At 32.9% G+C, this 540,715-nt stretch overlaps 18 protein-coding genes and 1 long non-coding RNA gene across 21 annotated transcripts; 11 read left to right on the forward strand and 8 right to left on the reverse strand.

Annotated features, from left to right (window-relative positions):
• The first annotated feature begins 33,974 nt into the window (after nt 1–33,974).
• On the forward strand, nt 33,975–44,655 carry LOC123661680 (adipokinetic hormone/corazonin-related peptide receptor variant I). Its single transcript, XM_045596633.1, has 7 exons — nt 33,975–34,238; nt 35,425–35,573; nt 36,995–37,138; nt 39,289–39,452; nt 42,952–43,075; nt 43,755–43,899; nt 44,458–44,655. The coding sequence occupies exons 1-7, from the start codon at nt 33,975–33,977 to the stop codon at nt 44,653–44,655; spliced, it is 1,188 nt and encodes a 395-aa protein (XP_045452589.1).
• A 4,850-nt stretch (nt 44,656–49,505) lies between these two features.
• Nucleotides 49,506–59,195, reverse strand: LOC123661905 (excitatory amino acid transporter 3). The gene is made up of 8 exons (XM_045596838.1): nt 58,895–59,195; nt 58,358–58,540; nt 54,014–54,105; nt 52,500–52,683; nt 51,610–51,843; nt 50,755–50,946; nt 50,387–50,521; nt 49,506–49,817 (listed from the first exon to the last, which is right to left on the reverse strand). Exons 1-8 carry the CDS (start codon nt 59,158–59,160, stop codon nt 49,655–49,657), a joined length of 1,449 nt encoding a protein of 482 aa, XP_045452794.1. The 5' UTR covers nt 59,161–59,195; the 3' UTR covers nt 49,506–49,654.
• A 40,027-nt stretch (nt 59,196–99,222) lies between these two features.
• LOC123661947 (SNAPIN protein homolog) lies at nt 99,223–100,074 on the forward strand. The gene is made up of 3 exons (XM_045596882.1): nt 99,223–99,499; nt 99,584–99,749; nt 99,877–100,074. The coding sequence occupies exons 1-3, from the start codon at nt 99,351–99,353 to the stop codon at nt 100,006–100,008; spliced, it is 447 nt and encodes a 148-aa protein (XP_045452838.1). The 5' UTR covers nt 99,223–99,350; the 3' UTR covers nt 100,009–100,074.
• LOC123661946 (methyltransferase N6AMT1) lies at nt 99,920–100,757 on the forward strand. The gene has a single exon (XM_045596881.1). It carries the CDS (start codon nt 100,013–100,015, stop codon nt 100,631–100,633), a length of 621 nt encoding a protein of 206 aa, XP_045452837.1. The 5' UTR covers nt 99,920–100,012; the 3' UTR covers nt 100,634–100,757.
• LOC123661945 (glutathione S-transferase 1-like) lies at nt 100,648–101,783 on the reverse strand. Its single transcript, XM_045596880.1, has 3 exons — nt 101,298–101,783; nt 100,932–101,099; nt 100,648–100,849 (listed from the first exon to the last, which is right to left on the reverse strand). Exons 1-3 carry the CDS (start codon nt 101,637–101,639, stop codon nt 100,715–100,717), a joined length of 645 nt encoding a protein of 214 aa, XP_045452836.1. The 5' UTR covers nt 101,640–101,783; the 3' UTR covers nt 100,648–100,714.
• A 661-nt stretch (nt 101,784–102,444) lies between these two features.
• LOC123661417 (gastrula zinc finger protein XlCGF7.1-like) lies at nt 102,445–104,619 on the forward strand. Its single transcript, XM_045596379.1, has 5 exons — nt 102,445–102,465; nt 102,752–103,056; nt 103,129–103,246; nt 104,024–104,181; nt 104,292–104,619. The coding sequence occupies exons 1-5, from the start codon at nt 102,445–102,447 to the stop codon at nt 104,575–104,577; spliced, it is 888 nt and encodes a 295-aa protein (XP_045452335.1). The 3' UTR covers nt 104,578–104,619.
• Nucleotides 104,620–112,140: 7,521 nt separating this feature from the next.
• On the forward strand, nt 112,141–113,453 carry LOC123661418 (cyclin-dependent kinases regulatory subunit). Its single transcript, XM_045596380.1, has 3 exons — nt 112,141–112,333; nt 112,595–112,722; nt 113,401–113,453. Exons 1-3 carry the CDS (start codon nt 112,278–112,280, stop codon nt 113,451–113,453), a joined length of 237 nt encoding a protein of 78 aa, XP_045452336.1. The 5' UTR covers nt 112,141–112,277.
• Nucleotides 113,454–116,383: 2,930 nt separating this feature from the next.
• Nucleotides 116,384–117,446, reverse strand: LOC123661525. The gene has a single exon (XM_045596484.1). The coding sequence runs from the start codon at nt 117,376–117,378 to the stop codon at nt 116,398–116,400; it is 981 nt and encodes a 326-aa protein (XP_045452440.1). The 5' UTR covers nt 117,379–117,446; the 3' UTR covers nt 116,384–116,397.
• Nucleotides 117,447–121,374: 3,928 nt separating this feature from the next.
• On the reverse strand, nt 121,375–125,599 carry LOC123661419 (leucine-rich repeat-containing protein 49). Its single transcript, XM_045596381.1, has 11 exons — nt 125,573–125,599; nt 125,329–125,501; nt 124,731–124,862; nt 124,399–124,608; nt 124,049–124,327; nt 123,817–123,970; nt 123,553–123,692; nt 122,310–123,443; nt 122,035–122,233; nt 121,727–121,951; nt 121,375–121,578 (listed from the first exon to the last, which is right to left on the reverse strand). Exons 1-11 carry the CDS (start codon nt 125,597–125,599, stop codon nt 121,375–121,377), a joined length of 2,877 nt encoding a protein of 958 aa, XP_045452337.1.
• A 1,159-nt stretch (nt 125,600–126,758) lies between these two features.
• LOC123661888 (ionotropic receptor 75a-like) lies at nt 126,759–134,440 on the forward strand. Its single transcript, XM_045596823.1, has 7 exons — nt 126,759–127,816; nt 130,073–130,739; nt 130,813–130,980; nt 131,113–131,336; nt 132,121–132,332; nt 132,942–133,213; nt 134,104–134,440. Exons 1-7 carry the CDS (start codon nt 127,048–127,050, stop codon nt 134,333–134,335), a joined length of 2,544 nt encoding a protein of 847 aa, XP_045452779.1. The 5' UTR covers nt 126,759–127,047; the 3' UTR covers nt 134,336–134,440.
• Nucleotides 134,441–134,913: 473 nt separating this feature from the next.
• On the reverse strand, nt 134,914–159,771 carry LOC123661889 (FAS-associated factor 1). Its single transcript, XM_045596824.1, has 16 exons — nt 159,642–159,771; nt 159,141–159,209; nt 157,384–157,507; nt 155,913–156,038; nt 149,770–149,941; nt 148,406–148,550; nt 147,587–147,712; nt 147,154–147,274; nt 146,244–146,389; nt 145,369–145,523; nt 144,492–144,628; nt 143,883–144,045; nt 142,963–143,059; nt 142,056–142,196; nt 140,261–140,338; nt 134,914–136,532 (listed from the first exon to the last, which is right to left on the reverse strand). The coding sequence occupies exons 1-16, from the start codon at nt 159,762–159,764 to the stop codon at nt 136,452–136,454; spliced, it is 2,004 nt and encodes a 667-aa protein (XP_045452780.1). The 5' UTR covers nt 159,765–159,771; the 3' UTR covers nt 134,914–136,451.
• Nucleotides 159,772–162,747: 2,976 nt separating this feature from the next.
• Nucleotides 162,748–188,477, forward strand: LOC123661532 (cartilage oligomeric matrix protein). Its single transcript, XM_045596491.1, has 21 exons — nt 162,748–162,895; nt 165,272–165,358; nt 175,745–175,912; nt 175,987–176,183; nt 176,280–176,574; nt 176,674–176,847; nt 177,726–177,842; nt 178,405–178,521; nt 179,555–179,674; nt 180,130–180,318; nt 180,403–180,635; nt 181,865–182,017; nt 183,872–184,078; nt 184,687–184,855; nt 185,038–185,215; nt 185,755–185,930; nt 186,085–186,190; nt 186,521–186,730; nt 186,972–187,155; nt 187,484–187,721; nt 188,358–188,477. The coding sequence occupies exons 2-21, from the start codon at nt 165,277–165,279 to the stop codon at nt 188,441–188,443; spliced, it is 3,399 nt and encodes a 1,132-aa protein (XP_045452447.1). The 5' UTR covers nt 162,748–162,895; nt 165,272–165,276; the 3' UTR covers nt 188,444–188,477.
• A 7,361-nt stretch (nt 188,478–195,838) lies between these two features.
• LOC123661421 (transient receptor potential cation channel trpm) lies at nt 195,839–299,900 on the reverse strand. Its single transcript, XM_045596382.1, has 33 exons — nt 299,892–299,900; nt 299,547–299,629; nt 277,353–277,509; nt 276,905–277,118; nt 274,272–274,431; nt 264,327–264,463; nt 250,341–250,497; nt 248,400–248,547; nt 241,253–241,442; nt 232,419–232,677; nt 230,131–230,314; nt 229,528–229,717; nt 228,240–228,451; nt 226,881–227,033; nt 224,891–224,965; nt 222,827–223,021; nt 219,526–219,683; nt 218,089–218,279; nt 217,200–217,345; nt 214,430–214,651; nt 213,415–213,648; nt 212,796–212,918; nt 211,230–211,421; nt 209,821–209,907; nt 208,300–208,489; nt 207,443–207,560; nt 206,018–206,160; nt 203,556–203,724; nt 202,704–202,877; nt 201,957–202,163; nt 200,711–200,829; nt 196,979–197,143; nt 195,839–196,178 (listed from the first exon to the last, which is right to left on the reverse strand). The coding sequence occupies exons 1-32, from the start codon at nt 299,898–299,900 to the stop codon at nt 196,980–196,982; spliced, it is 5,160 nt and encodes a 1,719-aa protein (XP_045452338.1). The 3' UTR covers nt 195,839–196,178; nt 196,979.
• Nucleotides 299,901–304,224: 4,324 nt separating this feature from the next.
• On the reverse strand, nt 304,225–319,678 carry LOC123661659. Its single transcript, XR_006744373.1, has 3 exons — nt 319,307–319,678; nt 307,088–307,095; nt 304,225–304,235 (listed from the first exon to the last, which is right to left on the reverse strand). It is a non-coding gene; the product is annotated as an uncharacterized LOC123661659 (long non-coding RNA).
• A 36,260-nt stretch (nt 319,679–355,938) lies between these two features.
• LOC123661610 (allergen Tha p 1-like) lies at nt 355,939–357,121 on the forward strand. Its single transcript, XM_045596569.1, has 2 exons — nt 355,939–356,119; nt 356,826–357,121. The coding sequence occupies exons 1-2, from the start codon at nt 355,939–355,941 to the stop codon at nt 357,008–357,010; spliced, it is 366 nt and encodes a 121-aa protein (XP_045452525.1). The 3' UTR covers nt 357,011–357,121.
• Nucleotides 357,122–385,801: 28,680 nt separating this feature from the next.
• Nucleotides 385,802–403,867, forward strand: LOC123661422. The gene is made up of 5 exons (XM_045596383.1): nt 385,802–386,261; nt 386,699–386,977; nt 387,083–387,217; nt 389,280–389,386; nt 403,670–403,867. Exons 1-5 carry the CDS (start codon nt 386,033–386,035, stop codon nt 403,865–403,867), a joined length of 948 nt encoding a protein of 315 aa, XP_045452339.1. The 5' UTR covers nt 385,802–386,032.
• Nucleotides 403,868–412,428: 8,561 nt separating this feature from the next.
• On the forward strand, nt 412,429–421,200 carry LOC123661527 (esterase FE4-like). 2 transcript variants are annotated; one of them, XM_045596486.1, is made up of 3 exons: nt 412,429–412,649; nt 416,252–417,501; nt 419,916–421,200. In XM_045596486.1, exons 1-3 carry the CDS (start codon nt 412,482–412,484, stop codon nt 420,187–420,189), a joined length of 1,692 nt encoding a protein of 563 aa, XP_045452442.1. In that variant the 5' UTR covers nt 412,429–412,481; the 3' UTR covers nt 420,190–421,200. The 2 variants fall into 2 exon arrangements, with proteins under 2 accessions (XP_045452442.1, XP_045452443.1); XM_045596487.1 differs by lacking the exon at nt 419,916–421,200 and adding an exon at nt 418,400–419,135.
• A 20,934-nt stretch (nt 421,201–442,134) lies between these two features.
• On the reverse strand, nt 442,135–443,260 carry LOC123661696. Its single transcript, XM_045596643.1, has 2 exons — nt 443,017–443,260; nt 442,135–442,940 (listed from the first exon to the last, which is right to left on the reverse strand). The coding sequence occupies exons 1-2, from the start codon at nt 443,177–443,179 to the stop codon at nt 442,153–442,155; spliced, it is 951 nt and encodes a 316-aa protein (XP_045452599.1). The 5' UTR covers nt 443,180–443,260; the 3' UTR covers nt 442,135–442,152.
• Nucleotides 443,261–525,993: 82,733 nt separating this feature from the next.
• LOC123661584 (5-formyltetrahydrofolate cyclo-ligase) lies at nt 525,994–533,231 on the forward strand. Of its 2 annotated transcripts, none has more exons than XM_045596535.1 (5): nt 525,994–526,086; nt 529,114–529,249; nt 529,589–529,841; nt 531,645–531,769; nt 533,040–533,231. In XM_045596535.1, exons 1-5 carry the CDS (start codon nt 526,055–526,057, stop codon nt 533,133–533,135), a joined length of 642 nt encoding a protein of 213 aa, XP_045452491.1. In that variant the 5' UTR covers nt 525,994–526,054; the 3' UTR covers nt 533,136–533,231. The 2 variants fall into 2 exon arrangements, with proteins under 2 accessions (XP_045452491.1, XP_045452492.1); XM_045596536.1 differs by lacking the exon at nt 533,040–533,231 and adding an exon at nt 531,860–531,974.
• The last annotated feature ends 7,484 nt before the right edge of the window (nt 533,232–540,715 follow it).

Raw genomic sequence — 540,715 nt, forward strand, 5'->3', positions numbered from 1 at the left:
TAATCAACAATAATTACCAAACATTCATCGCTTAATTGCAGATCTCATTGGGCGCGATTCCGTCGAGTATTGATACGATTCTCAAATTCAATTATTAGTACACGTACAAATTATATAATATAGGTAGATATATATTCACAACCAAACTTTGATTACGCAGTATTATAGGTTCAAACTTGTGTAATTTGACAGTTATTCAAATTGCGCCGAACTTGTGTATATAATTAAGTTGGGAATCAAAAAGTGGTTAATTTAAATCGCCTTCTAGATATAGACCATGACCAGACAGACATTGTGCTATTGCATATACATAAAAATAAATAAGTCGCCGAAGTGTGTTGGTGTACGTAGCATAAATTCTGAACGACTGTTGTAAGGTTTGTATAAAGGAGAAAAATCGACATATTTTTGAAAAATAGCTAGTAATATTATATACTATTGTATATAATAATATCGTGTATAATAGTTTTGTTCGATCCTTTGGTATATATGTATATAGCAAAGGATCGTTACTCATAGTAGGGAATATATCTGCCAACCCGCATTGGAGCAGCGTGGTGGATCAAGCTCTGATCCTTCTCCTACATGAGGAAAGAGGCCTATGCCCAGTAGTGGGATATTACAGGCTGAAGCGTGTGATATATATATACTAGCTGACCCCGCAAACGTTTTTTTGCCATATATTTTATTAACCTTCTCAATCAGGGGATTGATCAATCGGCCAACATCTATTTGTCATTCCCCTATAACTTAGGGGAATGACAAATAGATGTTGGCCGATTCTCAGACTTACCTGATATGCACACAAAATTTCATTATATTTTAAAAACCCTCTTAACACCCCCCTCCCCCTCCTTATAACTTGGGGGTATGAAAAATAGATGTTGTTCGATTCTCAGACCAACCCGATATCCACACGAAATTTCATGAAAATCGGTCAAGCCGTTTCGGAGGAGTATATATATATATTGCTAAAACTTGATGGTCGTAGATTATCTCTTTGTGAACTGACGAGAAAATAGACGAGATGTGATGAGTGAAATAGACGAGATGGTGTCTCAGACACAATATAAATAAGAAATTGAAATATCATTACCACTCTTGCTATTATATTGTCAAATATGGTCTTAGTTTCAGGTAGAATTATGGGTTCTGATTATATTTTTCTCTGTATATGTAAAATAGGATATTTACTGTGTTTGTTACTCGTTAGTTTAAGGTTCCGATATTTCGACACTATTCCAAGTGCCATAGTCGTGGGTGCAGTTGAATGCACATGTAAATCGTAGTGTTTGTCGAAAATTACTGTTATTACTGTTATATTGCAGTACTCCTTAATTATATATACACTAGCTGATCCCGCAAACGTTGTTTTGCCACATATGTTATTAAGCCGCTTAATCCCCCCCCCCCCCTTATAACTTAGGGGTATGAAAAATAGATATTGGCCGATTCTCAGACCTACACGCTATACCCACAAAATTTTATTAAAATCGGTCGAGCCGAGAATTTTACGACACGAGAATTTTATATATTAGATTAATGAAATATTACGTCTAAGTAATGTTTTACAATTCAAATGTGTACTAGTGTAATTTGAATTAGCTGTAAATTTATTCTAACATTATATTTTTAAACCATGTAGGACTAGACAAACGGGTCTTTTGGGAAACTATTATTACAATTTTAGCTGTCTAAGTAGATAGTTAATTAACCATTAATATTTGTGAAAATTTATAATTATCTGTTTTATGTCTGTAGCTGTACGTACTCGTAAATATAACATTTAAACCAGTCTTTTAAACGATAACCCATGTTTATATACTAGAAATAACGCTAATTTTGAAAATGTTTTGTGAAAGCAAGGTACTTGCGTTAGGTTTGATTACTAAAATATAATGTACAAAAGATAGTCCCCAATGCGTTAATTAGTCGTTTAATTAATTTCTCAAAACAAGCTACAGATAACTCGGGCCAAAGGGCACTCATACGGACTCTGGAATATGACTAAGTGTAAATCGATAGCTATTTTAATTGTCGTGATTGTTGAGTGTATGAAACATGGGGATGAAGATTTAAAAATTTTCTTGTATCTAAGTTGCATTATTTGTCGATGTGTGTATTTTGTTTTTGTAAGCAAACACAATTATTATTTTTTATTGTACTACCGCTGTAGAAGTATAGTAGACCCTTGACACATATCGGACAAAACTTTCTTGTTATACGATAGTGAAAATCCGATATAATATACGTAAAACTAATAATAGTTACACAATTATGATTTTGATATTATCAAAATACAAAAATTCGTCTCTATTATTGCATAAATTTCTTATAATTCAAAACATAGTCAAACCTATACTATATTGACTAAACTATAAAAATTTGTTAATACAATATGTTTACTTACTCCCTTTTTCGGAGAAGGTAAAGGTGTCGTAATTTAAAGCAAGAATAAGAAGAGAAGGTAGCTTCTCGTTTTCTCTGTTTTTTTCGTTCTCTGTCGACAAATTGTTATGTTTTTTGCATTTAAAATCTTTAATACGGATTATTGAAATGATAATAACATGATGTGTTGTTCTGAAATCAGTTTTAAGAACAAAGATAAATTAATGGTAGTCGATCTTATTGATGACCATTACTCATAGAGTAATGTAAATAACAAACAAAACTCTGGAAAGGCCAATGTAATTTAGAAAATCAGTAGAATATATTAATTGTCTACATAAATAAAAAGATAATTTAGCGTTTTTCACACGAGAAAAAAAATTGTTTCAAATATAAAAATAAACAAGAAATAAGACGTTATACTGCGACACAATTGACAATTTTATAGACGTCTTCGATTCCATTCAAATTACCGTTTTCAGATATAATGAAGCTTTTAGAATACTTAAAGAGAAAATTTATGACGTCTCTTGACACTTTCAAAGGTTTGTATGTTATACAGGATATTCGCCATGTTTGCTGTTGGAGCTTTCGAGTATTAACTCGATTTTTAGTCACCAATAACACAGAACTATTGATGTCTTGGTGTCTTCTGCTAATTTTGTATGAGTGATAAACACACACACATGTGACATGTATTTCAGTGGTCATGCTGTAGTATATAAATGGGCGTGTGTGTGTGTGTATTGGACCGGTTAAGAACGGCTTAATTTTCCACGTAGTACCGACACCGTATTGTAAAGTCTGTGTGTTGGATTAAACTATAACAAGCTTCTATTAGTTTCCGAGTGTGGTTACTGAACAAACACACTCGCGACCTATGAGAGGGTAAACAAGGGACAGTATCTGTTTGCCTAACGTACCTATAAGTTTCGTAAATAATCATTAACAAGAAGGTTTGATGATTCTAAATTTAATATTTTTTATAAAGCAATATTATTTAATTGCCTTGTTTGATGTTTTTGTTGTTTGTATACATCTAGATCGCCAAATAAGCGTATGGCACATCTGATGGTAAGCGATTACAGTCTATAGACGCTTCCAGCACCAAAGCATTGCAAGCGCTTTGCCGAACTTACGCCCAACCCTCCCCAGAAGCTGTGGTCACCTCACTAACCACAGCAAGACAACACTGCTCGTAAGCAGCAATATTTAGCTGTAATCTTTTGTAAGATCGAGGTACTTCCTCAGTCGACCTGCTCCACTTTTAGCAGGATATTTCCTGATGTGTCATACCTCAGTTATTGCCAAACAAACATCAAATACCTATTGTTAACCACTAGATGAAATGCTGAACCATGGGCCTATTCCAGGCAACCTTTAGACTAACTTAAAAAGTAACACTAAGTTTAAAAACAATTACACGACATATTTTAATATTGCAACTAGTTAAATCAATTAATTAAATGAAAATATAAAGTTTATCATATATGTTTTGTTTTCAAGGAAATTAGATAAATAAGATTGAATCACATTACATCATGACATTGTTTTTGTTGCATCTACAGCAGTATTGGGTGAAGCGAGTGTTGAAAATAACACCTTTTTGATAACCTTTTTTGTAGTAGGTCTGTATAATATAACGACCGCTCTTGTAAGGTAGTAATGCTAGTAGTCACCTAAAACACCGACGGTTAGCGGGTTTGATTCTCGCTCGGGATTGATATTTGATTTGAACAAATATTTCTTTTCACTACCTCGTCTCCCTACCGTGCCTCAGAGAGCACGTTAAGCCGTTGGTTGTTATCATAAATACCTGATAGCGATCGTTACTCATAGTATAGAACATATCCGTCAACTCGCAGTGTAATATTACCCCAGCAGTGGGATATTACAGGCTAAAGCGAAGCGAATTCTACTCACGTTTATTTACTATTTTATATATATATTTTTTGTAATTGACGCTAAATACATTCACGACTTTTCTACTTCACCTATAAATTTATGTTATTTAATGTTAATTTTATAAATAATTTTCTAATGTAAATATAATCGATGTTACATAAGAATATATGATGTTATAAGCACTGAAACATAAAGAGTTTCTGCTTACAGTTTTCCTCTGCAAACAAATTCTTTTCACGAAGTATTTAATCAAATTCTTACAGTCCGTTTTTCGTTATATTGATAAAAGTTACCAAAAGATCGAATGATTGGAATAAATTTCATACGTAGCGATGACTAAAGAAAATAAAATTAGATAACTTTCGAGAACTCCAGAAAATTAGGAAATTGTTTAAGACTTATTTTCGATAGTCAATATTATTTGTATCGCAGTAACTTATACATTATTCTGGCAGTCTGAAACGTTAAAAAATTTTTGCTAAGTAAAGACTGTTTTCTTTTTTGATATTTAAGAAGAACAATTTGTTTTTAACAATTTGCAATGCTATTTCTAGTGTACTGTTGTGTGTGATTTTATGTTTCAATCACTGGATCATCTCGTCCTTTTAACTGGAACATCTAGGTTTTTACGGAGTCATCTCGGTTCTTTATCTCTAAAAAACCAAAAGATAATGATAATAAAGAACCTTTTTTAAAAAAAATTCAATTTTATTACAGACTTTGATAATAAAAAAAGAGTTATAATATGTATGCGTGTGTGTTAAATACATGGGAGTGTGTGTAATTTTTTTTTACTGATTTAATATATTTTTTATGCGTAATTTTTTAAAAAATATTAGCATTCTGCACTCCTTCTCTATATAAACTATACCTAAGTCCACGAAATTTCGTACTCCTCCGTCCGCGCAATTTTCGTAAAAAGGGGTACAAAGTTTTTGTTTCACGTATTAATATACATATAGAAGATACCCTAAGTAAGACTGTAGGCTTAAGAAGACTTTTGTAATGTAGATACAAGAAGATATAAACTCGTTATTGACGAAATTTAAACACACATCTCTTAGTCAATTTTCAGATACACGGAATTATTCAATTTACGCATTTGTACTGACGCGTATTTGCACTATCCTCGATCATCGATGACACAAATTACACACTTATTTCCTTTTGAGAGCTCCAAAATGTTTAATAATTACTTCGTTTTATGTATTTTACTTATGTTACATGTTTATTACTATCGATTTATTAGTATTTATTACACATTCTTAACAAAAAAAAAAACGAGTACAAATTTTAAGAAAACAATCAAGGAAAATAATAAAATAATTATCGATAGCATATAGTGTATTTGTTTATAAGCCCAACACTTGTTCCATTAAAGATAATAATTATTAATTACTGACTAACTACTGATTTAAATCATATTTGTAATAACACAATTTAATATTGAATTGATTTATCGGAATTTTTTCATGAACATAAAACACATATAACATGTTTACATAACATTAATTCAAGTAACAAAAAGTGTATATAGCAGTTAATTTTAAACTACACACATGTATATATATATATATATATATATATATATAATTCTCCTGTCACAATGTTAGTTACCATTGTAACGTAGTAAAATTGTGGTGCATAGCGACATCTAGTTATAGCCGCGGTATTACTATTGATCCTGGTATTGAGGTTTGTCTAGCGAAGCTTGCGGGCTCACTAGATGGCGTGCTTGGAGAGTTGCTATGTATTTGCACGGTTTTGTTTTTACATTGTTTCATATTTAAATATTTATTTAATTGCTTAGGATTTTTGTCTAAATTGTTTTTATAAATAATAATAAAAAAAAAAAAATATTTATATAGATGTCTTTCGGTTTACTGTATTGGATAAATTTTTAATTTTGAGTGGCAACACTGCCAGATTGGAGGACTTTCGCTTCGACCATGATTGGGAGCGGCGAGGGAAAGATTTCACGTTTTCGTGTTTTGTTGGCCGGGTTCGCCTGCATATTAAAAATTATGTCTCTGAAGTAGAGAATAATAATTTTATTTATCTCAACAATAATGGTGAGTTAATTTCGATATTTTGGTGGGACCTTTTTTTCCCTTTGTGTTTGTGATAACCTTTAGGTGTCATATTAACTCGTAATTTACTTTTGTTACAGCTTCCTTATTTTGTTCATTTTGAAATAGATATTTTTATCTGATTTCGGGGATGGAGGGAACGAGAGATTACACATATGCAATCTACTCTGGTAAGATTTCAAACCATTCTTTTAAATTTTGCATCGGTTCGATTCCGCCATTTTGACAACGTGTTTTTCTTTGTTTCAGGGTTTCTTTCATTTTTATATTTCCTTAGTATTTTATTGTTTTATTTTATTATATTACATAACTAATTAATAGAAATATGACTTTAGAAGAAAATACACTTGCGTTACCATGATGTAGGAAAAATTTAAATATGAAAAATTTATAATTTGAAATTAAGATGGAACTTAAATGAGTTACAAACAGAACTCAAACTTAAAATTATATTTCGATTTCATTCTGTCATTTTCGTTAAACTTCAATCATCGAGGACTGGATATTTGAATTTGGAATTTAAATAAAACACTAAAAGGTATCTTTTCAATATTTGGAAAGCTGAGTCTACCGTGGATCACCAGAGCAATGAAACATCTGTCCGTATTAAAGTAGAACCTTTGGGCGGGAGATCCTGCTCATCGAAACTTCCTGTTGAAACCTTAACACCCGGTGGATGTCCAGAGCAAATTGACAATTCAAGTAATTGGTATGAATTAAAGCAGAAGAGGTACAGACTTTCTCATTATTTAGTTGATCTATGCTTATTTACAAGGTTATTTGATTTCTGGTGGTATACTCGTTAAGCTCATTATACTCGTTAAGCAATTATACTCATCACGTATTTTTTTTTAATGTAGTAAATATATTAAGAACCTTCTCTCTACGACTGAGCAACCTTAGTATTTGTGTAAATTGTAATTTCTGAAGTGATGGTTTTGGGGTTAGCTAGGTAGGCTTATTTATTATATTTTGTTACATGAGGGTAAGTGTAAAAAAAATGGAAATAAAACTACCTTAATGTTGAATATCTAGTTGGTTTATTATTTAAATCTTTTTTTTTCCTACCTGCTTAAAATTTGTATTTGGTCCTAGCCCTAAAGTTATATCACTATTTTCTTTGTCAACGGCACATTGTATTCCGAAATAGCCGGGCAACTTTTTCCGTCAATGTGTCGGGTGGCAAATGGCGCCCACGGATTAATTTGAGTCGTGATGTTTATATACAAACATAGATGTTAGAGTGAAACAATAAAACCCATGGTTTATTTTGAATTTTTTTTTGTTGTAATCACAGTTTAATATCATTTTTTTGTTGCGAGTATAATTTTTTTTTTAATGTTATCTTGTTTGATGAGTATATCACCCGTAGATTTTGAAAATACTGTAATATTAGTAGTATTTTGAGTTTTGACAATTGTCAGTGTGTAAAGAAAAAATTTTAAAAGTAAATAATTTTTTTTTTTTTTTGCATTTTGTTGGTATCAAATCATATTTGCAATTATTCATTCTTGTTTGCACTGCATATTGTGCCTTGGCATTTTGTTTATTTTTTCTTTTGGGGGGTTTTGACTTTTAAAGTTTTCCGTGAAGACGTTCTTTTGACAATTGTTAAGATTCAGTAGTTTCTTAGACATAGTTACATTTATATTTATTTATTTGATTAGATTAGTTACTTTTATTTGATTTAGAGGTTGGGGTTATACCATACCACACTTCAAGTTGTTTGGATAATTCTGATAATTTAGATTATGTATTTTCTTTATTTTATTCTGGGTTCATATAGAGTTATATGAACATTTCAACTGACCAATGTTAAATTGTATTTGGTATTTCATAGTAAGTTGATTGTTTTTGTTTAGAGTTATTATAATTTATACCTAGTTTAGGTTATATACATATTTTTTTTTGTTGAGTTGTGTATATGTAGGCTGTGCCACATTGATTATTTTGACACATAAGGCTGTATCACACCTTACAATTTTGTATGTTATTTAGTATTATTTCTTCTTTCTTCTGTATACTTTAGAAATATTATTTTGTAATGGAAGCATAGTTGTTGAGATATTATTTAGAGTAGGCTAAGTTTAAACATTTCTTTTTTTTGTTTTTTTTTTTAATAGTATGCTTAAATTCCGTATAAGTAATTTTGATTTTGTTGAAGCTTTTGTAACCTTTTTTTTTTAGTAACGATAATACCACCGGGATCCATTTCTAATATCTTGGCTGTACCGATTTTTATAAATCAAAATGGAACAAACTTTTGTGCAATTTCACTCTCTTTTGAAAGACGAATTAACTTATGAGGTGTCCATTCGTTCTGAAACGCCAGCACCTACTGTGTTTGGTTTAAAGAAACAATTAAAACATTTAATAACAGAGATTCCTTCTGAATCAATTTTGGAAACGGACATTGATGCTGAAACCGAGTTGGAGGTTGTTTCTCAAAAACTTCAGGATTTAAAAGATTTAATTAAGAAATTTGAGGTAAATATTTAGCATTTCATTTTTGTGGTCTTTACTGTTTGGATATTTAAGTTTCGACTATATTCAATTAGTTTTTTTTTGAGTGTGTAGTGATGTACTGAGTTAGCAGTTACATTACCATGGTTTGAATAGGGATTGATGAAGTTGATGTAAGTAAGGTTAGGATGCTTGAGATTTGAGTGTTCGTGGAAGACTAGCAAAAGGGAGTAAATAACTTGTGATGCTGATATTTACTGTCTTAAGATTTTGGCTGATTGATACATTGTATTTTTTTTATTTTTTTGGATTTTTCCGTGTATTTTCCGTTTTGTTTAGTTCCTGGGTTATTGAATTTTATTTCAAGATTCTGATTTCAGGTCTTTGTTATGTTCAGTTCCAGGAAAACTACTATTTCTTATTTAGAACCAATTCTAATAAATAGTAGAAACTTTTGCATTTTCTTGTGATTAGTCGCTAGGAAGGGCGCACTACTACACATGATTCGATTTCAAGCATTGTCTTTTGACAATTGTATTCCGGCGGTTGGCAGCAAGGAGTGAGTCACCGTGGAGATAGCTTCATTGCATTTAACAATGAGCTGGGAGGTGATGTCAAGGTGCTCTCACTTAAGCACATTTTAATACACCGCAATATTATTGTTTTTTTTCATACATTTTTTTTTTTAAGTGTTCCGGATAGTTTAGTTGGAATTTCTTTAGTTCAGGTCTGAAACGCTGAGGGCAGCGTGGTTCACCCGGTGAACCTTTTCGTAAGGGGGGGGGTATTGTAACGTAGTAAAATTGTGGTGCATAGCGACATCTAGTTATAGCCGCGGTATTACTATTGATCCTGGTATTGAGGTTTGTCTAGCGAAGCTTGCGGGCTCACTAGATGGCGTGCTTGGAGAGTTGCTATGTATTTGCACGGTTTTGTTTTTACATTGTTTCATATTTAAATATTTATTTAATTGCTTAGGATTTTTGTCTAAATTGTTTTTATAAATAATAATAAAAAAAAAAAAATATTTATATAGATGTCTTTCGGTTTACTGTATTGGATAAATTTTTAATTTTGAGTGGCAACACTGCCAGATTGGAGGACTTTCGCTTCGACCATGATTGGGAGCGGCGAGGGAAAGATTTCACGTTTTCGTGTTTTGTTGGCCGGGTTCGCCTGCATATTAAAAATTATGTCTCTGAAGTAGAGAATAATAATTTTATTTATCTCAACAATAATGGTGAGTTAATTTCGATATTTTGGTGGGACCTTTTTTTCCCTTTGTGTTTGTGATAACCTTTAGGTGTCATATTAACTCGTAATTTACTTTTGTTACAGCTTCCTTATTTTGTTCATTTTGAAATAGATATTTTTATCTGATTTCGGGGATGGAGGGAACGAGAGATTACACATATGCAATCTACTCTGGTAAGATTTCAAACCATTCTTTTAAATTTTGCATCGGTTCGATTCCGCCATTTTGACAACGTGTTTTTCTTTGTTTCAGGGTTTCTTTCATTTTTATATTTCCTTAGTATTTTATTGTTTTATTTTATTATATTACATAACTAATTAATAGAAATATGACTTTAGAAGAAAATACACTTGCGTTACCATGATGTAGGAAAAATTTAAATATGAAAAATTTATAATTTGAAATTAAGATGGAACTTAAATGAGTTACAAACAGAACTCAAACTTAAAATTATATTTCGATTTCATTCTGTCATTTTCGTTAAACTTCAATCATCGAGGACTGGATATTTGAATTTGGAATTTAAATAAAACACTAAAAGGTATCTTTTCAATATTTGGAAAGCTGAGTCTACCGTGGATCACCAGAGCAATGAAACATCTGTCCGTATTAAAGTAGAACCTTTGGGCGGGAGATCCTGCTCATCGAAACTTCCTGTTGAAACCTTAACACCCGGTGGATGTCCAGAGCAAATTGACAATTCAAGTAATTGGTATGAATTAAAGCAGAAGAGGTACAGACTTTCTCATTATTTAGTTGATCTATGCTTATTTACAAGGTTATTTGATTTCTGGTGGTATACTCGTTAAGCTCATTATACTCGTTAAGCAATTATACTCATCACGTATTTTTTTTTAATGTAGTAAATATATTAAGAACCTTCTCTCTACGACTGAGCAACCTTAGTATTTGTGTAAATTGTAATTTCTGAAGTGATGGTTTTGGGGTTAGCTAGGTAGGCTTATTTATTATATTTTGTTACATGAGGGTAAGTGTAAAAAAAATGGAAATAAAACTACCTTAATGTTGAATATCTAGTTGGTTTATTATTTAAATCTTTTTTTTTCCTACCTGCTTAAAATTTGTATTTGGTCCTAGCCCTAAAGTTATATCACTATTTTCTTTGTCAACGGCACATTGTATTCCGAAATAGCCGGGCAACTTTTTCCGTCAATGTGTCGGGTGGCACCATACTCCTCCGAAACGGCTGGACCGACTGGAAATTTTGTGTGCATATCGGGTAGGTCTGAGAATTGGCAAATCGGCAAAAAAGTTTTGTTTTTACTCCTAAGTTATTAGGGCGGGGAGAGAGAAGGGGGTTTAATAACATATATGGCAAAACCACGTTTGCGGGGTCAGCTAGTATTGCATATTCCTTTTATAATGTAATAACTATATACAAAATCTATTTGTAAATAAAAACACGCAAAACAAGACAACGATTGGAACAATTCGGCTAATTATTTTTGTGACTTATTGGCAGGATAAGACTTTATAAAAGAAAACTAAAAAAAAAAGTCAATATATTAACGAAAGGTAGAACGACGTTTGCCGTATTAGGTAGTGTATAAATAAATATGTGTGCAGTTCCTTCTATCAATATTGAAGTCTTGCTACGCAGAGGCACCGCCTACGATTTTATCGTCATTGTGACGCAGTAGAACCTTCGATGATAAGAGTTAAATGCGTACCACGATATCTAGATTATTGTCAATTCCTTCGTATTATGATCAATGGTCAGACAATTAGGTCGCAGTTAACTAGTTGTAATTTACTATTATATCACTTAAAATGAAACTCTTATTAATTAACTAAAATTAAGCATATGTTGCGGTATTATTGTTGTGGTATTATTGTAGAATTACTTGTGATACAAGTAGGTATGTTTATGTAAATTATATATTAGACTAGCTGTGCCCGCGGCTTCGCCCGCGTTGAAATTAGTGTCTCACAAAGTTTTGCCGGCAAACTTCCAGTGAAACTCTCATCAAAATCGGCTTAGCCGTCCCGTAAACCTTCCTCTTGCCGATGGTGGAGCCCTCTCTACAATGGTGAAACCGCATGAAAATCCGTTCAGTAAATTTTGAGCGAATCGATTACACACTTTTGGGGACTTTGTTTATAATACACTAACTGTTGCCCGCGATTACGTCCTCGTGGTTATGAAGATATGTATTACTATTAAGATGTTTAACGCAAATTATTTTTTTATTTCAGTCACTTGAAATGCTTATCAAACTGATTAACTCTTTAAAAGGCACAATTTAGTATAATTTAATAGTTATTTTTATAAAACCTCTCTATACACCACATTTTTGGTTTTATTTTCAGGCTGTATATGTTTCATACAAACTATCAACCCCAATTAAACCCCCTTAGCGATGGAATATCGTAAAATCCGTTCTTAGCGGACGTCTGCTAACTATAATCTACATCCCTGCCAAACTTTATCTTTATCCAACCTGGATAGATAGACCATCCAGCGGTTTTTGAGTTCTCGTGATGAGTGAGTCAGTGACCTTTCTCTTTTATATATATAGATTACGATGCATTATTTGGACACCTCCTCACCATCTATAGAGCATATATTATAAATTTCAAGTCTCTTACTTCAAAAACATAAGACTTTCATACAAAGTTCCGATCCCCGTTTTATCCCCTTGGGGGTCGATTTTCGTAAAATTAGTTCTTAACGGATGTTTACACCCTATAAGGAACCTAACTGCCAAATTTCAAGTTTGTAGCTGTTATAGTTTCGGAGGTTTCGTGATAAGTGTGTCAACCTACCATCCCCCGTTTTAACTCCAAAAGAGAGTTGATTTCTAAAGATACATTATTTGGTTACCTTTCTACCATCTATAGAGCATACATTTTAAATTTCAAGTCTCTTACTTCAAAAACATACGACTTTCATACAAACTTCCAACCCCCGTTTTAGCCCTTTAAGGGTCGAGTTTCATAAAATCAGCTCTTAGCGAATGTTTACGCTGTATAAGGAACCTACTTGCCAAATTTCAAGTTTGTAGCTGTTATAGTTTCGGAGATTTCGTAATGAGGGAGTCAACCTACCATTCCCCGTTTTAACCCCAAAAAGGAGTTGATTTCTAAAGATACATTATTTGGACACCTTTTCACCATCTATAGAGCTTACGTTTTAAATTTCAAGTCTCTTACTTCAAAAACATAGGACTTTCATACAAACTTCCAACCCCCGTTTTACCCCCTTAGGGGTCGAGTTTCGTAAAATCCGTTCTTAGCGGATGCCTACGTCTTATAAGGAACCTATGTGCCAAATTTCGAGTTTGTAGGTGTTATAGTTTCGGAGATTTCGTGATGAGTGAGTGACCTTTCGCTTTTATATATATTATAGATAGATTATCAGTTTTCTTTTTTTATGCATCATTAGACTAGGGACCTTTTTATATAGAACAAACCAAATCTAAAACAATGGGTTTTATTTACTGTATTTATTTTCTATGTTTTTGCAAGCGATAAATAAGCGTTTTTATTTTATAATTAAAATAATAGAACAACTATTTTAAGACGTTAAATCAAAGTAGCTCTTATCCCTAAAGATCTAATCTTTGATACAAAGGTTTGGAAAATCATTTAAAATATAACAATATGAAAATTGACTTAATAGCGAGATGATCGATTCAATACTTTCTTAACATTAAACGTTTTAATTATAACTTCCAATACATAAATTAACAAGTTATATTAGTCTCGAGACCAATCTCCGAGTATTAGTTGAATAAAAGACTTTTTATATAACAATCTCTGAGAATTACAAATTAAGTTTTGGTATATCAGAATTGCTTGACTAAATTACCAAAACTGTTTACTCAATTTGTTATTGTTAAGTACAGCGGTTACATAAATCTAATATAGCTTGAAATGTTTATTAGCTTCAATAAGATTATAAAATCTAAATAATCTGTATCTCTTGGTTAGTGTTTAGAAAAAGAAAGGTTGTGTTAGTTAGACTACTTATCAAGGTACGTTATTCACTCGGACACTTCGAAGTGAAAACAAAAAACTTCTACAAACTTGATTTGTACAATTCACTGCCAGTAGCGATGAGGCACATGTAGTCAATGTGATATTTTGAATACATAAATATTTTATCTTCTTGAAACATCAGAGGTTTGGCAAGATTAAGGGTTTTGAGAAAGATACTCCACATTGCATTTTATGATTTAGTACGCTAGTGCTACGGTCTACCTGTGTAATATACATATAATACTTACATATGGGGTAGGAGTAGGGGGTAGGAGTACATAAATATGGGATTTTTGGGTATTGCGGATTCGTCTCATTTTTTACATTTAGCGTAGGTATTTCTTAAATACTTATTACATTTAGATTTTTTTAAATAAAAATAATAATATTACTACAATAAATGAAAAATTATAGACCTTTAATTTGTGTAATACTTATTTATTTTTTGTGTATTAATTTAATGGGTTTGTATAGTACATTAACATGGCAATATTATTTTATCGTTTGGAATTTCCGAATTTTATTGGCAATTACAAAAGACTGGTTAAGGTTTACAAGTAGGTATAGGGATTCCGCTTTGTCAGGAGATTGATTCGTTTTTGTACCTATCAATTTCCTTTCTCTGAAAATCATTCCGAAAATTCTAAAAAGTAACGAATTTGGTTGCTACTTTAGCCCGCTAGCTATGTGGACACAAATAGCATTTTTCATTTGAATTCCTGTACAATTTATTAGCTTCGTATTAATAGGTGTACAAGGGATTTGATTGACTGTGGGTGGTGAAATCATTTACGCTTCAGCCTGTAATATTATTTATTTTTATGAAGATGATTCGTATTAATTTACTGGTTATGATGAGATAAAGAAATATCAAATACTATTAAACTTTTCAATCGCTTCGCTTCAGCCTATAATATCCCATTACTGGGCAGAGGCCTCTTTCCCCATGTAGAAGAAGGAACAGAGCTTAATCCATCACGCTGCTCCAATGCGGGTTGGCGGATATATTCCCTACTATGAGTAACGATAGCTATCAGGTGTACATGATAACAACCAGGGCCGATGGCTTAACGTGCTCTCCGAGGCACGGTGGGGAGACCCACAAGGACTGCACAAACACCCAGACCACGGGACCACATTCATAACAAAACACTATGTCTAGTGAATAACGAAACACCGTCGTTCTTGCAAAAGTGTGGAGGAAATATCGAAATTCAAAAAATGTTAGCTGGAAGTTTCTTTTGTGGATCAAAAAAAAAAAAAATTAAACCATCACTGTACAGATCTTATATTAATTACACGTAATATGCTACGTTACTGGTATGTATATCATGTTCTTCTTCTTCTTAGTCGTTCACTCTTGACAGAGTGGTCGTGGTTGATAACAATTTATTGGCTAAAGCAGCCCCTGCTATGCGCCTCCACTTGATGCGGTTTTCAGCGTCTCGAGAACTCTGGACTATGGAGGTATATCAGGAGGTATATCATTATCTCGTATCAAAGAATAAGTGTTATAAGAACTTATGATACAATTTTGCTATAATCTAAATATGCATGCAAATGCATTCAGCCTGTAACATCCCATTGCTGGGCATAGACCTCTTTCTCCATCCAGGAGAAGGATTGTAATAACGATCGCTATTAGGTATTTTATGATTACAACCGGGACCGACGGCTTAACGTGCGCTCCACCCACAACGACAGAAATCCAAGCCAGGAAGAAATATTTGTTCATATATAAATATGCATCCCGTCCAAGGATCGAACCCGCTAAACGTCGGTGTTTTAGGTGACTATCGCACCACTACACTAGGGAGCGGTTGTAATTTATATACCTACTTCCTTTTTTATTGTATTGAACGATAACATGAACTATAACTATAGGTATTCTATAAATAATATTGATTGGTTACAAAAAAATCATTAAATACGCTTTTCAACACACTAACATCATCGCAATTTAAAGAAGGGTTGACAAACTAAAGTGAAATAATAAATGGTTTTATTTTTCACTTAATTCCACTAATAAAAAGCTCGGTCAGTGTCCCAATTATCGTCAACTGAGACACAAATTATTATCAATAATCTGTTGAAAAAACAAGAGAAGTCATTTTAATGTCTTTATAAAAACATGTTATCATATTTCGGAAGGTCGAGGTTTGACCTGGACTTGATATGATTTAGCTTCATTAAAGATTTTGTGCATTTGTAACATGATCGTATTAACAGTTTCTCTAAAAGTTATATTTCTCTTTTTTAGGATGCCACGAATAAACTCATAAATTATAATTATGTTAAGAATGAATTTGAAATTTATGTATGGTAAGTGTGGTTTCAAGTATTTTCAGAAACATAAACACAAATATGAAGCGAGAAGTGATAAATTAAAATAATAACAAACGTTAGAAGTATATTAAATAGAAAAACAAATAAGGTTATGTAATAAATTATTTAAAATTCCATCAAAAAACAATATTTAAATAAGATAAATTAGATTCTCTAGTTGTATTTGTAACTAGCTGTGCCCGCGATTTCATTCGCGTGGAGTTTTTGTTCAGTTCGTAGTTATTAAATTAAATAAATGTAGCCTCAGTTACTCCTTATTGCATCAGCTATCTGCCAATGAACGTCCCGTCAAAATTTATTCAGCCGTTTCAGAGATTAGCCGGAACAAACAGACAGACAGACAGATACAAAAATTGTAAAAAAATGTTATTTTGGTATATATACCGGGTATATATCCGTATGCATTTAGTAAAAATCAGTTATTTTCATAGTGTTCCAATGGTTAATCAGTGATAACACATCACTGCAAATATGCAACTGGAAAATCAATTAAAAAATTAGCCTACTTATGATTAACCACTCGCAATTTTCATAGGCACATATATAGATAACAGAAGGGGCGCAGGGTTGGCCCAGTCTCATCCCAGGACACTCACGACACATAAGAAGCCTGTCATAGTTCGATTTTTTTGTAGTATAGGGCCAGACAGTCGCATGTAAACTAACCCTAGATATGCCTATGACCAAAATTTGTAAAAAAATAAATATTATTATAAGTAAGTCACCCCGAACTTTCGATAGCAATCTTTTGATAGCAGAATCGGGTCTCAAATCTATTTAGACTTATTATAGATATTTACTTGTCTAGCTGATATGTCCTTCCGTTAACCTTATTATCGTGAATGTTCCACATTTTATTTACATTTTGCTAGTCAATCGTTGAACTGTTTTTAATATATAACACTAATTATTATGCAATATCAAAATAATAAATTTGCCATTAATTATTATAATTTTTAAGCTATTTCAACAATACTTAGTTCTGAACCGACTTCCAAAAATAAGGAGGTCCTCAATTCGACGGTATATTTTTATTTGTGTTACCTCATAACTTTTTACTGGCTGTACCAATTTTGATGATCCGTTTTTAATTTAAAGAATGCGCTTGTCGTGGGCCTAACTTATTACTTTCGAGTTATGCATAATAAATAATCCTTATATTAATTGACTATTTTATGACTATCTGTGTTGTATTACTTGTCGATGCAAATTGAAGTCGGTTTTTGATCGTTTGCGTTATAAGATATTTATTTATTTATTTGATATAAAAACCGTAATTTGAAATGCAAAGTTTTAAAACGATATAGAATTTGTTTATATTTTAATACGTTTTTGTTATTTTTTTTATATCATGACCTAAAATGAATTTTTAAAGATTAATGGTTGTATTTCGTTTCAAAACATTATATGTCATAAAAAAATTCTTGTTTATATTATACATAATGAAAATTTAAATAATTAAATTAATAATAACTTGGAAATACGTTCAGGACAAAGTTTTAATTTATATGAGTTTAAATTTAAAAAAAGTTTAATTAATTATATATCAATTAGGGCTCTACTCTAATCAATCCATCATAAGAGGTTTTCTGAACTTGAAAAACCTTAGTACATAAAATAAAAACAATCTCTGTTAATTAGTAAGTATAATGACAGCCAAGGCCGACTCACATATCAAATTATATTTGTTTTCTTCACAGTAATTAAACAATTGAGTTTCAAGCATTTGATATGTGGAGATAAATTTTACGACGAGTTCGACGAGTTGTCCAAGCGGTTACAGAACCGGCTGTTGTTTTGGAGTCTCGGGCTCGATCCCCGCTCATTTAAAACATTTGTGTAGACCATCCAGATATTGTCTGGTATTTTATGGTCTGGGTGTTTGTATTTGTATTACGTGTGTTGAATACGAAAAAAAAAGTTACAAAAAAATCCAATATATATTGTCAATATAATTATATTGTTTAGAGAACCTATTTAGACGTAAAAAATTTAATAAATACTTTCCCATAATATAAACGCCTTAATAAAAATTAACTGGTTTTGTGTAAATATATTTATTTACTAGCTGTGCCTGCGACTTCGTCCGCGTTTTGGGGTATTATATGCTCAACGTGATTCTTTAAATTGGCATTACTTTTTTATTTATCAACCGATTGACATGCAACAAACACTAAATGTTAAATGAAGCTTACCACAGTATATTAGTGAAACCACCTAAATCAGATAAGCCGTTTCTGAGATTAGCATGCACAAACGCAAAGAAAAACAAACAGACAAAAATTCTAACAATCATTGTTTTGGGTGCTATTTGCGATAATAAATGTCCCAATAATTTTTTTTCTCATATGTCTTCCATGTACAGACAGTGATCCGTTACATTTTTATTATATGTATTGATTGGATCCTTTCAACAGTTATATACGAAGTATGTCTGTGTTTCTGGTTAAAATGTGAATTATTTATAGAAAAGAGAATAAAAATGTAATAAACACTTGAGCACGTTTACGACTACATACACAAAATTAAGTAGGGGAACACCGGGCAAGATGGGGTAGTTAAGGTTTAAAGCTCCAGAAATCGTAGGGGTTCATGGTTTCATAATCATATTTATTCTTAATCAGGCTTGTAGTTATCAATCTTACATATTAAATTGAAATCAGGAACACAGCACCACAGAATTGTTAATAATATAACAAAATGTAAAATATGACATATCACCCCATCATGCCCGATAGGTCGGGTAAGATGGGGTGGGCCTAATGGGCAAGATGGGGTATAGCCATTCTCTCGACTATTCAGGAGTGCAGAACTCGCAAATGAATGTTGCTTCGGCTTCATTATCATCCACTCCTGCGCAGCCATAATGTAACCATTTACCACAAGAAGAAAAAGCAATCCAACCTTTCTTGGAGCCGAATTATAACCCTGTAGAATGTAGGCATGGAGTGTTTTCGGTTTCAACATCACTCTTTTCAGAAGACGACTGTCTAATACGTTTCTTTGGATTATATTTATTTGTGGCTTTCGTCTTGAAATAGATTTTGTGACTCTTCCTTTTTCTGTTTTCGCTCATTTTTTCTCCGTCTAATTTCCTTGTTTTGCTTTTTTAACTTTTCTGTCACATTTTTTTTTTAATAAATTCTTCTAACTTAACTCTTAACAACTACTGTTTATAGGGTGAAGAGGTTATGATAGTAGTTTTACCGCGTTTTTTCGCCACTTTTAATGTCTTCTTGGTCACTGGAAGAGGAAATAGTTGCTTTGGGCTGGCTAATGCACTAAATTAGGCCAATAAGAAAATCTAGGGGAAGGACTCAAATTTAAATATGTGTTAATTTCAGTTGTACTAGTTGTCACAACTGTTGAAGTAGCAGGATCTGTAACAACAATTGCAGTGCTCGTTGCTGTTGTTGTAAGAGGTGCTGCCACAGTATCTACAGTTAAAAAAAAACCGATTTCTATGTCTAATAAATAATCCATCAAGCCCATCATCTTCTTCTTCTTTTTGCAAGAATACTTGTACCTAAAGGTACCTTTACATTCTTTTTTTGCCTTTTTTACCTTTCATTCCAATGTAGTTTGTGGGACTAAGAAAAATTTTGCAGACAACATAATATCCCATTTCTCGCTTCAAAACAACTTCTATCGCCTTATTCAGTGCTTCCCTTGATCGTTTTCCTCTTCCTGAGTTTATTTTATAAACATATATGACTGTTTTAAAATATAAACCATCCGAAAACAATATATAAAAAAATATAAATAATCAAAATCGTGTCAGGCAAGATGGGGCATCAGATACCCCATCTTGCCCGTTGATTCGTTTCAACATTAATATTCAAACAAAAAAAAATTGAATAATGTTTCATAACAAAACAAGTTATTACCTGTTACTGCAATGTACTGTAGATAGGATTAACCGAGGTGCCACTTAAAATTTACTAAATACAAGTTTCATGCACTACGAAACGTATATATAAGAAATTTTAATACGAACAAACGAAATCTACTTTTCGACGATAACTAAAACAAATGAATAGCCACTGTGTTAGTACTCGTGTGACTAAGAGCTGTCGTGGCGGCCAGTAGCGAGAGGGCAGAGCGAATAAGATTGATCAATTTAAATCACCTGAAAAGCCTGATGCCCCGTCTTGCCCACCACCCCGTCTTGCCCGGTGTTCCCCTAATTCTTTTTTTGTATTTTTTATGGTCAGGACAAATATATCTTTACAAATAAATAAAATTGGAGTGTCTGTTTGTAAGATAAAAATAACCGCTTTTTACTAAATTCATATGGATGTTTATACGGTACATATACCAAAATGACATTTTTTACAATTTTTGTCTCTTCGGCTAGTCTCTGAAACGGCTAGGCCAATTTTGACGGGACTTTCACTGACAGATAGCTGATGTAATAAGGAGTAACTTAGACTAATTTTATTTTAAAAATATTTTTATTTTATAACTCTGCGATCTGAACAATAACTTTTTTGGTTAATTCCAAGCGGACGAAGTCGCGGGCATAGCTAGTTTATGATATAATAGAAAATGAAATATATCTAATATTCAGACAATGTCATTTGAGTTTCTTTTTTATAATGGCTGTAAATACTAAAATGTAATTTTCCTAAAAAAATCCTAAAAAAAGAAAAAAAAGATATATCTTAATTTTGCGTCATTTTTTGGCATAAACTTGTTGAGGCCTATGTCCAGCAGTGGACTGTGTGACTGGTGACTGGTGAGTGACTGGCTGAAATGATGATGATGATGGTGATCTTAAATTTGCAATATGTACGAACAATTACGATTGAGATCGCAAATTTTGAATTATTTAACTCGAATATTCCGATAAATTTGAGAGGACTTGAAAATATCCTGCAGTGAAATAAAATATTTACGTTAATTAAAACAAAGATTCTCGTAATTATTTGAATTACTGTTTCAATTCTCAAGAGAGTTTGTAATAATAACAAGTAAGCGAACTGTTTGTAAACAATGTATACAATTTTCTGAACAACAATATGTTAGACAATTAAAACGATATAATTATTGTTTTTAATTTATAAATTGTTAGATTATTACTACCCAGTAAATTATGGTATTATTTTGTTTTGTAGTAGTAAATTTGTTTGTATGGATAATCAAGTACATAGTCTTGTTTACCTGGTGTCCTGATAGTCGTTAGAATTGATCGCTCTACATTTATATGCAAAAAAATGTACTTAAAGCTTTTTCTAAGTTATATATATATTATAAGCTAAGCGTCTAAAACCTCTTTATCAAGCATTTTATTTTTCAATCAATGTTGATTAAATTAATTTAAAAATAAACATGTAAATAATACGATTTTTTGTTATAAAAATAGGTTTCTTCTATTAAACAAATTTCTCGTATAATTCTAACGACGGTATAGACCAGCAAAAATTGCAAAGCAGTTCTGGTTTATTACAACGAAAATCATGACAAATGACATGACATATATAGGAATTAAAGTTACAGGAAAAAACAAGAAGAAATATGTAATATAGCTTCCCAGGTACTTCTTAAGTTTTGCATAAACGTAGTCATTGTAAGTTATGATAAAAGTGTAGTTATTGAAAGTTATGATAAAAATATTATTACAAAAGTTTCCTATTGTTTTTATAAATATACGCTCTAGTCATTAAAAGTTGAAATTAAGTTTAATATAAATAATCAGCGGGACGTAAACAACGGATTCTCATTAATCGTATGCAATAAAAAAAAAAAACAAAGCAAAAATCATGATGTCAATAGCATGTTTTGATAGCGGCGATTTCCCGATAGCATTAAACACTAACGATGCTGATACGCCACACAACGTCGACATCTGACCTTCAGGTCACAATGACCCTTTGAAATTGTAGACAGTGCGAAGATTTAACTTAACAAATACCAATGGAACTGATATTATCTTTCAATTGACAATAAGTTGATTTAAAAAGGTAATATTATATCGATTTTTATTTACTCAGGAAATTTTTGCCTTTTTTTACTCTGAAAGGTACTCTTAACCAAAGAACAGTAACAATATTATATTCAATCCCACGCAATAAAAAATAATTAGAATAAAAGTACCCAATATAACAGATACGTTATCACATTCAAATAACAATTTATTTAAGTGAACTTTTATTTTAAATGTCTAAAAATCTATCATCTTATAAAAAAATTATTGATGTACTCAATAGTTACTAGTTTAACTTTAATAAGCTTGTCAATACACTATAGTGGAATATAAACAGGATTATTTATTATTTCGCTTTCCAAGCTTATTTTTCGGCGAAATATATAAAAAAAAAAATAACTTTTTTAATATAAAAATATTGTTCTTCTTTGTATCAATGTTAAAAAGACGGAAGTAATGTCTCTAGACATCCATGGTCGGGAGACACTGACCATTAAGCTTAGTGAGGATGTGCTGAAACAGGTCGATAAATTTCGTTATCTGGGGAACACTATAACAGCTAATTGTGACCTTGATGCCGAGATCAACAGCAGGATAAGTGCTGCAGCTGCAACATTTGGAAAGCTGTGTTCCAAGGTCTTCTGCTCGCATGACCTTAAGCTGGCTACTAAGATCTCGGTTTATATGTCGATCGTGCTGCCAAACCTTCTCTACTCTTCCGAAACCTGGTGTGTGTATCGTCGTCATATACGCACTCTCGATCGATTCCACCTTAAATGCCTGCGCACCATCATGAAGATCAGATGGTCCGATCGGGTACGTAATACCGAAGTTCTAAGACGGGCCAATGTTGGTGGCATTGAGGCATATTTGATGCGTCGCCAACTTCGGTGGTGCGGTCATGTATCACGGATGTCGGAGGAGAGAGTGGCGAAGCGCATCTTTTACTCTGAGCTGGAGGAAGGCCAGCGAAAGCATGGTGGACAACTCCTCAGATACAAAGATGTTCTGAAACGTCACATGAAAAGATGCAATATAGAGCCCTCTCGATGGGAGAGTTTGGCAGCACAGCGACCGGAATGGCGCGAGATCGTGAGGGAGCGTACTGGTGAATTTGAGGAGCAGCGACTAGCTGACCTCGACGCCAAGCGCGATGAGCTCAGGGACCGTCCACTCGCCGCCATTCACTTTAACTATGAGAGCGGTAAGCTCACTTGCCCACTTTGTGCAAGGGAGTTTACTGCAAAAATCGGCTATATAAGCCATCTCCGTGCGCACCAGCGCCTAGCCCTGTAAGGGGTCGAAGTGGTCGCCATGGCCGAAATTCGGTCGGATACATACATACATTCGTATTTTCCTATAAATTGCAAATTATTTCATTCATTAATACGCATCAAAAACTTTCGGGTGGTTGAGCAATTTTTGGTAATAAAAGGAATAAGTGCTCTTGGAAGAGTAATTCCTTTTATTTTACAGAGTTTTATTTCATAAACAATGTAAATTAATTTAATCTTTAAAAGTTAATGTATCAATATAATATAGCACCACGTGAATGGCATTTAATTTTTTTCAACTTCGTCGGCAAACAAGCGTACGGCTCACTTGATGGTATCACTTGAGCGATTACCGTAAGCCTACTGACGTCTGCAATACCAAGTAAGCGCGTTGCTGACCTTACCCCTAATCCCCCAAGAGCTCTGGTCACCTTATTCACCACAAGAATACAACACTGCTGATAGCAGTATTATTTAGCTGTGATTTTTAGTAACGTCGAGGTACTTACCCAGTTGGTTTGATCCAGATTTTGAACAGGATATTTCCTGATGTGCCTTACTTTAGTTAAAAAAATATTAAAATTAAAAAAAATTAAAGTAATTATTATTACAAATAATAAGCAAAACTATTATTTTAATCGTTATTTGTACATGTCAAATACTTGTATTATTTTATATAATGTTAAATATTTATAGTATCGTCCCTATAGTCGTCAAACTAAATTCTAATAAATTAATAATATATATTTTAATGTGATTTTTATTCGTTACCTTGCGACAAGTTTAATTATAAGATTGATAAGACATACTCGATATATCATAACTACAAATAATTCATATCCACATTTCAAGAACGTTTTGCGAACGTAGGAAATACGCATGAGTTGTACATATATTATGTACATATGTAGTGTATGGAGCCCAATGACCGCCCAAGCCAACAATTTGTTTCGTCTACGTAGATGACGTTCGATAAGTTTGCTGATTGATAAGCTTCGGATAAATAATGGCAAGCTGCTACAAGTATGATACTATTAAACCTGTAGATATATTTAGGGATCAATGGTACTCAATCGGGTTGATTATTTTTAATAACAATGTCATAAAAAAAAAAATAAAAAAAAAACTCATTGTCTATGAAAAACAAACTACGCATTTTATTGTATATCATTTTATGTAAATATTATCATGAATATTCTCGAATCATACTAAACAAATAAGAAATAAACCAACGCATTTATTCATTTAAAACAGTTGTTCTAGTTTGACAATTTAGGCTTTACTTGCTAAATTTCTTTATTTGTTAATGTTTTATTGTACATTTGAAAATTATATAAAGGAAAATTACAATATACTAATAAAAACCATATATTAATAGCGATATCTTACAGAAAACCCTGTCTATAAAAGAATAATTACTCATATGAAAACTCTGGTTAATTTAAATTAGTTATCGACAGACATCGGATCACATTGTCGGTTTGAAAATTTAGTAATACAATTGTATTAGCTAAATTACTCGTTCTACAATCCTTGATTATCCTGACAACTGGTAAGCAAAATAATTAGGTTTGCTTCCAAACGAAAAAAATAACCGAAGAAACGTAGGTAGACGAAAAAAATGTTAAGTTAATACGCATTATTAAAGTTATTTAACTTAACTTAAAAGTACTCGCCAGATTTCAATGAAAATTACTTTAGCGTTAGCTTTCAAATAATATAAAATTACTAAAATCGGTCTACCTAGTAAAAGTTATAAGGCATAATATAATCATGGTTTAACGAAAAAGTAGTCAAGCAAATACGCACTATTAGAGGTAACTCAAAATTACTCATCAGATATCGACTAAATTTAAATGGTACTACATTACAAGCATCACCTTTCTATTAAAAAAAGAATCATCGATATCGGTCCATCACGGTCTCACACGTGTTCTGACGAGGCCTTCGAAATTATAACTGGACACCTATCGCTCGTATGTTTTACACAAACGGATTTTAATAATACTAAAAAAGAATTTGCCTAAAAATTTTTGATAAAATTGCTAATAGTAATAGCTACTAGATCAAATGGAATATTTAAACATAGAAACAAAACTATTGTGTAAAATTTTTGTGATTGTAATTTACATTTATTTTTATTTTTACATATTATATGGTTTCAAAACCAAGTTTAGGTGTAGAAAAAGTAAAAACGACTATGTATGACTCAACTGTAATAATCTATTAAATTCGTTGAAGTCTAAAATTTCGTATATAATGGACTTTTTTTTTCAGATACTTTCGTAATTAGCTCTGTGTTCATATTATCTGTGCTGTTAGAAAGACAAGAATCTCGGAAAATACTAAATAGATTTTAACGAATCGTACAAAATTAAAACCTTTATAGCACTTATAAAAAATTAAATCGATTTTCACCTCTTTTTTTCTGTACAAAAAGTAATAATTAATGAAAGCCAATAAAACAAATAACTGTATCAATGAGGGTCAAGTTTCTTATTACACGCCAAAATTATTGAGATCAAAATAAATCTCAACTCTATATTCCTTTGAACTCGGCTCTCCTTTTCCAATTTATGTATTTGGTTATATTTAAGGAGAGCGGAACTTATACCAAAATAATCAACATTGAAGAACCACCGTTTATTGGAGATCGTTACCAACACCCCGATGTTTACCCGATTGATATCAGAGACTATTCAGCTGTGTATTTATGATTCAGTTATCACGAATGTTATTTACGTTTCAAGTAAAAAATAATTCGCACATGAAAAATCGAGTGCGTGTCTACCCGTAAAACATATTACGGTCCAATGAATACGCTGCGATTTTTAAATCCAGTACGAATAACGTATCAAACGATTGCAAGCTTGTCCTTTTTGTGAGAAAATATTTAACCGAACAAAATAGGTTATATTGATATAACCCTTAGGCACGACGTAACATAGTTTGGAGAAAGCTTCTAATATAGGTACTGAAGTTTTTTGTTTGTCAAAGACTTCGTATATCTATACATATTTTTTATTATGAATTTCATCAACGAATGTTACATTTTATCAGTAAACTATCTGTAACCTGCGCGCCTACGCATTCTATTTTTTTTTTGGTCGTACTAACTCAGAAATCTTTGTGGGCTCATGTACACTTTGCTGAAGATCATGACACGATTAAGTGCTAGTTTACGATTCTATAAAGGACATACAGACAACCATTTGTTTTTATATACATAGATAATTAAATTATATCATATTTTACCATTGATAACTACCGATATTATCTTACTGAAATCAGAACACGGTAGGAAATATCTTTCATAAAATTTGAAGCAGTCCGAATGGGAAAGTACCTCGACCTTACACCGGTCACAGCTAAATAATATTTCTGCAGTTTGTCTACCCGTAATAAGTAATTTTATCAAAGCTCCTATGTGAGGTCAAGTGTAGGGTCGGTAATGCCCTCTATGTAATAATATGAAATGGGAGTATTAAAGAAAAATAAGCATTATATATTCGGAAAAAAACTAGTATTATTTATGCTACAGTATATTTTTTTTTTAAATATATTTTATGTTCCCCATTTTAACGAAAAAAAAACGTGGGTAAGTTTTAAAAGGTCAACGGTAGAGGTTATCACCAAATAAATCTTTGTGACGAAAAAGAAAATATTCTAATATTTCGGCGTATATTTTATGATATAGGATATGAAATTATAACAAAACTAGAAAATAAATTGGTTTTCAACACTGTACCGCTACATTTTATGTATCATTTTTTATCACGTTTTTTTTACTATTAATGAAGCTTTTTACGGTTTGTAGACATTTTAATGTGTCTAGATTGTTGTCCTTTTTTTCATAAAGTAAGAAAAAAATCACGAACATTTTAAATATGTCGTGATAGTTCTTTTTATATGAAACTAGCTGCGCCCGCGACTTTGTCCGCTGTGTAATTAAACAAAAAAGTTATTTTTCAGTTCGCAGAGTTATAAAATAAATAAATTTCTAAAATACAAGTATCCCAAGTTACTCCTTATTACACCAGCAATCTGCCAGTGTAAGTCCCGTCGAAATCAGTCCAGCCGTTTCAGAAATTACCCGGAACAAACAGACAGATAGACAGACAGACAAAAATTGTAAAAAGTGTTATTTTGGTATATATATATATATATATATATATATACCGTCTATACATCCATATGCGCTTAGTAAAAAGTGGTTTGCTCCAATTTTATTTATTTGTATAGATTTGTCGTACAGATCTAAACAAAACAACAACAAATATTTTTATAAAATAGCGAGAGTCTGTCCACTAAGACAAGTTCCGCATAGAAATCTTATTTACAACGAAATTACTATGTAAATGAGCAGCGATAATGTAACTCCTAGTTGTATCTTGAACCTTGTAATAGAACAGTAAACATTATGAACTAGCAACTTAACATATAAAACTGTTTTCAACGAACAATAGAGTTCTTTTAAGATATAGTGTTATAAATGCAAAACTTTGACGTTAGAAAATGCTTTTACGTAACTTGCCTATTACCTGTGCATCCGTGACCATGTCGCCTGCAATAGTGCAGAGACATTGGGAACTCAAACTGACCAACAAACATGGTAAATATACTTTTGTACTTATAAACCGTAGTCTATACGAAAATCCACAGAAAATCACCAAAGTTACACAGGTTATAGCTGTTAGAGTCTATATTTATATACTAAAAAATATATTATAGTGTTTTTTTTATACAATAAATACTTCTTTGATAATATGTTTATTTTATATAACTAGTAGCGGACTCCGCAAACGCTGTTATGCTATATATGTTATTAACCCCCTTAATTCCCCCTCCCTTATAACTTAGGGGTATAAAAAATATATGTTGGGCGATTCTCAGACCTACCCGATATGCACACAAAATTTCATAAAAATCGGTTGAGCCGTTTCGTCGGAGTATGGTAACTAACATTGTGACACGAGAATTTTATATATAAGATTTTATATATTAGATTTATAAGATTTATATAAAATTATTTCTTCATTCGTATGATACAGCATTTCCGTGGTAAGTTATTTTATTACATTTTACTTTATTTCCATACAATTTACATTTCATAAAAGTGAGTTTAAGTAATCTCAGGAACACTTGAGAGCTATTTCTTCGCAGATATTATGTATATGTAAAGTCTATATTGTGACTGAACTCATACTAATTTAAAACTTTAACAATTACAATATAAATAGTATCGATAATGATCGAGCATTTCAATTAGTAAGTTAGATAAAACGGATAATATAAGACTTATTCGTGATTAAATTTAAAAATATTTTAATTTAAAAATATCACTTAATCGAACATAAGCTGACCTGTGGTCGTGGTTTAACAATTTAGTGTTTTAAAAAGCCTTTTTAAATTGAAATATTGGCTGCACATATCATCAGACTCAAGATTTCATAATACCGATAGAAAAAAATAAAAATAAAAAAAATAAATGTTTGAAGATTTCCTCTACTTGATTTCTATCCATTTTTGTACATTAAAAGAAATATCGTTAGAGACGTCAATACGAAAACGAAGACGAAGGAATGACGCGAAATGTATTATGAGATACAGGTGTGACATGGGCAATGGCTCATACACAAAAGTATTAAATATAATATTGAACTTACCTAAACTTGCAAATAAAAAAGTATCATAGACTTACTTTTGTTATATGAAATGAAACTTTGAATCCAAGCTACATTCAGTAAGTTTTAACATAAAACTGGAAGCTTAAATACGATTAATTAGTGATTTTTTATTGATAAATCTTTTTTGTATGAATTTAAAAAAAAGGCTCAGCGAAAAATTTAGATTTCAATTGTGTTATTCCTCCTATTAAGACTAAAGTACCGATAGTACCTGGGTGACAGAGCTTAGCTCGGTATTTTTAGTAAATCGTGTTTTTTGGAAATCATATTTAAATACGAATTGCATATTTATAAAATATGAATAATATTTTTTGATTTTACCGACAATAATAAAAAATATGAACTGGTTATTTAAATAAAAATCACGAGTGCAATTAGAAAAGAAAATAATCGACCTGGAAGCCACGGGGATTTGAACCGTGGTCTTCTCAGTCGTTTTCAACCGGCCGATTTCCCACATGAGCTATTACAACTTTATTGACAGTTGCGAAATTTACCTTCGTATTCTAACTGATTGATATTGTAGCCATTTTTTTCATTGCCTAAAAACAGGTATAAGACGACATTTTCTAAAAATGAATTCTAGCTAGATGGAGTTATCGCCCTCGAAACCCCTATATACTAAATTTCATGAAAATCGTTGGAGCCGTTTCCGATATTCAGATTTTATATATATACAAGAATTGCTCGTTTAATAGTATTAGATTAGCTAAACGGTAATTCGTTTTATTTTTAACTCCATTACATATCTGCCTCTGTGTGCCATAGATATATGTGTTGGATCTACATATGAATTACAAATATAAATTCTAACATACAATAAACAGTAGGGAGTCCTGTGCCTTTGCTTTTATACATATTATAGTATGAAATGATAAAACTACCAGCTTCCCGCAGTTTTTCTCGGGTTGAAGTCAATTGATTCCCAATTAAAAAACTAACTAGTAAATACATAATTCCTAATTGGTAAAAAGAACTAAAATACGTATTGTAATGAAACATCGAAATACGAAAAATATTTTAAAGTCATATTTATTTAATAAATAAATTGATTTCTAAAGTAACAGAACTCCCATACAAATTTTAACTCCCTTAGAAATGGAATTTACTATAATGTTTCCTAATTGGGTTGTTAACAATGTATTGAGGAAAACCGGGCAAAAAATTTCATTTAGTAGTTCAAGTTCAGCGGTTATTATAAGTACGAGCTCAGTAGTTGTTATATAGGTACGATACGATTCAGCCCATTTCATTTCTACTGCTGGGCATAGCCTCTTTTTCCATGGAGGAGAAGAGTAGCAGTTTACTTCATCACGCTGCTCAGCTGCGTAAGTATTCCTTACTACGAATGACGAAGAATTTTTGTTTTGTTTAATAGGACTATTAAACAAATAAAAATTCTATATTAAAGGTGGTGCCAATTTTAGCAAGTCAGTACGAGTATGTGATCATGGATTGTATAGCGTTATATGACATACACATTATAACCAGAGCATTAACAAGAATGCATTTTCAAAATGAGAGAAATAAATTTAAGTGATCCTTAAGTACACTAAAAGCGAAATAATTGCCGCCCTCTGTATATCAAATAAGAGAAAAAAAAACGTGAATCTCTATATTATATTTTATCGCGCGGTATTTTTAACCTTCACTATTTTTTTTCAAATTTATAGTTTTTATCAAGAATACTATTCCTTATTGGATTATAATATATTTACCTAGAACATTAAATCACTTTCGTCTAGAGGCAATCTAGTAGTAATTAGCGTGATTCTTCTACGTGTATAACTGACGTGAGTGCACAATACTTCCTTTATTTAGTTTGTGAGTACAATAGGACATAGAAAAATTATTGATTGATTGATTAAGTCAGCCTGTAACGTCCTTCGTCTAGGAATAGGTATTTTTCTCTATGATATATGGTGAAAAATGTCTTGTTCTATGGTTGAAAATCACTCGCTAAACTGCGAGGACATAAACATTTATGTGATGAAGTTTTAGAAAATTTTAGTACAACCTTTTTGTAAACAATAATATTTTTTAATATCAAATCTGTTTTTGACAAGCCTTCAAAACTTAATAATCCTCGAATCGAACAAATATGGTTAAATAGGAAACCTCGGAAACTAACTTTTTAATAATTAGAATATTTTCTGATGTGCCGTTCTTGTATTTCATATTAAAAATCTTATGTTTGGTATGTAATAAATTAATAAGTACTAGTTAATATCAAATATAAATATTTATAAGTAGAAGATGAGAATGTCTTAAAATTAAATGGAATATAAAATGAAAGTGTAATTAAAATGATGTATACGAGTATCTTACGTTACGTTTTATTTTTACTCAATAAACAGTAGGTATATGAGACAATTTTAATTATTTTTACAACGCATCCGCTTACAATACAAGCAGTCGTTTGTAATTTTTTCGCATTTTAAATTCATCATTAAACTATTTATTTTCATTATCCCGATCAAAGGGTCTTCTCAAAATTAACGGAAATTACTTAATTTCTATTCTATGATGGGAGCATTTTGCAATGTAAAACTAAAATTCATTACGAGTACTGATAATTGTGTTTGCTCGCAAACGAAAAAAAACCAACTTCAATTACCTCGACAAGTAATACAACGTAAGTAGACGAAAAAAAAAATTAAAGAAAAGTACTGGTCGTTACTATGATTTTCGAGGATTTCTCTCAATTTCTTTGGGATTCCACCATCAGATCCTAGTTTCCTTATCATGGTATCACACTTGGGATGTCAATTCATAAACGACCGAACATACATAAATAATTGTGTTTGCTCGCAAACGAAAAAAAAACCGACTTCAATTACATCGACGAGTAATACAACGTAGATCGACGAAAAAATAGTCAAGTAACTACGCGTTATCAAAGATTAATCAAAAAGTAGTTATCAGATCTCGATAAAATTTATATGTGACCATATGATAAACATCAGCTTTCGATTAAATCAAAAATTATCAAAATCGGTATACCCAGTAAAAAGTTATTGCGGATTTTCGAGAGTTTCCCTCGATTTCTCTGGGATCCCATCATCAGATCCTGGTTTCCTTATTATGGTACCAAACTAGGGATATCCTCTTTCCAACAAAAAAAGAATTATCAAAATCGGTACATCTAGTAGAAAGTTATGCGGTATAATACAACGTAGTTCGACGAAAAAAGCGTCAAGTAAAAACGCATTATTAGATATAACTCGAAAAGTAGTTGTTAGATCTCACATAAATTAAAATGGGACCAATTGGCACACACCACCTTTCGATTAAAACGAAATTTGTTGAAATCGGTCCACCCGGTCAAAAGTTCTGATGTAACATACATAAAAAAAAAAAAAAAAAAAAAAAAAAAAAAAAAAAAAAAAAAAAAAAATACAGTCGAATTGAGAACCTCCTCCTTTTTTGGAAGTCGGTTAAAAAAGATATGTATACGGTCGAATTGAGTAACCTCCTCCTTTTATAAAGTCGGTTATAAAGTAACATTAAGGTACACAACATTGACAACTTTATTTAATTGTGGCTGTATAGTAAATGTTATACTGTGTAGCTACATTGTTCTTCGAGTTCTTAATGTTTAAAACTAGATTTTTTTACCTATGTTTTACACCATAATTATTAAAACTCTCTCCTTGCTGCTGGTGAGTGCGCTAAACGGTATTTAAAATATTTTTTTTTGATTTTCTTTATTATTTACAATGATAATCTATTTATCATTACTATACTTGTATATGTATATTACATTTATAGCATATCTATTTTATAGTGTCTTTTGTCGATGATAATGACAAGCTTCATATTCTGACTTCGAAAATGTGGTCCTATTTCCGTATATTAGAAAAAACTGAAGTGGCTTTCAATAAATTATTTTTCATACTCATATTTCTATAAAACTTTAATTGATTTAATCCTGTTACTCTATTCCAAGGAATGATTTTATTCCTGGTTATTTCTATGAGCGTTTTTCTTCGTTCTAAAAGTAATTTGATTCTCTTGCTTTTATAGTTAATTCTTCCTAGTTCAAGTTCTTTTATAAAAAGTTTCCGTATTCATTCGTATAAGCGTTTTTTTATTAAAAATAAATATTTTTATTAAAAATCGTATGACTATACCAGCAGAAAGCCATTATATTTGGCCCGGAGTTATTTGAAATAGATCAATTTCCAGCGATACCCGCCGCCTATTGTAGAGTAAGACGCTTTATTGGGTTTTTTTCTAAGTAATATTTCTCTTTTCTAAGTCATATATATCTTGCTCAACAATAAAAGGTAATTAGGTACGACACTGAAAAAAATATTTTCAAACTTGTTGTAGTCTTTGATTTGATGATTTGATCGAGTAAGGAAATATTTGATGCTAACGTAAAGGTTAACCAGCGTTATGGAGAAAATTTCATCGTTTGTAGAGCCCCTAACGACCTCCAATCGTTCTTAACCTTGAACATCTCAAAGAGAATACTGAAACGTCACGCAAATATAAATAAAAACATTAAATAATATTCCTTCCCTTTGTTTCAGGCACACAGAATATATGATTGGAAAAAATGTTAGCTGTATTTAGTCGTCACGCACTCAAGCAAAATTTTGTAGGTATATAGAAGTGTGGTGGTTTATCATAATGGATATCGACGAGAAAGTCTCGGGGCCCGGAGGGGCCTCACAAAAGAACTGGACACATTTAAATACTACTTATGATGAACTTCCTTTGGATATGCGTTTTAATCACGGACATTTGGTTTCTATAACAGTGTATAGTGTTCTTATGATGATATCTGCTGTTGGGAATTTAACAGTGCTATCACAGTTAATCAAAAGAAGAAGAATGGGCCGAGCAAGCAGACTGGATGTTCTACTTATGCATTTGGCGATTGCTGACCTTATGGTAAGTTTTCATCTCTGAGCTGAAATTACATAAATAAAGTTATCCATTATTTATACTAGCAGACGGTGCGATGTATATTAACGTAAATGCAGACGCGGCGCTATAAAGGTCTATAAAAAGTATGCCTACAATGGTTATCTAAACGTAGACTAGGTACACGAGCTTGTATATTTAAATTTAAGAAAAAAGTCTTCTTTTATATATGCCTACTAGTGTTTTAGACGCAGGTAAGCCCGAAGCTTCACGTGGATATAATTATGTAATAACTTTCAACTGTGTCGTAAGTAAAATAACAAATGCTCTTTACTCATACATGTGAATACTTAACTACATTCGATTAAATTATTTTTCTAACATTTGTAACATATTTCGGGGAATTTTGGGGGGTTCGAGGAATATCACGACGAGACCGTTAGAAATGCGTAATTAATTGAATGATAGCGGTAATCAATGCGCATTTTAAGAACTTTTGTTTACCAAATACCTACGAATAGCCCGACGGGTCTCGCATCGTATCGCAATGAACTACCCGCTAAGAGCACAAATATACAGAATAAGACGATATCATGAGTGACAGCAGTGGCTCCCTGAAGACAGCTACTTCACAAAACGAGGGCCACGTTACAACACGGCGCGCACAAAGAGTGCGCGTTTCCAAAGAACGTGAAAGTAAATACGTGCGCAAATTAAAATTTAGCGTACCGCCATTTACACCTGAATATGAGCTTTGGCATTTATCCGAGCGATTGAAGATATATACAAGAACCCGTGAACAACCGTCGGTGGAGGGGGGGTGGGGGGCAGTAGCTCACCCGACACAACTCCGGTCTGGTCGGAGGATCCTGCCTTTTCAATGGTGGATGAGGACCTCACACCTCCAAAGAATATTAGAGTGTTAATACACGAGATTTAAATTCAAGTTTGAATTTTAACAACTAATATTTGCTTGATATATTTATAAATTGCTACACTTATGTTAAACTTGAAACAAGACTTGTTCGAAATGTAGTGTTTTGTACGCAAAACGAATCTTTTATAAATATATCAACCGGGTTTAAATATTTCAATTATAATGCAACGATTACGCCAGGGTATATAAATTTAATTCAGTTAAATTTGTAATGTATGTTAAAAATGAGCAACTGTTAACGTTAGTTGTTTAAACTACAACAGTGTGCTTGTTCAGGTGACATTTCTGATGATGCCGCTGGAGATAGCGTGGGCGCGGACGGTCCAGTGGCGGGCTGGCGATCTCATGTGCCGCCTTATGATGTTCACGAGGACCTTCGGTCTCTACCTGTCCAGCTTTGTTCTTATTTGCATCGCAATTGACAGGTACTTATACATTATTTTGTAATAATTTGTAGTATTGTAGAATAGGTCACGTTTTTTAGGTTTGCGTACCTCAAAAGTAAAAAAACGGAACTCTTATGGGATCACTTTGTTGTCCATCTATCTGTCAAGATCCTTTTTCTCAGGAACGCGTGGAGGTATCTCGCTGAAATTCATATAAAACACTCAAGTCTTCTGTCCCTTAGAGCTGTCAAAAAATAAATTTCGAAGCCAATGCAAAAAGATACAGCCGTTAATGCTGCAAGTTTTCGACACTTGTAAGGGAATCGAAACCTACAGGGTACTTCCCTTGTACTCAGAATCTTGAAATTTGGTACGCAGCAACGTCTTATATCACAGATAAAGAAATTTCGAAAAGCATAATTTTTTAGTTACATCTTATAATAAAAATATTTTTAATAATTTAGTTTTTACGGAAACCTTAGTGCGCAAGTTTTTTTTTCATGGTTTTTGTAGATTAGCTAGTCAAAAAATATAAATACCTTTATTGCTGTAACTATTTAAACTTAGATTTTCTAGGGAGTCTTAGGATTGCCGATCTGAAGCACTATTTTAAAACGCATGCGGATAAGCAAAATTGCGTTATATACAAAAAAGTAAAACTCAAAAAGCTTGAATGTTGGGGAATATGGTTGAAGTTACACTTCATTGGCTAGCTAACTTCACGTTGCTAACTTCTTCTTCGTTGACTAGCTAACTTCACGTTGCTAACTTCTTCTTCGTTGACTAGCTAACTTCAGGCTGTCGGTTTTTTTCGTGACGGTATGCGCGCGCATCGAAAAAATTTACTCTCATAACTTTTCCCTAACGCGCCAAAAGAAGTATAACTTCAAAAATGTTTGTTCCATTTTCAAAACATGCCCACATATTTGTAATGCAATATTAACTTTCCAATTAGTTATCATAATCTCAATAAATATTAAAAGTAGGCTTATTAAGGTACTTATAACATACATAGCGTTGTTATACGTATGTGATACCCTAAAACCTAGCTTAACCTTAAAATCTTATCATCTTGAAAACCATGATAAAGACATTAGAAATAAATTTCCGCTTCACTAGTCACGAATCCAATACATTTCCTCACGACTGGGTTTTGCCGATGCCTTTAATTTATTTTCTGATTTTCAACGTTTTATTCTGAGATATAATTTCGTGTTCGGTAATCGCTCCTTTCGCATAAAAATAATTTCATTTTAAACGATTGCACAGAATCCTTTACTTAAAATCTAACGTATATGTATGAAAAGGTTTATTTTGAACACAAGTGTTTGAATTTGTATCTTAAACTCGATCAAATCAACATGTATTGTGATATAACAATTATTTTTCGTTTTATTGATTACTCTTAGCAAAGTTTACAGACGAATTTATTAATTTCACATATTTTTAATTAATTCCAGATATTATGCGATACTAAAACCATTAAATGTGACATGGGAAGCCCGAATTCGAAGAGCGCTGACTGTCGCCTGGGTGTGCGCTGCGCTTGCCAGTTTGCCACAGAGTTTCATCTTTCATTTGGATGAGCATCCAGATGTGAAGGAGTAAGTAATCTTGCTTTTGTTATCTTAGGAATTACGGACATTGAGACATGAGTGATCTTAACAAAATATAAGTGAATGTGATTTGTTAACAATTGACAAACTAAATTTGTACAGCGACAAATCTATGTTAAAATGTCAAAACAGTGTCACGGACTTAACAAATATATGTGTTAAATTTATTGTAGTCATAACTTTAATGTTTACAAACGAATTTACGCGTTTTTAACATAAAATAACTTGTTTTTTGTATGAAATTGGGTTTATTAAATTTATTTGAAATAATGGATGTGTATACACACATATAATACATGTGTGTGAGTGTATGTTTCTTTATTTAAAAACAATTTTAAACGTACTGTTATAAGCTTGATCACAATTTACCGTAATCATTTTTTCGAAAGTGCACAGTGACAAATTGATCTCTGATTACAACATCATGTAATAAAACACACATGATTAAAAACTTATTTTCTATAAACACATTATTCATATCAGTAATTGTGATTAAGGAAGTAGAAAACGTTAAGAGGTTTCCTAAGAACTAGACATCTGGAACTAACTTCCCAACGCACGGGCGTGTTGCCAAACTCATAAATTGCCACCAATTAGATTTTATCTAAAGTGATCAATAAATAGACTTAATATAGTTATTTTAATAAAATAGTAACATGACTCACGTTTTCTAACCATTGCAAAGATATTCAAATACAAATAAAATAAGATCTCCAGATACACAGATCTACAAGTATTCATTAAATGATTTCTGTAATAGATTCTCAATATTTTAGTGCTCTTCAGCTGTTATATTATTATTTTGCCTGCCTTGATATACATAAATATCTGACGATATAATACTATTTCTTTATACCGTTTTATTTATTTCAAGAGAACAAATGTGATGAAAGACCGATCAGTAAAAATAAAGGTTAATTAAATTATTATACATTCTGATTAAACCTTTCGAATAAATCAGTACAAACAATTAGAATTCGTAAAAGTTTGATGTAATCATTTCTTTTTCACTTTTAGTTAATTATAAAATTGTTTATAACTAAAATACTGACAGAGAAAGCATTTTACGGCATTTTTGCCCTTAAAACAGTTAAAAGCGTTTTAATTGGGAAAAAGCGTTCCGAAAAGTAAGTAATAATTCCAAAGTAAGCTTAGGCTTATGTTCTTCGCTTTCTACCCTTAAATATCCAATTATCATTATAAATTGATGAACAGTGTTTATGAAACTGGTTTACGACGTCTATATAAAGACAGACCTTGGCACAAGAACATAATTACTAATGTCATAAAATTTCCTACGGGCCATATATGTCGTATCGATCAAAATATTAAAGGGACTTCTATGTCAACAAATATTGCGTTGATTTAAGTAGACTTAAATTAAATAGACTAACGTTGCCTTGATTTAAGATACTATATTCAATATATAAAATGCTTTTATCCATATTTGAACTTTAACTCTTTTGGAACGGAACAGGTATAAAATAATATGGCGAAGAAAATGGTATGAAACAGTGACGCTAACTGTACCTACACGAGTAGCAAGCGTCTATAGCAAGTGTTACATTTTAATTTTTAAATATTATAGTAATTGTTCTTGATAATGCTCTTTGTTTGTTATACTTTTTATTTAATAAATATGATAAATTCGTTCGCACAGACTTTATCGACTAAAATTTACTACTTATCTGGAATTTCATCAATTTTAGGAGCTATTAATTTTATCACTACAATTATTAAAATACGTGTTAATAACATATCATTTGATCAAATACCTTTATTTGTTTGAGCTGTGGGTATAAACACTTCACGTACAGCAATTTCACTACTTTTATCTTCTACTTAAACCTATTGACAAACAACGTTAATTTTATTTCTCTCCGCCTATCGTATATTTTAGAATATCAGTACAAAATTTAAAGAATACTCAAAACACATAAATCGCATTTGGATGTTTGATCTGATTTCTGTACTTTCATGCATTCTTTCTATTGTCTAAAAATCGATTTCTACATTAAAATATCGACTTTACCAAATTTTGCGTTGAAAGTTTAACTTTCTTCTTTACAAAAATGTGTCTAATAATATAAAAATAATATAGGAACTGTGTCTAATTTAACGTTTTGTCATGTTTGCAGATACTTCCAGTGTGTGTCCTACGGCTCGCTTCCGACTGAACAACACGAGATTGCGTATTTCCTAGTCAACATGATCCTGATGTACGTCGCGCCGCTTGTGTCTACGCTTTACTGCTCGTCTGCAGCTCTATTAGAGATTATACGGAGAGCCAACACCGCTAATGGTTAGTCTACTTTATTATACATAATTAAGGTTACACAAATTATAATTACTATCTCATGTACAACTGCTCTCCTACATGGAGAAAGAGGCCTTTGCCCAGCAGTGGGAAGTTACAGCCTATCAACAAAGTCAATAAGCACTTATGCGGAACTTTTGGTAATTTAAAAAACTTTACTGTCCCGATTAAATATTTCAAATGGATTTGTATAATCTGTGTTTGATCCAATACAATACAGAGAGGGGCTAGCGTAGAAAATAAAGGTATATAATCTATCAAGTGCACCTGCGTGTGACTGATTTATCAAAATTATTAGTTTTATGTTTCTGTCTGGATATAATAGGCAGTATTAATAGCACTTATACTATGTACTATGAATGCTTTTTATCTAGCCTATGCTGTATATAGTGATAATATGATAAGATTCTTAAGAGGCGGAACACAATTTTGTTTTAGTTTAAGATACGAACTATACGTGATCTTCACCCATCTGCTTAATAGATAAAAATTAAATAATTATCTTTTTTAGTATGTTAAAGATAAAACGCGAAAAAGTTCGCTAAACAATTCCTGGCCAGACTATATTATGATCGGCAACCGCCATTTGAATTAAATATAGTCTGTCCAGAATTTTTTTGGTAACCTTTTCGCAGTTATTTTTCTAATATGCTAAAATAAATACAAAATAATTTTCATATATTGAGCAGATGGGTGATGTTCGTCTCTAGTTCGTATCTCTTACTATTTGTTACAACTAACGATTAAATGTTATATGGTGGCATTACCTCAATCAAGGTAAAACCTTGAAGTCTTATTTTACATATATAACAACAAAGTATTATGATAACTATTACTTTTTATATAATTTATGTTATAATGGATGATAAGTGAAGGAAGAGGACGAGCATTTAATTTAGATAGATATTAATAGATAAATTGAAAACTTTTATTTAGATTATTGAATAAATTATTGTTTTAAAATAATTTTATTATTAGTAACTTATGTTATTAAATAAATAAATAAACAAATATCTTATAACATACACACACGGTCGTCTGTTCCTATGGTTAGCAACATAATGCTTGTGTTACAGGTAACAGCCGACAGTATACTATTTTTCTTTGGATAAATATACATAGAAATAATACATATATAAATATATAAATACAAATATTGTACCCAGACTCAGGCACGAATCGAACCCGCAACCCGCGGAACAGAAAGCAGGGCCAATGCAAACTGCGCCAACGGGCTAGTCTGAATATCAGAATAATGTTAATCAATAAATTAATTTCTAAAAATTCTTAAACTAGTTTTTCAATAATCGGTATTTTACCTCAGTTGGTTCCGGTAGGCAATAGAAATGTACAATAATATTTAAGTTAAACCTGTTTACTAAGATCACAACCGAAACAGTTTATAAATAGCCTGAGATTCAACGTAATAAATGATGATCGCTGAAAACCGCGCTAAAGCTAAATACGTGACTAAAATCAGATCAGAAAGGAAGGCGATCATCATCAGCCATTCAATATAATTGAATCCTGTGGATGAAACAAGATCAGACATGTTGAAGTTTGGTCAATTTCGTATATAATTTTATTACATAATTTGCATAAACATCATTTGTTTACTTAGGTATGTTGCTTCACTTGCTACTGGCAAATAGGCCCGAATCAATTTCCAAGTAACAATTAACAATAGAGGAACTCTTCCTTAAACTATACATATATATTATATATGTAAACTATACATCAATACAATCATTTCAATACCTTTCAAGTGTAGAACTGGCAAGATTAGTAATGGAAAAATTTACCGGCAGATGTACTGTGTGGCTACGGTACTAAAAAATATAGCCATCCCCCTCTCTTCCCGTGGGTGTCGTAAGAGGCGACTAAGGAATAACACGGTTCCACTATCACCTTGGAACTTAAAAAGCCGACCGATGGCGGGATAACCATCCAACTACTGGCTTCGAAATACACAGGCCGAAGACGGGCAGCAGCGTCTTCGGTGCGACAAAGCCAGCACTGCGTTCACCAACCCGCCTGCCTAGCGTGGTGACTATGGGCAAAACACATGAGTTCACGCTATTTTTGGCGTAAACTTGTGGAGGCCTATGTCCAGCAGTGGACTGTATAGGTTGTAATGATGATGAAACTATACATATATATTATATATGTATAGTTCTAAAAATTCACAAATTTTTAAACTTAAATATTGTCAATGCAGATTTATTTTATTACTAGCTGTGCCCGCGACTTCGTACGCGTGAAATTTAAATTAACAAAAAAGTTATTCTTAAGTTCGCAGAGTTATAAAATAAATAAATATCTAAAAAAAAGTAGCCAGTAGCAGTACAGTAGGAGTAGCAGAGATTATACGCATTTAGTAAAAAGCGGCTATTTTTATATTACAAACAGATCCTCCAATTTTATTTATTTGCATAGATTTAAGATATATTACAATAAGCTCTTGACGTCAAATATATATGTGTGTGTGTGTGTGTGTGTGTGTGTGTGTGTGTGTGTGTTTACGTCTTAAAAACATTTATCGTGATATTTAAACATTAAATTATTCTATGAACGAAGTCTGATAGCAATATATTAAAATAAGAAAACTCTAAAATCAAAACATAATTTAATGCTAGCTATTCGTTTTGACTAGATAAGAATCTATACATCGTATTATTATACGTAATAAATTGCGACAATATAAATAATTTTGAAATTTTAAAGTGTTTTTCTTAGGGAGACCTATGTCCAGCAGTGGACTGCAATAGGCTGAACTGACTGACTGGGTATTAATTATTTTAATTTGAAAAGACTTTCTAAATTTGACTTAAATATAATTATCACTCAGGAAGTATAAAAATCTTATGAAATATTAATTTAACTTATTGCATTCATGTTTTCCATATTCAATGTAAACACAAATGGAATCTTTGAAATATATGAATAAATCAATAAAGTATTCAATAAGAAAGAAGTAATAATGTAATATAGAATTTTTTTTAACCTTCTGAAATCAATATAATTATGTTTGCTCGTCACAAAAAATAAGAGTACACATCAATAATTTGAAAACAATTTTGATCGTTTGCTTTCCATCATTTTTCTTCCGACTTTCTAAAAAGGAGGATGTTCTCAATTCGATTGTATTTTTTATTATTATTATTTTTAATGTACATTACCTCAGAACTAACTTTTTAACTGAGTGGACCGATTTCGATGATATTTTTTAATCGAAAGGTGTTGCGTGTTATATAGTTCCATTTAAATTTAATTGAGATCTGATAAGTACTTTTCGAGTTATATCTAATAATGCGTATTTACTTGACTATTCGTCTACTTACGTTGTTGTATTTGTTGATATAATTGAAATCGGTTTTATTTTCGTTTGCTAGCAAACACAATTATTGGAGGTCTTCGCATTCACACAAACAAATTACACTTAGTTGTACAAACTTACGAATCAATATTTTTTGATTTGTATTAGACAAAATGCGTCGAAGCGGAGTCGGCATCCTTGGTCGCGCGAGAGCGAGGACCCTCAAGATGTCAGTCACGATCGTTCTAGTGTTCTTTACTTGCTGGTCACCGTACTACTTCTATTGTTTGTGGTGAGTTGTCTGTTTTAGCGATAATTAAGACGTAATTTTTCACCGTGTAATGCTTGGTGTTCGTTGATAATTAAGAACAGCAGTATATTTAAAAATATAAAGGTCGAAAAATTTTCTCTTTCAATTCTGCATTCACTCATAAACAGAAATTTTAAATCGAATTTTAAAAAGGAGTTGTACCTACTCAGTATAAATTCAGTACTTCCACTTAAAGTTGTGACAAAGACTTAGTTTCAACTAGATCTAAGTATCACAAAACAGCCCAGTTCTCCTATGTAATTTGAAATTATTGGTAGATTTAAATTGACCCACAATGTCACCTTTTTGTTGTGTATCATCAAATGCTAATCAGTAATTTAAAGTTAAAGACGAAATAAAAGACGAATTATCAAACAACTAGCTATTCCCTGCGGTTTCACACGCGTGAACTTGACTGAAAATAATTTTTCTATTCGCAACAGTAGTTCCTTCGATTAGCGCGCTTAAATAAACAAACAGTTCTTTTCAGTTTTTCAGTTTTTAGTTATTTCTAAAGATAAATAACTCAATTTTTATCACATAGTTTGATGTGTATCACTGTAAAGAATTATTCCTTTAATTTTTTAGTATTTATTATGTTAAGCTATATTTTTTAATCTGTGCTTACTTTTATCTTTCTTGTTTTACTTAATTTTCAAAGGTATTGGATAGACAAAGACTCAGTGAAAAAACTTGACCCAGCCATTCAGAAGGCTATGTGGCTGTTCTCGTGCACGAACTCCTGCGCCAACCCCATAGTGTACGGGGTATTCAATAGAAACCGCTGGACATGGCGGTCAGGACACGTAAGTAAGATTCGTAAATGGTTTTGGAACAAATGTGCCTTGTGCTTTGTCCTTTTTGATAATTGACTTGATTTACTAATTTGTTGTCAATAAGTGCAGTGTTTTGTAATCTATGTGGAAATTTATGGAAACTTATTCAGAGTCGTTATGATTTGAAATTCGATGTAACGAAAATACATCACGATAAAGGACCAAACACATAAATACATACGAGGGATTTATTATAGAGATACTAGTCTGACACTTAACTATTCATTAGTGGCCAACATGCATCTTAAATTTGCAATAAAGTTTTAAAGTTGTTTAAATTTTATTAAATTTCATCTCGTTCAGTTATTCATTATCAAGGCTGTTAAAAATCAGCAAAATGCAAGTCAATTTAAAATCCCTTTTAATTTATTTTAATTTCATCATTTCTGGTTATTAGTGTTCCATCTCCAAAGTACTGTGTTATCTGGTTGCCTAAATAGAGATACACAACTTTATTATACGTTACCGTACAGAAAACTATTTTTATTATTTGAATTAAGGCAATTGAAAAAAAAAATCGATTTTCAGAATACACGATGTCGAAACGGATTGAGAAGAGGTTCGAGATTCCATCACGGAGATTCTATGGAAATATCCGCCGCGACTCTTGCCAGAGCGAGGTGTTCGATCCAAAGTGAGAGAAACATCAGACGAGACTCGGCGTTCGGGATTCAAAACGGATCACAGAAACACATTAACAATAATAACATTAATGGAGTTGTGTAACTTTAAAAGTGTACAGACTATCAAGAGACGCTAAGTTACACGCTTGAATTGTTACGATTTTAGTTATTTTTTTAGGTTCAAAGCAAAGATTTTTATAATTAAATGTATAAAGTTAATGTAATCTATTCGTAATGAAAATTCAATAATTCTCTCTAAATGTTATTTATACATGTTCGAAGGAGAGCTTTAAAATATTTTTATATATCTATAATCTTCCTTTCCAAACCAAAATTATGCTTGCGCAAACCCTTCTACTGCCTATCCTTGATTATGCTGATGTATGCTATCTGGATGTGACTGAGGAGCTACTTACAAAGTTAGAGCGTCTCCAAAATCTTGCCATAAGATTCATTTTTGGCCTGCGAAAATTTGATCGCATCTCTCAATTTCGTGCTCAGTTAAAATGGCTCCCCATTCGTCTTCGGCGTGATATGCACATCCTTTCCACTCTCTTTAATATCCTTCACGATCCAAATGCTCCATCGTATCTTCGATCCCGATTTCACCTACTGCCCTCTCCTACTCGTTCCAGGCGCCCTGGCATTACAGCTAAGCTAGACATACCGAAATGTAATACAAAATTTAAGTTAAATTCTTATTCGGTACGCGCCTCCATACTATGGAACAAACTCCCAAGAGTCATTCAAACTAGTCCTTCCCTTGTTTCCTTTAAATATAAATTAAAGAAACACTTGCTTTCACTAGCTAATGTGTAATCATCTGTATATTATAGAATATGTATGTATTTACTTATATATTATAGTGAGTATGTATATGTATAAGTATATTTGTATTTTGGTATGTATCTTTATATGTATTTGTTAATATGTAGTATATGTACGATTTTTATTTTTGTGTTACCCACAATTAGGAATTCTAAACATTTTTGAATATCATATCAAAAATTGACCGCTCCAGCGGGATTCGAACCCGCGTCTTCGACATACCGTGTCGACGCTCTAGCCAATTAAGCTATGGAACGATATACTCGCTAGAGCGAAACTTTTGATATGATGATTTTTACTTTCGGTTTAAGCGAACCGTGGCGCCGTCTATAGTGAGTTCTTTACAGAGACTCGTAACTATTCAAAGTTTCATATTACAATGAAAATCTTTGACAGGAGACGACACCATGCTATTTTTAATATGTACGATTTTTATTTTTGTGTTACCCACAATTAGGAATTCTAAACATTTTTGAATATCATATCAAAAGTTTCGCTCTAGCGAGTATATCGTTCCATAGCTTAATTGGCTAGAGCGTCGACACGGTATGTCGAAGACGCGGGTTCGAATCCCGCTGGAGCGGTCAATTTTTGATATGATATTCAAAAATATGTAGTATGTTACATTTTTGTATATATATATAAATTTTATTCTTTTATTTTATTTATTTTTTCTTTGATGTTTTTTTTTAATATTTATTATTTATTTTTTATTTTCTTCTGAATGAATACTTCTTGCACTGTTTGCCTCGCTATATGAAACACTTACTCATGACCATGGGTTGACTGGAAGAAATCTCTTTCAGAGATAAGTCCACCTTTGCCATAAACCTTTCTATTATTGTATGTTTTATATCAATTTTTTGAGTGCAATAAAGTATATTATATTATATATATATAATATATCGGATGTAAAGAAATCATTTTCTCTATTAAGTTATTGCGTTATAATATTTTACGTAGTTGTTAATCTTCAATTTGTGATAATTTAATCTAGATTAGTGTATATATCGATAATATAAAGTGATGTAAAGTTATAAATGACCTTGAGTGTACGTTTATTAATAAATTTTTATTTGTGTTCATTGCCTATAAAATTCTTCCACTAAATAAACAGCAAAAAGGTACTATTAATTTCACTTATAACAAATTATTATAAACCTCGAAGAAACTTTTCAGTAAATATTCCCAATTTAAGCATTTAACGAAGTAATCATCAAAAAGTGTAACATAAATTCTCAATAATGTAAGAACCATGGCTTACTTCAAACATGAAGCTTTGATTATTTATGTATGTGTTTTAAAATTTGACTACAAACAAGTTAAAAACTATGACAGCATAAGCTTATACTTGAGGCCAGATAAACATTAATATCTCAAGAGAAGAGATCTTTTTATATAATTGAATCTATTTTTAGTAGTAAATTAGCTAATTTAAGTGTATTCTTTAAGTGACATTCCTTTGAGAAACAATTTTGTAAACATTACAAAATCGACATTCCAAATATTTTTATGCATATTTGTAAGTCTAATTAATGATTTTACTCGATCTTTCAAAGAAAAGAAACGAACGAATGAATTATTGTAAATATTTATCGTAATAGATTTAATATGTTTAAATACATGCGTAGTTCTAAATAGAAAGAAAATATAATTTTCTTATGTTTGTATATATTGTTAAACATGCTCTGTTGTTAAATTCGTTATAATTTGTAGTTTAATATTTACACTGGCTGTGAAGCGACGGAGACTCGGTTCAGTGGGCGTTTTATACCAATAAGTCTTAGGTGAAATGCAAAAAATAGGTGAAATGCAAAAAATATTTCATAAATAAAATATAAAACTATCACGACTTTTATTCAACGCCATTATTTGGAAATAAATGAAAATCCAACGCTATGGTAAGTATTTATTAAAATAACATTTAAAAAGTTTAGACAGTTTTATGAAGTAAAATAAGATTACAAACTCCGATATAAAAATCTATATAATGATTTTTGTACTTGAAGTTAGATAGGCGAAAACTCTTTTTGGTCGTAACCTTTGGCAGTACCAATAGATTACTTGTCGAAATATTTCAAAATAAAGTATATACACGAAAAGAACGAGACAGCCGCGAATATATTAATATTAAAAAAAAAAACTTTACAATAAATAACAAGCAAATTCTCATCTAAGTTGTCTAATTTATTTCTTTATACGCACGATTACAATAATACTTTTAAATAATAAAATCTGACTATTACAGAGCTCCGTTTCTATTTACTTAGATTAAACATTTATACTTAACTAATTTTTGGCCATTTTCGATAATGTAATAAATTAACAATAATAATTCATATTTATATTTCAAAAATATATAACAAATAATGTAATGTAAATGTACTTGTCGTTTTTAAATCGTTCGTAACGATCATAAAATAAAAAAAAATAATAAAATTCAACAAAAACACTAAGTGTTATTGGATTCCGAAATAAGTTAATACTGGAATGCGACGATATCATGACTGAACACTAGTATCTAATTTACACACACACATATGGCACATTTATTAATACATCCATAAATAGAACATTACGACGAACATACATGTAAAGATTAATACGTTTATACAAAAATAGATGGATAGATATCAGCTACTGTTGTTAAAAGTTTATGAAATATAGAAAAGTGTAAAGATTCAGCTAATAATGGTTTTTCTAAACTTGAACTATCGTTACAATGTAAACAAAACTAACAACGATTCGTCAAAACTCATTAATAAATCAAAATCATATAAAATACAATTTTACATTATTATATATTGCTGTATCACAACTTAAAAATTGTAATAAAATTGCCGTTATTGTTACTTATAGTTAAAAAAAAAAAAAAACAGTGTTGATAATCTCTATAGAGTTTTAACGTATCGTTGTTAGATGCGTTGACTGTATACATTAGAATTGCTGATCCTTAAATCTTTAACTGGAAAATGTTATATAGAATTTTAGACATAAAGAAAATTTGTATAGAATTTCATTATAAAAGTTTTACGTATGCGTTCACTAGTATGAAGTTAGTCTCAAAATCCGTTTCACAACGTCTCAAAATTAATTCAAATATAGTTTCAAGTTAAATGATTTTGAGAAATCATGAAATAGTTTTTAAGTACTATTAAAATCGCTGTATAAAAGTTTAGATTACAATTGGCACATTTCGAACACACTGATACATTTAAGATCCATCTAAATCTTACATTTAAGGTAATAATCAATAGCATGAAAATATAAATATCTAAACAAGAAAACAATTTTTGTAACACCAACACTACACAACAATTACTTTAATTTTTTTTTATAAATTATGATATGAAATATCGATTGACAGTATTAAATGAATTAAATAGTTCATAATTTAATTCTCATAACTTAAAATATTTGCATAACCCAGGTTTGGTACCAATAACTAATTAACGACGCAACGCAATAAATTAATCACAACAAAATAATTCGCACTACTTTAACCCGGTTCCTATATTCAAAGAACAATTCGTATAGTAATAAGCCGTAAACGGATAGTAACAGCCAAGCACAATGAATTGTTTTTGGGCATAGGAAGCAGGCTTTATACGTTATTGTCCTAACACGGAATAACGTGATTGTTATTAAACACAGAACTCTTATCGGTTTTAACGCTTAACGCTTACCATCTACCGTTAAATAAGCTCTACGCTAGCAATGTCAAACAGTCGGCTCGCTGAGTATTTCTTTGCGGCCCGAATCAATTTCGTAACTTCCAAATAAAAAATCTGGCGAAAATAATTAATGTTTTTCTTTTTTTAACATGATAGACATTAGAATTTTAAAAAATATACTTACAAAGAATTATGATTATCAAGTTTTATCTTCTTAATGATTTTGTTTTGCAGCCCACCAAGTCTACGGTCTTCAAGCCCACCAAAGACTAATAATGACATGGCTTCTCTAAACGAATATGTAAAGTACTCTGTCTGGCTATAGTGAGCATTATTGTCAATACACATTATACCCAAAGGTATTCTTTATCTTACAATTTATTATATGTTTTATTATGATCAAAAGATATGATCACATCAAAAACATCGGAATGAAATAATTTCTAGTTCATTGTAGAGATATGTAAGAATTTAATGTTAAACAATCGTGGAAATATATTATTATTAATAATTTTTTTACCATTAATAAATAGCCGCATAAGACTTTCCTAACAAGTAGTACCTAATCTAGTAGCTGGCGAGCTCTCTATATAAGTCCGATCAATGCTCACCCTTTTCTAGCTCGGTTAATTCGTGCGCAGGCGCAACTTCTCTGTCGTTTTGCATCGCTCGGGTCTTGTCAATGTCACCTTGTGACAGGGAAGTCACGATGATGGCTCCAAGCGCATCACAGACAACGTTAATCGTTGTACGGAATCGATCACTAGAAATGGATAAAAATATTTTGTGTGATTTTAGAACCAAATAACATTCCAAATTAATTATTCGTCAATTTCTCAGTTACAAAAATTCAAACAGAACTAATTTTTGTGTACTTTATTGATAAATAACTAAATCTTGTAATCTAATTTGCACATTTTAATTCCAATCCTATAAAATTTATAGCATAAATGGTCGGTATAAAATGCTTAGTGTCTAGTATATATCGACCAAGGTATTAAAGTAAAGCCACAATACATGTTCATGATGAAATTTTTCAAAAACATTCAAATTGTTTCAATGTGAAAAAGTAATAGGCATTTGTCTTTTTAAACTTTTCGCTGTCATTGTAATACTTCTACCAAATAAAAGTTTTATCTTGCTTTCTTTCTTTATTTCATTAACTCAGCCTAAAACATTTTAATTATTTTTAAGTGGTAGTTTTTGTTGCTCCAAATTTTGAGCAGAATTTAACTGCTACACCCTACCTGATTTTTGATATACAGCGAAAAAATTAATATTAAAATGGCATTTGAAAACATTTGTACTGTTGAGAGGTATAAGGTAACTTACAGTAACCAGTCGACCGCAAGGATGATGGAAACGTCCTCGGCAGGCAAGTTGACGGTGTCCAACACCATTACCATTGTAACCAGTCCCGCCTGGGGGATACCCGCCGCGCCTATACTAGCTGCTGTTGCTGTTACACTGGAATTATAGAATGCATTTGATAATTATTTGTAATCATTACAAATATTAAAACTAAAATAAACTATTTGTTTAGTTTATGGTGCATCAGTGTTCGTAAGTTCAACATTCTTGCTTTCTTTATGGCGATGTTAATCTGTTATTAGATTTTAATGTTATCGAAATTAAATAGACGCCACTAGTCTTTTAATAATTTAATAATATAAGTACGGTTTTTTTTAATTTATACTCACCTGACAGCCACGATTTTTCCGAAAGACATGTCAACTTTCCTGAGCTGAGCGATAAATATGGCCGCAACGGCTTCATACAGCGCTGTACCGTCCATGTTGATGGTGGCTCCAATGGGAATTACGAAGCGAGTGATACGAGGGTCCAGACCCATGTCGTCACAACAACCGATTGTGATGGGCATTGTTGCTGAACTGGAAGATAAATGGCATATAGTATAACTTGTTACATTACATAATTCAAGTAGAATCCAAAAGCAGTTTTAATCGTAATTTTATAAATTAAAAATATATTTTTCATAATTAAGTACAGTTAAAAATAAAGCTATCACCGATTCGAAATGTAGTTCTGCAGGATTCAATCGGTGAGAAAGTCCGCAGTTACTATTTAAAAAAACTATGTTTCGATATAAAATTTAATATCCTGCATGAAATATAAAAAAAGTGTGTGTGTCAGCTTTGACGCACGACTGGAGTTTACTCCTTCAGATCGACTGTCTAAATAGGCACATAAAAGGCTTACTAGTCTAAAAAAAAGATCAATACCATAGTAGACTAAAAAAAGATTAATACCTATATCTAATAGTAAATAAACGAATCAAATAACGTGTCACAATAATCAATAAAATGGTGTTATTGGAAAACGTCGTAAGGCAATCTATCCAAGCCAATAGGGTTCCGACAGATGGCGTTACAAGAACGTATCGAGGTCATTCGTTCAGTAAATTTTACTCCTCATATTTTTTCATACCGGAGGTCTTATATAAAAATCGATTCATATGGAGCTTCAAAAAATAATTAATTCTCACGTACATACTTTTATGAATGAATGATTGTTCTTTATTTAATATTTCTTACCTGGAAGCAGTACCAAAAGCAGTTGCCATAACTTGACCCATCTTAGCAATGTAACGACATGGCAGTTTCTTGGTAGCCAGAATAAATAGCACGCTTAGAGTTCCAAAACCATGTAGGAAGAGACCCAGGAGAACTGTCATAAAGTAAAGCCCTAACCGACCAACTAACTCCGAAAATGATTCTATTTCCATAATTTTAGCTGTGACTAGGAAGAACACGCCGAGTGGTGACAACCTGAAAAAAAATACATTGAATAATCGTAACTTAATTTGTATTTAAAACCATAGACCACATAATACTATATAAACAAACATATAATATATTACTAAAACGTAAAATAATATTTATTGACGATCAAAATCAGTTTTTTGAAATGTGCCAGAAGTTTTATTACGCGCCAAAATAAGTTGCAACAGCTACAATTCTAATTAACACACACACACACACACATCAGCCTATCGTAGTCCACTGCTGAACATAGGCCTCTACAAGTTCGCGCTAAAAATGGCGTGAACTTATGTGTTTTGCCTATATTCACCACGCTGGGTAGGCGGGCTTGTGACCGCAGGACTGGCTTTGTCGCACCGAAGGCGCTGCTGCCCGCCGTCGGCCCGTGTATTTCAAAGCCAGTAGTTTGGCTTTTGAAGTTCCAAGGTGGCAGTAGAACTTTGTTATCTCTTAGTCGACTCTTACGACACCCACGGGAAGAGAGGTGGTGGCTATATTTTTTTTGCCGTAACCACACAGCTATTTAACACAATGCAAATAAATTATCAATTACAAAATAAATGAATAAAATCGTAGTTTTTTTAATGTTTGGCTTTACTTCGTTAAAAGTTGAACCTTACACAACTACCGTCAACATCATTTTTTTAAAAAGTAACGCTCACCAAATAACCCATCCAGTGATAATCATCATAGCTTCGGATAATGCGTGGAAGAAATCTTGCAAAGGTCGACTCTGCTCTCCCATCTTCCCGAGAGTTATACCTAAGACGATGCTGAAGCACACCAATCCCAGCACGTTGCTACCACTTTGATAATCGCCCTCAATCTTGTATGTTTCCAAGTGACCTAAAACATTAAAACAATTTTACATAAAAATTATAAATTCATAGAACAAAAAGGGTCTCCCCTCGGTGCCTCGGAGAGCACGTTAAGCTGTCGGTCCCGGTTTTTATCATGTACACCTGATAGCGATCATTACTCTTAGTAGGGAATATATCCGCCAACCCGCCTCGAAGTAACGTGACAGATTAAGCTCTGATCCTTATCCTACATGGGATAAGAGGCCTATGCACAGTTGTGGGATTTTACAGGCTGAAGCGAGAACATAATAAGAGAGTCATTTATTCGTGATCTAATTGTCCGATTTTTAAAATTTTCTCATTTTGTAGAACATGTTATTGGTAATCGGCACGGTTGCATACCGTAACATTATCGTTACATAGTACGAGTACGTACATATAAAACAAAGTCGCTTCCCGCTGTCTGTATGCTTAGATCTTTAAAACTACACAACGAATTTTGATGCGGTTTTCTTTAGTAAATAGAGTGTATAATAATATAGTAGAGGAGCGATGAGTTTTTGCAACCATGCGAAGTCGGGACAGGTCGCTAGTAAATGATAGACGAGTATGTATGACAAATTTAAGTAGTAGCGATTATTTTTCCAATGTTTCAGTTATGTAAAGCGTGAAATGTAATTGTAGCTTATAGTGTTGAATTTTTCGATCAACCACTCGACCAATCGACAAATAGTTTGTTTCCTAAATGGCTTTGTATAATAAAATTGATCAATTATCTGCGATAAATTTTTTGGAAGGTTACTATTGCTGCTTGTATTCTATTGCAGCTTGATCTATAAAATAAATAAATAAATCTATCAAAGTATTCAGGTTCACGTGTATAAATTCTTATATTATTAGAATCATCAATGATATGTACATAATTATGATATATCCTTTTTTTCTTAATATATAGATTACAGATTGATCTGTAAATGTGACTAATTGACTATAATATGGTTTTACATCCTTAAATGCTTTTTGAACTACACAGAATATGTTAGAACTACGCTTAACATTAAAATAATACATTTTTTTAGAGCGGATATCTGTTTGGTATAGTTGTATAATTTCTTTAAAACACAATACGACATTTTAGCACAGCTACAGTACGAGCGTTAGTTCACTTTTACGATCGTAACGGAGGCATTCTCTTGGAGTATGTCATGATAATGTAGTGTTGGTCTATTTTCTTTTTATGTAAAGTGATAACCATCTACAAATACATTTTAAAAACTAGTTATACTGGTTCGTCTACATATTGCTGTTATCTCCTATATTACAATTACATCTACACACGATATTAATTAAATACATCGATAACGATCAAAAGTCACCTTTAATTGCCTTCGTGTCGTTCTGGTCAAAGGTGAGTCTGGTTCGATACGATGCAATGGTCGCCTGAGCGATGTTCTCTGGAAATACATTTCTGAAAAAAAAAAGTTAAAAAATTAATTAACCAAAGTTAGAAACTCAAAATTAAGCAGCTGCCACACGAAAAACTGTCCCACTCAGAGGATTAGCTATACAGACATCCAAATGTATAGGGTATTTTATTTGTGTTCACTTTTTTGCTTAACTGCAATTTTATAAAAAGAACTCCAAAACAATTTTGTTCAAATACCAGCATTACATTAAAATTATATTGTTTTTAGTAAAATTATTATAGACATAAAGAACCATAAGGACATTAAAACAGTCTACAAAAACCACAGGCTTAAATATAATGTTTTTGACTAAAATATTCATCTAATTTATAACAGCATCTTAATCGCAATAGTACAATGGACAGAAGGATAAATCTATTAAATGGATTAGAGGTGCGATCGCTGCATCTAAAGCTAAAGGTCGTAAACTTCCGTCGGTGACGTGTTTATTTAATCTCCGACTTCAATTTTAATTCGTACCGCTAGGTGACCATTACGTTTGCTGTAGCTAACGTGATCAAAAAAATTTAGACAAATATTTATACTAATAGTGAATGTTGTGTTCTAAGTAATTCCAAGACATTATAAATAAACATTTCTTGTTATTATCATCTTTGAATCTATCTATCTCTTCGTCTATTTGTTTGAAATCGTATTAACTACGGACAAAATTCGTTTCAATTTAAATTAAATATAAAAAGAGCGATTTTTTAAAGTAATTTATAAAATCACTTGAATATTTTTACTGCATACAAATATAATAAAAAAAATATTCTCCGATGTTGACTCTAATAATAGGTATAAAAGTGTCTCATAATCTTTAATGCAAGGATAATTTGATATCCAAAAAAGGTCCTATAATTTTTTTTCATTTGTCTGTCGCGTATGGACTCCTTTTATAAACTATGTACATTTTATAACTTATAGTATAGTTAACGTTATTTTTTCGAATATTTTTTCCTATTTTTTATAAAAGAGTCTCACATGAAAGTGCCTGGCAACAAATTGAACGGAATTAAATTTCTAAAATGAATCCACATAAAAGTTGATCGTATGACCTATGTCTCCTGGCAGACCAGCAATATATCGAGTTGTTTTGCTTTATTGATAGCGCTAGGGTTATGCTTTTATTTTATTTGACTATCGATAACTTATGTTTAGTATTAACTAGTGTATTCATATTTCCTAGTCCTCTATACCCTGAAGCGTTTGGTAAGTTGTTTTTAGGATCGACAGCTTAATATTGTGAAAATGTAAAAGTCATAATATTTTTAATCAAAATTTTCACTTATCTTTAAATAACTATTTATTTACTTATCTTTAAATAACTCTTTTATGTCTGATTCACAGATCTGAGTTGATAAATTAAATTTCATAGATATGTAAATAGTAAGTTTTATAATAATTTATCACGAAGCATTAATTCTTTGTAGATAGACTTTGCGAATAAGTGAAATGAAGGTCTCTAGTACTAATTAGGGCGGCCGAATTTAACAAACAGTTCAAAGTTATATGCCAGCCCTATTAATGGTATCTAGGGCGTAATATAAATAGCGTGGCTTGATGAAGACTGACTAGGAGGGAACCGACGATCGCGCCGCTTCTCTTGACAATTGACAATTACGAGCGAATTTCGCGCGAACATTGGCGCCTTGATTCAGAAGATTACATTTGTATTTGTATGAATGTATGAACTTGATTGATATTCTACTGTGTGGTTACGGCATTAAGAATATAGCTACCCCGTCTCTTTCCGTGGGTGTCGTAAGAGGCGACGAAGGGATAACACAGTTCCACTATCACCTTGAAACTTAAAAAAGCCGACCGATGGCGGGATAACTATCTGATTGCTGGGTTTGAAATAAACAGGCCGAAGACGGGCAGCAGCGTCTTCGGTGCGACAAAGCCAGCCCTGCGGTCATCAACCCGTCTGCCCAGCGTGGTGACTATGGGCAAAACACATGAGTTCACGTCATTTTGGGCGCGAACTTGTGGAGGCCTATGTCCAGAAGTGGACTGTATTAGGCCGAAGTTATTATGAAAATGATTAGTTGTGTGAAATCAAAATGGAAAATTTTCACCTCGTTTAGAAAATATCTAGTCTTCACGAAGCCTAATTTTTCGATAGTATATTATCTATACTATAATAGATATAACTTGTAGTTAATAATATGGTTGGTCATTCTGTCAAAAGTACTGTCAAAGTACTAATATAATTTTTAAAAATTGTGTGGTTACAATAGTCTATAATAAATTTTTCCACAGCGCACATTTCAAGTATATTCTTTCAAATAGTTGCTATCATCCGTCGTCTTCTGTCTTTTTATTAGAAAATTGTTTTGCAACGACTTAAAGAGATAAATATGTAAATAGATTACATCCGAATGTAAACTACTAAAGATAGATTAAAAGCCAGTTATTCTGTTAGGTATAAATTAAAAGAACAATCAAGGTGTCCATTCAACTGACAATATTGAACTTAGGTCCAGTCCACTTTACGTCGGACGTTTTAAAGTCTTGTTCCTTATTATATTATCAGTCGCATTTAATTTATAAGAATATAAAATGTTGTTATCGTAAAGGCTATTTTGATTTCAAGCAATGCGTGATTTGCGTGGATTAAGCTCTTATACTTCTCTAAACAACTATAGGTGTAGATAGGTTGACGGGAGGCAAGGGTGTCTAGAGCTAACATTATAAAATATAATGCTTTTCATAAACTTTTTGTCTTGATGATTGCAATCCTTAGAGAAAACTCTTCTAGCTACGCCGAGGAATAATAAGAGAACAAATAGTAGCACAGTATAGGTATTTCAATTAGAGAATCATCTAAAGGTCAAGGTTTAGTTAATTGAATAAGCCCAACTAATCATTATTACCGTTGCTGAATAGTTTATTTAACATTTTAGCGAAATTCGTCCGGATGCGAAAATTAACACTTTCATTAAGCCAATCATAGAGCGGAGCGCGCTATGACGACTGATATTTCATCTGATAATTTAAGTTCTCGTTAGCTATATATTGAGTGCACATCTAATTGATATTCCTTTGGATTAATAAAAGGGTCCTCATGATTAAGAATGTTAGATGACTCATTGTTTCGAGGATTGTCTTACATGCTATATACTCAATAAATACAAGGCTGTTCGTTTCTGACTTTTTAACGGCGTACTATTTTCTTTTTATTTCTCTACATTGTACGTAAAAGAAACATTCAGTTTAAGTACCAAATAAAACAACAAATTAAAACAAACTGTATTATTGTTAGACAGCGAACTCTTCCAGGCATCTAACGTGGAGGAAATAATGTGAAGAAGTGTGTGAAATGTATACTCTATACAGGATTTCAAAAAAAGATTTCATGATTCTTCATAATCACAGAAATAAAAAAAAATTAAGTCATTTACTTAGCGATCTAGCTGTTATGGATTTCGATCAATTTAGTAAATTAAGATTCATTTTCAATTAATATGTTCCAGTTTTAATTCACGTCTATTTCTCAACCCTCACTGAGGGAGCGGGGCGTAGTAAGCTGCAATCCTTATTCAAAATTATTTATATAGACTGATGTACAAAACAATGTTATTTTTATTATAACCATAAGATAAAAATAAAAAAGTGATTAATTTTGATATTTGAAAAAGAAGCAAAATTCAAAACAATGAGTATTTTCAAAATTTGTATACCTACACTCATCTGTCTTTTTCGAGCTCGACAAGACTTATTTTTGATCAAAAACAGTCCGTTTCTAGATATGCAACTTAAAATGCAATGTTTTTTTTTATCTCAATATGCCATTTAGAAATATACTTATGAATGTAAAACCATAAATACCTGTAACTAAAAGACCCCAAACCAGTGAAAACAACTTTTTAAAGGATATTTTTATTTTAAACGTCTAAAGACTCTAAAGGTCGACTTAATCAAGATTGCCTTAATACGACCTTAAGTCATAAGTCCTTTTTTAAGTCCATATTTTGCGCAACGTATTATATATATGTATGTAATAAAGTTACCGCCAACCCGCCTGCCCAGCGTGGTGACTATGGGCAACACACACGAGTTCACGCCATTTTTGCGCGAACTTGTGGTGGCCTATGTCCAGCAGTCGACTGCGATAGGCCGAAGTGATGACGTGATGTAATAAAGTTAAATAAGTAAGTAAAGACATGATAACAAAAATAGACAGTAATATTACTAAAAATATATTTTAATAATATGTATATTTATAAAATATAGCTAAAAATATATTACCTTATCAGATCTAATAAAGTATCGGAGGTGAGGGTGTCCTTGGTGACGACTTTCTTGGTGACGTTCATCTGATTAAAAGCCTCAGAGCCTCTCCCTGGCTTGATAGTTGTGACTAGAGCTATGCCGAGCATCACGGCGCATACCGTCGTTGTCATGTAGTAGATAATGGCTCGGAGACCGACCCTGGGAGGAGTATATTATGTAATAAGAGATTAAGTTAAAGTTTATGAACTTAATCAAGAAATCCTTGTGTGCATTTTAATATTCGAAATATAAAAACGGACAAATGTTTCAACATTCAGTAACATTTTACTTTTGTCTCGGAAAATATATTGTAATGCAATATAATATTATTCCGCGTTATATTGTATTATATTTGTATTATAAGCGACAATTACGCAGCATTTTACAACATTTTAAATACGTTGGACCAATGTATAATTTCATGCAGTATTACTAACATAGATATTAGACACCTTATAGATACTCAACAAACGTTCAACAACTAAATAAATTAAAAAAAAAATAATAACTTACTTGCCAGATAGACTGAGATCTAGTGAACCGATCGCGGAAACGATCGACGAAACTAACAATGGCACTATCAAACACTTCAGCATCCTGAGGAACAGTTCACCTGGATACTGGAAGTACATCACATCTCGTCTCGACCATTCTATCCCGGAAGCCCTCAGCCCCCAGCCAAGCAGTGTCCCGGAGAGAACGCCTATTACTGTTAGCATGGTCAAGAGGTTTTCCCGGAGGAATTGCGGGCACCAGTTGCGCCTTATTTGCAGCGGCATCGTGATAGGACACCGTCGTTTCTGAAATATGATAAATAGCGTCAACTTTCTTTAATCGTATCGAAGAAAAATTGCTTTATAATTAATAAAAACTATTCAATTCAGATCAATTTTATTGGGTGATTTTCAGTATTACCATTTATTGTTTTTATTTGATACGTCTTAACAATCTAAGATATAAAAATGATATATAAGATTATTTAACAATATAATAATATTTTATGTAAATATAATTAAAATTATGTTATAATATACATAATAAATGTAACCTCATAACTATCATGTACATGTTTAAGAATTATTATAATACTTCCAATATTATTGTTAACTGAATCTAACTTACAAAAAGCTACCTCCTAACCCGTTATTACTTCACGAATTATGAATGCTACTTAGCGAAGGATTAATAAAAATCGACGATCGATCGACGTAGTATATATAAAACGAAGTTTTATATATACTTCGTCGATCGTAGTATATATAAAACGAAGTTTTATATATTCGACCGTAGTATATATAAAACTTCGTTTTATATATACTACGGCCTAGTGGTCGAAATTTGACCATAATTGATTAATCCATAATCTATTATCAATAAACAAAAGAGTATATATGTGCGTGTGTGTCAAATACATGGTAGTGTGTGTTTGTGTTTTTTTATTGATTTAATGTATTGTTAATGCATAAGTTAAAAAAATGTTAGCATTTTGCACTGCTTCTCTATGTAAACTATACGTGTGCGAAATTTCATACGCCTCTGCCCGCGCAAATTCCGTAAAAAGGGGTATAAAGTTTTTGCTTCACGTATTCTTATAGATTCTATTATATTTTCTACGTATGTTCGGTTTTATAAAGTAAACTTTAATAACCAAAATATGACTTATCTTTTTTTCTTATTAATATTAAAATACAAAATTGTAGAGTTGAATATCGTAAAAATAATGTTGACAATATTAAAAATATTGGACTAATTCATTAAAAAAATACAGGCAAGCACTTATTAAAGTAAAAATAGTTATTAAAAATAAAACTAAAACTACTTTCGTTTAAATTCTAAATAAAATCGCTATTTGCACTCTTACTAACATTTATAGCCAAATAGATGCATACTTGGCACATGTCTCTTGGCAAACCGTTCAATGATTAAACGAAACAAAATGTCACACTATATTCTTGTTTTAACGGGAAATAAATTTAAAATAACTTCTATTTCAAGATTCACGGTGACCAATAACTATTCTATTAAAATCTTTACCATGATTATTATTTAGAGAGCCACGTTACAGACGCTAAGGCCACCATAACGCGACCATATAATTAAAAGGAAAATTAAAAGTAAAAAAAAAGGAAAATTAAAAGGAAAATTAAAGTGTTCAATCATCTAAATTTTAAAATAAATTCAATTAAATTTTAAGATAACATCAACGACTGTTCTAATTTAAAAAAAAAGTAACAATTACACTTATTGAATGGATACAGCGAAAAAAAAAGTAGGAAGCTATGCGTAGGACCTCGTTGGATTTATATCCAACTATATAATTCATATAGTAAGTACTATAATACGTCAATATTGAACCAGAGATTTATTAGTGGATAGAAAATATATTAATCTTATCCAAGAATCACGGGCTCGCCTTTACACTTGAACTTTTAGATAGGTTTTTAAATATTTTTGTGTTTAAATTAATTGATTCGGCATATTTATTCTGCTTGATATAGACCTCTTTGCGTAGAAGAAGATTTGGAACCTCCACGAGTAATCCACCGTGCTACTCCTGCACTACTAATATTACACTCTTCAATAAACTTGTAACAATAATTAAAGTATCAACGTATAGCAAGACTTACACTAACAATGTTGCAAAAATATCAAATGCACTATTGAGCCATGTGTCTGCACTACTGAAAAATATCTTGTACTGTAAAAAAAGGACTTGAAACGAATATCAGTGTCAAATAGGTTGATAGATAATGGTGCATTACCTTGTATTTCGAGTGCTATGGGGGTTGAGGAAGACCCCCCTCCCCCACACCCCTTCTCGCCCTTAAATTCGTGCAAATGATTCGAAATTTTAACCCCGTATTTTCAAAGGGTGCATGTTTTTCAATTTTGTTCATTAACAAACTCTATAAATCAAAAATGTCATCGCTATATTCAATACGCATATAACTTCGACGTGTTGTGTTATTGCATCATTTAAAGTGTATGTGCGCCATAAAAATCACGAAGTCGTGTATAAATTGTGCAAATCGAAGACTGATTTTAGCGATGATCAAGCGTCACATTATAAAAAATTATATGGTGTCATGGGACACCAGGTAGGAACGAAGTTCCTTCGGAAATTTGAATTTTATATATATTTTCTAGTTCTTTCTTTTTTTTTAATTTTGTTGATTGGTTTTTAATTAAGTACATAAAAGTATTTAGGAAATTTAGTATTTTAGGAAATAACAAATACCGTAAAATAAAAGAAATCAAACAAAATAATAATAATAATAATAATTCAAACTATTAAGTGAAATAAAAAAACATGTCTTTATTTATTTTTGTCGACAGTATAAAATTACGTAAATAATTTAAAAAAAAGTTTACTAGTAATATTTTAGTTTTACAAACGTCATATTATACAGTCGTGTGACTGATATTACGTCACTTCCGTTATATATTTTTCTTACGGTTTTAGTATCACATTTTTTTCAGTTCGGTCGCCCAGCCAAATGTCAAGCCTGCCTGCCGTAAGGAACTCCGTTCCAAAAATTAAAAGGTATGCTCAGTATGAGGGTTCGTTTAACAGATAATCCTTTTGTGATTTCTGTAGAGCTTAAAAAACACCAATTTCTAATACTTCAAGGGCAGTAAAGAAGCATAAGGCCTTTCTGAAGATTAACTGTTTCCCTATTCTAGGGATGCCTGCAACACCAGTATCATCGCATGTGCATTGCCTACCCTACCCTCACCAAAAGCTCTGGTCATCTTACAAACCACAGGAACACAACACTACTTCAAAGTAGTATTATTGGAAGTGATCTTATGTAAAGCTGAGGTACCCTACCTATACCCCTATTTGGACTGTTCCCAAGACGTTTTTGTCGTAAAGTCTTCAAAACATTTAATATGATGCCAGCACGACGTATATAAACGTCAAGACTATTTGTATGAAATTTTTTTGTGTCATTCTTAAATAGAGATTCCCATGATACTGTCTGCGAACGTGTTAAATTAAACGTGAAATGGTCACTTTTATGGATAAGAAAGTGCATTTTTTGATACAATTTTGAAATTGTGTCCTGAAATTTAAACCGGGACCACACGTGGGAGACAACGCGTATGCGCCCCGCACGGATGTCATCGCGGAAATCTTTATTTAGTATCGTGATCAGCTCTCCCCTCGCTCACACGCACCGCAATCTGCCTAACGACATACCTGGCTGGAAATGTACACTCGGCACACAAAACTTTATTGTATTGATGGTGGGATGACGAAATCGAACCTATAGGATGAATTCAATCAAACAATGTTGCATTCGAAATCATTAAAATATTTCCTAATTTTTTAATTTTTTTTTTACTGTAGACTATTATTAGGTAATTTACACATATGACAGTTTGCCTATATAATTTATGATAAAAACATCAAATAATTAAAAAAAAAGAAAATGTTTAAGGGTTTTTAAAACTCAATAGTTTGTTTTTCCGCGTCTTAGGTCGTGAGGTTGATGATCTTGCCCCTGACATTGTGGTCTACAAACAGAAGGAAATAACTATTTATTAAGTGGTCTATGTCTAGAGCGTTGCTCCTTCCACTTCTACGTATATGTGATTAAATAATTATTTTTATACTAAGCGTTAAACGTGTATATGTTATATTTATGACTAGCACTTCGTCGATTTTCGGGTGGTTGTGACCACAAACTTTTTGAGGGACTTTTTTTCACGCCAGTTAAACACGCAGAAAATCTTAATGTCGTAGTCACCGTACGAAGAAAATTAAAAATATCAATCAAATAACTCTTGTTTATCCCCATTTCTATTGAATAAAATTATGTAAAGCAATAACTGTAGACATTCTTTTATACCTATATTTCTTTGTTTTAGAGTGAAAAAAGAGAATTTAAGACTAGATACCGACCAGACTGGAAGCAACCCTAGCTACGCATCCATCCTTCTTACTATCTATGCGGTTTTTAATCGACTTCAAAAAAGGAGATTTTCTTATGTATGTTACGTCATAACTTTTTACCGGGTGGACCGATTTCGATGATTCTTTTTTTAAATCGAAACGTGGTGCGTATCATGCGGTTCCATTTAAATTAAATTGAGATCTAAGTACTTTTCAAATTATATCTAACTAGCTGACCCCGCAAACGTTGTTTTGTCATACATGTTATTGATCCCCTTATAACTTAGCTGTATGAAAAATAAATGTTGGCCGATTTTCAGTACTACCCGATATGCACATAAAATTTCATAACAATCGGTCCAGTCGTTTCGGAGGAGTATTGTAACTAACATTGTTACACGAGAATTTTATATATAAGATTTTCCAGAATATTTTGGTCAATCACAATAAAATATAGCCTGTGTCACTCCTGAATAGTGTAGCTTTCTGTTAGTGAAAGGATTTTCGTGATCTGGTCAGCATTTGCGAAGATTGCCCCCTACATACAAACAAAGATAGGAACTTTACCTCTTTATAATATTAGTATAGATGTACGGAAGTTTAATTACGTACTTAATTAATTAGTATTTTATTTATTCATATTATTATCTTCATCTTCTTCTCCTTTGAATAACTTAAAAAAATAAAAAAACCCTGTATGTAAATAAAAAGTATCCTGTGTCCGTCCCATTTTTTGTATTTTATATTTATATTTAATTTGTAGTTGTAGTTTAATTTGTATTTGTAGTTGTAACTCAAATCATCAATCAAAATCAAACTTAATTGAATACAATTTAATTGTTGCATCGTAATTCACAGCAAGGACATAGTGCAGCTAGACAACAAAATAATAATTGTGTGTTGGTACACCCAGTAAAAAGTTATGCGGATTTTCGAGAGTTTTCCTCGATTTCTCTGTGATCCCATCATCAGATCTTGGTTTCCATATCATGGTACCAAACTAGGGATATCTCCTTTCCAACAAAAAAAGAATTATCAAAATCGATTCATAAACGACGGAGTTATCCCCGAACATACATAAAATATATATATACGGTTGAATTGAGTAACCTCCTCCTTTTTTCGAAGTCGTTTAAAAAATATAACACAATTTTAACATAACATAATAAGTTCTTTCAAAATATATAAGCTAGGTTATAACGTAACTACGTGGTTATGCTTATTTGTTATGCTGCAGTTATTAGTTCGCGTATCGAAAGGCTATGAATGGAGGCCTGATAAGAAAAATAAAATAAACCGCAATTGCGAATGTGTTAAATTATATTGTGCAAAAATAGTATACTTATACGTATTATGCATACTCATTCGGCGAGATGTGCTTTTTGTTATAAATAAACGCTTCAAACTTAACAGCCCTCAGTAGGGTTTTCATCTGTGTTGGAGGTCCGGAAACACTCCAGAAGAACAAACGCCTAGACAACGACAAAATATATCTATGTCACGAGTACAAGTTGAACCCTCAAGTGCAACAGCCAGTGCTGTGACCGTTACACCAACGCATCGTCAAATCGTCAATCGTGGTTTTATAAAACTACTAGCTGACCCCACAAACATTGTTTTGCCATATATATATATATATATATATATATATATATATATATATATATATATATATATATATATATATATATATATATATTATGTCACTAGTTCGGCAAACAAGCGTACGGCTCACCTGATGGTAAGCGATTATCGTAGCTTATAGACACCTGCAACACCAGAAGCATCGAAAGCGCGTTGCCGACCCAATCCCCAATCCCCCAGGAGCTCTGGTCACCTTACTCACCAAAAGGAACACAATACTGCTTGAAAACAGTATTATTTTGCTGTGATATATATTATTAGCCCCCTTTATCCCTTCCCCCTTATAACTTAGGAGTATGAAAAATAGATGTTGGCCGATTCTCAGACCTACCCGATATGCACACAAATTTACATTAAAAAAATGGTCTAGCCGTTTCGGAGGAGTATGGTAACTAACGTTGTGACAACAGAATTTTATATACAAGAAGATTATAAAGTTTAAATCAGTATAGTTGTGTTTACTAGCAAACGAAAAAAACCGACTTCAATTACATCGACAAGTAATACAACGTAAGTAGAAGAAAACAATTAACAAACGTACTAGTCGTCAATACGATTTTCGAGGGTTCCTCTCGATTTCTCTGGGATCCCATCATCAGATTTTAGTTTCCTTATTGTGGCTCCACCCTTGGAATATCTCCTTTCCAACGAAAAAATAATTATCAAAATCGGTTCATAAACGACGAAGTTATCCCCGAACATACATAAAAAATATACATATACGGTCGAATTGAGTAACTCCCTCCTTTTTTGAGGTCGGTTAAAAATGCCAATGGACGGCAAAGAAAAATGTTCAAAAAAGTCAAAAAATGTCTTTATTCAAGCGAAAGCCTCAAGAAGAGAAATCTCTCTTTATTACAAAAAATTAATTATAATTATTTAAGTTTTATAATAAATAACTGTGTTTGCTCGCAAACGAAAAAAAAACCGACTTCAATTACATCGCAGAGTAATACAACGTAGATCGACGAACAAATAGTAATGCTTTGTTCGTATTCCATATAACACGACATTATAAAATTGTAGAATTATATAATGTTCTACTGTTATTTCTAACATTTTGTTAGCGATTGAAGGCAAAAATTTCATAAAAGGCCCGTCGTCGATTCGCGCGAAGCGCTGACATCGCTTATTACGGCGGGTTTTTTAGTTGAAGCGGATTTATATTGAATTACGGTTTATGTCTTTTTTATTAAAAATATGTAATGTTCATGTTTTCACACAGCTCCGATGCACGACTGGAGTTTACCCCTTCAGATCAACTGTCTAAATACTAAATAGGCACAAAAAGGCTTACTAGTCTAAGAAATATATTATTACTATATCAAATTGTAAATAAATGAATCAATAACGCCATCTATCGGAACCTAATTGCGTTATTAGAAAACGTCTGAACGCCATCTCTAACAAGGTCATTCGTTCAGTAGATTTTACTGTTCAATTTTTTCATTCCGGGGCCTTAAATGAAAATCGATTCTTAAGAAGAAAACTCCAAAAACTCAAGTAAATACGCCATATCAGATATAGCTCAAAAAGTTCGAGTCAAATCTCAATTATATTTAAATGGGACCACATGAGAAGCACCACCTATCGATTAAAAAAAGAATCATCGATATCGGTCCACCCAGTAAAATAGTAATGAGATTAATATAACGTTGGTCGACGTAAAATAGCCAAGGAAATACCCAGTATTAGCGAAAACTCAAAAATTAAAAGCTCAAATATATTTATAACGAATAAACTGCTACTCTCTACTCTAGTGGAATATTGTAATTTGATCGATAGTGAACGAAGTAATTTCATTAAATTTTGATAGATGGCGTTGTGGCAAAGTATTGAACATGACCACAGTCGTCTTAACATCGTCATGTAAATACGTGTCATCAAAGATTATTCAAAAATTGCTCATTATATCTCAATCATATTTAAAACGGACGACATGACAAGTATTAGCTTTTGATTTATACAAAAAAGATCAAAATCAGTGTACCCAGTAAAAAGATATAACGTATAATACAACGTAGGGTGACGAAAAAACCGTCAAGTAAATACGCAATATTAGATATAACTCACAAATTACTAATCAAATCTCAATTAAATTTAAATGGGACCACGTGACGAATAGTAGCTTTTAATTTATATAAGAAACGTCAAAATCGGTGCACCCAGTAAAAAGTTATGAGGTATAATACAACGCAAGGTGACGAAAATAATGTCAAGTAAATACGCGTTATCAAAGATTAATTAAAAAAGTAGTTATCAGATCTCGATAAAATTTATATGTGACCACATGATAAACATCAGCTTTCGATTAAAGTAAAAATTATCAAAATCGATGCACCCAGTAAAAAGTTATTGCGGATTTTCAAGAGTTTCCCTCGATTTCTCTGGGATCCCATCATCAGATCCTGGTTTCCTTATCATGGTACCAAACTAGGGATATCCCCTTACCCAACAATAAAAAAATTATCAAAATCGGTACACCCAGTAGAAAGTTATGCGGTATAATACAACGTAGGTCGACGAAAAAAGCGTCAAGTAAAAACGCATTATTAGATATAATTCGAAAAGTAGTTGTTAGATCTCAAATAAATTTAAATGGGACCAATCGGCACACACCACCTTTCGATTAAAACAAAATTTGTCGAAATCGGTCTACCTGGTCAAAAGTTCTGATGTAACATACATAAAAAAAAAAAAAAAAAAAAAAAAAAATACAGTCGAATTGAGAACCTCCTCCTTTTTTGGAAGTCGGTTAAAAAGTAGTTAATGTCAAGGCTGTTACCGATTCAGAACATAAATACTGTAGAGAAGAATTCGTTTAAATTTCAATTACTCTTTAAAAAACTCTCAATCATTATTAATTTAATAACAGCTTGCATTCAATACAACACCGTAAAATGTTTTGCAATATAGGTATAAGAAATTATATTAAGAGTTTACTAATCAATACAAATTAATTGAAATTTATAAAATTACATAAAAAACTTAAAATCCGGTCACTTTGACTACCCTTTGGCATAGTGTGTAGTGACCCTGTCTTGAGCAACCCGACTGGAAAAGTACCTTAACCTTACAGAATATGACAAGAATAGGCTAATAATAATACCTATTGCTCTAAAGCAGTGTTGTGTCCCTGTGGTGACTAAGGTAGAAAGGGCTCCTAGGGAGAGTATGGTCGACAACGCCTTCGTAATGCTTCTGGTGTTGCAGACGTATATAATCTACAATAATCGCTTACCATCAGATGAGCCGTATGCTTATTACTTTACGTAATCGTGCAATAAAAACATCCATATTTAACTTATGTTCGATAGTGAAACTAGAAAAACATATCAGGTACTTTTATCATTTGGATACCGTTGAACGTCAGATAGCTTTATCAGTAACTGGTGAAACGGGCCCTTAGAGCACAAACTTTAAACAAGATTTGACAAGGAGCTAGACTACAATTTTGACATTACATTGTTACACTAATGAGCAAGCTGACACGTGCGTCGGCATTAATAGTCGAAAACTTTTGCACGTACTCGTATTGTGCGTGAGTTTATTTTGAGTGTGTGTGAGTGTGTGTGTGTGTCCGAGCGAGTAGGTATCAGAAAGTGCGTGTGGATGCGCTCGTGTTTCTCTCTTCTACGTGTACATATTACAGATTACCTAGCAGCATATAAGTTTTTAAACTTCCATGGTCACTAAGACTATGATTATGAAGGTTTGTCGTTAGTCATTTTGAGTTTTCAATGGTATCCCCAAGAGTGCTACCTTTTGTAAGCGTCATGGTAACTGGAGCGCATGAGTCATGACCACGATCCGATAACAAAAATACTAAATATTCTTATCAGTTATATATAGTAAGCCAGCCTTGCGGTCACCAACCCGCCTGCCCGGCGTGGTGATTATGGGCAACACACATGAGTTCACGCATTTTTGGCGCGAACTTGTGGATGCCTATGTCCAGCAGTGGACTGCAATAGGCTGAAATGATGAAATGATGATATATAGTAGCATTAAAATCATACTTATATTACTGTATGTAATATGTTATATAACCGAATATATTTTTAATGAATAAATACAACCGCTGTGGTATAATGGTGCTAGTAGTCACCTAAAACTGACGAAAAACGTACACATAAGCCAAAAACAATCGAGTGCTTTTATCAAAATGTACGCGGCTTGCGTTCTAAGACTTTAATTTTATAAAATAACATTTTACAATCGAAATATGACCTCATAGCTCATAGATCTGACAGAACATTTTTAACGAGTTCGGTGTCTGATGGTGAGCCTGGCGTAAGTGATGGTTCCCTACTGGTTACGTTGTGATTCGTAATGATCATGATGTTGATACTGGTTGGAGAGGCACTCTGCTTACGGTACGAGATTGCTATTTCGTGCATGTACTCAGAAATATCAATGGTTTAACATTTGATAAAGGAGTCTTATGCGCTGTTGTTTCGAGTAAACTTCTGACATGTTTTGTGTTGTGTGTATCTTCCACGTCGTTACACCAGTTAATTCGTGTCCTAATATGAATGTTCTTATAATGCGTGATTTTAATTTAAATTCTTCTAGTGCGCATATCAAAAGTAATAATATATAATATCTGTATTTCCGAGTTCATACAACACGAACATGTTTAAAGCGCGAGTGAACAGGCTTCTTCTGGGCGAGCTCGCTCCGTCTCCGACCTCGTCTCTGCTCTAGAGTTAGACTGGGGTCAAGAGTAAGCCCATAATATAATAAAAAAAGAGAATTCAACATGTTTTCTAAATTTTGTAATCCTAATTATTACAACACTGTTATTAATAGCCATGGCGGTAAGCTGGACTTCATTTTGAGTGATGTAGATTCTGATCGAATTGGTATTTTAGTGACAATTCTCTAGTACCCATAGACAGTTATCATCCCGCTTTGGAAATATCCGTAAGTTTTTCTTGTTGCCCGGTGCAGGGTCCTTAATTTTCCGATATTTTTGCACCTTCGGAGTAAAATTGGAGGAAGGCTGATTACCAGAGAGTAGTAATTACTATATGCTGCTTTAATCAATCTTGATCGGGCTGATACTTGCGAAGTAGATGATGTCAATGTGGCTATTACTATGTTTTATTCTAAAATATATAGTTTAATAGATTTTAACAAAAATCCTTTAAACAAAAATCATCGCTTGTGAGGGAATATTATCCTAACTGGTTTACAAAAGAAATCATTCAAAACATAAAAAATAAATTTTTCCACTTGGAAAAATTTAAATCAATTGGTCAATTATTTTACAAAGAATTGTTCCGATATTTTAGATGGCGTGTAAAGCTACTATTAACGAAAGCGTATCAGAAACATTTAAATTGGATTCAACATAAAACTATTCACGACCCTACAAAATTTTGGGAATATATAAAGACAAGAAAAGGAGCAGGAATCGTACTAAATCGTATGTATATGAAAATACAAAAGTCACTGGACAATTGGCTGCTGATGCTTTCGCTAGGTACTTTACGTCTGTATTTCATGATTGGAAACCATATCTAAGCCTGCTAAAGCCGCCCAGGCTGTGGATGCATTGTCTGACGCAGGATCTGTCTCAATACATATAGTGGATGCAAGGTACTTAAAAATGCACAAGCCTTACAGGTTGATATTGACGCAGCTGCAGAGTGGATTAGTAGAAATTCTCTTCCTTTTAATATTGACAAATGCAAATCTTTTGCTCGCAAACGCAATTACATCAAGGTTATATATAAATTATGTGACGCTCCTTTGGAAAGAGTTAATTCTATTCGTGATCTTGGATTGAAAAAGGATAGTAATTTTGACTTTTGCGAATATTTAACTAATATTTGTAAAGCTGCCAACAAGTCTCTTGGTTATTATCATAAGAACTTCTTCTAAGTTTGGCAACTTAAATGTAGCAAGAACATTGTTTAATTGCTACGTTCGTAGTAAACTTGAATATACGGCTATTATCTGGGACAAACAGAATATTATTGTGGAACGAGTTCAGCGGAAATTTGTTCGATATTTGTACAAGTGTCAGTATGGGTATTATCCTCAACTTTACCCCCTCTTTATTCGTGTATGGTATGGTTGGGCTAGAAACGCTATATCTTAGGCGTAAACTACTTCTCTTAATACACTATCTCCGCATTTTACATAACAAACTTACTGCACGAGCCAGATACCCGCACTCGGTACGCGGCACACGCACCAACAATACGCGTTCTACATCTGATCAGCGATTTGCTCAATCATTGTGAGTACTTAGACTTATTTGCCGATAAAATCTCTGTTGTCGTGTGTTATAAATTAATTTTCTAAAATAAAAGTAGCCAAGTTACTCCTTACTACTTCAAACAGACAGACAAGATATACAGAGAGACAAAAATTGTAAAAAATGTTTTTTTGGTATATGTACCGTGTATACATCCAAATGCATTGAGTAAAAAGCAGTTATTTTAATATTACGAACAGACAATCCAATTTTATTTATTTGTATAGATTTAATTCTGACATTAGTTATATTTTTTTTTTTCTAATTTTGACATATACAGACGCTACAGATTTGACTATTTTGACTAAATATGTATTTTGACATTGTTGTAGGTATTTTGTAATTTCCACATATTACTTTTTTAACCAATTTGATTAAATTAATTAATATTTAATTCTTTTAATATAAAAGAAGCATTAATAATAATAGTATTAATCCACTGAAAATAATATATTTTTATTGTATAATTTAATCCTGACATTAATCTACTAAGAGCAATGTATTTTTATTGACCTTCTAAATTTTATTATTGTATTTTGATAAAATTGTATATTACTATTTCTACATTTAACGTTATTTTCTTACTCCGAGATACCTGTGTTATTACTTTTTTCTGATTGACTTACTTGTGTGTGGAGCAAGCTCTGAAAACTTTTATGTATGGAGAAATAAATAAATAAAAAAAAAAAACGCCGACGTTTTAGGAGTTCGATTCCGCTCGGGATTGATATTTGATTTGTACAAATATTTCTTTCCGTTTTGGATGTCTGTCCTAGTGGGTCTCCCCACCGTGCCTCGGAGGGCACGTTAAGCCGTCGGTGTCCCGGTGGTTATCATAAATACTTGATCGTGTATCCACCAACCCGCAGTGCAGCAGCGGGGTGGATTAAGCTCCAATCCTTCTCCTTCCTTCGATAAGATACTATGAATCGGAAAAGTCGACTTATCGCAAATTTAAGGAATGTCCTAGATTTCTAATATAGGCAATATTAAGTTACTAACGGCAAGCAATAACCACAACAAACAAAAGTCACACTGTGCCGTAAAAATGCAAACTAGGAACAAATTTAACTCATGACTTAAGGTAAAAAAAAAACCATTAGGGTATAACCGTTATCAATCTTTTTTAATTTTTACATCTCAACGAAAGGCTATTTTAAAGGTTTTTATAAAATCACAACTAAGTTCTTCCTGAACTTTTACATTAAGCAGATTTTTTTTTTTAATAAAGAGAAATATTTATTAAATAATAAATAAAAATCTGTACCTATATTAGTAATCGATGGTACTTAAACTTAAGTCTCAATGCTGCTAGGTTATATAAAACGGTATAATCCTCGATGTAGGTCGATACGTATTGTCAATACAAAACAAAAAGGGGACAAGAGGGTATAAAAGATCTTTTATCTCGTATTCATATAGATTTGAATGCCCTGACATTGAAAATCTATAGATATTAAGTGTCATGAACTATTATGGAGATCGACTTATGACGATTGTTACAATTTTAAGTTCTTACGTCAATATTTTACAGTAAATAGTCAAGAGTCAAGACTGGCTGTCAGCGTGTCATCGTATGACAGTAATTTTTTTTAAACTGCATTCTACTAATATTAATCATGATTAAAAAAATAAAATAAAAAATAAAAATAATTTATTTCTATAAACTCTTTTAGAATTCATCGCCGAGTCTTCCCAGTAAGTAGTAAGAGATACTTGTATTGGGAATGACTCGCTACCTACTAAGAATATATACTATATACACTTAACATTTGATTGATTTTATGAAAAACATATTGGAAGTTTCGCTCAGATAACCTTACATTGTACCTAATGATACATTTTCGTTCGTAAATAACCAACGAAAAAGAAGAAGTTTCACAACTCGACCTTGCCTAAAGCACGAATATTAATAAGTTTACGTTTCCACAGACTTTCACGTCTACCTTTTTAAGCAAATTACATAGATGTGGAAAATCTCTAAAATCTTACAAAAAATAATCAAATTTTGCGACTTCTTCTGAAAGTTCAAAGGACAGGATCCTTAATGGAACTTTCAAAGACATAAAATAATAAAAATTGAATCGCCCATAACAAAGATTTATGCTTTTAGATAAAAAGGCTTCAAAGATGTACGTCCACTCATCATCATCATCATCATTACAGCCTATACAGTCCACTGCTGGACATAGGCCTCCACAAGTTTACGCCAAAAATAACGTGAACTCATGTGTTTTGCCCATAGTCACCACGCTGGGTAGGCGGGTTGGTGACCGCAGTACTGGCTTTGTCGCACCGAAGACGCTGCTGCCCGTCTTCGGCCTGTGTATTTCAAAGCCAGCAGTTGGATGGTTATCCCGCCATCGGTCGGCTTCTTAAGTTCCAAGGTGGTTGTGGAACCTTGTTATCCCTTAGTCGCCTCTTACGACACCCACGGGAAGAGAGGGGGTGGCTAAATTCTTTAGTGCCGTAGCCACACAGCACACGTCCACTCAATTGAATTAAAAATTTTAGTAAAATTACTTATTTTTTTTTATACCATATCATTATTATTATTAATCACTCTTGCACTTCTGTGCCCCGCGATAACAGAAATTCTCATCACCATTGGTAGACTGGTAGAAATCTCTTCTAGAGATAAGTTCGCCCTTGCCAACTTTCTTTGTAAATATGATATTTACTTGTTTTCTTTTTAAGAGTAATAAAGAAAATATATCCACACAAAAAATATATCTAAAGTGCCACCTTCCGTTAGCGTTCCAAATTTTAGTCAGTTATAAAAATAAAATCTATTAAAAAATATACAATATATAAATAATAATAATTAATAATCGAAGCACAGAAAACCTTAAATTGCGAATACAGACAAACTTTCACAAAGACTCCTTTGCTGTACTAGCTGCCTTGTTATGGGACGCTTTACTTATTACCATAGGACGTACCTACTCAAATTTTTTTTTATTTAAAAAATATTTGTAAGCACCTTAGTGTGTAAATTTTTTAAACTCCACTTTAATAAATTAATAAACGATCAGTCAATTTGCCTTGTATACACAATTATTGTATTTATTTATTTATTTGTATGTCGGTTAGGTTTATATATGTATGTATGTGTGTGTATTTTTGAACTAATATAATATATTGATATACCTTTAGACATCAGGTTGCCTTGAAGAGATTGAATAAAAAATCACCTGATTGTATAATTTGTGATTATAATTTGTTTGTATCATAAATTTTGTTCTTTGTTTTAATGTGCAATAAAGTATATTGCCATAATGCCATTACACGAAGTCAAGTTGAAAATTACTACTGCTTACCAATACCTTGTTCTGTTCAAACTAATAAAGATCGTACGATTAATTTCCTAAATGTTGCATGCTTTCTAAAATACATTTATTCAAATTCGAAGTACAAATTTTCAAAATGGCTTCATAGTTTGTGAACAACGAGCAAATGATATACTTGAATATAAACAGATTAAAGGGCTCCTTACAAGCACTTGAACCAATAGAGTGCTTTGTATTTGCCTTCATCGAACAAACAATACAAGTTGAAGGAGGCTATAGTAGCCCTTATTACGTGAAGCGAACAAATACTTTTCTATGTTAGAATGATTATTATTATTTTTTTAATTACGATATTTAATAGAATACCAAAGGTCAGGTCAAGAGTACCCTAAACCGAAGAGCATGTATGAAGGGAATAATGAAAGTGGACGAAGCGAAAGAAGTATGTAAGGATCGTAGCAAGTGGAAAGAAGTGGTCTCTGCCTACCCCTACGGGAAAGAGGCGTGATTATATGTATGTATGTATATAATTATAAGGATAGCGGAAGACTGGGATGTCCAGCAGTGGACTGCAATAGGCTGAAGTGATAGTGATAGTGATGATGTATATAATAAAATATCTTTCCTTTAATACATAATTATGTTTGCTCGGATATAAAAAAAAAAAACGACCTATAATTATATCGACAAGTGTGGTAGAAAAAATAGTCAAGTAAATACGCGCTATCAAAGATTACTCAAAAATTAGTCACAATTTCTCGATCAAATTTAAATGAAAACACATGACAAGTATCAGCTTTCGATTAAAGAAAAAATCATCAAAATCTATACCACCCAGTGAAAATTTATGTGGTATACAACGTAGGTTGACGAAAAAATAGTCAAGTAGAAACGCATTATTAGATATAACTCGAAAATTAGTTGTCATATCTCAATTAAATTTAAATGTGACCACATGACACGCACCACTTTTCGGTTTAAAAAAAAACATCGAAATCAGTTCACTCAGTCAAAAATTCCGAGGTAACATACAGTAAAAAAAAAAACAATCGAACCTCTTCCTTTTCTAGAAGTCGGTAAAAGTAGAGAAAGTTCTATAGATCTGATACGTACGATACGACGTGAGATATACATATATTTTATGAAATAAGAACAACTTGCTGTCGTAAATATCACAGTACTAATAACATATATGTTGAAAATAAAATTACATATTTCGTAAATACAAGTACATATTAGTAAACAGTAGCTATGACAATCGTTCTGGGTAGTACGGCGAGTCACCTTAGCGCAGGTTCGGCTCCCGCTTATACTTCTGGTCTCTATGTATATCATTGTAGGTACAGCGTGCCTGGCAAGCATGTGATCTATCTCGATTATTATCTCAGACATCTACTAGCAATCGTAACTCACTCGCTTCTGCCTATCGCAGTCCACTGCTGGACACCTGGTTCTTTGCAATCCCCATCCAGCCTTCACTGGCGTTTTTAGGAAGTACTTCGGTCCGGCGGGAAAGAGGGCGATTCACACTCCGTTTTCCAACCCATAGTAGGGAAATTATGTGTTTAACCACATTGAAGCAGCTTGAAAGGCTAAGTTTCTAACCTTCTTTTATATGGAGAATAGTGTTGCCCAAATGCAAGAACAAGACGAGACTTAGCCAGTCTTGGTCTTGGTCTTGCGCCAATACACCTGGTCTTGGTCTTGGTCTTGGTCTTGCGCTCCCAGTCTTGGTCTTGGTCTTGGTCTTGCAGCAAGAGTCTTGCAAGTCTTGCAATTACCTATTAGTCTATTACTATTTATTAAAGTTTACTTTAAATCTTAGAAAAACGTATTAGAATTGGAACATTGTGAGCTTGAATTAACATAGCCATAGTAAAGATCAAGCAGATTAATAAATAACTGAAGATTTGATAAGAAATTTGAAAAATCAACTGACCTATATGTCGTTTTCCATGGAAGTAACTGTTTCTTAATAAACATACTAGGTTTGAGCGTATAAGAGGAGGAGGTTTGTTGTTGTTAAATCGAGAAAATCGTTAAATTGATATTTGTTATATTAAGGTTGCACTGTACTGTAATTTACCAAAATAAAGTACTTAGTTGTTACTGGCCGATTAAATGAAAATATGGGTGTTTATAAAAAATATTTAAGACGATAATTACATACTTAATATATCGCACCCCTAGATGAAAACACCACTAACTCAAAAATACTTACGTAAGTTAATGGCGTTTTTGAAAGTATCGCATGAATAGCTACGCAGAGTTAAAATTCTTTTAACTGTTAAAAAAATATTCTTACCTGTCCACTTCTTCCAGCGGTTACTAAAAAGCTTGTGATATCTCCACTTAATTTTGGTTTAACAGGAAGAAATATTTCTGATTCCTTTTTGTGGAAAGATATTAGATGTTTCCTTAAGCCTGAAGTGTTTCTGTTTTTCATTTTTATTTCAATCTTTTTATGTTGGCACAATTTACAGAAGGCAGTTTGGGATGCATGAATTATTTCGAAAAACTCCTCAAATTTGCTTTTGGGTCTTTTAGATCTGTGACTCAAACTCTCGTTACTCGGACTAGAATAATTTGAATCTTCGTCACTCATATTAAATTGTACACGTGATACGTTTTTAGAAAACAACGAGAATTAGTAAAAACAATTATTAAGTTAGACTCGAAGCACAGCTCAATTGGAAATGACTGGAATTAAAATAATTCCTTTATTTATAGTACGTTTCCTTGCTTTCTACCGCGCCGCCTCGCCACGTGCCGGCTCTATGAAAAGGATGCCGCCGCAAATCAAACAATGCCGCGTGCGGCGTACAAACACACACTAAATATTACCTACTTGTACAGACGCGACGCGTGAATAAAATATATGTAAAGAATTAGTGCCAATCACTATTCTTTACATATAAGTGAATGTTTTGGCGTACATCTATACTAATATTATAAAGCTGAAGAGTTCGTTTGTATGTTTGATGACAGAAGTTTTAAAATAAATAAATAAGTCCTGAACGTCACTATACCTCCAAAGTTACTATTCCTCGTGGACGAAGTCGCGGGCACAGCTAGTAAATACTTACTCTCATCATCTCTCTCAGAGATATTCGGGCTGGTAAGTAATACAAAACTCTTATCGCAGGCTTTTTATTTTATTAGTAGGTAAGTACCTACGCTTTTTATATTATTTTATTAGTTTTGTAGAATTTTTTTACACGTTTCAAGTATATTTAAAAGTGGCTACAATATTTATTAAACGGGTGATATTTGAACACTTTTTGCTATTTTTTCTTGTAAAAACTTAAGAAATATAATGACTAAATGTACAATAATAGTACCTAAGTAATTAGTTTAAAACCATATAAGTAATCAATATTATAATATATACTTACTAGAATGAATTAATATGACATCTACTACCTATCCTTACCATTTTATCCTAATCATAATACTACTTGCGTGATCAGTATAATGTATTCATTTTCATTCTAAGCACTCTGAAACTTATTTATTCTTTGGAACACCTGTAGGTACTCTTAAAATTCGAAATTATTTTGCATGAGTATACCTACGCCCTATGGCGGCAATCAAATAGTGTCAAATGTTATGATTTCGGCGTGGCGGCAACGATTGTTTTAGATTTCAAAAGAAGCCGCCGGCGCGTGTATCATAACCATGTACTTCCGAAAAGCGGCAAATTTCTTTGAGAAGTAAGTACAAAACCTTTGATGCCGCATTATCAAAGTGCCGATGGTTAAAACATAACTATGCATGCACTCAGTTTGATTTTAATAGATATTTTTTTATTCGCTATGTTTATGGTATTAGTCGTAATGCGCATAGGTCCAGTTTTTCATATTCTTTGATACAGTTTTTTGCGTCTCATAGAATTCCTAAGCGTACCTACCTATACACCGAACTGTTACACCTAACTACTCAGTGAAATAGCGCTAAGTCCTAGCTGCAAGACGCAAGAGTCTTGCAGGCTATGTCTTGTTCTTGCTCAAGTCTTGCACGGTCAGTCTTGGTCTTGGTCTTGCTAAAAATACGCGGTCTTGTTCTTGGTCTTGGTCTTGCAAAAACGCAAGAACAAGACCAAGACTGCAAGACCAAGACTGAATTTGGGCAACACTAATGGAGAAGAGGCCCGGTAATAGGATGTTTAATAATGAGCCGATTCAGTTTAGTTCAATTCCGTTCATGCAATAGCATATTATTTCTTCTATGTCTTCACAACCTAAATACTTTACAAAGAAATCTCAATTTTAGGGTTTATTTGTTTTATGAAACGAGTAGTTGTAATAGTAACTTTGTCGGTTTACACTTAATACATGATATTAATTATAGTCAATCTGGGACGTCTCATATTTTTTGATCGAGTTGATTTGAAATATTATTTTATTTAATGTTCTGAAAAAGAAATAAAGAATAATCTCAAGCTATAAGTACATTATTTATCATACTTAAATTCCGCGCCTCAAACGCGTGTCGAACCGCGTGTGACGTTTAGTTTAATATAAAAGTTAGTAATAAAATGAAGCAATTTGTAATAAAAGTATTTCTTTTATTTATTGTAAAGTCTTAAACATATATAAGAATTCATAGAGTTGGTAAAAATGTACATAAAACGATCATATTATAGTTTTCAAACGTTTTTTTATTTTACTTCGTGTTTGTTAAGCGTCACGTCGCATGATAACGCGTTGCGAGCTGTTGGAGGACGCGACGCAGCTCCGGGCGAATTTCCTTACGTGCTTAAAATGGATCTAAAAACTAAAACAGTAGACGAAACCATTATGTATGCGCCCATTTGTACGTGTTCTCTACTTAAATCTACGTGGAGCCTGACCGCTGGCCACTGCATTGTTGGATTACACGATCACCTTTTGAAGATACCAACGGCAACAGGTGTAATTAGATATAATTTATCTTCTGTTCGTGAACCTCCATCCAGCAATATTTTGTCAACGTTTCTGCATCCAAGTTACGTTGCAACTTCAACGTATCTAAGAAATGATATCGGACTTTTACGATCTGAAAAAGTCACTATGTTTTCTTTTGCAAAATTAAGCTCTGTGGATTATTTGTCACTGTTCGGAAGCAAAGTGTTAGCGTTAGGATTTGGTCTGACGAAAGATTTTAGTGGATATTACGGTGATGCTTACAGTGTTAACAAATCCTTACAAGTACTAGATACGATTATCATAAAATGTTTTGAAAGTGAAGTTTATCCGTCGTTTTGTCTTGGAGGTATTTGTGGTCGGTTGTCAAGTTTATGCCCAGGTGATTCTGGTGGGCCTGTTATACACACGTCTGGCATAGTAGGCGTTAATAGTGCAGGAATTCAATTATCAGCCTGTAATATAAGAATAAAAGCTTTTAAACAATATAATAAATTTCAAGCCTTTCCTGGAATGATAACACCTACGAGTATCTACATCGACTGGATAACGAACATTTTACAGTCACACTCACCTACCTAGTCCAGCCATAAGTTCTGTTACAAATGAAAATGCATTTTTTTTTAAATGAAGTAATGTAATATTATTTAAAAAAATCTATTCGAAACGGCCACCTTTAGCTTTTATACCGTCCTTTAATCTGTTTGGCCACGAATCTATGGATTTACGCACTGTTTCCAAGGGAAATTTCGCCACTGCTTGCTCCAAAGATTTTTTTAGAGACTCAATGTCGCCGTGTTGTTTAGAGCAGGCCATGTCCTCTAAAACTGACCATAATTTGAAGTCTAAAAAGGGTTGAGGTGTGGACTAGATGAGGGCATGTCTTCCAACTCTTATAAAGTCCGGAACGTTGGTTTCCAGCCAGGCTTGTGTAGTTCGTGCTTTGTGACCAGGTGCAGAGTCCTGCTGGAAAGTCCACGGTATGTTTTTAAAAAGTGTATTGCTAAGAGGTTTCACAACATGATCTAAGACTATCTTGATACACTTTGGCTGAAGTTTTCACTCCTTTTTAACAAAAATGTAGTTTTGTGACTCCTTGATAAGACACGCCCCACCAAACCATCACTGACGCAAGATGATGACCACGTTGTACCTTTCCGACAACTTGAGCTGCTTCTTTAGAACCGTGAGCATACACTTTATCATTTTGCTTATTGTAGTGTTCTTCAATCGTGAAATTTTTTCATCGGTAAAGAGGATATTTCTGTGCCTTTCACCTGCGTATAGCGACAGAAGGCGTTTTGATCGATCCACTCTCTTTAATTGTAAAGATTGATTTAGGGCATGTTCTGTAAATCAGCGATAAGCATCGAGCTTCAATACGCGACAGAGTCCTAGCGGGAATCTTCATTTTTCGCAATAAGATTTTTTGGTTCCTAATGGGGTTTCGACGAATTCTGGCTTTAACAGCATTAACAGTCTTTGTAGTTCTAACAACATGCGGCCGCCCCGATCTTTTCTGGTCTTCGGCGATGAAGTGTTGCTGTATCTGTTGATAGTACAATATACGAACATACGGCTGATACCAAGCTTTTAAAGTGTATGGAATATGATCGACGGCTCTATACCCACTTTGTGCAAGGCGATCCTATTTTCGTGCAGTCCTATTTTCTTTAACACCCCATTCCATACCTATTATAATTTGATAATAAACACGAAAAAATATGTGAAAGGGCGCAAAATCGAAATAAGTTTTTAAAATAATATACGTGTTCCAATTTCAAAATAATTAAAAAGTTGTAAAAAAGTAAAGTTTTTATGTAACAGTATTTATTGCCAGACTAGTTATATGTACAATAAATGTTACTACTTTATAAACTTTTTTTTAAATTTTTGTTTCTTTTATTGCAGACCATTTCTTTTAGTATTCTGGTTATTCGGTTACCAGAAAAATATCGTATGTCAGTTATCTCGCCTTAATTGCATGATTCGTATTTGTTCTTTAAGTACCATTTTTTAATGTACAATAAAGTGATATTTTATAATAATAATTAATGAAAGTATTATTTATAAATAACTATTTTAAAAAGCCAATATTTAAACAAAGTCTACTCTTAATTATATCCTGAGTAGTTTTTTAAAACTGTTAATTTATTTTGTAAGATTTTGCACGTGACGTAGGTACTAAGAACATACAACAGCTCTCTCCGAGTACATAGATATTATTTTACAAATGTTTTAAAATAACAATACTTATCTAAAAAATATATATTTTTGTAATTTCATATTTAACAGAAGTTTAACTAAACTCACGATTTTAATCTCAACGTATCATTCTGAAACTATGATATAATTGAGCATATCACGATTCAGTGCTTTTTGACAATAATAATAGGTGCTAAGCTAGGACCACAAAATTGTTTCTTGTTTATAGTTAAAAAAAAGGCGGCTCGTCCTAAAGAACGCTGGTGCAGTGCCCGCCCTCCCACGAAAATTACATACGTAATCTTAAATCCATATTTCTTCTAATAATACATACTATCCTTACATTCATCATTGACCTTAGTCCGTCTCATCACATCATCACATCAGCCTTTCGCAGTCCACTACTGGACATAGGCCTCCATAAGTTCAGACCAAAAATGGCGTGAACTCATGTGTTTTGCCCGTAGTCACCACGCTGGACAGGTGGGTTGGTGACCGCAGGGCTGGCTTTGTCGCACCGAAGACGCTGCTGCCCATCTTCGGCCTGTGTATTTCAAAGGCAACAGTGTGATGGTTATCCCGCCATCGGTCGGATTTTTAAGTTCCAAGGTAGTAGTAGTGGAACTGTGTTATCCCTTAGTCGCCTCTTACGACACCGACGGGAAGAGAGGAGGTGGCTATATTATTTAATGCCGTAACCACAAAGCATTCAATTATATTTTATAAATTATAATGCAGATGGTATTGCAGATTATAATCGACCCTAACTCTGCTGTTTACACAGCATTTACAGGAGCTTAACATTACAAACGACAGGAACGTACCATTACCTGAGAATTTCATTGTCTTTGATTTTCAAGGTTAACATACTTGCCCAGTTAAGCCGTAAACACATTTCAAGCAAGATATGTCCCCACTCTAACTCAATAATTGATTGGGGACAAGTGAAAGAAATTTTAATTGATTTGAATGACTAGGAAAAGAACGTTCCAGTCGATCTTTTATAGTCAGTCATTAGCAAATTGTAAATATTACAATTGAAATCAACAAAATTAATAGACAATTATTTTTCTCGGTGTGTCTAAATGCGGTTGATCCTTTTGATTTTTACAGAGTCACCAGATGAGGCTCCAATACTGCAACAAGTTGTAAAAATAAAAACGTCTGCTTCAGTCTGTAATATCCCACAGCTGGGCATAAGCCTCTTTTGCCATGTAGGAGACGGATCAGAGCGTAATCCACCATGCTGCTCCCTGTGGTTTGGCAGATATGTTCCCTACCATGAGTAACAATCGCTAATAGGTATATTTGATAACAACAAAGACTCATGGCTGGTGGGGAGACCCACAAGGTCAGACATCAATACAAATATCCATACCGAGCGGGAGTCGAACAAGTGAACCATCGGTTTTTAAGGCCTCTATTCGCACCACTACACCAGAGCGATCGTCGGTTAACAGCTGGAGGTTAAACAGGCTAACAGAGGCTATTTCATAACAATTAATAAAGAACTATTTTTAGATTCAAAGACAGCAAATAAGAATATCCCAGAAATAAATTGGAATTCAATACAATACCCACAATAAACTTTTGTCTCTGGATACTATCATAAGGTTAGGTAGTTTTGATGTAAACCTTTGAAACAGACCTATAGAATAATTATTATGCTCTGGCATTGAAAATAAAAAATTACATAATTGCTTCACAAATAACACAAATTGGTAACCGTCCAAATAACTTCAAAACCCTAAAATTCATTTAATACTGTTAAGTTAAATGAAATTCTTATCACAAATGTGTTTATTATACATTAAAGATAACATGGAGTGGCTTACAAAACAATTTCGTGTAATACCTAATTAGGTAATGTTATCAATTGTTAACTTTTTAAATATAAATGTTATTGAGTTATAGGTATATTGTTTTTGTAAAATGAATGTTTTTGTTACTCATTGTGTTAATATTTTACTAATTATTGTTAAGTTCGGTACATTAGACACCGGGTAAAATTTTAATGGTGTCCCGAATTTCCAAAGGGATTGGAAATTATTTAGTCCGTCTATTGCAGACGATTTAGACAGTGTCAGACAGACACTGTGTCGCCTAGGACACTCTTCAGAAAAAAACGCAGAGTTGCCTAAGCTCTGCGCCACCCTCTCGACCTCACTGGTCAATACATGTGGAGCCAGTTCGGCTGCAGGAGTCTTTCGCATTTTAGAGCTATGCCACGAATGCTTGACGGAGACCCCATTCCGGGTTTCCAATTTCCTTTTCCAGGACCCTGATGATTTTGATCCAGGTTTATCCCTCGGTCGCCTTTTATGACCCCCACGGAAAGAAAGGGGGTGGTGCTATTCTACTCGGCCGGCACCACACGGCCAATACTTACATTACATTATTACATTAATACTTTGTATTCTGTTATGCCTATACAATAGTCTACGAGTATTATATTATTAGCTATACTTACGCGTACATTTGACGTCAAGTTGTAACAAGTGGAACGCCAGCGATTGCGTTACTATGAAACGACGTTTAGTACGATTCCTAGCCACTGTATTCAATGAATGCGAAAGACAAAAATCGACTCAGGCCGGCGCGTGAAACATAAGATTTCTTATGAAAAATTAGCCTAATTTGGAGCGCCGCTCACACATTGCCACCAAACTGCGATTTCGGTCGCGCCACGCCGCCTGAATAAGAAAACCTATACGCTGCTCTAGTGTATACAAAAAAACCTGTCAGTTCCGTCAGCTATTGCGCAGTTTTTATTTTAAATAAGTTTTAAAAAATAGTTGTGTGCGACAATTTGTGTTAAAAATGAAACAATACAGTGTATTGTTATTTTATTAAACAGTGTGAAAAGACTTGGAGTCTTTTCACATTATGGGCCTCGAACGGAAAACTAAGGGGCCGCCACGTCCTGAAATTGCACTAAATCATAAATGTAGTACGGAAACTAAATCTTTTACGCTTGTTTTTAAATCTTTTACGCGTTTTTGGAATATTTTTTTAAAATGTGAAGAAATCAATAAACTATATTGTTTTCCGCGTCTGTTGTTTGGAGCTATAAACGAAATGGATTTTCTGTACAAATAAAATAAATGGTAAGCTCTAAGTTTTTCGTTAAGTTTTTGGTGAACTCCCATTAAAAAATGTCACAAGCCGCCTCTGGTTAAAAAGACGGTGAAGAAGTCCGAGTAACGATCTTAAGGTAGCCTAATAGCAAAAAACCTTCCTGAATACATATCTCACGCCTTATATTAAAATATACCCCCACTTTATAAAAAACTCTTAGTACGCTTCAGCCTGTAATATTCCACTTCTGGGCATAGGCCTCTTTCCCCATGTAGGAGAAGGATCAGAGCTTAATCCACCACGCTGCACCAATACGGATTGGCGGATCGAAATCAAAATAAAAATCAAAATCAAAAACAGCTTTATTCAAATGGTTCCAAAAACACTTTCGAATAATCATTTTAAAAATTAAAATTTTAAAGTGATTATTATTTTTGTAAAAGTAAAGCTACCGCCGATTCGGGATGTTATAGTGGATTCTGCAAAGAAGAATTTGCAAGAGACTCCGCAGTTACTCGTTTAAAAATAATATACTTTGTTTTAGTACAAAGTCTTGTATGAAATACAGTCACTAAGTCCACATCAACTATGTAATCCTACACCGAATAATACGCTTTATTTATTATTATTTTTTAAATAAAAACTTTAAATTTATGTTGAGATAATCCCAAAATTGTTCGTGGAATTTTATTATACATGCGAATACCATAACGTTTACTTTGCATAGTCGGAAACTTGTAGTTACAATTTTGTTATTTCTTGTCGTGTTTACACTGCGATTATTACTATTTATTTTAAAACAATTAATATTCTGGTGAATATACATAATATAGTTATAAATATATTGCGAAGCAATTGTTAATATGTCTACCTTTAGAAAAAATCTCGTAAGGAGCTTTTTGGCAAAATAAATACATTCTCCATATCTGTAGCATTACCCCACCGTAACAGACCGTGAGATATAACACTATGGAAATAGCTAAAATATATTAAACTGCTACTGCAGTAGCAACGTCGGTTAGTTGTCGTACTTTTCTAACTACAAATGCTACGGAGCTAAGTTTTTCATTCAAGGATGACAAATGGGAATTCCAGTGAAGTTTTGAGTCCAAATTTCTCAGACATTAATATACTAAAATAATATAGCTATTGAAATCTTAGAAATATATTAGTAAATCGATATGTATTATAAAATATAAGTAACTTAGGAAACTATAATATACGAATACAATATACGGATACGAAGATACAATTGCGACGGTATATTACTCATAAAATAAAATGTTATTAAAGGAAAACTTTAACAACAAAAGACTAACATGTGGGCGTTTTGAGTATGTTTAATACATTATGTATGGATTTATGTATTAACTCAAGGAAAACTGTGACAGAATAATTAAAATTGCGATCATAGACATTAATAGATCTTCAGTTGGCACTTCAACACACGATCTGCGCTAATGTAATTGTATGATCATGATAATGGTAATCACGTGGACATTGTTATTGGAAAATCTTAACAAACAGTTTGTAGTGAAATCTATATAAATAAAAATGACATCCAGAAATCATCAATCATCATCTGCTGGTGCTGGTATACGCTGCTGTTTGGAGTTATCTTCAGAATAGTGTTGTGGTAAACAAATCTTTAACTAACTCTTATATTTTCCATAAAATTATCTCTACGCCTAATTTGATCTCAGAGCTAGAAGAAATAAGACAACAGTTGTAAGTTTTTAGTCAAATCCATTTATTCCTACTGATAGAAAACTAGTTTCCTCATAAACTTAACTTTAGGTTTAGACCCATAGAAGAAGTTTGAAACGATTAGCTTAATAACTTTATTAACTCATGCGACTGCGATTTAAAAGCTAGAGCTTAGAGCTTATTAAATCGCAGTCGCATGACTTCATTATTTGCATTATTATTTTTTTGATTCTTTAAACTCATTTTACATAAAAAATTACAGTAATGCACTCCAAAAATCGCAGGGATCGGTCCGAAGTGTTAAGTTTGAATAATGTTCATTTATGCAATTAACAATAAGGTGGGTAGTTCTACATACTAAATTAAGTATAAAATATTTTAATTCTGTGTAAATGCGTACACAGGGAAGGTGATCGAGACACAAAACCAATTTGTTACAAACAGTTACAGTGTGTTCAGATAATACGACTTCAATTCATTTCTTATATTTTTATAGTTATTCTGTTTTTAAATGCCATATCTAATCCATTCAACAAGCGAGGAGTCAAATATTCCATTGTCCTTTTACCATATACTTTATTTGTTGCAGTAGTTGTTATAAGTTTTTGTTTTTTATTGGTCGTATATTAATTTTCCGGTAAATTTTGTGCTGTATGTCCATACTAAAAAAAAAAAAAAACTTTTGATAGATTATATTGAAATCTATTTTCTACCGGTAACAGGTTGCAATGTTTAAAAAGTTAATGTCATCATTTTTATATTGTTCTTAGATTTTAGGAGTTAGAAGTTTTTTTAGGATTCTAAGTTGCAAACTTTGTATAGTGTTAAGATAGGTTTTAAAGGTTCTACCATACGTTGTGATACCGTAGCTTATGATTGAATCAGCCAAAGCATTGTAAATCATAAATAGAACTTTAAATGGTATTAAATGGTATTCTTCTTAATTATAACTATATTAGCTAAGAAGACTAATACTTAGTTATACAGTACTTATATGAGGTTTTCAATTAATAACAGCCCACTACCAATCCAAAATAAGTGTTTTTCAACAGTTTCTATAACTTGGCACTTGCATTGGTTAATATTTAGATAATAATAATTATGGACTGCCCTAGAGCGTCGAGATAAAATGTTTTCCTTGATGATAACTAATAATGATTCAATAAATATCTTGGGAACTACAATTGTCTGTCGAAAAAACGATTGAAAGCTAAAGAAGCGTATTTTTAAATTTTGCTTTATTTCACACCTGTAATAAAATAAAAATGATGGACAAACCCTACAGCAATATAGATGGTTCCGTATGTTAAAAGTTAAGGAAACACCTTTGAAGAGCTGCATGTAGACTTGTTGGCAATTTAACTTTTTTTTTCTTAATCAATCGAATCCAGTGTCTACTAAAGGCTTTACTTTAATATACTATATTTTACATTTGAAACTTAAATTTAGGTTATATATTTGCATGTTACTTGCGTTAACTATTTTAACTATATACGAATCCACTAAGTAAAGTAAGATTTCAACGCGTTGCTGAGTCAACACGCTTTCGGTCTAAGTATTACTAAAGCTTTTATTGTGTTGATATTAATATATAATATATTAAATAATAATCATTAATACGTTTAATATAATTAGTTCGTCGTTTTAACTAGTGTTTTATGAGGACCGGGCAAAAAAAACACTACAAGATAATGAAAAATTAATTTCTTTTTTGGAATATTGTTTTTTTAGTAATCAAATATGTTTCAATACTAATCTCTGTTTGTAATATTTAAAATAACCGCTTTTAACTAAATGCATGTGGATGTATACACGATACACATACCAAAATAACATTTCTTACAATTTTTGTCTGTCTGTCTGTCTGTTTGTTCCGGCTAATCTCTGAAACGGCTTCACCGATTTTGACAGGACTTTGATTGGCAGATAGCTGACGTAATAAGAAGTAACTTAGGCTACTTTTATTTCAGGAATTTATTTATTTTATAGCTCTGCGAACTAAACAATAACTTTTTTGTTCAATACCACGCGGACAAAGTCGTGGGCACAGATAGTATGTAATAAATTTAAAGGAGTATTTATTAAAATTACAAGTGCTAATTGTATATTTTTATACGTATTGTCTAAGCTTTATCGAAATTACTTTTAGGAATACTTAGTTTGTCACTGAAGTAAAGAAAATGTTTGAAAATGATGATGACTAAATTATTGCTTTTATTAGATCAATGCAAAAGATTATTAATATTCTATTACATTACTTTAATCAATTGCTTATCTGTAGCTGAATTTAATATAATAAGTACTTCCCTTAAGCAGTAGTTCTCTATCCCGTTTTTATTATTATTATACCGTTGTGTACAGCCAGTAGTTATGTATATAAACAAATTATATACATTATACAACCATCGTTTTTCTTTTGTGACTTTGGTTTATCTTCGAATATGATGTTTGTTTTTTTTTTCAATATAAGGTTGGTTTGTATTACAGGTGATATATCGAAATAATTTAATTACTGGATCATTATCAGTAAGTATAAATACATTACATTTGTTATCACACAGATTTGTCAAATAAAGAAAAAATAACAATTCAATTAAATTGTTCAGTGAAAAAATTATATAATATATTTTATATAACTTTATTATAATAACAACTTTTTTTTTGCCCTGACGCTTCAGCCTGTAATATCCCACTACTGGGCATAGGCCTCTTTCCCCATGTAGGAGAAGGATCAGAGCTTAATCCACCACGCTGCTCCAGTGCGGGTTGGCGGATATATTCCTACTATGAGTAACGATCGCTATCATATGTACATGATAACAACCGGGACCGACAGCTTAACGTGCTCTCCGAGGCACGGTGGGGAGATCCACACAAGGACTGCACAAACACCCAGACCACGGCAAACACCTGTATGGCCAATACAAATGTTTGTCATGTGCGAGGATCGAACCCGCAACCGCCAGCGCAACAGGTACAATCCATGGCTGTGACCGTTGCGCCAACGCGGCGTCTTTTGCCCTTTACGTTTATATAATAAAAAGTATCGAAACGAAGTAATCGATCGCTTTAAGTTTCATTTTATCTTTATTTCGTTCTTAATGAATAAACAAGTCTTCAAATTAAGATGAGGAAACGAAATCTCAATTCAGGGGAGTGGATAAACACCAATCATAACAAGGCATGGCGAACACAATTCGCGCAACTGGTGCTTCCGGCGAAACAGAGAGAAGTTAACAATAGCGGGGATATGCCACCATTAAGTTTGACTGATTGACTAGTGTTCAACTTAATTTTTTTAACTTTATTTTAATTACAAAAAAATCTATTAAGAATATATTTTTATGTTACATATTATACGTGAAGACCTATTATTATCCAAATGTTATCTAGTACTATCGCTATGTATGGTTATTTGTGCTGTTGGTTTTCCAAATATTAAATAAATAAATAAATATACATACTTAAAAATACTTCGTTTATAAGTCATATTCATATATAAGAGTTAAGTAGCTCCGTATTTAACAATTAAATGGTAAGTATATTCTCTATCCTTGATTATTATTTTATAATAGTCAACAAAACCATTTAATGTGAGTAGTTTCGCACGATTTGTTATTAGTTGTTGCATGTGATATGATTGCTAAGTTATACGTAAGATGGATAAAAAATATAATATATTTGATTTAATTGCGATATTCCATACAATAGTATACTATAATTATTGATAGATTTAATTTTTAAACGCAACGTAAACGTTGTACCCCATATTTAGTAATATCTTTTTTTATTTTCACAGGTAAAAATCAGGCCTTAGTAAACAGAACTGAATTGAATATAATCAATTATAATCTAAATCTAATATATATCATTATTTACTGGCTTAATGATTACAAAACGACGGAGTGCAATTAATAATATATTACGCATCATTATAAAAAATAATATATCTATTTGGACTCACCGTTGCCAATAAAGAGCGGGAATCTATGTATCACAGTATCGCGTTCAACTATCACTGCATAACTGGGAGCGCGTTATTTCGAGCGACACGTGCTCGCTTGGGGACCGCCGGGAACCGACTGAGATGAGCCACTCCGTCTGGATATCCTCAGATCCTGCGATGGAGGCTGGGTGGGGGACAGAGGGGTGGGGACGATTGATCTGCGACTCGGTTTCCGGCGACATTTCATGTCCTGAATGAAAGCCCTCGTGCGGTACGTCCTACGCGTATACTAATCGTAGTTCGTTCAAGTGACGAAATTTATTATGTTACTTGTATAATGGAATTTGATTTATTTTTTAATGATATGTAACATTTAAAATGACAATATTCATATTATTTTACTAAGACTCTCCTGGAATACGATAATGTTATTATTAATAATAATAATAACTATATAAGATATAATAATATATAATATATATATAATATAAGATATAAAATAACTAAATAAGACGGTTCGGTCGCAGCCAGGATGCAGAAGGCGGTGTTACTTGACTCGGCTAGGATTGTCCGCCGGTTTCTCAGCCTACAGCCCTAACCCCCGGCCGTTTGATCTCCCTGCCGGGGCATAATCCTCCACCCGCTTATATTTATATATGTAAGTATAAGTAAATATACTATATTATTTATATAAGTATTATAATACGTGTATCTATTGTAAATGGAGCGGGTGGAGTGGCGTCCAGTCACATAATAATAATAATAAATATTATTATTATTATTATTATTTATTTATTTATTTTAGACGTATGCCCATATTTTTGTTAGTTACATTTTTTTTCCTTAACTGTGTTAGTTACAATAATTGTCACAAAACAAATTATACTAAATCAAAATTCAATCAAACAACACTAAAATTAAAATCAACATCAATATATACTCAAATACAAATAGTACCCAAAATTAAAATCATCACCGAATTCAATACTAAAATTCAATCAATATTATACAATAATTAAAATTAAAAATTAAAATAAATACTAAAATTCAATTAAAATTACAGTAATTAATATTAAAAACAAAAACAATATTAAAATTCAATCAAAATTAAGACCAATCAAAATTCACTCAATACTAAATTTAATTAACAATTACAATTCAATCAAAATTAAAACTCAATTAATTAAAACCTTAAAAATAATGACTTACTCAATTTAATTTAAATAAAAAATAAACAAAGAAAAATTAATAAAATGAAAAAAAAAAAAATGTCAATATATTAAATTGTCACAAATTAACACCGTATTCCGTATTAAAATCGAAAATCAAAACTAAATTCACGACTACAATCAAAATTAAATAATAATAATAATAACAATTTATTTCAAATTTTCATGCATAAAAATTGTTAGTAACATTTTAAAACCTAAAAACTAATGTTAGTACAGTCACACAATTAGGTCTATTGTGCAGCTGCACCCACCGATACATCAGTGGCGGGTCCCACCGGTCAACAAACACATTCAGCATTCCGCCGGAGGAGCCGCGGAGGCGGGCTAATATGGAGGCGCACCGTTTTCTCTTAATGGCGTAAAAACCATCCGTATGCGCCCCCGCAAACATGCCTGAGGCACTGCACTGGCGTTTTTCTAGCTGTGTAGTATTGTACAGTCTGCTTGAGTATGAGAGTATGGCACTTTCTGTAGACAGTCCGGGCCTGAACCCAAACTGAGCGTCATGGGGTTCAAAGTGCTTAGCCATCTGTTTTTCAAGCAAACTGTCCAGTACCTTAGCAACAACAGTAGCCAAGGATATGGGCCTATAATTGGATAAATTACTATTGCAGACAAATATTATTACAATTAATAAATTGTTAGAGTTTGATTTCAGGTACTAATGGTCCCATTTTTAAAACTATTTTTATATCAAAAGCATGATTATCACGGTAGCTAATCCATACAAAACCTCGCATATTTTGCTGCAAAAAGGAACGCATTAAACATAAACGTGCTTATAAACGTGTGGGTGAACGAAGACAACTGTACTTTTGTATATATGAAGTTTATTTTAATTTAAAAATTTACATCCACGGGCTCAAAATGCCCATGCCTTTTGTTAATCATGCATGCATTATTATAATACCACAAGAGATTTTTCATTATAACTACAAATCGACAGTCCTGTGACTGCCTAGAAAAACTACGTTTTTTTTTCCTTATAAAATACTGTTTGATGGAAAAGTATACACATCATTCATTCGTAATTTCTGAACATGTTATAGTATATATGAAGTTGGATATAGCACATAGTTTATTCTTATAGTAGTACCTATATTATAAATACATGCAGATGAATCATATTTGTAAACTGTGTCATAAATATAATAAATTTAAAAAAATGTAGAGACTAATGATACAGAATCTATCCAACGTCGATCAAACCAATAATCGAAACTATCTTTAACATTTTTCATTTATTTATAATCTTAAATGATAACTAATACTTATAAAGAACAGAGAAATAACAGGCGTCATAAAAAATAAGAAGAAGCATGCTTAACTCAAATTTCTGCTACGTCGTAGACGGCGTAGCACGAACTTCGTAAGATAATTTACTGAAGATCTTATGAGTTAACTTTCTTGAAATTTTGATAAACATTTATATAAAATTCCTAAATTTATATATGGATGGATTTATTTATTTATTTAATTTAATCAGTTACAACTATAATAAAGAAACAATATATTCGTTGACATATTCAGACAGTAAATAGAGGACAAAAAATAGATTTTTAAATATTATATAAAAAAATACATATGATTTAAAAATTATTTAAATTAGAATAATAAATTATATCGATAATGTAAGTATATACTGTGAAATATACATCAAATAATTAAAAAAAAGTTTTCAAACGGGTCCATATCTTTACAATGCACCATGAACGGGATTTTTTTTCATTTAAAACTCCGCTATTATTTCAGCTATTCGTTATAGACGAACACAATTTCCCAAGTATTATATAACGGCCTTGTTCCAAATGGCCGCAACGGGATCGCTTCGTCCACGGATTAAAATAATAATTAACGCGTAATGATAGCGACCTTTGACAATTGCGACATCCGACTACGTTAATTATATGTAGTGGATCTAATTTACATAATGAATGTTCGACGGTTTAACGAATTGTGGAATGTGGAATTTTTAGGAATAATTACTTAGTTTTTTTATATATTTCCTTTGCCTTAAGGTTGCCTGGAAGAGGTCGCTTCTTAGTGATAAGGCCGCCCTTTGTACCTAATGAATATATTATTAATATTTTTCTTTCTTCACTACATAATATAAAACAAAGTCGCATTCTTTGTCCCTATGTCACTATTAAAGATAGAAGAAGCGTGATAAGCATTTCAAGTGACTGAAATAAAAAAAAATAATTTGCTTAAACATCTTGATAGTAATGCATATCTTCATAACCACGCGAACGTAATCGCGGGCAACAGTTAGTGTATTTATAACAATAAGTCCCCAAAAGTGTATGTGATCGATTCCCTCAAAATTTACTAAACGGCTTTTCATGCGGTTTATAAATATATTGTTATATTGCGGAAAACCGAGATGTCTTGCGCGAACTCAGTGAGGCCTTTATCCAGCAGTGGACTGATTGACTGACTTGATATAACGCTTAAACAGATAGTCGATTCCGTGTTCATCATCATCATCATCTTCACACATCTGCCAATACGCCAACACGCCAACACCCCAACACCCCAACATGCCAAAACCCAACAGGCCAACGAGTCAACACGCCAATACGCCAATGCGCCAACACGCCAACACGCCAATGTGCCAATACGCCAACACGCCAACAGTCCAACACGCCAACATGCCAACACGTCAATACGCCAACACGCCAACACGCCAACACGCCAATGTGCCAATACGCCAACACGCCAACAGTCCAACACGCCAACATACCAACACACCAATACGCCAACAGGACAATACGCCAATGTGCTAACACGCCAACACGCCAATACGCCAACATGTCAACACTCCAACACGCCAACACTCCAATACGCCAACGCCAACACGCCAACACTCCAACACGCCAATGCGCCAACACGCCAACACGCCAATACGCCAATACGCCAATACGCCAATACGCCAATACGCCAATACGCCAATACGCTAATACGCCAATGCGCCAACACGCCAAGGTGCCAATAGGCCAACACGCCAACAGTCCAACACGCCAACACGCCAACACGCCAACACGCCAACAGTCCAACACGCCAACATGCCAACACGAAAACACACCAACACGCCAGCACGCCAATGCGCCAACACGCCAACACACCAATATGCCAAAACCCAACACGCCAACACGCCAACACGCCAATACGCCAACACGCCAACACTTAAAAACGCCAACACACCAACACGCCAATGCGCCAACACGCCAACACGTCAACACTCCAATGCGCCAACACGCCAATGTGCCAATACGCCAACACTCCAACAGTCCAACACGCCAACATGCCAGCACGCCAACATGCCAACACGCCAATACGCCAACACGCCAACACGCCAACACGCCAACACGCCAATGCGCCAACACGCCAACACGCTAATGCGTCAACACACCAACACGCCAATGTGCCAATACGCCAACACGCCAACACGCAAATTCGCCAACTCGCCAATACGCCAACACGCCAACAAGCCAACATGCCAACACGCCAACACGACAGGACGCCAACAAAAATAACAAACCTGTTTAATGATTATGAAGCTTCGCGCAACGCTCCCTGAGCAACTTAAAAGTAATTAAATCACGAGGGTTGCCATTTTTACTATATTTAAATTTTTCATTGATGACTTTTATCAGTGCTGCAGAAAACCATAGCGGATATTTACTAGACCGTGTTTTGGATTTGGGCATATGTTTAGCAATAATAATTCTCAGAACAGCAATCATAACTCGACAATTTCTTTTCCCAAGAATATTATTCAGGGCACTTGTAATTTTGTCATAGTCATTGTAGAAGCGCAACCTAGCCCCAATACAAGATTCGAGCTTTTTCTGAAAGTTAATTTTAACGGAAAACTCAATAGGAGGGTGTAATGGTTCTATCCCGGAAAGAGGGTCCTTGCTTTCGCTCAATTGGGAGATAACCAGAAAGCTAATTACTAGGTCTAAAACGCGATTTTTATTATTTTTACAACAATTATACTGTGTAAGAGTATTTAATGACATTAAATCAGTAATCATGTTATTCAACAAATTATTCGTTGTTATCGGAGTCAGTGCAGGGCCAGTTGTCTAGTTCCAACACAGATCACCCAAGTTAAAATCCCCAAGAATGATTGAATTGATGATGAAAAATTGAATGTTAAAGGAGCTAAGTTTATCAATTATATGATTTGTATTTAAAATGAAGTGTTCCAAGATATGTTTCTGTACCGGAGGGAGAATATAAACGGTGCAAATGTACAGATAATCAGTTTGACCATTGGTATTTAGCAGTTCAAGTTTAACCCATAAATCCTCACAGTGCGATATACAATTTATGTGGAGTAATTGTGAGATTTTTCCCAAATAAGAAGGCAAACATAACCAACCTAACCCATACCCATAAAAACCTAAGTGTATTAATATAATATATGATATGATACTTGAGAGCCAATTCATTGACGAAAGCAATCTATAAAATATTACGCTACAACGATTAATAAAATAAAAATATTCCAAAATCGAAAAAATGTATCTCTTTTCGTAGCATAACAGATGAGATAATATTAAAAAAAAATATTCCAACTGTTATGATAAAAATAAGACATGATAAATATTTATAATATTTTTTATACAACTAGGTCGCCAACCAAGAGTTACGGCTCACCTGATGGTAAGCGATTACCAGAAGCATTGCAAGCGTGTTACCGACCTTACCCCGAATCTCCCCCAGGAGCTCTGGTCACCTTACTCACCACAGACACACAACAATCATTTATTTATACTAACCTATATAACCATTTATCCATTCCGTACTCTCAGTTATTTTATGATATTGAAAAATTAAAACGAAAAAGGTCCAATGAAAATAAAAAAATTACATTTAAGTTGTTACATAGCGAGCAATGAACACTTTGTGATTGTCACAAACAAAAAAACTGTATAATTATTATTTTATTTATTTATTGACAATTGACTTATATATAAAATTCTCGTGTCGCGGTGTTTGTAGTTAAACTCCTCCGACACGGCTTGACCGATTCTCATGAAATTTTGTGTGCATATTGGGTAGGTCTGATAATCGAACAACATCTATTTTTCATACTTAGTGGTATAAAAGGGGGGGGATTAAGGGGGTTAATAAAATATATGGCAAAACAACGTTTGTGGGGTCAGCTAATATAGCTATCTGGGGGCACGGTAGTGCCCCCGCCAAGACGAGCCAAAAAAAAAAAAAAAACGAAAAGCACTACATATCTTTTCTCGAAGTGCTTCGTCGTTTTTTTGAACCCCCATAACTTGGGTTTGGATTATACTAGATAAACAAAATTCTCGGAATATAATGTCAATAGTAAACTTATTAAACATATAAAGTTTCAATTACATAGCTCTTATACTTTAGATTTTATTGATACCTAAAAAACCCCGATTTCGTCACTCACTGATGATCATCAAAATTCTTAGAGTACTTCCTGAAGTCCCAGAAAGCTGAAATTTGGTATGTAAGCTAGTATTAGTACACAAACAAGAAAAAAATTCTAAAACTTGGAACTTTTACCCCCCAACCCCTTAAACTAGGGGATGGTAGTTTGTATGAGACTTCCGCAAATTTTGATGCTAGAGGTCTGAAAATTGATATGGGGACTCCTAGTTACTCCTTGTTATAAATAATAATAAAAAAATACATAAAAAATAAAAATCGGTTATTAGTTTAGGTCGAAAATTTACATTGTGTAATTTTGGTATTTAAGTTTTGGCGGAGGTCCGTTTGCATATCAGTTCAACATAAAATCGAAAACAGCGTGCTTAAACCGAATATGGTGAAGATTGGATGATATTTATGGTATAAAATGTGTCGGAGGTAAAATGCAGCTATAATATTGTCATAAGCAACTTACAAAAAGAAGTGAAATCCCACCAAAAACATTTTCATGTAAAATGTTGCCAAGACGAGATCATATGGCTCGCACTGTCAAAAAGTTATCAGATCTCATGTAGAGCCAAGCTTCTAACTCTACACGTCCTAACTCTACAAGCCCTAACTTCACAAACTCTACACCTTAGTAAAAAAAAAGTAGTTTAAAGAAAATATATAAAAGAAATATATATATAAAAGAAATGTACGCGGCTACGCTCTTAACATCCAAATGACTGCACCGAATTGGATATTTTTATTTAGTTGCATTCATTAGATTATCATGGCAAGGTTTGTGTAAATGAAAATTAAAAAAAAAAAAAGTTATATTTCAGGTACTTTTGTAAAAATCTTATTTAGACTTAGGAAGTTTTTAACAATCTGCAATTTTTAAATTTGAAAAACCGATTTATAAATAAAATTAAACTAAAGACGAGAGTACTGAAAAAGCAGCACTAAATATTTGACACTATTCAATTATTTTTATGATCGAACAATCATCAATAGTGGTCGAACAAGCGATAATTAATAAAAATTTATTAATCTGAGTGACAGGAATAAAGATATCTAGTAAGGCGAGCTAATTTAAGGGTGAACATTAGTTTAATTAAATAAAAGACGAATAACAATTTTTACATTCTAACAATAACGAACAAATATTTAAAAATAAAAAAAATTCAAAATTCATAAAACGTGGGGCCAAATTCAGTGAGTCTGAGAGATTAGTACGATAGTGTCAGAACTTTTCGTTCGCGTCAACGCCGCGCGCATATACAAAATTCTCAAACACAAACTCATCAAACCAACCAGTACCGAGGTCGGTTATACTCAAAGCATTTGACCATTTACAAGAATTAGATATAATAATGCCAGTAAAAAAACACCGACTCCATATACAATACAGATACAACAACCGGTCGGGTCCAGAAAGAATATAAGTTATTTACTTTAGCGGTCCCGGTTGAAGATATAAAGGAAGCAGTGAAAGGGTTTAAGGCTCTTCCGACTGAAATCAATTATTGGTTCAATCAAAAATCAAAAATAGCTTTATTCAAAATGTATAGAAATGTAGATTCTGCTTAAAGAATCGACGAAAAACTCCGCAGTTACTCTTTTGAAAAATAATATATAAACTGTTTTAGTACAAAATTAGTAACATGTTTCATTAAATACAGCGTCACTACGCTACACATCTTTATCAACTTTGTAATCATTGCACCGAATAATAAGCTTTATCTATTACCTATCATTTTTTTAATAAAAACTTTCATAAAAATAATTAAGTTTTGTAAATATTTTTTCTTTAGTATTTGTGGTTTTTTTTTGAGAGTATATTGTCATAAAAGACGAGTGTGTATAAAGAAAGAGATAAGTAAGTGATAGTAAATAGAAAGAGAAAATATGAAGAGTAGATAATGAATGAACTGAGAAAGTAAATACAAAGAATACTATTTCGCGAGTTTTTGATTAATTAACCCTTTAACCGGCAACACCGTAATATTACGAGTACATTCAGCTAATTGTAAATAATTTTGATTTTTATCAAAACAAAAAAAATCGAATGTCGATATTCAAGGATGAAATATCGATTCACTGAATCGATTCAGTATAACATATCGATTTAAAAATCTATTTATTTAATCCGAGAAATCGATTCTTCGATTAATCGATTTCAGATCGCATACCTACGCCCAATGCCCCAATCATGCCCCAATATTAGCAGACGTCAGAACCAGAAGTTATTAATTGTCATTTGTCAATGTAAGCTGTCAAAGTTATGAACTTTTGTAAAACGTAATGAAATCTTGAACTTTACAAAAACAGTACAAATATCACAAACTTTAAACTAATAATGTGATTGAGATTAAACTGTCACGATATGGATGACACAGAAAGCACTACAACATCGGCAGATGAAAATACTGGCAACTTGTGTGATAATCCGACTAGGGATACTCTAGCCGAAGGTTTACTAGGCCTACTTAAACCTACAGTGGACCAACTAGATGACCGGGTTAGGATTACTAGGTAAATTCTTAACAATATGTTAAGACTTAGAACAAAAATTTATACGACGAAGCATTTTTTTTATTGTTATTTATATTTGTTCAGGATTTCTCAGTTGGAATTGAAGCAACAAATCGAGTCACTAAACGAAGAGTTACTAAAAGTAAGAGAGGCACTCAATAATCATCCTGATTTAGACCCTTATGTTAAGAAGTTGATTGCTTGCAAACACAAAGTCACTGTTGTGCTAAACGTTTTACAAGCTTCTCAAGTAAGTATTGTATAAATATTTTACCATATTCTTTAAATACTATTTACACGAAACTTACTATAAGGGACACGGTGATTAAATATTATTTAATAATTTTTTATTTAAAATCCTTTAATATTGTTTTTAGGATAGGCTAAATGAAATAAGGCGCATGATTAACAAGGAAAAGAGTGTTCGCACATCTGTTCCTGAACCCACAATACAAGAACCAGAGCAAAGCACTAGTAATTTAGCTTCAGACCGTGGTTGCATTAACTGATAATATGGAGACACCTTATCAAAATCATATAAATAAAACTGACTTTGATCATGTTTATGAACCAGCTGAAGACAGTTTTCTACTCATAGATGCACTAGAAAAAGATTTACCCTATCTTAAGGCAAAGAAACCTACATTTTGCCTAGAAGTTGGTTCAGGCAGTGGAGTTGTCATAACAGCATTTGGAATGGCCTTCCCTAACTCATTTTGTTTTTGTACAGATATAAACTTTAAAGCCTGTGAAATGTCTCTAAGCACTGCTCTTCAAAACAAAGTATTACTTGACACTATCAATATGGATTTGGTTTCCTGTTTTATCAATAATAAATTTGATATTGTTATATTTAATCCTCCATATGTGGTGACAGAGCCTGCAGAATGTGGGGGATGTGGGATAGAAGCAAGTTGGGCAGGAGGAGAGAAAGGCAGAGAAGTAACGGATAGGCTACTAGATATCATACCAAAGATTCTGTCTCCCGATGGCACATTCTACCTCTTGCTTATTAAAGAAAACATTCCACTTGAAGTCATTCAAATCATGTCCAAATATGGTTTCAAATCAGAGACTATTATTACAAGGCAAGTGAGAAATGAGCAGCAAATAGTCCTTAAATTTCATAGATAAAAAAAAAAAAAAAATTTGACAATGGATATGATCAACTGTAATAGTTTTAAGTACATATAATAATTAATATATTTGTAAACTTTATTTCAAGTTCTTCTTGACAATAGATGCAAAACTCTTAGCACCTTCTACATTTTCTTCATAACCTGGTATTGATGCACATTCTTTCAGCCATCTTTGAATATTGGGGAATTGAGAGATATCCCAGCCAACTTCCTGAAAATTTCAAAAAAGTTTATTATTATACAAAATATCACTTTTCTTGTTTTTTAAATACTACTACTATAAAGATACTTACAAGGATTGAACTCAAAGAAGCAAGAATAGAAGTGTCAGCTACGGTCAAATGCTCACCAGCGACCCACTTATTCCCCTCTAGAAATTGGTTGAGGAAACCGAGTGTAGTGTTTAAATCATCTGTCAATTTTTCTTTAATTTCTGTTACACCATCATAAATTATAGGATACTGTGAAAGTAAAACATTTTTAAATATAAAAAAGTTACATTCATATTAAAAATTACATTTATAAACAATAAAAAGTACATGTATATATTTTTTATTTATTCCTTAATATCATTAGCTCAGAGCAATGAATAAACTAGCTTACAATAACTTTTATTCCTTTTTTTTGCTCGAAACTTAAATACTAAGCGTAAGACTTACACATATCGCTCTAATCCTTGGATACAGGAATGAGCTATCAAAATATAGCCTTTGGTTAACGACGGCGCGCCGCTGTAGATCTTTAGGATATACATCATCATTAGTTCCGTACTTATCTGCTAAATAGCAGGCAATAGCACGACTTTCCCAAATAACAAAGCCATCATCATCTAGAGTCGGTACACAGTGCTGAGGATTAATTTTAATAAAACTTTCGTTGTACTGTTCCTTTTTCATTAAATCTATTATTTTAATTTCCACTGGTACGCCAATAACTTTTGCAGCCAATACTGCACCACGAGACGGTGCACTAATTGGAAAATGATACAACTTAGGCGACATTTCAAAAGTTAAAAAATTAAAGCTTTGAGTACGTTTAGTCCTTTACAGATAAAGTGATAACTCTAATACTAATTACTAACTCAATAGTGTCAATCAATACTAAGGTTGTTGACCCTACTATCTCACAGCGTAAAAACAAAGTGGTACAAGTACCAGTATATAAGTGTATAATCTATGGGTACAAGGTAGGTAACACAGTACATTGAATATACGGTAAGTAGGTAGGTATTTGAAGTTACGAAAACTACCGCTTTATGTCATTATAGCAAGGTTTTCACGTCTAATTAAATTTATCTTCCTCTCTGTATTTGACATAGTGATTATTATGTTATATTACTATGTGCTCTAATAAAAACGAATCTCGTTAATTTGCCTAGATTTTATTAAATGTTTAGTTTCAATGAAAAATAAAATATTTAGGTTAAAATATTACATACTATGGAATATTAAAATATATTATCTAGTTTATGATTGAAAGCAGTTGAATCACTTTTATAAATAATTATTTGTTCCATAAAGCAAAAACAGTAGTGTAAACTGTGGAGTGAAGTGTAGCATTGCCATTACCAGTAGTTTTTTTTTTTTGAGTTGGTAGCTTTGGACAATTTGTCATTAAATTTTTGACGTTTACGTTGTTTACTTTTTGTACAAAGTCAAAATAAATTATTTGATGAAAATTATTAATTCTAAATAGTAATAATAAAATATGAATGAAAATAATACTTGTAGAATATGCTTATCAGACTCAAATACAATGATAAATATTTTCTCTAAAAGAGATTTTAGTACTATATCTAATACAATAATGTCTATATCAAAAGTCCAAGTAAGTTTACACAAAAAGAAAATAGATGTTAGTTTAAAAAAATATACTATTTAACTCCAATATTGATACAAAAATTTAATACCTTATTGCTAAAATTATTCAAAAACGGGATATTTACCATGTTTTTAATTTTTATTTTGCGGAGCTCGATATTTCGTCATTACCACGAATGTCTTGTTCACGAGATTAAATAAAAAAAAACATGGTAATTATCCCGCTTTTGAATAATTTTAACAATAAAAATAACCATGTTAATTTAAAATATTTAAAACGTTATGTTTTGTAGATACACCCCAACGATGGACTTCCAAATACAATATGTGAAAAATGCATTACAAAACTTTATATATGTATAGATTTTATAAAACTTTGTGAAAAATCTGATCTACAGCTGAGAAATATTCAGATGAACAGTGATATTAAAGAAGCAGAAAAAATTAAATTTGAGTTTGATGATAAAATTTCTAAATGTAATAAAAATATTTCCTTTGCTAATGGAAACTTTAAATCAAATATATTTGTTTTAGAGCAAAAAGACAAAATTATTCAAAAAAGGCAGTGTTTTAAATGTGGAAAAATTATGTCATCTAGGTATTTTAAATTGAATAGGTAGGTAAAATAAAATAAAAAACTATTTTTTTAATAAAAATAATTGTTTTTCAGCTTTCGACTTAAAACTCATTTGGCCACGCATATCAAGGATAAGCCATACTCATGTCCATATTGCAAAAGAACATTCTCATTATCACAAAATCTGAATGTTCACTTGAGAGTTCACACGGTAATTTTGTTTAAATAGTTCTTAAGAATTGTTTAACATTATTTCTACCTCTTTCAATTATGAAATGTTATAAATTTGCTTACTGTTTTATGTCAATTGAATGTTTACAATATGCTCATATGACTTCTTAACTTGATATAATATTTGTATATCATTATAGGCAATATAGCAGCAATAGGCTCTTGAGAAAAAATAAAAATTATAATTATTATATCGATGGCTCCTAAGTATACTGAGTCAACTAACAACTTTTGATAATTTAATTTCTTAAGATATTAATAACATTTACTTCATTTCCTATCTACCTATGTAACAAAAAAATAAAGTTATTAAAAGTAGAGTTGACTCAGTATACTTAGGAGCCATCGATATACAACCTTTGTAATACTATTAGCTAGAATCGAAGCAGGGTCTAAAGTTAAGTTATAATTGGTGCTCCTAAAACAAATAAATTTTTCATTTAACTTTTTTTTCTATATCTCGATATAAATTAAAATGTATTTTGTTTTTATTTTTTGTATTAGCCAGAAAAAAAAAAAAAAAAAAAATTGCGCTTTAGACCACACGACTGAAGTAAAACTTAGTTACACCTACAGTAATATACAAAATGTAACTCTCTCTTTTTATCTTCACTACCTTAGATCTCCCTCTCCACTTCCGTTCGTCTTACCCGATCACACTTTTCGCAACGCTCTCGTCACGCATACACCTGCTTACTCCCCAAGTAAAGCATTCGTAACTGCATAAAGAAGTTTACTTCAAAAAATTTGTTAACAGGGTGAAAAACCATTCTCGTGCGTGATATGTGGAGAATCATTTGCTCAGTCGTCGGGGTTAACAGCGCACAAACGTAAGCACACCGGACAAACGCCATACAAATGTACTTTATGTCCGCGCAGTTTTCGCACAGTGGGACATCTACAATATCATGTTAGGTATTGGAAAAATTAAACTGATATTTATAAATTGCAATGCGCAAAGAATTGTTGACTTTGTAGCGCACTTTTTTATTAATGCAATGTTTTTAACATGCTATTTTTTTCAGGCGACACACTGGAGAAAAAACATTTGAATGTGACACGTGTAGTCGTGCATTTATTACACGTAGTGATTTAAAACAGCATTTATTGACGCATACTGGAGAAAAGTTACATGTTTGTTGTTTTTGTGGATTGAGATTCTCACGCGCTTCAAATTTAACACGCCATATGAGGTACCACCACAGCGAAGACAAACCTTACGAATGTTCCCAATGCCCTTTGAAGTTCAGGAGAAAGAATGATCTTGTTAAACATGAAAAGATACATTCAAGCGACATAAAAATTATTTGACTAATGATTGTAATTTACCTTATAAATAAAAAGAGTAAAATATTTACGATATTAAATGAAATCGTTTGTGTTCACAATAAAATTTAAACATATTTATTTAAAAATTTCAAGTGTTTGTGTGCAGTTCACAAACGGCAGTAGTAAAAATTCGAAATGTTCGTAGGCTACGAACAAAGAGCAACACGGAGGGAGTAGCCATGTACAGGCGTTCCCCTCTGTCAAGGTATAAGGCCAAATGGCCATATGCAAACAATAAAACTAGTTGCAGCCGCACTGATCACTAGACTAAATCTAGTTGCGCGATTGAATCAACGTCCTTTAAAAAATGCCAAATTGTTCTGTTTTTTGCTTCAAAAAAAGATCTGCCACGTCAAATTTACTAAAACATGCCGTTACCTTTCATACGTAAGTATTTTTTAATCACATTATTACTTGTATACTACTTTTAAACCTTTTTTAAACTTAAAAATTACAAATATTATCGGTCGTGTTGACTCGATTTGTTTACCAACACCGGCCGCTCGCCCTCATACAATATGTGGATCGGTCGAGCGACTGATCGGAGTCTATTTCCGAGAAGTCACTGTCGCCGAGCGATAGTGTTGTTACCGGTTTGTTTGTAGATAGTTATCGATAAAAACGGCAAAGGCAAAAGAGGTGACAGACATTTTTGAGATTTTGATTTATTTAAAATATAATATTGCTAGCTTTTTTTAATAAACATAGTTATATAATAAAATTGCATTAAATTAAATATAATACGCGTATTACGAGTTATTAATACATTTTACTAGAATTACTTAATGTAAACTTCGACCATAATGTTTTATATAAAAATTTGGCAGGTTTTCTGAAAATCCAAATTTAAGGGATACATGAAAAAAAATGTAATAACAGATTAACCTGGACGCCCACAAAAAATAGTGTAATTTGTTCAGATCATATCAATACCACTAATTTTCAAGTGTTGGCGAACAATAGAAGGATTAGTCGAGGGCACCAAACCAACACTAACGCCACACTGTTTTTGGCCCGTAAGTTTTTTTTTTTGTCTCATGTACAAGGTAATCAAGATATGGTTCACCTTAGTCATAGTAGTGAAACAAAACTTAGACTTGCCAACTTTGAAAATTAACAATGTTAAATCCATCCTTTCAGAGTCATCAACATTCGTTGACATCACAGTGTACATCATCAACTCCTCAAAATGTGGGTTAATTTTAAATCGTTTATTGTAGACTGGCATTGTTTGGCACAACAACGTTGCACCAAACGTATTGTAACATAATTATTAGTTAATAGTTAGACATATGCTGTCGCGACACTTTTTAACCGACTTCCAAAAAGGGAGGAGGGTCTCAATTCGAGTGTATTTTTTATGTATGTTACTTCAGAACTTTTGACTGGGTGGATCAATTTTGATGATTTTTAATTTAATATAAAGCTGATGTTTATCATGTGGTTGCGCTTAAATTTCATCGAGATCTGATAACAACTTTTTGAGTAACCTTTGATAACGCGTATATATTACATATATTTTGTATACTTGTCGATGTAATTGAAGTCAGTTTTTTTTTTTGTTTGCGAGCAAATACAATTATTGTAGATAATGATGTGTTCTACAAAGTCTTACTACATTATATATTTCTATTATCATTAGTTTTTACAGCGCACGCAATGTAAGGAATTTTTTAGGATATTTTTTTATCCCTTGGGTTACATTATTGGAGTTTTAGTAAAGATCCCTAATATTTTTAAAAATATAGTATAGCCTATGTCGCTCAAGGATAGTGTAGCTTCTCAACGATGAAATAATTTTTGAATCGGTCCAATAGTTTCGGAGCCTATTCAATGCTAACAAACAAACAATCAAATCTTTACTCTTTATAATCGTTTATTTTACATGAAGATGTTTGATTTGTAGTATATAATAAATTAAGTCTATTTTTATAATAATATCTTACCTTTGTATCACTTTAAAAACATTATTTCCCTAACCGAGTAGTTGAATTTATCGATAATGCATATCGACAGTTGTTACAACCACGGCTGTTAGCAACTTTTCAGTGTAGTTGCGGTGTGTCATTATACTGTAATGACACAGAATGTATCTATGTGTGTGTGAAAAATGTAAGTGTGATTTTAATTTAGTATGTGTGAGTTTCGTAGTGACAGACGATTATTTTTGTGTGGGAATTAGATAAAGTGTGCATGTGTGTAATTTCCCCCCGCAAAAAATGACAGAAAGTTTTGTATTGGTAACAAACGCAATGGCCACTCCCCTCCGTGTTGCTCTATGGCTACGAAAGATTTTCTTTTTCATTTTTTTCAAAAACATTCACATTCATAAACGATGCGCTATTTATAACGATGCGCTATTTATAACGACGCGCTATTTATAACGACGCGCTATTTATAACGATGCTCTATTTGTAACGATGCGCTATTTGTAACGATAGCGCTTTTTATAACGATAGCGCTTTTTATACCGATAGCGCTTTTTATACCGATAGCGCTTTTTATACCGATAGCGCTTTTTACACCGATAGCGCTTTTTACACCGATAGCGCTTTTTACACCGATAGCGCTTTTTACACCGATAGCGCTTTTTACACCGATAGCGATTTTTACACCGATAGCGATTTTTACACCGATAGCGCTATTTATAACGATGCGCTATTTATAACGATAGCGCCTGGGGCCGTGAAAATAACGATGCGCTATTTATAACGATAGCGCTATTTATAATTTATTTATAACTTGTTCGTAGAGTACCCAGGGCGGATCACCCGCGAGAAGCGTGGCCGCCGTCCACGACACCTTACGGTATACCCGTATCGTTCTCACCGCTATGACCCTCTGGGGTCTCCTTCTTGTTACTGCGAGTGGTGAGAACGTCGGTGAACACGAGGGCACCGTACAGTGCCATGCTGCGTACTATGCTGACGTAGAGATGCCGACACGGCGAGTCCTATCCACCTACGTTGGGCAGGAGTCTGACCAGCGTGGCGGCGGTTTTCTCGAGCCTCGGAGCGAGCTGTGTAAATTTCAGACCTGTAATGAATTGTGGAAAATAATACAAATTACTCGATAACAATTGTAGATAATTTATTCAAGCCTCAAACCAATTCTATAATCACTTGAATCTAGATTCTCACCATAACCCCCACTTCACATGAAATTCCGCAACTTTTCCGACAGACATTTTTAACACGCGTAGATATGATAAATACTCGTCGCCAGTCCATCGTCGTTAACGGCGATTTACACCCTCTGGACGACCACCCGTGCACCTCGGGGAGGGGGGGGGGGGGGCTCTTCGTGGGCCGCGGAAGAGGAGGGCCTTCATTTTCGATAGGGACACCCTCACCCAGACCCAGTGCCAGTGCCAAACACGGCTGCATGTAAATTAATCGCTCTTCATTAATGAGGCAGGCAATTATGCTATTATTATATAATATGTATATAGTTAAAAACCATAGATTAAGTTGTAAATTAGAATAAGCCACTAGATTTTGTAAATCAGTCTTAACCTAACCTGCAAACCCCAGCCTGCAAAATAATGATACTTGTATCAAAAAAAATACTAATCGATAAATTTTCAATAGCTCAATTCAACTACGTTGTCCTTTTAAATTGCTCACCTTAAATTATTTAATTAAAAATTAAAAAAGTCTTTGAAAAATATTCATTTATCAACAATTTCAAACTCTTCCATCTTTTGATGTATACAATATTTTAAATTGCTCAAAGTGTTAAAAAACTGCTCAAGTTACATTTTTAATTACTCAAGTATAGTTTGGAACATGACCTCCTGTCGGACCAGCAATACGGTTTCCGCCGTAACAGGTCCACGGAAGATCTTTTAGTGTACGCCTCGCACATCTGGGGCGAAGCCTTGGACAAGCACGGAGAAGCGCTAGCTGTCTCACTTGATGTATCGAAGGCATTTGACTGGGTCTGGCATGAGAGCCTATTGAGCAAGCTTTCAGCTTACGGAATACCCCCGGGCTTGTGTGACTGGATATCAGATTTCCTGAGTGGACGATCATTCCGGGTGGTCTTAGATGGCTCCTCGTCTGACTTGATGGCGGTTAATGCCGGTGTCCCTCAGGGATCAGTTCTCTCTGCAACCCTCTTCTTGATTCACATAAATGACCTCCTCAGGCCCGGTATCTTTGGATACGCGGATGACAGCACTGTTACGGAGAGATACGTGTCCGGTCCCCGAGCTGGTGGGGCTGAAACTCATGAGCATAGAGAGGCTCTGGTTGAACGCATGAATTTGGCTTTGAAAGAGGTATCCGATTGGGGTGACGCCAACCTAGTCAAATTTAATGCTTCCAAAACGCAAGCGTGTCTTTTCACCGCTAAACGGAGTCCATTCCCATTGGCTCCGACTTTCCGGGGTATATCTGTACCGATCACCGATAGTATTGATCTTCTAGGCATAAATATTTCGTCTAATATGAACTTCGGACAATGCATAGAATCCAAGGCAAAAATTGCTGGTAAGAAACTTGGTATCCTCAATAAAGTCAGGCAGTACTTCACACCGGAACAGCTTCTTACTCTCTACCAAGCACAAGTTCGATCGTGTATGGAGTACTGCAGCCGCTTATGGGATGGCTCTGCCAAGTACCAGCTCGCTGCTTTGGATTCTGTGGATCGACGCGCCAGAAGACTCATCGGTGACAAATCGCTGGTTCGCTCTAGACTTCAAAGTCTCGAACATCGGCGCAAGGTTGCCTGCTTGTCGGTATTTTACAGGCTATATTTCGGAGAGTGTGCTCTAGAACTATACAATTTGGTTCCACCATCACCTTTCTACCACCGAACCGCAAGGCATCGCACGAATCTGCACCGCTATGTGGTTGAAATCCCACGATCTCGCACTAAATGATTTACTTCCTCGTTCCTAATACGCACCGCAAAAATTTGGAATGCCCTTCCGGCTTCCGTTTTTCCAACGAACTATAACTTGGGTATCTTTAAATCAAGAGTGAATAGGCATCTTCTAGGCAAGCGCGCACCACCTTAGGCTGCATCTTCACTTGACTTCAGGTGAGATCGCAGTCAAGCGCTAGTCTATATATTTAATAAAAAAAAAAAAAAAAAAGGAACAGATCCACTTTCCTTAATTTTTAAATAAATATAAATAGATTGAATAAATAAAATAATGGTATTTGTAAAAAAAAAAAAAATGCTAATCGACAGATTTTCAATAGCTCAATTCAACTACGTTGTCCTTTTAATGAAAATATGAAATTATTATTAAAATTATTTGTTTGTATTTGGTATTATGTATTTGTTATTGATTTTATTAATGTAATTGTAAATTGGTGTGACATTTATTAATTTTTATTTGTAATTTTAATTGTATGTTTTTTTAACCATTGTATTTTATTAGAAAGGCTACACCCCAAAGTCGATCGTCGCCTAGGAGGTGAGTTTGGCATGGCATAGGCGTGGGAAAGAGCAAAGTCCACATTTTTTAAACTTTAATATTGTATTTCTTTATTAGTATTACGGTAATAATAATCATGATATACCTTTTTAAAATCCTTGTATTATGTCCTTCAATTTGATACCCATATTGTAGTATTCGAGAAAAATTTTTTTTTTCATTAACTACAATGGCTTCGCGCAACCGCCATGTTTGATTTTTTTTAATGTCACCTATCTAAGAACACTTGGGCAGCTAAGACGAACCTAACGATACCTCAATTATGTAAATCCGTTCAGTGGTTCTGGAAATATGAGGTGGTAAAGAATATTACATACATACATACAAGATACGCGCGAAAAACATAACCCTTCCTTGGCAGTCGGGTAAAAAATTACGGATATTCGTAATAAAAAAAAAATACTAATCGATAGATTTTTAATAACTCAATTCAACTAAGTTGTCCTTTTAAATCGCTCACCTTAAACTATTTAATTAAAAATCAATAAAGTCGTTGAAAAAAAAATCATTTATCAATATTTTCAAACTCCTATATCTTTTGATGTATACAATATTTTAAATTGCTTATAGTGTTAAGAAACTGCTCTAATGATTTTCAACGACTTTATTGATTTTTAATGAAACAGTTTAAGGTGAGCAATTTGAAAGGACAACGTAGTTGAATTGAGTTATTAAAAATCTATCGATGAGTATTTTTTTTTTATTACGCTTCAGCCTGTAATATCCCACTACTGGGCATAGGCCTCTTTCCCCATGTAGGAGAAGGATCAGAGCTTAATCCACCACGCTGCTCCAATGCGGGTTGGCGGATATATTCCTTACTATGAGTAACGATCGCTATCAGGTGTATATGATAACAACCGGGACCGACTGCTTAACGTGCTCTCCGAGGCACGGTGGGGAGACCCACAAGGACTGCACAAACACCCAGACCACGGCAAACACCTGTATGGCCAATACAAATGTTTATCATGTGTGGGGATCGAACCCGCAACCGCCAGCGCAACAGGTACGGTCCATGGCTGTGACCGTTGCGCCAACGCGGCGTCATTTTTTCGTCATTTTTTTTTTGTATTACGAATATCCGTAATTTTTTTGCTTCAAATCATTGTCATGATGTGCATCCGCAGCGCTCACCTGGCTTATGATATAAGCGTTAAATTTGTTCGAACTATATATATTTATTTAAAAATAAGGAGAAGTGGAGTTGTTTCAAACTGTACTTGAGCAATTATAAATGTAACTTGAGCAGTTCTTTAACACTTTGAGCAATTTAAAATTTTGTATACATCAAAAGATATAGGAGTTTGAAAATATTGATAAATATTTTTTTCAACGACTTTATTGATTTTTAATTAAATAGTTTAAGGCGAGCAATTTAAAAGGACAACGTAGTTGAATTGAGCTATTGAAAATCTATCGATTAATATTTTTTTTTTTTACAAATATCATTATTTTATTTATCTAGTCTATTTATATTTATTTAAAAATTAAAGAAAGTGATTCTGTTCCAAACTATACTTGGGCAATTAAAAATGCATCTTGAGCAGTTTTTTAACACTTTGAGCAATTTAAAATATTGTATACATCAAAAGATATTGGAGTTTGAAATTATTGATAAATGAATATTTTTCAACACTTTTTTGATTTTTAATTAAATTATTTAAGGTGAGCAATTTAAAAGGACAACGTAGTTTAATTGAGCTATTGAAAATCAATCGATTAGTATTTTTTTTTATTACAAGTATCATTAATTTGCAGGCTGGGGTGGGGTAGGTACTTGAATATCCATTTTATAAAGAGTAACTGCGAAGTTTCTTGCTGATTATTCTCTGCAAAATTTACATTCCTAATAGATGGTTGCTTAATAATTATGATGATAAAATAAAAATGAATATAGCTATAATTTGTAAAATGACAATTCAAAAGTACTTTTAAACATTCTTGAATTCTTAAAATTAAATAAAGTAATTTTTTATTCTAAAAGTAACTTTTTGGTTCCCACGTGTAATATTTCTTTAATTTTTTTTATCTACTGACAACATTGAATAATAGAATGTTTTTGAATTTTGAAATTCGTTAACGTTAAGAGTCGTTGATGGGTCTCATTGAATTCTTTTTGACGATAAAAGAACGTAAAAAGTTGTTGTTATACTAAAATATTTTAAGAAGTAAGTTAATTTGAATCGCTAAAGTTTTTTGAATACGAATCAAACATTATTTCCATACAAAAATGTCTAGAGATATATATTATTCTGAAAAATATTATGACGAGGAACACGAGTACAGGTAATTCACTTTCCTATGTAATTATTCTATTCTTTTTCTTATAATAATTTGCTTTGATTTAAAATTAAAAGTATATGATGAGTTTTTTAACTATGTATTGTGAAACGTTTGGGAAATAAATGTATTAGCGGCTAATACATTTAAAATTATGAATACATAATTATAATCGGATTCACTTTGTGTAAAGCTAATTCTTTTTCTTAATTAATATTCGTATACTATATAAATAAGTGGTTTTAGTAAGAATTATTTACGTTTTAGACATGTCGTACTACCTAAAGAAATGGTGAAGTTAGTGCCTAAGAACCATCTGATGTCTGAACAGGAGTGGCGTAGTATTGGAGTACAACAAAGTCAAGGATGGGTGCACTATATGACGCATCAACCAGGTTTGTATATTTCAATCAAATGACTTCTTAATTTTTTTTTATTCAGATGCTATGGAAAAAGTTCTTGCTAAACTCGTCAGAGGCTATGCCAATTTTTGTATATAAAACACAACAAGCAATACAGTAAAAACAAACATATTTATAAAAAAGTACATTCAAAACTTACATATAAGTATTAAGTATGAATTTTGTTACTAGTAATAAATTGAAAGATTATTAACGTAAACACTACACACAACTTACATTTTGTATATAAAAAAAGATAAGCTTTTGTATAACGAATTATTGTTTGTATTCCTTAATTAATAAAAACAGAAAAATAAAACATAAAAACATTTAAACAAAATAACTTAAAACATGGACAAGTTTTGATGAAGTTTAAAATATGGTTGTTTGTTCAAATAAATATAGTTGACAGTCATATTACATTGTAGGAAATAAGGACAAATAACACTGCAAAAATAGGTTTTTATAAAGATATGTCTTTATTGTATTTTAAACCGACATATATGTGAGAGAAGCTTCCATAAGAATAATCCAGATATTTTAACAAGTGATGAATATTTCTAGGCAGCTAACCCTTGCCATATTAATTTTACCCAAGTATTTAATTGAAAATTCACAAAAGCCACAGTTAATCCAACATACATTTTTCTAATTGGTATACTTTTTAAACAGAACCTCATATCCTGCTATTCAGGCGAAAGAAGACTCCGCCAGAGAAGAAGTAAGAGGACGATTGTTATATTGTAGTGTACAGTATTTTCATGAGATTAGACGTAATTAATGATAGTTTGCATCACATCATGCTCTATTATTACTAGCTTTTCTAAGTAAAATGACAAAATCAACTGTGCTTCATTGACACAAAAGCCATTAAACCTTATTAGCTTTCCATTTGACTTAAAATTTATAAATATGTAGCTAGTACTGTTACAAACAAACATTCCAGATTTGTGACTTAAAAGTAGATAAGACAACTTTTTGACTTGATTTGTATTTTCAGCTCATATTTTACAAGTTTATTGTGACAATAAATAGAAGTATCTTCTGTATTGAAATTCTAATATTTAAGGTCCTAATTATTTTATGGCACATGCATAATTATGTTAGTTAAATAGTAAGTGTTAATCAGGTTCATAATTTGTATATAAAAATTGTGTTGCAAAAAATTGTTTTAGACTAAGTGCTGTAAATTAAAAACATGTTTCAAGGTTCCTATTTAACTTTGTAATAGTTACAGTATATTCCACCATTATCAGAATATATCCAGATTGTTATGGGTGATGATCTTCATTCTATATCTTTTACTAAAGTAAGTCATTAATTTTAAGTTCTTTAAAACATTTCAGATGAGATTCTTTTCAAAGAAAAATAAAGTTTGCTCGTAATTTTCTGAATGAACAGAAATATGTGCCTAATATAATTTTTTCATATCAAATTTTAGACTTTGACCTATACATTGAACAATTTTTGCAGCTTTAGTCGCAAGCTCAATAGTTTCATTTAACCAAAAATTGTCTAAATTGTTATAGGTTATTTTTAATTGTAAATAATGAAATTGAAATCATAGACAGCACCGTATAATAATCAGGTGTTTAGAAATGAATGAAATAATCTTTGGTACAAATAAATTATTTGGTGCTATATTAAAAAGTTTTTTATTTTATTACTCACTAGCTGACCTGGCGAACTTCGTATCACCTTATTTTTTTCTGAAATATAATAATAACATAATATATCAAAATAAAATATAGCCTATCTTTTAAGTTGGATCAAATGCACACGGTGTGCAAATTTGACTAAAATCGGTTAAGTAGTTTAGGAGTCCATTGAGGACAAACATTGTGACACGAGATTTATATATATTAAGATTATTTTACATTGAATTACCCTAGGGTGGGGCCTTTTTTTCTACTATGGTGGAGGAGAAAAATACAAATTTCTATGTTCTTCTGTAGTGAAATATTTGAATACCACTACAGAAGTAATGAAAAGTTTTATTCGAGTTATATATTGATAGCCTCATTTTTTTCTTGTCTTGTTGTAGAACAAAAAGACCCTAAGAGATACCGTAGTTTTAAGTGTTACACAGATGATTAACAATCATTTGTAATGGACATAATAACTATAGCAATGTTTTACTGCCAGTAAAATCTGAGTTTTACTGCCAGCTTTACTTGTACGCTGTGTTGGCTTTAAAAAAATTTCAATCATTTGATAACTACAAATACTTGAATTTTCCACTGTCTATTTATAATGCTAGCTTTAATATATTATACTTGTAACTGATTACTTAATATCTTACTCAAAGTAAATTAAAACAACTGAAAGTCATTGTGAATATTATTGATCACCTGTTGATTGATACCATTTTCTTTTTAGTCATCAGTACATCAGAATCATCCTTGAGGTCTTAAGTATTAAATAATTAATTGTAATTAATCATACCTTGTTAGGTATTTAAATATAATACTGAACTAGTTTAACCTGCGGTAATTTATGAAAGAAAAAGACAAACTTCTTAGCATTCCATGGATTCACCGTGCGGATGCTGGGTCCATCATGTGGCAGAGCGAGAAACTCAAAGCAGTTCCCAAGGCTTGTGACCTAGGTGTAGGTTTAAGGAGTTTCTAAAATATTATATATAGCGTATAGCTTCCTCAGTAAATGGAGACTATACAAACCAAAAATATTTTTTCAAGTTCAGTTAAGAGAGATTAGTGCGTTCTAACAAACTCTTTGCTTTATAATAGTTGGTTGTATAGTCTGAAAAACTGGCAAATCTTCAGTTCATCACTTCACCCTGTCCCAGTCCACTGCTGGACATGGGTCTCCACAATTTCGTACCTAAAGTGGCGCGAATCGTGGCTGCCATCGGTCAGTTTTTTAAGTTTCAAGGTGGTAGTGGAACTGTGTTATCCTTTAGGCGCCTCTTATGATATCCACGGGAAGAGACGGCGTGACTATATTCTTTACTGCTATAAGAACACAGCAATCTTTAGTTATTTTTAGTAATTAAGATGAAATTACCACATGTGATGTTTATAATTGTGTTTGCTCGCAAACGAAAAAAAACCGACTTCAATTACATCGAAGACTTTAAAGTAGTTATCAGATCTCGATAAAATTTATGTGACCACATGATAAACATCAGCTTTCGATTAAATAAAAAATTATCAAAATCGGTACACCCGGTAAAAAGTTAGTGCGGATTTTTGAGAGTTTCCCACGATTTCTCTGGGATCTCATCATCAGATCCTAGTTTCCTTATCATGGTACCAAACTAGGGATATCCCCTTTCCAACAAAAAAAGAATTATCAAAATCGGCACATCCAGTAGAAAGTTATGCGGTTTAATACAATGTAGGTCGATGAAAAAAGCATCAAGGAAAAACGCATTATTAGATATAACTCGAAAAGTAGTTGTCAGATCTCAAATAAATTTAAATGGGACCAATTGACACACACCACCTTTCGATTAAAAAAAAAATGTCTAAATCGGTCCACACGGTCAAAAGTTCTCATACATAAAAAAAAGTGTCGAATTAAGAACCTCCTCCTTTTTTGAAAGCTGGTTAAAAACAGGTGTATGGCGTGATTAAATTGACGACATCTAAAAAGTTAATACTTAAGATATTAATTTAAGTTGATACACAGCTTAAAAGGAATGTTTTATTTTCTTTTCTTTTTCACATTATTAGGAGACAAAATAGGCAATTTAACAGTTTCTGGTTGAGAAAACTCCATTGCTTCCACTTTGATGTCATCTGTGACCACATCTAATAACTCCAGGCCCTGTAACTGCTCCTGTTCTAGACTATGTAGCATTTGAAATCCAGGTTCAAGTGATGGTGTGAAGGCTCCATCTAGTGCCGCAGGAAAATGCAACTCGGGCACCTCTTCAAGTTTCAGCTGAGGGGCAATATCACCAATGGCCAATACTTCACAGTGATTTTTTAAATCTTCACATTTATTTTTAATTTTTTCATGATACCTTATAACACGATTTTCATAAAAACTATGCAAGTTGCCAACATTTAATTCAGCAAAAACTTTAGATATCGCATCTGGAAAACCAGAGTTGAGACCACTCGCTTCTTGATCGACAACTTTTCTCATTAACTTACACATATTAGTCATATAAATATCTAAAGCATCAGCCACTGCGGTTAAAGCGGTGTTCGTACTTGAAGAAAAACCGACGTGGCCTATGGCTATAGCTGCACATTGATTCAGAGCTCTTTTGTGACTCTCTGGGGTGAATGGCAAAATAACAGGTCCTTTTCCAACTGAAAAATCACAATAGACTTTTGGTAAGAAGTTAATTGGTGGTGTTGCTTCGTGTTCTATTGTCAGAACCGGTTCTGGTGGAGGACTCGGTATGGTCATGGGGTCCAATCTCGCACCTTCATAAACGGCATTCTCTGTTTGTTCTATTATTGCATTTAACTGTCTTGAGTACGAATGCAGCTGTATCGTGTGCGTGATTAAATTTGGCTTCGGTAATTCAATAGGTGAGGATTTCACTGTAATCGGTATCTCTGGTATATTTTGCATAGCAAGTTCGATGATAGGATTAAAGTTTACACTTTGTACTACTACCTCATCATTTTCCACATTTTCAAATTCACCCCAAAGGTGTCTGTTCGACATTATGAACAATATAGTATAAGCAAGAGACGTGTAAAACAATTTAAAAAAAAAAAGTTTAAAGACAAGTAAGATATCTTTATATTAATAATTTCACTTTTTATTAAGATTTAATAGCTTTGACACTTAACGCTACAAATTTTTAATGTTTATTTGTATTAGGCATGGCGATCTGAAATCGATTAATTGAAGAATCGATTCTTCGGACCAAATAATTCGATTTTTTAAATCGAAATCGATAAAAAAAAACGATTTTCGATATTCTGAATCGATTCAGTGAATCGATATTTAACCCTTGAAAATCGACATTCGATTTTTCCGTTTTGGCAATAACCATAAAATAAGTTACAATTAGCTGAATGTACTCGTAATAAGAGATTTATAAACAACAGATGCACCGATCACGCCACCTGGATGGTAGAGGGTAGGTGAGTATCGAACGATGTGCGATACTCTCTTCTCCTACCCTCACTCATTCTATTACTCGAGTCATTCTGACGTGTATAAAACGTCCGGAGCAACCATGGCTAAGGCTGTAAGGCAGTCTTGGCTCTGGTGTGGCACGTTGTACTTCTTGTATCCTGCTAGTAGCTTAACCCTAGACTCTTTCAAAAATCAGTTTGTGCAAACGAATTAATTCTTGAAAATATTATATTACGATCTATAATTTGAATAGGCAGGACAGGCAACTCGAGCAGTGAAGGTTGTAACGTTATATGTACATTTACATTATGACATTATTTATACAAGTAAATTATAATATGCTTAAATTTAATATTTAAAATACGTGAAATGAATTTAAAAAAAAACAACAACATTAATTTATTATAATTAAATCTTACATTAAAATCTACAGTAAATTATAAAACACCATTTTATCATAAAGTATTTTTTTTCTACAAACAAATAATATAAATTCATCAACCGGCATTTATATGTTCGCGCGGACAACATAACATTTTTTTAATTTTGGCTTGAGAAATTAGTTAACGCACATCACATTTTTTTATTACGGTCTCTAATACGGTGTCAAATAATTATATATTTAAGCATCGTAACCGTAATCTCTAAAATTAGTGTGATCCTTGCTTAACGTTGTCTCGATTAAACAAATATAATTATAGTGTCAGTGTTTATCACCCCCAAACTGGGTAAGTGGTATTTTTATATCGCAGGCAATTTATGTAGTTTTAATGCAAGTAATCATGCCTAATGTAAAATCTAATATTTGTATTCAGTAGCATAAATCTTATTATTTTTTTAGATTTCATCATCTTTCAAATTCTACCCTCATATTTAATATTTTTTTAAAAATTGTAAATTTCATTATCAGCTAACCTTCTTTTTAAAAATATTACTCTCTGCTTCTGGCTTTATGATTCCACAGCACTACTACACGGAAGGAGAGGAGGAGGAGGAGGAAGGAGAGGAGGAGGAGGAAGGAGAGGAGGAGAAGGAAGGAGAGGAGGAGGAGGAAGAAGTAGTGGAGGAAGAGGAAGAAGTAGTGGAAGAAGAAGAAGTGGAAGAAGAAGAAGAAGAAGTAGTGGAAGAAGAAGAAGAAGAAGAAGTAGTGGAAGAAGAAGGAGAAGAAGTAGTGGAAGAAGAAGAAGAAGTAGTAGTGGAAGAAGAAGAAGTAGTGGAAGAAGAATTAGAAGAAGAAGTAGTGGAAGAAGAAGAAGAAGAAGAAGTAGTGGAAGAAGAAGAAGTAGTGGAAGAAGAAGAAGAAGAAGTAGTGGAAGAAGAAGAGAAAGAGGTAGTGGAAGAAGAAGAAGAGAAAGAGGTAGTGGAAGAAGAAGAAGAGAAAGAGGTAGTGGTAGAAGAAGAAGAGAAAGAGGTAGTGGAAGAAGAAGAAGAAGTAGTAGAAGAAGAAGAAGAAGAAGTAGTGGAAGAAGAAGAAGAAGAAGTAGTAGAAGAAGAAGAAGAAGTACTGGAAGAAGTAGAAGTTGTTGTTCAAAGTGACCAGTTGCACTGGTCAATTTGAACTTGAAGTTTAACAACGATTTATCAGATCTCGATCTTATTTAAATGTGACCAAATGACACACACCACCTTTCGATTAAAAAAAAAATGGTCGAAATCGATCCACTCAGCCAAATGATCTGAAGTAACATACATAAAAAATACAGTCAGAGATGTTTTCCGTTTAAATACTGACTTATCGCAAACACTTACACTATCAATAATTAAAAATTGGTTACAAAGTAAAACAAATTTTCAATAAATCAATTTTATTAACTAGTACGTAGTCCACATCATATACTAAAACTAAATAAATAAATATTAAGTGTATATATAAAATATTTAATTAGCTATTGGTTCCTGAATTACAGTTCTAGTAAAAATATTGAGCAACTAGTTATATATTTAAATTAAAAATGAAAATACATTTACAAACGTTTAGCCACGATATACACATTTGAAATTTAAAAAAAAATAAAACGCCAAAAGAATTATAATTAAAATGGTGATCTTGTTTTTTGACGTGACAACGTCTAATGAATCCAAGAACGCTGGTTGCATGCACAAAAAAAGGATGACTCGTTGTCCCGTTACGCTCAATATTGTCAGTTACGCCCCTAAACTCAAATTTAGTTTTACTAAAACATTTTAGTAAAATAAAATAAAAAGGTTTTGCAAAAAATATTTAGAATAAATCACAGAATCCACATTTTCAAATTGCAACATTACATCGAGTACTATCTCAAAAATAAAAGTACACTAACTTTTGAGAGATGAAGGAAAATGTTTATAGCATGGCAAAAAAATTAGGTTTAAAGTTTTTCGGTCGAAATTCGTAAGTTTCAGCTTTATATATATATCAGTCCTGATAAATATGATCTATCTAAACTCCAATAAATATGGTCCTGATAAATATGGCAAGTTAACAAATAACTACTATTGGAAGTGTGCAGTAGCTGCTCACGAGTGGTTTTGGGGAGGTGTGAAGAATCACGTCAGTCATCGAAAAGGAAGGATCCTCCGACCAGACAGATGGTGTGTCTGGTGGGCTAACGGCCCCACGGTTGATGTCGGGTCCACGCTTGTTGTCAGGTCTACGGTTGTTGTCGGGTTCTTGCATATATACTCAATCACTTTGATAACTTTGATAGCGCGATGTAGGATACGTCAGTGTTCTCTAGTTTATATGCCGCGTGATAGATGTCGCTACACACTCTATTCAATTTAGATAAATATAAATGGACTGTATTTTTGATTTATTGGGCAACAACGTAAATATCTTATCACTTTCGCTGACAGTATCATGGGAATCTCTGTTTATGAATGACACAAAATAAAAATCATAAAAATAGACTTGACGTTTATATACGTCGTGTCGGTATAATATTAAATGTTTTGAAGACTATACTTCGGATACGTCTTACCACGTCATCGTTAACAAAACAATACATACCTATGTTTTTTCATTAAAACTACTCGTACAACTACTAATATGTTAATGCAGGGACTACTAAACGCGGGGATGCGGGTAGCGAGAGGAGCGTTTTGACACATTGCTCGTGTTGTGTAACGTTGCCGCACAGTACCTACTAACTGTCCATCTTTTTGAAATACGCAAAATACTTGTTCAGTGTGATAGTAAAGTTTAGAGTATTGGATATGTTGTGACACAAGGTGCACATATTAGGATTTTTACTGTAAAGTTTATCGGAAATGAACGATGTGGCGTACAATATCGTATTTTTTCTTAACGTCATGGTACGATATGCCATATGATAATCTTACATTCTGACGTACTATCGCGTACCGCGTACTGTCCGCGAAAGTGTTAAGTTTGATATTTAAAGTGTTTTGTGCTTATACAAATATTTGCAAAAATCTGTTCTTTAATGTAGCAAATTGTACTATAATTGCTTGTGCCCTTCATTTCACTCAATTAGAATTGTCATTCTTGAGAATTTATTTGATTTCTATTAAGTAAATCTTATTTGTAGTTCATATAATATTTGATAACATTGTTAAAACTGTTTACAAAGACTATCACAAAGAATCTATGAGCAAACGCATCTGATCCTTTACATGAGCCTCCATGTCAGTAAAATCTTGTAAAACTTCTTCAATCATTTCTACGAAGATGGTCGGCCATTGTAGTTCAAGTGTTCGAAGACGTATTGCCGCACCACAAGCTAGCTCAATCGCATGTGATAACTGACCACGACCACGCACTCTCCAACTCATATCTTCCTGTTCACGTATTATCAATTTTATGATAACATGTTATTTACAAAAAAAATTTCATGATATCAAAATATATTATTTAATAGATTGTTATAACAAAAACTGTTTGAATACATTTTTTTAAATAATTGAATAAATAGCCTAATGTTTTTACCTGAGAAACATGACTCTTTTTATATTGTAGTGCTTCTTTAGCTATTACATCGCGTAATGCTGGATCAGTTCCTCTTAGCCAAGTCTTAGCACTGACTAGGCAATTGCCACTTCTTCCTAATCGTGTTAGTAACGGTTGCAACGGTGCATCAGGAAGCGCACGGAGCACAATATCGCTTAAACCGTTAAATGTTTGATTAGCTGCCTTCAATTCTTCATCTGTCACCTTATATGTAAATGAACAGACAAAAAGTTTATGTTGTGAAGTAGGTAACATATTTCAAGACTAAAGCAACAAGTATCATTTACCGGTTCATTATTAATTTCTTTAAGACCCCAATGAGCAAGTCGATATACTGCATATTCACGCCAACTTTTTATACATATTGGGTTACCTTCTGGCATTATTGTTAGACCTGTTATTCCTCTCAGTTCAGCTAAGGCATGTAATTGTCCTAAATACTGAAGCCCTGTTGCTCTCACTGACACATGTATTACATTTGGGAATCTGAAAAGATATAATTAATTATTTCATTCATGGCAGGCATAAAATACATATTGATGACGTATTTTTAAAATATTACTTGGCTTTTAGTTCTGGTAAAGACTGTGCAACCGCATTAAAGTGCACATAATGAAACGCTGCTTTTGTAACTGTCTTTGCTCGTTCCCACTCCCAGTCACGTGACAAACGACGCACTGCACCAGCACCCCACGCACTTACAAGACCGTCGCTTACTTCAACTAAGTAATCAACCCCCTGTTCCCTATCTTTAGAAAGCGGGACTTGTTTAGGTACAGGTTCTGATGATTTTAAGCTTGCTAAGTTTTTACTAGGTTTAACTCTGGCAGTTGAGGCTCGATGACTGGAGGAGGCCCTTTCACTTCTTCTTGCAACTGTAGCACTACGAATATTTCTATTGCTTAATCTGCTATTTAAAGATCCTTGTCTCCTTAAAGTTTTGCTGTTATTGTCACTTCCTGAAGTTGATGATGTCGTAACAGAACCTACGTTTGTGTTACACGAGATATTACTGACATTCTCACTGTTGTCAAAATTTCTATAATTTCCTTTGACTCTTCGGCTTTCTGGATCGCAAACAGACTTAGAACGCATAGTACCAAAATTTTCTCGTTTTCTTAAAACTGTGGGTACTCTTTGGAAATGTTTTTTGCTTGTATTATCATCACTATCACTTGTTGATGAAGGTAGGGAACTAAACGAAGAATCGCCTATAGGTTCTACACTTGAAATGCTTTCCCAGCGTTTAAGTACTGGTTCAGAATTATCTGATAACTTTACATTTTCTAGTGAAGATATTATAGGCAGTAAAATGGGCGGTAATCTTAAATCACTACTAGTAGACGTTGAATGTGAAGCATCTGTGTCTTGTGAAGCACTTCGTTCTGAAAAATTTACTCGTTTATCTGAAGGTTTGCGAGCAGTTGAACTTCTATGTAACTTTCGTAAAGGCTTAAAACTTGTGGTATCTGATTTTTTAATAATTGTATCACTGTTATTAAATAATTTATAATCAGAGTCATCTGCATCTACGTGTCTTGTAGATGCTATTAAATCAGGAATTACAGCTGTTTCTACGGTTTGCGTTGCATCAGTTTCGGTAACTGTAGTAGTGGAACTTGATTGTTCAAATTCTTTTTCAATATCATCTTTTTTGACCGCACTACTTGTATTAATAAAACACTTGTTTTCTGACCTGAAAATTGTAAACATTCCTGTATTATACTAACAACAAGATCAGCAAGTTCAAACATATAACGAAACTTTTTAATAAAAGTATGAGATATCAAAAAAGAAAACAGAACCTAAGTAATTCCCAATTAGTTCGAGCATTATGAATTACTTGGTCTCGACGAGCGGCTTGTTGTGCAGAACCACTAAGTGCACAATAAGCTGCATGTGCTGCTTCTTTATTACCTCGCCAAGCCATTGCAGCTCTACGCACCTATATACCACAAAAAATAATAAGACTGCGATTTTTCAGTAGTTTGCTATTATGTTCATTATACTTAATGAGAGTTCAAGAAATAACAAATCTATTGAAATCCAAACATTGACACAGTACTCACCTGCTCACTTACGTGCATATTAGTTAATGTGACCAAATTCGGAAGATAAGATACCAAAAATGGCGTACAATCACCTCCTAAGGCTACAGGATTATTATCCAAAGAAACTTCTGTTAGTGTTGTGGCTTCAGCTAAAGACGCTACGTCTTCTATGCTAAATTTTAAAAGGTACTTAATTAATTTTTTCGTTTTAATAAACATCAAGCGCTTAATAAATTACAAAAAAAATCACCTTTGCAAATCATTATTTCCAAGAAACAATTTTTGTAATTTAATAGTATGCTGAAAGCCTTGTAATTTTCTCAAGCGATTTCGTTTTAAATTTAGTTCTCTCAATGATATAAGGCCCTGTAGATCGGTCTTACCAATGCATTTCATTTGATTACCTGCTAAGTTAAGAACTTTAAGTTCACTCTGATTTGATAACCCTCCAACTTTTGTAATTCTATTTCCATGTAAATCTAATACTTCTAATTTTAGAAGATTCGATAATCCTTCAATCCTTTTGATTCTGCAATTTTTATAAATGTGAGATGTACTTTTGTATTTAACATGTTATTATTTTATCTTAGTAAGATTTACCTGTTTTTGCCCATTAAAAGTATTCTTAAACTGAAAAGTCTCTCAAGTGATGATATTTTATCAATTTGGTTATCATATACATCAAGAAAAACAAGTTTACTTAAATCAAGTGGAGAAAGGCCTGATAAAGTATTTATCAAATTATGTTGAAGGGATAATAAACGCAGTCCTGGCTCTCCAACTATGTGAGGTATTGACGAAAGACCACGTCTGGAAATATTATTGAATTATAACACACAGTAGATTATCTAAATATCTTATCAGTAAATCAAAAAAGTATGGTAATGATCAAATTTAACACTAACTAACTAATAACTAAATATTTTAAATACCTGTCCAGACTAATTCTATCAGGTAAGCGATCTTTTTCCTGTGGTGTTCGAGATAGTTGTACTTTACCTTCTCCAACAGCTTGCAAATTAAGAGTATCATCTTTGACGTCTTCTTTAAACACATAATTACTTCTGTGAATAATAAGTTTGCAATATTATAATTATAGACTCAAAAAACAGAATGTTTTTTTTTCTATTTAGAGTACGTCTCACATTGCAAATCTTTCGTTCAACTGTAGTAATCATTAAGCAATTACGAAATAAATTAATGCTGATCAATTAATACCTATTATTTTGTCGGTAAGGCTTTAGATTAAGAACCGCCGAATTACCTAAGTTCAAAATTTGACCGTTTAACGGCATAATATTCTTAAAAAAAAAACCCTAACCTATCTAAGTTCCAAATTAGACCGTTTATCGACATAATTTCGTTACAAAAAAAATAACCCCAACCTATCTAACTTCCAAATCAGACCATTTATCGACATAATTTCGTTACAAAAAAAAATAACTAACCTATATAACTTTAAAATGAGGGTTCTAAATATAAAGCCTATAGCCTATTTTGACTGCAAAAACTAATAAAAAGTAATTATACCCGGACAATGTTGTGATGGAATGTTGTAAAGTAGTAGTACGAGGATCTGCCAAGGCAGGTCGTATTTGAAGAAACTGGCGTCCGTCTCCAGCTGCTCCAGAATCAACTCGTGATCCACTAGCATCAAAAGACTGCGCAGACCTTCCTCTCGCACGAAACGCTATTCTTCTTACCTAGAGAATATATGAGAATTTACATCGCAGAATTCTTAAAACTTATTTAATAAAATATGTCTAATGTTTACATTTCCACGACTAGATGTGATAGGCATTAGTTTAACATATATTTAAAACAGTATAAAATGTTTTACTCAATTGGCCCCTTTTCATATTACTCTTTAAATTCGTTTAGAAGGCAGTTTTGGTCCATTTCATCAGAATTGGTGTTAGTTGCTTAGTAACCAAACAAATTGAGCTCTATTCAATAATCATATTGTTATGTCATTAAAATGTAACATATTTTTATAAAACTGAATTACTTATTAACTAGTATTTACTAAAGTCTATTTCATACTATATGACACTTTATAGCCTCTATTTATATTAGATCTCAAGTCCTCTGTTTATTGTTTAGCTTTCTATGGATGGCTACGTCTAAAAATATTTTTGTATTCTTTATTTATACTGGCAAATCCATAATATTGAAACCAGCGTGACCAGATTTAGTAGATTTTTACTTTTTTGGTAGATTTCGAGGTAGCGGTAACAGTATCTAGTAGTTAAAAATTATTTGGCATATTTTGGTAGAATTCGCGTTTTTCAACTATTCTGGTACTTTTTTTCTAATATTAAGTATTCGAGAGGGAAAGCTGTTGAGAGAATTCCACATGTATTAAAAAAATGATTAGGTAGATTTGTTTTTAATTTTTAGTCTTTTTGTAACCATTCGTGCCATGAGCCAGTGATGAAAAGTTACCGATTTACCGGTGAAACCCGATTTTGGTGAATAAATACCGATAAAACAATTTTAGGGAGTAAATCTCCCGATTTATTGCATTTTAGCACATGAAAATTAAATTATACGAGTTTTTAGGTTTGTAACACTGTTTGTACCTAAATTTAACTATACATAGATCTAAATTTACATAAATGGTAATTCCCGGATTCATTTTATATTGGCCTCTTATTAAACAAGACAATCTAAGCTGTCTTTCATAGGTACTAAAGATTGAATATTATTGTCTTTGGAATGTAAGGGCTTCTCACAGTTATCAATTGCGACTGAAACACAAAATCAATAAAAAGTAGAATAGGTTAAAGATTCTAAGAAATAGGGCTTTTAAATCAAATTAATGGACTCAAAACAGTTTTGTGCTAACCAACATAAGAAGAAAAATCATAACTCGATCACAATTTAAGAATACCTATATTTCTCTAGATTTTATTTTTAAGTTATAAACATGATTTATCTAATTTATGGTGTTTTCTTTGTTAATTTTATTGTTTTATCGTTATAATCAAGAGAACAATTATGCTTCTTCGTTGTAACACAACAGCGAAGAAATGTAGTAATAGATTTTTAGTATTTTCTCGTTCTCTTTTGGTAGAGTTTAGTAGTCTTTAACCTCCACAAGCAGTAGATTCGTTAAATGAAATCTGGTCACACTGATTGAAACTGACGTTTAGTAAAATTATTTTAAAATAAAAACAATGGAAAGCGTAGAAAAATATAATACAACCGTCTAAGAATATTTGTTTAAATATAGTGGACGTTTAATTGATGATTAATATTTTGTTAAGGGTTCCTAAATTTCGACCCTTACGTCATTGCCTATCTGTGTTATCGCCCTTTGATCTGAAAATGGTACGCTATTTCCCAAATCCGTACGAAGATTACAAGTCGGGAGAAGTATTAGCGTTGAATAAGGATCAAATAATTGGTCATATTAATGAAATTATAGCTAACATAACGAAGAGACTACAGCCAACACAAAAAAATGTAGAGGGAGGATTATATGTCGGGGTTAGCGGGGTTTCGTTTATGTTTTACTATTTATCAAAAAACCCTTTACTATCAGAAAATAAAAGTACTTATATTGATAAAGCAATAGAATATCTCTCCCCTGCACTAGAAACATCAGTTGGTGAGAAAACTTCGTTTCTACTTGGCGATGCTGGAACGTTCGCGCTTGCTGCGGTCTTAATGAAGGAGATAGGAAATAATCAATTTTCCGAGAATATAAAAGCATATAAGTCTCTGTATAATTATTATTTAAACCCTAAGTTCCTAAAATGTGGTGGTGACGAGTTTTTCGTTGGCCGGGCTGGGTATTTAGCTGGAGCTCTATGGATTAGCCGTGAGATACAAGCTCAGATTTTTACCAATGAAGAATTGTATAAAATTTGTGACATGATAATTATGTCTGGTCGTGAATATTCAAAGAGACACAGAAGTCCATGCCCGCTGATGTATCACTATTATAATACTGAATACTTGGGTGCCGCCCATGGGCTTAGTTTTATTTTACAGATGCTTTTGTCTGTGCCTGGTTATTTCGACTACAATAAATCAGCAGCTCAGGATGTTAAAGCTACGGTGCAATATATGTCTTCCTTACAAACTAATGAGGGTAACTGGCCCTGTTGCATGGAAGAAATTGGTATGTCAGAACATAAGCTTATTCACTGGTGTCACGGAGCACCTGGTACTATCTATTTAATGGCAAAAGCATATTTGGTATTTAAAGATCCAAAGTTTCTTAACGCCTGCATCAAAGCCGGAGAGGTGGTATGGCAGAAGGGTTTGCTTCTTAAAGGCCCTGGTATATGTCATGGTGTTGCTGGCAATGGGTATGTATTTCTCCTTCTTTATAGATTAACAGGAGAGGATAAACACCTTTATAGAGCCAAGCGGTTTGCTGATTTCTTGAATACTGATGAGTTTTTGAGAGATGCAAGGCTCCCTGATAACCCTGAAAGTTTATATGAAGGCACTGCAGGAACTGCATGCTTTTTAGCTGATATCCTGGTACCGGAAAAGGCTGAATTTCCTTTCCAAGATGTTTTCTCAACATATGTTTATTAAAACATGTTTGTGCTAAGTTATTTATTTTTAATGCTTAATAATTAATAAATAAAATACAAATTAAAACAATGCCTTTGTTTATCTTAATGTATTCAAATACAATTTTGTCAAAATGTCAAACAATGATAAATATGCACCTAGGATCACCAACCCATACCCTCCATAATATAATACTTAGTATTAAATAAAAATTAAAATATACATAAATCTAACAATTTTGTGAAATAATACAAAAGTGCTATTTTGAACCAACTTCAAAAGAAGAAGGTTCTCAATTTGACTGTACTTTTTTGTTTGTTCATGTAAATCTAGTTATTGGTGTATATTTGTCTAGAATTTTTTTTAATAACAAATGCAGCACCAAATGTCCACACCAATGTCATCAATGCACAGCTACCAAATTTTTTTACAATTATTTTAACAATTATGTGAGGGGAAACCAAACCGGCTGTAGACAGTCCAAAATGATACTCACGGAAGTATCACTGCACCTATCGTGCCGACTGCTCAGACTCAGTCTAAACCGTCTGGACATCAGAATAGTTGTTGGTACGATTACCGGCCACATGGTACTCAATCATCAACTATTTATTATGAATGCAACGGACAGTCCTCTTTATATGTCAGGCTGCTGAAGAAACAACTGCCCACGTGATCCTGGAATGCGAGGGAGTGGCCACACACCGGGCAACCATCTTTAGGGAAATAAGGACGCTCCGAAAAGCTTATGAACGCCCCAGGAGGGTTCTGAGCTTCTGGAAGGAGCTGGGCTGGCTGAACAGCTGAACGGCTTACAGCCCAGCTCGATTCCATTCACGCATATGGGACCGGCTTTGAGGCTAAATGCGGAAAATCGAGCCCACAACTAACTAACTACTAATGGATATTTCTAATTTTATGCCCAGATAATTGGTGGTCCATGGCAAAACAGAGATTTTGTCAAATGGGTTGCACAAAGCGGTTAAGAACCACTGGTCTAGATAAAACTCTGATGTTATGGTGCTATCTGCTATGGTGCACGCTGCTCGCACAGCACATACTTTAATGTCGGTGGTCGCGGATTTGATTCCCCACTAGGCAGCTTAATAAATAATAAAGCAGTAGAATGTTAAACGGCAGATTTTGTTCAGCTCTGTTTATAGCCTTATTAAAATAAGGAGTTAAGGACCATAAAAATATATGAACATTTTACAAATTTGCTTTTTTTATAATAAGTTAAAAGGGAACTATCGACAATTATTAGTCACTAGCCGCGCCACGCGGTTTCACTCGCGTATTTTTAAATTCACTAGGAATGTCGGTATAAAAAGTAGCGTAAGTGTTATTGTAGATCTCCAGCTATCTACGTACCAAGTTTCATCAAAATCGGCCCAACAGTTTTTGCATGAAAGAGTAACAAACATACATACACATAAACACATCTATCCTCACAAACTCGCATTTATAATAGTAATAGAATTTCCTAAAAATCTCTGATGAACAAAAACTTTGTTATGCTTCGAAACCACAATTTTATGTCAATAGTAATAACCATCATTAATCTCTACAATTTTCTGGTGACAGTAAAAACTTATCACTAATTTTCCTGTCAGAGGTAATTTAATAATACAGAAACATTTCTGCCTTCACTTAACTACTTACCATGTCTTACCTTTCAAAGGAAACGCACGTTTAAAAATGAATTTGATAATGCTAGTGATATTTTCTAAAATTTGTTTAGTTTCGACGGTATCCATATTTATAGATATTTTTAAATCGAAAAGTATTGAAAACGGAGTTATTTTGTATTGTCATAATGATTATAAACTACTTATAATTGAAAAAGCTTTCCATGAAAGTAATATTAAAGTCACTAGTTTGAAAACAGATCGGAATTATTCCCATAACGGATATTTTAGTCATTCCAATATTGGTTTCATAGTAGACGCATCATGCGAGTCATGGTACCAAATTTTTGAAAACAGTGACAATAGATTTTTTAGACGATCATACACATGGCTGATTGAAACTCCTAATTTAGTTGATACGAAGAATATTTTGTCAAATTACCCAATTGAGATCAACTCCGATTTTATACTAATTTCAAAAGATAATAAAAGTGGTATTTACTACCTATACGAACTATTTAGTAGAGGATTTTACACACATGGTTCTTTTGTTATTAACTACTTAGGATATTGGGATGTGAAGTTGCACGTAAATCAAAGTCGCAGGATGGATTTAACAGGAGTGGTTTTAAAATGTCCTATAGTCATTCTGGATCAAGTAGTTAACCAAACTTTTAAACATTATTTATCTAATACAAAGCCAGGTTTCATAGTCGATTCATTGCACAAAATAAAATTTTATACTTTGCTTAAATATTTACAAAATATATACAACTACAGGTAAAGTAATTCTTAACATCAATATAATTATTTGATTAACATAATATTATAATTAATATAAAAAAATTGCCAGTTACATCCTGCAACGAACCAATTCTTGGGGGTATTTAAATAACGGCACATTCGATGGTGTTGTTGGTGCTTTACAGAAACGCGAGGCCGATATCGGCGGAACGCCTATATTTTATAGGTCAGATAGAGCAAAAGTTATCGACTATGCATCACCTACATGGCAATCAAGGTAATCATATACGTGGCATTCATGTACCTAATCAGAAAAAGGGGTGTCAGAGTATATAATTAATTATAACTCAAGTTTATTAAGTTGACTGGTTATTAAAGCATTATTATATTATATTTTATTTCTTTGTAGGCCTTGTTTTATTCTACGTCACCCCAAGTATCCTGGTGGTTTTTATTCGATATACACTCGGCCTTTAACCTCTGCAGTTTGGTATTGCATTTTATCGCTTTTGTTTCTCGCTGGTACAATTCTGTGCATTATGCTTAAAATAAAAGTTTTAAAAGTACCCGAAGATGATGACTCTTCAACTTCTGCAGCGTTTCTGTTTATATTTAGTGCGATTAGTCAACAAGGTAAATATTTTTTGTATACGTATCTGGATAACATGTTATATCTATATACGCTTACGCTTCAGCCTGTAATGTTCCACTACTGGGCATAGGCCTCTTTCCACATGTGAAGGATCAGAGCTTAACCCACCACGCTGCTCCAATACGGTTTGGCGGATATATTCTCTACTATGAGTAACGATCGCTATCAGGTGTACATGATAACGACCCGGATCGATGGCTTAACGTGCTCTCTGAGGCACGGTGGGGAGACCCACAAGGACTGCACAAACACCCAGACTACGGCAGACATCTGTTTGGCTAATACAAATGCTTGTCATGTGTGGTGATCGAACCCGCAACCGCCAGTGCAACAGTCACAAACCAGTACTGTCACCGTTGCGCCAACGTGTTTTCCTATAGGAATAAATTACCGTTAAAATCGAAATAAATTACTTTACAAGGATTAGAACCTGTAAATTCCTAAACACTTAATTATTTTTACTGTTTTAACCGACTTCAAAATTGGAAGCTTATGTAGTTTGTACTTACTTTAAGGTGTGTAACCTTTTATTCAAAAACTTGATGCTCCTCGTGTGCTCCCATTTCAATTTGGGCGAGATCTGACGAGTTCTTTTTGAGTTATTCTTAATAATTGTGTATCATAGGTACCTACTTGTCGATCTAATTTGAAGAAGTTTTTTTTTGTTTGAGAACACGAACGATAATTTATTTATAAGTGAGTTTTCTATAAACGATCATGGGATTTATGTTGGTATTCTGTAATTTATAACACATTTCATTGCAGGAACAACTATAACAAGAAATTCGTTATCAATAAAGTTACTAATTTTTATTACCTTTGTCTTCACACTCACTCTGTACCAGTATTACAACGCAACAGTAGTCTCTACATTGCTGCGTGAACCTCCTAAGAGTATTCGAACTCTTCAGGATTTATTAAAAAGCAATCTCAGAGTAGGAGTAGAAGATGTCCTGTATAATAAAGATTTTTTCAAGGTATTCTGAACACATTATAATTTTATCCAACCAACTGGTCAACAGGAGTTATTCCTTGTAAAACTTTTACAGTCTAAATAAATTTGTCACATAAAAACGCGATGCCTCTCCTAAGGTTATCAATGGAGGTACTTTTTTATTTTTAGTTAACATTAGGTTCTGGTGATACAATAAAGTGGCTGATTGATTACTAGTTTGATTTAAAATACTCATTTTGCTTTAGCATATCATTAAAAGAGAAAACCAGCTTCAGCTATGACAAGGATGAAGGAAAGACCAGTAAGCATGTCAACTAATTTGACAAATGTCTTAAAGCGGATAAAACCACTATTAGAAAAAAAAATTAGTGAAATATAAATTTTGGGTGTATCCAAAACGTTACTCATGACCGACATAATTTTACTTATTTTAGTAGGAGGCTTGTTTAACTAAATAAACACGCCCTTTAATTCCTTTTGGATTTTACCTTAGTTAAAAAAGTAAGAGTGCTCCCATTTAATTTAAGGTAGGTATGGTATATAGGTATGGGTATTTTATCACAGAGAAAACAACACCGCACAACTAAAAATAACTTTTAATAGATTGGAATTAATAATGTTTACATTATAGCGTACAAAGGACTCGGTAGCTGTAGAGCTATATCATCAGAAGATAGTGACAGGACGTGAATATAACTTCTTTAAGCCAGAATATGGTATGTATTTAGTGAAGAAAGGTGGTTTCGCCTACCACGTGGACAGTGTAACTGCGTACCATATCATGCGGAGGACTTTCAGTGAACGGGAGATATGCGATGCCCACGAGATATATTTGTTTCCGCCGCAGAATATGGTGGCTGTTTTACAAAAGGGTTCGCCTTATAAAGAACATATAACGATTGGGTAAGAGGACTGGTCATCACATATTTTCATAAAGCTTCTTAAACCTCGATTTTAGAGTTCCGCCCCAAAGTGTAAAAACGGATACCTATTACTAAGACTTCGCTGTCTGTCCGTCCGTCCGTCTGTCTGTCACCAGGCTGTATCTCAAGAACGACGATAGCTAGACATTTGAAATTTTTATATATAAATTATGTGATTCTGTTGCCGTTATAAAAATAAATACTAAAAACAAAATAAAATAAATATTGAAGGGTTTTAAGGTTATTTTTTTCCCATACAACAAATGCGATTTTTTGGCCCTTTTTTGCTCGATATAAACAATGGCAACAGGTAGGCACTTGAAATATTTATAATTAATATTCAGTTGTATTTTTACTTTAATAATAAAGAATAAAATTAGAATAAAATAAATATTTAAGTGGGGCTCTCATACAAAAAAGCCATTTTTTGCTCGCTATTAATAAATGGTACTGTTGTTTACCAAGTCAATGCTACGGAACCCTTCGTGCGCGAGTCCGACTTGCATTTGGCCGATTTTTAATTAGATATTGTGAACAAAGAACAGAAAGTCGATATGAGATGAAGTCTGTATGTATTGTATAAAGTCCATAAAGTAAAAGCGGCTTATCTTTCTTTATTGTGTTGAGTTGGAATGTCATACGTTTTTTCTTTTTTTTTGTCCAAAATTAAGTAAAACTTGTTTAAACTTTTTAAATTATTACATTTTTCTAATACAATAAAGACGAATCAAGTGTTTTTTTTTTGTGGTGTGTAGTTTAATTGATTACCCCTCGCGCGCGAAGTATCATAAGCTCTAAAATATTAATCTACAGACACAGGCAGTTCTATGAGTATGACAACAAATAATATTATGATGTGTTTTGTTTCAGCATTCGTAAAGTATTTGAATCAGGCTTGATGCACAGATTGAGGTCGGTATGGGATGAGCCCAAACCTCCCTGCGTCCACACACCCGACAGTAGTATATTCTCTGTTACTCTGCGTGAATTCTCTATGGCGCTGATTATGTTAGCCTTCGGAATGGTGATGTCAGTACTTATTTTATTCGGCGAGGTATTAATATGTAGATTTCGACCGAGAATTATAGAATTTCTTCATTAGATTTTGTCCGTTAAAAATTATTTTACATTTCATTCATTAAATGTGTAAGAGCTTATGTGAAAAGATGTCGTGTGTACCTATTTCCAAATAAATAAAATTGGAGTATCTATCTGTTATATTAAAATAACCGCTTTTTACTAAATGCATATAAATGTATACACGGTACCTATACCAAAATAACTTTGTTTGTTCCGGCCAATCTCTGAAACGGTTGGACCGATTTTGACGGTACTCTCACTGGCAGATAGCTGATGTGGTAAAGAGTAACTTAGGCTACTATTATTTTAGAAATTTATTTGTTTTATAACTCTGCGAACTGAATAATAACTTTTATGTGAAATTCCACGCGGACGAATTCGCGACCACATCATCATTCATCATCACTAGTATTTTATATAAATTAAAATCACTCAAAATATTCTAAAAATTCTACTTACCATAAAACACGATTTTTAAATTTAGTTTAATTACAGATCCTATTGTTTTTGTGTTTAGTTGGTGGTGTGTGAATATATGTTTCTATTTTAGTAGTAATAAATATATTGTGATTTTGCCACTAATAAATAAAAACAACACTGTTTCGACTGCTTATTTATTTGAGTACATAACTTTCTTCAATACACTTACAATCACGTGATTCGGTGAAAAATTACAAAGTTCAGAATTCTGTAGCTGCTTTCATACATTTCATATTATGCTTCGGTACTGTTACTCGCTACCTCGCACACATTTTTTTAACTAGACCGAATTGAAAAAATATTACTTTTGACAAACAAAATGATTAAAAATTTAGTAATTACTTTTAAGTAAAATTTGTTGTATATCAGCTGTTGTTTGTTAGGTATGCTGAAGTATAGATATTGTAGTTCAGTGGTACAATTTAGTGAATACAATTTTGTTTTTCGGTGGGTATAAAACGGATACGAGGTAAGAGGCTACTACGCAAGCACACTTCTTGAAAGGGACGTTTTTATGTTTTATCTGTTTTTGTCGATAAATATCTATTGATTAATCGAAATAAATAATTTGGACTGAATATATCATTACAATTATTTTATAATTTTTGTTCTCTTTTTTTTTATATTTCTTTTTCACTTCTGTTAATTTTGTAACTTACCCTCTTTTAATAACTTAATACTTTAAAATTAATATTTTACACAATTTTTTTTTTTAATTTTGCTTGCACATATAGCCATCAGTAACAGGTCACATACATATCAATTTTATTATTCATATAGTACCATTTGTATAAATATAAACGAAGAACATAAAAAACTCTTGAGGTACACAATTCAAAAAAGAATTGTTTACAAATAAAAATATCTACGCTGTGGAATTACAACTCTTTTCGCGTCGTACGAGTTTCACGATATTTACATTATTATGTATTATTTGCGCAAGACTTATACTTCTATTTCGAAAATATATAAGTTGTTTGCAAATTTTAAGACTGAATGTATAAGCAAACAAATAGTAAGGGTACCGTCAATATATTAATTTTTTTTATAATAAATATTATTTATAAAAATAGGATTGCCATACGAGAATTTTCACTATTGTATAAAATATCTAGATCCGTAGTCGACAAATTAAAGAATATAGAGAACGCTTGTCCTTCTTTGTATAACAAAATCTAGCATTAGGTTGACGGATTAGATTAGTTTTCTTGAAATATATATATTTTAAATAACAATGCGACTAATGTTTAATTTAATTGATATTTATTAATTTTCGTATATAAATTATGTAGTTGTACATTTAAAAAAAGAAACATTGCTTACATTTTCATGTGAAACAAAACCAATCACACACACAATACGTTGACTATTACTCCTAACATTAAAGTAACAGAAAATAAGTTTCATAAACGTAAAATTTATTTAAACATATCATCGAAACAGACAAAGAAATAAAATTATAGATACAATTATATATGACAGGGTATTTTAATAACAGAAGTTGGTCTATGAATATGTAGGTAAGGTTTGCAATTGAATTTTCTGTGGAATTGCACGTGGAATTTGTGGGGAATACCCTCATTGTGGGTATTTTGGGACTTGTGTGGAATACCCTCGCTTTGTCGTGAAACCTGTACGTGTTGCGCTATGCGGAACATTCACCGCTCCTCTAACATGACCGTCTCTTGTGGGTATAACTTGAGCGCCTTCAGTGTACTGCTGTGAGATTCCATTGTGAGCTGTAAAAAGTTTATGGTGTTAACTTTTGAGCTGTTGAAAATGTTATAACACACATACTAGTGGTAAATTGAGCTTTGCTTTAGAGATATAAAATAGAATTATAAAAAATCATATAACAATAACTCAATGGCTCGGTGCAGTAGCCTTAAATATCATCAAAATCAGAACTACGTTTTTCGATCATAACTTATACAATACCGAACTCTTAAAATTTTCGTATAAGCACCAAAAAAAATCAGGTTAGGTGGGCGGATGCAGTGTCGGATGAGTATACCCTTACGTGTGGTGTGAGGCACCCTTTTTAATCTCTACATTAATCAGCTGATTGAGGGTCTCAGCAGCGTTCGTGTAGGATGTTATATCGATGGACAATGCGTCAATAATTTAAGCTACGCTGACGACATGGTGCTGCTGAGTCCATCAATCGGAGGGTTAAGAAAATTATTAGAGATTTGCGAGTCGTATGCGAGGGCCCACGGCTTAGTGTACAATGCTAAGAAAAGTATGATTCTCGTGTTTAAGGCTGGTAAGCGGTTGCCAGGTCATGTACCGACAATTACCTTAAACGGGGCAGCATTAAGCAAAGTCAACCAATTTAAATATTTAGGCCATATAATCACTGCTGATTTGAACGATGATGACGATATTGGTATATATAATATGCTCGCACGCAGGTTTGCACGTGGTACTACGGGTGTCAAAATTACCCTATTCCGGGATTTTTGTCAATCTTTTTACTCGGGTGGTCTGTGGGTAAGCTACACGCGTCGAGCGATTATAAGTATATAGTACCTGGGTGACCGAGCTCGGTATTTTTTTAGTAAATCGTGTTTTTTGGAAATCATATTTAAATACCAATTACGTATTGATAAAATATGAATTATATTTTTCTATTTTACCAACATAATAAAAAAATATGAACTGGTTATCTAATTAAAAAATCATGAGTGCAATTGGAAAAAAAAAGGAAAAAAATAATCGATCGGAGACATGGGGATTTGAACCGTGATCTTCTCGGTCGATCCCGACCTGTCGATTTCCCACCTGAGCTATTACAACTTTGTCGTCAATTGCGAAATTTACCTTCGTATACTAACGATACTCTAACCATTTTTTCATTGCCTAAAAACAGGGATAAAACGACATTTTCTAAAAATGAATCCTAGCTATATCGAAATCCCCTTTTCATGAAAATCGTTTGAGCCGTTTCCGAGATTCAGATTATATATAAAAATTTATATACATATATGTTTATATATGTATCTATGTTTATTTATTTATATAGAAAGCCAACGTAGTACAGTGGTTTCTATCATTCGTACATAGTTAAACAGAATATCTTACACTATACACCACACTTAAAGGCTAACTCAGCATGCAAAACTCTTTAACCTTTTGACCGCCACGCCTCAAAACCATTCCCGTGCCCTGTACGCCAAGGCATAAAATAAACAAAAATACCACGAAAAAAAATAGTGCTGCCAAGAGTCGTTATCGAGTACCACACAGTGACTTGTTTTTGTTAGTTTTTAAGCAATAAATGACTACTTATATAATCTAGGAAGGTTTATTTTTTAATATTTTTCTTGTGTTATCTTGCACTCGTTATATATACTTACAACAACATAAATAAAAAACAAACATTACAAAAATAATCGTAGTAAAGCACAACACTCTTTTCTATCGCCATGACGTCATTGTCACGACTGGACGACTACGGCGCAGCTGACCTACGGTTTTGAAACTCTCTTTAGAGACGTCCTGTGTCGCACGCAAGGAAGCCGCAGGCTATATATCGATTTCGAATCGAATCGATATATACATGAAAAGTAATTTAGAAAAAAATTAACCGAATTCAAATTTGTAATTTTTTAACCGACTTCAAAAAAGGAGGAGGTTACTCAATTCGACCGATTCGATATATATTTTATATTTTTTTTATTTATGTTCGGGGATAACTTTGTCGTTTATGAAACGATTTTGATAATTCTTTTTTTGTTGGAAAGGAGATAGCCCCGGTATAGTACCATGCTAAGGAAACCAGGATTTTATAATGAGATCTCGAAAATCTGCATAACTTTTACTGGGTGCACCGATTTTGATGATTTTTAATTTAATCGAAAGCCGATAAAATTAAAAATTATCAAAATCGGTACACCCAGTAAAAAGTAATTACGGATTTTCAAGAGTCCCTACGCGCTGTAATTGGTCGAAGCGTTACCACACGAATTAGTTTAGAATTCAAATTTTTATCGACACTGTTCCATAGTGCCCCGTGTTCCATTGTTCCCCAACTCAGTAGTTGATCCGATGAAGCAAATTAATATAATCGGTGCGGTCGATGCCAGCCTTAGTTTAAAAGAAATATTTACATGCGTTAAATATTTTTTTTGCTAAGGTAGCAAATAGTACTAAAACAGTAGTAAACAGAGTAAGTAGCAATATTTCAAATCAAATATTTCACGACACACGACACGACATGGGTCTTAGAAAAAAAGCTTTTATGAGAGTGGGGGTTAGAGATGATATTGATGCTGCCAGATCATTTTGAGAATGAGAAAGAAAATCGTAATTTCGCTCTTAACCTTAGATAAAAAAAAATGAAATATATATATATTTTTTTTTATTGTATATTATTAAAATCATCGACGCCTTCCAAAATGCGACGATGTTCTAAGGTATCGCTCGTCTTGCACTTCACTAGTTTTCTCGCTATTCGCTTATGACGTCATCAGCGTGTCGTCTATACTTGACAACGGCGTGTAGAGAACGGATTAATGACTACGCGCTAGAGATGCGCCAGATTTGAGATATCAGATTTATTATGGCGATTTGTTTGATTTTAGTTGATTTGATTTTTTATTCATTTGCTATTTATGTGTTAGCTGATGATAGTTTTATGTTTTTTAACCTTCTGTTTTATTCAAATATTAAATTATTTATAGAAAATATAACACGTTTGAGTTGAATTTTTAATAGCTAATTGCAAAAATGACTTGTAATTATGATTTTTTTAAAGTGCAATAAAGAATATATAAATCATCTATACCATTTTGACTTGCCCGTTGGCGCAGTTTGTAGTGACTACAGGTCAGCGGTGCTTTCTGCTCCGGAGGTTATGGGTTTGATTCCCACCCCGAGTCTGGGTATAATAGGTATATATTTATTTATATGTATGCTTATCAAAAAAAATATATAGCTATACCAGTCAGCTGTTACCTATAACACAAGCATTAAGTTGCTTACTTTAGGAACAGATGACCGTGTGTGTATGTTGTAAATATTTAATTATTTATTATTTATTTATACCTCTTGCGTCACATCCCTAGCGGTCAACTATAGACGACTTCGGCGTTCTGGACATATCATTTACGTGGAATAAGAATGCATGTTTTTATTTCAATGTTTCTCAGTACGTATAGCTCTAAAAGACTTGTTTTTTATACTCAATTGTTGCGGGGATATTCTATTTTCATAAATGTTGAATTAAAATACTAGAAATATTTTTTTAATAATTTTATTTAATATTTTTGTGGTCCGGGTTTTTTGTCACCTATAGACGTCGCTGGCGCACAGGACTCGCGAGCCCTTGTCAAGTATAGGTGACTACGGCGGTCAAAAGGTTAAACAGTTGTTTCGAAACCTATATGTATATTTATTTATTTATTAAAGAGTAAAGTTATATATATATAATTAAATTCTTATTAATGTTTTTATCGCTACTTACGTCTCTTCTAGGCCAACTAGCGATGACCTTGTAGTTTTCTTGAGGGTAACCTTTTGATGCAAGAAAATCTAATAATGCCTGAAACAAAATTGGATTGCTTGAATTAGTTACTTATGAATGACTTACTCTGACAAAAATTATTGGCACAATTTTTTTTTTTCTATAATTTTCAGCAAGATACAATCATTTTCATTGCAAAGTGCATTTATGTATAGATTAATCTTATGTTGATAATTTACAAATAAAAAAATATTAAAAAAAAAACTTTTTACGATGAATTACATCATTACGATTCGACTTCAGTATCAGAATGTAAGTTTATTTGTGTGAACGTGCGCACGCGTCTGTAGTGACCGAATATCGACCGTATGTCATGCCGTCATGTGTGCGTGTGCGTAGGTGTTTAAGAGTGCGTCTGCGTGGCTGCGTTCATTTGTGCGTTTGCGTAGGTGTTTGGAAATATGTCCGTGCAAATGCAAAGTTGTTTGAAAATGTTTCCGTGTGGCTGCGTTCATGTGAGCGTATGCGTAGGTTTTTAAAGGTGCGTCCGTGTGGCAGCGAGCGCAAACGTGCATGTAGCGTGTACATGCATGTACGTATTTGTGTGTGCGTGTGTGTGTGTGTGTGTGAGCGTGCGTCTATATGTGTGTACGTGTGTGCGTGTGCGGTACTCACGGCGAGCGTGTCGTGCGCGTGGAAGCGTCGCTCGAGGCAGGCGTGGTGCGGCGGCGGCAGACGGACGCGCACGCGCGCTACGTCGCCCTCGCCCTCGGCCGGTACACGTGAGTGTGCGTGCGTCTATATGTGTGTACGTGTGTGCGTGTGCGGTACTCACGGCGAGCGTGTCGTGCGCGTGGAAGCGTCGCTCGAGGCAGGCGTGGTGCGGCGGCGGCAGACGGACGCGCACGCGCGCTACGTCGCCCTCGCCCTCGGCCGGTACACGTGAGTGTGCGTGCGTCTATATGTGTGTACGTGTGTGCGTGTGCGGTACTCACGGCGAGCGTGTCGTGCGCGTGGAAGCGTCGCTCGAGGCAGGCGTGGTGCGGCGGCGGCAGACGGACGCGCACGCGCGCTACGTCGCCCTCGCCCTCGGCCGGTACACGTGAGTGTGCGTGCGTCTATATGTGTGTACGTGTGTGCGTGTGCGGTACTCACGGCGAGCGTGTCGTGCGCGTGGAAGCGTCGCTCGAGGCAGGCGTGGTGCGGCGGCGGCAGACGGACGCGCACGCGCGCTACGTCGCCCTCGCCCTCGGCCGGTACACGTGAGTGTGCGTGCGTCTATATGTGTGTACGTGTGTGCGTGTGCGGTACTCACGGCGAGCGTGTCGTGCGCGTGGAAGCGTCGCTCGAGGCAGGCGTGGTGCGGCGGCGGCAGACGGACGCGCACGCGCGCTACGTCGCCCTCGCCCTCGGCCGGTACACGTGAGTGTGCGTGCGTCTATATGTGTGTACGTGTGTGCGTGTGCGGTACTCACGGCGAGCGTGTCGTGCGCGTGGAAGCGTCGCTCGAGGCAGGCGTGGTGCGGCGGCGGCAGACGGACGCGCACGCGCGCTACGTCGCCCTCGCCCTCGGCCGGTACACGTGAGTGTGCGTGCGTCTATATGTGTGTACGTGTGTGCGTGTGCGGTACTCACGGCGAGCGTGTCGTGCGCGTGGAAGCGTCGCTCGAGGCAGGCGTGGTGCGGCGGCGGCAGACGGACGCGCACGCGCGCTACGTCGCCCTCGCCCTCGGCCGGTACACGTGAGTGTGCGTGCGTCTATATGTGTGTACGTGTGTGCGTGTGCGGTACTCACGGCGAGCGTGTCGTGCGCGTGGAAGCGTCGCTCGAGGCAGGCGTGGTGCGGCGGCGGCAGACGGACGCGCACGCGCGCTACGTCGCCCTCGCCCTCGGCCGGCTCGGCGGGTACACGTGCCTCTGCCCCCGCACGTAGCGCCTGCGTCAACCAAGTATTTATATATATAAAATCTTTATTGAACTAAATAATATAACTAACTAAGAAGTATGAAAGTATGAAACGGCAATCATGTCTTAAAGAGATCTCAAATTCTAGATCTTATATGTATTCTCCATTGACTTGAACTTTTATTTAAATTCACTAAAGAATAAAATAAACATCGCTTTTACTGTTACACAACATTACACAACTTATTATGATATAAAAGGTTCTATGTATTTTTCGAAATACTCTCAGTGAAACCTTTCATTTGATACCCATACTGTAGGAGTGCATTAAAAATAACTGATCCGCCATGTTGGACTTAGAATGACGTCACATAGCTAACGATGCATTGTCATCCAAGCTAAACATGTATACTAATTTTTTGCTTTATAACGTTACGTTAATTTACGTTAGTAAATTTAGAAAAGTAAAATTTACAGATAATAAAGTAATATTTAATAACATATTAACTAACCCAGCCAGCTAATACTTTATAACTTGCTCTCTTTACACTTTTTTGGCGAAAGTTTCGTGAGAAAGATTAAAGTAACATAAGGATATTTTATAAAAATAATAAAATGCCATGATTATTTTATATATGACATAAAAATGTAATGAAATGTCAAATTGTATATTAAAAAAAAAGTTTTAGCATGTGTTAAATTTTCTTTCTCTAAGCAATACTTGTGTGTGTACAGTACTTGTTAAAGCTAAATTTATTGCCAGTATTTTAAATTTTACATATTAATATAATACAAACCTCTTTCCTGGCTTCTTCTAATAACCTTTCTGATTCCGCTCTTTCTAATTCTTGATTTCTTTCTAATTCTTGCTGCTTTTTAATTTCTTCTTTCGCCCTGTAAATATAATTACATTTATCATGTACAATTTTGTACTAAATTTTTGGAAATTATGAGTTTATATATTTTTAAGGTAAGCAGTACTATAACTTATGGACCCCCACAACACCAGGAGTGTTTCCGGACCTACTTCCCCACTGTCCTCAGGAGTTCTGGCTACATTACTTACAGGAACACATACTACTTGAGAGCAGTATTATTTAAGTATAATCTTAAAATAAAACAGCTGAACATAACAAAATTATTCCAAGGGATGACCAATTATTCCAATTTACTAAATTTAGTCGAAGGTGTGACAGAATTTAGTTTTAGGGCCTGTTAAATTTATCCAGCATATAAGCTACAAATAGGTTTAACAGAATGTGGTAAAATAGGCCAATGGGAACCGTTTCATTTGAAATAATAAACTACAACTATAACATTCATGTTTTTGAATAGAAATTTTTCATAAATAAAGAGTAATTCGATTGTAAAAAAGAATAATGTATAAAAAACTAAGGTAGGGCAGGGCACAGCAGGAAATATCGCTTTAAGTCTATAGTAGTCTGACTGGAAAAGTACTTCGACCTTACAGAAGATCGCAGCTAAATAGTACTGCTTTCAGGTAGTATTGTGTTCCTGTGGTGAGTAAGGTGACCAACGTTCTTGTTTGCGAGCCGTCGTATATAAAAAAGAGATAAATAAGTACTTTTTTTTACAAGTGATATACATCCACGGGCTTATGAACCCATGTCTTTTTTTATTCTAAAAACATGCAATTTAATTTATTTTTTTTTTTTTTTTTTTTGATAAATAAGTACTAGACGTGGGTGAGTCTCACCTGTCAGCCTCAAGACTGCGTTGGTAAGCCTCATCCTGCTCTCGTTTGACACGCTGTCGCGCGTCCCTCTCCCTCTCTAACCTCGCGTCCTCTTCACGTTGAGCTGCGAATCTCTCTAACGCCTCGACTAGACCTCCCACTAATTCAGACACTCCTACGTTACCTGTTTGGAAACATATGAGGTGATTTTTTTTTAGATATTTATTTATTACATTAACTCACAATGCACTTATAGCAACTAGATATAATAGATAACTATGGATATCTTGGGAGTATGAAATATAAGGTAGTGACTCTGTAGTATTCTGAGACTCTATTAAAAATGCAAATTACAAACACATTTATAATCGATATAACGATGTAAAATATTTTTAGGATAAACCAAAGAAACACTTGAGTAATAGATTATTTGGTGTGTATGTGTGTGAATGAGTGTAATGCGTATGTGTACGAGAGTACGAGAGAGTGCGAGCGAGCGAGCGAGCGAGCGCGCGTGCGTGCGTGCGTGCGTGCCTGTGTGTGCCAGTGTGTGCCTGTGTGTGCGCGCGTGTGTGTGTGTGTGTGTGTGTGTGTGTGTGTGTACAAGTGTGCGTGTGTGTGTGGTGTTACCATTGATGACAGAGTAGATCTCGGTGTTGGAGCGCACGCGCATGATGATGAGCAGCGCGGGCAGGCGCTCCACGGGGATGCTGCGGATTGTCATGCTGGCCACCGCACCCAGCGCGCTCGCCACTGATGACAGCAACCTGTCATAGATTATAAATATATGTAATACTTGTTTTGCGACGCGACAGCGATACGTTGTACTGGCGCGAAACATTAAATTATGTTGTTTTAAAATTATGTTATGGGAGCGGGACGATAAAGTTCTGCTCAAAGAAGATATTTGTATTTATACTAATGTTTGCTTCAATCTCTGTCATGCTTCATAGAGCAGTTAAGTTCCAGTTGTCGTCACATAATTATATCCAATAATGTTTGGTATTCTTTATACTGAAGTAGATTAGATCTGTTAAACCGCCGTGGAGGATTAAAATCCAACCCTCCTTTAACATGGAGTAGCCTTTGTCCAGTTGTGAGACGTCTGTACACTGCATGTTAAGTTGTCAGGTATATTTATTCTGATCAAGTATTTTTTAAACCATTACACTGTGTTAGTATAGACGTATTATTTTAGATTTTTATTTTATTTGCAAACAAGCATGATTATAGCCCACCACATGATAAGTGGTTGCCATGGCCTATACCAGAAGAATCGCAAGCGCGTTGTCGATCCTACCCTTGACTCTGACCCTGCCCAGGAGCTATGGCCACCTTACTCACCAAAGGAACACAACGGTACTTTAGATCATTATTATTTAGCTGTGACCTTCTGTAAGGTTGAGGTACTCCTCCACATGTGCTGTTCCAGATTTTGAGCGGGATATATCTTGCTGTGCCCGACCTCAAAAGAAGTATAGGTTTGGTGTATGAATTGAATACTCACATATTATTATTTTGCGGATGTGTGAGATCCCAACCGTAAAGAACAAAGTTAGCAGCGAGAGTTTGTAGTACAGTTTCACAACCTAATAGTTGAGCACAGAACACATTTGATAGAACTGACTGTTCATGGTGTAAATATACTCCTAGTAGCTTTCTCTGTAAAAAAAAAACACATGATTTGTGGGTAAATTATTATAACTCTAATACATATAACGTAATATATGTCTTCTATGAGTGAAAGTGGTTTAATTTTATGCCGCTGAGGAAAGATCCTTATGCTGCTTATTTGACAGCTTAACTTTACATTACTATTTTATAGCAGATTTTTGAATACACATTATTCGAGAATTCCTTTCAACCCTTGCAAGTTTAAATAACTTTCCCTTCACAACCAATTTAAACATAAACAAATTGATGCTCTTTTGAAATCCATCTTAAAGACCGTAAGTATATATTATTGGTCTCTTAAAACGTAAAATTATACTTTGCTTCAGCCTGTAACACCCCACTACTGGGCATAGGCCTCTTTCCCCATGTAGGAGAAGGATCAGAGCTTAATCCACCACGCTGCTCCAATGCGGGTTGGCGCATATATTCCATACTATGAGTAACGATCGCTATCAGGTGTATATGATAACAACCGGGACCGACGGCTTAACCTGCTCTCCGAGGCACGATGGGGAGACCCACAAGGACTGCGCAAACACCCAGACCATGGCAAACACCTGTATGGCCAATACAAATGTTTGTCATGTGTGGGGATCGAACCCGCAACCGCCAGCGCAACAGGCATAATCCATGGCTGTGACCGTTGCGCCAAAGCGGCGTCAAAATTATATGAAATCATATAACTATAACTTCATTATACTTATTTACCTCTTTAGCAGGTTTTAGACAGGATTCCTTGATGGCGTCTTGTAGAGTTCCTTCAAAGAAATTGGGTGTGTTTGGTCCATACCGAGCTCGGAATCGTTGTGCAAACTCTATACACCCTAATGCTTCATCTTCTACATTGTCAGACACTAGGAACAAAATATTTATTATCTGTTAGTTTTTTCATTTGCAAAAATTGTGCATAAAAATAATAAATACAGATCAAACTTTAATATATTTTCAATTTATAAAAATGTAAACTTAACGCTGCTTAAGATCACGAAGAAACTAAATAAATAGGCGAACCATTTTCACTATTTTTAATACCGTAATGGTAAAAAAATGATTTGATAGTTTGTTTCTAAAAAAATATTAAAATTACATTTCAAATTTTTAACTTTAAAGCCATAAATAAAATACGGTACACGAAATTTTACAATTTTTAGACACCTCACTCTCTCAGTGTAACTCTACCCTTTTTTAGTGAACATATTTTATTGTGTCCACTCCAGGGCACATCTGCTCTAACGGCCATTGTTCCTGTGACACAGGTGACCAGCCCACTGCCACTTCAACTTGCTAATTCTGTGGGCTCTGTTGGTTACTTTCATTTTCTTACAGATAGTCTCATTTCTAATTCTATCTTTAGAAGAAACCATCTTGGCAAAAGTAGTTTTGAACATCCTCCAGCCCGCCGCTGTACCGAAGATCTATGTAGGATTGCCGGTGTAGGCTGGGTGAGGACTGCAGAAAACCGGGATGTCTGGTCTGAACTTGGGGACTACTATGTCCAGAAGTGGACTGCAATAGGCTGAACTATATTTTATGGACGATTCCTTATCAATTAGGGTGTATAGTTGTGTCTTTATTGCAACTATGAATTTAATTATTTTGTCTATTATTTACTACTCACTGAGTGGCTGTAACCTTTCTGATGGTACGTCAACAAACATATCATCTTCTGTTGGGAAGCTGTCGCCATCTTCAACTTCTTCCACTGAACTGTTTTCACTGTCCGAACTTTCGACTATTATCTGAAAATTTTATCATTTTAATATTTGTCATACTTGTACAATGTTAAATTTTTTTATATTATAATAAGAAAATCTAGTTTTGAAGGAGAAAGAGGAGGAGAAATAGGCAATTTAAAAAATTTGTTTATCAATGGGTCAAAATTAAGGGTAATTTCAACCGATTCAGCTTTTTGCAATTATTTGTAATATGTAATGTATAAAAACAAAAAATTTAACCACTAATGATTGATGGGATTCAGACCCTTCCAGCCGGATGTACTTTAAAAACTTTTAAATATTAAGTAAATTTCTTAGACTATAAATAAAACTTACCCTCTTGTACTCCCTCTGTTTGCTAGGCGCACGTTTGACAGTTAATTCGTGTTGAGGCAAGTCTAGACCGACCATGGCGAGCACTGTGTCATCTAAGCCTGTTACAGTGGGCCAGCCAGTCCAGACCTGTGACAAATATTATTTGAATGCTTTAGTTAATATGTCATTTTGGAATCAAAACAGTCAAACAAATATTCAAAAAATCGCCTGAATGTCTTACTTCAATTGGTCAATTTGAACATGTCATTCTAATTTACTATGATTGAATTTGTCAAGATGTAAAACTAAGGACAGTAATGATTCCCAATTTTCTTAACGCGTATGGGCTGTAGCAATCATATTCTATAATTTCAAAGTGTTTATATTGGCCAGTTATTTTGCATAAAGAATATACATATTATATAGATTCGACTAGCCTGTTGGCGCAGTTTGTAGTGCTGCCCTGCTTTCTGCTCTGGGGTCTGGGGTTCGATTCCCACCAAGTCTAGGTGTAATATATATATATTTATTTATACATGTATTATTTATGTTTGTCGAAAAAAACTGTGTAGCTATACCAGTCGGTGTTATCTATAACACGAGCATTAAGTTGCTTACTTTAGGAACAGACGACCGTGTGTGTATTGTGTAGATATTTATTATTATTTATTTATTTATCTGTACATAAATACGCAAGAAATAGGTTTGTAGGCTAACTAAAACTACTGCTTCTATTTGACTGATTCTTTTTTTTTGTATATAGTGTAGAAATATTACATTGTTTAATTAAATGCCTCTCGCTTCGATCACATTTTGTATGATTATAAGCTGTTTTCTTACCTGATGCCGAACAGGTATGTCTGTAAGAGAGTAGAGATCATTCTTAACTTCTTGAACAGTTTTAGTTCCTGGATACTTGAGCGTATATTCTCTGTCGTCGTGTTTCACCCGGAGGACATACGTTGTTGTTAGTCTTTCTGCTACCCTGGTGAAAAAGAAATATTTTTATTATGTTTATAACAATATAAGTTTTTTTTTTGTGAGCTGCAAGTGTTACAGAAATTTTTTGGAAAAAGAAAGTTCAGTGTTTTATGTTTTTATGCAACAGAGACAAAAATAACATAAATGAATATTTTCGATATAAAAAAAGAATGATACAGCTACAAAGATCTTTAGCCGACTTCAAAAATAGTAGGAGGTTCTCGATTCAAAAGTATTTTTTTTTAATGTGTGTTTGGCGATGTGAGGAACAAGGTGTTGAGTTCCTCGTCTGCCATCATAAAGGGAGGATCCTTCGACCAGACGAGTGTCGTGTCGGGTGGGCTACTGCCCCCGTTGGTTGTTGTCGGGTTCCTAGATATATACTCATTCATTCAGATTAATGGCTTCTAACAGTGCCAAACTAGCATAAATGATTTCGCCAATGTCATGTAGAATGGAGAAGACACGAAAGAGATTATCTCAATCGCTCTGATAACTTTGATATCACGATGTAGGTTACGTCATACGGTATACGTCAGTTTTCTCTAGTTTGTATGACGCGAGATAGATGTCGCTACATGTGTTATCCACATACCTTTTTTTTAGGAATTCCAATTTTAATAATTCTTTTTTTTTTTTTTTTGAAGCCTGGTAGTTATCATGAGATTCAATTCGAGAGAGACTAGTTTTTATACTACCCACATTGATTATGTGTGCTGTGTGGCTACGGCACTAAAGAATTTAGCCACTCCCTCTCTTCCCGTGGGTGTCGTTAGAGGCGACTAAGGGATAACAAGGTTCCACAACCACCTTGGAACTTAAGAAGCCGACCGATGGCGGGATAACCATCCAACTGCTGGCTTTGAAATACACAGGCCGAAGACGTGCAGCAGCGTCTTCGGTGCGACAAAGCCAGTACTGCGGTCACCAACCCGCCTGCCCAGCGTGGTGACTATGGGCAAAACACATGAGTTTACGTTATTTTTGGCGTAAACTTGTGGAGGCCTATGTCCAGCAGTGGACTGTATAGGCTGTAATAATGATGATTGATTATGTTGTTATTTTATTGGTCATCAATGTAAAGTTAAGCCGGTTTTTTTTTTGTTGTTGAAATACAATTATTTGTTTATAATGGTCGTAAGATGTGTGACTCTCTTAAAATAAACTTGGTTAAGTTTTTAGGAATGTATAGTATCTATAAATATATAAATAATGTAACTCACTCGTCATCTTCCATAAGTCTATCAGCCGCCTTGAGCCTTAGCACAGCGTTTCTTGCAAGGCCAAGGCTGGAAAGCGCTGCGGATGAAGTCGCACGAGACCCTCCCAGACCCGAGATCTGCTGTCGACAAACCGGTACCCCGCATACTAGCTCTAGACGCTTCTTGAGATCGCCTGTAAGAAAATTTAGCTAATTTAGTTATATCGCTTCAGCCTGTAACACCCTACTGCTGGGCATAGGCCTCTTTCCCCATTTAGGAGAAGGATCAGAGCTTAATTTACCACGCTGCTCCAATGCGGGTTGGCGCATATATTGCATACTATGAGTAATGATCGCTATCAGGTGTATGTGATAACAATCGGGACGGGACCGATAAGCTTAACGTGCTCTCCGAGGCAAGGTGGGGAGACCCACAAAGACTAAACAACCAGACCGGAAATAATTATATAAACACAAACACACTCCGATCGGGAATCGAATCCGCGACCATTGGTATTGGCGCCCCCGACACGGTACACGCACCATTATACCAGAGCGGTCGTTAAAATTTAGTCTTATGTACAACTGTAGTTCCGAGATATCATATTATTTCTTTTAACCGACGTCAAAAAAGGAGGAAGTTACTCAATTCGAGGTCGAATTGAGTATCCTTTCCGTTTTTATCTATTTTATTAAATTAAATATATATATATATATATATATATATATATATATATATATATATATATTTTATTTTTTATTTTGTTTTATTAGGCAATCCAACAGCGTTATAATACAATAGTATGTTACAATATAATGCATAAAAATGGCCAAAATAGGATCACACTGATATGAAAGAGAATTAATCATTATAAAATGCATAACTAGACACTATATTTAAAAAATATAATAATAAGAAGTAAAAAAAGTAAACGGCTATGTTCCGTCTTATCCACTGCAGTTAGAGGTGAGTGCATGACATGAAGATGTGAATGTGTGTTCGTGTAGGTGTGTGCATGTAAGATGGAGGTGTATTAGTGTAGGTGTGTGTATGTAAGATGAAGGTGTATTTGTGTGGGTTTGTGCATAAATCTGTAGGTGCTGGTTTAGAATATTATTGATGATACTACGAAAAATGCATCTTTTTGATTTCTTTTTTAAGTGCCGTCTTTGTTCTTGGGCAAAAAAGGTCTAATTTTGGATACTGCGTATTGTACGTATTGACAATACGGCAGATGACCGAGTTACGTGCGTAATTAGTTCTTACTTGAGGTGTATGGAACAATGGTTTAATATGTCTAGACCGTCTTGATGGAATTCGGAATTCAATCTGGGATAAAAGCTCGCTGCAATCTATTTTCCCACTTACAATATCATGTAATAAGACAATATCGTACTGCTTACGACGTTGGCATAGGGATTCAATTTGGTAGTGTTTACATGAATCAACATAGGTGGGAGAGGTTCTGTAAGTTTTGAAATTCAAAAGTTTTATAAATTTTTTCTGGAGCGATTCAATTCTGTCGATATGTACATTGTATACAGGGGCCCATATACTACAAGCGTATTCCAGTATAGTTCGAACGAAGCAGAAATATAAAGTTTTGATACAACCTATATTTTTGAAGGTATTGCTAACTCGTGATATGAAACCTAGTTGACTATATGCTTTAGAAATTATTGTATCGATATGATTTACAAAAGTCATTTTGGAATCTAGTATCACCCCTAGGTCTCGAACAGAATCGACTCTTATGATGGGGACATTGTTTATAGCATAAGTATATAATATAGGATTCTTTTTACGAGTGAAAGTAATTTGATGACATTTAGCTGCGTTTACAGTGATACGATTAGTTAAGTAATATATGTATAGATCATTTAGGTCACATTGTATTTTGTGGCAATCAGTGATGTTATTGATTTTTAAATAAATCTTCTTGTCGTCAGCAAAAATTATAAATTTAGAGTAAGTTAAACATGAACCAATATCGTAGAGATACGCATTGTAGAGTAATGGGCCCAGTATAGACCCCTGCGGAACTCCAGAAATAACTGTAACTTAAGAACTTTGCACTCTTCCCAAAGTGACAGCTTGACTCCTATTTGTTATGTACGAGCTTATCCATCTAAAAAGGTCACCTCTTATACCCAGGGCATGCAACTTGTGCAACAGAATTATGTGATCAACCCTGTCGAACGCCTTTTCAAAATCTGTGTAAATAGCGTCAACTTGGACACCACCATCCATAGAGCGAAAGATGTAATCTGTAAATACCATTAAGTTGCTTACAGTGGAACGCCTCTTCATAAATCCATGTTGCTCATCCGGGATCGAAGAGAGAATTAACGGACTTATAGATTGGTATACTAATTTTTCGAATATTTTACAGAATAAGTTTAATTTTGAGATAGGCCGATAATTCTCGATCCGACCACGGGAACCACTTTTATGAATGGGTATAACTAACGCTTCTTTCCAGATACTAGGAAAAGTACTAAAAACGTTTATAGAAAGATTAAAAATTATGGTCAACGGTTTAGCTAGGCAAGAAGCACAGTTTTTTATAAACGTTGGGGGGATTTTATCACTACCTGGGCCCTTGTTAAGATCAATATTTTTTAGTAATTTTAAAACCACGTCCTCAGAGAAACTTAGCCTATAAATTGTGTCAGTTGATTCTGCTAGTAGTGGGAGATTATATTGAGTAGCTGGTTTTTGAAATACACTCTCGAAAAAATGGCTGAAACCTTCGCAGGCGTCAGCTTCACAGCGGTAAGAATTGTCACCTAAAGTGAGTACGTTGGGGTATCCTGTGTTGCCGCTACGCAATGTTTTCAAGTATGACCACAGGTATTTAGGGTTCTTCTTAAGATTTGTTTGTATATATTCTTGATACGAATCGTAACATTTTATTTGGATTTTCTTTTGTCGCCTTCGTAGAATAGAAAACTCATCGTAGTCTCTGGGATTACCGTGCCGAATCCACCGCCTATGCGCTCGGAGTTTGTCATTTATTACGCGTATTAAGGGTCTTGAATACCAAACGGGAAATTTATCTCTCCGGTGGAATATTTTTTTTGGTACAAAATCATGTATGACTTTATTAATAATAAGGTAAAATTTTTGTGTTATTTCGTCTATGTTATTTCCCTGAAGTACTGTGTGCCAGTCAACGTTGCGAAGAAAGTTATTGATTTCATAGTAGTCGGCTTTAAAGAAGCAATACTTTATAAAAGATTCGCGTCTAATACAAGGCAACATAAGATCCGGTGCATTTAAATCCAAACATGGGTGATAGCCATCCTCCGAAACTAACGCAGTAGTAGATCGAGAAACATCAATGTGGGTATCACTAAATATTAAATCCAAAATATTATTACATTTATTAATACATAAATTATATTGACGAAATCCAGATAGGTTACATGAGTCGATTAAATAATCAGTCGCTAATTGTAAATCCGTAGAAACGCTTCTTTGGGTCGTGTGGCCCGATGGTGACCACGTAATATGCGAGATATTGAAATCTCCCCCTATGATAAAATGATCGTTAGGATGTAAAGATACGATTTTAGTTAGCTGACACGTAAAATTGTTAAGACGCTGGACGTGATTGTCATCAGGTGGAATATACACTACACATATATGTAGGTTGCGCTTATCGCGAGCGTCCAGTGCGGTCGCTGCGACAGTCGTCCAAAGGCACTCGACGCCTGCGCATGCCCAGTCAGGACGCTCGCGCGCGTGCAATTTCTGCTTTATACACAGCATGACACCGCCACCGTGCTTTTTGGAAGAAGTAGTTTCGCTTCGATCGCATCGAAACAGGTCGTAGCGGTCATCACACAGTTCACCCTTATAGAAACCCTCTTTAAGCCATGTTTCAGTGATAATGACAACGTCGTGATCACATGTTAATAGATGATTTCTGAATTGCACAGTTTTTGTACGTAAGCCCCGTACGTTTTGATAGAATAAGCTTAACTGAGGCATTGGGGTATTTTTATTATGTAATAAAATATAATTTGTTTAACTTTAATCGCATTCGGGTTAAGATATATATTAAGATTAAATAAGTGCAGTTTACTTACATACATTGAGATAAACACGGGAGCTGGAATATTACATTTTAAGTATAGATATTTGTTCCCTTTTAGTGCGTTTAGTAAATTACTACAGAGTAGTATCTCGAATCGCTGATAACAATAGATGCAATTTTTATTTATACGATAAGCACGAATCATGGTATTTGTATAGATGCAGTGTAAATGAGAATCAATGCGTTGTGTGATGTACAAAAGTAGTGTATGCGTATGTGTTTTATAAGGTGTTGTGTTTTGTAATTTTGTGGTATGTGCCGTGGTGTAAGGTGTTTGCCAACAATGAAGGGATAAGACTAAACAGCAATAAATAATACGTAGTAAGTACGACTTCATTTTACATAGAAAGACAACGGGGACTGGAATTAGCATCAAAGTTATGTTATTTTCTGCAAATCCTTTTCTGTAGCTATAGTTATGACAGGAGATTCCTCGTTTTTTCTCAGAAAAATGTTACAATTCCTTATCCAAGTAAATTTATAAGACCTTATAAATTTACTTGGATAAGGAATATATTATATATATATATATATATATATATATATATATATATATATATATTTAAAAGTATGTTCGGGGATAGCTTCGTCGTTTTATGAACCGATTTTGATAATTCTTTTTTTGTTGAAAAGGAGATATCCCAAGTGTGATACAATGTTAAGGTAAGCATGATCTGATGATGGAATTCTAGAGGAATCGAGGGAAACCCTCAAAAATCGTAGTAACGACTAGTGCGTTTGTTAATTTTTTTCGTCTACTTACGTTGTATTACTTGTCGATGTAATTGAAGTCGGTTTTTTTTTCGTTTGTGAGTAAACACAATCATTAATATTTCAGATAACAGCAGCAGTTTATTATACCTCTTTGTACTATTTTATTTGTAAAAGTGTTATTTAGTCTTTGAAATGTTTTATTACACAACCCATTTGATCTATACCCATTGACTAAATAATTTTTTATATAATACATTTTTTGAACGTTTGTGAAAGATTGTCAAAATTATAGATTAACTAGCTGTGCCTGCGACTTCGTCTGCGTGGAATTTAACAAAATAATTATTGTTCAATTCACAGTCCCATCAAAATTAATCCCAGCGAAAGTCCCGTCAAAACCAGTCCAGCCGTTTCAGAGATTAGCCCGAACGAATTGACAGACAGACAAAAATTATAAAAAATGCTATTTTGGTTTATGTACCATACATACGAATGAATTTAGTTAAAAGCGGTTATTTTAATATTACAAACAGACACTCCAATTTCATTTATTTATATAGATACAGATAAAAATAATCAATAGGTATTCCATTATGTTTGAAAAAGTACTTGAAAATGTTGATTTTCCAATAAAAAGCCACAAAAAAAAAAATATTGCGGTATAATAAACACGCTTTTATGCCATAAAATTAAATTACATTTTAAACCTTTTTTTATTTCCGCGAAAACGCTATCAGCCGTTTTGGTGACGTAATGTGGTTAATAACAAAAGTCGTGAAAGACGTTATGTAAGACCGAACTCGTTCATTACGTCAAAAGTTCAATACCTTATACATATACTCTTTGTCGTTCAACGTAGTAAATATTTGGTGTTTTTGTGTAAAATAATGAATTACAATAGCTATCGTTGGTGTGTAGTGTCTAGCTGTACAATTTTTTTTTTTTTTTTTTTCAGTACCGAAAGTACCCTTATCAAACACATACTCTTTAAGTGTGACAAAGGATTGAAGTAGTATAAACTTGTGTATTTTTGTTTTGTTGCTGGTATTTGACAGTATATTTTGACCGTCTCTTTGTTTAAGACATTTTTTAAGAGACAAAAAAAAAATGTTGTGATACAATTGTTGGGTAAGTGCCAGTATTAGATATCTAAGCTACAATATATTTGGAGATGATTCAAACTAAAACTGTAGAATTTACTTAACTTCAAAGCCTAAACTTGTTTAGTTCCACAAACTCAGAAGGTGATCATTTTATAATTAAATTTACAAACAGTTAATTTCAAATGTATTATATACACAAAATGCTTAAACCGATTTAAAATTAACTAAACAATAGTTGTACTTACTGACTGTTGCTGAACCAGACATTTTGATTTCATGTATTTTATTATTACAGTGAACTTGTAATTCTACTAAGTCGATTGAATTATATTTACGCGACGACGTTGAAGCTTGATTACTATCCTCCCGATCTGCAAAAATAATACATTTTTTTAAGAACCCAACTATAACAATTCAAAAGTGCCTTTGAAGTCAAATTGATTAAAAACATTTTTGATTTTTAAATCAACTCTTTTAGCAATCTCAATCAATTTGAATATCTTATTGTATGATAATATAATATTTACTGATTGTTACTTAAATATTATCAAACCATGATTTCCTATTCTGTAACTATTTGTATGTAATGATCAAAAATATTTCACTATAAAATTAAGTTCCCACTTTATACATAGCTAGAATTGAAATGAAATAAGCATAGACAATAGGCATTAGCGTATCATAGCAGAGTATCTTGCTCAAAAATTTTGAGAAAATTCTCGAACAGCAGAAGTAACCAGAAAACACTACAGCTAAATAATATTTGTCTCAAGTAATACTGCATTCTTTCGGTGAGGGAGGCAACCAGAAAAAAAAAGAATTGGCCACCAATAGCATGGCAAACGATATACCGCTTTTCGTCAGGCCAATCCATTGTACCCTTATTTATTTAACAATTTATGTACACTAGGATAGCAAAAGCAAAATATAATACATTCAATAATATATTCCAATACGCATAAGGACACTTAATTAAATTGATTTTAGACTAGGATTGATTAAGGTAGAATTTTCTCATTCTTTTCTTAAATAGCGATAGTGTTTTGTAATCACGAATTTCATATGGTAGGGAATTTCAAAGTCTAACGGAATGTACAGTAAAGGAGTAGGAATAAAAATCGGTATGGTGGGTGGGCTGAAGAAGAGAACGTTTTAAGAGATCTGCACGGATAATCATCATCGCGAGAGAAAGAAAAGCGGTCCTGTAAATACGAAGGAGAACAAGGATTAAAAAGAGTCTTAAAAAGGAAACAAAGTGTTCTAAAATTTCTACAATGGCAGATAGGTAGCTGATGAGCTAGATTGAAGCTGCTTATGAAAGTGACTTTCATGATCATATATTTTTAAGCCGAAAATAAAACGCAAGCATAAATTTTGTAGTAGCTCAAGCCTGTTAAGTAATTCTTCGGTGACATTTAAACAAGTGACATAGACGTAATCAATGATCGGATGTATGAGAGTTTGCATGAGACAAACTTTAGTCTTGAAGGGTAAAAAATTTTGTAGTGCTTTTAGAGAATGGAGCGAAAAGTATACCTTACGACTGATCTCATTGATATAAGCATTCCAGTTAAGATTGGAGTCAAAAACAACACCTAAGTTCTTAGCCGAGTCGGAAAAAGTAATAGGAACGCCGCCTTATTTGTAGTTGTTTAAGTAAAAAAATAATAATAATAATAATTGTATTTTTGACAAAAATGATTACTTTCGACTTACCAGGTGGGTGTGTTTTTGGAGTTATCACAGATATATCATCATCTATCATCTCAACGTCATGAGTGTCGTTGGACTGAGATGCAGAGTTGTTGCCATCTTGAGGCATTACTCTGTTGATTGCTGACTGCAAACAGTGTATGATTCATTACAATATTTGTTGCCAAGCACATTAAACTATCACACGGTGGAAAGACAAATGAGACAATCATATAAATAAAAATTAAATGCTAAATATGCTGCTACAAACTAAACGTGAGAATGGTTTAAACTTTTCAAATACTTTGAACAAGGTTCTTATGCAATAAAAAGTTTGGAAAAATTTGCAAAAAAAAAAAAAATTAAGAAATTTTGAAAAAAAAAGTGAGTTTCATGAAGTTGAAATAAACTGCTGAGTCACTGAGACCTGGTTACAATTGAAAAATTATTTTAGTGTTTGATAGTGCATTTATTGAAGAAGGCTATAAACTGTATAACATCACACTTTAACCTATATAGCAGTAGATTGTCATTGAAGTGATGCAAAAATGTAGACAATTTATTCAATTTGATAGCATGGAATATTGCGAAAATTTCTAATCTACATAAGTCGCGGACAGGACCTAGCATTCGATAATTGATAATTCATTATGTACCAATATATATATTTCTTAAAATATTTGTCTAATTGCCATTTGATTTATAGTTAAAATTAGACTAAGTGGAAAAACATTACTGGTAATCATTTGAGTAAACTAAAAAACAAAATATACAAAAATAGGGATTTTTATTAAATTGAAGTAAAACATAACTATTTCTTTTTAATATGAATTTAATCTATACTAATGTTATAAAGGTGAATAGATTGTTTGTTTGAATGCACTGATCTCAGGAACTTCTTGTTGGAATAGAAAAATTCTTTTGGTTTTGAATAGTCCATTTCCCGAGGAAGGCTATAAGGCTTATATTATATTTTAGTACCACTTTTTTTTCCTCAGATTCAATAAAGTTAACAATCTAAATAACTTAGTTTAAGGATAATAAAACTTTATTAGACTTAATTATATAATCTATACTAATATTATAAAGAGGTAAAGTTTCTAACTTTGTTTGTTTGTAGCGGATATTCTTTGCAAATACTGATCCAATCATGAAAATTTTGTTACTAACAGAAAGCTACACTATATTTTATTGTTATTGAACAAAAAATTCAGTGATAAATAATAGTAAATAATATGTAAATCAAGCCGGGAAAATGGGAGCAAGATGAAACCTTTACTATATATTTGCATTACAAAAATAGTAATTAACGCCGAACAAAGTGGGCACGGGTCGGCTAGTTAGTAATAATGGTATGTATGATTTATTAATGTGCAATGTAATTTTGCTTTAAGTTGACCTTTGATTTTATGTATTACTCTTTATATATATATATATATATATATATAGCTAAGTTTTATAGAGAGTAGTTATTATCGCAGTGGAATTATCTTTAATAAAATCCTTTGTTCAAATAAGCCTAGTTTTATTTATTTCAACTTATATTTTTAATTATTACGACCTGACACAATTTTTATATTTTCATATCAAAAATTATTCTTCTAAATTTTATATTTAAATTTTATAGCTAGACAGTGTTCTCTATGACACTAAGAGATTATTAATTTTGTTTATATACATAATTATAATGATATTTAATATGATTTGTTATTTTTATGTTAAGGTTGTATGAGTAGTCTGATATTCTTTTTTTTTTATTGAGAATAATTTAAGGTGCTTACAAGTAAGTCCCAATTCGTTTCTTCTAAATGAAATATGGCCTCAGCTACATCTTCTATATTTGTAATTCCCTGAAAACAAAAATAATCAAATTATTTTTCTAGAAAAAATAAAGACAAAGGCTAACAACAACTGTTATATTTATAAGGTTGCATAGACCTTATACACAACTACAGAAATTATTCCAAGATTTACCTTGGAAATTGAATTATTTAAACGTAAATTGTGAAATAAGAGCACAAAGAACTATTTTCAAAATTCAATGAAAATTCTAAGTAATATCAAGAAACTGCATTCATTATACGAAAAATAAAGGAAAAGAATGTTTGTACCTAATACCTGGCGATTATAATAACAATATAATTTCACGTTAGACGTAGTACAAAGAGATAAAGGAGAATTAACAGTCACTGTTTTTGTATAACACATAACCTGAACATTTTTAAACTTAAACACCATATCATGACACTCATATGGTTGTTAATAATATAAATTGTATTTACCTGGAAATTTGCAAGAATTTCCTCTCTGTTTTCAGCCATCTCGATATTATTCAGCTCAAAAATACTAGGTACTCTTCTAATAACTATGACATTTAGTATTGCAGACAAATCACACTCAAACATTGACTATAGAGTATAGACAATTTTTTTAGAGCTGCCGTTTAATTAGCAATATTTTTAATTTTTTTAAATGGCAACATAATTTTTTTTTATTATTCTTTTAAATTTATATATTTTTAATTATTATCCGAATGTGTGGTTAAGTTCTATAAGATGTAAAAGCAAAACAAAATAGTAACTTTTCTCAAAATATTATTATAATCTATATTTTATATTACAAAGAGGAAAGATTAAATTTTTTTCTTGTATTGTTGTAATGGATCAACTCAAAAACTACCAGTTTGATTTTAAAAATTCTTTCACCAGGAGCATGCTACTGCTATTACTGTAACATAGAATTTATGATGATGTGAAAAAACAAAATGGCAAAAATCTTAATTAACGCGAAACCACAAGCGGAAAACTGGTAGGTAATATGTAAAGATATTTCATTTTTATTGAGGTAGTGTACAACACAAAATATCTTGTCTAAAATTTGGAACTACCTAACTGAGAAAGCACCATAATCTTACAGAAGACCTTAGCTAAATAATAATGTTCTCAAGTAGCGTTGGGTTCCCGTAGTGAATAAGGTCTTGACAGAGCTCTTGAGGGTTCGGGTGTAGAATTGGTAGCGTGCTGGCACTGCTCTCAGTGGTCGGTATATATATATAATCTGAATCTCGGAAACGACTCTAATGATTTTCATGAAATTGAGTATGCAGGAAGTTCCGGGGGCGATAAATCGATCTAGCTAGGATTCATTTTAGAAACTATTGTTTTATTCTTGTTTTTAGGCAATGAAAAACTGATACAATATCATTAGAATACGAAGGTAAATTTGAGAAATCGGGCAGTCTTGATTCTAGTAGACCTCGGTTTGAATTAAGATGTCTCAAATCCGAATTTCTTTTTTCACATACTTTTTTTTTGTGAGAAAAACTATTATTGGGAGCCGGTCTCGGAGCCGGAGCTCGGTCATCCAGCTACCTACTATTATATATATATATGAACAATAACATTTGTCATCACTTCCCTGTGGAAAAACGCCGATATAAAATGTTAAGTTCCAAAGTGGCCAGATAAAAATTTTATATTAACGTATCAAATTTGAATAAAGTATTTGGAATTCTTGTTTCAAACACACAATAGCTTACAATAACTCCCCATCAATCATCAAATCATCAATCATCGTTTTTTATTTAGATCTATCTGGAACTTTCAGCAGGGTTACCGATCTCTGACATCAAAAAATAAGTTATTAATAAACTATACTTAATTAGTGGTCACCCGGTGGTCGAAATTCAACCGTGATTAATTTATATTATAAGTTAGAACTCTTTTAAAGTTCTGTCCACTACTGGACATAGGCCTCCACAAGTTCGCGCCAAAAATGGCGCGTACTCATGTGTTTTGCCCTCAGTCACCACGCTGGGCAGGCGGGTTGGTGACCGCAGGGTTAGCTTTGTCGCACCGAAGATACTGCCGCCCGTCTTCGGCCTGTATATTTCAAAGCCAGCAGTTGGATGGTTATCCCGCCATCGGTCGGCTTTTTTAGTTCCAAGGTGGTAGTGGAACTGTGTTACGACACCCACGGGGAGAGAGGGTGTGGCTATATTATTTGTTGCCGTAACCACGCAGCATATATACTTCTATAATAATAAACAAAAGAGTATATGTATATGCGTGTGCGTGTAAAATACATGGTAGTGTGTGTAATGTTTTTTTTATTAATTTTATGTATTTTTATGCATAATTAAAAAAATCAGCATTCTGCACTCCTTCTCTGTATAAACTATAAATCTGCAAAATTTTATATTCCTCCGTGCGCGCAATTTTCGTAAAAATGGGTTCAAAGTTTTTGCTTCACGTATTAATATATAGATAACTAGCGGACCCGCCAGACGTTGTCCTGCCCGGAAAACAGCTAACAAATTTGATTGCTTATATACCGATAGCAGCGCCAACTACCGGGTCCAATTGAGATAAAAACTAACCCCTATCTACAATAAACTACAGATACACTAAATTACAGATGCTTACAAAATTTGGTAAAAATTGGTTCTGTAGTTTCGGAGTTTAACGCCCATAGACATCGTTACACGACATTTTCATTTCATTTCGACAGTTCATTAGTAATCACTAATACACTGAAAATATATTTTTTTAAGTAACATATACATAATATTGCATAATTTATTTATTTATTTAGGCTATGGTACTATAGCATCTTGCGTTTCTGCCTATAATAACCCACAGCCGGGCATAGGCTTCTTTCCCCATGTAGGAGAAGGATCAGAGCTTAATCCACCATGCTGCTCCAATGCGGGTTGGCGGATATATTCCCTACGATAAATAACGGTCGCTATCAGGTGCACATGATCACAATCGGGACCGACAGCTTAACGTGCCCTCCGAGGCACGGTGGGGAGATCCACAACAACTAATAACCAGACCGGAAATAAATATCCGTATAAACACAAATTTCCACTCGGAGCGGGAATCGAATCCGCGACCGCCGGTGTTTAGGCGCCGCCGACACGGCACACGCACCATTACACCAGAGCGGTCGTCTATAGCATCATATCAACTAAAAATACCTGAAGTAATACACATTTTTAAGCAATGAAATAGGTACTTATCGTTTAATATTTCTATATTCAAAATAATAAATAATTAATCAGCCTGCACTATCCTACAGCTGGGCAAAGATCTCTTTTTCTAAATAGGGGAAAGAGTATAAGTCAGCTCTATCAAGCTCTCAGCGGAAAATTGGAAATTTTTGATAAAAAATAATAAGTAATAATAAATAAATATTTACACAATACTAATAAATAATAATTATTTATTATTTATTTATTTATTATTTATTATAAAAAATTGATCGATAAATATTGTATTCATATTTGGAGCTAATTAGTTGATAAACCACGATTTGTTACTCGAACTCCTAGAGCTGTATCAATCGAATTGTATACGCAAGTTTCGCACATCGGACGTAGGATTTAGTCGAGAATGCGCGTAAGCACACCGCGCACGCGCACTCGCTACGAAAAGCTCGCTCTATTTCGAAATACAACGCGAAGTGAAATTAGTTAAATTTAAATCCGTGAACACAGTTATTTTAATATATTTTAGTACTGCTTAGTATTAAGGTAAATATTTGTTATATTTTTTAAATTTGTAATTAAACTTTTATGACATTAAAATGTATTTTTTTAGTTTATAAACGTCTAATCAGAATAAAATATCAGTATTTTTTTTTAACTTAATTGTTTTGTAAAGAAATTTGATTTTGTTTGATTATCAAACTAATTACTAACTTTACTCGTTTTTTTGAAGAAGCTTAATCTACGTTGCAACTGCTATTAGTTAAGCTTTTAAAACTTTAATATTAAAATAGTAATATTATTTTGTTTAATACTAGTATAAGTTTTTTTTTGTAATACATTTTGTACATAATTATCGAATTATTTAATTGAAAATGTTTGTAGAGCTAATGTAGAGCAATAATTAAATATTCTTAACTACGTAAATATGGATTAGTTCACCTTTTTAAAAATCTTTATTTAATTTTAATTATCAAGAAAATAAGTATGAAGAAAAAACTATGGTGTGACAGTATGTAGTTCTAAAAAGTAAAGATTATTAACACATTTCTTAACTATAAATATTAATAAAAAAATAAAGAACAGTTTATTTGTATTTGTCATTAACAAGCTTTGTTAAAAGTCACACAAAAAGACACATTTGTTGACTGTAAAGATATATTTCTACAAATACAAATATCAATCCCGAGTGGCAATTGAACCCGCAAACCGCCGATATTTAGGCGCGTACATACACGCACCACTAAACCAGTGTTTGTTCAGCAAAGGATCCAATTATATTAGTGAAATAAAAGCTGAATAACCAATATTTGCACAAATATATTTAATTAGCTTGAGTAATAATTTAATCCACGCAACCGCCGCAGTACTAATTTTAATATATTATGTTTATAAGTGATAATTATGTGTTATCTTACTTATTATTATTATTATTTTTTATGTCACTAGGTCGGCAAACAAGCGTACGGCTCACCTGATGGTAAGCGATCACCGTAGCTTATAGACACCTGCAACACCAGAAGCATCGCAAGCGCTTTATCAACCCAATCCCCAAAACCCCAGGAGCTCTGGTCACCTTACTCACCAACAGGAACACAAATACTGCTTGAAAACCGTATTATTTTGCTGTGATCTTCTGTAAGGTCGAGGTACTACCCCAGTCGGGCTGCTCCATATTTTGAGCAGGAAATTTCTGCTGTGCTCTACCTCAGTTAAAACTTATTATTATTTTGTAATTTTGAATAAATGAATGACCCAATCACGCCGGCACAGTTGAACGGAATAAAATTTGGCACATAGATAAGTTATAAGTTAGAAATCTTTTCAACTTTTTATCCCGGAAAAAACTTTACGGTTTGCGTTGGTATTTTGTTATCAGGAGACTAGGGCGATATGATTTTCGTGGTTGTAAATTGACTTAGGGCCGGTTCTAATAGTTTTGGATAAAGTTTATCCTGCAAATAAGTTACAAATACTCTTTGACAGTGGGAGGTAGAATAGGCTATTAGGACCTGTTTCTCCTCAATTGATATGCAACTTTAAGATTACTATATGGGAATAGAAATATCTCATAGATATAGTAGAATTCGAAGGTAAAAAATAAATAAACAATGAATCAAAAACTTTTCACTGTCAGATACTGTCAGCCGTCATATAGCGCATAGCATTATACATTTTTTTTAAATAAATACGAGTATATAGACTAGTGCTTGACTGCGATCTCACCTGATGGTAAGCGAAGATGTATCCGCTATGGGTAAAACAGGCTCTTGCGTTTTTGATCAGAGACAGGCATCATTTTATCCTGGTGAATACACTTTTTTATGAGATAGTATAACAGTTTTATTTTGCGCTGTCAGCTGTTACACTTACATATCAAAATTTTGCAATTATAATATTTGTCACTATTTATAAAATCTTGAAATTTTTTTCGCCTGCTTCAACACCAAAATCACGCGATCTGATTCGATTAAAACAGCTATTTTTGCATAAATATGTTTATTCAGAAGGGTTAATGCACATAAAGCGCGTAAATATATATAAAAAAAATAATGAATGTTAGCAATCAGCCTGTAACATCCCACAGCTGGGCATAGGCTTCTTTCTGCATGTAAGAGAAGGCTTAGAAGTCTTACCACGCTGCTCCACTGCGGGTTGGCGGATATATTCCCTACTATGAGTAACGATCGCTATCAGGTATTTATGATAATAACCGGTTTGAATGTTATCTATTTTAAAATATCAAAATAAATGAGCGAGTAACAAATTGCGGAAAGCTTAGTCCTCTAAAAAGTTCATAAAAATAATAAAAAGTCATGTTGATTTTTATCAAACACATAGGTGATATATACATGATTTTTATCAAGCGCTTAGATTGATTTGTTACTATTATGTATTCATATAATCTATATAATTTCACAGGAAATATGGCTTCGCAAGCCATATGGAAGCGAGTGCTAGTGCTTCTTGTGGCTGTATCCGCTTCATATTCGCTAACATTGGACGAAGGTTAGTAACATTGTTTTTAGAAATTTGGATTTTGTTCTATTTATAAAAACATTTTTAAATATTAACTACAAGATATTATTGACGACGCGTTGGCGCAGCGGTCGCAAGCACTGGCTGTTGCGCTGGGGGTCGCGGATTTGATCCCCGCTCACTACACAAACATTTGTTTTATTTATTTATTATTTATTTATTCTGGAATTATTTTTTGGAGTCATGGATAATGAAAATAAAAGTTAACCGCGGGCTGAATATTTTAAAGTAGAGGTGTCGTAATGACTTAAAAAAAACACTAATGTCTACGATGATATTTTGAATTTAGAACGTGTTTATTTAAAAATGGCAGCCAACAGAACCCTTAGATTATGACTATTTGCGTACTCATTAGTGAAGCGGGACACTCCGTGAAACAGAAAAAGAACACGAAAGTAAGGATAGTTCGCGGAATACAATTAATACAACGGAAGTGCAGGAATGTTAAACCATTTCAAGCTGCAAGTGTCTCAGAATTTATTTTGTGCCTAGCAATACTATAATCGCTTCTATTGTATCATAGCAATACTGAATTTTTTTTTCTGAGCATAAGAATCTGTAAATAACAATTAGGATTAAGCAATTGATTAAATTAGAATTTAAAATAAAAAAATTACGTAATTACAAACTTGGGTTTTATTATAATATATTAATAGTACAAATGATATTTTTGACTATTTTTCGGGTGTCGCTACAATGAAGTTAACCTTGCCCTCAACAGCCGTTTCTAATCTATTTGGTACACTTAGTTGGGACATAGGTACTCTGTGAATAGGTCATTTGTATGAACTTTACACACTATCTACATTCAAAGGGAATAACGCGGAATAATAAATACTGGTCGCCCAGAGGTAATTAGACCATAATTAAAAATTCCAATACAAGAAAACCAAAAAATTATGAAAAATTTTAAATTTTTCAATTTGACTACAGACTTTGACAATTAACAAAAAAGTACAATATGCGTCAAATACATGGTAGGCGTGTAATGTTTTTTATTGATTTAATATATTTTTATGCATAATTTAAAAAAATATCAGTATTCTGCACTCCTCTATATAAACTATAATTGTGCGAAATTTCATACTCCTCCGTCCGCGCAATTTTCGTAAAAAGGGGTATAAAATTTTTGGTTCCCGTATTAATATATAGATAGTAGTAAGCTTTATCTACTATCTTTTAAACACTTTATTATCCAATAATTAATGTAAAACATTTGGAATACAAGGCGGACTTAAAGTCAACTAGGTTTCTCTCCCAGTTAATCTTTCGACCAAACAGGTCACAACAAAAAAGGAGATTATAGGCGTTAACTAGCATCCAAGTAAAAAATAATAAAAACAACAGTTAAGTAAATATAGTTAAGATATAAATGTAAAATATAACGTTAAGAATATCTTAAGATTGTTTCAAAAGAAAAAATGAGTGTGCTTTAGACCACACGACTGAAGTAAAACTTCTTTAGCTCCATCTAACTTATATTTCCCTCTCAAGTTCCGTTCGCCTTGCCCGATCACACTTTTCGTAACACTCTCGTCACACGTTCACCAGCTTACTCTTACGAGAAAAAAAGACAATAAAATAATGTACACAAACGTCAAAACGGTTTTACCTCATATTAATTACTTACTAAATACTTACTACAGCATAATTGTAAACTTTAAGTTTTATTTCTTTATGTACCTACTATCGTCGGCTTCATTCGCGTGGCCTACACGATTTGACTGTCCCATTTTCGCCCGTTAAAATATAGTTTTTTGTTTATCTGTTACAAACAAAAAATTTTTTTTCCTCCGTATTATATTAATTTCCATAAAAGTTTTATACACTACAAATTCATGTTACTATCATGATGAGGCCAATGGTAAATTTTCAATGGTCGATTAGCTGGACAGGAGTCATTAGGTCATGGAGCAGATGGTCCGTATGGTAGCCATATCGGGTTGTACTTACGTAAGTGTGTTTATATGAATTTGTAGCAATGAATCAGAGATTTCGAAAAGTGTTCAGATTGCATGCCTTAACAGGATTCATTTATCTGAGGAAAAAGTTGTTACTATTTGGATGCTTTCGGAATTAATGAGAAATCGTTTTATAACGGTTAAATGTTTAAGATATGCTTATTAGCAAAATTATAAATATTGATTGATAATAATATTTAATACCTATATGAACGTATATATATATATTCGTACATGTGGATTACATATTTTAAAAATTTTGGTGTATTTATTTTTTTAAACGATGACCATTTATAAATTTAAACATTTTTCCTCAATGTTTATTATTAGCTATTCAGTTAAAACTCGCATCTGTTTTTTACAAAGCTATATGGAATAGTAATTAAAGTGACTATTTTACATATATCTCTATTGTCTGATACTGATTACGTTAACAGACACTTAATCGAAGAAACAGTAACTGCAGTACAAATTATCAATTGTTTCAACTGCCACCTGAATAATAAATAATCAATAAATTAACAAAAAAAAAAAGATAATGAATATAAGGTGTAGGTCTGCTTAACACTTACGGTTGTCCGTTGCGAAGGTAGGCAATTTAATGATTCTGTTTTAGGTAACAACCGACTGATTGTTATAAATTTAATAGTAACTATGTATACAAAATACGTCTATAAATATAACATAGGGAATCGAAGTAAGTAACATCCACGTTAATAAGCCAGGTATAAAACAATAAAATAACAACACAAAAAATTTGTAAAAATTATGTGGTGTTTTGGGACATCAGGTAGGAACGAAGTTCCTTTGGACAGTATAGAAGCAACAATTTTATATATATTTTCTAGTTCTTGATTTTTTTTTTAATTTTGTTGATTGGTTTTTAATTAATTACATAAAAGTATTTAGGAAATTTAGTATTTTAGAAAATAACAAATACCGTTAAATAAAATAAATCAAACAAAATAGTAATAATAATAATAATTCAAACTATTAAGGAAAATAAAAAAACATATGTCTTTATTTTTGTCGACAGTATAAAATTACATAAATAATTAAAATAAAAGTTTACTAGTAATATTTTAGTTTTACAAACGTCATATTATACAGTCGTGTGACTGATATTACGTCACTTCCGTTAAATATTTTTCTTTCGGTTTTAGTACCTATCACATTTTTTTCAGTTCGGTCGCCCAGCCAAATGTCAAGCCTGCCGTAAGGAACTTCGTTCCAATTATAAATGAAAGAAAACTGGGCTGCTATATAAAATTTCAAATATTTTGTGTATTGAGAGCCGAGAATATTACATAAAAATTAAATATATTAAGTTTTTAGACGTCCTACCAATTCATAACCAAGAAGCAAAGGGTATTCGAACTAACAGAAAATTTCTTTTTTTTTTTAAATATAATTCAATATATCGTTTTTAGCGTGGCCTATATACAGAATACCTAAAAATCTAAGTTCTAGACGTAGCTCGTAGGTATAATGCAACTGGTGGCAGTGACATCAGCTCAATTTATTGCGGTTGACACCCACGGGTTCGGGTCGAAAGTTAACTTAAATATACGTAATAACATTTTATTATTACTAATGTAAAATGGCTTAAGATATTATATACTAAATATTTTCTTTTTAAATTAATCATGCTTGTTATTTACAAATGATTTTTTGTTCATATATATCTTATGTCTAGCTATTCAAAGGGTAACGCTGCCAGTATCTTCGGAACCTTGCCTAAAGGGACTCCTTTTAAGAATGTTTTTTAGTTATTATATTATGTATATATAACTTAAGGTTTTTTTAGTTTAATGTAATTTATCTTATTTATATAGTATAATCAAATTAAGCTTTTATTTAATGTGTATATTTAATAATCCATAGATTAAACTCTGAATATCTATTCATATAAGCGTGAACATTGAAACGTCAACCTTATATATTATTATATTAATATTTACTCACTTTTTGTGTATTATAATTATATAAATTAACTTTTGGCACCGGTCTTTACAAGTAGGCAGATAAACTTGGTGTTAGGTTTTTTATACAATTACGTCGGCAAAGACGCGTACCTACGGCTCAATAGTTTATAGATACCGCTTGCAAAACCTCTCTCTCGTTTGAAGCATAAATAATTTCATGTATGTACTTATATTTTTGAGGTGTACTAAAAAAAATTTTCGGAGATGAAATTCAGCGGCTCTAGTACGGTTTCGAACTGGACATTTTTCGGTTATAAAACACCTTGTGCTCTATTTACTGTACGATTTCTCTGCTGTCTGCGTCTGATTGTCTTGATTGTATCAAATAAAAAAAAAAAAAAAACTTTTTTTTTAACAATGCCTTATTATACGAAGTCAAAGAAGATATTGATGTTAATGTCATAAATTTAGTGTTCATATACAAGTAGAGGAAACCCATAAAATAATAAAAGCTTATTGTTTTTATTAACTGATACATATATGTGACGTAAGTGAGTTGCTTATATAAGGAACTAGCGACCGCCCCGGCTTCGCACGGGTGCAAAAACTATCAGTGTTCCTCTATAACTATTATACATATAAACCTCCCTCTAGAATTACTCTATTTACTAAAGAAAACCGCATCAAAATCCGTTGCGTAGTTTTAAAGATCTAACGCATACAGACAGCGGGAAGCGACTTTGTTTTATACTATGTAGTGATGTCAACTAAACTGTAGGCTGAGGAGATTGTTTAAGCGCGTTTATCTTAGTACCATTTTAGTTTTCTCATTTCGTTTTAATCGAGGTTACACTTAAAGGGGACTTACTAGGGACCAAATATTTTTCTTCAGATAGAACATTTTCTTGTGCGTAAAACGTTGTGTTCTATATTATATATCTTTATTTGAAATTTCTACAGCTAAAAGCTAAAATGGAGAGATAAATATAAACACTCTAATAAAGGTATACGGTATACGAGTATTAATGTAGCATTATAAGATGAAAAAATATACAAGAAATACAATATTTCTAAGCCTTTTTATACCAAGTTATTCTGATCCAGATTATTATTCTTTATTAAATAAAAACAAAATGTAATTCACATCAAAATGTTTGATTCAATATTATTTCTTTTTTGTATCTTTTTATGAACTAAAATATTTTTCATATTATATACGTACTTTTTCTTTATGTATGTGCAAAAGTAGTGGTTACATGCATAATATATTTTTGTCTGTGATTTTACAAACACACCTTTGAAGGTTAAATTCGAAGTGTTAATATTTTTTCTGCGTAAATTGACTATGAACACTTCTTTGTTTCTAATGTTTGATTAATTCATCTAAGTGATATCAACAATAAAATTATGTACATTCGTTGTTTGTTTGTTCCATATAAAGGAATTTAAAAAAAAACCGCATGTTTAGTAGTTAGTATAATGTGTTGTTAAAAATATCGTTATATTTTAAAGACGAAGACATTTCAATGGGCTTATTACTCTATGAACTTAAGTAATAAAACCATAAGAATAACTTGAATTTGTTGGTATATATCGTATTTTATATGATTCATCCATACAAAAAACACATCCCACTTCCAAAAAAGTTCAAACCAGTATTGTTCTTGCTCGCTGTTCCTTTTACCTTATGTATGTACGACTGTTCTCGCTATATTGGGCGACAAGTCCCACGGTATTATAATTCCCGCCCACGTTGTACTTACCGTTGTTTTGGTTGCCTGTGTGATACCGCCCTTATTACATAACACTACCTTGAAATAATAATTACAATAATTACATAGTAATGTATCTATGACATATACGTAACGACAAATGAAAACAAAGTTATGAGTGGAAAATGGTGTATTATTTATTTTTGAAACGTCAACAAGTACTACTGTTTGTATTTACGTTGGTCTTAATTACTTAGAAAGTCAAATAAAGTACTATAATAATAATAATTGTGTTTGCTGGCAAACGAAAAAAAAACCGACTTCAATTACATCGACAAAGTACAATGTAGGTTAGTCGAAAAAATAGTCAAGTAAATACGCATTATCAAAGATTACTCCAAATAATGTAATCAGATCTCGATGAAATTCAAATGTGACCACATGATAAACATCGGCTTTCGATTAATTTAAAAATCATCAAAATAGGTACACCCAGTAAAAAGTTATTAAAGATTTTCAAAGGTTTCCCACGATTTCTCTGGGATCCCATTATCAGATCCTGGTTTCTTTATCATGGTACCACACTTAGGATATCTACTTTCCGACAAAAAAAAATTATCATAATCGGTTCATAAACGACTAAGTTATCCTCGAACATACATAATATATATATATACGGTTGAATTGAGAAACCGCCTCCTTTTTTGAAGTCGGTTAAAAATAGACAACACATTTCGTATAATTGCATGCTTTTTAGAATTGTTTTAAAAAACATATAAAAAATTAAAACTTAATAATAACACAAAAAAAGATAAATCAATTAAACTTATAATTAGTCTGCTTCGAATCTCGAAATCTTCTACAAAGCTCGAAGTTTCGAAGTCCTATAAACTTGTATCTGATTTATAATAAATAATGATTGAATAATAAATTGTCACAAATATTAAGTTTTCCTCGTGCTGTACATATACTGAATAATAATTCTTTTATGTCTTTGGTCTGAGTCACTATTACATTGGATTATAAGTAAGTGATATTAGTAATTGTAATATATATTAATAGGATTTTTTCATCTTTTATTATTGTAAATAATTTTATCATATACATAAGCGCGTGTACATAAATTAAAAGTACACAGAAACATGTTGATATATTTTCGAATTCTAATCAGGATCCTGCTGTGTGGTTACGACTATAAAGAATATAGCCACCCCCTCTCTTCTCGTGGGTATTGTAAGAGGTGACTAAGGGATAACATAGTTCCACTATCACCTTGGAACTTAAAAAGCCTGACTGATGGCGGGATAACCACCCAAACTGCTGGCTTTCAAATATACAGATCAAAGACGGGCAGCAGCGTCTTCGGTGCGACAAAGCCAGTCCTACGGTCACCAACCCGCCTGCCCAGCGTGATGACTATGGGCAAAACACATGAGTTCGCGCTTTTTTTGGCGCGAACTTGGGGAGGCCTATGTAGGTACAGCAGGGGACTGTGATAGGCTTAAGTGCTGAATCAGGATATTAATTTTATTTTGAGTACTTTATTGAAAACTGTTTTTACTGTTTCAATTAAAAAGGACGGTGATGATATGTGATTTTTAACACAGAAAATATTAGTGTTGCAATATCTTTGCAATTTCATTATGTTATTTTATTTAGGTATTTTGAAATAAACTATGATTTGATTGTTTCGAAGAAATGGCTAATTAGCCATAAGTCCGTCCATTATACTACGAGTAGTCTTTTTCTATCGTAAAACATCGTATAACTAGTTGACACCTATAGGCGTTAATCAACCGATTGAAGTAATAATAAGTAATAACATATAATAAACCGGGATGACTAGCGCGAACTTGGGACGGCCCATGTCCAGCAGGGGACTGCAATAGGCTGAACTCACTGACTGTTACATGTTTTGAATTATTACAATACTTTACACAATTTATTTATTTTTTTCCGCAAGAATTGTTACAAACTAATATTTAAAACATAAAGAATGAATCGTTCTATTAGTTTTTGAGGTTTGCGCTTAGCAACATATGTAAACACATTTTTATTGATAAAGATTATGTATTTGTACCATAAAGTGTAAATATATAAATTAAAATATTTACCATCACACCAATAACAATTTTCTCCTGTCGTATTAAAAAAAACCTCTCGAACGAAACTGAGTTTATCCCAGACAGGCATCCGGAGCGTTTAATCCTAGCTGTACTCGTCATTATAGAGCAAGGGCAGGACGTCCATACACGGCAAACTTTTTTGCCCCCACACCGTTATATTCGCATCAATGATGCTGCAATTATATTTCTGCTGTATTTCTCAACGAGTGCGAAGCGAGTTTTAAAAATAACAAGAGATGAGTGTTCACAGTTTAGTGTTAGCAAATAAATTATCAAAAGACGATATTTTATCTGCTATTTAGTGTTACGTTGATATTTCTTTTAATTCCATAGTAGGTAGGCTCGTCGGTTCTACAAAAATCCTGAAAATTTTAATACAGATTCTAAGCAATGAAGCAAACTTAGTTAAAATTGAATTACATAAAAAAACAAATTTATCAAACCAATTTAATTAGTTTAATACTAAACCTAAACGACTAAAGTCAATAAAATAAAATTTTATAATTTTGTGCTGTGTGATGGTTGGTTTCGGGATGCTTAAGATCATGTTGCCCTGCTCTACGTTTTTAATTCGTCTTGATCTGTATTGTACAAGTCTTTTTAGTAAATACTCTTAATATCTTGTAAAATTATGATTAAGCTCCAACCTTTTCTTTCGTGGTAAAAATGTCTCTACACCAGTGGGTTTGTCTGTTACCTTATAATAAATACACAAAAAATTCATGTTAGGTGATAAAAGTATCTGTCATCTGCCTTATAAACAAATTACGCATTGTACTAAAATTAAAAATACTAATTAATACTTATATTAATAATATTTACGTTAAGGTAAACATAACCTATCGAAGTGCTGTAATTAAACAAAAAATTATAACAACGTGTACTAAACTGTATTATAACAAAGTGACTAATATGTGACTAATGTGCTGTGTGGCTACGGCACTAAAGAATTTAGCCACCCCCTCTCTTCCCGTGGGTGTCGTAAGAGGCGACTAAGGGGTAACAAGGTTCCACAACCACCTTGGAACTTAAGAAGCCGACCGATGGCGGTATAACCATCCAACTGCTGGCTTTGAAATACACAGGCCGAAGACGGGCAGCAGCGTCTTCGGTGCGACAAAGCCAGTACTGCGGTCACCAACCCGCCTGCCCAGCATGGTGACTATGGGCAAAACACATGAGTTCACGTTATTTTTGGCGTAAACTTGTGGAGGCCTATGTCCAGCAGTGGACTGTATAGGCTGTAATGATGATGATGATGACTAATATGTTTTTTTTTATTTTATTTTTTTATTTATTTGTAACATTAAGAAAAGCATATATTACATTATATTTACTTGCAAAAGCCTTTAAGCTTGTCCGCAAGTAACAGTCTCACACATTTTACGTAAGACTTATAATATATTGCTATAACATTTATAAATTACAGTGGTTACAAAAACATATTTATACTACGCTTAGATAATTATGTAAAATACAATAAAATAAATAATATTAAGTCACAACTTAATCTTTACTTACTAACTTTTTCTTTTCAAATTCTTACAATTAGGTACATAACATTGATCTTTCGTACAAGATGTTCTACCTGTGTCTTAAAATAAATATAAAGTAATTCCGCCAGTTGTTTCCTTGCGAGTTGAACTAATTCGAACCGAACAAGAGAACTACAAGTTTAGTTGACTCAAACACGGTGTTTGTGTCATTCCAGTTAAGAATAACTTCGGATACCGTGTGTTGGTGTGCGTGTTACGTCATTATGTATGTGTTAGTACGATTGAACATTATACGGGTGTTCTTAAACATAGTTCAGGATTTTGATCATTAGAAACTTATGTCTAGAAGCTTCAACGAGATAATTGAGCTTAAAGCAGGATTTTGATCATTTCAAATTTTCATCTTGAATCGTCTAGTCAAATAATTGGTTCACGTATTTTTTGATATTTTTACTACAATTTTTACTCATTTGGTAACATTACGATCGATTTGTTTAACCATATCACAACTAAAAGTTCAGTGGGTCGGTGTACGCTTATCTGCACCAATTCACGAATTCTACACTCTATCTCGATGAACTGTGACATTAGTTACAATTTCTTTGTTGATTAACTTGCTCCTGATTGCATATTTATCGTTATTTTAAAACATTTTTGTGACAAACATATCCATCCATATAAAAACATGTTCATAAGCTCAATATTTTAAATTATTTATATTATCATCAATTGAAAGAATTATCGTCAGTTATTATAAAAGAATTACTAAATTCTGATTGAGTTTATTTCTCATTACCTAGACGACCGATCTGATCTCTTGATTGGACATGGAGGGAATTATTTAACCCAGAATTGAGACCTAGCTAGAAACTTGATTGTTTAGATATTTGGTAGCGTTTTATTGAACTGATAATGTGAGAATATGGTAACCTTGACCTGACTCCTCTTGAATATTTATCTGAGCATCTTAAATTGTTATTTAATTGCAGAAAGTAATTTTTACTTATCACAACTCGATGCCAAAACATTTGGTTTTGTAGATTATTAAGAATAAAACAAAAACGTGGTGTTTAAATGTAATATTAAATAAAAAGAAAAACTAAGACTGGAATTTAATTGAACACATTTAATTTCAGAAGCCACAAATGATGTTATTGCAGCAGCATCAGCATCGGAAGACGGTCAAATAGCAATTTTAGTCAGAGGTCCATCTAATGTTGACACAGGACGGGAGGAACTATTACACGCAAAAGGAACTGACGACAATTCTATTTCGCTGTTTTATAATAAAAAGAGTAATAAAGGTAAAGAAATTACAACGAAAATATTTTAAAAATTCTGAACAATATGACAGTTGATGACTTTCGTTTTCTTGCAGTTTCTCTCGAGAGTCTAAACGGAGGCCATATTAAATCTGTTTCATGGAGCCTAGATTCGAACCATCGAGGTAACGTTCTTCTTGTTATAACACACTCGAAAGTGAAGATTTTAACAAGCTGTAAATCACTAAATTGGCACACCATGTCCGGCAGACATGACGTTTTAAAATTATTGGCTAGCCAGAAGTTGAAGTTGGTAAGTGTACATATTTATAAGCAAATTACAAATATCTTATTATTTAGATTTTATTAACTACAACACTGAGGCATTGAAAAATAATATTTTTTACAGTATCACGAAGAAAATGCACCAGTCGAAGTATACGGTAATGAAAAATCAGCCTTGGACTCTTTGAGTTGTAATCACGAAGATGCTTTAAAACCACCAAGTTCCATGACAGTAGACTCAGATGTAGAAGAAGTTAAAGATTTCATAGAAAAAGAAGAAAGGTTTAAACAGGAAGAAGAAATGCAAGGAGATGATCCAAGAAACAATTACATTGATCCAAATATTTACGGACCGTTGCCGCAACCTACAACTCCTGGAAGAGGTGACATTCCTGCAACGGATATAGAATCCTGTGATGGTAAGACACGTATTTGACAAATGAAAAGCTTAAAAAAAAGTTAATAATTTGGTAAAGAGATCTTAAGGCATGTGACATAAAAATGTAATTTGATTTCAGATGAGGTGATCCGTCAATTGAAATTTCTTCGCCAAACCATAGAACTGCTACGTCGTGAATTAGATAATCAGAAGGGAAATATAGACAATCTTCGAAATGAACTTCGTATCTGCTGTAATCGTGTTCCACCTACGCCTCCAGTGGAAAGATGCTCTGGCTCTTCATGCTATCCTGGTTACTGACATTTCGTATTGATATAGAAAATTAGTCATCGTTTCTTTTTTCGTTTTAATTTTTTTCTTATTCTTACTAATTTTTCATCTACTACATCTGACAGAAGTATTATTGTAATGTATTAACATAATATCATAATTAATTATTTTCTGATTTAATCTTTTGATTATTTTAGGTCTTTTTTAATGTAGAAAATCATTGAATTTTAGCTTTATAAGTCGTGAAATGGATATGTTTCGTTCTGTTACTTAACATTAAATAGTGTTAGATGCTAAAAGGAAAATCAAGCAACGTTATCAGTGTGGGTTTGATTAAATGCTGTGACAAATATAGGCGTTTTATTTTACAAGCCAAATCCCTTTTTGTATAACGAATCTATAATATTATTCATGACAGAGTTTCAAGTTTCGCCCACGTTCATTTGATTTCAAGTTGCTTGATTAGCCTTGGCAGAGCCTTTTAAGGTAACTCCAGAAAATTAATTTAAATTGCGTTTCAAGTTGTCATACTCATATTATAGTACACTAAGTGGGGTTACTGGAAACTCTGTTTTAATTATTTGATAAGAAGTTTTTTTTAAGTTATGAATAATTTAGAACTTTGACCTTGAGTACCGTAAAAAAGTTTAAGGTACAGAAATTGTTTCCTTACTACCAATATATCGATATAGTAAATGTAATTTAAATATGCAGAGTTTTTTAATTTCATTAAATAAAAAGAAAGTCATTAATAAGTTTTGAAAAAAAATCTTGATATTATATATTTGCAATTTATAAGTACACATCGAATATTAATTTAGGATGTATTTAGTTTGTTCTTATACAAATATTGAGATTATATTTCGATGTTAGACCTATTTTTATTGAGATATTGAACAGGCGTACAATGTCGGAACACGGCGAGTGGGGTGGAGTGCGGGCCGTGTCCTCGAGGCATGGAGGGCGACGGGCGACGCTGCAGACCTGTGTCCTGTGACCGGAGGCCTTGTTCGCAGGGTATGTAGCCATAGGATGGTAATGTAAATAAGGAAAATCAACTTTTTGTGGGAGAATAAATATATTTAAACAGATTTATTTATTTATTTATTCACACTTTCGCATACCAATACAAAGTTTTAACAATATGACAAATGACAATATAAAATATTTTTAGATATATATTTTTCATCTTGATAACCTATTTTTAAGTTTTATTTCTCTTTAAAATAAATAATTCACGCTTAATCAAGCTTGATAAAAGCTTTAGGTACATGCGACAGTAGGATTCCGTTTAAGTTTTCAGAAAAAAATGTCAGTATGAAAATATATCTAAATTTTTATATTTAAAAAATGTATTCGAATCATACTTTTAAGACATATAGAAAGGTTTCTTAACAAAAATACGTGCTGTTAAACAATAAATAACCTTTGGTATGGAATTTGCTTATGTGGATAGTTTATTTTTTATGAATAAACATTTAAAATAAAATGTTTAAAATCATATTTTTTTCTCGCCTATCGTAATACTGTTATCAAAAATGGTAATTAATATTATGTATAATATATATTTTTTTCTTAGTCGAATACTGCATTGATTCTGAACAAGGATTCCGGTGTGAGCGATGTCCGGGCAGACAGACTAGTGATGGTCAGACTTGTCGCTCTGCCTGCAGTGCGAATCCATGCTTTGGAGGACGTAAGTGGTCTAGATAAATGGTTTTATTTAAAACAAAATATTGTCGAATCGGTCATTTATGAACTACGTAAATATTCTTTTATTTTTTAATTCTAATAAGTATACTGTATCTTGTTTGTTCGTTAGTTAATTTCGATATTAACGGACAAGCTTTTAAAAACATTTAAATTCTAATTTCATTAAAATTCTAAAGTCATTTTTTTTAACTTATAGTCTAACCTATAAAACTTTCTGCTTTTAAAAAAGTCACTAAGGGCAACAAACGCGGGTGAACCGCGGAAGTTTTGAATGAAATTTTAAATTCAATTTTATAGATTCATAATATTTATATATACACACATAGATATACACCTTATCATGTACTATTTTATTTAATTTTTTATTTCTATTTTTTATTATTTAATTATGTCTAGTTTGTTTAAAAGTAATAATATATTTACTTAAGTTTTCTTGTGTAAAATTTGCTTTAGACATTTATGCACTGCTGGACATAGGCCTCCACAAGTTTACGCCAAAAATAACGTGAACTCATGTGTTTTACCCATAGCCACCACGCTGGGCAGGCGGGTTGGTGACCGGGGAGGGAACTCATTATTGTATGTAAATATTTTTATGAATTTACTAGCTGACTCGGCAAACGTTGTCTTGCCGCTAAACCCTATTTAAAAATAGGGGTTGGTGGTAGAAGAAACAAAATTTAGGGTTGTATGTATTTTCAACGCCAAATCATAATAAAATAAAAAATAAATAATTTATCTAAAAATTAAAAAAAAATTGAGTTGGACTACTCTTAACATTTAGGGGGGTGAAAAATAGATGTTGTTCGATCCTCAGACCTACCCAATATGCACACAAAATTTCATGAGAATCGGTCAAGCCTTTTCGGAGGAGTTTAACTACAAACACCGTGACACGAGAATTTTATATATTAGATTTAATTAAATTACTATTATTATATATTTTTAATACCTAATTTCATTTCATTTATAAGACTGTCTTGTTACTAAAAAAATAAATTTTCACAATTTTACAGGTGTTCAGTGTCTAGATCTACCAGATGGCAGATACCGCTGTGGTGCTTGCCCTTCTGGTTATACTGGTAACGGGGAAGAATGTATCAGAATTTCATGTCGACCGGACTCATGCTTTCAAGGTAATTTATTTAATTATTAACAACAAAGAAAAAAATTATAAAAGAAAAAATGTAATATAAATATTAAGGCCAATTACGACCACCCATCCGTTTAAAATTAAATTCTTAGAACAAACGTGCAAATAAAAAGGAGGCAAAACATTTGGAAAGTAATATACCTACACATATAAAATAATAAGAATAAAGAATATATAATTATATAATATTTTACTAGTCTGTCGGCGCAGTTTGTAGTAGCCCTGCTTTCTGATCCATGGGTTGTGAGTTCAATTCCCACCTGAGTCTGGGTGTAATATTTGTATTTATATATGTATTACTTTCATGTATATTTAGAAAAAAGCTTGCTATAGGAGTCGGCTGTTACATATAACAAGCATTAAGTTGCTTACCTTAGGAACAGACGACTGTGTGTGAATGTTATAAGTATTTATTTATTATTATTGTTCCGATTCCAGGCGTAGAATGTCAAGAAACGTCCTCTGGTCCACATTGTGGTCCTTGCCCTGCTGGGTACTTAGGTGATGGACGGCGATGTCAGAACTTATGCGATGCTAGGCGACCTTGTGGAGAGAGGCGGTGTACGCCTACTTCAACCAGCCCTTACTACCAATGTGAAGGGTGTCCTAAAGGGTTCGAGTGGAACGGTAAGGTCTCATCATCTCATATATTTCATATTAAGTGTAATTTTTTAAAAATATTTTATACCACGAATAAAATTTTACCATCAGGTTACGCATGTGTGGATATGGATGAGTGTGACCTGATCAGACCATGCGACGAGTTGGTCTCATGCAGGAATATCGAGGGCGGGTTTATCTGTGGTTCGTGTCCACCCGGCTATGTCGGCAGTTCAGGCTGGAGTGGAGCGGGAGATGAGCGCCGTAGGGAGAGCTGTACTGACATTGATGAGTGCTCTCAGAGAGACATCTGTCCACGTGGCCGGCTTTGTGTTAACACTCCTGTGAGTATTGGTTGAGGTTTTTAAGTTTTCACGGTCATTATATTTGCTTTTACAGGACTTAACACGATATTTCTTTTGAATTGAGATGTTAATTTGTGAGTGATTGTCACCCGTGACCATAGCGCTTACGACGTCGCCGAAATATCGATAGTTTTAAAATAACAGCCGCACTTATTCCTGTAGAATAAAAGTATTGACAGTATTAGCTTACTTCCAGGGCCGTGTTTGGGCATGTCGAAGCCCTTGGGTTCACACAGATTTGGGACCCCATTGAAATATAATAAGTTACTACTTACAGTACAGTACGAAACGTACGTACGTAACAGTACGTATGTACGTTATAAATTAGTAGTTATAAACAACTACGTCGTATTAAGCCCGGTTGCTAGATTTTAACCATAATAAAAAAAATCTGTGGTATGTTTGTGACCGAAATGTTGATAAGGGCGATATAACAATAAAGGCTAGTAGGCTAGTTTTAATAGCTTTGCGAGGGACAGAACAAAACAGACCTAAGGCTTATCCACAATCACGTAGAAATACATTATTATTAGAATTATCCTTTTTTCCTTTACGTGCGTACTTTTTTTGTCCAGCCTAAAATTTTGAACTATTTTTGATAATGTTTCAAAGTTGTATGTAATAAAATAAAACTATAAAATATTAAGATAAAATTTTGCTACCAATTTAAAATAAAATGAGATTGTCCATCAAGACTAAGTACTAATAGAGGTCTCGGACTGTTATTGAATAAAATGCTGATCGTTACTTTAAATTTATTTCAAGAATGCTTTTTTCGAGATTTCTTTTCTGCAAAGTATACTTTCAGTAGATATAAAAATTATTTACGTCATACATTCGGGGCCCTCGTAATGTCGAGGGCCCGGGCAAGGCCCTCGTGTGCCGTTTTGGTAAAGACGGAACTGCTTACTTCGGTAACAAGCTGTATTACTTCGTGTTTTTACGAGAGTCGTAGGGAAAGTAATCAGAGGATAACAAAGGTTCCTGGCTATATTTTCAACTTTATTACTGGCTTTTGTATTTTTAATTTAAAAATAAATACACAGACTCTTAATTACCTTTGTCTTTTTCGAAAAAGACAATTTTGTTTGAATGGAATATATTTTAACAGTCATGTGACTACCTAGTTAAGCTAGAATGTGGATCGCTGACCGTGCTGACAGGGACGGTACTTCTAGAGGTATTTTGAACATTGTACTTTTATACAGGGTTCTTACACATGTGTACCTTGCGGTGGACATTATTACGTGAACACGTCGCGTCCCTGTATCGAAGTGGAAGAACTGCGTCAGCGCTGCGACCCTGCACGCTGTCGCCGATACAACGCTGTGTGTGGATTTGGTCTTAACTGTGCTTGTGCGGTAAGTTTTGGTTAATTATATTGATTATATTTTATTGCGATATATTATATCTAAACTCCTCCGAAACGGCTTGACCGATTCTCCTGAAATTTTGTGTGCATATTGGGTAGGTCTGAGAATCGAACAACATCTATTTTTCATCCCCCTAAATGTTAACGGTAGTCCACCACTAAATTTTTTTAATTTTTAGATAAATTATTTATTTTTTATTTTTTATGATACAACATTAAAAAATACATACAGTCCTAAATTTTCAACCCTCTACGATCAACCCCTATTTTTAAATAGCGTTTAGCGGCAAGACAACGTTTGCCGAGTCAGCTAGTATCTATATATTAATACCTGAAACAAAAAGTTTGTCCCCTTTTTAACGAAAATTGCGCGGACGGAATAGCATGAAATTTCGCACACTTATAGTTGGTATAGAGAAGGAGTTCAGAATGCAATTTTTTTAATTATCCGTAAAAATCAATAAAAAACAATACACAAACTACCATGTATTTGACACACACATGCATATGTAATCTTTTGTTTATTATTATACAAGTATAGTCTTTGACAATGAAACCTTAATAATGTTAACTTATAATTTAAATTAATTATGGTCGAATTTCAACCCCTGGGCGACCACTAGTTATTATAATTGTGCAGTCAGGTCGCAATAAGTTTTAGTGAATCCTATCTTTCTGTCCTGTATTACTATTGTCTGGGTTAAAAAAAGGATACTCAAAATCAAGACTTTCGATTTTAATGGAACGTTCCACCTACACATTCCTTACAACCGTGCTTCCGTTTTATCGATTTAGCATTTATTTACAGGCTTGCTATTATGTTTAGTAATGATTCTGCTTTAATGTAACGTTAAATACATGATGAAATGATGATGACCATTCGTTTTGATCGTCTTTCATAAAGTTCTTTATTTCTTCATTTAAAACCAAACAGTCATTTGCATGAGATATAATAACATTTACATAACCGACTTAGTTACTGTCCAGTCTGTAGGTGGCAAACCTGGTCAGTGATTTTGCGAATCATGTAACCAATGCAACAGAGAAACTAAAAGAAGATAAATAAAGATAAAAAGGCTTCGTAGTCAAACTACGTAATTTTGTGTCATGTAATTAGTCTCCGTTTGAAAATAGTGATCGTGTCCGCGACCTGTACATTATCTGGCACGTTACTCAATAGCTGTGCTCCTCCTATGTTAATACTCTTTTCCCCTATTAGTTCTAGTTTTAGATGTAAATAGTTTATAGTGTCGTCTGAGTGAGTACCTTGGCATTTCGTTTGTCTAATAAATTTTATTTGAATGTTTTTTTTTTATTATTAGATACCAGTATTCATTATTTTTGTTTAATTTCTTCGCTTCTATTTGGTTAGATGATATTGTCGAAGAGAAAATATAACGTTCTGATAGAAAAAGTTGTATCAACTTTAGTAATATAAAAAGTAGAAGGTTAATTTTCTAAACTTTTTAGGAATTATACCAACTATTATAAAGTTTTGGTTATGATATTATATTAATAGCTGGTACATTAAAAATTAAACTTGAAATAAAGGGCTGAAAATTAAATGAGCTTACTTAAGCTTATTTCATTTTGAATTATCAAATTTCTAACATACTTGTACTGTTAGTTTATCTTTTTATTGTAATATTTAATAAAGCCGAGGACATAATAGGAAGGTAATGTCTACCGAGACGAGTCGATTGTCGCGTATTTTTCTTTTTTTTAAATTTATTTGTATTATTATTTCTGTAAATGACATTATTTTGACTTTTGTTAAGTGTGTATATCACCTTATGACCAAATAAATGTTTTCATTTCATTTCATTTTATGTTTATTTTACAGACCGGTTGGGCAGGAAATGGTACAGTATGCGGTCCAGATAGTGATTTAGATGGTTATCCAGACCATCAGCTGCCTTGCTCGGAACTCAACTGTAAAGCTGACAATTGTCCACAAATATCTAACTCCGGTCAAGAAGACGCTGATAAGGATGGGATTGGTGACTCTTGTGACCCTGATGCTGACGATGATGGCATTCCAAATATACCGGTTAGTGGTTTGTAGTGCAGTATAACATTATAGTTTCTTTTAATTTGTATGAACACTATAAAATACATGATATTATTATACATTATATATAATCTATGTTAGTTTAGACGCATGTGAACAGTGAAATTTTCATTTTTTTAAATAAATTATTAAATTATATTAAAGTACATCATCATCATCATCATCAGCATCATTTCAGCCTATTGCAGTCCACTGTTGGACATAGACCTCCACAAGTTTGCGCCAAAAATCGCCAACTCATGTGTGTTGCCCATAGTCACCACGCTGGGTGGTGAACGCAGGGCTGGCTTTGTCGCACTGAAGACGCTGCTGCCCGTCTTCTGCCTGTGTATTTCAAAGCCAGCAGTTGGATGGTTATCCCGCCATCGGTATGCTTTATAAGTTCCAAAGTGGTAGTGAAACTGTGTTATCCCTTAGTCGCCTCTTACGACACCCACGGGAAGAGCGGGGGTGGCTATATTCCTTAATGCCGCAGTCACACATCTAAAGTACATAGTCATGTTAATCTCAATATAAAACATTTTTCTATCCATATAAAATATATTTAAGTAACATTCATCTGAATTAAATTAAGTAATTTTGTTTAGGACAATTGCCCACTCATTTCGAACCCGGATCAATTAGATCGGGATGTAGACAGAAGTGATAAACGTGGAGATTTGTGTGATAACTGTCCCAGCCGGTTTAACCCGGGACAGGAAGACGTGGATAGGGATGGAATTGGAGACGTCTGCGACCCTGATATGGACGATGATGGTAAGGTTTTTGCTAAACATAATGTTGATAGATGTTTCAAGAACGGTAAATTTTCTATCATATTTATAAGCTTAAGGGCTTCAGAGCTTAATACGTAATTACAAACCATAGCGTGGGGAATACGAGAAACAAAAAAAAAAAATAGTATGAGTGTAAAACTAAAGACCTGTTAATGTTTTAAGGTATTCCAAACGAGCACGACAACTGCCCCCGAGTATATAACCCTCAACAGGAAGATATGGACGGCGACTCTATTGGCGATCTCTGCGACAACTGCCCGCGAGTCCGGAACCCGTCTCAAGATGACGCAGATAGAGACAACGTTGGCGACGCGTGCGACAGCGATGTGGACCGGGATCAGTGCGTTTATTACCTTTTTTCCTTTTTTTGATAAAAATATTACGGTACATTAGACTGAGCCAAAATTTTTTTAATGATCCTGTGAAAATATCATTAATGATGATAATAAAAGATTGCCTATCGTGAAAGTTTGAGCCCTTAATAATAATATTAAGGGCTCAAACTGTGTGTCGTTACAACTATAGGTTTCTTTTTAAAGTAATCGCATTTTTTATTCAAAACTCGTCAATTTTCAAACTGAAAAATTCGAACTATGCGGATTCTTAAAGGAAATTAAATTTTCTAGATAAAAGCTTTTTTAGTAAATGAATGTAAAACAAGCAGTTTCCTTGTAATCGTGCCTTATTAATTTTTTTTCTATTTTGCGTTTCGATTTTGGATTTTTGCAACCATCAAATTTTTGTAATATCAATATTTTTATGGTTCAAATTACTTTTTTTTCAAAGGAAATTTAATACTCTACAAAAAAAGTTTATTGACATTTTAATTCTTCTTTGAAGTCGATTAAAAATATTAAAAATTTGTGTAATTTTGTATAGGGACGGTATTCAAGACGGTATAGACAATTGTCCGAATTTAGCGAACAGTGACCAACAGGACGTTGATAATGATGGTAAAGGGGACGTTTGTGATGATGACATCGATGGTGATAACATTCCCAACTTGGAAGACAACTGTCCTTTGGTGTACAACCCGGACCAAGCAGATGCTAATGGTAAGGCTCCATAGAACGTGTAATATAAGTCAGTTACAATGTAAAATTGCAATCTTTTTATGTTGTAGCGGGGCCTTAAATTTGTTAACGTTAATGTTACACACATAAATAGCTATGAAATTTGCTCAGGTTACAATAACTTTAACGTTTTCAGGTGATAGTGTGGGCAACGTCTGTGATAACGACTTCGATGGAGACAATGTGACAAATACGCTCGACAACTGCCCGAACAATTCAAAAATATTCCGCACTGATTTTAGGTAAATAACCTTTGTTAATATAAGGGAGATAATGACCCAGTAGTTAGAAGATAGTCCTCAACTGATACCGTAAATCCAGGCTATTATAGACGAGTGTTATATTGTTAATTTGATATACATAGTTAATTTTCATTTCTGCGAGTTAAAAATATATCTAGAAAAAACTTGCTCGTTACGTAAGAAACAAAAATAAACAAAAATATTACCGGAAATATCGAAATATCTTTAGTTAGTTGCGGAAATTTTATAAAACCTTTTTCAGGTAGCCAGTTTTCGACATAAATTCTTAAAGAGCATAATATGTCTTTATTATATATATTTAATTTATAGGAATTATATGACAGTACGACTAGACCCTGAAGGGACATCGCAGCAAGACCCCAACTGGGAGATAGCTAACGAAGGTGCTGAAATTTTGCAAACACTTAATTCAGACCCTGGACTTGCGGTAGGGTTCGAGAATTTTGGAGGAGTTGACTTCGAAGGAACTTTATTCGTAAATACTCAAGTTGATGATGATTATGTTGGATTTATATTTGGGTGAGTAAGTCTCCATATTGTAGAATAATATTACAAAATATAGACACTTCGCTATATCTGTATTTTCATTTTATCAATCCTAGAAGTCCAGTAGCTAAACTCTCCCGCATTACACGCTGTTAAAGAAATATTTATTAAAAAAATATATGTATGTAACAATAAAGCGAACACGTTTTTTGTATGCTATTGTAGGCAACATTGTGGTCATTTCAATTAAAATAAAAATGATTATCATTTACAGCTACCAAAATAATAAACGGTTCTACGTGGTAATGTGGAAAAAGAACACACAGACGTACTGGTTGACCACGCCTTTTAGGGCTGTAGCCGAACCCGGGATTCAGCTCAAGTTGGTCAACTCTAAGACTGGTCCTGGGAAGACATTGCGGAATGCTCTCTGGAATACTGAATCTACTCCAGACCAGGTAGTCAATTGGGAATGTTTTTTTATTAAATTAACATATTAAATAAGTAAGTTTCTGCAATTTCTTTTTATTAATTTATTTATGTTCTCTAACGTTATTAAATATATCATCTTTAAAATGACGATTTGAAATTGCATAAGAAACATACTTGATAAAGTTGTGAGGATTAAGTGAAGACTACCCACAATTTTTTTAAAGGGTAACTGCGGTGTTTCTTGCCGATTCTTTTCTGCAGACTTTATATTCGTTTCATATTATTTACTTATTTATTTAAAAACAGTTTACATGTTCAAAAATCTGTCATTTGTCTATATTTTCTTTATCTAAGGTGACACTTCTCTGGAAAGACCCCCGCAATGTTGGTTGGCGTGAAAGAACCGCGTATCGCTGGAGACTGCTCCACCGTCCCAAGATTGGTCTCATCCGCCTCAAGATCTACGAGAACAACCGACTGGTTGCTGATTCTGGAAACGTTTACGATTTTACCTTGAAAGGCGGTCGTCTTGGAGTCTTCTGCTTCTCACAAGAACTGATCATTTGGTCCAACCTTGTGTATAGATGTAACGGTGAGTGATTGTTTTACTCTTTGCTATCTATTAATTACATAGGGATAAGAGTCTGTACGATGTATCTTATCTATACAACAATTTTCTATATTTTTTTGTTAATATGTTTAAAAATAACTGAGTTACGGCACAGTAGGAAACTTCCTGCTCAAAATATGGAGCAGCCCGACTGTACTGGGTAGTACCTCGACCTTACAGAAAACCACAGCTAAATAATACGGTTTTCAAGCAATGTTGCGTTCATGTAGTGATTAAGGTGACCAGAGCTCCTGGGGGGAATTGGGGATTGAGCCGGCAACGCGCTTGCGATGCTTCTGGTGTTGCAGACGTCTATAAGCTACGGTAATCGCTTACCATCAGGTAAGCCGTACGCTTAGTTGCCGACCTAGTTATATAAAAAATGCTCTTTTGTTTGGTTAGGAGGAACATTTTTAAAATTTGTAAAACTTTTTTAAAAGTATTTTTGTAAAGTTAATTTCACTTATTACAAGAATTAGAAATTTTTAACGTTTGATTCAAGTGTAACTAAAATCTAAAACTTGCATTCCAAAAGGAATTGGCACTAAAATAAAATATACTTCCATACTATAGATTTTTATTCAGCAGCTCTGAATTGTAGTGTTTTACTTTTTTCAGATAAAATTCCAACGAACATCGTGTCGGAGCTACCGCCAAGGCTACTTAAGAAATTGGATGTAGATCACGATTTTGTTTATTTGTAGTCATAAAATATAATAAAAATATTGGCACAACATATAAAAATCTATATTAATTAAAAATAGTATCATTTGAAGAACAGTTAGGTCGTAAGATAAATATCTTTTTATATAATGTCTATCACTTCTCTTGAAATATATCATGTAATGTACCTATAGAAAATTTACACTAATTTAAATTTATTATTAAATGATATGTAGTAAGTTTATAACAGAAATAAAATGTTACGTAAAATATTGTAAAAACTTCTTTTATTCAAAACTTTATTTTGCTCCTGAAATTAAAATATTGAAAAAGAAGAAATATACAAAAAAAAAATAAAATAAGTGTCATATTGAAACATCTACATTATTATGACATTAATCATTCTTTTATGATTGAAGAAGATTCTAATTTTATACAACATTTTACAATTTACCTTTTATAAATGGAGTCTTTTGAAAGCATTTTTGAAACAGATGAAAATATAAGTGAAAGTATAAATGCAATAGTCAATGAAGACAATAACAATAAAAACGATGAAGCAAATGATGCGAAATATAAAGAAAATACAATTGGAGATGGATTAATTCCTATGCAAAATGTCAATTCAGTTATAGAAACACAGGCAAGTACGAGTCGTTCTAAAACTAAAGCTAAAATATCTAAAAATGGACAGACACGTGAAAAGTTTCCGAGATTGTCGAAAAGCAGAGCGAAGTATATGATTACAAATATATCTAAGGGGGTTGTTTCAAAGTCTGTGCCACAGTACAGTAAAAGATCTGTTCGTTCTTCATTTAAAAGAAAGGCAACTAGATCAGATGCTGCGTTACGCAGACGCCTTAATAGAACAAGATCCACTGATTCCTTCATATCAAATCTTTGTCCACGTTGCGGTCATTCTTGCTGCAATTGGTATTCAAATTGATGAATTCCTTGAACAACCACATATAAGTTGTAAAAAAAGATTGTCACAGGTTTCACTAATTAGCAAATTGTTATTTTGGATTTGTGCTGTATTTAGTATCTAATATTTTATGTGACAAAGAAAAAAAAAGTATTTATGCATTGTTTTAATTTAAATGAATATTGTCTTGCTTCTAATAATAAATAAAGGAGCATTCCATACAAAGTAATAAATATTAAACCCTGGTCAAGGAATTTACATTTACGTCGTTTGGAGTGAACAAGAGCTTACAAACGTCTCTTAAATTATCTGTCGTGTCAACTAGTGACCTAAAAGCTGTAACGACTTCCAGTAACGAATTTGTTTGGCCATACAGAGGTAATACAGTAAAATAAAGCTGCGTGAACTGTGTGTCATGAATCATGTAAGCTAGAAGATCTGATGAATCAAGTCGCCATGGAATCATTTATATGGAAATTGAAATTACGTGAATACGTATTCGTAAAAACTACGGCAAAAAAATTCCGACAGCGTTTAAAATGAACTGAAAAATATAAATATGTTTATTCTTATGTAACATATAGTCTCCTTGTAAGCGCTTTCTGGAATCGGCTTCAATATGCGATCATAATTGTAAATTAATATTGTAAGTGCGCAAGACGAATTTAAAACATACTAATAAAAACTTTATGACGCTGCTTTGTTTTGCGTATCATTGTAGCATATCATATCTTTAAGTCTTTCATATCCAATATAAAGTATGGTACTAGTCTTACATATAATATTATATTCTATTTTACTAACTGCTTATTATATTTTTATAGCAGATTGATGTTTACATCCTAGGTCATGAATTAAATACGATTTATAAATATTTATTATATATCTAGTAATATTATTGAAGTACACGTTTCTATGAGGATATATAAGTATACTATAATATTAATACGTTAATATACTAAATTCTTCCAAGGTTCTATGTATATTGAAGGTGGAAAAATTATTTAGTTAGCACACTGATTTTTGTTATTAAATTTTCAATATCATAGAACTCATTTATCTAATATATAAAATTCTCGTGTCGCGGTGTTTCTAGTTAACTCCTCCGAAACGGCTTGACCGATTCTCATGAAATTTTGTGTGCATATTGGGTAGGTCTGAGACTCGTAGAACATCTATTTTTCATAGCCCTAAGTTATAAGAGGGTTTGGGAGGGATTAAGGGGCTTTATAACATATATGGCAAAACAACGTTTGCGGGGTCAGCTAGTAGTTCTATAAAATGCGAATCTAATAAAACTGTTAGGTGTCAATATACATCGATCCGCAAAGAAAAGGGGTCGCGGTCGGTTAAAAAATCTTCAATATCTTCAAAGTGCTACCTAATGAAAAAATTTATACCATTATTTTTTGTTGATATTTTTGTATTACTCTATTAAAAAGTACTTAAAATGAGTTTTTAAAGTAAACTTATGTAGTTAATAGCTTTTACGTATCATTACCTTCATGGGATCAAATTCAAACTTTTGTGACTTCACCCTCTTCATCGAAAGCTAGTACTTGTCATGTGTTCCCATTTTAAATTTGTTCGAGATCATTTGTTAAGTTATCCCTAATAATGCGTATTTATTTGATTATTTTATCGACTGCCTATTAACTAAGTCGTTTTTTTTCATTTACGAGCTAACACATTTATTGTGTCTGATGTATGTAATATTTGATTAACATCAAATATACGCTTTTACTCTGTATAAATAAACTATTGTCATGTATGACATGACAATGACATGTCATTATTATGACATAAATTAGGTAAATGGGTAAAATAAAACAACAAAATTATCACAAATATATTTATTGTATCATTGTACAATGTTACGTAACACAAAGTACTATCACTCAGAAGATAGATCTAGTAAGGAATCCCAATAAGGACAGACATTTAAAATAGCTTATATATAAATAATCGTGCTAAAAGCAAATTGATTTAATAAAATGTATGATATAAACTTGTGCTCTCAGATAAGCGTTTTCTTCAATCTTCTAACTTTGACGAGGCTATATTTTATTTTATCGCTTATTGGCGCGAACTCTGCATAGCTTGCTATTAGGTCATAACCGATAAGTTGCAAAGATGGCGTTTCTTATTTTGCTTTGCTTATTTATATAAGTTTTTGAAAGTTTTCTCATTTTATTTATTTCATTTTATCGAATGCTTTATAAAACCAGATTCCAAAGAAAAAATCGTTAAATGTAAAAGTTATAAATAATAAGTGCGACTTGATATCCATCGCCATGAAAATCGGAAGAATGATCATAGATGATGAAAGCAAAGGCCCTCTCATCCGAATCAATCACTTCATTTGGTACAAAACAACGCTTCTACAATTACATTTTATTTACATATAACTTGCTAAATACTAATTCTTAAACATAACTTCAGTTGGTTGTGTGTTTTAGCTAAAACATGTTTTAATTTTTTAAAGATTTTTTTAATTATATAACAAACAGTCGTTTTTAAACATATTATAGCACATAATTATGTATTTATGTATTAATGATGTAACGAATATTCGCTTTCGCACATTCGCATTCGCAAATATTCGCGATTTTTCAATATTCGCCAAACATTGTTTTGATTTTATTTTATAATGATGGATATAGAATGATAATATTTATGATAAGATTTATATTTGTTATTTATTTTTGTTCTAATAAAATAAACCATTCTGATGTTGTAGTGCATGTAAGACACCGGCTGTGTGGGTTTGATTTCAGCTAATATTTGTACCTTTTTGTATGAATATTTTTTTCCGGTAAAGATGTCTTATCTTTATGGATTTTCTCACTGTGTCTAGGAAAGTACGCTAAGTTAGGCTAGCGCAGACTTGACTATTAAGCTTCACTGGGCAACCGCCATTGAAATTAAGAGTGTAGTATCAATGTTGCTGTTGACAGTGTGATCTGAAACCATGCTCGTTAACGCTGAAGTTCCTCATGGTTCAGTGCTCTCATCTACACTGTTCTGCAACGTTAAGAGATGTTGTAAAACAGCAACATTCGTTTGCTGAGGACAGTGTGAGTGACGCCTTTTACAGTGGCCGGATAATATACCTCGAGTGGTAGTGGCCGGACAGATTACAATTTACGTTTGAAATCGAGACCTCCTTGGAGCAAGTCTCTATAACAAAAACGGGTCACTCAACCCATCTTAGCTTAAATATGATTGGTTTAAACATAACCCATACAAAATTTCATACATTTTAAGCGGACTTTTCGCATACGCATTCGCGAATGTGATAAATTCAACATTCGTTAAATCACTAGTATGTATGTACAGAATGTTGTAATGTACTTATGTAATAATCTAATTCTTTACATGAACATTTTTTTAGTTAGAACAGTTTAAAAATTATTAAGTAATCTTTTACTTGTAATAGGGTAAAATTTATTATCAAAAATTCTTATTGAAAAACTGAAAAAAATTGCAACAAACATTTCATTCCTTTCACATATTTATAGCAGGACTAGTAATTATATTATTGCATCTATAATTTAGTTATTATATATATATCTAAGTAGTTTTCGATTTTAAAAGGACAGATTATTCAAGCATAGACAATAATTGGTGTAACATTTTTCCGTTCCTATTTATAAAATTATTTTTTTAAAATTTATTTTTTGAATATCGAATAAAAGACAAAAGGATAAGACGAGGAAGAAAGAAATATGCTTAAAATTTGATTGCATGCAGAATTGTCTACTTAAACTATAAGATTAACTAGCGTTTTATTTGAAAGTAATAAAAATACTTTATTAACTCCAAACAAGTAATTGTGTACCTCAAAACGTAATTCTATAAAAACACAACGTTATGGTTTTAATAACATCTAATAGTCATCTATTTAAAAAAAGCCATCTAAAATAGTTTCTATTTACTTAAAAAAATAGGTAAAAATTCATTTACTATTGTATTGTTGTGCACAATTCGAAAAAAAAATCAACCCTAAATATATACAAAATAAGGCCAAGTGCTTAAAATTTGTATATATACAATCAGTGACAATCATTCTGATCAACTACTTATATTATTTGCACGAAATATTTGGTATACATGAACACATTGTGATGAAAAATTTATTGAGGCAAAAATATAGGCTATAATTAGTCTGTTTTGGTATAAAGGCTATATTTGAAGTATATATAAAGTACATTTAATAATACTGGCCTGTTTTATCGACGCCAATTTGCTCTTAAGGATTCGTTCGAAAATATACAGTTGAATTTTTAACGGTAGTAACAATTTTGGATATTTTATACGTCACATTATGGTGTTGGCTTATAACATTGTTTCATGTTTTTTTTTTTTAAATTAATTTCTGTAAATATGGTAACATTAAACGTCATTAATAATTTCATATACTTTCACAACTTCGATATATAATGTCACTCTTCATATTTTTTGTTCTATTAAATAGCTCTTTAAATAATAATTTTTAATAAGAGTGCACTGCTTTAGATAAATAGATTAAGTATAAAATGATTATGTATAGAAAGAATTGCACTATTTTTTATTATCTGTACAGATTATTTTCGATATGTAGAGTATCAAGATATTTTAAGTACATTACAGTATAAGATTTTCGAAAAAGTGCTAAGGTCTTAAAAGCTTTAGATAAAGTTCTTACGTGATAGATTGAAAATTTTCGTTTCGTTTTTTTATTTGTCTACATTATTTAAGTATCATTATATACAGCCTAAATTTCATAACGTTTTTTTTTTCTAGATTAGTCAATCACAATCGCATGCAAATTGTTATTCTTACCTCTACTTATATTAACTTCAACGATGATAACATTATTCCGTAATCTATATTGATATTATTTACACCATGAGCACTAAACGTTGTATTGTCATTGTCTAGATAATAAAATTTTATATTTTACAAGATTATTAAAAGCAATAACAGGTAATACGAAATCGATTCGTTTAAAACTTCAATTTCCTTTGCTTCATAATGGAAAGTCAATAATGTCAAGCGTTTTTTAGCGGTAAATACATAAAAATATTTTCGATTCCGTAATCGATAATTAATTTTTAATTTTTTTGTAATTACTAAAGTCATAAAGTTTTATGGTATCTGTGTTCATGACATGTATATCATTATAAAACCTACTTTATGAGCTATTGCTAGAGTCGAAGAAACGTACTGTCCGATACGGCAGATAGAGCATCCTTGAACTATGAATTTTATTCAAATCTTATTAAATTTTATAATTAAAAAAACTTCTAGTCTAACAACTTGGACAACGTTATTAAAAAGGTAATTAACATTTAAATAATATACTTTAAAATATTTTTTATATATAAAAAATAATTAAAACGTTTATAAACGTGCCAGTTGCAATGTTAAAATCATTTCATAATTATCAACTGCAAACTTCATCTAAATTATTAACAGGCAACACCAAATTAATGCGAGCTTCAAATAGCTCCTGTGATGTGAGAATGTTTTGTATTAATTATTCTGTTTTAAGCTTCCGAAGCTGTATAGAGATGCGAATACAAATTCAAAGCGAACGTCAAAGGCGAATAGAACTAACGAGTTGAAAAAAAAAAAATACCTTTGTGTCTTTCGATGACTCTCGTGAGATTTCAAGTTACCCGAGTTGTTTAACAATCGATGTAATTTAATTGAACTTTATTACTGAATAAAATGGACGAAGGAATTAAAATATTTCTAACATTTTTTAAAATGCGATCAATATTAATTGAATAAGTGGTTTTTGTACAGTTTGAAAAAATGTTAGGAAAAAGTAATAAGAATTTTAATGTACTTAGCATTAGAACAGTAATTACATAAACAACTGTATTGATTTGTGTGTAGAGAACATCGCTACGCGTTCATTAAGAGAAACAAGTTCTTAAAATATTAGAAATTAATGCCATTGCTGCCTGAAAATAAATACATTTTTTCACCCGTACATATATCTAAGTTCTATTGAACTTTCTCTTGACAACAATACACATATTTCGATTGACGCTCGATGACGCTTCGATTAATGCTTTCCTATCATTTTTCCATTGTAAAAATATGTCATCGTTTAAATTTATAAATATTTTATTAACAAAATCGTTAAAATGTCTTAATAAAATGTGCTTTAATAAATAATATTGAACTAAAAGGTTTGAATGTGTTAGAGAAATTGTTGTTTTAGTATTTTATTAACAACCCTTGGCTTGCATTTGTAAATGTCAGTTGTTTCGATAGTTTTTTTTTTTCTTTTTCAAAGGTAAAGTGAGTTTTCCCGATAAAATAAATGGCACCCTGTCGACTGGAAAGTTCACAAACGTCATTTTTAAACTTTTTGTGTATATCGTAGAATTCAATTTTCTTGATATATTGATGTGAATTCTTAATATGAAAATGATATTTTATATTGTAAAATTTTCAGATGATTCATAAAACTTACTGAATAAAATTTGTCATAGTTACCAAATAAAAAGTCCTACTCGGAAAGGGGTTTCACAATGGCCTTCGTAATAGGAAAAGTTTTTACAGTCAATATATTTTACGTACATTAATTACGCGATTACGCTTTCAATTTAAATTTCAATTATTAGAATTTTTTTAATTTTACGATTCTGAAAATTGAAACTTGAATAATGCTTATTATAAATTTATCGACTAAGTAATGCTTATTGTAATAGTTTTTGGGTATTCCGCTATCGTGACTCTTTAATATTAATTAAACATTCTGGTCGTTTAACTAAGTACTAGTTTTCTTTTTCTACTTTATACATATATTAAGTTGCGTGTTGCGTACTTTACGGTCGATGTAGTGTTGTTACCTGAAAATAATATTAATTTATTATGCAACAATTATCATCATAACATCTATTTTTAGTTACAGAATTGATACAAGCCATGAGATATCGTTTTCAATTTTGGTTGGATCTCTAAGATGCTTCTATTGGCCTGGTTTTCTATACAGAGCTTAGAATGTATGTATTTACGTACATATTATTGGATTTAATCGTTTGTATCCACCCAAAAGAGACAGTATTATTACACGACTAGCTGGCTAAACAAGGGTATAGTCCACCTAATAGTTACTGTAGCCTATAGATGCCTGCAACATCAGAATCCTAAGCACGTTGCCGATCTCCGACCCCCGACCCCTGACCCTACCCCGGAGCTCTGGTCACCACAGGAACACAACGCTACTTGAGGTCAGTGATATTTTGCTGTGATCTTCTGTAAGGTCGAGGTACTTTCCCAGTCGGGCTGCTCCATATTTTAAGCAGAAGATATCCTGCTATGCCCTACCTCAGTGAATAGTAAACATACGTGCGTCTATAAACTACGGTAATCGCTTATCATCATGAGCCGAACGCTTGTTCGGATCTAGTTGTATGAATAAAAATAAAAATGAGTGTGCTTTAGACCACACGACTGATAAAACTTACGAAACGTAACTCTCTCTCTTTCTATCTTCACTAACTTACATCTCCCTCTCAAGTTCCGTTCGCATCTTCCGATCACATTATTCGTAACACTCACGTCACGCATAGTAGTTTATTCCCCAAGTCAAGCGTTCGTAAAGAAGTTTTACTTCAAAAAGTAAATAGAGGTGCTAAGGAGTTCTTACCCTAGCACATGGTCTCTGGTCGCGAGGGCGGGGCGGGCGGGGCGGGCTGCTCGGCGGAGCGTTGACGCGGCAGCTGCGAGGAGTCCAGCACGATGGAGGGGCGCGGGGGCAGGTTCTCGCTTACCATGTGCGACAGGGACAGCTCGCTTGAGGCGTTCGTATCACCTGCGTACGACATTTCAGTTAATTATTTATCTATAATATAAAAATGAGTCGCTGAAAGTGTTGTTAAGCGCAAAACTCGAGAACGGTTGGACCGATTTCGTTAAATTTTTTTTTAAACATTCCTTGAAGTACGAGGATGGTTCTTACGGAGAGAAAAAATCTAAAAAAAAAAAAATTTAAATTTCCTGAAAAAGTCTAAAAACAACACTTTTCTTTACTCCCATACAAAAGATTTGTGATAATACTTAAAAGTCAATTTGAACTTTAATACCATACGATAAAGTTTGTGTTAGGCGATACGAAGTTCGCCGGGTCAGCTAGTTTATTATAGAAGGGGAAACCACTTCGTTACGTAACGCGTTACGGCGCCAGTCTGTCTGGATTCCCTTTCTCTCACGCATACGGCAGCGGTAGGCAGGCTTCTCCTCTCTCACTCTAACCCACAGCGTTGGCCGTATTTTCTCAAATGAAATAATTTAAACATGAAATAGTTCAACTTAGATTAAGTTATCACTTCTGTCGGGCGTCCCGAACGCACACGTTTTTTTTATTAAACAATACATATGCATGTATCACAATAAGGTACAACATAATATGTTTATAATAAAACTTTACCGTCGATCGTTTATCGCCAACATTTGTTAACAATCTAGAACTAAATAATAATAGTAATAATACTAATCGTCAGCTGAGGATATACTGTGATCTGTATGACAGAAATATGAGCCCATTATTTTTAAGACGAGCTTTACGTTGGTGTAGTTTGTATTCGAAGTGATGTTTTCTGCTCTAGGGCTTGGGAAATGTATATATTTATTTAAATACGTGTTACTTGTATATGTACTCATCATTTGTTATAAAAAATATTTTAGGGTTGTTGTGCAATATTTATTTGTTCAACGAATGTAAATCCTTTTGTACTAATGGTTCTGTAATATACATTTGAGAGCGGTCGTCACTCTTAGTAGGGGATTTATGGAGAAGCATCATCGATCGTGAAAGCTCAAGTCTTCTCATAAACAATATGAGACATTTATAAGCTACTTTAGTTCAGCTCAATTCAGGGGACCAAAAATTTATGACAATCGAAAAAAAAGTAATTTTTATAAAAAATATAATATTATTGTACAATATAAATTCTGTACTAAGTTGAACTCTAAAGTTTATATTAATAGCAATAACATCAAACTTTTACACATTTAACACTTTTATTTCTTCGTAACATTGATGTAAAAAAGCACGTTTGCCAAACTTGTTTAAACAACGGTTTGATCGTTTATATAACTAAATCGGCAAACAAGCGTACGGCTCACCTGATGGTAAGCGATTACCGTAGCTTATAGACGTCTGCAACACCAGAAGCATCGCAAGCGCGTTGCCGACCCAATCCCCAATCCCCCCAGGAGCTCTGGTCACCTTACTCACCAACAGGAACACAACACTGCTTGAAAACAGTGTTATTTAGCTGTGATTTTCTGTAAGGTCGAGGTAGTCGAGCTGCTCAATATTTTGAGCAGGAAATTTCCATGTGATGAAAACGTGCACTTTGACCAGCGACTATGTAAAACAAAGGTTGTATACAACAATTTAGATATACATGTCGAACTGCAACGACACTGAATAAAACACACTACATACTACATAGGTATATAGGTATAATATAATTATGTTTGTTGTTAGTTTATATAAGAATTTGTTGGTCAAAGTTTTTTTTATTTATTAAAATCTTATTAACCGAAAAAGTATATATATAACTATTATTATTAATATTTTGAAATATCTGATAAATTGTTATTTCCATTGAAAACCATAACATGAGAACAACTACTGACTTCATTTATCACGAGTATTTTAATATTTTGTAAAATGTTCCTTAAAAATTAAGAAAATTGCGCCGAAAATTAAAAAATAAATAAAAATATAACTACTATATTGATCAGTGAAAATTGTTATTTAAAACATTAAAGCAAGTATACGAATAATACATTCTGTTATACGCATTACATAATAAATCACGCTAGTTTTCTAGTTTTAAATAAACAAGTACATTTATGTGTTCTTTGCTGTACGTAGATTTAATCTCAGCGACGTTAGCAGCAGTAAACGAGGTCGAAGTAAGTGGAATACGTGAATTGAAAACCAATTGGCAATCTTCGCAAGTTTAATAAGAGCAGTGACATTTCAATAAAGTTATTTTCAATTTGTGTAAACATCTTACGAGATAAGTTTGGTACGTTTTTTACGTAACGTAAGTGTTTTACTATTTCATTTCTTTGCAAAATAAAAGCCGTTCATTTTGCGTTCTAATGATGCGAATTGTTAAGACAATTTTTTTTACTCGTAAAATGAAGGCACTCGTGTCACTTCTTCGAATGCGCAACCGTCAGCATTAACTTTTTTCATCACTACACTAAAATCGTCAAATCGATTTATCTATAGAAATAAATAAAATTGGAATGTTAAAAATTATTTTTTTGCTATTTGTAATTTTAAAATAACCGCTTTTTACTCAATGCATATGGACGTATACACGGTACATACACCAAAATCACATTTTTTTACAATTTTTGTCTGTCTGTCTGTCTGTCTGTTTGTTCCGGCTAATCTCTGAAACGAACCGATTTTGACGGGACTTTAATTGGCAGATGATAGTTAATGTAATAAGGCTTAACTTAGGCTACTTTTATTTTAGAAATTTATTAATTTTATAACTCTGCGAACTGAACAGTAACTTTTTTGTTAATTTCCACGCGGACGAAGTCGCGGGCAAAGCTAGTGTTTAAATAAAACAAACAAAGGATTGAAGTAAATTACGCAAATTTAGCTGACAGTAAGCCCTTTGCTCTCAAACGTTTCGCCTAAAAGTTCTTTCCTATATGTTGAAATCAGTTCACTGAAACGTCTTTGTTTTCACGCTTCAATATATACTAATGAAAATCACTTTGTTACCTTTTTCTTATTCGTGAAATATAAGCTTAAATAAACGAAGTAAAAAATAATTCTTTGCAGAAATATGAGATATGAACATTTATTTCATACTGAGATAAAATTAAGTATTTATATCGTCGTTATGTTGTATCTGAACAAGTTTCTTAAAATAATATACGATTTGACATTTTTTTATTTTCGCTACGAGAAGAAATTTTAGGTACTTATCTGGCGCTACGAGTACAACATGTGAAATTTAAGGAAACATATGCAAAATTAATTGTTATTTTTAGGGCCCATTTGGTTACTAACAAAAATATTTGACGTATAACAGTATCTAACAGATAAAGTTTATAATATTTGTTTCCTTTTGCTACTCAAATTTATTAATTTATTTAACTGTCAGATAGGTATTTCTATACGCAACCTGCGAAATAAAAATTGTGGGTCACTAGCTGAGTTCTACTCCTGCTGATAACTTATTAGTCAGTTACTGTTCACGACTTTTCTCTCGTTAAAATATAGCTTATGTCCCTTGGTGGTAGCATTCAAAGAACTAAGGGTAAACGTTATCAGCAATAGAAGAAAAAAACGCGTGTTTTTTGTATTATCTGAAAGTACAAAAAACAAGAACATTACCTGAAGGCTGTCTCGGAACGGGCAATAACACTTCCCCACAAGTGTCATCCCCCAGTAACGGTTGCAATGGCGATGGCAGTTCGCGACTGTCGATAGCCGACGATCTCCGTAACGAGTGCCTACATTATAAAACATTATTTTTATCATTATATATTACTAGCTGGCTTGGCGGTACAAACGGTACTGACTTGAAAAAAGCAGAACAAATATTTTGTTACTTTTCAAATTAAAAACAAACATATATGATCTTATTAATGATCTAAAATTTAAAAATATTTTGATAAGGCATCACGTGACCCTAGAAAAGTCAAAAGTCTAGACGGACAAGTACGGTCGACTTAAAACTCTTCTTTTGTAATCCTCTAACTCATAAAAATATGATTTCATAATTAATGTTTTTATTTGATTCTTGACTAAAAATATTCCGATTATTTTTTATTTAAATTTTTACTTATATAATATGGTATAACTGATAACGAAACTTAAAATAGTAAAATAAAATAAAATGTGGGATTCGCCTCTAGGTTAAGCGGTTACGGCCTATGGAAATTTGCACAGGCGCGTTGCCAACTCTCCCCAGGAGTTCTGGCCACCTTACTCACCTCAGGGCCACGGCACTACTTGAAAGTTCTTGAAGTATTATTTGGCTGTGATCTTCTTTAAAGTTGAGGTTCTTTCTCATTTTGGCTGCTCCAGATTTCGTGAAAGGTATTCCCCGCCGTGCCCTAATCTCAATAAAACGTTATTCAAGTAAGTTTTAGTCTACTCACTTGAATAAACTTTTTAAGTCTAGTTTGTATGAAATTCCACTATCCATACATACATTATAGTCAATGTGAAGCCAGCAATGGAATCTGAGTATAAATTCTAAATTCTAATGAGGAGAACGGACAAGAGACAATTACTCTTAAAATATATCTTTACATCATTTAACAATTATAAATTTAGGGCCAGTTTCATCAGTTGTGGATAACGTTGTTTGACAGATGACGGTATCCAACAGATAAAAACCATCGAATTCCACCATATCTATTCGCAAATATTAGTCTAAAAGTTGTAGTTAATGAATCGAGGAAAAACAGGTCCTTAGTCTTATGTCATTAGCTTCATTTAGCCATATTTTTGTTACTTATATAATATTCTACTCTGCGATATCCTGCTATTTATGCTCATCGGCTTTTCAAAAAAAAAAAAAAAACAGAGTTTCTAAGGACAATCTCCACTTTTTTACTGTACGAATCCTTACCTCTGATGTGGTAGTCTCCTGTCAGTGACGGTCAGCAGGGTGGGCAGGTGGGAAGTCTGGGGTTCCTCAGCGCTGGTGTTGACACAGACGCTGATGCTGATCCCACTAACAGGCTGACTTTGACCTTGACCTTGACCTTGACCTTCACCCTCCCCCTCCACAGCATCCTCGTCCTCGTATCTGCCCAGGACAGACTCCATTTCTAGGCTAAGGTTCAGATTGACCCCATGTATTGTCCCGTTTTGTATCATGTTAGTAAAGTAAGTTGTGTGAGTTAATAGTGCGGTATGTGGTAAGAACATTTTAGGTTATTGGGTTAGTTTGTTATTGTCAAGTGAAAATGTCTGCTTGATTCGGAACTCTTGAACCCTTCAAATAGTGAGATTGTATCGATTTTGATATTTGAAAAACTCCTAAGAGGAAAAATTTTAATACACAACGTCACCAATTTGAAGTTATACATGAGATATCAATCAGATACAGCCGAAATTATATTTAAGCTACCAAATAGGCGCAACTACGACACTTAACAACACAAATCTTATCAAAATGGTAATGACGAAGCTAAGAAAGCTCTAAACTGTGTAGTATTAATTTTTATTAGATGAGCAATTTGAAGCTTTAAGCACTTTGGTTAATTTCATTGGAAAAGTCCATGTTACAACAGAACACAAGAATAGAACAAACGAAGCATATATTATTTGTAGTGAATTTTAATAGTAAATGAATATTCCTTATATTACTTACCGTCGTTGAATCAAGTTCTCCATTATGATATAGTCGTCTTCTTCAGCGCCTCTAAGGTGTTCTTTCTCCATGAACAGTGCAAATTCAGGGTTGGACATTTCGCTCGCGTGTCTTCGCCTCACCGACGGTGATGAGGCTCTACCGGGGGACAGGAGACGTGAGGCGATGGGTGTTCTGATAGAGTTAATATATATTATTTGTTTACTACTTATAAACATCATTATGCATCATTTTTTTCTGAATTCAAATGAGAATTTCAAAATAAAAATAGGTATATATTTTTAATCCTCGTTTTAAGAGCAAAATACAACAATATCCACCATATTAGAGTGAGTGGATTTATAAATAAAATCCTTGAAAGAACCATGTTTATCTTATATATAAAATTATCGTGTCACAATTGTTAGTTAACATAATCCTCCACAATGGCTGGACCATTTTTTATGAAATTTTGTGTGCATATCGGGTAGATCTGATAATCAGCCAACATCTATTTTTTTATACCCCTAAGTTGTAAGGGGGGGGGGGGGTAAAGGGGTTAATGATATATATGGCAAAACAACGTTTGCGGGGTCAGCTAGTTTCATTATAGACGATTATAATATTTAGATAGGATAATTCAACCTTAGATTGTTTCGAAAAAAAAAAACTCAAAGTTATAATAATGAATATTTCAGAACTGTATGTATCTAATCACGTGTAATCTTATTTTGAAATGAAAAGGCATAGATGCTTTGGAAAATAAATATTACGACAGCTGCTTTCAAGGTCACGATAATGAGATGAAATTTAGTCGAAGAAATCCTATTTTACGGTAAAATATAAAAGTTTAGTCAATAAAACTTCACTAACCTTGGCGTGTGCGGTGGTGAGAACAATCCATATGCAGTTTCCAGCTCATCCGTGATACTCGTGTATTCGTGCATGGCGAGCAACAGCGACCGAGGCGCGCCCCCAACTCGCGTCCTACCAGTTGACATACCGGTTGCGCCACCGGTCGCCTCCCATCCAGATTGGCGACCTGATGGTACAATTAGTATAAAATATATAGGTCGAGTATGTTCAAGTGGTTTGAATATATATTTCTAAGTTGTAATTAGGTGAAAAGTAACGGAAAAATAAAGAAGGTGATTTAGACCACACAACTGAAGTTAAACTTCTGCACAATAGGCCTGAACTGTGACTTAGATATACGAAACGTAATTGGCTATGAGAGGAAGAGAAAAATAAAATGTGCGCTCACACCGACTTCTCTTGCTCCGTTTGCCTCGCCCGTTCACACTTTTTGTAACGCTCTCGTCACGCATTCACTAGCTTACTCCCCAAGTCAAATGAGCGTAAAGACGTTTTACTTCAAAAGTTAAATTTTAATTAAATTGTACTTCTAAATTAAATTGTTAGTATAAGTTGTTGGCTCCGTTGTATGTTGTTAGGTTCAACACTTGCTCTATGGAAAAAACCTCATAGATCTCATAAAAAATGGTCAAATGCAGACAAGATAAGCCTAACTCGGTACGAGATCATTTGTCAATGTTTTTATGAAGTTTATGAGATTTTTTCCATAGGGTACAAAGTGGCCTGTTACGACTCTTTCTTCACCATAATCATAACATTCATAATTTTATTTCTTATAAACACCAATACTCACGTGTAACTCAATACGAGTAAACATAATTCCATCTAATAAATATAATCTATATATCAATACGTGAAGCAAAAGCTATGTACTCCTTTTTACGAAAATAGCACGGATGGAGGAGTATGAATAAAGTGTTTAAACTTATTTCATACTCCTCCTTTATATAGAGAAGTGTACAATGCTAATTTTTTTTGATTATGCATAAAAATACATTAACTTAAAAGAAAAAAATTACAAACCCTACCATGTATTTGATACACACATGCATATATATTGTTTTGTTAATTATTACAAAAGTGTAGTTTTTGACAACAGAACCTTAATAAATGTTTAAACTTAAAATTTAAATTAATTATGGTCAAATTTCGACCACTGGGCGACCACTAGTTCCATCAGTCCTTTTGAGGTATTAAAGCTGTTTTTTTTGCGACTTAACAACGTAATTATGGATTACTTAGAGCAAAATCTTCCGCTTTACTTTTGTTAAAATTTCCGTGACGATAAAATTAAGAAGGCTTCTGGAAAATTAATAAAAATATATAGTATAAGTAGTAAATATGTGGATAGGTAAGTATTTCATTTCATCATCACCATCATTTTAGCCTATCACAGTTCACTGCTGGACATAGGCCTCCACAAGTTCACGCCAAAAATGGCGTGAACTCATGTGTTTTGCCCATAGCCACCACGCTGGGCAGGCGGGTTGGTGACCGCAGTACTGGCTTTGTCGCACCAAAGACGCTGCTGCCCGTAAGTGTATCTCCTACATGCCCAAACTTAACAAACTCTGCACCATAGTCAAAATGCGTGGCTTAGCCGTTTTACTACAGTTTCAAGGTCAAAAAAAGCCAGCCAGGCTTTGTCGCACCGAAGACGCTGCTGCGCCTCCTCGGTCTGTGCATTTAAAAAGCCAGCAGTTGGATGGTTATCCCGCCATCGGTCGGCTTTTTAAGTTTCAAGGTGGTAGTGGAACTGTGTTATCCCTTAGTCGCCTCTTACGACACCCATATTGACTATGGTATTTCATTTATAGGATTCGATTTATTCTCTTGGTTTCTGAAAAAAAGGGTGTGTGTGCATTAACACACGGCAGAACAGCAACTTCAGTTAAGTTGTAGGAAGGCAGGCCGTTGCGATTTGTTCTATCGACGATGATCAAAGTCTCGAAAAAACATCGCAAGCGCCACGCAAAATGCGTCGCTTACGCGTTTTGAGCAGTATTCCATATCTATCGCCATACCATTTTTCGTTTCATCGAGTTTCGAATCACAGCGATTCTACAGAAGTTACACTTCAAAAAATCCATTGTAAAGAAATAACGTTTCATTATAAGAATACATAAAAATGTATAAAAAAAACCTGAACTTATTAAAAAATTACAGAGCTTGGACGAGAAAAGAAAAAAGTACATTAATGAAAGTTGATTAAAATACATTAAATTTGTAACAGAAATTAATTGATAGATAATAATAAATTGCATAGAAAATATGTTATTAATATATTATAAGAGGAATATATATATATATATATATATATTTTCGTTTGTCTTCCTTAATTTATATAAAGTATTTGTAAAAATAGTCGCGTAGATGGTGGAGGTGGATGGATGGTATAATGGTGGAGGAATTGTCATTTTCATGTACGAAAAAAGTGTAAGTTTTGATGTAATAAATACCTGACACAGAGTTTTGTAGCGAACAAACATCAACAGCGGAGTTATCTGGTTCCGAATGTGTCTGACTATGCTGTCTCCTTGGAGCCAGATGATGGACCGAATGATGACCACCCATACCACACTCATTACCACCTTCTGAACGCCTGCAGAATTTTATAGAAGATATTAAAAACGAATTCAGTTTTTAGTCACAAAAACGTGTGCCGATTACAAACTTGGACAAAATTTCTGAAAACACCTTTAAGCAATATTTTGTTATTTTTTTTATGAAGCGTTGTATTCTTTTGTGCTGAAAGAAATGTGTTGAAAGTATGATATATATAAGTAATGTAAGTTTATAATATAAGATACTTACCCGGAAGAATATATTATTGTGGACTTATAAAAAAATTATACAATGTACTTATAATTTTGATGTTTTTGTTACTCTTACCTTTCATTATCAAAATCTACTTTAAAAAATTAGTAACTTTTCGAAAATACAATCGAAGATAAAAAAAGTAATTATTAGACTAAAGGAATATTTAAAATTTGAAAACTTTTAATGAAGAATTCGATAGATAATTAAGATAATAGGTACACAAGTAGAAAATTAATAATGAACTATTTTACTGCATTCAATAATGTTCATTAAATTACATATTTAAGACAGACATTACATATTTGAGACAGATTTATATTTATTTATTTAAGTTTATAGTTGCAGAATAGGATGTGTCAGTAAAATCAAGGATAAACGCTAGTTGAATATGTGAAAAATGGTAAATTTGATAGATAAGTGCAAGTGTGGATGTAATATTACTTTAAACCAAAGATTACGCGTGTATTTAAGCTACTTATAATAAATATTTTACTTTATAACTATTAAAGGCTCTACATCTATTTACACCGCTATTGAAAGCTAAGCGTTCGCGAAATGACTATTTGACTTACTGTTTCCACAATCGTCTCCTAACAGATGCAAGAAAGTAAAAAAAAATAAAATTAAAACAATCATGACGATGATAAATTTAGTTATCGCGAATAAAACGCGGTTTCGCCAATTTCGCGAGTGATTAGTGACAAACTATTTGATGTTGGGACAACTAAACGTGAAATAAATAAAAACTTCAAACATGCCATGAAATTGTACGGATGAATGGAACTAGTTCCTATAAGCGTTATAACTTTGTCTATTCTGAAATTTATTACTGTATTCCAATGAAGTTGGTCATTTCAAATTTCACCTAACGGCAAATTCTGATTTGGTCAATGCTTGTGCTAAATTACTTTGTTGTTTAAATTATTACAAGAATGAACAGAAAGACTATAATTTTGGGCGTAGGTACGTTATGATCGTCCATTGCTTGTCTATATAATCGATGATTGGTTTGATATGATGTTTAGCATTGTCTGCCGTTTACTTATCGTTATGCTTTGACTTACCGTCTTGTGTTAGCTGTACGTCTTGTACCAGCGGAAGTAGTCCGAGGACGAAGGCTTTGGATATCCGATGGTATCTCACGCACTTCTGGCAAGAACGCGTCGTCAGTCGTCGATGGCACTTTGTTTATGAAAAAAAAAAAGAATAACAATCCTAAATCCTAATCATACCGTCAATTTTGTCAAGAGGTACGTTGAAATAAGATTTGGTCAGTAGGTACATCATAATCATAATCATAGTATTTATAATAAATAAGAATTTTTAAAATTGTATTGATAAGAAAGAAATTAAAACAGAAAAGGAGTTCTACCAAGAATCTGAAGAAAATAAATTAAACTTTTTAAAAGAGTAAAGTAACAGCAAACAGCTAGTATTTTACATCGGAATAAACGCTCCCCTTGACTGACAATTTTAGGCAAAAGACCAATTTATAGTAATATCTAACTCTAGACCACATATGATCTATACTAATATATTTTTTTAATGTATTTTCTGCGCTTTGGCAATCTGTTCGAAAACAATAAGCCGCTTGTTTGGCTGGAACTGCATGTCCTGATATTTTTATTGTTATCATCGAGAGCCAATCCAACTTTCCAGCAAACCCCTCCTTCTTGACTCAGTCTACAAAACTTTGGGCGAGACTGATATAATCATATAAATAATCAATATAATTAATTTCACGGCAAAGGTCCGAAAATTAGAATTTAAGCAGAGCCAACGCAAAACCAGAAAACTTATATGAAATATTCCACCATTTCAATCGTCCAAATTCAATAGATAATAATAATAAAAAATTTAAAACACATTTTCAACATAAATCCTACAATAGACTCAAATGTAAATATGTTCTTATGTGTACCTTTCTTTTCATCGCTTGGTTCAGTTCTATTGCTTTCAGAGGATCTTTGTCGTGCTGGAGTAGATGCTGGAGCAGATTGCCTGATCACTGTTACATCCGGGCCAGCGACGCTTCCACCTGAAGATGTCGAAATAGAATCCGCTTCTGCGTCTTTTTCAACCGCATCTGGTCCTGACGGAACTTGTTCATCCTAAATTGTTGGAAACAGCGTGAATATTTTTTTAAAGCGTTTTATTTTGTGGAGAGTTTTAAAAAGTTAGAAAGCGACAAAACGGTCGTGTGATGGTGCAGATTATGATAAACAAAGAGATGTCACAACAATAGGTTATGCAGTAAGCTGAGCTGACAAGACTGACACTAGACATACTGTATTATGATTTCACAAAAATTAACTTTGAGAGTATGCCAAAAATCATACAGCATATACGCGCAAAGAATTTAGAAGAAAAATGTAACAGATATAGCAAGTATAAATTCGGCCAAGCTAATTTTTAAACTTTAGACAACGTTATTTGAATGGGTAAAACGTGTAAAATTATTTTTACACAATAGACAGCATGAGCAAATGTTTGTTGAAATATTCAGAATAAGTAATAAATAATACTATGTGCATTGTGATATAAAAGTAATAGACATGAGATTTAGAAAGAAGCAAAGAATGTTCGTTACGAAGAATTAACTCTACTATTGTATATATAATATAAATAAAAATAACAAACTGGTGCCATCTCGCGACACTAAGCGCTCTGATCTTTAAGACCCGTGTTTCTTCTTGTACAATAATAAATTACTCTATAGCCTTAAATGTCTCTTACGAAAGCTACATTTTACTGCCCAAAAATACATTATTTACTGTAGATACGCTTAATGTTGTAATCTACAAATTTGCAAATATTTTTGTTTAAGACACTTTTCCCGTAAATTCAATACGAAACTATTTTTCTAATTTATAGATCGTTCAATTCATTTTGATGCAAAGTTGTGCGTGCGTCTTCTTTGAAATATATAGTTTTGACTAGTGATACTATTACACAATAATTTTCGGTAGTGCAATAACCCCACCCCTTGAAATAACGAGCTTATTGTAAATATAGTTGATTTTATTGTTCCAAGAACATTGTTATTTTTTTTAATTTGGGAGATTTTGGAAAAATTTGTCATAAAAAGTTTCTATTATTATTTATTTAGTTAGTTACAGACATACAAATAATAATAATAACAATTTATTATATACAATATTAACATAGTAGATATGCATACCAATCACAGGTATGTACATAATTCTTAATTAATTAATGTTGATTTTTATACCATCAAAAAGAAAAAAAAATACGAAAAAATGTAAGTTCACGTTACATACTGTAGCGCGGTAGGTAATATAGACATATTATATATATTGTCACGAATTCCAAAATTTTTAATTAAAAATAGACGCACGTAAGCTAGAATGATTTGAATCGTCCACAAATATAATTGGGTAGTAAAACGCAGAACTTCTGCAGATCGTATGGAAGAGCTTACTTCGGAGGGCTGCGAGGCGTGCTCGTCCTCCTCCTGTACCGGGCGCACCGTGAACCGCGCCACCCCCGTGTCGCTGTCCGACAGCACCTGCCCGTTTTACCCACGTTAACACATCTAGTATAATGTGATCCGTGTCCGGAGTTTAATTTGGGCTAAGCTTGTGACTTTTTGTGATACGTTCACGTATTAAATATCGGTACTCATATTCAAAGATTTGTCTTGAAAATTAAAGTTTCTGAGATTAGATATGTTCATGGGTTACAGTCAAGTTTAGTTTTAACGATAAACTTATGATAAAAAAACGACCATTACGTCAATAAAACGACCAATATAGAGGGCTATGTGCCCGACGCATATTCACAGACCCAAAAGATGGCGTTAGAAAATGAATTTAAAAAACTAAAAACTGTAGACAATCATTGACAATAGATACATATATAAAGCAAAATCAACTTTGGATTTTTTAGACTACTGTTCATTGACCTGATTTATAGTTATATCCATTTCATTAGGTTTATAAAGGTGTTAGAATAACTGCGGAAAATAGACGTTATGTTAAAACTTTATTTATTTTATGACCCTTTCTAGATTTCTTATTAGCGAGACGCTTTAGATGAAAAATTTTAAAGGATGTAGTAACAAAGCACTTTTATCATCTGTCGGAAACAGGTTTAATCTTAATATAAAAAAATTTAATCAAGACGCCATCGTTATGAAATATTAAAATTTTAAAGAACCCTTTATATAAAAGATATACCAATCTGGGTAAGATTTAAATTAGCACGTATAAATTTTACTACATCATACCAAGAGGATGCTACCAATTAAGTACTGCCACATGTTTTTAATAGATATTTACTTGTATATAGAAAGTTTCAACAGTCATCAACGTTAGAAAAAAAATTGGGTACATTTGTAGAATGTACTCTACGCGAAAATACTTTGATAGATATAAATTCATAAGCAAATGTAATTTAATTCAAATGAATGAAATCGAATTTTCTCCGAAAGACAGATCACAAGATACGCATAAGCACACGGATTTATACAAAATAACAAACAAAAAATGCATAAATATATTATAAGGAAACTCTCATCCACTTGAACACGTAACGTGAGGAAATAAGGACGATTTTGCAACAAACATTTAATACTGATAATGTTAAAAAATGATACATGCTTAAACAGCAAACAAAAAAATGTCGATTGAGTTAACTATAACAGTCGTAACATTGAAATGGAACATATAACTACTATTAACAATGTTTTTAACACAATATAATTTTCAACATATCATGGTAAAGTTGATTATTACTCAAATTGAATAAACAGATAAAAATTGACATAAAAATAAAGTATATACAGATAATAAATATTATAGACACATTTGAGCACAGATTAAAACTCACCTCGGATCTGTCACTCGCTGTTCTAAGTCTAGGTCCTCCAGTTGGGAAGCTTGGAGGAGGTGGCCCCAGTGTGTCAGTCGATCCTCTGTTCACTAGTGATGGGTGCGTTGCCATGAACCGATGTATCACAGCCAAGTGGTTCATGGTTTGTTCAGCCACGTCTTCTAGCTTACGTAACCTAAATTCTACGCTCTGAAATACGTAAAATGGATAAAGACTGCTTGTAACTGCTGACATTGAACTGATTTAGCTTTAATTGAATTTACTACAAGAAACTAGGAAATAAAGGGTAGCCATAAACCCGGTTAATAGCCAAGTGTCTCATATTTTTAGCACTACTTCTAGTTAACATAGTTATAATTGATATGATTGAATTGAAATAACTGAATCAGAAAGTGAAAAATGAAGAAAAGAGAATTATTGTCTTTGCAGTTATTGGTGTAGATTATAAGGATCACGGAGATGAAAATTAACAACTTTTTTTTAAAGATTATTTTAACGAGAAATAAAAACAGAAGCTATCTTTAGCAATTTTAACTAATTGCTTGAGTAATGTAGCAATTATCGACATTTTTTCTGTAGCAGCTTGTATCTTCGATAAAACGAGTTATCATAGTATTTGGAGATGTATATGTATGTGATAAGATAGGTTATTAAAGTTCTTAGAATAGCTACACGCCATAAATTTCAAAGTACCTTTTAAAGGACTAAACAGAATTGATTTAAACCAAAAAAGGTTAAAATGAATAAAATAATAACAATAATTGTGTTTGCAGGCAAACGAAAAAAACCGACTTCAATTATATCGACAAGTAATACAACGTAGGTAGATGAAAAAACAGTGAAGTAAATACGCATTATCAAAGATTACTCCAAAAGTTTTAATCAGATCTCGATGAAATTTAAATGTGACCACATGATAAACACCGGCTTTCGAATAAATAAAAAAAATATATATATATAAAATCGGTAAACACAGTAAAAAGTTATACAGATTTTCGAGAGTTTCCCTCGATTTCTCTGGGATCCCTTCATCAGATCCTGGTTTTCTTATCATGGTACCACACCGGGGATATCTTCTTTCCAACAAAAAAGAATTATCAAAATCGGTTCATAAACGAAGAAGTTATCCCCGATCATACATAAAAAAATACGGTATATATACGGTTGAATTGAGTAACCTCCTCCTTTATTTGAACTCGGTTAAAAAATCGCAAACATCTGAGAAAAAGGTCGGCACTCGGTAGACCTGTTGTGTGTTGACAGGGCCAATATGGAACTGTGAGAAAATTTACAAATGGACTGAATTATCGGAAGCTCACTTATAGCTTTCCGATTGACTATTGAACGGAATTTCAATGAGATTTTCTGACGGATTTATGACTTAAATGGCAGATCTCATTTAGCTTAAATTGTGGATTGGTATTGGATTGCTTTAAGTCTAAAACTGCAATTTTTTTTTAAATTGTTATAATTGAGATATTCTTAAATCTTTTTTAATTTTATATGTATTGTTATAACAAAAGCTACATAATTATAGGCGATTTTTATGTTGCTGTATATTACCTGTATAGACTGTATTTCTAGATTGGCCTTCTGGTTTATGTCTTCCATTTTAGTTGTGATATGTTCAACTCTATCCGTCGTATTTTTAACTCTTTCTTCCATCGAATTAGAACACTTTACTTCCTAAAAATATTAAAAATATTTAACGGAAATATTAAATTTTCTAAATGTTTATAAATTTAATCCAAATATATTTGAACTTAAAAATTATAATTGTAATGTGTAAATTGAAACTCTATATGAAGAAGAGGATTTTACCCAGCTGTAAGAGGTATGCAGGTTAATTAAGTTCTATTCAATAAAAGAAAAAGCAGAGTCTAAGAGTAAGCAGAAACTTTGATTTTGAGTTTTGATTGATTTTAAGAAATAATAATAAACACAGTTCACACATCGGCTTTCGCGCTTTGTGAGAATTTCTCCCGTGTCAGGAGACCAAAAAAAAAAAAAACACCACAGATAAGCAAAAACACCAAGACAACAGCAAACATCTATACGACCTATAAAAATGTTTGCCGCAAGTGGGGATCAAACCGGTGACCGACAGCGCAATAGCCAGTGGAACGTCTGGAACCGCTGCGCCAACGCGTCGTCTAATAATTATAAATATATAACAACTTACTTGTTCCCTAAAATAGCCCTCCACACACTCCTCTTCAAAATCGTACAGTCGTTCCATGTCTTCTTTTTCCAAAAAGAGTTTTAAGCCATTATCGTACTGTAATCTCTTGTGCGCTATTTGTCTACTTATCCATTTACCAATGGCATAAATATGGCAAAATATAATTAAAGGTGGTGGCAAAACTGGTTTTTGCTCGTATTCCATAACCACGGTGAATCTTTGGAACATCCATACCTAGTGGTTTTAAGATATATTAATTTTCCGCTAGTGGCTTAGTCAGAATTATTTAAATGTTAACCATTTTTGGACTTAGCTAGACCATTATGCAAAAATACACGACATTGATATAATCAGCTCTAAAAATTGGGCTACAGGATAAAAAAAAACTTCAATTTGCTTAGTTATTACTAAAAATATTTATAATTAAGTAAATTTATTTCAGACATCAAATATTCTGAAATATCATATTTATTTCTTTCGTTGTCCTTTGAGAAAACCTAATTTATACTTTTTTTTTTCAAGGTAAAAAAAGATTAATTTTCTTAAAAATTATTTAGATATATCGTATGAAAATTAATGTAGAAATAAGAAGAAATTCTACACAACTACACAACGTAAGCGAACAACGTATATCAAAAGCACTAACGGTCTAATACTATATGCGTTAATGGTCGAATCAGTCACGTTTTACGGTTTCAGGAACAATGGCATCGAGCTTCAGCAAACGCAATATTATTTGCATATAAATTGGAATAATTTTAATTGTATATTATATTACACATGCATGTGCTTGTTTCAGAATTGTAGATACAATTAAATTATATAATCGAATGAGTACAACTAGCTTTTTATCTATTAAATGAAAAGTAAATAATAAAGAAGATAATAGTATTAATACTAATTAGTAGATTTATAGGCTAACAGTTGCAAAAAATTAAAAATTAAACGATTCTGAAACAAACATCAAAACAACATAGAAACAAAACAAAAAAAAGTAAAAAGCAAAAGAAAAAACCTGATGCGAGACTTCATTGACTTCGTTAAAAATATTGTTAAAGACGGCGATAAGGAGATTGATAAGGAGTATGTTCGCAACGAGGAGGTAGACAGTCATCGCGATCGGCGTGATCCAGCGGCCGGTGACGCACTTATGGTCGCCGATACCGAACCCGCACTCCGGGTCGATGTCCGACGCGAACACTTCCCCGTACAACATGAAGTACGGTTGAAAGAACACCTACAAATAATTACGGGTCAACTGAACCATACTAACACAAAAATAAATTATAAAAAAAACCTGATACCAAAAATAAACCAACTGGGTTATCTACTACCTTATGGTAATGATCATACATAAAAATATAAAAAAGGTTACATGGTCAGATAAATTAAAATATATGAACAGATAATTCGAGAATTAAAACTAGTATTTTCTAAATTACAATAAAATGTACAATACAGCCACCAAAATACGTAAAGTTGACTAATTACAAAAAATCATCCTACACCAACCAACGTAATCAAATCTCGCAACAGGCAAACTAAAACATCGATAAATCATAAACTTTGCGGGTCATAGTGTGATTATCTAATTTATAACATTAGTTTTACATTTAACTACAAATGTTAACTTCGCTGTGACATATATTTTGACAGCGAGTAAATCTCAATGAACCTAACATTAAGAGTCATTATAGTATATAGTTTCCTAAGTCTTAGCCATTTTATCGATAATAAGTGTCGATAATAGATGTCGATAATATGGTTAGATAACCACAATACGAGTCGCACAAACAAAATAGTCAATTGCAAAAAATAAAAATACTACAAGACAACGACTACGATTCAAGATAAGTGAACCTGATGTGATACTCCGTTGACTTCGATGAAGATATTATTAAATACGGCTATCAAAAGGTTAACTAGTAATATGTTAGCTATGAGCAAGTAAACGCTCATTACGACCGGGGGCACCCAATGGCCGACTCGACAATCTTCGTAGCCCTTGACCCCGCAAGGTGGCGCCATTTGCTCGGCGAATACTTCGCCGTATAGCATAAAATACGGTTGGAAGAAAATCTGGAATTGTTAGTGATGATGGAGACAGATGATGTGGTTACTTTAAAGTTATGTGATAATGTGAATAATACTGATTTTCGAATATGTGATAACATTACACTAATGCCACAACTTACAATTATAAAGTCGTAGCTGCCATGTCTTTTGAAGAGGAATTAAAAGATTTCGTTTTTTAATTCTTACAGTTATAAGTATTTGGGACAATTTTAATGTGATGCCCATTGTTGCATGGTTAAAATATACAATTCAAAGTAAGTTGGTCATTTCCATAATAGTTCAAAAAAAATTTAATGGCAAAAAATAAAACTTTTGCAATATTTTGATTCACTTAAAGTCCATTTACAATTAAGTTTCCGTGGAGACGCAAATTTAATTTATTCGAATGATGTTAATGTTGCATTGTACTTTAAAATGTTTCCGAGTTGAACGCCAAATATGAGATTATCATTAAATTTACTGCAATACATAATGTGCGTAAATGAGTTCGAGTCCAGCATCATTTTTTTAGTATGTGTATTATTAATAGTTTTTAATATCAAGTTACTGCCAGCAACTTCGTCTATATAGCATTTTGAAAAAAAAAAGCTATAATATTTTGTTCTCAATTATGTATCTTTTAATTTAACATGCGTAGTCCTATATCTTTTCTCAAATAAATATAGGGATAGTTACAGACTTGAATAACACATGCTTCTCAACCTTTAGGTCATAGCGTGGGGTCGAATTGACCCCATCCGACTGCACTTACAAGTTTCACAAAGTTAACTACTAATGTACGAAAACTCTATACCATCTGAGCACAATACAGCGTTTTATGTCACGAAAACTGGATCAAGCTAATCTAGTAATGTATATACAGTATAAATCATATGATTTCAGTAATTTAGTAGAATAACGTGAAGTGACAGAAAAACTAGTTTTAATGAAAAAAAAGTGACAAAAATCTATCACGACAACCGGCTTTAACTAGATTATTCTAGTTATAGCAAAGGTATACCGTAGAAAACTAGTTAGATGTCATTAGTTAAAACTGAGTGAATGAAGATTTATAATAAATTACTCTGAAATAAAATTACATATATACTCATATAACATATATTTTGATTATTATTAGTGACGTGGTATCGATAATTCATATTAGAAATTTGTTTTCTTTTGCGTTATTCTTATATTTGTGACATTTGCGATTTTTGCATTGAAATTGCAAGAATTATTTGTATAAATTGTTTATTTTGCGATTTGCTATAACTAACAATGAAATGTAAACCTATTAACTTAATTACTATATTATATGTTACGATTCAGCCTGTAACTTCGCACTGCTGGGCATAGGTCTCTTTCAGCATGTAGGAGAAGCATTAGAGCTTAATTCACCACGCTGTTCTACTGCGAGTTGGCGGATAGGTTCCCTAATATAAGTAACGGTCGCTATCAGGTATTTATGATAACAATCGGAACCTATGGCTTAACATGTTCTCCAAGGCACGGTGGGGAGACCTACAAGAACAGAAATCCAAACCGGAAAGCAATATATATAAATGCAAATTATCCATCCCGAGCGGGAATGAACCCGCAAACCGTCGGTATTTTAGGCACCTATACGCACCATTATACCAGAACGGTTGTTTTCTTATACGTAAAAGTTTAGTAATTAATTTACTATAACAATTATATTATTAATTACTCAAATAATCTCATCAACTTACCCCTCTAATTAAGTACCAACTCGCTTCCTTATCTGGATATAAAATGGCCTGTCTTGCCACACCGAACGACATGAGCACAACCAATAAGAGCACCACAAAGTATATCATATTTTTAACCATTTTACCCATCATTGTGACTAGAGGACCTATAGAAGGAGAGAAAAACATCATGACTTCAAGTACTTCACGAGCACAAATAAAGATTTGACTTTTTCGTGTGATTATTAATCATCTTCTATCTGGAGAAAAAGTTTTTTTTTTATATAAACAGTGGTTTACAGTCTAATTTCAGTTCAATTGTTATTAATAAATTCCAAAGTTACTGATAAGTTGTTATTTAATAATTCCTTTACCATTCGAAAGCTGTGAAATTAGCTGTTTAATTAAAAGTGACATAGGCTAATTATACGTCACACTTCTAACATCAAACGTAATAATCTAGTTCCACACAGAGTAGTTTAATAAACTTAATGAAACTAGTATCACGTACACTAGGTATAATAAATGAAATATAAATAAAATTAATTTTGTAATTTGGAATATAACATTTAGATTGTGGGTGAATCATATTATACTATTCAATTTAGATTAATTATTATTATTAGAGAACTTTAATATATGTATTTAAATACCAGCATTTTAATATCAGTAGAATAGATCATTTCATTTAGATCCGTAAGTTGAAATTAAGTTAATTAAAGTTAACTATTTCAAAATATCTGCTAAATTTAATTAATTATATATTTTTAACTAAACTGTGTGTGTTCATTGAAATTATTTTGCACGAGTTGTTATGTTTCTTTTAATTTTATTAATTAAGTAATAAAAGCTGTGGTGAGATCCAATGAACGGTTTATTACTATGAATAGCTAATAACTAATAATCTTACCCAAATACTTATTAACACCCAATATGTTAAGTATCCTAAGATACCAGTAAATGCTATCGACGCAGTATATGACGCGGCCGACGTCCAGGGAGGCGGCTTGAAGGCGTAGAGTTAGACCCACTAGGAAGAATATAATGAACCCCGCGTCGTATGTGTTCCACATATTCCAGGCCCATACGCTGAACTTATGTCTGTTTGTGACAAGATAAAAAATAGGTACTATATTAAGACCACAGCTAAATAGCACTACTGTCAAGCAGTGTTGTGTTCCTGATCTTCCTGTGGCGAGTTAGGTGACCAGAGCTCCTGGAGGGATTGGGGTGAGGGTCGGCAACGCATTTGCAATGCTTCTGGTATTGCAGGCGTCTATAAGCTACGGTAACCGCTTACCATCAGGTGAGCCGTACGCTTGTTTGCCGACCTAGTTGTGTAAAAAAAATCCAATTGCTTTCATCGCGTTAAAAATTAAAATATATTTATATGTATATATAACGCAATGAAAACAATTTATTGAATAATAACAATTTTTTACCCCGTTTGCTTGTTTTTAACTAAAACTGAGTTTGGATAATTAAGGGAAATTTTTAATACTTATTGAATACGAATGTCGAGGTATTTGAAACTGAGATGATTTTATTTATTTTCTGATTTATTCAGAGTTGAATAAACCTTTTTTAGAAAAATAACTCTCACCAACATCGAAATATATGTAAATACAGAATAAAATAAGAGACACCTGATAAGACTGCGATGGTATAAACGAAGTTTCGACATACGAAGACTTTTAACAAAACAAAAAGAGTAAAAAAAATTTATGTGACGATTTATTTTCTAGAAAATAAGTATAGTACTCAAATGTATTTTTGGACTAGCCCGTTGGCGAAGATTGTAATGATTTCTGTTTTCTGTGCGGGTTGAGGGTTCGATTCCCGCCTGCGCCTGGGTGTATATTTTTATTTATATATGATATTACTTATATGTATATTTTCAAAAAAAACCTATAATAGTCGGCTGTAACCGACACACACATTAAGTTGCTTACCTTAGAAACAGACGATCACACACGTATATGTAAAAAAAATATTTATATATAATGTGTAACTAAATTTAAAAATAACGAAAATTCACGATAAATATTCACATATACTTATGTTTTTTTGTTATTTATGTAGCAGTATTTTTAGCAGACTACAAAATTAGTTGTATTCAAATCAACTTGTTATCGTATTTTAATATTAACAAATTAAAAAAAAATATATATCTAAAGGGTATTTTGATAATATTTGTAAAAAAAGTTCTTACCGTATTGTTTTCTAATGTTTACGCGAATTTCAATCATTACAATATTGTATTTTTTCTTAGTATTTATTTTTAGTTATGAATAGTTTAAACCCTGGCTTTTGCTGTATTTTATATATGAAATAATTGTTAGCTTACCTAATAGCAACAGGTTCGGACGTAATAATTTCTCTTATCTTCTCACACAAAAGCGTAATTATATAACATATGGAGTATATCTCCGCGAAAGATGGCACCAGATTCATCTTTACTAATACTGTATGAGTGAACATCAGTAGGAACACGATGTAGGCGATCTGGAAGCAAATGCAGTATATTAATATTTTATCTTAAAATAAATGCTAAGCCTGCTCGCCATATCGGGTCCTGGAGTGGAGACCGCGTCTTGGAAAAAGGCAGTGTGAGACGTCCTCTAGCCCGTTGGACCAACGATCTACGACGTAAGATCGCTGGTGTAAGCTGGATGGGGATTGTAGAAAATCGGGATGTCTGGCGCGTACTTAGGGAGGTCTATGTCCAGCAGAAGACCGCAATAGGCTGAACTGACTGACTGATTCACCATATAATGTAAATATAATACGCTACATTTAATAAAGACCATCGGTTTACCCCAAATCAACAAAGACAATCATTTAACAACCGAGGCTCGCGATCCGAACGTGAATATAATCGTAGACTTAGTCATCTCACGAGGTTCAAAAAGACAACAGCGGTGACTCGAGGTCGTCCGAGCAGGGCAAATAGGCGAAAAAACGCATATTAAATACTTATCTATACTGAATGCTTTCAGTGCATTTCTGCCTGGTGAAAAAGAGCCAATGTGTTTAACACAGCGTGGCAAAATCGAAGGTAAGGTAATTAGGTAAGTATTTAATATGCGTTTTATTTCAGGTAAAACGCTGCTATTAAGAACGTTTAGTTTCCTCAAGCTGAAAGTTTTGCTCGTCATCTATATGCCAAACTCGAGCATTGCTAGACCCTTTCTGCTATTTTTTTTAGTTTTTTAATCCTTTGTTTAAGGCTCTTACGAAAATAAAAATTGAAAATATAACAAAATTAGTAACTTTCGCAAGAAACCGCTTATAGCTTATAATTACTACAACTTGTGACGTTAAGAGGAGGAGGAGGTCATAAAAGTGAACGCAAGTAAGATTGCGAGATAGAATCTTTTACCGACAAGTTAACTATTATTACCTACAAATAAAAAGTACAAGTACTTAATTTTCAAATGACCATCATGGCTTCGAATTAAATTAGTTTGCCAAAGAAATTTCACTTCTGATATCTGACTTTCTACGTGCATGCTTTTTTTTGTAATACTTATAGTTTGGCAGATAAACCATAAAAAAACCATTTGAACCTCTTTTCCCAAGATAGCGGCCGTGGAACAAGGGTTGCAACCCCACAAACTTGGTTTTTAACTTTACACTAACCTGACCGGCTTCATATCTAATAAAAATAAAATTGCATCCTCTTGTAAACGCACGCTAAACCCAAAAAAATGTAACATTTCAATGAACTAATTACTAAGAATAACAAAGATTTATTATTCTTCAATAAATAGAATTTATAATTCAAGCTTAAAGGAAAGTCCGTAACTAAGCTCGGTAAGTGCGTTGTTAAACTTGAGGGTACTTTAAAAGGACGTGTTAAACCTAAGGAACGATTTGTTAAATAGACTTTTATATTATGAGAGAAAATATAACGAACCACTTCAGTAACTAGTTGTCTATGAAACTGTATTTGGAGCAGTTTTAGTGAACATCCTCCACAATTTTAGAATAAAACTAGCGACCCGTCCCGGCTTCGTACGGGTGCAATGCTGATACTAAATATAAAATATAAAATAAATATTTGTATGTCTTTATTTATAGTGTGAAGCTAGCTTATAGCATGGTTATTATTAACATAATAACAACAACATTCAAATATGCGTCATTAGATTACACGTTGTTACAGAATGCGTTGAAGAAATCACTGCTCGTTCCCCGTAGGTGATAGCGCTATAATATGTAGCCTATATGTTGACCCGACTTCTTAATATTATTCGTGCCAAATTTGAAGTAAATCCATGCAGTACTTTTTGAGTTTATCCCGTACATACACACAGACAAACAGACAAAAATTCTAAAAACCATATTTTTGGCTTCGGTGTCGATTGTAGATCACACCGCAAGTATTCCTTTAAAAAAATATTCAATGTACAGTTTTGACTTTTCTACCATTTTATTATATGTGTACACATAAGAAATTCCACGAGGAAAAAACACTTTATTTATTTATTTTTTTATTACTTGAGGTGAATTACTAGCAACTGAAAAATATTCAATGTACAGTTTTGACTTTCCTACCATTTTATTATATGTGTACACATAAGAAATTCCACGAGGAAAAAACACTTTATTTATTTATTTTTTTATTACTTGAGGTGAATTACTAGCAACTGAAAAATATTCAATGTACAGTTTTGACTTTCCAACCATTTTATTATATGTATACAGATAAGAAATTCCACGAGAAAAAATCCTTTATTTATTTATTTTTTTATTACTTGAGGTGAATTATTAGCAACTGAAAAAACTGGCCTTAAGTACCACGGGTTCGATAGAGCGCGAAAAACCTTCGCGCCTACTGCTTTTATTTGACAGATTTTGTCTTTAGCGTAGAAATAGTATGTAGTATATGTCGTAATTCAACACCTCCTGATTGTATCACTACGTATAATGTATAATATATGAATAAATGTATATACAAACATTTCAACATATTTAAATCACGACGACGCCACAATAAAATACTTATTTTCCATATTTCCCCTAATTATACACGTTATATTGTATTAAATTAACCTATTTCAAACGTAAAAACGTTAAGAACATGCGAAATTTTATCGTCTCATTTTTCATACTGTGAAATATGAAAGTACGTTAACGTTTTGTATATTTACTATTTTTATAACGTTACTAGCTGACCCGCCAAACGTTGCCTTGCCGCTAAACGCTATTAAGAAATAGGGGTTGCTGGTAGAAGGGTGAAAATTTAGGGTTGTGTGTATTTTTTAACGCCAAATCACAATAAAATAAAAAATAAATAATTTATCTAAAAATAAAAAAATGGGGTAGACTACCCTTTACATTTAGGGGGATGAAAAATAGTTGTTGTTCGATTCTCAGACCTACCCAATATGCACACCAAATTTCATGAGAATCGGTCAAGCCGTTTCGGAGGAGTTTAGCTACAAACACCGCGACACGAGAATTTTATATATTAGATTTTTAAAACGACAAAAAAAATAAAATGTTCTGTGTAATATTTTTAAGCTTTCATTTCATGAGAACCTCCGACAAATTGCTAGAAAACTCGAAAATCGGTCCAAACGTTTTTATTAATAGAGATAGTACTAACTTAGTAGAAATTTATACATAGCATAAGTACTCACTGAATCCGCCCAAAACTTAGTGACTGGCGCCGTGAAAAACTCGTATATTTTCTTCCTCAACCTCAACGGCCTCGGCCTCTTGTCCTCGGGCGCGAAGTACTCTGGTTCCCTATAGGTTGTGTCCCAACCAACTTTACCGACTTTGCCATTTTGATCGACCCGGGTTTCACATTCGGCCCCTGAGCCAATCAACGCCTGCTTGAGTATAGAGAAAACCGTATAAAAGTTACCACGGTATGTCCATAGGGATAGGTTTTCAGACAAAACGTGAAGTGTGGATTGTTAAGAGTAAGTTAGAAATGAAATTTAAGAATAGTGACGCAAGAAGCGGACATATTGTAAGAAAACGTTCAATTAGAAACAAAACTTTTGTGAATTACAAATGAAAAGGTATTTGTATTTTATGACTCGTATGTAGGTCATTAGTGACCTGACATAGAGATTTTAATAATGAAAAATAATTAAGTCATTTATTAAATTAGTTTTACCAGTTGCCGATAAAATTTATCTTGCTATAAGTTACTGGTAAAGTTTAACAGAGCTAGCTTTAATAATCTAAGAGCCCGTTTCATTTCAACAAATATAGGTACTACAACTTTTGGAATCACAAGTAATGTCACAGCAAAGCGGAATATCTTGTGAAAAAAAAAAGAATATTATAAACTTTCACTGGTTGGATATCGTTATACGCCAGATAGATTTATCGGCAAGATGAAACTGGTCCTTAGTATATTTTGTTTCTAGTCAAACAAGCTGCAATTAAATTATTTTATTAGTATATACGCATGTATGTATCTCAATGTTAAGTTTATTAATTGCTAAAAGATATGTTTATTAGTTTATATAAATTGATATAAGAAATGAAGAATTAAAAAGCTAAGCAATATTATAAATTTTACTTATATAATTTTATTATTATTATTAGCATTATTCGAGTTCAACATACAGAGTTCAGTAATAGTGAAAATGTTTGAAGTTCACATGTTAGAGTGAGATTGAGAGAAAAGTTCGTACATAAAATAAATGTTTCTGTGTGATAAGAGTGTTATAACTAAAAATAAAACAGTATTATTAAAACTGAAAAAAAAAACTAGTGTAATTTGTACTTTCTTACACGAACAGCGCATACATATATCAACAGACTAGCGAGTAGCGACATCTATACTTTTTTCATAACTTTATACAACAATTTGAGCTAATTTAAGTGAGACACTACAAAGTATTTCTGACAGAAAATGTGTATGGTTTCAATATATAATCTGTAACGTGCTGTCATAACGTGCAATATTTCCTTCTCTTATTTAAAATTATAAAACAGAATTGGGTTTGTGACGAGATAATACTTACTGGATGTAAGTTTTGTTATAAAGAACGTTTTTTGCAAAATTGTATATTTAATAACGCGAATGTTAAAAATACCTTTTACCGCTTTATTTTAATATCACTGACCGAGTCAGTGAACTTTGTGTTTTTTTTTAAATTTATATACAAACTAATTTTATACAATTTTATACAACCCTGATGATAGAAATTAAAAAAAAAAACAATTATCCAATTTGATGCAATCGTTCAGAAGTTATGAGCATACATTTCGGTGATTAATTTTTATTTATAATAAAGTATTCTTGTAGTTAATGTTTATCTTTTGTAATAATTTACTTTATGATGAATTAAAAACGCATTCCTGTATTTCATTCATATACAACTAAATTGCGAATACCAGATCAAATATATTTAAAACAAGGCTACCGAAGCTTATCAATTCGAAAACGTTCAAGATAGCAATGGAAGTCTGCTGCGTTCTTTTTGATAAAAAGCGCATACATCGGTACGACGACGAAAGCAGCGAACTGTCTCTTATCGTCGTGATATAAAAGACAGAATAGAGCACATTGCTTAGAGATACAGCTAAAAAAATTAATCTATCATATTCTATACTTTGAAAGCCGCGAAAACGGACACTTTAAAAACAAAAAATATACGCAAAATGCAATTTATTTTTGAGAATGCTAACGTGTAAAGCCGATAATATTTTAGTTAGCAACGCACAACATTCATTTGTACCTGCTTGGTATCACGTTGCTGTCCTGGTGGCACTATCTTCTTTATAGAAAGAGTTCGTCGTTTCACCACACCGACCTACCATGGAACATTATACTCAAAATTTCATTTCTATATTAATCCAATTAACTACCATTAAATAAATATTTAACGATACCAAAAAGAGAATCATTCTTCAAGAGTGTTAAAGAAGAAAAGAGATTTTATATTTCAATTCAGATTTTTTTTTTAAATTAGTACTTAGCAACTACTAAAATATTAAAAACGTTAGTACCTACTAAGTTTTGTCTATAACGTTATTTTCTCTTACATTTCGTAATATAAATTTTTAAACATCTGACTGCCGCAAAGTGCATCGCAAACATAAAATATGAAGTACATCAAAAATATTTCACAGCGTGTTCTTCAAAAAAAAATAATAAAAATAATAGACCTTTAAAGACAAAGGCGTTTCAAAGTTGAAAGAGATATTGATTCAATTATAAGTGCAAAGATGTAAAGTGCGTTATTTCAGATCGAAATATACCTGAATGTTATTATTCTGCTGTCCTGGGGGGACAATCTTCTTAATAGAAAGAGTCCGTCGTTTCACAGGCCCGACCTAAATACGTAATAATATTTTTTTGTATTTTATAAATCTTCTTTCAACTAGGATTTTAATTTTTTTTATCTTTTGTTTATATTTTTTGTCTGTCGCGCTGTTCGAAGTTCCAAATTATTATTATTATAAATACTTATTATACTTTATTTAACTTAAGGAAATTGTGGCTCATTGTTGTCTCTCATCCTAGTCACGTCCCTTAGACCAATTAGATCTAAGGTTAAAGTTAAGGTTTAACTGAGGTAGGGAGCCAGGATCCTGCTTAAATACTGGAGCAGCCCGACTGGGGAAGTACCTTGACCTTACAGAAGATTACAGCTAAATAAAACTGCTTTAAAGCAGTGTTGTATTCCTGTAGCGAGTTAGGTGACCAGAGCTCCTAGGGATGATTGGGGTGAGGGTCGGCAAAGCATTTGTGATGCTTCTGGTGTTGCAAGCGTCTATAAGCTACGGTAATCGCTTCCCATCCGTTGAGTCGGATGTTTACCGACCTAATGAAAGAAAAAAAAGTAAATTAAAATGGCGTATTCATATAGACAAGTTGCAGCAAGTTGTTACTAGTATTTAATTGTTCATAGGAAGTGGCTAATTTGAGTGACAGCGACAAGTCATTATTTTTTTAATCCGAATAGATTTTAATACTTTTAACTTAAAAAAAAAAAAATCGTCGTTATCGTTTTAATAATATAGTTAAGGCATTATTATCGTCCTATTTTCCTTTGTAAATTTCAGTTAAAAGTAAGTCTGTATTCAAAAACATGAGCACATTTCGCCTAAATTGCACTTTGGTCTAGAAAAACAGGAAATATAAAAATGCTCATATTTTGGTGCGCTTAAGTCATATTTTATATATTTTTTTTCATTATACAGTTTGCGTGTTGTGTAAGTATGTTTCAAGTTCTAAAATACCTTATATAAATGAGTTCTCTAGTATTTTCCTACGTTTTGGTTATAAGTAATAACCAATAAGTTAGTGATATAATTGTACTAATAATATGTATACAATAAATTATTATTTATGTATGCTTTGGTTGTATATTGTTAGACACAGTTTTAACACCAGTTATTTATCCGTTCGAATTATCAATTATCAAGCGTTGTGAAAACATGCATTTTAAGTGATCCAGTTCTGTGTCAGTTATAAAAGCGATTTAGGCAAATTTTTAAGCAGAGATAGTTGTTATATGTACTTTTTGATTTTAAAATATCTTAATGTTAAATAAATTTAACTAACTGTACCTCCGAAACGTTATAGTAAGCAATCTATACTAATAAACTAACTACTGGTTCGAATTGAATTTTTTTTTGTGTTGGATAATGTTAGTAAGCTTTTCCCCGCAAATCAAGGCATGTGCAACTTCAGGGCACAGCTAGTTAAACATAAAACGTTACCTCAGCGTCGTTTGGGTCTCTCGTGCTTCTATCATCTTCTAAACTTTCATTTTCAAGATGCTCTTCCTCAGTTTGCGGCATCAACTGTAGTTCCTCTTTGGATTTGAACTCCAGTTTTAGGATGAATATTGGACACAGCAGGCACAGGATCACCTTTGAGAATAAAGGTGTGTTAAATGAAACTGCCCGATTGATGTTAGCTAGTCGACTTTTTTGTTAAGTATCTTTAACTTAGAAACGCCCGTCGGTCTAGGATAGGTAACTTAATTTTTTTGATATAACTAGTTCGGCAAACAAGCGTTCAGCTCACCTGATGGTAAGCGATAAGACGTCCGCAACACCAGAAGCATCCCAAGCGCTTTGCCGACCTTATTCCCAATTCCCCCCGGAGCTCTGGTCACCTTACTCACCAACATGAATACAAAACTGCTTGAAAGCAGTATTATTTAGCTCTGATCTTCTGAAGGTTGAGGTCCATCTCAGTCGGGCTGCTCCATATTTTGAGCAGGAAATTTCCTGCTGTATGCTACCTCAGTTAAAATTACAGTTCAACCAACATATTCTACCGGATTTTTCGGTGTGCAAATATTAAGTATGTAAACAATTATCATTCAATTGAAACTATATCAACGATGAAAAATACCAAGAAATTTGTAATTTGGCTAGAGATCTATTAGTTTAACGCACACAAAGTACCACTGGTCAAGATAATTTGAAAATATGCATAAAATTTTCCAATCCCGAATGATCAGCTTTCAGTCAAGCGACTATTTTTTTTATAGTTAACAGTTATGCTGAAAAGTTCGTAGGACAACATGAAAAAAAATTTTTTTTTTCAGAAATTTGAATTTATAATTATATACAGTTGACTTCGAGGGCGATACAATTATTATAGCGATCATACAATTTTCGATACCATTTTTATAGGACGTTTTCTTTTATAAGTTATAGCAGATATGTTATCTAAAACTATAAAATATTACAAGTCCGTGCATTAATAAGATCCATCCATCCCACTGCTGGGCTTAGGCCGCTTTCCCAATGTATGAGAAGTATTTGAGCCTAATCTACCACATTGCTCCGTTTTCTAAGATGAGTAACGATCGCTATCAGGTATTTATGGTAACAAACGGGATCGACAGCTAAACGTGTTCTCCGAGGCACGGTGGAGAGACCCATAAAGAAAGACATCCGGAAAGAAATATTTGTTAACGCAAATATTCGTCTCGAGCGATAATCGAACCCACGAATCCTCGGTGTGTAGGCGCCGATACGGCACACGTAGCACTACACCAGAGCGGTTGTTGGTTTTAGTTGCAGTTAGTTTAAAAGTAAGAAACGTCAATATTCTTTACTTACTTTCAAATTGATGTTCTTCCTTGTCCGGAGACCACCCATCCATAGATCAGCGAGAATTATTTGTGAGCAAGGGTGAGCGAGTAGGGCGCGGTGGTTCGCGGCGACGGCGAGGCTCAGGCAAGTTTGTCCCGACCAGTTCTGTAGTTCACAGGTCAGCAGCTGTTGCGCTTGATCGTCGTCTTGACGGTAACAATAATCCAGCAGTTCAAGCGCTGGGAAAAAACGTTTTTGATGAATTCGGTGATTTCGAAACATGTTTAAAGCTTCGTGGAAGACTGGATAACGACACTTATATTTATATCTTAGAAATCCCAAAAAGCTTATCTCAATTCAGAAATAAAAAAAAAATCCCATAAAGAGAAAACATTTTCATTTTAAATGTTTCCAAGATGAGACCATATATATATATGGCTTGCACTGTCAAAAAGTCAAGCCAAGTGTATCTCCTACATGCCCAAACTTAACAAACTCTCCACCTTAGTCAAAATGCGTGGCTTAGTCGTTTTACTACAGTTTCAAGGTCAAAAATTCATAGACATTACTCTTTTTATACAACGGTTCTTCTAATAAATAAAGGGACATGGATATATAAATTTCAATAAAAACAAATATTATTTCAAACTAATTCTAATACCATTAAATTTATCAATTTTACAAACTTAAAACACACCTAGCGATTAAAATAGTGGAAATATTTAGTATTCATTGATTCATGTTGAAACAAGAATGTATTTTGTTTTGTCATTTGTTTATCGGATAGATTCAAACGGTTTCGGATATATTCAGTATTTATTTTTATAAAACTAGACATGGCTATAGTTGTTATTTTTGCCAGCGAAAGCTGAGTTTAGGTAGCTGAGTTAGTTTCACATTCCATTTTAGTATATATTAGTATAAATCATTACAATAAAACAAAAGTTCTATGTATTTCTTTTAAGAATACAACGCGTGATTAACTAAAGCTCTCAATTAACTAAACTAGGACATGACAGAATATACCTGCTAAAAATCTAAAGTCGATTGGGAAAAACCACAATGTTACAGAAGATCACAGCCAAATATATAGGTATAATAATACTGTTCTTAAGGACTGTTGCCTTTCTGTGGTGAATAGGCAGCTCCTTGAGAGGGTGGGGTGGGGGTGTTAGGGTCGACAACGGTTCTGCAATTCTCCTGATATTCAGTGTTCATAGGCTACGGTAACCGGATACTATCAGAAGGAGCGTACGCTTGGTTCGTTATTCTAATGGTTTAAAAAGAAATACGGGGGAAAGGCTCTGAATGTTACCTCTAGTCTCAAATTCCTTGCCATAGTGCCTCAGTTCCTCATACACCTCAGTTTCCATATCGTCTTCGGCTGCTTCGTGGGCCATGGCCTTGTATAACTTACAGGCTACCAAAGACTTGGCTAGGGCCTCTTCGCCATGTGTCCACATGAGCACCGCCATCTGGTGTCGTTTTGTTAGAACTGCCCACATCTGTTGAACGATTTGCTAAGTAATTGTCTGAGTCAGTTCAGCCTATTGCAACACTTACTAGTAGTATTGCCACTGCTGGTCATACGCCTCCCTAATAGATATTCAAATAATCGCCACATAGTCACCACGCTGGGCAGGCGGGTTGGTGACCACAGGGCTGGCTTTGTCGCACCAAAGACGCTGCTGCCCGTCTTCGGCCTTTGTATTTAAAAGCCAGCAGTTGGATGGCTATCCCGCCATCGGTTGGCTTTTTAAGTTCTAAGGTGGTAGTGGAACTGTGTTATCCCTTAGTCGCCTGTTACGACACCCACGGGAAGAGTAGGGGTGGCTATGTTCTTATTGCTGTAACCACACAGCATAATTATATATATTATAAATATATAAATTATAATTTATATTATTAACAATCTTACCAAGAGTTCGTTGAAAGGGTAATCGAACAGCGCCATCTCTGTGGTGACTGGCATAAGGCCGGTGATGAGAGACAGGCCACCCGCGTTGTGGCGGGTGAAGGACGCGCTATTGCGGTGAACATTGACACTCTTGTTCATCACCTTCGCATATATCGGACGGAACTTGCGACGGGTGTAATAGCATCTGTAATAAAAGTTTTTTTTTTATTTCACAACTCAACGTTTTACAACAGTTTTCCAAAAGGAAAAAGAGAAAGAGAAATGAAGAAATTACCCTTTTACAAAGATTCCAGTGTATTTTTTTTTTGGAATGGGGTAGACTGTCGAATACAATATCTACAAATTTTAACCGACTGCCAAAAAGGAGGAGGTTCGCAATTCGATTATATTTTGTATGCTTCTTTTTTTAATTTTTAATGTATGCTAACTCAGAACTTTTTACTGGGTGGACCGATTTCGATAAAAAAAAATTTAATCGAAAGATGGACCTTATCATGTGGTCTCATTAAATTTAATTGAGATCTAACAAGCACTTTTCGAATTATATCTAATAATGCGTTTTTTCTTAACAATTTTTTCGTCGACCTACGTTGTATTATTTGTCGATGTAATTGAAGTCAGTTTTCATTTGCGAACAAACAATAATGTTATATATATAGGTATAATAAAATATTATATTGATGTTCTTAGCTAAATATCGCTTCTAAAATTTTGTTTAAATTTCTATTCTTTTCAGAAATATTATGTTCTTTGAAATAATTTTGTGTATATTTACAAACCAGTATAACCTTTATCATTTATTTATGGAGAAACACAATGAGACATATTTTGTACGACTCTTGATGATCTTAATTGATAATTTATATCAGATCATTGCGACTACTCGAAAAACAACATTTGTCAGACGCAAAACCTTTTTGAAGATATTAAAATAATTAAATCGCAATGTAACTCCCTATCTGTCAAAGTCAAACTTTTCTTTAATGTCCGCGAATGTTATTATGGGCCATCCTTATATATCCTTTATAGCAGTCACTCAAAGAGCTATCTATCACTGGCACTCCGGGTTGGCGCATGAAAATACGTTTTCAAAGGAATAAATAAACTCAAGTGTTGTCTGATTTAATAGCACGGAGTCGAACGTAATTTTCTTTCCGTTTGCCATAAATATATAAAAATGCTAATTATTTTAATGAGTATCTTCATCACAAATTGAGATAAATTATTTGGTACTTTTTAATATTTACTTAGTCTTCAGTCTTATGTCTTTTTTTTAAAATGAAAATAGGCCTTTTGCTCTCTATCACTACATAGTATAAAACAAAGTCACTTCCCGCTGTCTGTATGCTTAGCACTTTAAAACTGCCTAACGGATTTTGTTGGCGTTTTCTTTAGTAAATAGAGTGATTCCAGAGGAAGTTTTATATGTATAATACAAGCATAATATAGTAGAGCGACACTGATAGTTTTAGAGGTTTCTAATGTGATGTCGTAAATAAACACTTTTTTTTGCATTTACATGGCAAATACTTATTTTATATTTTATATTTAGTAACAGCATTGCACACGTGCGAAGCCGGGGTGGGTGGCTAGTTTATATGATAATGCATATAAAAGATAAAAACAATTATAATTTTGACAAGTAATAACGACACACAATTTAGTTTTTATCAAATATTTGAACTCTTATCAATCAAACATATTGTGTGTTACAATATACTAAGCAAATAATAATTAATTACTCTTTGATGAGCAAATCGATTATATAGCTATGAAGGTATATCCCTTGTTGGGATTTGTGATCGGGAAATCCAAAGACTTTAAAGCATTCTTTAAATATACTTTTATATAAGCTTAACCTTCAGTACTAAAGTCAAATTAATGTGTATGTGCGCTATTGATGGACGTGTAAAATAAGATCAATGTCTGGATAATTAAGTTTGTAGGCCATGAGTTCGACTTCATTCAACATTTTTAATGTACGCCCCTTAACTCCAGATATAATGTCGCCTTAGACGTTTTAGGTACAAAATTTTCATCAATTTATAAATATTCTTATACTATTTTTATAATTACTATTTTTAATACATTTTTAAAGAAATTATTGTTGTTAAAGTTGCACGTATCTTTTTTTCTCCTACTTTGTTATTTGCATTATTACAGGTCAATTTCGGAATGTGTATTTGGTGAAGTATTATTTTTGTTGTCATTTTTATATACTATTTTAAATTTTTTTTTTAAGATAATAAAATGTATTTTAATATAAAAGGGCGACATCAATAACTTACCTATAAGCACCCCCCATTAATTTATTAATAACAAGCCCTATATCATGCAGCGTGTACACGTAGCCTCTAGGCAGGTGTGGTCTAACTTCCTGCAGGATGTTCGTCAAGGTGTGTCCAGGACCACTTTTAGTATTGTAGAGCTCTTCAAGACGAGGTATTGTAAGAAACTTTTTCATTGAGACGCCGTTTTCTAGAAGCAGCTTTACGAAATCTATTCGGTCGTGTTCCAGTGCCTGCATCATTGATTCGTCCAGAGCACCTGTTGAAAAATATTTTTTTTAAAAACACTACTGAACTGTGCTGTAACAACTAATACTAAATATCCTTGCTTCGAGAGGACTTAGCTTCTTTACAGAAAGTTAAAAAACATTTAAAAATAATTTCATTATATAAAAATATATTACCATAAAATTATTAACATTTTTAAACATGAAATTTGACAGATTTACTTCGAATAAAGAAGATTTTTTTTTTTAATTTAGCTTATCCCTTAAAGTGGACGGTTTTATAAGTTTTCCAAGGTATATAACGTGTAGTTATGTAGCGTTAGCTGGTATGTTACATCTGCGGAATGTATAACAGATATAAATATCTATTAAATTCTTAGCGTTCTCAGTACTGTTCGTATCTACGTAGGTATCGTCGGCCAAGAAAGTGGTGTACCACCCTAAGGTTGAATGCCGCTTGCAGATTCATAGGTGATAAAGATTAGTTTCGCTTGCAGATCGATCTGACAACTTCTATTGCCGTCTTTATAATAACTAATAGAGTTTAAAATGTATAATAATGACGTATGAATACTTATCAATTAGGTTTACGTCATTATTATATGTCTCTTTCAGTAATATCTATTAATAACGAACCTTGTTGTAATTTTCGACGACCAGGAAACTAAATCAAAACTGGTACACCACTTTCTTGGCCGAGCGTACCATACATTGTAGTTAAAATAAGCTCTTGTTAAATGGCTCTATAATAAATCTGTGATACGGCAGGTGTTCCATTTGTTTTCAAACACGATTCGTGAAATGAGAAAAAAAAATGGGTACAGAAAAATTATATATGTATTTCTAGACATAACAATGTTATTCAGTAAAAACACTTAAACAACGTCGGTGGAGTTCACGAACTTGAACAAACCCCAGAATCATGCAAAGCATTATTATTCAGTAGACGGGATCAATAAACGGTAAAAGTGAGTTCAGTGGATTTATTCATAAACGTTGGGCGTCGAACACCTGCGTTCTACGTTATGAGCCAGAGCTTACGTTTATTTAGTAATGGTGGTTCTAGATCCACAATGAATACTACATATTTCAGAAACAAACTACTAGAACTAATAAAACTTATAAAGACTAATCATCATCATCATCATCATTTTAGCCTATTGCAGTCCACTGTTGGACATAGGCCACCAAAAGTTCGCGTCAAAAATGGCGTGAGCTCATATGTGTTGCCCATAGTCACCACGCTGGGCAGGCGGGTTGGTGACCGCAAGGCTTACTTTTTCGCACCGAAGGCGCTGCTGCCATCTTTGACCTGTGTATTTAAAAGCCAGCGGTTGGATGTTTATCCCGCCATCGGTCGGTTTTACAAGTTCCAAGGTGATAGTGCTGTGTGGCTACGGCATTAAAGAGTACAGCCACCCCATCTCTTCCCGTGGGTGTCGTAAGAGGCGACTAAGGGATAACACAGTTCCACTAAAAACTAATATTATGTTGAATAGTTGAGCGGTATCAGAGACATTTCCATGTTTCTGAAAATATTCCTAGTCATCTATATCCGCTAATCTATAGTTGAACACCGTTGGGAGTTTAATTTAATTTGTCTCTTAATGGAAAAAAGATGTTGCCCTGTAGTATCCCACATATTTTATTCTGTTACAATACTTCATCATGAACATTTTACTCAACCGTATAATATACATATAATTGGTAACAATAAAGAACTGTATTTTTTTTTGCACAAGTGCTTTTATATTTTCACTAATTTCTGAAATAAAAATCATAAGAAAAAACTATAGGATCTAATTGCAATAAATTTATGCAGCCACCTTTTCCGTAATAATATATTTTACTTTAAATGGAAATAGATAAAATTTGCTTCAAGAGAACGACTTATTTTCAAACTATATAATACTAAGAAATTAAAATATCCATAGTATTAAAGATCATTGGGATAAAACTCTAAGTTTCTGATATTGATTTTAAATTCAAACACTTAGCAACTTTCTGCGGTTTTATGAAGCACTTACTAAGATCTCGGTTTAACAGGGATATCACTTATTTTGCGGCTTGAGCTTTAATACGAAAAGTTTTTAATTAAAATGTTTTGTTTATTTTTTACCTCCGCTGAATGACGTTCTATCGATAATTATGACGTCAAAATGTCTGTTCGTAAGAAATATTTATGAAAAATGAGTTTTTTTTAAATGGGTCTATATTTCATCTAAATCTGTTTGTATGTTCATTTACGCGTCACGTATAATTTGCTACAAACAATCAAAAGGGGTTTTCGTAGTTACGGTCCTGAGGGTTTACTAAAAATTTAATGCTAAGTATCATTTTAATAAACCGTCTGAAGGCGGAGATATAACTCTATAAACTATTGTAAAGAAACTGTAAATCGTATTGCGATATTTAATAAATAAATTCCACGCTTACGAAGTCTCTAGTAAGTATTAAAATGTTTTGTATCTATGAAATTTCTAATAAAAATAGTTTTCGGCAACTTATTATTATCCTATATGTTCAACTTTCAAAAGAATTTTCTAAAAAAAATTCTTCATCCAGGATACATCCAGTTCAAAATCTGGAGCAGCCAGCCCGGGGAAGTACCTCGACCTTAGAGAACATCACAGCTAAATATCACTGCTATCTAATAGTATTCCTGTGCTAAATAAGGTGGCCAGAGCTCATGAGGAGGGTCGGGAGTAAGGTCGGCAACGCGATCGCGATGCTTCTGGTGTTGCAGCATCTTTACGCTACGGTATTTGCTTACCATCAGGTGAGCCGTACGCTCGTTTGCCGACCTGGTCGTATAAAAACACTTTATGAAAAAGAGCTAGAGTTCGTTAATATAAGAAGTTATAGAATTATTTTACATTTTATAATTTTCCATTGGCGAGATAAAGTTAATAACTTGATAAATTGAACATTTGATTGAAATACCAATTTACCTATGTATTATTGAATGTTTAGGTATTTTAGTCAAATCTCGAGTCAAGTCGGATATTGGAATACCCAGTGCAAATATAACATTAGGAACGAGAGCATACTGCGCCATATATCACGTACGATACGTAATAGTACGATAAGCAGATGCAGATACTATAAACGAGTTAGTTTGAACGTACGTTGAGATCTGACTCAACATAGCTATATATTTAATTAAATTCTTTGTTAATAATAAATAACAAATAAATTGTTAACAAATAATTCTAGAATCTTCTTTAATAAGAGATGTCCTTAAATATATTGTTTTTTTTTTAACAAGCCTTTCATATCTTGATGAATAAAATCATATCATATCAAATTATATCTTATTCGTGCCTATATTTGAAATACATTGACAAATAAATGTTTTTTTTTTTTTAATCTTACCTTGAACATCTATATAAAATACGAAAAAAACTTTTTCTGGTCTAATATGACCTTAATAATGTTATTGATTCAACACGTACTTAGTCATTTACGAGTTTTTAAGAGATATAATAAATAGGTCCAACAAATTTTGCTGCTTGTTGTAGAGAAGATCGTTGCCTACATTTCAGCGCACGTTTGTCCTAACCGTAGCGCGTTAACCGATATTACGAGATAATCTAGAATACTAGATCCTACCTTAGAGACTTGATCTATATTTGAGATAAGTTTAATATTACCGCTATTTCTCGTTTAGATTATTGTGATTAAGTAGACGAAGTGAAGCATATTGATTAAATTAAATTTATTTGGATTTTATTTTTGTCTTTTTGTAGTATAGTTTTAGTGTGTAACTATATCAATGACTTATTTTTATCCGCCAACCCGCAGTGCAGCAACTTGGTGAATTAAGCTTCGACACTTTTCTTTCACGGAGAAAGAGGCTTACGCCCGATAGTGGTATTTTACTGGTTTGATAAATTAATCAATCAAAACATAAGTTTTAATTTAGTATGATTAATTTTAGATTATTATTATTATAGGTAGTATTGGTATAGGTAGGGTAGGATTGATATAGGGTTTTATTTAATATACTTTCAAAACTCAAAAGTAGTTAAAGTATTTCTGTAGAAACCTATTAACATCTAGTCGTTTTCTTAGTAGCTTAATAGCTTGTAAAATTGATGTTAAAGCAAATGAGATTATAGGAAAATGAAATACAAATTACAATAAACATACGATTTCTTGCTGCGTATTTACGAGAATAATTGAATTAATATTTCATATCATACAAATTATTCCAGCAGTGTTTTAGGGTATCACAAAAAAGAACTGATTTACATTTGTAGTTGTTACAAGATAGTAATTTACGGAACTCTTTATTTATATATATGACTTGCAATATTTGTATTTTTTGTGTATCAAATTTTACAGACTATAAGAAAATAATCCTTGTGTGTTTTAACCTTGCTGTGTCGTACTTCAATAACCTAAACAGTACAAATTTATGGGCATTTGATCTGTTTAGAAGAACGCTTGGAATTAATCCATCACGCTGCTCTACTATTTGGCGGATAAAAATGTGTAAAGAACTTTCCTAAGACAGAGCTCTTCTTTATCATGAAAGTATTAAGTAGATACAAGACATTTTGAAATATTAATTTGAAAAATTTATTTATCTGAGGTAGGGCAGGAAATGTCCTGCTCAAAATCTGGATCTGGAGCAGACCGACTGGGGAAGTACCGAGGTACTTAAGCCGTGATCTTCTGTAAGGTCAAGACCTTACAGAAGATCACGGCTAAATATCACTGCTCTCAAGCAGTACTGTAGTCCTGTGGTGAGTAAGATGACCAGAGCTTCTGGGGAGATTGGGGGTAGAGTCGGCAAAGCGCTTGCCGTGCTTCTGGTGTTGCAGGCGTCTATGTTCTATCTACTAGACCATATTAGGTTATTTAAAATAAAGTTAATAAAACAAATTAAGATAACCAAAATGACGGGTAGACGTTCTTACAAACTCGTAATAACTGACAACGGTTACAGCAATTGTTTGAACATCAAACAAACAACATCAGACACCACAGATTCATAACTTCCGGTGTCATGTCACTGTGAATTAATTTCAACACAACATACGAAATTGTTTATTATCTTCAAAACTTATGCCTGTTGTTGGTTAAACGGAAATTAAATGACTTAAGAGCCAACAAAAAGTAACATAACTAGAAATTAGAAAATGAGTTAGTAGATTTTTATACGTTATTTTAATGTTTTTAATTTAAATTTCTGATGTCATTATAGCATAATAATTTTTCTAAATCAAAATATATTTTCATAGAACTTATTTTCGATTAACTTATGATTTAAACGTTGTAAGGATGCTATACTTTGTAAAGATAGTACTAGATTCTAAAGAAGGCTATATTATATACTTATAATTTATGAGCTTTACTCTTCGAAATTAATATTCTTAGCCAGGTTTCAAACCTATTGATATTAAAACATTACACACCGTACATTATCACAAGACTCCATTAAAATTCAAATAGAAAAGAATATTTTTCAACAAAAACCATTTTACTTTAGCCCATTCAGTTCAATTTGTATAAAACTATTTCTCCAAAGGCTACATTACAGGCTTCCTTACTATATACTCGGGAACGCTTTGAGTATTTCTCGCAATCCCCTCTTGGATTTGACCATCCAAGCCCTCTCTAAAGATTCAACTACATGTAGAGAACAACTTGTACATGAATATTTTAACTGCAATAGCTTGGCAATACAAATGTGATAGCGTTCCTTCAAACCTCAAACAGATAGACGCCTAATAATCAAAGCCCTTCCTGATAATTTTAATTTCACTTGTATAGAAAGTAATTATTTTTCACGTTCATTGCAAAATTTTGACATAAATAAATTAAATTTTTGTCTAATAGCTTTAGTACAGGATCAATTTAATTTTCAACCGACTTCCAAAAAAGGAGGAGGTTCTCTATTCGATTGTGCTTTTTTATGTGTTCTCCTCAGAACTTTTGACTGGGTAAACCGATTTCGATGATTATTTTAATTGAAAGGTGGTGCATGTCATGTAGTCCCATTTAAATTTAATTGCGATATAACAAGTACTTTTCGAGTTATATGAAATAACGCGTATTTACTTGACTATGTTTTCATCGACCTACGTTATATTATACCGCATAAATTTACATTGAGCATACATACTTTAGCGATTCTTATTTTATTCAAAAGCTGATACTTGTCTTGTTTTTTCAATTCAAATTTTAGTTCGATCTGATCACAACTTTTTGAGTAATCTTTGAAAAAGCGTATTTACTTGACTATTTTTAACCGACTTCCAAAAAAGGAGGAGGTTCTCAATTCGACTGTATTTTTTTTTTTTTTTTTATTTTTTTTTTTTTTTATGTATGTTACATCAGAACTTTTGCCCGTGTGGACCGATTTCGACAAATTTTGTTTTAATCGAAAGGTGGTGTGTGCCAATTGGTCCCATTTAAATTTATTTGAGATCTAACAACTACTTTTCGAGTTATATCTAATAATGTGTTTTTACTTGACGCTTTTTTCGTCGACCTAAGTTGTATTATACCGCATAACTTTCTACTGGATATACCGATTTTGATAATTCTTTTTTTGTTGGAAAGGGGATATTCCTAGTTTGTTACCGTGATAAGGAAACTAGGATCTGATGATGGGATCCCAGAGGAATCGAGGGAAACTCTCGAAAATCCGTAATAACTTTTTACTGGGTGTACCGATTTTGATAATTTTTAATTTAATCGAAAGCTGATGTTTATCATGTGGTCACATATAAATTTTATCGAGATCTGATAACTACTTTTTGAGTAATCTTTAATAACGCGTAGTTGCTTGACTATTTTTTCGTCGATCTACGTTGTATTACTTGTCGATGTAATTGAAGTCGGTTTTTTTTTTCGTTTGCGAGCAAACACAATTATTTCCGTTATTTACGGTGTATCACTTGTCGATCTTGAGTAAACAAAATTGCTTTAAGCTATCAAAATAATATAATGCATTAAAATATATTGTTTACGTATTTTTAGTAAGACGTGGATTGATATAATAACAACCTCCGCTTAGCTTATTTGCGCAGCTGTATACAGTCATAATTTTATCTACTGTATTAATAGCTCGAGACTTTTAACTTGTTAAGTCTAGTTTACTTCAAAACGTTCATCAGTTCCATTACGGTGAGATTAAACGTTCCTAGCCCCGAGCATCAAGGGTGGCAATTTATTTCTGTATCGTATTCAAAGCGGTAGATCTTAATAACATTAGTCAGCCTAAAATTTATATCACTTATCATCACTTCAGCCTAATATAGCCCACTGCTAGACATAGGCCTCCGATGTGTTGCCCATAGTCACCACGCTGGGCAGGCGGGTCGGTGACCACAGGGCAATTTATATACAAGTGATTTATTATCTACATTTATATACATTTTAAACTTATTTAATTTAAGTTTGTTTAATTTAAAGATAAGAGTGTATTTTTGATTACAAACTAGCATTCGATTAAAATTAAATTTGGTACCGTTTAATGTAAGTTTGCCGTCGATATAATATTATGTATAGTTGAAGTAGTCTGAATTTGTTATTGAACTTGTTGAATGAAGTTATTAATGAAACGACAGAATCGCTTAACACTCTGTAACTACACTCGCTTATAATGTGATAACGTGATAGTTTTAACAGAAACTACAGTAAAACCATAGTTCTAATTTTATTCATTTTACAAATAAAACGTAAAAGATATGTTTATTTATATTATTTTTCAAAGATGTTACTATTTATTAAGAATTTTATAAGACTAGGATTATCTCTGCTAGTAATACCACGTTGTTATTAGAACTCAAGCATCTACTTTATACATTTTACTGCAAATACAATGTAATTAAGCTAAACAGTTTTACTGCTTGAAAGTGTTTTTTCAATATATATATTTTTTATTTGTCAACTGTAATACAAAGCTTATACATATATTATCAAGTGATATTAAATAAACTCGTAATAGAATTCAATACAGTACGAGTATACTAAAACACGTATTTCAGCAGTAAAGAGGCAGAGATTTGTATGTAAATTAATAACTCAATCAGATTGTTACGGCTGCATGCGTTCAGTGAGCAAATAATATATGGACTAACACCATAAATTTGCAATATGAATACGAAAATATCGCTGTAGATTGAAAAAAAAAAAACAACTCATCTGACGGCAAACGAATTATTCTTTTCATTATCGAAAACAATATTTAAAAACATGTTCTAATACAAACAAAGTCTAAAAAAATTTATTACAATTTAATACGTTGTTAAAAATATACGTCTAAATATGTTAATTGTATATGAACGAATAAGATAAAAAAATGATAGTCATTTATTTATTTATTTATTAATACTATTTGCACAATACATTAAAGAATTGTACAAAAGGCGGGCTTAATGCTAAAAGCATTCTCTACCAGCCAACCTTAGAACGTATAAGAGCAGACATTTGTAGGTGTGCAAAATTGAGTATTATACTCATATAATATACTTATATAAATTTTTACTACAGCGTATTGATTGAAACAATTTCGTTATTTTAAAAAAACGCTTCATGTCTACCCGTAGCTGATACGTCACAATATAATGCGAAAATTCTAAAAAATCATACCTGGTGGCCATTCCTGACCGTAGACGAAAATCTCCGATCTGGCAACGTCCACTCTGTTCCACGTCAGCGCCAGGGACAGCTGTTCGCTTGGAGACAAGTGCTCTGCACGGAATAGTGCGGTCAAGATCACTTGATCCAACTCCTGGACCTCGCCACCTTCCGCGCGCTCCTGGATTCTGAACACGGTGATCTAAAAAATGTGTTATTTCAAAAAGAAAATTAAAAAACTCATCAATGTAATACAAAATAAAAGTTATTATACACAGAATAACACGATGACGTTCAAGATTATTTAAATATGATATTTGTAAAAAAATATCATTTAAGTGCTTTGTTTCTTAGTATATCATTATCAATAAGAATAAACGGTTTTTACTAGAGCTTTTCTCAGATTATCTCGCCAACATTACGTGTAATAGAAATTTATTGGGGTACATAAACATAATAACTACATAATATACATACGCCCTGTGCACACCTACTACGCGCGCACGCACGTATGCACGCACGCATGCATGCATACACGTACGCCTGCATGCATGCACACACGCATGCACTCACGCATGCTCGCGATCATACACATATCACTTTACCACTTGTGAGAGCGAATCAAAAAAGATAAACGCTGGTGAAATCGAGTGGATCGTCTAGTTTTAAAATATATTTTTAAAGTTTGTATTTAAAATTAGATATCACGTTTTCAGCATCAATCGCTACTTCTATATCTCTTTAAGTGAAATATTCAAAACCCTGAATTAGCCGTGCACGAGAGCAATGAGATTAACTCTAAATCTTTCACTTTTTCATATTTTATCACTTTTACTCGAGTCAGTGAATAGAGATACAGATTCATAGCTAATTGCAAAAATCAGAAAAGATTTTGATTTGCCCTTTGCACTTTATCCTTTTTTTGAAGTTTTTTTTTTCATAAAATCGTATTTAGACGTTTTACCTTAACGAAATTTTTTGCTACATCCGATTGCTTTATTCAATTATTTAATTTGTTGAAATAGCATCTAATGAATAATTTCTATAAACTACTGAATCGATATCAATACATAGTATTTGGTACATTTTTTTATATGGAACATTATTCTACAGTACCAAACTTCATTGCAAAGAAAGTCTTTTATGTAATATTGCAAAATAAAATGTATTTACGAATAATTGCTAAACATTAAAGAAATGTAGAGAAAATTTAGACTGAGCAGAGAAATTAAATGTAGACGTCAGTTTCAGAAGTTAAATAAATGTCATTGAAACCGCTACAGTAATAGTAATTGCAATACAAATGTTTTATATCCTATTATGTCGAGCTGATTGTGTTACACAAAATACACATATGCATGATGCTACTCGTATTATAAATATTGTAAAAGCTGAAGAGTTTGTTTGTTTGATCATGCTAATTTTAAAGACTATTGGTTCGAATTAAAAAAAAATTGTGTTGGATAGTTCGTTTACAGAGAAAATCTACAGCGAAACTGCGGGGACAACCAGCGTATTATAAATCTTTAAGTCTTTACGGCCTTTTGAAGACTACTCCATAATTGATTAGATAAAAAAAAAGGCGCGTGAAAGCACCGACACGTATCTGGAGCTCACTCCTTGAATGATTACTGTGACAATTAATCAAATTATATTTAAATAAAAAATAAAAGTTAAAACATAATATGACATAATACTTACTATTCGTATAGGCACAGCAAGTGCTGGTCTAAATCAAAATGAAAATCAATAACAGCTTTATTCAAATAGGCTCCAAGAGCACTTTCGAATCGTCATTTTACACATTAAAACTTTAAAAATAAATTGTTATATTTGAAGAAGTAAAGCTACCACCGGTTCGGAATGTAGATTCTGCAGAGAATAATCGGCAAGAAACTTCGCAGTTACTCTTTTGAAAAATAATATATAAACTGTGTTTTAGTACAAAATAAGTAACATGTTGCATAAAATACAGCGTCACTAAGTCCAAACATCTTTATCAACTATGTAATCCTGCACCGAGTAATAAGCTTTATCTATTAATTTTTTTTTAAATAAAAACTTTAAATTTATGTTGAGACAATTCCAAAATCGTTTGAGGTATTTTATTATACATGCGAATACCATAACCCAGAAAGGAAACCTTTACTTTGCGCAGTCGGAAACTTGGAGTTACAATTTTGTTATTCCTTCTCGTGTTTACAATGCGATTATTACTATTTATTTCAAAACAATGAATATTCTGGTGAATATACTATTATACCTATACCTTCATACCGCGCCGTATATCCTTTTACGAGTAACTTTAGTAAACCCAGATAAAAATACTTGATTTAGCTAGGTAAAGTGACAGTATAAGGCGAGCAAAGTCAGAGGATCTGTTAGTCATTATTAATTTAAATACACGCGAAATGTTAACATATATCAGTTCATGAAATTAAATGATTATTATGTTGAGCACGGACGAATGAGATAAAATGGTTGTGAATTGAAATTAATACATTTTGTACCTATTGGAAATATGTTAAAAGATTTACCGTTCTCACATTTCAAATTATTATTTAAATGGTAAAAATTTTATTGCCAACATAATTGATATTATTTTGATTTAATTTGTTTTTCAATTGCATTTTAAAGATAAAAAAGAACGTAAGCATACAAAAAAAAGTTTTGAAGTTTTTGTTTCACTGCTGCTGCTGTTATAAACATTTGATAGTGACTATGCTGTATATTATGTAGAACCCGACTGAAAACACTCAATGCAACACTTATTTCTTACTTCAAAACGCTCCTTCAATAATCGCGCCAATAGATTACAAAATGACGACTGACCAATCAGAAAATTAGTATTAACTATTCGGAAGATGGTATACCAATCTTTATGCTCTACCGGTATTTCAACAAATAACAATTACAGTAAGAACACTACAATCTAATGATATTACAATCAATACAGTCTTATAAAATTATTACAAGTATAAATTTAAATGATAACAGTATTTATTGGGTAACTACCCTACAAAACAAATAATAAAGATGGAGACTGACTAATCGTAAATTGATATTAACCATTCGGAAGGTGGTGTCGACATCTTTGTACTATTCCGGTATTAAAGGAATGAACTATAAGAGTAATGTCGATACAAAATTCAATATTTTAATAATTTTTAGAATTAAAAATTTAAATGCTGACAATAAATACAGAATTATAGATTATATTTATTACATGATAGACATATATGGTAACAGTTGATTTTTTTATCTTAGGTTAATCAATAACATAAGGTGACAATTTAAAATTTCCTTTGTCATTAAGAAGGGTATGTATGCTTAGTTTCTTTCTAGTAATATATTTTCCATTAAGATAGAAGCGTACATTATTTTAACAATTTCAATCGATCCATGCAGATATCATGGTTTCCTTCTTCGAGCACGATTCGAATAGTAAACGTTTCCGACACAATGGCGTGGTTTTTATAAATTTATAATTGCGGTATGCGATGAATGGAATATACCATATCATGTATTTTTCTAACATGTTGGTAAATATAAAATCTCATATTTTTTTAAAATGAAGACGTATTAAACAATGCCTTATAATTATGTAAAATTAATTTAAACTACCATTCCGCCCCAGCTTCGCACGGGTATTTAACAAACATTTCAAAATATTTTTTTCCCTAATTTTTGAAAATATAATATAGCCTATGTCACCAGCGGATAGTGTACCTTCCTAACAGTGAAATAATTTTTCAAATCGGTTCAGTGGTTTCGGAGCTTATTCAATGCAAACAAACAAACATTCAAATCATAGTAATCATAATTAGTATAGATAAAATAGGTACCATTATGTGTAGGCTTTTAAAAAAAGTGTAACTTAGTTATTTTATTACTTTCTATAACTAGTATGAATTGGCCACTTTACGATTAAGCACCTAAAGTTAGAGGTAGTTTAATCGAAAGTAATACTAAGAAACAAAATATACTTGATATTTGAAGCACTCCGTTTTATATTTGACAAGAAAAGTGAAATCTTAAACATTTTGATTGGAGCAATTGAATGGAACTGTTTACGGTCCTCTAACTTTGAATTGCCGACGCTGTTGAGCAAACACTCATAATTTAAGTCAATTTAGTCGAGGATTGCCCCTGTACAAAACTTTTTGCTTTGAAACTGTTTACGAAATTAAAATATTTTACAGGAGTTATCTTAGGATTAAGATGTGATTGTGATCAAAGGTTGTATCTAACGTGGATTAAAATAAGTTTTCGTTCTTTAATTAGTTTATACTACCTTTCAATTTAGGGGATTATATGTTTATTTTTATTGATTTCTTAAAACAATCATCGTTAACTGTGAACCAAAATTTAATAACATTGTTTTGGTATAAAATATATAAAAAAGTAAAAGAAAAATTAAATTAAGAAAATTTAAAATATATTATCAGTCTAAGCTTATTTGACTAAAAATCAATTTACGAGCTCTCTTCTTAACGTTCCCAATTTATCTTTAAGAGCGAAATACAAATATTGTCGGATGCTTTATTAAAAACCGTCCAACTTACATACAGGCATACTATACACAAAAAAAGTAATTATTAAATCAGAAATTATAAAATAACGTTATGTGTGTAGCACGGAAAACTAAGGCACTAAAAAAGCCTCGACAAACAATATCTTGATCCTAACCTTAGGGTATTCACTACTAGGAATAGCAGTATTATTATTATAGTTTAGTCTGAAGACTATTGTTGACGTAAAACTTTACGCACGCCTGACTTGGGGAGGCCACTTAGTCAGCTTAATAGCTGGTAAATGCGGGACGAGAGCGTTACGAAATGTTTGATGGGGTTAGGCGAACGGTGCGAGCACACACTTTATTTCTCTTTTTCCCTCATAGTCAGTTATGTTTCGTATATCTAAGGCCTATTGCTAAAGAAGTTTTGCTTCTGTCGTGTGGTCTAAAGGACACTCGTTTTTTTTTTTTTATTTATTTTTTGCTATCCTATTGTCAAATCAATTTTTCGGCCGAAGGATATACTTAAAAAGTTATAATTGCTAACCGATAAACAAAGGTCAAAACAAATTGAAACTGAAACAGGGTCCAAAAACTATATTTTAAAACGTGAAACTACTTAATATTCTAGAAACCTGAAACATTTTGTTTGATGTCGTTCCAATTTACTTTCAAATGAAATTTATATGCAACGACGAACTTAATTGAAACAGCTGGCCCGTTAAATTGATCGTTTTATTATATTTGTACGTAAGCTACAAGTATTGGGCTTGATGGAATTAGGTATAATGGTCGAAAATATTAAGGACAGTTTTAGAAAATTAGGTTCTTGACTTGTTGTTCTTGATTAGGCTGTGTGGTTACGGCAGCAAAGAATATAGCCACCCCCTCTCTTCCCGTGGGTGTCGTAAGAGGCGACTAAGGGATAACAGAGTTCCACTACCACCTTGGAACTTAAAAAGCCGACCGATGGCGGGATAGCCATCTAACTGCTGGCTTCCAAATACACAGGCCGAAGAAGGGCAGCAGCGTCTTCCGCGTGACAAAGCCAGCCATGCGGTCACCAACCCGCCTGCCCAGCGTGGTGACTATGGGCAAAACACATGAGTTCACGCCATTGTTGGCGCGAACTTGCGGAGACCTATGTCCAGCAGTGGACTACGATAGGCTGATGTGTGTATGTGTATGTACAGGTTCTTGACGCATTTTCATTTACTTTTGTAAAGATTTTAAAAAATTATATAAATCTACATTGATAAGTTTTTCTGCTTTTAAACAAAAAATTATTTACCTAAAAAAGTAAGTAGTTATTACTAACTAAATAGGTTACTAAATAGGTGTAAATATTTTAGTCTACCTAGATTACTCTGACCACGTCCCCGTTAAGTTGATATTATTAATTATTGTGTACGACAAACTACTTGGATTTTCCCCCAGAAACTACACTAGACAACATTTGTAATAAAATCTAGTCAATCCATTAATTACTTAACGAGTTTCTGTGACACAAATAGACAACATGCCAGCCAAGTTTATATAGTTCTTTATTCGAAAAATCTTTTATGTTAGTTTCAACATTTTTGTCCGCCTTTGTATCTCACTATCTATGGTTTAGATTAGAAATTCTTAGTACTACATTAAATGCTTTAAATGAATTCTTGGATTAAGCTCTAATCGTTCTCCTACATGGGGAGGGAGGCCTATGCCCAACAGTGGGATATAACAGGCTGAAGCGCAGTACTAAAAGGCTCTGATATACAGGTTTATATATTTAGCACGCTAAGAAAAAATCCAAACGCACTCCTTTAAAATTATTGTTTTCAGCTTATAAGCACAAGCGCACAGCGCCCTCTAGTAGCTTGCTTATGAACTAATTATTGACCCCACAACGATTATAAGTTCGATTAATTGATTTATTTCTTGCAGATAATTACAGAAGGCTCTGATTCTTTATTATTATGAAAGACGTAAAAAAGTATTGTAAAAAATTTAAGACTTACAGCCTTTATATTCAATATACTTCTTAGTTAATAATTTCCTGACATTTTCTGAAGGAATTGAAGTACTTTTTTTTATAATTTGCGAGCAAACTCGATTGTTCATGTTTCAGGTGGCCGCTTACAAGCTTAATACACGTACCCGGGCACGCAGATGTCGAATTTATATTTCTATAAACTAAGTTTTTGTATCTAGGGGTAAGGTTTAATTAATTTTAACGAAATCAAGAAAGTATTTTTAAGAATAATTTTTAGTATAATTTTCGATTTCCAAGACTCATTTTTGTGTAGATTGTTATATAATCTATTAAAAGCTGTAAAGGTCAGCCTTTAATTAAAAACTTTTGCGTATATTTTTCATTTTAAAACACTCTATTAGAAGTTGAAAGAGATCACTTTATTTTCTTCACAAAATATAAAATGATACTCTCGACGTTCCACGTTGGTTTAACTGGTTTAACCAATACTGCTTTCTTTTCCTAAGGTATAAGAATACTTTACGCGTAGGCTTCAGATTGGTTAAAATCAAAAATAAAAAACAAAAATATTTTCTCAAAATTAGTCAAAGTTCTGGAGAATAATATGTTAAACAAACAAGCCTCAGTTTTATGATATTAGTAAATATGCATCAAGAATGTATACTTACAAGGTTTTTTTTCCTGGTGCACTGTAAAAGTTCGCTGTACAAGCATTCCGCTTGTTGCGTCCCGACTTCGAAAGTCTTTTGGATGGTGTTTACTAAGTAATCCCGCATGGACTCCAACACCGTCTGTTCACCGGTTTCTGATGCGTATCTGATGGGTAAGAGTTATTTGATTCATCTTAGTATTTTATGCTTGCCTGGTACTTGTAATGGATTTCTTTCTTTCTTAATTCAGCCTTTAACATCCCACTGCTAGGCTTCTTTGGCATCGCATGTAGTACCTTTTGTGCTACGGTTATACCAATGTAAGATCCAAAAACTTGGAATTTTCGAAACATCAACAAAACTTATAGATCAAAAAAGTAACTGTATTTATCCATTCATTTACAAAAACTTTCGCTTTCATAAGCATTGTTGTAGTTTTTAATAAAATTAGATAATGTCAAAAATAATTTATCATCAACTAACTCCAGTAACTGCTTCTATCTAGAATATTTGGATTATACCCATTGTGCAACAATTTATAGATACATTTATTATTTTTCTGTTACTACCTACAGTACACGACGACCACTCTGGTGTAATGGTGCGTGTGCCGTGTCGTCGGCGCCTAAAAACCGACGGTCGCAGGTACGATTCCCATTCGGTGAATATTTGTGTTTATACAAATATCCTTGTGGCTCTCCCCACCGTACCTCGGGGAGCACGTTAAGTTTTAGGTCCCAGTTCTTATCATACTACACCTGATAGCGATTGTTACTCATAGTAGTGAATATATCCGCCAACCCGCATTGGAGCAGCGTGGTTGATTAAGCTCTGATCCTTATCCTACATGGCGAAAGAGGCCTATGCCAAGCAGTGGAATATTATAGGCTGAAGGATTTAAGCGTATCTACAATACATATATTATTTACTAGCCTTTACCTACGGTTTCACTCGCATTTAATTTTTTTTTAAATAAAAATTCTTATGTTACTTCTAATACCCCCAAGAATATGTGTACAAAGTTTCATGATGATCGGTTAAGTAGTTTTCGCGTGAAAGCGTAACAAACAAACTTACATTCACATTTATAATATTAGTAGGAATTACTAGAAAGTCACCTAGTAAAATATATACGAATGAACAAATAAAATCAAAAACGACTACATTCAAGTGGATTTTAAAAATCCAACTCATCAAGTTCATCAACTTTGCCAAGTTCTTAAAAAGTACTACAACTTTAAAATATTACCAATCTAATCAAAGTTAGCGTTGTTCTTAAATGTCATATAAGTTTTAAGAGCTTCGCCACAAGAACAAAGTTTTACGATGTGGAGTTTCAAGGAGTATTTAGCGTGTTATTTCAAAGAATATCTTCAGAGAGCGTTTTCACGCTCGAACGGGTTATCAGAATGAAGATTTCAACAAATTGTTTTAGTAGCCCTCGGCGAGGAATTAGATAAAGGGTTTAGTATGTTTATTTATGTTTCGCATAAGATTAACGGAATTTGGGTATTTTAATGCAGAATATATATCTGTAATATACATGTAAAACACTTTGATGATGAATGATATATGAAACATCAGTCGGATTAAAATCGAAAGAAATAAAAGAAAAATATGTAAAACGGTAACATTTATCTACACGATAAAAAATCGCTTGACGCTTATAATCTAAAGTTATTCCTATATATACTAAAAACGAGATAGTAGGTGCTAGGGTAGCCCGGCAGTGCCACTAGCGATAACATTTTTGTTATTCACATTATTTCATTCGAATATTATAAATCAAAATTAAGTAGTGTGAACATCATACACTTGTACTTTTTGATTGATTGATTCAACTTGTAACATCCCACAGCTGGGCCATAGCCCTCTTTCTCCATATATAAGAGAAGGGAGAAGAATTTCTTGTTTTTTTTTTACTGGAAATAATATTAAATTTATTATAATGATACTCACTTGTGAACAAAGGCAATAAGGTCAGCCGCTCGGCCACTGCCATCGCAAACGACAACAGGCACGGGCGGGGTGTCGGTCACGTATTCCAGCACGGCGCGCACAGTGTTCGTCCCGCCTTCGATCACGAGGCACACCACCGGCGTTGACGAGTGCGTGTCTGCAATGAAGTTAAATTTATACACACGAATATCTATCAAAATGGAAATCGAATTATTAACGTTCATTTCTGCTCTCATTAAGCCTACTGGAATCATGACGACGGCTAAATATGTGATGAATTTATGCCGTTTTCCAGTGACGGAATGTAGGTGCACATAGGGTCCATCTTTTGTGTGTCATCTCAGCGAGAGTTGCAGCTGAAACAGCTGATATGGCTTATGGCTTCCTTGCCACCTATTAATATACCAACCAAAGAAACATGATTTAATAGTATTATTAGTATTATTAGTATTTAATAGTATTAGTATTAGTCTTTAGTAGAATCATAAGAGCACATTTGATACCTCAAATAGATTGTGCTAAGGAAAGACATCAAAAAAGCTAAATGGTTACTTTTTAAAATATTTTCTACAATATGTGTGTTATAAACTAGATTAAATAATTTGTAAACAAGATATTACACCTATCAGAACGTTAATTAAACGATTAATTAATATAAATAGCGGCATATTAACATTCACAATCATGTTTATGTTCACGCTTGAATTTTGAAGAAAAGCGTATGCTAAAACGGGGGCAATACATCGTAAATGTGTTTGAATTTTTAAACGTTATTTATAAGAAAACGTACAAGCATGGAGGAGCATTTAGCACTGACTGAGGAAAATTTAACATAACAAAAGATTACAGTCAAATAGCACTGCTCTAAAGTCCAAGTTAAACTGAGTAAGGTAGGCAAAACTCTAAGGGACGCCCTGTGTTGGCAGCAGGTTGACCTCTCGCCTACGCCTGCCGCTCTGGTACTCCGGGTGTTACAAGCGTCCATAGGCTGCGGCATTCACTTACCAGTCAGATGAACCCCTACGTTTTTTCGTCAAACTAGTGATATAAATATAATCTACTAGCTGCGCCCGCGGCTTCACCCGCGTTGAAATCAGTGTGTTACAAAGTTTTCCCAGCAAACTTCCAGTGAAAATCTCACCAAAATCGGCTTAGCCGTTCCGTAAACCTTCCTCTTGAACCGCATGAAAATCCGTTAAGTAGATTTTGAGGGAATCGATCACATACACTTTTGGGAACTTGGTTTTATAATACACTAACTGTTGTCCGCGACTACATCCGCGTGGCAAGAAGATATGCATTACTAATAAGATGTTTAACGCAAATATTTTTTTTTATTTCAGTCACTTGAAATGCTTATCACACTGAGTAACTTTTTAAAAGGCACAATTTAGTATAATTTAATAGTTGTTTTTATAAAACCTCTCTATACACCACATTCTTAGCTTTATTTTCAGGCTGCAGTATAAATAACCTATCTGGCGAACTTATAGCTGCTGTATGTTTCATACAAACTAACAACCCCAATTAGACTCTTTTAGCGGTGGAATATCGCAAAATCCGTTCTTAGCGGACGTCTACTAACTATAATGGCTGGAGGGTTTATCCTGGATGGATGGACCCTCCAGCGGTTTTTGAGTTCTCATGATGTGTTATTCAGTGACCTTTCTTTTTAATATATATAGTTTATGATGCATTATTTGGATACCTCCTCTTTATATTTCAAGTCATTTACTTCAAAAACATAGGACTTTCATACAAACTTCCAATCCCCGTTTAATCCCCTTAGGGATCGAGTATCGTAAAATCCGTTCTTAGCGGATGTTTACACTCTATAAGAAACCTATCTGTCAAATTTCAAGTTTATTGCTGTTATAGTTTTGGAGATTTCGTGATGAATGAGTCAACCTATCATCCCTCGTTTTAACCCCAAAAGGGAGATGGTTTGTAAAGATACATTATATAGACACCCTCTCACCATCTATAGAGCATACATTTTAAATTTCAAGTCTCTTACTTCAAAAACATAGGACTTTTATATAAACTTCCAAGCCCCTTTTTACCCCCTTAGGGGTCGAGTTTCGTCAAATTCATTCTTAGCAGTAGTTTACGCCCTATAAGGAGCCTACCTGCTAAATTTCAAGTTTATAAGTATTATACGGTCATTCTCCAGTTCGGCGTTCTTTGCCTAATTACCGTGACGTTTTTTATTTTTCACTGATTTGACTTAAACACATTAAAATATGAAACAAATCAAAAATACGAATTCAATAATTATTTTGGCATGTAACAGTTAATTGTGGTTTTCTAGATAATGAGACTTAAAAAATTTATGGGTATGGTAATTAGAAAATTTTTATATTTAATGTAACGGTAATTAGAAAATATACTGTGTGGTTACGGCAGTAAGAATATAGCCACTCCCTCTCTTCCCGTGAGTATTGTAAGAGGTGACTAAGGGATTACACAGTTCCACTACCACCCTGGAACTTGAAAGTGCCGACCGATGGCGGGATAATCATCCAACTACTGGTTTTGAAACACACAGGCCGAAGACGGGCAGCAGCGTCTTAGGTGCAACCAAGCCAGCCCTGCGGTCTCCAACCCGCCTGCCCAGCGTGGTGACTATGGGCAAGACAAGGCAAGACACATGAGTTCACGCCACGTTTTTCTTGAAATATATTCTTTCTTGCCAGGACAAATGTGACTGATCTCATCTTGCTCTACAAAAATTTGGACGTCTTGTTTGGTTTTCTCTACAGTAGTCCCTATATTATTATTATGTAAATACTTTGGTTCTATTTCTTTATCATGACTTTGTTTTGGTTTTGGATGTAGCGTGTTTTATATTTCAGTCTTAATGCTTGCTTCCTGTACTTTTCTTTTGCCCTTCTTAGCTCTATTGTTTTGTCTCAAATATGACATTTCTTTATTTGTTTTCTATACATGCTTTCTAAATAACAATAAGAGTGAGAATTTTTTTACGTATCGGTTTCTCGACAGTTATCTTTGAAGATGGTGAAGTTGGTGAAGTTGGTGTTGAACACAAGGAAGACGCTCGTTCCGTAATATTCACACTTGTATCTTTATTTTCGGTCAAATGCTTATTATTGATTAATAATAAAATAACATACTTTCAGTAGAAGATGATGACAGAGCACTAGATGGACGCGGCGTTGATGTGGTTAAAGAAGGTTTAAAATTTGGTGTCTTCTTCAAGGGAACTAATTCTTTTTCAAAAGAAGTCGACTGCAGAAAAAATTCGTCTTGCTGATTATCTTCTTTTTTTGATTTGGGATTTTCGGGACAATTTTGTACTCTTTTAGTGTACTTTTTAGCGCAACGAGTATGATAAATCATTGAAATGTGGTGTGACAAAGTTTCAAGAGGATCTGTTATATTGTTATCAAGCACCTCTATATCTAAGGTCACTTCTTCCTCGATTGTTTTCAATTTTCCCTATTCCTTTTGTCTTTTATAGTAAGCTCTGAAATTTTCTCTACCTCTTTTTTGAGTTTTCTTCCGGCTTTTGGTGACATTTCGCAGATAGGCAGTATTTTTTTTTTATTGTACCCTTCTCTCTTTTTTTTTTTTTTTGATTGCTAATACAAAAAGGGGCATTTTTAATTCGTTCTCGGCATTGTCGCGCGACAAGCCTTCTATTTTCTTTAACTTCCTCTTTGGTCTTTTTAGGTTTTCCTATCTTATAAATTAAATAATTTGATGAATGGTCAGCATATAATATAGACATATTTACGGACAATAATAATAATAATCTACGAAAACCGCGGTAAACAAGTATTACTTTTTCATACAACGGTAATTATAAACATATGGTAACTAGTATACGGTAATTAGAAAACGATACATTTTCATAAAAATGTTTCAAACCGACACAGTATACAAATTCTAGCTTATTACAACGTACGGAGGCCAAAGTACTGTCTCCATTTACATGATCAACTTCGGTCTATCTTAAAAATGTAGTATTAAAATAAGAACAACGGTAATTAGAAAAGTTTTTAACCAAGGCTACGGTAATTATATACTCACGTGCTTCATTGGCGGTACACTAAACTGAGAGTCATACAACTGCTGATGGACCTCGGTACACACTGAGGAGACGCGATGCGTACGGTAGTGATGTGCCAAATACTTTTATTTAGGGATGTGCACTCGAGAACAGCAGATGTTACGGTAATTAGAAGTTTCCATTGGACATACGATTACTTCATAATAATTATTTGTAGACTGGTTCTATTGAGTTGATATTTTGTTATGCGATACACGCTGTTTAATATCGTTTAAAACGTTGAATGGATCAAAGTAAATCTATACGCTATAAAAATTACAAGCAAGTTTTAAGATTAAGTTGGTGTGCGGACACGCCACGGTAATTAGAGAACAGAGGTTTTTTGAACATAAGTTAAATTAATTTAGTCTTAATTACTTAAAACAGAAGCCAATATTTTTTTTTACAGCTAGGTACGGATGCTATCTAAAATATATAAAAAAGTGCATGATTGAATATTATGATATTACGGTTTAAACAAGCCCGGACACGAAAAATTTGCTAATCGGAGAATGGCCGTATAGTTTCGGAGATTTCGTGATGAGTGAGTCAATCTACCATCCCTCGTTTTAACCCCAAAAAGAAGTTGGTTTTTAAAGATACATTATTTGGATACCTTTTTACTATCTATAGAGCATACATTTTAAATTTCAAATCTCTTAACTCAAAAAGATAGGACTTTCATACAAAGTTCCAACCCCCGTTTTACCCCTTTAAGGGTCGAGTTTCGTTAAATCAGTTCTTAGCAGATGACTACGTTTTATATGGAACCTACCTGCCAAATGTCAAATTTGTAGCTGTTATAGTTTCGGGGATTTCGTGATGAGTAAGTCAACCTATCATCCCCCGTTTTAACTCCAAAAAGGAGTTGATTTCTAAAAATACATTATTTGGACACCTTTTCACCATCTATAGAGCATACATTTTAAATTTCAAGTCTCTTACTTCAAAAACATAGGACTTTCATACAAACTTCCAAGCCCGTTCTATCCCCTTAGGGGTCGAAATTCGTAAAATCCGTTCTTATCGGATTTCTACGACCTATAAGGAGCCTATCTGCCAAATTTCAAGTTTTAATTGTTATATTTTCGGAGATTTCGTGATGAGTGAATCAATCTACCATCCCCCGTTTTAACCCCAAAAAGGAGTTGATTTCTAAAGATTCTCTTTCTTTCTCATCATCTATAGAGCATACATTTTAAATTTCAAGTCTCTTACTTCTAAAACATAGGACTTTCATACAAACTTCCAACCCCCGTTTTACCCCCTTAGGGGTCGAGTTTCGTAAAATCCGTTCTTAGCGGATGTCTACGCCCTATAAGGAGCCTACCTGCCAAATTTCAAGTTTGTAGGTGTTATTGTTTCGGAGATTTCGTGATGAGTGACCTTTCGCTTTTATATATATTATAGATTATAGATTATAGATAATAATATTATAACGCTGAAAAGTTTGTTTGTTTGCTTTGTTTAAGCGCGCTAATATCTACTGGTTCGAAATGATTTTTTTTTACCAAGGAAAGCCGAAGACTATTATTTTCCTGAAATGAATAAGGGTGAAAAAGTGGGGCACAACAAGTACAAGTATTATATTAAAAAAAAATCACCCGTATGAAAACGAGAAGAACATTTTCTCCTATCTTGAAGATGATCAATTATTGGAAAATAAAGTTTAGCTTTGAATCACAATATTTTATATTCATGATAATATCAAAAAGAACTCATCGCTTTATCTATGCCTAGCATCAAAGGGAGAAGGTAGTGACAGAAAAAAAAAACGCTACATGGGACTTCGGTCCTATACCAACTACAAGTATTTACGGTTTCTTCACATTTATATTTTTTTAACGTATTATATTAAATTGTATGTTGTTTTGTATGTATGTGGCAATAATTTAGTTTTGTTATGATTATTATTAAGAATCAACATGCGTTCAGCATAAACTTGTTCAAACGTACATGTTAAATTAACAGGTATTCACAGTTAATTATTTCGAGCTTGGAGCGCTTTGAATGTAAAATGTAATTTATTTTGTTTTTAAATGCATGAAGCTTTAACTTAGACAGACGTATAATAAATATTTTTTTACCTTAATTAAGAATGATTTTTATATAATGTTTTCGGATAATTTCTATATATAATATTACATCAAAAATTTCAATACATTGTATGAACTACTAGTAAGTTAAAAAGGCGTTTATCGTAGTAAGTTACTTCGTAATCGATAATCTCAACTGATTAAACTGGTAGGATGCGACTGTGTGCCCACTCGCTGGAAACAGACCATAGCCATCATCAATTTCCTTACAAAGCGCGGGGGGGGGGGGGACGGGGTCAATTATTTTGTGACATCATATCTATACAAATAAATAAAATTGGAGTGTCTGTTTGTAATATTAAAATAACCGCTCTTTACTAAATGCATATAATATGGATGTATACACGGTACATATACCAAAATAACATATCTTACAATTTTTGTCTGTCCTTCTGTCTGTCTGTGTGTCTGTCTGTCTGTTTGTTCCGGCTAAACTCTGAAATGGCTGGACCGATTTTGGCGGGACTTTCACTGGCAGATAGCTGATGTAGTAAGGAGTAACTTAGGCCACTTTTATTTTAGATTTTTTTTTGTTTTATAACTCGGCAAACTGAACAGTAACTTTTTGTTGAATTCCACGCGGACGAAGTCGCGGGCACAGCTAGTTTTAAAATATAATGTAAGTAGTTGTTAGTGTTAAAACAATTTTATTTTTCATACCTTATAGGATTGATGATAATTTTATTGAAATATGTGAATGGAACCGGCGACCGCAACAGCCTATGCTGTGACCGTTGCATAAGCGCATCAAAAAAACTATTATATCATACATACATACATCCGCTAACCTGCAGTGGAGCAGCGTGGTGGATTAAGCTCCAATGTTTCTTTTAAATGGGGAAAGAGGCCTATGCCCAGCAGTGGGATGTTACATGCGGAATCGATCGATTCGAGCAGTGACATTATAGGTAACGATTCACTTTGAAATTCATAAGAATTCGATTTTATTGGATATCGTAAAACGTAATGTAGGAACATGTCGTTTTATTTTATGACAATAAGGAAATGTGCGAACGAAACTTTGTTTTTAAATATTCTTTGATGGTTCGCAGGAAAGTGGACATAAGGTGCCAATCAAACCACTAATTGCAAATTCATGCGACGTTTCGATCCTTTACCTCTAGACATATTAAACCATTGTTCCATACACCTCGAGTAAAAACTAATTACGCACGTAACTCGGTCCTCTGCCGTATTGTCAATACGTACAACACGCAGTATCCAAACTTAGACCTGTTTCGCCTAAGAACGAAGACGGCACTTAAAAAAGAAATCAAAATGATGCATTTTTCGTAGTATCATCTAAAATATTCAAAACCAGCACCTACAGATTTACACACAAACCCACACTAATACACCTTCGTCTTACATGCACACACCTACACGAACACGCATTCACCTTTTCATGTCTTACACTCACCTCTAACTGCAGTGGATGGGATGGAACATAGCCGTTTACTTTTTACTACTTTCTGTTATTTTTTTTAAATATAGTGTCTAGTTATGTATTTTATAAAGATTAATATTTTTATATATCAGTGTGATCCTATTTTGGCCATATTTGTACATTATATTGTAACATACTATTGTAACATAACGCTGTCGGATTGCCTATAAAATAAAATAAATAAAAATTTATTGGACCATCATCAGGCATCTAAAATACATACAAACATTGAAGAAAGCTGTACAACTAATTAATCCATACAACAACAAAATAAAGAAAACCAAACCATTAGTACCTTTACATGTTTTTAACACTAAACATACAATAGACTGAATTCTAAAATATTAACACTGCTCTGGTGTGATACCGCTGGTGTAATGGTGCGTAAGTCGCGTGGACGCCTAAACCGATGGTTTTCAGGCTCCCTTCCACTCGGTAATATTGTATTTTTTTTTTTTTTTTTTTTTGTCACTAGGTCGGCAAACAAGCGTACGGCTCACCTGATGGTAAGCGACTACCGTAGCTTATAGACGCCTGCAACACCAGAAGCATCGCAAGCGCGTTGCCGACCCAATCCCCAATCCCCCCAGGAGCTCTGGTCACCTTACTCACCAACAGGAACACAATACTGCTTGAAAACAGTATTATTTTGCTGTGATCTTCTGTAAGGTCGAGGTACTACCCCAGTCGGGCTGCTCCATATTTTGAGCAGGAAATTCCTGCTGTGCCCTACCTCAGTTAAATGTATGTTGTATAAATACTTTATGCATATAACTAAATATTAACACTTAATAATACATACTTTATGCATATATAAATATAAATATTATGTACGTATAAAGTATTATACATATAAAGTATTTCTACTATATTTTTTCCAGTCTGGATGTTCTTATGGATCACCACACAGTGTCTCGAAGGGCATGAAATGCTGTTGGTGCTGGTTATTGTTGTAGGGAATACATCCGACAACCCTCATTGGAGCGGCGTGCTGGATTAAACTCAGATCTCTCTCCTACATGGCTTATACACCCATCAGGAGGATCTTACAGGGTAAATCAATTAATTGTATGAAAAACAAATTTTCTCACTTCTAGTAATTTGATTTTTTTACTACAAATAATTCATATGAAAAGTAACTTGGTATTTTGTAGCGAGTGAGGTAAACTTTTAAAATACTTAAAACTTCAGTATGTATTTAAGCTGATGTGCTGATGTATCAGTAAGATAATAAGTATACAAGCGAGAAGCTAAGTATATGCGAAAGGCATTAAATTCAACCATACATTCTCTATATTAGACTATTTCTAAGATACATTTACACAAATAATCAGTCCCATACAAGCAGTTTAAGTTTATTTTTAAATCAATCTTATAACTAAAATACTGTTTCTGTTTCACTGACATAACATGTCCATGGGTTTAAACAATAATAAATAATATTTAAAAATAATAATAATGTAAAAGTGTAATATATATATTTATAAATGGTTTATGTATATGTACCTATGCTTGAAAAAAAAAATGTATATATACTAGTCAGCTGTTATCTATAACACCAGCATTATGTTGTTTACTTATGGAACAAACGACAGCGTGGGTATTATTTAAAAAAAAATGTTCTGAGACAAAGACGATAACAATAATAATGTCACGAATTAATCACTTCTTAACGCATAGCACGTTGAGACCAGGTCATTTTATATAAAAAGCTGACATTACAAAAGAGGTTATCCAGAAAAAAAGGTCTTCCGTGTGAACGTTTCCTAAGCGTGTTACAGCATTAAAACATGAGGCAAGTGCTAAAACACGTTTGAAAGTTTTATTAGTACTGAAAACTGTTTATCGCCTGTCTTACTAAGGTATTTCTTATACGTCACTTCCTTAATCAAAGACAATATTATGATATAGCTTCGGATTTTGTTAGACCAATTTCGTTTTAAAAGACCTACATTATATATTATTATTCAAGTACCTGGGTGACCGAGCTTTCTTCGGTATTTTTTTAGTACATCGTGTGTTTTGGAAATCATATTTATTACAATTACATGTTAATAAAATATGAATAATATTTTTCGATTTTACTGACATAATAAAAAAATATATGAACTGGCAATTTAAATAAAAAATAACGAGTGCAATTAGAAAAAAAAAAGAAAAATAATAAGCGATCTGGAAATATGAGGATTTGAACCGTAGTCTTTTCGGTCGATCGCGACCGGCTTATTTCCCACCTGAGCTATTACAACTTTATTGACAATAGTGAAATTTAGCTTCGTATTCTAACGATACTGTAGCCAATTTTTCATTGCCTAAAAACAGAAATAAAATGACATTTTCTAAAAATGAATCCTAGCTAGATTTATTTATCTCCCCCGAAATCCACTGCATACTAAATTTCATGAAAATCGTTGGAGCTGATTCCGAGATTCAGATTATATATACATACACAAGAATTGCTCGATTAATAGTATAAGATAAGACTATACGTAGGTTAAATAGCTATGTAGGTTTTAGCTATTGGGATATTTATGTAATGGTTGTCTGCTTAATTTAATTTACTTTTAAGAGTATTTTTTTTCAGGTAGCAACATTGCGACATTTGCACGAGGTAATGAGACAATTTTACGCATGCAAAAACGAAAAAATTGGTCTTCTTAAATTTGATAGTTGGTTAAAAATGTACAAATATAGAGACTACATAGAGTTTATTTAAGTTATGAATACTCTGTATATAATGAAATAGTTATGTTTAAGACACACTTGTAGTCATTCCTAAGACAGCCAACTCAATGCGTTGTAGTCGAAACCCGACTGATATACATTTTTTAACACAGTCATGTTCTTATAAACTTACTAGCTGTGCCCGCGGCTTCGCCCGCGTTGAAATCAGTGTGTCACAGAGTTTTCCCGGCAAACTTCCAGTGAAACTCTTATCAAAATCGGCTTAGCCGTTCTGTAAACCTTCCTCTTGAAGCCCTTCATTGGTGAAACCGCACGAAAACTCGTTCAGTAGATTTTGAGGGAATCGATCACAAACACTTTTGGGGACTTTGTTTTATAATACACTAACTGTTTAACGAAAATTGTTTTTTTATTTAAGTCACTTGAAACGATTATCACACTGAGTAACTTTTTAAAAGGCACAATTTAGTATAATTTAATAAAAACATTATAAAACCTCTCTATACACCACATTTTTAGTTTTATTTTTAGGCTGCAGTATAAATAACCTATCAGGCGAACTTATAGGTGCTGTATATGTTTCATACAAACTATAAACCCCCATTACACCCCCTTAGCGGTGGAATATCGCAAAATCCGTTCTTAGCGGACGTCTACCAACTGTAATGTAATCTACCTCCCTGCCAAAATTCACCTTTGTCTCCATCCTGGATGGATGGAACCATCCAGCGGTTTTTGAGTTCTCGTGTTAAATGAGTCAGTGACCTTTCTCTTACATATATATAGATTATGATACATCATTTGGACACTTCGTCACCATCTATAGAGCATACATTTTAAATTTCAAGTCTCTTACTTAAAAAACATAGGACTTTCATACAAACTTCCAACCCCCATTTCACCCCCTTAGGGGTCGAGTTTCGTAAAATCCGTTCTTAGCGGATGCCTACGTCTTATAAGGAGCCTACCTGCCGAATTTCAAGTTTGTAGGTGTTATAGTTTCGGAGATTTCGTGATGAGTGAGTGACCTTTCGCTTTTATATATATATATATATATATATAATATATATATATATATATAATATATATATATATATATATATATATATATATATATATATATATATAGATAGATAAATAAATAAATATATACTACGACCAGACTCGAGGTGATTATTGAACTCACAACCTTAAAGCAATTAACAGGGTAATTGTCTGAGTCAACGAGCCAGTCATTTGAGGAAGGGGGGGGGGGGGTGCTGCTTTTCCAAATACCTATAGTAATCTCATAAAGTTAATCAAACTGGTACAAAATTTCCAAAAATAAGAATTGATTTAGACCGAGGCAATAAACCAACTGCAATCAAGTCAAATACTCGTAATACAATTATAAATAAATAATCAGCAAAAAAAAAAAAAAAAATGGTCGAAAGAATTTCAGTTATCGGCGATCAAATACTGCACGGAAATATCCCCTAAAAAGAGTGAATAGGCCATCAAAGAGGAGTAAATTTTGATTTACTCCGACGTTACCTTAAAGCAATTTCCCTTAAAAAATAATGTCTATTTTCAAGATACAAATCTGTATCTTGACGCACAATAGAATCATGTGGGGATGTTTTATGGACATTGGAGGAAGAATATGACCGACTATCAAATTCTCAGCTGCTTTACTACCTTTGGTCACTTTTTTAAATCGCTATAAAAAAATCCATTCACGAAAGTTGTAAATAGCTTTATGGACCCCTATTTTGATTGGTTCACGTATCAAATTTTTATATTGAATTGAAGTGCCAAAGAGCTATTTATATGATATATTTCATTTAAATTTTTTGGTCTGATTTTATGACATCATCATGAGCAAAATATACAGTATTTTCAGTCACGTTTAACAATCACATTAAAAGTTTTAATTTTACGCTAGATAAATTCTGATGCAGTATTTTATTTCATACCTGTTTATAAAAGCAGTGTTGTTGTTAAAGTATTAACTTATTAATTTATATGATTACTAGCTGACCTGGCAAACGCTTTTTTGCCAATAAACAATCTACTATAAGTGTGCGGGGATTTACTCAATAGAAAATATGGGTTGGTCGTAGAGAGGTGGAAAATTAAGAGTAATATAAAAAAAAAATCATGACAAAATAAAAATCTTGCCAAAAAAATTAAAGTTTATACTGCAACTGAGGTTTTCCTACTCAAAATATGGAGCAGCCCGACTGGGGTAGCACCTCGACCTTACAGAAGATCACAGCAAAATAATACTGTTTTCAAGCAGTATTGTGTTCCTGTTGGTGAGTAAGGTGACCAGAGCTCCTGGGGGGATTGGGGATTGGGTCGGCAACGCGCTTGCGATGCTTCTGGTGTTGCAGGTGTCTATAAGCTACGGTAATCGCTTACCATCAGGTGAGCCGTACGCTTGTTTGCCGACATAGTGACATAAAAAAAATAACAAATAAAATATAGGGGTTGATCGTAGAGGGTTGAAAATTTAGGGTTGTATGTATTTTTTAATGTTGTATCATAAAGAAATAAATTATTTGTTTAAAAATTAAAAAAGAAATTTAGGGGTGGACTACCCTTAACATTTAGGGAGATGAAAAATAGATGTTGTTCGATTCTCAGACCTACCCAATATGCACCCAAAATTTCATGAGAATCGGTCAAGCCGTTTCGGAGGAGTTTAACTACAAACACCGCGACACGAGAATTTTATATATTAGATTAGATTATAAAAATGAACTGACAATCTAATTTTGATGACACAATGTTTCAATGTATAATATAAATCATTGACAAAATATATGAATATCTTCGTTCAAATACTAACGAGATACTTTACATAAAGTACAAAGAAAATAAGCTACTCGACTCGAGATCAAAGGATATAAAAATTACGAGCATTGAATCGAGCGAGACCGGTATAGCGTTGGCAAAACGGCGCGGAGATATCGAGCATGGGAGGGACGGGGACTCCAACACGTTTAGTGACCTGCGCGACGCGCCGTTCGTCGAACGCGAGCAAGATGGCGCAGAGCAATGTCGTGTTCCCGCGTAAATTACTCAAGAAATTCATCCTTATGTACAAGGAATTAAACTGTTTATGGGACAGAAAATGTCTCACATATAAACATAAAAAGAAACGTCACGATGCTGTAACTAAACTGACTGAACTGGTACAGAAATACGATTCGACAGCGACAAGGGTTCACGTGTTAAGAAAGATCGAGAGCCTACGGGCCTGCGTGAGGCGGGAGTATAAAAAGGTTCAAGATAGTCGATTGCAGGCGACGAACCCCGATGAAATTTATACGCCGCATTTGTGGTACTACGATATGCTTTCGTTCGTGTTCGGCGAAGAAGAGAGTAATTCTAAAGAAAAACAAGAATCTCCGACACCAGTAAGATCGGTTTGTATAAAAAGTGTGGGTAGTAGATATTAAAATTTGAAAGTAACGTTAATAATCATGATTCAGTTACTATAATTTGTACGCGACATTCTTTTTTGTTCAAATCATATGTTATACTCTTTCTCATATATTTACGATATAAAAAAATAATAATAAGGAATTACTAACAACATAAATTGTGAAAAAATTATAGTATCAACATCACTATTGTTAAAGGAAATTCAAAAAATATTTTAAACAATAATAATGAAGGTAATTGAAACTATTACTTACACGGATGTAGCTTCTGTGCTGCAATGTATTTCTCTAACTTCCGCCGCAATACAATTTCAGCGCCGTAACGACCGACGGAACCGTTGTCCACGAGTAGGAAATATGCGTGTCGGTTGTTCAGGACGGCAAGCTTTGATCTGGAACAAATAATGTTAATATTTTATAAATAAGATTTCGATGATTATTTCTTTGACTATGTCGTGTTCTAAATTAAAAATAAAATAGTTTTGTGTTTAAGTAAATGTTCTCATATATGCAACTATATGTTAAAAATTCTCATATTTACAACTAATAATTAAAAATAGTTTTTACACCGTTTTCATAAGAAAAAGTCATTCCGAAATAGCAAGCTATACATTTAGGAGCAAAAGGTAAAACAAAATCAACATGAAGTCGCTCCGGCCAGCTGTATTGTTTTGCTTTGGTTTGTTATCTACGCTTTAAATCATAATAATACGAAGAAGTAAAAAGGTAACAATAAATGTACTGAAACTATACAGATTACCGATTGTGTAGTAAACAGTAAACAGTGTAAAAAACGTATTCTTTTCAGATATTTCGTTTAAATAACGGTTTAATTAAAAAATGTAATAATATATATATTATCATTAGCTTGGTCCTTTTCAATCTGATTAAAAAAATTAAAGTTATTGGTACTAAGAAATTTTATTGAAGGGTTTTTACATGGTAATTTAAATTATTCCATGTAGGTTACAAATATTATTATTTCACAATATCGGCTTTTAATAATGTGGATGTCGACGGTGGTAATTAACGATCAGCGAGATCGTTTCCTCTCGGTTGTAATAACGACTAATAAGCCGATTATAAAGACGTTTACGAGAATGAGCTTTGGAAATAATCGCGCTGTTTTTAACGATGGAGAGATGGCGATGGAACTACGTTCCGAAATTGATGAAATGCCACTGACTGAATCGATATATGACTGACTGACTTAGGACTGACTGGGCGTGTGACTGCGTGATTCTAAAATACTTTCTATTAGGATTTAATTTTCGAAAAGTCATATGGTCTTATTTTAAAATAAAATATGATTCATCCAACACATGTTTTATTTTAAAGTTTTTTTTTATTGATTGTAAAATGTAGTTTTTTGTGATATAATATTTGACAACTAGGGTGGGACGATACGTATATAGAAAATCCCTACTAATATTATAAATGTGAATGTAAGTTTTTTGTTACGCTTTCACGCGAAAACTACTCAACCGATCATCATTAAACTTTGTATACATATTCTCGGAGGAATTAGAAGTAGCATAGAATACTTTTTATTGAAAAAAAAATCAATGCGAGCGAAGCCGCGGGTAAAAGCTAGTATTTTTATGTTTATGCTTAAAAACAAAACAAGTGTGCTTTAGACTACACGACTGAATTAAAACTTCTTTAACTCCATCTAACTTATATCTCCCTCTCAAGTTCCGTTCACCTCGCCCGATCACACTTTTCGTAACTCTCTCGTCACGCATTCACCAGTTTACTTCCCAAGTCAAGTGTGCGTAAAGAAGTTTTACTTCAAAAGAAAGACTTTTACGGTATATCATATAGCTTTCCAATCAACTTGTGGGTTGCTTATGAGAAATAGTATATGCTTTTGTGTAACATATCGCTATATAATTTCTTAAATTTCTTTAATTAAACTTTCTATTTATTTATTTATTTAATTAATTAGAACCACCAACAGAATTGCATGTTTAAAAAATTTACAATTAGATATATGCAAAGGTATTAAGTATATACATATAATTCCTCTTAAAGGTAGTTACAGCATGCGCTTTAGACAAATGAGTCATCAGCATCAAAAGATTTTAAACATATAGGATTTAAATAAAAAAAATACATACAAAATAAAGAACTAAATACATAACTATTACTATTGTAAATTAAGATAAGTTAATTTTAGTGCTACATAACTTTTGATTTGAGGAATCAAATGATTTTAATAGTTTCTTTTTAAATACAGCTAAGTTATCTGCAAAGATGTCTAATGACTTGTTTTTAACTGTAAATTCTCTGTAGAGCCTACTCAGTCTAGGGATGAGGGAATAATAACCGAGGTTTGTTCTCTGGGTTTTATAAGCAAATAGTGAAAGGGGATATCGTGGTATGCGAGAGGGAACGTTAATTGAAATTTTGCTTAGGAGTTCTGAATTATCCACAGTTCCATTCACTAGTTTGTGTAAGAATACCATATCAAGTAGCTTGCGCCGGTTAGAGAGTGAGTTTAACCGAAACTTATTTAACCGTGAGTAGTAGGGCATTCTTTTGTCCTGTCCAATAGAATAAAATTGCGTAAACCGTCTCTGTATACTTTCCAATCTATCTTTATGGGTCTGGTAGTTAGGGTTCCAAATGAGCGTTCCATATTCTAGCTTACTCCTTACTAATGTAGTGAATAAAATTTTTTTGGTTTTAAGTTTTTTAAATTGTTTAGAATTTCTAAAAATAAACCCCAACATCTTGCGTGCCGACCTGCATATGTTATCAATGTGTACATTATAACGTAACTTACCATCAATAGTGATACCTAAATCGCGAACATACTCCAATTTCTGTAATTGGTGCGTACCAATAAAATATTTTCCCTCAACAAAAAATCGTTTACGTGTGAAAGTAATATATGAACATTTGGAAGGGTTAAGCTCCATTCCATTTAACTTACACCATTCAAAAACTCTATTGATATCTTCTTGTAAAGACTTAACGTCATGCTTATTTGTAATTTCTTTAGCAAGCTTTAAATCGTCAGCATAAATTAAACATTTGGAATTCTTTATGCAATTAGTAATGTCGTTAATGAAAATATTAAATAGTAATGGTCCTAAAATTGATCCTTGAGGAACACCAGACACAGCGAGATAAAATAGAGAATTGTGACCTTTGATAACTACGTATGAGCGTCTGTTGGCTAAATATGAAGAAATCCAAGACAAAAGTGGCCCAGCTATGCCAAAAGTTGAGAGTTTTGCCACCAGCAGTTTGTGGTTTACCCTGTCAAATGCTTTTGAGAAATCTGTGTAAACTGCATCGACTTGTCTACACGCATCTATAGATGTTGTAACGAAGTTCATGAAATTAGCTAGATTTGTTATGGTAGATCTACAGTCAATAAATCCGTGTTGAGATTCTGAGAGAGCATGGTGAACGTGGCGTGACAAGATTGGATGTAGCAAAGATTCGAAGACTTTCGATAGTGTCGAGAGTATTGATATAGGCCTGTAGTTGGTTATAGATTCACGATCGCCATTCTTATAAACAGGGACTATTCTTGCTAACTTCCATACCTCAGGATAAACACCTGTGCATAAAGATTTGTTATATATTAAGTGAAGTGGTAATGATAATGGAACAGCGCATTCCTTAATGAATAAAGGAGGCAAATTGTCCGGACCTGATCCTTTTCTTTCCGGACCTGATCCTTTTCTTACACCAAGTCCTTTCAGCTTTCTGATTATATCCTCAATGGTAATTCTTCAATTAATTCTATTCTTGGAGTAACGCACAAGATTCTTATCTATCTGCATTTGGTCCCATCTCTCTCATCTGGTCCAGTCTTGAATCTTGCTTTTCAGTAGAACTGTGTTTTAAATTAGCGAGAGCAGTAGAACTAACTACTATATAAACAGACTCTTCAACTTTATTACTGTAAAATTTATTTTGGTCTCGACGGCGCAGTTAAGTGTGCTTAAGCATATTCATATTTTATTTGCAAAAACTCAGGCGTACTATTAAATATTTAGATAAATCATGAAAATCCACATCATATTGCGCAAATCCAGTACAGCAAATGGTTTTTAGAATCGCGACATAAAAGCAATCTATACGCTGATGAGTTTTACATATAAAAAATGTAATAGCATATTAATGCAGAGCAAATGCGGCACAAGCATTTCGTTTAGTTTGACGAATAATATTAACGTAGTTTAGGTTTTTTGAAAACACGTGTATAGGCTCTGTATAGGTAAGATTTTTTCTACATATGTCGCTTTACTGTTGAATCAGTAGTGAATATATTTAAGATCAGTGAGACATTTATATAGTAAACATTATTACGAGGCTTATTAATAAACGACCATTCAATTAGACGTAATAAACCCTTATTTTCATCTTTACCAAGTGAATAAATTTTATTTAAAAGCTTGCGACCCGCCCCTAGCTTTTTTTTTATGTCACTAGGTCGGCAAACAAGTGTACGGCTCACTTGATGGTAAGCGATTACCGTAACTTATAGACACCTGCAACACCAGAAGCATCGGAAGCGCGTTGCCGACCCAATCCCCAATAGCCAGGAGCTCTGGTCACCTTACTCACCAACAGGAACACAATACTGCTTGAAAACAGTATTATTTTGCTGTGATCTTCTGTAAGGTCGATGTACTTACTACCCCAGTCGGGCTGCTCCATATTTTGAGCAGGAAATTCCTGCTGTGCCCTACCTCAGCTTCAGCGCTTCGCACGGTTGCAAAAACTATCAGTGTTCCTCTACGATAATATGCATGTATTATACATATAAACCTTCCTCTGGAATCACTCTATTTACTAAAGAAACCTGCATCAAAATCCGTTGCGTTGTTTTAAAGATCTAAGCATACCGACAGCGGGAAGCGACTTTGATTTACACTATGTAATGATTTAAAGGTTCGAAGTAAAGGAATACTCAACAGGTTTTGTTTATACAATGATTAATTGACAAGCAGGCGATTAAGATTCTAATAAATTACAACGATAACCTTATGGAAGTTACTGAATAGTAAACCTCGTATTGTTTTATCATCTCTGCAAACTCTCCTAATGGAATAATCCACGGTTTTTTACTATGTCTGTTCGTGACAGTAAATGGATGCAGACAATAAAATCCAGTTAAGTTACATCTAGATGGGACGAAAATTTTATTGATACTCAAATTTAATTGTTTCCAAAAATTAAAAAGTTTTTTTTCATGTCTTTTATTTATGAACTTCGAACCGCCACATTATTTTTCCTGAGTTCGACTTTTTCTAGTTTTATTTTACAAACAAGTCACGTTCTTTAAAAATTAACTTTTAAACTAAACTTTTAAATTTATTCAGGAATCAGAAGAGGATATTGACGCCCATGAGCCAGACGAATCATTCCAGCCCCCAATTAAAAACTACTCTGATTACACCGTAACCTCGAATATGATAGAAGATAACTCGCCTGTGTCAAAACAGTTTACATTCGAAGAAGACAAGTCTAAGAGACACTGCACAGAAGTTGATGATGAGTATGACGCTATTGGTAAGTCAGAATTTACAACCGTTTAACCCTTATGTATATTGGACTAACATTTCTGGGAGATCATTAAGGCGCAAGTCTTTTTAAGTAACAAACGATTTTGAAGTTACTATTATACACTTCAGCTTGTAATATCCCACTACTGGGCATAGCCCTCTTCCCCATATAGGAGAAGGATTAGATCTTAATTCACAACGCTGCTCCAATACGGGTTGGCGGATATATTTCCTACTATGAGTAACGATGGCTAGCAGGTGCATATGATAAAAACTGGGACCGAAGGCTTCACGTTAGTACTAATATGTTAAAGTATAAAAAAGCAATTAATAAGATAAAGTCGTTTAGGGAATCGTTTTCAATAGTTAAATATCTTCCTTTTACCCAAACTTTAGAAACGCACGGTTTAAAATTGAACAGTCGTTCCCGTTCGGGAATTTTTTTACGTTTTCTATTATCACCTAATACTGCTTTTTCTTCATGGCGTCGAATAAAGTACCGATATTTGCACATTTTGAGCTTACTTAAACGATAAAAATGTGCCGGTAGTTAAAATTTAAATTATGTTTCTAGTTTTTAAAGAATATTAATTTTGAAGTAGAAACCGAATTTTTATACCTTTAATACCTCTTTGGGATTGTATATCAGATGTAAAGTTATTTAGATAATTCAAAGTATACATTTTTTACAATATAATACTGTCATATGACATTAAAATTTGATATTACTAAAATATATTATATATTTAACTTATAGTTTTAACAGTTGTTATCATTACATAATATAAAACAAAGTCGCTTTCCGATGTCTGTATGCTTAGATCTTTCATCATCATCATCATCATCATCATTACAGCCTATACAGTCCACTGCTGAACATAGGCATCTACAATTTTACGCCAAAAATAACGTGAACACATGTGTTTTACCCGTAGTCACCACGCTGGGCAGGCGGGTTGGTGACCGCAGTACTGGCCTTGTCGCACCGAAGACGCTGCTGCCCGTCTTCGGCCTGTGTATTTCAAAGCCAGCAGTTGGATGGTTATCCCGCCACCGGTTGGCTTTTTAAGTTCCAAGGTGGTAGCGGAACTGTTTTATCCCTTAGTCGCCTCTTACGACACCCACGGGAAGAGAGGGTGTGGCTATATTCTTTAGTACCGTAGCCACACAGTACACCGTAGCCACACATTACACAGTCGCTTAGATTTTTAAAATTACGCAACGGATTTTGATGCAGTTTTCCTTAGTAAATAGAGCGATTCCAGAGGAAGGTTTGTATGTATAATACATGCATAATATAGTAGAGGAACAATGATAGTTTATGAAACCGAGCGAAGTCGAGGCGGGTCGCTAGTAAAATAATAAAAACAAAATAAAAAACCAGGCTTTACAAACTGTGTGTATATAAGCATTAACATTATTATGTACGAGTACTTTATAAATATTTTCTTCATCGATAATAAATACTTCCAGTAATCCGTTTTCAATTCCTTCGGGGTTAGACGAAACATTAATATTGGTAGTGCGCGCTTATGCTTTATACAGAAAATTAAATTATAGATGTAGGATTTTTTATTTCATGGAGCTGAGTATTATGGTTCTACAGAGTTCAATTTTAATAGAATCGTTTAGAGTAAAAATGTTAACTTGATAATAATCGAACTAATGATTTATTTTGTTCTTAAATAGAAAAGGTTTATGTAAGGCTTTAGACTAACAAAAATTTCGTTAAAAATCACAAATCTAATCCAAAAATTTTATTGTACAATTTTGGGTTATATATGTGTCTAATTTTCTTATTTTTTTTGACGAACTTGTGTAAAAATAGTTAGTATATATCTGTAATTTTACGTTTCAATAATTGTTGATAGTTCTACTAATAAAAGCAGTGCCACTTTATGCTTTACTACTCTGTGTATTGGGTTCAAAATTGATTCATAAAAACATAGAAAACAATTACGCTCTTCATTTGTTATTATATATAAAATATATTTATGTTTATTTGTGTTGTATATAGGTATAAATGTTGCCGCAAAACTGCGAGGCTTACCGCCCAGCATGAGGATACTTGCGGAGAAGCTGATCAACGACGTTCTCTACCAAGCTCAGATGAGTGCGTTGAACTCATCCACTGTCATAACAACTCCCGATCCGTTTAAACAGGATATATTATAATAATGTTTAAAATATAAATAATTTATAAAAAAAAAATATTGGTTTTATTTCGTCTTACAAACTGTATAATATTGTATCATATAATCGATCACCAAGGGGTTGTTAATTTTATTTATTGCAAAATTATTATTATAAACTAAATTATTAAATACATACAAATCTCACGTTATATACATCAGTAGTAAAATGTTTTATAGATAAAACAGAGTCGACCCTGTTTTATCTCGAAATCTCGATTTTTAATTCGAAATAAGATCTTAATTTAAATTTAAATGAAATACGAGTAAATAAAACTTCTAGTTAGTTAAATTAGAATTGTAATTTGATACTTTAATTATGTTGAGACAGAAACGGAGTGAAATCAAACCAAAACAAACATTAGGTACTAGTTGCTAAAACTATTGTAGATATTTGATGTATAAACTAGGAGGGCGCCGTGGTTATATGTTCAATTAATTATTATTTTTTATACTACAAACAAGCGTACGGTTCACCGGATGGTAAGCGATTTCTGAACTTGTAGATGGCTGGAACACCAGAAGAATCGCAAGCACGTCGCCAACCCTACCCCCAAACTCTCCTCCCAGAGTTCAAGATGTAGTTTTATGAGAAAATATTTTTATTAAAGAAAGTTATGGTGAACATGACGATTTGAATTTTGACTCAAGAGAAGCTGATGGTCAAATTAAGTACTTGTCTTTTAAAATACTCAAATTTTTTTGAAGCAAGCAAGCCTAGCGGTTGCCTATTTTCTCGTATTTTAATTTTACACTGAATTAAACATTTCTGCAACTAACTATGAACTACAGATGGAAGTCATAAACATAATAGTGTTTGCTAGCAAACGAAAATAAAGCGACTTAAATTACATCGATTGGTAGTAACATATATATTTTTATATCGCAAAACTAATTTTGATGAATTTTTGATATAAATATAGATATTGAGAAGATAATAAGCTACTTGAAGTACTAACTAATCCCACTCGGACAAAGTTGCGGGCTAGGCTGCGGGTTGCCAGCTAGTTTTTAATATTTGTATGATAAAAAAGTATAAAAATTAAATTAAAAATTTAAAAAACCCCAGACACAATAACCTGCGTTACCTTTAAAAAGTAAAAAATAATTAAAGAAACTCAATCTTATAGTACCTAAGTATGTACGAGTATTAATAAGTCTAAAAAAATAGATCGTGTTGCTCCTACTTATTTATTACCTACTATTTATTTTTTCATTAGTATCACATGCCTACCTAACTAAGTCTTTTACCCGAGCCTTATTATTTGCGCAGACGTCGTTGACGGTCGTATCCGAAACGCAATATTTTTAAGTAATTTTATAAGTTTTCTTTTCTTAATTTTATTTTTAAATTCATCTATGTTTGCTTAGTTAAGTTGGGTTAGTTTAGACTATTTGTCATTGAATTGTTAGGGTTGGAGCGTTCCCCCAATGCGATGTATTTTTTTTACTTATAACACCCCTCTTTTTGCGTCGGCAGTTAAAAAGTATTCTGTTACAAGACTATCTAGACCGGAGGTGTCAAACTAGCAACCCGCCAATTTTGCTTATTTTTTGGAACGCGCATTTTAAGTTTTGAAAAAAAAATGTATTTCATTTGACTATTAAAATCTATCTTTGTTTATCTACTATTATAAAATAAAAAAATTCTGAATAAAATAATTGAATATCATAATTTTAATTTAAGAAAATTTGGAAACATGATTTTTTTCTCGTAAATTTTGTAGGGGAAGACAACTAGTAATAAAAATTTGGAAACATGATTTTTTCTCGTAAATTTTGTAGGGGAAGACAACTAGTAATAAAAATTTGGAAACATGATTTTTTCTCGTAAATTTTGTAGGGGAAGACAACTAGTAATAAAAATTTGGGAAAGAATGAAATATTTATGTCTCCTTCCTGCGGTAGTCTCTTTGTTATAATAAAATTTTAGAGGACTTTTAAAATTTTCCGTTGAGAAATATTTCAAAACATAAACGGAAGAATTGTTCAAACGAATTTTTAATCCAGTAAAGGTTATATAATACAATAATAAATTTACAAAATATTATTTTCTTTGTGATTCATAAACCAAACGATTCGTAACAAACTATTTCCGCACTCTTTTAATATAGAAAGATAAAATGATGGATAATTTAATTAAGGAAACAATTTAACAATAAAATTTGTAAAATTAAGGATTGATTTTGGACTATAGCACCCCGATTGCTACATACTATTGAATGAACCAGATTGAATTATGTACGCTATTGTCAAGAAAAGGCAATGTTTATATTAAACTAATTATATTTATAAAAAATAACAAATAGGTTTTACAAAGTCTTGTCATTGAAATTCTATTATTTTCTTGAAGCAAATAGGCTATAAAACCTCCGCAACTCAGTGGAGGCGAGCAGTTACTAGAAGAGTCAACTCGACGAAAATCAAAAGTAAACGCGTTTAACAACGAGGTAAGTCTAGTAAATATGAATGCTAGTTACCTTGGTGAAGCAATCGCGTGATAGGGCACGTCTCTACCTCTGCCTATAAGTTCATTGGCGCCCTCAACAATTCCCCAGGGCGCTATACCTATGCTGACTACACGGCCACCTCGCTGAGAGCGCTCTAGTTGTAATGCATCTCCAACTTGACGCGTTACACCTGTTGACAAAGTTAAGCCATTAAGAAATTGGAAGTTGGCCTGGGAAATTGAAGCAGTTACATTATTCAGAATTTTATGTTTATTAGTAGTTTGTGTTAACTGAAAAAATTTGGACTTTTATAGCATAAATTATGATAATCTTCAAAACTATTAGTACGGGAATATTGTTCAGTACATCAGCGTAGCGTATTAAGCTCCTAGCCTCTTTGTATATGAAAGATAAGGCTTTTGCTGAGTATATTTATGCTGCTGCTATTTCTTGATAAAATAATCCGGAACTCAATGCTTGGGAGGATCATCATTTGTCCATGTCTCGGAAGAAATCCAACAATGACAAAAAAATAAAGCAAAGAAGCGATGCGGATTTGGCTCTAAACTCTAAGAGGCCTTTTATTGAATATTTAGAGCAAAATAGAGAATACTGTACTGCAACCGCTTTTTTATTTTTGTGTTGAAAACATATATACGTACCTATATATTCAAAAGATAATCAATACAAATAAATAAAATTGGAGTGCATGTTTGTAATAATAAAATAATTGCTTTTTACTAAATGATCTATACAGATAACCATAACAACGTACATATACCAAAATAACATTTTTTACAATTTTACTGTCTGTCTGTCTGTTTGTCTCGGCTATTCTCTGAAACGGCTGGACCGACTTTGACGGGAATGTCGCTGGCAGATAGCTGATGTAATAAGGAGTAACTTGACTACTTTTATTTTAGAAATTTATTTATTTTATAACTCTGCGAACTGAAAAATAACTTTTTTGTTAAATTCCACGCGGACGAAGTCGCGGGCACAGCTAGTAATTAATAAGAACTGCTCCGTAATCATTAACCTATCATTTACACGACCGTGTTCTTTTATTACGACAAACTTTTGGGATTCACATTTATTTTTAGTAACTATTGTAAGGTATTGGCGATGGAGCCTACATATTCTTTGAAAATTCAATATAAATAAGCAAGCATTAATTATTGACAATGAAATTATTTAATTGTATTGATTTAAAAAAAATTGTTAAGCTTCTAAACAAAAATAAGTAAAGGTAAAAGTTTGATACGGATTAAATTTAACCGCTATATCATATGTATAGTATTTGGAACTACTAGACAAAGTTTATTATTACTTTAAGCACCAGCTTAAGCGGTATGTGTATGCATATATTATCGAAAATTTTGGCGTTTTCAGAGTGAAGGTATGTACGCTATATATATATAATTAGTTTTGTAATTAATAACTAGAACTTTAATTTAGCTTCAAGGTTAACTAAAGCTGGCACGCTCTACACATATATCTATGCATGTGTGCCTTTTTAAAAATATGGTATGACGACATCACAAGAGGTATAATGAAAAATTAATGTTTTTTTGCATATAACGTCAGAGCAGCGAGACAATATTTAATTTTGAATTTACTAGTACTACGAAAGATAACACGTACATTTTCTTTTCGTTTTGAAGTCGTTTGTCAGATCAAAATTTGTTTTGTTTATGTATGGAGGAATCAAAATATTGCAAGACATCTACTATCGATTTCGTTATTGTGGCTATTTACTGATGTAAATTTCAAAGCCAGCAGTTGAATGGTTATCCCGCCATCGGTCGGCTTTATAAGTTCCAAGGAAGAGAGGAGGTGGCTATAGTCTTTATAGCCGTTGCCACACAGTCAAAACGGGCAGCAGCGTCTTCGGTGCGACAAAGCCAGCTCTGCGGTCACCAACCAGCCTGCCCAGCGTGGTGACTACGAGAAACACACATAAGGTCACGCCATTTTTTGGCGCGAACTTATGGAGACCTATGTCCAACAGTGAACTGCGATAGGTTGAAGTGATGATGCGATGGTGACTGATGTAAATATATCGCTGGACACGTGTCTTTATTGGTTTCAAAGTAATTCCACTATTAAATACAATAGCAATATTTGAATATCTTATGAACACTTTTCACAATTTTACTATCAGTTCCACTACAAATATCAAATTTTCCCAGCAATCAAGCGAAAATGACGAATCTGTAATTACGCTTAGCGCACATAGTGTGGCTAAGGAGATCATACTTGGCAACGTTAAGTGAAGTTGGAGCCAAGTGTAGCTGGTAATGGAGTGATTGCATAATTAAAGTTGTGTTAAGAGATGAAACTTGAGCATAAAGACAAAGTTTAAAAAAATGTTATTGTGAACTGTCAAAACACATGAAGTTAAAATAATCATTATATTTTCCAATTTTCATGGTTTTTTATTTCCCATAAAAAACTTCTGCATAGAGTTACTATTGGAAGAAAAAAATGACAAGAATTAGCATATCCGATTTCGATTTTGCGTGTACGCATTTATTTCTATTTATACAGAACGATATATAAACGAATATTTTTCAAAATTCCATCCCTAAGTGGATAATAATAATATAATAACAAAAGTGAGCAAAATAATTTATTACGTTTTAAAATTACATAGAACGTACCTGTATTGGTCCCTCCCGTAAATATCCAAGCTCCGGTGGTCTTTGCTGCCTTAAGTAAACCTTTCCTAAGCACTTTTTTGAGTTTGGGCTGCAGGTCGAAGTTTGCCTTTCCACCTTGTATCGTGATGAGAAGTTTTGGCCTTTCGAGAGCCCATTCTCTCGTTAGCAGCTGGACTATCAGGTCTGGTCGAGTGTCGTGAGAGAGTCGAACATACTGTAGGAAAAATATTTATATTCAAATACATTTTAAAAATAAATTGTTTTAGTTTTTAATGAAGCGAGAAAATGACTTAGTACACTACTAAAATATTAATTTAATAATTATTGTAACATTAAAAAAAACTACGTCATAAGTAAAATTCTGATACACGATCGTTCAATATGCATAAGATCTTTAAAATTCTTATTTAAAATTCGGAATCTAGAAAAAAAATTATAACGTAAATACCTGTGCCTTGGTCGGGTGCGCCCCCCCTTGAAACTCAACAGTACCGTAAGCGTCAGTGGGAGCAGCCTGAGTATGTCGATTTGGCACCCAGGCTTCACCGGGCCCAGCGGACGGAATATTCGGTCCATGAGCGGTTTTGCTAAGGCCGCACCAACATCTGTTATAAAAACGAATGTTTTGATGATAGTGAATTTATTCAAACATCATTATTTTTATTATGACAATTCTTGTTTTATCTTAGGTTTATCCAAACGTAATAATGTCTAAATTTTTTGTTTTTATTTACAATTTCGATATAAAAGTAAAGAAAAAATATTTAAAATATGACTTAGTATGCAACAGCCCCATTTTAGAGTCACGAGTGGAAAATGAATTAAATTTTCTCCACCATTCAGGTTAATTTGTTTACCCTCGTAACATTCATCGCGGTAATAGGTGTACTTAACGTACTCTATTTGAAATTACCTGATATGAATACAGCTATTAATCAACTATAATATATACTAAACTAAAATTAAATAAATAAAATGTTGATGAGCCTCTTTTAAGTCATTAGACGATAAAAAAGAAAACAATGGAATGATTTTTGAGAACTGTCAACTTTGATGACAGACTGTATATAGAAATTTTTGACGATAATTTTTAATAAACCGATACAAAATTATTAGTTACATCAAGAAAAAATTGGGCATGGAAGACGATAATAAGAAAGATGAACCAAATGAGCCATCAACAAGTAAGAAACCGAGTCAGAGTAACAATTCCGTAGAAGAGAATGATAGTAGAGGTGACCAAGCCACTAACAGAGAAATGTCAGACTCTGATAGCTATTCGGGTTTAAGTGACGTAGAAATGGCTAATGCTAGACCAGCGCTACCGAAGGGACCAGTTTTGAAAACGGATGCGAAAAGTCACGTAAAGAAGAAGAGAGCTAAGCGGTTGACAGGAAAGATTAAAAAGAGGGAACGTCCTCCAGTAAAACGTCCTCGCAAGCCACTTAAACGTAAACCAAAGGCCAGAGAAGAAAGGAAAGAGAGGGATATATCTGTCTCGACTATTTTTACAAGATTATCCTCAAGTGGGTTTCAAACGCCTGGTTGTGAACGTTGCGGGCACCGTTGCTGTCTAAGAAGGTAGCGACTTGGAAATTGCCTTCATGTCTTTTGTAAAATTGTATTAAATATTTTTTATTAAAAATTTTGTTTTATTCATTGTACAAATAGATTATTTATTTTGTTAGATACGAGTATGAAGCGAGGAGGAAACATAATAGAAATAACAAAAAGAAATTACGAAAATGTAATCGACTTGTAAAAAGATACAAAGATAGTAAAAAGGAAAATACAATGAGAGTTTCAGGTCAGAAAGAAATTCATAACGGTGATAATTCTTTTACATAACGTATTTCTTTTGTACTAAATGGGTCTTTTTTCTAAGAAGGTATAAAATATATACTTTTGAGTCTTATATATAAATACTATTTATATATTAAATATTCTATATAACAAAAATATGTATTACAGGCATTACATTTTACGCAACACATTTTGAGACATTTTTTGTTTGTTTCGTTTCCTATTTCGTATTTATTAACCGACTTCAAAAAAAGGAGGAGGTTACTCAATTCAACCGTAGATATATATTTTTTTATGTATGTTCGGAGATAACTCCGTCGTTTATGAATCGATTTTGATAATTCTTTTTTTAGTACCATGATAAGGAAACCAGGATCTGATGATGGACTGATGAGAGAAATCGAGGGAAACCACTTTATGTATTTGTAGCATTATCATTTGATGTATTTTTATTTCATAATTTTAGAAGCGAATCAAGCGGGATCTTGCAGTAAGATGTTATCGCCTTTGTTCATCTCAACAAATTCTTCACCGGGTGAAGACTTTCGAGAACCAGCTAAGACATATTGCGAGGTTAATTGAAGTTAAATATAAGATTTTATCTAATACTTCATTAGTAAATCTAGTAATATACGAGTACAATAATATTAATGAATACTGAAAAATGCACCCGAAACTCCTGAACTGTAATTTAGCGATAAAATCCAAATAAGAGGAAAAAATTTAAGAGGTCAAAGAGCATATAAACCTAATAATATAATGATAATCTTTGATATGCTCATTGAGTGATATTTTTTATATTTTCATATCTTTGTAATTATTATAGCGAGGAAGAAAAATAATTCAATGTTCTTAGTAATTGTTTAAGTAAAAGAAGAAGTACTAAACAGTAGTAAAGAATTGAGAAAATTTTCTTATCTTGGATCCTTGTGTGAATGCTTAATTCCGTAAAGAAATCTATGTTCTCTTTTTTAAAATTATTACTATATCTTTCTAGAAATCGCAATGGAAAATTCTAATGAAAATATTAATTTAACATCTGGAGTTTATGGCTCCCGAGCCGAGGGGTTATTAAACGAGGGATTATGTGGGCGTCTATAAGCGAAAATGTAGTGACATTTCCACACCCAATTACCATCAGGCGTTGTAATTGCTTAAGCTTATATACTTATATTCTTAAGCCCGTAGTCCCGCTCGGCTTTATCCGTGTTGAGTTAAAACAGTTTATCTTCTAACTTACACTGATATTTACATTAAAAAAAAATACCTAAAAAGATTTAATAAACATTCGATCCTCAGATTATATAGCAACAACCAAACACTTCATTTTTGAAGCCTGTTGAACATTTGACTAGCCCGTTGACGCAGTTTATAGAAGTGGCTCTGCTTTCTGCTCCTAGGGTTGTGGGTTCAATTCAGGAGCCTGAGTCTGGGTGTAATATTTGTATTTATATATTGTAACGTTGTGCTGGAACGTTATTCTAATAAATAAGATCTTGTAGTAAAGATTAAGTTTTTTCACTTTATTTTTATCATGCTTCTACTTGTGGCGCCATCTATCGGCATGTTTCAACACTTCGTGACTATTGGTGTTTCATATCGGCGTTTTTCTCTAACGGACTTGATAGATGCCGCTGATGTTTTTTGGTAATTATTGATCTTTCTTTAATAAAATCAATTTAATTGTAATTAGAAATTCTAAATTTAATATTCCTGTCTACTCCTTAAATTATAAAATAATTTAATATCTAAATTTAAACTTAATAATTTATAAAAATACAGACTATGCTTAACGCATAGACTTTTGCTTGTCAATATTCCTTTGCTCGCGTGTCTTTGCTTCTCTTTTTCTTTGCACTTCGTTGCCGCCGAACCTCGAGACCTAACCCCGACCCTAACTCGGCTTAAATCCCGCTGGGGTAAGTTCTCATGATATCTATTATAATTACATATTGCTGGTGTTCTTAACTTAACGAGAAAATTGTAATTATTTATTATTTTGCTAATTGTGACACTGGTTTCTGAATTATTCTTTTCCTGACTCGGAACTTTCTTCGTTCCAGGATTTATTTTTACTTTAAGATTTATATCTTTAATTATACTTTGCTACAAATCGAGTCACTGCCCTCGATTAATAACGGGCTGACTGATTACCGGCATTTACACCGGTGGAGATCTCCGCCGGTCATCGGACGAAGACGGAACTGAAGACCATCATCACCGGGAATTAGTCAGGCCAGTGTCCTTCCATATTACTTTCTAAGGTACGTTGTCGCGGCGTGGGCCAGCTAAGGAAATAAAGGCTGAAAATCAGGTGCCTAACGCGCCTGATTCCGAACCTACCCCCTGTTTTCTGACCGCGTGCTAATAAAATTCATAACTTTAAAAACTAGTCTATTATTCTATTTCCACAACCTCTAAAATCTACTCAGCGCGGCAGTGGCGCCCTTAACGTGTAATTTCTAAGGCCTGCTCACGTTGTGATAGCGTATTTTTTCGTATTTTGTGTAAATCTAATCTACCTACACTTGCTGCATTGTGAACGTGAGGTGACCTATCGCCGAGCGAACTGGTACGTACTTATTTATTGCTTAATTATTGTTTAATTGTCACTATATTTCCTATAATTGTATAATTGTTTCGTATGTTATAATTTGCTACAATATTTTGTTATTTCGAATCGGCCGTGCTATACGTCAAAATTTTTAAGTAGTTATTTAACATATCGCTTTAAAACTATAAAATTACTACAAAACTCTAATAATTGTTGTAATACGTGTTAGTTCGCGAAGCTATAGTAATAACTATTAAATTCAATTTATTTTTACAAAATTTTTTTCAACTACCTACAATTAGTTTCATTTCCGAATTCATTAATTTTCTATCGTTGTTTTTACATTTTATTTGTCACTAAGCGTAATTCTGTGTAGGTAATAGGTAGCATACTTTGTAAAGAACACCATTTAACTATACTTACATGTAAACAGCTGATCTATTATTCGACAATCTTAACTATTTGCGATTTGTATAACTTCTATAACTTTTAAAATTTTAACTATTTAAGATTTCTGTAACCTACATTATCTTATTGTTTTGTATAACTTGGTAGTAATCGTTTTGATCGCTAGATATCATGGAAACATACCCCATTAAATTCTTTTTGCTAAACAAAAATGAATTAAACTATGAAGTATTAATCAGAGGCCAGGAACCTGCTTCAACTGTACTAGGGTACCCATATAGAACTACAATGGACCCCCATTTATACTAAGACTAAATACTGCTGTCAACTTTAATATTTTTAACATCTACTACCTAAATTATGCTGTATTAAATAAACTAAATAATACTATTTAATACTCTTAAACTAGCTTATTGAGTGAACAACATAGTGCTGCAGTTGTTTACTCTGTGTGTAAGGATCTTTGTGTCGCTACCTACTACTGACTAAAAGATTATTATGAGAGGTGAAAGAGTGTATGTGATGTGATGTATGCAATGTGATGTATGGATATGATGTATGTGATGTGATGTATGTATAGAATGGAAGTGTAGTAAGTTTAGTTGTTATGCATAGTTGGTGTGTAGGACTGCAATTAAGTAATTTATCTTGCAGTGAGTTTAGTAGTTAGTTCAGTCGGATTTTGCTCTAGTAGGCAAAATCCTACGCTTTTTGGCGGGGTACTGTAACGTTGTGCTGGAACGTTACTCTAATAAATAAGATCTTGTAGTAAAGATTAAGTTTTTTCACTTTATTTTTATCATGCTTCTACTTGTGGCGCCATCTATCGGCATGTTTCAACACTTCGTGACTATTGGTGTTTCATATCGGCGTTTTTCTCTAACGGACTTGATAGATGCCGCTGATGTTTTTTGGTAATTATTGATCTTTCTTTAATAAAATCAATTTAATTGTAATTAGAAATTCTAAATTTAATATTCCTGTCTACTCCTTAAATTATAAAATAATTTAATATCTAAATTTAAACTTAATAATTTATAAAAATACAGACTATGCTTAACGCATAGACTTTTGCTTGTCAATATTCCTTTGCTCGCGTGTCTTTGCTTCTCTTTTTCTTTGCACTTCGTTGCCGCCGAACCTCGAGACCTAACCCCGACCCTAACTCGGCTTAAATCCCGCTGGGGTAAGTTCTCATGATATCTATTATAATTACATATTGCTGGTGTTCTTAACTTAACGAGAAAATTGTAATTATTTATTATTTTGCTAATTGTGACACTGGTTTCTGAATTATTCTTTTCCTGACTCGGAACTTTCTTCGTTCCAGGATTTATTTTTACTTTAAGATTTATATCTTTAATTATACTTTGCTACAAATCGAGTCACTGCCCTCGATTAATAACGGGCTGACTGATTACCGGCATTTACACCGGTGGAGATCTCCGCCGGTCATCGGACGAAGACGGAACTGAAGACCATCATCACCGGGAATTAGTCAGGCCAGTGTCCTTCCATATTACTTTCTAAGGTACGTTGTCGCGGCGTGGGCCAGCTAAGGAAATAAAGGCAGAAAATCAGGTGCCTAACGCGCCTGATTCCGAACCTACCCCCTGTTTTCTGACCGCGTGCTATTAAAATTTATAACTTAAAAATTAGTCTATTTCTACTATTTCTACAACCCCCCAACCCTCAAAGCGCGGCAATATGTATTATTTCCACGTACTCGCATATTTAAAAAAAAATAGTTATATCAGCCGGGTGTTACCTTTAATACAAGCATTAAGTTGCTTACCGTAGGAACAGACGACCGTTTGTGTATGTTATAAGATATTTTAATTATATGTTTATTTATATTATCACCGTAGTATTATTATTAGAGATTAAAACAGTTTTAGTGGGAATATATTAACATATTGCAGATTTGATTTAAAAGTGTATTGCATACGTATCAAAGGTTTAATTCAAATATTGACAAGTAAGACTTTATTGATGATATTACGACTTATATATATTTTTTGAATTACCAAGTTAATAAACATATAATTCGTATTCACGTTTGATATTTATTTAAAATGTCAAAGGACGATACAAAGATGTTTCAAAGGTTCCAATCTTGTTAAAAGTTAAGTCGATTACTAATGTTTTTATATAACTTATTTTCATCTTTCTTTTTATTTCTTTAATTTAAAAGTTAAAAGAAAATTACCGTTGGAAGAAATTAACTTTGTTAATATTTATCTTTTGATAAAGTAAATATGTTAATGGCAGTAAATAAATAAATAAATAATAAAATGTTCGGCAAACGATTGCCATGTTTTTTTAATTTTGCAATAAAAACAAGGCGGTCATTAATCTCAATAAAATATAGCTTATATATTATTTTTATTTTTTTATTTTAGACAAAATTACATCTGTGCAAATTTCATTGAAATTGATCCAATACTTTCGGAGATAAGCCCGGATCAAAATCATGACGCGAGATATCTTTTTATATATAAAATTCTCGTGTCACAATGTTAGTTAAAATACTCCTCCGAAACGGCTGGATCGATTTTTATGAAATGTTGTGTGCATATCTGGTAGGTCTGAGAATCGGCCAACATCAATTTTTCATATCCCTAATTTATAAGGGAGTGCCTTATAAATTAGGGATATGAAAAATTAAGGGGGTAGGCTTAAGGGGTTTAATAACATGTTTGGCAAAACAACGTTTGCGGGGTCAGCTAGTATATAATATATGTAGTTGGATGGTTCGGTCGACCTTTTAAGTTCCAAGGTAATAGTGGAACTGTGTTATCCCTTAGTCGCCTCTTACGACACACACGGAAAGAGAGGGGGTGGCTATATTCTTTACTGCCGTAACCACGCAACAAACGAACTCGAATTGTATAAGTAAGATTAACTGAGAATATTATCTCGCACACTTCATGAAATATGCAACAAACTGACTTGCTTTATATTGAATAGAACATAGTAGTAGTGAAGGTTATTTACACTAAAGTTTATACATGTAACTAGTTGAATAAAAATTACCTAAAGTAGATAACAGTCTTGATATTTAAAACTATCTCGGGTTCTTCCGAGAGAAATAACTACGTAGCCATAATTCCGGTAAATGTTTTTGTGGCAGGAAAACATAATTAAATGAATATTTGAGACCTCAACCAACACTTTTCTTACATTTAAATATTAAAACTTCAAACTGAACAGCAATTTGGTTCGAAGCTTAACTTTTAATGGAAGTCGCTGATTAAAGCATTTTGGCTGTTTACCTTTGTTATGGTCTGTTTTTAATAAATATAAAATGGCGTTTAGTTAGTTTAATTAAGTTTCGTCTTTGTGATATATAAGGCATTTTTAAATTAAGTTGTAATTAAATTGTGAACTAATATCTATCTACGAAATTTCGTTTAGACAAGATAACCTGCCTAATTATAACAAATGTACAGTATTTAAATGTGAACATTTTTATTTTCAGAGCTTTCTTCATTTAATTATAAACGGACCTAATCTTTTTCGTGAATATCATTTTGGTTTCTTTTAGATCTCTGTAAATTGATGTATTTTGTTAAAATTTGAGATGGTTTAGGGTATTTGCGGAAAACCGGGATGTCTGGCGCGAACTTGGGGAGGCCTATGTCCAGCAGACTGCGATAGGCTGAAGTGTGAGGGTATTCTGTGTCTAAACATATTTATAAAGAGGTACAGTTTTGTATTGAATTTTAATTGCTGCGATTACAGTCTATCAATACTGTCTATTTGATAAAATAAAATTTAAATAGCCTTGATAGCGTAAGCGAAATTGTTAAAGTAAAAACCCGAAATACAATATCGTTTAATATCAATTCCAATAAATAAATAAAGTAGCAAGAGACAAAAACACACAAAGTTAATGTCGAATGTATTTGTCTTTTTTTTTTTATAATTTCACCCGGACAAATAAAGTGTAAAGGTCTGGACAGTACCGGGTTATTTTAAATATTAGACCTTATAAAGACAATTGTTCTTTGTTCTTTACAATTACGATATTATTATTATTATTATTATTATTTGTTACATGCTAATTTAATTTAAACCCTTTAATCCATAACCCCTTAATAAAAAGTTAGATGAAATTCTGACAAACTCTGCACATAACCAATAAGTACAATGAGAACGAAAAATGGCAACAAATTGTTCAAATATATATTTATGGAAAATGGTAAAGTTACTGAGCATGTCGAGGTCTTTATTACGTTTAAGTACATTTATTATTTACTTAATTCTATCTACAGTGTTTTAAAAACATTTTTTTAAAGCTACGTGCTAAGTATCATTCAAATTTAGTGTACCAGAAGTTGCGATTTACATAGAAATTCATATATTTTACTTATATTACATACTGACAGTATATTTTACATATATAAATATATAAGCTGGTTATCTGTTATTACAGATAAATCCAGAAATGATATATGAAGCCGTAAGACGACTTACAATGTGGAAACAGGATGTTCCGACAAGTTCCATATTGGAATATATAATGGTTAGTTTACTATTTATATTTTCCAGTATTTTTTACCAACATGCACAAAAATTTATTGATATTGTTTTTAAGTCTCATTTAATTCTATCAGAAAATATGACTAAGAGATAAATTTATGTTTTTCTTTATTTTTGGGCAGCTCCTGTGTTTTGTACCAGTTATATTTAACTATGTCAACTTAACATTTTCTCAAATACTTAAGTGTAACATTAAAAATATTATGTCATTTTGTAAAGCTTTCTACAAGCTGTTACTTAATAACTCGCACCCATTTCACTGATATTAGTTTACAAACGACTCATTTACTGTTTTTTCTGGCGTCATATAGGTGTGCCTTAAATTGCTTCATAAAATAAAACTTTGAATATCAAAATACGGTTTACTGAAATGAAAGTGTGTCCTTTATACGATGACATTCTTTGTGCGATATAAATTGAAAGGATGGCAATTACAACGATATTCTCAGAGAATCCTTTTGTTTATTCCTGAGTAACATTCAATTCAGAAGGAAATCTGTTCATGAAGTCATAGAAAATTTAAAGTTATTTTTATAATAGGTAGTTTTTTTTAAATGTTCTTAAATATCCAATATAAAATTCGTCGTTTTTTTTTCTTTACTGATTTCTTAAGATTACTTATCTACTTTTCAAAAAGAAAAAAAAAATAGCTGCTTAGCATTTCTAAACAAAAGCAAGTTGTTGAATTCAAATATGATATTCGATAGAAACACAAATAATCTTGAATGATATAAAATTAAAATAAAGCGACACATGGAACAATCCAGAGTACGGATACATTTCACTGGATACATTAAATACTTTTTGTTTTTTACTTTCTTGTTAAATCATCGCCAATGAAGTTGCAGACACAATCTTATAAATATAAATTGGGAGTAATAAATATTTCCTTGCAAGCGTTCGGTCTTATGTCTTAATTAGCGGCTTTCTTGGAACTTATACGCGGTGGGAGTAAGCTCGACCTTATTAAACATTTATGAAATTAATTTAAGAGTTAGCCTTTTCAACAATAATAAGCTGATTCAGTCGAATCGGAGAATTATATAAAATTCGTCTTATAATATTTAGGAAAGGTTTTAGCTTTTGTTTGAAATGGATATTCTCAAAAATTACTGGATCGATTTTGAAAAATCTTTCACATGGAGAATTTTGTGTTATAACTGAATTAAATATGTTATTTTTAAAAGAAAACAAGGGAACCGTTAAAATCGTGTAAACTACACGGGCGTAGCGGCGGCGTCAAATTATACAAAATACACAATTATATTGTTTATAATGTAATTAATTTCGTATTGCAAAAATTAAATTGATTTTAGTTAGTGGTTTAAATTAATAATTAAATTTAAATGATTGATTTTGTTGGAAAAAGTAGTAATTATTTGCACCCTGGCGATGCTTAGCTGAAGGGGTGCAGGAGTAGCCTTGATCTTAACAAAAATTCAACCCAATTATCCCGAGCTGTATTTTGTTTAATTTTATACGTTTAGGGGATCTTTCATGAGTCTTATTAAAGGTATTATAGATAGGGGTTTATTAGACTTAATTAATATATATTTTCGCGAAAGTACATTTAATTAGAGGGGTTTGACTATTTGAAATGAACTGCCTGTTAGTATTTATGTAATTTCATTAACTTGGTAGCGATGTTTATTTTTTTTTTTGAAAGTTTTAATTACGCTTTTCAAATAAAGAAAATACAAATTACATTATCTTTATACTTTTCTTATATAACACAGTTTCACTACCACCTTGGAACTTAAAAAGCCGACCGATGGCGGGATAACCATTCAACTGTTGGCTTTGAAACACACAGGCCGAAAACGGGCAGGAGCGTCTTCGGTGCGACAAAGCCAGCTCGCGGTCACCAACCCCCTATATCCAACAGTGGACTGCGATAGGCTGAAATGATGATGATGATGATGATGATGATGATGATGATGATGATGATGATGATGATGATGATGATGATGATGATGATGATGATGATGATGATGATGATGATCATGAAAAAATTGTCAAATAAAAGTTGGAGGAACATCGAGTTCTTTCAATCAATATAAATCAAGTGATTTATTTATATTTTCAGAAAAATTATCCGGTCAATAACGAAAAGTCCGAGTTATCGAGTGAACTCTTTGAGAAGCTCACTATCGCCGCTATAGTGGGTACGTATTATTCCTTTTATAAAACTCTCATTAACGAGTTATATTCTCTTTTCCTTTCAATTTGGAACTTCACTACTAAGCTCGCTTAGCAACTTTTTGCACAACATTTTTATACTATGTTATGAGAACTAGCAGTTTTATCGAATAACTTCAACATTTTCAATGCTAGTTTTTAACTGATAGATCCCCTGACTTCATCTGCGTATTTTATTGTGTGTGTACAAAATGACTTCATCACGATTTCAATTTTCACTAAAATTGTTTGGGAACAATATTTGCACTAAAGAGAATATAAACACTTCAAAAAGAAAAAAATTCTACAAAGACTCATGTTTTACATTTTTTAATTTATATAAATACATTTTTTCAATACGACTTATATTTAATTTTAAAAATACCAATGATAAGCGGCAGCGTAACTAGAAAGAATAAAATAACAAAAGCTTATTATTTACCGCTCTCAAAGTAAAGGTTTTACTCGAACTCTGAAGCAAATGACCAAGGTTCAATGTAAATTAGTTACAGACCCTTTAACATAATATCCCTTTATTTACTGAATTATATGTCCTAAATTTTATTGATCCAGTACTGACGAATCTGTATACTTGTCATGGTTTAAACGTGGACTATTTATGATACAAAATATTACAGTTTAAATAAACTATAATTAATTAATAAAAATTTTTTTTATACTATGTAAAATGATGATCCAAAAGCAATCAAATAATTATTATATAAAAGTTTTCAATTTGGTTTCCGTATTTATTATAAGTTTATTTTTGAAAGAGATCATATATACAAATATATGTACCAGCATCATATATATTAATACGCTAAGGTTAAGATGAAAGGTAAGGTAAGAAGAAAAAAAAACAATTAATCGACATAAATTATATATCATTTTATAGATAATTGCTTGCTCTACCAGCATCCACAACTAAAAAAAAAATTATTGCTTTTGTTGTTGTAAATTAATTATTCATTAAAATAATATATACGACGGCTTTAATTTTAAAACAACGTCAACATGATTGACGCTCGGTAAATTTTTTATTTATTATTTGTACGAGTATTGCTAGTATTATATATTTCGCTACTGTTAAAGGTTAGCTTGGTTGTGATCGAAACACGAACTTTGCTATTCAAAACCATGTTTTGATCATGGAATTTGTTTAAAGCTACCGATTTTGTCAAGCGTTTATACTGAATGGACGTCAAATGCATTTAGTTTTTCAGAATTTCGAATTAATAAAGGCTTTTCGTGAAAGCTACGTTTATTGACAACGATTGCTAAACAATGTATTACATACATACAATATTGAAAATAAAATACAAATTCATTTTCGAAGGAATATTCCCAACATTTAATCATCCCAGATTTTTATTTCTTGGTTACAAAAAGAACTATGCATTTTCTAATATTCTTTGAACACCTTATCCTCTTTTGTTTTTCTTTCTCATTGTTTTGACACAAGTGCTTCTAACTATGCCTTTCGCTAATGCCTTACCTAATGTTATTTTAAACCTTTTCCTTAAATACATAGTTTCTTTTTTTAACCGACTTCAAAAACGGAGGAGGTTACTCAATACGACCGTATACATATTATATATTATGTATGTTCGGGGATAACTTTGTCGTTTATGAACCGATTTTGATAATTCTGGTTTTGTTGGAAAGGAGATATCCCTAATGTGGTACCATGATAAAGATACCAGGATCTGATGATGGGATCCCAGAGAAATCGAGGGAAACTCAAAAATCCGCATAGCTTTTTACTGGGTGTACCGATTTTGATAATTTTTAATTTAGTCGAAAGCCGATATTTACCATGTGGTCACATTTAAATTTCATCGAGATCTGATAACAACTCGAGTAACTACGAGTAATCTTTGACAAAGCGTATTTACTTGACTAATTTTTCGTCTACCTATACGTTGTATTATTTGTCGATATAATTGAAATCGGTTTTTTTTCGTTTGCCTTCAAACACAATTATTAATGTTCGTTTTTCTTTAAATGCCAGCTGAATTAGTTTCCTTCCAACTTAAATTTCATACTATCAAATAACTTTAAATATCTTGAAAATCTGCACTCGTTTATTACTTGTTTAGATTTTTTAAATAGAAAACGGTGCTAAGAAAGTCATTAACTTTTTCTTTGAATCAAATGGATTATAAATCAGTAAAATACTATATATAGCTAGCATTTTGTTTGCTAGCTAAATATAATTCAATATCAATATAAGTTCAAAGGTCAAGAAAGATTAACAAACTTGTATTGCAAAGGGATCGTCTCCCGGTCGTCAGCCGACACGTGGAGTTTGAGTCACGTGTTCCAGAAACGACGACTAACCAGAAATCATGTTTCGATGTTCTGGAAAGTTCATGCGGATACTTTGAAGCCAATTGCTAAGAAAGATGTTAGTATAATACATTTACGTAATAATATAATAAGCAAATCATTTCTAATTATTTGTTCAAGGCAAATTTTAAGCTTATTTCTTTTATGAAATCTTTTTTCTAGTCAAGAAACATGTGTTCCCCTCGGTAATCTTGACTTTACATTTCAAAGTTCGAACATTATCATACACAATATAGTAGGAGATCCGAACTAAAGACGAACTTACCTTATCTTCGTAATGAATAGAAATTATTTTATATTTATTTTAATTATTATATATGAAAATAACAGTTAAAAGATTGACTGAAAAATTCTAACCAGACCTGATAATTAATTCAAAATTGAAGAATTTATTTTTATTTAAAAATGCAACTATAAGTTTAAATAATAAATTAAATACCTACCGACAGTATGTGAAGCCTTTTGAATATGCAAACCTTGGATATTCTATTATTTTCTTAGTATAACTACTGGGTTGACAGATATAAACAGGTATATTAATGTGTATTGTTATCACCTACATGTTTAATGAATAAATCTAACATCAAAGTGAGTGCTGTTTCATTGCGAATACGATACATAGGGTCGCCTGCTCAGTCTGGTTTGAATGGCGTTTGCCGAATATAATATAGCCTGGCCTAGAATTTCCCAGCTAACTTTTTTAGGATTTATCTTTAAGATACTACAGAAAATAATTCTTTAATTTTTATCTATTAAACAAATGGGTGAAGATGAAGTTCGGATCTTAAACTAATACAAAATAAAAGTTGTCAATATTTTTTATGTTTAACACATAAAATATCCAAGTATTTTTTTGAATTTATATTTTATATGAAAGTTGTAAATTTTCATACATAAATTAAATAATATTTTATGAAATTTAAAACGAGACGTCTCTTTCATAGTATCGCCAATCTTACAAAAAATATAACTATTTGCTCATGTTTTACGAGTACTAAAATATGAATAAATTACTGTCGCACATTTTCAGAACAATGACGAGCAAGATAAAGTTCGACAATAAAGCAGCGGCAAACGTGACTCGTACACGATGAAGATATTTTATGAAATACATGCATGACACATCCTATTTATGTACACATCACTTACAAGATATTCATTTTTGGAATGAAATATAATATTGGAATATATTATAACTGTGTTTGCTCGCAAACGAAAAAAAAAGAACGACTTCAATTACATCGACAAGTAATACAACGTAAGTAGACGATTAAATTGTCAAGTAAATACGCGTTATCAATAATTACTCAAAAAGTAGTTATCAGAATCTCGATCAAATTTAAATAGAACTACAAACCAAGCATCAGATACTGACTGAAAATTTCAGTGAAAATTTATGCGGTATAGATAGAGTAGATAGATATAGCTCGAAAAGTACTAGTTAGATTTAAAAATATATCGAAATTGGTCCAATCGGTCAAAAGTTCTAAGGTAATGTAAAAATCAATCGAATTGAGAACCTCCTCTTTTTTTGGAATTCGGTTGAAAATAAATTATCATTAATCATTAAAATTAATCTTTAAAATACACACAAATCCAGACCTTTTACTGAGATAGAATATTTTTTATATTTTAATTGTTTATATGGGTTTGTTAGAAATTAAATAATCTTATTGTTTGAGCTATTTGTTTCAATATTAAGTAAAATAATGTGCCGAATATTTTCATATAGAAAAATAATTGAATAGTCTATGACAGACAATTTTCTAGTTGTGCCCCCAGACAATACCTCCCAGTTCTCGCGCCGCTGCGTTAAATAATCCATATATTCCCGAAGGAATGTGTAGGTGGATTCCAGGGGACAATATGGAAGGTTTCTGTTCGCCAAAATGCGATACAATAGACTGGAGACATTTTACTTGAATATGACAAAACAGATATGAATTTAAGAAAATTTATTTACCTATCTTTTATCTTTATTAAAAAAAAAAATGTTGTCTGTAATGTCGGTTCATGGACGATAGTTTTACGTGATAACGTCATAAAGAAACATTGATGAAAAATTACATACTTTTATAAATTCAATTGAATTATTATCACTGAATTATTTCGAACTGCTTGTGTCCAGTGAATATTTTATATTACATCGTTCATTTTCAGTCAGTATATACGCAAAATGTAACAATTTTATCCGAATTTTGGACAAAATGACTGCAGTTACTTTAAATAATAAAGTTAGCATTATTATGTTTCACGCGTTTTATAATAATTAATTTTGCCGTTAAAATAGCTCGACGTGTGGATATTGCCGTGTCATTTCAAAAACATAATTCAAATAATCGTAATAAAAGTTTGGTGAAACTATAAAAACCAACTTTTCATAAAAAGTAAATAAATGATTAATTTATAGATCTTGTCTTGCTCGTAGACTTTTATTTGAATACTAAATGTAATTAATACAAAATACTTTTATTAATCTATATAAGTTTGTGTCCAGAACTTTCTCAATCACGAAAGCTGAATTTTGATGTTCAGTTTCTTGTTGGAGTTCTAATGAAACTGTCAGAGTTAGCGTCGATGTGAATAGTGCAAAATTTATAGGCCAGATCCGGCCGCAAAGAATAGTTTCTTGATTTCTTCTAGATATACATTCGATTTTTCAACTTAGCCTGTAACATGCCACTGTTGGCGCTCTTCTTTCTCCGTAGGAGAAGGATTAGAGCTTAATCCACCACGCTGTTTCACTGCGAGTTGGTATTTCCTACTATGAGTGACGATTGTTATCAGGTATTTATAATAGCAAACGAGACCGCCAGGTTAACGTGCTATCCGAGGCACGGTGGGTAGACCCACAAGGATAGATATTTAAGCTGAAAGAAATATTTTTCTAATACAAATATTTATTTCAAGCGAGAATCGAACCCGCAAATCGTTGATCTTTAGGCGCCTACACGCACCACTACACTAGAAAGGTTGTTATTTTTGTGTCTTGTGAGCGGTTACATATATAAATATTAATAATATTACATAATTCAGCTGTTACTTATACAGGCATCAAGTTGTCTACCCTAGGAACACACAACCGTCTGTCTATGTGTTAGACATATTGTATTATATATTTAATTATTATATTAAGTAATAAATGCAACAATATTTTATTTATTTTATTAATATTATAAAGAAAAAAGGCATGTGAAATATATTTATGTAAATTTATTATATTCGGGGTTTAAAACAACGGTATGAAAATATTGAGCTCGTTCATTTACGATCTTAGAGAACATTAAATTCTGAATTAGTATAGGAGTGGCGACGCATGATAATCGGTTACACTGGCTATCAATCGTCCATTATTCTGTTAAAAGTAGGTGTGAGATGTTAATTCTAATAAATTTTACATTAAATTCCATTAAAAAAATTTTTTTTGAAGTTATATACGTCTATTGGCGCGTTCGGGAAAAACGTTGAGAGTAGATTTTTACGATGCGTGCGCACACCGTCACAAAAAGCTGCCGTCCTGAAGTTAGCTAGCTAATGAAGTATTACTTCTTACGTGCGTACATAACACACACACAAATTTTCTAATTCCCCTCCTCGACTCATAAAGATTTAGCTTATTATTAATCACAGAAAAAAAAGATTTTTTTTTTTTTTTTAAATAAAGTTATGTCCACAGGCTTAAAGTGCCCATGCTTTTGTTATTCCGATTTTTAGTTTTATTACTGATCGTTTACTTGTTACACTACTGCAGCTTACACTAAGAGACCTAATTATTCTATCTTAGTATCCCTAATGCAGACGTGAGTCCACCGACCAAAATTATGCTAAACTTAATTGATATCTTACATGCAAAAAGACATAGAATTATATTGCGCCTTACTTTAATTATTGTTGTCACTATTATAATAATTATTATTATCTATGTTTATATATACACTTACTTGCTATCTATAATATATGTACACTTATTGTCTAGCTAACGTATATGTACACTTATGGCCTACTTGGCCTACTTACAATATACACTTAACCTATGTTATTATTAGTATTTTTTTTTTTCTTACTCCTAAGTTTTTTCCTTATACAATTTATTCCTACAAATAAGGTGTGCTACAATTTTAACATTTCGAGCACACCCTCAATGACGGCGGCATCCCTGTGGTGAATCACCATCCTGAGGCTGTGCTCGAGGATGTCTTTTTCAGAAGTTTCCGCTGCCTTCGCCACAAAGCGACCAATTGCGTCGTCACGGTCGTCGGTGTAATAGACACAGGTGTTGGTGTGCCTAGTCACCGCGACTACAGCGTGCGAGACGCTGTCGTGAATCTTGAGCCTCCTTGTCTTCGTCTGGAGGACAACGACGTCCTCATAGGTCTGGCCCTGCGCCTCATGGATGGTTAAGACGCGCGATCCCTCACCAGACCCGTATCCCTGGTCAGTCAGCAATCTCTTCTCCTCTTGCGTAAAGACCAGGTACAAGGTCCGGTCCCTTCCTACAGGAATGCGCGCGCCCGTGAGGCTCTCCACTCGCAAAGATCGGATCTTTGTGCTTGAGCTGTACACGGTCTTGTAAACCTCACTGATGGCAAAGGCGACGTCTTTGGGGTTACGATGCGTGCATGACAACTCACATGAGATGGTTGTTAACAGGGTTGGTCTGTGGTATCGCATTTCGAACAGGTTGTCCCTGTCGATGTACGGCAGCTGATTTATATCTCCAATGAGGACTACCTTCTCTGCTCCCGATAGTCGGGCGGCCATTACTATGGCTCCGAAATGGTTCATGAGGGCTTCGTCCACCGTTAGGCGTTTGATTTTTGAGCCCTCACGGAAACCATTTACCAGCACGGATGCCATAGTGCGCACCTTTTGCTTGGCCTTGTTGCCATAGCGGTGCGCCAGTTTTTCCTTTAGGTCTTTGGCCGCCTCGACTGTGGTCGTAATCACGACCTCCGTGTCCTCATCGAAGTCCCTGACTATGCGAGTTGTCTTACCGCATCCCGGTACACCGTTTATCCACTCCAGCGATGGTAGCCCCCAGGTCACGGACGGTAAACCGGCTTCCCGGTCGCCCGAGATGGTTTTCGCCATCCGCAGCATCCGGTCGCCCAGCATTACTTTCGTGCATCTGGCCACTACCACCACCGGGTTCAGGTGTGTCGAAGGTTTGAGACTCCTCGTCACTCCCCTCAGACTCGACCGCGCTCACGAAACCTGCTGTGATGTTATATGCAGCCATATACCTACCCGACATCTTGCCCTTGAGTATTTGTCGGGTTTTGCTGTTGTATATGGCTGCTTCGGCTTCCTCGAGTTCCACCTCCAGTAGCCTTTGGTGATCGTACTGGTAGGCCTGCATGATCTTTTTGCAGGTGGCCAGGCTTACCTCGCGGTTTGCCTTTATTATGGCCAGGAACTCGATTAGGGCGTTCTCCGCATGTTGAAACGGTGTGGACGCAGGTCGAAGTCTTGGTGGTTCTACTTGTCCCATATCGGCCCTAGTTCGAGCGGCGAGTGACGCCTCCGGGTGCCTCGGACTGTCGTCTTTGGTGAACCCGCTCAGCGCCCCCGATAGTCGCTCTCCCTGTCCAGCCTTTTTGGGAGAGGGGTGATGCGGGAGCTTACCTTGTTTCGGGGAGATGGTTGCCTGGATAAAGGTCGCCAATGACATCGAGCTCGGCTTAGACTCAGGTGCGGCCCTTGCTTTGCGGAAAAAAAAAGATTCGGAGGCTACTGGAGTATATGTTATTAGAAAATAATGCAATTCATGCTCAGCATTATTAAGTTATAAAATTTTAAATATCTACTTAATTTATAATTTATTATGAACAAAACAGCGACAAAATATCTTAAATTTTAAAGGCTGATAATAAATGCCGGTGTACGAATAAAGTCATAAAAGGCTGTTTGTTATACGGTAACATTCTGAAATTAAAATTCATATTTTGTCTCAAATCTCAACCTGTTGAATAATTTCTCAACTTTTGAGAAGGATTCTTGAGCACTTCTGTGCGTGTGAGTATGAATGATCGACTGACTTTACTGAGTTAGAAATGAATTAAATTCATTTTTTAATATTATTTGTTCATTCATACATTTGAAAAAAAAAAAAAAAAAACATTGAAATATATTTACTAAATAGTAAAGCTTTTAAAATTACTTTAAGACGTGAGTGCTTATGAAATATACTTTTACACTTTTTTTTTTTTTTTTTTTCTAATTTGTTCATGCATTCATTTAATTTAAAGTTTGATTACTTTTCGGGTCTGAGTCCAGTGTGATTGCAGATCCTCGAATTAGAGTCAGACAAGATAGTTGACTGTATAGTAAGTAGATCGTGAAACAGTAGTGCTACAAAAGTGTCTATAACTTAGAAATAACTATAACTTTTAAACTTGAAAATACTGAGTTATTAATATAAGAGTTTTAGATATTAATTGATTGGATGTCACTATTTTATCAGCTCAAGCTATCCCGGGGTAGATTAATTAATCTATAGCGCTAAGTATGATGGATGCTCCAACTTAGGAGCCGTAAACTCCAAACTCTGAAAACTTATATAAAATCCCTGTCATCGTATTAGAAGAAAAACAATGTAAGTTTCATATTAAGTATTGGTTCAGAATTAAAAGGTTTATAATGGATTAATTATTAACTAACAAAGTTCAACATAATAATAATGCGTTTGCATATGTAATAATAAATATAATTATTATTACAGAATTTACAACGTACAATTTTTACTCAACTTTTTTTTACTCCTGAGCGATACAGCGTAATTTTTATAAACTAAAATGTTAAACTAAAACCTTTTTCAATAACTGGCTATTTATTTGTTTACAGGATTTCATCCTACTAGGTTCGATGAGGTGATTGATTTACTCTATAACATCCCACTGCCGTGTAATTTGTATGAGTATAGGCCTCTATCTCCATATATTTATATTAGATATGCGATCCACTGCGATTTAGCCGATATATCGTTTACCACGTGTAACCATCGCTATTAGGATAACAACCGGGACTGACAGCTTTACGTGGTTATAGCTTACGGGCGTTGAGTACAATAGGATTATTTATTTGTTTTAAAAAATATGCACACATTATACAGTATAAAAAAATAAAAACTTTGAACGCAAAGCAAATTATATCAATTGTAAAGGAACTCGTTTCTAACGCGTCAGTAAACAATGTTCATTTTATGTAAGTTCGCTCACAATACAAATAAAATTTATTGTACATACTTTTCAAAGGCAAATACATGCATAATTAAATAAAATATACGCTTTTACTCTCGAGTTGACTGTTACACATATTTACATAATTATGTTTCAAAACCTTTTTGTACAGTTTTAAATAAAAATATTTATTTTTACACACTTAGCACTAATACGATGGCAATATGGCAATAATTTCAAATGCATTGAGATTAGAGTCTGAAGCCGAACTAGACACAGCCTATGTTTCAGCTACCAGCACCATTCGCTTCATTTGCTTCAGCCTGTAATATCCCACTACTGGACATAGGCCTCTTTCTCCATGTAGGAGAAGGATCAGAGCTTAATCCACCATGCTGCTCTAATGCGGGTTGGCGGATATATTCCCTACTATGAGTAACGATCGCTATCAGGTGTACATGATATGGTATTATTTATGCAAGACTACGTGCCAAGCAAGATAATTTTATATTATCGATAAGTACACATAAGCTAAATACAATTTGTAAAAAGGTAAGCATGTAACCGCGGTAATAAAACCGTTGAAGAACAGTTTTCGGAAAAGCTTCGTTTAAAAATTAGTAACCTTTTGGATCTGGACCAGACTACAAAACACACAAATACTTAGTAGTACCTCAAAAAATTAATTATATCAAAACACAAATTTCCATGTTACGTGCAAAATCATCTAGCCTCAGACCGATATTAGATAGAACTATTGTGAGCAGTGTGCGGATATGAGTAATTTTTTTTTTTATATACAGCTGGGACGGCAAACAAGCACACCTGACGGTCGTAGCCTATAGATGCAACAGCAGAAACACCGCAATCGCGTTGATGACCCTAACCCCATTCCCCAAGAGCTCAGGTCCCCGAGTTCGCAAAATAAACGTCTCCTTTCTGGACTTTGACAAACAATAAAAGAGTATAGTATGCGTGTGTGTGTCATGTTTTTTTTTATGGATCTAAAATATTTATATGCATAATTTTGGAAAAAAAAATATGGTATTCGCATGTATAACATAGTAAATTCCACAAACGATTTTGCACTTGTCTCTACAGAAATTTCTCGTCGATTCTTCTCTGTAGAATCTACATTTCGAATCGGTGATAGCTTCACGTTAAGAAGTAATAACCACTTTTAAAATTTTAATATTTAAAATGACGTTTCGAAGTGCTTTTAAAGCTTATTTGAATAAAGTTATTTTGAATTTATTTGGTCACTTTACTCACCAGTAACACAATACTGATTGCACTCAGAAAGCAGTATTATTTAGCTATGATCTTCTGTAAGGTCGAGGTACTTCCGCAGTCGGGCTACCCCAGACTTGAGTAGAATGTTTCCCGCTATGCTCTAACCTCAGTATACATATTAATGAGTACGAGTAAAAAATTTAACGACATAAAATTATGGGCATAAAATTATGTCTATGATTTTGTAATGAGGAAGTGAATGAATGAATAAAAACGAAAGCGATCATAAAGTTTGTGTGACAGAAATAGTGTTTACTAGTATGATCAATAGGTGACAAAATAATATGGCGTAAATAAATAGTTTAATTTAATTTCAAAAGCGTTGACAACTTACACGTGCTCGTCCTTTGCGCTCGGTACGAAGCATTTGCAGTCACGTTTCTGAAATGTACTCTCGATCCAGCTGCGGGTGGTTTTCTGTAAGAAATAAAATTATATTTAATAGCTATTCTGCGACTATTACATTCCTATTGGAATATAAATTAGCAGAGTACAGTTATGAACATACCTAGATATGTTTAGGGTTAAGATTCGGAAAAAAATCAACGAATACTAATAGAACAAAAATCAAGGAATTTGAACAGAGGTTTGGCAGCCCTATGGGAGGGTAAAAATATCAATACGCAGATCTCGGGAGTTCCGTTATGTTGTCAACTCTGGATAAATTTATTTCGCGTACAGTTGACATGTTATGTGTACCTGCAACGTTTTTGCAAATTTACGATATGAAATGCGATAAATCAAATTTTATCTGCGTGTATATTCTAGAACATTACTAAGGAGTTTTTGAAATACATTTTGTGATATTTTTACTTGAATGTTTACGTTTATTCTCATAAATAGCTCAATAATTAAAAACTTAGAACTGAAACTTGGAGATTTCGGAATTCAGTTTATGGTAATAAATATTTCAAAGAAAAATTATCGTGGAATTTGAAGACATTCTATGTTATACATTTTGTAATAAATCATGTACACTGCTAAAAACTTCTCTTTAGAAAATTCATACTGTAACAATAGAATAACGACATGATAAAAATTACTCGCAGAAGTTTGCTCCTGTAGTCTTCAATCGCGACAACATACCATTAACGAAAAAACCCTAACCTTTTTGGGTTAATAAGATAAACACGGGCTCAAAAACATAAATTTTATTAAATTAATTTTCTCACCCGACTCAAAAATTACTGCACTATAAAATTTATATTTGAGCCTGAAAACATATAATTTCATTAAGAGCAATATCATGTTATTTGAGAGCGTGTGTTTAAATCTTTAAATTTGAGTTGATATTTTAACATATTTCTATATTCAATAACTTGAATATATGTATATGAGCATTTTAAAAGCAACGTTATAAACGACCAATATTAATACAGTTTGATAAATGAATCTTTTCAATTTTTTTAACCGATTTCAAAAAAGGAGGACGTTACTCAATTCGACCGTATATACATATATTATGTATTTCGGGGATAACTTCGTCGTTTATGAACCGATTTTGATAATTCTTGTTTTGTTGGAAAGTGGAAAGGTGATATCCCAAGTGAGGTGCCATGATAATGGAATCAGGATCTAATGATAAAATCCCGTAGAAATCGAGGGAAACCCTTGAAAATCGTAATGACGACTCGAGGTTGTAAATTTTTTTTGTCTACTTACGTTGTATTGAATGTAAATTGTATATAATTATATTAATTGAATTCGGTTTTTTTCGTTTGCGAGCAAACACAACAATTTAAGCTAAAAGTTGAGGTTCAAAAGACAAAACGAGTGTGCTTTAGACCACACGACTGAAGTAAAACTTTTTTAGCTTCTACAGTAATATACGAAACATAACTCTCTCTTTCTATCTTCGCTAAATTATATCTCCCTCTTAACTTCCGCTCGCCTCGCCCGATCACACTTTTCGTTACGCTCTCATCACGCATTCACCAGCTTACCCACCAAGTCAAGCGTGATAAAGAAGTTTTACGTCAAAAGCCTCCAACATAACCGCATACGATATATTATAATTAATTAGGTTTTATAGTTTTAATAAAATAAAGTGTCAGAGTTCACTATTCGGGCATATATATTTATTCAGGTTTAATATTTGTCTTTGTTTTTAAATTTATAAATATATTTCTGTCTTTTATGTCTGTTCTTTATCTAAATCTTAAAAGTTGAAGAATTTTGTTTGTTACATTAATATATTTTTAGTGATATTTGAGTGCCAACTGTTTCTTTGATACACATAACCCATGTGTCAAAAACAGAACAATTAAGGTAATAGTGATACTTGTGACAATTGATTGATTGGTTCGACGGCGTTCAGTTGTCAGGTGTCAGTAAAGCTCGGTTGGTTTCGCCAATATACCGCGTGACGTAGGAGACACGAAAGAGATTGATCAACGCGAATGACGCAGCAGTCACAATTTAATTTTGGAAACGGGTGAAATAATCTGATTTTCATTGTTAACCTTCAAGGTTCCTAAACCAACACAAACGTTTAAAGTTGAACTGAAACAACAATATTTTAATAGTATAAACGTTATGCTATCGTGGATACTTGATTAATTTAGATATAACTTAATTTTTATTGCCTTAAACGTATTTTACTTGTAAGAAACAAAAGGAGCCAAACAGCACTGACTTCAAATGATTCTCTTTTTTTACCCGATTGCAGAAGGAGGGTAATGTTTTTCGATGTATGTCGGTTTCTATATTTTTCACTACAACTTATACGGCTTAAATGATTTTTACGTTTGAGGTGTCGTTAGATACGTCTTGATGACCTAAGTGACACTGGGTATATAAAAAAAAATGGCGAATTTAAGACGCCATATTTCAAAAATATAAAAAGAACTCCAAAACATTTCGGAGTGTATTTGATTAACTGATTTCAGAAAAAAAATATATATATTGTCACCTTTAAAACCAATATGGCCCTCTCTAGAGATCAAAAATACTTTTAAATTAAAAAAAAATCCTATATATTTTTTTTGTCTTACTATCACTGTGCGACACATATAGTTCAGTTGTTACAATTTATTTATAAGCATAGCCGAGAAACGTAATACGAAATTACGAACTGACATTTATCACATTATGAGTATCTCTAGTCTTAAACGAGTACTAGAAAAATGTTTGCCTCGTTTGACATGTGAACCTGCTGCGATAAGTACAAAAAAGAAATATAATATAATGTCGAACATAAACAGACCCTTGCCAGACGATACGGCAGTTTGCATACGAATGTGCGCACTTGTTCGCCACCCGACTCGGCACTCCGCCAACGTTTAATAAACCCACATCTAGACATGGAATATATTACTATCAGGACCGGGTCGACCTACCACTGCCTTTGTTTATATACCCAATTATACGCACAGAATTAATTTGTTCGAATTCTGGTTGGTTCGATCCTGTGTTATGACATGTTAGTGCTCTTGTGGTTCTTTTGTGAAGCAAATATGTAATGAGCCTTGAAAGTGTAAATGTACATTTGCAAGTCTTAGGTAAATTCTTTTAATTTAATAAACAAACATCTTGTTTTTTGTTATATTAGTTAAAACGAGTAAATGCTTTAAGTAAGAATACACTTCTAAATAAAATTGTTGAGAATTTGCAAGAGACGGTTTTTTTTTATCTTGAATATTTTGTACTGACAATCAATTAAATAAAGTTATTTGAAAAAGGAGGTCGATTTATTTAATTGGAGGAAAACTCACTTCGACCGCAAGCATTAAGTTTTTAAGCACAAGTAGTGAATATGAAACAAAGTTTGCTTTTAAGTTTTGACTAGCCCGTTGGCGCAGTCTGTAGTGGCCTTGCTTTCTATTCCGCGGGATGCGGGTTCGATTCCCGCCTGAGTTGGGTGTGATATATATGTATTTATTTATGTATAAGTATTGTCTATATGTATATATTGAAAAAAAAATTATATCAGTCGGCTGTTACTTATAACAACGAGCATTAAATTGCTTAACTAGGGAACAGATGACAGTATTTATTTATTATTTTGCTATATATACTTAGTCGACTAGATCATAATTATGCTATTATGATTTTATTCGTTACTAGCTGACCCGGCAAACGTTGTCTTGCCGCTAAACGCTATTTAAAAATAGGGGTTGATGGTAGAGGGTTGAAAATTTAGGGTTGTATGTATTTTTAATGTTGTATCATAAAAAAATAGAAATTAAAAATTTTGTCTAAAAAATAAAATAAAAAATTTAGGGGTGGACTACCCCTAACATTTAGGGGGATGAAAAATAGACGTTGGCCGATTCTCATAGATACCGGATAAGCACAAAAAATTTCATCAAAATCGGTCAAGCCGTTTCGGAGGAGTATGGCAACGAAAACTGTGACACGAGAATTTTATATATTAGATTAGTACTCAGAGTTGAAGTTCTAAAATCTGAAAATCTTAAACTGAACTTTTAAATTTATAGATTTTTAATTTAAAAACTTGAGGAACTCTTCAAATTTATGATATTTATATGGAAATGTATGAACAATTCCACTTATTATCCTATTTACAATTACTCGATTATTTGACAAATTTTCTTATTTTTTGTGTTTGCTATATACATTTATATAAAAGCTCAACTTTAAAATACAGTGGATATGAATATAAATTAAATGTTTAATTCCTATTCGTTACCTTGAAACTCAAACACAACGAAAAAGCGACAAGTATTCAATGAAATAATTCACAAATGACATGTCGAAATGCTCATACGAGCGCACTTGAGTGAAATATATTCATTTGTATTTAAATGAAAATTAATACGTCAGTTTCAGAAACAACTCAATCCCATCAAAAGCACAATTACAGTAACGTATATTTGTTGGATTCAAACAATATTCCGTTGTTTATTAATATCGCAACACGCTTGCTCTTCCGTTAAATATTGTTTATTGGTTATCCTCTGCTCAAAACACACATCATTTCATTATGTATTTAGGACAGCAACTAAATCACTTATGTTATGTACTAGAATTGGTTACGTTAATGAAGTTACGTTAAGTTAGACTAAAGTACTATGTTTGTTTATTGACTGACTTAAAGGAGGATATCCTCAATTCGACAGAACTTTTGATGTGTGTTACCTTAAAACTCGTAATTATGTTGTGTGGTCTCACTTTAGTGTCAGCAGTTTCTGAGTTATCTTTAAATAATATGTATTGATTGTACTAGACTTGTCAGTGTAAATATTAATAATAACAAACGCTTCACACTCAACGGTAGAATTTTCCGGAAACACACACAATACACAAGCATAAACGCCCAGATCACGACAAACATCTAAATGGCCAATACAGTCGCGAGCGGGGATCGAACCCGAGACCGCCAACGCAACAGCCTGTGCTGTGACTGCTGCAGCAACGCGTCGTAAATGACGTCGATTTTCTTCTTGTTTGAAAACGACCATGAATATTGTTGTGAGAACCCGTACTATCAAATTTCCTTTTCGTAATTAGTTACAAGAATAACATTCCAAGTAATGTAACAAATTAGAAAGTAGTTTTAACGTATTATAGACCAATTTATTGATTGATTTAGCCTGTCGTAAGCCTCTTTTTCCACGTCAGAGTATTAAGTAAAGAATATTTTGTGTTTACCATTTGTGTATTAGCACATAAATGTAACAGAAAAAATAAAATTGACGAAAATAAATATTAGTACAATACAATACAATACAAATACTCTTTATTGTACACTATCAGAGAAAAATTTTACACCGTAAAAGAAAATATAGACATGTACAAAAGGCGGTCTTATCGCTAAAAGAGCGATCTCTTCCAGACAACCTCTAGCATGAAAAGGACATGGCTAAAGAATTAGACGGCATGGAGGTGTACATACATAATAATGACGGAATTGGCTCTAACGAGATTTTTTTTTGGAAACGTAACGCGGTAACCTCGTCAAACGCCGACGTCATACCTACTTGCTCGAAAGCTCTCTTGCCAGAGAGTGTAAATTTACATTACTGTGAAAATTAAGGAATAAACTTAAGGAATATTTGAAGAAAAAATATTATGTAAAATAACTCAAACAAAATTATTTCAGGAAAAATTCCTTGAGATAATTTTTATTATAATAGCTTCGTAGACTTTACGTAGCATTTCGTAGACACTTTCTCGGCGTAGCATTTACCGCGCTACGTGCTACTACGTGCTTATAATGTAAAAAATTTCAACATATCACAACAAACAGAAACAGTTAAATTTATATTTCAACTAACATTTTTACACTAAATAAAATCTGGTTTATTTTAAAATATTTGATATATATGTAAGTACCGACTAGTGCGGGTACTATGAAAATAATTGTATTAAAATAATATTATGCTCAATGTAGGTAACTCAGTTCCGTAATAAATGTTAACTAGCAGCAAGTCTTTCCTTTGGTTCCCATATTTTAATATTATTATATACTTGAATATTTATCAATATTATTTTGAAAATTAAAATGTAGACATGTACCTTACTACGCTATGAAACGTAGCTTGCTTATGTATTCAAGTTCATAATACTTATAAGTGATTTTCTATTATAGCGAAAACTTCTACCAACGACATAAGATGGGCACAAAATTGATAAGCGGTATTGAGTACTATGCCGCCGCGCTGGCGCAACGGTTACAGCCATGAATTGTATCTGTTGCGCTGGCGGTTGCGGATTCGATCCCCGCACATGACAAACATTTGTATTGGCAATACAGGTGTTTGCCGTGGTCTGGGTGTTTGTACAGTCTTTGTGGGTCCCCCACCGTGCCTCGGAGAGCACGTTAAGCCGTCGGTCCCGGTTGTTATCATGTACACCTGATAGCGATCGTTACTCATAGTAGGGAATATATCCGCCAACCCGCATTGGAACAGCGTGGTGGATTAAGCTCTGATCCTTCTCCTACATGGGGAAAGAGGCCTATGCCCAATAGTGGGATATTAAAGGCTGAAGCAATTGAGTACTATTAAAGTAAAAATCACTCTGGTGTAGTGGCGTGTGTAGTCGCCTAAAACACCGAGGGTTTGCGGATTCGATTCCCGCTTGGGATAGATCGTTGTATTTGTGCAAGCATATCTTTTCGTTGTGGGTGTCTGTCCTTGTGCGTATCCCCACTATGCCTCGGAGCTCATGTTAAGCTGTCGGTCCTAGTTGTATAATAAATACCTGATAGCGGTCGTTACTCATAGCAGGGAACATATCCGCCAACCGTGTCTGGAGGTGCATGGTGGATTAAGCTGCAATCCTTCTGTTTGATGGAGGAAGAGGCCTATGCCCAGCAGTGGGAGGTTAAATGCTGAATCGTGATAGATGGCTAGAGTACTATTTACAAAAATGAGTAAAACAAAATGCGTATTTTAACGGCAATGTATTTTAACTGTTGAGAATATATTTTGAAAACTTATAAGTACTCGTTTTGTTTAAGTTATAGTTTATAGTATCCGAAGAGTAGTTATAATTCAAAAGATAAATCTTTAAAATATGTAGCTTAAGTTAAGCAAGTATTATTTTACAGCGAAATAAAATATCAACTATCACAAAAGAACAGAAATTTAAAGCTATCAGTATTAGTTGGGTCATGGTTGCTAAGTTACTAAGTTTAAATTAAGCTTTTCTTTATCAGAATTACGTTAGACACTTTCTTCTTCTATTTGATTCAATGGCGCTCGTATAAATCAATATTACGATATTTTAAATATGTTTCTGGATAAAATCTTAATTAGATAATTTAAGTTATATATTTACAATTAATAAGCTAATTGTAATTAAATTACGACGATAAATAAGTGTCAAACGAAAACTGTTAAAGGCGCTATGAGATTTTATAACTCGAAAGCAGGAAGCGTTATAATTAAATGTTCCTCATTTCCATACTTTGTTGTCTACCTCAATCATATCATGAAATTATGAAATTAGATTGTAAAATTTTAGTAGGAAATTCTTTGAAATTTATAACAACTTGGAATGTCGAATTTTATTGTAATTACTTTTCTCTTTATATTACAGTCCGCGATTTCACTCACGTTAATTTAAGAAGAAAAGAGGTAGTAAATTATATAGCCTATATAGGCTTTAGCCTTCCACGATAAATGGACTAACACTGAAATAATTTTTCAAACCGGACAAGCAGTTCCTGAGATTAGTGCGTTTAAGCAAACAAACAAATAAACTATTTAGCTTTATAATATTAGTATAGGTAAGCTTATTATTGTAAATTTCACATTTATTTTATAAATAAATAAATATACTCTAACTAAGCAAACTCATCTGGCTCAGTGACCCGAAGTGAGTCTTGGCCTCCGAAACAAGATTTCTCCACTTCGCAAGATCTTGCGCGATTTCCCGCCAATTATTGGCTTGGATCTCACTCAAGTCTGCTTCAGCTACGTCCCTCCACCAGTATCTGTGGCGACCCACCGGCCACCGGTTTACGTCCAGTTGGTCGACCCAGATACGCACTCTTAACTGATCGATCCTCCTCCATGCGTTCGACATGTCCGAGCCACCGCAACAGATGGGATTTGGTAACTCCAACGATGTTTGGCTCAGACACCAGGTTTGCAATTTCAGCATTAGTTTTTATTCGCCAGCTGCCGTCTTGCCTTTTAGTTGGTCCAAGGATCTTACGGTAAATTTTCTTTTCCGTAACCAGAAGCCTATTCTCCTCTCTGAGCGTAAGTGTCCAAGCCTCACAACCGTACATCAGGATTGGACGAATAATGGAGATTGTGATTTTTGTCTTCCTACTAAGAAGCTTGGACACCAAGACCTTGTGCAGGGCTGCACGTGTTTTGTCGGCAACGCGGTTGCGATGCTTCTGGTGTTGCAGGTGTCTATAAGCTACGGTAATCGCTTATCATCAGGTGAGCCGTACGCTTGTTTGCCGACCTAGTGATATAAAAAAAAATCGGAACGTAAAGTGTGTTAAAATGAATCAGATATAAACTCAACAGTTAAATAAAAGAAAATACAAAAATCTATTCATCATATCTATAGTCATGTTTGCATAAAACAAAACGTTACAAATCGTACATCATAATTTATATCGTTTATGTAATCATACACTAAGACCCCGAGACTGAAAGATTATTTATTATAAACATAAAAACTGATCCGTAGGTATTTCATAAACAAAATCAAAACCATATAATTCATTTACATAAGTGATCGATTAACACTTAAGAGCGAAACGTGACACACGTATACAGCTTGACCCTAGAATAAAAAAAATTTAATCTAAGAAGTATCTCAAATTTCCGGAATATTCACAATATTTTTAAAATTGGTTCTTTTCAAGTATAAGCATTCCATTAAAATTCTTCTGATGAATTGAATAATGAAATTGCTTGAAAAATAAATGACTCTTTTGTTCGCTCTAATTAAAATGTTATCTCTTAGAGATTTAAGTCTTTTACAACTTAAGACCTTTCACTGTATAAATATATTCGACATCGTTTGTATGTTAAATTTTACTTTGTTTTTTACTACTATCAAAGAAATGTTAGGTTATTTGAGGCGCTATTATTTATATTATGAACTTATACATACTTCAAATACGTAACAAGGCCGTTTTTATTTGACCGTAATATAACGAGTATTAAACAGTATGTTTATAAAACAGATATTAATATTTTTTGCACAATTATTTTTAGAATTTTTTGTCTGCTTGCATTTTTCAATGAATGCAAATTATATAAAATGTACTAAATCTTATATCTATTGATGATACGATACAAAGAATTGATGTGGGAACAAAAGAAACCTTAGCACAGAATTTAATAGTCACAGCGAAAATCGATTTTTTGTTATTATTAATAGTTTTAAGTAATCAAAATATTTGTATGTATACACTATGTTTGTAGATAAATATGTGTAATAAGTATGTGTTTGTAAAAATTACATTTACAAAAAAAAAAAAAAAAAATTCAACGAAAATAAAAATAAAATTAATGTAGCGATTGTATCAATCAATTAAAAAGTTCCCGACTAAACATTAGATACATTACAAACTTAGGTAATGTACCTAGTGTCATCCAGTAACCGTAACTCAGTCACAATATATATTACGTATTAAGTGTTAAAAGTTATTTATATTATCATCAATTCACACAAAAATACGTCAAACATTCCCACGAGCAGGTATAATGATGTCTCCCAGACGACTAACACACTCTTATTTTACTTCAGTTATTTATCTTCGACTCACAAAATACATATTTAAAATACTTAACTCTCAAAGGCAATCAAATCAACTGAGGTATTAAAATATATTAGAATTTCCTTGTATATATTATATTTAAATACCAAAAGTCGATTATATTCGAATATAATAAGTAATTAACTTTATATTCAATGATATTTTTATATTTTATTCTTTATTTTCTTTATCTGCATCGGAAACAAATTTTAAATTACAAAAAGAAGAAAAGAACAAGGCGGCCTTATAGCAAGCATAGCCTCTTCCATCATTGAATGAAAACTTTGAAAAATAACAATAATACTCAAATTTATTTTAGAATTGACTTTATACTACAGAGGTTATATATATTATTAAAAATCAATAAAAGTAATTGGTTTACATATTTTTTTATTAACTAAATACTACTGAAGATTGGAATTCAATTACGAACTTTATATAAATATACGAATATTATTCTTTTACGTTTCAAATAATATTTTCGTCAAATAATTTAAATAAAAATGTAAATTGATTTTTGGTAATCAATTTTACAACTGGTACGTGCTTTATCATATTTCTATATATTTAGTTAAAGCACTGGTACAAATCTTGTTAATTTGTTTAAACGATAAAATAACAAAATTTTATTATTGCATAGAAAATCCTCATCCTCTATAAAATTAAATATCACTTGATAAAAAAAAAAAAACAAAGAAACTCACCGAACTCAACGACCTCCAAATATGTGTGATTTGTCAAGACCATGACAAAACATCTGTATGACCTCTAAAATAGTTTTTTTTTTATTTTATAAAAGTTGATTAAACCTGGAATCGCTATCTCTATTAGTTTACCCAATTACCGATTTTATAATTATTTATTAATTTGTGAAAGGATCAAAAGTTTTGCTTCTATCTCTATATTCTATATTATATATTTATTATATATCTTCTATATTTTTTATTATTAAAATGTTTCACGAAGCACTAATCCGTCATAAATCGAACTATAAAAAGCATTTAGTATGAAATATACTGTTTTTAATGCGTTTCGTAGTTGTTTTGATAAATATTTTCTCTTTCAACGAAATGTGGATTCAACGTTTTAAAATTATTTTTATTGTTGAATTACTAGACTTTTTATCGGTCTATACGTACCTAAATATCGGTATATTTATTAATATACATAACACCAAGTTTATTTTAAGAGGAATGACAGGAAGCATTTTATTAGCCCCCTCTCTTCCCGTGAGTGGAGTTCACGCTATTTTTGGCGTGAACTTTTGGAGGCCTATGTCCAGCAGTGGACTGTGATAGGCTAAAATGACGATGATGAATTTTTATTAAAACGTCGAATCTGTACTACTCGTAATATTATAAAGCTAAAAAAAGCTGAGATTCAGGAACTACTGACTCGAATTGAAAAATTATTTTTGTGTTGAATTGCCCACAGCAGAAGGCTATTATTATTATAGACTATTTTTTCCTCAAATTTACATAAGAATAAAGCTTAAAAGGAAAAAAAAAAAAACCAATCGCAAACATTGCATGCAACGGGCGGTGTTATCACTAGAAAGTGATCTCTTCCAGACCAATAATTTCAGTTGTTTATTAAAGTTACATTTAACTTAAACTAAAAATATATATCTTTTTTTTTTACTTAAAACACCTATGTCAGATAAATCTAGAACTCCCACTAATTCCCCGAGCCTTTAAATTTATTCATTTCCATTTCGATCCAAATCTGCTTTTATGTTTTCAAATTTTAAAGCAGTAAAACAACACACATGCCCGTTATGGGCGATAAACGGCGTAAAAAAATAAATAAAATAGAATTATCATATCAGCTCTTTCACAACTGCGACAAATCGCGGAATTTAATTGATAGAACAAATAAAATGTACACTCGATGTGTGTAGGCTTTATTTGTATAGTGAATTAAAATATAATTTTTATTATTACCAATATCTGTCTTGTGTAGAAATCTTCACATGAAATGACGAAGAAAAAGGAAAAACCCATACGGCCTATCAGCGATTCGGCGTTTGGAACGTCTCTTAAATATATATACTTTGGAGAGAAGGATTGGAGATTTGTTCACCACGATACTTCATTGCGGGTTGGCGGATTATATTCGATTAATAATGTATAATTGTTCGAATTTAAAGAATAATATGTGACACTAGAGGCGTTATCAAACCATCAACGTTCGTAGCACGTGTTGACCTGCTCTGTAATGTGGTGCGACAGTGTAGCGTGCTACGCAAATGGGCATCAGTATCTTAATTTTAGCGGTCCGTAGTTGTAGTTAGGGTTGAATTTATGCTACGAATACATTGATATCCTCAAAAATATCTATATTTTATAGACATTTTTAAAACAATAATTTTTAAGGTGGAGAGCGACAGTTCTCAGTTTTATGGGTATTTTTATGGGTAACCATACAGGTTGAATAATGTATCATAACCGGGGTACTTATGAAATAATAACATCATATTTTTTTTTAAATATATAGACTAGCGCTTGACTGCGATCTTACCTGATGGCAAGTGAAGATGCAGCCTAAGGTGGTGCGCGCTTGCCTAGAAGATGCCTATTCACTCTTGATTTAAAGATACCCAGGTTATAGCTCGTTGGAAAAACGGAAGCCGGAAGGGACTTCCAAATTTTTGCGGTGCGTATTAGGAACGAGGAAGCAAATCGTTTAGTGCGAGATCGTGGGATTTCAACCACATAGCGGTGCAGATTTATGCGATGCCTTGCGGTTCGGTGGTAGAAAGGTGATGGTGGAACCAAATTGTATAGTTCTGGAGCACACTCTCCGAATATAATAGTAACAATATTGATTATGCTGACGTTATATTATTACATTGCATAGCAATCATGGAACAGTAATAATTCTATTATATGTCCTATTCTATGTTCTAAGATGATTCTTATTGTTAATAAAATTAAACATTAAATAATATCGTTCTTTGTCACCTAACTTCTAAGTCACCCCGTGTGTATCCACAAGCTACTGCGAATGCATTTTTTTGTGATTGATTGATTTGTAGAACTAGGAGGGTAGTTGTGTAAAAATGTTGATCGTATTGTTACTGTTAAGTTCTTATAATGATGTTATTGATTTATTTTTGATATTGTTACGCCGCGCAACGGTCACAACCATGGATTGTGCGTGTTGCTCTGGCGGTTGCGGGTTCGATCCCCACACATGACAAACATTTGTATTGGCCATACAATTGTTTGCTGTGGTCTGGGTGTTTGTACAGATCTTGTGGGTCTCCCCACCGTGCCTCGGAGAACACGTTAAGACGTCGGTTCCGGTTGTTATCATGTACACCTGATAGCGACCATCACTCATAGTAAGGAATATATCTGCCAACCCGCATTGGAGCAGCGTGGTGGATTAAGCTTTGATCCTTCTCCTACATATGGAAAGAGGTCTATGCCCAGTAGTGGGATGTTACAGACTGAAACGAGCGTACGATGTCGAAATGTGTGCGGATAAATCAACAATGTTTTTTGTCACACAGTTGAATGCTAATATTTTTAGTTAAGACTCTTTGTATTTTAAATAAATAAAAAAATACCAATGAATGTATGACTAGATGAGAAGCTAGATTAAAAAAAAAAATGTACATTTTAAACTTTTTACAGATTAAGATACCTATATGCTAGCGAAAGGATGTCGAATCGGATACTGTAAAGAGTTTTAAATTAATGTTATATGAAAGTTTACGTCGCCGACGCTCGGGATACGACGAGGTAATTTACATGGCGTAAATTATGTATGTAAACTGGAAATCGTGTCTTTGTTGTATGAAAATTTATTTTTTAAATTTACAATTTATATGACATTTATATTGTAATCAAATTTTAAAATTTTAAAAACGATTAGTTTTGGATAACAAATCTTCTACTGCAATGAAAATGGATTGATTTAATACACTGATAGGGATAACCTTCAATGATTTCATTACTGGGTAAGAGTTAATTAACTAAACTTACTATGTATGTATATTTATTCATATTCTAAAATAAACTTGCTATTACGGATTCGATATTGATACATTTTAGTTTAACATACTCGTAATATATAATAATATAGAGTGAGAACAGAAAGCATTGCATCTCGAATCATCGATCTTTTTTTTTTCAAACGTAAAGGTAAAAATTGTGAGCTTACTAACAACATTATACTTCTAACTTGATTGATTTAGCTTGTTACATCCCACTGTTGGGCATAAGCCTCTTCCTCCATGTAGGAGAAGGATTGGACCTTAATCCACTATGCTGCTGCACTGTGGATTAGCGGATACTTTTGAACTTATTTTAAGGCTATTCACATAAACTTGGAATAAATTATTCACGTAATATTAGAACAGTACTGTTTAATATAGACTGAATAAATATTTCTTTTAGAGCTTCAGACTTTACATATTTTAATGATTAATGAAAGTGCCTTTGAAGCCTATTTAAATAAAGTTATTTTTGATTCAACTTATTCATCAGTCGATCTTGTTTAAGATAGTCCCATCCTATTAAACGCGACAATATTCTGCAGTGTCTATCAACGTTCACGATATTTTAGTTAAGGCATTATTTACCCTGTTATATCAGAATTAACATTCAATCTTTAACATTGTTATTAATGTTAATTATTGAAAGTACTATTAAGTAAAGTTTTTAAGCCACTATATTAATAGTGCTATAGATCTCCATAACTTATGAAATATACATAATACATTTTAAAACTGATTTTTAACGACAACATTTAAAATAATTTACTTAAAATAGAGGTGTAGGTACATAATTTTAATTACAAAAAAAAAAACACAAAACACACAAATTCTTCAGCTATGTTATAACAGAACATCTATTTAAGACAAAAGAAAATAATAAACTTAAGATATTTAATAGTTTTGATGAGTTTTATTTACAATTGATGCTTTCGTTTACAGCGACAACGTTGTTTTGAAACATATACACAAAAATGCATACATAAATAAAAAAATGATTCGGACGGATAAATGGTAAAAATCAAATGTACTCACATATATGTATGTATATAGTGTGTATACTTAGGAAACAAATATTCATATCTAAGGTTCAAACATTCCGACAACCATATTTCTAAATATACAAGTAAAATTATTAAAATATTATTCTCCTTAAGCAAAAGTTACATATTTAACTCTGAGAACCAAGTGTGCTATACTTACTGAGCGATATTCGCTAAGTAAATTAATCTCTTAAGTATTAACTATATCAGACTCCTGCAGTGAAACGCAAAACCGTGAAATATTAAGCGCAGCAAAACTACTTCAAACTAATCAGTCTAAAATAACACGTATGGCGAAGAGTTAGGTGTCAAAATATTTCATCAATTTCTGAAACCTCTGAGAATCAACTTGCAAACAGGACTATGTTATTTAAATCCAGTTTTGATGTCATTTGTAACACTAATATTTTTGTGGTCGAATTAAGCTGAAGCGTCTTGCTTTTCTATTTTTGCTATTTCTGTTGTTGATTTGGACAATTACAGGTAAACAACCATTTCTTTTTTATAAAAATGGAGACAAACGAGTGGGCGAAGCCATCTGATATTGAATAGCTACCGTCACCCAAAGACATCTACAACACTACAGGAGTTTCGGGTGCGTTTCCGGTTGTTAGGGAAAAGATGTCTGCACACTTGACGCTTGAAAACCTCCTAAATTCATAATACACTCAGAGAAAACCTCAAGGGGAAGCTCAATCCAAAATTTACACGTTCGCGGAAAGAATGCACGTGAAGCTCGTACATTGGATGTAAACCAAGCATATAATTATTATTTAATACGAGAATTTAAAATACGACGCATCAAAAATATTTAATAAGTTGTTGTCATTATAAAAATTAGTCATCATTTATTTCTGCTGTTATTTCATAACTTAATACGAACATATCATCCTAAGAATCATAGAAATTAAGTCTTAATCAAATAAAATCGAAAGTAACTGCGGACACGTTTTAGTATTAAAATAAAAACTGCAGTTTTACATAGTTTCTTTTTATTTCTACATTTTGTATCGTTTCTTCAAATAAGCTTGTTAACTATTGTTCAGATCTCGCTGTCTGTTGTAAAACATCTTTATTAAACTTGAATGAAAAGAGAATCTGAGGTAAATGAAATTGTATAAAATAATGACGAATGTCATTGGTAATAGCTTATTTTTTATATATATAAAAATATCATAATTTATATTATAATTTATAAAAAAAAAAAAAAACGAAAGCCCTTAGACCTATTCAATGCGGTCCTCTTGCAAAATTTGTTTTTGGGGGAGGTTTACTAACTATTAACTACTTCTGTATCAAGTTCATAGCGCAAAAGGTAAAGGACTTTTGTCAAAACTTGTGAGAGCCTTTCGACCTCTTTAATGTAACCCTAGTTGCAAAATCCGTTCTTAAAAGACGTCTACTAAGTATTAAATACGTCTCTTCCAAATTTCAAGCTTGTAGCACAAACTATGAAGGACTTTCATACAAACTTGTAAGAGCATTTATATCCCTTTAACGAGTAAATGACCTAACGATTATATATATATATATATATATATATATATATATATATATATATATATATATATACATTGAATAGTCTCCCAAACTATTGAACTGATTTGAAAAAATCTTTCTCTCTTATGAATCTACACTATCTGCGAGTGATATATAGGCTATATTATATTTTTTTTAAAAATTAGGGAAAACTTAAATATCCATGCGAAGCTGGGACGAGCCGCTAGTATACATTCAATTTAAACAAAATAGCGTAGTGTAAATATATTATACACTATACTTTTTTATCTTATTCTATTTTAATATTTCCAACCCGTTTTTCATTCAATTTTATTGATTTAGTAATCCAGTTAAAATTTGTAGCGCACTTGTAAACCGCTGGTAAGCGTATTCGAAACATATTTACTCACACAAAAGAAGCGATTTTCCGAGATGAAATTTCAAAAAACTGCCACAGGTGGTCAGATCTTCATTGAGTGCGCCGAGGCGAAAACTTTAGGGATTGTTGTTTTAGGACGGTCGTTTTTATGTATTTTTTACGACTGTATATTCTGTTCTATTGTACTTTGTTTATATTCATTTTAATATTACTTTGTAACGAATAGACTGTCTATATTCAGCTTTTTAATATTGTACTTTACATGTTTTTGCAAAATATTTGTGTTGCACGTTTGTGGTTCATAACACGTGTATGGGTTAATGTGTACATTATTTTTGTTTTTGATTTTACTAATATTTCTTTTGGTGCTAATTTTTTTCTTTGCATTACTTTTGTTGTTATTGTAATGTATACTGAATTGTAAATCGTTCATGTATAATAACAAATGTGAAGCATGTGTTAGTTCTGACCAGCGAAGGGAGCTTATCCTTTAAGAACGATTATTAATAATAATAATATACTTTATTATACATTTAAATAAACAACAAAATTAGTTTTCCAAATAATAAGCGTTACAAATTGTACAACCAGGCGATTATATTGCTAAAAAGCAGTCTCTTCCAGACAACCTGATAATTAGAGGCATATTGCTTTTCAGATGGGCAGGTGGTATATAAACATAAATAAGTAAAAAAAAATAACGTGATATTTAAAAATATATCTGTGTCTCTTTTGCAAGAGGCATTGTGTGGTAAAATGTCATTCTTAGGACTAATCGCGTCACTACTTATCGTTACTAATTCACACGTGAATTTACTCCACATAATATTTATCTTTATAATATAAAAATGAATCGCAAAATGTGTTGGTAAGCGCATAACTCAATAACGCCTAGAACAATTGCAAATTCTTCTTTTTAAATGTTCGTTGAAGTCCAAGGATGGTTTTTACGGCGAGAAAAGTTCGAATAGTTTCCGGGAAAACCCTAAAAACAGCTCATTTCTTTTTCCCATACAAACGTTTTCTAACTAAAATATAGAATCAATTTGAACTTTATTGCTATTCAATAAAGTACATGTTAAATTATATATTAGGGTGATTTTACGTAAGTTATTAATGATTAAATTGATCTTAATCGTAGACCGCATTTTAATTTAATTTACATACAGTAAAAATGGTATTAACTAGCTATTTCAAATTACTTATTATATTCTTGCGGGGGCGGTAACAATGGAAAATTCTCGTTTTTAAACTATAGTTCCTATCAACCCCAAATTTGGTACGAATCTCCTATATGTTATGTAGAAATGATCAATGAGCGGATTTTAGCATAACTCATCCCCAATAAGGATTGCGTGGGTGTGCGTTTACAATGAAAATTTTTAATGTATGTAACTCCGAAACTACTGAGGCAATTTTTATAATTTTTTTTAAGCATCTGTAATTTAGTCCAACTTGGGAGATTGGGTAGTTTTTATCTAAATTGGACCCGAAAGGTGGCGCTGCTATTGGTATGGAACTCCAAAACTACTGAACCAATTTTTATAAAAAAATTTACGCATATACAATTTGGTCCAACTTGGGAGATATGGTAGTTTTTATTTCAATTGGAGCCGGTAGGTGGCGCTGCTATCTGTATGTAGCTCCGAAACTATCAAATTTTGTAAGCACCTGTAATTTGGTCTAACTTGGAAGATATGGTAGTTTTTATCTCAATTGGACCCGGTAGGTGGCGCTGCTATTGGTATGTTGGCTATCAAATTTGGTAGCTGTTTTCCGTGCAGGACAACGTCTGACGGGTCCGCTAGTATTTAATATTACGGACCTTATATCATTTCTTAAAGAGTTAACTTCAAAAAGTTATTTTAAGTTTTGTAAGAAAACAGTGCAGTACAACTTTACGACTGTATCACATATGTATGTCTGAATGGGTCCCTGGTGGATAATGAATGGAACAAATGTTGTATTGTTGAATTTACCTCCTTCTCGCTGTAGGAAAATATTGTGTTAATGTTACCTACGTTGGTCAGGTTAAATAGAGAATCGTACATCTGTATTTATATGAAAAGAGCATTTTCATCCTACATTGAGAATTGATAAGCTAGTTAAATTGATTTGCTACGTCACGTAGAAACTTAATGTACATTGTGTGTTAAATAGTTTACATTCTTATTGTTGTATTATATTTTGTACGAGCTGTGCTCAGCGGTTTTATCCTCACTAATTTGAGGAACAAACTTACTAAACTATTATATAGCCTATCTCGACTAATAGACTATTCAACACAAACATTTTTTTTCAATTATAATGTATATGGCGAGAATATATATATATATATATATGGCGCGTTCAAACAAACAAACTGCATAATCAATCTTCTCTGCAGAATCTACATTCCGAATCGGGGGTAGCTTTATTCTTACAAAAATAATAATTTATTTTTAAAGTTTTAATGTGTAAAATGAAGATTCGAAAGTGCTCTTGGGGCCTATTTGCATAAATCTGTTTTTGATTTTGATTTTGAAACAAACTCTAACTTTATAACACTACTATAGGTAAAAGTTAAAAGCATGTACATTTTTATAACTTAAATACTTAGTTTGATACTTAAGCGGTAACTATTATTGTATAAGACAGTAAAGCTTATAATACCACTTTTAATAGATTACCCTTGGCTAGACAGCACCTAGTAAACACGTATTACTTTAAGCAAAGTGCGTATGTACAATTATTAATCCTATCTACATATAAACAACCGTTGTCACATGAATTTGTCAAGGAGCACATCATACGTCTTGTCAAAGTAATAGTGGAGATGTTCCAGGATCATAATGCTAATTGTCACTCAATCCTTTGAGCCTTTATAAGACCTCTTTAATACGCTATTGTGTCGTCAGTTTAGTTCATAGGCCTTTATTTTGATGAGTTAGTTTGCTGCCGCTTGTAAGTACGGTTGTTAAATATGATATACTTACGCCCGGTTTCTGAAACGTTTGTCAAAGTATAGGTCTACTAATCGGCTGTTAGATTTAAAACGGATGTCAAACCAATTGGAGTTGCTGAAACGTCATTCACAGCAAAATTAGCTAGTCCTCGATTAGTTTGATTTGACATTCGGTTTGTAACATGTGGTTATGTAACATAATTAAATATTATTTTATATATTTGTGATGTATCAAAACCTACAGAAACTGTTAGTTGTGATGTTATTTAATACATATGATAATACTCAAACATCTAATAAAGCATCATATAAACATCTAAGGAAGATACAATAAAAGGAAATAGTTCCTAAAAACAATAACTGACTAGCCCGTTGGCACAGTTTGTAGTGGCCCTGCTTTCTGTTCTGCGGGTTGCGGGTTCGATTCCCGTCTGAGTCTGGGTGTAATATTTGTATTTATATATTTATATATCTATTATTTCTTTGAATATTTATAAAAAATGTATGTTATAAGATATTTATTTATTTATATTATTTATTATTTAAAAAAAAAACAATATCATGAAAATAAGACGAAGAGCATCTTTAGAAAAAAAAAATTAAATTATCAGAATATTGAAGACTGATTTAAAAAAAAAAAACATTAGTTTAGTAGAAAATAGTAAGATGAAAATATGATAAAGTAATTATAATTATAATAGCTTGTTTCAAATTTTAGTTATTAAGTAATTATAAGTATTTTTAATAGTTCCTATAAATGTATATTTAGATATATATTTTTATGACCTTTTCTTTTAAATTCCCTATTATTTATATATTGTTAGTAATCAAATTTAAAACTTAACAATTAAAATGTTTCAATAATAGAGATGACCGACACTGAAGTGTTTTTATTTATTATTGAACTTTGACCAGTATCTTCTTCGTAATAATAATAGACATCTGTGGAAGCTACAACAAAGAACAAAAAATTTTAGTTTATCAAGACCAAAATGTAGACTATTATAAGATAAAACATACATTAGATATATAAAACTTGGTTATAAATATGTTTTACATACCTTTAAAGCACCAAAATGTAGTTTCACGTAGAAAATAATTGTTTTCTTTAAGTTAATTCGCCGATATACACCGATTAGTTGAACGAGTATTTGACAGACGTTTGATCAATGATTATAGCTTAATTCGCGTTTCAGAAACCCAAAATGGCGGTTAACATACGATTCCAGAGTCAAATTTGACAGTTATGTCAACTGACAGTATGATTAAATTAAGTAGTTAACCATGCTTTTAGCAACTCATTTCATGCTTAACAAGAGATTTGACAGATGATTTGTTAATTTCTGCATTGATCAGCCTTTCGGAAACCGGGCGTTAGTCATCATTCCCATACGAAAGTGCTGAGTGTTGTTGTATATATTATATACCTATGTAGACTGTTTTTTGAATAAAAATATAGGCTACAAACAACGTTCAAAGTCATGATAGATAAAAATAAAGATAAATGTTAATAGTTTTAAAACACAGTGAAATTTTTAGTAACAATTTATTTTTGTTTTACGAGTATAATAAATGAATATCACGCTTATTCTTCATTAATTGACTTATTTATATATACATAAAAAATGAAACATCTCACAATCAACCCATTTAGAAAAATACACGAACATAACAAAAATAAAAAATAAATCAGCCAGCGATCTGGTCTTTGTAAAAAAAAAAGAGAACGAAAACTTCAAAAAGCTCCGATCAAAAGGAAGTGGCGCAACACAAAATATTTTTTTTAAAATTTTCGTCAGGGTTGTAAAAAATCAAGGAAAAGGTCCATATGTATTCATTTTTACAGCAATATTAAACAAAGCCTAACGGCAAATTAAGTAATTAATAGCAGTTACATTTCATACAATAATTAAGCAAACCTCTTTTTTATATACTATAACGTAGAATATAATGTTATATAATGGGTGATCGTATATTACAGACTCGAGAATTATGCTTGTGATGGAATATAATATCTCCATAACGTTGTCTTAACTCTTGTCATTAAGTTAATGGGCAGCATTATGTTTTGTATTAAATTATTTATTATAAGTAATATAACTGTAGTGTATATTTATCAAATCTCCCTATAAAATATAACACAGGAGATAATTTTAAAAACTAGTCAATTCCACTTTTTAGTAATTATTTCTATCTACGACAACATTTATAATTAAACTCATATGTACAGAGTTGTCCATAAAGGTCACAAATTGGTCATCCTTGGTTAGTGTGATACGATATGACAAAGAGGATACTTTTATATCTTCGAAATAAAAGAAATATATTTGAAACTCGCCCCTTTTTTATTTGATGTAATTATTTGTCTTTTAAATTATTTAATATATTATTTGTTACTTTACCGTTACTAATTACTAAGAAATAGCAGTCGAGGTCTATGCACGTTTTAGTACTACCTACTTAATATTTAGTTGAGTTAAGGCTTACATTGAATGTATAGCACTTCCTTAATTAAACTAAAACTTTGAGCATAAATTGTTACATGTGTAATTTATGTTAGTCTGAGCAGCTTCACACGTCGCACACCTGATGCGTCGCGCTGGACTCAGTAACTGGGGACCGATTTTGTCACTGTAAAGACGTATCCACTGAGTCCAGGTTATTTTTTTGTTATCAAATTATAATGGAATTTTATTCGGCTGTAGCGATCTATTGCAACTTTGAATATATACGTTTAATTAAAATAAAACCGAGACTTTTCCTTAGCTATACCAATTTTTTCGCATTTTTATTGTATACAACAATGAAAGTAAAACCTAAAAAAAAAAAAAAATTGGTTGAAATTTTTGCAATTGACTTGATTAAACAACCACATTCAAAGTCAGTTTTTCTATAGTACACATAATCACTATTTTGAGTACATTTACTAGTTACGTGTCTGATACTACACTTAACACACATCAAAATATTAACATTCTAATTTGTTACAAACATAAAAAAGAACACTAAACTGAATCTTAGCAATTATATCCAAATGGAAAACTCATTTGTGTTGTATACAAATGTATACATTTAGTTAAATACGCCTGTTTATTTATAAACGCACACAATTCTGTGTGTAAAACACTTTAGCGTAAACCATTACAAGAACAATTACAGAGAAACTAACTTCAACAATAAAACCATAGTAGTTAAGATAGCTAATGGAAATGTCTTTTTGCGATAGACTTCGTGAATGTCTAATACCTACTAGGTAATAAATATGAAGAGACTTTGTCTAGATTTTCTAAGTGATTCGTTTGATAATATCTCAGGATATCGTTTGTAAAGTTATACCATTAAACTTTACCTAATGGTTTTGATTGATGTATTCATTTATACACAGGTCTGCAATTGTTAAGAATTAGAAAGAACAAATACTTATAAAGTTTTTATTGGTACACTAATAGTTCATAAATATTTAATGTTCAAAATAACAAAATAATTATGGAGAAAATTTTACAGTCCTGACTTACAATTTCAAGTTGGCACGTTGACGCAGTTGGCAGTGATCCGGCTTTCTGCTTAAAAGTCATAAGTAACTTATGGGCCATATGACGAATTTTTTTTTTCAAACGGGACAAGCATATCATGAAATAAGCACGTAAAATAACAAAAAAACTCGTTCAATTTATAATATTAATACAGGCGTACTATTAACACCTACAAAACAAAATAAAAATACTAATATAAATATGTATTTGTACATACAAGGGAATTAATATCAATTGTTGTGTTCGAAATCGAAAGGATTTTTATCGAGATATTGAGTATTTAAATTTACAACTAAGTATTAGCTTACGACATTTCATTACTGGATTTAATAATCAATTTATGTATATGTATATATATATATATATATATATATATATATATATTTATAATCGAGGATTTTTAAACTCATTTAATTGACTTATTATAATAAGAGATGGAACTTTTTATTATTTTATTTTATATTTTCTTATATGCTACATGTGTTGAGTTCACAAACTTTAATACAGGCACTGTCTTTCAAAACTTATTTAGGCGTATACTAATAAAGTCAAGTTCAAAACGGCTATTAAGGCTACGTTATTTAACCCTTCACATTTCATTCAAATCTTAGTGTCTAGACTCCTAAAATATAATAAGTACCACGGAGCGGATTAGTTTTAAACGTTTTGTTATTTTAACTCTTCAGAATTGATTCACTTTTATTAAATTCTGGACTTGTTATTTTAATCGTTCACGATAAGAAAAAGGTTAGAAGAGTAAAGTTCGTAATTATTGAATTTTTATTTGGAACATAAGTATTATAAAATTTATTATCAGAACAGTTAATATCACATTTCTAGGACATAAATATTCACTACTACAGAGATGAGCAGCGTACATAATTTAGCCCAAATCACGTCATAACGAATTAACGAATAAAGCCTGTAATAGCACAACAATAATTAAAAAATGTGTTTGCTTATTTGTGTCTATTAATAAATCGATTTTAATTTTTAGCAGTAAGAAAACTTTCTTAATTGCATTTACCAGAATTAGCTTAAGTTACAAAATAAACCAAAATAGCGGACCAACGCTCAGAAATGACAATGCAAGTGTAATCAAGTCAATCACCAGCACCTTTTTTAAATGAAAATGGTGGCAAATAAGCATTACCGGAACTGACTGTCTTACTACAGGAGCACAACACTACATGTGAGCAATATTTTTTGGCTGTGATCTTCTGCAAGGTTGAGATACTTTCCCAGTTGAGCTGATCCAGATTTTGAAAAGAATATTTCCAGCTATGACCTATCAAACTATACTCAATATTCCATACTCATTATCTCGGTGCACGTAGACAGAGAATCTCGTTTCACAGCTTCCACTTCACGTATACTTGAGTGACAGACTAATTGCATAGTTTCCTACGAGTACTACTAAAAGCAGACGTGAGCCAATAATGTTTACTACAGTTACGTGTTAATTTGTATGTGTCTGCTTACAAATACTAGTCTTGTCTTAGTTGAGAATTAACAATCTGTAATGCTTTATTGTTAACTGGGGCAGTAGAAAAATATATAACATAAAGTAGTAAATAGAATATTTTAAGAAACATTACAGCTACTATTTTTTAAAGTCCATTTCGACTAAGTCGTTTCAGGTCACGAGTTAGTTCTTTATTTTTAAGGGCTTTTACACAAAAATATGTAGAGCAGTTCTAGCACTAAACTAAATTTGTAATAAAGTAAATAATTCAAATGATGATCGACAAATTTTTATGTAAATTTATTTTAATGAATTCCAATTAAAAATAAGAAGATCAAAACGGAAAATAGGACAAATTAAATTTAAAAAATATATAAAAACGATCTCTTCCCGTTCGGCTCGTAATAAAAAAACACACATTTAATTAATAGGAATATGTATTCAAAGCTTCGATGATTACATTTTCATAGAATATCTTTAAGAAACATTTTTTACTAACTTATAGGATTTTTTATCAAACTTGAAATTTTGGACAGATTAAAAAAAACATGAATTTATTAAGGATTGTAGATACCTACTGTATAACTGTATCCAAAAGTGTAAGTGTAAATATAATAAAAATAATTACTATATAAAAATATAAAAAGCAATGTGTAGAATAGCCTTAATGAGTAGACTCGCGTCGACTTTTAGAAATTTGAAATTTTAAGACTAGTTATTAAGGCTTCTAGGATTCTAAAGTTGCGGTGAAGTACCGATGCATGTTAAAAAATAATAATAATAATATATGGAATAACAAAAGCACGGGCATAATAAGCCTGTGGATATATCACATAATTAATAAAAAAAAAAAAACTGTATTCAAAGGATTACCGGAGGATACAGAAGATTTGTTAAGTGACGTTTATCTTATCACAGCAAACAATTGTTATTAAGTAAACACACACACCGTAACAGTATTGACTGGCTGTGATCTTCTGTAATGTTGATTATATTCCCAGATTTAGATCAAGATATATCCTACTGTGCAAGTTTAAGTAAGAACCTCAATATATCTATCTATTCAGGCCCAAAAAATTTCAAACAATTGTTTAGCAAATTTAGCTTCGAAACACCTTTGTCAGATTTTATGGTTTAAGGCTGTCCACGTATACTTGAAAATTCATCCTGAGTGTGTATTGTTCACACAAATCCCATGAACTGTATAAATATGTAAACACCTTACATTCGGTCCCTTCTACACCGCGTTGGGATCCTGAAACATACGTTGCACAAATACAAAAATACAAATAAAACAATTATGTTTTCTATCCTTTACAAGTATACATTCCTTTTTTTTAGCTGACTCTCGCTGTTTCAGTCATACAATTTCTGATCTTATTGAAATATCTTGATACTAATTAGCCTAGGTGTTATTGTGTATCTCCAGCTATGTACCGAATTTCATTACAATTAGTTCAATAGTTTCGTATGTAAGAGTAACAAATTTGCATTCAGTTATCCTCACAAATTTTCATGTTTGCAATATTAGTAGAATTTTTTCAGACATTAGGATAGTAGGACAGTTCCAGATTTCAAAATCCAACGTATATTATTACTTACTCTCTCATTCACTGAGTAATCGTAAAATCCTAATACAACTCGATTTATGAGATAATCATTTGATGCGACGGTTGATTATGAATAGGAGACGTCAGCGTAAAAATATTTTTAAAAAGTTTTATGTAGTATGAGTAACTAAATTCTGTATAAAGCTTTGTTATTTCCTAAATTGAAATTATAATATTATTTTTTTGATTAAAGTAAACAATTGTAAAATCTGTTTCAAGTCTTTTAAAATTGGAAAGAAAGTTTGAATAGCAAACCAATACAAGTTATCATTAGGTGACCTGTGTGGTGAACAACAGTATGCAATATATTTTGTTCTTGGTTAATTTTACAAAACGTCTTAAGGAAACTGTTTTAAAATAATTTAAAACGGCGTTTCTGTGTACGCCTACACAGGTGTTCCTGACTTTTCATTTGTATTTTATTAAAAATATAAGTACAATGATAATAATAATATAAGTAATATTTTATTAACTTTTGACATGAGTTTATTTCGTTTGTAGTCTTTAAAAAAACCACAACATTTACACCAATACTTAAAATGTAATACAATAAATTAATTTAATACACACAAATTCTACTTGATCTGACGGTTTACACGTTGTGAGGACAGGCGAATAAATTGCGAGATAGTGCTGTGAATTATTTATTAGAGTCTGAGTGTTTAATTGCTTTGTAAGTAATAACTGGAATACGGGTTATAGAATTAGTCTTTGTCTTGTTTGTACATTTTATTGGGATCCCTTGACTATTAAGCCATATGTTTTATTTATTATGTGATGTAATAAATATCAAGCGTTTGAATATTTATTTAATTTTTACTGTACACGTGTTATGTGCACACACAACAACAGTAAAATAAAACTAAACTAACTACACTAACTAAACGTTACTCGTAAACTTTTTTTGTGATTAAAAATTTAATTAACTATTAGTTATTACTATATTTAAAAAAAAAAATAAAAAAAAAACGTGTATTTATGTATATTTTTGTATTTAGTAACAGTGAAAACTCCTTGTTTGAAACATATTTAATTTAACAACGTGTGGATCAGATAACAAGTACCTACGTTATTTAAAAAAAATGTCTAAAAATTTTGTTGTAACGCGATGATTATATAACGACTGTCAAATTTCACTGAAAAGCATTAAAAAAGAAATAGTGATTGTTCACAGCTAGCTATTGACAGCTAATCATTACGTTTACATATTATTAAGTAATATATTGTACCTTCATTATTGTACTCAGTTAAAGTCGTTTGAACAGAGAGGTTATCATGATATTCCTTAATATTCCTGTCGAAGGCAAACAATTGCAAACTATTAAAGTCCCTAAGGAACAAATCCAATTTGGAGATGGAAATTCAAATTTCCTCCACTATAACATAATAATTGATACCCTAAATAGTAACGATATGCAAATTTACAATTGGGTCAATATCATATCACAAATATTCAGAACAGATAAGTACAATTTTTTTAATTAAAATAACTCAAAAAGTAACATTAAAATATAATTAAAATCGATGTATGATCATTTAAACTTATGAAAATTCACAAAAGTCTACAAATATTAATGATAATAGTAGAGAGGCGTCAAAGCGTCTTGTATTGACTATCTATCTAACAATGCAAGATTATACAAAAGTTTTCATTTCCCTTTTCGCTTAACACAATGTACAATGAGAGTTTTCTTCATGGCAAACTATTGCAATGTTAATTAACTACAGTTAACTAATCAATAAAAGGAAAAAGTTTTAGAACATTAGGATTTTTTTTTAGTAAAATATAACCCTTTTGTGTAAAAACCGCGATATTTTCCAACATGTCATGACGTGTATTAATTAAATCCGCTTCGTGTTGCATGCAACATAACACGGTCAGTGTTGAGTAATCCTAGTCATTACAGGGGTAGTCATACACTGGACAGTGAAATGATCTTTAGCGACATTTAAGTAATAAGGACCTTTTAAATGTATACACTTAAAAAAAAATATCATCATAATCACTTCAGCGACATTTTTGCGGCTTTTTCGAGCGGCGATTCATCATGATACAAATATAGCGTACAAGTTTGTTGTTTGAACGTTTTTATTCGATGTGTTTCCGAACAACAAATTATCACAGTTAAAGTTGTCTGGACGCTTGGGTTGTATACTTTTTTTGAATAAATATAATTTTACATTTTAAATGCGGGTCGTTGAGTGTAAAGCGTTTATTTTCATTGAAACCATAGTACACTATATTATTAAAGATAATAGATCTAAAATAATGCGACACTTAAAATCTTATCTTCAAATTGTGAGTATGAATACTAATAATTAAATTAAGTTAATTCCTGATAAAAACGTACTAAAATATTATATAGCTTAGTACTATCTGAAAATAAAAAAACGTGTGGCACTCGGGGACTGCCGCGGTAAAGCTATTGCATAGCATTTTGTATCAACTTATGCAATTATAATTATTTATTTATTTTAATTATGCAGTATTTCTTTTTCTTTGATATTAATTCAAGTTACACTTTTTGAGCGTGGTGACCGATAAGAAAACAATTTTTTTTCTTTTATTAAATAAATAAAAAGTTAATATTGTTTAAAATATTTTTATTATTTTACAATACATGTGGGTTTTATTATCTTACAGAGTAGCTGTTGGTTATTCAGGAATATTTATCATTGAAACTATAGGTTTATGATAACTGAAATAAGAAACATAAGTTTGCGACTTAGCGCACGCACACAACGCCGTGTCGAAGACTGCCGAACTGAAACGACGTTAGACGATGCACGGCCTTCAAGCCACACCTCCGTGCCGTCGGAGTGGGGAGCGTGAGGTTTTTTTCGTTACGGAATTTCTGGATTCGGTCCCCGCGCTCAAGGCCCGCGATAGAAGCTATGCAATAGCTTAATAACTTTTCAATCCAAACCAGTAGATCCTGAAATAACCGGATTTAAAAACGAAACAAACTTTTGCTCTCTCACTTTTCTTGCTCTTGTCACTTTTGTTACACCGTGATACGCGACTCAAATGTCATACTAAGTAATACCTCGTGCTGGAAAAAGGACTGAACTCTGAAACACAAAGCCGTTTTATGTGCTTCACCTGTTGCGTTCTTGACTGTGGCACGTTTTTCTCTCTGAATTTAATCATTATTCATGAAGGGCTTTATGAAAGGCGTCTTGAAAAGTTGAGTCGATTCTGAGGGTTGGTTTACATTTCGAGTAAATATTTTTTTTTTTGTACAAAATATTCTTTTGTAAATTTATATTTTGGGTAAGTTTAAATCTTACCTAATGTGGTTATGTAGTACATATAAAATTATACAAATATTTTTTTTATTCAGAAAAAAAAATCAGTGAAAATATTTAATGCGATTAATAGTTGCGTCCGCAATGTAAATCATAAAAATACAGTAGAATTAAGAACCTTCTCCTTTATTGAAGTCAGTCAATGAACATATTATAATAAAAATTGTGCTTGCAATGAATGTGTTAAATTAATTTGGTAAAAGAAATAAAATAATTGCAAGGAGCGGCAAATTTTCGGTGAGTTCCCGGCGGCAAAAAACCGCTACGCCACTGTCTACCGTAACAATTATTCGGAATTAATGGCAGAAAGTGGGAATGGAGAATATCCCCACAGGATAGTAAAAATAACAAACGATTTTAGTGGCAATAAACAACCCATTCTCTACAAATAAAACTACACCTTCTGTCTACGTGACAAGATCCTTAATAGTTTTAACGGCTAAAAATATTGATTAATCTTTAATTTTTTAACGTGCATAATCAGTCTATTTTTATCACAGAATGGATCAGGGTTAGACACGCTCAGTATACAAAATTAGTATTCGGACTAAGGACCGCAAATAATTGAATTTAAGAAGATTATGTCATACGCCCTTCTTATTTTTTAATTAGTCTGTGTACATCTACGCTAATCAGCTAAAAACAGTAAAACAAAAAAAAAACAAAACTTAAGTTTTAATGACGTCTTCAAACATACCGGGTACATTAAAAAACGTACAAACAAAACTAAAATATAAATAATATGTAGCTCTAAACTAAATATATATTAGCAGTCTGTTTATACATATATATCACATTCTTTATTATAGTTCATATAAATTACATTAAATTGTGTCTTCGCAACACGTCTCTCAATCACTTTATTCGAAAAATTGTTTTGGAGACACGACAAAATATTCTGTAAAATTTTCAAGTGACAAATGAAATGAAGAAATATAGCTTTTATTCTGTCGTCACAATAATACAATGGACCTTATGTTTTATATTACTAATAAAGAAAAATGTAGGGCAGATATCTTTCTCAAAATCAGAAGCAGCAAGAGGCATTAAAGAAGGTTCGTAATGCTTTTGACATTGCGTCTATACTATCAAAGGGACCCTATACTTCTGCCACCCTAGTGGTATAAGACATAGTACTTTGGTACAGATACAGCCTACAACAGATTAAAAGATTTTATAGGTGTTATAGTATTTTATTTTTATATGAATTGTTGTCTATAGTCTCGTGAGGCATAAGCTTAGCTACATAACATTATTTATACCCGCGAATAGTTAATTACAACTTTTAAATCTTTATTACTGAATTGAGTTATCTGTTTTTTTTGTCAATAGAGAATTCTGATCTTTCTAGGTGATTGATTTTGACATTTAGTGAAATTTACTCATTTTTAACAATCTGTTTACTGTCCATATGTTGTGGTGCATAATATTGCTTTAATGCAGACCTTTGCTAGTTCATTTCCGGCTCAGGGCACAGATATATATATATTTATAGAATATTTTCTTGTCTTTAAGTCGTTGCTTGAGAAAAACCTTGACTGGCTCCTTGACCAGCTTTGCTTTTTGAGCTTTATAAAAAAGAAAACATCGAAGGCGTTTCTTGGAAATTGATTCGTTAATTGCTTCAATTCATATAGTTTTTTTGGATTTCCCATTATTATACGTAAAAATCCCGTATTTCAATTTTAAAATTGCGTTGTCGAATTTCATAAAGGGTTTTATCATATACGTCATTCACACTCAATTAACGATAAGCCCTGAATGTGTAATTTTTTTGCCCCTTTCAGGATCCCTCCACGCACTACTGGATATTAAATGGGGCAGAAAGTATCACAGCAGATTGCTTTGAGTATAAATATTTGCATTTTATCCATCGAACCCTTCAGATAAATTGGCTAAAACGTTCTTTTCGAGCAATTTTGTAAGATTAAAAAGATGATTAAAAATTCCAAATTTGTTAAATTCACTTCTATTTTTACGAATATTAGTATATTTTTTATTATATTTTTAGTGTCAAGGACTATTTGGTTTGAGTATTTTAATAACCATTTAAGTAATTTTTGTACATTTGAAGTGTGGACGGTTGTTATTAATTTCAATTTTTTTTCCTTTTAAGCAAATACTTTTAATCGCTATCAAGTTAATAATGTATAAAGGTAATAATAATTATGATTTATAATTAATTATAAAATAAATATTAATGCACTATCTATACCTAAAAAAAAAGCTGAAAGAACATCTCCTCGCTCAAAATAATTCTTAAATATCTTGTCATCAATGTTTACTTGTACTGTGTATTGTATAATATGTATGTATTTTATATAAATATACCTATATATACCTATATATGTAATATTTATGTGTATATTCTTATATAAGTAGTGGTGTGTATAGTATATTATGTGTAATATGTATATGTATATTGCATGATGTTATGAATATTATTTAAATAGGGTTTTTATTTTCAAGAATCTGTATGATGTCTACATCACTGCACTCTCTTAGCCTGCTATGTAACATTAGTTCTCACTATCACAGGTTGGCTGGAAGAGATCTCTTCTAGAGACAAGTCCACCGTTACTAACTAAATTTGTATACAAATAACTGTAATTTTTTTAAAGTGCAATAAAGAATATAATATAATGAAGGAGTTCAAATATATGAGTCCATAATTCATCATCAGATCATCAATTTATTCCTATGGGACCTAGATGGTAACAAAATAGTTTAGTAAACTAAAAGCTGAAGAACGTGTTTACAGATATCAAAATATACAACCAAAAAACAAATCAACCTACATTTTCAAAATAAGTTTATGCCAACCTGCAGTGAAGCAGCATTCCAAATTCAGCGAAAATCCTTCTTCTTCAAAGGCTTACTTATATTTTTCTTCGTAAGTAAATGTCAACAGGCTGTTAGACACGACACAAGTTGATCCAGTCCTATGATTCAACTTTACTCAATTTATAAAATTCTTCAACTCCATCTTGTTGTGTTTACAAGTATCATTAATTTAAAGTATAACATGTTTTCGTGTCGCTCAAAGCGACACTTCAAAGTTTAACTGAAAGTTGTTTGTTGTCTTTTCTTTAGACGCTGTTATAGCTTTATAAGAACTCACGATACTAAAATATTTATTTATGACATATCACCTTTTTTTTATAAATTCAGCCTATCGCTTTACTGCAAAACATAAACCTCTCCCATAGATAACCAACTAACTTGAAACTTCCCGGGCAGCCTGCACCCAACCTTTGCCCATCATTTCAGCCTACTGCAGTCTATGTGCTCATGTGTGTTGCCCATAGTCACCACGCTGGGCAGGCGGGTTGGTGACCGCAGAGCTGACTTTGTCGCACCGAAGATGCTGCTGCCCGTCTTAGGCCTGTGTATTTCAAAGCCAGCAGTTGGATGGTTATCCCGCCATCGATCGGCTTTATAAGTTTCGAGGTGGTAGTGGAACTGTGTTATCCCTTAGTCGCTTCTTACGACAAACACGGGAAGAGAGGGGATGGCTATATTCTGCAACGCCGTAGCCACACAGCTAACAACCTATGTCCGCTAGACATTTAGTTATTCAAGAAATAGGAACACAGCTTAAAATTATTTATCGGTTTTAATATCGCCTATAGAAGCGGCGAGTAAACAACAATATATAACGAACACACCAGTGCCCGCAAACTAGCGTGTCACACCTGCATACGTTACGCAGATACAAATAAAATGGAAATGCGAATCTGTATGAGTACTTCAACAAATTGTTTGAAATACACATTCAATTAGACTAGCGCTTTCATCGAACAGAACTGTTCAAATGAATATTTAAATGGCAAATAATCTTTACTGAATACTACATTCAGCAGTATAGCTATAATCTATTTCACATAGGATGGGTACGGTGACATTTGATATGTTCCAATACATGCTCACTATTTTCAACAAATCGGATAAATATACATTTTTAAAAATCACCAATTAGTTTCCAAAGCAAATAATAATGCTTGATTAGATTGAAATTGTATTTATATATGCGTTTTTACATTTTAAACAAAATAAAAAAGGTACAGAAAATATGATAACTTAAAATTACAGGCATGAAACGAAACGTTTAATGATAGGGATTGACACGTAGTAATCGGCTAAAATAAATAATCGTAACGGCCATCTTGTAAATCACGTCATCTCACTGACTCGAGATATCTCAATCAGTACTTTCTGTCTCTTGTATGCTTCCCGTGTTTTGGTTTTACCAGTTGCTATAGTTGTATTTGTTGCTGTTTTATTGTTGTTAAGTTCTGTTATTATTATTTTTAGTTATTCATTTTGTGTGTGTGTTCTGTTCTGTAAAATGCCGAAAAGAACAAAAGAAGACCGTTTCAAACAGTCAATTGGTTGTCCGCTTTCGGGAATACTTTGAACGGGAGTGAGAAAATAGCGGTCCATTATTATCTGTCAACCACATAGTGGATCGAGTTGCACAGGCACTTGAAATTAGGCGTAATACAGTGTCAAAAATTACTTCAGCCTATCGCAGTCCACTGTTGGACATAGGCCTCCACAAGCTCGTGCCAAAAAATGGCGTGAACTCATGTGTGTTGCCTATAGTCACCACGCTGGGCGGGTTGGTGACCGCAAGGCCGGCTTTGTCGCGCTGAAGACGCTGTTGCCTGTCTTCGGCCTGTGTATTTCAAAGCCAGCAGTTGAATGGTTATCCCGCTATCGGTCGGCTTTATAAGTTTCAAGGTGGTAGTGGAACTGTGTTATCCCTTAGTCGCCTCCTACGACACCCACGGGAAGAGACGCTGGTGGCTATATTCTTTATTGCCGTAGCCACACAGATTAGTGTCAAAAATAAGTACAGAAAAGTATGGTGACACCAATATGGAAGATAATAAGTTATCGACTCCCAAAAAGAGGCAAAGGAAATAAATGTTTGGTCGTTGAGGTTGAATATGATTATTAGCGGAGAAATGAGTTGCCCACAGTTTTACAATAAATAATGTCTTTGAAAGGTGCTAAATTATTTAATGGAAGTGTGACATCGTTATGGCGACTTTTAAATAAAATTGGATTTCCATAAAATAAAAAAAAGTTAACAAACGGAAAAGTGCGTGAAAACTTTGTGACATTCTTAGAAAAGGCGAAAAACATTACGGATTGGAACAACGTAGTATTCCTTGACTAGACATGGTTGAACGCCAATCATACTGTTGGCAAAGTGCATGGACAGACGACACTGCTCATTCTTCGATTAAAGTACCGGAGGGTAAAGGCGAACGACTAATAATTTGCCACGTGAGCTGTGTTAATGGGTTTGTCGATAGCTCATTTCTCGCGTTTAACACCACCCTTAAAATATTATTTACTCACTATAGCGATGATTAATTTTTAATAAGCAGTTAAAAAAAAATTATATAATCGATTAAAGGTTAACCGCATTTGTACTCGATAATCGAATTACATCAATTAATTATGCATGGTCATCTCACTATAGAGTTAATTTGACATGTGTCACCGTACCCATCCTACGTGAAATAGACTATAGAGGATCCTCAGGTATATAGGGATAGCTTGAGTGTTAAATTTCAAGGATATAGTCACCTCTACATTATTCTAATAAGATATGTCGTACAATTTTTATTGGCTTGGCAACTGCCATAGACTTTTAAACTCGCTCATTTTGACACAATTACTCGTAAAAATGATTTAACAATATTCTTCATTTTGAAGCGTTATGTTTATTATATATACCGTGGTACTATAAAATCTTAAGGCTATTATTATACAATTGTATTATATATTAAACATACGTAAAACATATAGTGTAAGTTACAACTAAATAACTTTGGTCGCCGACTATGAATATGTGTATTTTTATTTACAGTACATCACGAAAATTAAAAATTCTCGAACCAATGTGAGTGAAACTAAATAAATAAATTAAAATATAAAAAGTGCCAGCTAGTAAAGCACATCCAGCTAAACATGATCGGTAAAGTAAGCCGACCTATTTCAGCGTCGTCGGGGCTCGTTTGTTATACTAATGCAAATGGCCGCCCAAAGGATCAGAACTAATACACTGGTAGGAAAATAATTGCTTTGTCCGCGCCACATAAGGAATCCGAATATATAATGAAGTATGCTTATGTGTGAGAAATATTATATATACATATTATAGATGTAGAACACGACAGAAAATCAGTATTAAGTTTTCGGAAGATGGTGTCACCATCTCACTTAACTACTTAACTATATTATATAACTATTATTTACTAGCTGCTGCCCGCGACGTCGTCTGCGTGAACGCTATACAGCACAAAAATACCTACGATTATACCTTTTAAAATAACATTCAATTACCCGTTTCTTCTTTACATTTCATATCTACAGAAAAATCTCATAGATGGCGCTGCTTTAAAATTGTCTTGTCTACTTATATTCATTTAATTATGTTTATCGGCTTAGTTACTTATATTGCGTGATTTTTATAGTGAGAAGCTAGCTTATATAGCATGGTTATTAACATAATAACAACAACATTCAAATATGCGTCGTTAGATTACACGTTGTTACAGTATGCGTTGAGGAAATAAAGGTTCACTGCTCGTTCCCGGTAGGTGATAGCATGAGCCTATATGTTGACCCGACTTCTTAATAATATTCGTGCCAAATTTGAAGTAAATCCATGCGGTACTTTTTGAGTTTATCCCGGACATACATACAGACAAACAGACAAAAATTCTAAAAACTATATTTTTGGCTTCGGTATCTATTGTAGATCACACCCCAAGTATTCTTTTAAAAAAATATTCAATGTACAGTTTTGACTTTCCTATCATTTTATTATATGTATAGATATGTAGGTATTTATTGAAAAAAAGTAAGTAACTATATCTGTCAGCTGTTACCTATAACAGAAGCATTAAACGGACGACCGTGTGTGTATATTAAAGATATTTATTTATTTAAATATTTGTACTACTACAAATAGGCTCCTGGTGGAAATCGATATGCTCATCGTTATCATAATTGCACACTCTCACACCACTAAACCAGAGCAGACGTCGAAGCGAGGCGTACGCAGGTATATTTAATACTTTTTTTAATCATTAATTTTAATACCCTTACCACATTTTTCCATCCTTATACATTATGGAACGTGGTACCCTCGTGTAACATAATGAGGTCTAAAAAAAGTGGAAAGGGCTTTAAAACAAAACGTAGATACAGCCGAAGTAACAACCTATTCTTCACATTGGAGTTGATGTAAATGAATTTAAACAGACCATTAACTCGTTTCAACAAATTATTCTAATATTACATACCTGACATGATTATTCGAATGCATATGTTAGAATATAACAAAGATATGGTTCAGTATTCTCCATGTAACGTTAGTATAAATACAAAAAGAAGAAAACTATCTTTATTAAGACAGACACGTCAGTGGTCATTGCGTAATTAATTTCCTGGTATTTACTATTATATTACATGGTATTTTCACTACTCTTTCTCTCTATTTTGTATCATAATTATTTCGTAATGCTATAGCAACACAACTAAAACTTAAAACAAAAATCGGGTGTAACAATCGATATCGTATTGTATTTCAATGATTACACATCACCGTCTAAAAATGGCACATTATAGCTGAGAACTGTGATAGAATATAAACTATAAAAATGACTTATACATTAAATGAAATGAAAATATCACACAAGCTTAAGGAAATTTAAATAATCTGTTGCAAAAAAAAAATCATATTTCAACTAATAAATTCAACAATTACTACAATTTTTCATAGGTACATTACAAATTAAGATAATGTACGCAGTGTTATGCAATAAACAACATTTTATTTTGCACTCATCTCTTGTGTCTCGGTAGACATTTCTTTTCTATTATGACATTGGCTTTATTAAATATTACAACAAATTACTTACAAATGTCCCTAGTTTTTGCCGAGTGGAAAAAAACTCTCGGTATCGGGAAAAGTAGTTACCAAAAAATATTAACATTAATTAATTTCATCAAATATTATATATTACGTAAAACAAAAGATAGGCTTAAAACTGTCCCTATCGCCAGCTAACTTACAAGAGAAATTACGTTACTCTTACCAAAAAAAAAACAAAATAATAAATATGTAGAAAGTTTTAAGTTATCCTATATGAAAACTAAATGAGAAAGAGACAGTTTAAATAAACTATTAAATAAACTATAACAGTAACATACAATTCTGAACAAAAACTAAATCTCAGTACAACCAACATTTTAGTTTGAAAATATTCATACAACATAATTAACGCAACTATGAGCTACGCTTCATAAATCACAGTTAACTTTATACTAAAATATATAATGAACTAAAACTGCCATCGTTTTAAACGTGAGTAAAACTTTAACTATTAAAATTAGTTAATTATCGTTTATATTTCAAAGCAAACATAAATAAAATAAATTTGCAATTACTTTAGAAATAGCTTGTATATGAAACAGAAAATTCATGTTAGTAATTAATAATAGAATCAAGAAGGCTCTGTTAACAGAACAAGAAGAACAATAGACCTTAGACGTACCAAATTAACTTCAAATTCAACTCTTGCTTCTGTTGTAGTAGTAAAGTCAGAATAAACATTTTTTATTCAATATATGATATACCTAACCGTGATTATCATTTTGAAATTTTCAATATTTGGGCGACGTTACATAATCTCAAAAGCTGATCACTAAAATGTTCATAAAATAATTAACATGTTCTTAGAGAAGATCCTTGTTCTACATTAGGCCTTTACTACACTACACTTACAATTCAGTAACTGACACATTTACATCATTAATACAGTTTTTAGTTGTTCACAAATGGTAAAAGTATTACAAACTAAAAACTGAAGAAATAACTTCTCTATAATTAATATAATAATAAATATACATAATAAAGTATCGATGTCATTACATTAACTATCATCTCTAGGCTTAGTATTGCTCAAAGAGTAAGAAGCTTATTATGCAGGAGTGCTTTAAAAAAAGAATGCTTTAAAAGAATTACTACTGCACCAGTAGTTTCTTTTAATTTTTAACCGACTTCCAAAAAAGGAGGAGGTTCTCAATTCGACTGTATTTTTTTTTTTTTTTTATGTATGTTACATCATAACTTTTGACCGGGTAGACCGATTTCGACAAATTTTGTTTTAATCGAAAGGTGGTGTGTGCCAATTGGTCCCATTTAAATTTATTTGAGATCTAACAACTACTTTTCGAGTTATATCTAATAATGCGTTTTTACTTGACGCTTTTTTCGTCGACCTACGTTGTATTATACCGCATAACTTTCTACTGGATGTACCGATTTTGATAATTGTTTTTTTGTTTGAAAGGGGATATCCCTAGTTTGGTACCGTGATAAGGAAACCAGGATCTGATGATGGGATCTCAGAGAAATCGAGGGAAACTCTCGAAAATCCGTAATAACTTTTTACTGGGTGTACCGATTTTGATAATTTTTGATTTAAACGAAAGCTGATGTTTATCATGTGGTCACATATAAATTTTATCGAGATCTGATAACTACTTTTTGAGTAATCTTTGATAACGCGTAGTTGCTTGACTATTTTTTCGTCGATCTACGTTGTATTACTTGTCGATGTATTTGAAGTCGGTTTTTTTTTCGTTTGCGAGCAAACACAATTATTAATTGACTTATACTAAATTTTATTTATATTAGTCATTATTCAAACAGTTATGTATTTAGAAAACACTTATTAGAAAATAATTTTTAAATTATAATGATGTTTATAGCAACAAACAAAATCAATTTACATTAAACAATGACCCGAATACGTCAACATAATTATAAATCGCGTCACAAAATTAATTACGAGCCATTCAAAGTGTAAAATATTTAAAACATTACTTGCCGTATACATTTTTATTAAAGTAAAACTAACGTGCGGTCGTAAACGTGCTAATTAGCGTTGGTAACTTCTCGTGGAAAATTTTAAACTTTTCATGCGGTCATTTCTAATTTGTCTTATTAAAAAAAATACCTAACAGTACCGTCAATCATTTAAAATTCAAGCTCCTGTCAGCCCTACCATAATGACTACTTGATAGTGGTAAACATTACAATTTAGCAATCATCAATTACTTACTCGTAGTTAGTCAGTTCAGCATATTGCAGTCTACAGCTGGATATTAGGCCTCCCCACGATCGCGGTAGACATCCTGATTTTCTGCAATCCTCATTCAGCTTACACTGGGAATCCCACACTGCCTTTGCCAACTGTTTTGGGTTTTCAATAAATTTAAATATATACTGCCCAAGCAACCCTATTTGACATCTTTTTTTTTATGTGGGGAAAATCCATCATGAATACCCTCCAGCGCGGGGGCACCAGTGGCTTATGTCAGACTCCTACTGACTAAAAAACCACCACATGTGAGCAGTCGTCCGCCTGGGTGGGGCGAGATGGGGTCGCGCTAACATTCGCCACCTAACCCCATTTGACATCTGACCTAACTGTTAAACTGTACAAGGGACCTAACTACACCACGTAATTTTATTGGCGATTGTCTAAATTGTATACTATGAATGTAAAGATAACAGTATCAATTTATGACTACAAAAAATAAAAAAATAATAATAACTCGTTATTGGATAAAAATATTAAAATCAACAAAGATTAACACTGTTAATAAAAATTATATTAAAAAAAAAAAAACAATTTACACGAATTTATTGTTTTATCGATATTCTCAATTTCTAAGTCAGATATACAAACGAACACAAATATAATCACACAATGACGACGAACACAATGTACGTTTATTATACACCACCTACTTATTTCTTTTTTTTTTTTCCTCTAACCCTAACCCTAAGGTTGCCTGGAAGAAATCGCTATCGAGCGATAAGGCCGCCTCATTGTGCATTATACTTTTTTTTTTCTTTACAATTCTGTACGAAATTACTCTGTGTGGTGTACAATAAAGAATAAATAAATAAAATAAAACAAATAATCATTATATGTAAATATTTAATACAAATATCTGATTTAATATTAATAATATTCTGTATTACCGCCCAAGGAATTCAAGTCCCATAACAAGTATGCAGACTTTCCGGACCTGAATTGAAGCGGAATAACCTAACTTTGACATAAAGACGGACTGTGTTTAACTACTTCTTTTTTAATTTCCAGGAAGAATTTTAATTATAATATATTATGACAAATGGTGTTTTCACCTATGTAAGTTGCCAATACTTAACAGATGGCATTATTTACGGTTGCATTTTTCTTCTTCAGTCATAGCGTATTGTTTGTGAATCATGAATATTACTTTTCAAAACTATTCTTCGAGGGCTGTTTATGTTATCTATTAAATACATAAACAAAAAAAAAATCATTAAAAATATTCAAATGAAGTATTAAAAGTACACTGGAATAATAAATACCAAAGTCTACGACTTCAAACATTCATTATAATCTAATAAAATTTAGTAATATAAAAGAGATACAAGGCTGTATAAATATTTGAGTTTGAATATTTCTAATTAACGTAAATTATTTCTTGTTTCAATTGAAACCAGAAATAATTAATGACTACATGGAGATAAAATATAGCATTCAATTTTCGCCCTTATACCAATTTTTATAGACACAAATTTCGCTTAAAGAATTCTTACTAAGTATATATTCCGCTAAGTTAGGAATAAAAGGTAAAAGTGTAATATATTTTTGAATAATACATATACACAGTGAGTTATTTGTATTCGCTCTGAAGATAATACATTGGTCTCCTGACAACTATAAGAATTTCTTTGTACTGAGGATAATATAATATATTATTTATTATACGTCTTATAAAACAGTAAAATTCTTATTTGTAACATTTTTTAGTATTTAGATAAAATATTCTAATACTGTATTTGCGGTCGTATTTGCCGAACTATCAGCAGTCACATTAAAATAAATCCATGAAAGGGAAAATATTATGAAAGTATCTACTTTTATAATATTTTCCCTGCCCTTTGCCCGTACTTACTCTGAATATTTTTTTTTGTGAGGATTAGGACCAGATTTGTAACATTAAGTAATAAAAATATCCCTCGCTTCACTTACAATCTTTAGATAAAAATAAGCAAAGATATCTTATACTAATAAATGGAGAGCCGGTTTGTTCGGTTACACTGCGAAAACTACTGAATCGATCGGAATAATACTTATACCAGATGCAGCGTGTTTCTATATGATTGGTTGGTTTAGTATCACCGTCACTTGTTAAACACGTTTTCACCAACAATATTTTTTGAAGTAAAACTTCTTTACGCACGCTTGACTTGGTAAGCTGGTGAATGCGTGACGAGAGCGTTACGAAAAATGTGACCGGGCGTGGGGAACGGAGCAACAGAGAGGCGCGAGCATACATTTTCTTTTTTTCTCTCATAGCCAGTTACGTTTCGTATATCTAAGACACAGTGCAGGCTTATTGCTAAAGAAGTTTTACTTCAGTCGTGTGGTCTAAAGGACTCTCGTTTTTTTTTTTTTTTTATAATCCCGGCATCATGTCGTTTCTTGTGGAGAAACTCCAAAAATTGAACAACTACATCGAAAAAATAGATAAAAGCATTGTCACATAATTCATAAACACTGTCAAGACTAAAAAATGTTAAATGCCGATGTCTAACTTCCTAACACTCTATTCCATTCATTTTTAACCGACTTCAAAAAAAAAGGAGGAGGTTACTCAGTTCGAACGTATATATATATATAAACGTTCTACGCGCATAACTCGAGAATGGCTCGACCGATTTGTCTAATTTATTTTTTGTATCTTCCTTAAGGCCCACGGAAGGTTTTAATACAAAAAAGGTAAAAAAAATAAATAATTACTATTAACTTTTGACAGAACGAAGTCTGGTCGTGCAGCTAGTATTTAATAATTATTATTCATTTCTCCAGAAATTAACATAAAATACCTTTGCCTTCACCGTGTCATTGAGTGGCATCGAGTTGTATTGAGATCGAGTAGATTATAATAATTGGAGAGCTGAAAAGCGGGTCCCTGATCACGATACGGATCAACCGTGGTAGAAATATATTTCAATCATTGTAATTCTTTTCAGAGATATTGTGGAATTATTGAAAGTTAGTTACTAGTTCCATTTTTTGCTATAATGAATCATTTATTATTTTTCTTATTTTTTATTGGAATAATATGATAGGTTAGTCTTTTTTGTTCAGCTCCTAACTGCGTTACTTTAAATGAGAGGTTCTTTGGGTGTAATAGATCACATAGAAAAGAAATCCTAGCCCTTCTTTGAAAATTTAATGCAAAATTTAAAATTAGTAAACGACGATATGAGAATATCTTCGATGCAACCTTTGCTCTTTAAGTTTATAATGCGTTAAATTTTGAATAATTGTTGGTATCACACTTACCAGCAAACATCACAATATTTTCTATAATTTTTGTTGTGAAAACTGTAAATGTCGAAAATTATAAAATATAATAATTGAATCAACATACACATAATAGTGTAACAATATTGCATTTCCTTTTAATTCAAATAATGAGTCATTAAAAATATTAGGACTTTCGAAGACATTCTAATACACAACACATTAATAGAGTTAATTAAGTTCTGTGACAATCTAAGTTTATGCGAATAATTATAAAGTTAGTAATTACATCTAGGCGATGATATAGGATTATAAATTTTTAATTTACGTGTCAAACTTTGACGTAAGATTTTGAATAAGTATTTTAGCAGGTTTAATTTAGAAGAAGGAAGTACCTACATAAACAATAAATTATTTAAAAAAAAATTATATTTTTTGGTATTTAGGAAGAAAAATACAAAAATTATGATATAAAAGTACATAATGTGCCTGTTTTTTTTTTAATTTAATATAATATTAAGTGCAACTGCCTGCACACTATCGATGATTTCTTTGTAATATATTTAATTTCATTATACAGTTGAGAAACAAGTACCGAAGTATCTTCATAATAAATTATAATAAAAAAGTATCATATTACACATTTTTCTAACTATTTTTAGTTTTTGTACATCTGTACTCACGACACTACAGACGTCAGATCTTCAGAAGTAAACAAAACTTTTTTTCGTAACTCTTAAAAATTACTACCATAGTTTAAGAGTATTTTTTTTCATTAGTTTCAAATTTAAGCAAATAATAAATTAAAAAGTAGGAAATATATAAAGTTTTTAAATATAGTAAGTCGTGTATTCAATTTTGCAAATATAAAGTCATTAAAAAAATAATAAGCAAAATAATAACAAAAAAAACACATTCTCATAGGTGTGTCTAAGTATTAATACTAAATGCCTATTAATAATAATTTACAACCGTGTCAATTAGGTCAATTAACGTTACCTTATGGCACGTACATTCAATTTAATGTGTAGCTCTAGCTAGACACTACAGTGCTCGGCTACAGGTATAGTCGATACAGTCAGATACAGACAGATACAGTCGATATTTTTAAAGTTTTCTCAACTAACTAAGGTGAGAAAACTTTAAAAATATCGACCTAGCTCACAATTTTTGTTTTATATAGGAAGTTCAAATAAGAACATCTAAAGCTACCAAGATGTCGGTGCTAAAACATGTCGGTGAGATATTACTAGTCATAATATTTACGTATAGGTATATTATATAATTTAGTTTCCGTAACCCATGCTATTTAAAATTCTAGAGCCATCTACAATAAACTGGCTTGCTAATGCTACAAACACGTTGCAATCGGACGAGTAAATCCTGAGATATGATTAAGACTAGAATATATAAAAGAGGTTTTATTTGTATTATGAATATAAATTCGATTTTATATTTCTTCTTTTACGAGTATAAGATAGACGAGCGTCACAACCAGACGAGTATAAAATATTAATAGAAACAAGTTTCTTTCCGTGTGTTATCAATAATATTTTTCAATTGACGGCACTTTTTTATATTTTACTATAAAAAGTTAATGTACTCATCATAGCTTACGCGAGGACCTCTTACACGCCTGTACCGCCTGTCACTTAAGACTGGCAAAGTGCCGAAGTCTTGGAAGCTTGCCAACGTGCAGCCTGTGCCCAAAAAAGGTAGTCGTGCAGACCCTGTCAATTACCGTCCCATCTCGGTCACATCCATACTCTGTAAGACTATGGAACGTGAACTTAACAACAAACTCTTGGCCCACTTGGAAGGTAACGATCTCCTCAGCGACCGGCAGTACGGTTTCCGCCAGCACCGTTCGACTGGGGACCTTCTAGTGTATGCCACACATATTTGGAGTGAGGCCATTGACAAACACGGCGAAGCACTTGCCGTGTCTCTCGATATCTCGAAGGCCTTTGACAGGGTTTGGCACGCGAGCCTTATAAGCAAGCTTCCTTCATATGGTATTCCACCTGGCCTTTGCACTTGGATTTCTGACTTCCTGAGCGAACGTTCAATACAAGTTGTCCTTGACGGGTACTCGTCGGACCAAATGGCTATCGACGCTGGTGTTCCTCAGGGATCAGTCTTGTCTGCTACTTTCTTCCTGCTGCATATTAACGATCTGCTCGTCCCCGGTACCTTTGGGTACGCTGACGACTGCACAGTGACGGACAGATACTTTTCGAGTGCAAGGGCTAGTAAGGATGTTATCCAGTCTTGTCGAGAGGATATGGTCAGCCGCTTGAACGTCGCCCTCCAGGCAGTCTCCGAATGGGGCGATGCCAACCTGGTCACGTTCAACGCTACAAAAACACAGGCGTGTGTGTTCTCCTCTAAACGGAGCCCTTTACACCTGGCTCCGACTTTCCGGGATGTTTCTGTGGAAATTACCGACTCCCTACAGCTCCTCGGTGTAGAGCTATCGTCCAATCTGAACTTTGGGCAACACATCGAGTCCAAAGCAAAAACTGCAGCAAAAAAACTAGGTATTCTCTCTAAGGTCAGGCGATACTTCACTCCAGAACAGCTGCTCCAACTATACCAAGCACAAGTTCGGTCTTGTATGGAGTATTGCTGCCATCTTTGGGATGGATCCGCCAAATACCAACTGGCGACTTTGGACTCGGTGGAAAAACGAGCTAAGAGACTCATAGGTGACCCTACTCTGACAGACACCAAGTTGCAGAGTCTCGATCATCGGCGTAGGGTAGCTCGTCTGTCGGTGTTCTACAAAATATATTTCGGTGAGTGTGCGAAGGAATTACACGATCTAATTCCCCCAACAACCTTCCGCCATCGGGACACTAGGCGCGGTCGATCGTTCCATCCTTATGTCATCGATATGCCACCTACGCGCACAAAACGCTTTGGCTCTACTTTCCTGATGCGCACAGCTAAGGAATGGAACTCGTTGCCCGCGTCTGTGTTTCCCGAACGATACAATCTGGGTGCCTTCAAGGCCAGAGTGAATAGGCTGTTATTAGGCAGGCATGCTCCACCTTCGACCGCATTGTCACTTAACATCAGGTGAGATTGCCTGCCTATTTGTCGTAAAAAAAAAAAAAAAAAAAAAAAGAGGACACTAAACCTATATTGTATATATATATATATATATATATATACAATATAGGTTTAGTGTCCTCTATATATATATATATATATATATATATATATATATATATATACATCATTACAGCCTATACAGTCCACTGCTGGACGTAGGCCTCCACAAGTTTACGCCAAAAATAACGTGAACTCATGTGTATATATATACATCGTTTTCTAATTAATTAGAAATATTATGATAGAAAACAAACATATCTTTATGTTTTACGTGTAAATGAAGCTGGAAGGCCCTCACTCAAAAGATAATTTCTAATGCCTAGGGCCCGTTACTTGTATTGAAATATGATGAAATGTTTGCATGAATAGCGGAATCATAAATAGATTTCCTATATATGGAAAAGACACGAAGGAGGATGACCGCTGTAATTAACTAGCAAACTCAACTGAATATTACCGACCAAAGGGAAAATAGCCCGCCGGCAAGACTCACTTCGGGTCACTGAGCCAGTTGAGTTAGAGTTAGTTAGTTCAAAGCTTACGTTTTTCAAGACAGAACATAGGCTATTTGTGTATCTAAAAACGAACAATTACAGTATAAAACTTTAGGTAAGTTTGATTTTGGATTGACCATATACATGTAATAAAAATTTATTTACTACGGAACTGCCAGAATGGGTTTCGTTGCATAAACTATAAAACACAACAAGTCTCAACAAAACAAGAGGGAAAAATAGAATAGAGTCAGCGAAATTTTCATTAATCAGAGATGCGCTTGAACCTCGAAGTTAGTTCGTTTTACACAAAAAAGTTTTAAAGCATTGAAATTCTTGCATCTGACGAGAGGAAAAGAAACGGAAACACGGAGAAATTGATGTAAAAAAGGAACGACAATATTATTACAATTCTTACAAAGTCCAGAAAGTAAGCATATTTTACATCGGCGGTATACTAAATTCAGCGACCGGAATTATTGAGGGATTTTGTTCTTGAGCCGATTTATGTGACTAATATTTTTACAGATGCTACGGGGTGTCGTAAAGCCTAATTTTTATCAGAAAAAAGTTTTATATGGACTTCAAATTTTTTGTCATATTTCTTTTTTAACGGGTCCTTGTTAAATGCCTCTCTGACCGCTAATGACCGCTCTGGTGTAACAGTGCGTGTGCCTTGTTAGCGGTTCCTAAGCACCGACGGTCCCGAATTCGATTCCCGGATACTTGTGATTATACAAATATTTATTTCTGGTCTGGTTGTTAGTCCTTGTGGTTCTCGTCTTCACGTCCACCGTGCTTCGGAGAGCACGTTAAGCTGGCGGTCCCAGTTGTTATCATGTACACCTGATAGCGATCGTTACTCATAGTAGAGAATATATTCACCAACCCGTATTGGAGCAGCGTGGTGAATTAAGTTCTGATCCTTCTCCTACATAGGGATATTCCCAACAGTGGAATATTACAAGCTGAAGTGTTAAATACCTTAGTCCTATTCAGATTATTTTCAAAATCCCAGATCCCGAATTTTTACATTATACAAAAAAAAAAGACAAGGAATCTCTTTAGCTATGCAAACGTTTATAGTAATGTATAGAACTATCAAGTATGAGCTGTTAAAACTGAATTATAAAGAAGCATAAAAAATAATCTTACAAAGAACAAAGAGCTTAGAAAGTGGCGAACGTTGTTTTGTCATTTATTTTATTTAAATAAAAAATGTTTTCTAGACGCAAATAGTTGCGCTGAGCGCCGTCCGAATGGCTCTTCCGACCTAGTTTAAAAAGTAAGTACCGATGTGCTTTCCCGAATGATAATTTTACATTATCTTGTGAGTTTGAATTATAACAGTTTGGGGACTAAATATATAACCATGTCTACGTAAATAAAAATGAATTGTCGATATGTATGTACACACGCATAAATTTTGAACGGCGGTACTCGTACTAAAACTGGATATCTAATTGATTTTTTGTGTTCGTTATTATGACAGAAAATAAAAAAATAAAGCAATCGAGAGAATTTGATTTAACAGAAGTAGAAATAAATTATCATATATATTAATTTTAAAAATATATAGCCTAACCTAAATTAATTTAAAAATAAATATATAACCTTTTTTGTATTTTGGATAAATTGTATCAATAGAACAGCTCTCAAGATTTGTATGTGGCAGTTTATTTTTATGTGCATCGATTGTGACAAAGTGTGTCTTAAGTAGTATGTATTTGGTGTAATTGTTACCCACAATAACATAAAATTCATCAAAAATTTTCATCAAAAGCAGTAATTCACTATGTATATTATGGTGGTTGAAAAATGTATTGAAAACTGATTTTCTCGCAGCAGAATCTACATCGAGAAATGCATTGTAAAGTGACGATTCATAAGTGCTTTTTAAACTTTTTTTATATTTCTATAAATAAATTATTTGTCCGTTTAGCTTTTCATGACAGCTATTTTAATGTATACTTCGTCGTCATTGTATAATGACGACGCGCAGCGGTCTCAACAGTGGTGGTTGCACTATTGGTAGCTGGTTCGATCGGACCCCGCACATGACAAACATTTGTAGTGACTATATAGATGTTCGTCGTTGTCTGGGCGTTTGTGCTTGTGTGTTGTACGTTTCTCCGGACCCCGACACAGGAGAAAATCCTACTGGCACCATTGAGTGTGAAGCATTTCTTTGTTTGTTTACTTTTATTAACACGGATTGAATGAAATTACGATCATACTACATAGAGACACTTATATGTACAGAAAAATATTCTAAAACGATAAAAGTGTATTCCAACCCTTCCGTAATAATATTATATATTCTTTATTACATTTAAAAAATACAGTTATTTGTATACAAATTTAGTTAGCAACGGTGGACTTGTCTCTAGAAGAGATCTCTTCCGGCCAACCTGTGATAGTGAGAACTAATGTTACATAGCAGGCTAAGATAGATTATTATTGAAAACAATAAACTTTTACGAGAGAAAGTACAATAAAACTAAATGTTTTCTAATATCAACACAATTGCTTCACAATGTGAACTTCAAAGAATTAATCAACTCTCATGTAATTTGTTGTTGTTTCAAATTCAAGCCCATATTTTAATATTCAGACATTTTTAGAAACATTTTTTTACGTATATATAGAACTTTTATTAGCACCCTTCAACAAATATCAATAGTAGTCCCACATGTTATTGAATGTTATTTAATGTTATTGGATTTTATCTAATGTTATCGTAATATATTTTATTAAAAGGTAACTGCGACATTTAACCAACACATAACATAATATACAAAACGAGATATATTATTTCTACCACACATTATATAAGGACTTCCCGTTGGAAAATACTGAAAACACACACACAAGAACCCACTTCATTTTAAATTTTCCTCCAATAACTTTTATACTGTTCACTTGAAAGCGCATTAGAATGGAAAGTGGTCCATACCGTTACATTTCGAATAGGAAATAATGGAGCATGATTGAAAGAATATGCGCTACGTTTAATGCACCTATTCTAAAGTTATTCCGATCAATATCACTGTTTTGTTGCTTTTTGAATGACCCGGTGACGTATATTTATATGCACGAGAATCATATATAGAGAAAATATTTATTTGTATTTTCAGAACCTATTTTAATAATTCCTTTAGTATTTATGAATGTAGTTTAAAAGCATTACGCTCATCGTTGAAACGTTTATGTTATTATGATAAAAATAGAAACTACAAGATTGGTAAGAAAACTATAAACAATAGTTTCTAATAAAAATATCAAAAAAATTAAATATTCATAATTATTTAAAAATAACAAAAATACTGGTCTATATTTCTTTACAAGACGTTAGCATTTTTTCAGTGGTATTAATGCATGCATACTTTTGTAAGATATATCTATACGTGTATACTCGTATATGTATGTATACACACGTAACTCAACAAATTGAAGTCTGACTTCCAAAGAACAGGGGTTTCTAAGTAGTTATATTAATTGGCCTTTAAAAATTCTCTGTGGTATTTAATGGATTAATATATATCCGAATTGGTGACTCATAATGATGTCAAATGTCAAATAGATAAATCATTAAAGTAAAGGTAGCCTGCGTTACAATCAAGCTTAAAAGGTTTGTAAAAAGATTAATATTTGTTGATTGAGAAATAGATATCTTTTGATAGTAAGTAGTGGACGCTGTCGATATCATTATATAACAGCCGTAGTTTGAGTTCTTGAATCGGTCTCGGACTTTAATAGGACGCAGTACAAAAGCCAAAAGGCCTCGTGAGACCTTTTATACTCTCGAATCTTTTACTACAAGAAATATAGAAAAATATGGAAGTATAAGTAATCACTCAATACATTCTATTTTAAGAAGAGAAATAATTTAGTGTGGAATTTGATAGTAATTTTAGTTGACTATTATATTAGAGTTGTTCGACCAATACTAGCGTATTTACAAAAAAAAAAAAATGCCCAGAAATTTTTATCACTAGAATTTTTAGTTCACTATAGTTACAGAATACTGCAATGTATATTTATGTACTTGTGTAGTGTCAAGTAATCAGTGATATGGACCGTGGTTGTGTCGAGATTGCTGTGTAACGACGCGACAAGTTGTCAGGTATCATTGGCAGGACCTGTCTGTTACGTAAAATATATCGCGATGTTTATCCGAATAATTACTATGATAAAAGTATTCATTGAAAATATGTTCACTGTTTTAAACTTTTTGAATTAAAACTTCTTTAAGCACGCTTGACTTGGGGAGTGCGTGACGAGAGCGTTACGAAAAGTATTATAAGGCGAGGCGAACGCAAGTTGAGAGGCGAATATAAGTTTGATGGAGCTAAAGATCTTTTTACCTCACTCGTGTGATCTAACGCTTCAGCCTGTAATATCCCACTCCATTCTGGACATAGGCCACTTTCCCCAAGTAGAAGAAGGATCAGAGCTTAATCTACCACGCAGCACCAATGCGGTTTGGCGGATATATACTATGAGTAACGATCGCTATCTAGTATACATGATAACAACCGGGACCGACAGCCTCACGTGTTCTTCGAGGCACGGTGGGGAGACCCACAAGGAATGCACAAACACCCAGACCACATCAATTGTTTACAGTACAGTTTATCATGTGCGGGGATCGAATACGCGACCGCCAGCGCAACGGCCCACACCAGTGCTGTGACCGTTGCGCCGACGCGTCGATCTAAAGCATTCTCGGTATTTTTTCTAAATACACTAATAAATTAGATTATCTATCTTAATCCATAACATATCAATAAAAAAAAGCTCAAGACTAGAAACAAATATTTTTATAATTAAAAATATCTGCTGCGAGTAAGGATTGAATCCGCGACTGTTTCGATAACTTGGTCAACATTTTCACAGACCAGAATCGTATTCGCTATTATCAAAAAATAGGAGTAATAATATTATGGGCGAATTGTGCGATTTGGATTTGGATGCAGTTAGCCGTTATTGGCTGATTCGCGGACTTAACGAAAAATTCATTTGAGCACTATTAAAGTCCAACCTGCAGTTATTTCATAGTTTGTTATTTTTGAAGTGAAACTTCTTTATGCGCATGAGGGTAAAACTTTTACGGATGAAACGGCAACGCTTTGATGAAACGACAACGTTTTGATGAAACGGCAACGTTATTGTCGATGGCGCTGGAACGAAATTCTAAGGCTTTAGATTTTTATTAATATAAACGAGACTTAAAAATTAGTTTGCCAAAGAAGTTTCACTTCTGACATGTATACTTTGAACGCAAACAGTTTTTTTTTTGTAATCGTCAACATAACCGCAAGAAGATGTTAGAATAAGAGACGGAAAAAAATTGCCCTTAGATGATAGGTATATATTAATAAGAAAGATATTAATTACATATTAATAATAAAATAGTCTTCGATTCCAATAAAAGCTTTTTTTTTTCATTATATGAATATTTTTATAAATTTCTTTGGTCTGAATAATACATTTATGTACATATAAATCAAGGTTATATCCTAAATAAGTAAGATATTCGCCCCGGAAAGGAAATAGTTCTCAAGGAGCCAATTTAATACAATAAGTTGTACTGGGTTTTATTTTATGTCTCTATCCCTACTAAAGTACCTTATTTTTTTTGTATTGAAATAAATATTTCATTTTTATGTAATATTATTCAAATGTTTCCCTTAAATATTTTTTTACCCAGCAATAATTTTTACAATTGAAATATACTTGATGTGCTGAGTTTATTGTGTATACACACGGCGGTCAGATCCTAAGGTAGGCAACTAAGTACCCGTGTTTTAACAGCCGAAGAACTATTTTTTTTTAATTAATTTTGAATTTTTAAAAAATAAAAATGGAATCGAATGTAAATCGAAATTGGATTATGACGCGAAAGTAAAGACAAATTGTAATATGTAATAATAACGTAAGTCTTACGATAACAACCTTACATTACTAACTCTGACAGTGAAGCTGTGTGTAGTTACCATAAACGTAAAATAATTTAGCAAATAAAGCAACTTAAGAACAACACAACACGGATTCACATTTTAATAAATAAATAATAACAAATATCTTTCACACACAGTCACAGTCTGTAAATAACACATATATTACAACACCTACATTTAGGGGTGGGAATCCTTTCGGGACAACTTTCCAAGTAGAAAGCACACAAATTGCACCAACTGGTTATCTTGGTATTTTAAAGTATATATTGCTATATACAGTGTCTATATCTTAAGCTTACATGATCTAGAGGTCACGTTAGTAGGGATATATTTATAATTTGAGCTTATAACTAGAGTATTGTGAGACAACAAAGGATTACTCTTGTATTTGCTTTAAACATGACTCCACTGTGAATTTACATGAGTGGGAGTGTCGCTACTTGTGTGTATGAAATTATATAACCTAAATTAATAACTTAGCCTGGCTTTGCGTTTATATGTGTTGTTTTTGTCTGAGCTCTTACTGTTCTTACTGTTTATTTTGTATATAATTATCACACATCTTATGCAAGATAAAAGTATTTTAACGATCGAGGAATTATTTTGTCCTCCAGAAATACCACAAAGTATTACGCAATTAAACGAACACTTAAATCAGTTTTATGTATTTTAATTGATTGACTTTCTCCAACTTACTGAAGAAACATAAGTGAGTATTTTGTTACGAATCACTGCTAGTGAAACCTCTCAATTTAACCCTAGTGTTCACAAAGTTGGGTAACGTTTACAAAACTCAAAAGTTATTTCCAAACGCACAGATTTTTTACAACATGTTTATTCATGATTACGTGCAGAAGGTATGAAGAAGAAAAGAATCAAAAATTTCATAAAAAATTGACATGTACCTTTTGGTTTGAATCCATATTGTGTTCAAATACTTCTTTAACTATACAGATCAAATCTAATAACATTTTTTTTTCATTTAAGTGGGATCCAAAAGCAGTTTTAAATTATTGTATTACACATTATTATTATAGTGGTTTTTGATAAATTCTTATTATGAAGTTATAGTTATTCGAGATGTAGATTCTATTGAAAAGAATTGGGAAGAATATCAAAGGACGTATGTTTAATCAATTATAAATAAATAAATAAATAAAATTAATTTTATTGGTAACAAACAATAAACGCTGCTTACATGAGATAAAATACAACAATATTTGATCTTAATATTAAATTTCAAAGCTATATAAACAAAAAAATATGATGTCACCAATCGGACTATCACCAATCACCAATCCCACTTAGTATCGTTGAGACATCGTTACCCCAACACTGATTTTCAGTGAGCACCGTGCATATAGAGACAATAAGAATTTGACTTAATTTAACTTACTTAATTTTTTAACTACATGTAATATGTGTAATGGTGCGTGTGCCGTGTCGGCGGCGCATAAACACCGGCGTTCGCGATTTCGATTCCCGCTCGGCGTAGATATTTGCGTTTATACAAATATTCTGGTCTGGTTGTCTGTCCTTATTACTTGGATGGGTGTCCTTATCCTTTCCCATCGTGCCTCAGAGAGCACGTTAAGCTATCGATCCCGGTTGTTATCATAGTAAGGATTATATCCGCCAACCCGCAGTGGAGCGGCGTGGTGAATTAAGCTCCGATCCTTCTCCTACATAATAAAAGAGGACTATGCCCAGCAGTGGGATATTACAGGCTAATCGTGATCGTGATGCATACAACGTAAATGTTAATGTTATAATAACAAATCCACTTCAGATAACAATTCCAATCCAAATTGTTTAAGCTCAGTTCCACGTCACTTAACACGGTTGTAAACGAGCAACAATGCAATTACGGCAAAACTAGCACGATATCAATTACAACGTGAATTTGATCTAATCCTTTAATAAATGATACTGTTATGCACACATGCATACATTACTATTGTGTGCTTACGTTACACACCATCAGATCTAATAAAACGTGTTTACTGATGCAAAAATGGTTATTATCCTGCAAAAGAAGATGCTCTTCTTTAGTAATCTCATAATGGGTCAGCTGAGGATACGTTTACCACATTCACATAGGAGCGTCGAAGAGCAATAAGCTCCCACCCAGGTTCTGTTTAAAATAAAAAGTATATGCCTAGCAGTAAAGTCTTTCTAGCCAATTTTAGTTTTAGCAAAGTACTTCTATAACTATGTAGCTAATAACAAACCATACAGGGTAAAGTTTCAGTTTCGGTAAAGCAACACATATTATTGCTAATTTTTTGCGATATTTATTCGTGTAGATTATTATATTAAATACATATATTTTTTCTTTAATATTCTTTAATTATTTTAATACATGATACTACGAGAAAGCTTCTGGCGGAAATAATAAGAGTATTTTCAACAATAAGTAACCAAAACACAGTCCGGTCGTTTATATAATTATCTGGCGGAGTTTTAGAAGCTTACTCCATTTAAAACATAAAATATTGTTCCATTGTATAAAATTTTGTACACAAAATAAGACTTATATGCATATACATTAACTTTTCGTGCCATCCGTCCTTATTATATACACAATTATTTTCCTTACAGCGTAAGACGTAACAACGTAGCGTACAAAACGTAATGGAACATCAAGTTCAAGGATTTAAACTCTAAAAGGCTAAAACAGTTGAGCTCAATATACGCGTAATAATATCTTGTGAAGTTTAGTGTATCTGCTGATTTCGTATTGTTAACTTTACGGGGTTGTGAATTTCAACCGTGTTGAAATCTAAGTCTTCAAGTGCTAAATTTAACTTCTACATTCGTTTGGTACACACCGATGTATGAAAACATAGCGAGTTATAAGCTTCGAAAGTAATTTTCAGATGCATATGTATACTTGAAAATCCACTGTGATGTAGCGTAGCTGATGATAAACTAGTAGGAACCTCTTCCTCATAAAGGTATTCATAGGGCAAATAACAGCGGAATTATGTATGCATTTGTTCTGAATCATTGGTACAACCAGTTAAAAATTATGAGGAAACGCATAAACATACAGACAAATTGAGAACCTCCTCCTTTTTTCAAGTTGGGCAAAACCGAACCTACTAAAGTATACAACAAATATAAAACGCTGATGGAGTGAAATTGGACCAAGGCAATAGAAAATACGTCATCCGACCTTTAAAAACAATATCACAATTTTTCCGCAAATCGTTCGTTGCGTGTTTTTAACAATCAGATGCAAAATACCTGGAATAATTTTTTACAAGGATTTGTAGAATGTATAAAATGAAGTAAAAGCAAAGAGATTCAGTAATTAAAGTTATATTTTGAAGCGTTACAGTTGGTTCATATAAAATTAAAAGTAAGTTACTTACAATTGCGGATTTCTTAGGGCTGTACTTACCTGGAAAAGAAATAATAGATTAGTTAGTTATCTGGTAGTTCATTCTAACGAATGAGACTATTATACATATCCAAGTAGATCTTAAGCTAGATTTGTGGTCTAGGATCTACAGTTGTGTTTTTCAAGTTTCAGTGTTTACAGAAATTGTGTTGCGGTCTTAGTGTTTAAGCAAATTGAAATAAATTGTAAGAAAATCCTCCTAAATTTATGTAAACGTATTCAAATTGGAACAACCTTAATGTGAAATAACAAATCTCTTTTCGTAATAAGAGCTATAGTCGCTCTTCCGCCGATACACTTAAGGATTTTTTATTTATTTTTAAAATTAATTAGTTTTCTAAAATATATTTCGTTTCTAGATGAAACTCCTTATCCTTGCTGTTGCCCTAGTAGCACCTTTTATCAACATACATGCACAGAACGATAGATACAAATCAGTGAACATCGAAGAAGTATTATCGAACAAGAGATTGCTAGGTGCTTACATTAAATGCATGTTGGATAAAGGCAGATGCACGCCAGAAGGCAAGGAATTGAAATGTAAGTAAATTGCTTTCTACGCTTTAGAACAATCTCCTTATAAATATTGCGTCACGAGTTTACTTATTCGTATTTTTATTTTCTTGTATATGTTTAGTATTTTTTTTTTCGAAACGTGTTAAGATAATAATGAAGATTTTGAATATTACAAATATTCAGACAATTGTGTTTAATACGTTTTAAATGAATCTCTATATATATTATGATAAAATACTGTAAGTTTATGATATATTAGTAGATTGAAACCGGGAATAAACTATGAAGAAAGAGACACATAAAAAGTGTGTGAATATTTATTATTATCATTACTAGCTAACTTCATGTTGTTAACTTCTTCTTTGTTGACTACCTAACTTCAGTATGTCAGTTTTTTGTGACAATGTGCGCGCGCATTCATTAGCTAGCTAACTTCACGTTGCTAACTGCTTATTTGTTGACTAGCTAACTTCAGGGTGTTGGTTTTAAGTGACGTTGTGCGCGCGTATCGTAAAAATTTACTCTCATCATTTTTCTCTAACACGCCGAAAGTAGTATAAATTCAAAAGTATAGTCGAACTGGGAACCTCCTCTTTGAAGTCGTTAAAAGAAAACCTATTTAAACTATTAAACATTCAACGATGAAGAAAAAAAACACAGACGTATCGTTTACAATGCTATGCACACGTTAACTTTCAGTTACATATTTAAAATTTCAATATATTTTTAGCTCATATAACCGAAGCTTTACAAAATGGCTGTGAGAACTGCACGGATATTCAAAAAGATAGCGTGCGCCAGGTAATCGGGCACCTCGTGAAAAAAGAGGAAGACTATTGGAAGCAGCTCGTCGAAAAATACGACTCGGAAGGGATTTATTCCGAGAAGTATGAGAACGAATTAAAATCTCTCTAGATTTATAGGTTTGTGATTTAAAACCACCATTTGCGTCACTTGGCCGAATGAGCTGTATCAAATAAATTCAAAGTATGCCATATTCTTTATTATTATTGTTAATATTAATATATACTATATTTATTGACTTCTTTATTATAAAGTGTCAGATAATGATCTATGGGCAAAACACATGAATTCACTATATTTTCGGGCCGAACATGTGGAGGCCTAGGTATATCCAGCAGTGGACTATATCAGGCTGAAGTAATGAGATAATGATCAGTATATAATTAATTGTCTCAAATAAATATAACTAAGCAATTACTAAAAATAATTGAAACAAATTATAAGTGCAACACATTTCAGCGCTCAACTATAATCGTTATAAATATTTAAATTATAGAATTAAATTTAGAATATTCGTTCGAAGTAGGTACGTAACAAGCTGTCGTAACGTCATAATGGCAAAAAATATGAGTGTTTGACAGACAGAGCGCGAGCAACTTTGTGCTTGCGAGAAAATGCGAACTTACATATGTACCGCTTTTTACTATGTATTTCCATCTCGCACTTTATTTCCTGTAAGAGTACTTAGAGTAGACACGTTTTTCGATCCGCCTAAAATAATAATAAAAAAACATATTAATTAATTTAGAAACTTTTAATTTTATGAATAATCGTTTTTGCTCATTGAATTAAAAATATAAACAAAATTACATTCACATTTTAATACTTTCATTAATCGGGATTTACGTGTGCAATTAATATGTTGTAGACGCCAGTCGCCACGGGATGACTTCCCACGGGACTTATCCCGTTAATAATAGTAACTTTGAAAGCATAAAAACACGTCTATTAAGTGCATACTTGCAGAACCGATTCTAAATTGACAGTATAGATTTAAAAAAAAAGTCGAGTTAGACTGGGCATTATTCTGTTACTCGTCCCTCAAATTAGCGTTATCATGATTTATGAATTTATTGAAGACGTTTCTGTCTTTTTCTCGAAAATTTATGGAATGTTTTATTACGCTTACATATGAAAAGTAATACCGCGCATATCTCTCGATGTCATTTTGACAAGTGTCCTATCAGTCGTTTCTAAAATTTTACGAAATAAACAAAATAAAGTTTTTCTACCATCATTCATTCATCTTATATAAGAGAAGAATGTTAATAGTATACCTGCAGAGTTCGTTTCTTTGGACGCTTTAGTCCCATTATTTATCGTGTAATTTCTGAAATTTATTTACCAAAGTAAATTGCTTTGGAATTAAAATTTATTTGTTCGATGTAAAATAAATTTGTTTTTCGTCACTATCTGTTTCTAGCCCATTAATGCAATGCTTTCCGCTCCAGAAGCCATTGGTTCATCTCACCTCAATTCTGGGTGTAATATTTATACATACATGTAGGTTTAAAAAAATATATAAAAATGGATGTCAGTCGGCTGTTACCTGAAGTACAGTTATTAAGAGTCCCGCCTTAGGAACAGTTAACCGTGAGTGTACGCGCACATGTCATTTTTACTAATATTATAAAGCTGAAAAATTAATTTGTTTGTTTTTTTTTTGTATCACTAGTTCGGCAAACAAGCGTACGGCTCACCTGATGGTAAGAGATTACCGTAGCTTATAGACGCCTACAATACCAGAAGCATCGAAAGCGCGTTGCCGACCCAATCCCCAATCCCCCCCAGGAGCTCTGGTCACCTTACTCACCAACAGGAACACAATACTGCTTGAAAAGAGTATTATTTAGCTGTGGTCTTCTGTAAGGTCGAGGTACTACCCCAGTCGGGCTGCTCCACATTTTGAGCAGGAAATTCCTGCTGTGCCCTACCTCAGTAAGTTGTTTAAACGCTAATTTCAGGGACTACTGGATCGAATTGAATTTTTTTTTAATGTTGGATAATTCGTTTAACGAGGAAGGCTATAGGCCTTTTCCCTCTGATGAATGCGTGTGAAACTGCAGGGCATGGCTAGTTAATTTACATAAATTAACTATCGTCGTTATTGGTAATATTTGAATATTAGCTTATAATGAATGTATTGTTTTTCTTATTGAAGATTTATATATTGTTAGCTGTTGTAAATACCTATATATATGTATATAATTGTTTATTGTTATGTAGTTATTTAAGCTGTGGTGTTATTGTTGGAATTGTTGAAGTATTAAATGAATAATCAAATTAAATGGTTGTCTTATTTTTGAAAGTTTAAAGTCTTTAGTAGAGTTCGTTTGTTTGAATGCACTAACATTAAGAAATACTTTTTCTCATAACAAAGGTAGAAAACTACATACAGTCCGCCTGATGATAAGAGGACAACACTACTTGCGACGTTGCTGGTCCTCTGCCAAACCCTTTTTTATATATAACTAGGTCGCCAAACAAGCATACGGCTCACCTGATGGTAAGCGATTACCGTAGCTTATAGACGCCGGCAACACAATAAGCATCGCCAGCGCGTTGCCGACCCTATCCCCGATTACCCCCCAGACCTTCCCAGGAGCTATGGGCTAACCTTACTTACCACAGGAACAGAACACTAGTTAGGAACAGTATTATATAGCTGTGGTGTTCCATAAGGTTTATTTAATGTTGGATAGTCAATTTATATATGAAGTTTATAAGCTATATGACTACAGATCAATAGCAAAAGAGAAATTTGATTACTGTAGATAGCATATAGAATGGGAATTAAGTCGTGGGAATACATAAATATGTTATTATAACATAGTTAAATTTTTGTTATATAACCATTAAAATAAGAATAACTTTACTAGTACACTCGCAAAGCACACATACACGTATCTCGTACTATCAGAAGAAATATTAAAGAAAATCTTTTACGTGTTTCCCGCGAGTCCTATTCTTTGTATGACACACGTTTGAAAAATTAAAGTGTTGTTTCATGTAATCAGAATTAAAGATCAAGCTTGTTATACAGATAAGGTTATAAAATTTAGTGAAAAATATTTTTTGTTATTTTAAATAGCAAAACAATGTTATGTAATCAGGTAAAGCGATGATTAAAGAAGAGAATTATTCACATTTTCGTATTGATTCAAACTAAAACATAGTTAGTTCAACCTATTTTAATTTAAAAAATTATTATTAAAATGACGAATCAATAGTACTTCTGAAGCCTACTTGAGTAGGAACTGTTTGATATGATTACCCATTAAATACTTTACAAAAAAGCACATTTCGTGATAGGTATAGTTGGAGCTAGCGATTGGATCAACAAGCAAGTAGGTTTTAAACATTTTTGAATATCATATCAAGTAGGTTTTAATGAAATCACTAACACTGACACCATTTCAAATCTAATTATAAAATAAAATGAACATTTTTATTCTCATTGTTCTTTTACACGCGATCCTTTGTGTGACTTTCTTTAATTTTTATTATTTTTTATTTTTATTATAATTTTCATTATGTGTCACACATTTTGTTTCATGATTCTTCCAACGAAAGGTATTGGAAGTTTTTTAGGTAGCCGTGAATGTAATCGTTGACAAATAAAATTAAAAAGTTATACGAGACCCGGGTTTCAGAGAACTCGTGGAAACATGCCTAAAAGTTTTACTATACACAAATGAACAAACACTCGATTTTACTCGGTCAGTGTTGAAAAGTTTGTTCATGTAGTTGTAGTTGGTTTTACAAAATTTAGCCAAAATATGGAAAATTTTGTTACCTTTAAAAGTACATATTATGTTATAAAATGAACAACTGTCTAACAGCATGTCCCACAGCTAAGCAAAAACTTGTCTTCCCACATAGAAGGATTTGGAGCTTTATCCTCCAATCCTTTTTCTATATAGAATTTTAGTACTCTATTATTACCGAAAAATAAAATAAATAATTTAGTTCACACATTAATTTACTTAATGCAGTTCAACATTTTTACTCAATAATTCACAACCGATTCTACTGATACTTTTTTCTGATTTCAAATCTATTTAATACAAATTTAATCACTTCACTTCAGCTTTTATAGCAGTCCACTGCTGGACATAGGCCTCCACAAGTTCGCGCCAAACACTATGGCGTGAACTCATGTGTGTTGTAGGTACATAGTCACCACGCTGGGCAGGCGTGTTGGTATACATATTTAGTATTATTTAAAGTTTGATATTTTAATTTATTTTGTCTGATAATAAGATTGTTTTGTATACAGTTAGATCTTCAGTTTTAGATGCCTTGAATAGTAATGTAAGAAGCAATGCGTCGTACTTTGTAATATAGGTTAATAGCAAAGTACGACAGTTTTAATTTTTATTGTTTCGAAGTGTAGGTATATCTTAACGGTGTCATTTAATAAACCAACCATCCTATAAATTATTTTGGTATGAATTTTACCACTATAAAATTTCATATGATATATTATGAAATTGTACATAACTTAGGTCTAATTACTTTTCATTGTTCAGTTTTTTTATTTTATTTTATTAAAACAGTGTAAGCTAACACATGTCATACACACTCAAATATTTATAATTAATTTAATAATACCGTGAAACCTCAGAGAATCATTAATTATGAAATTTTTCGTGTTTTAAGTGTACGCGGTTTCAATGTTTATTATGTTTCTAAGACGCGCTAAACAAATTAGTTTACGGTTTTATATTTTATATATTAATTATATGTAGGTGCAAGTGAAGGTTTTGTGGCGATGACAAAACAAAATGTTTACTAGGGGTTAATTTATGTAATCTTACCCTTTTTATATCATGCTAGAATGGCAAAGAAGCGTATAGTTCGGTGGTTGGTGGCCCTACGGACGCCTGTGATATCAGGTGCAGTTCAAGGGCGTTGCCGACCCTATACCCGAAAGTCAGAAGCTCTGGCTACCTCATCACCGGAGATACACAAAACTACTTGAGAGCAATATTATTTAGCTGTGATATTCTTTCTATAAATAAATAAATAAACACTTCACACTCAACGGTCCTTAATAGAATTTTCTTTAGTGTCATAGGTACGCAAATACACAATAGACAATTACAAACGTCCAGACCACGTCAAACATCTATATGGTCAATACAAATGTTTTTTATGTGCGGGGATTGATCCTACGACCGATAGCGCAACATACAGTGCTGTGACCGCTGCGCCAGCACGTCTTCAAAGGTTTTAGGTACTTCCCCAGATGAAGTACTCAAGTTTTTAAAAATATATTTTCTACTGTACCCTACTGAATAAACGCCTCACTCTTTCTCATAAGTCTTCACTATAATACGATCCTATGTTGACTACGACACGAACCCGGAAACACTCACGACACAAACATCCGGACGACGACAAATTTTTAAAAACCTGTTCAAACATTTGTTATAAGCTAGCGCAAGAGTCAGTTGCCGTGATTTTACCCGCTCTTATTACCCTTTTAGTGTGAAGTGTAGGTACCGTTCACCCACACGCCTGAAATTAGAATCAAGGTTATCTTTGTGAATAAAACTGGTTAATTAGCACAATTAAACTCGGGTTAATTGTTGAGTTGGCAAAGCTAAATAACAAAGTACAAAACTTATTATGAATTCATTTTTAGCTTAGCGGCATAAATGTCTCAGGAGGTATTCTGAAACACGTGTTTCCGATGCTCTGCAGTGGCGACATTGCTTTTACGTCTGCTTAAGAGAATATATTTTGTGGTACATTAAAACCCTATTAGAAAGTGACATAAGATCACTACTCTCGTTGGACGTCGCGGTCATTCTGGCCGGCGACTTAAACTGTAAACACCCCCGCTGGAATTCCCGTAAAACAAATACCAAAGGCACGGAACTAGACAGACTGACGTCACTACCGACCTTCGACTTCGAAGTGATCGCCCCTATGACGCCCACTCGCTACCCCAATAGGAACAATGACTCACCCGACATACTCGACATAGCGATCTTGAGGGGAGTGACCTTACAGTTACGAACCATAGAGACGTTATCCGAGTTAGACTCTGACCATCGCCCCGTCCTAATCCAGCTAGGACCAAACCCGGATCTCCTCCAACCCACTAAAATCATAATAGATTTTAAGAAACTCGACATCGAGTTAAATAATACTGATTCCAACAAGAATTTAAATAGAATACCCGACACAATTGACTCCGTAGATGTCGCGAAAGCAGCCGCGTTAAATCTCACCTCTTTTATTAAAGAAAAGATCGATCACTGCTCAAGGGAGATTCCTAATCGCCCTGGAGAGCGATGGGAACTCTCGGAGGAGTTGAAAGACCTGATCAGGCGCAAGAACGCGCAGACTAGAGCCCATGACACTTACCCGACTGACGACAATCGGAGGAAACTCCGTGCCCTACAGAGGGAGGTGAAAGCACGCTTCGCCGAACTCAGGGACGACCGCCACAGTAGGCGCCTCGGAGAGCTCACGCCTTCGCACACAGCTTACTGGTCGCTAGCGCGATCTCTCCGAAGCGACACTGTCACCACGATACCCCCCTTGATACGTCCGAACCTCCCTCCAGCCCTCGACGATCTGGATAAGGCCGAGTGTCTTGCTAGTAGCCTGGAGAGCCAATGCTCGCCAAGCACTGAGCCGGTCGATCAAAGTCACCTCTTAAAGGTGGACTTTGAAGTAGAGCGCAAGGCGGCTTCACCGCCTACTGACGAACCACTCCCTCCGACTACCGTCGAGGAGGTTGAATCGATCCTCAAAGGCCTTCACGCAAAAAAGTCTCCGGGGCCCGATAGGATTTCAAACAAGACGCTTAAGCTTCTTCCAAGGCAGTTACTCGCCCTCCTAGTAATGATCTATAACTCCCTCCTGGCTGGCTGCTCCTTTCCCGACCAGTGGAAAGAAGCGATAGTTATAGGTATTCACAAACCTGGCAAACCCAGGAACCTCCCTACTAGCTACCGCCCTATAAGTCTTCTCAATACGCTCGGTAAAGTGTACGAGAAAATAATCCTTAATAGATTAAAGAAAGCCATGGAAACCATGGAACCTCCGCTCATTGATGAGCAGTTCGGATTCCGAGCCGGACACTCTCCAGTCTACCAAGTGCACCGCATCACCGAACATATCCTGTCCGGTTTCGCTAAATCAAAAGCCCACTCGACGGGCGCTCTCTTTTTCGACATAGCGAAAGCTTTCGACAAAGTCTGGCATAACGGCTTAATTTACAAGCTGTACAATCTAAAAATACCAGACAGACTCGTGCTCATCATTCGAGACTACTTGTCGAATCGCACCTTCCGCTATCGAGTCGAAGGCACGTTATCGTCGCCTCGGCCGATACGCGCCGGCGTCCCACAGGGATCCCTACTTTCTCCGCTCCTGTACTCTCTGTACACGAACGACATCCCCATACCCAGCCAAAGCTCAGCCACCAAGCTGGCTCTCTTCGCAGACGACACTGCTATTTTCACGACCTCCGTCTCCGTAGCCATGATGTCCAAACGCCTCCAATCTGCGACCACCGCACTAGGCGAGTGGTTCAGGAAGTGGAGAATCGAGGTCAACGCCGAGAAAAGCTCAGCGGTGCACTTCACCCGAAACCCAAAATTCTTATTTTGGAGACAAGGGCGCCCGGAGACAATCAAACTCTTCGGGAAACCGATCCCATGGCAAAAAGAAGCCAAATATCTCGGAGTCACTCTAGACAGGAAACTTATTTTCAAGTCCCACATAAATCGAGTTCGTAACCGAGCCGCCTTCGTACTCGGTAGGCTTTATATGATGCTATGCGGAAGGAGTAAAATGTCTCTTAGAAATAAGACGACATTATACAAACTCTGCGTTCGTCCTATCATGACCTACGCGAGTCCAGTCTTCGCCCACTGTCACCCCACCTACATCCAACGGCTGCAAGCGATGCAGAACCGCTTCTTACGCACGGCCACGGCCTCACCGTGGTACGTACGTAACGTCGACCTCCATAAGGACTTTGGGATCGATTCAATCGCCAAGCATCTCAAAAATCTTTCTTCAAGGTTTTTTGAGAGAGCACTCCGACACCCCAACCCTCTTGTAGCAGAGGCCTGCTCCTACGTAGGTAGAGGAAGCGTACAGACGAGACTTAGACGTCCTAAACACGTCTTGACAGACCCCGATGATAGAATAACCGTAGCCAACGCCCCTCTCGTAGGTAACACACCCACTCACCGAACACTCACGCACCGCCTTCGCCGGCGAAGACGAGGTCCCCCGCGTTAGGACGGCTCGGATACGCTTAGGCGCATCGACCGTCCACAACTCGCCGCAGCGCTCCGCATAGCGCCTCCTCCATCCCGACGACGTTCTAAGCCGAGGTGCGATCTCGCTAGGAGACACCCTTAGGACGAACGTCACCCCCGTGCCCGCCGAAAAGGGCCCACATCTTCCTTCGCGGCCGGTTGCCTAAGTGCCCGGCCCCCCTCACCGGTGACGCTGTAAAGGCCAGTAGGGCCAACAGCTACTATCATTTCGAAAAAAAAAAAAAAAGGTACATTAAAATGCACAACAGAACACAGTTATACATCACCCCCACATTGTTGATTTTACATTTGTTATGATCTCAGCAATATTATCTGAAATTCGAGCCTATCCGTTCCTTCGACACAGGATTTGGGCGCGAGATTGCCATGAATTTTGTCATTGATGTGAAACCCGCGTTTTGCTTGGATTTACACCTAATATTTAAAAAAATATACACCTACCTAAACGTTTTCATGAATTATTCTTGTCTGATAACGAAAAGGGCATAAAAATCCGTTTAGTACTTTAAAGTAGATCACAAAAGACAGATAGACGCAGTGTGGCACATTGTTGTAAGTTCGTTAAAATTAATAATTACCCATATGTAGTTCTAAAAATTACTTCATAAAATTAATTAAGACTGCTGTAGCGCATTGTCTATATGCTTATTGTCTTTTTTATTATGTCAATATTTTACAATAAAAATATATATTCTGACATAAGACTTTGTTATCTACGATGACAAATATCGAAACTGCGTATTTCTTTTGTCTGTGACCTCTATTATCTTTTCTTTCATAATATTAATTGGGTAAATAACAATGTCACAGTAAATATTGATTTTATGAAACTTTATATGTAATTATGTATTACTAAAAATTAGTTCTATATTTTAAAATGCGTCAATTTTTTTCTTCTATAATCTAACGAAAGCCCGTTATTAAATGACTAATGGAAGTTTGTTTGTGCATAACATATAAATATTACTTAAAATGTGTGTTAGTCATGTTTATGTTTTGTGATAAGAGTATTACATTTTAGCTTCATAAAAGCCTTACTGCTTGGAAGCTATTAAGTTCATACTACGTAGTAGGTCGTAAATTCATCCTAACCGTTATTTATTCTTCCTTTCCTTTTATATACGACGATTTAATAATGTATGACTATTTTGTTATATCCGTATGTATGAAAATATATTTTTGTCCACTTTAAATATATTAAAGCTTTAAATTTAAGAATTCGTGTGTAAAAAAAAAACAAATAAAATTAAATTGAAACAAACTGTTTACAAGATTAGAACTGAGTTAGGGTTGACTTTAATTTTTAACCGGCTTCAAAAAAAGGCTCAATTCGACCATATATATATATATATATATATATATATATATATATATATATATATATATATATATATATATATATATATATATATATATATATATATATATATATATATTTATGTATGTTCAGGGATAACTCCGTCGTTTATGAACCGATTTTTATAATTTTTTTTTTTTTTGTTGAAAAGGAGATATCCCTAGTTTGGTACCATGATAAGGAAACCAGGATCTGATGATGGGATCCCAGAGAAATCAAAGGAAACTCTTGAAAATCCGCATAACTTTTTACTGGGTGTACCGATTTTGATGATTTTTAATCAAAACGTGACCTCATGTGTGTTGCCCTTAGTCACCACGCTGGGCAGGCGGGTTGGTGACCGCAGAGCTGGCTTTGTCGCACCGAAGACGCTACTGCCCGTCTTCGGCCTGTGTATTTCATAGCCAGCAGTTGGATGGTTATCCTGCCACCGGTCGGCTTTTGGCGTAAACTTGTGAAGGCCTATGTCCAGCAGTGGACTGTATAGGATGTACTTATGATGATGATGATGATGATTTTAATTGAAAGCCGATGTTTACCATAGGTCACATTTAAATTTTATCGAGATCTGATTACAACTTTTGGAGTAATCTTTGATAATGCGTATTTACATGACTATTTTTTCGTCTACCTACGTTGTACTACTTGTCGATATAATTAAAGTCGGTTTTTCTTCGTTTACCTGCAAACACAATTGTTAACTTTTTTTTCTCTTTCAAGCGACCATAGTACCACATGGTCTGTTTCAACCATGGTTTTAAAGACCCATATACGCAGAATAACGTACAGAGCCTTACTTAAGCGATTTCGTTAGTTTTTTTATGTAAAGAAATTCTAAACCTTTTTTCTAGCCTTCAAGTGATTTTTTTTTCTGGATGTCAAATAAAAAGGCTACGAGATTTGTTCGTTGTTCAAGCAAAGGTCAAACAGAAGTGGCTATTGTGTACGTGGGAATATTAAATCCAACTCATCTCCGGAGCTTGCATAATTAAGCCGGAACTGTCGTCTGGATTGTGAAAGGCGTATTCTTTTGTAAAATTTAAGGAATATGGAATGATTTGTTTGACTTGCATACCTAATGGGTTATTCTTTACTTTTATGTACGTTTCTTGAGTTCGTATTGTGTTAGATTTTGGTTTGTTTTTAAGGTTACTAAATTCAAAAAAAAAGACAAGAATTCATATGAAATTACTTTTGTACTGCTTCTTTACTTCTTTTCATTATAATAATAACTAACTACTTACTTATATCTTATAATACACACACACGGTCGTATGTTCCTATGATAAACAACTTAATTCTTGTGTTCAGTCAACATTAACATATTAATAGATTAAAGAGAAAAAGATTGTAAATAATTAGGGAAAATTCTACATTCTATACTTATATTTTTTTTCTATGCGCTGTCTTATACCCAAAGGTTGTCTGGAAGAAATCGCTCTTTTAGCGATAATACCGCCTTTGTACAACTTCCTCTAATTATACTACTTTTGTTTGTATCTTTTAATGGTGTGCAATAAAGAATATTATTATTATTATTATTACTGTAAAGTATCCGAAACATCGGACATCTAAATAACTTAATAAACCGCGATAAAATCCGAAAAAGTTGTTTCATTATAATAAATAAAATTGTATAGCAATCTACTTAATATTTTTCATTTGTGAAGTATGAAAATTAAAAGTTTATTATTATATACAAAGTTAGGGCGAATAAATAATAATTAACAAAAAGTTTTAACGACTCAAGATTTAAATAAGCACAAAATTAACATACACGTTGGTACAGATAACGACTCTAAAAACATAAAATAATTAAAATACTAAAACTTGAACAGTGTTTATAAGTATAATTAGTATATTACGTTTTTCTAGATATTTCAAGAAGTTTATACGTTTAAAAGTAAGTAAGTATAATGTATATAAAACATAATGTGATGTGTATATTAAACAGAATGTGATTTACGTGTGTGAGTGAGCATCAGTAAGTCTTCTCCTTGTGTTTACATTTTATTCTCATTATTGAGAGTGTGTGAGAAGTGATGTGAAACGTGCTATTATGGTATCATAATCGAATCACTTAGAGGGCTATTATTCATGGAGTGATAAGAGTGATGTTCTGGTATTTTTCACGACGCCGTAATGGTAGTTATCATGATTTGATTCCGTCATCATTATAAACTAATTAGGGTATTATTGATCACAGCTAAATAATACTATTTTATACAAGCAGTGTTGTGTCCTGTTGGTGAGTAAGGTGACCAGGACTCCTGGGCGTACTGGAGGTGGCACCGATAATGCGCTTGCGATACTTCTGATGTTGTATGTGTTTATAAGCTACGGTAATCGCTTGTCATCAGGGAAACCGTACGCTTGTTTGCCCACCTAATCCGTGAATCCGTGTTTCTTGACAGTACAAGACATGGTAATAATAATTTACAGAAAATTTAAGTGATTTCAATCGAGATACTTTCCTCCAATTCATTTAGACGAATTTTAAGTGGTATAGTTATCTCTTCTTTTTTTTCAAAACTTATAATTAGTTGCCCCTTGTATTTGAGCCCTTTTTAGAGATACCGTAATAAAAACGAGTAGAGACAAACTAACGTGGTAAGAATTAATTAACAGTCTCAGGAGATAGCAGAATATTATATGACAAAAATACACAAACGCTTCTAATAGCACTTTTAAGAAATATTGAACCGACGATCTACGTAAGATTTCCGGTGGTGGCTGCAAGGATATTAGGGGCGAACTTGGTAAGGCTTTTGTCCAGCAGAGTACTGCGATAGGCTGAAGTGAAGGTAATACTTTTATATATGTAGATTGAAATAGCTCTGAAGGATTCTAATCGTTACGCCCCATATTGCAGTTTATCAAGTAAGTTTGTAAACTAAAAGAGCGTTTCCCACGGTTTTCCTGAAATTCAGAACATTAATAAAAGTTACCGCTTTTCACTCGAAGAAGTTTACACGTTGGCAAAATTCGATCAACACTCACAGCTCGCTGGCAAAGTTGAGTATCCTTAAAATTCCAAATTTCGTTTATTTTTTACGATTAAACCTTATTGTTTTTATTGCTTTTTTCTTTTTTTAATATAATATATACTAATACTCAATCATTACAGCCTATACAGTCCACTGCTGGACATAGGCCTCCACAAAGATATGCCAAAAATAACGTGAACTCATGTGTTTTGCCCATAGTCACCACGCTGGGCAGGCGGGTTGGTGACCGCAGGGCTGGTTTTGTCGCCCCGAAGACGCTGCTGCCCGTCTTCGGCCTATGTATTTCAAAGCCAGCAGTTGGATGGTGATCCCGCCACCGGTCGGCTTTTTAAATTCCACGGTGGTAGCGAAGCTGTGTTATCCCTTAGTCGCCTCTTACGACACCCACGGAAGAGAGGGGGTGGCTATATTCTTTAGTACCGTAGCCACACAGTACATACTAATACCTACTATTGAGTATTAGTATAATATATACTATATTATACTAATACTCAATGCGTAAGTAATAATACATACATACCTACACATATTATAAGTTTGATTTTATTAATAATATTACATATTGCAAAATTTGACTTTAATAAGGAAATTTCAGAACACAGTTACTCAAGTTTCGGGACTTTATATACATATCCTTTGTACGTACATAAATCATTTAAACTTTAATTTGTCAAGAACATTCTCGACACGAAGAGATAAAATGAGCTTAAGTACTTTTAATACAAGTTTACACATCAACCTAAACTCCATTTATGACATAAACTTCTCGACTTTGATAAAGATGCGGAAACTCGTTTTCGAATAAGATCTAACTTCAAACCAATTCAGACGTAATTGAATACTTTAGTCATCATCATCATCATTTCAGCATATTGCAGTCTGTAATTTGGTTCAACTTGGGAGATATGGTAGTTTTTATCTCAATTGGATCTGGAAGGTGGCGCTGCTATCGGTATGTAAGCAATCAAATTTGGTAGCTGTTTTCCGGGCAGGACAACGTCTGCCGGGTCTGCTAGTTCACTATAATTTTGACAATTACAGGTATGATAATTAACATGACAGAAAAGACACACACACACACATATATAATATACCTAATTAGATTGCACGTCTTCAGGAATGTACGAGCGATAGTAGCTTAAGACTTAAGTTAAAACTTACAACAAACTTGAAGTAGCTAATAACTTATCGAAGTTTCTTCATGCTCAACAGATTTGTTACGGATTCTTTAAGTGTCGCTCGTTGGAAGTATTTTATGTCTTGAGATAAGTTGAGTTAACTCTAGGTAGAATGTGAACGTTTAGCGTAAATTTTAGAAACATTATATCAGACGAACAAAATGGCATCTATGTAAGATTTTCAATTAACATCGTTATTTTTATTACTAAAATTATTTCAAACAGACATTCGAACAAGACATTCGTAATGTCGAAGTATCGAGCTCCGCCAGATAAAAAAAAAAAATACGGTAAATATCCCGTTTTAAAATAATTTTAGTGAAATGACATCAATTTCAAATTAATAGACTACGTACTTTTGCTGCGCCAAGGATTAGTAAAACTAGAAACTAATTTACGCATACACACCTATGTATGGTCGGCCAAGAAAGTGGTGTACCAGTTTCGATTTAGTTTCCTTGTCATCGAAAATTACAACAAGGTTCGTTATTAAAAGATATTATGGAAACAGATATATAATAATGGCGTAAACCTAATTGATAAGTAAATATACGTCATTATTATACATGACATCTTAAACTCTATTAGGTTTAAATAAAATAAAAAGGACATTAATTTTTACAAAGAAATTGAAATATTTCCAAACAAAAGTAATAAAAACTATTTAAATAGACAAATTCATTTGATAAAGAAAACTAACATTTTGTCAAATATATTAAAGTAATTTCTATTATTATTTTCCTCTAAAATCGATATATTTTCCGTGTTATTTTTTACTCAACTACATATACATATCATCTTCAATACCTGCCAACTTGACCATTGCCGAAAAGGTTCAAATAATTGCCAAATTTAATGAGGGATGCAGTATCAGGGCGATTTCGCGGAATTTGAATACATTACGAGACGTTGTGTCCGATTTTGGATTCGTCGTGAAGGAGAGGAGGGAAGTTTGCTGGATCGCAGAAGAAGTGGTCGCCGGCCTGCACTCGCCAATAACGATAGAGAATTCGTGAGACGGGACTATGAAATCAATGGTTTTAAGCCAACAAAATATTTTGCATAGATATTCGATGTGAGTGCCCAAACAATAAGGAATCATCTACAGTACATGGGGTTGCATCACAGGCATTACGCCGAGAAAATATGTTTGAAGGATGCTCACAGATTTGCTCAGTGGTCGTGGCACTGCCATACAGATTTCGCTTTAACCTGTAATATACCACTGCTGGACATGTGCCCAAACAATAAGGAATCATCTACATTACACGGGGCATAGCCCTCTTTCCCCATGTAGGAGAAGGATCAGAGCTTAATCCACCACGCTGCCAGTTGGTTGATAATTCCATACAGGTGTTTGCCGTGTTCTGAAGCATTTGTACATGTGTATTGTTTTTCCGGACACCCGATACAGGAGAAATTCCTTATTTATCTTTATTCATATTGTAACAAAGTTTTAAAATGAGTAACTGAAACGTAATTTACATAATCATAAAAACGGTTGAATAAATATATCAATCAATATATATTACAGAATAATTTGTTTCCAATTGCAATAACAAATAAACCGCAAGGTCTATTTGACATTATGCGCGTAATGAAACCGTGGTTATCATTTATCAAGAGATAAGCAGTTTGCCAATACTCGTGATTGATTCGTCGATGTTAATTCGAAGAGACAGCTTCAATGGATAGGTTACCGCCCTGTCACTGATGGAAACTCAAACAATTTACAATGCAAATTGGCTGCCGAGCTGATCACCTTTTAATAGCTCTTAATTGTTTTACACTTATCATTCCAGAGTCCTGGCGAATTCTAATGACTGAAGAAATTTTATACATTATTATATATTATTATTTATAAAAATTTACTTTCTGATGCGTATTTAATTGATAATTTTTTTCAACTACGTACGATGATTATGTTTTCTTTTAACCGACTTCAAAAAAGGAGGAGGTTACTCAATTCGACCGTATATATATATATGTTATATAACGACATAGCTTCGTCGTCTATTAACCGATTTTGATAATTCTTTTTTTATTGGAAAGGAGATATCCCAAGTGTGGTACCATGATAAGGAAACCAGGATCTGATGATGGAATCGAGGGAAATCCTCGAAAATCGTAGTGACGACTAGTGCGTTTGTTAATTTTTTTCGTCTATTTACGTTGTATTACTTGTCCATGTAATTGAAGTCGGTTTTTTTCGTTTACGAGCAAACACAATTATATTTCTGGCCTTGACATTACTTTTGATGGCTTGCATGTCTTTAGATTTAGATTGATCAGTTTCTTCATTGCTAATTGTTTACTAGAGTAATTTAATTGTTGATATTATTTTGATTCCAATTTGTTACTTTCATAAAGTTATTGACGTGTATTTGAGAAGCTATTTATATATAAAATTGTCAAATAATTATATTTCTTTTTAAAAATCTATATCAATTTATCTAATTCAATATTAAATCTAATTTTTGCGGTTTTTTTATTTATATTTTTATTTCATATTTACTATTTGATTATTGCATGTTGTGATTACCTTTAAAAAGAAATACAATTAAACTTCTTTAATCAATTGTGTAAAATAATTATTTTGTTATTATTGTTGTAATTTCTGTTGGTAATCCTAATGAATAAATAAATAAATAAATAAATAAATATTACTTGTCGATGTTAATTGAAGTCGGTCTTTTTCTTGTTTGATCACAAACATTTGTACTGTTTAAGTATCGACGCAAAGTATTTTCCTACTCTTGAGAATCGTTTGTTTGTTACTATTAGACAGCTTTATCTGGCAAACTACTCCATCAAGAATTAGAGAACTTATAAATCTACTATTTGCTTACCTATATTTTTCTTTATCGTCGATATAAGAATTTTATACAAAGTAAGCTCTTTAAATTAAATTGTGCTAATTATTTTAAGTACAGGTTGAAACCAACGCACATGCTTCCGCTTATGATCCACTTTTTTGACTAGTTTATTTCGACACTCAATAGCTACAAGTAAAATATTGAACTCGCATTTATTATTTAATCTTAAAAATAAAACTTCTAGATGCATTTTAACTTTTCTGTTACTGTTGTAGGAGTTTTATTTTAAAATTTTTGTTCCATTACTCGATTTTATTACTACGGACAGCTTCGATATGTAAGCATGCAAGTAACATAGGAATTTGAACGCTCGTTTACATTTTCTGTTTCACAATCTTTTAACAAATAGTCGTGTGATTAATTGATTAATAATAAAGTTAAAAGTTTCTATAGAAAAAAAAACCTTTAAAATAAATACCTACGTTATTAATATTCAAGTGCTAATTGCAATGTTGTTGTTACTTTAGAAAATACTTTTGGTCCACTAACTCGTCACCATCATTATCACCATCATCATCTCTTCAGCCTACCGTAACCCACTGCTGCATATGCCGCTCCAAGTTCGAGCCAAAAACGGTGTGAACTGTTGTGTTTTCCCTATAGTCACCACGCTGGGCAGGAGCGGCGGGTTGGAGACCGCAGATGTGGCTTTGTCGCACCGAAGGTGCTGCTGTCGGTTTACGGCCTGTGTATTTCAAAGCCAGCAGTTGGATGATTATCCCGCCATCGGTCAGCTTTTTAAGTTCCAAGGTGGTAGTGGAACGGTGTTATCCCTTAGTCGCCTCTTACGACATCCACGGGAAAAGAGGGGGTGGCTTTATTCTTTACTGCCGTAACCACACAGCATACACCACATAGCGGAAGAGGTCTACTAAAGGATTATTGAAAAGATTACACAATATGCAGTCATTGTACATTATCAGTTTTTCGTTTAAAAATTAGTATGAATAACTAAGTTCTTTGAATAAAAAATCTTTTACAAAACATTTTCCGCGGAATAATTAAAGTTGTAAAGCTCAGTGAAACTATAATTCAAACTGATTACAAATGAACGCGTTAAAATATAGGTCAGCAAGTACGATAACGGCTGTTGCTGTCATGAGAATTATTATTTTTGAGTTTACAATGTCCTGACTCTCTTTAATGACGGACTTGCGTGATTTTTTTATACGACTAAAACGGCAACAAGCGTACGGCCAAACAGATTTTTTATTTATTACTTAATTGCACATCCAGAATAATATTAAAGACAATACACAGTATTTTAACGTAAGGAAGTGCAATGTCGATGTTATCACTAATAGCGATCTCTTACAGACAACCAAATAGAGAAGATATAGGTAAAATAAAAAATAAAGAATAAAAAAATAATTATTTAAATTACTTATTTGGTAAGCAGATACCGTAGCATTTAGACACTGCAACACCAGGGATATGATAAGCGCGTTGCCGACTTTACCCTTCAAAAGAAGATGAGAATGGAAGGCCATTGATCATGATTGCAGCTCAACTCAGGTACACATATGTGAAAATATAGTTCAGAATAAATTTAGATCTAAATTTTCTCTGAAGTCCATTGTATATTTTTATTTCAATGCTAATAATAGCTGTAACTCTACGTTTACAATACATATTTATTTCAAACAACCCATTTTCTTCCGGTAAAATATTTATGTATCCTGATTTTCCAGTACAAACAAATAAAACATCAAAACCTTTCTCTTTAAAATGTTAGCTTACAGTGTAAAAATATTTAAAATACTAAACTAAAAATATAATTTAAATATAATTGTGGCACCTATAAACCATCTTCGCGTGGAATGGAATTGCAATTCCAATTCTTTCACATTTTTATACAATTTTTTTAGTTACATTTGAATTTTATTCCATTTACAAAATTTTAAAAATGAAATAAAATGTGAAATAAGTAAAAAATGGTTCGAAATTCAAAAAAAAAAAAAAGAAAAAAATTCTGAGTTTTTCGTTATTGGAGAGCATGACTAGGAATATTTTGACAAAGGTTTTATTAATCGATTTGATGAATCTGAGCTATCCAATGATAAGAAATTGTTAAATAACATGATACCTATTAATGTATACAAATAAATAAAATTGGAGTGTCTGTTTGTAATATTAATATAACCGCTTTTTACTGAACTTATGTGTGTGTCTACACGGTACATATACAAAATTATCATTTTCTATAATTTTTGTCTGTTTATTTGTCTGTAAGTTTGTTCTAATAATAGAGATCTCTGAAACGACTGGACCGATATTGACGGGACTTTAACTGGCAGATAGCTGATATAGTAAGGAGTAACTTACTACTTTTATATTTTAGAAATTTATTTATTTTATAACTCTGCGAACTGAACGATAACTATTTTGTTAAATTCCACGCGGACGAAGTCGCAGGCGCAGCTAGTATGAAAATATTACTTTATTTTAAAAATGAATTTGTCTATAAGTAGTTAGTACAATTATTTTTTTAGTGTATGAACCGATGCAGAACAAATACATAACATTTTTTCAGTAAGGACTTAGGTGCCACGGGAACCTCATTATCGATTTTAACTATTTTAACATAGATTGTACTTGTAGAAAGCTTAAATATTTAAAAAAAATACTAATAACAAGAAAATAGTGCTTTATGTCTCGATGCAGATTATAAAGAATGCATATGAAAATTAGAGTGTAGATTACACTGTTATAGGACTTCTATTTCTAAATTTAGATTTTTCTCTGGCTTGAATTATAACGCAAAAATATTCCTTGCAGCTGGATCATTACATGCCGACATTAAATTTAAAAAAAAAGTTTATCATACGCATATGGTCGTCTGTTTTTTTTTTTCAATTTTAAACTGACGTACAATATATTGTTATATACTCTTTTAGATAAATGTCAGGAATCAAACCCTAGAGCTAAAAGCGGGGTCAATGTCAAGTGTGCTAACGGGCCAGCCTTATAGTATATATGTAAACAGGCACACTTTACTTTTTTCAAAATTAGTATATTTTAGTAAATCCAAAATACGAAGATAACAAAGCCACAATTACGTAGTTACAATTAATCACACGGCAATCAGAGCGACGATTAGCTGTCATGATTGTGTAATCAGCGTTTCGGAAGCCCGTGTTAATTTGACTTTCGTGTTTTATTTCTATCACAAACACATTTGTAAGGAATTGATTTTATTATTACATCAATAATTTATATAAATAGTTCGTTGTTTGTCAGCTGTCACAATATTATTTATTTACTACTAGCTGTGCCCGCGACTTCGACCGCGCGGAATTTAACAAAAAAGTTGTTCGTTTCGCAGATTTATAAAATAAATTTCTAAAATAAAAGTAGCCTAAGTTACTCCTTATTGCCCCGTCAAAATCGGCTCGTTTCAGAGATTAGCCTGAACAAACAGACAGACAGACAGACAAAAATTGTAAAAAATGTTATTTTGTACACCAAAACCGTGTATACATCCATATGCATTTAGTAAAAAGCGGTTAGTTTAATATTACAAATGGACACTTCAATTTTATTTATGTGTATGTATATATTATATAGGGTCTGTTTCATGGGTGTCTGGTAAAAATATATGAAGTATAGCAGTATCCTACGGATTAGTTTAAGATATATTTTTGTTTTTCACAATTCCTTTATCTGTCAGTTTTTTTGTAACCTGCGAAACCAAAATCAATCTTAAAATAGACCCTAATGGTCTGATGTTATTACTAGATTTTCCACCTGTCGTATTTTTTTTACCTAATTTAATTGTTATAAATATGAAAAAAAAACAATGTTCATTTTTATAATGTTACTACACATACAAGTGAATTAACCTATAAATAATATTCTAGCGTTACACTGTAGTACGTTAAAATACCCTTTGGCGTATATTTAACGATACACGGTAGTTGCATTGGAAACATTCTAGTTCCATTTGTTCTATGTTTTGATGTAACAATTTGCCGAATGGATTAAAATAATTAAGTACTACAATAACTGACCTGTATAATAACAATAAATAAAACCTTTAAAATACAAAGAAAGTAGAGGCAGTGCCCCCTGAGCGGGCTTGTCGAACAAGATCTGCGTTATAATTTAATAATATTTGCTAACAAAAATATATAAATGTAATTAACTAAAATTCGCAATTAGGTAACTAAACGAAGCAAGAAAGATACGCTTAAACATTTGTTAATTAAACATAAACAAAGAGAAAGTAGGAGTTTGAAAATAAATTTTAAAATATAGAATTAGTTAACACAAAATTTTCAGCAATACTTCAGCAAGCCCGTATTGATTAATTTTAATTAATTAATAATTGAAAATGATATTAAATTACCAATGTACTTTTGTAATATAATATTGCGCTTCAGCCTATAATATCCCACAGCTGGGCATTGGCCTCTTTCCCCACGTAGGAGCAGGATCAGAGCTTAATCGACTGTGCTGCTCCAATGCGGATTGGCGGATATATTCCCTACTATGAGAAACGATCGCTATCAGGTGTACATTATTTTGATAAATAAACCGTGTAAACATCCATATTCATTTAGTAAAAAGCGGTTATTTTTATATTACAAATAGACACTCCAATTTTATTTATTTGTATAGATAATACCGGACGAATATATTAAGAGTATTACACATTTCATGCGATTCTGTTTGCGTTGTGTTTATATATGTATACAATAGATTATAACAGGCACGGTATCTATTAATTATATTGTTTTAATTTTCCATGGTTCTTAACATTATTTGAATTCGTTTTATCGGGATTTATACCATGTACCTTTTTATCTTTGAGGCTCCGATATTTCGGCGCAGTTGCATGCGCCATGGTCACGGAAGAACAGTTCTTCCGTGACCAAATTTCCGTGATGTAATTCAAATAATCTATTAATTATTTTAGAATTTAGTTATTCCTGTGTTTCTTGTATTAATACGTGGAACTGTGTTATAAGGTAATTAATTCACAATCGAAAATGATTTAAATTAACCAACCATACTCCATCCAATTAAAATTTTAATTTGCAATGTACCAGTTATGTGCCGCAAAGTATAACGTTGGTTATGATCTTCTAAATGTTTTTAAAGATTATATTTACTTGCTTAACTTTCCCGTTAATTGTACGATTTAGATTAAAATATTGCTTTAATAAAATAAAAAATAAAAATGAAGATATCAGCACAGTGGTTATTCGCCTGGTAGAGGAAATTTTCGGTTCATGTTTGCGACCGATCGGTTTATTTTACACAAATAACATTGGCTAAATTAGCTAATTTTGTCCTTAGTTTTATTGTTGAACTAGTTGTACCCTGCGCGCGTTGCTACACTTTTTTTTGATCGTATCAACTCAGAAACCTTTGTGGGTTCATGCACAACACTTTGCTGAAAATCATGACATGATCAAATGCAAGTTTACGATTCTATAAAGGACATACTGACAAACATTCATTTTTATATATGTAGATTTAGCTATTTCTAAATTAGAAGTTTATTTTGCTACCCTGATTTGATTAATTTTAAATTTAGATCTTAACTTTTGATATTGCTTAAGTGTGTATAAACGAAATGAGTATTTTCATTTCATCAAAAACAACAACTTTTACACATATCATCATTATCATTACAGCCTATACAGTCCACTGCTGGACATAGGCCTCCACAAGTTCACGCCAAAAATAACGTGAACTCATGTGTTTTGCCCATAGTCACCACGCTGGGCAGGCGGGTTGGTGACCGCAGTACTGGCTTTGTCGCACCGAAGACGCTGCTGCCCGTCTTCGGCCTGTGTATTTCAAAGCCAGTAGTTAGATGGTTATCCCGCCATCGGTCGGCTACCATACCATACCATACACATATGTACATATGTAATTGCTTGTTAATATGTAAGTATAACTGTTAGAAATAGTCAGCTGTTAAGAATTAGGTTATAGTTTGATCTGTCAATGAGACAGTTGGAAATCTTATATAGTAACTAGCTGACTCGGCAAACGTTGTCTTGCCGCTAAACGCAATTTAAAAATAGGGGTTGGTGGTAGTGGGGTGAAAATTTAGGGTTGTATGTATTTTTCAACGCCAAATCATAATAAAATAAAAAATTAATAATGTATCTAAAAATTAAAAAAAAAATTAGGTGTGGACTACCCTAAACATTTAGGGGGATTAAAAATAGATGTTATTCGATTCTCAGACCTACCCAATATGCACACAAAATTTCATGAGAATCGGTCAAGCCGTTTCGGAGGAGTTTAACTACAAACACCGCGACATGAGAATTTTATAATATATTAGATTTAGTACTAGTAACTACTGGACAAAGGCTACTGGATTAAGGATAAGCACATCTCGGCGATCGAAAGCACTAGAATTAAATCATTATTCCAGGACTTACGGGTCTATAACTCGTACAAAACGAACGAATCGAACAATACAGCGTTTTGTGTGCATTGCACCTAACTCATTTTTATGTTGTACTATAAACAATTCCTAACGCTTTTGCAGGCAGCGCGCGCGGAACCAATCTTTGAGTTATTACACTCGGTCTGAGGAAACTTTGAAATCGCGGACAATAACGGATTATGACAAAACTTGCGTCTTCAAAATCATCTTGTTTTGTTAGATTCGGATTTAAAGGTATCCGTTTAATTGAAATTGTTTCGTTATTAATTTTAATTGAAACAGCGTGATAGGAATAATTCTTTTTTTTTTAATACTCATTAATTTTATTACGTTAAGAAACCTAAATTTGACAATTTTCCATTATTGTTTAAAATAGCATTCTTATTACTATATTGAATTTTTGTTATCTTTTTAATGCACATGCACAAAGATAATTATCATATTCATTTAGTAGTATTGAGGTAGTAATTAGTTTCTGAACTTATACCGATTATAAATGGTTCTAAAATTAACAGTAAAAATTCAAAGAAAATAATATCGTATTTCTGTGATTATTTATAGTGTTCTTTTTGATCTATCTGTTATTAATTATAATAAAAATACATTTTCCGATTTTATCGCGGTTTGAAGGTTTTTTGAATGCCCGATGTTTCGCTTTTTAAGCTTTTAATTTCTACTAACATTTATGGATCTTTTATTTACCGAGTAATAAACATTTTTATTTTATTATTTATTATACTGTGGTGTTTTTTTTTTTTTTGTTATCGCAGGGGAACCCATTTACGGGTGATATCCAGGATGCCCGGGTAGGCATATCGGCTTTAGCACTTGGGGGTGCAATACCGACCAAAACCCCTGCGGGAGCCTTCAGCCGCTTTATTTGGAGGGCCCCGGATCTGCAGACAACAGGATACTGTGGTGTTGGCCCAATGGCATTTTGTTAGCAAAGAAAGTAAAGAATTGAAAGATAGTAGCTGTTTTCGCATAATATTAATAAAATTCAAATTACATAATCGCTTTACTTAAAAATAAGAATATAGGCTATAAAACATCATAATATGATTCACAGGAGCAGAACAAACCCTCCAATTAGGTAATTTATCAAGTCAACATTTGTGACATCAAAAGTTATGTAAAGATAAAAGATAAATCTAAAATGCGTACATCTGAGGATACATGCTAAACAAAACTATTTAAAACTGACAAAAGTAAGGCGAAGGAGTAATAAGCGCTTCGGTGTCAGACGTTACAAAAACTCAAGACTACGAAAATCTTAAGACTGAAACCAACTGTTATTAGCGGACCAACAAACTCATATAATAATAAGTATTTATATAGTACTCTAACAATAAACAAGAGAATCTGTAGTTGTAACATTGTTCTCTAATTTGGTAATAAATGAAAACATTAATAGCTCCCAAGACGTAGAAACATAATGTAGTACATATGCAATAATTACATACTAATACAGTATATGTATTTGAACATATGAGTAACAATAATATTACATGTATTATTACATTGAAAAAGTTATTATTAGTATTGTAACATTTTATTGTTTCAGTGAATACAACTTTTTTATTTTATTAAATTTAAATTTTAAAATTAGATTCCGATTTGTATAATAAATTCTAAACTGTAATAAAACGCTGTTATGACGAGCCAAGAGACATGACTTTTTAAATTTTACATTTCTAAACGTTATGTGTAATAGCCTAAATAGTTTGTAGAAAAGGTCTTAGGGCCAAGTACACTTCAACAACAGAAGGTAAAGGTCAGTAGGGCCCACCAAAATTAATAAACTACAGTTTTTTAGGTTCATAGGTTACAAATACCCCATAAAGAAAGTGGAATTCGATGATGAAAAAGAATAATATTATACCGGATGGATACATCAGACTTCAGAAGATAACTATGTAGCTTGAGTTATACAAATAAGTGTTCAATATCAAAATGCTATTTGCCTGCAATGCGCGGTTCGATATCCATACGTGACGTACATTTGTATCGGTCACACAAATTTTTGATTTATCGCTGGCTTTCTATTCGTACCGAACTTGTTGCGCATCCTAAGTAGTTTTTGTGGTTTAATAAATAGGCACTGCATATATGCATACTTAAAAAAAATTCAAGCACTTTTACTACGATAAAATCTCTTGACATAACATTACCAGCAAAACCAAAATCAATCAAAATCAAAAATTAATTTATTCAAATAGGCTTTAAAAGTACCTTCGAATCGCAATGTTACAAATTAAAATTTTAATTATCGCTAAAGATGTAGCTGCTATCGATTCGGAATGTAGGTTTGGTAAAAAAAGAAGCGATAAGAAACTCCACAGTTACTTTTACAAGATACTCGTAAACTTATGTCATTTTTTACTACATCTAAGCGAACTGCCGATGTGTATATTTGTTTTAAATACTGTATCTGTGTATCGTCTTACCGGCTTTAGTTTTATTAAAATGACAGCTACCCGGACAGACTTTGGTATGTCAAAAGTTAATAGTAAAAATATTTTTAAAACTTTTTTTTAGTATTAAAACCTTCCGTGGGCCTTAAGGAACATACAAAAAAATAAACTAGCCGAATTGTTCGAGTCATTCTCGAGTTATTCGCTTCACGACATTCATTTTTAGTTACATAGATATAAGCGGTAACAGTGCAATTTGTGCACCGAAATTTCATTAAACGTATGTAATCAATATCTGTCATAATCATATCGAGGTCATTCCCTGAGTAACATGAACGCTGTCAAAGTGAATGAGCTTCAATAAATAATCCCCACAGAGTAATAGAGGGTAAATAAACAACATTAATATTATAAATGAAAGAAACATTACTCGACTGAGGTGAAGGTTTTTGTTAAAAAAGAGCTTTTTCATAATTCAATACTTTGGCAGACTTCTGAATTATATAATAAGCTGTGTACGTCAAAACGTCGAGTCCTCGTACTCAAAGCCGTTTTAAAAGTAATATGACATAAAGCCTCGGTTTCTTTTTTTGACTGACTTCAAAAAACAGGATCTAAAATACGCAATTTTATAAAATGCTTTTGAAAGTGAAACGAGTAACGAGACTATTCGGTCTAGTTTGAAAAGTTTTAAATTATTTATCATCATCACTCATTATCATCATCACTTCAGCCTATTGCAGTCCACAGCTGGACATAGGCGTCCACAAGTTCGTGCCAAAAACGGCGTCAACTCATGTATGTTGCCCATAGTCACCACGCTGGGCAGGCGGGTTGGTGACCGCAGGGCTGGCTTTGTCGCACCGAAGACGCTGCTACCCGTCTCCGGCCTGTGTATTTCAAAGCCAGCAGTTGAATGCCACCCGCCATCGGTCGGCTTTATAAATATTTATTATTAAAATTATTTGTGTGCACGAGTAATACACACAAATCTTGAATATAAACCTTCAACTCATATTGAACGCTTTTAAAAGTAATAATTTTGAAAGTCATCAGGCTTTCATAAAGTGACATGCTTTAGAAGTACTTACGGTAGAGTATTAAATTAGGTGGTAGCTGTAAGCTTATTAAACATAAAATTATCGTCTTATTTTTGATACACAGAAAATTATGTGATTAAACCTAAGAAACACATAATTTAAGGTGTAGCAGCAAATGGATTCGACCAATTAATAGAAAGCAAACATTCGAAATTGGTGGATTTTGGATTGAAATTCTGAAGTTCCGACTAGCTCAACCCATGTCCTTTTTTATTCTAAAAACATGCATTTTTTTTTCAAGGTAGGCGTTACTCAGCAACATCGCTGTTCAAGTTAGACTAACTTAATGTGTCCAAAAGAGACGTGAGTCCACCGACCGGTTCTTATTCTAATGTATGGTACAATTTCTGATGTTTTTTTTTCTGCTTAACGTTATTAAAATTGTCCTATCTTAGATTTACTAGGCAGTCGTAGGACTGTCGATCTGTAGCCTTAAGTTATAAATCACCTGTAGGATAAGAGTAATGAAAATGCATGATTTTTAACAAAAGGCATGGGCTTTTAGAGTCTGTGGCTGTTCATTTTACATTTAACAAAAAAAAAAGATAATAAATTTCGTACAAATAATTTACCTTTCAAATGGCCTCAGGTTAATAACCAGAATTCAACGGTAATATTGTTTCAAAATATTAGGAAATGAATATCCTGGGTCTGAAATGTGATAAATGCTAAGAATTTGCATGTATATAACTTTTCTGTAATTCTAGGTGGGCGACGAAAAACGACGTTAGGTGACGAGATGTGACGCGCAATAATTCGTCATACTTCACGTGACGCATAAGTCACAAAGTGTTACATTTACTAACATGATTTTTTAATTTTTTTTCCTTAAATTGTCTTGTTATTTATTGTCGTCTGTGTAATCTATATTTTTATGTGTAATGTGTAATCTATATATTATGTGTAATCTATATTTTTTTTATGTTAATAATTTAACTGAGTAATTTAATTACAAATTTATGAACATTTTAAGGATATTATTTGGTAGCACAAATTTAAGTAGTGATTGTAACAAGTTTTATCGCTACAGCCTGTAATACCCCACTGCTGGGCATAGGCCTCTTTCCCCATGTAAGAGAAGGATTAGAGCTTAATCCACCACGCTGCTCCAATGCGGGTTGGCGGATATATTCCTTACCATGAGTAACGATTGCTATCAGGTGTACATGATGACAACCGGGACCGTCGGCTTAACGTGCTCTCTGAGGCACGGTGGGGAGACTTACAAGGACTCTACAAACACTCAGACCACGGCGAACATGGCCAATACAAAATAATGTTTGTCATGTGCGGGAATCGAACCCACAATCGCCAGCGCAAAAGACACAAACCAGTGCTGTGACCGTTGCGTCAACACGGCGTTTAACAAGTCTAAATATATACAAATGTATATTTTTCAATTATAACATTACTATGAAATAAAATATACTATAAAAAACATCTCATAAGCTATGTAAATCATTCATACAAAATCACGTGTGTTGTTTGCAATTGATTTACCAGGAGACAAATATCTGTATCATCTGTATAATTGTGTTTGTTTGCAAACCAGAAAAAAACCGACTTAAATTACATCGACGAGTAATACAACATAGACGACAAAATAGTCAAGTAAATACGCGTTATCAAAAATTACTTAAAAAGTAGTAATGATAACTCGGTCAAATTTAAATGGGAACACAAGGCAACTATCAGTTTCGATTAAAATAATAATCATCAAAATCAGTACACCTAATAAAAAACAACAAAAACGACGATAAGTAGTCAAGTAAATACGCATTATCAGACACAACTCGAAAAGTACTTGTCAGATCTCAATTAAATTTAAACGGGACCATATCACGCGCACTACGGTCCACCCAGTCATAAGTCCTGAAAAACAAACATTAAAAAAAACAGTCAAATTGAGAATTACTCAAGCAGTATGACAGGCAGAAATAGATTTAGTTTACTCAAAGAGCGACAGGTGTCCGCATAACAGAATTATGCAAAAATATTCCGCATTTCATCTCCGTAGTTTGATCATCAGGTGCAAGAGGTGATATTAAAAAAGTAATAGTCTTTCGTGTCTACCTACTTAGATGAAACGATTTCAAATAAATGCTTAGTACATCTATGGTATATTGAGCTGGTGGGCTGGTGGTATTTGTCTGCTTGATTGCGTTTATTTTAGATGTAATAATGTTTTTGTAAAAGTAATATTAGCTGGAAATGTAGCACGTAGAGTATTGTACTTCACTGCATAGTCTCTTCAATGATAATCATGACCTGTAGTAACCGCATCCGCCAGCCCTTAATGTCACGAGTATTCAGAGCTAAAAAACCCCGAATTCAAATCAGTAAAGAAGTCAACTCCTTCCTGTGTCGCCATCTATCGGTAATCGTCATTATCGTTTTTCGTGCAGCCCGCGTCACGCGTTCTCCCGATTCAATTAAGAAAATTAAGGAAATTATTAATAATTTCAAATAGAATACTATGCCAGGACATAGAAAACGTAAGAGGGAATCAAGTGAGGAAAGATTACAAAGAAAACTGAAGAAATACGAGCAAAAATTAGAAAAAGTGCGCACGAGGCGACGGCCGCCATCACCGGCGCCCACGCTGCAGAGCGTTCACACAGAAATTGACGCCGCCGGAATATCTCCGTCACCTCATCATAATGAGGAAAATAATTTCATCACGAAACCTAACGATGAAAACACAGGTATTTACTTAATTGCGTTACTTATTTTTTTGATTCTATTCATTAGTTCCGACATGTTTAGGTTGTGTCGGTATATGGCGACGCTAAGTCAAGCCGTTAGCTTGTCACCTATTTAGGCGATCTGGCTTTATTGTTAGTGCAAACTACCAAAATTTACTGGATATTCATCCTTTCAAGCATGGGTATTCACCCACATAATACAGTTGTACTTTAAAAGTAGACATGAAACTCAGTATATAACTTATTACTTAATAAGAAATTACCTATTTAGCCTAAACTTAATGTTTTTATTTTATTTTATTTTATTTGTATTTCCAAAAATAAGCATTCTCATACACAAAAAATTCTACTATTTAGTAGACGTTAGATCTCTCACTACTATTAAGTAGTATACCGGTGAATAAATTTATTCAACCAATTATTTTATATTTATACAGAGAATGCCCTTGATGAGGAAATCATCAATATACTGGGCGATGCTCCAGATGAACTATCGTATGGGCCTCCCATTCATAAAGAGCTGGCACTGAGATGGATAAATGCCATCAAGAATGGCTTACCAAAAGAAAAGAAAAAAGAAATCATGAAAAAGTATCTTCCTCCTGAGAATTGCAAAACAATAGATGCCCCAAAGTTGAATTTGGAAGCCCAAGCAGCTGTCCCTGAGGCAGCAGTCAAGAGGGACAAGGCCATCGCTAGCAAGCAAAGCCAAATAGGCTCGGCGCTTACCTGAAAACCTGATTTTATGTGGTGGTTGTCTCATATAAAAACATCTGTAAGTAAAATAAAATGTGGAAACTATGCACTTGAAATATTTTCAGACTCATCACTGACTGGTTGGGGATGTTCATGTGGTAAAGAAAGAGCTGCAGGGTTGTGGAATGAGCATGATAGACTTCAGCACATCAATTACTTAGAACTAAATGCAGCTTTCCTGGCACTCAAAACCTTCACAAGTAATATTGAAAATTGTGAAATATTACTACGCATTGACAACACTACAGCTATTTCATATATTAACCGTATGGGTGGCATTCAATACCCTCACTTAAACTCGGCAGCAAGAAATATTTGAGAGTATTGTGAAAGCAAAAATTTGTTTGTGTTTGCTTCATACATAAAATCTTCTCAAAATGTGATTGCTGATGCTGAATCAAGAAAGTTACATTCTGACATTGAGTGTGAACTAAGCGATAAATACTTTAACAAAATAGTTTCCACTTTTGGTGATCCCCAAATAGACTTATTCGCTAGCCATGCCAACAAAAAATGTGATTTGTATGTATCATGGAAAAGTGATCCAGGTGCATATAAAATTGAGGCTTTTACCATGTCATGGACACCTTATTATTTTTATGCATTCCCCCCTTTTGTTTTAATAACAAAAGTGCTACAAAAAATTATCTCTGAACAATCGGAGGGTATTGTAGTTGTACCAGACTGGCCTACACAGCCTTGGTATCCTATATTTAAAAAGTTAATTATTTCAAAAGCATTATATTTTGGTCCTAATACGAAATTGTTTAAATCCTATTCCAGCAGGCCTCTAATTCGCCAACGCCTTACCCTGGTTGCCGCACACTTGTCAGGGAAGCGTTTTCTCGACGAGGAGTCTCAGAAGCAACAATGAATATAATGCTGGCGTCCTTGTCTGAAAATACTATGAAGCAGTACAACACATACCTGAAATACTGGTTTGATTATTGTCTTAACTTAAATATTAGTTACTTGGAAGCGTCAGTTCCACATGTTTTATGTTTTTTGACAAAATTTTTTGAAAAGGGTGCCGTTTACAGCTCTATCAATTGTTGTAGATCGGCATTAGCCCTTATTTTAGGCCCAAAAATAAGTAATGATGATAGAATAGCACGTTTTTTAAAGGGAATTTTTAGACTTCGGCCTCCACACCCCAAGTACGATATCACCTGGGATGTTTCCACTGTACTAAATTTTTTATCTAATAAAGGTATAAATAGCCTGCTCACGTTAGAGGATATATCAAAAAAGCTAATTACATTGTTGGCCATTGTCACTGCTCATAGGGTTCAAACATTTTCATTAATAAAACTATCGTATATTCAAACCCTTTCTGATAAAATATATATTAAAATACCCGATCATATAAAAACTTCGCGGTTTGGGAGTGTCCAACCCAGTCTGGTGCTACCATTTTTTAATAATAACCCTAATGTTTGTCCGGCCTCTGCCTTGTTAAATTATATAGATAAGACTAGTAATATTCGAAAATGCGAAAAATTGTTTATTGCATATAAAAAGCCACATAATTCTGTTACCTCTCAGACGCTTAGCCGTTGGATTAAGAATACCTTGGAAAATAGTGGCATAGACATATCCATTTTTTCGGCGCATAGCACGCGACATGCCGCTACTTCGGCGGCTAAGCGTATGGGAGTCAGCATAGACACCATTCGAAGAACAGCTGGATGGAGCAGCACATCTAGAGTGTTTGCTCAATTCTATAATAGAGAGATAATTGCTGGCAATGATTTTTCTGTTGTATTAAACCAGCGTTAGGTACACGGCCTTATTGAAATATAGGCCTTTGTTATGTTATTCTTTTATACACCAAATAGGCTCATAACTTATATTTAATTGAAATATTATAGTATTGAAGCTTATAATTTATTTCCTCAAATAATTAAATATGATTACTTGTATCACTTGCTTGTTATTTTACCACCTCTAAACATCTACAGGTCATGATTATCATTGAAGAGACTATGCAGTGAAGTACAATTAGAAATTAAACGAACTTACCAAGTGAAGTTCCAATTTCAATTGTACGAACTGCATAGTCTCGAAATGATAATATAACCCTCCCACCCATTCTTATCTACAATAAGAATTACCCCCGATGTATAACAATTGGTGTAAAATAATCAAGCCTCTAGGTATACTTCCCGGATCCTGGACCTCTGAACTAAATGACGATTACCGATAGATGGCGACACAGGAAGGAGTTGACTTCTTTACTGATTTGAATTCGGGGTTTTTTAGCTCTGAATACTCGTGACATTAAGGGCTGGCGGATGCGGTTACTACAGGTCATGATTATCATTGAAGAGACTATGCAGTTCGTACAATTGAAATTGGAACTTCACTTGGTAAGTTCGTTTAATTTCTAAATATTCGTTAATTTATTAGCTTCTAGTTCGACATAAACCTACACCCAGGGGCCAGACGATGTCCTCGCGATTGTGTAGGGGATAGGCTTAGCATCCTAATTGTCTGGTGACCCATAAAGGCTAATTGTTCAATAAGGGCGCCAATTTTATTGATCACTTTCAATACATTATTGTAGAGACAGTTTTATGTGAACCGTTGTGTATTAGGTTACTAAAATTGTAAGAATATACTTATAGAAATACGTGATTCGTTGTCAAACTAGCACTCTGATGTATGCTTTTTTTTATAACATACACACACGGTCGTCTGTTCTGGACACTGTTAATGTTTGTGTTACAGGTAACAGTTGATTGTTGTAGCTACATACCTTTTTTTTGATAAATATACATTGAAATAATACATATATAACATATATACTTTATTTTTCCCATAGGACACCCAGACTCAGACGGTAATCAAACTCGCGACCCGCGGAACAGAAAGCAGGCTCACTACAAACTGCGCCATCGGGCTAGTCGAAAAAAATAAATACTTTTAATATCGTAATATATTGGCAAGAGATTGTAAAAGTAAGAAACAGACGTTCATCTCTAATTATTTCTAAAATTTAAGAATTAATATTATAATTATAACATTTCATTTAAATTTCAAACACGAGACTGTTTTTTATAATACTTAGGTTTATTTACATAAAAACTATGTATCATTAAAAACGTTTAGTAACTATACTTTATAATTATATTTCTACGTATATGAGGATTACGCAAAACTTTTTTTTTCAATGCTCTAATGATTTAAGTTTTAAAAAAATCCTTTTTTAAATATCCTTATTCCAAATAAAATAAAAGTAAATTGGGGTAAAAAGTGGTGATTTTGATTGGCGAATAATTTCTCAATCGTAGCTCCAGTAGTTTTGAAACGATCCGCTGTATGATGTTGAATAAAGGTCATTGTAAAGAAGTTCCAATACCAATTAAAAAGTTTTGGTTGTTTAGAAGCGTAAATTCGCAGCTATCAGACACTTTAGCTATAACTATCGTCATTCGTTATATATGAACAGACTTTAAGAAGGGTTCTCACTTGTAAGAAAAAAGTGTACCCTATAATTGTAATACCTAGCATTTACCTATTATTGTATTAACTTCTACTTATGAAGTTCCAAAAAATGTTTTTCGTATTTTTATATTGTAATTCGTTAAAGAACGATAAATGTAGATATAATTAATTACCAAATAACTATTATTAACTTTCTAAACTATTAATAACTTTCTTCAATGTTTGTATTTTGTAGATGCCTGATGATGGTCCAATAAAGGATAGAAACGTCGCATGAATTTGCAATTAGTGGTTTGATTGGCACCTTATGTCCACTTTCCTGCTAACCGTCAAAGAATACTTATAACAAATGGACATAACGATAAATAATAATTAATTACGTTTTAATATACACTATCCACTTAACCTAGATTAGTAATGTCTGCTTTGTCAACATAAATGAGTAGCTATTCTTGTTCCGATAAACACCTAAATAGTAAAAGGTATCAGTTACTCTTCTCAACACTTTATTTCATAATAGTATTGGATCAAAAACGACAAAAAAAAAAACTACTTGGATTTACTTTCACAAGTAATACAATAGTAAACTTAAGTTTCTATGCGACAGTCGTTTCGTGAGTACCCCTTTTCAATGTAGTTTACATAATGTCTGATGACAAATGTTAATAGTGATAATGATTAACAGCTCGCTTGTTATTCATTGAACGTCTTCAGGAAAAAAAAGGAATTTTACGCTACAGTATTACCAATGCCTAAATACCCCATAGTTGGAGAAAGCTCTTCCCATGTTTTTGTGTTTCCAACTTAATTTACTAGGCTGTTGTGCTTTGAATTGGTGGATATAATATTTTCTTATTGAAGCAGGTATATTTCTATGAATGCAGGACACGTAGTTGCGTAAAATGTGAAAAAATAAAATTCTTTGCCTATACAAAAAACTATAGAAAAATTGTTTATGATGTTTCCAAGTAGTATTCAAACCTTAAAAAAATATGCCCAAGTACCTGTAAAAAATAAAAATTGTTATTAACAATTGGAAACAAGGAATTATAACACATTTTAAAACACATATTATTAAAATAAAGATAAAATGACACTCCTTTATAACACTCAAAAATAAAACAATTCATTGATTGAAATGTGTGTGTTTGAATATTTACTTGTGTATGAAATATGAATCACCGCTTTACCAAGCTTATGTGTCTTCTAGATATCTATTCTTTAGGAAGAGAACTAAAACCTAAGAATTTCACTAAGTAAATTGTACCTTAACAATATATAATAATTGAGAAAAGTGACGTCTAACAAGCAATTCTTCTAAGTAAAAATACTTAGACTGGAAGCTGTCCGGAACCTTATTAAAACTTTCGTCACGAGCGAAATAGTGTTGTTTTATTGACGTTAATTGTATTGTAAGTTTTGGAAACTTGTATAGTTTAAATGTAAGAAATGTAAGAAAACATTTATTTTATTAATAACGAGTACTATATTAAATAGCTTATATAGTAAGCAAGAGATTCGATTATGTTAGTATCCTTTATGACAAACGCCTAATCTTGTACTACGTATTTGAGTAAGAATGCTGTTATACGCTGGGGCAAAACACAGTATACTCGTATAGATGTACTTATGTAATTAAAACAATTGAGTCGTAATTGCGTACAATTGGCGGTCTTATCTCTAAATGGCGATTCGTAACAGGCAATCACGAAGACTGGTTAACGCATTTTTTTTCTTATACGACCAGTAGATTTTGAGATTAGCGCATTAAGGCAAGCTACGCAAGAATTTTCTTTACAAAATTTTATTTTAGACCTTGTTCTGTTTAGCGAACTGTCAAACGCTTACCGTTCGAAAGACCTATACAATTTCTGATATTTTCAATAATCAGTGCTATTTTGTTTAACTTTTATTACGTAAAAAACTTTATAAAAAGTATTAGAATACTTTAAAATAAAGTCGCCTAAAATTTGTACAAATCATTTTAATTTATATAGGAGATAATAAACGTTATATTTGTATGTAAGGGTGTATTCATCATCATTCAATATTATTTCTACCATACATGGTCGCAACGTGTGTCGTCTACAGCTATAATAACTGTCGGTAGACCGCAGAACAAACGCGAATGCGGCTGACGTAGTTTTTTACACGTAACAAAATACAGAATTTAGTTAGAGCTCCACGTTTCAATAATAAAATGCGTTTTTTTTTTGAGTTTTTATGTTTCTACAAGGTTTTTTCGACAAAGGTGGCAAATAAGCGTACAATCAGTCCACCTAATAGTAAGCGTATCCGCTTACCAAACTAAGTATAAAATATAAAATAAACATATAAAATGCTTTAAAACTATCTACGATATTATGCATGTATTATACATATAAACCTTTCTCTGGAATCACTCTATTTACTAAAGAAAACCGCATCAAAATCAGATAGACAGCGGGAAGCGACTTTGATTTATACTATTTAATGATGTGCTAAATATATAAAACAAAATTTGAAACATTAGTATCAAATTCTAAAGACACTTCTAAGGTTGCTTTTATGTCAAAAGATATACATGTGTAAGTGTTCTCTCTTGTACACCGGCAATAGTTTACGGACCACGGAACTTTGTAGTAATGAAATTTCGACCCAGGTTGCTTTTGACTTACCGCTAGTATTGTTTACGTGAAGGCGTAATTAGCGGTAATTTGAAACGCGTGTTTATAAAACATCTTAGGTTGTACGCTCATTAATCATAAGCATACTATCAAAATACAAGTTAAATTATTATACCGTGGGGTGAAACAAAGCCTTGGAGTTGACGAAATGACTACAGCAACTACAAGTTGCATTATGCGATGGGGGTTCGTTTCCCGTAATTAACAAATATTTATATATGGTATAAAGATGTTTGTCGTAATCTGGATGTTTGTGTATTCCATTTTATTAGGTTGAGACGTAGATTTGTGTGTGGCGTACATGCAGAAAAAAAGGAGAAATTTATGCTATTAGATGTTCGTATTCAATGTTCTTTGTGGTGCTCTAAATTCTGCTTGTAACTATGCTCATAATCCGGGTTTTTTTTTATATAAATAGGTAGGCCAACAAGCGTACAGCTTACGCTGCGATAAACAATAACTGTAGCTTATAGACAACTGTGACACCAGAGCGCGTTGCCGACCCTGTTCACCAACAAGAACACAACACTGCTTGAAAGCAGTATTATTTAGCTGTGACCTTCTGTAAGGTCAAGGTACTTCCCCGATCGGGCTGCTCCATATAAGAGATTTCCTACTGTGCCATACCTTTTTTTTTCTGAGCCCTATCCCAGTTGACACATTTTAATTTTGAAATAACTTTATTGCGTCGTTAAACATGTTTATTTGTCGTCTTTAAGGCATCCGGTAAACACGGCTCAGCAGATTCTTTCGATGAATTAGCCAGGCTATTAGACGGGAAATACCGACAACTTTCTTGGCGCATTGCCTAGATGGGAACCTAGAGGAAGGAATAGAACATAGACGACAAATTTTATTTCTGATAATATTTTTATGTTTTTTACAGTTTCATTTTATTAATTTTATAACAACTTTATTTTTCTCAAAGGTTTGATAATAAAATCTAACATATATATTCATCATCATAATCATCACAGGAGCCTTTCGCAGTCCACTACTGGACATAGGCTTCCACAAGTTCACGCCATTTTTGGCGTGAACTCATGTGTCTTGCCCATAGTCACCACGCTGTGCAGGCCGGTTGTATTAATCCTTATAAATTTACTACTGTCTCTATTGCGATAAGATCGCTTTGGTACAACTTTTTTCTGTTTTTTTCTTACCACCGTATGTTTGTGTGTAATTTTGGTATATTTTTGAGGTACAATGATGAATAGATACAAAATTAAATCAGTTTTTGGACAAATCTCTATATATCTGTTTGTCTTTTAAAAGGCGATTGTTGTTAGTACAATAATATTCTATTGATAATGCAATTATAGCGAGTGTAGAAATTATTTTGCGGATTCAGTTGCGGTTAGCGGGTAATTGGAACGAAGTTAGCTGCGGTTACGCTCCGACGTGTACTATCTGTGCTACTAGGTACTCTATATATTCGTATTTCTCTCACTAACAGATCTTCAAAATAAGCACCCATTGTAATTTCAAATAAATATAAAAATAGCATCTGTAATTTTTCTTACCATTATTATAATTTTAACTAAATATGTTTTCAGTAACGTAAACCAGCTTTAATTATACTATGCAAATGTTTCTACACGATATATTATAACTATACGATTATGTTTTATATTTAAACACTATTTTCTCATTGTGGTGTTGTCCAAAATGTTTTCAAGACCAAAAATATAATTATAAATTTATTCTTTATTTTATTTAATAGTAATTGTAAAATATTCGGTCGTCACGGCAAAGACAAAATTATACCGTTTTTAACTAACCGAAATCAGTACATTTAATGTTAGCTGTGTTTATTTTTCGAATACAAGTTAATAACTCACAACAATAACTTTTTTTTTTTTTTTTCTTTTATTGATTTTAGGGACTTTTGTCCTACAAGGACATGCCAGTCCCATAACAATAACTTATGAAAAATATTGGAAAGATGTTAGACCGATAACAGCAACAACGATACTGATAATTTTGGGTTGTTTAATTACATAAGGAAATAAATGTCGTCGACGGTAAAAATATCGGTATAACCAAAAAGATAATAAAAAGAAATACCTTTAAATATGTCATCATCTTAACATACTTCGTATTAATATCACTATTGTTAAACATTATTATATATTTGTTTTATAACGTCACAATATTCAAATTTAATAATGATTTTGTTTGTTTCACACATTAACACAACTCAAAGAATCAACACGACGCAACAAACCACGCGTATGTTTAAGTGTAACGATTGCAAACAATTGAAGAAGTTATAATAAAAATATATCTATCTCAGTCAAACAATTATTTTTGTCTCTTAATTAGTCCACTATTTCAAGTCATACGTTTTATATAAAGTACTAGCTGTGCCCGCGGCTTCGCCCGCGTAGAAATCAGTGTGTCACAAAGTTTTCCCGGCAAACTTCCAGTGAAACTATTATCGAAATCGGCTTAGCCGTTCCGTAAACCTTTCTCTCCAAGCCCTCTCTCCATTGGTGAAATCGCATGAAAATCCGTTCAGTAGATTTTGAAGGAATCTTTCACATATACTTTTGGGGACTTTGTTTTATAATACACTAACTGTCGCCTGCGACTACGTCCGCGTGGTTATGAAGATATGCATTACTATTAAGATGTTTAACGCAAATTATTTTTTTATTTCAGACACTTGAAATGCTTATCAAACTGAGTAACTTTTTAAAAGGCACAATTTAGTACAATTTAATAGTTATTTTTATAAAACCTCTCTATACACCACATTTTTAGTTTTATTTTCAGGCTGTATATGTTTCATACAAACTATCAACCCTAATTAAACCCTCTTAGCGGTGGAATATCGCAAAATCCGTTCTTAGCGGACGTCAACTAACTATAATCTACCTCCCTGCCTCATCTTTGTCCATCCTGGATGGATGGACCATCCAGCGGTTATTAAGTTCTCGTGATGAGTGAGTCAGTGACCTTTCTCTTTTATATATATATATATATATTACGATGCATTATTTGGACACCTTCTCGCTATCTATAGAGCATACATTTTAAATTTCTTTTACTCCTAAAACATAGGACTTTCCTACAAACTTCCAACCCCCCGTTTTACCCCCTTAGGGGTCGAGTTTCCTAAAATCCGTTCTTAGCGGATCTCTACGCCCTATAAGGAGCCTTCCTGCCAAATTTCAAGTTTGTAGGTGTTATAGTTTCGGAGATTTCGTGATCAGTGAGTCAACCTACCATCCCCGTTTTAACCCCAAAAAGGGTTTGATTTCTAAAGATACATTATTTGGACGCCTTCTCATGATCTATAGAGCATACATTTTAAATTTCAAATCTCTTACTTCAAAAACATAGGACTTTCATACAAACTTCCAACCCCCGTTTTACCCCCTTAGGAGTCGAGTTTCGTAAAATCCGTTCTTAGCGGATGTCTACGTCCTATAAGGAGCCTATCTCCAAATTTCAAGTTTGTAGGTGTTATAGTTTCGGAGATTTCGTGATCAGTGAGTCAACCTACCTTCCCCGTTTTAACCCCAAAAAGGGGTTGATTTCTAAAGATACATTATTTGGACGCCTTCTCATCATCTATAGAGCATACATTTTAAATTTCAAGTCTTTTACTTCTAAAACATAGGACTTTCATACAAACTTCCAACCCCCCCGTTTTACCCCCTTAGGGATCGAGTTTCGTAAAATCCGTTCTTAGCGGATGTCTACGTCTTATAAGGAGCCTATCTCCAAATTTCAAGTTTGTAGGTGTTATAGTTTCGGAGATTTCGTGATCAGTGAGTCAACCTACCTTCCCCGTTTTAACCCCAAAAAGGGGTTGATTTCTAAAGATACATTATTTGGACACTTTCTCACCATCTATAGAGCATACATTTTAAATTTCAGGTCTCTTACTTCAAAAACATATGACTTTCATACAAACTTCCAACCCCCGTTTTACCCCCTTAGGGGTCGATTTTCGTAAAATTCGTTCTTAGCGAATGTTTACGCCCTATAAGGAGCTTTCCTGCCAAATTTCAAGTTTGTAGGTGTTATAGTTTCGGAGATTTCGTGATCAGTGAGTCAACGTACCATCCCCCGTTTCATCCCCAAAAAGGGGTTGATTTCTAAAGATACTTTTTTTGGACACTTTCTCACCATCTTAGAGCATACATTTTAAGTTTCAGGTCTCTTACTTCAAAAACATAGGACTTTCATACAAACTTCCAACCCCCGTTTTACCCCCTTAGGGGTCGAGTTTCGTAAAATCCGTTCTTAGCGGATGCCTACGTCTTATAAGGAGCCTACCTGCCAAATTTCAAGTTTGTAGGTGTTATACTTTCGGAGATTTCGTGATCAGTGAGTCAACCTGCCATCCCCGTTTTAACCCCAAAAAGGGTTTGATTTCTAAAGATACATTATTTGGACGCCTTCTCATGATCTATAGAGCATACATTTTAAATTTCAAATCTCTTACTTCAAAAACATAGGACTTTCATACAAACTTCCAACCCCCGTTTTACCCCCTTAGAGGTCGAGTTTCGTAAAATCCGTTCTTAGCGGATATCTACGTCCTATAAGGAGCCTATCTCCAAATTTCAAGTTTGTAGGTGTTATAGTTTCGGAGATTTCGTGACCAGTGAGTCAACCTACCTTCCCCGTTTTAACCCCAAAAAGGGGTTGATTTCTAAAGATACATTATTTGGACGCCTTCTCATCATCTATAGAGCATACATTTTAAATTTCAAGCCTCTTACTTCAAAAACATAGGACTTTCATACAAACTTCTAACCCCCGTTTTACCCCCTTAGGGGTCGAGTTTCGTAAAATCCGTTCTTAACGGATGTCTACGCCCTATAAGGAGCCTTTCTGCCAAATTTCAAGTTTGTAGGTGTTATAGTTTCAGAGATTTCGTGATCAGTGAGTCAACCTACCATCCCCCGTTTTAACCCCAAAAAGGGGTTGATTTCTAAAGATACATTATTTGGACGCCTTTTCATCATCTATAGAGCATACATTTTAAATTTCAGGTCTCTTACTTCAAAAACATATGACTTTCATACAAACTTCCAACCCCCGTTTTACCCCCTTAGGGGTCGATTTTCGTAAAATTCGTTCTTAGCGGATGTTTACGCCCTATAAGGAGCTTTCTTGCCAAATTTCAAGTTTGTAGGTGTTATAGTTTCGGAGATTTCGTGATCAGTGAGTCAACGTACCATCCCCCGTTTCAACCCCAAAAAGGGGTTGATTTCTAAAGATACATTATTTGGACACTTTCTCACCATCTATAGAGCATACATTTTAAGTTTCAGGTCTCTTACTTCAAAAACATAGGACTTTCATACAAACTTCCAACCCCCGTTTTACCCCCTTAGGGGTCGAGTTTCGTAAAATCCGTTCTTAGCGGATGTCTACGTCCTATAAGGAGCCTACCTGCCAAATTTCAAGTTTGCAGGTGTTATAGTTTCGGAGATTTCGTGATGAGTGAGTGACCTTTCGCTTTTATATATATTATAGATAAAGGAACAATTTCAAGTAAATAATTTTTAGGAATGGCGATGAAATCAAATAAATCTTTAATCTATAAATTCCTTTACACAGATTTGAAATCACAATGAAACTAGATAGGCGTACAAAATTTACTATGTCAATACTAAATTGTATTACTTTACTTAAATATACAATTTAATTTCTGAAGAACTATTAGTCGACCTGAACTATAATATAATATTAAATATATACAGTTAATAGTTATATTATAGATTTAAAAAAAAATTGTTAAAAAAATACTCATTACTAAACGCTAAATACGAATCGATAAAGATCAACATCGCTAAGTGTGCTATGCCTAAACTCACTTCATGATAAATGCAATCAATCAATGCAACCGCCAAACATATCTTTGAATGTTAAGTACGTTATAATTATACTAAAATATACATAAATGTCCTATGATACCTCTAAATGATACCTGTCACTGGACACGGATGTATAAATAAATGCTTCAAATCAATGAAAGGAAATCAAGTCTGCATTTAAGTAAGTACTCTTTTAAATAATAGTTAAAAAATTACGCTTAAAAATAAACCAAACTAAAAAGGAATAATCTTATCAAATTAGTGTATTGTCATCGATTCTCAATAAGTGTCGTAAGTTGAAATGAAATCTAAACGTTTGAAGTGGGTTAAAATGAAGTCTAAAGGAGTCGGTTACAAACATACAAACACAGGTGAAGCTAATAAAAAGCGTGTAAAAAACTCTCAATCAATCAATCAATCAGTTTTAGAAATGTGTGGCATGAAATACAGCAAAATTATTTTCCTTTTTTTTTAATATTTTATATTTGTGTGATATTGATCAAAATAAATATTAAGAATTCCATTCCAAATCATTAGCTCCACATTAACTACGCATAGTTAATTTATTAAAACCGAATATAATATGCGTGAAAGTAACTAGTAGCAGTATATATTAATGTACCTGCTTACACCTGCCATCCAGTGACTATGCCAGGAAAATAATAGACAACAGAACGTTTTTCCAGGCTAATATACTCAAATGAGCACAACATAATATTCATCCTAATGGATGGGTGAAGTTCGTTTCTAGTTCGGATCTCCTGCTATAATTTTATTTCGTCAAATGACGATTCAAAAATACTCCATAACAGTTTTTTTATTTTGATTATCAAGGATTATTACCTGGTAAATGAATCAAATTTCTACCGGTGTTTTGTTTACATTTTCCTGTAAAAAATGATAGCAATATCCGCCCGCCACATTACGCTTGTAAATAAACAACATCATTTGTTTTCTTGAAGCAGGCGAATAAATCAAAAGAGATTTGAGTTCAGACCGTTCTACCAATAAATGAGTCCCCTTGTCAAAATTCTAGAAATATTTTGTAGTATTTTCATGTTGTCGCTTCATTCACGTAGTATCAGGTAATTTGGCTGATATAGCTATCATTATATATATATATATATATATATATATATATATATATATATATATATATATATATATATATATATATTCGTGTATTGTGAGAGTTAGTGTGTGATGTATTGGTGTATATATGGTTGATATAACACATCAGACCAAATACATATTTAGCGTATAGAAAAGTATGTAACGCATGACGAATTGATTTAAAAGCCTACGTGAATAGAGAACATTTCGATTTTAATTTTATTTAAATTGAATTTACAAAGGTATATAGTCAAAGGTTTGGTTGGATTAAAATAACAACAAAAAAGTAACGGTCAAATTTACGTTTACGTTTAACCAAGCAGTATTAATGTATTACTAAATTGTGCTTATAGTATCTGTCACTACATTTTTATCACATAATCTATTATCATTCTGTCAAGTATCGTTACTATTATAATAAATATTTATTGAAATATTCAAACCTTGAATATTCCACTTCAATGTATCGATATATACAGCTGTTTCAATAATTATTTTATTTATAGACAAAGTATAAAGAGGTAACTTTTACATAAGTTGTATTTCGTATGTCTACTTCAAAACAAGTCGATGTAAAGCCAAGTTTTTTATAAGTAAATAAGGTATCAAGTAACATCATACACGACATTAAAAGCTTCTGAAGTATAAAGTTACGTCCGCCCGAGGGGGTTCCCCGGCGGCGATTGTTAATTGATAAACAAACACCTATATCAATTATCACATTAAACACAATGATTAAACATTCATGTTGTTGTGACGCGTTCTTTGTTACGTTCAATTACAAAAATATATATATCGAAAGATGCTTCGTTTAAACGTAATGATAAGTCCGTTAGCAGGTTTCTGGGTTGGATTCCTGTGTTGAATTTGAGTACTAAGTAGCTTGAATTAAATTTTTATGAAACTAGCTTGGAAATCAAGCGTATGGCCCACTGGATGGTAAACAGTTACCAGGGCCAATGGATGTATGCAGCCTACTCTAAACACTTTCCAGGTACTCAGGTAGTGTAGTATTATTTGGCTACGATCTTCTGTAATATTTCCCCAATCGGACTACTCCAGATTTTGAGCAAGATATTTCCTGCTAAGCTCTACCTCAGTCTAAAGACTACGGTATCAGGTTACAATTAGGTGGACCGAGACCATAAGTATTTTTGCCACCCTTCTAGTATATAAAAAAAAAATTTCTGTAAGCATTTTTGCCACCCTTCTAGTATTAAAAAAAAAAACTTTTTCTATTACTTTCTTCGAGAAAGTTGTGAATTCTTTCTGTTTTTAATATGTACGTACATCTATACTAAGTTTTTCTAATTGTGTTTATAGAATCCATCTCATGCAGAAAGAGGTCTATGCCCAGCGGTGGGATGATACAGGCTGAATGCGTATGCATTTGTAGAAATAAAAAACTGATTTTTTACTTGATATTTCTATACTTACATACTGTAAATGTATGTTTTACGTGTACCTAAATAATGACTCGGCGTTAAGCTCAAAAACGAGGCACAAGTATAATTAATGAATGAATATTTATCACAACCATACGATCACCAAGCTTTATCAGACATCCTACTCGGGCTATGGACACTCGTAACCCACGGCGTCTGCAACTTCGTCGAAATAATGAGAGTTTAAGATGGGAATCGCTGTATGTTTTGTAAAAGTAAAAATGTTTACAGTGACCGTTCAAGTTCAAGAATTTATATAGTAATGTAAAATTGTACAATTTCAAACAATAATTGCATGTGCACCAAGTGATATATTCCATTTGGACCAAATATTATTTATTGGGATTTTTAATTGCATATTTTATTCACTACGATTAACGTATTTTGAAGAAAGAGTCCCATTGAGGTGTCCCGAGCTGATGGTTATTCTTGAGTTGTGAAGTGGTAGTGCAGACAGTAAAACAAGTTCAGCACTTGAAATCTCAGCTTTTTTATCTCCAAAAATCACCTTGTATTAATCTGTGACAGTATCATCTAAATGATATATTGAATTTATTAATAAATTTAGTTAATACTAATAACCTTCTAGTACCATTCTCAACGTGTAAAAGAATAATAATACAATAGCACTCATGTTTAGCACGTTCTAAAGTGCTCGAGCATTGTACAAAATTAAATTTATCGCTTGGTTTATTACAACTGCTTTTGACTGTGACTGTTTATTTAAAATCAAACAGGCAAAACGGCGAAGTAAATTACTTTCGAAATTATTTTTATAAATTGCTTATCTCCAATTTTAATAAAGAACGGAAAAAAGTAATGACAACATAAATCTTGTTATTAATAATTGTTGAAATCACTTTGTTACCGTCACACTTAGGAGGATTTAGTAAGAAAGGAAATGAGAAAAACATATAATATAGAATAACAAAAAGAAGTTCAACTTCGAATTCAACTGTAAGGTTGTTTGAGTCAAAACATTGACTGGCCGCGTATTAAGATACCAACTAGGTACAGTTTATAAATACATTTTGATGTGGACTTGATAGACTTTAGATAGTACTGCGAAAGCTGCATTTTTAAGCATCTTATTAATTTTGTTTCGACAGTAAGTAAACATAAAAAGTATATAGATTATCAATAATGTTTAATACTTTCACTGTAGCAGTGAAATTGTAACTGTGGAAATATAGCTTTTAATCACGCTAGCCTCATATTCAGTCCATCCTCAAAACAAAATCATCATCATCATCATCTTCCTGCCCTTATCCCACTTATGTAGGGTCGGCACAACATGATACTCTAATTCCCAAGCTCATGTTGTAATGTGATTTGGCTTGTATATTTTACGACCGGCCGCCTGCCTGACATCAACCCTCCTTGGGAAATTTGAGGTAAGAAGAAGGATAGGTGAAAAGGATTTATGTGAGAGAAGGATCTGGGGTTACGGATACCAGTGCCACGGATCACGGGGAGGGGTGTGTGACACTAGCAGCTAGAGTAGTCCGGGGTCGCGTACCCGTAGCGGTTCCAACCAGTTATCGGATAGATATCTAGTGGCCCCACCCTCTGGACAATCCTCAAAACAAAATATTGAAAGGGAACTAATTATAAATTATTTTTATAAATTGTAAAGTGATCTGTATTGGTAATGTACCTACATATTATTTAGTTTTTAGGAAAAAAAAACATTTTTAACTTAAATATCGAATAGATAGTGCCCTTCAAAGGTATTTTTAAACGACTTCAAAAAAATGCGATATAATTACGATTTTCGTCTACTTACGTTGTATTACTTGTCGATGTAATTGAAGTCGGTTTTGTTTGCTAGCAAACACAATTATTCGGATATTTTCAATCTACAAAAATATTAATCACGGTTTTATTGTAAGTGTATAAGTCTATATATGAGTAAATAAAACTAATTACGTATTAATTTGTACAAAAATCCAAACCTACTTATACTATTTTATGTTTCTTATACACATACAGAACATCCAACGAAAGCCCATTTCGGTTTCTACATTATTTTAATTACACTGTTAAAGTAGACAAAGTTGAGTTGAGGTAGTAAAACACAGTTACAATAAAAATGAAAAATATATAAAATATTATGATTAAATAAAGGACTTAATTTCCAGAAAACCTCAACCGCCAACGACTGTGGGATGGACATCCCCGTAACATCCAACGGGACAATCTCCGTGAAATTGAGTTTCTTTCACATCGGTGGTGGAGAGATCAAACCTGACTTTGTATACACTAAAGAGAAAGAAGATGTAAACTCCATCGAAAACCGAATGGACTTCTGGAAAAAATTACACAACGAATATTACTAGCCTCCGAATCGCGTTTCTGCTTCGTCAAGGTAATTTTTTTAACAAATTAAGAAATTAATTTGTTTATTCAGTAATATCTGGTTTACTAATGTCTACAGTATTTTTTATTTAGCTTGTCTTTTCAGTTTATCGATTTCTTGTCATCTTCTAAATCTGTAAATTTATGTAATTTATACATATCTTTTTCACACATAAAGTACATAGTACATTGTACATACACGCATTCTTGTTCCGTAGAGACCAGAATGCAAATTCGTTCTAAAAATCCTAGCTTCGGATTTAAATTCAGTAAACATAAACTACAATTGAGCAGAAATCTAACGTTTTATTGTAAACTACCCTACATTACCTCCACATTTAGGGTTGATACTATAAAAGTAAAAAAAAAATAATGTATATTTTTTTTAATATATTTATTAAGTTAATTTTTTAATAATAAAATTAGCATAACAATTACCAGGCAATCAAGTTCAATACTTGATTTACGTGACTTTGTTTCTTCTATTAATATATTGTAGTAAAATAAGTTAACTCGGCAATTTAGCAATTTAAAGACACATCGGTCTGGACACAGCCCTAACAGAGCTATTAGAATTACCGCTTTAAGTTACTGCAACTAGTTACAGGCTTCCCTTTCAGCAACCTCGACCTTAGCTGCTCGGGATTAAAATCGTCCTTGACATAAAACGCTTTTTATTTAAGGGTTAATTTATCAGGTGCATGTCTTTTCCTAAGAAGTATGTTCGCTATTATAATGCTATAATTTTTTTTACAATATACCAGAAATTGTTTTTATTGAACAAGATAAACTTTACCAGAAAAGAATAATAAAATCAAAACTATAAGAAATAAATAAAACCAAAAAAACTTTCCTGTAATCCTATCTTTTTTGCCTGTAGACATTATGGAAATTTTTCTCGGAACGAAAACTCGGAACAAAGTCTCCATAGTATAAATGTGCAACTGAAGAAAGATTATCCAATCAATGGAAACTTTCTTCGATTTCTCGTTACATAACCGGAACTAATTAAAGTTTTCGTTTTATTCTGCAGACGAAATACTTAAATATTTAAGCAAACCGTTGGGTATTAAATTAACAAGTTAGTACTATTTTATAGTACCTTTCCTAAAATAAGACACATGACACATATATAGACACATTTTTCTGACTCAATGTCGATGTTGATTATATTAACATCCATAGTTTTGTACGCCTTTTGTCAAGTCCTTGGTACAATACCACATATTTAATAATAAACTTATTTTTTTTTTTAATCAATCAACGAGAAATATAAAATATATAATCTTATGTATAAAATTCTCGTGTCACACTGTTAGTTACCATACTCCTCCAAAACGGCTAGACCGATTTTTATTAAATTTTGTGTGCATATAGGTCTAAGAATCGGCCAACATCTATTTTTCACACCTCTAAGGAGGGTGGGTAGATTAATGGGGTTAATAACATATATGGCAAAACAACGTTTGCGGGGTCAGCCAGATTTTTTTAATATATTTTAGGTAGCATAAAAGACAACATTTAGCGTTACGTTACTATATTATAACACCATAATATTATATTTTAAGTATTCTATATTAGCTTGCTTAAAAAGAATAGAAACTAAATTCAGCATGAAAAAAGTTTTGATAATTATATTTGTATCACTCGATAAAATTACACACACACTACCTATTAGGGTTGACTGGAAGAGATATATTTTAGAAATAAGTTCACCCTTACCAACTTCCTATGTAATAAAAATTTGTAACATTATTTAGTGCAATGATGTTATGTCGCACCAAAATCCTAGAAATATTATTAAAAATACTATCTCCAAAACTAACGGGTCTGAACTAGAACCGCTAAGGGTCTTTTAATCGTGATTTATTCGTACTTTATCTGGGTGAAGAAATTTAGTGATGCTATTATTTTTAATGATCCGATGTTTGGTAACCGTTATCTCTTTTCTGAACACGTGGCATAACAGTATAAAAATTTCTACTAATTAAAGTTATAACCCGCCATAGCAGCAGATAAAATTTGCATCTGTTTACTAAGTACAATAAGAACGTTGTGAAAAAATGTATATAACACATACAGAGCTGATCTTGCTGAAATTGAATAATTTTAGAACTTTCTCCTATTTTTAATGCCGTTAAACAGTAGATTAACAACAATAAAAAATCAATCTACTAAATACATTAGTAAACTAATTAAATCGGCAATTTGCTTCGAAATAAACAAGGTTACAAGGCAAGGAAAACAAGGAATTCTATTTCGCTATACTCGTATATTAGCTTAAAGTGCTACGGACGTGCTGAGCTTACAGGCGAGCGTACGACCGCTGCCAATCAGCAGATTCAACTGGATTGGATTCGTACATACATTTAAAATATTGAATTAACTTAAAAAAGAGCACTTTTATATTGGTAAGAATTTTCATATTTTTTATGACTCAGTCGGCAAACAAGCGTACGGACAACTGCCAACATGTAAGTGATTACTGTAGCTTATAGAAGCCTGTAACACCAAAATCTATATATTATTACGTGAAGCATAAACTTTGTACCCCTTTTTACCCGACAACCAAGGAAGGGTTATGTTTTCTGCGCGTATATTGTATGTATGTATGTAATATTCTTTATTACCTCATATCTCCAAAACCAATGAACGGATTTACATAATTGAGGTATCGTTAGATTTGTCTTAGGAGTTCAAGTGTTCTTAGATAAGTAATGTTAAGGCATGAAATTGAAGGATAAGTCAAATCATTCTTTCTTTGTGCGTGTCTGCGATTGCATGTTATGTACGATGTTGCATAAAATTTCGAAGGACTACCGTATTGTTTTGATTTATTTCGCTGGCTTTGTGTAGTTTTTGAATATTTATCTTGTTTACGTACATTATATATATTAAATCAATAAAAAAAACATTATATACACTACCACGTATTTGACACACACACGCATATTATACTCTTTTTGTTGATTGTCAATGTCTGTAGTCAAATTGAAAAATTTTAAAAAAAAGGTTCTTAATTTTCATTATTTTTTGGTTTTCTTTAACATAAATTTTTTATTATGGTCGAATTTCGACCTCTGGGTGATCACTAGTAATCATAAGCACGTTACCGACCCTAGTTCTAATCTTCCCCATTACTTTTCGTCAACTTATTTACCATAGAAAAACAATACTACTTGAGATCAGGGTTATTTAACTGAAATTTTTAGCTTTGACATAAAATAATAAAAATCATTTGAGTCGGCGAAAACGACTCCTGAGTCTATTCTGTTCAAACTATGGTATGTCGTTGCTGCTAAAAGTAAAAAATTTCTATTCTAAGTTCAAAAGGCTTTGAGGACTTTTTTCATATTCACTAGCGCTTTTACGTCGAAGGCTCAAATTCTCAAGGATTACTACACGTACCAAAAGGAATTTCCTACGTCGTGCCTTGCCATTGTCAGTAATTTAACGATAGACCGAGTCAAACTACGTATGTCATAACAGTAAGACGTAATACATCATATCTTTATGTCATCTTAATAAATCCTAGCTCGACGATATAAGAATTCACAAGCAGCCGAATCGTTTTCCCAACTCAGCTGAGTCTTTAGATTCAATGATAAGGAGAATCGTATGTCGGCAAGTAAAAATGTAGATGTACGAAATGTGTAGTCACGTGACTAATTTACCGCATGAATGAATGAATGAATGATTTTATCTCTCACGTAAAGGATTAACAACAGTAATGGAAATCTAAAAAAGTGGAAGTGACACAGGATACATTAGGCAACCTTTTTCCTAATATCTCCTCTATCGAACTTTTTCATGCAACCGACTTGGTAAAAAACCTTGGTATAATGCAAAATTTGGTTTATGTTATCTACCTACGTATTACGTACAGGGTTCATTATTTAAATTACGTACAATTTTGTTTTTGCATTGGCATTTTAAAATTCGTACTAATAACACATTACCCACTGATAAACTTTTGTAATTAATTAACTCATTAATTAATAATAAAAGCGATACTAACCACAACGGCAATTAACACAAATTTCGTGATGTAAAAATAAGTAAGAGATAACAAATAAAAACTATTGTTAGGAGTACTTCCAATATTCCAGTATTGCTTGCCCGTTATATGATACCCAAAATGGTGGTAGCGCAATAGGGGTAAATGTTATGGTTCTACTTTCCACTCCAGTGCTGTCGGTTCGATTCCCATCTAGTATGTGTGTATCATGTAAAAGTTACATATGTTCATACATAAAAATATGGTAGAAAAACTTGTGCGTGGTAGTCTAACTCACATTTATAATTTTTTAGGACTCCTTTTAAGGTAATTCTTCTTGCTGACCTAGTTTATATTGAGGCCGCGTTTTATTATTCAGGAGTTTGTTCTTGTTTTCGCTCATAATATGACATACGTGCTACTAATGTTTTGTAATTACACACACTGTAGGATAATTACATCCTTTGTTTATTACCATACGACGACGCGTTAGCGCGGCGGTCACAGCATAGCTGTTGAGCTAGCGGGTTTATTTCCGCTCTTGTCTGCGCGTTTGTGCCTTATGTGTATTTCTATATTATGTGTTTTTTTCTGATCCCTGACACACCTAAAGCTACTGTGAACCGTTGAGTGTAAAAGAGGTCTATTAATTAATTTATGTTATAGAAAAACTTTCAATTAAATATGAGTTGTTATAGAGATCATAGTAACTGGCTTGTAACTAGTAGAGCTAACGGATGCCAATTGGATACCCCGTTGATCTAAAATATTTGGTAAGACCTATAAATATGGTTTTCGTGATCTGGAAGTTTGTATTCTTTGTTTTTGATCGTGTAGTTCTCATCCTATATTGAGGGCCAGAGTTAGTAAATGATTAATGTAAAATACTTAAAAATTCTTAATGAACATTTTTATATCACTCTAGTTTATACTTCGCTTTTGCCGAATTTCAAAATGAAGTACTTAATAGAAAGCTCTTTAGAAAATTATTTAAATAAGTACTACTGAATAACATTTTCAGTTCCTTTAATAGCATTTTAAGATATTTTTAAATTTTTGTAATTTAATTACTTTGTCGACCTTTAACAAAGTGGGACATTTAATAATGTTTACATAAAGATCTTTTAATTATTTACAAAGTTTCATAACACTGAAATTTTTATGCTCATCGCTTGGAGAATCCTCAAGGAGATCCTTACCATCAGTTCATTAAATAATCAGCATTGCGTACTACCTACGGCTTTGTCAAGATTAATTATTATAATAACTTTATATTGTGTGCACAGAAAAAAAATATAAAATGGTTGGAAACAAAAACAAACTTTAAAAATCTTCTATCAGAAACTTCATGAAGTAGCCATGTTTTTTAAACTATGGGCCACTTAGGTCCCCCTACGTTTTTTTATACCACAGGTGTTCAAACTTTATCATAAAAAATTCGAATACACTATTTTTCATTTTTAAGTATTTAAAAAAAAAGAAACAGTTGTGGCTAAAAATATTTGTAATGCGCGTTAGCGAGGCCGATTTTTCACGGTTGTTTCCAGAGAAAATCAATTCTTTAATATTGAATTTACAGCCGTAGTGCCAAAAAGTTTGAACAAAAGTATTGAATTTCGTACTTAATTTTTTTTAAATAAATCATAAACCGATGCAGATAGATTTATTTTTTATTTTTTTCTGGGTTGGCCCTGTGCCCCTCCACAAGCACCTGCGGGGTTATCCATTAATTATCGGACATGTATAATGTTCACTTTATCTTTCTTCAAAGATTTGGTCTAAGTGTCAAGAAATAAAACTTAAAAGAATTACTTAAAATTTATTCAACTATTTACTGAGATATGCAAAAACAGGAATCATCTAGGTTTACTTTATTTATATAGATTAATCACTTTATTATTTTTTATGTATTGTACATTATCACATCCGTTTAGCAACGCACTGAATAATCTATTCACAATTTACAAGGACTACTATTACTAAAACTGCAACAATATTGCAATGAACAAATAATGTTCTTCGTCATCTATATATATATATATATATATATATATATATATAAACTTTGTACCCCTTTTTTCCGAAAAATGCGCGGACAGAGGAATATGAAATTTCGCACACTTATAGTTTATGTAGAGAATGAATGCTGATATATTTTTTCGGTTATACATAAAAATACATTAAATCAATAATAAAAAAACCGGCCAAGTTCGACCCGGACTCGAGCACCGAGGGTTTCGCACAAACAAAATTATAAAAAATATTTTTATTATATATGATCGAAGTAAAAATTTATGCTTTTCCCAATTTTTCATTTATCTGTGCTATAAGACGTTGCTTCGTACCAAATTTCAAAATTCTGAGTTCATCCTGTAGGTTTTGATTCCCTTGCGAGTGTCAAAAATTTGCAGCATAAACGGCCTGTATCTTTTATTGCGTTGGCTTAGAAATTTGATTTTTTCACAGCTCTAAGGGATAGTACACTTGAGTATTTGATATAAATTTCAGCTTGATACCTCCACGCGTTCCTGAGAAAAAGAGTCTTGACAGACAGACGGACAACAAAGTGATCCTATATGGGTTTCGTTTTTTCCTATTGAGGTACGGAACCCTAAAAAGTGTGAGTGTACTTATGTATGCATGTGAAAGTATAAATTAAAAAAAAACATTACACGCACTACTATGTATTTGACACACACGCACTTATGCTCTTTTGCTTATTATTATAGATGTATTGTCTTTGACATTAGAACCTTAAAAATGTTCAAACTTATAATTTAAATTAAACTAATTATGGTCGAATTTCGACCACTGGGCGACAACTAGTCACAACAATTATTATTCAAAAGATGCCAGCGATCGCATACACGACAAATACTCTAATAGTGTTGTATTTCTGTCATGAATAAGGTAGCCATAGTTCCATGAGGGAAGGAGGTTCAAGGTAGGCTTGTCAACGTGTTTGCAATAATGTTGGTGGTGCTCTTGGTGTTGCGGGCGCCCATAGGCTATGGTATCTGCTTACTATTAGGCGAACCGTACCTTCATTCCTTTGCTACCCAAGTAATATAAAAATTGAACTCACAAAAGTTACCAAATCTCTTTCACAAATAAATAATAAAAACGAAATCGTTATAACGAAACAAAGTTTTAAAAACAACAAATATAAATCAGAAGACAAGTCGAGAGTCTCATTAGCGCTGCTCAAAGGCGAAGTATCTAAATGGAATGACTAATCCACGAGCATAGTAGCGACGGTCAACTAACACTCCTAGCCACATTCATTATCCTTCCTAAGTACACGCAAATAAGTACGAGTTTTAAGCCGAGTTGCACATAAAGAAATTAAAATTTAAGTAGTGATTAAACTAATTTAATCGCAAGAATTGTATGAAATTCTTGTGATTGAATTAGTTTAATCTCTACTTAAATTTTAATTTTGTTTCGTGCAACTCAGCGTTAATTTATTTAAACTTCATTACGACGGGTTGGAGCAGCGGTCACAACACTGATTGCTGCGTTACCGGTCCCAGGTTTGATGCTCACTCATCGCAAACATTTGTATAACCACACAAATGTGTCGGGGCATTTGTGTTAGTGTAACTTTTGTGTTTCCGGAACCCCAACGATGAGTAAATCCCACTGAGGCCCGTCGAGTGTGAGGCGTTTAGTTTACGTTATTGTACATAATAAATACGTTAAAGTATAGATTTCAGATAGTTATAAATTGTACAAGCCATTGGGCAGGCTTTAAGCTAATTAGTCATTCCTTTCAAACAACCCAAAATTATACATTTAATATGAATAGTAAGAAGATATGCTACAAGACTTTACAACTTTGAACTTGTAAACGTTATTATTTATAAAGAAAATTTTTTATTTAAAAATGCTTAAACAAAATGACGAAAATTATATGGAATATTGTACCTAGCTGTAATTACAGAATAAATTACCAAATATTACTCACGAAAAACTAAGGCGGGTCTATCATTATATAGTAATTAATGTAAAACGTTTTAAAGAAAATGAATTTTTATATTCCAAGGAAGTTTCACTTTTATAAGAAAAACATTTTTAAAATTAGAAAAAAAGCATAGCGTAATTTTGAACACTGGAAAGAGTGAAGTAAAAAAAAAACAGCGAGTTTCAATCACCGACTTGCTATAAAATATTTTACCAATATAAGAACCTCGAATTACAAATTAATTAAGCTACAATTTTAATTTATCGCAATTAATAGAGGAGAAAGAAGTACAGTATAGACCGTGATGACTGAGTAAAGTCCAGGCGTATCTATGTGATAAAAGATAAGAACACTGATAAACAGTTGTTTACTTTGAATTACAAAATGGAATAAATCGAATAAAATCAAAAAATTATAACGGGAAATATTACTATAATATCGAAGAAGCGAATAAATAAACCGATTATTTATAGAATTTTTAGAGATTGATAAAAGAATCGATTTCTATATCGAGTCGCAATCGCGCATATAGTAGGTAAGGTACCATAGTGAAGTTCATTACTTCATTCGGCCTTTCAGTCCATTGAGGTAGAGTGAGCGGGGCGCACGTGTGTTCCGTTGTATTGTGTGAGTAATGTTATTACTCGTGTTGCTGTGTGCGGTAGCAGCGTCTGCGCAAGACGCGCCTAGAGTAAACATCACTCAAGGCGTAATTGTAGGAGCACGGGTCATTGATGGTGACTATTTATCATTTTATGGCATTCATTATGGCGCGCCGCCGACAGGAGAAAATAGATTTAAGGTAATTCTACGAACCAATTGTTATTGTTTGTATTATGTATATTTTTAAGTATTATGTTAGAAGATTAGTCTAGTCGCGATCTTTTTTTTTATTTTCAATAACTGTTAAAAGCTTTAGTCAGTAGGGAATTTAGCAAGAACATAAATCTATCACGTAAGGCATTTTGTTTTGAGTTAGTCTCGCGTTTTTAGGATTATGAGCTTTACGACAACGAAATAAAGTAGATAATTAAAATACCAAAGGTATCGCATCATTACACATATTATTTGTTTATGCCTTAGATATTTTTACGTCACATGACAGTATTTTAAAATCATATTAACCTATAAATTTTTCTTGACATAGACACTATTACTAAAAGGCGTTCTACACGGTCGGGATCGACCGCCGACCGTCGTGTCCTTGGTCGGGTCAACCAATCATTGTATTCATTCTACACGGTCGGTGGTTGACTCAACTTGTTAGTTCTTCTCTGGTATTTGAAGCGATGGCTCCTTGCATTTTTAACCGACTTCCAAAAAAGGAGGAGGTTCTCAATTCGACTGTATTTTTTTTATGTATGTTACTTCAGAACTATTGACTGGGTGGAGCGATTTCGACAAATTTTCTTTTAATCGAAAGGCGGTGTGTGCCAATTGGTCCCATTTTAATTTATTTGAGATCTAACAACTACTTTTCGAGTTATATCTAATAATGCGTTTTTACTTGACGCTTTTTTCGTCGACCTACGTTGTATTATTATACCACATAACTTTCTACTGGATGTACCGATTTTTATAACTCTTTTTTTGTTGGAAAGGGGATATTCCTAGTTTGGTACCATGATAAGGAAACCAGGATCTGATGATGGGATCCTAGAGAAATCGAGGGAAACTCTCGAAAATTTGCAATAACTTTTTACTGGGTGTACCGATTTTGATAATTTTTAATTTAATCGAAAGCTGATATTTATCATGGGGTCACATATACATTTCATCGAGATCTGATAACTGCTTTTTGAGTAATCATTGATAACGCGTAGTTACTTAACTATTTTTTCGCCGATCTACGTTGTATTACTCGTCGATGTAATTAAAGTCGTTTTTTTTTTCGTTTGCGAGCAAACACAATTATAAAGCAACAGAAGGTGGGTTTGGCAATAACTTTTTTATGATAAAGTGAAGTGAAGTTTTTTGGTTCTTTTCTTTGTATAAATCGGATCCAATGTCCCAAAGACATGGCAAATCAATATATAAAGATATAAATTCGGTCAGAACCTCTCGTTCGTGGCGTTCGTTTTGCGAATCCATTGCAATACGTGATGACATGCGCCCGTGACCATATTTAATACACTTAAACTAGCTACCCGTGACGACTGACAAGCGCAAACTGAAGCGCTCGCGTCGGCCGACAGCGTTCCACACGGTCGGGACATGGTCGGGACCGACCACGAACGTAGCCTGTCGCGAGAGATGCGCTCGCGACCAAGGCCGTTGACATCAACCAAATATTGGTCGGGTCAACCGTTTTCCACACTGTCCATTTTTATATCAACCCGACCAAGGACACGATGTTGGGCGGTCGATCCCGACCGTGAGAAGGCCTTTAACTAAACACCTGAAGCTGTAACATTTTCCCAATGTATATCCTATACCGCACATTGAAATATACAGGATAAATTTTCAAATGATTAGTGCTTATCTCAATTACATAAAGATATACATAAAGAACCGGTTAGGCGATCGTTGTTTATCTATGTGATTTCTGTTGTATATTTAATTATTTTGATTTATTTTAAAAAACATACAGTATTATTTTCTAAAGTAGTCGTATAAGTCGTTACATTCCTATGTGTCACAGTCTCCTGACCTAAAAACTATTTAAACACTAACGCTAGGCGTCATCGACCAGACCACCTACTAAACTTTGTAACTAATCATCTAATTTTCTTCTTTATTTTACCTATAGTTTTAAATTTCACTTATCAACTGTTTTTTTGTTACTTCTAACTATCATAATTTATGGTATTCAAAACTAAATACATCATAATATGTTGTACTAAATATAAAACGCTGCGCAGCGTCTCGACAAACGATTAGATCAGTATGAAGGTGTAAACTTCAAGGAAACTGCCACTTAATTGCATTGAAAATAAGGTTTAGTTTAAAACGTGGGGAAACTGCGCCTTATAAAAACTTATTTATAGATATTAAGTAAACCTAAAAAAGAATGGAATCACCTGTAACACTGTACATAATTAGTATGATAAAAATTATTTTTTAACGCGTTATTTTTATATACCTATTTGTAAAAAAATTATATAACATTACTAGCTGACTCGGCAAATGTCTTGCCGCTAAACGCTATTTAAACATAGGGGTTGGTGGTAGAAGGGTGAAAATTTAGGGTTGTATATATTATTCAACGCCAAATCATAATAAAGGGATAGAGGCGTATGCCCAGTAGTGGGATATTACAGGCTGAAGCGTGAAATCATAATAAAATAAAAAATAAATAATTTATCTAAAATTAAAAAATAGGGGTGGACTACCCTTAACATTTAGGGGGATGAAAAATAGATTTTGTTCAATTCTCAGATCTACCCAATATGCACACAAAATTTCATGAGAATCGGTCAAGCCGTTTCGGAGGAGTTTAACTACAAACACCGCGACACGAGAATTTTATATACCTATTAGATTGAAACGAAAACATGCAATCGTGACTTTTAATAAATCAATTTTTAATTAATTCGTCATTATCTTACGATCATATCCTTCTTCGACCAAAACAATTCTGACTTTCATCGTAGTTACCCACTCAGTAAGATTTTGAAATTTTTATTAAAAAATAATAGCGCAATGTTGAAGTATCGGGAAACAGTAAAAAATACACAAATATTTAGTTGCTTTTTTATTTTTTACGATTTAAGCCGACTATTATTTTCATGTTTTAGAAGTCATGTAATCATTTCTTTATATAATACATAAAACTTATATCTAACACTACGGGGAACCCAATGCGTTATTTAAGTTGTCACTAAATTTTAACAATTAATATAAAAATCAATTTAAATAAGCCAATAAAATCACTTAAAAATAATAAGTCTAATTAACTAAATAATAATGTTATATATTAGTCATTTTACTAATAAATGTGCATTCTAGTTCGATGATCTAATCGATGAATAAAAAACATAAGGTAAAAGATAAATAAATTAATAAATATATAAAAGATAACACCAGTATATAACAGCTCTACATAAGAAATAAATAAACATTTACAGATAATGAATAGGAATTTATCGAGAATTTTCTAGATATATAGACACCTTTCATAAGTTATAAGATAAGGCAGTCGTTCGTTAGAGTAGAATTTACTGACTATTAATACAGTAAAAAACAACATTAATGCTATTTCTTGTGTGAAAGACTAAAAATTTAAATAACCAAAAACTATATTTTTACATGCAATTAGGAAAACCGATGAATTATGTTTTTTGACTTTTGTATGTCGCTACATTTGTTCTCGTAAAACTAGAAATACAAAATTTTAATATTTTTTTTTTACATTTATTACACATTCAAAACTTTGAGTTACATTCTTTCATGTCCTGATTTCAGGCCCCAAAGGAAGCCCCTCCATATCCTGGCGATTTCCATGCTGTCAATAGTGACGTAATATGCGCACAACCGTCTTCAAGAGGCCTCATTGGCGAAGAAAATTGCCTTGTGGTCAATATCCACACAAAAAACTTGACAACGCCGAAACCAGTACTTGTATGGCTTGAAGGTGAAGAATATGAAACAACCAGCAAAACATTGTATTCATACAAGGAACTTATTCTAGAAGGCCTAGTTGTTGTAACAATGAACTATCGCTTGTCCATCTTTGGTTTTCTTTGCCTCGGTGTTCCTGAAGCACCTGGTAACGCGGGATTGAAAGACGTTGTCCTCGGGTTAAAATGGATTCAAGCTAATATAGCGGCATTTGGAGGTGATCCCAATAAAGTAACATTACTCGGCCATGGGTCGGGAGGAGCTATGGTAGATTTAATGACTATGTCACCATTAGCTAAGGGGTTATTCCATAACGTTATGGTTCTCAGTGGTTCAGCATTGGCTCCTTGGGCAATAGCGTATGATCCTATAGGTTATGCAACAAAACTTGGAGCTAAATTAGAATACACTCGCAAAAATCCAAGTGAATTAGCGAAATTGCTTTCTACAACTGATATAAATGTTCTTTCCAGTGTGCTAAGTGACTCCGTATTCTATAACAATACTCCATTATTCGCTCCTTGCATTGAAAACGCTAAATTGAATCCAAACGAAACATTTCTTTCTGAAGCTCCAATTAAGCTACTAAGATCTGGCAACTATATAGATGTGCCGTACGTAGCTGGTTTCACAGATAGAGAAGGAACGATTCGTGCTAAAGAAGCAGCTCTTGAAAATTGGCTGCCTACTATGAACGTTAAATTTGAAAATTTCTTAACAGTAGATCTCGCATTTAAGACTGATAAAGATAAATTAAATGCAAGTAAGGTTATTCGAGAATTTTATTTTAGGCAACGACCTATTAATATGGAAACTATAGAAGATTTCTTAGACTACATGGGAGACATTTTAATACTTGTACCCGTTACACGAGGAGTTGTAGAAAGAGCCTTAACTTCGAATTCAAGTGTACGGTTATTTGAATTTGCATTTAGGGGAACACAGGACTCAGACTGGCCGTACCCGCAGATACCACTGAATGGTGTGAAGCACGGTGGAATCCTGAATTATCTCTTTAATTTCGATTTAAAAGAAAATGCAAGTAATGCGAGATCTTCAATTATTAAGCGAGTTGTTCATTTCGTTCAAACTGGGTGAGTGCACAGAAAACTTTGTATACTATATGTGTGTATGTAACGGTCTCTTAAGAGATCTTCGTAAATAATGTATATATCGATCGATTTTTTATTACTTACAACAGTTATAAACCATTTGGAAAGTCAATGCATGAATAGATAAGTTGCATGAGTTTATACGAAGCCAATCTATTTAATTTCTTTTACACAAATAGACACGGACATTGAACTAAAAATTTGCATTAAGATTTGTATTTTTGCATGATTTCAACTGAAGCACTAATCTTAAACAAACACACAATCTTTTTGACCTTTAACATTAATCTAAGCGATGAAATAAATCAATCGTTATTATCACACCCACACACACACTTTAGCCTATCGCAGTCCACAGCTGGACATAGCCGTCCACAAGTTCGTGCCAAAAACGGCGTCAACTCATGTGTGTTGCCCATAGTCACCACGCTGGGCAGGCAGGCGGGTTGGTGACCGCAGGGCTGGTTTTGTCGCACCGAAGACGCTGCTGCCCGTCTTCGGCCTCTGTATTTCAAAGCCAACAGTTGGATGTTTATCCCGCCATCGGTCGCTTGGTCATTATTGTCATTATTTTACAATAAATAATAATTTTTAGTCACAGTTCAATCCAAGGTTTCTTGAGATACCTTATCTTTAATAAAACTCGTTATTTGTCTTTCTTGGATAAAAAAAAATCATGCACATATCACTTAGGAAGATTACTATCTGTTATATTATTGTAGTCGTCCTTTACATATGTATATATAATATATTTACATAATTTTAAAATGAAACACTGATAACCATTGTGACCTTCAAAAAACGTGCTAATAGTGAAGTGTGACGTCCATTAAATGTGCTTTAATTTATAAGTAAATATCTTTGATTTAATTTTTTTAAGGTCGCCTCAGCCACGAAATACGTTAGAGTGGAATCCCATTTCAAAAACTTTGATGCACATGTTGTACTTCAGCGGGGGGGAGGTCCAGCCGCAGGTTACAGTGTTCAATGAACAATTAGTAGCAAACCGTAATAGGGAACGGACTGACTTTTGGAGTAAAGTTTTTAATGAATATTACAAATCTCCAATGGCATTATCATCTGCATCGAGTTTGTTCAGCTTTGGAATAATGGTTATGATTACACAAATAGTGATAAAGATTTTATAAGCAGTCAGATAGTTTTCAAATTTGATAAGCTTATAATTGTTTTATGTATAATTTTAAATGTGTAAATTATTTTAAATCACTAATTTTTATATCCTGTACTAAAACAGTCTAACTTTGAGAAATTTAATTGTTTCTTCTAGTTTTTTTTTTCTAATTTTAATTTTAAAATGCTTGAGATACTACTGCGGGTACAACGACTGGTATACCTACCATTTTGGTAAGTTGATAAAAACATATATATTTTTAATTTAAGTAATTATTATATTATCACAAAAGTTTATGAACAAATAGTTTAACCTTGATAAAATCTTAAACTTAATTTTTTTATTGTTAAGTATTTTGAATATCTTTTATTTGTGCTTCCTGCACCAATTATAATATGCATGTATATCTATACTGCTTTATTACCCTCTAACAACGCAATAAGAAATAAACATTAAAACATTGTTAGTTCATTGGTTATTCAAACATGTTTTTAAGCTTTTTAACCGACTTCAAAAAAGAAGGAGGTTACTTAATTAGACTGTGTGTATATATATTATGAACCGATTTTCATAATTCTTTTTTTTTTGTCGGAAAGGAGATATCCCAAGTGTGGTACAATGATAAGGAAACCAGGATCTGAGGATGGAATCCCAGAGAAATCGAGGGAAACCCTCGAAAATCGTAGTGACGACTGCGCGCTTGTTCTTTTCGTCTACTTACGTTGTATTACTTGTCGATGTAATTGACGTCGGTTTTTTTCGTTTGCGAGCAAACACAATTATTAACTTTTCAAGTGTAACAGCATCGATAGATTAAATATTTTGTCTAAGATTGATGTTTTGCTCGACGGTGATGTATAACGCAGTAAAAAAACTTAAACTCACTTTGAAAAATAACTCGTAAGTCCTTTCTTTCAACGAGAAGAGTATGCAAGTAACATTAGTTAAGTGTCAAAATGCAAATAGGACGAAACCTCAGTAAGGTTCAGGCATACTTAACTCCGTTACTTTTATTTTTGCTTTAAGACAACAAACTTTTTTCAGACATTCGAAAGCAATAAAAATTTATTTGAAGTGTGTATGGTAACATGTATAATAAATACTTCTTAACTTATTTTTCCTTTGGATTTTTTGCTAAAAGGGAATCAAAGTACCTACGGTCCTAACTATTAAAATTTTGACGAAATAATTTAATTTAATTTCTAGATCCCAAACGAGTTTTACGATATATCAAAATAATTTAACACTTTCTTTTCATTTGTAGGAACCTTCAACCACCAAAGACAGTGGAATTGGGAATTCTTTTAGACAGCTACATGAACTTGAGCTTCTTACACATCGGAGGCGGAGAGATAAATTCTCAGTTGATATATGTTAAGGAAGAAGTGCACATGAATACATACAAAGACAGAACGGACTTCTGGAAGAAAATATACAATGAATATTACCAGCCGCCGAAACCTTTGTCGTCTTCGTCGAATTCCTTAAGTTTCGGAATAATTTTGATGATCATGCCATTTTTAGTTAACATATTTTAATATAGTTTTAAATTCCATTTAATTTCATTTATATGTGTATTATTTTTGAAAACACTTAATTATTATATGTCGTGTTTTCCAGTTATATTGAAAAAAAAAAGCCCAAAGAATTCTGTTAACTATATTTAGAGACGATTTGACAGTTACATACGATAATATTGGTCCATTACTGGATATTAATGACAGCTGTAGAAAGTATTTAAAATAGTAGTAGTAGTGCGTCGTTTAATTCGTCATTATGAAAATAATCACCTAGCAACTTCAAAGGTTCGCTTTGTTAAAAAAGGATTATTATTTATTTCACTACTCTTTTATTGAAAAACATTATGTGTTCTTGCACAGAAAAAGAAAGTAAGAATGATAAATTTAATGAGCAGAAATATAAATCTATGTATGAAAAAACGAAACTGACTTATCTCCACTGCTCTTTTCTTATCCTGACTTATCTTCTCACTACACTTGGTTACTGCACACGTACGTACCTACACATGTAACGTGCAAATGCGCAATTGAGTTCTATTTAAACTTGACACATACTTAGAAGACGCTAAGATATTTTTAGGAATACATTTTTTAGTTGTTTATAATGTTGTAAATGTTATGCCATTGTTGTTTTTATTAATTTAAGATTACAGTATTGTTTAAATTGTATTTTTTTAAGCTTGTAGTTTATATGAGTTTGTTCATTCAAGCTAAGTATTTTTATAAAAATACATTTTAATGTAAGTGCCTTACGATTAAATTTTAAGAATATTTAAATATTTGGAATGTGCCTTTATTTTTATTTTATTTTTTTTGGATATTTGGAAATGTATTGATTCTATACTTCGCGACGAATACTTTCACTGGCTAACTAATTTAAGTGATTAAAGTTCATTTTTTTTTTGATAAAACTAAATATTAATAAAATGATATTTTTAATATATTATAAAGTAATGCATTTTTCACAATTCTGTACTTATTTTGTCTGTTACTATTTATATTTCAAATTAAAAATATTTTAAATTACGATTGAGATTTTTATTAATTGTAAGTAGCATTTAGAAAATAAAAGCTTTGGTAAAAGCTAGTTAAAATAAAAATCTTCCGTACTCGTATCAGAAAAATCATTAGATCAACGGGGAAGGTGGAAAGTGCGCTGTAGCTAAATTTTGTATTGGATAACCAATTTAATAGCTGCTATTTATTTTAATATATTCATACATATAATCACGCCTCTTTCCCGTAGGGGTAGGCAGAGACCACTTCTTTCCACTTGCTACGATCCTTACATAGTTCTTTCGCTTCGTCAACTTTCATTATTCCCTTCATACATGCTCTTCGGTTTAGGGTACTCTTGACCTGGCCTTTTTTCAAGACGTCCCTTAAATCAATCCCTTTCAATATATTCAACAACAAAAATATGTTATCTAATATTACCTAACCTACTACCTACCTACATTTCAATATGTTTTGTAAGCTATAAGTATATAGCTAACAAAACATTGAAATGCTAATAGCCACGTCGCGGGTTCAATTCCCGCTCACGACAGACATATGTATCGACCATATAGATAGATGTTAGTCGTGGTCTGGGCTTTGTGTTTGTGTATTTTATGTGTTTCCGGAACCCCAACACAGGAGAAAATCCAACTGGGGGATCCGTTGAGTGTGAAGCGCTTAATTAATTATTATTATTAATTATTATTATTATTAGTTCTTAATTCTATTTAAGCCCACTTCGTAGTCTTCTAGATCTAATGTTTATTATTCACATTACAGTGACCTATCAATTCTTAGTTAAAATATATATATATAGTTCTAGATTTCGCGATGAGTGAGCAAGTCAGTGTATGGGTGTATTTGTAAGATTAATATATGTTTTCCTTTATTAATATATCATTATTTTTTATATGTATATTTATAGCTGCACTGAAATTCGATCTAATCCTAGTGCTAGTACTAAAATATGTTGTCTATAAAATATACATTTTTCTTTTAAATAAATATTCTATACTTTATTTTTAATGTCACCTCAACCACGAGACTTAGAGGATTGGGAACCCATTACAAATAGTTTGATGCACGTATCATCATCAGGATGCATCAGCGTTGGGGCGGAGATCCAGAAGCAGGTCACATTGTCCAAAGAACTATCAGTGAGAAAACGTTTTACGACTTTTTGTTGATGTATATTTTACAACGTTTTATTTAACTTATTTTTATTGATATGATGGTATGTGCCATAATTTTATTTCTCAACGTTTTTATTGAACATAGAGGAACACGGAGTCTAGATCACCTCAGATTTCATTTTGTATGATTTTAAATTAATAAATATCTGAGGTTACTGCTCTTACTAAACAATTTGTGTTCATACTGAAATTTAATACGCAGTTTAAAATATTTGGTTTTAGTTTAATTATAAAAAATATATTATTCTTACTAAATGTTTAATGTCTTATAAATATTTCTTAAACTATGTATTTGCCTATAGTTAAGTAATATGATTACATAATTTTGTTGATTTATCAAGATATCCGTCACAGTCTGTATATTTGGAATTTTCTAAATATAAATCTTCAATATCGTATTTTTTTTTAAAAAAAACACGTCTTTTTTGTCAAATTCATCTGTAGAGACTAGTTTTAACACATATCGTAATAAATTCAAATCGTGTAACATTTTTATTCCTAGGAACCTTCAACGACCAAAAACAATGGAATTCGTAACTCTTTGCGACAGTTACATGAATTTGAGCTTATTGTACATCGGAGGCGGAGGGATCAAACCTCAGTTGGTATACGCTAGGGAAGAAAAACACCTGTCATCACAAAAACCGAACGGTCTTCGGGAAGAAAATACACAACGAATATTACCAGCCGCCGAGATTTACTTAGGATCATACAATTAAACCACTAGAATTGATTTTATACGTTTACCATACCAATATATTGCACGTCTCCAATGAGGGATGAAATTTTATTCTGACAAAATGAGAAAAACGGGAAGCACTTACTTGTAAACAAACCTCTTTGTTTTTATAATAATACACTTCCTATCCGTCACTACTGTATCGTGTCCTGTGCCCAAAGGTTATCTTAGAAGAAATCGCTCTTCAGCGATAAGATCGCCTTTGTACTTTTTTTTAGTTACTACTGTTTGTATTTGGTATATTTTGGTGTACAATAAAGAATATATTATTATTATTATTATTATTAATGGTATTACATTTTTTTTTTTCGATATATGTTATATATGCGTATAAAGACTTACAATTTCTTACTAAGTAAATATGTAAGAGTTCTGTGATAATATAATGCAGAAAAAAATAACATATTGTTATTAATGTCTGTTTGTTTCAAGATCTTGTACTTATAATAATTTATTCTTAAAAAGGTCAAAAAAAAATTATATGCAATATGTACTGTCGATTATGAAAACTGTTAAGATGGACCTCATTCGTACCTGTAATACGATTATTTGAAATTTATAATATGTATGTTACTTACCAGAACAAGAGTAATAGCATTGAGACAGCTTTTGCAATAACTTACCTGAAAAAGAAAAAAAAATATTAACATTTAGTTGATATAAATTTAACAATCATTACAATCAGACAAATCAAAAATATTATTCCCTTATTAGTTTTATTTCATTATTGTCAGTAGTAGGTATCCATATCATTCTAACGTTGAAAGCATAGAACTTTACCTTGCCTACAATTGTGTTTGCTCGCAAACGAAAAAAAAATCGACTTCAATTACATCGTCCAGTACCATCGAGACTATCAATCGACCATCGAGTAATATAACGTAAGTAGACGAAAAAATTGTCAGGTACATAAGTATTATTAGAAATAAATCAAAAAGTACTCATTACAACTCAATTCAATTTAAGCGGGATTAGATACATAACAAACACCACTTTTCGATTTAAAAAAAAATATCAAAATCGGTCCACCCAGCCAAAAGTTCTGAAGTAACGTAAATTAAAAAAAATACAGACGATTTGAGAACCTCCTCCCTCTTTGAAGTCAGTTAAAAAGTAGTCCGTGTTCATTACCATTGTTAAGTTCATTTTATATCAGTCATGTGTAGACATTTACTATTTATTATTATTATTATATCAAATTTCATCAAAAGTTAAGGATTGACGCCGATATACCTACATCGCAGTAGCCTCTGCTCGGACTTCAAGTCGGTTAAAAACAGGAACAAGATGTGACCCAAATTACAAAATAATTAAAAATACATTCTTACCTTTATTTTATAAACTATTACAATGAATTTAAAAAGTTATTATTATTACTTTCATCGTAAACTTGTACTCGAAACACTGTTCTAATGTTTCTTAAGTAAACTATAAACATCATATGATAAAGGAAAAGAAACCCTTACAGAACAAATTTAAAAGAAATTTATCTGGTACTAAAGGATTATCAAGATGTAATGGAGGGATGGAGGCGGCGGATGGAGGACGGATTCTATCCAAATAGTTTTTCTCTTGCCCTTAAAAAATCGAATGTCTTAAAACATTATGTTACAAAACATTGGATTTTCGATCTTATTTACAGTAATATAGGGTTCATTTTAGTAACATGTAAGTTAGGCGGGTAAGTTGAAGGTGTTTTAATATTTAGAAAAAATAAACCATGGAATTTTGTGAAAATAGACAAAGAAAATAGGTGAAATTTTTTGTATCTTTTTCGTAATTTTCTCAGAAGTTCCTGTATGTTATCGTCTCGTTTAGTGGGAATGAGAGCATAAAATATTAATGAAAGTGCAGCGTACGCTGAAGTTTCTATTGATACCTTTGTAAATTTTTAATGCTAGATTTCTTTTGATTTTAAAAAGATGTTTGCGATACTATTACTTATTACTATTCATTTGTGATACTATTCGTCCCTCATAACCTTTAATATTAGTGAACTCAGTGTATTTGATGTTATAGTACTGTTAAAATATTGTTAAAAATAAATAAATTAATTAATTGTAAAAGTGATTGCCGCATTTTATAATTAATCTTATTAGATCAACATAAAGACTTGTAGTGATTGAAATCACTATTGCGTAGTGTAATATTTGGTATGACAAATTGGCAACAAAGAACAGTCTAATGAATTACAATGCACACCTAAAAAAAACACAAACGGAAACAAAATTGCACACGTCAATTGGAAAATGCATTGGATTATAAAAAAATTATCAATAAAAGTTTTACTTTTTTTACCTTTAACCTTTTGACCGCCGTAGTCACCTATACTTGACAAGGGCTCGCGAGTCCTGTGCGCCAGCGACGTCTATAGGTGACAAAAAACCCGGACCACAAAAATATTAAATAAAATTATTAAAAAAATATTTCTAGTATTTTAATTCAACATTTATGAAAATAGAACATCCCCGCAACATTTGAGTATAAAAAACAAGTCTTTTAGAGCTACACGTACTGAGAAACATTGAAATAAAAACATGCATTTTTATTCCACGTAAATGATATGTCCAGAACGCCGAAGTCGTCTATAGTTGACCGCTAGGGATGTGACGCAAGAGGTATAAATAAATAATAATTAAATAATAAATAAATAAATATTTACAACATACACACACGGTCATCTGTTCCTAAAGTAAGCAACTTAATGCTTGTGTTATAGGTAATAGCTGACTGGTATAGCTATTTTTTTTATTTGATAAGCATACATATAAATATAAATAAATATATATTATACCCAGACTCGGGGTGGGAATCAAACCCATAACCTCCGGAGCAGAAAGCACCGCTGACCTGTAGTCACTACAAACTGCGCCAACGGGCTAGTCAAAATGGTATAGATGATTTATATATTCTTTATTGCACTTTAAAAAAATCATAATTACAAGTCATTTTTGCAATTAGCTATTCAAAATTCAACTCAAACGTGTTATATTTTCTATAAATAATTTAATATTTGAATAAAACAAAGGTAAAAAACATAAAACTATAATCAGCTAACACACAAATAGCAAATGAATAAAAAATCAAATCAACTAAAATCAATCAAATCGCCATAATAAATCTGATATCTCAAATCTGGCGCATCTCTAGCGCGTAGTCATTAATCCGTTCTCTACACGCCGTTGTCAAGTATAGACGACACGCTGATGACGTCATAAGCGAATAGTGAGAAAACTAGTGAAGTGCAAGACGAGCGATACCTTAGAACATCGTCGCATTTTGGAAGGCGTCGATGATTTTAATAATATACAATAAAAAAAAAATATCTTTTTCATTTTTTTTATCTAAGGTTAAGAGCGAAATTACGATTTTCTTTCTCATTCTCAAAATCATCTGGCAGCATCAATATCATCTCTAACCCCCACTCTCATAAAAGCTTTTTTTCTGAGACCCATGTCGTGTCGTGTGTCGTGAAATATTTGATTTGAAATATTGCTACTTACTCGGTACTGTTTTAGTACTATTTGCTACCTAAGCAAAAAAAATATTTAACGCATGTAAATATTTCTTTTAAACTAAGGCTGGCTTCGACCGCACCGATTATATTAATTTGCTTCATCGGATCAACTACTGAGTTGGGGAACAATGTAACACGGGGCACTATGGAACAGTGTCGATAAAAATTTGAATTCTAAACTAATTCGTGTGGTAACGCTTCGATCAATTACAGCGCGTAGGGACTCTTGAAAATCCGTAATAACTTTTTACTGGGTGTACCGATTTTGATAATTTTTAATTTTATCGAAAGCTAATGTTTATCATGTGGTCACATATAAATTTCATTGAGATCTGATATCTACTTTTTGAGTAATCTTTGATAACGCGTAGTTACTTGACTATTTTTTCGTCGATCTACGTTGTATTCGAGCAAACACAATTATTCTTGTTCAAAAGTTGAGATTTCTTTTCAAAGTACTTTCTTTTTAGTAAAAAAGTTTAAAGAATAGGTAAATGATATTTTTTTTCATTAATTTTAATCATTTGAGACAATTGTGTGGAAAGTTCAAAAAATAACCTAAGTTTTTATAAAACTCGTTTAAAACGTTGGCCTTATGGGGCACTATGGAACGGGGCACAGTGGAATACTGTTCTAATGAACCTTAAATAATAAACTATTATCTAATAAGATAATAATTGTGTTTGCAGGCAAACGAAAAAACTAACTTCAATTATATCGACAAGTAATACAACGTAGGTAGACGAAAAAATAGTCAAGTAAATACGCATTATCAAAGATTAATCAAAAAGTTGTAATCGGGTTTGGATGAAATTCAAATGTGACTACATGATAAACATCGGCTTTCGATTAAATTAAAAATCATCAAAATCGGTGCACCCAGTAAAAGTTATGCAGATTTTCGAGATCTCATTATAAAATCCTGGTTTCCTTAGCATGGTACTATACCGGGGTTATCTCCTTTCCAACAAAAAAAGAATTATCAAAATCGTTTCATAAACGACAAAGTTATCCCTGAACATAAATAAAAAAAATATAAAATATATATCGAATCGGTCGAATTGAGTAACCTCCTCCTCTTTTGAAGTCGGTTAAAAAATTACAAATATGAATTCGTTTATTTTTTTTCTAAATCACTTTTCATGTACATATCGATTCGATTCGAAATCGATATATAGCCTGCGGCTTCCTTGCGTGCGACATAGCACGTCTCTAAAGAGAGTTTCATAACCGTAGGTCAGCTGCGCCGTAGTCGTCCAGTCGTGACAATGACGTCATGGCGATAGAAAAGAGTGTTGTGCTTTACTACGATTATTTTCGTAATGTTTGTTTTTTATTTATGTTGTTGTAAGTATATATAACGAGTGCAAGATAACACAAGAAAAATATTAAAAAATAAACCTTCCTAGATTATATAAGTAGTCATTTATTGCATAAAAACCAACAAAAACAAGTCACTGTGTGGTACTCGATAACGACTCTTGGCAGCACTATTTTTGTCGTAGGTATTATTGTTTATTTTATGCCTTGGCGTACAGGGCACGGGAATGGTTTTGAGGCGTGGCGGTCAAAAGGTTAATAGAAAAAGGTTGTAGTGTTTTCCATCACTTTTTAAAAAAACAACATATAACCAAAGTTTAGTAACCATGCGATTTACAGTCATATAACAAACCAAAACTGTTAGCAGAAATTATGTAACAGCGATATAGGAAACATTATTTGAAACAATTGTTTCGCTAAAACTAGAAATGAAAAAAGTTGTTTCATAAGTGTTGTTTATGTTTCCACCGTCTGGGATTCAACCGTAACAGCGCAATCACTGTTACAATAAGAACTGGTTACTTGAAATGAAAATAATATTCCTTTGTAAATATTTAATAACAATACATATCTATACTAATATTATTAAGCTCAAGAGTTTGTTTATTTGAACGTACTTATATGAATAACAATTGCTTCGAATTGAAAAATTATTTTTGAGCTGGATGGGCTATTTACCAAGGAAGGCTTACTCGGTAAATAGCCCATGGGCATTTGGCGCCAAAGTATGTATACCGGTCGGCTGTTACTTATAACACAAGCATTAAGTTGCTTACTTTAGGAACAGACGACCGTGTGTGTATTGAGGAGATATTTATTTATTTATTTAACATAAATTACATTTAGATATTTAAGATTTATTTACTCAAACACTACAATTTTACGGAACTCTTCGAGTTTTACGACTCCCCGGTTTTTGATTAGATCATCTTAATTTTTAACATTTTCTGTAGTGTGTGTTTGTCTGTGTTTTTCCAATTTTTTTTTTTTTTTTTTTTTTGTGGTACGCGTCTTCTAAAAATCAAATATGATCTCACAAAATTGTTTACGTAAATATTTATTCAGTACAAATACGTATTAGTCTAGTATCAATGTTCTCGCCATTTGAATATTGTTTACTGGAGTCACCGAAACGCACATTACATTTGTAATAAACTTTTTAGTACGAAAATATGTATTTATGCGACTAAAAAGGAGTGTCAATATGTATATCTTGTATACGTAAAATATTATGTAGCGAAATATTATACAAACTTGTTATTATTATTATTATCTGTATATAAATAGAACAATGTAACAAAACTAAAGATAGTGCTTACAGAATCATTTGATCTGAAGGTGATGATTTACTCTACAAACCATTTGAGTCCAAAGAAAATAGTTTGTAAATAGAATCGATGTTTGAACAACTTTATGATAATAAGACGGAGATATACAAATCCAGAACAAATCTCATTGCTAAGTGATTCACGCAACACGAATCCGAAATGACTATTTACCGACCAAGTTTTCTGAAAAGCTAAAACGGGAAATTCCATTTAAATAATGTTCAAAAACAAACAAGTGCTTCTACGAAAGTAATCATAAAGTATGATCAAATAAAATATAATAGCAAATGGAAGATTATAGGAAAAACACTTTCTTAGGATATTAGTAATGAGCACGTTTGAAAAGAAAATGTGCTGCGTTGATGATTTGGATCGTAATCGATTTGGTAGTGGATTTAACATATAAAGTTGTTTAAAATTCATCTTGTAGCGGATGTTAAACATAAAGGAGATACAATATTATAAAAAAATTATTAAAATTATGTTTTTAGCGGAAAGGTTTAAATAAAAACGTGTCTATATGTTTTTTTCCGCGCCATTGTTAAGCTTTAAGTCTAATATTCTCGTCGATTCAGTCTAAATTTGCCAGGTATGGAAATAGGTAGTAAAGTATATTTCATATCGCTAGAGAAATAGTGTCTCTTTTTTGATTTTTATTTAATTCAATTCGTTTGACTGTTCAAAATACAGGCTGACAGGGTATCGTTTGTCGAGTCAGCTCCCTAATTAACAACTAAGACATAAGTATCTGAAAAGCCTAATAATTCAATACGTTTTAAAAAGCGTAACCGCGGAGTGTCTTGTCGATTCTTCTCTACAGAATCTATATTCCGAATGGTGATAGATAGGTATAATAAATAATTTTTGTATTAAAAACGAATGTAATTTTAACTTGTAATGCCGATTCAAAAGACCTTTTGAAGCATACTTCAATAAGGTAATTTTTGATTTTATTTAGATTTTAAATCAGAAGTAAAGAAGTTATTAATGTCATCTTATTTTAGAAATTATATCTTTTTTGATTGAAAAATAATATATTTACTTTTCCTTTCATCTATTTCGAAGAAGTCTGAACCGTTTTGATGTAAAGATTTTTACATCTTTAAGACTAGAGTGTGCTGAATATTAATATTTAATACAAACAAAATTAACAAAAACTTCGTCTTTGAGTAAGGCACGGAACAGAAAAGGTACTGACTACACACACGGTCGAGCGCAATTTTTTTTATTTACTTACTTAAGATATTATTTTATACGAACTGAAATATAAACGATATATACCATTAAAAGATAAATACGTACAAACGTATCTTTTTTTCATACAAAACATTTCTTTAACGACACTCGAAAATAAAACATTACAGGCAGCAGTGTAAAGAGTTAAAAGGTGACCGATTTTTCTGAAACTTCGTTGTATTTTGATAGATGTGAGCATAGGTCGAAGTATATTTCATACCGCTAGATAAAATGTCCCTATCCATCTTTTTGTTTAATTTAAACTTCACGCGTACGACGGTTCGAAATAGAGACCGAAAAGGGTATCGTCTGTAGAGTCAGCTATATAATATAAACATATAAAAACCAAAAGTAGTACCCATAGTCGCCATTGTCATCATCATCATCATCATCATTTCAGCCTATCACTGTCCACTGGTGGACATAGGCGTTCATAAAATCGTGCCAAAAATGGCATGAACTCGTGAGTTTTGCCCATAGTCACCACGCTGAGCAGGCGGGTTGGTTGACCGCAGATCTGGCTTTGTCACACCGAAGATGCTGCTGCCCGTCTTCGGCCTGTGTATTTCAAAGCCAACAGTTGGATGGTTATCTCGCGATCGGTCGGCTTTCTAAGTTCCAAGGTGGTAGTGGAACTGTATTATCCCTTAGTCGCCTCTTACGACACCCACGGGAAGAGAGGGAGGTGGCTATATTCTTACTGCCGTAGCCACACAACGACACAGTACCTATAGGACATGATTATTATATAAATGAATACGCGCAACCCATGTCTCATTAGAACTCCTCTGAACTTAACTGAACTGTTTATTTCAACTAGAAAGCCAGCATTACATGTAAAATAGTTCAGAGCACAAGACTTTAATTTTAACGTGAAAAGCGATCCCGTGAAACCCGAGATTTAGACGAACGCCGGTGTAGCGTGAGATGGTTAATACGGGATCGGAATAACTTACAACGATCATACGATTGGCATAATCATTTATATGAAATGTGTAGTTTCCTAGGCAAAAATAGATCGTAGGAATCGTATGAAATTTACCTTCAAACGCATTTAATTACTCCTATTGCACTTTATGAATATTTTATTTAAGCCGCCTTTAAGCAACAGACTATTATTTAAATGTCATATATACTTTGATATTTACAATCTATACATATAATAAAATGGTAGGAAAGTCAAAACTGTACATTGAATATTTTTTTAAAAGAATACTTGGGGTGCGATCTACTATCGATACCGAAGCCAAAAATATAGTTTTTAGAATTTTTGTCTGTTTGTCTGTATGTATGTTCGGGATAAACTCAAAAAGTACCGCATGGATTAACTTCAAATTTGGCACGAATATTATTAAGAAGTCGGGTCAACATATAGGCTACATATTATCATGCTATCACCTACCGGGAACGAGCAATGAACCTTTATTTCCTCAACGCATTCTGTAACAACGTGTAATCTAACGACGCATATTTGAATGTTGTTGTTATTATGTTATTAACCATGCTATATAAGCTAGCTTCACTCTAAAAAAATCACGCAATATAAGTAACTAAGCCGATAAACATAATTCAATGAATATAAGTAGACAAGACAATTTAAAAGCAGCGCCATCTATGAGATTTTTCTGTAGATATGACATGTAAAGAAGAAACGGGTAAATGAATGTTATTTTAAAAGTTATAATCGTAGGTATTTTTGGTGCTGTATAGCGTTCACGCAGACGACGTCGCGGGCAGCAGCTAGTACATCGTATTTTTAAACTCCTTAGACAATATAGTTTCAAAACATTATATTTTAAATAGATCACAATTTTTTGAGTTTACTGATATTGCCGTCAATTTTTATATTTGACATGATTTGATACAAATAAATTCAAATTTTTTTTAAGTACAAGCTTTTATTTTAATTTTAATACTAAAATAATTTTTTCCTTTAAAACCTTTAAGTACTATTATATATACCGTGTTATAACATATACCGTGATTTTTCACAATTTATATGATATATTAGCTAGTCGCGGTAACGTTAATGATACTCTACAAACTAATACCACCTATTTCAATACACTAACATTCATCGAACCCTGCTTTTATCGAGCCTACTGAAAATAGTCGCGATGATGGCAAGAGACCTGATGGATTGACGTTGATTCCCTAAAACGCCGGGAGACGGAAAGAAAGGGCGCATTTGTGGGACGCAACTAGCGTTGATACACTAGCTTCGTCTTATGTCAGGGAAACAGCCTTAACAGCCGGAGCCGCTGCGGAAAATGCTGAAACGACTAAACGGCACAAATATTCGTCACTAATTCCAAATTACATCTTTGTGCCGTTTGCAGTCGAAACACTTGGACTTTGGAGTAGCAATGCTATTTTTTTTTAAATGATAGCTCCTTTCCTTATCGAAGCCACCTGTAATAAGAGGACTGGTGCATTTTTTGCCAAGAGAATCGGCAAAGCGATTCAACGGGGAAATGCTGCCAGCATTCTTGGCACAATTCCACGCGGGTATGATTTATATCGCAACTATCTGTAAATATTTAGTTCTTAAGTTGTGAATTTGAAATTTTTTTTTTATGTCACTAGGTCGGCAAACAAGCGTGCGGCTCACCTGATGGTAAGAGATTACCGTAGCTTATAGACGCCTGCAACACCAGAAGCATCGCAAGCGCGTTGCCGACCCTATACCCAATCCCCCCCAGGAGCTCTGGTCACCTTACTCACCAACAGGAACACAATACTGCTTGAAAACAGTATTATTTAGCTGTGGTCATGCCATAATGGACAAAATGAAAAAATAAGCTCCAAATCTTCTCATACATATGTATGCGGTTCTTACGCCCAACCGTAGTACGTACATGTATATGACGTCACAGTACAGTAGTCAGTTTCACAGGCACATGTATTTAGCATAACATGTACAGGTTTATAGGTATGTTTTACCTAACAATGGAGATTTTTCCACGGTTAACCGGATATCCAATCCTATCCCGTATCGATTAGAAGAAGCCAGCTCTGTATCGATGGTACAAAAAATCGTTAAATTTCTTTTAGTCTTGGTTCTTTTGAAAGATTGGAATCTTTATTAAGCCTGTGACATTAACATACTTGTATCATATTATTTTTAATTTAATAACTTAAAAATTAATATAAAGTCACAAATATTTATTAAGCACACAGAATTATGCTGATTAGCTAACATTATAAAAGCAATACAAAAACGTTACCAGACAGCTTAGATCATTATTTAAATCCCACAAATTAAACTACATTGAGTAAATATATTGATGGTATTTATTTATCGGTCAGCAGTTATAACACTGAAACATTAATTGCAAAAAAAACGTAGTATATTGCTTAATCTAAGTACAAAACTCATATAGGTCAACACCGGATGAATATATTTTTGACATAATATAGGAAATAAATATTATATCTGTTCTGGTACCTCTGCAGATAAAATAATATTCTATGAATAAATTTTATTATGCATAATTTTTTCTTTCTACTGCTACTTTATCGACTCGTGTTTCCCTATGGTGCAGCATTAGTGCTAATCTGGAATTAATCACGTACGTGTACTTTCACACATCTTCTATCTTCTTCTAGCAGTAACAACCGCACATGTGCTGTTGAGAGAAGAGATTTTACTTTACTTTCTTGAACAAAAGTAAGAATGCCTTCTATAATTCTTTGTATAATTAGACATTAATACATTACAATAAATATAATTTAACTACCTGCGTTCCATGATTTTGCTTTCGTTGAAAAATGATGGATTATCCAACACAAAAATCATTTTTGAACTTGAAGCAGTAGTTTCTGAGATTAGCGCGTTTAAACAAACAAATAAACTCTTCAGCTTTATAATATTAGTATAGATTTGAAAAGGGCGATTGAAAAGTACTTTTGAACCCTACTGAATTAAGTATTTTTTCATTTTGATTATATATAAAGGCAGATAGATATTTCTACCGACTTCAGTTTTTGCGATGCTTGTTGTATTGATTGACAATACAACGTAACACGTTTAATCTTTACTACTAGTATAAAGACGAAATATTTGTATTTTTGTATTTTTGAACGTTTCTAAAAAATAAATAAAAAACACTGGACCGATTATAGAAAAAAAAAATCACCAAGGGAATAAACGCTACGTTATCACTGACAAGGAGCAGTCACGAAGTAGGAAACTGACTTTAAAATGAGACTGTGCAGTTGTAGTACTTCACTAAGTATTGTCAAAACATGGCTTTGTAATGATCACGATGTTATTAATGGGAGCTTATTTTAAATACAAAACTTGACACATCCATAAATTACTTTAACAATTTTATCGCATTCTTCGTACTTCTACGATAAATCTTTTTACTCAGTCCTTCATTCTGAATGAAAAAGCTACCTCTTCAATTTGGCGTGACAAAATGCAGGTATCCAAATACCTGCGATTTGTAGCGCAAAGCAAGCAAAGATTGTTCTCATAAATCGATTACGAAATTAAAAAAAAAATCTGGTGATGTAATAGAAATCTAGTTATTAGGTAATATTGGACCTAAACTGTAATAATATCTTCGAGATGAACAAAATGATAATGTTTAAATATTTTTATAATAAGTAAAATGCTTTTTGTGGTGTACTTATATTTATTTATATTATTTAATTAGCTTTTTTTCAAGAATCTGTATATTATCTACATTACTGCACTTCCTTGTAACATAGTTCTCAGTATCACAGGTTGGCTGGAAGAAATCTCTTCTAAGATAAGTCCACCGTTGCTAACTAAATTTGTATGTAAATAACTGTATAAAAATTTTAAGTGCAATAAAGAATATTATGTATTTATGGTGTATCAGATTACGGGATATTGATTACGATATTGATTATTAATTGATAACGGGAAAGGAGCACTTCTACTGGAACCAGAAAATAATTACAAAAAGCGACGATGTAACAAAATGTCAGTAAACGAGTGCTTAATTATGTTAATAATACTTAAATAGGTTACAATATATTTTGCCATACATACATATATTTTGTCTTTACCTTTTCATAACATAAAGCATGTCATGATTATAGAGAGGGGTAATTTGAAGAGAATAATATTATAATATAATTCTATACCATAAAAGAGATTGTTCATAATTTCCTACATTTTCGACTAGCCCGTTGGCGCAGTTTGTAGTGACCTGCTTTGTGCTCCGGGGGTTGTTGATTCGATTTCCACCCTGAGCCTAGGTGTAATAAATAAATTCGTTTGTATATGTATGTTTATCGAAAAACAAAAAAAAATGTAGCTTTACCAGTCGGATGTTACCTATAACACGAGCATTAAGTTGCTTACTTTGGGAATAGACGACCGTGTGTGTATTATGTAGATATTTATTATATTTATTTATTTATTTCGATTATCTATATCTAATCCATAGAAAAATGAAAAATATTTAAACGTGTAGTACTACATATATTGCTTATTCTTAAAAATAACATATTTTGGCGGTAAAATATGGACAGCCCTAACTGGCACTTAGATTCAAACAGTCATGTTCTTTTATTAAAACATGCGATCCTCTGGGTCAGCGGCGCCAAATATAAGACATGTGCAAATATCAAATAAATATTTACTTGAGCTATATAATATCTTAAAATAAATTCACCTTGTACTTTTATACAGTACGCGGTCGTTTATTTTCTGTAGTACAAATCATATACGTTTAACTCCCATAAAATAAAATAAATCATTATACTCCGCTGTGTCACTTTAATTATTATTTGATGACTCGTTCTGTGTACTATGTAATGTAATAAATTATTCGTATATATATATTACCGTAGTCGTGTTTTACTAAGCATTTTATGTTTGAACTTTACTACTTCGTTAAAGTAAATGAAATTGTACTGTTGCTGGTATCAGTGTTTAACATAATTTTGTTTGCTCGCAAACGAAAAAAAACCGACTTCAATTACATCGACGAATAATACAACGTAGATCGAGGAAAAAATAGTCAAGTAACTACGCGTTATCAAAGATTACTCAAAAAGTAATTATCAGATCTCAATAAAATTTATATGTGACCACATGATAAACATCAGCTTTCGATTAAATTAAAAATTATTAAAATCGGTACACCCAGTAAAAAGTTATTGCGGATTTTCAAGAGTTTCCCTCGATTTATCTGGGATCCCATCATCAGATCCTGGTTTCCTTATCCTAAATCGGTCCACACGGTCAAAAGTTCTGATGTAACACACATTAAAAAAAATACAGTCGAATTGAGAACCTCCTCTTTTTTTGGAAGTCGGTTAAAAATTATGTGGTGTCATGGGACACCAGGTAGGAACGAAGTTCCTTCGGATAGTATAGAAGCAACACAATTTGTAAAAAAATTGTTGAATTTTATATATATTTCCTAATTCTTGATTTTTTTAATTTTGTTGATTGGTTTTTAATTAAGAACATAATAGTATTTAGAAAATTCTACTATACTAGGAAATACTACTACTATTCTAGAAAATAACAAAAGTCAAGCCTGCCGTAAGGAACTTCGTTCCAACAAATACCGTAAAATAAAATAAATCAAATAAAATAATAATAATAATAATAATTCAAACTATTAAGTGAAATAAAAAAACATTTTATGTCTTTATTTATTTTTGTCCACAGTATAAAATTACATAAATAATTTTAAAAAAAGTTTACCAGTAATATTTTAATTTTACAAACGTCATATTATACAGTCATGTGACTGATATTACGTGACTACCGTTATATATTTTTCTTACGGTTTTAGTATCACATTTTTTTCAGTTCGGTCGCCCAGCCAAATGTCAAGCCTGGCGTAAGGAACTTCGTTCCAAAAACAAATAATAAAATTTAGATGGTAGAGCCTTGCGAAATTAAACCACTTATGACAAATTACTCTTTTCCTGAATGTAATGATGTTTTATTATTAATTAATGTAATTCGAAGAATATAAGTACTAAATATAAGATAGTTAGTAATCGCTGACTCTTGTGCCTTGAATATTAAAATTTAACAAGTAAATAGTTAGTCTTTAAATAAATTTTATTAGAATACTAGTAGCTATCAAAATATTCAAACGTAAAGAATTACAGTAAAATATAACAGATAGTAGTAAAAATTATTATATTTTATCGAAAAACCTAAAATCGATATAAGTACGACGACGTAATATTGTAACCAAATTACTAGTTTCTTAATCTTCCAGTTAGACTGGAAGATTAACAACATACCCTGACAATGTTACTTACTAATTACGAAATTGACTAAAATTTTTTTCTCATTTCATTTCAACGATGTACCAATTTTAATAAATCTTAGTGTAATCAAAAGCTGGTGCTTGCCGAGTTGTATTTAATTAAAGCGAGAACTGACTTAGTTCAACTTAGTTTATAGGCTACTCCTAATAAAGCGTATTAAAAGTCAATTTTTTATTGTTTCAGAAAAATCACAACAACAAAGTTAGAAATAAACTAAAACTAAAATCATAAACTGAAACAAATCAAGACTAAATTGGATGGGATGTAATAATCTGTTAATTGAATGAAATTGCCAACCTTTCATTAGTAGTGCGGTTTAATCCGGTCTGGCACATTGTTAGACAAGTTTTAATGAAGTGGCCAGAATCACTGTCGTTGTTTACATTGTCGTTTCTAACTCAAACACTGTTCTTATCGGATTCATTTTCAAAATAAATATATGTCATTTCAATTTTAATTTGTAGTACCTGAGTGACCGAGCTCAGCTCGGTATTTTTAGTAAACCGTGAAGGATTAGTAGTAGAAGAGAGAGTTAAAATGATTCGCTGCCGGTTTGGATGAAGTCTTTTTTTAAACGACTTCAAAAAAGGAGGAGGTTACTCAATTCGACCGATATTTAATGTATGTTCGGGGATAACTTCGTCGTTTATGAAAAGATTTTGATAATTCTTTTTTTTGTTGGAAAGGAGATATCCCGGGTGTGGTGGTACCATGATAAGGAAACCAGGATCTGATGATGGGATCCACATAAATCCACGTAACTTTTTACTGGGTGTACCGATTTTGATGATTTTTAACTTAATCGAAAGCCGATGTTTATCATGTGGTCATATTTCATCGAGATCTGATTACAACTTTTGGAGTAATCTTTCATAATGCGTATTTCTTGACTATTTTTTCGTATACCTACATTGTATTACTTGTCGATGTAATTGAAGTTGGTTTTTTTCCGTTCGCTGCAAACACAATTATTAATAATGAATTAACGCAAAATAAAAATAAAAAATAACGATAAATTAAAAATTGATACAAAATACACAATTACAAGATTGAGAGTAATTGCTCCTCCAAAACTGATAGGCGCTCCAACAAATCGTGTATTTTTTTTTTAAATCATATTTAAATACGAATTACATATTTATAAAATATGAATAATATTTTTTTTCCGACAATAAAAAAAATATAAAAATTCAAAAATAACAAATAATTAAAACATGATAATGATAAATTATGAATAATATTTTTTGATTTAACCGACATAATAATAAAAAATAAGAACTGCCTATTTAAATAAAAAATAACGGGTGCAATTAGAAAAAAAAAGAAGAAAAAATAATTGATCAGGGACATGGGGATTTGAACCATGATTTTCTCGGTTGATCCCGACCCGCCGATTTGCCACCGAACTATTGCAACTAAGTTGACAGATGCGAAGTTTACCTTCGTATTCTAACGATATTTTTTCACTTCCTAAAAACAGGGATAAAGCCACTTTTTTCAAAAATGAATCCTAGCTAGATGGATTTATATCCCCCGAAACCTCCTATATACTAAATTTTATGAAAATCGTTGGAGCCGTTTCCGAGATTCAGATTCTATATATATATATACAAGAATTGCTCGTTTAATAGTATTTTTACTTTGTATTACAATTTATATTAATTTAAATAGAAAGTAATTGATACAAGAAATATTTGAATAAATAACTACTATAAAAAGGTATAAAAAATGAACTTTCTTCAAATTACAATAGTGTATCTTAATAATATTATGAAACTATCGATTAATAATTGTGTTAAAAAAACGACTCCAAATAAATCCATAAGTAGTAGACGAAAAAATGGTCAAGTAAATACGCGTTATCAAAGATTACTCAAAAAGTAGTACTCAAATCTAGGTCAGTTTAATAAATGATAGTACAAGATAAATATCAGCTTTCGATTAAAACAAGAATCATCAAAATCGGTATACGCAGTGAAAAATAATGCAGTACAATACAACATAGGTCGACGAAAAATAGTATATATAATTTTATTCATAATGTACTTATTAAATCTGAACTAAATTTAACTGAGACATATGACACGCAACACCTTTCGATAAAAACAAATATCAAAATCAGTCCACCCATTCAAATGTTCTGAGGTACAAAATACATAAAAAAAAGAAAAAAAAAATACAATCGAATTGAGAACCTTCTCCTTTGCGTATTTACTTGACTATTTTTTCGTCTCCCTACGTGGCATTACGAGCAAAACCAATCATTATCTTATAATTCTTTCACTATAAAACATTCCTCGATACTCAGAACATTGTCTAAACGAGAGATATTATCAATTTAAAACGGTTAACTTCTCATTTATTTCTTTTCGATTACTTATAGCAAAAAAATGTTTAAAGACAATTTCAGATATTATATTTCATATACACTCAGTCGGATTGGTAGTAATTCATTTTTTTTTTGTTCACGTTAAATAAAATCTATCCATTTGGTTTATAAATCGAATTTTAGTCGACCGAACGACCGACATTTTGACTAAAATGATAAATAAGCTTTTATCCCGCTGATAAAAATATAACCATCAATAAAATTGAGTTATCGTTCGTTCACTGTTACAGAATCTGTCTAAAAAGTGATGGTAACACAATATATAATTTTATGTCTAAGTAATTCTGAATACTAAGTGGCCTTCTGTCAAATATTCGTCTGCAACTCAACTTCATTGTAAATTCGTGAGACTTTTTAAGCAAATTAAGATAAGTACTTACTTCATAATGATTTTTATTTTTTTATTTTAATATTCGATTGTAATTAATAATTAGTTTAGATTAAATTAATAAATTTGGTATTTGTTTCATATTTTACAATTTACAAGGAAATGATATGATTTAAAACAAAAATACAATTTTTGTTTGCTCAATACACTTCACTTATTCTTAATAATATATTCACCTCTCAACCTCTCAAACTTTATACTTTTAAAATCACACAAAGAATTTCTAACTACTTTTACAATTAGGAATAGCACCCGTTAACTCTCGTATAAAATTAGCAACTGAAGTACGAACTTATAAAGGCTCTGGATTTGCTATCGTAACTTTGCTTTTGATTTTAGTGTGAGTGTAGCTTGCTCGAGAAAGTTTTATCTTATGTATACTTTTAATGAATTTGTTAACGGTAGGAGTTAAATCTTGTATTTGCACTATTCTGCGTATCTTTTTAAAAGATAAACTCACCACGGCTTAATCATAGACGGATGGTTGCTGAAGTGAGATTTCATCGGAACTTAACTGTTGGGGATAATATGAATACACTCAGTGTTTCTTGTTTAACAATATTTTCTTCACTTCTTACCGCTGCAGCTATATCGTGTCCAATTCCCAAAGGTTAATATATGGCAGATTGCTATTTAGCGATCGACTTTGTACGTCTTGTTTTGTATCTTTTTTTATGTGTTTGTATTTCGGTGTACACTAAGTATAGATAAATAAATAAATAAATACCGGATCGAAGTCAGACCGATAAACTGAGAGCAACACTGTAATGTGAATCGAGCCTAATTGATTGACTTACTGAAGTATAAATTAATATACTGCCGAAAATGTCAAAGATTAGTAGAATCTTGAATGTTTGTATAGAGGTTTTTACAGTAGTATTAAGATTTTCTTCAACAGCGAAAGACTTTGAAAGATGTGGAAAATTTGAATAAAGGTTCTCACAGAAGTAAATGTTTTTCTAGGTAAAAGTTACTTAAAAAGATCTAGTCAAAAGTACAATTACTTATTTATTTCATCGTCATATACGAACTTATAAATAAGACAAAAATAAAGTCACTACTAGTATTATTGACGCGTATTTAATGTCGCATTCAGTACGGACAAGAATGGGGAAAAGAGATAGCTATCGTTTATTTATAAATTATGATTTACACGTTGACTTATAAATGCTCATAACAAGTATAGTCGTATTTTTAATTAGACGAAGTCAACTGACGTTTACTGTGTTGTCAGTTTTTGATGAAATAAAAATAGTGCTGTGACAAAGTGAATGATTGAAAAAACTCCTGAATGAATAAAATTGCCTCGATTGTCTAGTAAATAGTTATTGTGCCAAACTGCCGATATCGGGTATAGGGTTCGAATTTTAGTCGTGCTTTGTACATACCAACGAGTTTTCGATGACTATGTTCTATAGTATCTACCTATACTGAATACCGAGTGTTTTAAACATTCAGGAAAACATTGCGAGGAAACTTGTAAGACTGGTCTATTTTCAATACATTATGTAGTTGAAACTATAGATGTATAAAATATAACAATTAAAAGGTAAGTAATAAAAATAAAAAACATCGCTTATTACATAATTTGTTTTTATTCATCATCAGATGTAAAATCATCACTATCGCTTTCCGTGACATTAATTATAAATCTGTCTGAAACATTATCGATCATGTGATCGAGACCATACATCTTGTCTTCTTCTTTAATTATATGAGACACGCAGCTACTCCATTTTTCAGGTGTGATATTTTGAAGTCCTTCTTCAAAAAGTTTTTTTACTTCTGTCATTTTGAAGGTTTTGTTATTTTTTGCAACATATCCTTTAGCCTGCGCCCATACCAACTCAATGGGATTGAGCTCACAGTGGTATGGGGGCAGACGTAAAACAATTATCCCATGCTGCGCTGCCATCTCGTCTACAACATACTTATCGCAATGCTCTTGTTTGTGCTGCCGTACAATGTCTATAAGAGTGGCTTTAACCATTGTTGCTTCGAATGCAATATTCTTGCTCGTTAGCCACTCTTGTATTCGAGATTTAGTCCAAGACATTTTAGGCAGTGACTCTAGTTTTCTGGAGTGGTAGGGGGCATTATCCATCACCACTACGGAATTTGGTTTTAGTTTTGGCAAGACCCCCCTAAACCACTTCTCAAAGAAATCGGCATTCATCTCTTGATGATAATCTTCTTTATTTTTTTTGGCTTCAAATATTAATAAGCTGTCTTCTACGAATCCTTCTTCCCCGCCTATATGGCCGATAATTAATCGTTTGCCCTTTCCTGAAGGCTGTTTTAAGCCAGTGGTCAAGCCATCTAGGAAGGCTTGGTGGGACGATAGCACTGTCTGGTCAATCCATACCTTCTTCGGTGCATGACCTTCAAGATAGTGAAAAATATTAATTAATTATTGAAAGTACAATTTAATGTAAAGAAAACAAAAAATTGTAATTACCTTCGTTGATCCAGGTTTCATCTTGGTAATAAATATACCTTCCTTCCCTTCGATATTCTTTAATTTTTTGAAGGTATCGCTGGCGCCATAAAATAATGTCCTGTCTGTCAATTAAAATACTTTGTCTTGATTTTGTGACATATTTGAAATTTAAATGTTTCATAACATTTCTTAATGTACTCCAAGAAAAATTGGGTAAGTCTGGGTCTTCATTGACAACCTTAAGAATCTGTAAAGTAATAAAAAAAGTTTTTGAGTAAGGAAGTTTATGCAATCTAATACTTTGGTTTTACAAAGAACATTGTGTCCACCAGGACACAGAATATAATGCAGTAGAAGGAATAAAGTTTAAGTTACCTTTATAATGGTGGGTGACTCATTTGCATAAAAAATTGATGTACTTTTCGCCTTATAGCGGCAAAAGTAAAATCGTCTAATTTATCTTTGAAACTGTGTTTCGGTCCACGTTTCACTTAAACTGCTCATTTTCTTTGTATTCTTTTAATACACTGTAAACTGAGGTCACACCAATTCCCAAAATGTCAGCTGTTTTCGAAACGCATTCTTTTTTTTCGGGAGCCTCAATAGGCAATAGTGAAGCAGCTTTCTCCTCAAATACATGTTTGTAGACGTTTTGTATCATAAGTTTCTCGGTAACGCTTAAAGCAATCCGTGGTCTCTTCTTTCTTGGAGATAAGCTTTGTTTTGACGTGCTTGGTTGAGGATCCATATCACTTTTACAACAAATAAATACAACAATATAGCAACAAACAATAATAAAACAATATAGCAACAAATAAATACAACAATTACCACAAACACAACGTAACGAAAAACTTAACAAAAACAATAACTAAACAGCGTGAGCGCAGAAAAAACCTTCGTGCTATCAGACCAGAAGTTAGAAGCCGAATGACAAACAAAATGGCGACCGACGCGCGCAGCGTTGATCGGTGTTGGCACTAGTCGCCGCGCCGCGCTTTGTAATAAACCGTCAAAAAAACTGATTGTAGTTACATTCTACTAGTAACTTATATCAGAGCACTTTTATACAATTTTATTGTAAAATAGAAATAATATTCTTTTATAGTTTGAAATGATTAACTATTCACACTCATTGTTCATTCATCTGATTGAACGAGAACTGAACGCATCACTATTACCTTAAATATGGCAACATTATTTTACAAAGTGACATTAGCTACTGTCAGTTGGCTTCGTCTAATTAAAAATACGACTATAAATGGAAACATCATCGTAAGCATAACATGTACATACATAATTATGTATATACTTTTTGTGTTTGAGTCCTACGTAACTAGCACGCTCGGTAGCAAACGGTGTGTCACTAAAATACCTAAGTATATTATGTTTTCGTTAAGAAATCGAATAATAGTAATATTATTTTTTTGAGAACTGACAGTAAAAAAATATTATATGCTTAACAGTTAACACAAAAGGCTTGAGCGTCAGGGCTACTGTCAATTTACCTTAATGTATCTAAAAATAACATTGAAAGAGTAAGTCATCGTACGATTCATAAACACTGACTAACAAAAAACTAACTCCTAAAAATATACAAGCAGCTTTAGCACTTATGACATTGCAATAAGAGCCTTAATTGCTTAACAGAAATATAGAATTAACGCCCTTTCAACAAAATGAAATCAACAGGGCTGTAGATTATGGAAAATTTTACATGATCAATATAACTGCAATCGTAAAATCGGTAATAAAAAACGCACTCGGAAAAAATCAAATTCGTTCAAGGCGACTTATAAAACGTACTTACATGCGATAACTGAAGCTACCGTTTGTTTATTATTGAGTTAGTTCTTTAAATAAAACACGTTTATACATCATATTTCACAAACATTTTAATGTATTTTACTTGAAGACGTTTCATATTCATTTCGTTTAAATGAAATGAATTCAGCGTGTTCTAGTTGTCATTTTTAAATACTTAGGCTATGATTCGTGACGTAAAGCCTGTACCATATATTATAGCCTATACCATAGTCCTAATAAAGAGACTAACACAGCTGGCAAAGCGGACTTCCTTAGAACAGGTAAACATTCTATGACGTTTTTATATGAGTACATATTTTTAGTAGTTAATTATATTGTAGCATAGTAACTATTATATTGGTATAGAAATTTCCAAAGATCACTGACACACGTATAGCATTAGTGCATTTTTTTTATAAACGACCTCGAATTATACGTCAGTAGGCATTTATTAAATTTTACTTTATTTTAAATGGTAAATGATACAACTTCCAAAATAAACAGACTTTCAATGGAAAATATATTTTACAAGTACGATGGATAGAGCCTGCGATAAACAAAGAAACTTCAGCTTTAAGAGTTTCACATATTTCCGAATTAATCGTTTAAAATATTAAAAAAAATCTTTAAAAGGTCAACATTGGATCATATTTTATTTATTACTTTATATTATATTTCCTTATCCATAAAAAAATGTAACGTAAATATTTCACTTACGAGTATATAATTATACTAAAAATTGTGCTTAAAGGACTGTCATATCGCACATTTATATATATTGCTATAAATTTTCCACTTCGTCGTGCAATCGAAATACAGAACCGAAGCTATATTCATTTTTTTTATAATTATAAAGCAAATATTTTATGTAGTACACATTGCATGGGCAACTAAGAATTCGTGAATGTTGTTAATATCGTCATCATCATCATCATCATCATCATCATCATCATCATCATTACAGCCTATACAGTCCACTGCTGGACATAGGCCTCCACAAGTTTACGCAAAAATAACGTGAACTCATGTGTTTAGCCAATAGTCACCACGCTGGGCAGGCGGGTTGGTGACCGCAGGGCTGGCTTTGTCGCACCGAAGACGCTGCTGCCCGTCTTCGGCCTGTGTATTTCAAAGCCAACAGTTGGATGGTTATCCCGCCACCGGTCGGCTTTTTAAGTTCCAAGGTGGTAGCGGAACTGTGTTATCCCTTAGTCGCCTCTTACGACAATCACGGGAAGAGAGGGGGTGGCTATATTCTTTAGTACCGTAGCCACACAGTACGTAGTTGTTAATATAATAAAAATAAAAAAACCGGCCACGCGCGAGTCGGACTCGCGCACTGAGGGTTCCGTACAAAATTATTAAAATATTTTGATTATATGATGTAACTGAAAAATTATGCTTTTCCCACTTTTTCCTTTATCTGTGCTATAAGAAACATAAGACGTTGCTTCGCACTATATTTCAAGATTCTGAGTTCACGGGAAATACTCTGTAGGCTTTGATTCCCTTGCGCGTGTCGAAAATTTGCAGCATAAACGGCTGTATCTCTTGACTGCGTTAGCTTAAAAGTTTGATTTTTTTTTCACAGCTCTAAAAGACAGTAGATGTGAGTATTTAATATGAATTTCACCTTGATACCTTCACGCGTTCCTGAGAAAAAGGATCTTGACAGACAGACAACAAAGTGATCCTATAAGGGTTCCGTTTTTTCCTTTTGAGGTACGAAACCCTAAAAATAAAAATAGGTAAAAAAACTTTTTAAGTTAAACGGTTTTATGTTAAACATACATTGCAATGTTTAAGATAAATCTACTAAAAACCAAAAAATAATAAAATAGATACAGTCGTGGGAATTATAAACATATGCATAGACTAGACTAAAATAAAACCGTGGGGCACGTCAATTGTCTACAATCGTTGATTAAAATGTTTGTTTTGTAATGTTACACTATAATTAGGCAGTTGTTCAACCGACAAAGATGGACGTGTGATAAGTAGGGCTAGAATGTGGAAACAAGCTAGCAAGCTCGATTATAAGCGAGTTTTAGGGTTTCATAGTGGTGAGCGAGTAGTACTTTTATCATATGTTTTGTCGATTAAAGACAAACTACGAGCAGTGAAACGATTCCTCGCCAGCCAGCAGTGTGAATGTCCAACGATAAACTAGTTGAAACATCTCTTTTATTTACATGGAGTGTATAACTATTGGAATTTCCATGAGCAAGAAAATAGTAAGTAAGTTCCTCACCGTCTGCGGGCCAACTGCCTATTTTAACGACGAATTAAACGATTCTTCTATCGCACATTAAGTCGATAATTTGTAGACAATTGACGTGCCCCACAGTTTTATTTTAGTCTAGTCTATGCATATGTTTATAATTCCCACGACTGTATCTATTTTATTATTTTTTGGTTTTTAGTAGATTTATCTTAAACATTGCAATGTATGTTTAACATAAAACCGTTTAACTTAAAAAGTTTTTTTACCTATTTTTATTTTCTAGTTTTTAGTTTTTATTTCGCATTCTGTTTAATTCATTTAGTGCTTCATTATTGCAAGGCCCATCTTAAATATTGAGGTTGTATAGTGCACTGTATTCTTCTTTTCAAGCCCTTTTATTTGATACCCATATTGGTGGGATTGATAAAAAATTGTTATCAGACATTTGGTAGCGGCGGCCAGCTTAGATTTCAATTTTGCATAGTAAATTGTATTCTACTTGTTGAGACCTTTCATTTGATACCCATGTTGATGGGATTGATAAAACCTAAGTTATCCGCCATTTTGTAGAGGCCGCCATCTTGGATTTTAATTTTATATAGTACATTGATTATACTGGTTGAGCACTTTCATTTGATACCCATATTGATGGGATCGATAAAACCTACGTTATCCGCCATTTTGTAGCGGCCGCCATCTTGTATTTCAATTTTTTAAAGTATATTGTATTCTGCTTGTTGAGCTCTTTCATTTGATACCCATATTGATGGGATTGATAAAACCTACGTTATCCGCCATTTTGTAGCGGCCGCCATCTTGGATTTCAATTTTTTATAGTATATTGTATTCTGCTTGTTGAGCCCTTTCATTTGATACCCATATTGATGGGATTAATAAAACATAAATTATCCGCCATTTTGTAGCGGCGGCCATCTTGAATTTATAATGAAAATGAATAAACATAATTGTATTGTCACCAAAATCCAAAGTGTATACAAAATTTCAGATTAATCGGTTGACAGGAAGAGGGTGAAATTTGAATTACTAAATTTGACCCAAGAATAAATAATAAAAAATAAAACAAACGGGGTGAGCTAAATAAAACCGTTTAATAAAAATACCAGAAATCCTTTTATTCATTTCTCTCCTCGCATGGAGTTTCGAAACAAAATATATGATGATGGTAGAAAAGATGTGCCCCGCGATTTCACCCACGTCAATTTAAGAAAAAAGAGGCACTAAAATATCATATAGCCTATAGCCTTCCTCGATAAATGGGCTATCTAACACTGGAAGTTTTTTTCAAATCGGAACAGCAGTTCCTGAGATTAGCTCCTTCAGGCAAACAAACAAACTCTTCAGCTTTATAATATTATATTATAGATTTGATTACATCAGCCAAGTACTAGTCTAGAGTTATTTCTCTTCCAGGCTTCTTTGCCACAGTATGATTTAACAATGCATATTTGTAAGGATCGAACTGAAAATGTCTTAAAACTTTCTTATATGGGAACCGCCATTTAAAAAAATCCTTAGTTCGGTATAGCCGTCACATTATTACAATGAAATAGCTACTGATTAGCTTAATCCTATGCAGTTAATAGATAATTTTCCTACTACATATTAGGTGTATATGATAACAATCAGGGTAGACTACTTTATGTGCTCTTCGAAGCAACGTAAAGGAGTTCCATAAGAATAATACATACTGTACGCATCCACACAGACACAACAGAAATAAATACGAAACAAATACAAATATCTGTATCCCAATCGCAGACAGCAATCGAGATACACCATAAATTTTAGAGAATAATTAATAATAATTAATAATTCTATATTCATATAATCACTTCAGCCTCTCATAGTATTGCTGTATAACTGCTGGAACATAGGCCTCCACAAGTTCGCACCAAAAATGGCGTGAACTTATGTATTTTGGCCATAGTCGCCAGGGGCAATGGGCAGGCGGGTTGGTGACCACAGGGCTGGCTTTGTCTCACCAAAGACGCTGCGTCTTCGGCCTGTGTATTTCAAAGCTAGCAGTTGGATTGTTATCCCGCCATTGGTCAGCTTTTTAAGTTCCAAGGTGGTAATGGAACTGTGTTATCCCTTAGTCGCCTCTTACGAAACACACGGGAAGGGAGGGGGAAGATAGGGGGGTATATAATATACAACTTTAATTAAAAATTTTAGAATCAAGAAGACTAGAATTTGTTGGAAAAATTGCAAAGGATTAAAAGATGTTCTAAATTATCCTGGATTTATATTTTCGCTTTAGATTAAAATTTAACGTTAGCCAACCTCTTTAGGAACTACGTTTTTTGGAACTATCCCACAATTGAGAATAATAGAAAATGAGTTCATTTTTTTTTAAAGAAGTCCATTTTTTTCCTATTTGGATGAAAAAAAATAATTGAGGTAGGGCTAAAAATCTGGAACAGCTTGACTGGGCAAGTACCTCGACCTAGAAAATCAAAGCTAAATAATACTGCTTTCAAGCAGTATTGTGTTTCTGTGGTGAGTAAGGTGACCAGAGCTCTTGGCGGGGTGATTTGTGGTAGGGTCTATAGGATACGGTAATCGCTTACCATCAAGTGAGCCGTAAGTTTGTTTGCTAAGCTAGTTGTATAAAAAAAGGAAACTTCGCCCAGCAGTGGGATTTTTACACTCCAATTCATTTAGTTTTAATTTAGGATTTAAAAAATGGACTACATTATTAATTGAACTACGCAACAAAGTGACAAGTATTATACACTATCAATGTAAAACAATTTTGTCGAAAATCTTATCTACCATAGGATTTTCTGAGATACAGACAATAAGCAATTATTCAAATTCCTTCTCTAAATTATGTACTTAGTAAAACACACAGAATATATAACGACTACTGTCACTAGTGACGTCAACAACTTTATAAATCAAAGATTATTTTGAAAACCTAAACACCTAACACGCAACGCACACGCCAGTCCGTTGGTATTATAATTTACGACATCATGAAACTTATGAAATCTGTTGTCAAACAATAAAAATTCAATTAAAAATATTTATTAATTTATTAACGGTTTCAAGTGAGTCAAAATATATTTGTCCACGGTAGATATTTATAGGTAGGAATTTTTTTGTTTCTGCCTGATGTAAAAAACAAGAAAAAAAACCAAATACGACAAAAAAATCTTGTACGTCACTTAATGTCCTCTTCTAATGATACCTCATTTTCTAAATATGACAAGTAGTTTGGAAGATATGAAAGAACAGATGAACATACTATACATACAAACTTTCATACATAGACTGCTAAAATTATAACCTGCCTTTTGAATTTGCCGGGGTCGGGTAATATCTACATGTAATACGTTTAGTTATATATAGTTATGGTGACGCTAGTCGCTAAAAGGCTTCAAATGCAACTTGTAGCGACAACCTTAATTATTAAAGAATTTGAAAATATCCTTTAGTATTAATATTCAAATACCAACTCGTTTCGTAATAAAATTGATGTAAAAAAATGAGTGCTTAAGAGCGCACGGCAGAAGTGAAAACTTCATTGTGAATATACTAAACACAGCGACACAACAGCGAAGAGCAGCTGTCTGTATCTTTCTTCCTCGGGTACACTCGGCGGTCCCGAATTCGCCCGATCGAGCCTTTCACCTCAAAGCGTGACGGATCAGCCTAACTTATTACCTAGAAAAAAATGAATGTGTAGTGTGCCTAAAGAAGTTTTCATTTCAATAACAAAATACGCAATAATTAAAAAAAAAAAACTAATTCAAACATTTCGTTATAGAAGTAGACATCACGTAGTAACGGCATTTTAAATTATTTTCATCCAGATTCTATTATTTTATTTACTTAACCTGCTTCTGTTCACATGTCTACGGAACCCAAAATGATATGGACATCGATAGGAGTAATTTTGTCAGCTTACGGAGGATCACGTTGCATTAGGCGGGTCTCAGACATAACAAACAGGCATTATGTGAATTACGACGGACTGATAATTGCGTTATACTTTTTCTGCGTTTTATCATTTCTTTCAATAAAAAACATGTGCGTATAACTAAACTTACACGGGCTTTAGTTTAGTTTTTGGCCTCATTCTAACAATTTTGACATTGTGATAAGTGAATTACTTGTGTTTTCAAGATATCCATTTTAGTTTTTTTTTTTTTTTGATCATAGAAATATGCAACCTTGACAAAGTCAAGTCTAAATGAAAAAGGCGTTTCAATTTATTTATTTATTTTTCAAATTGGATAGACGTACTAAATGTCATGAACTAAGGGTAAGTAGGTACACGAGATTCGAAGCAGTTCGACTTGACGCGTCAGAGCGCAATTGAAACTATACTCGTTCATGACGCAAATTAAAGCGAGTAAAATAGGACAAATATTGTGTTCGATATTTTCACGTCATGTCAGTCATAGGCTGAAATGATAATGATAATTATGATGATGATGGTTTTCGCGTCACGTTAAGTACTACTGTCGACATTCATACGGGAAAGCGGATAAAAGCATAATTTTTATTAAATATTCTCCAAAAATAACTTTCTGTATATTTATTTATATTTCAGTCTGTGTTAGGTAGTTTAACGCAATTATTTATATAAGTTTATATATAACACCAGTGAGGGAACCACGAACTTTTGTAATAAAACTAAACTTTCGAGCGCAGCAGAGGAAGACTTAAATTGTCTAAAAACAATGGAACTTTTCGTCGTTATGTTAAATAACTACCTTAATAACATAAGCTTTTAAAGTCTTACGCGATGCTTCTGTCATGCCACGGAGTTGTTAAACTTCATATTTTTATTTTTTTATCCTATTCTAAATTTACCTCTAGATACGCAGGCTCCAGAAACAAAAACAAAAGAAACATGTAACAAATACTCAAAAAAAAAAAACGACAATGAGAAAAAAATGTTAATTCATTCATTCGTTCGGATTAATGGTTTCCTACAGTGCCAAAGTAGCAAGATGATATCGCCACTAAAAAATTAAGGTTCATACTGCACTTCAAAAAATTACTGTCTTTAAAAATTTAACAAATCAATTGGAACACGAACAATTGAAACAACGAAATTTCATGTAAGTTTTTTGTCATTATTGTTCAAGTGCTTAATGGTATGTGACTGTACCTAAATCCAATCCAAACAAGGTGATTAGTTGATAGTTGATTAATGCTCTTGCTTGTTACAAGCTTTGAAGTATTCCTTGATCCTTAATGTATCTATTAACTATTATTTCTTTAAAAAAATATCATCATTATCACATCATCACTTCACCCTAGTCCACTACTGGAAAATGGCGTGAACTCATGTGTGTTGCCGACTGTAGGGCTGGCTTTGCCGCACCGAAAACGCTGCTGCCCGGCTTCGGCCGTGTGTATTTCAAAGCTAGCAGTTGTATAGCTATCCCGCCATCGGTCGGCTTTTTAAGTTCCAAGGTGGGTTAAAAAAAGATATCACTTACAACACAAAAACAATTGTCAATCAATAAAGTAAAAATAAAAATAAATAATTAGGTAAATGCTTATCATTAAAAATACATACCTTTTTTTTAATAATCTTAACAGTCTTCTGCGTATACGCAGACGTGAATAGGATGGTATGGACCGGAGCCTCAGTGGGTATTCCGAGAGATGTCATCTTAAATTTTCACTGAACTGTTTATGACAATAATCACCATTTTATAATTTCTTTAATCGCCATAGTCACTCAAGTTCTTTAGAAATGTTAAGGTGGTACCCTCGAATTTCGCACATATATTTTTTACTTTAAGTATAAGAATCGATTTCTTCTTAGTATGCGCAAAAATATAATTATTTTATTTCCTATGAACTAAGATAATTTAAAGACAATGATGGGAAAAGAAACGCCTCAGAAACGGGTGTGTTCGCTTTCGCATACAGTTAGAATGGCTCGGTGCAAACTCTATTATTCATAATCGTTTCAAAACGTATTACAACTATACTTTGCCTCTTTCTTTTAATGTGTTTTATAAATAAATTCTGTTAATTTTTAATTACGTAGCTTTATGTCAATTAACTTAATATAAAATATATTTCATTTTCTTTTACAAAAATTTAACAGTAAATAAAAAAATATATAAACTAAAAGACTTAGAAATTCTTTGCGTAACTCATTACGTAATTCATAATTAAAATAATTTAACAAATATTGTACTTTTACTTCAAAAAGTTACTTAAAATGTCGCTAAAGTAACTTTTCCAGCTAATTTATGGTTTTCTCAAATCATTTCTCAAACCAAATATTATCGTAATAAATACAATAGCTAGTCAAACTACGACGAACATTTTGAATTGCAAATCTACATTAAGTACGAAGTAATTGTTAATGCAGTGGTAACACGTCAACATAAAATATTCATCTTCTCGGATCTGTGTCATCGATCGAGGTTACTACAATTATTCTAACATCCAAAGAAAAGTACAAAATGTTTTATTAATATCATTAAAAATATAACTTAGATATTTTATACTGTACGAGTATAATTTATTTAAATGTAATCAATTTACGATACTTTTCACTGTGTTTTAAAAGATATAACTTAGAAGATAATTTTAGAAGTATTTTTCATTAAGTTACAAAATGAAAGTAATAATTGCACTACTTCTGATGGATTCGAATATATATTAATTAAGTTCATATTTATATGAAGTGGGTTATTTTATACCTTTAATTAGTACATCAAGAGCTTTTCATAGAATTCCCGGTCGAAGTATTTACGTTATTAGAAAGCATCACTGATGGAGTTTCTAACAGATTAATATACCTAGTTGATTGATTTAAAAATACATATGTATTTTTATAATAACTTAGATTCTTTACTTGCTTTTAGGACTTTAATCATTTTCATAACAGAATTACATTGTTTTGTATTTGCATAAATTAAACCATTAATAATTAATTTATACATATATTTTTTTTTATTTTAGTAGCGATCTAATGCACTATTTTGCTTGTTTTTAATGGAATATAAAATTTAGTTTGTGTTCTAAAAATTTTGAGGCTTTGAAACCATAATCAGAGCAAGTACAAATAAATATTTTTAATCCTTTTTAAACGTAAAAATAAAAAATAAAAAACATGAATTTACGGAATTAAATATACCTAAATGTAAATTTATACACACTTTGTTCACTGTACGAATTTCAGTAAAAAATTCCACGAACACTATCAAACTAGAAATTGTATCATTAACCGCGTAATGCGCAGGAGCTTGTCACACTGACTTTATTTAATAGACACCTGGAGTCACCGACGTAACCTTGGAGTGGAGTACTTTAATAATATTAAACATTTAATTATTTATCAACATTGCTTTGTAAATATGAAGATAAATATAAAAGTATATGTGTGTGTTTGGATACGACTAACACGATTTTTATATGAAGGTGTGTTTGTATGTGGGTCACTATTATACTTTTATTACTAAGCTCATGTTGATTTAGTCTCCTTAATTAAAGTTTCTTACATGAATCTATACAGTTATTACTATTTAAAATTTATTGTTTTCCATAAATTTGTTTGTATGTCTAGTAAAACTATCGTCTATACATATGTAATACTAACTAACTTCATCATATTTAGCTAGTAAAGAGTAACTAATGTACTTTTTAAGAACCATTAACATTAACACAGATTACATAATAGAAATATTTGCAAGAGCGTTCCTTCATCCTAAAATTTCTACAATAAATCGAACAAAAACATCGTTGAACAAAGATTAATGACGAGCGGTTAGCGAATACAGCAGACGCTGAAAAGACTTCAAGACAATGGAGTACAATATAATACAATAGGAGATCACTTCGCGTTGAGGTTTGGTAAACATACATTTCATAGAATACCTTTAGAAAATGTTTTGCTATGATAATGTATACATTGTTAAAATTATTCAACTACATAATCTAATTTTATATTTATAAAAAAGTCTAATATTAAATAATATTTTGGAGTGAGTTTTTTCTTTGATAACGAATAAGTAATATAGAAGTATACAGGTCTATATAAACTAAAATCTTTACCAATAATACCAATAATAGTGTTAAAAATACTATCGAAAAACAGAACCGCGAGAATCTTCTAGTGATCTGTACTAGTTCAGTCATTTATTATACTTTTGTTTAGATTTGATAGAACAATACAGAACGTATATCTCTTTTCGGCTGTAGATACTGTAAATAAATAAATAACAATTGAAAAAAATTTGCCATTTAAGAAAAATCTTTCAAATACCTATCCATAGTCCTACATTAAATACTATTTCAAAAATTATATCATTATTAATAGTAAACTAACCCATGCGTTTCAATTAAAAGTAAGATCGCTTAGTACTGGTTACATATGGTCGATCGATGCAAAGTCACACCGTTCATCGCTGGCTTGATAAGTTAAGTCCTGAACAAATACAGAGCTCGACAATCTAGCAATTTGTTTAATCAAGAGGCCACCGTGTTTACGTGCATACGATATGCGTAGTGTGACCATTTGTTTTGAATTTTGAAGACTGTATTTCATTTTATTTCAGCAATTTTTGTCCTGTTTTGTCTTAAAATAAAATACAGTACATTAAATCTAATTTCTCTCTTTAATATTTTTTAGTTGCAAGCAATATGTAGTCACGTAGACATCATAGCTATTGCGATGATCTTTGTGTATATCCTGTTAATGTGTACCTAACACAACTTTTTTAGCGAAAAAAGGTATGAAGTTCATTTTAAACTCAGGAAGGTATAACAAAAAATAAATGTATGTAGTTTATTCAACAATACTTGATCAATATATCACAAGATTCGATAAATACACCGCTTCATACGTTTCTTTCATGCCAGTCAAATTTTACTTTATAATAAAATTGAACAGCTACAGTTCTTGATCTAAAGGAATACCTCTATACAATATATAATTAATAATATATGAAATCTAAACGTGTATAGTATTAGCTTCTATAAATATTTAAAAAAGACGCCGCGTTGGCGCAACGGTCACAGCTATGGATTGTGCCTGTTGCGGGTTCCATCCCCACACATGACCAACATTTGTATTGGCCATACAGGTGTTTGCCGTGGTCTGGGTGTTTGTGCAGTCCTTGTGGGTCTCCCCACCGTGCCTCGGAGAGCACGTTAAGCCGTCGCTCCCGGTTGTTATCATATATCATATCATGAATATATCCGCCAACCCGCATTGGAGCAGCGTGGTGGATTAAGCTCTGATCCTTCTGCTACATGGGGAAAGAAGCCTATGCCCAGTAGTTGGATATTACAGGCTGAAGCGTTAGCGTAATATTTAAAAAATGCAGACTAGTTAAACATAAACGTAAACTAAAAGTAATGCAGAAACCGCGAAAAGCGCATAGTTTACATATAATATCATAAAATTTTTCACGACCAAGCAAAAAGGACCAAATGATTATATTTATATGGAGTTTATATATTATCACATGATAAATATTCGACGCTAATGCCATCAATGCAAATGTGACTTTTATTTCTCAGTCATTTGTCAGGTCAGGCAATTTAGAAATATTTTACGGTCAAGCCTCTGAATGTGAGTGAAATATTACGGAACGAAACAAAATTACAGTGACAGATAACTGTGGGCTTAAATACAGTAATATGACGTTAAATGGCTTTTTTATATTATTCTTGCTGACGCAATCGTAATTAATATACTATCAAGTCATAGCATGAGAAATAGAGATATTTTGAAATAATTGTGTTTGCTCGCAAACGAAAAAAAAAACCGACTTCAATTACATCGACGAGTAATACAACGTAGATCGACGAAAAAATACTCAAGTAACTGCGCGTTATCAAAGATTACTCAAAAAGTAGTTATCAGATCTCAATGAAATTTATATGTGACCACATGACAAGTATCAGCTTTCGATTAAATTAAAAATTATTAAAATCGGTACACCCAGTAAAAAGTTATTGCGGATTTTCAAGAGTTTCCCTCGATTTCTCTAGGATTCCATCATCAGGTCCTAGTTTCCTTATCATGGTACTAAACTAGAGATATCTTCTTTCCAACAAAAATAGAATTATCAAAATCGGTACACCCAGTAAAAAGTTATTGCGGATTTTCAAGAGTTTCCCTCGATTTCTCTAGGATCCCATCATCAGATCCTAGTTTCCTTATCATGGTACCAAACTAGGGATATCTGCTTTCTAACAAAAAAAGAATTATCAAAATCGGTACATCCAGTAGAAACTTATGCGGTATAATACAACGTAGGTCGACGAAAAAAGCGTCAAGTAATAACGCATTATTAGATATAGCTCGAAAAGTAGTTGTTAGATCTCAAATAAATTTAAATGGGACCAATTGGCACACACCACCTTTCGATTAAAAGAAAATTTGTCGAAATCGCTCCACCCAGTCAAAAGTTCTGATGTAACATACATAAAAAAAAAAAAAAAAAAACAGTCGAATTGAGAACCTCCTCCTTTTTTGGAAGTTGGTAAAAAAAAAAACAACTGCTGGTCCTACACATGAATAACATTGTAAATTAATTCAACGTAAAGGACAATGTTGTAACTTTAAAATAACGGTAACTTATAATAGAATTTATAATTAAATCTCCCAATAAAGGATGACTTTGTTAAATCTTTGACAAATACGATACTTGTACCCACAAATAGCAGGTACAAACTTCGAAAGCTTGAATATTTGAATAAGACATTAACAAAGTGGAAATTAAATTTTTCTTCGAAGGGACTTTAATCTATATTATGGAACTGATTTAAGTTTTCCTCTTACGACGTACTTTACACAAATTGGATTTTACGAAAATCGCTTGAGATAAGCAAAATCAATGGACAAGTTAGCAGTTAAAAATCAGTTGAAATAGATTTTTAGCGATAACGTTTTTATCACATGAGTTCGCGATTTTTGGCGCCAACTTGTGTAGGCCTTTGTCCAGTAGTGGACTGCGATAGGCTGAAGTGAGTGAATGTTTTTATCGAACGTAGTTTTCTCCTCAGCTTTTTTTGATGCCGCAGGCTTTGACTCTGACTTATCAGAGATTTGTTGAAGGCAATTGTTGACAAAAAATCCTGAATTGAGGAGACAAGTTGAACTAGTCACAGATGCTGCTCAGTATGACTCCATTGGTAATGTGCGACAAATAAAAAATTTAGATGACGTTATTACTGTCGTTCCAATTATATAGAATCGACCATGTAGCCACTGACTCGAAATATCAACATTATAAATACCCCAGTGCCTTAGTGCAAACTCACATTGAAATCAATCCGAGGAACGATACAGGTCGACGTTTCACAAAAAGAAATACAAATAAGAAAACTTACAAACAATGAAACAATTCAGCATCGTTGGTAATTTAATACTCGGATTTAAGGATCGACTTTGATGTTTTTGCTACTGGGTATTTGATATCTCGTGTCAATGTTATTGTCTGAAGGATACACACTCATAACAAGTTTTACCTTTGATGTGAATTGAGGTTCTATTACGATTAAGAACCAAAAAAGCAATAGGATACTCGAAGCGACATCTTATTAGAAATGAAAGTGCAAGATGGAATAATGTTTTACCTAGGTCCATGTTTTAGCTTTAGCTGAAAACAATATGGCGTTTGTACTTCCGACGAACTATATACGAACAATAACGCAAAGTTCTTGCACTAACTTAGCATTTGTTCATTCAGTTAGGTCGCGGTGATCATTACTTAGCATTTTATCTCGTTTTTCTCATCAATTTGATATCAATAAAAACCTATCACATCCGAAAAACTCAATTTAGTTTTAAATAATACAAACAAAAATGAACTGTATTACATTAAGAACTAAAAGTATTTTTCGCTTAATGTATTTACATATGATCTTTGTTCAGGCCACTGCGGGCGGGCGTCGGTACAATAATATTATGTGTCACCATAATTATAAACAATATTAACTTATCAAGAACTCCGGAGTCATATGGCAATGCTGGTACCGGCGCACGTTTCTCATACTGTAATGTGATACTGTTGCTATAAGAATTGATTGGGCTATAAAACTAGCGGAAATATTAATAAAAAAATTTTTTTTTTATTAGTAACATAGTAATAAAGTAAGATTTAAAAGCACCTTTAAATCATCTTTAAAAAAAAATTATGACAGTTTTATAATTGGGTTATTAGTAATTATAATAAATTTTCAATAATTAAATTATGGTTACTGCAAAATAATGTTTTAATAACGATACTGCTTACATGTTTACTTTCTTCTGGTCCTTATAAATAAAAAAAATAAATTGTATGTCAAGGTATTTTATCCCTTTTTCTGATTGAGTTTACAACGTACAATAGAAAAAATTAAAATGTCTTTAATTGATTTAAAGTCCAATAAAAGGCGATAAAATCACTTCACCCTCAAATCATTATCTTAAAAAGTCCATAGATTTTTATTTCCATTGAAAAACCTGACGAAGAAGAAAATTGCCGTTAATTGGATAAATCAAAGTAAAATTAAGTCATTTATAAAAGAACGAAGACGAAGAAAAGGTAAAATAAAAATGTAATGTAATTGAATAAATCTGAAGCAGTATAATTAATTGCACTTTTTAAATACCATGTAGTTTGTTAATATCGATCACAAAAGTTAATTTCCATAGAGTTCTAGTGTTGGAACTTATTTATATTTCATTATATACCTATTTATAGACAGAATAATAATATAATATAAAACGAAAACTTCCATAACAGTAGAGGTCTCTTGGAATTTTGCATACATTAACGACAAATGTATTTTACGTATCACTAACAAAGCTTTATAGACCAATCAGCTTTGTAACTAGCCAAATTAAAATGATTTTTTGAAACTCGACAAACCCGAATAATAAAGTAAGTACGTTCAAATAAACAAATAAGAAAAACTTTTCAACAGTCATGCAAATATAAATCGCTGAATTAAGAGCCGCACCGTGGAACCCATAGCTATAACGGTAAGACGGTAAGATAAGTCTGGATGAGAAATATTAATATTGCAATGTATAATTTTAAATGCGCTTCATAAAACTTGATGTATCTTTATACTAATACGTGAAGCAAAAACTTTGTACACCTTTTTGCGAAAATCGCGCGGACGAAGGAGTGTGAAATTTCACACACTTGTAGTTTATATTGAGGAGTGCAGAATGCAAATATATTTTTTTTTATTATGCATAAAAATATATTAAATCAATAAAAAAAAAATTATATACACTACCATGTATTTGACACACACACGAATATTATACTCTTTTGTTGATTGTCACAGTCGGTAGTCAAATAGAAAAAATTAAAAAAGGTTCTTTATTTTCATAATTTTTTTGTTTTCTTTAATATAATTTATCTTATGTCGAATTTTGACCTCGGTGTGACCACTAGTATATATATCACTTAGGAAATATGTAATTATTTATAATTATAGCAGATTAGAAAGATCAATACACTATAACTTGTACATAATCGCTAATTTACGACGATTTTATGCGAGTTTAATACCTATGAACTAAATAGACATTTACTTCTTGCATCTACATTTAGTCGGTTAGCATCTGCCAATATAATTTATAACAGTAAAATAATATAATATTCAATTTTGGCTTGTACATACTTACAATGCTATAAATTAATTAACTTTATATTTAATGTCCTACCTTACCTTTGTTATCAATGAATTTGAATTCATAGACTCTATCTGAAAGCAAAAATAAATGTGTATATTTTTCTAAGTTCCCAATACTGCCTACAAAAACAACTCTCTTGACTTCATTCTTATCGACGTTACAGGCTACTTAGTGCTCTACTTATATGATGCACAGTGAGATGCTTTATAGCCTAAATTATAATAATATATGTACCTAAGTTATAAATAAATACTTTCGTAAAATAGTGTTTAGCAGTAGATATTTAAATTTCGTACTCTCATAAAAATATACAAAACATTATAAAAATATTGTTTTGATTGCAAATTTGACGATGCCGGCATAAAGTCTAATAGACTGTAAAATATAGAGTACACAATAAGAGTGAGACGTACCCACTTAAGACGAGATAACTTGAAACATTTATATATACACTAGCTGACTCGACTAACGTTGTCTTGCCGCTAAACGCTATTTAAAAACTCCTAAGTTGGTGGTAGAAGGTTGAAAATTTAAGGTTCTATGTATTTTTCAACCCCATATCATAATAAAATCAAAAATTTATAATTTATCTAAAAATAATGTAATGTAAATAAAAATTAGGAGTGGACTACACTTAACATTTAGGGGGATGAAAAACAGATGTTGTTCGATTCTCAGACCTACCCAATATGCACAAAAAATTTCATGAGAATCGCTCAAGCCATTTCGGAGGATTTTAACTACAAACACCGCGACACGAGAATTTTATATATTAGATGTTAATTTTAGTTCAAAGACGACGCAAATAAACAGTCGCATTTTCGCAAGTCATCGCAATGCAGTTAGATTCATTAGCCAACGACACAAAGTCAGTTAATTGCGTTCACTAGACAGACTTGGAGCAAACTAACTTATGTGTAACATATGGAGTATGTATCTTGAATGAAAGCCACTATCACTTAGTTTTATAAAAAAATATTTTTTCGTCTCTGGCTGACTGTCAATACAATGTGGCTTTTGCTGTTCATTATGTTATATTGTATTTGTATAGAACTGTCCTTACATGTAATTAGATTTGATAAGACTACTTAAGAGTGTCAATAAATCCATATCAATTATACTGTTGCCACAGTTATGTGTTCATAAAATGTTTACTCACTTATTCATAGAGAAATTGTAACAACATCATAATCAAAACACTGAATTAGAGAACACTGACTACAGAGGACAGATATACAGACAATATTTATATTAAACAAATTTATATTTTGTTATGAATTTAAAATAAAATTAACAGTCGTGTTCTAAATTATGTATTAATTTTTAATCTCGCGTTAATGTAAAAATACAAACATTTATAATTGCAAAGAATATTCAAAGCAATCATTCAACCGTGCATCACTCAGGAATTATCTCAGTTTCCAACTCATTTTATAGCTTCTGAGTGACCGACCCACTTATATTTATATATACATACTTATTGACCTGTATTTCTGTTCTTATTTTCTTTCATTATTTCTAACTGACTTGTTAGACGACAGACGTTATCCTTTGGAACTATCAACCGCGTAAAGTTAAAATAATATTTACATTTACCGACCAATCTCTTTCGTGTTTTCTCTATTCGACGTTTCATTGGCAAAGTAATATTTGCTATCTTGTCACGAGTGAAAGCCATTAATTATAAATATTAATGAAGTAATTTTTATATTTTCTGAAATTAACAACTTTCAAAATTTTCATTCCATAAAAACCTTAAACAATGTACTCTATAAAAAACTAAACTAAACTAAACTTAAAAAGATCGGCTAGAGTTGAGGCTTACTTAGAGTTTTTCGACTTTTCTCCTCAGCAACATTACCGATTCATATTTATTTACATAGAAGTACTGTGTGGCTATGGTACTAAAAAATATAGCCACCCCCTCTCTGCCCGTGGGTGGTGAGGCGACTAAGGGATAACACAGTTCCGCTAGCACCTTGGAACTTAAAAAGCCGACCGGTGGCGGGATAACCATCCAACTGCTGGCTTTGAAATACACAGGCCGAAGACGGGCAGCAGCGTCTTCGGTGCGACAAAGCCAGTACCGCGGTCACCAACCCGCCTGCCCAGCGTGGTGACTATGGGCAAAACACATGAGTTCACGTTATTTTTGGCGTAAACTTGTGGAGGCCTATGTCCAGCAGTGGACTGTATAGGCTGTAATGATGATGATGATGATACATAGAAGATTAGACATTCTGATCCTTTACGGTTTAATACAAGTTTAATTACTTGTTAAATTGTTGCGATTGCGATCTTCATCAATAAAGAAACTGCAGTGTAGCATCTATTATAGTATTACAACGTTCACTTAGAACTTGTACCTCAAGAATTTACACTGAAGCCTTATTTACAGAACCATCCCTTAAGGAACGGTATTTGACTAAAAGTATTATACTAATCATTTGTCTCGTTAAAGACTATACTAACATATAAATATACTAATATTTACCACTATTATACTTGTTGACCGATTTCCAAAAAAGGAGTAGGTTCTCAATTCGATTGTATTTTTTTTACATACACATAGTTTCGAATGTCAACACAGTTTAAGGCATCTTGCTATTAAATGTGTTTTTACTTTGTTTAATACTATTACTTATATAATTGTCAATTTCAGATCAAATGTTCATTATCAAAAACTTTTCCTAGATTTTAATGTAATATAGATTCAAATACGATAAACATCTTGAGGAGTTTAAAGGATCCTAAGAAATCGTAAGCACTAAAGGTTGTGAAGACGGATGGTTGTTACTCTTTCATGCAAAAACTTTGAATTCAATTATGATGAAACATTGTACGGAGATAGATAAGAGTAAGAGTTCCATAATAAGACATAGGCTTCTATTCATCCCGACATGTCCACAGGATCAGACATCACGCGGGTAAAACTATGAAACGCAGCTAATATTTCCATATCAAATAAAAATATAAAATAGTGGCGTTCCATATAAAATACGTTGTGCAAGAACGTGCGAAAAAGCTTTCTGAGGTTCGATTTCCAGTTAGGTCAGTATATGGCTTAAAGCACTTACAGCACTTTACATAACAAAGGGCAAATGATAGCGCAGAAATTGTATTTTCAAAAGAATCTCCTAAGCTACCTTTTGAGTAAAAAAACGAGTCGGATGAAGATGAAGCCACATGTTTACACTTGCTCTATAAAAAGTAAGACGTAAGAATAGTAAAAAAGAAGTGTGAATACATACATACATATTAAACACATACCTACTACACTTTAATTAACCTACTTAAAAATTATGACTTTTGTATATACCAATGTTTTTTGAGATCTCCTATTGTAATCAATTTTAATAAAACAATACGAAAATATAAATCCTAATCCCTCTTAAATTAATTGAGTATATCTCTAAAATTGTTTATATTAATGTAAAAAAAAAATAACTGTTCAGGTAGATTTTGGTAACGAAAGCAATTTAAGGTGGTCATGGGTTCATTCCTACATTTTGAATTTTAGTAATGTTCAGATTACTTCTAACAAGACGCGCTAAGTAGGTCGAAAATAAGCACTTAAAAACTTAACTGTGCTAGATCCAACTTAAAAGGCCTTCAATAAAGCTTATTTTCATGGAAACTTTTTGACAGCTAAGTAACGTTAAGTAGCTTTGTTTAAAAAAAAACAAATAAGCGTCTCAAATTTAACGGTCTCGACTAGGAAACATACGAACAACGACAAATAACTTGGATTTTCTCAAATATTTGCCATCAGCTAGAATTAAACTTGAGACCGGCTGCGCAACAGCCACTACTGTAACCGCTACGCCACTTGTCTTCAAACGTAGCAAAATAAAAAGAAAAACTAAAAACAACTGTTTTACAAAATAAACTATTAACCCCTCTATTGTTAACACGTGTTAAAAACCTTTAGATATGTCACGTTCTCGTTAAATGTTGACTATAACACGCAGATGCTTGTTGATACTTGTATATTCCTCGTTAAAATAAGGATCATAATTCCTTACGCTCATGTCAATTGTTTAACGGTAATTTACTGTACATCCATAAATTAAATTAGTATTGACAGCCAAGGTCGTTTGACAGTAAATAGTACGTCAACTAAACACAGTACATAATATGTGTATGACCTCTGTGTGTGTTGTTCAGGGTAAAATTTTATAAATTATAATTTTTTTACTATTAATATGGCAAATTATCGTACGGTCCGCCTGAGCAGCATTACAACTGCGTTGCCGACCCTTGATTACAGTTTTACCATGATATTTCCAACTGTTTCTGCAAAACTGGTTCGTCAAAATTCAATGAAGATTGTAATCTCATCTGCACTCAATCTTCGATTCTTAAAACGATGAATCGTTTATTCTCTATTATATGATATTGGGGGGACCGACTATATTTTTTGATTCAATTGACAAATGTGACTTTGCTAAGATTGCTATTTGCAAGGTGCTCCAGCGATCACTGGGTCGATCCTCGAAATATCAGCGTTTGTGTTGCGTGTTGTAGAAAACCCGACACCAAGTTTAAGATTTCAAGAGTATTCCTATTACGATTTTAAAACACATTTTACAAATAACATTAGATTGCTTGTAATATGTATTTTATTACTAAATGTTTTAAATTGACAAAGTTATCAAACTACGTGTACCTACTTGCAAGAGAATTCGTTTTGATATTACCTAGTAAGAAAAACGGAAAAACTTCTGTTATCACTTCAAAGCAATCTTAGGTAGTCTAAAATATTGACAAACTAAAAAAATAAAAAATTTCAATCTTCATCACTAAAAAAATACACAAAAGCCTCCAGTTTACATTGTAGTACTTACCTGTTTGAATCGCCGATCGCGATTTTCTACATGATTTTTTTCATACGGGAACACTGGAATAATATGATCTAGATTCTAGAAATAAGATGGTAAAATATTTAAAACTGTACAAAATACGGTTTATCTACGATAGGTCTTCAAACTCGACTTATTAAACAAACCACTGAACCTTATGTATTTTGAATGACTCGACCTTATGTATTTTGAAATACTCTTAACTCGCGGACTTTTTACTGTTTAGTGGTCAGGATTCCATTGGATTTTGTATAACAAAGTTTTTAAAAACGTAATCTTTATAATCGTAAAAAAATTTAAAAGTAGTATGAACATGAAAAGAGGTAATAATATTATTCTTTAAAAGATAAAAAAATAATTACAAATATATTCAAGATTTTTCTGCTTAAAAATACACGACTTCAATAGGTACACTAAGTGTTAGATTGACTCTTAAATAAAGTATAACTCTTAGAAACAAAACCAGATATCTAATACACAGCGCTGAAATTATCCAATACTGATACATGGGCGCGATTCGAATATTAAAAAACCGCCTTATGTATCAATGTGTGCTTTCAAAATAATGTTAGTATGTAAAAAAAACACCCCAAAAACAAACACAATTCGTTACGGCCGTAATGAGACGTCGTTAGTATAAAAATAGGAACAAAACGCAAAAAAATCTTAATGTCATCTTAAATCATTATGATGACGAAGAAAAATTCAAACGTTCGTAGCATTTAACCATACATAATACATTCGGCCATCATGTCAATTGTATATTAAGAAAAAAAACACCCAAAAATTAATGAATGATAATCGTTAGTTAATTATAACTCCATATATTTCAAAATCACGATTCGATGATGGCGATGATGATGATAATGAGAGACAATATCTAGACAAAATGAGAAATGTGTATATATTACATAACAAATTATTTTTCGATTTACCTAAAAATTACTTTTAAAAATTGAGACAAATACACAATATAATTGAGACAAATATAAAATAAAATAAAAAAAATCGTAGCTGTTTTAATAAGTCTCAAAAGTTCTTGTTTCCTAAAAGAAATTATAGTGCATACAACATAACGTTAAGGCAAGAAGGAAACACCACATCTATTTACGGTATATTCCTCTAATAGAATTAAGCTCCAATAATAATTAATTGCTCTGACAAAGCAACAAGACCTAGCGATGCAATTTCTTCTTGAAATCTACGGTGTTTGGTCATAGATGCGTTCGAGCGATAATTCTCTGGGTGGAAATTATCTCGCTTGGTTACACCGCGGTCGCCGCTTTACGGGTCATTTAGTTTTACTCATAGGTGTTCGATCACTAAGTTTCTGTAAAGGGTTTACTGATTTAAAAAACACACTTGCCGTTGATACTAATACAAATTTGACCACAGAAGCTAATCCAAGCAATGAAAATCACAACAATTGTAGGAAAAAGCTATCAAAGCATGTCGGCAATAGACTTTGTTTAATAACAATAGAGCTTTAGTTTATATTCAATTAAAACCTCAGAACCAGCTAATACAGTCATAATGGAGCCTAAAGCATACAATAATTTAAGCCTATTTTTAAGTCATATAATTCTATTTTAATCAGTGTGATTTATATGTAAAAGGGGAATATTAATATGGTGTCGTTTTTCAGTCGCACTCATAGTTCAGTCGTAACAATGCCAATGGATCTTGCAAATGTAATTTGGAGCACTCAAAAGGACCAAACAAGAAGCATGATGAGTACCTAATCTCTCATATAATGTATGTTTTATTAGTCCAGAAGGTCAAATTATAACCACAATTTACACAAGTATTTATATCATGGTGGTGACAATACCATTGAAGTAATGACTTGATGACTGACATGATCCATGCCCCAAACAAACGTACTTTGTTTTTGTCATCGAACGGCATCGACAGAGACAGCATCGCCAGACCCACTTTTTTCAGACCACTTTGCACCCCCTGTTGAAAAATTTATAACACAAATAAATTCACATAGTATTTATAAGATATCTTTGAACGAAATACATGTCATTTAAACCCTGCATGCATGTACCATAAAGAAAGAAAACCATGCATGCATAATACATATTTTTGTTGCCCTTGTATACACTTACATAAAATATACATGAATAAACAGCTTTGGTACCGATTCAGATTCAATTAAAGGCACTTTTTGTATTCGCTTCAGCCTGTAATAACCCACTGCTGGCCATAAGCATCTTTCTCCATATAGGAGAAAGGATCAGAGTTTAATCCACTACGCTGCTCTAATGCGGGTTGGCGGATATATTGATGATTAACGATCGCTATCAGGTGTATACAACAACCGGGACCGACGGTTTAAGGTGCTCTCCGAGGCACGGTGGGGAGATCCACAAAGACTGCACAAACACCCAAACCACAGCAAACATCTGTATGCCCAATACAAATGTTTGCCATGTGTGGAGATCGAATCCGCAACCACCAGCGAAACAGCCACAAACCAGTGCTGTGACCGTTGCGCCAAACTCGTTAATTTTTTGTATATGTTTAAAAATAGTTCAAGATGGTATAGTTAGATTCGTAAGTAAACACTATAGGAGCAATTTAATTAGGCATAGGTAAAATATATTTCTGTCTGGACATAGTAAAGTATAATAATAATCATTTGATATAAGCTATCTAATAATAATTAAGAAATACATTTTCAACAAATATTATATTAAGATCTCACTCACGTTGCAATTAACATAATGAAAGAGCGAGCAAATAAGACTCGTAGATATTTAGGACATATATTTTAGACCTAATCATCATTTATTAACAAATTAAATGTAGTACAAACACAATAAATACAAAGTACAATGAAAAATAAAACAGCAGAAAGCAAAGAATGTCGCTATTGCGTTAAAATCCAAAACCCACAACGTCCGAAACCCATTACTTGATTGAAGTCTAATCTATTGCCTCAAATTAAACCACAATTCTCTATTGCAAAAGGTTTGACAATTAACCTTGAAACATTGTATACACGTGTAACATTGTCTTAAATACAAAAACACCTTTAAATGTATTACGGTCTCGTCTTGATTTTTTTATTTGACACGAGCGGCAAACAACTGTTTAGCTTACGTGTAGGTAAGCGGTTACAGTAACCTATACACGCCATTAACACGATGACAACCCTACCTCCGAAGAATTTCGGGAATTCTAGTTACTTTACCCACCACAGGGACACACCACTACTTAAGAACAGTATTATTGGGTACCTTCTGTAAGGTTGGAATACCTGCCCTTGGTTGATACTGGCCATTTGGAGAAATATCCCCGGATTTTAAGTAGGATTAATTTCCTGCTGCGCTACAACTTAGTAAATACCTCAACAATAACAGTTGCCTGATATCTCAATGGCTTATTTCACTGTTCTTCATACTAAATATAATATTCTATTTCACCAAATTTTCAATCAAACTTTTAGAAACCTCCTTAGAGCAAAGGTAAGAGAAACAAACTTGCAAACGGTTTCAATTCTAACTTACACGACATATTCATAAACGTTTCACAGATAACTTTTATGTATTACAAAGATATATAGAGACAATCGAGGGACCTAATATTTTAAGAGGGCACTTAGTTTACCAGTAATAATAATAATAAGATAAAACTAATGTCTCCATATCTACCACTTAAAATAGATTTTACTCTCTAAAAATATTGTTAAGGCCTAGATAGTACTAGATAGGTAGGTCTGATAGGTACTATATATTTCAGATTATGATAACCATTCTGACGTAAATTAAAGAATAGAAAAAAATTCTGAAAATTATTTCGTTACAAAACAATTCTAGATCCTAAAAACCGTAACTACCGTACTTTTAGTTACAACTAAACAGGATTTACTAATTTATTCTTTAAACGTGATAATTTTATGAACAGTAACAAAATCTAGATAAATAAAAATGAATGTTGCTAAGCACATAACTCGAGAACGACTCGACTTATGCGCTGAGTTTATATAACAAAAAAAAAAAAAAAAATTAAAGTCACATCACTCAGAAAACGTTACATTTATTGTGCTATTAATTATTGACAGAACGAAGTCTGTCCGGGCTAGTTTTGTTCGGTAGCCCTTTTACTAATGAAGGTTCGTAACATAAACATAAAACACTCTGACGTGAATATTTCGAAACACAAGTTAAAAAATAAGAAATTTTATACCATACATTTCCATTTGCAAAAAATTTCTGTTACTCTAATGATGAAAACGTATTCCTCACATCTGTGATAACTCTAAGTATGTAGAGTGCTCACAACGCTTTCAATTTTGAAACTAGGATAATCCACTTGAAACGCGCCACGTGAACTAAACGACTTTGATCCTTTTATGTATCAACGATCAAGATTTATTGGGTGGAGAATCTATTACATATAATGTGTTTACGAAATGACTAGATTGTAACACTTTATACGCGTGAGCCGGTTTATCTATTTTCGATATAACCTTTCAGGAACAATGATATTTTTTTTATCTATAATTGTCAATATACAAAAATTATAATAACGTAAAAAAGCGGCTTTATCTTTTCATTGTTATGAAAATTGGTTTACCTTTATAACAATGTATTGTACTCCCAAACTTCTTCGACACTCATTCTTCAAAACTATTTCTAAATTAGCAATGTAAAAAATGTGTTAGTATACATTCACACAAGGCAGAATCGAAACTACTGGAAATTAGCCTACAAGAGATTTTTTTTCACCGAGAATATAAAATACTGTAATATATTGTATGTCATTCTCTTCTACACATTTATGTGCTTGTTTCTTTACCGAGAGGCATTTTCTTTTTATTGAGTTTTAAATCGCAACGACTCTAAATAAAATAAATAATAAAATAAATAAATATCTACACAATATATACACACTCGTCTATTCCTAAAATAAGCAACTTAATGCTTGTGTTATAGGTAACACCCGACTGGTATAGCTACATATATATATTTTTTCGATAAACATACTTATAAATAATACATATATGAATATATAAATAAATATTTATATAACACCCAGACTCGGGGTCGGAAACGAACCCACAACCCCGGGAGCAGAAAACAGGGTCACTACAAACTGCGCTAACGGGCTAGTCAACCAACCTATAAATTATTTATGCTGTGCATTTAAAATCAACCACTTTCACTATATTTGTAATAGCATTTCAAGAAATATATTTCATTAAGTTTCAGTCAAAATAGTAGCTAATTAGGGAATTTCACGAATACGTTAATGTTTAGACAAATTCCAAATTCTATATTTTAAGCTAAGAGCGCTTTACACATTTTCTCGTTATTTTAATACAAGCTTTTGCACAGCACTGCTAGCTGAAACTATCGAAAATAAATTTGGCAATAGAGATTTGAGTCAAGCTTACTCTACTTACAGATTTGATACATTATTCCGTATAATCTGTATTGAGTTATAAAAAATATTCCGCATAAAATTCTTCTTTTTAGTTTGAAGGCTTTCATATTATTGCGGTATCTGAATTAGTGACAAGTTGAAAACATTTTTAAGCCGAACAGATTAAACATATGTCTACGAAACGATAATACGGATGTAATTAATACCTTATCTGTGTCGGGAAACAACATTAAAACTATCATATAAAAGTAACAGGTATCGGATGTTGAACTTGTGCGTGTCATAAACCATAACTACTAGTATTATACCATAAAATACCTACAATCAAACAGAGATTATTATTTTTACTTGCATTCACGATACATCGTTATATTTTACACGTGTTTGTATTTGTGTAAGTGTGTATGAGATTTAAATAAATTTGATAAGTTAATTTGTTTGTACGCTGTACTGTAACTTATAATCTTATCTATTGAATTCAAAAATTCCGTTTTGTGATTGTACAGTAACTTCTTTATACCCAATTTAACAAGTAAAATGACGTTGAATCTCAATAAGCTATTAATTATAAATACTAATATACCACTTACTTTCACATATTAAATGTAACAATGTACGAACAACATTTATAAAGAAACCCATGCTTAAATTTTAATCGGTTTAAATATGAACACCCACTTATTGTTTATATAAACTTATGATTACGATATAAACAAAGATAATATGGGCTGTGACGCGTGCGCAAAACACCTGTTCAAGCACGGACATATCCACAGTCATTTATAAAAGCATCAACGAGCCCTTTTGATTAATTAAAACAAAATACGCACGACAGCTCGTGCAGAGATAATTTTTATAATTGTAATTTTAATTCTTTATTCATTACAAGGTATATATTATAAGGGATTCGTCTTATTTATATATTTTATTATTATATCATGTACATTTTACGATTTAGTACGAGTATCAATTGCACGATCATCTACGCAAAAGTAAGAAACAATCAATTATTGCTGTGACATGGCTATTTTAAGGCGATAATACGATAGACGTGTGAGCTGTAGTTCAGTTATTTTATATCTAACGAGCAACAGTTGCATTAAATATTACCAACAATAACGTCTCTAAAATATTTTGATATTACACTTTACATTTACAAAGCTTAGCAAACGATTAGCATCGATACTCTACGTAATGCTAAATGTATAATAAAAGCGCAGGAATCTCTCGTGCGACAATTACGCGATTATCCCAATCGCTCAAATTTAGCTAATGGTCCACTGGATTAAAACGCGTATCGCTAGACGAAATTGTACTAATTTTGCCAATCTTGTTACCGATTCCTACTCTATCTAGTCCATATGTCGCAGTTGGACTCATTCAAATCTTTATCAGTACTTCCCTGATATAAAACATTAAGGTTTTTCGTACTTAATGTTCTTGTAATAATCTAATGTTATAAATGTGACCAAAATGACTGTCAGAGTCAAAAAAGTAAGCGTCATTATCGAGTAATCTAAAATCGTTAGATAAATTTTATGCTGTTAAAATGAAAATGATTCAAATCTTAATGGCTTTCATTTGTGCTGAAATAGCGTAGATAATATTGCCGTCATCCGTTCGGTTCACACAGTAATTAAAACGAGTGCATACCGACATCACGATTAATTCTGTTTCATATCTGAAATTAATGAAATAATCGTTCAATCAATTATATTGAGGTCAAATTTATTAAGGAAATATTCTGTTCAAAAGCTGGAGCAGCGCGTCTGGGAAGTACCTTAAACTTATAGGAGATTTATCAATAGCTAAATAATACTCCTTTCAAATAGTTTTGTGTTCCTGTGGTGAGTAAGGGTCAGTGTGGTAGGGCTGGCCATGAGCCATGATTATCTAGTTATCATTTTTCTGTCAGAATCGTTGTTTAAACAGAAGTTAACTAACTACTCATCCCGTTACTTAGTTTTCAATCAAACATCTGTATAAAATTATAAACAACAATAGATTCTCAAAGACGCAATATCGCACGTGAAGCAAGCACTTTACTAGTTCATATTAATTAAACTCATTTACGACAAGCGAGAAACGCGGAGTAATAAGCGCTCCTTAATCGAGAATCGACATCGATGCAATTTCAAGTCTTAGTCTTAGTCTATATATAATAAAACACATATTTCAAAATAGTTATGGTGAACATGCAGCGGTAGCATGTTTGACTCCTGCTCGAGGGACAAAATCCTACAAATATTTGTTTCTAATATAGGTGTAATATGTATGACCTTGTAAGAAATAAGAACACGGCGCAAAAGAAAATAAAGCCGCTATTGTTATAGGTATAGGATACAAATCGTTACTCGTAATAGCGGAATTATTGCTAACCCATAGTCGAGAGTTGAGGTAGATTAAGCTCCCAACCGCAGCGGCGCACGCTTTCAGCGGTTCTCGGACGGGATCTCTCGCTGCCGAGTGTCGTAAAGGCCATGCTTGACAGCGAGAGATCGTGGCACGCGGTGGTCTTCTTCTGCGAAGAGGTAATGACGCAGAAGGAGACCGCGGAGCGGGCCAGAGAGGAAGACGCCTATGCTGGCCCACTCCGGCGCAGACGTACGGGGGCAAGGAGAAGGCGGTTTGCCCACCTCCCCCCCCCTCGTAATAGTGGGGTCGGCGGCCGATAGTCGGGGGACTTCGGCCGGCCGGACGACGCGACCCCATACGTCTGAGGGGCGGCCTTGTTGTGAGCGAGGCCACCCCACCATCATGCCGGGGCCTGGAAGCTTTGTCCGGGCCTACCGCTGAGGCGAAGTGGCGAATGCTAGCGCGACCCCTCTCGCCCCACCCAGGCGGATGACTGCTAACACGTGGTGGTTTTAAGTCAATAGGAGTCTGACATAACCCTCTGGCGCCCCCGCGCTAGAGGGTATCCATGATGGATTTTCCCCACGTAAAAAAAAAAAAAGATTAAGCTCCCAAGCCCTTCTCTTATACGCAGAAAACCTTTGCTTAGCTAAGACGTTGTCGCCTAATTCAGGTTATTTAGTATACTAATATATTATATGTAATAATTATATTGCCGCGTTGGCGCAACGGTCGCAGCATGGATTTGTGGCTGTTACACTGGCGGTTGCGGGTTCGATCCCCGCACATAACAAACATTTGTGTTGGCCATGCGAATATTTACCGTAGTCTGGGTATTTGTAAAGTCTTTGTAGTCATCGGTCCTGGTTGTTTATCATGTACACTTGATAGCGATCGTTACTCATAGTAGGGAATATATCCACCAACCCGCATTGGAGCAGCATAGTGCATTAAGCTCTGATCCTTGTTCGACATGGAGATAGAAGCCTATGCCCAGCAGTGGGATATTACAGGCTAAAGCGTATGTAATATTTAAATAGAGTATATACCCCAAAAACGATACAATTGATATCCATCGAAATATATTGAATCGTTTGTCTGTTTTGAAATTAATCTTGCACGCATGCTATAATTGTAGACAATTTACTGTCAATCGCAGAGCATTTCTGGCTGACCAAACAATGAGGTCAATGACTTATCAAAAGAGACAATAAAATAGACACACGTCAAGATATCAAATTACATTAGATAACATTCAGCTAAATTAACCATGCAAGACTTCTAAGTTTATAATAATTGACGTTTTTTAAAGAGTAACGATCGCTATCAGGTGTGCATGATAACAACCGCGACCGACGACTTAACGTGCTCTCCGAGGCACGGTGGGGAGACCCACAAGGACTGCACAAACACCCAGACCACGGCAAACACCTGTATGGCCCATACAAATGTTTGTCATGTGCGGGGATCGAACCCGCAACCGCCAGCGCAACAGGCTCAATCCATAGCTGTGACTGTTGCGCCAACTCGGCTTCGATGGTAACTTCACTGTAACTACAATTAATTAATTAAAACCGAATATTATTTTAATTTGTAAAACGACGATTCGAAAGCTCTTCTGAAACCTACTTGAATAAAATATTTTTTTATTTCGATTTTTGATTTTAATAATCCTACTTTAAAGGTAGCTTAAAATACACGGACTCTAGTAAAATACGACTCCCGCTGAAGGAAAGAAAGCGCTGTGTTTTTTTTTGCCTTTGTTTTGACTTTGTGAAAGTCTGCTGAAAATTGATATTATGTCGGCTCTGGTGAAGGTCAAATTTCAAATGTCACGGGACGTATTTTTACGAATGGGTTTTGTATTCATATACACCAATAATGGGATTCATTGAGTAGGTACATAAAAGGTAGAAAAATTAATATCTAGTAAAATCTAAGTACGTAATGTATGTAAACACATTTTTTTTTGAAAAAATCCTAAATGCATAAGTTAAAACACACAATCTCAAAAACAATTGTACCTATACAAATACTCGTATTATAAAACTATTGACGTTTAAATCCGCAAACGCTAGTATGAGCTAATCAGATTCACCAAGGATCCTAAAAATCCTAGAACCCTAAAGCTAATGAAGTTTTAAGTAGGTACACTAAACCGTTAATTTTTCTAGTACATCTAATATCACCTATATGTAAGTTCCGTTACGCTCCGCTGAATCAGCAAACAAAAAGAAATTACATCACACTATGCGACCTCGTTTTTATGTACACACTTCTATCGAGTGACCTTAATATGTTATTATAACTAAAATAAAAAAAATAAGTGTCAACTCTTTAAAATTGAATTAAAAAAAAAACAAGAAAGCGAAATTTGGTTCTTACATAGTTCACCGATGGCTCCACTATACAACTGTCAATTTGACAGCAATTAAATAATAAAAAACTTTTAAAATAGTTTTTGTACAAAAAGTCTGTTTATTTTTATTTTAGTTTTATTTCTTATTAATTAATTTATTGTTTTATTGATTTTACTTTGTAGGTTCAAGGTTGACCTAACTATTTCCTAGATACAAATTCCCTCGTGCCAATGGAGACGTTGCGTGCTGTAGTTCGCATGCGATGACTTGACAAATTTCGCAAAAATTAATGGAAAATAATTAAAAAATTCTAATAAATTCTAAAAATATAGGTATAGCTCTGTATGTCGATTCTCGCATCACACTAATGAAATTGATAATCAATATTAGGGAAAATTGTTGCCTTTATAACTCTGTCATTTAGCTAGGTAACATCGCAAAAGGCGTTATTAAATCACGCGACGTATCATGATTACTTATATCATCGAGAATCAGGACCATTGATTGTTAAATGTGATAATTTATTTCGTTTAACCCTTTTCTAGGAATTTGTTCAACATTCAACATTAATGTAAAAGTTCAAGCTATTATATACATAATATGTATGATCAAAATGTATTTTTGACAAGATAATTTAAAAGGATTTTTACAAATTCTACTTCTATGATAATAAAATTCCCTAATTATATGTGTAGTCTAGCATAAGTTAAAATATAAAACAACAGTTCGACTGCTAAATCACAACGATAAATTATGCTTAACTGTACACATATAACTTTGCCAAACAGTTTAGAAGACGATGAACTCTGACTTTTTAAGTTAATTAAATTTATAGTACGAGATAGAAAATTTATTTAAAATTAATACAAAAACAATAAAATTCCAAGATTCTAAAACAAAAGAATATAAAAACTAAAAATGAATTATTTGTTTCGGAACAACGAATTACTAATTGAAATTAAACATAGCTGTATATACTTTGCCTTAAAACTATTTTACGTCAATATACATTGACCTTTGAAAAAAAATCATTATATGTATGACGCAAGCATTAAAAAGGTGGTGTTTATAAATATAATACATTTACTTATATTAATATAATTTTTTACATAAGTTAAATTTATTCATCAAACTTGCAAAACAGTATTGCATACCCTCTTTTCAGAAACAAAGAAATTTAAAATTCAGTAATACAGATGCATTGAATTTTTTTTTTTTTTAATGAAACCAGAATATACAATTTAAGTCTCAAACATTTTTAACACAATTATGAGTTTTTTTTAATATATTTGATGAAATTAAATATTAAACAAATTTTAAGATTCACAACCACATTTAAAATATTTAAATTAGAGTACAAGTAAACGTGGGCACTTTTAATCCTTTGTAGTGTTTGAAAGAAATTTTGTTTCAGTAAAATTATAATCGCCATTCGCTATATAATTCTGTAACGGGGTTAAAATTCAAATATTAAAAAAAAAAATAAAACACACAGATACATTCTCATAGACACACACAAATGAAATCGATCACCATTTTTTATAAACGACTGTATAACGGTAATACTTGTTACTACATGTCTTTCTTAAAAACTTTCTACTGATTAGATTTATCTTACTCGACACCAATATTAGTTGGAAAAAACAAAATAAAATAATAATAATAAATTATCAAATTATAAAAGATACAGCGAACAACATAACTTTGACACTTAAATACAAATCAAATTGAATTTTAACATAGTGCCATAACTCAACGGCAAAAAAATAGCGTGGTATGCTCAATATCTGAAAATGTGACGTGAAACAAAACTAAGGTAAAACGATACAACTTATCGCGAATTATAAATGTTGATATTACAGACAATCGCCAAAACTTATCTTGTCCCAACGACCGAATAGTCGTCATAATGTCATTTCGAATAGATTTTAAAATTTAAATAAAGATTACTATTTTTTATCATGGCGTTGAGGGCAAATAATAAAAGAAGTTATAACTAATCTAAAATTACAATAGGCATGTCGACTTCAAAAAAAGAAGGTTTTCAATTCGATTCTCTTTCTTTGCGACTTTATGTGTGGCTATATACTTTCATTATTATTATTATTAGAAAGTCCCGTGGTCCCATTTATATTTGAGAGAGATTAGACGAGTAGCTTTTGAGTTATTCCTGGCAAAATTAAGTACTTACTGAATACTTTGTCGACTCTGTCTCATTACATCATTCATCATCATCATTTTATTACTCATGGATGCAAATTGAAGTGGGTTTTTTTAATCATTATTTTATTCGCTGTCATAAGTTGAATAACTACCAAATTCTAACGTTGCATACTCATTGAGATCACCATCAACGAATTCCCACAATTACGATAATATTAGGACAATACGTATAACTAACTCATTGTTCGAGTAGAGTAATTTAATTTACCCAGTAACTAATTCGGAGCAGAAACAACCGGATATCCGAATGTTGGGAATAACTTTGACTTACGAGTATTTCTAGTTAGAAACTCGGATTGTTGAGAGCTATGGTACATAATCGTACCTGTGTAGTATTGCGAATAGCCTTAATATTAGCAGTTGCGGGTTCAAAGTTCAAGGCAGCGGTCCTATTATATCAATCGTTACTCGTGTTAGGGAAATTGGCTGTGTTGCATAATGGTCATTTATTTTGATACCCATATGAATAATTAGATCCAGATCAACCTTTATTTATAATTATAACGAAAACCCAATTAGAACCTATTATTGAATGGTTTTACAACTGCTTATAAATATTCCACGGTCGAAAAATTTACTCAGTAATTTTTGTTTCTCTGTTTCATTGCGAGATAAGCAATCGAGTATGAAGCTTACATATGGCAGTTCCTTTACCAAATTTTCCTTATCATCGAACTCACGGTAAATTTCAGTAAATTCAGCAGTGAAAACTCTCACACTTAAAAGTGCTAGCTGACACTCGTTCTTCAAAGGCCATGTAAATGTAAGTGTGCACTGAGAAAGCTGCTCCACGTAACTACTTGAAACGACAAGTCAAGAAACTCTTTACCCGACCTAAAAAAAGAGGATGATGTCCTTTTTTGTATTTTTAATATAACTATGTTGGACGATATCTTTTTATTTTTAATTCATTTAGACACCATTGTTTAAACAACCTTGAAACATTTTTAATGTGTGTGTTGTTACATCATAACTTTTTACAGAAAGTATCGATTTTGATGATTCGTTTTGTATTCTAAAGTTGGAGTTTGTCGTCTGGTCCCATTTAAATTATAGTGAGATCTAACTACTTGGTAGTTTCAGGGTTATTCATAATAAAGAGTATTTGAAGTCGATTTTTTTGTTGTTGAGAATAATCAGAACAATAATCAGATTACCTATTTATAATTTGTTATCATGTTTGTCGTAGCTTATTTACAGTTCCCGATATTTCTGCACTGTTTGCAAGACGATTGTCATGCCTACTTTTGTAACCAACAACAAAAATAATAAATATTCAGTTTTACATATATTATATACCTAAAAGATTAATAGCTATGAAAGTGTAAAATACTTACATTAAATTTAAAATAGTAACCTCGTTTATTTCGTAATTAAATTTAGTATTCACTTTTTAGTTAAATGACTGACTAATATGTATGTATGGTATGTATGCAATTATTCGTGTGACGTAAATTTATAATACTTAATACTTGTTATTTTTTTTCATGTTAAAAATATAATTATTTCCTTTGCGTAACTAACAGACAATGTTATGCAATTGTTTTTTTAAGAAATAAATAAAATATATTTAAAAACTAAAATGGTAAAGAGGGAGGGGTTTGACTTCCAAATTTCGTTTAGATTTTTTTCGATGACAAGACAAGACAAAAAAGACTAAAAAAAAACAATATATCTATACTAATGTTATAAAGCTATAGAGTTTTGTCTGTTTGTTTGAATGCGTTAATCTCAGGAACTACTTGATCAAATTGAAAAATTCTTTTTCGTGTTGGATAGACCATTTACCGAGAAAGGCTGTCATTTTTCTATGGGCTATATAATCTCGTCATGTCTCGAAGTGCATGCAAAACCGCTGTTTCAGTTCTTATTTTAAACACCTGATAACGATCTGAGCTCTCGCTAGGAATGTTATTCGCCAAACGAGAATCTTCTGTTTTCACAATACTATTAAGGTGTCTTAAAGAACCCGTGCTCGTCATTTCGATGATTACAGCACATTTCAATGTAAAAAAAAACCGACAATAAAAACCACACGAAGTTTTAACGCTGATTTGTCAACAATTCGGTTTCAAAAATGAACAGAAATTAATAACTATTTAGTAAAATAATTTTTTCATTGTTTTGTTTCCATTTCATTCAAAATATGGTCGACGTACCGTGGATAATTAAAAGCTGTTATCATAATGCGATAAAATCGCGTTTTCTACTCAACACGGCCTTTATGTTAGTTTTACAAGAATATAATAAAAGTGGGCTGTAGCCTAGCTTCATAGTTCATGTCAACAATGCAGTACAGGGGGACGAAATTTACTAGGTTATCTAAGTATAAGGGTAAAATAAAAAAGTTTTCATTTTAATGTCAAATTTACTATTCATTTGCATTAATTTTCCATTGAAGAAAGTTCTATACTATGAGACGTCAATAATACGTACATACATACAATGATATATTGTAGGGATGGATAGCTACTGCAAAATCAGTGCACATTACGCCTGGCGAGTAGTTTACTGATATATGAATGATTCGTTTAGAGCTACATATTATTGATTCCAATTTGTATCAAAAGCTGTCAGCAGCTGACCTAACACGAATTGAAAAACTTTAAATCCGGCACGAAAGTAGCTCAACATTTTTTGAGTTGGGGTCAGTGTCAGTTTTAATTACCAAACGCCCAGCTTAAACCATAAATAAAGTAATAACGACTTACATTTACGTAAACGTAGTAAAATCAAGATATTTTTTACTAGACGTAAGTAAAACCGGATTAAACAGTGAGTGACACATCAAAACTATAACGTGGGTGAAGTGGGATCGTCCATTTATATCTCATAAACCCACCCCGATGTTGATGAGAAACGTGCTTATAGCTTCTGCCTGTACTTCACTGTTCAGGATATGTGCAGACATTTTATAGTTCGCTTTACCTTATACACTGGACAGCAAAGTAAAAAGGTCTGTTAGAAAGTCTTCAATATTTTAGAAAGTACCTGACCTAGCTTTATGAAGTAAAGATTAAATTTATTGATGTGCTTAAATTAAAATAAAATAAAAAAATGAATTCAAGCTTTTTATTTATAATTAATTTAAAAAATTGAAATAAAAATAACACAAAAATAAAATATTTTGCTCGCTGCAATATTTTATATGTATCTATGAGCTAAATAAGTATTAAATATTACTAAATAATGTGTAATCGTCTGTATAGAATATGAACGCATTTACTTATATATAATAGTAGAGTAGAGTTTGTATATGTATTTTGGTACGTAACCAAATGTTTACTATGTGCGGGAATCAAACCCGCAACCACCAGCGCAACAGCCACAAACCAGTGCCATGACCGTTGCGCCAACGCATCGTAAATGAGTAAGTTCCACTTTTCTTAAGATCTACCTTAGCTTGAATCGAATCTAATTTATTAATAAAAAAAAGCTAGAAAATATGAAGCAAAAACTTGGCAAGGCACTGAAATATGTACATTTGGCTATTACATACTAGTATACAACATAGTATTCAACATTCTTAACATAATAATTTGCATCGACAGCTAAACAACAAACACACATAATTACGTATGACTTAAAAACTATTCGTCAGATCTCGTACAAATTTAAATTGGACCACTCAACAAACATCGGCTTTCCAATACGAAAAGAATCATCAAAATCGGTATACCCAGTAAAAAGTTGGGAGATAATATACATTAATAAAATACAGTCGAACTAAGAACCTCCTTTCTTTCGGACTTATGTATAGACACAAGTTTTTAAATTGGCGCTTGTTACCGTAGCGTCTGCAATAACAATTTAATTATTGTAGATCACAAACTCATGTATACGCGTATAATATATACTATATACGTGGCTCTATATTAATATTATATCAATATCTGGTACATTCACTCCTTGCAGTATAACACACGACATGATGCTATGAAAATACCTTGACTAATTAGTGTAACAGTCAACACCAGTGAGTTGCCTGACTTGACTAATTGTATCTGACGAATCTAAATATTCACACAAGAAATAATTATCTAATAATAATTATTCCATTGAAGATTCGAATCTATAGAAATACCCGTAGTGCATGCACTATTATAATTACTAGTGGTCGCCTAGAGGTCGAAAATCGACCATAATTAAAAAATTTAAATTAAAGAAAACCAAAAAATAATGAAAATAAAGAACCTTTTTTTAAATTTTTGAATTTGACTATAGACTGACAATCAACAGAAAAGAATAATAAGCGTGTGTGTGTGTGTCTAACACAATACGTAGTGTGCGTATTTTTATGTTTTTTTTTTATTGATTGAATGTACTTTTTATGCATAATTTAAAAAAAAAATATTTGCATTCTGCACTCTTTTTATGTATAAACTATAAGTGTGCGAAATTTCATAATCTTCCATCTGCACGATTTTCGTAAAAAGGGGGCTTCACGAATTAATTATAGATAATTACTTCATAAGCTGATCTTAAATCAAAACTTTGTCTTTAGTATAGGGAATGACAATTGTTTACATTTATTACTTTTTTGCATTTAATATCTGATGACGCGTTGGCGTAGCGGTCATAACACTGGCTGTTGCGCTGGCGGTCGTGGGTTCGATTCCCGTTCACAACAGACAATTGTATCGGCCATATAGATGTTTTTCGTGGTTTGAGCGTTGTGCTTGTGTATTGTGTGTGTTTCCGGACCCCCAACACAGGAGCAAATCGTACTGGGGGCCGTTGAGTGAGAAGCATTTATTTAGACATGGCGTCGTCGGGATTGTTCAGAGGTGAGCCGGACAGTCCCATGGAGGAGAAGTCTGGTCTTTTCGCCGAGGCCAGCCTGTCGCTGGAGGGATCCTGTTGCCTGCAGTTCCGGGACCCTCCAATTAAAGCGGCTGAAGGCTCCCGCAGGGGTTTTGGTCGGTAGTGCACCCCCAAGTGCTAAGCCGACATACGGTCTAGGAATGCCTACCCGGGCATCCTGGATATCACCCGTAAATGGGTTACCCTGCGATATCAAAAAAAAAAAAAGAAGCATTTATTAATTATTAATTATTAATATTCAAATACTGAAAACTGAGCGTGTGTGTTCGCGTATGCATACGTGCTGAGTATGCATACGTTTAAATGTATTTAAGAGTGGAAGTGCACTTACAGCATGCATACTGACAGTTTTTTAGATTACGGTCAGATGAACAGCCGAACAGATTACCGATTACATAAACAATGGACCAATCTAGGCACGAAAAGGAGCGCCTTTGAATATGGTTATAAATTTCTAACGTACGCGATAAATTGCCTTTAATAGGTGCATACAACACGTGTGAAACTATTAATAATGTTTATTTTACAGTTCGATGACGTGCTGTATTACTGCTCATATAAGTTTTAGAGTGATGTTTGAAACCATATACCTACCTACTCCTTAATAACCATATACTTTATAACCAGTTTGCTCTCAAACAAACAATCGAGTACAATATTCACCGACAACTAATAAAATGAGTTTTCATTTCATCATCAACGCAGTCGAAATCAATAAAATAACTCAAAAACTACTAAATATATCTCATGCCTTTTTATTGGGTGTACCGATTCTAAAGCTCGAGCCACTCATGTGGTTCCGTTTAAATTGTATCAAGATCAGACGAGTGCTTTTTTGAAATCAAATTCAGTAAATGTATTAAAAAGTTATGTGTTCTTCATAAAAATAATAATAGTCGAATTGAGAACATCAACCTTTTTTTAAGTCAAATAAAATAGTGTCGATAACGAGTAAGGTTCAAAACAATTGACAAAATCAATCTATCTATTTATTAACAACTTTAATAACATCATGCGAGTAATTTTAATTAAAGTACATAAATACATCGGGGAGCAACCATATCATTTAAACATAAATACTGAAGCCCAAAAAACCAGTTAGGTCAACTCTGGCTAGCTTCGTCCAAATTTCCTAATACATAATAGATTAAATTGGACGCAGAGGTCCGAAATGTTCTAGATGTTACTGTCGGAAAAGTTGATTAAAAATAAAGGAAAAATACGGATATGTGCTTTTTGGTCTCGTCTTTTATACTATTTTTATCACTGACCTACATTTTTTTCATCTATGAAAATAATAGTGAATTGCCGAAATATTTGTACGTGCATATCTTTCGTACGATTGCAACAAACCAGATAGTTCTCCGTTCTTTAGTCCAATATTTTAAGATTTATCAGCCAAGATAGAAAAACCGGTTTATTAAATGGGCCATTAAACATAAACGGTAAAATTTAATAAAAAATACAAGAAACAAATGATGCGAAATGCGAATAAAATATTTTTACGGAAAACGTACGCTTGAATATATTATTCCTTTCTTAATAAATAATCTGCCATTGGATTTAAAATAAAACTTAAACATATAGAGAAGTAATGAAATGGCCTCATTTATAATATTACTAGCTGACCCCGCAAACGTTGCTTTGCCATATATCTTATTAACCCGCTTAATCCCCCCCCCCCCCCTTATAACTTAGGGGTATGAAAAATAGATGTTGGCCGATTGTCAGACCTACCCGATATGCACACAAAATTTTATTAAAATCGGTCGAGCCGTTTCGGAGGAGTTCAATGTTTAACACCATGACACGAGAATTTTATATATTAGATTTTATTATTATTCTCTGGTTAGAGGGAGTAAACCACTTTATGTTCATTTATTGCCAATTATATTCACATGTATAAAGGATTATTTTTGTACTTTAAGGCATATTTTTATATTACTTTATAATATAAATTTGTACTTAAGTATTATTACTTTAGAAACACAGTGCACTGTTAAACTGCTAATTGTTTTTGCTGCACTGTTTACAACATAAATTGTATTTTGTTTCTTGTAAATAACAATCAAATATTTATTTACAGCTTAATTTCTCCCAAAACAGACCTGTCAAGTAGTACCTTAAAGTTATCACTGCTATAAAATGTAACACTTTACATCGTCCTTTTTTCATTAAACAGAGAGCAATGCAATACTCACCAAATTAAACATACATTTTTAAAGAAGTAAAGCGTACATTTGTGAAAAGTTCGTATTTTTTTAAAATTAACGCGTAGCTTTTATTCGAGAGAGGTGTAATGAGTTCTGTAACAACTCCACACCGTATGTGTATGTATAGAACTAAAACTTCATAGAAACAACATTGTCATTTTAATGTCATTTCTAAAATATAGCAAAACTTTACCAAAGTAATCGTCACATAATTGTAATGACAAACTTTTTTGAAAGCCGGCATGTAAGCAAAGTGAGTTTACGATATCCTTAAAGAAAAAATACCTATTTAATTAATATTTATTGTATTATATCAATTTGATATTTATTTATTTATTTATTTGTATTATTAGTTGATATTATTTATGATAATCTAATATTGCTTTTTATTTATTAAAAAAAATATATTCTTGTAATATTTTTAAATCGATAAAATACATTTAATTACAATTCACATACTACCCGGCTACAGTTAGGGCAAGGACCGCAATTGGAATAGACAGTAGGTACTCACAGAAAGTGGTACACACTGAAAGATCCACAGCCCACTTTCATGTATATTAATTAATATAAAACGATTCGGGACCGTTCCTGGGTGTTATCTCTCTAATAATATCGAGGGATACTTTTCCCAGCGCAACACCATCAATGTTTGATACGAATGTGCTTGCTCGATTGTCCTTAGAATATTTTTTTTTAGTTTTCTATTGTTAATTATAATCTGACATCCAAAAATAGAATTTTAAATTAATTATATCCAACATAAAATAAGGGATTCTACGACTGCAGTGACACCGCTCAAGCATGACTCAGATACGATATAATTAACCTCCATTTATATATATTATATATTTCCCTTTAATTGTCTACTGTATCCTTAATTCCTTAACAATAAATAAAGAGCAACATATTATGTCCCATTAAAATTATAACAAATTTATAGAGACATTTAATAATTCATAGCTATCATTCCTCTTTACTTATTTACTTAATTAATAAATAATCATAATTATTTTATATGTAGTTATAAAAGTTAATAGTTGATAATTGAGATTTCCCTTAATTTTACCCGTCGCTAATTTATACTTTATTCACTTCCTGAAAAACATTTTAACAACTGCTACTGTAATACTGGATATTTATACTACTGTACAGTAGCAGCGGACTTGCAGTTATTTATTATACTATTCGGAGCCACGTTCAGCAATAACTTTAGTTTTACGGTGTCGTTTTTATATCGCAGTTACTCTAATTTTCATCTCTCTAAAGATGAAAATTATAATAGTTTTATGAAATCAAGATAAGTAGGTTTACATACAATAGGTATAAAGACCATAGATTCATTTTACGTTATTTCACAAATGGAAAGCGTATATTATAGCAATCAAGGCAAGTATAATTATATATATATAATTATTTTTTTTATATTTTATTGGTACAAGATTTAAAAAGCTTTTTATTTATAAGAATTGATCATTTATTGTATAATTACCAGACAATAAAACTGGCACAATAGTTAGTTGCAAACGTTAAGATTAGAAAATGGTATTTATACTTTGTTAATTAGCAAAATAAAGTTAATACTAGCAATACCCGTGCGAATAATTCGCACTAAATAAGTAAAAAATTTACCGACCGTTAATCATGTTGACGTAGTTTTGAAATTAAAGCCGTCATATATACATATATAAAGTGACTAGTAAATAAATAAATAAAGTTAATAAATACAATAACCCCGATCATCACGCATCATTACATTCTAAATTCAAATACGATTAAGCATCGTCGACTTAATCAAATAATAATACTTACAATAAAATTAAATTAACACATTAATATTAAATAATTATACGTTTAAAGTAAATAAATTAAAACCAATCCAGTTTTAGCTAATGTCTAAGCTACGAAAAAAAAAACATCTTAAAAGATGTGCGAAGGTCATTAATTAGAATTATTTTCATTATTCGGTACATTTGCTCGTAGGCCTCTCCACCATCAATAAAAAATAACATCCATTACTTACAATTGACTACATCGAACAATACGAATATATTTTTATGTCCATTCTATTAAGACCTATTAACCAGTGTTAGACATTGAAGACCAATATCATTATTTATTTATCTACTAACTGGTATTAATTTTAGGTTTATAGGTGACTACTATTATTAAGTCACTGACACTAACAACCTTCAGATGGAGATGGATTAAAAATATATAGTATACATTTGTATAACGGTCATTATTGAAGTTTATTGAACTATGTCGAGTAACAACATTAACGTAACAACGTTGTCACAGTGGTCACGGCAAGTGACTGTTGCGTCTGTTGTTGCTCGTTCGATCTCCGCTCGATACATACGGATGTTTTTTTTAATGATCTGTACGTTTCATGCGTTTTATGTATGAGAACACCCGATACAGGTTCTATACTTTCGCGACGTTAAGGTTGCAGCGTTTGTTATTTATTAAGCGCAATATGTAGCCCTGCTTTCTGTTCTGGGGTTGTTGGTTCGATTCCCACCCCGAGTCTGGGTTTAATGTATATATTTATTTATGTATATATTTTTTATATGTAAGTTTATCGAAAAAAAAAATGTAGCTCTAGCTATACCAGTAGGATGTTAGTATAAACACAATCATTAAGTTACTTACTTTAGAAACAAACGACCTTATGTGTATGTTGTAGATATTTAATTATTATTTATTTAAAATAATAATAATAAATAAACAGCCTGATTAGTTGTCTGTAGTAAAATGTGATATACTGAACTGGAAGGCCTAAAACCACAATAGACAAAATCACGGCCATCTCAATGGTCTCTAGTGAAATGTGATATCCTTTATTAGAGGCCGTGTAAATCAAACAACAGATAAAATCACACACACACACACACACTCACAAGTTACATACACCTGCATCCGTACTTTTTAAAGACCTTCTGTGTAGCGAAATAAGCGCCTTTTCATCTTGGCCTATTTTAAAAACACGAAGATGATTACCTCCTAAATCGACGGTAAGCAGAAGCTATCATCTCAGCGGCAACCTTATAAAAACATTATAAAGGTGACAAATAAGTACCTACCTACCAGGTAGTATCGGCTTTGCTCCAAAGTCATTCATTGTTTGTATAATATGCTCAATGGAATTTCACCATGCCGTCATAATGTATCTGAAGATTATCTAGTTAATGTCGAAATTCGTAGATTATTTTGGACGTCTATATATGTAAATAATATGTATACGAAATTCGTAGATTATTTTGGACGTATATATATTTTTATAAACCAGAAGTGAGTTTTGTTAAAAAAAAACAACAAATAACGAAAATTATAATTATTACGTAATTTTTATAATTTCTTAAACTAACGATTAACAATTAACTTATTCAATATTTAAACCTATAATGTTACACTTACACAGAATGATCACTTCAATAATCAAAATAACTAAATTTTTAATAACAAGTCGAAAGATAAAGATTAACACTGCACACGAATGAAATAACACAGGTAGTTTGACCGTTCGATCGGGCAGAGATTCCCCTTTTCAAGCAGACTAGACGAATCGTATCCGACCGAGCTCGCAAGCGCCTTTATACACAAATTGACTCCTCCCACTCAAATCCCCTCTATGGTCCGGAAATACGTCACTCTCCTAACACGGCCTCTCCTGACTGGAGGACGTTCTCGTCCTCCTCTGCATGGATTCGCATCGGATCCGCAGCTCTGGAGGTGCTTGGCGTCGGATCAGTCATCACCTCGTCTGTAGCCTGTACATCGTACGAGGCAGTTCGCTCAGGCGTGGACTCCGCATTGTCGTCGTTGCTATCTGCGTCTGAGAACATAAATAACGCCCCAGTTGTAAAACACTAAAAACAAATCTTATTCGTTTTGTACCATAAAATTATACACAATGAACCATAGGCACTACGTTAGCATAGTTCAAACAAACACCAGAGAGGAAGCACTACGTTAGCTATCTCCATTAACAAGAAACATAGGCACTACGTTAGCTTATTTCTTAGTAGTAAGTATTGACACATGACATAGGCACAACGTTAGCTTATCATGTAGGATCCACACTTGTATGACATAGGCACGACGTTAGCTTATCATGAAAAGTCCCACCTGTATGACATAGGCACGACGTTAGCTTATCATACAAAGTGATTATGTTTACCCTCAAAGTAAGCAGCGCAAGTCTCCGGAGTCCACTCCCCACGCCACGGCTTCATGAACTGGGCCGCAGCCTGTGTCGATTTTCCATATGAGCCTGTCAGCAGCTGTAGCTCATATCGGTCGTGGGGAAGCGCTTTGACCACGCGATAGGGGCCGCGCATGCCGGAGTCGAGCTTGCCAGTCGATTGCGCCTGCTTAATTACAAAAACAAGAGAGTTAGTTTCAAACGCTTGTGGGGTTTTCCGGTCAGCATTCACGGTCGTATCTTGCAGCCGCTGATTCCGAGCTAAGCGCTCAGAAACCCGTTGTCTACACATCTCTCTCGACGCTTCACGATTTGGGTGAGAGCTGTCTAAGGCTACATCACGTATTAGCTGTCGAATGACAGGTGTGGCTGCTTCAATCCCTACGAGCACGTTTAATGGTGAGAGCTGAGTGGTCTTCTGCTTTGTTATATTGAGGATTAGCTGTGACCGCCACATCATGTCTGCCCATTCGTTCAAGCGATAATTGCACTGTATGCGGATCATGTTCAATAACGTCCGACAGTAGCGTTCTACCTGCCCATTTGAACGGTGCATCTCCGGGGTTATAAGATGCACGTCAATGCCCAACTCGGATACGAACTTCATAAAGTCTGAACTCTGAAACATTCTGCCTCGGTCAGCTACCATTAATTTTGGTGTACCAAATAAGGAAATAACATTCGTAAAGAGTCGTTTTAATTCATTAGAGTCTTGACTAAACATAGGATACAACAAGCAATATTTGGAGAAAGCGTCTATTACTATCAGAATATATCGATAACCATTTGATTGAGGTAGTGGGCCAAGTGCATCAACATGAATAATTTCAAAAGGGGTACAGGGTTTTTCCCAAGAATGTATTGGTTGCTGTGGGGCTCTCGGAACCTTTTTATGCGTCAAACAAATGAGACAATGACTTATATACTTTTGTACAAATAATTTTAAGGATGGAAACCAAAAATGCTTTCTAATAAGCTCTAAAGTCCTATCGATGCCAGGATGATCATGTTCGTCATGAAAAATTCTAAGTAGGCTGAGCCGGTGACCTTTTGGTATAAAACACAAAAGTCTGGATTCTTCTCCGACAGGAGAGTATTTATAGAAGAGTAGGTCATTCTTATGTATATAGCGATTGTCATCTAACTGTCCGTCCGTCAGTCTTTGAATAAGTTGTTGAGTTTCTTCATCAGCAGCCTGTGCTATTCGAGCCCAATTCTGCTGTTTGCGCTCTTCGCAAACGTTCACAGGATTTCGGCTCAAATAGTCTGCGTGCGACATCGATGTACCTTTGCGGTACTCCAGGACGAAGTCGAAGTCCTGAAGATACATCCACCATCTGGCAACTCGTGGCAGCAAATCTTTCTTCTGCTGTGTGGATTTAAGGGCATTGCAGTCGGTTACCACCTTAAAATGAACACCAACCAGATAATGTCTATAATGCTGCAGGGCATTAACAACAGCCAGAGTCTCGAGTTCATATGAATGATATCGAGGCTCGGCGCCTTGAGTTCGTTTGCTAAAGTAACCAACTGCTCGCTTGTTGCCATTCTCGTGAACTTGAAGCAGTACCGCACCATACCCAATCGAACTCGCGTCCGTGTGGACTTCAATTGGTAAACCAGGATCGTATATTGCTAATACAGGCTCACTTGTTAAGTATGCGATTAATACTTGCCGTGCTTCTTCTTGCTCATTTCCCCAGACAAACAATGCGCCCTTTTTTGTCAGTTTAGTAATCGGGGCGGTTCTAATAGCGAAACTAGGTATATACCGGCGAAAATAACTAGCCAAACCTAATAACTGACGAACTTGCTTGACCGTTTTCGGGATGGGGGACTCTACAAGAGCTTTAACTTTAAGTTTGCTTGGCTTTACCTGACCCTGGCTTATAGTGCGGCCTAAATATTCGACTTGCGTTGATAAAAATGAGCACTTTTTTAGGTTGATAGAGAAACCCGCTTTTGTCAGCGTTTGAATTACGTCGCGTAAGTAAACGAGGCCTTCGTCTATTGTATTACTAAGTATTAACACGTCATCAATATACACAAGGGTCTTACCAGATTCCAACTGACGCCGAAGGGTTTTTGATATGATACGCTGGTAAACAATGGGAGCATTCGCCAGGCCATATGGCATCTTTAAATACTCATAATGACCTTCTGGCGTTACGAATCCCGTGAGAGGTATTGACTCTTCGGCCATTGGAATCTGGTGAAATCCCGTGGCCATGTCAAGGCTAGTGAAAAATTTATGTTTCCCTAACCGATCGATGTGATCATCGATCAATGGCAAAGGAAAACGGTCTTTGGCGGTAATCTCGTTCAACTTGCGGTAATCGACACACATGCGATCCGACCCATCCTTCTTTTTCACGAGAAGTATCGGACTCGCATACTCAGACTCTGACTCACGAATTATTTTCTTATCAAGAAGCTCTTGAGTGATCTTACGGACTTTCAAAATTTCTGTTAACGAAAGTCTGTACGGTCTATAGTTGACGGGTATTGTGTTAGTCAATTTGATTGACATGCTACCGGTATTTACTGTAGTAGCAGCGGTACCAGAGATGAGAAACGTCGAAAATTCGTTGATTAAGTCAAGCAGTCTATCTAGATCACGACCAACCAAAGACGTTTTAACGGGGATATCAGCAGTCGACGAAACACACATCACATTGGATGTAAGACAGTGTTTATAAGTCAGATGTTGCTGATCGCGAGTACGAACATAAGTCACCCCTTCACGATTCAGCACGTCGGTACCGATTATAAGTGGAGTGTTTAGAAATTCTGGTGACACTGCATGCAAGTCCACTTCCAGAGTAATTTCGTCAAACTCTATTGGTAATGTAACATAAAATGTAGACTCAACCTCTTGACTACCAATGCCTCTCAAAACTCTGAAAGCAGGCTTGCGTGCGCATCTAAAATGTTTCAATAGTGTGGAAGAGATTAATGAAATACTTGAACCACTATCAATGAGGACATCAACAGGTATACCCTGTATGACTGCGACGACTATATCATTACGTCGACTACCACAATTCTCACGACAAAAGTTAGTATTGCTAGCATTACTAGATTCTGCCTTCTTTTTAGCAAAACAGGTCTCGATCCTATGACCAGGTTTTTTACAGAAACTACATTGTTCAACTTTAGTAGTACTAGGAACGGGATAAATTTTCGGATTATTTTCACCACCTTTACTATCGCTAAAAATAGGTTTCGTCCGTTTATAACAATTTGAAGACTTATGGCCATGCTTCCCACATGAAAAGCATACCCCGTCGTTAAATCTACGCTTACGTGAACCTGTATCGTAACTAGGTTTCGAGAAACGATCGTTATTTGAGGTATTAGGTCTCTTTGAATTAGACAAATTCGATTTGACGTAGATCGAAAGAAATTCCACTAACTCGTTGGGTAGTAATTTTGCATTTGTAGCTGATGCGCGAATCTGAGGGTCCATAATACCTCGAATCACGATTGCAGAAATTAACTCATCACTTAATCCTTTAACTATCTGCAGCCTGAGAAGCGACCGACGAGCATAATCCGCGTATGTAGGATACCTATCAGAATTAGTGCTCATTACTTCATACAAGATATTTGCGATATCGGGCTTTCTAGGGCACAAAGGCTTAAATTCCCTTTTAAAATTACTCCAGCTCCGATCATTGGTTACCCATTCGTTGAGCCACGTCCTAGCGTCCCCCTTTAAGCAATTACCAATGCGAGATAAACACTCGTTATCGCTCCAATTATTCAAACCCCTAGCGCGGTCTACCTCCTCACACCAGATGTTAATATCGTTAACGCTGGGATCGAAGTTTGAAATAAAATATGGTTGATTTGACCTTACCGTTGTATTGATGGAGCATATGGCGTCAATCAGCCGATCAGTCACGTTAGCATCGCGATAAGCGGCCGCACTCACAGAACGCCCAGGCGGTGGAGACCCGGAGTTGCGGTGGCCTGCACCATCTTGTACTGCCGTCACCGCCTCCAACACGCAGCCACGCTTCTTCGATTGCGGTGGCGGCGGCGTTGCTCGAGACGCAGCGGCAGCGGTCAGGTCGTGGGGCGCACGCTGTTGTTCCTCTAGCGTTGTTAATCGACCTAGTATCAGTTCCATTTGTTGAGTTATTAAATTGTTTGAAGAAGTATGTTGCCTTGGTGAATTACTTGCTCGTGAACTGCGATAGCTGCGACGTGCATTGCGACGTCTAGAGTTTGTTTCAGGACTGTTAGTTCGTGAATCGCGACGATAGCGACGTGATTCGTAACTCCTAGAACGGCTTCTACTTTTACGACTACCGTTGGGCATTTTCACCACTTTATTGTTACAAATCAAGAAAGTAAAGCTAATAAGGAAACTGTGCGAATCGCAACAAAGCAAAAATAAAAAGCAATATCGTAATAAAAATCAATAGCAATCCTGTACACGTCGATTAATTGAATTATACTCACCAGAACTCACTGAGATACACTTTTACTTAACCTTAATCATTAACACTTTCCTTGAAGCAAAAGATTCGTTTCTTATAAAACTTCGGTATCTTATTCAAAACTACCCTCAAAAAAAAAAATTAGTAATAAATTCGTTTACGAAAGGTCAAACTGCCGTATTTTAGTGGTCAGAGCGGGTCTGGACGCGTATGGCCTATCCCACTTCTGATTTTATAAACCAGAAGTGAGTTTTGTTAAAAAAAAACAACAAATAACGAAAATTATAATTATTACGTAATTTTTATAATTTCTTAAACTAACGATTAACAATTAACTTATTCAATATTTAAACCTATAATGTTACACTTACACAGAATGATCACTTCAATAATCAAAATAACTAAATTTTTAATAACAAGTCGAAAGATAAAGATTAACACTGCACACGAATGAAATAACACAGGTAGTTTGACCGTTCGATCGGGCAGAGATTCCCCTTTTCAAGCAGACTAGACGAATCGTATCCGACCGAGCTCGCAAGCGCCTTTATACACAAATTGACTCCTCCCACTCAAATCCCCTCTATGGTCCGGAAATACGTCACTCTCCTAACAATATGTAAATAATATGTATGCTCATTATATATATTATATATAAGATGAAGGACCGAGAACGAACTGAGGTCAGCACTGTAATGTGGATCGGACCTAACTGCAGAGCTTCTTACCGATTCTTCCCTGTTGAAACATTCCGAACCGGTGTAGCTTCACTTTAACATAAATTAAATAGTTTAACTTCATTTATTTTATTACTAACAAATATAATTTTAACTTGTAAAATCAAGATTCAAAAGTTCCTTTGAAGCCTACTTTAACGAAATAATTTTTATTTCATTTGATAATAGCTAGCTTTATGATATCAAAAAATATAATAATTATTCGCAATTGGAGGTAGAAAAGTTCCATGTATCTGCATTAAGTTTAAAAATAAACAGGTGCAAGATGTAGGGACTACTAAGGCCAACAATAAAAAAATAAAGTAAAATATGTGACAAAGAATAATGATTAATAGTAATTTGAATCATTGATATTTAAACTACCCTAAATTGCTTTAAGAATGATTAGACACGGAAGTTACCAAAAATAATTAAAGTTATTATTTTAATTTGAATCTACGCATGACAATCATCATCAATCAACTTGTCACTTCGTCTTTCATCAATGAACTAGACTGTGCCCACGACTTCGTCCTCGTGGAATTTAACAAACAAGATTTTGTTCACTTCGCAGAGTTATAAAATAAATAAATTTCTAAAATAAAACAGTGAAAGTTCCATCAGAATCGATCCAGTCGTTTCAGAGATTAACCGGAACAAACAGACAGACAAAAATTGTAAAAAATGTTATTTTCGTATATGTACCGTGTATACATCCATTATTACAAATAGACACTCCAATTTTATTTATTTGTATAGATAAGAACTAGTGGGGTCGCCCAGTGGTCGAAACTCGACTATAATTTAGCCACAGACTTTAACAATAAACAAACGAGTACAAATACATGGTGTGGTGTAGTGTGTGTAATTAATGTTTTTTTTTTTTTATGTATTTAATCTAGAAAGTATATATAAGTGTGCGAAGCTTCATACTCCTCCGTCCACGCAACTTCGTAAAAGGGGGTAGAAAGTTTTTGCTTTACGCATTAATGAATAGAAATAAGTTAAAATATTTTTAGGAAAACACTGAATATGCTTTCGTAGCTCTATAATCAACCTCCAATCTGTATCGAGGTCAGCACACACCTAACAATGACTGTTATTTTACCATGAAAATTCGATAACGTGTGACCTTGTGAGTCAAGAAAATTTTGTTTCTATGCATAAATCTTATAAATAATATTACATTACGTGTATCGCCGATTTAAACGATCGTTGATAAAGTGATATCAGACATTTGGTGTCAGACAAATTTAAGTTAACGATAATTTATTTATTTTTATATATACCTGTCGGAACATCGTGAATCTACAAGTTGTCGTTTATTTGTACCATATAAATTATATAAATAATTACACTCAAACATATGTGTGTATACCACATAATTATATCGATAGTGATGTCCCTTTCTCCGTTACTAACAGGGCTTTTGTTTTGTAATTAGTTAAATTTATCGAAAAATGTCTAACATATTAACTAGTTGACTGATATACAAATACATCGCATGTAATATTTATTTTATAAATAAACAGCAACACCAAATATTTTCAAAATCAATTTATTATAAATGAATATCGATATACCACCATCGTGACTATGGTTAAGCTCAACGTCATAAATATAGCGGGCAAGTTACCAAAGCCACGTGAACAAGCGTAAAGCGTAAGCAAGCGTAAGATCTATCTGACAATAAATAGCACATTGCTGACCCTATCCCAGCTGTCAACACACTGCGTACCCAGAAGATCTAATTATCTTACTTAGTACAGAAATAAAACACTTTTTTTTATTTATTTTTTTTAAATAGCAGGTTTTGTCACACAGTGACCACGTCACCGCCATCGTTCTTAACTAAATCAACAACGTCTCTTTAAATATATTAGGACTAATTTATAAACATTTCTCGCCTCTTCAGAAGTTGGAGAAGCCAAGATACTGTTGAATACCCTCACATTATTTTAATTATATTCTGGGTACTACATAAGGAAAACTTCTTTCATTTTCAATTCGCACACATTCCATTAAAATATGATATGTATCCTCTACCCGGTCACATTCTGTGCACAATGGCGAATCAATTTTGTATGAAAAGAACATTTTGACGAAAGAGCCTTAAGCAAAGGAATATGGTACAAAGCTATTCAACCAGCTTTATCGCGGGGTCCCTGGTTTTTCGATACAGGTTCAAGTAGACAAGAGGTCATCACACCACATAGGCTTCGATCCGGACACATTCCATTAAATAGAATTGGCTTCCTAATGAAGAAAACACTTGAGTATTATTTACCTGTGAACTTCTGAAAGGTTAAGGTACTTCCACAGTCGAGTCAGTCAAGATGCGCAAGATATTTCCTACTCCTACTTCAATAAAAATGGTTGATTCTATTACTAACTCTGTTTGTCCTTCCGCCTAACATAGAGCCTTCTTTTTACATAGTCTGTATTCGCTGTAGCAAAGAATAATAACAAAAACAAAAATAATTAATGAGATCCGTTATGAGAAACGTGTTAGATGGAACATTCCTTGCGTGCGATGCGTTAGCCACACACAAAGGTTAATATTGGTTAATATTAGTTATACTGGATTTATTTTCCGTCGAAAATCACAGAAGTTGCTCAGAGGGCAGTTGAAGATTACCATTACGTAAAGTTAAGGAGTATTGTGACTGGTAACATCGCAATAATGTAAGCTGTAGTGATTTACATTTGAGGGGTATAGTTTCAAAAACAGCTAAGTCCAATGTTAATGATTTTAAATAAAATGAAATAAACGTTTTCCTCCCTTCATCATAAAGTAGACTTTACAAATTTATTAAATAATAAACCAAATAATAACAATACAAGTCATAATTATTATAAAATAACGTATTTATTGTCCTAAATATAAATAAAACACTAAAAACCAATGGACTTTGCGTTTTTTGAAACTAATCTGAGGACAATGCAGGTTTTGAATTAAACTTTGATGGACATTGCTGATATTGATTATACTATTTTAGTATAGTGCAACTTCTATAGATAGTTTGATACTTAACGAATTTTTTTAAAAAATTACATAAGTAGCTATAAATTACATGAATATGAAGGGGCAATTGGCATGTTCAAATTGATATAAATAAAAATATTAAGTATGATGTAATTTATTGTTAAACAAAAACTTTTACTAATTTATTAATTTAAATTTTATAAAAAAAAAGAATAGAACGTAAACCGATTTTCTTTGGAAATAAGTAATAAAGGATCTAGAAAGCAAATAACTGTATTGCGATTATTTAATCAAATTCGAACATCAGGTAGATCAAAATTTTCTTGACAAGATGCTTCTTCGTCTTCTTCTTCATGTAGTTCGCATCTTCCGCTATCTATATTTTGAGGTATGAGCTTATCATAATAGGACAATGTGGAAGGTAGGCAACGTATTTACATAACCTCTGGTTATGTAAATACGTTGCCTACCTTCACTCCTCATCTTCTAATAGGTCACCGGAAACTCACAAACCGTACGAAACGCGACAGCATAGCTGTCACTTTACGCCGGTATTATGTGAGCGAGAAGTACCACCCCGGTCGTGCAAGCCCAATTCGGCTGCAAAGCAGCATTGTACTACTTCTTATATATAATTACATACATACACATAAATATTATAAAATATCTAGATTTATTTAAAAATAAAATATATATAAACTATAATTTTAGGTATAATAATATTTCCCAGGGTTAAAGGATCAAAATTAGTAAATGAAACTAAACTAACTGCTCCAATTTCTCCAAATTTATTTTCCATTTTGTGGGATCTCTGATTCGTTTTCTAGATTTGTTATTATCGACAACTATTGGCGAGTTATCCATAATTAACAATTGAATAGTGTAACAACAAAATACAATTATTTACTATTTCTAAAAGTTGTTTTATTGGGTACAAAAGTCACACTGTATTACTCTCTGCGTTTGCACCCGCCATACTGTTTAGGCATAACACGCCTCTCATTGGCCGAATGGACAATGCTGTTTTTGATTTAACCGCATTAGGACATTGCTGTTTTTGTTGCATTCTTCATTCTTTGACCTCTAATTTCTATTGGATAAAGCTGATGTTGCATTGATCGGTAAGAACGAATTAGTAGGAAAAGATCTGAAGTTAGTATATGTATAAAAATGTGGCTACTCTAAAAAAATGGACTTTGCAGTTTTTGATACTATACCCCTCATTTACATATTCATGAAATTAATAAATAAAATTTTATTGAATTTCGTTTAAAGCAATATTTTTTTAAGTCCAAGTTACCTATTAAAAATAACGAGTCAATGTGATTGCTATACGTTTCCTTTGACCAGTAAACATATCATGTAATATAATTATGACTTAATTAGTTTAATAAAAATGTAACCGTTATCCACGAGTCAGATTGACCTCATTCAAGGCTCACCCTTCATTTATGGGACGTGTTTTTATCACAGGCGTAATACGCAATACACCTTTTTTTTCATACTGTATTCATAATTATAATCCTTGTATCTATACGCTAGCGTGTACATATGTGTGTACTGGTTCGTTAACGTTTGCGTATCCGAATGTGTGTATGTGTGTGTGCGCGTATTTGTCTGACAGAGCAAGTGCTAAGCGACCGAATGAATATACACGTTTTACACAACAATAAAACGTTTATTATGTGCCGAAAGAAAACACAGCATCGCTAATGAAGAAGCAGTGTGTAACTTACCCTATCTTTATAGATACTACCGTGTTTTTACGCCCTTGTCTATGCTTTGACAGTGTCTTTGGTCTCTAGTTGTCTATGAATTGTCACTGCTAGGCGGGAATCGCGCTGTTTCGTCATTGCTGTCTTCACCAGGAAGATAATTTCTGCGATGCTGTGTTTTCTTTCGGCACATAATAAACGTTTTATTGTTGTGTAAAACGTGTATATTATGTGTCTGTTAGAAAACACAGCATCGCTAATGAAGACGTGTTTGATATCTGCTGGTGACAAGAACAAATAAAGAACACACGCAATGTTGAAAGGAATGTAAATTAAATAAGACTCATTAGTTAAACTAGTATAATATTTCAATTATAATCCTTTATAATTTTATTCTAAATAATAAACCAAAGTAATAATTAAGGGGAATATTCAATTAATTTATTGAAATCTATTCAATTAAATTCTAAAGAAATAACATCTAATGTTAATAACTCTAAATCAATTAATATTTAAATCATAATAACACTGAATTCTCAACGATTTTATCTACTAATTATCCTTATATATTTCTAGTTATTATAAAATTCATTTAAAGAGGTTCAAAACCTCTCAAAAATGTATTACTATTGTCGCGTTCCTGTGTATTAATCTCTCGGCAATAGTGGTTTCTCCATGTCTGTACAGATGCCCAATTACCTCTTGATAAAATCTCTTCAATTGGTCTGTTTTCTAGCCAGGAGAGTGATGCTACTGCAGCTCTACAAGAGCCAGGTGTAGCATCTATACCAGCATCTTTTAACACTGAACGTATCCATCCACCAATTATTGTCCTAGTTGCTGGTCTTGGGGGTCCTTTAATGGTAATGAATAAATAGCCATCTGTTTTATCATTTTGACGGTCTCTAAATGATTGTATTAAGAGCCTTGTCCATTTGACAGGACATATATTTTCATTTTCATTAGGGAGAAGTCTCCAACCAGACTGCCTTCTGGTACCAGTATCGGTCTTAGCACCGAATACAGGCCATAGGCAAATTTCATGACCGTTGTCGAGAAAATGGGGCTCTTTTGTTCTAAGGAGTGTAAGGTCATGAAGCCTACGACCGGAGACCAAAAGCAAAATTGTAGCAGCTTTCCTCGCAATTTCAAATAATGAACTACCTCCTGGATGTTGTTCTAACCAATCTATGACTTTTTTCACGTCCCAAACTGCAGGTTTAAAGCTTGGAGGTTTAGAATTATGTATTGCTTTTAGTACTTGTCTAATTAAAAAATTTGATGAGATTGTATCACCCATTCCACAGAAGGTAGCAATGGCAGATTTCTGGACTAACATTGTACTGTAAGCTAGACCTTCTTTTATAAAAGTGTCTGCTAAAAATTGTGCCACATGCTCTGGACCAGGGGATCTTGAATTAATCCCTTTGATTCTGCACCAAGTAATCCATCTCTTTAATGCTGGCTTATAAGTTTCTAAGGTAGATTTGCGCCAGCTTGACTTAAGCAGGTCCCTTTCTGCTTGAGACCAAGATCTTAGCTTGTCGCCCCACCCCCAACTCTCCAAACCTTCAGTGTCAGCTTGTCCACTTGTGGGGGTGAGAGCCCGGTCGTGAGGTCCACTAATACCTTCTGTAACTGGTTCACTTTCATTGGTTTGTCCAGTGCTCGTGCTTGGAGATCCGCTCTCCAAAACGGCTGTTCCCAGTCTGGAGCTACTAAGAGGAAGGTGCCCCTCGATTTGTTGAGGTGGGTGAGAACTCTTGGTATTAAGTTTGGAGGAGGAAATATCCAAGCCAGTGGATAGTTCCATTCCCTCGAGAAGGCGTCTATGAAGAGAGCTGACTTGTCCCGTGGATCTAACGTGACATAAATTGGTACGACAGCAGACCTTTTCGTTGCAAAGAGGTCTATGTTCGGTACACCCCAGCGTTTGAATACCTCCGTGGTAGCCAGTGGTTTTAAGTGCCATTCCGGGATGGGTCGTCTCCGCGATAACCGATCTGCTATAGTATTGTACCTGCCGGGGAGATACTGAGCTGATAGCGTTATGTTCCATCTGTCTATGATCATCAGAAGCTGGAATGTCAATGATAACAGACCTATGGACTGTGTCCCGCCCTCCTTGCGAATGTATGCCATTACAGTCTTGTTGTCTGTTTGTAAGAGAACATGGGAGTCTCTGAGACTCTCGGCGTTTCTCCTCATTACTGACAGTACTGCAAACATTTCTTTCTTGTTGCAGTGCCATAATTCTTGGTGGGGTGTCCAGACTCCGGAAATGACCTCTTGGTCTAAAACTGCACCCCATCCTATGTCGGAGGCGTCTGTAGTGAGAAAGTGGGACACCTTTGCAGCATGTATTGGTGTTGTCAGTGATAGGGCACCGTGCCACCACTGTATGTCCAGTAATGCCCCCCGAGGGACCGTCATCTTCAAGAGATTTTTCGGGAACTGTCTGAGTAAAATCTGTAATCGGCGGCAGTGAAGCCGACCTCGTGGGATGACATAACACGCAAAATTTAATTGTCCGAGAAGGCATTGAAGTTGGCGGAGGCGACAGACTCCGTGAATCAAAATTTTTTCTAGTGATTTTAGAATTGAATTTTGTTTCTTGATTGGTAGACTCATTAGGTTCTTGTCTGAACTCCACTGTATGCCTAGAAACTCGAGTGATCTCACTGGTGTCAAGACCGATTTTTTGAGGTTCACTTGCCATCCCAAAAACTCCAAAAGCTTCACAGCCTCCGAGGCCTGTGTTGCTAGTTTGGAACAGTCCTGGTGTGCTAGCAGAAAATCGTCTAGATACACTAGGACCCGCATTCCTTTCTTGCGTAGGATCTCCGCGACCCAGCAAGTTATAGAGGCAAAGAGCCTTGGAGCCGATGATAGGCCAAACGGAAGTGAGGTCATTTGAAGCACTTCTTGCTTGTAAAACATTCGCAGGAAAGGTCGGTGTGACTGTGCTATTGGCAGGTGGAAATATGCCTGCGATATGTCGACTTTTACCAGCCAATCTCCGGGTTGTAGGAACTCTGGTACCTTGGTATGGTTTATGAGGTGAAAATGTTTCGTTCCTACAAACTTGTTCAATTCTCTTAAGTCGAATATTGGTCTGACGCCACCATCGCTCGTTTTTACCAAAAACATCCGAGAGAAGAAACCTGGGGTCAAAATAGCAGGTTTTTCTAACACTCCAATTTGTTTTAATTCCTCTATTTGTTCGGTCATTAATCTTGACACTTTTGTTGCGTAGCTCCGAGCTACTCTCGTTGAGGGGTATACTAACGTGGGTTTTCGAATGAAGGGTATCCGAGATCCTGATATAGCTTTCAGTAGAAAGGGAGTTGCTCCGAGCTTCTCCCATCGACCTCTGAAGTCCTTCAATTGCCCCCCCCCCCCCTGAATTGTCCTTGTAAGTCATTGTTTTTGTCTGTCGAAGGCACGAAAGGAAGATCTTTTACCCGTGCCTTTACCTTTACCGCTGGGCCTAGTTTGAGAATTTTGAAAACGAGAGTGAGAATCATTGGTCTGATTATTATTGTGATTGTAGTTCCTCCGAGAAACATCTAATCTCGATCTTTTAGGTTCTGCACTAGTGGAAGGAAAGGCACTGGGATCTGCTCCCTTCCTTTTTGCAGCAAAATTCTGAGATTTATTTTCTTTAAAAGAAAGTGATCTCATCCACTGTGTAGGACCACCGAAATTTTGAATGAGGGCATTAAGTTTAAGTTGGTCAAATAAGGCACTTTCAGAAGGAGGAATATTTCTTAATGCTAACTGTATACATTTGTTTGGTATTTCTTTAATTAATCTCTCCCTCCTAGTTTCTATACACTCGGCCCTCTTTCCACATAAAATCTGTAATATGTCTTCAGAGTTTTTATTAAAACAACTGCCTTTTCCTATAGAAGAACTAAGTTTTTCTACTAGTGTGGTCACATTTAATTCCTCTGGGGATTTCGCAGCCCAATCAACCACTGCTTGTAAGCCCGTTCTCAGTAACTGATTACTCTCAAAAATAGCATTTGACAAAGCTGCCATGATAGATTCAGTACCAGCTAAATAATCTTTTGATTTACTTAAATGACATAGCTCGTCATTAATTTTAAGATCAATAAAACCTGGAGTAGCTAAATAGGACTGTAAGGTCTTAGCATATCTAACATTTTGCCATGTGGGTAAGCCAAAATGTTGTAATGATTTTATTTTATCTACCCTCTCCGCGAGAGCTGGTTTTATTAATTTAGTTCCATCAATATTGATACCTATTTCACCTAAATCTAATAATTGAGGTGTTTTCTCTGGTATAGTAAGAAAATTATCACTAATAATTGCATTATTAGTAACGTCTTTGTTAACTTGCGAACTACCGAGACTCTGCATATATATGTTTGATAAAAAGCTTACCTGATTCATTAGGGCTTCTATTCGAGGGTCTTCCTTTACACCTCGTCTCTTAAATGATGGTCTTTCACTATCAGATTGAGGAGATGAACTAGATGAAGACGAATTCGCTTCGTTATCATTTGTATTCTGAACACTATTTCTTGTATTTTCCTCCTCGTGCGGAGAGTTCTCAGCGTTATAGTTCATTTTTTATTAAAATATTTTACCCACAACTTATACTTAACAAATTCTTAAATTCGAACTTTACCGGTAGGGAGTAACACACGCAATGACGAAACAGCGCGATTCCCGCCTAGCAGTGACAATTCATAGACAACTAGAGACCAAAGACACTGTCAAAGCATAGACAAGGGCGTAAAAACACGGTAGTATCTATAAAGATAGGGTAAGTTACACACTGCTTCTTCATTAGCGATGCTGTGTTTTCTAACAGACACATAACAAACGCCTCACATTAAACGTAAACGTTTTAATATTTTTTTCGTTTCTATTTAAATGTGAAGTATGAATGTAAAGCATTCCGGAAATTCAGGATTTACAATTGAAATATTCAATATGGACATCCTTCAATGATTTATTTTTCGAACAGGAATTCGGTCCAGTTACAAACATAAAGTTCCGTAGTGATCCCCAGAAGCTACGGCACAGTTTAAATGTAAATGTAGAATTTTCTTAAAAAAATTTATCGATCGATAAAATATTTTGTCTATGTATAATAATATCGCCAATAAGTATAAAGAGATTAAGTAAGAAACTCCCTACGAGTATATGTCCGCTGTGGTCCGGGTGACTGTTTCCCGTTACTATGGCCTGCAACGACGCCGGAATATTGGAAGTTTCAGAATAAAAAAAAAACAGTCGCGTAAGTCCCATTGAGTCAAAACTAATCATCATGACCTTGGAAGCTTGAAAAAAGAATAATTTACATTATTGTTCTAAATAATAAAAAGGTGTCGTGTAAAAAGTTTATGAAGTTTAGTACCTACATTCCCGCGGCCTTCGCTACCGTTATCACTCCTGTTTCGATTATTAAAAATAACAAAGCTATAAAAAACTTGTAGATAGTTAACAATCATTGACCCCTCTATGAAATATTAAAATAATAAAGTACAGCTACTATACAGCGCAGAATTATTAAATTTTGCAAGTATCAACGGGCCCCAGTAGAATTTTATCTTATGTAAGGGTTCCGGAAACACACAATACACAACTACAAAAGATCAGACCACGGTAAACATCTACATGTCCAATACAAATGTTCATCATGAGCGGATTAAGAAATCCGAAAACCGAGTCTAATTTCGTTAAATAGATTTTGTTTGCTGCCCAACAAACATATTGACAGATGATTAAAAAATTATTGTTGTACTCGTACCTTCTATAAGGAATTGTTCTTATAAATACCTCTACGTTTTTTTTCCTAAGTGTCTTTCATAGAAGTACTCGGCCATATCGGCCATAAAACTGCGCTCTGTCTCGAGATTTCAAACACGTAATTTCTGATCCCTATATTATTTTGGACCTCTAACCATCTACATCATACCAAATTTTATTACGATAAATTCAGTATATATAGTAACAAATCGATCCATTGTCACATATTTTGGCATTTATAATATAAGCAGGATGAAACTGCCTCAGAATCATTTGCCGTATAGTCAAGTTATCTAAATACGTTATTTTAATTTCATTTATCAACCACGGTAAAGCCATGTACAATTCGAATTAATTACTTATTATTAAGTTCACGGGAATATATCTCTTGCTTACATATGTTTTAAAGGTAAAATTAGAATATATTCAATATTAGACTTCTTAGCTGATTAATAATTATGTATGTGTGAGTTTCATTGATCCTTTGAATAAAAACATGTTTTAACATGACGACATTTCAATCGCAGAAAAGATTGTTTTTGATCTTTTGACATATCTTGAAATTAACTCACAAAAATAACAACTTTTTACTGTCTTATGAACTTGCAATTTTAGCCGTTTCTCTTATCTCTTCGTATTATACGCAAATGAATCATTTTTGGAGCAAATATTTTTACCGCTAGCCACGAAGTTGTTCAACTTTCATTTCACTTGAGCATCAAATGTGTTATAGGTATATAACCGTTTATAACGAGCATTTGTAAAGATATGTGTATTAGAGATGCCACGAATAGTAATTTTGCCGAATACCGAATACCGAATGTTCGGCGAGGCTCTTGGCCGAAGCGCCGAACATTCGGCAACCGAATATTCGGCCACACTTAGTACTTTTCGCGGACGACAAGACATAACTCGTCACCGTACGAGTTTAAACTTGCATCGCTGAAGCACCTAATACGTTTGGTAGGCGCGGGCGGTTTTGTTTCATATTTTCATTTGTGATTGTGATTAGGTCACGGTCGTGTCACAACCTGCTTTATTTGTTGATCGTTAGTGCATCGTACGTACTGTATACTAAAATATAACATTTAACGTGATTGATTACCATAAGAAATATCATCGTTTGTTCGAAAAAAGCAAAATGAATCAATTTAATAAGAAATCGCCTATTTGGAACTATTATAAAATTTATAGTGACGACAATAAACTGGCAGTTTGTTGTGTTTGTTTCTTACCACTGGTAGATTTTAAATATTAATTTGTTAGTTCTTTTTTGGTTAAATAAATATCTTTGTGAGTAATATTTTGAGTTTTTTCATAATTTATTTGGTAATCCTTACTATATTTTATCTTAAATAAGGAAGTAAATCTTTTTATCATGATTATATCATGAAATGAAATTTGGTACACAGATACCCTAGACCCTTAAAAAGGACATGGGCTATAATTTACGCGATGTCGCGGAAAAACAGTTAGTAAGTAATAAAAAAATTGCTATTCGGTATTCGGCCAAATGGTTAACCATATTCGGCCGAATACCGAATAGCGAGAAAAAGAGGCCGAATAGCCGAATACCGAATAATTGCCGAATATTCGTGGCATCTCTAATGTGTATGTATGTAAAGTTGTACGGGTAGATATTTGTCATATATCATATAGCTCGAGCGTTGATGATTGTATATATCTATACAATCATCAAATCTCTATCGAGAACCTACTGAATCAAAACAAACCAAATCAAATCATAATAACTTTGTTCAAATAGGCTTTAAAAGCACTTTCGAATCGTCATTTCACAAATTAAAATTCTCAAGTGATTATTATTTTTAAAAGTGAAGCTACCACCGATACCACTGAAGGCCGTTGTGTGTGAGCCGTTTACTATATTTACCACCTACAAATATACTAATTATGTATGCTAATAATGAGGATAAGGTGTTTACTAAGATCTTAAGGTTGCTGGATAACACTAGGTAACTTTATTACCGTTGTTATGTACCTAATGTTTAGGTGAAATTTTTTTTCATTTATTGTTGTTTTGACACCTTACCTCTTTTAATTTAATTTTATTTCAACGTTCATTAATTGTATGTAGTCACCTTAAAGCGAAATAAATATTTCCATATATAATTGTATGTAATATATATAATATATAATTTATATACAATAATTTGCAATACAAAGCCTGTTTAATAATGAATATTACAAACATTACGTTATCACTGTTAGGTGCGGCACACACCATAAGCAAGGGTGGAAACCATGGTGGGTGTTTATGTTTGGTTATAGTTTCTATTATAAACGCGTTATAATATATATTTTTTTCATACTTATTGTTGCGGGATCGATCCCACATAAATGTTTTCCGTTCTTTGGGCGTCTGTGATCGTATATCGTCTGGTTCCGGTAAGGTTTAGAGGGGACCGTTGTGTGTGTGAGTAGTTTATTTTAATTATTTAAAAAAAATTGAAAAATAGGACCGAGGAAAATAAAAAATAGGAATCTAGGTAAGATTCGGTCCTAATTAGGTAGGGTAACAAGAAGCTAATTAAGACGCATTAACTTCAAAATATTTATCAGGAGACTTTTACAGGAAAAACGACTACTTTATTATTATTAATTACTAACGTTGATAAGTACATATATATCTGAAATTGCAAATATGGTTCCTAATTACGTAAACGATTTTTTTTTATTTTTTTTTTTATTTTATTTGTTTAACATACACACACGGCGGTCGTTCCAGTCTATTCTTAACGGTGGCAATTTAACTGTTTTTAAGTAACAGTTGACTAATATTGGCACATTTTTTGTTACAAATATAAATAAATTTACAATAAATATATAATACACAAAAACTTTATATATTTGTATCGTTGATTACTGATTCAGTCTGCTGGGCATAGGGCTTTCTCTATGTAAGAAGGCTTTATTAATCCGCCACGCTGTTTAACTGCGAGTTGACGGATACATTCCCTACGAGTTACGATCACAATCAGATGTTTATGATAACAACCGGGACCGACAGGTTATCGTGTTCTCCGAGGCAGACCATACTACGCCACATACCACGAGCACATAGAGAACTATCTAGGAGAGGGGTTGGAACTTAATCCAACACGTACCGTACTTTATACAGATAGCTCAGCTACCTAGCTAGGAGAAGTAGAGATCATAATAGTAATGACTTTCAAATTACACCTAGAAACTGATTGTTTCTTTTTTGTCACTTGTTACTTGAATATGTTGTGTAAATACGGAAATAAATAAATAAACTTAAACTTAAGCTTAAACTTAAATAAATAAATATAATAATTTTGATTTGATTTGACTTTAATTTTTGTCCATATTTTTTTTTACAATTTTCTTATCTAACAACATTTCAAGTGAAATGTGATTAACTGACCAATAAGAAAATAGCGCGCCATTTAAAGAAGTTTTTGGCCAGGCGCCGAGTGCCTCTCATAACGTGATAACTAACTGTGGAAAGGTACCAAGAAACTGTTGGAGAATACGTTAACATATTTCATTGCTGATATATTAAAGTAATCTAAAGTTTTAAGATATGTCTAGATAGTAGAATTAGAATATGAAGCTTTGATAGATAAAATATGAGTTTATAACAAACTTCTTGCTGAAAAATGAAATGGGCACTAATTTTATATATAAAATAAATATAATTAGTCTCTGTTTGTAATATTAAAATAACCGCATTTTACTAAATGCATATGGATAACATTTGTTACAATATTTGTCCGTCTGTCTGTTTGTTCCGGCTAATCTCTGAAACGGCTGTACCGATTTTTATGAAATTTTGTGCGCATATCGGGTAGGTCTGAGAAACAGCCAATATCTATTTTTACAAACAACGGCAAAACAATGTTTGCGGATTCAGCTAGTCTTATATATAGAATTCTCGTGAGAATTTTGTTACAGTTAATAACATATATGGCAAAACAACGAATGAAGAATAAATATTACAATGAATTGCAAAACTTGTCACAAAAACGTTTGTGGCGGATCCATTCAATGATAATGATCACTAGACAACCCATGTCTGTAATGGTCTAAGATACGAGCCAGAAAGACTAATCATCATTTTACAAACACTTTATAACGATCGTTAATGTTGCTCCTAAATTTATCCGCGAATCCGCCAGTCAAAATCTGTTTGTTTCTAATATCAATAAACAGAATTTTCATCGTTTTTTGCATGCGTTATTTACGTGAACAGATAATACATTTAGTTAATAACAAGTTTGTGCGATTAATGTATATGATGTAATTACTCTTGGTAAACGTAAATAATAATATCCGCAATGAAGTAGGGGGGCTAATTAAACTCTAATACTTATTCTATACTGAGAGGAATCGTTTGCTCAGCAGAATCAGCAATGAGGCTTTTGAATGCTAGACCAATTTATGAGGCTACTTGATACTGGCCACAAATACAAAATAAAAAAAAATATAAAAGAAATTAAGCATAACTTTGTATGCTCTAACAAATTAAAATATTTAAAATTGTTCGTACATTCTAGATTATTTACAGTTAATTAAAGAACTATTTATATAAATATGAAAATGGAATATATGGCGTAGGAAACATTTATACGATTTAAACTAATAAAATGGTAAGTAGTGTCTGTTCCTCTGTTTATAAAGTAAAATAGTTTTTTAGTAAATGTTTTAAAAATGTTAACGCAACACATTCATATAAAAAATGTATTGTTTTTCTCTAACCGTCTGTTCGTTCCAATCTGTCGATATTTAATAGAAAAAAAAAGAAAGATCCAGTTTTGTAAAATTATTTAGAATGTATACAGTTACATACATTTCGGAAATTCATTTTTATTTGTACAGATTTTATTAAGTAAAAAATAGTAATTTTGGTAGCGATAGAATTTTAACTTGCAATTTACGTTGAAAACCGTCAATGTTTGTTATAAGTGCCTACAACATTATTATATCTACGAACCTACCTAGTTACGTACATACAATGATATGGTCGAATGACTGATCGTTAAAAGGATAGTCGACTGGATAGAAATTACAAAGAATACGCAGTTTAAAATGATAAATTAGTCTTCACTAGAACGAGTTGATTAATTAGTAACGTAGGTAATAATATTTGCATAATAATTTCCCTTCATAGCGTGCACTTTGCTCTTAAACAATAAAGAATTATGAATAAAAGACGGCTTAATCTTATGTTCCTAGGTGTAAGTAGGTATTCATTTTACCCATCTAAGATCATTGGTTTTACCAACGAACTAAACAAAACATATCACACACACACACACACATATATATAGAAATCGGTATTTAGGAGTTTATACGATCTTCTCAAACAAAACTTCTAAACCCGTAATTAGTGTCGCATGGTTTAAAAAAATCGCACAGCGCATTTTTTTTTTTTAATTCGTTCATGTAACCGAGCGAAGTTAAAGTGACATCCCAACTATCTCTAAAATGTTCAAGAAAATGTTATTTTAAAATAGATCACAAAATTTTATTGCGTTTTGACGTTGATGTTAAGCCCTTTGCTGAGCTTGCGACTACAACTAAATCAAAATAATAACAAGAAAATAAAATCATTATATCTCGATTGTTCGGTCACCAACCCCCTGCCCACTACTGGCACTACTGGCGACTATGGGCAACACATAATTATGTGTTCACGCTATTTTTGGCTCGAACTTGTGGAGGCCTATGTCCAGTAGTGGACGATAGACTGAAGTGATGATCTTTATTGTTATTCACAAGACGCAATAAAATTGCACAGTTTTAATAATTTCATTTACTATAAATTTTTAATTTCAAATACATTAAAAACAATTCTTACAAAATTATTCTATATCATAGAACATTCGTGTTGTACAATATTTAATTTAAATAAAAAAAAAAAACACGACAAACGCTTAGGTAAGTAGCACTTAAATTTCTTTTAAAAATTTAAAACTTAATTATCCCAATAACATTTAAATAAAGATTGAACACAATTTTATCAATTGTAAAAAAGCTAATTTCAAAATTTTCTGCACCAACAAAACAATGTATAATAAAAACAATTTACATAGTTTATGAAAATTTGACATTTATCTGTTTGGAAATGTAGTTACTGCAAGCTACGTCTATTTTACGTGAGATTGGCAAAATCGTCTGTGCTATCTTGGCACTGATAAAACCAATTCAATTAATTTAATAATAAGAATAATCGGAGACTACACGATTCTAAATGTTCCATTTTCTCCTGTAAAAATATAGCCTATGTAATGTTGTAATATATCATTCTCGTAAATTAGAATATCTGGGAGTGAAGTTAGTGACGACGTAGCATTAACCTGGCAAAAGAACTTTTAAAATTGATCCAATAGTTTTTGAGTTTAACAAAATATCATATCGTTTTTTCGTAAATTTAGAACTTATAGATAGAGATGGAACAATTACAATTATTTTTTTCAACTTGTCTTTAAAATAAATGTCACATTTCGAGACAATAGGATAAAAGCTAAAATAACTTTTTTGTTTGGATTTCAGGACGAACTTTGTATTCATTTACTAACATTGTTCTTGCTGAAATATCTTTCTTTTATGCGTTTCAGGCGTTTCATTGTACAGTATAATGTAGTAAAACATTTCTTTAATTTAATAAGTAGAACAATAAATCCATATTTTAATAAAATATACACAATATATTTATGTATTCGCAATGATAAGAATTCTTTCAACGCAAATTAAAATTAAAAAGTGAATCTTGTAAACTTACATTGAAACGTAATACGTATTATATATAGCATATATGCATTTTACTTAACTTTACATATAACACATCAAAACTATACAATAATAATTAATTAATTGCATCACAATAACGAAGTAGCCAGTAATGACTAATTGTATTTTTAACCTTAAACGTCAAAAAGATAACCTAAAACGCAACTATTTACGTTTCAAGTCGCTGTTGATACAATAAACTATGTTTCAAAACAAAAGTTAACAATAAACTTACCGTTTTAACTTCTCTGTTAGACGATTTAGCGTTCGACATCGCCTTGATCATCCTGCTCGAGTTGTCCAGAAGGCACTTTTGGATACTCATAACTCCTTTTTTTAAACAGCACTGCACACAAATTCACATCATTGACATCACAAGCGATCACGTAACAGAAACACAACACTAATACTGGGCCATTTTGTTTTAAAATGATATTCACATTTTACTTTAATAGTTGTTAAACTCGCGGCGTGTTAGGTTATATCCATCGATTTGACGTAAGAAAGTTTTACTCGTGAAGAGTATAATCACATGTGTACGTGAGATCGAGCGGGGCTCAACTGGCGCGTGGAGCGTTCAGTGCGGTCACCGCGGCTAGTGACGACAGCTGACTCGGAGGACTCGAGCGCCCCCTGTCTCCTAAGCCCGGGCAAACAAAGAACATTTTAAGCCCTTGCCACACCTTGACAAAAATTTTAAAACTAAAATAATACAAGACCAGAGATTATAAAAAAAAAAAAACTTTTAAGTAAATACCTAGTAGAAATTAAAAAAATATCAAATACACGACACTTGTATGAGCGACTTCAATAAGACAGATAAACCAATTAAACGTTTATGAAATTTAATAATATTGGATTATACCTATTTACTCATTTATTTATTTTTTATTTCAAAAATACCTAAATTATAATAATTGTTTTAACATTTTTTTAAAGTTTTAAATAACTAACAATCATAATCATAATAAGTATATCATTATATTATCGTTTTTATATAAAGTTTGAGATAGTCTTATCGTTTATCTGTTTTATAATGTTTGCATAAGCGTTCAATTAAGTCGAGTTTAGAGCTTTGATTCATTTATAATAAAATTCAAGTATCAAGATTAGATTATTACAAATATTTACTGTATTCAAGTAAACGCTGTAAAAGAGAGATATTTCAGGGCCTCTTTAACTAGTTCTTGATATTATTTATCATCCACATATGTAGGCTACGAATCGATTTTAAGATAGACGTAAAATAGGCCATTAAAGTCCGTGTCACCTTAATTAATAAACTACCACTTTTTAACCGACTTCAAAAAGGAGAAGGTTCCTAATTCAGTCGGTATTCTTATTTTATTTATGTACACCGATTAAGCCGAGATTCTGATCCGATTTACGAGATTCTTTTATTTGATTCAGTTTTTTTTTATGTCATTAGGTCGGCAAACAAGCGTACGGCTCACCTGATGGTAAGCGATTACCGTAGCTTATAGACAGCTGCGACACCAAAAGCATCGCAAGCGCGTTGCCGACCCAATCCCCAATCCCCCCAGGAGCTCTGATCACCTTACTCACCAACAGGAACACAATACTGCTTGAAAACAGTATTATTTTGCTGTGATCTTCTGTAAGGTCGAGGTACTACCCCAGTCGGGCTGCTCCATATTTTGAGCAGGAAATTCCTGCTGTGCCCTACCTCAGTTATATATAAGTTTGACTCAGTAGTTTTTATTTATGATCATTATTGATAACTTCCCAGATATTCCATTTTTATAATAATTAAAAAAAAAGTATATTAGCATTCTGCACTCCTTCTCTATATAAACGATAGGTGTAAATTTCATACTCCCCCGTCCACGCAATTTTCATAAAAAGGGGTACAAAGTTTTTGCTTCACGTGTTATATTATTATAGAAGATAACGAGCACACTTACACATCTCATAACTTTTTTCTGGGTATACCGATTTTGATAATTCTATTTTTAATTGAAATCTGGTGCTTGTCATGTAGTCCCATTTCAATTTAATTAAGATCTGACAGGTACTTTCTGAACTATCACTAATAATATGTATTTACTTGACTATTTTTAGCTATATCACCTACCTACGTTGTATTCCTTGTCGATGTAATTGAAGTCAATTTTTAGATGTAAATTTATATCAAATACTCAAGTCTACTGACCCTTAGAGCTGTGAAAAAAACAAACTTCTAAGCCCACGCAATCAAAAGACACAAACATTTATGCTGCAAATTTTCGAAACTCGCAAGGGAATCAAAACCTACAGGGTACTTCCCATGAACTCAGAATCTAGAAATTTGATACGAAGCAACGGCTTATAGCATAAATAAAGGAAAAATTACAAAAAGCATAAATTTTTAATTCCATCATATAATAAAAATATGTTTAATAATTTTGCTTGTGCGGAACCCTCAAAGCGAGAATCCGACTCGCACGTGATGGTTTTTTTTTCGATTGCGAACAAACATAATTATAGATTTACAATTGTTAAAATAAATATTAAAAATTAAATTGGAATTCGATGGTGAAAAAAAATTGTCACTTTTCATACGCATAATCTTTTGGATACCGTCATATGTCAGATGGTATTAACGGAAACCGGTAAAACTAACCTTTAGATTATTGTTAATCAAGTCATTAGTAAGAAGCCTCTAAGTAACTCTCAACTACACTTATCATAGCAATTTTCCTTAGTATTACTCGAGTACATTGTTTTATTACCGTTATACGCTAAGTAGGTTACTTTGTACTCACGAAGCAGTTATACTATTTTATACACACGCGACAAAATAAATTAATTATATTTTCTTATAATTAAACACAATTATAATAAACATATTATGTTACTGAATAATAATTGTGTTTGCTCACAAACGAAAAAAAAACCGACTTCAATTACATTGACGAGTAATACAACGTAGATCGACGAAAAAATAGTCAAGTAACTACGCGTTATCAAAGATCACTCAAAAAGTAGTTATCAGATCTCAATAAAATTTATATGTGACCACATGACAAACATCAGCTTTCGATTAAATTAAAAATTATTAAAATCGGTACACCCAGTAAAAAGTTATTGCCAATTTTCAAGAGTTTCCCGCGATTTCTCTAGGATCCCATCATCAGATCCTGGTTTCCTTATCACGGTACTAAACTAGGGATATCTTCTTTCCAACAAAAGAAGAATTATCAAAATCGATACACCCAGTAAAAAGTTATTGCGGATTTTCAAGAGTTTCCCTCGATTTCTCTGGGATCCCATCATCAGATCCTGGTTTCCTTATCATGGTACTAAACTAGGGATATCTCCTTTCCAACAAAAAAAGAATTATCAAAATCGGTACATCCAGTAGAAAGTTATGCGGTATAATACAACGTAGGTCGACGAAAAAAGCGTCAAGTAAAAACGCATTATTAGATATAACTCGAAAAGTTATTGTTAGATCTCAAATAAATTTAAATGGGACCAATTGGCACACACCACGTTTCGATTAAAAGAAAATTTGTCCAAATCGGTCCACACGGGCAAAAGTTCTGATGTAACATACATAAAAAAAAAAAAAAAAATACAGTTGAATTGAGAACCTCCTCCTTTTTTGGAAGTCGGTTAAAAAGTGGAAAAAAAAACTGACTGATGACTCGCAAAGTAAATAGATCGAATTACCTAAACAGGTAAAAAAGGTAAACTTAGAAACGACCAGTAAAACTGTAAATGTAATAAAGTAACTATAAAAAAAATTATTCGCCCAATTGAGACTGCTCAGGTCTTTTTTTTCTGATAAAACAATCATGAAGTGTTCAAAATAAAAATAAATGATGCCATATTTTTTATTAACGTAATACCACTTAAGCTTAAAATAATATCTCTATTAATCTAATACCAGTAAAATTACAGCACTTTTAGATTAGATAAGTCAAATAATCAGTAAAAAAGAAATAAAAAAACTCATTAATGTCAAACTCCTTGCTTAACAATTCTTAATTTGAACACTAACGTCATCCTGCGCGCTATACAGCCCTGTCGGAACCACAAAGCTAGGTCTCGCCCGGGCAACTCGAATAGAGCTAAGCTAGGTCAACTGGAAATCCTAAGCTGCCATTATCCACCAATGGTTCAAGAGGATTGTTAATTAATACGGACGTTAACATTTGAATAAAATCAAAAACAACTACAGTCTACATAAAACTGGTCTACTAAGTCGGAAAACAAGCGTATGGCTCACAATCTCACTAAAAATGAACACAACACTGCTTGAAAGCAGTATTATTTAGCAGTGATCTGCTGTAGGATGGAGGTTCTAAAAATAATTCATTTTCATACTTTATATAAGACCGCTTTGCCCTTTTTAAAGTTAGATTATTGTTATTTTATTTCTTGTTACGTTAATGTGAAATAAAGTATTAAATAAATAAATCATGACATTAGTCTTAGTAAACAGAATAAAGAATTTTCTAATGTTCACGCGAATTTCACTCACTATAATGAAACAATTTTTTCGGAATTTATCGCCGTTTTTTAAATTTTTTAAATATCCGAAACGTCTTAATAACCGCGATATAATCCGAAAAAGTTTTTTTTTTTCATTATAATAAAGAATTTTATTATAACACTAATTAAACACAATGAAATAATCTGTTTTTTACGTTATCTACACAATTATAACAAGAATCCTGTTATCCGCAGTATTACAATATTTACCGCAACCTTGACTCACCTTATACAAGATGAGACTTTGATGTATTCGCTTGATAACGATAAGGTAGGTGTAATTAACACACGCGAGATTAACGACTGAGATATTAAACCGTTCTGTCTGGAATTTAGGTTTTCACTTTGAATTACATGCTATAACTAAATGTTTTGAATGTTTACTTGTTAGAGCATGTCTCAATGGTTATGGCTAAAGTTTATCCTGAACATAAGTTACGAATAATCTTAAAGAGAAGTAGGTAAATATAGGCCATTGGGACCTTTCCACCTCAAACAAGAAACAACTACTTTAAGAAGTAGTGGGATCAATGGTATTTTTTTTATCATAAACTTATCTATTGAATACTGTCATCCGTCAAATAGCGTTATCCACAGGTGAAAGAGCTCCTAGGGAATCTAAATACAGTGTTACATATTTATGTTAAAATTATCATCTTTACCACGTAATTTTGTGTATTTTTTGTTTTCAAATCTTAAAACACGTAATATATCTGATAATAAGAATAATGATAAGTATCTATGTGCATTGTATTTTTAATATATGCGTTTTTCTACGTTCTGTCATATTACTCTGGCGATCATTACTCATAATGGAGAATACATCCGCCTATCCACAGTGAAGCAGCCTGGTGGATTAAGCTCTAATCGTTCTCCTACATGGAGAAAGAGGCCTATGCTCAACAGTGGGATTTTACAGGATGAATCATTAAAAAATTCTCTTGTTATCATGATCCTCCACCTCTGTTACGTGAATATTAGAGTATGGGCCTTAACGTTGGTTGTTTCGAACTTTTGTCATAAAGCATCCCACTTATCCCTGTTATATTCTGTTAGGCATGAAGCGTTACTTCATGAATTTAGGACTAGACATAAGGGACATGTCACACGTCACTTATGTATGACAGGGCTTGAGAGAGACTACAACACAAATATAGCCTCTGGGAGAATAGACAAACTTTTTATGCAATGCCTGATATTAAAATGTAAATAAATAATAAAAGTAACCTCATGTTCGTTTGTCCGTGATCAATCACGATTCAGCCTGTATCATCCCACTGCTGGGAATAGGCCTCTTTCTCCATGTAGTAGAAGGATCAAGGCTTAATCCCCTACGCTGCTCCAATGCGGGTTGACAGATATATACTTATTGTCCGTGGTAGATTTTACTAATTATAGTTACATTACAATAAAAGAGTGGCACAAGTGAATTAGTAGACTAGCACAGCTGTCAAATTCAACAATTACCAGTATTTGATCACTGGTCAATGTTTCAGATGACCAAGGAAACAGAAGTAGGATAGATGTAGCTAGTACTAATATAAACTTGAGGAAGCGAATAGTATGTCTCTTCACGCATGCGCAATGAATCTTGTCCTTGCGTCTGTCGTGATATGGCTGTTACCCTCTGTTAACTATGCATATCAATGATTGATGACGCTACATAAAATAACTTCTTAACAAATTAAATTTCGATTTCAGTAGGATTAAAAATCAGTTTTATATCGTCATATTATAAAATAATGATTTGTTAGTAAAATTGTTGTAGTTATTGTGAAATTACTGACTTGAAATGTAGTTTCTGGTTAGAAGAATTGAAAAGAGGTTAAAAATTATCCTTAAAAATAATTATCAATACATCACCCAATTACTATGTGTCTATTCGCATATCCTACGTAAAAGAATTTCACAAACCCACACATCTTTTTCATTTAACGTTATATAAAAACGTTCTGTATATTTAACGTATATTAAATATACAATACGATCTAAGTTATATTATCACAAGTCATAAATAAATTACATCTGTCATCTGTGAACAGCGAGCTTATATGAATAAGTGACCTTAATATACCTTATAAAAATCTTGTAAAATAATATGCGAACTTTTGAAGGCCTATATACGCTGTACGTACATATATTATCTTTATATATTATACATATATATAATATTAATATCAAGTACTGTAACAGAATTCAATTCATAGTTTTTTCCCCTCAAACGTAAATCCTGTTTTATCAGTTTGCAACAGATAGTAGATTAAATTAATGGATAAATCGTCAGGTTATCGCATTATTAACATCAAAATGTTTTTCGTGTTTATTCAAAGCTCACTTATTATATAGTAACGATTTCTATATTTATTACTTAAATTTATTGGAACTACTGGTAACAAGGGTAAATGAGAACAAACAAGGATAAAGAAGAGTATACGACAGTGAGTGACAGATGAATATTAATTATATTGAGTGTGGGACGTTTATTTATTTATATATAAGAGAAATTTAAATATAAATTCCGCTTCTCATTTTATATGCCCTATCCTATACCCTAAGGTTGTCGGGAAGAAATCGCTCTTAGCGATAAGACCGCCTTTGTACATCTTTCTTCGTATGTATCCCTTTTTGTAACATTTCTTTATAGTGTACAATAAAGAGTATTTATTATTACAAATTTATCAAGTACATATTTATAGAAATATTGTAGAGATTAGAATATTATTTGTTTTATTTGCGGTAATGTTAGCTAAATAAAATAGTATTCGTATAAATTAAAAACTCATTGTCTGTTAATTAGTCTTTATTATCTTAGGATGTCAAAATATACGTGAGATCCACTTGATAGTAGCGGTTATAGTAGCTTACGTTTTAGTATACTAATAGAAATACTATTCACAACCAGTAGGCCAATGTTATCAATCAAGGAGATATTTTATTCGCATGAATACAAGTTAATAAATATAACCTTGGTGTCGCCAACTTACCCTAAAGGATTGCTGAAGTCAGACGGCAATATTTTTAAAAGCTGGCGATCCGTCTTATCTCGGCCCGGAAACGACATCCCGGAGGAATTCTCAAAAGAGGGATGATATTACATTTTGTTGAATAATAAAAATTATTGTTTGATTTAATTAAAAAAATCAAATTCATATAATTACAATTTAACATTTTAAGAACTAGAAAGTACAATTATTTTTTCAACCAAAAGGAGACAGTTCTCAATTCGACTTTATTTTTTTGTTTAATTTTTGTTGGAACGTAGATTTTTTTATATTACTAGCGTACGGCTCACTGCAATACCAGAAACATAGCATGCGCGTTGCCGACCCTATCCCAATTTCCCCCAGAAGCTCTGGTTAGCTTACTCACCAACAGAAACACAACACTGCTTGAAAACAGTATTATTTAGCTGTGATCTTCTGTAAGGCTAACTACCCCAATCAGGCTGCTCCAGTTTTTAGCAGGAAATTTCGTGCTGTGCCCTACCTCAGTTTTTTTTATGTAAGTGATACAATTTTTTTTTTTCTTTTAAAACATGCATCGGTACTTGGCGATCTATTCATCGATTCTAAGGCTAGTTATTAAGTTTTCTACACTACAACTTTAGAAAACTTAATAACTAGCCTTAGAATGTCTAAAAATCGACGTGAGTCCACTGACCAAGACTATTCTACATTTTGTTTTTATTTTATTTTTTTATAGTTATTATCCCTACCTCAGTTAAGATCGCGTAGATCTCGGAGACAAATATTAATATGCCTGCACTGTACGATTTTCCCATCTCTCCATCCCATCTCTTCCCGTAGGTGTCGTAGAAGGCGACTAAGGGATAACACAGTTCCACTACAACCTTGGAACTTAAAGAAAGCCGACTGATGACGGGAAAACCATCCAACTGCTGGCTTTGAAATACACAGGCCGAAGACAGCAGCGTCTTCGGTGCGAGAAAACCAGCCCTGCGGTCACCAACCCGCCTGTCCAGCGTGGTGACTATGGGCAACACACATGAGTCCACGCCATTTTTGGCTCGAACTTGTGGAGGCTTATGTCCAGCAGTGGACTGCAATAAGCTGAAATGATGATGATGATGATGACGACTGCACGATTATCAGATTTATTATGTTACATAAATTGAGCACTTAGTAGTTGAATACTACATAGGAATGATCGATTGAATGATTGACGTGAATAAAGTGAATATATTGAAGTGAAAATAGAAATAGTGTTGCCGACAGACTATGATTGCTTTTACAATCCAACAATTTTCGTAACGAAGTTGTCAAAGAGAAGTTCCATATTATAATGAAACAACTTTTTCGGATTTTATCGCGGTTTAATAAGTTTTTCAGTCATTATAAGAAGTACCACACTTGAGCATAGTAGTTACGTTTGATGATTTAAAAAATGTATCTAAAATAAAAAATAAAAAAAATTATAGTAATAAAATATTTCGTTGTAGTAGTAGGTTGAAATGTTAACGAAATAAACAAATAAATAATTATGCGGGCGCACGTCCACTCGGACGGGTGTCGAGTTGTCGACGGTCCGCAGATAACAGTTGATGCGGACAGATGGAAGTTTGTCATCATTTACTCTTCACAACTTTTAATTAAAACGTTAAATGTAATTTAGATATTTCAGACAACAGATATTTAAGATTGGAAGAGTTATAAAGCTGTGTACAGACTTCGCATTTTATTACTTTGTTGGTATTTTGAATACGCGTACAAGACATCATCAGTTACACCTCGAAGTATAAATAATTATTCTAAAGCGAAAGGAATTGTTTGGTAGAACGAGCTAATTTATCTCAGTAAAGAACTATTGGTCCAAATTGAAAAAAATCTCTAAGTGTTGGGTATGTATTTATTAACTAACTCTATAACAACACACCGTGGCTAATAAAATTGGGAAGTACATGTAATGATAGTTGTAAGTTGGGTTTTTGAAATAAAAGTTGAAGCGAACAAAAGCAAACTGCGAATTTCAGCGTGCAAGGGATCAGTTCTGCTTTTAATAGAACAAAGTCAGTCAGTCAGTTCAGCCTATTGCAGTCGACAGCTGGACATAGGTCTCCCCAAGTTCGTGCCAGAGATCTCGGTTTTCCGCAATCCTCATCCAGCCTACACCGGCAATCTTACGTAGATCGTCGGTCCAACGGGTCGGAGGACGTCCCACACTGCGTCTGCCAAGACGCGGTCTCCAATAATAGAACAATGTATAATATGAAAATTTCAATGCAAACGAAATCACCAAGAATAATTGATAGACGTATAAACAAAAACTAAATTCGTTTTTTTTTAATATTTAAAAACGCGTGCCAAATTACAATATATTTATACGATAGTTAAAACCTCTTTAAAAGTTACGAAAAATATGCGGAAAAGTTAAACCATAGAGGACAAAGTCGTTGGAGATCACTGCTGTAGTATTTGCTAAAAACTTTTTAATGTACGGTTACCAGTCTAATGAGAACTGCGCAACTGCTGCTGCTTACTGTAAAATTGTTTTTAGAATATAAAATAATCTAAAATGTAAATCTGATGAAACTCTGACAATGACTTACTGGACCATTAAATGTACAAAATGTGAAGTGCAGGAAAATTCCCTGTCGCAATAGTTCATTTTCAAATATCAACATTAGATATGTAAATCTATTTTTCTAAACTTTCTAACAGGAAGCTAGACAGACATGAAACAGTATATATATATATATTATGCCGATACATTTTAAAGAAACAGGAGTAAAGAGCTTATTCAATTATATTATGTAGACTTCAGATCTGTTAAGGTGAGAATGATAATGTGACCTTTTGTGGGTAACTAATATATCTTCTTTTGTTAAATTATTGAAAGATATCTTTTAGTGTGTATACACTCGGTAATGTATATTTACCGATTACAGGAGAATCTAAGTGATTGTACGATATTTAATCAACTAGAATCATGATGTTTAAATAATATAAAAGGTAGCTCCTTTATTTTTTACGTTGTATAACGAAAATACCTATTCAGCATGTACGTGAAGCAGCCAATTTACTTTCTACCTAACCTTATCGAAAGATTGTATTCGAATGACTGCATTAAATTACCATACCATAAAGTACTCAATAATAAAAATATTCAATATGTCGGAAAGCTACAATTTAAGAAAATCATAATCAAAAAATCTAAATCGTGTTTACTATTACTATACTTATTTATATCTGTTCTGTCATCGGTGATGACAATATACCTAAATACGCACAACAATCGTTTAGCTAACAATAAGTTTCAGTCCCTAACTCCCTATCGAACACCGATAATAATGGTGCGTAACGGCCTTCAACTTCCAATGTCAGTTTCGGACTCGACTACTGCGTATATTTAATCTGTATATAATAACCATAATGCGTAATCATTAATATACTAAACTATTCGTCAAGCTAGCTCGTTAAGTGGTATAAGTTGTTAAGTTAGACTTTATTCTTTACACTAGCGATTCGCCCGGGCTTCGCATGTTCTTAGAGATAGCGAAGAGTGCGGTGCGGGGTATTGACACGCATCAAGTATAATACATTAAATGGATACCACGTCTCGGCAAAAGGAGTACAATTATGGCGCCCTACAGGGTAGTCATAATACATATTTAGTGAGCTGTATATAGACATACAACTCAGACCAGAAACCAATATTTTTACACAAGATATTATGGTGCAAATACTTCAAGTAACCTACAAATTCACGACCAGCGATAGGTACCTATATAAAAACCGCTCTGGTGTAGATCACTAAGCGACCCCTCGCACCAGCGAGTATTTGCCTAAGACACCGTCGGTTTGCGGGTTTAATTCCCGCTCGGGATGGATATTTGTTGATGTACAAATATTTCTTTCCGGTTTTTATATATCTCTCCTTATGAGTCTTCTCCACCGTTCCTCGTAAAGCACGTAAAGCCGTCGGTCCCCGTTGTTATCATAAATACCTGATAGCGATCGTTACTCATAGTAGGGAACATATCCGCCAATCCGCAGTGGAACAGCGCGGTGAATCAAGCTCCAATCCTTCTCCTCATTGCATATAGAGCTCTATGCCCAACATTGGGATGTTGCAGGCTGAATTGTGATCGTGATCGAAAGGTAAATGGAATTTTCGTCACCATTTATACAAGAACGTCGTCGTCTTTGAATCTCAATTTATTGGTTATATTCCTGTGACTGGTTTATGAGGGTAACGGAGGAAGCTGTTATGAACTGAATTGATCTGTCAAAAGTGAATTACACCGGATAATGTATAGCTTTTGGATGGAAACTTTTCAGAAATATTTTAGAAGCTACTTTTAGTGAAAAGTTTCAAATTGTGTTTCTACTCTATTGTGGTAACGTTCGGGACGTGTCGGTGTACGAGATACAATACGAGTATATATTGTCTTTGGTAATTAATTAGGTACTGCTAATATAATTATTACCTACATATACAGAAATTACGAAATAGCGTTTATACTGCTATAGTATGGAAATAAGGCTATTCATAAATGACGATAAATAAGTACAATGTTTTTCTTTAATTTTCAAATGAATTTATGATATACATAAGTAAGGTTTTTATTTATTTATTAATAAAAAAATATTTAGAAATTGTTAAATTGGATTTAGTTAAAAAGGTGGTGAATAAGTTTACGAAGGATGTACAAAATACGAACAACTAGGTAACATTATAAAGAAGAAAGAGAATTTTAGCGCTTAAAACTTTCACTTCCTTACGTATTTAATCTATCTTCTATTTTCAAGTTTAATTAAGTATCTGTATTTGCTCATAAGTGACCGAATTATAACGTATTTAATAATAAGCAATTTCCATTAAATAGATAATCTCCTTCATTATCAAAGTCGGTTAAAAGGTCGCTCAATAGCAAACTAATAAAGCGTAAGCGGAAGTCATTAAACTCCCGTTAACATTAGACAAAACGGGGGTAATCTCATTCGTAGCTCCGGAATGACACTCGATCGTTTTAATCATTTTAATATTAAAACATTAAATATGCCAAATTTAATTGGAGAGGTCGTATTTAGATTTTAACAGACTTTGAATATGTAGTTTAATTTTTTGTAGAAAAAAAGTTATAATGCATTTTAGCAGCCAGGTATAACTCATCTTTACTTAAGGTAGTCTAATAGTGTTACGTTCCCGTGGTGAATAAAATAGCCAGAGATCCTTCAGAGGGTCCATTTATATAAAAAAATAGTGTCTTCAACTCACTTGCAATGCTCCTGGTATTCGATATTGATCAATAAAGTATGAGGGCTATATTGTAAAAGAATACTTCAATATAAAAACTTATGCTGAATAACGAACTTTCTTTGTTCCACGAAAGTATTGAATTGAAAAACTTAATTACAACAAAATTACCTTTTTTTAAAAAAAAACCTTTTGTTATAAAACCTTCGTATTTAACGAGTTTAAATAAATTACATAAAGATTTCATTACTCACCGAACGGGGAAGTTATAATTAAAAATAGAATAAAAAACTTCGAAAGGTTAAAATTCTGTTAGAAAAGAATTTTTCATATAATTTTTAATGCTTAACTAATTACAGAATTTTTATTACTTTACCTTATTTTGGTGATGTAATGTCGAGATTTTATATGTTTTTTTTTTATTATTATTAATTAATCTTTTTTTATATATATTTATCTACTACTATACCAGATTGCTTATATTACCTACTAATTAAGAAAACAACAATTAATATTCTTACACACACACACAATTAATATTCTTACATTAACAATTACAATAGCAAATATTTGCACCTAATTGTTTTATTGCTGTTATAAATGAGGTAGGTACTAATATTTTCCAACTGAAGTTTATTTGTTTGTTTGTTTAAACGCGATAATCGAATTAAAGATTATTTTGTTGCTTAATAGCCCATTTACCGAAGAAGACTATACGCAATTTTTTTTCCCTTAATGAAAAGGAGTAAGCCGCGGGTCATAGCTAGTAAGAATTAAGTAGGTATATAATACCTACAATAGTATCGTTAAGTAATTTTCAGACTTTCTTCGTGTTATATAACTTATTGTGAACTCTTAAATATCTTATAATGTTACTTATTAATTGGTAAACAAAACCATTATCATTTCAGCCTAATACAGTCCACTAGTGGACATAGGCCTCCACAAGTTCGCGCCAAAAATGGCCTGAACTCATGTGTTTTGCCCATAGTCACTACGCTGGGCAGACGGGTTGGTAACCGCAGGGCTGGCTTTGTCACACCGAAGACGCTGCTGCCCGTCTTCGGCCTGTGTACTTCAAAGCTCGCAGTTTAATGCTTAGCCCGCCATCGGTCGGCTTTTAGTTCCAAGGTGGTAGTGGAACTCTGTTATCTCTTAGTCGCCTCTTACGACACCCACGGGAAGAGAGGAGTTGGCTATATTCTTACTGTCGTAACCACGCAGCAAAAACAAAACCTTATACTAACAAAATTTACAATATTTTTTTTATTTGAATAGTTATGTAAAACATATACTATTAAATTAATAATTAAATTAAATAAACTTAAATTTTTCTTATTTGTATTGAAAAGTTGTAAATAAAATAAAGTACCCAGATATAATTATTATTTAATTGAGCCATTAAAAGTTCTGTGTGATATCGTGATCATAGATAATAAATATATCGTTTGAAGAACCATTAAATTTCACCGTCGATTATAAAAGTAAAAATATTATAAAATATCAGATGACCCATCAAATGTTGGATTTATTTAATAAGTATTTAAACGTGAAAAAAAAATAATATTACAATACTAAACAACACTTATTAGTCAACAGCGCCACCTCTTGTCGATAGTCGTAACCACAAAGCAAAGAATAAAAAGCAAAACTCAACACATTAATAAGGAGTTGTCGTACCAAAAACGAGATGGTGCTGCATCAAACATCAATTTTACACATGACATGACAATGTAAACTTTCAACCGAAAGTGATAACACCATATCGTTTTGTAAACATTTAAAGTGTGTACTTGAATGTGGTTGAGAAGTCTTGTTTCTTTTTACTGGTAAGAATTTTCTAATGAAATATTTATGATCACTAATAGGTGCTTAAAATACTTCTTACTTATTGCTATTAACCAATTAATAAAATACCTATTCTGTATTAGAATTAGCAGTTTAAAATTTATAATAATGATAAATTCCTAACCTATTTTTTTTTTTTGTATAAATTGCCTATATCTTGTGTCAAACTCATTATACTTTCTGAACATAATATATTTTACTTTATCTCACATGTGGTTGTTTGTTTTTATAGCTACGTATTAAAAAAATACACACTCCGGAATAAGTTTATTTTTGTATTTCAAAAATAACAAGATTGTTTCCACGGCAGGTTATCGCAAAGTAACGGCTTACTACGAAACTATTTATTGTACTGCGATAGTTTTAACTCATTGTTATACTTATCAATATTTTTGATGTAGGTACTTTATACTTGGAAATTATTGTCAGACTTACAGCCTGTTCTACCAGTTGTTGATAAAGGTTACCCTGCAAATAAGTTACTCTTAGATATGATGTTATAGGAGACAATCCTACTGGAGGATCCGTTGAGTGTGAAGCGTTTATTAAGTTTATTAATTATTTTACACTGCTTTTAACAGTTGAAGGTCGAATAGGCCATTAGTACCTATTTCACCTCCATTAAAAGCCTTAAATCGTAAGAGGCGACTATGGGATAACAAAGTTCCATTACCACCTTAGAACTTAAAAAGCCGACTGATAACGCCATAACCATCCAACTTCTGGCTTTGAAATACACAGGTTGAAGACGATCAGCAGCGTTTTCGGTGCGACAAAGCCAGCCCTGCGGTCACCAACCCGCCTGCCCAGCGTGGTGACTATAGGCAAGCCCATGAGTTCGCGCGTTTTTGGCGCGAACTTGGAGAGGACTGTGTCCAGCAGTAGACTGTGATAGGCTGAAGTGTCATCTCAATTAATAAAGTATAAATTTTAGATACATATTTGCGAATAGAAATATCTTATTAATACAGTGGGATTCGATGTTGAAAGAGAACAATACGTCAAAAACTTTTATCTGTTGGATATCGTCATCCGTCAAATAGCGTTATCCAAAAGTGGTGATGTTTAGCTAGCTTAGACTAAAATAAATTCATGTTAGATAATTGACTTAATAATTGACTATACCGCCGATAATTGATAAATTTTGTTAATTAAGTACCTACATGCAAATAAATATATACATACATTTTTTTTTATTATAAATACGGACAAAATTGTTTTATTACAGTTTTCGAATAACATTTTTTTTTTTAATTTATTTGTCATTCTTTTTGCTACAAAAGTACCTACACATGATTATTTTATTTTTTTTATTCAGTAATAACTATGAAACTAAAATGTTTATGCCATGTTGTATCCCATAGGTTATTCAACTTTCGAGGTTATATCTCGTTCCCATCTATCGTGTAAATTCGGGGAACAACTGTACATAAAATGGTTGAAGTGGACCATGTCCCACGGTCACTGGTTTTAAAGAAGCCCCGCAATTCCCCCGTACTTGAAAACACATGAATAATGACTTTGATTGCTTTTACGCTTGAAAAAAATAACGTCACAAATATAAAGGCGTGTTTGTTTGGACTCTCGTAAGCCCTTTTTTAACCGACTCCAAAAAAGGAGGAGGCTACTCAATTCGACCGTACCTTTGACCGTATATTTTTTTGTGTGTTCGCGGATAACTCCGTTATGAATCGATTTTGATGATTCTTTTTTTTTTGTTGGAAAGGAGATATCGCAAGGGTAGTAACATAATAACGAAACCAGGATCTGATGATGGCATCCATAAAAAATCGAGGAAACTTTGAAAATCGTAATGACGACTAGTCCGTTAGTTAATTTTTTTCGTCTACTTACGTTGTATTACTTGTCGATGATGATGATGATGATGATGATGATGATGAATTGAAGTTGTTTTTTTTTTCGTTTGAAGTATTCATAAAGACCGCTACCGTTAATTTGTTGGAAAACAAGATTCGTGTTTTGGTTAGAAATGTGATTACGACTTCACCCACGTCTTTTTTGGACAGGAAGAATCGCCTATAAGATTGTCTCCTAAGTTTATTCAACCCTCGTATCTTTGCTTAAAAACGACCTAATTGACTAAGGAGTATAGACGCCAACGCATAAATAATTTTTATTAATGGCCAGTAGGATAAAACATTTTGCGATAAAGAGCGTGTACGTATAGGGCACTTAAGGATTTCTTGGTCCTTGCATAAAACTTTTAACAATTCTATGAATATAGAAGGACACTAAAATATGTGTATTTATTTTCAAAGTTATTTGTTTTTTATTTTACATATTCGTTTACATACTATCCGTAGGATTGTACAAATAATGGTAAAAACTCATAGTGTCTGATCCTAACATAGAATAGGATTAGGATTTTTTAGTCTTATCTTATTATGTTCCTAATAGACATCGTCCATGGCTTACTAGACGTTTTTATTTATTTGTAGATTTCTTTTTTGGTACTTCTAAAACTTCACTAAAATGGAGAGGTAGGTTTTTAGTTCAAGGCTTTAATTTCCTCTTTGTAATGTAGATCACAAGAAACCAAAACTAATTAACATTTAGTAAACTAAAGTAGGTAGATAGGTAGGTAGGTAATGTTGAAAAATTATAATAACTATCACCAATTAAAAGGTTCGTTTCATTGTTTCTGTCTCGATAACTGGAACACAAATTTTATTCCCGATTTTCTATCGAGAAAATTTGATTTATATCAGCAGTCCTCTTTATCTATATGTATTTATTTATTATATATATATACACCTATATATAAATGTCGTGTCACGATGTTTGTTTGAGCTAATCACCGAAACTATTGGATTGATTTTAATGAACTTTTGCACAGATATTTAATTTAACTTAAAATATAGCCTATAGTTTATTTAGATATATATATGATTGTTATATTCACTAAAATAAAAATAGGACAGTACGAAGTTTACTAGGTCAGCTAGTACAAATGTATGTAACTAAATGTATAATTTTATTTATTTTAGTACGTCCGTAAAATCGGTCAAGATGAGTAAAATTCCGGATCCGAAAAAGATGTTAATAAGAGAGCAAGTGGCCGCTAGCATCGCAGCTCTTACGGCGGAGGAGAAGAAGAGGCAATCTGATATCGTTTATAATAAAGTACGTACACAATGGAATGAATGATTTTTAGATTTTGATTCCATATAAATAAATATGACATTCAAAAGTTTGTAAAAGTTTTGCCCTCAAGGGTGTAAAATAACAACAGGGAATAGATGTTGAAAGTTTGTATGTGAATATTTTATGTTTGCAAAATAGTAGAGCTATTCTGATGTCCAAATAAATCAAAAGATATATCCAAAAAATGTTATCCAAAGTCACTATTCTACGCGGACGAAGTTGCCGGCCCAGCTAGTATATAAAATAATATAAAATATAATAAAAATCCTTTTAGTTTAAAAATTATTCAAAATACTACTACTATATACTAATTTTCAGATCACAAATCACCCATACTACAAATCAGCGAACAGAATAGCTATATTTATGAGCACAGACCAGGAAATCAACACAATGCCCATCATTTCCCACATCAAGGCTAAGGGAGGTAAAGCATTTGTACCACAGTACGCTGGAGGGCAAATGAGAATGCTGGAACTCGAAGCCGGAGATGAAGATAATATGCCGTTAACTAGGCACGGGATAGCGCAGCATTCGAAAGATATACAGAGGGAGGATGCTTTGAGTCAAGGTAATTTGCTGTTAAAATATATATGATTGTTTTTCACCCTAGTAGTATAAAAAATTAGTTTTTTTGCCAACCAACCTAACCCTCCCAGGAGCTCTGGCCACCTTACTTACCAGAGGAACCCAACTCTACTTGAGAGCAGTGTTATTTAGCTATGATAGTAGACTTATTAACAATTATGTCACAATATAATTATTCATAACAATATTAGAGGACCCGGCAGACGTTGTCCTGCCCGGAAAACAGCTACCGAATTTGATAGCTTACATACCGATAGCAACGCCACCTGCCGGGCGTAATTGAGATAAAAACTACCCTATCTCTCAAGTTGGACCAAATTACAGATGCTTATAAAATTTAAAAAAAATCGGTGCTGTAGTTTCGGAGTTACTTACCGATAGCAGCGCTTACCACCCAGTCCAATTGAGATAAAAACTACCGTATCTCCCAAGCTGGACCAAATTACAGATGCTTACAAAATTAAAAAAAAAATCGGTGCTGTAGTTTCGGAGCTACATACCGATAGCAGCGCCACCCACCGGGTCCAATTGAGATAAAAACTATCCTATCTCCCAAGTTGGACCAAATTACAGATGCTTACAGAATTTGATAAAAATTGGTTCGGTAGTTTCGGAGTTTATCACCCACATACACGACACGTCACGAAATTTTTATATATATAGATTATGTATATTGACAATCAGAATCTACATCCATTGTTTGTTAAAAAATCCCGTCAAAACACCACGTTATGTAATGTGAGAGCGCGTGATGTCTTTGGCGTAATAACAACGCGTTGCACCTAAAGCCCACAACGCCATCGATCAGGACCGCTAAAATTGCCGTTTCACTAACGCAAAAAAACGCCGCGGGCGTTGTGGGTGAACTTTATAAGTAAAACGCATATTTAGGCGCTGTTAAGTGTCAGGCGTCAGCTGTGTGCTCGCAATATGGCGACATGGTGAAAACATGATGTGGGCGTTGCGGACGCTTAGTGGAACGCGGCCAATGTTTGATTTTTACCAATGACGTCACGTACTGTAGTTGGTGTTTCAGTACAGATTAAAAATATTGTTAATGACATCATTTTATTTCTTCATTTAAAAATATTTAAATGAATTATATTATATTATTATTCGCTGAATAATCGTAAAACAGTATATTTATTTTATCTAAGTACCTACATTATAGATTTATCTGATTACTGTCTGATCCCCTACTATTATATTGTCTTGATATATTGTTATACATTTATAATATATGCATATACTATTATAATATATGCATATACTATTATTATTGTTTATTATTATATTATTATTGTTTTCGAAACGAATGTTAGTCGTCTTGGAACTTAATAATAGCAAACTAAGACCGATTTGATTTGTATCCACTAGTTACAATAGTACTTACATTTTGCCTACAAAACTTAGTGTTGAACCCCCCTTTGGATTAGACTTGGCTTCCTTTTTTTGAGGCTCTAATGTCTTCAGGTATTCGATATTATTAGGGTTTGGCTCCTAAAACACTAGTTTTCCATCAAAGTGGAGATACGTACAATCATAAGGATGTATTATATGAATAATAATAGCTTTTTACCACAGCTTCGCCCATATGTTTTCCTTTTAAATATGCATGAAATATATACCTATGTTCCTATGATATAAGAATTTTGAAATTCATTTCTATATTTTTTGACGTTATCTCTTTATAATAAGTAGATGTAGACTTATTTTTAGTGAACTATTCAATATTTTGTACTTTGTACGAAATACGTTAATCATTTTAATACATCATTTCATACAGGCTTAGATTTAATAATCGCCCCAGGAGTGGCGTTCACGAAGAATGGCGGTCGATTGGGACACGGTGGCGGGTATTATGACAAATACATCGCCAACCTTCGAGCGAACCCGGCTACTGCTCCTAAGGTGACTTAAGTAATTTTTAAATTAAGTAACTAAGGCGATACCTCGCTAATCTGTAAATAATAATTATCAATTTAATAGAATCCACACTAGATTTTTTGCAGCAAAGGTCTGATAAAATTATCGAAAATGTATGAAGTAATATACACCGCCCGTAAAAAGCACCCCGAGTAGAAATTTTTTCGTGTTCCTTGGAAGGACCGGACCGGGCATGCCTGATCTGGACCGGATAAGGTATGTAACGCAGAAGATTTGTATGGACCTGATCAGGATGAGATGAGATTTCCTGATCAGGTCCAGATCAGGAAATCTCGTCTCATCCTGATTAGCCTGTTCGGTCCGGTCCTTTTAAAAAACATGAAAGTATATTCTTGAATAAATTGTTTAATAAAAAAAAAGCGAATTGATATGATAAATATGTTACTTAACATAATTATTATGATATTTATTTCCGTTTATTTTTTCCAATGTATTATTTATTTGTGTTTTTACTTTAAATATTAATTATTTTTATTTATCCTTATGTTATTAATTAATTCTTATTATTAATTAAATTTTACTTAGTAACTTCCAATAATTAACTACTAATTAACTATTTCCTATTACTTACGACTGCTCCACTGTGTAGAAACGGATTGTCCTGATAGCTTTATATATACTAAGTGCGCTTAAAAACATCGATAGCGCGACTCAGCCTTAGTTCGCGTTATTTCTTTCAGGCTATCCCGATCTGCACCAGACCTGGTCCTGATGCAGTTATGCCTTACCATACTTGATTATATTTTACATCAGGCGAACCTTGTCTGGACCAGACCTGGTCCTGATAGAGCTTGCCGGATCTGGCATGCCTCATTCTATCCTGATCCGGTCCAGATACATGATCTGGTTGAGCCTGGACTTTTTTCTAGTCGGGACTGTCTGAGTTATGAAAAAATTGTACATACCTAGAACTTACCAACTGTTGTTGTTTTAAAGATGTTTTTTGTGATATTTGCAGTAGAAATACTTTAATTTTGGTTTAGCAACAAAAAGAAAATGTAAAAGATTGATCCCAAACGCTTTTCGTTTGTACAAGTGCCGGTTTTTTTTAAGCCCAAAAAAATTCAAATTGGAAATGCTGCAAGCCTTCTGGGAACTATTACACGTGACAGGACTAAACACCAGATATTTGTAAATCATTAGTTTTAAAATTCTTATTAAATTGTACAATAAATTTAGGTACTTAAAACGTTATTAGTTAACGGTATATAATATATATTTAATATTTTTTCAGGTACTAGCAGTTGGTTTTAAATGTCAAGTGTTAGATGAAGTTCCAATGAACGAGTCAGACCAAATAATTGATGGAGTTATATGCGCGGAAGATTAACATGACATTTTCTAATAAATTTGTAAAACATCATATTTCTGTATACTTATTTTTGTTACACATTTTATGATAAATAAATAAACGCTTCGCTCTCAACGGCCTCTAGTAGGATTTTCTCTTGTGTCGGCGGTCCAGAAAACACACAATACAAGCACAAATGCCCAAAGTACGAAAGACATCTGTATGACCAATACAAATGTCTGTCGTGAGCGGGGATCGCCAGTAATGTGACCGCTGCGCTAATGCGTCGTAGCGTTATTGGGGAAAATAAAACAAATTTTATTTCATTATAATTTTTTTCTACAATTTATGAAATAACGCACTTTGTGCAAATCATCCTTTAGTAATATCTACAGCCATTTAGTTTAAAATATTTCTTAAAATCTATATCTTTACCTAACATAATAATTTTTATACATTTTTGAATAATTGTGTTGTATACAACACGCTTACTGTATTTTTTACATTATGTAATAAAGATAAAGTTACTTATTACTAATTAAATTAGAGACGAATTATTCTCTTATAAATATATATTTAAAAGTTATTACAATTGTAGCTATAGGCCTTAATTTGTATTGACGCTACCGCTTGCAGAAGAAAAGTGGGAATTACTAACTAACATGGATTGGCCAGTTTGTATAAAAGATGAAAATGAAATCAACTACAAAGAATTTGAATAAATATGGCAGAAATGATCTTAGATATACATAAATATTATCGTTTTTATGATATAAATATGATTTATTCTTTTAAAATATTCTGATGTTTGTTTAATTTATATTAACCTAACGGTGATCAGAGTAATACAAAGTCTGAAACTTTTCAATAGTTACTTTTACTGTTTATATAAAAGTTTCATTGTTTCTATTGAAAATTTCAAGTACATACCGAACGACCGATTCCCACTCAACGGTTGCTATTATAGAGTTTTCTTGTGTAAAGAGTAGATAAGGATTATTTACAAAACAGCAAGATTCAATTACGTAATATATAACTGACATTTGACATATTTTGTTTACCAGTTATTACGATAAATATTATTACTGGAACGATAACAGTAATTAGTATGTTAATCTAATTAAAATTAAATATTCCTTATTCTAGCTGTAAATACATATCACGAGGCTTGACGATTTCATATTTATTACAAATTAAAATGAACAGGAAAATCATAAAACATCTATACAGGTCATATATACTTACCTGCTACTTACAAATATAAAAAAAGATAAAAGTTATTATATATGAACGGATCTACCCCGGAGGCGTGGAGCAGAAGCGTGGTGGAATTGTTTTTTTTTTTTTTATATCCCTAGGTCGGCAAACAAGCGTACGGCTCACCTGATGGTAAGAGATTACCGTAGCTTATAGACGCCTGCAACACCAGAAGCATCGCAAGCGCGTTGCCGACCCTATCCCCAATTCCCCCAGGAGCTCTGGTCACCTTACTCACCAACAGGAACACAATACTGCTTGAAAACAGTATTATTTAGCTGTGGTCTTCTGTAAGGTTCTTTAAGAAGGGTGATGGAGTCTTATTACCAACTATTATAACTATATACCCATCACGCTTCTGAGTCACGTCTATAAGCTGTTTCAGCTTACTAATCGCATTGCTCGCAGGCTAGACGACTTTCAGCCTCCCGAACAAGCTGGATTCCGAAACGGCTACAGTACCATGTACCACATACATACGCTGCGGCAGGTTATATGCTTACGTATGTGGATGCCTATTGTATGAAAAAGCCTTTGATTCTATTGAGACCTGGGCGATGCGAGTTTCTCCAGCGCTACCAGATTGATTATTATCGGTACATCGAGGTATTAAAGTGTATACAAAACCGAAACTATGACAGTCCGAGTACTCGACGGAAGCACTAAACCTATTCCACTGCAGCGCGGAGTACGACAAGGGGCTGTTATATCCCCTTGTCGTACTCCATAAAATTAGTTTAAAATTAGGAAACAAAATAAATAATGATGAGTTCGAATTTCTACAAAGTTTTAAAGGTATATTATTTAGACAAATAAAAAAACTAAATGGTTACAAAAAAAAACCGAGATAAAACTCCATTATTTTTCAAATATTCAAATATATTTCTACCTAGTAAACCAGTGATAGGAATAAAATTGATTAAACTTTCCGACCAATTACTGTTTCAACTTTCATATATAATCATTGTTAGGGGGCGTTCATAAAATACGTGAGATGTTTAAAGGGGGGTGGGGGTCGAGTCAAATCTCATCTAATCTTACGTTGGAGAGAGGGCTCGGCAAATATCACGCAATTTTTTTTCTGATTGAAACAAAAAAAATTATACTATTTTGGTCCATTTAATCCAGATTGTACATGCTTAAAATTTAATCTTAAGCGTAATCGTAATACGATTAAGATCATCCACTAATTCGTTCGAAAGAAAATAATTTCAATAACAATCCAACGCGTTTACGTAAAAAACACCCATTTTGAAAAATCTCACGTGAGATTAGGGGTTGGGGGAGGGGGTTGAATAAAATCTCACGACATCTCACTAATTTATGGACGCCCCCTTACCTGTAGATGGCATATCGGTGCCATAGTGTAATAAAATCCAATAGAGAATTGTTAGCCATTTGATGGTTGAAATTACCGCAACGACTTTTAATTTTTGCGCGCATAACTAAGTTTGTTTCCTAAACTAGGACGTTCAATTCTGCTAAATGAGACGAATTCAAGGTTGAAATTTTTTCAGACCTGTAATTTTAATGTTAAACAAAACCATGGAATAACAACATAATCTACTTAATGCTAATTTTAGTATCAAGTTAATATGAAATAAGCATTTTTGGAGTAAAACTTTTTTACGCATACTTGATTTGGGGTGTAAGCTGGCGAATACAAGAAGAAAAAGAAGTGTCAAACTGTCAAAGTCGTATAAATTTTCTTTTATATATTTTATACGGTTTAATTGGAAATTATTTTCTAAATTATTAGTTTACATTAGAAATGAACACAAAATTATCAAAATTTAAGCAATGCGCAGCATGCACCAACGACATCTCAGCAACAGAGGTAATTAAATGCGGTACATGTGCCCTGCGATATCACATAGAATGTATCAACACGTCTTACAAAAAAATTAATGACCTACCACCAGAGTATAAGACTAAATGGTCTTGTCCCTCTTGCTGCTCTAAGAAACCAAAAGGTGATAATAGCAACACACCAGCACGTGGAACTACCGTTATCAACGATAGTCCATCTTCTAATATCACGCATAGGCGACCACAGCCTTCAGTACAGCCAACATCACAGGTACATGAATATTTTACCCTTGAAAATTTAAAACAGCTAGTCAAGGAAGAAATGGACACACTTTTGATTAAAATAGAATGTAAATTTGACAAAATAATGGAAATTAAAACTAGTGAAATGTGTAAAGAAATGTGTGAGATTAAGGATGCATTAAACTTTATTAATAATCAATATGAGGACATAAAAAATAAAATTCAAGAAAAGCTAACTGTTGTCAAAGCACTGGAGGAAGAAAATGTAAAATTGAAATCGACAGTAGTTGATCTCAATAGCCGCCTAACTCTAATGGAACAGCACGCAAGGATGAGTAATTTGGAAATTCAATGTATACCAGAACATAAATCCGAAAACTTGCCAAATACTATTTTACAAATAGGTAAAATAATAGGCAATAATATATCGGACACTGATATTCACAGATGTACCAGGATTGCCAAAACAAATCCAGCAAATGGCCGCCCACGTGCCGTGATCGTAAAGTTTGCAAGCCCGCGTATTCGAGACACATTTTTGGCTGGAGTAATTAAATTCAATAAAAAAAATAAAGAGGATAAGTTAAATACAAGCCATGCTGGTATAGCTGGTGAGAAAAGACAAATCTATGTCATGGACCACTTGACGCCTGAACTAAAAAAAATACATGCTTTTGCTAGAATAACAGCAAAAAAACTAAATTACAAATACGTATGGATAAAGAATGGACGTGTATTTTTAAGGGAAACGGATGGCTCTGAATGTATTGTTGTAAAGAATATCGAACAGCTGGAACAACTTAAATCTTAGAACTGTAATTTCGAATAATTTAGTCTTGTATTTATTATATATAAAATTCTATAATTTGAAAATATATTACCAAAATGTTAGAGGGATCAAAAGCAAAACACACGAGGTAAAACTTAATATTTTATCTAATGACTTTGATATTATTATACTAACAGAAACTTGGCTTAATGACGGAGTATTTGATGGTGAATTTATTGATAATCGCTATATAGTTTATCGTAGAGACAGAAAACAGAGTAATACTAAAAAGGTTAGTAATGGAGGGGGAATAATGATCGCAGTAAAAAGTAGTATTAGTTCTAGTCGTTTATCACAGTGGGATAGTACTTGCGAGGATCTATGGGTGACAGTTGATGCAGTAATACAAAATAAACTTAGTCAAATAGCTATTTGTGCTGTGTATATACCACCACCAGTCAAAAGTGAAGCACTGAATACATTTTTAATTAACACCTCTAGAATAATTAACGCAAATGAACATGTGCTCATTATAGGTGATCTTAATTTAAGTAGTATATCATGGTCTGTATCACCAGAAGTAAATTATATGTACCCAGAATATGGTAATTGTCTTGGTAATTCTCTTATTGATTTTATTGAAGAAAATAATTTGAAACAATTTAATAACATTTTCAATTCGAATGAAAGATTACTTGATTTAGTCCTGACTTGTAATACGCATGTCAATGTCATCAAATACCCAAACCCTATCAGCATAGTTGACAATCACCATCCACCCTTATTAGTTAGTCTTGAACAAAGCGACTTAGCTAATATAGATGAAAAGACTACTGAAAGATTAAACTTCTATAAGGCAAACTATGGTAATATTATCAATGATTTAAATAATACACCTTGGCTTAATTTATTTTCAAATTGTTTTAATGTCAATTCTATGCTCACAATATTTTATAATAAAGTGAGGGAAATCATTGAAAAACATGTTCCTAAGACTAAACGTAAAAACAGTAAATTCCCTATATGGTATAACTATAAACTAATTTCCATGTTGAAACAAAAAAATAAATACAGGTTAAAATTTAAAATATTCAAAAACAAACTTGATAAAATTCATTTTGAATCTCTAAGAAACGACAGTAACAAGTTAATGAAGGAATGTTATGATAGATATATTGCATCAATTGAAGATAATTTGACGAAAAATCCTAAAAGTTTCTGGACTCATCTAAAAAATATGAAGCAGTCAACAAATACATATCCCGCAAAGATGAAGCTTGGTGATAAAATTGCCACTGATGGCTCTAGCTTGTGCAATCTCTTTGCGGATTTCTTCGCATCAGTCTATGACTCGAGTGAATATTCACAAAATTACTCACATGTCTTGAATGTTATCTCAGGTAGCATTTGCAATATTAAAATTACCATTGAGGATATAATCAGAAAGCTGAAAGGACTTGATGTAAGAAAAGGATCAGGTCCGGACAATTTGCCTCCTTTATTCATTAAGGAATGCGCTGTTCCATTATCATTACCACTTCACTTAATATATAACAAATCTTTATGCACAGGTGTTTATCCTGAGATATGGAAGTTAGCAAGAATAGTCCCTGTTTATAAGAATGGCGATCGTGAATCTATAACCAACTACAGGCCTATATCAATACTCTCGACACTATCGAAAGTCTTCGAATCTTTGCTACATCCAATCTTGTCACGCCACGTTCACCATGCTCTCTCAGAATCTCAACACGGATTTATTGACTGTAGATCTACCATAACAAATCTAGCTAATTTCATGAACTTCGTTACAACATCTATAGATGCGTGTAGACAAGTCGATGCAGTTTACACAGATTTCTCAAAAGCATTTGACAGGGTAAACCACAAACTGCTGGTGGCAAAACTCTCAACTTTTGGCATAGGAGGGCCTCTTTTGTCTTGGATTTCTTCATATTTAGCCAACAGACGCTCATACGTAGTTATCAAAGGTCACAATTCTCTATTTTATCTCGCTGTGTCTGGTGTTCCTCAAGGATCAATTTTAGGACCATTACTATTTAATGTTTTCATTAACGACATTACTAATTGCATCAAGAATTCCAAATGTTTAATTTATGCAGACGATTTAAAGCTTGCTAAAGAAATTACAAATAAGCATGACGTTAAGTCTTTACAAGAAGATATCAATAGAGTTTTCGAATGGTGTAAGTTAAATGGAATGGAGCTTAACCCTTCCAAATGTTCATATATTACTTTCACACGTAAACGATTTTTGGTTGAGGGAAAATATTTTATTGGTACGCACCAATTACAGAAATTGGAGTATGTTCGCGATTTAGGTATCACTATTGATGGTAAGTTACGTTATAATGTACATATTGATAACATATGCAGGTATGCACGCAAGATGTTGGGGTTTATTTTTAGAAATTCTAAACAATTTAAAAAACTGAAAACCAAAAAAATTTTATTCACTACATTAGTAAGGAGTAAGCTAGAATATGGAACGCTCATTTGGAACCCTAACTACCAGACCCATAAAGATAGATTGGAAAGTATACAGAGACGGTTTACGCAATTTTATTCTATTGGACAGGACAAAAGAATGCCCTACTACTCACGGCTAAATAAGTTTCGGTTAAACTCACTCTCTAACCGGCGCAAGCTACTTGATATGGTATTCTTACACAAACTAGTGAATGGAACTGTGGATAATTCAGAACTCCTAAGCAAAATTTCAATTAACGTTCCCTCTCGCATACCACGATATCCCCTTTCACTATTTGCTTATAAAACCCAGAGAACAAACCTCGGTTATTATTCCCTCATCCCTAGACTGAGTAGGCTCTACAGAGAATTTACAGTTAAAAACAAGTCATTAGACATCTTTGCAGATAACTTAGCTGTATTTAAAAAGAAACTATTAAAGTCATTTGATTCCTCAAATCAAAAGTTATGTAGCACTAATATTAACTTATCTTAATTTATAATAGTAATAGTTATGTATTTAGTTCTTTATTTTGTATGTATTTTTTTTTAATTTAAATCCTATATGTTTAAAATCTTTTGATGCTGATGACTCAATTGTCTAAAGCGCATGCTGTAACTACCTTTAAGAGGAATTACATGTATATACTTAATACCTTTGCATATATCTAATTGTAAATTTTTTAAACATGCAATTCTGTTGGTGGTTCTAATTAAATAAATAAAAATAAATAAATAAAATACGTGACAAGACCGCTATGAAAAGTGTGATTGGGTGTGGACGGAGCAAGAAAAAGAGGTGTGAGCACACATACGTTACGTTTCGTATATCTAAAGTCTAAAGTACACTAGTTTATTTATTTTTTGTTAGCTCTTGTGATTTGGTGACACAAATTATTAATGAAATGGCCAACATTGTATGTCGCACTATTATAATTTTCATTCTCTGTTGGGGTTTGTTACACTATTAATAAAATTAATTACTATTATAAACTTTATTAGGTAAGGTCGTAGGAAATTTTAAAGAAACTTATTCTAATTATAACTTATG

This window comes from Melitaea cinxia, chromosome 17 (assembly GCF_905220565.1).
Source record: "Melitaea cinxia chromosome 17, ilMelCinx1.1, whole genome shotgun sequence".
Classification (NCBI taxonomy): Eukaryota; Metazoa; Arthropoda; class Insecta; order Lepidoptera; family Nymphalidae; genus Melitaea; species Melitaea cinxia.

What these genes read in the sequence shown, in the direction of transcription:
- LOC123661680 (XM_045596633.1), top strand. Translation starts at nt 33,975, where the DNA reads ATGGATATCGACGAGAAAGTCTCGGGGCCCGGAGGGGCCTCACAAAAG. An exon ending in GAGAGCCAACACCGCTAATG is followed by an intron (nt 39,453 to 42,951) that starts GTTAGTCTACTT and finishes GATTTGTATTAG; the next exon opens with ACAAAATGCGTCGAAGCGGA. An exon ending in TACTACTTCTATTGTTTGTG is followed by an intron (nt 43,076 to 43,754) that starts GTGAGTTGTCTG and finishes TAATTTTCAAAG; the next exon opens with GTATTGGATAGACAAAGACT.
- LOC123661905 (XM_045596838.1), bottom strand. Translation starts at nt 59,160, where the DNA reads ATGCCGCTGCAAATAAGGCGCAACTGGTGCCCGCAATTCCTCCGGGAA. An exon ending in ACTTTATTAGATCTGATAAG is followed by an intron (nt 54,106 to 58,357) that starts GTAATATATTTT and finishes TTTTTTTTTCAG; the next exon opens with AAATGTATTTCCAGAGAACA. An exon ending in CGACACGAAGGCAATTAAAG is followed by an intron (nt 52,684 to 54,013) that starts GTGACTTTTGAT and finishes TTAATGTTTTAG; the next exon opens with GTCACTTGGAAACATACAAG.
- LOC123661947 (XM_045596882.1), top strand. Translation starts at nt 99,351, where the DNA reads ATGGATGACACAGAAAGCACTACAACATCGGCAGATGAAAATACTGGC. An exon ending in GACCGGGTTAGGATTACTAG is followed by an intron (nt 99,500 to 99,583) that starts GTAAATTCTTAA and finishes ATATTTGTTCAG; the next exon opens with GATTTCTCAGTTGGAATTGA. An exon ending in ACGTTTTACAAGCTTCTCAA is followed by an intron (nt 99,750 to 99,876) that starts GTAAGTATTGTA and finishes TATTGTTTTTAG; the next exon opens with GATAGGCTAAATGAAATAAG.
- LOC123661946 (XM_045596881.1), top strand. Translation starts at nt 100,013, where the DNA reads ATGGAGACACCTTATCAAAATCATATAAATAAAACTGACTTTGATCAT.
- LOC123661945 (XM_045596880.1), bottom strand. Translation starts at nt 101,639, where the DNA reads ATGTCGCCTAAGTTGTATCATTTTCCAATTAGTGCACCGTCTCGTGGT. An exon ending in CAAGGATTAGAGCGATATGT is followed by an intron (nt 101,100 to 101,297) that starts GTAAGTCTTACG and finishes TTACTTTCACAG; the next exon opens with TATCCTATAATTTATGATGG. An exon ending in CTTCTTTGAGTTCAATCCTT is followed by an intron (nt 100,850 to 100,931) that starts GTAAGTATCTTT and finishes TGAAATTTTCAG; the next exon opens with GAAGTTGGCTGGGATATCTC.
- LOC123661417 (XM_045596379.1), top strand. Translation starts at nt 102,445, where the DNA reads ATGTCTATATCAAAAGTCCAA. An exon ending in TGTCTATATCAAAAGTCCAA is followed by an intron (nt 102,466 to 102,751) that starts GTAAGTTTACAC and finishes TATGTTTTGTAG; the next exon opens with ATACACCCCAACGATGGACT. An exon ending in CATCTACAATATCATGTTAG is followed by an intron (nt 104,182 to 104,291) that starts GTATTGGAAAAA and finishes TATTTTTTTCAG; the next exon opens with GCGACACACTGGAGAAAAAA.
- LOC123661418 (XM_045596380.1), top strand. Translation starts at nt 112,278, where the DNA reads ATGTCTAGAGATATATATTATTCTGAAAAATATTATGACGAGGAACAC. An exon ending in GACGAGGAACACGAGTACAG is followed by an intron (nt 112,334 to 112,594) that starts GTAATTCACTTT and finishes TTTACGTTTTAG; the next exon opens with ACATGTCGTACTACCTAAAG. An exon ending in CTATATGACGCATCAACCAG is followed by an intron (nt 112,723 to 113,400) that starts GTTTGTATATTT and finishes CTTTTTAAACAG; the next exon opens with AACCTCATATCCTGCTATTC.
- LOC123661525 (XM_045596484.1), bottom strand. Translation starts at nt 117,378, where the DNA reads ATGTCGAACAGACACCTTTGGGGTGAATTTGAAAATGTGGAAAATGAT.
- LOC123661419 (XM_045596381.1), bottom strand. Translation starts at nt 125,599, where the DNA reads ATGCCTATCACATCTAGTCGTGGAAAT. An exon ending in CTTTTAATGGGCAAAAACAG is followed by an intron (nt 124,328 to 124,398) that starts GTAAATCTTACT and finishes TAAAAATTGCAG; the next exon opens with AATCAAAAGGATTGAAGGAT. An exon ending in GGAAATAATGATTTGCAAAG is followed by an intron (nt 123,971 to 124,048) that starts GTGATTTTTTTT and finishes TTTAAAATTTAG; the next exon opens with CATAGAAGACGTAGCGTCTT.
- LOC123661888 (XM_045596823.1), top strand. Translation starts at nt 127,048, where the DNA reads ATGATTAATATTTTGTTAAGGGTTCCTAAATTTCGACCCTTACGTCAT. An exon ending in GATGCTTTTGTCTGTGCCTG is followed by an intron (nt 127,817 to 130,072) that starts GTTATTTCGACT and finishes AAATTTGTTTAG; the next exon opens with TTTCGACGGTATCCATATTT. An exon ending in AAAGAACATATAACGATTGG is followed by an intron (nt 133,214 to 134,103) that starts GTAAGAGGACTG and finishes GTTTTGTTTCAG; the next exon opens with CATTCGTAAAGTATTTGAAT.
- LOC123661889 (XM_045596824.1), bottom strand. Translation starts at nt 159,764, where the DNA reads ATGTTTGAGTGTGATTTGTCTGCAATACTAAATGTCATAGTTATTAGA. An exon ending in AGACTTATGGAAGATGACGA is followed by an intron (nt 148,551 to 149,769) that starts GTGAGTTACATT and finishes CTTTTTCACCAG; the next exon opens with GGTAGCAGAAAGACTAACAA. An exon ending in ACATACCTGTTCGGCATCAG is followed by an intron (nt 147,713 to 148,405) that starts GTAAGAAAACAG and finishes TATTTGTCACAG; the next exon opens with GTCTGGACTGGCTGGCCCAC.
- LOC123661532 (XM_045596491.1), top strand. Translation starts at nt 165,277, where the DNA reads ATGGCTTCGCAAGCCATATGGAAGCGAGTGCTAGTGCTTCTTGTGGCT. An exon ending in GTCTTAACTGTGCTTGTGCG is followed by an intron (nt 182,018 to 183,871) that starts GTAAGTTTTGGT and finishes TTTATTTTACAG; the next exon opens with ACCGGTTGGGCAGGAAATGG. An exon ending in ATATTCCGCACTGATTTTAG is followed by an intron (nt 186,191 to 186,520) that starts GTAAATAACCTT and finishes TTTAATTTATAG; the next exon opens with GAATTATATGACAGTACGAC.
- LOC123661421 (XM_045596382.1), bottom strand. An exon ending in GCACCAGGAAAAAAAACCTT is followed by an intron (nt 241,443 to 248,399) that starts GTAAGTATACAT and finishes CACATTTTTTAG; the next exon opens with ATCACCGTGTTCAGAATCCA. An exon ending in CGTACAGCTAACACAAGACG is followed by an intron (nt 206,161 to 207,442) that starts GTAAGTCAAAGC and finishes AAAATTCTGCAG; the next exon opens with GCGTTCAGAAGGTGGTAATG.
- LOC123661610 (XM_045596569.1), top strand. Translation starts at nt 355,939, where the DNA reads ATGAAACTCCTTATCCTTGCTGTTGCCCTAGTAGCACCTTTTATCAAC. An exon ending in AGAAGGCAAGGAATTGAAAT is followed by an intron (nt 356,120 to 356,825) that starts GTAAGTAAATTG and finishes ATATATTTTTAG; the next exon opens with CTCATATAACCGAAGCTTTA.
- LOC123661422 (XM_045596383.1), top strand. Translation starts at nt 386,033, where the DNA reads ATGCCAGGACATAGAAAACGTAAGAGGGAATCAAGTGAGGAAAGATTA. An exon ending in TAGCAAGCAAAGCCAAATAG is followed by an intron (nt 386,978 to 387,082) that starts GCTCGGCGCTTA and finishes AAATATTTTCAG; the next exon opens with ACTCATCACTGACTGGTTGG. An exon ending in TGAAATTGGAACTTCACTTG is followed by an intron (nt 389,387 to 403,669) that starts GTAAGTTCGTTT and finishes CTTAATTTCCAG; the next exon opens with AAAACCTCAACCGCCAACGA.
- LOC123661527 (XM_045596486.1), top strand. Translation starts at nt 412,482, where the DNA reads ATGTTATTACTCGTGTTGCTGTGTGCGGTAGCAGCGTCTGCGCAAGAC. An exon ending in CAGGAGAAAATAGATTTAAG is followed by an intron (nt 412,650 to 416,251) that starts GTAATTCTACGA and finishes TCCTGATTTCAG; the next exon opens with GCCCCAAAGGAAGCCCCTCC. An exon ending in GTTCATTTCGTTCAAACTGG is followed by an intron (nt 417,502 to 419,915) that starts GTGAGTGCACAG and finishes TTTCATTTGTAG; the next exon opens with GAACCTTCAACCACCAAAGA.
- LOC123661696 (XM_045596643.1), bottom strand. Translation starts at nt 443,179, where the DNA reads ATGAAACATTTAAATTTCAAATATGTCACAAAATCAAGACAAAGTATT. An exon ending in TGAAACCTGGATCAACGAAG is followed by an intron (nt 442,941 to 443,016) that starts GTAATTACAATT and finishes ACTATCTTGAAG; the next exon opens with GTCATGCACCGAAGAAGGTA.
- LOC123661584 (XM_045596535.1), top strand. Translation starts at nt 526,055, where the DNA reads ATGTGGTTGAGAAGTCTTGTTTCTTTTTACTG. An exon ending in AGTCTTGTTTCTTTTTACTG is followed by an intron (nt 526,087 to 529,113) that starts GTAAGAATTTTC and finishes TATTTATTTTAG; the next exon opens with TACGTCCGTAAAATCGGTCA. An exon ending in ACCCGGCTACTGCTCCTAAG is followed by an intron (nt 531,770 to 533,039) that starts GTGACTTAAGTA and finishes ATATTTTTTCAG; the next exon opens with GTACTAGCAGTTGGTTTTAA.